The sequence below is a fragment of the Lissotriton vulgaris genome, chromosome 5 (assembly GCF_964263255.1).
Source record: "Lissotriton vulgaris chromosome 5, aLisVul1.2, whole genome shotgun sequence".
Classification (NCBI taxonomy): Eukaryota; Metazoa; Chordata; class Amphibia; order Caudata; family Salamandridae; genus Lissotriton; species Lissotriton vulgaris.
The window spans coordinates 1,822,499,421-1,823,076,136 of NC_141693.1; the positions used below are offsets into that span (position 1 = coordinate 1,822,499,421).

At 46.9% G+C, this 576,716-nt stretch overlaps 2 protein-coding genes across 6 annotated transcripts; both read right to left on the reverse strand.

Moving 5' to 3' along the window:
• Nucleotides 1-20,742: 20,742 nt before the first annotated feature.
• CALCOCO2 (calcium binding and coiled-coil domain 2) lies at nt 20,743-449,680 on the reverse strand. 4 transcript variants are annotated; one of them, XM_086924246.1, is made up of 14 exons: nt 449,588-449,680; nt 362,417-362,604; nt 360,892-360,979; nt 321,991-322,127; nt 321,310-321,435; nt 265,841-266,089; nt 179,933-180,060; nt 165,190-165,280; nt 111,296-111,418; nt 104,375-104,482; nt 81,920-82,015; nt 79,119-79,236; nt 63,545-63,573; nt 20,743-26,083 (listed from the first exon to the last, which is right to left on the reverse strand). In XM_086924246.1, the coding sequence occupies exons 2-14, from the start codon at nt 362,600-362,602 to the stop codon at nt 25,901-25,903; spliced, it is 1,662 nt and encodes a 553-aa protein (XP_086780372.1). In that variant the 5' UTR covers nt 362,603-362,604; nt 449,588-449,680; the 3' UTR covers nt 20,743-25,900. The 4 variants fall into 4 exon arrangements, with proteins under 4 accessions (XP_086780372.1, XP_086780373.1, XP_086780371.1 ...); XM_086924247.1 differs by lacking the exon at nt 449,588-449,680 and adding an exon at nt 449,373-449,534; XM_086924245.1 differs by lacking the exon at nt 449,588-449,680 and adding an exon at nt 437,201-437,315.
• Nucleotides 411,762-416,504, reverse strand: LOC147717447 (uncharacterized). 2 transcript variants are annotated; one of them, XM_086920506.1, is made up of 3 exons: nt 414,526-416,504; nt 411,905-414,147; nt 411,762-411,814 (listed from the first exon to the last, which is right to left on the reverse strand). In XM_086920506.1, exons 1-2 carry the CDS (start codon nt 415,253-415,255, stop codon nt 411,935-411,937), a joined length of 2,943 nt encoding a protein of 980 aa, XP_086776632.1. In that variant the 5' UTR covers nt 415,256-416,504; the 3' UTR covers nt 411,762-411,814; nt 411,905-411,934. The 2 variants fall into 2 exon arrangements, with proteins under 2 accessions (XP_086776632.1, XP_086776631.1); XM_086920505.1 differs by having other exon boundaries at nt 411,768-414,147.
• Nucleotides 449,681-576,716: the final 127,036 nt, after the last annotated feature.

Below are 576,716 nucleotides of genomic sequence, written 5' to 3' on the forward strand. Positions count from 1 at the left end.
TTCTCAAAGTCTGACGCTTCCTCCTGCATCTTTCTCAATTCATCCCAAGTATCTGCCACTTCGAGTACCATGTTTAGCTCAGTCCCTCTGTGTATTCCCTCGACAACTTGGTCGGTGAAGGAGCAAGCTTGCTCGGCACAATAACGTGCTACCTCATCCGCATATCTGTTACCCAGGGGCACGAAATCAGCACCTTTGATATGTGCTGTGCATTTCACCACTGCAATTTCTGCTGGCCCCTGCAGAGCCTCCAGCAGTAACCTGACAAATTCTCCATTCCTGATAGGGGAACCTGATGTCATGTAACCCCTCTGAGACCATAACTGACCGAAGTCATGAACCACACCGAACCCGTATCTGCTGTCGGTGTATATGGTGACTCGAATCTTGTTGGCTGCCAAACAGGCACGCGTCAACGCAACTATCTCAACCACTTGAGCGGAGTGTACTCCTTCTAAACAGGCAGCTTCGATTATCCCATGAATCGTGCAAACGGCAAAAGCCGCTCTTAACTGTCCAGCATTGTCTCTTATACATGAGCTATCTACAAAGAGAATTTAATCCGGGTCTTCCAAAGCTCATCAACAATGTCTGGTCTCGGTTTGGTGCATAGTTCAGTCACTTCAAGGCAGTCATGGTCTTCACAGTCATCATCTAAAACATTTGGCAATGGCATCAAGGTAGCAGGATTCAAAACTGAGCACCTCTTTAGGGTCACATTCTCTGTAGCAAGTATAACCTTCTCGTAACGCGTGAGCCTGTTGTTAGTCAGGTGCTGCGTTTTGGTCCTTGTCATTAACAATTCTACTGAATGTGGAACGTGTACCACCAATGGATGCCCCATCACAATGCTCTCACATCGCTCAATGCTGACACCTGTTGCAGCAACGGATTTGAGACATCCGGGCAACGCTGCGGCTACTGGGTCTAAGGTAGCCGAGAAATATGCAACTGGTCTACGGGCACCTCCGTGATCTTGGGTCAAAACTGCTAACGCGCAGCCCTCTCGCTCGCAGCAGAACAATGAAAACAGTTTGGTATAATCCGGCATCCCCAGGGCTGGAGCATGACATAAGTCTTCTCTCAACGCTAGGAAGGCCATCATGCAGTCTGTGTCCCATGGTACCGGATCAGTCACGTCCTTGAGCGTCAGTTTCTGTAAAGGCTTCGCTTTTAGTGAGAAGTTTGCAATCCACTGGCTACAGTAGCCAACCATTCCCAGGAACATTCTAACCTCTCTTTGTGTGGTAGGCACCATCATTTTCATTATTGCCTCTATTCTGTCTGGGGACACTTTTCTTATTCCCTTCTCTATTGTGTGTCCCAAATACTGTACTTCAGGAAGACAGTATTGTAGCTTGCTGGGAGATACCTTATGACCATTTTCTGCCAGATGGTTCAACAAAGCAATGGTGTCTATTCTACAGGCATCTTCTGTCTCTGACGCAACAAGGGGGTCGTCTATGTACTGTACAAGAACCGAGTTCTGGGGCAGTACTAGACTTTCAAGGTTCTTCTTCAATAATTGATTAAAGATCGATGGACTTTCTGTATACCCCTGTGGGATACGACACCATGTTGATACACGGTTTTCCAGCTTAAAAGCGAAAAGAAATTGGCTCTCCTCATGTAATGGTATTGAGAAAAATGCCTGACATAAATCAATCACGGTGAACCACTCAGCCTGTGCTGGAATCTGAAACAGTATTACTGATGGATTCGGTACCACTGGACAGCATGGAACAACAATGTCGTTTACTTTTCGTAAATCCTGCACAATCCTGAACTTCCGGCTAGGCTTCTGTAAACCCATAATCGGAGAGTTACACGGACTGCCCATTATCTCTTTTAGGATTCCCTGTTTAATCATGGACTCAATCACAGGTTTTATTCCCGCAATTGTTTCTGGGGTCAGCTTGTACTGGGGTGTTCTTGGAAATTCTGCATCATGTCTTATTTGTATCCTGACTGGCTCTACACCCTTGATCAGCCCAATCTCTTCTCCTGTAAAATCCCAAACTTCCTGTCTGACTGTCTCCCTTAAGTCCCAGGGGAGTTCCTCCACTGTCAGTGCAGGATAAAATTCTATGCACAGACGTGTGTTTGCAACCTTAAAGGCAGCATCATCATCATTTGTCTCCAACTCTACTCCCTTGGGTGTACAATAGATGGTACAGTTAAGTTTACACAATAAATCCCTTCCTAGCAGACACACAGGACTAGAATCACATACCACAAATTGATGGTTGTCCCTGAAATGTCCTATCTTTACTAGGACTGGCTCGGTCAGTGGATTCGTCATTTTCCTATTTGCTACACCCACAACTTGAATGGTCTGTCCTGACAGAGGCAGGTTAGGGACCACTGCGGACCGTACAGTAAAACGAGTCGCACCCGTATCCACCAGAAAGGTAGTGGGGTGTTCGGCTACCTCCGCATCTACAAAGGGTCCTCTCTGATCTATCTCTAATGCTGCTCCCAAGGTGCACTCTTCCTCCCCGGCCAGACACCTTCCTGTCACAGGATTAAAGGCGTATTATTCGTCTCCGTCTATCAGGAGAGGCATCTGCTGATATATCTTGTTCCCTGCTCCGATCTTCGGTGGCTGGGGAACGGGGGCTCTAGGAGCGGAAGTCCCCCCTTTTGCCACCTTAAGCTTGACTAAGGTTGATTTCTGTGCTTGGGGAGCCTGACTCTCCTCTTCCTCCTCCTGTACTTGATTCTCTGGATTATGGGGACACTCACGCCTCCAGTGCCCGATCTCGTGACACTGATGGCACCTTGTTGTCTTTTTCAGAGTCGCCAGATCTACCCTTGGCCTTGGGCCATCTTCACTGTCCCATTTCTGGCTGTTCGATCTTCTCCCCAATGTTCCACTTCCAGACTGACCCTGTCCTCCCGCTTGCATTTGGACTAGCATCAGTTTATCTTTGAGCTTCTTTGGAATCTATCTCATCACTGCAGTACCTAGCGTACCTCAGAATCTCATCTAGAGGCTTCTTCTGCCAACAAATCAAATGTTGCTGTATCATTAGACAGATCTCGGGTCTCAAGCCCAAAACAAACTTGGACACAAACTGTCCCATGTCCTTTGGATCCATCACATCCAGGCCACTGCACTGCTTCAATATCTGTAACAGTCTCTCATAATATTCATGAACTGTCTCTTTTGGTTCTTGTCTAGTTCGATCTATTTTCACCCAATCTATGTCTTGAGGTGGCACCTTGGTTTTCAACCACGTAATCACTAGCTCATACTTCATCATTACCCTTGGTGAAGGTCCATTCGTGAGTGCCTCTCTTTCTGGCTCCTCTGTGGGCCACTCGACACTAACCTTGCATGCTACCTACAGATCTCCCGGAACCACAATGTCAAACGGTGTGTTCAGATCAACCCACAGTACCTTTGAAATTTTGACAAACCTCTCTACCTGCTTGTACCATTCTACCGGGTTTTCCCTCAATTTTGGAAATGTGTTCGTAAAGGCAGCCAAATCTCCCCTACTCCAGGGTACGTGCACATATCCTCCATGGGCAACTTCTCTCAAGGGGTATGGTTCTGCATGCATTAGCCCCGCTCCTGGAGGCGTCTCTATAGTGCTCCGTCTAACACTTTTCTTTTTTGACCATTTTTCCTCCCATTTGTCCATTGGACCAATATTCGGATTCCCACTACTAGTTCTCTGATGTGGGTTTTTAATCCGATCACTCTCTTCTCGTCAAGATCTTGGTCTGTATACTGCAACCTATGGCCACCTTGGAACGCCTTTGTCCTGGTCAGGTCCACTGAATATTTGTTGGCTAATTCCGTTAGTTTCTCGTGAGCTGTCCTAGCTCGACGAGTAACATCTTTCGCTACGAACAACAGTTCATCTGGTTCGTAAAGTTCTATTCTCTCCAACGGTATTGTACCTTCCACTATCTCTTCTACCTCTGACTTGAGTCTTAGCACATCTATTCTCCTCGCCTTTATCACCGCTCTCAATGTGCCTTGACTAGAGGTTTCACTCGGGTCTTTCCCTTTACATTCATGACTCACCCTTCTGTCTTCCTCAGGGGTGTTATGGGGAACGCTTCCTCTCGCCCATCCTTCACAATTCCACTCTTGTCTTCTTTCTGCAGTCCCAGGGGTAAACATACCCCTATTTTCCTCACTCCCATGGTCCCCTTCTTGTCTACTTCCATTAGACCCGCAATGGAACACTTCCCTATTCTCCGGACCCCACTGTCTGCAATCGTCTCTTGACCTGTCGCTCTGAGTATCCGCAACTGTCTCCCAGGTCCTCAAATCTGGCCTCAATTCTCTAATCGGCCTGGGCCGTGGTCCTCTCAGATCCATCGGTCCTCTTAAGCCCCCCTGTTCTCCTGAGGAATCTGCTGAAGCTGCCAAAGGGGTGCTCCTTTCTATCGGTCTGGATCATTGATTCCACTCGTCTGCCATATTACTCCTACCTTCGCTGGTGTTTCTTTACCTGTCCATCTGTGGCAGACCCTCGGTTTGTGTTTGTTCTGGATTGTATACTGACACTATCGGACCTATGGTAACAGGTACCGTAAGGGCATCTGGTAACCTCTGAGCATTGGCCCCCTCTTCACAGTGTACCTTCTGTACAGTGAATCTTCCCACTACTCTTGCTTCCGGGGCCAGTTGAGGTACCTCACCTTCCCTTGAGCCATCTCTGTTCCCTACCGGACCTAAGTCACTCTCTCTTAGGATTCCACCGTCCACTGTCGATGTTCCCCTTTCTGTTGGTCTTGGTGAGTTCCCTTCTATTTCTGGATTATACGGAGGTGGTCTATCCGACAACAGCCTCTCTATCAGACTATCTTCCGTTTCACTGTCATCGTCTTCTGTACTCTTTTTCTGCGCTTCCTTCTCATTGACCAACAGTGGGTATAGCCTATCCCCTTCTATGGTCTGTACTCTCCATCTCTTGGCTAGTGCGTCCCACCTCGCGTCCTGCACCGCCCTAACTGATCTGTTCACTCTTTCTTGTCTTCTGTCCCTATTCTTCTCGTGGGCTGCCCTGATCCACGCATTCAATGCCTCAAACTGTGTTGGTCTGGGCAAAGGTCGCAAAGAAGACATAATCGCTTTTAGCTGGTACAACACCTCTAATCTGAATGTCCCGTACTTAGGAAACGTCAGATCCTCATTCCCCTTACACCAGTTCTCAAGCCACAATATAGTATGTAACCCAACATTCGTAGACATATAATGAGCTGGCGTATCCTCGGGTGGAGCCTCTTCCCCACCCCGAGGTTCTAGTTTCTTTTCTCCCGAAAAACAACTTCGCAAACCTTTTAGACATTTCATGATGAAATTCACAACAATTCCCTGTTCACTACGCTCGTTCGCTTCACAATGACAATCCACCAATCCCAGCGCGGCTTCACTCTGGCCGTCCTATCCTAGCGCGGCTCTTCCCTGACGTCACTCGCTTCCCGCTAACCGCCCAATCTCAGCGCGGCTTCACGCTAATCGTCCTATCCCAGCGCGTCGCTTCCTGACGTCACTCGCCTCCGCTTTGCAACAGTTCCCCTCCTTTCTCTGTTCGTTTCTCGGTCATGCATGCGTTCCAATCATACAATTTGAAATGATCACTTCCGACCAAGCAACCACTTCTCTGACTGTACGTCCACAGTCTGACTGTAATTGCCACCGACTGGCAAATGTCTGTCCACTTAATGAGCAAACAATCGCCTCTCTGATAGGTTTCATACACACGGTAACTTCCGACCAGCGTCCGTTACCCATGCATTCACACATTCATTCCCATTATCTCGGTCCTACGGGCGATCAATGGTACCTCATGATCCCCTTTCAATGGTCGACAATTACTGAGGGTGTTCGATACACCCGAACCACTTAAGCTCTCCTTGAGCCTAAGATTTTCAACGGTTGCGCGCGCTCACAACCTGTTCTCCTTTCACACTACGGGCACTCAACTCCGCTAGACAATACAATTTCAACAACACAAGACACACCGCAATCCAACACGCATGACCCTTTTCATACTCACTCTCCTACGACCTGCTGCTTTCTGCCGCACCGTCACTCTCCGTCATCTTCCGTGGATCGCCATCCTCCGTCCGCTGCTCTATAGACGCACATCTTCGGATCTCTATGGGCCTTGGGGGAATCTTAGCCTATCTGCATTACCTTCACTCCAGAAGATAAGCCATCCTACTCTGCTACCAACTGGAATGGTGGGAAATTTCAATCTAGAATTTGAACCAGATCTCTAGAATCCCGTCACAGGTCGATTAGACCTTTGTACCTGTCATAGAGTGTAGAAGGTAATCTTTTTCAACAAATCAATTCGGACCACTTCTATCTCCTTCCCCAAAGAACCGCTGACAAAAGGTCAAGTTTGAAAATTTATTATAAAGCCAAAAGCAGTTGTGTATATAAACACCTCAGTAAAAGGTTCAACAAATATACAGGTACTAATACAAACATAATCCTACGGAAAAGTCTCAAGCGACTGAGAAACAACACCAATATGATTTCCAAGACCACCAGGCTTGCAAGAATTGCTATGATTTGGGTCTTGGTAGGCATGGAAGAAAAGAAATACATTCAGATAAGTCTATCCCTACACTATACTAAATGACATCCCTACAACCAGGTTCCCTCCTAACAAAGGTGTCAGCCGTGGTGACTTCCAAAGAAGTTCACTCACTCAGTTCGGAGTTAGGCTATTGAGCTCCTCTCGCATAGTAACTCTCTGCCTGCCCAACATATTTCTTCGCCCTCGTGCGCTTCTGCTCTCCTCTCCTCCCGGGGTGCTGTCCCTAATACGAAACCCACAATTCGGATGACATGCCCCAAGGGACGCCCCTCTCAAAGTATTAGTTTTCAAAGTGGCTTCATTATGATGTCTTCATCCTTGTTCGTTGAAAAACGGCCTTGGGTCCCACAGTCGTCTCCTCTTGAAGTTGCTTCCCTAAAATTCCACAGTCACTCCTCCGGGTCTGTAACTACCATCCTAACTCTCATACACAATGGGCCCTTCTCTACTATCTTTGGTTAACCTTGCACCTGCAAAGGAACGCACATAAATCGATTCGCAGTAACATGCTACTTGCAATTAATTCTCTAAGGCAACCTTCTAGGAAAAAGGCAGTTCCATGATTTAATGTTAGCAGAAACATTCCTAGCTCGGCCTACACAGTCCTCTATCCCCACCTGGGCCTCTGCACGTTCGAGATGTCACCCCCTAACATTGGCAAACAGTTTTACTCGTTAGGCCTACATCATTATAGCAAAAGAAAGAATACATTTTCCAACTAAACACTTCTATGTCGTTACATGAATACAATAATGAATTACTAAACATGCATTAGAATACATCAATGCCTCTTTAAGCATCCTTTAACTGAATTAGCATTACTTCACAAATACATTTCTAAGTTAACATGGCATTTGTATTTCAAAGAAACGCTTTACGTTATAGCAATGTAAAGTCTGGTACATGGTTTCACAGTTGTGTCACACTTAAACATGATTATAAACCTCTATATATGCGGGCGCGGATTACTTGTGAATATGATGCACCCCTACAATTTCTAACACAGTTTTGCGCTCTCTCAGTTCCCCACTCGGGGCAAAAGAGAAAGAAGGGATAGTTCCTATGGAATAGTGTTCCAAGTCTAATACACAGGCTCCTCTTCCTCAACGCTATTGTGGGATGGGAAGCACAGACCAGACACTAGCTATTCTGTTTAATCTGTATCATTTTGGATTTTTTCTCGTCCACAGGACCAGCTTTGCCATCGTGGATAGACTGGTCTTCCCTTACAAAGGCATCACAAGTCTCTTGGTCAGGACAATGATCTGTGGGATGATGCCAAAATTCTCTATCAACTCAGGCAACTTGTGGTCCCCTGATAAGCCAAACAGCAGGCAATGAAATCAGGCCGAATCCCAACTGTTGTATGTGTGTTGGGGGACGGACATCATACCACTCTACATTCATATGAAGTGTAATGCACTACATGAGAGTGGGCTAAAGGGAAGATAATTCATTTAAGTAGCTGCTCACATATCCAGCTACAATCACAAAAAACCTTCATTCAAAATTCAAGAGTTCATGTGATCAATTAAAAAAATCCATTTAACAACATCTAGCTGCAGTTCATGGCTGGAAAGATGCAGTTTACAGTGACAACACACAAACTCCTAGTAGGGGACAGAGGCATACACCATACATCTTTATCTCACAAACTTGAATAAACAAGCATTTGCAATGAAATAGGACTCTTATTTACGCAAGTTTAAGCTATTGGCATTGTAAATGACAATTCCTTTTATTTATGTTTTAAAAAAGAAAACAAAAAGAAAAGGCATTGTTATTTGCAATGTCAATATCTGAAACTCGCGTAAAAGCGAGCCCTATTGCATTGCAAATGCTTGTTTTAGAATGGTGAGGTGTTCCTGTGACATTGCATGTGATCTTGGAAGAATGTTTGGGGGAGTGTCTGTAAGTTCCAGGCAGTAACCATATTGTATAATTTGTAGAACCAATTTGTCGGAGGTGATGGTGTTCCAAACAGGGAGAAATTGAGTGCGACTTCCCCCGACAGGAGTGGAATGATCAGAGGGTAGTGAAAGGAAGTCACTGTTTGTTATTAGCAGGGGAAACGCGTGTGGAGTTGCCTCTGCCTCTTACTTTACCATTCTTTCCTCTAAAACCTCCTCTTGATGAGGGCGATGGTTGTTGCCCTTGTAAGGGGAGGAGTGATTTTCTGTGGTAACAATTTTGGAACAACCCCTGTAAATGGAGCAGCGAATGGAACCTTTACTAACAGGTAATTGTGAAGCCCCCATGGACTTTGTGACCTCAGTGTCCTTTTTAATTTTCTCCAGTGAGGTGTCAACTGCTGGACCAAATAGGTGTTCCTTGTCAAAAGATTGATAAAGAATGGAGGGCTGTACCTCAGGTTTGAAACCTGATATTCTTAACCATGCGTGTCTGCGTAGCAATATGGCTGAGATACCCGCCACCCCCTCTCAACACGATCCCCAAAAGAAGGGAAACCGGAAACAGTTCTTCAAAGTTTTTGGATGTGGGAGGGAGTGACCCTCCCGCGGCCGTATTTATTAAAACAAAAAATTAAACATTAAACGTTTCATATTATGTACAATTTCATTATCACATTTGCGATGTTTGGCTAATCTTAACATATTCTCTAATACAGAGGTTCTCCTAGCCGAACTAGCATCCTACAGAAACATTCTCTATAAACACTGAAATTGTACATCCTAACGTTTAAGGGCCAACGGCAAGGTCATAACCGGTGTCAAGATCCCTAACCAGACTTACCCCTCCCACTTGGGAAGGGCGACAGCACAGAGGCTTACCTCAAGTGCAACTACTAACAATTTCCCTTGACTTGTCGGGGGCACTTAAGACTCGACGCCATTTAAAGGTCGTTCGAATACTTGTGTGTGGTATCTAGAAGGTATCGTGGACCTCCCCCCACCCCACACAACTTACCGCATCTGCCGTCGCAGATGACCCTGGCCCCGGGAAATTCCTCAGGAGGGGGCTGTAACCCCTCCTACACAGGAAGGGGCCATGACCGCCTTTCCTTAACTTCCGGCGACCCGCCCTTAGACGGGACCGCCTCCCCATTGAGGGGCCAATGGCCACCTCCCCCGAGCGCTCCCATCCGTGTTGGGTGACGCCCACTCATAGGGATCTACCAATTAGTGCTCACCGATCATGACCTTACCGCCTACCAAAAAATAAATACGACAGTTTGAACTTAGAAAACAATGGTCGCTACGACCGAAAGAGCATGCTCAAAAAGTAACACTACATCAAGTCCTTTTAATCGTAACAACCTAAATGATATTCACCATACTTTATTATGAAAAACACAAAACTGATACTTTCACAACCTGTAAACGAAAAAGGAAGAACATACTTAGAAAATCCACTTTATTGCACAACAACTTGCTGTCCTCAGGGGCTGGTGGGTGGGTCAAAATTGGCTCTTTGTTCTGTCCCGAGCTCACGTGTAGCGAGGAGGTGCAGCTTCGGAGCACAAGAACAAGAGGACGTCTTCCGGTCTTGCGTCTCCTTTTATCCGTCTTCAGGGCGGGCGTAAACCCGCCCCTGCCCGTCCCGCGGGCGTGGCTGGCTGCGTCAGTGTCTAGGCCAGCCCACTCTAGGGCGGGAACAGGCGCGCCCCGGCTACGCCGCTTCGGGCATACCAGCCGAGACGCGCCTCCCGCCCAAAAATGGCTTCCCGGGGGGATCGAGGCACTCCGCCATACGTTCGGGGGGACCGAGTGGTCGCCCCTTTCCATATGGCTGAGATACCCGCCACCCCCTCTCAACACGATCCCCAAAAGAAGGGAAACCGGAAACAGTTCTTCAAAGTTTTTGGATGTGGGAGGGAGTGACCCTCCCGCGGCCGTATTTATTAAAACAAAAAATTAAACATTAAACGTTTCATATTATGTACAATTTCATTATCACATTTGCGATGTTTGGCTAATCTTAACATATTCTCTAATACAGAGGTTCTCCTAGCCGAACTAGCATCCTACAGAAACATTCTCTATAAACACTGAAATTGTACATCCTAACGTTTAAGGGCCAACGGCAAGGTCATAACCGGTGTCAAGATCCCTAACCAGACTTACCCCTCCCACTTGGGAAGGGCGACAGCACAGAGGCTTACCTCAAGTGCAACTACTAACAATTTCCCTTGACTTGTCGGGGGCACTTAAGACTCGACGCCATTTAAAGGTCGTTCGAATACTTGTGTGTGGTATCTAGAAGGTATCGTGGACCTCCCCCCACCCCACACAACTTACCGCATCTGCCGTCGCAGATGACCCTGGCCCCGGGAAATTCCTCAGGAGGGGGCTGTAACCCCTCCTACACAGGAAGGGGCCATGACCGCCTTTCCTTAACTTCCGGCGACCCGCCCTTAGACGGGACCGCCTCCCCATTGAGGGGCCAATGGCCACCTCCCCCGAGCGCTCCCATCCGTGTTGGGTGACGCCCACTCATAGGGATCTACCAATTAGTGCTCACCGATCATGACCTTACCGCCACAGGTCCGGATAGTTGACCGGCTATCCGGACCCCCCACCAAACTCCTACCTAAAGGTCATGTTTTAACGATTTTAACCAAGCTAGGAAGTCACCTATGAGTAACTCGTTGCCCACCCTCGACAAATGCACACCATCCCCCAAATACATACTGTCATCATTAATACAACTATGCGAGATCGAATGCAATGTCTTGGAACGGAACAACCGACTCACTTTGTTATTCAATTTTTTAACGGAATGATTCAAAGCAGGGATCGAGATAGCCCCCCGCCACACTTTTCGTGGGATCATATGAGACCACGCAATTGTACACCCCGGAACTCTCCTTGCTAACCAACTTACCGTGGAAAGCATAGCCTCCAGGAGAAGTCGTCTACCGGTGGTGACTAGATCATTGCCCCCCAAATGTACTATGACTATGGACGGCGGTGACCTCATCCGCTCTAACAAACCCTCAAAAAATGCTTGAAACTGGTCAATACAGAGACCGCCCCTTCCGTAGAAGGACACTCTGTACCCGTATTCCCCAGGTACGTGAATCATATCACCTGCTTTGAATACGTCTGCGGCCCGTCTCACGTATGAGTGGCCTACAACCCACACCTCCTTTCTCTCAGCCGGTGATGTGTGACCGCTGGCCTGGTGTTGGGTCAACTGCACAGTCCGCCCTGCCGCGTAGGCTTGCGCAACTGAAAACAAACAAAAGACAAGAAGCGTGAGTACATGATTACAGCTTCACAACATGTGCAATCGCACATACCTCTTATAACAATTGGAGGACCAACGCCCCACACGTTTCACTTGTTCTACATTAAGACCCCTGGCTGTAGCTTCTGTGGCAGCCCCTATACGAAAGGAATGGGTCCCAAATTCACCCGGGTCCAAGCCCGCTGCGGCAATGGCCATTGCAAGCACCCGCTGAAACTGAAACCTCGTCAGCGGGGTGGCGTCTACATGCCTCAACAATGTCCCCCCCCATGATGCCTCCCTTCGTGCTAGGTAATCTTCTAAGCACTGAACCGGACACATGGATGACTCGGGAATCCTGCGAATGATCGTGCAGTCCCCCCTCCCATCTTGGTCAGTCTTGGACCTGAGAAAGGAGACAATCATCGCATCACCCCTGATCTGAACCTGCTCCCTGCACAAGCCCCCCGTCACATCCCGTTTGTTCCTTGCAACTAGCTCACTAACTCTCATAGCCCCGTGAAATGCCAGCATAAATGCAGTCCGGAACAAACAGGTCTCGAACGGGGACGAGCATGTGCTAGGGAGTGTGGCCAGCAACTGGGACAACCTGTCTAGACCTATCGGTCGTCTCACGTCTACTCTGCGACCCTCTAGACGTTGCCACCCACGCAGCGCTTTCTGTACCGTAAAAGACGCTGTTGGGTCCAGGATGCCATGGGCCCTGGCAACAAAGGAAATGGCGGCACGATGCCTTTGGGCCGTAGCCACCGATTTCCCAGCCCTACGTAAAGACATCAGGAAAAGTACCACCAACTCCTCCTGCCCCCAAAGTCCCCCTCTCTCTGCCCCTAAAAAGGCTAAATAGGCCTGGAACGCCCCTTCATATGCCTTCCTTGTCCTGGGTGCTAGACTCTCTCCCACGAGGTGACGAAGTTCGGGGCACCGAGAGACCAGAGAGCTTCGGGGAAGGGTGCCGGCTCCGGGTCCGCTGAAGGAAGGAAGCCCGAGAAAGCCTGCATGTGAAAACGAGACAGTGCATCAGCGGCCTGATTCATCACCCCAGGGACATGTTTTGCTCTGAATACCACGTTCAGTTGCATACACAGTAAGACAATTTCTTTGAGCAGCCTCAAAATCAATTTACAACGGGCTGCCTGACTATTGATGCATTCTACCACGGTCATATTGTCAGACCAGAACACAACAGAATGATCTCTGAACCCTTCTGGCCAGGTTCTCAGGGCCACCAGAATGGGAAATAATTCGAGGAAAGCGATGTTACTTGTCAGCCCCTTCTCGTGCCACCATAGGGGCCACTTCTGTGCCGACCATTTTGTGCCGAAGATGGCGCCAAAACCTACGCTTCCTGCTGAATCTGTCCATAGCCCAAGCTCCTCGGAGGACATGACTGGCTTGTTCCAGACAACTCGGCCATTGAAGTCCGCCAAGAATGCTAACCAAATCCGCATGTCCTGGCGGACCTCAGTCGATAACCTTGTGCGATGATGACCCTCCTTCAGGCCAACCATCGCTTGGGCAATTGAGCGGGAAAAGGGGCGAGCCATTGGTATCACTCTCAAGGCAAAGTTCAACTTTCCCACTAACTGTTGCAACTGATGCAGTGTAACCTTGGATGCAGTTAAACATACTTGGAGGGCTGCCCTGAATTTCGACACCTTGCTAGCTGGTAAACGGAAGCACCCCTCCCTTGAGTCCAACTCGATCCCCAGAAACTCGAGGCAAGTCGTGGGACCCATAGTTTTACCCGGTGCCAACGGCACTCCGAGATGACCCATTAACACACAGAATTTGTCTAAGGCCTGGCCACATTCGGGACTACCGGCGGGGCCAAGGAACAGAAAGTCGTCAAGGTAATGCATTACATTTCGGAAACCCGCTGTCTCAGTGAACACCCACTGCAGGAAAGTACTGAATTGCTCAAAGTAAGCACATGAAATAGAGCAACCCATTGGCATACACCTATCCATGTAAAATGACCCCTGGAACCCGAATCCCAAAAGACGCTGATCGTCTGGGTGTACCGGGAGCAACCGGAACGCTGACTCGATATCGGATTTCGCCATCAACGTCCCGTGCCCCAGGCGATTCAAGATGGCTACTGCCTCATCAAAAGATGCGTAACGCACCGAACAAACTTCTGGATCAATTGCGTCGTTCACCGAAAGACCTCGTGGAGCAGACAGATTATGGATCAAACGGAACTCACCCGGGTCCTTCTTGGGGACCACCCCTAACGGAGAACAAACGAAACCTGGTACCGGGGGTTCACTAAACGGGCCGGCGACCCGTCCCCGGCTAACCTCTTTCTGAATTTTCTCTTGCACTACCGATGTATGTTGTAAAACGGAAAGTTGATTTTTGCACGTCCCTACACCCTGAAAGTCCCCTACCGGGATGCGGAAACCATGTGTGAAACCGTTCCGTAGCACCCCGGCAGAAGTACGATCCGGGTATTCGCTGAGCCAGGGAATCATTGCCAAGGTATCAATCGGGGTTGGTAAAGGCGCCCCTCGGCCTAGCTTAGACCTGTTTGGCGCCCCCCTTACCCCCATTCTCACCCGTTCTGGCTCTGCACGCTGACTCAGGATGGGGCGACCCACACGTACTACACTCGTGTTTGAACTTACACGATCCCGGAGGCCTGGTACATTTCCCCTTGTTGAAATTAAAACAGAAACCCTTTTTCCCTGTATTGCCTGCGGGCCTTGACTGGTCGTCGGTGCTCGTACTTGGCCGAAAGGGCGTCCCCACATTTTGGCGGGAGTAATCAACAACATTGCTCCCGACCAATGGCATTCTTAACATTCCTGATTCTTTCATTTTGTCCCAAGTTAACGAATCGTAACAATCCCAAGTCAAAGTTTTGTTATGTTCCTTTTCCTTTCTGAACAGATTGTCATAACAAAACCAATGGTTACCTTGATACGTTGTCGAGTAACCCATAATTCGTGATTGGTAAACGGGAAACTCAGGGAGCAACTCGGGCCTACGTTCCCCCAAAATCGATGTGAAAATACCCCATGCATTGCCCCAGTTGCCAATGTTCTCATGAACCTTAAAGGCGGCCATTTTTGCGCGCCAAACACTCGGATGCATCAAGTCCTTCTGACTTTTCACATGCTCCACATCATAATGATCAACAAGCAGGGAAAAAATATTCACGTACTCTCCCGCCCAGATCTTTTCTTTTATAGCTAACGGCACATGTTGTCCCAATCTCTCTCTACGAGAGGGTGCTGACTCGTCCCTTGCAATCGGCAATGGCCGCTTACCTGCACTGGACGCAGCTTCTGCCGCTTGCGGCTTGTCTATCCCCGCCACTCTAGCTGCCTCTTTCTTCTCACGAAGCCCTTTTATCAGCGCCTGTGCCTCGGCAGCCGTGGCGCCATCACCACTATCCCCCAACCACGCTGCTAGCTGTGCTGCCAGCTCGGGGGGCATGTCTTCCTTGGGTGTCGGGGGGACGACCCCCGGGATTGGATTCCCCTCTATCGGTACTGGGGTCGGCGCCTCGAGAGGGGCAGTGTCTAGGCCAGCCCACTCTAGGGCGGGAACAGGCGCGCCCCGGCTACGCCGCTTCGGGCATACCAGCCGAGACGCGCCTCCCGCCCAAAAATGGCTTCCCGGGGGGATCGAGGCACTCCGCCATACGTTCGGGGGGACCGAGTGGTCGCCCCTTTCCACACGCTTGTGTTCACCGCACGTGCTGCTGTGTCTGCTGCATCTGATGCACATTTGATGGGGGTATTGGTAATGAGTTTTCCTTCTTGTATGAGATCATTTACCTTAGATTTATACTCATCAGGCAGATATTGGATACATTTTTTCAACTCATCATAATGAGCTCTATCATATCTGGCTAGCAAAGCCTGAGTATTGGCATTGCACCAGTGATTAGCTGCCTGAGAAGCTACCCTTTTACCAGAGGCCTCAATTAACTTAGGCTCTTTATCCGGAGGAGGGGCCTCACCGGTTTGTGAATTTGCTGCTTTACGAGCATTAGAGACCACCAAAGGGCAACTGACCTTTAACCCCTTGCGTGTTGCGCGGATTTTTGCCCTGTGTGGGCGATTTAAATAGTGGGCGGGATTAGGATGGCCCCCAACGTCCTCCGCACACACCCACTGTGATGCATGACGGCCGGGGGCTGACCGAAGCACGCAAGGGGTTAATGTAAGCAGGGTTAGTAGGTGCAGTTTAACATTTTTTTCTCAAACCTGGGCGTGATTAGTCTTGCCCTGACAGGGTCTTAGAAAACGTCATCTGCATGCTTAAGCATGCCTGTAAGCATTGGTAAAGTGTGTGTTTTTTGAGTGGAACTTAAGGTCTTGAAAAAGAAGTCCTTCTCTAAAGTTTCTTTATGCAATTCCACCCATAATAGTGAGCAGCCCTATTAAGAAGCTCAGTATAACCTATATTGTCATCAGGAGGTGATGGTCTAGATGGATATAAATCAGGGTCAGCCTCTGTATGTGGGTCATATAATCCTCCCATGAGTCAACATCTTGTGGCCTGTTGTTATCCCCATCTCCCTCATCGTGTGGGTCACGTGTTGGTGGTGGTAAATTAGTGGGGGTAATTAGTAGGTGAGGATTAGGGGGAGAAGGAGGTGGAATATAAGGTGGTGATGGGTTGGTACCCATATTCCTTTTCTTTAGAGGTATATGATGCTCATCCTGATGTGCTAATTTCTATTTTTCAGGTAATTTGGTATGAATGTGTCCATTATCTGGGTTGATAACCAGTTATTTTTGTTTCGGATCCAGAGGTGGAACAGCGGACTGAAACTCATTTGTTGGAGTCTTTTTCTCTTTAGTTGTAGTTTTTGGTGTCTAAAGTTTTAGCTCCGAAGTCTTCGGCACCGAAGATTTAGGCTTGGACGAAGATGGAGGATGGACATGCTTGGTTTTCGGCGCAGAGGATTTTGGTTCGGAACTTCTGGGGTGCCAACTTGATCCTGAGCCGGAAGGCTTTTCTATGTGTTTTGGCGTCGGGCCCGAGGGCGGAGTGCTCGAAACTTTTTCTCGATTCCAACCTCGACCCGCAGGCAGAGGAACGAACGGAGCCTTTTTAGGTTTTGGTGGTTGGGGCAAGGTGGTGTCTTTACTCATAGTACATTGACCCGGTGTAACTTGCTCCTCATCTTCCATGTTTGAGTCGGCTTCAGACACAGCGATAAGTTCTTCTTTCTCTGCTCCTTGAGTGGTTTCTTGGTCGAAATCTTCTCCGAAGATACCCGGATCGGAGCCGCCTTGCTGTCATGGAGCATCTTCTTCGATCGAAACGATCTGCATGCGTCTCAATCTTTCTTGTTGTGTTCCCTGGGCAAACAGATTGCACACTTCGTGCATGTCGGTGCGCAGAAACTTAGCGTGACACCCGGGACAGAGCTTGAATTGAGTCCGTTCCATCGAGACTGCTAGCGAGCCCGGCGCGGGTAGGCCCAATGGCCCTCCACAAGTTTTCCGATCGAAAATTCTTAGATCAAAATGTTACGCGGAGAATGGGAAATGCAATTGAGAAACAATACCGTAGAGCAGTGTTTCCCAAACTGTGGTCCGCGGACCCCCAGGGGTCCGTGACACATTCCCAGGGGGTCCGTAGGCAACAGTTTTTAAATCACAGAAATGTTTCTAGTATAATTATTAGCTTTCCAGCAAAAATAAAAGTGTCAAGAGAATGCCAGTGATTAATGTACCTGCTGGAGAGCAGGAGAGTTTTGTTCAGTGGCAGCTTTGATTTAACTAATGTAGCACAGCGGGTTAATGTGCCTACTGCAAAGAACGTGTAACATGCATCTTAAAAAGCAGTATTTTATGTGCCTAGGTTCGTGGTTACTGCTTTTGTAACTGTGCACTTCATAAGTGACAATCGTAATCTAGCAGAGGGACCTATAAACTGTCATCAAAGAGCTGCTTGCAAACTGCATGGTACCAGTTAGTAACTTATATTTTGTCCCAGTTATTCATTATCCTGATGCTGCTAAAAAGATATATTTGGGTGGAAATACATTTTTAATGTTAAAGTCAGTGCTAGCCACTGTGTTATGTTCTGAATCCTGAGTTTGTGCTTTTCCAGACCAAGCACTCTTTAAACATTTTATATACACACTGATTTACAAGAATGATTATATGTCTCTATATGTGTGTGATGTAAAGTGCTCTGACATCCTACAATGGTATGAGAGATGCTATAAAACAAATTAAATACATGTGACAGAGGGGCTATTACTTCAATATAAAATATTAAGGGCCAGATGTACGATTTGTTTTTATATGCGCGAACGGGTTCGCGAACCCGTTTGCGCAAGCAAAAACCTATTGGGCCATGTACATAGCCTATTTAGCGAGACGCAATTTTTTTGAGACTATCTAAATAGCTTTTGCAACTTGCTATTTGGAAGGTGCATTTCCTTCCAAATAGCGAGTCTCAAAACCATGTACAAATGTTTTGCGGTTGCAAAACAGTCACAATTACCACCTGCCTCATGTAGATGGTAATGCATTCGCAAATGGGAAGGGGTCCTCAGGGGACCCATTCCCCTTTGCAAATGCATGCAACATTATTTTTTAAGGGCAGGCAGTGGTCCCAGGGACCTCTGTCTGCCCTTAGAAAATGAAACAAAAGCGTTTCATGTTTTTTTTTTTTTTTTTAAATGCATGGTAAACAGGCTGCATTTTTTTTTTAAAAAACTGCTTTATTTAAAAGCAGTCCGAGACATGGTGGCCTGCAGAGCCCAGCAGGCCACAATCGCTGGGAGGGCTGGCATTCCCAATGGGCTCGCAAATTGCAAGACGCTCATTAATATTAATGAACCTCGCAATTTGCGACCCAATTGGGAATCCCAAACAGTGTTAAACGCACTGTTGTATATTTCATTTAGCGACTTGCAATTTGCCACTCGCAATGTGTCGCCAATTGCGAGGCACTAAATGAAATGGTCTTCCATCTGGCCCCAAAATCCTTAGTACTTTGAGTATTTGTTTTGTGTGCACGTGTGTATTTTTTTCAAATTACTGTTTTAATGTTTGAAATTTAACTCATACAAATTGCTTGGGGGTCCCAGACTTCCAGTGGTGACTCAACGGGGGTCCTCAGGAGTCAAAAGTTTGGGAACCACTGCCGTAGAGAGTAGTGGATTGCACGGTGATGGGAAACCGAGAAACCGTGCCGAACCGGAGCGCAGCAATTCACATCTGAACCCAATGGCGGAAAAAAACAATCTAACAATGGAGTCGATGTCCATGCACACTATCACCGAAAGGAGGAGCCACCTACCTCATGACTAAAAAGAGTTCTTCAAACAAAAACAGTGCAAACATCTGGACCCAACACTAGATCTACAGCTCACATGCCTCAAACACATAGTATCCACTTGTCCTTGTGACAATCACTCGGCACAATCACTATAGCACTTTATGATATTCTGCAAATTGTACAGCTTAGCACGAAAGCACTTACTGAAACCTTTGTTAAGGAGGCTAGGTTTCCGACTCTGTAGACCAGCTCTCCTCCACTTACAATTCCTAAATGAACCTGAAACTGTGACTGCACTTTTCTGAAAGCAGCCATTAAGGCCAGAAAAACTCTGATAGGTTAATCGTTTAAATCATATGTGCAATGTGGGTCAGTATTTGGAGTTTAGCTGAGATGTTTTTGGTCTTATTTTGGGGGCTAGCAGAAGCGCATAGTGGACCTGATCACATATTTTATGTTCTCTCTCCTTTCCCATCACTCTTTTCAAACCTCGACCAACTTCTATATGAGTGTAATAGGGCTTTAAAATGTTATCACGATTTGTACTTTTCGCTCTTTTTAAGCATGGTTATTTGATGTACTGTGGAATTTTGAAGCTGTTTATGTATATATATATATCCTTTTTTAACTGTTCTTAACTCAATGCAAGATTATTTTGTAACTTTTTGTGAGATCATGGCTATGTGCAATATTTCAATGTACTTTTATGGTCTATTTATTAATTAGACCGAATAAAGATGTGCACAGTGTACTATGCTACTTGAGGAGTGGCAGCGAATCCATTCCAAGCTCCACCCGCTCCAACCATGGCATAGTACAATCAGCACATCTGCATTTATACTGTATGCTGAGAACGCAAACCAATCTGCCTTTTAATTCACACACCCAAAAAAGCCATACGCTTTCTTATAAGGCCCAATCTGTCTTATTCTGCCCCCTGCTTTATGGAATTCACATAAAATTAATATATTGATCTCCGGTCATCTGTACTTCAGGGAAGATTTAAAACTGCATTATTCTCTAAATTCTGGCATAGTTACAGCTATGCTTGTCCCAGCAATACAAGACAGTACCAAGAGGCACTCAGTGTAATTGCACTTAATAAAGTTCTCTTAATCAACTAATCATTATCTCACATATACAATCAACAACCAATATTACGGTATTCAAACTGTTAAAATGCATGCAACCGAGGTAACATGGGTGAAACCCAAATGCGCAAATGTACATCCGATATGTTTCATACGTAAGCCAATGTAGTTGGTATGCAAACCACTATTGTTGATATAACTCACTTGTTGTCACATAGAAGGCAATTGATTTTATTTTCTGTTTTTGCCCCACATCCAGCACAGCAGCACTTCTTTTTGTGATCCCAGTACATAATTAAAGAGAGATTGTTTTCCAAGCCCAAGGGTAGTGGCAGAGCTATCAGTCAGAGAAACAGCAAAGGAAACTGGTTCTCATGGTCAATTTATGTTATTACCATTAAAACTCGAAATTATATAACTTGGTATAATCCATTCAATGCTTTTTACAAATCAAAAGGTTTCAAGATGACATTTTCATGCAAGTCAATTGTGATGTTGACAAAGATGGAAAAGAGTAGGGGAGAAAGGGCAAATATGTGTGTTTGTTTGTGACAAAATGAATTAAGATTCAACAAATGTACAAATAAATGAAGTCCTACACATCATTTAGGGATAAATATATTTAATTTTGTTAGCTAGAAAAATACAGTAAGATATTGGTTTCCAAGACTAATTTTTATGAAAGGTTACCATTGGTCATTCGGACAAAAAGGTGCTTTGAATGCAATTTAGGTTCCTTTTTACCTTTCTACATTAATAAACTGAAAAATATTTAAAAATCAGTGTACCATACTTTCTGAAACGGCTTAATTATGAGTATGCAAGATAGATGCACAGTTTCCAGGCATTTAAAGACTTTTTAGTTGCAGTTAAATACATTGTGATTTAATTGCAGAAAACAAGGAAAGGGTTTCCACAGAGAAAAAAACACACCTAACCTATCATCTGAATCTACATTTAGGAAAGAACAAGTGATTTCGCTTACGTGGCCATTTCTCTGTTATTGTTAGATCGAGAAAAGGCTAACATTTGTTCAGCATACCGCAGTGCATAGATAAAGTAAGGATATACAGTTGCTTTTAAGCTCACACTTTAAACGGTTTTACAGGCTTATATCATTTCTCATTAATCAGGTAAACAGAAATAAACATGGCTTATATCATGAGTCTTAAACCTCAACCCCAAAATATAACATTTATGGTTTTTATAATTGTATTCCATGCCTATAAAGAATCAACAGAGGTGTATATTTCTTCTTTTATCATATCCTCCGTAAACAGAATTAAACTACATCGTTCTTATTTAATTTCACCCCAGTATATAGATCCATAATTGTTATTAAATACCTTCACCTACTGTTACAGAAATAAACAAGGCATGAATAATTATTTGTCACAGATGCTTGCAGCTATAGTATAAAGAACCTCTATCTATACATAATAAGCATAATGCGTATTAGCACAGAGTTCCGTAACCCTATAAAAAATGCAGGCAATAAGCTAAGTTCCTGCAAAAGGTCAAGGAACTCCAAAGTGGCCTACAATATCCCAATTATGTCTTAGAGTAGAGTACTTTATGTGTTATAGTACAGTGTGGTGCCCTACTCAATTTCAAAACATTCCTTTCAACCGTTTTACATTCCCTAAGTACCTGTGTACTATACCATAGTTTGCAGTGTGTGTGTGTGTGTGTGTGTTTCATCTACGTTGGAGTTACAAAGCCTCTACCTGTAGAAACAGAGATATTCTGAATTGTATATTATATTTTTGTAGATCAGTTTCAAATTTGCCACCTCATTCATGAATGGGTTTTTGCTCTTGTGCAGTATTTGTGTGGTTTTACGACTGCCTCCAACACAAAAGCAGCAGGAGTAACCAAGAGAAAAGTGTACATGAGAGTCTTTAGAGCCCTCTTCACAAATTTCTGAAGGCCGAATCATGTATTAGGACACTAAAGAAGTAGTTCAAGAGTTGAAAACTTGCACATGGCAGCCACTTTCTCCAAGCCTTCTGTTCTAAAGTGGGTGGAGTGATTATGATTTGTGGGATGCCTACAACATGTCTCAGTTTAACTGGAGAAGATGACGTCTTCATATGTGACTAGTAGTGCATCTGTGCAGTAATTTTTGGGGACAGTAAGAGTTTTTCATTGTATTTCTAATTACTTGGGCACCAGGACCCACACTTAGGTGGCATGGCGATGTGACTGGACCGAAGCGAGCCAAAGATGATGTCTGTTGCATAGTTGTGGGCATTTGGATGCGGCTTAGTTGTGATATATATGAACCAACATAATTAGTGAGGTAGAAGTTGAAGGGGCAGCTTCACATCCTGGGAAGACAGATCTTACTGCATGACAGTGTGACAACACAACTAACCTCAAGCAGGAAACCCTCTGCACATATTTTTTGAGATATAGAAGAGTTTTAATTCCATGCTTAAATAGACCAAATAAAGGATAGAGCTTTTTTTAACCTGAGAATTAGTACAGCCTAACTCCTTTGTGAATAGCTATAAACCATGTACATTATGCACTTTGAGCCACAAGGATTGTTTGTAAAATGTAACCCGCCTGCACTTTTTGCATAGGCAGCAGGCGTGCACGATTCACAGACTTACACATACCGGGTGCAGTAGAAGCAACAAGAGAGAATGGGTACACAAAATAAGTAAAAGCTCAGGAAGCAGAAGCTTACCTAACATACACAGAACAGGCTCAGTATAGACTGCAATATTGTTTTTTTCCAGCATTAGCAACATGTACAGCTTGGAGAGAAGAACAACAAAAAAACAAGCAAGCTTCCCTCAGCCTCCACATTCGCCTAAAACGTCCAGGTTTATCCGTTCTGGGCTGCTCTCCTTGGTCACAGTGTGAAAACAGGAGGCATCTGTGTGGACAGCTGCTAAGATACCAGGAACACTCATGTTAAAGTGGGTGCTCCATTTTTGAGAAAAAATAAAGTTAAAAAACATTTACTAGCAATTGAGCAGGGCTGACCACCTCGGGCCCATGCACAATCCTAACCGCCAAAAATAATAAAAGAAACGGGCCACAAATGGTCCATCAAACGGGTGTGCTGTGCATGGTTTTGTTGGATTTTCTACTCTCAAAGTACCTGTTCAGCATAGGAATAATTTATGAAATCATCAGGATTACAAAACTATTTTCCTTAAGATGTATTTGCAGGTCAGTAAAAATTTGTGAAACTAACACAGCAAGGCCCAACAGGGATACGAGACCCATGGCAAGTACTGAATATTGCCCTGTTTTTCTTCCTATTCCTTAATAATAAGTGTAGATCTGTAGCACCAGGTATCTGGTCAAAGGTATCTGTTATTTCTGGTTCCTGTTTTATACAGAAATTTAGAGGTGTATAAAACACATTTACATTAACATGAGTTTTCATCTATGGAATACACTGATAAAATGTCCACAAATTAAAGCTGAACATTTAAAAAGGTCTATCTGCTTATCCATACTCCTACTAGACTTACTTTCTACTTACAATTCAACATTTAAAAGTAAGAAGTAAATATGCCTAATTTGCAAACGGTACCAGGAGTTCTTGGCCCATACTGATCATTGCATAAACCTGAAGCTGCAAAGCAGGGTCTATAATGGTTATCAAGTATCTGAAAGGATGGGGTCAGTCGGAAAAAGGCTAAAGCACTCTTAAAGCCTCACATGATACTTTTTGGAACATTAATGGTTTGACGAAATTCATTTTGGAAGTATGATCACATGGCTAAGAACCACACAGGAATCCGGTCCAAAATAACTCCGCAAAGGTCAGGCTGGGAGTGCTCTCTGGGCATGTGTCATAGACCTCTTACATCCCTCCATCTGGCATTGTTTAAATGATGTGTAGATTGCCACTTCTTTACCGTCCAACCTGTTGAGTTAGGAATGAATACCTAAAACGTCAGGATCCACCAACCAAGGATTCTGATGCAGTAGGGATCTATAAATTCCTGGGTCTCATTTTCTCTGCCAGTTGAAATCTTTGCTCACTGTGGTTTCCTTTGCTGGTGCTCATTATGGCATGGCAATTGCCTTGCTATGCAAGATGTCCATGTAGCTAGGGGGTCTGCATGCCTTAGTTTTCCAGACTGTTATTGGTAGCAATTCCAAGTCTGAGTAACAAAACAAATTGTTATTTTTTCTTGATTCCCTTTGTGCTGCTTAGTACAACTTCACAACTCTTGTGGTTACGAAGTGTCCAATCACCAACGTGCTTCCCACACACATTGACTCTTAACAGCATATGATTGGTTGCAGCTTTCCTGAGGGCCTTTGTTCTTTGTTTTAACCTTGCTAATAGTTTTTTGTAAAGGTGCTTCTGATTACTTTTGAGACTCTTGTGCTGCTTGGCAGTTTTACTAGCTCTTGCCTCACGGTTAAGTTCAGTGTCACATTGTTTTGTTTCAGTGTGTTTTCTGCAATATGTTTTTCATGTGTCTTCACAGTAGCTTTCACTGCAGTGTGAAAGCAAATATAACTGAGAAATCAGTTAGCTATAATTAGGTGTCTGTAATAACATATCAGTTGCCCTACCTATGAGGTCCAGTCTTCACCAGAGTGGTTTTGGGTGATTCACTGTAAATACAATCTTCTATGTTAAGGAATGCTTAGTTTCCTCACTCTGCCCAAAAAGTCAGTTAATCCCTTGATCCAAACACTACCAAGGACAATTTATATTGAAATGTTTTGAATCAGGGCATTAAACTCCACATGGTTAGGCTGGATTATCTTGCCCCATGGAAGACAGTGAGTCAACTGTCCTAACTCAGCAATGCCCATCAGGAGGAGCAGGGACAGACTATTAATTCTTAAAACACCCCCTGGCTTCAAGTTGACAATGCCAATGCCCTTTACTCAAGGTTTTTATGGTTCTGAGATGCTGTGGGTTGATGGGTCTCGAGTTTGAGTTTCATTTGTTCCTGCCATATGAGGCTATAATAAACTGCAGACTACTGCTTCCAAAACAATGGGCAGGATCTACAGAGATCTGCAGTCAGCATCTGGGATAATGCAAATGTTTTCTACCATGCGCTTTTCGTATCACAATCTCTGGCAGCCAGTGTTTCTTTTACCAGACTATTCTCTAAAATTCTCTCATACTTCTCCATCCATTGCAGAACATGTTAGAGAACAATCCAGGCACCTAAAAGCCATTAACTGAATGGTCAGTTTAAAATACAATAATCTCCCTCCACCCCAAAAAAACAGTATTGTACATCATGCACTCAAAAATCTGTATTACAGAACAGTTAATCACAATTTGGGTTGAAAGATCTACTGCTAAATAATTTGGTGACCAAAACAATCCGTCAACGAACCGAATGCAATGAATCTATTTACTAATTTGTATTACATAGGACTGACATTGAAACAACTTCAGCATGCAAGATGCTCAAACAGGACTGAGATTTTTTTCAGGAGGCTGGAGCAGGTTCTAATGCCTTGATATAGTGAGTGGTCCTAGAAACAAATGAGCTCTCTCGGACCGGAAATACATTCCTTTTTACTCACTTAAACTGTAGTGTGATACCCTGCAGTCAAGCATAGGGATGGTGCATACTGATGAAAAAGAGTATGTGACAAGACAGCAGGGAGATGGGCTCAGGAAGCTGATAGAGACACTAGAAAAGACCAGGTACATAGAGTGAACCCACTGACATGTCCACAATGCCAGAATCCCAGCAAAATGGAGGCAGATGATGGAAATGAAATGCAGGTTGTTCGCGTGCAAAATAATCTAAGTTAATATCCATCCTCCACTTCCTCTACAGTATGACAGAAGAGATGGTCTTCATACACCTGGCGCTCCAGCACACTGTACGATGCATGACAAGTTGGGCACTTCAGGGTGTGTTTTGTGTGCATGTGCACTGCCAACCTGTATTCCAAGACCTTCTCGTCACATAATGGACATGACACAGTGTCCTAAAACACAAAAACAAAGTCGTTTTTTAGTTTACTTTCACAGGGAAAAAGAACAAGAAGCAGACTAATTGATGGATTATTTTACGAACTTTGAAAATGTGCAGATTTGGAGACTGGGTAAAACAGGGGGAACAGGTGCTTCAAGCTTAGTTTTCAAATTGATTATACATTTATAGCATGATTAATTACTTGTGATACATACCAGCATAGATTTTCACTTTAGAGGATGCTGTGCTGAGCAACGTTTTAAATGCACCCACATAGTAGAGTGAATTAAGAGAATTAAGTACTTAACTATTCGAATTTGCTAGAGGTAACATACAAAGAAATTCACCAAATCCATGCAGCCATATGTCTGCCAAAAGGGTTGGGACATCAGGCTGCCGGAGTGTGTGGTTCTTACCTAATCGCTGGTCCCAGAAATTCCCAGGCAAGTTGCTGCCACTGTCTATAGACCGGCCTTGGGACTACGGTCTTTGTGTCATGGAGAAAGAGAAGGTTCCTACTGACACAGTGCCCTTTTTAATAAGCATTTTGTTTTAAATTTCTTTTTAAAAACTCATATTCCTAGCAATTTCACCCTAGAGCATACCTGAGGAAAGAGGTTTGTTAAGCAGCAGCAGACTCCACAGTGCTGGTCACTAGGGTCTCATGCTTTACATTCAAGGGTGCCTTAAACCCCGAAATCCTGTAGCACAATTTTACACCCTTTTATAAATGCGCCCGTCTATTATCCACCACCCATAAGTGCAGTAGACCCTATTTCTGGACTTCATCTCCCAATGTACCTTTGTTTTACTGATGTTGCTAGGATCCTCTATAGCACAGGTATGAATCACAAAGTTGTGCCAGCATGGGTGATAAGGGTGGGAGGCCTGAGACATGGGGGTATGCCTTGGTTCTAATAGACCTGCCAGAGGCAGTGTTTGGGGAGATATGGCATTAACTGTAAGAGATGCTACTGCAACCGATTCACTCCCTATTAGCACGTGCACCTAATTTTACAGGTATCTTAAAGTTGACTGGTGTAGCAAAACCTGGATAACTTTCAAATAGGAAACTCAGCCCCTTGACCAACCAACTTGTATCTAGGGCATGGTGTCTATGAATATGTTGAAGAATTGTGGAGCTGGTTTATCACCTCCAGCAAGGAAAATGTTACTTACCAGGAGACATCTGTTCTTGGCATGTAGAGCTGTAGAGTCACATGCTATGCATAGATCGCCATCTTATGTTGGGTCCGGATGTTTGCAGTTTGTTTTACTTTGAAAAAGTCTTTCCAATCACAAGGCCGGTGACTCCTCATTCCGGTGATAGTCCACATGGGCATCAACTGCATTGTTAGACTGTTTGCCGGAATAGGGTGAGAATGGAGTTAGTGGTGTATAAAGAGATAGCCATGCGTATGTATGTAATAAGTATAGAATTGAAAAATTGTAATGCAACAGGTACAGTACCTGGGGAGGCGGGTGAGGGCATGTGAATTTACAGCTCTACATGCCAAGAACAGATGTCGACTGGTAAGTAACATTTTCCGTTTGAGGCATGTCAGCTATGCATAGTCTATACAGCAGTTGCTCCCAAAGCAGTGGTTAACCTGTAGCTGTTGCAGTTGTCTGAAATAATGTTTTGAGTACTGCTTAGCCTACATTAGCCTGTTGTCTGGCTAGCACAGCTATACAGTAGTGTTTAGTAAATGTGTGTGGAGTAGACCATGTTGCAGTTTTACAGATATCTGCACTGGGAATGTTGTAAAAAAAGCCATAGTAGACCCCAATCTGCGTGTGGAATGAGCTCTAGGGGGTGTAGGTAAAGTTCTTTTTGCTTTAGCATAACAAATTCGGATACATTTTACTATCCATCTTGCAATGCCAGACTTTGAAATTTCACTGCTATTTGTTGATTGGTTTTACAAAATAGTTTTGTCCTTTCAATAAACTATTTGCTGACTTGCACATCGAGGGCTCCGTGCAGCGGATCCATCGCTCACGTGACGCCCTCCCAACGGCTGGCCACGCCCACCTCCAGGCCACGCCCCCTTCCCGCCCTTCTTAAGCGCCAGCTAGCGAGCGCTCATTTGGTTCTATGCTCCTGAGGCGGAAGCCGGGAGACGCTGCATTTTAAAGTGTGCAACTTGTGTTTTTATACCTTACCTGCTGCTATTTGCTGACTTGCACATCGAGGGCTCCGTGCAGCGGATCCATCGCTCACGTGACGCCCTCCCAACGGCTGGCCACGCCCACCTCCAGGCCACGCCCCCTTCCCGCCCTTCTTAAGCGCCAGCTAGCGAGCGCTCATTTGGTTCTATGCTCCTGAGGCGGAAGCCGGGAGACGCTGCATTTTAAAGTGTGTAACTTGTGTTTTTATACCTTACCTGCTGCTATTTGCTGACTTGCACATCGAGGGCTCCGTGCAGCGGATCCATCGCTCACGTGACGCCCTCCCAACGGCTGGCCACGCCCACCTCCAGGCCACGCCTCCTTCCCGCCCTTCTTAAGCGCCAGCTAGCGAGCGCTCATTTGGTTCTATGCTCCTGAGGCGGAAGCCGGGAGACGCTGCATTTTAAAGTGTGTAACTTGTGTTTTTATACCATACCTGCTGCTATTTGCTGACTTGCACATCGAGGGCTCCGTGCAGCGGATCCATCGCTCACGTGACGCCCTCCCAACGGCTGGCCACGCCCACCTCCAGGCCACGCCCCCTTCCCGCCCTTCTTAAGCGCCAGCTAGCGAGCGCTCATTTGGTTCTATGCTCCTGAGGCGGAAGCCGGGAGACGCTGCATTTTAAAGTGTGCAACTTGTGTTTTTATACCTTACCTGCTGCTATTTGCTGACTTGCACATCGAGGGCTCCGTGCAGCGGATCCATCGCTCACGTGACGCCCTCCCAACGGCTGGCCACGCCCACCTCCAGGCCACGCCCCCTTCCCGCCCTTCTTAAGCGCCAGCTAGCGAGCGCTCATTTGGTTCTATGCTCCTGAGGCGGAAGCCGGGAGACGCTGCATTTTAAAGTGTGCAACTTGTGTTTTTATACCTTACCTGCTGCTATTTGCTGACTTGCACATCGAGGGCTCCGTGCAGCGGATCCATCGCTCACGTGACGCCCTCCCAACGGCTGGCCACGCCCACCTCCAGGCCACGCCCCCTTCCCGCCCTTCTTAAGCGCCAGCTAGCGAGCGCTCATTTGGTTCTATGCTCCTGAGGCGGAAGCCGGGAGACGCTGCATTTTAAAGTGTGCAACTTGTGTTTTTATACCTTACCTGCTGCTATTTGCTGACTTGCACATCGAGGGCTCCGTGCAGCGGATCCATCGCTCACGTGACGCCCTCCCAACGGCTGGCCACGCCCACCTCCAGGCCACGCCCCCTTCCCGCCCTTACGGCCGCCTTTATCTATGTGTCAATATAGAACGCGCAGCGGACGAGCGCAGCGGGAGCGCCGACTTCGCGCCGAAGTCGCGCATAAGTCAAGCCCGTCTGCGCCCGTCCGCGGCCGAACGGGGCAAGGGGCACGACGCTATGCCCAAATTATATCATATTCCTCCAAAGACCTTATCGCCCTCCAAGGCACCTGGCCACTTCCGGACCCTGTCCGTAGACTCGTCGATTCATTGGGCCTTGCCCCCACCCTCCCTGCACTGCCGCACTCCCCGCCGCAATCTCCCCTCCCACCCTGCCTCCCCTGCCCTGACCCACCCCCCTCCACCCCAGCTCTGTCCGTTATTCTACTCAATACCAGGTCGGCGGTCAAGCATCACCACGAGCTCTTCGTCCTACTCGATACCGAGAAACCTGACCTACTGCTCTTGACCGAGACCTGGTATTGCGATACCTCCCTTCCCGCTCTCCTGGCCACCCTTCCACCGTCTTACGTGGCCCTACGTGCCGATCGACCGGCCGGCAGGGCGGGCGGTGGGGTCGCACTAATTACTAGGTCAGACCTGCACTTCCAGTTACTTCCCTCTCCCCCTATGGCCCCTGTCGACTTCCTGGTGGCCCGTTCCCTCCAGACCGCCCCTCCCATCACTTGTCTCCTCATGTACCGCCCCCCTCAGCCCTCGCCTTCATTTCTACCTGCCTTCCAAGACCTGCTGGCAAATCTGGCGGTCAACTTTGCCTCGGTTTTGGTGCTGGGGGATTTTAATTACTGGCCCTCAGACCCACACGAGTGCTCCGCCTCAAAAGAATTTACCGAATCTCTGTCTTCCCTCAACTTTGTCCCACACATTTCTGTCCCCACTCATTCTCACGGGCACACACTTGATCAGGTCTGGGCTCTTAACCTCCCTCTGGCTTCGGTGGCGGTCTCCCCTTGCCCTTGGTCCGATCATGCCCTCATCTCTTTCACCATCCCCCACAACTCATCCCCCAAAACCCCGCTTGCCAAAAACACCTGGGCGCGGAACTGGAACAGGTTGGATCTCCCCTCCCTGACCTCCCTGCTTCACAATTCCATCCCCCCCCTCTCTGGCTTATCATCGGCCTCACAGGCCAAGGCCATTAACACCTGGCTGGCTGGAGCCTGTGACTCAGAGGCCCCCTTACGACGCATCTCCATCCGCCGGCTTAAGGACTCTAACCGATGGTTTAACGACCATCTAAAAGAACTTAAGCTGAGCGTTCGGAGGGCGGAGAGGCAGTGGAGGAAGAACTACTGCCCGTTATTAAAAACCCACTTTCTGACACTGTTGGCTGATTACAAATCAGCAATTCTAGCTGCTAAGACCGACTACTTCTCTATGAGAATAATGTCGGCCGCCAACAAACCCAGGGCTATTTTTGACATCGTAAACGACCTGGCGTTCTCAGATCGAGCCTCGCCCCAAATCCCTCCTTCCCAGCTTCTCTGCGACCAATTAAACAACTACTTCGTGGATAAGATCACCAATATCAAGGCCAATATCCCTCTACCCTCGCCTACCTTCGTCGATCCCTCCCCCCCCCCAGTTCAAAATCATCTCACTGTCATCCCTCCCCTCACTCAGGAATCCTTTCTGTCGATTCTTCCCAAAGTTAAATCTGGGTCACCGGCGGATGTCTGCCCTGCTCGCATCCTACAGCAAATCTATTCTAGCTGCCCTGATCCCCCGATTGCCTTCCTCAACAGCGCCTTGGCACAGGGTGTGGTGCCCCCGGTACTAAAAGCAGCCACCATAGTACCCCTGCTGAAGAAACCCGGCTCGGACCCTTCTATCTCGTCCAACTTTCGCCCCATCTCCCTGCTGCCCTTTCTGGGCAAGGTGATGGAACGCCATGTTACCGCGGCTCTGAGCACCCACATTGAGGCGAATGGGGGGCTGGCTTCTCGTCAGGCAGGATTCCGCCCCAGGCACTCAACAGAATCGGTCGTAGTCGCCGTCCTAGACAACCTCAGAAAGGGCATGGATGACAACAACCACCAGGCACTGGTCCTCCTCGATCTTTCCGCCGCCTTTGACACGGTGGACCATACCATCCTACTCACCCGTGTCAAGGCGGCTGGCATCGGGGGATCAGCCCTTGTCTGGCTCTCCTCCTTTCTGAGGGACCGCACCCAGGCGGTCCGTCTAGGCGACTTCACCTCCACTCCCCTCCCTGTCACTTGTGGTGTTCCCCAGGGTTCCTCTCTCTCCCCTCTTCTCTTCAACCTTTATATCTTTCCTCTCATCTTTGCTCTCCAGCAGTTGGAGGTCACCGTCTTTAACTACGCGGATGACCTCCAGCTCATCTTTGATCTGTCCCCCTCTTCTCTCTCGGTCTCCAATTTCCAGTCTACTATGACATTCATCAGGGACTGGATGAATCACAACCACCTTAAACTGAACCCTGATAAAACTGAGCTGGTTCTCACTGGTGGTTCGTCCAGTCCCTGGAACTCTCTTTTCTGGCCCCCCTCTCTTGGCCCTGCACCCTCCCCCTCCACCACTGTCAAAACACTGGGTGTAAAAATGAACAATCAGCTCACTCTTCACTCTCACATCAGCTCCGTGGTCTCCTCCTGTTTCCTCACTCTTCGAACTATCCGCTCTGTCTCCCGTTTCTTCACCCCTCAGGCCCTCAAGACCATCATGGCCGCCCTGGTAATCTCGCGTTTGGACTACGCCAACGCTCTTTTCCATGGCATCCCTGCCTATAGTTTGCGTAGACTCCAAGCCATCCAGAACCAGGCGGCCAGACTGATATTTGGCCTCCCACGTTATCACCACTCCACCCCCCTCCTAAAGAAACTCCACTGGCTCCCCGTGAAACAACGTTCCCTCTTCAAAATCGGGTGCATGGTTTTCCAGGCCCGTCAGGGCACTGCCCCTGCTTTCATCACTTCACTTATCAAACCCTACGTCCCCGCAAGAAATCTCCGGTCCTCCTCCAAGTCCCTTCTCCTGATCCCCCGTTTCTCGCGCAAAAAATGGGGTGGATCCAATTTCTCTACTCTGGCCCCTTCCTTTTGGAACTCTCTCCCTGATAACCTCCGCTCCGCAACTCAGTACCTTTCTTTCCGTGGAGACTTGAAAACTTTCCTATTTAGCCAGGCTTTCCCCGCCTAAATTTTCTCCCCGGTCTTCCTTCCCCTCAGCCACTGAACCTTCAGCGCCAAGAAACCGCAAGGTGTATGCTGCGCTTTACAAGCATTTTAAATTAGAAATTAGTAATGTAATGCTCTTTTAACATCAAATGTGTGAAGAGCTCTTTCTGCCACCAAATCTGGTTGTAGGAAGAATATGGGTAAATCTACAGAATGGATTAAATGAAAGGCAGAAACTACTTTCAGTAGAAATTTTGGGTTGGTACGAAGAACCACTTTGTCAATGTATAAGTGAAAAAAATGTTTTTCTATTGAAAATGCCTGAAGCTCACCAACTCTCCTCAGTGATGTAATGGCTACTAGGAAAGCAACTTTCCATGTGAGAAATTGCAGCTCACATTTGTGCAAAGGTTCAAATGGTGGACCCACTAACCTGGTAAGGACAATATTCAGATTTCACGTCGGTGCTGGTGGGAGTTTTGGTGGAATCACTCTTTTTAGTCCTTCCATGAATGCTTTAATCATGAGGATTCTGAAAAGACAAAGATGCTGCCTGTTCTGCAGATATGCAGCAATGGCAGCTAGATGTAACCTTATAGATGTGTATGTCAAATTTGAGAGTTGTAAACGGAGTAAGTAACATATGATGTTTTGTACTGAAGCATCAAGTGGGTTAATGTGGTTGTTATTGCAGTATATTACAAAATGCTTCCATTTGGCTGCATAGAAAGCCCTAGTGGTAGGTCTTCTAGCCTCTTTAATGATATTTATACAGTCTGGTTGGAGGTTTAGATAACCAAACTCTATGACTTCAGGAGCCAGATTGTAAGATTGAGCTGCTTTGAATTTGGATGCCGTATGTCTCCATGGTTCTGAGTGAGGAGACTGGGCGCGAGGTGTAACTTTTGATGTGGAACTACCGACAGTTCTAGCAGGGTTGTGAATCATGTCTGCCGAGCCCAAGTAGGAGCAACCACGATAAGAGTCAGGGATGCTTGTCTGAGCCTCTGAACCACTAACGGAAGGAGTGATAGAGGCGGAAAAGCGTAAGGAAACCTCCCTGACCAGTTCATTAATAGGGCATTGCTTTTGGATTGTGGATGTGGATACCTGCAGGCGAAGCTTGGGCATTTTGCATTGAGGTGAGTCGCAAACTGATCTATTTCCGGAAACCCACATATCTGGAAAAACGGAAGGAGAACTTGAGGATGAAGTTCCCATTCGTGGATCTGTTGCTTTTGCCTGCTGAGCAGGTCTGCTATTTGTTTACTTTCTCCTGGTAGGTGTTCTGCCATGAGATAGATCTTTTGAGGAATGGCCCAACTCCAAATCGTCTGTGCAAGATGTGACAGTTGGAAAGAGTGTCCCCCCCCGTTTTTGTACATAGTACATTGCTGTCATGTTATCTGTACGAATCAAGACAGCTTTGCTTTCGAGGTGGGTCTGGACAGCTTTCAGTGCTAGGAAAATTGCAAGCAATTCTAGGTGATTGATATGCAGCTGCTTCTTTTCCAGACTCCACAGTCCTTGAACAGTTAGAGTCTGGAGATGTGCTCCCCAACCTGTTAGCGATGCGTCTGCTGTTAGAATAGTCTGTGAAATCGGGTTGATGAATAGCCGCCCTTTGGACAAGTTTTGTGGATTCCACCACTGCAGAGAGCGATGTGTGCGGCAGTCCACCAACAAAAGATCTTTCAATTGACCCAGGGACTGATTCCACTGAGGAGCTAAACATTCTTGAAGGAAACACATTTGAAGTCTTGCAAGTGGGACTATTGTGATGTAAGACACCATCATTCCTAGCAACTGCATGAACACTCTTGCAGGAAGCGATTGGTTGGCTTGGAATTGGGAGACTAGGCTTTGAATATTGTGTATTCTGGTTGCAGTTGGAAATGATAGTTTTTTGGGTATCTACATTGGCTCCCAAGTATGTCTGAGACATGGAGGGCTGCAGATGTGATTTCGCCAGATTGACTATGAAGCCCAGACTATGTAACAGTTGTAGCGTAGTCTGTGTGTGCTGGAGACATTTTTATAGTGAGTTGGCTTTGATGAGCCAGTCGTCCAGATACCGGAAGACATGTGTTTTTGTCTCCTGAGAAGAGCTGTGACTACTGCAAGACATTTGGTAAAAACTTTGGCAGCAGTGGTGACTCGGAAGCACCTTGAACTGGTAGTGAGGATCCGCTACTACAAACCTTAGATATTTGCGATCAGCCGGTTGGATGGGGATGTGGAATTATGCGTCCTTTAACCGCATCGCTGCGGCGGCTTTTCCCGCTGTGCGCGGAATTTAAAAAATCCCGCGTAACGTGACAAAGCCAGCTCGTCATCCGCGCAGCGCAGGTAACGCCCATGACGAGCTGGCTTTGTCATTAGCGTCGAAGGGGTTAAGTCCAGAGTGGACATACATTCGCCCTGTTGTGGCAGTACTTGTTGTAGAGTGAACATATGGAAGAGGTTGGAATGAATGTAGAGGTTTAAGTCTCTGAGGTCCAAAATAGGCCTGAGTGATTTGTCCTTTTGGGGAATCAAGAAGTAAAGGGAATATATTCCTTTCCCTTGATATTTTAATGGGACTGGCTCTATTGCTCCTTTCTCCAGAAGAGATTGACCTTCTTGTTTTAACAGGTGAAGGTGTTCTTGAGACAGTTTGCGTGCTCTTGGTGGAATGTTTGGAGGGTTGTTGGTAAGCTCCAGTCAATAACCAGTTTGGATCCTTTGTAATACCCATATGTCTGATGTGATGGTATTGCAGACTGGGAGAAATTGAGTAAGACGTCCCCCAACAGGAGTGGAATGGTCTGGGGTAGTGCTAATATGTCACTGTTTGGTATTTGCGGGGGAAGTGCGTGTTGAGTTGCCTCTACCTCTTCCTTTTTGGTGGTTTCCTCTAAATCCACCTCTGAAAAAACCTCTTGAGGAGGGCGAGTGACTGTTGCCCTTGTAGGAGGAGGTTGGATTTTCTGTTGATATACTCTTATAGGGCAAGGGAGCCTACCCTATAATAGGAGCGACAAAAGGAACCTCTACCTGAAGGGGATTGCAAAGCTTCCATGGACTTAGCGACCTCAGTGTCTTTTTTCATCTTTTCCAGGGAGGTGTCAAATGCTGGACCAAAGAGGTGTTCTTTATCGAATGGTTGGTTAAGAATGGAGGCTTGCACCTCAGGTTTGAAACCTGAAACTCTTAACCAAGCATATCTGGGTAGTAATACACTCTTTTTTACTGCTCGGGCCACTGTGTCTGCTGCGTCTAAAGCACATCTAATAGCCATATTGGTGATGAGCTTACCCTCCCGAATATGATCATTAGCCTTAGATGTGTGCTCATCAGATAACAATTGCATGAGCTTCTCTAACTCATCATATTGAGCCTGGTCGTAACAAGCTAATAAGGCACGAGTATTAGCAATGCGCCAGTGATTGGTTGCCTGCGATGCCACTCGTTTCCCTGAAGCGTCAACTAACTTGGACTCCTTATCAGGAGGACGGGGTCTCACCTGTGGTCTGTGAGTTAGCTCTCTTGCGTGCATTGGAAACTACAAGAGAGTCTAAAGGCACTTGACCTTTGAGGTAGACAGGGTCAGTAGGTGCAGGATGGTACTTTTTATCCACTCTAAGTGTGATCATTCTTGCCCTTACAGGGTCTTTAATAATCTTGTCTGCATGTTTAAGCATTCCCATTAACATAGGTAAGGTATGAGTGTCTCTTTGAGTGGTACTAAGGATTTCAAATAGATAATCAAAGTTTTCCACCTGTGAAAATGAACAGCTCAATGTATCCTATGTTACCATCAGGTGGAGAGGGTTAAGACGTATATAGATCCGGATCATTATTAGTGTTGTAATTATCATAATTTTCCCTTGGGTCAGGGTTTGATGGACTACCCTGATCATCGTCCCCATTTCCCTCATCCTATGGGTCTGGTGATGGTGGTAAAGTTGTCGGTTCGGTGCCGGTACGGGGCTAACTCAAGTCTGAAGGCTTATCTCTGTGTTTCGGCGCTAGGCCCGAAGGTGGGGTGCTCAAAATATTTTGTCGGTTCGACCTTGGCCAGAGGGCAGAGAAGGGACTGAAACGTTTTTGTGGAGTAAGTGGTAGGGGAAGGCTGTCTCTCTGCTCACGATACGGTGACCTGGCATGATTTGGTCTTCAACATCGGAGTTGGCTCCAGACACGGAGATGTGCTCTTCCTCCACTTCTGCATTAGCTTCCAGAGAGTTGGACTCTTCTTGATCGGAATCTACTCTGAAAAGATCCACCGTGGAGCCGCTTTACTGATGCATTTCATGACGTCGATCCAGACGGTCACACAGCGTCTTCTTTGATCGAAACGATAGGCACACATCGCAGTCCTTCTCGTCGTGTTCGGGAGACAGACAAGGGTTGCACACTTTGTGCAAGTCGGTGCGTGGAAATTTAGCGTGACACACCGGTCGTAATTTAAATGGAGTCCGTTCCATCAACTGCTATGGAGCCCGACGTAGGTAGGCCCAACAGCGATCACCGAGTCTTCCGATCAAAGGTTTTTGACTTAAAACAATACACGGAGAATGGGAAACATGTTCGAGAAACAATACCTTCGAGGATAGTGGATTGCGCACCAAGGAGAACCCGAGAAATGGTGTCGAACCGGACAGCCACAATCCGCGTCCGAACCTGATGGCGGAAAAAATCAATCTAATAATGGAGTCGATGCCCATGTGCACTAACACCCCTCATCCGCCATCAGAAGAAATGAATGCACGTTATCTGAAGAGAGACTCTTTTCCCTACAATGTAGGTTCTGCACATTGAGTTCAATCAGTAACATGCAATGACATTACGTATAGTTGGTGGCTATACACAGAGAAGGCAGCAGTCTTACTCTACTCACAGGGGAAGAATGCATAGGGTTCTGCCAAAGCTGCTACACCTTGGTGGAATGTAAGATTGTTGAAAATGCCTAATGGATATGAAAGGAAAATGGTTTTGCAAGGACCTATGTATAGGATTGGGTTGCGGCGGACATGACAGGGTGTAAAAGATGGATAAAAAAAGAAGTAGCTACATAGAAATAATAAAGCCCAAACACCCAAACCATAATCTACCATACCAACAATAGCTGTTAATTACCTTCTCGTAATCATGGGCTCAAGCCGCAGGCAAAGGCCCATAAGGAGAAGAGGGCAATTAAAAAGGAAAATGCTACTTACCAGTATGCATCTGTTCTTGGCATGTAGAGCTGCAGAGTTACACACTGTGCATAGATCGCCACCTAGTGTTGGGCCCGGATGTTTGCACTTATTTTTGTCCTGAAACGTTCTTTGGAATTCAGGAGATAGGTGACTCCTCCTTTGGATCACATTGCGCATGGGCATCGGCTCCATTCTCAGATTGTTTTTCGCCATTAGGGAAATGATGGAGCGTTGCAAGAAAAGGATGTCCATGTAAGCTGTATCTAATTAAGATAATACTGGAACAGATAAAGGCAGCCGGGGAGGCGTGTGTAACTCTGCAGCTCTACATGCCAAGAACAGATGCATACTGGTAAGTAGCATTTTCCGTTTGAGGCATACGAGCTGCAGATTACACACTGTGCATAGAGTGTATAGCAGTACCCAATTTAGAGGCGACCACCCGTATCTGTTGCAGTAGTTTGAAATAGTGTTTTGAATACAGCCTGGTCCATAGTAGCTTGTTGTTTAGTTTGCGCATCTACACAATAGTGTTTTGTGAATATGTGCGGTGTAGACCATGTAGCTGCTTTGCAGATGTCATCTAAGGGAATGTTCCCTAAAAATGCCATTGAAGCCCCTATTTTCCTTCTGGAGTGGGCTTTAGGATGAACAGATAACGTACGTTTAGCTTTATGGTAGCAAATTTGTATACATTTGACAATCCATCTAGCTAACCCAGATTTTGATATAGGGTTGCCCTTGTGTGGTGGTGAAAAAGACACAAAAAGTTTTTTGTTCTTACGAAAGGGTTGTGTTCTCTCAATGTGGTATAGCAATGCTCTTTTGACATCTAGGGTATGAAGAGCTCTTTCTGCAACTGCTTGTGGCTGAGAGAAGGAAACAGGCAGTTGCACATATTGATCGAGGTGGAAGGGAGAAGGAAAATGCTACTTACCAGTATGCATCTGTTCTTGGCATGTAGAGCTGCAGAGTCGTACACTTAGCAATAGATCGCCACCCGGTGTTGGGCTCGGATGATTGCAGGTTGTTGTCTTCTTGGAAGAAGTCTTTATAGTCACAAGATAGGTGACTCCTCCCTTGGACAATACTGCGCATGGTCATCGACTCCATCCTCAGATTGTTTTTCGCCATGATGGGAAATGATGGAGTTAGTAGAAGTAATGAGAAAGGATGTCCATGCTTGTGCATCTAAGTAAGATGAGTACTGGAACGGATACAAGTCCCGGGGAGGCGGGAGGGCGTGTACGACTCTGCAGCTCAACATGCCAAGAACAGATGCATACTGGTAAGTAGCATTTTACGTTCGATGCATATGAGCTGCAGATCGTACACTTAGCATCGATTGTGCAGCAGTGTCTCCCCTAGCGGTGGTCGCTTGTATCCATTGCAGCATACTGAAATAGTGTTCTAAGGACAGCTTGGCCTACTGCAGCTTGCTGCTTGGCCTACTGCAGCTTGCTGCTTGGCTTGCACATCAACACAATAGTGTTTAGTGAAGGTGTGCATTGTAGACCATGTTGCTGCCTTGCATATGTCCTCTAGTTGTATATTTCCTAAGAAAGCCACAGAGGCTCCTAGTTTGCGAGTGGAGTGCGCTCTAGGAGGAACCGTTAGTGTACGTTTAGCTTTTTGATAGCATATTTGTATACACTTTACAATCCATCTGGCAATTCCTCCTTTAGAGATGGGATTGCCCTTGTGTGGGGGAGAGAAAGATACAAATAGTTGTTTTGTCTTTCTGAAGGATTTAGTCCTGTCTGTGTAGTAGAACAGAGCTCTTCTAACATCTAAGGTGTGTAAAGCCCTTTCTGCAACAGAGTCCGGTTTTTGGAAAAACACTGGTAGCTCTACTGATTGGTTAAGGTGAAAAGGAGTAATAACTTTTGGCAGGAATTTAGGATTGGGCCTAAGAACCACTTTGTTAGGATGTATCTGAAAAAATGGTTCTTGTATTGTGAACGATTGTATTTCAATAACTCTTCTGAGAGAGGTGATGGCAACAAGGAAAGCAGTTTTCCATGTTAGAAATTGCAATTCACACTTGTGTAAAGGCTCGAAAGGGGGTCCCATAAGTCTTATAAGGACCACGTTTCGGTTCCATACTGGAGCAGGTGGTAACCTAGGTGGGATTATTCGATTTAATCCTTCCATAAATGCTTTGATTGCAGGTACTCGAGAGATAGATGTTGCCTATTCTGTAAATAGGCTGCAGTTGCTGCTAGATGCAGGCGTATGGAAGAATAAGCCAAATTGGACCTTTGTAGGTGTAGAAGGTAGCAAATAATATTTTGGATGGAAACATCCAGTGGATCAATGTGAGGAATATGCTACTTACCAGTATGCATCTGTTCTTGGCATGTAGGGCTGCTGACATTCATATCTGTGCATAGATCGCCTCCTAGTGTTGGGTCCGGATGATTGCATATTGTTGTCCTGGAAGAGTCTTTGAAGTATCACAAGATAGGTGGCTCCTCCCATGGACTACAGTGCGCATGGGCATCCTCTCCATCCTCAGATTGTTTTTCGCCATTGTGGCAGAGATGGAGTGTGGTACAGTAAGAGATGTCCATGCAAGAAAGTAAGAGTAAGAATGAATGAATGAATGAATGCTACAGCTGCGACAGGCACCAGGGAGGAGGGTGGGCGATATGAATGTCAGCAGCCCTACATGCCAAGAACAGATGCATACTGGTAAGTAGCATATTCCGTTCGAGGCATGTGTGCTGCTGAATTCATATCTGTGCATAGAATGTATAGCAGTGTCTCCCTTAGCGGTGGCTACCTGTGCCAGCTGCAGCAGTCTGAAAAAGTGTTTTTAGAACAGCCTGTCCTACAGCAGCTTACTGTTTGGAATGTAAATCTACACAATAATGTTTTGTGAATGTATGTATGGTAGACCATGTGGCTGCTCTACATATTTCCTCCAGAGGAATGTTTCCTAGGAAAGCCATGGATGCCCCTAGTTTGCATGTAGAATGCGCTCTTGGGGGAACTGTTAAGGTGTGTTTTGCTTTTAGATAACAGATTTGAATGCCCTGGACTATCCATCTGGCTAACCCAGATTTTGAGATGGGGTTGCCTTTGTGTGTGTTGTGGTGAAAAGGCAACAAACAACTGTTTAGTTTTCCTAAAATCCTTAGTTCTATCAATGTAGTATAGAAGAGCTCTCTTGACATCTAGTGTACGTAGAGCCCTTTCAGGTACTGACTGTGGATTTGGAAAGAACACTGGCAGTTTTATTGGTTGATTGATATGAAAATGGGATACCACTTTTGGCATAAATTAGGGTTTGTTCTAAGGACTACCCTATTTGCATGTATTTGATGAATGGTTCTTGAATAGTTAGGGCTTGCAGCTCGCTAACTCTCGAAGTAATCGCAACAAGAAAAGCCACCTTCCATGTTAGAAATTGTAATTCACATGAATGCAACGGTTCAAAAGGTGGACCCATTAGTCTGGTCAAAACAATGTTTAGTTTCCAGACAGGTGAAGGAGGGTGTTTTGGGGGGGAATATTCTTTTGAGTCCCTCCATGAATGCCTTAATTGCAGGCACCCTAAACAGCGATAGATGCTGCCTGTTCTGAAGATAAGCTGCAATGGCAGCCAAGTGTATTCTTATAGATGAATAAGCTAGATTGCAACGATGTGGTGCAAAAGATAGCAAATAATATTTTGCATTGAAGCATCAAGTGGGTTGATGTCATTGTTATTATAGTAAATGACAAAACGCTTCCACTTTGCAGAGTAACATGCTCTTGTAGTAGGTTTTCTTGGCTCTTTGATAATGTTCATACAGTCAGGAGGTAAGTTTAGGTACCCAAACTCTAAGACTTCAGGAGCCAGATTGCAAGGTTCAGTTGCTGCGGATCTGGGTGCTGTATGTCTCCATGCCTCTGAGTGAGAAGAGTGGGTGTTAGCCGCAGTCTTTGATGAGGCACCACGGAAAGTTCTAGAAAGGTTGTGTACCATGGTTGCCTCGCCCATGTTGGAGCAACCAGGATTAGTGTCAGTGAATGCTGGCATAGTTTGCGCGCCACTAGCGGTATTAACGGTGCTGGGGGAAAAGCGTACGCAAATTTGCCTGACCAGTTCATCCATATCGCATTGCCCTGTGGTTGCGGATGTGGAAACCTGGCGGCAAAGTACTGGCATTTTGCGTTTTCCTTTGTGGCGAACAGGTCTATCTCTGGTTGCCCCCACTGTTGTAAGTATGGTTGTAGGACTGTGGGATGAATCTCCCACTCATGTATCTGTTGGCTGTGTCTGCTGAGCAGATCCGCCATTTGGTAGTCCCTGCCTGGGAGGTGTTCCGCCATGAGAAAAATGTTTCTTTGAATGGCCCACTTCCACATTCTTTGGGCTAGATGTGATAGCTGTGGAGAGTGTGTTCCTCCCTGTTTCTGTATATAGTACATTGCTGTCATGTTGTCCGTCCGGATCAACACAGCCTTGTTGCATAAATGTACTTTGAACGCTTTCATTGCCATAAAAACTGCCATTAGCTCTAGCAAGTTGATGTGCATTTTCTTTTGTTGTGTTGTCCATAGGCCCTGCACTGTGTACTGAAGGACATGGGCTCCCCATCTTATCAGGGATGCGTCCGTCGTCAATAGTATCTGTGGTACAGGCTCTTGGAACAGTCGTCCCTTGCAAAGGTTTTGTGGATTCCACCAATGCAGAGAGTTGTATGCACGACTGGTTACCAACACTAGGTCTTTCAATTGTCCTTGGGCCTGGTTCCACTGCCGTGCTAAGCACTCTTGCAGCGGACGCATGTGTAGTCTTGCATGAGGGACTATGAAGAAGCACGAAGCCATCATGCCTTTGAGTTGCATAAAGACTCGGGCAGAGAGCGAGTGTTGGGGCTTGAATTTTTGGATTAGCAGTTGCATACTATTGATTCTTGCATCATTTGGGTATGCCTTTGCTGCTAGAGTATCTATTGTAGCTCCTAGGTACTGTTGTACATGGGACGGCTAAAGATGTGATTTTGGGTAGTTCAACGTTAAGCCTAGACTGTGCAGGAGGTGAATGGTGCGGGACATGTGGCTGGCACATTTCTGGGCCGACTTTGCTTGTATTAGCCAGTCGTCCAGGTACGGATAGACGTGAATCTGTTGTCTCCGTAAATGTGCTGCTACTGTCGCTGGGCATTTTGTGAACACCCTTGGGGCTGTTGTTACACCAAATGAAAGGACTTTGAATTGGTAATGTTGATTTTGTAACGTGAACCGTAGATACTTCCTGTGAGCAGGATGTATTGGTATATGGAAGTATGCATCTTTCAGGTCCAAAGTTGCAAGGAAGTCTCCCTGTTACAGCAGTGGTAAGACTTGTTGTAGAGTGAGCATATGGAAATGCTCTGATAAGATGTATTGATTTAGGGGCCTGAGGTCTAATACGGGTCTGAGGGACCCGTCCTTTTTGGGGATGAGGAAGTATAGTGAGTATACCCTTGTACCTTGATGTTGTAATGGTACTGGCTCTATGGCCCATTTTGCAGCATGCTGATGACTTCTTGCTGCAATAAGTCTAGGTGTTCTGCTGACATAGGACGGTGTTTTGGTGGTATATTGGGTGGTGTGGAAGTTAGCTCTAGGCAATAGCCAGTTTGGATAATTTGCCTTACCCACTTGTCTGTTGTGATGTTGTGCCAGACTGGTAGGAACTGCTGTAGTTGTCCCCCGACAGGTGTTGTATGGTCTGGGGGTAGCGCTAAGAAGTCACTGTTTAGTGTTGGTAGAGGACCTGGTGGTATTATTTCCTCGTCCTCTGCCTTTGTTGTTATTGCCGCGGTATCCACCCCTATTGTTTTTATTGTAGGTGTTTTGCGTATATGCTTTGTAAAGAGAGGACTGCTGTGATGAGCTACCTCTTGCAGCCCCTCTATAATTGGAGCGACGAAAGGAGCCTCTATGTTGTTGGGATTGTAAGGCCCCCATCGACTTAGCTGTTTCATTGTCCTTTTTCATTTCGTCTTGGATTGTGTCTACAGCTGGACCAAACAAATAGTCAGGGTTTATTGGCTGATTTAATAAAGTAGACTGGAATTCGTTTTTAAAACCTGAGGTGCGAACCCAAGCATGTCTCCTGAGCATAACACTGGTGTTGATAGATCTGGCTGCTGTATCTGCCATGTCTAGGGCACATTTAATGGAGACGTTAGTTATTAGCTTTCCCTCCTCTACTAGGTCTTCAGCCTATTCTTTTTAAGGTTCAGGTAAATGTTGGAGAAGTGTCTCTACGGTGTCATAATGTGCCCTGTCGTACCTAGCTAGCAGGGCTTGTGTATTAGATATTCTCCATATATTAGCTGCTTGAGTCGCTACCCTTTTCCCTGAGGCCTCCAAGATCTTAGATTCTTTGTCAGGAGGTGGGGCTTCTCCAGTGGTCTGTGAGTTTGCACGTTTACGAGCATTGGATACCACTAAGGAATCCAAAGGTAGTTTTTTTTTTAATTTGTTTTTATTGCAGAATTAGAAACCACAGGATACAAATAGTCATCCAGTCCACTCATGACATCCCCCCTGGTCAATAGTAAAACGTATATCGTACACAGCCATTCAGCCCGCATCCCGGAGGCCGGGCGGCATAATACTCCACTCAGTAGGGGAACCTCACGGTGCTCGTCCCATGGGGACCATGGTTGATATGTCGTTTTACGTATCTGCTTTTACCCCCCCACCCTCAACATTGCTTCCGTCAGCCATTCCAGTTGTGTAATCAGTGGTACTGTCCATGGCGGGACCTACCCCGAGCTCTGTGGGGCCTATCATGCCTGGCCGTTCCCCCCAGCCATCTCTCGATCCGCATAGTACCCCACCGTCCTACTGATCACAAGGCGCCCTAGCAGACGACCAGCTACTTGGCATCCGACCCACCCCAAACTCCCACTAAACTACCTCCCCAATGCCCCCCCCCCTGGCAACTGCTAAAGGTGTGTGCCTCGTCCCTACGCGTTGGTTGGGTCCACTACAGTGTAAGTTACCATTCTGTTTGTGTTTGCCCCGCAGTGTCCGCTGGCCTAAGTCCCTCAGTCCTCATCCTCCACCAAAGAATCACGCAAAGCCTGTACCACCAGCTCCCACGCACGTGCTGCATCCAAAACCTTCTCATTTCCAATCTTAACAGCCTGCTTCATCCGGAGCACACTCTCGCATTCAGACCACCGCAGCAATTCATTCTTCCATCTACGCAGTGACGGCCTACCCCTGGACTTCCAATGCCACGATATTTCTCTTTGCGCCAGCATCAGACCCAGATCAATAAATTTGCTCGTCACCTTGGTGTGTTTGGTATGCGGGAACCAGAGCAGCAAGCATGCCGCCATGTCGAAATCCACCTCTCTGTCAGTTACATCGTTTAGGAGGTCCCCCACCTCCGCCCAGTAGGCCTCCAAGTGCGAGCATCCCCAGAACAAATGATCCATGTCCGCTCCTGGAGACGAACACCGCGGGCACCGGGCGTCCGGCACCCGGAAGTACCGCTGTATTTTTTCGGGGGTTAAGTAGGCCCTATGGAGCACATAGAAATGCACTTGCTGGAAGCGCGCATTTCTCGTGCCTTTCCACGTGCGCCGCAAGATGTGGCCCCACACCGTATCTGGAATGGGCCGGCCCACACTCTCTTCCCATTTAGCCGTGAGCCCCTGGAGCGGTTCCAGTCCCTCATTCAGCATCCTGTTATGGAGGCATGTAACAGCCTTGAACGTGCCCGCCGCCATTACCACATACTGGCACGCCATAGTCGTGGTCGGTTCCATGAGCCCCCCTTTCCAGTGCTTCTGGATAGCCGCCACCACCTCCGCGTGCAGGAGGAACCCCCCGTCAGGCAGCCCGAACTGTTCCCGAAGCACTTCGAACGGTACCAGAGCCCCATCGACGTACAGGTCACCCACTACCTGTAGGCCCGCCTCCTCCCAATCTAGCAATGGTGACCAATCACCCCCGTGTGGCAGTGCCGTCAGCATACCGATCGGGATCTCCGGTGCATAAGGTTGCGTCGCCTTCGCTCTCCTAAGGCTCCTCTGCCAGCACAGCCGGAGTGTTCGTTCCTCCATAGTGAGGCCTCGTAACTCGAGTCTCTGCTGCATGACAATATAGGACAGCACATGGCGTTGTATCCCCCGGTCTCGGTCCTCCTCCGGGCCCCTAAACACCCTGGCCACATTCTGCGTGAGGACCTGTAACTGCGCCGCCAAATAATATAGCTCAAAGTCGGGCACAGCCATACCTCCTTCAATCTTGGGACGAAGCAGCGTACTCAGCGCCACTCTACGGCGGCCATGCCCCCATAGGAAACCAATAATCATTGACTTCAGGTCTCTAAAGATCCCTTGAGGAATCCAGATAGGCAACGTCCGGAAATAGTACAGGAAGCGGGGGAGCGCCACCATTTTCAAAAGAGCGATCCTACCCAGAACCGTCAGCGGGAGTGTCGACCAGAAGGACATGCTGCCCCTCAGTGCCCGGACGCACCGACCAATGTTACCCTCCAATAGATCCGCGGTCGCGTGATAGATGCGGACTCCCAGATAGGTGATGCAAGACGGCTCCCAGACCACCCCCAGATCGCGACCAGGGTTGGGCGACCCCGCTCTCAGCGGAAACACACAGGTCTTCGCCCAGTTGACTTTAAGGCCCGATAGCCGGCCAAACTCCGATAGCAGGTCCATCGCTCCTTCCAGGGCCCGCGCTGTGTTGTCGAGGTACAGGAGCAGGTCATCCGCATACAATGATATATAATGCTGCTGCCCCCCGCTGGTTATCCCCGCGTACCTGTCGCCCGACCTCGCATGGACCGCCAAAGGCTCCATCGCCAGAGCAAACAATAGGGGGGATAGGGAGCACCCCTGTCGCGTGCCCCTACACACCGGGTATGCCGCAGACACCAGACCGCCCAAGCGCACCCTCGCCGTCGCCGAGGCATATAGAACCCTCGTCCACCGGCGGAACCCCTCTCCCATGCCAAACCTCTCTAACACTCCATCCAGGAAAGTCCATTCTAAGCTATCAAAGGCCTTCTCGATGTCCACGGACAGGACCGCTGGAGCCCCGTCCCCACCCAAGATGGCGTCCATTATCCCCACCAGGCGGCGGATATTCAGCGCCGTGCTCCTCGTGGGTATAAAACCAGCCTGATCCCTGTGCACCAGGCCCGTCATGTGTGGGGCCAGTCTGGTGGCTAGGATTCGGCTCAGGATCTTATAGTCTACCGTCAGCATGGATAGCGGGCGATAGGACCTCACATCCGTTGCGTCCCTGCCAGGCTTTAGGAGCGGTACAATCAAGGCCTCACGCATGGACCCAGGCAGTCCCCCTGCCTCATAAGCTTCCGTGTACACCACCAGAAGCCTGGGGGCCAGGCTGTCGACATACTGTTGATAAAATTCGATTGGCAACCCGTCCACCCCGGGCGTTTTATTACGAGCCATGTGTTTAATGGCCACCCGTATTTCAGTGAGCGTGATCGGGCCGCCCAGCTCTTTCGCGTCCTCTTCATCTAGGACCGGAAGCTGCCTCTCCCCTAAGTACTCTGCTATTTCCTGGACCTCCACTCCCAACTGACTCTGATATAATTCCTGATAGTACACCCGAAAACACTCCAACACCGCTGCCTGGGAATACACCATCTCCCCCCGTGCATTGCTAATGCTAAGGATCGGGCAGCCCCTAAGCTCCGGGTTAGCAAGTCTGGCCAAGAGGGTGCCCACTTTGTCCCGTTCTGCATGCGCTCTGATGACGTACTGCCTGTAGTCGTAACACCTCAACCGTTCCGTCTCGGTGGCGACCGCTTCCTTCGCCTCCAATAACTGGGTCTGTATGTCCGGCCTGGCCGACCTGCGGCGCTCCAAACCCCTCAAGGTCTCTTCCGCTTTCATGAGTGCATCCAACACAGTCGTACGCGCATTCGAAAACCTACCCAGGCACACCCCTCTCACCACCACTTTCATTGCATCCCATTCAGTGGACCGACTCGTAGCCGTGCCCTCATTCTCGCCAAAATAGCGGTCAATGCCTTGCTGGACCGCGTCGCTAAATACGGAGTCCTCCAGCGTCTCCGGCCGGAGCCGCCATGTTGGTATCGCTGAGCGCTCCCTCTGCCACTGAATGTGTACCAATAGGGGGTTGTGATCCGAGATGGTCCTAGCCAGGTACTCCGTATGGGAAATCAATGGGGCTAGGGACCCACCGCAAAGCACCGAATCTATCCTGACATGCAGATCGTGAAGAGCAGAGTAAAAGGAGTAATCCCTGGTGTCCCTGTGCTGCTCCCGCCAAACATCCTGCAACCCCCATCTGTCCTGCCAATCCTTCCTGTGCATGGCCAACCTGCGCACCGGGGAGTCTACCAGGGGGGGATGGGACCTATCCAGGGCCACATCCGTGATCGAATTGAAGTCCCCCCCTAACACTATCGAGCCCGCCAGGAAAGAAGCCAAGGACCCAGAGAGGCCATCAAAGTACCGAGCCTGATCAGTGTTCGGCGCATACACACAGCAGAGAACCACGTCCCTTCCATACAACCTCCCCTCCACCGCCACAAACCGTCCACCAGGGTCCACCACTTGATTCAGAACCTGAAATGGAATCCCCGCCCTCACCCAGATCAGCACCCCCCTGGCATACGCTGAGTAAGTGGTGCCGAACACCTGGCCCCGCCATCTTTTTTGCAATGCAGCGCACTCTTTTTTGGTCAGATGAGTTTCCTGCAGCATAGCAATCTGAACCCCCCTGCGCACCAGGAATGCGTGTACTTTGTGGCGCTTAACCATAGTCCGCAGCCCCCGGACATTCCACGTCAGGCATTTCAAGTTAGGTAATGTCCCCATACCAACATCGAACAGTCCGATCCAGACAAAGGTTCATAATCCCCCCAAAGCAGTTGCCCCCCCCCGAACACTCCCTGAACTGAAAAACACCCCTAACCCCACTCCCCAGGACAGAGCCCACGAACCCAAAGGCAGCCCCCATCCAAACCTTGAACCAACTTCCCACTCTCCTACCCTGTGGTCTCCACCACAGCAGGCCTTAAGGGCCCAAGGGGGGTGAGTTACCGCCGACCCCAGCTAGCGGAGCCCGCGCCCCGCGCCTTCATCCCCTACTATATGCTCAGCCCCCCTTCCCGGTTACCCACTCATCACCAACAGGATACCACCCTACCATTAAGTCTCGATCAAGTCCCAATACAGTCTCAGCCGCAAAATATTCCATCAGACGTCTGGGGGGTCACCACCGGCCCCTTCGAGCTTTCCGCTTCTGAGAGGTCTTCTCCCGTTCTGCTGCCTTCCCCGCCCGAGTCCGTTTCTGCTAGTCCGCTGTTCTGTTGCGACCCCGTGATGGCCGCCGTCGCTGCGAGCGCATCCCTCTTCTCCGCCGCCATTTGAGCCTCCCGTTTCTCCCGCTGGCGCCTGTTGCGGGACCGGATGCGCTGCGATTGTCTGATCCGGGGTGGCTTAGGCTGATCTCGCCTGCTTTTATGTGATCTGTCCGTCCCCGCTCTATACGACTCCAGCCACTGCCAAACTTCGTCCGGAGTCTGAAAAAAGTGCGTAGTTCCATCCAGTATGATCCGCAGCTTGGCCGGGTAGAGCAAAGAATATTGGATGCCTTCCTCCCGGAGCTCTTTCTTCACCGCTAAGAACGACGCCCTGTTCTTCTGGACCGCCTGAGTGTAGTCCGGGAAAATCGTGACCTTACTGTTCTCAACCTCGTATGGGCCCGACATCCTAGCCCGTGGGATGAGGAGATCCCGGTCCTTATAGTGGAGGAGCCGCACCACCATCGGTCGGGGGGGGCGGCCGGGGGGGGCGGCCAAGCCCTGGCGGGCGAGCAGGCACCCGGTGGGCTCGCTCCAGAGTGAAGAAAGGAGTAAGCCCCTCCGGCGCCACCACTGTGCGGAACCAGGTCTCCATGTAGGCCACCGCATCCTCCCCCTCAATTCGTTCCGGCAGGCCTACGACCCGCACGTTGTTCCGTCTATTGCGGCCTTCGGCATCCTCCGCCCGTCGTTCCAGCGAGTCCAACCTGGCCAATATGTCCGTGATTTTGTGTTCCACAGTCACCAGCGATGGCTTCAGGTCAAGTAACAGCTGATCATGGTCCTTGACTCTATCCGCCAGCTTCGCGAGGTCCGCTCGCAATAGCCCCAGTCCCGTGGCCACTTGGGCAATGTCTTGATGCAGCGCCTCCTTGGTCGAGGTGATCGCATCGAGTATGGCGTCCAGACGCCGGTTCAGCCGCTGCTCCTGGTCCAACTCCGGCGAGGGAATCTCGCCCATCCGAGTCGATGTCGTTGGGTCCCCCCCAGGGCGCTCCTCGGCCACCAGCCCTCCCATCGCCGCCATTCCAGGGTACTGCGCCACAGGCCCAAGAGCCCGTCCAGCTACTGCACTCGTAGTTCAGTGCCAATTCCCCGGCACCGAGCAGGGTCGGATGCCGCCTCCGATGCCCTCAGGATCAATGACCAGCTTGGCGAGCACTGTTCAGCCGACCCCCTCGGATGTCCGAGGGGGGAAGGAAGGATGTAGCGAAGGCGACCAGCGAGGGTCCCCAAGGTCTGAGCGGGGTGAATCGCTGTCCCTCGATCGCCGGATCCGACACCGCTGGCCCTAGTGTCTCGATCTATCGGGTGCAGGACCTCCTGCCAGCCGGCGACAACTCGGCCCAAAGCTGAAGTCCGGGGCCTCCCGACCTCCTCGCCGCCATTTTCTTCTCACTCCCGGCAACACCTCGGCCGTCACCCAGCTCGATCTCCTCGGGGCCAGCAGTCCCCCCGCGACTCTCCGTCTGTGCCCAGCTGTCCCCTCACACTTCAGAGGGCAGGAGCGTCGACCTCGGGTCGCCCAGGGTGCAGAAAACAGGAGAATTAGCGGGATTCCGCGCGGAGCTGCGAGCTCACGCCGCCATCCCGATCGGCGTCCAAGCCACGCCCCCCCAAGGAATCCAAAGGTAGTTGACCCTTAATATATGTGGGGTCTACTGGAGATGGCCTGTACTTTCTTTCAATTCTAGGGTTAATGACCCGTGCCCTAGTTGTTTCTTTAAAAATGTCACCTGCATGTTTAAGTACCCCTTTTAGCATAGGTAGCGTTTTGACAGATCTTTCTGATGTGGCAAAAGTGTCAAAGAGGAAATCCTCCTCAATGGGATTTGCATGCATTTCTACATTGTGATGCAGGGCTGCCCTATCTATAAGTGCATTAAAAGCAGCTGTATCCTCCGTAGGAGAAGGTTTAGCAGGGTATGCAGGTGTATCTGGAATGGGCTGAGAATCACCAGGATGTACTGGGTCTTCCCATGGTTGTCTTGGTCACGGTCCACTGTGTAAATGTATTCCTCATTCTCCTCATAATCCACCTCTTCATCTGAGTGTGTGGGTGTATATGAGTATGTGTTTGGTTTTATAGGCTCAAATAGAATAGCACAGTCCCTTTTCTTTTTGAGTGGGATGACATAAGTCTCCTTTTCAGTTTCCGGTCTGACTTTCCTCTTGTAGAGAGAGTGACCTTCCCAGAATTAGGGTCAATGTAAAGTTTTGACTGTTCTTCTGATGAGGGGTTTGGATATAAGATCTCCTGCTCAGTAGTTCTTGATTGTTTGGCCAATGTCTTTGGTTTAGTCGGTTTATGCTCAATACCGGTGTTTGGGTCGACTGCCTTATGTTTTGATGAAATTGGTAAACCAAATTTGATCGGTCCGAGAGTTTTTGTTGTTCCAACAGTCTTTTTAGGTTGTGCCTGTTTCCTTGGAGCCGATGTATCTATTGGTTCAACAGTTTTTGTCGACTTAATAGGCTTTTTTGACTTTGATGTATCTTTGGAACCGGTGTTTTTGGACCGATGCTTTGTTGTCTCGGCTCAATGTTTTTCTTCGGGTCAATTTTCTTTGGCTCGATCCGTTTTTGTTGCACAGCCATTGGTTTGTCGATTCTCTGCCTTGGTCCGACAACCTTCTTTGTTTCGAGTCCCTTATTTGTGTTGTCAACTGTCGACGCCGATCTCTTCGGTTCGACGCCCTTTTGTTTCGGAGTGGATGTAGGTGCGCCGGTTTTCGGCTCGACGACCTTTGTGTTGGACTCCGATAGATCAACATAGTTTGGTCCGAAGACCGTGTTGTCAACGATTTTCTTTGGGATCGATTCTTCTGGATCGACGTAGTTCGGTCCGAAGACTGTGTTGTCGACCAGTTTCGGTTTCGTTTTTGGTTCCATAACTTTTGCTTTCAATATCAACAGCTTTGTGTTACGTTGAACCGATGGCTCTTTTGTAGTATTCTTAGCCGAGCTGAGTCGCGGGCTATAGAATGTGTTTCTAGATCTTGGCTAAGGCCTTCCGGCGATGCCTTGACATGAGCCTGTGGAACCATAGAGGTGTATGTCTGGTGCGTTGTACTCACGGTTGGCCCCGATGTAGTAGGCCCCGTTTCATCACTGGAGTCCTCTTCGACGGCCCTGATCCCTTGTTCGTCGTCTCCTACCATGACGATGTCTTCATCGTTGTCATCATAGTAGTTGGAGTCATGCTCTGAGTCTTGATCCAACTGTTGATCCGAATCTTCGGCCTCGATGAGATCTTGTTCATCGTCGAAGATATTTTCGGGCTCCGGCGCTGATTTCTGCATGATTTGCCTTGCGGCCCGTCGAACCCGAAGTGTCTTTTTTGATCGAAATTGCGCACAGGCTAGGCAAGTCGGTTTCATTATGTTCCGGAGATAAACACTTGTTACATACAGGGTGCTATATGTGGGTATTTCGAATTACAAAGAGAGCATCTTTTGAATGGACTTCGTTCCATCGACGACCGATCTTCTTTGCGTCGAGACGGCCGACGGCCCGATTCGACGTCCTGAGTTGGATAAATTGTATATTAGGATGTCGGCACCGATCGAAACAATACCGACGATTCCGAAGGCCTTTTGGCCTTTAAGAAAAGTAATTTTCGATTCTGAACTTCGAGTAAGGAAAGTACATCCGAACCCAATGGCGGAAAAAAACAATCTGAGCAGGAGTGCCCATGCGCACTGTAGTCCAGGGGAGGAGCCACCTATCTCGTGATACTTCGAAGACTCTTCCAGGACAACAATATGCAATCATCCGCACCCAACACTAGGCGGCGATCTATGCACAGATATGAATTCAGCAGCCCACATGCCTCGAACTTATTGTTACAATATATTGCAAATCTTTTCCACTTAGTGGCATAACATGCTCTGGTAGTGGGTCTTCTAGCTTCTTTAATTATGTTCATACAGTCTGGTGGTAGGTTTAAGTAACCAAACTCTAAGACTTCAGGAGTCAGATCGCCAAATTCAGTTGGCTTGGCTATTTCCCCATGGTTCTGTGTTAACAGGGATGGCGTGAGACGTAATTTTTGATGTGGAACCAGTGAGAGATCTAGTAGTGTGGTGAAACACGGCTGACGTGCCCATGTGGTAGCCACTAGTATTATTTTGTCTGAGCTTGCGTACTACTAGTGGAATGAGTGGGAGAGGCGGAAAAGCGTACACAAATATGCCTGACCAGTTCATCCATATCGCATTCCCCTCCAACCGTGGGTGTGGAAACCTGGCAGCGAAGTTTGGGCATTTTGCATTTTCGTGGGTGGCAAACCGATCTATCTGTGGATGCCCCCACATTTGGAAGAATGGTTGAAGAACTTGTGGGTGTATCTCCCATTCGTAAATCTGTTGTGACTGACGACTCAACAGATCTGCTATCTGATTGTGAATTCCTGGAAGGTGTTCTACTGTCAGGTGTATGTTTTGAGGAATGGCCCATCTCCAAATATTCTGTGCAAGCTGGGAAAGTTGCAGAGAGTGTGTCCCCCCCCTCCCCTGTCCCCTCCCCTGTTTTTGTATATAATACATGGCTGTCATATTGCCCGTCCGGATTAGGACAGCTTTGTTTCGTACTTGTACCTGAAACGTTTTGAGTGCTAGGAAAATTGCTAGCAGCTCTAGATGATTGATATGGAACGGTTTTTGTTGGTTGTTCCATTGGCCTTGTGTGGTATAATGCAAGAGATGGGCTCCCCATCCTGTGAGGGATGCGTCTGCCATGAGCACCATCTGTGGAACAGGTTCTAGGAACGGCCGTCCCTTTGTCAAGTTTTTGGTGTTCCACCATTGCAGAGAGCGATATGTACTGCTGTCTACCAACACCAGGTCTGTGAGCTGACCTTGAGCCTGATTCCACTGCTGTGATAGACATTCCTGTAATGGGCGCATTTGCAGTCTTGCGTGAGGAACTATGAAGATGCAAGACGCCATCATGCCTATCAGTCTCATGAACACTCTGGCTTGGAAAGACTGCTGGTGTTGAAAAAGGGAGACTAAGGTCTGAATGCTCTGTATCCTGGCTGGACTGGGATACGCTAGAGCTGTAGATTTGTCTATGGTAGCTCCTAGATACTGATGAATGTGCGAAGGCTCTAGGTGCGACTTAGTGTAGATTATTGTAAACCCTAAGTCGTGCAATGTCTGATTTGTTTTTTTTGTGTGTTGGACACACTGGTTGAACGATTTTGCTTTTATGAGCCAATCGTCTAGGTAAGGGAAGACATGCATCTGTTGTCTTCTGAGCTGTGCTGCTACTACTGCTAAGCACTTTGTAAACACTCGTGGTGCTGTTGTGACCCCGAATGGAAGGACTTTGAACTGATAGTGATGTCCTTGTATGACAAACCTTAGATACTTCCTGTGCGCAGGATGTATAGGAACATGAAAATAAGCGTCATTCAGGTCTAGCGTTGAAAGAAAGTCTCCCTGTTGTAGTAGTGGGAGTACTTGTTGTAAAGTGATCATGTGAAAATTATCTGATAGTATGTAATGGTTGAGGGGCCTGAGGTCGAGAATTGGTCTTAGTGTCTCGTCCTTCTTGGGAATTAGGAAGTACAGGGAGTAAACTCCTGTTCCCCGTTCCTCTAAAGGAACTACTTGAATAGCATTCTTTTGTAGAAGTGCTATAACCTCCTGTTGAAGCAGAGTTATATGTTCTGTGGACATTGGACGCTGCCTGGGTGGTATGTTTGCGGGGGTTGCTATGAGTTCTAGACAGTAGCCATGTTGGATAATTTGTCTTACCCATCTGTCTGTTGTGATGGAATTCCAGACAGGTAGGAACTGTGATAATCTGCCCCCACAGGAGTGGAATGCTGTAGGGGAGGCAGAGGGAAGTCAATGTTTGGGAGTGGAAGAGGAGCAGTTGTTTTTATTACCTCTACCTCTTCCCTTATTATTGTTGCCTCTGTATCCTCCTCTAAAGTAGCCTCTGTTAGAGGAGGTCTGTGTGTGCGTCTTAAAAGATGATGTATCTGTGCCGGTCTGCTTGGAGCCTCCTCTATAAAAGGAGCGGCGAAAAGAACTTCTAGTCTGTGTGGATTGTAATGCACCCATAGACTTAGCTGTGTCCGTGTCTTTCTTCATCTTTTCTAGTGTGTTGTCTACTTCCGGCCCTAAGAACTGGTTCTGATTGAAGGACTGGTTCAAGATGGTAGTCTGTACCTCTGGTTTAAAACCTGAAATGAGTAACCACGCATGTCGTCTGAGTATAACACTAGTATTGACTGCTCTGGATGCTGTGTCAGCTACATCTAGTGCACATTTAATTGAAGCATTGGATATTAATTTGCCTTCTTGTAAGAGCTCTGCTGCTTGATCTTTGTATTGATCTGGGAGGTGCTCCATTAGTTTTTCTAATTGGTAGTAGTGAGCCCTGTCATAGGGTGAGAGTAAGGCTTGTGTGTTTGCTATGCGCCATATGTTTGTTGCCTGCGCAGCAATCCGTTTCCCTGACGCATCAATAACTTTAGATTCTTTGTCAGGCAGGGGCGTGTCACCAGAGGTCTGGGAATTGGCTCTTTTATGTGCATTAGACACTACCAAAGAGTCTAGTGGCAGATGTCCCTTAATATAGACTGGATCAGATGGTGCTGGTCTATACTTCTATTCTATTCTTGGATTTAAAACCCTACATCGTACCGGGTCTTTAAATATTTCTGAAGCATGTTTAATGACTCCTTTGATCATGGGTAGTATTTGCGTAGACCTTTGTGACTGCTCAAATGTATCCAGTAACAAAATCCTCATCAATGGCATCAGAATGCATTGGAACCCCATGGTAAAGGGCAGATCTATTTAGCTCCTTGGATGCTCATGACAAGCTGAGCTCGTCATGAGCCACGGCGCTCCGGTGCTCATGACGAGCTCAGCTCGTCATGGCCCGTGGAACGCTCAGGTGCGGGGAAAATTCCCCCGCTGTGCTGAGCGTTCCACGGGAGGAAATACACCTGTGACGAGCTGAGCTCATAATGAGCACAGGAGCGCCGTAGCTCATGACGAGCTCAGCTCGTCATGAGCATGGGGGTGCTGTGCGCGCCCCCCCCCATCCCCAGCACAGCGGGGGATTAACAACCGCAGCGAAGGGGTTAATAGATGATTAAACCCAATACTATCTTCTGGAGGGGAAGGTTTTGTTGGGTAGTACTGAGGATAAGGAATGTCTGGCACATTGTGTGGTGGGAAACCATATATGTCGTCATCCTTAGGATATTCTGGATTGACATCTTCATCTGAAGGGTATGCATGTGGCTCTGGTACGTCATTCCCCACACCTAGATCATCCTCCTCGTCAGTGTGATGTGATGATGCAGGAGAAGCTAAAGGTTCAATATAAGGAGGGATAGGAGAGGAAGAGGTGAAGGAGAGGAAGGGTGCATTGGAGAAGTTGCATAATCCTTCTTTTTGGCAGGAACCACAGGTAGCAGTGGTGTGTCTGCTGGTCTCTTCTTGTAAGGAATTGCTTCCACATGTCCAGTTTTTGGATTGATATGGACCTTTCTTTGTTTAAGTTCTGGCTTTCCATCTTTATTTTTGGTACCGGAAGGTTTCGAGTCTAAGCTTTCGGATCCGGTACAGTTTTTGGCTTCGGCACCGATGTGTCTTTTGGTTTGGGTGCTGAAGGATCTTTGTCTTTGTGCACCGAAGGGCGTCTTGGCTTCGGTGTCGAAGAGTCCTTCGGTGTCGAAGGATATTTCGGTGCCAATGGAGGAGTTGGAATTGGCACCTGTGGTTTCGTCGGTGCCGAGGCACCGGAAAGCGTAGTCTTTTTCCTCGGAGCTGAGCCCGAAGGCGGGGCGTCGAAGGGTAGATTTCGGTCTCGACTGGGCCCCATGGGCGGAGTGCCGACTGCTGCCTTTGGTTTGGGTAGTGTATGTTGTGCAGGGGTAAGAGTACTCACGGGCTGCCGAGATGGAATCGAGTCGTCTGAGTCCTCTGCCCCCGATATGATCTGGAGATCAGGCGAGTCTTCCTCGGCGACGAGTGGAGCCTCGTCCTCTGAGATATCTTCGAGTGGATCCTCGTCCCCGGAGACGTCCTCTCCGACTATCTCCTCCTCAAAGATGGCCTCCGGTGCTGGCGCTGATCTCCTCATCTCGTGTCGACGGGCCCTCCGATCCCGAATGGTCTTCTTCGATCGGAAGGATGCACAGGCTGTGCAGGTCGACTCGTGTTCCGGCGATAGACAGAGGTTGCAGACCTCGTGATGGTCGCTATGTGAGAATTTTGCTTGACATACCGGGCATCTCTTAAATGGAGTTCTGTCCATGAGGCGTAGGCCGTACGGCACCGATAGGCTCAACGGCCCGCGTCGACGCACCGGAATGTAGCTGGTGATGTCGAAAAGTGTATTCAATGTCGAAAATGTTTATATAGAGTTTCACGCTTCGAAGTTGCTGAAAAAGTCTTTTCTAGCCGGAGCGGAAAACTTTCATCCGAACCCAGTGGCGGAAAAAAAATAATCTGAGGATGGAGTCGATGACCATGCACAGTATTGTCCAAGGCAGGAGTCACCTATCTTGTGACTACAAAGACTTCTTCCAAAGACAACAACCTGCAATCATCCGAGCCCAACACCAGGTGGCGATCTATTGCTAAGGGTACGATCTGCAGCTCATATGCCTCGAACACGACGTTATGAAGAAATTTAGGATTAGTACGGAGAAATACCTTATTATGATGCATTTGCAGTAAAGGTTCTTGAATGATTAGTGCTTGTAGTTCACTAACTCTCCGTAGAGAAGTAATAGCTACTAGGAACGCAACCTTTCATGTTAAAAATTGTAGTTCAAATTTATGTAAAGGTTCGAAGGGAGGTCTCATTAGCCGTGTGAGAACAATGTTCAAATTCCACACCAGTGAAGGTGGTACTCTGGGAGGAATTATTCTTTTAAGGCCTTCCATAAAGGCTTTTATAGAAGGTACTCTGAAAAGAGATAGAAACTGTCTATTCTGTAAATATGTTGCTATGGCAGCAAGATGCAGTCTAAAAGACATGTAGGCTAAGTTATATCTTTGGAGGTGTAATAAGTATCCTATGAAGTGTTGAATAGACACATCTAGGGGATTAATATTGTTGTTATGACAATACATAACAAAACGTTTCCACTTGTTTGCATAACATGCCCTAGTGGTGGGACGTATAGGTTCTTTAATAACGTTCATACAGTCAGGAGGAAGGTTTAGATAACCGAACTCTAGGACCTCAGGAGCCAGATCGCGAAGTTGAGCTGAGCTGGATCTGGGTGTCTGATCTCTCCATGGTTCTGGGTTAGGAAGCGTGGAGACAGGTACAGCTTTTGGTGCGGTCCCACATAAAGTTGCAGCAGTGTGGTGTACCACGGTTATCTGGCCCAAGTTGGAGCAACTAGAATGAGAGTGAGGGAATGTTGCTGAAGTTTGCGCACCACTAATGGAAGCAGTGGGAGAGGTGAAAACGCGTACGCAAATTTGCCGGACCAGTTCATCCATATCGTATTGCCATTGGACAGCGGGTGTGGATACCTGGTGGCGAAGCTTGGGCATTTGGCGTTTTCATTGGTGGCGAAGAGGTCTATTTGAGGTTGTCCCCACATCTCAAAGAACAGTTCACAAACTTGTGGATGAAGTTCCCACTTGTAGATCTGATGTGTCTGATGGCTTAACATATCGGCTATGGTGTTTTGTACTCCTGGAACATGTTGGGCTAAGAGGAAGATGTTTAGAGGTATAGCCCATCTCCATATCTGCTGCGCTAGCTGAGAGAGTTGCAGAGAGTGTGTCCCTCCTTGTTTGTTTATGTAATACATGGCTGTCATGTTGTCTGTGCGGACTAAGACAGCTTTGCCCAATATGTTCTTTTGGAATGCTTTTAGGGCTAGAAAAATGGCTAGTAACTCCAGGTGGTTGATGTGAAGTAACTTTTGTCGCGGTGTCCACCTGCCTTGCATGGTGTGTTGCAGGAGGTTGGCTCCCCAGCCGGAGAACGATGCGTCTGCTGTCATAACAATTTGAGGAACTGGCTCTAGGAATGGCCGGCCCTTGGAAGGTTTTTGGTGTTCCACCATTGCAGAGCGATGAGTTCGACCGTCTACCAACACTAGGTCAGTTAATTGACCTTGAGCCTGGTTCCATTGTCGTGCTAAGCATTCTTGAAGAGGACGCATCTGTAGTCTTGCATGAGGCACTATGAATATGCAATAGGCCATCATTCCTACGAGTTGCATGAACACTCGAGCTGGAAGAGAGTGCTGCTGTTGGAATTTGGTTAGAAGAGCTTGCATATTTGTTATCCTGGTAGGAGAGGGATAAGATAGGGCTGTTGAGGTGTTTATTGTAGCACCGAGGTATTGTTGTACGTGTGACGGTTGCAGGTGGGACTTGGTGTGGTTTACTATGAACCCCAAGTTGTGGAGTAATTGGATAGTGGTGTGAGTGTGTTGTACACACTGACTGTATGAGCTGGCTTTTATGAGCCAGTCGTCGAGATATGGGAAGACGTGAATGTGCTGTCTTCTTAAGTGTGCTGCTACTACTGCTAAGCACTTGGTAGACACTCTTGGTGCTGTTGTGACTCCAAATAGGAGTACCTTGAATTGGCAGTGCTGACTGTCCAGTACAATTCTGAGATACTTTTTGTGAGCTGTGTGAATGGGAATGTGAAAATAGGCATCCTTGAGATCTATTGTGGCAAAGAAGTTGTTTTGTAAAAGGAGAGGAAGGACCTGTTGGAGTGTGACTATATGGAAGTGGTCTGATTGTATGTACAGGTTTAGTGGTCTGAGGTATAGATTAGGCCTTAGAGAGCCGTCCTTTTTTGGGATAAGAAAGTACAGGGAGTAAACTCCCTTGTTTTTTTGATGCAGTGGAACTGGTTCTATTGAAATTTTTTTGTGGGAGGGATATTACCTCCTGCCTAAGTAGGAACAAATGATCTTGTGACATTGGATGCTGTTTGGGTGGAATGTATTGGGGAGGGGTGAGGGAGGGGGGGGGGGGAGAGAGATTAGTTTCGAGACAGTAACCTGCTTGTATTATGTGTCGCACCCACCTGTTTGATGTGATGTTGGTCCAATCAGGAATGAATTGTTGTAGTCTTCCCCCAACTGGAGTGGAATGTGGTGGGGGAAGTAGAGGGAAGTCATTGGGCAGGGGTGGAGGCGGAGCGGGAGTTGTTAGTTTTGCCTCTGACTTTATTGTTCTTTCCCCTGTAACCCCCTCTTTGGTAGCCCCTACTGTAGGTGGATTGGGTAGGGGCTTTGTAAGAAGTAGAGGGACTATCTGAGGCGTAGCCTCTAGTGGTGCTTGAATTTGAATTTGAATTTAAAATATTTATATAGCGCAACATACACCATGCGGTTTCTTGGCGCTGTGGAAACACATTTAGCAGCAGGAACGAAAACTGGAGGAAAAAGGAAATCAGTTTACATTAGGGAAAGCCTGAGTGAACAGAAGAGTCTTAAGGTCTTTTCGGAAGGTGGAATAATAGGATGAGCGACTAAAAAACGTATTGGAGCTTGCGACTGCAAGGCTCCCATAGATTTAGCTGTGTCTGTATCTTTTTTCATTTTTTCAAGGGGTACGTCCACATTAGGCCCAAATAAGTATTGCTCATCGAACGGTTGATTGAGTATGGCACTTTGTACTTCAGGTTTAAAACCTGAAATGCGTAGCCAGGCATGCCTACGCAAAAGGACATTGTTATTAATTGCCCTTGAAGCAGTATCTGCTGCATCTAGGGCACAACGAATAGAGGTATTGGTGATAGTTTTACCCTCTTGCATAAGTTCATTAGCCCTATTCTTGCATTTGTCAGGAAGGTGCTGCATTATGGATTCTACCTCGTCATAATGTGCTTTGTCGTACCTTGCTAATAATGCCCTAGTACTAGCAATACACCAAATGTTTTCTGCCTGTGATGCAGTTCGCTTGCCTGAGGCGTATAGGAGTTTAGACTCTTTATCTGGAGGGGGAGCCTCGCCTGATGTTTGGGAAGTGGCTCTTTTGCGTGCATTGGAGACTACAAGGGAGTCTAGTGGTGCACGCCGTTTAATGTAGGCTAGGTCTGAGGGGGAAGCCTTATACTTCTTCTCAATTTGGGGGTTGAGGATTCGAGCCCTAACTGGATCTTTGAAGACCTCTGGCGCATGCTTAATGACCCCTTTAAGCATAGGTAAAATTGAGGTGGGCCTTTGTGTTGTATCAAGGTAACCATAAAGAAGTCAACGGCTACTGGGTCAGTATGTAGGTCAGCTCCATGATATTGGGCAGCCCTATGGACAAGTTGGTTAAATCCCATAGTATCCTCTGGTGGGAAGGCCTGGAGGGGTATATGTCATCTTGAGGGATGTTAGGGACATCTGGGGTACTATAATCATCCCAAGGGTCAGGTGAGCCAGGAGGACTAGGATTATCTAGTGGCACATTAGCTGCACCATCCCCTGTGTCATCAGAGGTGTTATCCCAGTCATCATCATCTTCTTATGGAGTAGGAGATGGTGTGCAGGGGAGGAGGTGGCGGAGGAATAGGAGGAGGGGGAGAAGGTATTCTTAGAGGAGAAGTCGCAATGTCCTTCTTCTTAGGATGAGGAGCCGGTGCAGGCATCTCTAATGGTTGTTTTTTCGAACTAAGAGTCAATCGACCAGTTTTGGGATCTTTAACAAGAGTCTTTTGTGTAGCAACTGGATGGAATAGTTCCTCTGAGGGAGGTATATCCTTCGGTGCCGAGGTTTTTGGTTCCGTAGGCTTTTTCGGCACCGAACCGGTAGTATCTTTTGGTTTAGAAACATGTTATTTTGTAGTGTCTTTGTCAGGTGGGCCGTGTGGTTTTTTCAGCTCCGAAGCTTTCTTCGGTTCCGGTGGTTTTTTTCGGCTCCGAAGCATGGGAGTCGGGTGCTTTCGGTGGTAATTTCTTGCTCGGCTCCAGATGTGGTTTTGGTGCCGAGGAGCCGTTGCCAGTCTTTGGCGCAGAGTACTTAGATGTGGAAGCAGCTGGCGTAGATGTGGAAGATGGATTCTTTTTCGGTGCCGGTAGGTGTGTGCAAGCACCGAGGGCAGGCTGACTCGAGCCTGAGTCGCCTGAAGGCTTAGTAGGCTTCTTTGACGAGCTTGAAAGCGGGGCATGGGAAGCTGTCTCTCGGTGTGCACCCGGGCCCGAAGGCGAGGTTGTGACCGAAGCTTTTTTGGAGGATGTCGAGGAAAGGTCGGGGTCGACGTGTGAACTTACGACCCTCTGTGCCGGAGTGATGTCCTCGACGTCTGAGTTGTCGGCCTCGGAGTCCCTGTTGACGCCATGTTGTTGTTCTTTCTCTGGCACGTCGATGTCCTCTTGGAAAATGTCGTCCGGGATTGAAGATGACGAGCGAGCCATGGTTCTTAGAGCTTGTCGGTCCTGAATCGTCTTCTTGGAGAGGAGTGAGGTACAAGCGGAACAGTCCCTGGCCTCGTGCTCCGGTGAGAGGCAAAGGTTGCACACCTCATGTAGATCGGTGTGGGGAAACTTCGACTCACATTGAGGACACTTCTTAAATGGCGTCCTTTCCATGAGCCAAAGAGTAAGGACCAGGTAGGCCCAAAGGCCTTCCTCGACGATCGGAATCGAAGACTTTGAAGTGAGATTGAAATGCGATTGAAACAATACCACCGAACTGATTGAGGATTGCGCGCCGACGGAAAATCGGCTCCAAACCGGAGCCCAGGAAACACATTAGAGCCCGATGGCGGGAAAAAACAATCTGAAGATGGCGCCGATGCCCATGCACAATGTGATCCAAAGGAGGAGTCACCTATCTCGTGACTTCCAAAGTCAGGACAAAAACAAGTGCAAACATCCGGGCCCAACACTAGGTGGCGATCTATGCACAGTGTGCAATCTGCAGCTCATTTGCCTCGAACCTGTTGCTCTGGTAAGAGCAGTTGGGGAGAGGAGTTGGCCTAACAGCTAGGCGGGTCGACCTCAAATCTGGGCTACTGGGTTTGAATCTCGGCAATGAGTCTGAACTTCCTGGGATTCTGGGCAAATCACTCAATGTTCCTGTGCCTAACTAAAATTAATGTGTGTCCTCATGTAACGTAATTGGTGCTATGTAAGCGCTCTGATACCCGATTAGGGTCAAGGTTGCGCTATACAAAATTCTGCAAAAAAAAAAAAAAAAGGAGCACAAAAACTAGTACTCACCCCATCCCTAAAAAATATGGAGCACTGTGGGAGCGAGAGTTGCCTCTTACCTTCAAGATGGATTGAGAACATGACTCAATTCTGCTGTATTGCCCCCAGGGCCCATCGCACCGTGGAGGGACGCTGGAGCTGACAACACAGAGTGCTCCCTTTGTAGGACTGTAAAACCACAATAGCCCACAAAGAGAGAATGTTGATTGGCTGTCCAGCTTCCAACGTCCCATCAATGGGGTTAGTGACAGTTAGTGTATCATGGAGAAAAGTAACCAAAATATTTACTTACCTCATTTTCTGGTGGGCCCATTACCGCATCTATAAACAACAGAATAAAAAATACTTTACTGAATGAAGACATCAACAATTTATCAATATATATATATATCTAAAGATTTGCTACCACAAGATTTTACATGCATCAGGTTCCAACTTCCAGCTGTTGCATTTTGCACAAGATTTCACTTGGACTACCTATCATTGATAACTAGAAAAGGGATATATAATCAAACAAATAATAATTCCTCAACCGTCATTTGTTCCAACCTTCCTTCCACCTTTCAACTACATTCATGTTCCAATGGGTTATAATCCTGGTTTGAGAAGGACATTGCAGTCAGCAGTCCTTCTTTAATGACAAGGTGATGTATGGAATGCTTGAATTAATCTCAGCCACTGGCAATTGCTCAGGGCTACATCCCAATCCCTCTTTTTTAGCCCACCATGCCACCTCAGTTTGGAGTCATATGTAAATCAGCCTTGATTAGGAATATAGCTGGGATTCATTCAAGCTGTATGTAAACTAGTCTTCATCCTGCTCCAAAGGGAACAGTCGAGCTCCAGCTGCTAAGGCAGGTCCTCCCTTAACCGGAATACAAGCAACCTAAGACCTGTTTCACCCACACAATGGACTCTTCAGCCAGGTCTAGCTTGATTCCAGTGGCACAGTGATGACAGGACCCATGTCTGGCCCTACCAGTCACACTCAGGGCATCAACTGCAACAACAACTAGGTGATGGATAAAATGCTTGAATTAATCTCAGCCACTGGAAATCACTCGGGCCGCAACCCAATCCATCATTTTTCACCCAGCATGCCACCTCAGTTTGAACTCATCAGCCTTGATTTACATATGGGTGGGATTCATTCAAGCGGTCCATCCATCACTGTGTTGTATACTTAGTGATCCTTCTTTATCCTTTTGTGGCAGAGCATGTTATGGACCATTATCACACCAATTAAAAGGACAGAAGAATTCATTCACAGTGCAAGGCACAATCAGCTAGGCTGGCTTTCCTCTTAGGCGGATTCCTCCATACAGGTCCAATCACAAGTTAGCAATGACGCAGTCTCTGACAAGGGCATAATTGACTGTATATTTCAAACGTACATGATTTTAGAAGTCTATCATCTTATTTGGAGTTCCTTCAAGAGACCATTTTCTGATATCACCGTTTTTAATAAGTTCGCATATTTGGGTCATAATCTCAATATTCCGGAGTGTATTAAGGAACGGTTTATGAATACCTGGGCAAAAGTCAATCTCTAGACATTATGTAAAGAATTCAATGGTTCCGTCCTCTGTTCATTTGGTAATTTACAGCAAAGGGCCCCTCTTTCCGGCAACAGCCTTTTTCAGATACTTGCAAAAGCTCTATTTTCTTTTTAGTCTTAAAGACGCTGATTTTAGTTGTGTGTACAGTCCCTGTTTGGATCTTATTAGGAACGCTCCACTCAAGAGAAATATAGGGCTGGTCTATACACTAGTTTATCCTTCATCTCATCACCAGAGGGATGACGTGTTTCAGGAGAGGGCTCATTAGTGGAGTATTCGGCTCAACAGAGAAGTTACTTTAGCAATATGTTGTTCCACTCAGCTTTGAATGTTTCTCGTATTAAGGTTCACCATTTCAAATGAATTAATGACTGGTATTATACTCCTCATCGTCTTTATACTATGAAGCTCCAGCCAGATAACCACTGCTTTCGCCGTGGATGTACTGGGGCGGATGCTGTTCATGTTTTTGCATCTTGCACAGCATTAGATCTCTTTTGGGAATTTTTATTTGGCAAATTAGGGGTTATCTCTCCTTTGAGGATCATTGTTGATCCAAAACTGATCATGCTAGGACATTCACCAGCTATTCCAATCCGTGTATCTGGGTTAAATTATTTTGCTATTACTTTAGCTAGACTGGTTATGGCAAGATTTTGGCTGTCTAGCGGGGATCCTTGAATATAAGCCAGTTGGAAATGGTGCTAATTAAGAATGACCCTTTGAGGAAACAATTAGGCCGGATATGGGATCCAGTTCAGGGCTGCTCCTCAAGACCTGTCTGCCCAGTCCATAATGTATTAGTATTTCTACTTTGCTTTTTTCCACCATAGTATTTATGACTTATCTTCCCTTTTTTTCTTGGCTTGCTAACCTTACCAAACATGTAATTTCAGATTTGGAATTTTGGTTATTATTTTGTTTGCCCCCTTCTTCCTCCCTCTTTTATTCTTTTTGTATTTTGCGCATCTCAATAATGCATTAAAAAAAATTGATAACCCCCATTGCAGCTTCACAACAACATGCTTTTTATTAGACTCACAAATGTTAATGTCCCCTCACCATTTGGGGTTTTAGGACTACTGATATAGAGTCAGGATAGGCTAATACTTTTGCCTTATCTAGAGCGGTTACCTTAGTACCATTCTTTTCTGCACCACAGTTTAGTGACAGAAGATTCTCTTCTGGCTGGTGGTGCTGAAACCTGGAGGCAAAGATTTGAGTACTTTGTGTTTTCTGCTGTTGCGAACAGATCGATTGATGGACTTACCCAAGCCCAGAAGATCTTCTCCAGTGTCTCCTGTTTCAGTTCCTATGTCTGGTTAGTCTGCCCGCCTCTGTGTTGCCTTTCCCTGATAGGTGGACAGTTTGCAGGTTGATCCTCTTTCTTATTGCCCATTGCCATATTTCTTGGGCTAGTTTGATCATGATGAATGATTTTGAGCGCTCCTGTTAGTTCAGGTAAAACATGGCTGTAGTGTTGTCTGTTTGTAGTAGTACGGTGCTTCCTGTAATGTGTGCATGGAATGCTTCCTGAGCTAGGAACACCTTCTTTATTTCCAGAAACTTTATGTGTTTCAGTGCATCTGTGTTTCTCCATTGTCCCCATACCTTCAGGTGCCTATATGAGCTCTCAATCCCTCGCGGGATGCATCTGTTGTGAGGGTCACAGTTGGAGTTGATGACTTGAACGGCCTCGCTAAAGTCACATTCTTTGACGTCCACCATTGTTTTTGCATGATGCCATCTTGCGAATTAGTTTCATGACTGTCCTCCCTGGCAGTGACTGTCTTTTCTGGTATAAGCAAACTCTGCCATCGCCTTTACCCTCTTCTGGACAGGGTATGCCTGTGCTGTCTGAGTTCATATTTGCCCCCAGGTATAACTTTTCCTGTTACGGTTGTGGTGAGGATTTCTTGTGGTTTATAGAGATACCGAAGCGATCTAGAGTTCTTATCACTGTTTGGATGGCCCTTTGGCATTTTTGTTTTGCCTTTACTAGCCAGTCGTCTAGGTAAAGATGTATTTCCTTCTGCCTTAGAATGGCTGTGACTGCTGCAAGGTATTTTGTAAAGACTCTTGCTGTTGACTTTATACTGCATGGTAGGACTCTGAATTGGTGGTGTACTTTCTCTAGCACAAACCGTAGATACCTTTTGTGTGCCTGATTCATGGGTATGTGCAGGTAGGCGTCCTGGCGATCTAATGTAGCCATATAGGCCCCCTTTTGTAGGAGTGGGACTACTCCCTGTAGTTTTGCCATCCTGCAACGTTGTGTGCAGATGGATTTGTTCTTAGGGTAAGGTCTTGTTTCGGCACCATGAAGTAAGGTGAGGAGTTCCCCTCCCTTTGTTCCTTTATTGGTACCCTTTCTATTGCATTCTTTTGTAAGAGTTCTTTGACCTCTTTCTTGAGTTGTATGATCTAATTTCCTTGATATCTTTTTAGTTCTGAGGAAATTGGTGCTGATTCTGTGAAGAGTTTTATGCCTCATCCGTGACGTGCCACGTTCACAATCCAACTGTCTGTGAAGATTCCTTCCTACTCCTGTGGGTAATCCCCTATCCTGCCTCTCAATGGCACTTAGTGGGATCCTGCTTCGTTTGTCATGTCACTTACTTGTGGCTCCTCCCCTTCGTGGAGTAGGCTCGCATCCTCTTGAATGAAGGGGCTGCCTCACTGGGTGCTGCCACTGTTGATACATGGCTTGGGTTAAATGGCTTGCGTCTGTTGCTACCCCGATGTGAAAGGCGCTCTGCAGGTGGGCCTTCAGGTTGTGCTTCCTCCCCTTTGGCATGAGCCTCAGGGCTCCTATCGCCTTAGCTGTTTCATAGTCCTTTTTTTAATTATTGTAAGGACTCATCGATTGCCTGGCTGAACAGTGCATCCCCTGTAAAGTGCAGGTTGATAGAGGCTTATACCTCCTGCGTGAACCCGGATAGTCTCAGCCAGGCATGCCTCCTCAGCTTTGTGCCCATGAACATCTGCCTGCTGGCCGTGTCCGCAGCATCTAAGGATGACTTCAAGCATGTGTTGGCAAGGTTTCTGCTTTTCTGTATGATTGCTGTGGCTTTCTTTCTGTCTTCCTCAGGCAGCTTTTGCATGAGGGACTCTGTTTTGTCCCACTACTGCTGACCATATCTGTTCAGCAACGCGTTTGAATTGGCAATTTTCCACGTTGCAGCCTCCCTCTCCATCTTCCTTTCCACCATGTCGAGTCTCTTGTTCTCCTTTTCAGGTGGGGGCTCTTTAGAGGTGTGTGCTTTGCTTTATTTTCTTGCGATAGCAACAATGATAGAGTCTGCTGGGGCGTTTCCCTGTATGTATTTAGGCTGTGGCCAGTTCCCGAAAGGATGAGGCCGGTTCCCGAAAGGCTTCTTTGCCTTGAGCTCATATGCTGGGCACCATTGGAAGGTTTAAGTTACCCTTGTTGACAGGCATTAATGGTTCGGCTAGAAAACAGGAGTCTCACCCATCTTCTCACCCTGTTGTACTCCATAAGTCTCTGTAGCCCTTCTGACCAGGCTGTTATGCATTGTGAGGTCGTCAGGTGGGGATGTCTTTGAAGGGTAGTTGTCTACCTCTTCTTTGGAGGATTCTGTTTTGAGGTCGATCCATGACTCCTTGTTGAACCCTCCTGCTCTGGGCCTTCCAGTGGTCGCATTACCTTATGTGTCTTCTTTTCGACATCCCTCGAGGATTTCTTTTCTGCCCGATTCTTTTTGTTTGACATTCGACCCTCCATTAAATGTCTCTGCTTACTCAGCCTTGTTGTTATCGCTGAACAGTCCTAGATCTTTAAATGACATCTCTGGCTTGTGGGTGCTGGACATGGTGGTTTAATGTTCCAGTCTTTGTCTTCGACGAACCCTCAAGGTCTTTGGTACAAATGCGGCGCAGGTCTTGCACTCTTAGTCCTGGTGGTCCTTTAGTAGACAGAGGTTGCAGAGCTCATAGGGGTCTCGCTGCACAAATTTGTGGTGGCTGTTTGGCCAGAATATAAACAGGTTTTCTCCAATGTCCCCTACTGTGCCTCATTCTCTGACCACGTGGCTGGTTCTGGCAGGGTCCCCGTCTCTTGTTGGCTTCTCTTTTCGTGGTCTTCGGCGAATTAATGTTCTTCTGTCAAATTTTCAAGCTTTCTTCAAAAACTTCAGAGCGCCTCCGTTGCTTCCGGACCCATCAGCAGAAAAAAAGAATCTGAAGATGGCAACTTCGCACAGGAATATCCAGGGTGCAGGCTGATGTCATTCATGGGATGGGCATACCATCAAATGGTGGCCGACAACACACATGAAAAAAGAAAAAAAAAAGAAAAGACAATTCTGGGTCCAACCACTAGATGGCAGAATAATGCACAGCATGTGAATCGAGAAAATAAATCATGCTGCAAAACTTTATCTTACTTTCCATGGATGCATGGATAATGTTACTTACCTAGTAAGCATCTGTTCTTGGCATGCAGTACTGTAGATTCACAGGCTTAGCATACTCCTCCATCTAGTGTCAAGTCCGGATGTTTGCAAGTATTTTTCTTTTAAGAAGTCTTTCTGGTCAAGAGGTAAGGTGACTCTTCTTTTCGGTGATAGTGCGCATGGGGATTGACTCCATTGTTAGATTATTTTGCAGTAAGAGGGTGAGAATGGAGTAAATGAGTGTAGTAAAGTGTTTTGCATGCGTATATAGGTAAATAAAGAGAACTGCAACAACTACAGGTGACCAGGGAGGTGGGAGGGCGCAAGTGAATCTACAGCTCTACATGCCAAGAACAGATGCTTACAGGGTAAGTAACGTTACCCGTTCGAGGCATGTGTGCTGTAGATGCACATGCTTTGCATAGACTATATTGCAGTATTCTCCCAAAGTGGTGGCTGACCAGTAGATGTTGCAGTTGTCTGGAATAGTGTTTTAGCGCTGCCTGCCCTAAATTGGCCTGTTGGGCTGCTAGTACATCCACACAATAGTGTTTGGTAAAGGTGTGTGGTGTAGACCATGTTGCTGCTTTACAAATGTCAGCTATAGGAATGTTACTTATAAAGGCCTTAGATGCATCTATTTTGTGGGTTGAATGCGCTCTGGGGGTACAGATAAAGTTCTTTTGGCTTTTGCGTAGCAAGTTTGATTGCACTTAACAATCCATCTTGAAATGCTAGATTTAGAAATAGGATTGACTTTGGGAGGTGGTGTAAAACAAACAAAGAGTTGCTTTGTTTTACAGAAGTGTTTTGTTCTTTCAATATAATATAATAAAGCTCTTTTGATGTCAAGAGTGTGAAGAGCTAGTTCTGCTACTGAATCAGGAGGAAAGAACACAGGTAACTCAGCTGATTTGTTAATAAGAAAAGCAGAACCCATTTTGGGAAGGAATTTGGGCTTGGTGCAAAGAACTACTTTATCTTTATGAAGCTGAAAAAAGGGTTATTCTAAAGTTAATACCTGTAGCTCACCAACTCTTCTTAATGAAGTAATTGCAATGAGGAATGCAATCTTCCAAGATAGAAACCATAAAGGACACTTGGGTAGCAGTTAAAATGGTGGACCCACATGTCTCGTAAATACCACATTTAGCCACATTGGTGCTGGTGGAATTATTGGTGGTATAACTTTTTTTAAGCCTTCCATAAAAGCTTTGATGACAGGAACTTTGAACAAAGACAAATGCTGTCTGTTTTGCAAATGCGCAGTTACTGCTGGACGGTGCAACCGAATAGATGTGTAAGCTAGCCCAGATTCCTGCAGGTTCGAAGGTAAAAGACAATGTTGTGAACAGAAGTGTCTAGAGGTAGAATTTTGTTGTTATTGCAGTAAACTATTAATTGTTTCCATTTTGCTGCATAACAATATCTGGTAATAGATCTTTCAGAATAGTTATGCAGTCTGGTGGTAAATTTAAATACTCAAACTCTATGACGTCAGGAGACAAATCGCTAAGATAAGCTCCTTGGGATCTGGATGCTTGATTTCTCCATGGTTCTGAGTGAGGAGAATGGAAGTGAGATGTAGCCTCTGATGTAGAACAACTGAGAGTCCTAAAAAGGGTAGTGTACCACGCTGGACGGGCCCATGTGGGAGCTAGCAAAATCAGTGTAAGTGATGTTTGCATGTGTTTACGAACCATAAACGGAAGGAGTGGGAGAGGCAGAAAAGCGTAGGCAAATATCCCTGACCAATTCATCCACAGGGAATTGCCTTTGGAGAGAGGGTGTGGGTACCTAGAGGCAAAGCTTGGGCATTGTGTGTTGTTTACTGTGGCAAACAGATCTACTTGTGGGTAACCCCATTGTTGGTTGTTGTATGGAAGGAGAACCGGGGAATGAAGTTCCCACTCGTGTATTTGCTGTCTACTTCTGCTGCAGAGGTCGGCAATTTGATTGTTCACTCCCGGGAATTGTTTTGCCAGAAGATGAATCTTGTGATGGATTGCCCATTTCCAAATTGTCTGAGACAGGGGTGACAGTTGGAGAGAGTGTACCCCCTCCTTGTTTTTGTACATAGTACATTGATGTCATGTTGTCTGTCCGGACTAGGACAACTTTGCATGTGAGATGAGACTGAAAAGCTTTCAGCGCTATAAACACTGCTAGAAGTTCTAGATAGTTGATGTGGAGACATCTGTGTTTGTCGTCCCAGAGACTTTGGATTGTGTAATGATGGAGATGTGCACCCCGAACTGGTGAGAGATGAGTCTGCTGTTAGCACGACTCGTGGAACAGGGTCGATGAAAGGCCGCCCTTGTGATAAATTGTTTGGGTTCCACCACTGCAGAGAGCGATGGGTGCAGCTGTCTACCAACACTAGATATGTTAATTGACCCTGTGAGTGATTCCACTGACGTGCTAAGCATTTTTGTAATGGACGCAAGTGTAGTCTTGCACGAGGCACTATTGAAATGCATGAAGCCATCATTCCCAGTAGGCGCATGAAAGTCCTGGCTGGGAATGTTTGATTGGTTTGGAACTCCAGCAATATAGTTTGGATATTGGAAATTCTGGCTGCATTGGGAGAGGCTAGAGCTGTGTGAGTGTTGAGAGTGACTCCTAGATAAGATTGTATCTGCAAAGGATGTGGGTGAGACTTTTGAATGTTAACCGTGAAACAAAGTCGGTGAAGTAGGTGTAACGTGGTCTGAGCGTTTGAAGACACTTTTGGTGTGTTCTGGCCTGGATGAGCCAATCGTCTAGGTAGGAGAATACATTAATTTTTTGTCTTCTGAGATGAGCTGCTACCACTGTTTGGCATTTTGTAAGTACCCTGGGAGCAGTAGTTACTCTGAATGGAAGTACTTTGAACTGATAGCGTTTGACCGCTATCACAAATATGAGATATTTGCGAGGAGCTGGATGAATGGGAGTCTAGTGTGGACAAAAAAATTGCCTTGCTCTGGAGAGGAAGTACCTGTTGAAGTGTTACCATATGACAGTATGTGGTGGTTTAATTCTCTGAGATCCGAAATTGGTCTTAAGGAACCATCCTTTTTGGGAATTAGAAAATAAAGAAAGTAAAACCCTGAACCTTGGTACTGAAATAAAACTGGTTCTATGGCTCTCTTTTGTAAGAGAGATTGCACCTCTTATTTGAGTAACTGCAAATGGTCTGATGACAATTTGTGAACGCTAGGTGGAATGTTTGGTGGATTGGAGATGAGCTAAAGGCAATACCCATGTTGGATAAGATCTAGCACCCATTTATCGGTTGTTATAGATTGCCAAATGGTGAGAAACTGTTGAAGCCTTCCTCTGTTAGGTGTTAAGTGATCGGGGGGAAGTGTGGGTAAGTCACTGTTTATTGGGGAAAGGGGTGTTAAGTGGTGTGGCCCCTTTACCCCAACCTTTAGAATTGTTTCCTCTATATCCTTCTCTGTAGAAACCTCTACAGGAAAACTATTATTTGTTGCCCTTGTAAGAGGAAGCATTTGGGTCTGGGGATGTTGTTTTGGACCCTGCTCTGTAAAATTAGCAGCAAAAGGAGTCTCTATTAGATGGGGACTGGAGCGCTCCTATGGATTTCACCGCTTCAGTGTCCTTTTTCAACTTTTCTAAGGACTGGTCAACTACAGGACCAAACAGGTGTTCTTCGTCAAAGAGGGTGTTCAAAATGGACTGTGGAACCGCAGGGTTAAACCCGGAGATCCTAATCCATGCATGCCTTCTAAGGAGAATGCTGGTATTTATTTCTATAGCTGCAGTGTCTGCTGCGTCTACAGCACATCTTATTGAGGAGTTAGAGATGAGTTTCCCCTCTTCAACTAACTGCTGTGCCTTAGGTTTGTATTCTTCTGGGAAATATTGGGCCAGTTGTTTCATCTCATCCCAGTGTGCCCTGTCGTACCTAGCTATTAGGCCCTGTGTGCTTGCAATGCCCCAGTGATTAGCGGCTTGAATAGTTTCTCGTTTCCCAGAGGCTTCTATAAGTTAGGATTCTTTGACTGGGGGGAGGCATCCCCAGAGGTTTGAGAGTTAGCTCTTTTGTGGGCGTTGGACACTACTACGGAGTCAAGAGGTAATTGTCACTAAATAAAAACAGGACCTGATGGGGAGGGTTCATATTTTTATCTACCCATGAAGTTAAAATACGTGCTCTGACAGGGTCTTTAAAGAGATCATCTGCACGTCTCATCATGCCTTTAAGCTTAGGGAGTGTTTGACTTGACCTATGTGTGGACTCAAGTGTTCCAAAAAGAAAATCCTGTTCTAATGTTTCTTTATGTAAAGGTACCTCGTGATACTCTGCTAATCTGGAAATGAGCTGTTGTTAAGCCAAATTATCATCTGGTGGTGATGGTTTTGCAGGATAAAGGTCTGGCTCATTGTCTACTAGAGGGTCAATGGTGTTATCATTCCATGGCAAAAAACACAGTTGATAGACAGAATGTAGACCAATGTCATACATTCACCCCAGTACAAGGATCTGGGCCTAAATCCATCTTTTTTTTTTGCACTCCACACCACCCTGGGTTAGACACTGCCTATATGCAAATCAGCTCTGACCCTGTGCCTCATGGGAACAGTCCAGTCCGAACTACCAAGCCATGTCTTTCTCAGACCGGAATCAAGCATCCATGGGTCTGAGAGCAAATGAGTATTATCAACACCCTGATCTGCATATGAATCTGTTTATGGAGATCCCTGAGGTGTTGTGTAATTGATCTTCAATTAATTGTGGAGAAGATGGTGGAGGTGGAGAGGGTTGTGGGGTAGAATAAACCGGGCTAGTAGCCATGTCCTCCTTCATTTTGGGAATCTCATCAGTAGTCTCCTCTGGAGGAATCTTGTGGTTTGATGGATTTTAGCCAAAATATGACCAGCATCAGGATAATTATACATTTTCTGTTGTTTGGGATCCAATTTGGCCTTTAGAACGTCTAAAATTGGTTCTGGACGCTCCAGAACACGGTCTTTGGATTTCGGGTCTGAAATCAAACTTGTCTTTAGAATGTTTGTTCGATTTCTTCATGGTCAGATTCTTCTGCGAAGATATCTGGAGTGTGTTGGATGCTTTGGCGCTGCATATCTCGTCGAGCCAGACGATCATGTAGAGTCTTTTTTGGACCAAACTGACTTACAAGCGTTGCAGTCTTCCTCTTTGTGCTCCAGAGAGAGGCACAAGTTACAAACTTGATGTAAGTCGGAGCCAGGGTACTTGGCGTGGCACCTAGGAATGAATTGGAATTGAGTCCATTCCATCGGAAGAAGGCTGGACTAAAGCGGTAAGGCCTGACGACCGCCCACAAGGTTTTCAATCGAAAATGGAGAGTTTGTCGAGTGATCCAATATGTGGAGAACACGCGAACTCATACGGAAACAATACAGTTATATTATTATTATTATTCTGAGTTTTGTATAGCGCCTGGTTACCAATAGGCATCCCCGCGCTTATCAGAACCTAACCCAGCTACAAGAATGCAAGGATTAAACAGAGAACAAAAAAGTTTTTAAAAGTTTACGAAACCTGAAGAGACTGGCTTCGGAGCGCAGTTGTAGGGGCAGTGAGTTCCACAAGGAGGCCACATTTATTGAAAACCTTCTGCCCCCAGTTCTTGCCTTTTTCACCCTGCCAACCTGAAGGAGATGTTGGTGGTCAGAGCGGAGGGAACGAGAGGCCTTATAGGGCTGGACCATCTCCTCAAGAATAGGTGGACCCACCCCGTGCAGGACTTTGTGGGCGATGCAGAGTGACTTGAATTTCACCCGGTCCTTCACAGGGAGCCAGTGCAGTGCCCTCAACGCCGGGCGGGCAGATTGCCGCCTAGAGAGACCCGTCAAAAGCCTGGCAGCCGCGTTCTGCACTTGCTGCAGTCTGTTCAGGGTAGATTTGGGTGCGCCCAGGAAAAGCGCATTGCTGAAATCCAGCCGCGAGATGATAAGTCCCTGGATGAGAAGCCTTCGAGTGGCCACTGGGAGCAAGGGCAGAATCTTCTGGGCTGAACGGAGCAGGCCAAAGCACACGCCAGCAGTCTTTTTGGCATGGGTTTTAAATGATAGGTCCTGCTCCAGCCATACCCCCAAGCTCTTGATCTCCTGCTTGGGGGGGGGCATCGGTCCCAAACAGTCTGGCCAGCTGCTGGGGGGCAAAGATGGAGAGGAGTTCCCCAGCAGCATCAGTTCCGTTTTGGAGCCATTTAACTTTAGGGCTGAGCTGCACATCCACGTGTAGATCTTTTCAAGACACGTGTGCAGCCGGTCGGGATGGTACGCCGACTGGGAGAGGCCTACCACCAGCTGGGTATCATCAGCGTAACTGATGATTTTGAAACCCAGCGGCCGTACCACATTCTCCAGGGGGGCCATGTAAACGTTGAATAGGGTAGGGCTCAATGAAGAGCCCTGTGGCACACCACACTGGAGAGGGGTAGAAGATGATTTTTCCTGGCCTTCCCACACCTCAAATGTACGACCTTCCAGGAAGGAGGCGAACCATTTGAGGGCCAAACCCGTGACCCCGACCCCTGACAGCCGTTGGAGAAGCACCTGATGGTCCACGGTGTCAAAAGCAGCGCTGAGGTCCAGGAGGATCACTGCCACTGATCCCCCCGAATCCAGCATGCTCCTCGCATTCTCCACGACCGCCAGCAGGGCGGTGTCGGTCCCCTGACCGGGCCGAAAACCCGTTTGGGAGTCGCCCAGGAGGGAGTTGGCTTTCAAGAAGTTGGAGAGGCGGCTATTCACCAGCTTCTCAGCCACCTTACTGATACCCGGCAGCAAAGAGATAGGCCGAAAGTTGAGAGTAGATTGAGTAGATAGAGTGGATAGCGCACTGAGGGGAACCCGAAGAACAGTTTTCGAACTGGAGCGCAGCAATACACGTCCAAACCTGATTGTGGAAATATCAATCTAACAATGGAGTCGATGCCCATGCGCACTATCACTGAAAGGAGGACTCACCTTACCTCTTGACCGGAAAGACTTCTTCGAAGAAAAACAACTTGCAAACATCCGGACCCAACACTAGATGGCAGGAGTATGGAAAGCATGTGTATCTACAGCACACATGCCTCGAACATGTACTTATCTTAAAAATCTGGCATTGATCTTGTCCTCCAGGACAGACTTTGGAGAACCCTGGTTTAACGCAAGTAGTACTTTCCTTTTGAAGTACGAATCAGTCTTGACATGTTAAGGGCACAGCAGCAATGGAATGTAACGAAACGTTACCCCAACAGTGATTCTGTCTAATCTATATATCTGAAAAATAATGTTTGCTAAAGTGTGCGAGGAAGACCAGTTTGCAGCAATATATAAACTATTACCCTCAGATGATATAGTTGCTGAATTATTTCTTGTTCAGTGTGATTTTTGTGTAACTGACAGTGGTCTATGAACTTTCTGTTTTCAAAACAGTATCCATCTTGAAATAACTTGCCATGGTCCAGGATAATGAAATGGATTTAGTCTTTCTCAAATTGTTTGTCTTATAATATCCTAACATCTTGCAGCATGTGAATTCTGAAATAATATATAAGCAAATTAACTGTCGGATTTATGTGTAAAGGGGACCTAACCATTGGTAAGAATCATAGATGTACATTTGCATGTACATTTGTTTATTAAACCTTTTTTGAACTCGCTTTCTTTGAAGAAGCACTGGTCGTAAGCAAAACTACTTTGCAAGAAAGTTAATTAATTCAACATTTAGGAAACGTTTCGAATTATCACGGCAAACTATTTAAATTCGATATTGGTTGGTGCTGGAACAACATTTGGCGGTATCACTGTCGTTCGTCTAGAAAAAAGGAGATAGAGAGCGATATAATACTTCTACAGCACACTATACATATGCAGGTCTCTAGGCGCTGACCATCTCAGAGATGTAATGCTAGAAAGAAAACACAACAGGGTGCTCAGGGGAAAGGCTTTGCAGCCTTTTAAATGTTCTTAACGGAATCCTCAACTCTATTCTGAGCTAGTGGGGATCCCAACAAGCCTGATCATATTGTCTAAGACTTGCTACTATTTTGAGACTTGAATCACAAGCTGGGGTAGTCTTGAGGCAACAGTTGCTCCAACAACTGTACTCCTACAAGCAGACTAGAACGATATAAGAAAGCACATACTATTGGCGGTCTTGCCGAACTGTGCTTTCACATTGAGAACGGAATTAACATTTAGCTTTTTTTTAACCTTGTCATACGTTGGTAGAATGACTTGATCAGGCGCAGGTGGAATTTGGATATTTAACTAACATCTCCTTAACTAAAATGCACCGGCTAGAATGGATTTCAGTTTTGACAATAAAATTGCTGTAGGTTAAATTGCATCAAGAGTTAACATCAGCAAGACAAACACTGAAGTTGGTTAAACAGCTGCTGTGATCCATCCAGGTTTAGCAGAATATATATGTGTCCTATGCATCGATTTGAAATTCTAACACTTGACATAGGTGGGGGATATTATATTCCTTCTTTTTCTGAAAATTGACAGTTATAACTACACTGGATGAAGGTGCTTCTTGACCTTCGGCAAGAACGAAAGAAAAGAGACTGAAAACATAGCACCACAAAAGAGGGGACAACACTGAATCAAATATGTTTAAGACATGCATCAAAGCCTGGGACCATCGCACTTTTAAATGTAGTGGCAATGGAGGCAGCTTCCCGCTCCGAAAAGAGCCAAAGACCTTTACAAGCTACTGGCTAAACCTCCCCCTTAAACCATGGGTGTTTAGTGCAAGTGCTTAACTGCCCCTCTCTCCCTGGCACTTTGTTGTTTGGGCACAGCTGCCCCACACAGGCCTGATGGAGTTTATGCCAGGCATAAGCCCGTCATTCCAGGAGCCCAGAGCCTTCTCTTAACAAATTGGCTGCTATTTCCAAGCCCTCTTTTTAGGGGGTCTTCAGCAAAGGGTCTCATTAGCAGCAATCAAAATCCCTCCGCAAAATCTTAACCCATCTTCTCTTTTGAAGGAAGATTTCCCAGAATTATCTGCATAGAAATTAATACAGTTAATCTCTCTGAAATAGTTACGCGAGCCACCCGCAGTCTGTCGTCTATTCAAGCCCAAGGAGATGACTTATCAATACAACAAGTACATGAGAAACATGTACCTAATACTGGCAACCCTGTGTCCTGTCAGTTTGTAGGTCTTTAGTCTGTGCAAAAAAAATACTTCTGCGTTTAGTCACAGCCCTGCACAGCACACAGATTTAATGCAAGGCAGCATTAGAATACGGCTGATACAAATTCTGTTCTCTGTAAAGGATGAAACATGCATACCACTTATTCCATAGAAATGCACACAAATCAAAAGTTATTTTCCCCGTTCACCTCCTTAAAATTGGGAACCAGACCCAGAAGAAACCAAAAAGAGAACCACACCAAAAAAATTGAACTGCATTTCTGGGTCACCCAAGGTGTTCTTTTGCTCTATTTTTTAAAAAAAACAACAATATTCAAGTAAAAGCCAAGTTGTGATGTAACTTTGCAATCATCCGGACTCAACACTAGGCGGCGATCTATGCACAGATATGAATTCAGCAGCCCACATGCCTCGAACATTAATCAACATCTTTAGCTCCTGATGTCACATGTATTACAACTTTGGAGTACCCACTTCCTATGCTTCCAAGTGCATTTGAAGTGTAGAAACGGTATTGTTTTAGTAGATAGCTAATGCCACGTGCATACAGTCTGCCAATTTCCTGCCTGATCTCTCGGCTATCCAGCTTTGCACCTACTTACGCTATACCACACCCACCCTAGTACAAAAAAATGAAATAGGCACTCAAACTTCTCAACGAAATTCATGCAGACACGTTTGTCCCCAAAAATATAATGAAGTGAGTGGCCTCTGAATGCTCAGTGATCTACTTACTTGGGTAAGGATTTCCAAAAACGAGTTCTGCATTCATTGATGGATTTACACGGTATTCCTCTTGACTGGTCAGTGAAGGTGACTGGGTTAAACTGGACAGGCGTCCTTGCTTCAGTCTCTGCGCAGAATGAAGAGAGTAGTTAATGTCTAACAACATATTGCTCCCCCATCTTAAACAATACTCTAAAATCCTGTAATTCATGTCAGATGAAATCTCCCTGCAGGCTGATATTGATAATCTATTTCTTCTGGTTCGTGCCTGCCTAACTTATCCCTCCAGGCTCATGGCTGATAACATATCCCTTTGCCCTTCAGATTATAACCTATTTGCATATATGTTTAAAATGCAGCTCTTCACACAACAGGAATCTTAGAAGTGGTAAATGTGCTACATTTGTTTTTTACCACCATACAAAATTGTGGCAATATTTTCCTTTCAGTTCATGGCTAACAATAACCCGTCTAAGTCGATATGGATATATTTCCCGTCTATCTATTCTATTGATACATTGATGGTAATCTCTCCATTTTGCTCCTGCTTCATGGTAGAGAGTATACACCTTGCAGTGCATGCGGATAGCATTTCTGTTTCAACTCATGCCTGATAACCTATCAGTCAGTCAAATTAACTTTATTCGATTTGATAAAATCATACAAAGTACATTAAAACAAAATTATTTACAATTAAAAAAGAATTAAACAGTTTCTTTGAGAACAAGTTAATTTGGCATAATGTATACGTTAAAATATTTAAAAACAAGTTATGTACACCAGTTTTGCAAGTTCATACTCCTTCTGGCTCTGGTTGCTGCTACAAGGAAATTGGCCATGGCGAAAGTAATACAAATATTTCCTAGTGATTTTAAATATAGCATGGCTGGTCTCACCTGGGAGAAGCCAGCTTCTCTTAAGACTGGTAGCAGGTATTTTTTTCTTTGTGCAGAGAAGAAATCACAAAACATAACAAAATGTAAAGTGTCCTGAACTGAAAAATTGTCACAAGTGCAAGGGGGTGCTAACTCAGGTTTCATCCAGGTGTTAAAATTGCCCAAATAAAAATGAATAAGGTTAAATCTAAATCTTGTCAACAAAAATCTATGAAAGGGATTTGTGACAAAACATAAATAAGGCTCAATTGCAAGTGACTGAAGTGACAAATAATGCATTCGAACAAACGGCTTTGATAATTCTAATTCTTCTCGCAAGAGGCATGCCCTAGACATATACTGTTTTTTTGTGGTGATCACATCCTGCTTTGTAATACCAGAGGGGGAAGTGAATAAGTCTGGGCGTCCCAGGTCATTAAAAGATTTGTACAAGTACGCCAGCCATGGTATCGTGTGACTATATTCCAAACTCATCACATACCTCATGATCATGTGATTTAACGTTAATTCGGGATTTAGCCAAGTCTTAAGCCAATATGTTAGTGGTGCCAGTCTCAGTTTATCCTGAATATGATCCAAGCCAAGTTCCGTGTGGATAGAAAAGACCGGGGAGGATTGGGGGAGGGACAGGACGGAACGTAAAAATCTGTTCTCAGCTACCTGGATTTTATCCAGGCGCACATAACCCCATAGAGAAGCGCCATACAAAGCCACGGGGAGGGATTTACTATTATAAACCTGGATGATGGCCTTCATAGGTCTGTGACCCAACCTTTTGGCGAAACCTAGGATGGCCATGGATGTTCTTGTGACCGCTAGGCTTTTGGCACGTATCTGTGGTCCCCAGGTACCCCTACTATTAAAAAGAACTCCCAGATAGGGGAACACAGGGACTCCCGAGACTACCTCTCCTTTGCAAAACCTATCCCTTCCAGTCCTTGCACAGAACCAACACATCTCGCTCCAGTTAAGGCTGTTAGTATGTCCATTCCAGTTCAGTGCTAACATCTCTCTTTTTTCAGTTGAAAGCAAATAATCTATCCTTTCAGGTCATGCCAGTAACCGATTCCTTCTTGTTCAATGCTATTACCATATAACCTCCATTTGAGAGCTGATAACCAAACCCTGCTCTTTGCCACGGGAGGTCTGCAGATGCTGCTATACTAATCCTACTTAGTGTCCTAAGAGGCCTGCAGACACTGATAATACTAGTTTCCCCCCAGTATCCTAGGAGATCTGCAGAGACTGATAATACTAGTTCTCCTCAGTATCCTAAGACATCTGCAGACACTGATAATACTAGTTCTCCTCAGTATCCTAAGGGGTCTGCAGCCACTGATAATACTTGTTCTACTCAGTATCCTAAGAGGTATTCAGAAACTAATGCACAACATTTTTTTTTAAATGGCCACTAATGTCTACTGACTGATGAGCAACAATCCTGCCTATAGAGCTCGTTCCCCGGGTACAAAGGTAAGTACACCTTATCGCAGTATGGTACTGGGACTAGTAAAAGAGCACTTATAAACACACCAGCTCTCCTGAGAACATGCTCAGGACAATCCAGCGGCATAGTGACTTTTTGTGAAGCTGTGTGAGTTTCCAAGAGGCCATCCCCTGTAAAAACCCAATAATAAGGCTGAGGAAAAGATCATTTTATATCAGAAAGAGCCTGCCTGGAAGTGTCTGGTTCAGCCACACCACAGGCCTTCCAGCATCTCACAAGAGAGATCAAAATACAGCAGAGACTGTTTCAGTCTCTTATCAAGGAGAATAGCCCGAAAGAGTAATCTCAACATTTCGAACAAAGGTGAGTTCTAATTTGATTCCAGCTGTAGGCCAACCTTGTAACAGTCATACTGGGTGAGACTGCTACTTAAGGTATCAAATATTCATTCCCTGTACCCGGCTTACTTGGTTTTCCTGTGCAACGTTGTCCCGCTCCATTTCCCGAATGTTCAGAAGTTCGTGCAAGCCCTGCACTTTTCTGGATAAATCATTGACCTCTTGCTGTTAGAAGGGAAAAAGTCAAATCATGAGAAAACCAAGCCAATGGGATTGTGACCGCTCTAGGTGTACCTAGACTGGGAATAAATACATGTTAACAGTAAAAGGTAGTACGTCAGTGCAATTGTTTCTTTCAATAGATTTGCAGACACAATTTTTCTTAACTCAGAACACATGTAAGAACTACATCTGGTAACCAGGGCTCAGTTATGCTGCCTTACATTTGAGCTAGTTATCTATGTAACATATAAGATAGCTCTGCTGTGTCATATCTGTATCTTTGAAATGTGCATGTATAACATGGGGGTAGCCCTACTATGTGAATAATTGCATGGGGATAAACTTGATGTATTACACTGTAACAAGGTGACTGGTAACCAGGAGCACAACAAGGAAACGGACTGGTGGTTTTATAATGATGAGAAATTCATTGATCCTTCCTCACTGGACGAACAGCGTTCGTGGCGAACACTTCCCGAAGATATTCAGTCCGGCCCCTTTAACTGGCAGAATGCCCCGGAGGAAGGTTCCGCCCAAGTCAGTCAAGTCAAGTCATGTCAAAAGGATTTATATAGCGCACTACATACCCGGGGGGTTTCAAGGCGCTTAGGAAGGGGAGGAGAATTACTTGTCAAAAATCCACGTTTTAAGTTGCTTTCTGAATGCTAGGTGGTTCTGGGTAAGGCAAAGGTAAGCGGGGAGAGAGTTCCATGTTTTAGCAGCCAGGTATGAAAAGGATCTGCCACCCAAAGGATCTGCCACCCATGGTGGTCTTGTTGATGCGAGGTACAGTGGCGAGGGCTTGGCTGGAAGAACGTAGTTGACGGGAGGGGGTGTAGAAGGACAGTCGTGAGTTGAGGCATTCTGGACCAATGTCGTAGAGTGATTTGTGTGCGTGGGTAAGCAGTCGGAAAGTGATCCTCTTATTGACGGGTAGCCAGTGGAGGTCTTTAAGGTGACCAGAGATGTGATCGCTGCGTGGGATGTCTAATATGAGTCTGGCTGAGGCGTTTTGGATTCGTTGGAGTTTCTTCTGGAGTTTTGCGGTAGTACCTGCGTAGAGGGTGTTTCCGTAGTCCAGTCGGCTCGTGACCAGAGCGTGGGTGACTATTTTCCTTGTTTCGGAGGGGATCCAGCGAAATGTTTTTCTGAGCATGCGAAGAATGTTGAAGCAGGAAGAGGATACGGCGCTGACTTGTCTGTTCATTGAGAGTGAAGAATCCAGGATGACGCCTAGGTTCCGTGCGTGGTCAGTCGGGATGGGTGCTTTTCCGAGGGCTTCCGGCCACCAGGAGTCGTCCCATGCAGAGGGGGATGTACCTAAGATGAGGACTTCTGTTTTGTCTGAGTTCAGTTTCAGACGGCTTTGTTTCATCCATTCGGCAACTTCTTTCATTCCTTCGTGTAGGTTGGTTTTGGCGGTGCTGGGGTCATTGGTGAGGGAAAGGATCAGTTGGGTGTCATCCGCGTACGAGATGATGTTGAGATTGTGTTGGCGTGCGATGGCCGCGAGGGGGCTCATGTATACGTTGAAGAGGGTGGGGCTGAGTGAGGATCCTTGTGGTACGCCACAGATGACTTCAGTGGCCTCGGACTTGAATGGTGGGAGGTGGACTCTCTGGGTTCTTCCGGTGAGGAACGAGGTGATCCATTCAAGTGCTTTTCCTTGGATTCCGATGTTATTGAGGCGTTGTAAAAGGGTGCTGTGGCAGACTGTGTCGAATGCTGCAGAGAGGTCGAGGAGGATGAGGGCGACTGTGTCTCCATTGTCCAGTAGAGTTCGAATGTCGTCTGTTGCTGCGATGAGGGCAGTCTCAGTGCTGTGTTTTGCTCGAAAGCCAGATTGTGAGGGGTCGAGGGATTTGTTGGCTTCGAGGAAGGCGGTGAGCTGGCTGTTGACAGCTTTCTCGATGACTTTGGCCGGGAATGGAAGAAGCGAGATGGGGCGGTAATTTTTGAGTTCGGTGGGGTCCGCTGTGGGTTTTTTCAGAAGGGCGGTGAGTTCAGCGTGTTTCCAGTTTTCCGGGAAGGTGGCGGAGTTGAAGGAGCAGTTGATGACGTCTCGGAGGTGCGGTGCTATGACGGAGTCTGCTTTGTTGAAGATGTGGTGAGGACATGGGTCTGTGGGGGATCCTGAGTGGATGGAATTCATCAGGCGGATGGTGTCCTCAGTGGAGATTGGGTTCCAGTCGTTAAGGGTGTTCACGGGGGGAAGATGATCAGCAAATGGTAGGGTGGGTTGGTTTCCGGGTTGGTTGTCAAAGCTGTTGTGGATGTCTGCAATCTTGTTGTGGAAAAATGAGGCTAGGGAGTCGCAGAGGGTTTGAGAGGGGGTGATGTCGTTGGAGTTGGCCGAGGGATTAGAAAATTCCTTGACGATGTTGAAAAGTTCCTTGCTGTTGTGAGCGTTGTTGTCAAGTCGATCCTTGAATGCTGTTTTCTTGGCTTTTCGGATTAGTTGGTGGTGAGTGCGGGTGGCGTTTTTGAAGGCGTCCTTGGTGCTGGTGGTTGGGTCTTTTTTCCAGGCCTTTTCAAGGGAGCGGCAGACTTCTTGGACTTCTTGAGATCATCGTTGAACCATGAGGCCTTCTTGCTGCCAGGTTTGTTTTGACGTTTTTTTAGTGGTGCTAAGGTGTCAGCGGTGTTAGATAACCATAGGGTGAGGTTGGCGGCGGCTTCGTTAGCGTTGGAAGAGGGGGCTGGGGTGTTTTGAAGGAGCGATGCGGAGATTTGGTCCGTGGTGATTTTGTTCCAGTTCCTTTGCAGGGTAGGTTGGAGGTGGATGTTGGGTTTTGGTTTGTTGTAGGTGAAGTGAACGCAGCTGTGGTCAGTCCAGAGGAGGTCCGTAGTGTGGCTGAAGGAGACATGGTTGCTGGATGTGAAGATGGGGTCGAGTGTGTGACCTGCGATGTGGGTGGGGGAAGTGACTAGTTGTTTAAGTCCGAGGTTGGCGAGGTTGTCCACGAGGGTGGCGGTGTTGCGGTCGTTGATCTTTTCGAGGTGAAAGTTGAGGTCTCCCAGAAGGATGTAGTCTTTGGAGGGGAGCGCGTGTGGGGTGATGAAGTCCGTGATGTCTTCACTGAATTTTGCGCGGGGTCCTGGTGGTCTGTAGAGGAGGGTGCCTCTGAGTGTGGTCTTGGGGTCGATGTGGATCTGGAAGTGAAGGTGTTCGGAGTTAGCGAGGTTGGCGTCAGAGCTGGTTGAGATGCGGATTGATTTCTTATGGACGATAGCGATTCCTCCTCCTGTGTGGCTGGTACGGTCTTTGCGAGTGATCTTATAGTGTTCAGGGATGGCAATGGTGATGTCTGGTGCGGAGGAAGCGTTCATCCATGTTTCTGTAAGGAAGGCGATGTCCGGAGAGATGGTGTCTAGTAGGTTCCATAGGTCAATGGCGTGCCTGTGGACTGATCGGGTGTTGAGAAGGATGCATTGTAGGTGGTTGGAGTCGGGAATCTGTGGTGTGGTCGTAGCGGAGATGTTGTCGGTGCCGCTGAATTTGCAGGAGAAGCAGGAGAAAGGTCCATGGGTTTGTCCAGGGGCGGCTTGGACGCAGTTGGGAGCGCGACCGGGATTAAGGGCTAGGAGGGTTGCGGCATCGTAGGTAATGCGGGGGGGGCTGGGAGGGACGGGGGCCAGGGGATCTGGCGCTGGGCGCGGTCCAGGCGCGGACGGGCGTAGACGGGCTTACCTTTGGCGCACCTTCGGCGCGAATTGGGCGCGGTCGCTGCGCGTAAACGCTGCGCGCGGGAACTACTGTCATATATGGATAGTGGAGGGGGAGGGGCGAGGGCGGCTCAGCTGGGAGGCGGGGCGGGTTCACAGAGCACAACAACAATCAAAATGGCAGCGGAGCGCTGGGGGGTAAACAGACGCGCAAACTGAATACAAACAATGGCAGATAGAGTCCAAAGCAAGACAGAGCTAAAGCTGCTTAATTAGCGAACACAGAGCACAAAGCGGCAAGTGAATGCAGAAGGCAGAATGCAATCAACGATACCAAATGCAGGGGAGCGACCACTCGGCTCGAGAGCTGAGAGCGAGTCACAGCGCATGGAGGGGAACAAGCGCTGGAAGTAGTTTGTGGGAGGGCGGCTCAGCTGGGAGGCGGGGCGGGTTCACAGAGCACAACAACAATCAAAATGGCAGCGGAGCGCTGGGGGGTAAACAGACGCGCAAACTGAATACAAACAATGGCAGATAGAGTCCAAAGCAAGACAGAGCTAAAGCTGCTTAATTAGCTAACACAGAGCACAAAGCGGCAAGTGAATGCAGAAGGCAGAATGCAATCAACGATACCAAATGCAGGGGAGCGACCACTCGGCTCGAGAGCTGAGAGCGAGTCACCGTGACGTTTCTTTCCTCGTATTGGATAAGATGCCGGAAACACAGGAGTTGGCGTGTGACATCACCGGACTGGGAGAGAACCGAACGGAGAAAGACGCGGAGGGAGACCGGCGAGAAGGAGGAGAGGTGAACGCCAAGCCAGGACGAGAAGCAGACGTATCTAGAGAAGTAGACGCGCTGCATTCCGAGGAAGACAAGCCAGGAGGCCAACGGGACCGCGCTGCGCCGTGCCACACTCCCGAGGGAGGAGTGTGGCTCCGACAGGTACGGGACAGGTTCTCAAGCTGGGTGGGACGCAGGGGAATATTCCCGTGATAAAACGAACCTCTGCTACTTAGTTGTCCTGCACTTACCCCAAACCCTTTAAATACCCTTCCTCACTTCACATCACGTATTTTTCGGCAAAGCTTATCACAAAGAGGTGTCCCTCACTCCCCGGTACCCCCTGAAGTACAGTTCGAGGACGGGAAAGTAATTGGTCCTTTTCTTTGTTTTGTTTCTTCCCGGAACTACTGCGAGAGAAGCCCCTTGTGAGAAGCCCCATCCGGACCAAGACGGACCTTGGGTAGAGCAGCCACACCAGCTGGCATCACGGATTCTGCCGAGTTTGCCAAAGAGAGACTGACCCTGAGGAAAAAGAAATTGTATATGAAAATAAAACCCGCTTTACCCAGACACCGTGTCCAGCCCATTCCTGACCTCCCTTTACATACACCTAAACCTTTACACAAAATAGGAGATAGTTCTACTGTGGGATTTTTTTAACTTGTGGGATTGATGTAAAATAGGAGCTTGTTCTGCTGTGTGATGTTTGAACCTGTGAATTCCATGCAAAATAGCAAACAGTTCTGTTGTGCGAGGTTTGAATATGTGGGATCCACATAACATGAGGCATTAATCTGCTATTTGATGGCTGGAACTGTGAGAACTTTGTGACTTGAAGGATATCACTGCAGTATGAAAACAGAGTATGTACAGTATTTGTAACCCAAAGGGAAAAACATCTTTATCTGGGTAGGTATTTTATCTTTAAGACACATACTCAATGAAACACCTTTTAAACTGGGCAGAAGGACATTTTGATCACAGCTTCCAACAACAACGTAGTCACAAACTGCCAATGCATCTCATCTAACACACTGGGATCACTGCCGGACCTGCCCCCCATGATGAAGACCTGTTCATCATCAATGTGCCTCTTGAATTCAGTGGACTTGGAACATCATCATGCAAAATACTTTCTACTACTTGGTCACCTCCGAGCCCTTTACCAGGTAAGCCTATAATATTTAGTGGATACAGTGTCAGTCATTTAGTTTCCTTGCTAATTAGTCTCTTTAATTAGTGAAAGTACTCCAGGTTTCAAAGTAGGTAGCGAGTTAATGTTCCCATTCAACTTTCGTTCAATGGCCAACCATTCTTTATTGGTAGCTCAGTAGAGTGTTCCCGGAGAAACTAAAGACGTATGAAGAATCCTGTGCCCTTTGGGATATCCCCAAGTAGGATTCACATCAGAAAGGGCAACCGAGCAAGTACTGCTCTCATGATGGTAAGACCTATTGGAGAAGTGCCTGTGCCTAGATCTTATCTGACCAATCAGCAGCATCCACCCTCGACCACACAACTGTTCTTGACTTTCTGGGAATTTGAGATAGCAGAGCTGGTGTTTTAGGGGCATCCACCACTTTGTTGCCAACTATTTGAAGCGTTCCGATACCTTCTGGTCAAATTTGCGCTAGACAAAATTATAAATAGGGCTCCCGGTTTTATGGTATTTATATTTTTGTAATTTCCGTCTGGATTTATCCATATTTACTTTTTGCTAATTTTATCTGTATTTATCCATATTTATTTTAGGTTTTGTGAAAAAATTAAGTTGAAATGTGAATATTTCTGCATTTATTTAACCAGTTAATGTGCACTCGTGCCTGAACACCTGACAGGTTTCAATGATAAGGCCCTTTACTAACATCCCTATATTTTTTTAATCCCTTTGCTTGTCAATCCACACAGCTATTGGCCTGGCAGTTATGACTGACAGCATTTAGAATCCCTCAAAAACAACCCAATTTCCGTTTTATCCACATTTAAAAATAAATACATACAGGAAAATAAATGGTTTTCGGTCTTTATTTATCTGTAAAAATCAGTAAAAACGGAAAACAGGGAGCCTTAATCATAAATAAACAAAATAGAAGAATTGTTTCACTCCTCAATGTTACACCACTGATTGTGTGGGCTCCTTTCTTTGCTTTGCCTTTAAAAGTGTGCTTATGTCTGCTAACCTATAATTCAGCCCTGCTTTCAACTTCAGTCCCCTGCCAACAGATGGCACATTTTATTGCATTTTGATGGCTCCATGCTCGATCCATCAGATATCCATCTCTACCCTTGTCTTCTAGTTAGTCATTTCAGAAAATACAGGTACTTGCTCATACTTAACCTCACTCCTGTGTAGTAACTGATAGCTGAAGAGCCTTACGACTCTTCTGGTGAACACTGGCTGAATGAACTGAATTGAACTGAATTCAAATTTCTAGCACACAGTTGTAACCTGAAATGTATTCTGGCGCTAAAACTAGTCATCAGCTCTCAACAAAATGCGGATTAAGAAACCTGGAGTTTTCTTTCATGAGTATTTATCCTTGGTATATCAAAGTGGAGCTGTGTTCAGCAAGAGGTTTTCTTTCTATTCAGCTAACATGAAATACACCGATTGCTGAGGGCCATGTATAAAGTTGCTGAGACCAATACCACGGTGTTCTTCAGCCTTGACTAAGGCAAAAGATTAATTGATGATGAATTGCACCCAGAGAGTGGCTATTCTATCTTGAACAGGTAAGAAGCGGCCATAATACCCTTGTAGGGGAGTCTCATCCTCTGGCTGTCATTTTCCCAAAGGATTTGTACTGAGCCCGATTCACAGTGTCCAATATTGACAGGGCCAGGTCCCACTTGCCCTGCACCCACTGTAAATGTGAATGCTCTCCAAATGCTGACAGAACAAGTAAGAAGGCCCAACATTCTTACACTAGGCTCCCATCTATGAAATTCTCTACCCCTTTCCATTAGAGACATTTCACATTAATTAGCTCTTCCTAACTATTTGAAAACGTGGCTACTCTTGATTTAAGAATCAAATCCAACCTGGGTTTAAGGGGGTGGGGGCTCTACGCATATGGAGGCCAACTTGGTGTTCGGGTGCCCTATATAAGCACCATAAACCGTAAACAATACGGACCAAAATAAGTAAATTTTTAATATTTTACTCAGTTTTTCATTACCTGACCTTGTCTGAAGTGAAACCCTATAGAAAGGCGCATGTCCCTGTAGTAAAGGTCGTAGCTCTCCTTGCCGGTGTGTCTAGGGATGCAAGCTATTGTTGAAACAGCCCCGGGGTTGCTTACTGTGGCTTGTGCAGGCGAAGTGTCCATCAGTCCTCTCTGGACTGCGTTTTTTGCTTGAGATAAGAATTATTAGTATGAAAGGCAATACCTCACTTTAGGGAGCAGCAGGGTGCAAAAAGTGGCATAACCTTGCCCTCAAGGATGTATTGCACGTAAGGCAAAAACAAACTTATAGGCTTTTCTCAAACAGCTTTTTTATTTGAAATAATGTTTACTCACAGAATTTTAGGCATTATAAAAGTTTCTCAAGTCATGTCAGGAAGACAGAGCCGACACTCATATGAAGAAAATAAATTCAGAAAAATGGTCTTATCTGCACTCAATGCTCTAATTCAACATTGCATGAGACATTGACATTTGGGGATGTTCACCTTAATACCCCAGCAATACAGAGAGGTGTTATTTTAAGTGGGAATTGTTTTTGTAGAGAATCATAAAAAATGCAGCCTCTTAAAATGTGCGGATCCAGACCGATGCCAGATTTGAAAGATATTAAAGTAAGATACATTTACATACAATGAATTTATATGAAACTCAACTACTCTGCCAGCAATTATCCTGATAATCTGCAATGGTTCTGGCCTTCTGGAACTAGACCGGACACCGCCACTCGATAAATCTTTATTTAATCTTGATACTTACTAGTCTCTTGTAAAAGATCAACAATAGCAGAGATCACATGGATAGCTGGATGCATTTCATAGCAACGAAAGATGCCTTTACAATTCGTAAAGGATATTTTGATACATACTGCTTCATTATCCCCATTTCATACAACAAAATTCTGTGCGGAACGAAGGAAATAATCTCTTAATTCTTGCATGTGTGTCACGTAGAGAGGAACATTTAAACTGTGCAAATAGTCCTACGTCGCATTTCAATGTTACTATTTGGAAAATAAATTATTCATTAAAACTGATTCTTTTCCAAAGAATTAAACTGGTTATCACTGCCAGGCTCATCCTCAGCACCAACAAATGGAAACATAGCCTATGCTCCAAGACCTTCACTGGCTCCCTTTTGAAGCCATAGTAGCATATCTAAGCCTGCATGCACCAATTACAGGGCAGGACACCCTAATAGACCTAAAGAGCTGGCAGCATCAAGAATCTGAAGAGCTTAGAGACTAAACTCTTTTCTGAAACTGCAACTGACACAGAATTTATAGGGATGATCTGCCATAAAAAAGTGAAAACACTTCTGTTTAAACTCCCCGAACATGTCTTCTTATTTGAATTCATGAATTCTTGCCCTCCTCCACCTCTTCCCCTGCAGATCACTACCCACTAACTTAAATGTTCAATGCACTGATACACCTATGATGTAGTGGGGTTTTTAAGAAATTACAAACAAACAAGATAAGGAAAATGTAACTGACCCAGTAACCATATGTTCATAGCTTGTAGTGTTGTAGACATGCATACTATGCATACTCCTGCCATCTAGTGTTGGGCGTTTGCAAATTGTTTTCATTTGAAAAAAGGCTTTTGAGTCATAGGATGCAACGGTGACTCCAGCCCTTAGTTGGCAATCCACAAGGAGCCCGACTCCATCTTACATAGTTTTTTGCACAGTGAGTGAGAGCAGTATGGAGTAGCGAGTGAACGCAGTATGGTGCACGTGTATTGTGTAAGGAAGTTAGTTAATAAGGAAGATATCTGCAAGTAGAGTCACATGCTTCCAAGGAGGAGGGTGGGCACATGTGAATCTACAGCAGTACATGCTACAAACAGATGCTTACAGGGTACCATTTTCCATTTGTAGCAACTGTTGCTGTATGTACACATGCTCTGCAAAGACTATAAAACAGTACCCCTTACAAGTGGTGTCTGGTATGTGGATGCTGCTGCTATCTGAAAGGAATATGCTACTTACCAGCATGCATCTGTTCTTGGCATGAAGGGCTACTGACATTCATATCTTGTGCATAGATCGCCCGCTAGTGTTGGGTCCGGATGATTGCATATTGTTGTCCTGGAAGAGTCTTCGAAGTATCACAAGAGTAGGTGGCTCCTCCCCTGGAATACAGAGCGCATGGGCATCCCCTCCATCTTCAGATTGTTTTTCGCCATTGTGGCAGAGATGGAGTGTAATACCGTAAGTGATGACCATGCCTGAGAATGATTCTGAGTGCTACAGCTGGACAGGCACCAGGGAGGAGGGCGGGCGATATGAATGTCAGCAGCCCTACATGCCAAGAACAGATGCATACTGGTAAGTAGCATATTCCGTTTGAGGTATGTGGGCTGCTGAATTCATATCTTGTGCATAGAATAAATAGCAGTTACCTCCTTAGCGGTGGTTGCCCGTGCCAGCTGCAGCAGTCTGAAAAAGAGTTTTGAGAACAGCCTGTCCTACAGCAGCTTGCTGTTTGGAGTGTACATCTACGCAGTAGTGTCTGGTAAATGTATGTATGGCTGCTCTACATATATCCTCTAGAGGAATGTTACCTAGGAAAGCCATGGATGCCCCTAACTTGCGTGTGGAATGCGCTCTTGGGGGAACTGTTAATGTGCGTTTAGCCTTTTGATAACATATCTGTATGCACTTAACAATCCATCTGGCTATACCTGATTTGGAAATGGGGTTGCCTTTGTGTTGTGGAGAGAAGGCAACAAACAGTTGCTTAGTTTTCCTGAAATCCTTTGTCCTGTCTATGTAATACAGGAGAGCTCTTTTAACATCTAATGTGTGCAGTGCTCGGTCTGCACTGAATCTGGATTTGGGAAGAAAACGGGCAGTTCTATGGTTTGATTAATATGGAACTGCGATACCACCTTAGGCATGAATTTAGGGTTGGTACGTAGCACTACCCTATTAGCATGAATCTGTATGAAGGGCTCTTGAATAGTTAGGGCTTGAAGCTCACTAACTCTTCTTAGCGACGTGATTGCAACTAGAAAAGCCACTTTCCATGTCAGAAACTGTATCTCACAAGAGTGAAGAGGTTCAAAGGGTGGTCCCATTAGTCTGGTGAGAACTATGTTCAGATTCCAGACAGGTGAAGGAGGGTGCCTGGGAGGAATTACCCTTTTGAGACCTTCCATAAAGGATTTAATGGCTGGCACCCTGAAAAGAGAAAGATGCTGTCTGTTTTGAAGATAAGCTGCCATTGCAGCCAAGATACCTCAACAACCGCCTCAACTTCTACACCCCCACACGCCAGCTTCGATCAGCCAACCACGCCCTTGCCGCCGTTTCCCGCATCCAAAGAGCCACCACAGGAGGAAAGTCCTTCTCCTACCTGGCCACCAAGACGTGGAACTCCCTCACCTCCGCCTAATCCAAGACCACCTCGCCTTCAGGAAGCAGCTCAAGACCTGGGTGTTCGAGCAGTAGCGGACCCCTCCTCCCCAAGCGCCTTGAGACCCTCCGGGTGAGTAGCGCGCTATATAAATGCTTTGATTGATTGATTGATTGAATGTATCCTGATGGAACTATATGCTAGATTGCATCTGTATCGATGCAACAAATAACATATAATGTTTTGCGTGGACGCATTCAACGGATTTATGTTATTATTGGAACAGTAAATGACAAATCGCTTCCATTTGGCCGCATAGTATGCCCTGGTTGTAGGTCTTCTTGCCTCCTTGATGTTGGTCATACAGTCAGGGGGCAAGTTGAGGTAGCCAAACTCTATGACCTCAGGAGCCATATTGCAAGGCTCAACTGTTGCGGATCTGGGTGCTGAATGTCTCCATAGCTCTGAGTGAGGAGACTGGGCGTGAGGTGCAGTCGTTGGCGAGGCACCACTTAAAGTTCTAGGAACGTGGTGTACCACGCCAGCCTTGCCCACGTTGGAGCAACCAGGATGAGCGTGATGGAGTGCTGTCGCAGTTTGCGTGCCACTAGCGGTATGAAAGGTGCTGGAGGAAAAGCGTAAGCAAATCTTCCTGACCAGTTCATCCATATCGCATTGCCCTGAGACTGCGGGTGTGGGAACCTGGCGGCGAAGGTTTGGCATTTTGCTTTTTCCTTTGTGGCGAATAGGTCCATCTCTGGATGACCCCACTGCTGGAAATATGGTTGGAGCACCGAGGGGTGTATCTCCCACTCGTGCATCTGATGACTGTGCCTGCTGAGCAGGTCCGCCATCTGGTTGTCCTTGCCTGGGAGATGTTCCGCCATGAGGAACATGTTTCTTTGAATGGCCCACTTCCACATGCTCTGGGCTAGATGAGACAATTGTGGAGAGTGAGTGCTTCCCTGCTTCTGGATGTAATACATGGCAGTCATGTTGTCCGTCGGGATCAGCACGACTTTGTTGCACAAATGCAATTTGAACGCCTTCATCGCCATGAAGATTGCCATCAGTTCCAGCAGGTTGATGTGCATCTTCTGCTGCTGCGTCGTCCATAGTCCCTGCACTGTATAATGGAGGACATGCGCTCCCCAGCCCTGGAGAGATGCGCCCGTCGTCAGCACTATCTGTGGTACAGGCTCTTGGAACGGTCGTCCCCTGCAAAGGTTTTGTGTGTTCCACCAATGCAGAGAGTTGTATGCACGACCGGTCACCAACGCTAGGTCTTTTAGATGTCCCTGAGCCTGGTTCCACTGGCGTGCCAAGCACTCCTGAAGCAAACGCATGTGTAGCCTCGCGTGAGGGACTATGAAGATGCAGGAGGCCATCATGCCTATCAGCTGCATAAATACTTGCGCTGGGAGTGAGTGTTGGGGCCTGAATTTCTGAATTAGCAATTGCATGCTGTTGACTCTGGCAGAGTTTGGTTGCGCTGTTCCTGTCAGTGTGTTTATTGTTGCACCTAGGTACTGTTGTACATGTGCGGGTTAAAGCTGTGATTTTGGTTAATTCAGTGAGAATCCTAGACTGTGTAGGAGGTGAATCGTGCGGGACATGAGCTGGCACACTGCTGGGCTGACTTTGCTTGGACAAGCCAGTCGTCCAGGTAAGGATAGACATGGATGTGTTGTCTCCGAAGGTGCGCAGCCACGGTCGCCAAGCACTTGGTGAACACCCTGGGGGCAGTAGTGACCCCGAAAGGCAGGACCTTGAACTGGTAATGCTGGTTGTTTATGGTGAACCTGAGATATTTCCTGTGACCTGGGTGAATGGGAATGTGGAAATATGCGTCCTTTAGGTCTAGGGTTGCTAGAAAGTCCCCCTGACTGAGCAATGGTAGAACCTGCTGTAAAGTTAGCATGTGAAAATGTTCTGACAAGATGTACTGGTTCAGGGGTCTGAGGTCTGAGGTCTAGAATGGGCCGGAGAGAACCGTCCTTCTTTGGGATTAAGAAGTACAGTGAGTACACCCCTGTACCCTGCTGTTCTAAAGGCACGAGTTCTATGGCCCCTTTTTGAAGCATGCAGAGTACTTCTAGCTGCAATAAGTGCATGTGCTCTGCGGACATAGGACGGTGCCTTGGGGTTATGTTGGGTGGAGTGGAGGTTAGTTCTAGACAATAGCCGTATTGGATAAGGTCTCTCACCCACCTGTCTGTGGTAATACCTTCCCAGACTGGCAGGAACTGCTGAAGTCTTCCCCTCACCGGTGTTATATGGTCTGGGGGCAGTGACAAGATGTCACTGTTTATTGGTGGCGGAGGATCTGGCATTATTATTTCCTCGTCCTCTGCCTTTGTGCTGTTCCCACGATATCCACCCCTATTGTTCTTGTTATATGTGGTCTGCGTACCCCCTTTGTTGTACTGGGCTTGCTTTGATGCTTGACCTCTACAGGCTCCCTTGTTACCGGAGCGACGAAAGGAACCGCCCCTGAACTGTTGTGACTGCAGAGCCCCCATGGACTTTGCTGTTTCAGTGTCTTTTCTAATTTTTTCAAGGGTCGTTTCTACATCAGGACCAAAGAGAAAGTCAGGGTTAACTGGGCTGATTGAGTAGAGTTGTTTGTATCTCTGGCTTAAAACCAGAGATGCGTAGCCAGGCATGCCTTCTAAGCATCACACTTGTGATGATGGCCCTAGCTGCTGTGTTTGCTGCATCGAGTGCACACTTGATGGATGCATTGGAAATTAACTTCCCCTCCTGTATCAGCATTTCTGCTCCCTCCTTATAAACATCAAGCAGGTGTTGTAGTAGCTGCTCTAGTGTGTCCTAATGTGCCCAGGACCTGTGTATTGGAGATCCTCCAAATATTTGCCGCTTGAGCCGCTACTCGCTTGCCAGAAGCTTCTATGATTTTGGATTCTTTATCTGGAGGGGAGCATCACCACTTGTTTGAGAGTTCGCTCTATTATGAGCATTAGCCACCACGAGGGAGTCCAATGGGAGCTGGCCCTTGATGTACGTAGGGTCTACAGGCGCAGGCCGGTATTTCCTCTCAATCCTTGGGTTTACAAACCTTGCCCTTGTGGTCTCCTTGAAAATTTCAGTAGCGTGTTTAAGGACACTCTTTAGCATAGGCAATGTCTTTACCGATCTTTCTGAAGTTGAGAAAGTATCAACAAAAAGTCCTCCTCCACTGGGTCAGCATGCATTTCCACGCCATGGTTCTTGGCTGCCCTTTCAATCAGTTCGTTAAACGCAGCAGTATCTTCAGTAGGCGAGGTTTTGACGGTATAGGACTGAGTGTCAGGCGTGGTGTGTGGCTCACCAGGGTCAACAGGGTCAGTCCAGGGTTGAGGTTCTTCCTGATCTGTGTCAACATGATAAGTAAAGTCATCCTCATTGTATCCCTCTCCCATATCCTCATTGGTGCGCGTGGGAGAATAGGCATAGTCTTGTCCATAGGACTCCACAGGTTCAAAAAGAACAGGTGAGGTGGCAGAATCTCTTTTCTTTTTGAGAGGGATTTTGTATGACTCTAAAGGATTTTCTGGAATGATCTTTCGTTTGTAAATGGTGAGTCTGCCAGAATCCGAGTCGATGAACAGTTTTGACTGATTGTCAAAGGAAGGTGCTTGGAAGACTACATCCTCCTGAACGGGCTGATTCCTCGAAACCACTGACACCTTTTTGGCCGTGTCGGTGCTCTTTTGTAGCTCGAACGCTTTGGGTCGAGCGGTCGGGGGCAGTCCATACTTAATTGGTGGCGTAAGCATTGGAGACGAACCGACCTTCTTAGAGGGTGGCGCTGTCTTCGATCCAACCGACTTCGTCTGATCACTAGTTTGCTTGCGGCCGTGCGTCGACTCGAGCTCTCGGTGCGCATCAGGCACGCTCTTTTGCTTCGACGCGACATGCTCTTTCGGGTCGGGTTTACTCTTCGACTCGAAGGCCTTGCTTAATATTGGCTTGGAGGCTGTAAGCTTCGGATCGATAGTCTTCTTAGCCTTGAGTCCTTTGCCAGTGTCGCCATCTTTGGGCGTTGACGTCGACGGCGTCAATGTGACGTCCTTGACCGTCGAGACAGGCTTCGGCGCCCCAGTTTTCGGGCCGACGCCCCCTGGAGACCCCGAAGGGTCGATGACACTCTTAGATTTGATTGGAGCCGACGAATCCGAGGCCGTCGATACAAGGACTGTTTTTTAGCAGTTTCGGTTCCGATTTAGCATCTGTCGGTTTCGGTTTCGATTTCACTGCTGAGAGCGGTTGATCGACTGATGGCTCCTTAGAAGTATTCTTAGCCGGGCCTTGACGCGGGGCTATAGAATGCGGGTTAAGATCTCGGCTAAGGCCTTCCGGCGATGCCTCGACCTGAGCCTTAGAGCGTACAGTGTCAGTATTGGGCCCCGCGACTGCGGGTGGGCCTTGCTCATCACTCGAGTCGTCATCGACGGCTCCGATGGCCTCTGCGTCGTCTCCTACCTCGACGACGTCTTCCTCATGGACGTAGTCTTCTTCTTCATCCTCGTTATAGTTAGAGTCGTGCTCCGACGCAGGGTCCGACTGCTGGTCAGGATTCTCTTCATCGACGCCCTCGTCGTCATCAGCCTCGAAGATGTTCTCCGGGTCGGGCGCTGTTTTCTGCGCCGACTGTCATGCGGCGTGTCGAAGCCGAAGTGTCTTCTTTGACCGGAACTTGGAACAGGCCATGCAGCTGGCCTCGTCGTGGTCCGGAGATAGGCATTTATTGCACACTGGGTGCACATCAATGTGAGGGTATTTAGAGTTGCAGACGGGGAATCTCTTGAACGGGCTCCGTTCCTTCGTCGATCGTCGTCGGGGCCTTTGGTGTCAAAAAAGGCAAACGGCCTTCGACGTCCTGTTCGAAGAACTGGATCAAGTACTAGGCACCGAACCAGAGACAATACCGACACCCCGAAGGCCTTTTGGCCTTGCGAAAAGTGTTTTTATATCGATTCCGAATTTGAGTCAAGAAAGTACATCCGAACCCAATGGCGGAAAAAAACAATCTGAAGATGGAGGGGATGCCCATGCACACTGTAGTCCAGGGGAGGAGCCACCTATCTCGTGATTCTTCGAAGACTCTTCCAGGACAACAATATGCAATCATCCGGACCCAACACTAGGCGGCGATCTATGCACAAGATATGAATTCAGCAGCCCACATGCCTCGAACTAAAGACTTTAAATTTAAATGGCCAACCATTGCCTGCTGGAGGGTTCTGATAGCCAACCAATGTTTGGTGCAAGTGTGTGGGGTTAACCAAGTGGCTGACCTACGTATGTCAGCTAGTGGGATATTGTAGCGAACAGCAATAGTTGCTGATTTTTTGTGTATAAAGTGTGCCCTGAAAGTGACATCTGTAGGGTAACCATATGTAAATGTTCAGAGACGATGTATCTGTTGAGAGGCCTGAGATGGAGAATTGTGTCGAGGGAGCTGACTTTATTGGGGATAACGAAGTACAGGGATAGATCCCCCTGCTCTAGTGTTGGCAAGGTGGGCACGAGCTCTATGGTCTCTTTGGACATCCTCCAGTAATAGGGCAAGGTGTTCTGGGCTGAGGGATTGTGTATAGGGTGGGATGTTTGGTGGGGTCATCGTGATCTCGAGGAAGTATTTGTATTTAATAAAAGATCTGTGGTAATTTCCTCCCAGCAGGGAAGGAATTGCTGGAGCCTTTCCCAACAACTGTAGTAGGACTTTGTTGGGTCAGGGAGGACCTGCCCCTTGCCTGCTGTCTCCTAAAGGAACCCGTGGTTGGTGGTACTTGAAGAATACATATATAAGTCCTTCTTTATATTTCCAACATTTCACCAACCTGTAGGCCGAAAAGGTATTCTCTGTCAAAGGGCAGGTAGATGCACTGTTGTTGGACTTCTGGCTCAAAGTCAGGAATACACAGCCAGGCGTGGCAGCGGAAGAGAAGAGAGGTCCCATGGCAGCTGTATCAGCTGAGCCTAACTGTTTTCCCCTCCTCCATGAACTCTTCCCCCGTCTTCCTATACTGGTGAGGGAGATGTTGGAGCAATGCTTCCATTTCTTTCTAGTGGGCCCTGTCGTATCAGGACAGGAAATCCATGGATTTGGTGATGTGCAAGTGTCTGGCAGCGCCCACTTCCACTCTTTTCCCAGCTGCATCACTGCGCTTACTCTCCTTACCAGGATGGACAGCATCACCTGTGGCTTGGGTGGCAGCGATCTTACAGGAACCCAGCAGGAGTCCTGGGGGGACATAGCCTCTGATGTATCAGTAATCAGAGAGTGCAGGTATAAACTTTTTCTCAATCCTGGGTGTTATCCCCCAGATTTCATAGGCTCTATGAACATTTCTGGGGCAGATTTGACCATTCCATTGGAGAAGTGTGGCTCAATGGTTAGAGCGGCAGACGCTGATGCAGAGGTCTAGCCTGGGACCAGGGTTCAATTCCCCGCCTCGGCGGGTCTTGGCTCAAAAAAAATTCCACGGAATCGATAATTCTCGCCTCAGTGCCTATTCCAATCATGGAGTCCCACTCTGCAACTCTGGGCAATAGCTTGCTTAATCTCCACAACGGCCCCCACAACGCTAAGGATGCCTGGCCTCCACCTTGGGGGTGCCCAGGAGTGGATGCCTCACAGGGAAAGCCAGGATGGGTTCCACAGCGGTATTCGTACAAGTGCCTTGAGACCCTTGCGGGTGAGTAGTGCGCTATACAAGTATCAATTTACATTCCATTGATCACATGGAGAAACTGGAGGGAGTATTCCGTTCTCCACCAGGAAATCATATTCCTCCTGCGAGTGTACCTTGTGATAGGTAGCTACACGCTGGATGTCACTCTAATATGCTGTGGTATCGTCTGGTGGAGAAGCCCTAACAGGAACATTCTTAAGGTCAGGATCCCCTGAGGCTCCACATCATAGTCCTCCCAAGGATCGTCTGTGGTATGAGGGTAAACAGGTGCCCGAAGTCCTCCATTGGGGAGGAGGAGGGCTATCTGAATCAGAGTAAGATTCCAGGAAGCTTGCAGGAGGTGAGGGAGGTGGAGGTGGTGGTTGAAGACATGGAGGAGAGAAGTAGGAGGGGGTGAAGGGCTGGGAGGCTTGATGTTTACTTGGTAGGTGCATGCTGTAGAGGAGCCTCAGGCTGTGAAGTGTCCTCAAGGATGAGTCTAAACTTTTTAGGAAAGGTCTTTCAGGAGGTGACGGAGGTCTTTCCTGCTCGGGGATGGATGATAATGTGTTGCTGCCAGTCATCAAGCTCCTGTTGGAGGATGGTCCTCTCATCAGAGTTGTCTTTGGATGGCCTCGGAGCTGACGCTGTTTTGGGACAGAAGGAGTTTTCGGCTAGGACACCTCAGCGCTGATGTGTGCTTTCTGAATCGAAGGCCGATGGCGGTCAATGTTTTTGGACGACGGCAGACCTGAAAGTGATTTGCATACGGGGCTCAACACCCGACGTCCATAGGGTTGCTGCTTGGCTTCTATGTAAAGCTGCTTGTGCGTTTTGAAAGTCTGAGTGTATCATTGTAGACTTGATGCGAGGTCCACTCCTCTTCATTCTCCGGAGTTGGTAATGAAGCTGCAGGGCCTTAAGGGCAGGGCACCTCCGAATGCTGGGAGGCCCTGTCTTCAACAGCGATATGTGGATCAGTTCGACAGCGAAAAAAAAAAAATGGAACAATCGGCATAGTAGAACTTGTGGGGGCAATGGGAAGGTTCAGCGTAGAGCAACGCCAATACATGTTTGAAATCAATGGCGGAGAAAAACAATCTACAAATGGAGCCAGTGCCCATGCACATTGACTACTGTAGGAGTCACCAATACATTAGGACGTGAAAGACTTCTTTGAAGAAAAAAACGAGTTGCATCAGTCCGACCCCACTACTATATGGTAGGAGTACGCAGAGCCTGTGTATCTACAGTCACACATGCTATGAACAAAACGACTCTAAAGGGGAGCATGTGTTTATGCGTGTCCAGTTATGTAATGCAATATGATTGGGGGACAATGCAGAATGTGGTGAAGGGCCCGAGACTCATATCTTCACGATATTCATAGACCTTAAGCTGGATTGGGCGCACCCCTAATGGCACTGGCTCCGGGGGCTTGTGTTACGTCTTTGTGCTTGTCATACGTTTTAGGGGATGTGCTCATGTGTAACACGCTTGAAACTGAAACTAAACAAGAAGTAGTATTCTGTACCTGCCACTAAATATCACACAACATTTGTACCTGTTATTCATAACTATAAGACTTAGTAAACCACCTTGAACAGATTATGCATGGAAGAGTTCACCTTACATAGCAGCTAGATTCTAGCAGATGGACAATTTTTTCAGTTTTCAGGGCACTAAACTGTTACTATTTAAAGGCAACAATCCACTTAATAGTTTTAGTGCAGTCATAAACTGGAACTACCAGGCTCTGTTCAGATCATGCCAATATTGTGTATATTATTCCTTTTTTTGCTTTTACCTAACATCATACGAATTAAACAATATGCATCACTGGATATTTCACTTTAATGAATCACATTTATTTATACAATTTTTTTTTCTTTCTCATTAGTTTGGTTGTAATTTCACCAATTTTTTGTTTTTCGGGCACCATCTGTGCAATACATATACAACTTTACACCATAAATTCCTGAAACATTATCCACAACGGATTTATCTTCACTATTCACACATTCATTCTCATACACACACATCACTAAATATTCACACTGGAATCATACTATTCACAGTAAGCCATAGAATACAACAAGTAAGTGCTCCACACATTGGTCAGATCGACACAAGCTTATTAACTTTTGAGCTAGATTGTCTAATGGACTCAAACTTTCTACAGGTTTCAGCTGGCAGGACTTCTCTACACACGGCGACTTGGCTAAATCAAGTAAGCATCATTAGCCGCAAGAATGAAATGCCTGTTTTAAATGAGGGTATGCGTCTAACTAAGGTTGTTGTGTTTGTTATTATTTTAATTAGATGGTCAAGCGTCGTCGTATTTTCAATAGAACAACCACACAGGCTTTAACCTATGGGGGTAAGCTGAGGGATGGGGAAAGTGGCCATAGCTAGCTAGTACACCTGAACAAACTTTCAAAGATAGGCTCTTCTTTTCTTTTGACAGCCTTGGTCCTGATGAGAACTCTTTAACAAGACGATTTCGAAACGCGTAGACTGTATTTGTTTCCAGCCATAAGACTGTCCAACCAATTTGTTAATTGTTGACAACTTTATGAGAAATAGTCTATCGCTTACTGTGAATAGTATGATTCAAGTGTAAATATTTAGTGATGTGTGTGTATGTGTGAGAATGAATGTTTGAATGTTTGAATAGTGAAGATAAATCTGTTGTGGATAATGTTTTAGGAATTTATGGTGTAAAGTTGTATATGTATTGTACAGATGGTGTCCGAAAAACAAAAAATTGGTGAAATTACAACCAAACTAATGAAAAACATTTTTTTTGTATAAATAAATGTGATTCATTCAAGTGAAATATCCAGTGATGCATATTGTTTAATTCGTATGTTGTTAGGTAAAAGCAAAAAAAGGAATAATATACACAGTATTGGCATTCTTTTGTTAATTTTTGATCAGTGGTTTGGCCGTGCTGTTGGGAGCCCAGACCCAGTGGTGGTTCATACTGTTCAGATCATGGCAAGGATTACTGCACAGGAGAACCAAGTCAACCACTGTCTAACTCAGGACCAGCTCACAGCCACCCATTTTTCACTCAGCCTTGCTGCCAAAATTACGTGACATGACAAATGAAAGCTTTTCATTTTTTTTATTGGATGGCCTGTGCAGGAGCAGATGGTGAATGGAGAGATGAGAATTATGTTGACTTCAGGTTCCTGAATCCCCGTCCCCTGGATGTCACTGAGGTCCAGTCTTCTTTTCGTCAACTTTGGATATTTCCTCAAAATCAGAAAGCAGAAAGAGCTGTTGAAGCTGCAAATGCAATGTCATTGCATTCTTTTGAATTGAGAAGCAAATTTGGCAGTGGTGTTCTCGCATCACCAATGATGCCCTTATATGTTGGTAATATGCAGGCAAACCTATGTTTGTCATACAACTGGCCCCACTCCTGCTACGACCATTATCATCAGCAATGCCCAACATAGAATGAGAAACACTGTGTCTTCATTACTGTGCCTCTTTGTGCTCTCATCACAACCAATCTGTTATAAAAATAAATACACTGGAGTGTACATCGGCACTGGGTAGTCTTGCCCATTCAAACATGGCACTAACCCACCAGTGATTGCCATTTACCCCAAATCCAGGAGTACCTTTGTGCCCTCCTGTGTTACTGCCACTTCTCAGGTGGCGTAGCTCCCTGGTGACCACCCCATTGCCCACTTGTATCACTGGCACCCTAATTCTGTCCTAAATATACAGTACTTACTTCTCAGCCTACTCTTGTCACTGGCATATTGCTCTGTAGACATTATCCCTGGTCTAGCTCAAGGAACTGGCACTCTATCATAATCACATGCTCCAGTGACCACCCACCCACATCAAAGGCTTCACTTATCACAATCTTGTACCAAATACAATAGTGACCATCCTTGTCATTGTACTACACCCCTGCCATCATCCTTCTTGCCATCCAGTTTACTCCAACTTTTTACTCAACCCCCACTGATTTCTTCTCACTGAAGTAAACGTCACTGCACCCCCTCACTTATCTTACTGATGCTCCCACTACCCACCCAGACCCCTCCTGCCTTCTATGCCCTTCTATATATATGCACTCCATCGCTGGTTTAATTGTACAATGAAGAGTCTTGGTGCCCACTCATGTGACTGGTACTGGACTCCTTCCTGAGTCACCCATTTCACTCACCACTGCCATCATCGCCAGCATGCCTCCTCAGATCAATCCTGTCATACCCTCAACGTACAATGAATGCTCCCTCTAACCACCTATGTTACTGCATTAAATTGCTGTTCTCAATTTGCACTTATCCAATACTGACACTACTGCCATATGTTACCATACACTAGGACAGCCCCTCTTATGGCACCATAATACCCAAAGACCCTTTTGTCTCAATCATTTTGCCCATATGACCTACCAGTAAGGCCATGAGTTTCCTGACTTGCTTCTTGAGACTCAGACACTCTTTGTACTTCTCAAGGAAGCAGGCCTTGCATTCCTTCAACTGGTTCTTGAGCCGTACCACCTCTTCTACAAGCTGCTTAGTTCCAGGAGGCTCTCTGCTATGTCCCTAAGGCAGACACCACATGTTTCTGATGTAATTCAAGAAAAAGCAGCGACCCTCCTCCCACAAGACCAGTCACTCCACAGGAGTCCTTCGGAGAGCCCCACACAAACCGTTTTTTTCGCCAGTTGTTGCAGTGCTGCTGCTTCCTTCTTTTTTTCCGCCCCCAGGCTCTGGTGTGCCTGCTGTAGCTGTTCCTCGAATTGCTGATTGTGCTCCTTCTGTGAAGAGAAAACAGGTGAATGAGTTGGTTCTGCAAGTGATGCACAGGAGGTAGGCAGACTTCATTGTCCTAACCCTTACATACGTCGATGTATGCATTAGTGCAACTATTCAAGTATTAAACTGTGAACAATGAGTATAAAGGACTAGCAAATAAATGAAATAGGCAATCATTCCATCTGTATGCGAAAGAACATTAGTGGCACAGGTTGCAACTGTAACCGAATCATGATGTCATTTTTGCACATCAGAGCCTCATCACAATTCCCAGTAAAAATCAAGTCACCTACCCAGGTCATACTCGTCGTTCAACCCCATATATCTTCTTCTTCACCAAGTTCTACAATCACAATCCCTAAAATGATTACTACAGCACAGAAATATGTTGACCCTCAACCAGTGCTTAATTCGTACAAGAATACATGCTGATTTTGCTCAGAGGCTTGTAGCCGGAGGTGTCAAATGTCGGGGTTGCTGAATACTGTAGTCTTGATTCTATCTTGTGTCTCTTGCATCCACCAACAGGCCCTCCCTGCTCCTTTAACTCACTATTTCAGATTCTTTTTAATCCCTGCTTTCTTTATAAATGTTTTACTGTCCTTTTTCTTCTGTTCTTTTTCTTCCCTCCTTTAGTATTTGTTTTGCTCTTTCTCCGTTTCAAAGTCAGACAATGACAATATAGTGCCATTCCCCATAAATCAGTGCTGGTGGGCACTACCTACAACCACTGGCTCAAATTAAGCACTGGCCCTCCCAGATTGCACTATTAACTTAACTCTTCCTTAACCAAAACCTAATAATTTCCGTTCAATAGATCCAATGTTAGCGGACAACATAATCAAACTAAGACAACTACAATCAACCATCAATATAGGAAAGCTACCTGTATGACACCAGACCTACATTCAATCGCTCTAAATTAACACAATGTTTCAGGGAAGGCAATAGTAAATGACTAACAATCCCTATGACAAACGTCACTGCAATATTACTACAGAATCTTCAAACCTGCATCTAGCAAGATTAAAGTATTCACTGCATTGCTCAAAGTACATTCTCTAAAGCTACCGGGCTCACCATAAATGTTGAAGGAAAATAACAGAATTACTGTACAATCTTCAAAATCATCAACTCACAAGAACTGTGAGACTCCCTAACAGACCACTTCAGCTCTAAAGCCAAAGACCTCAAAGGATGTCCTGAAGCAAAGGTAAATGTGCAACTCTGCTCAAACATTTCCTTGAGTTGCAACTTTCCATATACGGGAGAGTAAATCTGGTAAAATGTCCATCTTGCCAAAGTTGACCTACCCTTTTAACGGAATGCCTCTCACTTTCCCAACAGGAGAAATAAATAAAATTCAGGGGAAAATTACGTGTTTAATCTGGGCTTCCAGGGGTGTCTGTCTACAAGGAGAAAATTACGGTGTAGCCTCAAAAAAAGGGGGGCTAGCCTTGCCAGATTTTAAACTGTACTGCATGGCTTTCCAATTTAAAGATATTCGTATGCTGCTAGGGGAACCTCTGACCAACACCTGGGAGTCTAAATTGGGGAAATGGTTAAGGACTTAAGTTCGAAGGCTTTTTGCATAAATTTGGAGCCCACACATTTTTTTTAAAAGTCAGGTTGAAAGTTTTAAGATCTGCATTAAAATTATGGTCAACAGTGAAACGACTTTTAAAGATGGGTTATTTTTTAGACTTGACCCCCATTTGGGAATCCCCGGGAACACCGGGATGTTTGGAAGATGCATTGAGCTTACCTTTGAAGCAACCATTACGGAGGAGGAGGGGAGAAACTGTGACTTTGAAGCTGCTATACAGGATATAAATCCAGGTGCCAAAGAGGTAGCAAAATGGTACGGTCAATTTCTAGAGGCCGAGGAGGATAGAATGAAGGCTTTATCAGAGGTTTGGTTAGGTATTCTGCAATAAGACTGTTTACAATATTTGTGGACCGGATCCTTAAAAACTCTATATCCCTTCGTCTCACCCACAAACCTTAATCGTCATCACTCTTTTGTTATTCACAGGATTTATTGGACTCCTGAGAGATTAGCTAAGTTTGTAATGCAACCTGTTCCCAGTTGTAAGAGGTGTAAACTTTTGAGAGCCAGTGATGTTCATGTTTTCTTTACCTGTCCCGGGATCCAAGACTTGTGGAAGAACGTTGAAAACATCTTAAGGGCCATTTTCATTAAGGATATTGCTCTGACAGAAACGCTGGTGTTAGGGGTAAACAACGCGTCCCGACAGATTTTAAAGAATACACAAAGGGGATTACTTTTTTACTTGTTGCTCCTGGCAAGAAGAGAAATCTGTAAAAGATGGTTAGCCCCCAAATCCAACAGCATGGTTGAACTCGATAAAATGGAAATACGAACTAGATACTAAAGGCAACCCTGGTTGCACTAATGAGCTGTGGAAAGATTACGTGACATGGTCAAAATAGGATCTAAAACCTTAATGTACGTGGGGCTGGATATCATCTTGGATATAAGGTCTAATGATTATCATGCCATGAGCTTAGTGGAGGTTTGACCAAGTTTCTCGCTTCTCTCCTCCAAGATTCGGGCCAGGGTGGCTCGGAGTCTCAATCTGCATGGACCACAGATCAAACGAGGGAACTGAAACATTCCAGAATGCAGTATTCATGGTGAAATGAGGACTAATAAAAAAAAAAAAGCATTTTCTTGATCTCGCAACTTGTTCTTTAACTGAGACTCTTCTTTTTCTTCCCTCTATCTGCTGATGATTTAACCAACATCACATAAGCCAAATTCACGTCAGGAAAGCCAGCAAGCCCATGTTTATTAACACTCAGGCTCAGCAGCTATCTCGATTAGAGCTATAATCAACCAGTCCCTAGAATCTGGTCTATAGAACAGCACCGTCCCAATGCCCCCTTCAAAATATCACTCCATTTGCAATGGTCCTTTCATAGGCAAACAGACAGAAAGAGCTGTCTACATACAATCATCAGCCTTCATAGAAGAAAACACAAACAGTCTGTCCTCTGATATCCAAACAGGATTCTGGTCTGGTTAGAGCATGGAATACTCATGGATTGCAAAATTTTCATCAATACTGCGGTGGATTCAAATGGAGCAGAAACACTTCTACTAGCCCTTTCCACCAATTTTTGTTATTGTCCAGTACAAACTTTAGCCCAGAGTATCCAGTATATATATATATACTAGACACACTCCTTCAACGCCTTAGTAACAGATGTCCAATCTATCACTGCCATATTTCGGCTCTACTTCTTTTCGCACAATGGTCAAAGTTCTTCAGGATCCCCCAAAAACCTCCCATTTTAATAGCTATCTCAGTTAACTAACGGAAATCATCTCCTCCTTCACCCTCAACTGCTACTGTTAAGTGTGAGAGATACAGATCTTACTAGAACTTGAGAATCTATCTGATCTTAATTTCTTGAATTCTGTGCCATCGACCAATGCCTACTATCCGTTGATCACTGGCCAATAATATATCACATTAAGCATCAAAAACTCAAACAAATAGTTTTTGGTAAATTGATCACTTGCACTCTTCCACTATTGGCCAACAGAGCTTGGCCCACCTATTTACACAATGCTGTAAGTCAGAAACCTAGGCGTGATCATGGATATGAATGTCTCCATCATCCCATAAGTGAATCAAATTAAAAGGCATTTCCCTGACAGGCTACAAGCCTCAAGATAATACACATCTGTGTAGATTATGCCAGCAGTATTTAAGTTAGAACATCCCTTCATGTGATTCAGAGGCAACAAGGAATCCAGAACACAGCTGGGACACAAATTAACCTTTAATGGCACAATTCACGTTTCACCTGGCCTCTTGTCTATAATACAAGCTCGCTATGCTAGACAGAACTTTCAAAGTAGTGTGCATAGCTTATAGTGTCATCTGTGGCTAAGGACCTGGATTGCTTGAGAGCAAATTTCAAACCTACCACCATACCAGGGCTCTTTACATAGGCTAACTCTACTCACAAACATCACTTTCTTCAAAAACCTCTTGCACAGGGGGAACAACTTCTCAGTTCAAATGGCTACGGTATGGAACTCGCGCTCCACAAGAATAAGAATAATTTAGAGCCATCCCAGCTAATGGAGAGCATTAAAAGCATGTCTCTGCCGATGCCCATAACTCTAGTGAAGTAATAACAAAAGAGAATGTACCTGCTTGCACTACTGCCAGTATTCTCACACATCTGCCACATCATGTATGGAGCATGTCTCCAAGAATACACACACCACATGAACATCTTCTACATATGTCCGTCTATAACCAACATCCTAGATTCAACAGATTGACAGAAACCAGATTCAAATTGGTGTGCTTTATGACACCATGACTGGTACTATAAATGCAACTACACAATTTCAAGTTTGCACAGTTTGCCCTTGGTGGTGTTCAATTTTTCAGACTCTTAAAACTTTCAAATTCTGCTCCTTAATATGACATTCAGATGCAGCTGCAATCTACAACAGGGGTTCGCCTCCTACTCGGTCTCCCACTCTTATAAATGAATGGAAAACTGCCTGCAATGCACTACCCTTTGAACATCCATGCCTCTTCTCCTCCACCAATATCAGTCACCCAACCAATTTTGTAAACATGTCACCTAGTCACCGAATATACCTCTGGGTATATGTATGAAATGTTGATGGAGCATTGGTTTTGTCTTTCCCCTCATCAACTGGACTGACGAAACAAATACCATTACTAAGATAGTGTAATACAGGTTTTCTGGCAAATAACTTGGTAGCTATGAAAAGTAAGAGTCTAGTAACTAGCCTCAATGGGTAGAACATGTACTTCACTGGGATCTGCATAGAGGACACTGTCTTCAGTTAGAGAGTAATAACCACAATATACTTACCAAAGGGCAATTTTACAGGTATTAGCATAGCTTGAAAGTCTGGGCAGAGAAAAATTAGATGGGGAGGGTACATCACCAGAACTTTTTATCAGCAAGGTTTCCTTTGGCACAATCCATTTTAAAGAGTGCTGTGTATTCTACTAAGCATTTCCTTGGGGAAAACTTTAATACATAGCCTCTAAACTCAAAGCACCTAGTAACTGGCGCACTACTAGGCACTTATGCTTCACAAGGTTACAGGTCCAGAAGTCTTACAAAGAACACGCAAGCGAACATGCTTTTTTGGCAATTGGATCAAAACTCTAGACTGGTTCCCTTTACACATCTGACTTTCTTTCTCGTTGGCGAAATTCAGAAAGATATCCAACTTCGATTCTTTGAAAAATTCTGATGGTCATAGACACTATCCTTCTCCCCTTTCCTTCCTCTGAAATATGGTCCATTTTAAGCTTATGCAGGCTTGAACTCTCATTTTAAATGTACCCACAAGTTCATAACTTGTAGGATGTGTGTTGTGCTGCTATGTAGAGGGTCCAGTTGCATAGTGGGACTAGGTCAGCGCCTTATAAATACCCCACAATAAACTGCAGGAAACGGTTAGTGAACAAGTCAGAACTTGCCCCTAACCTGTTCTGCACAAACAGCATTTCTGCTCCTCATGACACATTTTAGCAAATACATAAAATGAACTCAAATAGTTAAAAATTGTTTAAAAAACAAGTAACTGCAAAAGCCATGTCTGAATACATGATAATACTCCACAGGACACTGTTGCGATGGCTGACAAAGCTATTGGCTTAAAAGCACTGAATCATTGCCTTTTGTGGGTTGCCCAACAATGTACTAAAAGGCACTGCTGATAGGATCCTCAGAATAACTAAGTAACCCACGCGTGGAAAAGATTCTAAAATACTGCCAGCAGGAGGCAGGAAAAAACACCGAAAATCCTCTGGAAGAGCAACACTGATAATCAACACTTCCCAGTGGCAATATCCCATTACCCAGCTCCACACCTGTCAAATGTGTTCAACCATTAACTCTATACCTAAACCACTACTAGCCTGAATGTTTCACAGTTGCATAAACTGGTAAGTATTGGCATAACTGCATGGCTCTTGCAGTCCGCACCACCTCACTGATCGGTGCCGCAACGTTTGCAAGAAATCGTCGAACCTTGTACACCTCAATCAACATCTCCCACACTGGTCACTCAACATCCTTTCCAACTACACACTCAAGAAGGATGAACCAGAACCGATGATAATCAGAGAGCTGAGCGACCACACCAGGAGTACTATACAAATCCTGCAATGTGATACAATCGCTTGCTAATAGCTGAATGTCTAAATAAATAAAATAAACACTCCTATCAATCATAATAAGCACAGCAACAAAAGCAAACATCTAACCAACACCTTCAACCATAACTGAATGCTCAATGACTGCCTCCCACTTACAGTAATGACAAATATCCAGTTTATCATATACGTAAATTTTATAACCGTCTTTGTCATAGAGGATGTTAAATGATCACTGGTGCATCTAATAATCACTGGCATGGCAAGGGACATTTAACCCACTGTACCAAACTAGCACCTCTAATACACCTTACGAGACAGGACGTTTGATGGACACCGCCCTCGTATAGAACACTTTATGGCTGTACTACAAGCACATCTAATAATCAATGCTCCTATACCAGGCACTTAAGAACTACTTCCCTACATCTGAATGTGCTACGCACATTTAAAACCGAGGGTGGCAGTGCCTTATACATGCAGATCACAACTAAGTAAGACCTCCACCATAGAGCAACATGTAATGTCGATTGTCCTACACATTTCCCTCCAGCACAACTTTTCTCACATGTACCAATCTCACAAGCGCCGACAGATCCATATGCTTGAACATTACCAAATTACCTGCATGGCTACAGTGTGCTGCAGCTGCTCTTTCTCCTGCACCAAGGACTTCATATACCTGGATTTGGCTTCAGAATCATCACGTATCTTTTCAATTTCTTTCTCCATATCTGCCTTCTCAGACTGAAATGGGAAGAGAGAGAATGATTGAACAGCAATCAAATGTGCTAGGAAGAGACTGCATTCACCATGCATGGAAGCAGAAACAAACACCGCTCTCAACATATGAGCAGAAGGACATGTCTAACAACATTACATAAGCAGGACCTCAGTACCAGTATCTTTGTCTTGTCCTCGGGGCTACTCCAATCAGCAGTTTTATAAGACCCCAGAGCCCTCAGAATCACACAACATTATGTCTGGGTCAACAATATCCCTCGCTGGCATCCTTTCTTGTAGATGGTCTATGGATTATGTACTCTGTTTTTTGCCTATTGCTCCTTACCATCAAGTTGGGAAGGGTGGTATAGGAGGCATGGCTGCAAAAAATGTCTCCAAAAGGATCCAGCACAAGCATAATGTCTTACACCCCACAACCATGCCTCCGAACTACCCGTCACCCCCCTTCTATGCCCGTTCCTGCCAATCTGCAGGATGCACAAAGCTTCACCTAGTTCGCTTGAACTTCATAGCGCAGCTGTCTGCAAGACTTATTGTTACAAGTTTTTTGTTTTTTTTAAATATACAGAGTGGGGTTTGGCTACACCGAGAGGAGCATTACTCACTCATCACATGCTAGTGGTTATTTACTGTATCATTCCAGCCTCTAGGAAATGCTTCAATTGAGATGCATGAGCGACTATTTTACCTCTGAAAGGTACACTAAAGTTTCACACTTTTTGTTACATTCAAAACGATATATCCCATGCTCATTGTATGTGATAAACAGCATTCCAAAGTTAACATTTCTCAATTCTTAGATCTAAAAATAAAAACTCTGAAAAGGGAAAATGTCCAAAAGTGTTCCTTTCCAAAATATAATGATGTTAAGATACTGTGAAAGAGGTTGAGGGTTTATGGAGTAAGGGCCATATGTATGAAGCCTTTTGTGATTCGCAAAGGCCGAAATTCGCAGAATTTCGGCCTTTGCGAATCGCAAACGGCCTTTTTGCATGTTTTGGGATGTATGAAACATTCCCAAAATAAGGAATTGCAAACTTGTGCGATTCCTTATTTTGCCATAGCATTTAGGAAATCGCAATTTTGCGATTCCTTAAATGCTATGTATGTAGCATTTTTGGCTAGCAAATTTTGGTTAAAGAATCGCAAATTGTGGTAATTTGCGATTTCTTGTAAATATGCACAATTGTGCATTTGTGAGGGTGGCATATGACGCACATACATGCCCATTGGGCATGTATGTGCGCCATATGCACACACATGTAATTTACAGGGGTGCAGCAGGGTGTCCTTGAGACAACCCTGCACCCTTGCAAAAATTCTCAAATTGCGATTAGCAATTTGAGAATTATTTGGAAATTATTCCTGTGGGCCTCCTGGCCCATAGGAAGGCATTGGAAAATATTCCTTAATTGCGAATTCGCAAAATGCAAATTCGCAATTAAGGAAGCTTAAGGAATCGCAAAATAAATGCTATTTTTAGGTTTCGCCTATTACCATTCGCTTGCGAATGGAATAGGCGAAAATTCATGGGCTCGATCGAATAGTCAAACCATTGCGGTTTCCACTGCGGTTTCTTTACAGTGCATGTGAGGTCACGTGACCACAAAAGCGGGTCACGTGACCACACACGCACGAGCATCTCCCTAATCCGCCTGCCCCCACCAGGCTCTCCCGCCCCCATCCGGCTTCCCTCCGCGCATCTGCCTATCACACTTCTCCCCTCGCACGCATTCCCGCCCCCCCACCAGGCTCTCCCGCCCCCATCCGGCCCATCTGCCTATCACACTTCTCCCCTCGCACGCATTCCCGCCCCCCCACCAGGCTCTTCCGCCCCCATCCGGCCATTTGCTTTTTCGAGCCGAGCATGGCGGAATAGTCTTGCTTTCCCGGTTTTAGCTTGTTTTTCTTTCGTTTCTATTTTTCGATTCCCATCGTTTTCTCGTCATTCTATACCTTCCCGCCCCCCACCAGGCTCTCCCGTCCCCATCCGGCTTCCCTCCGCGCAGCCATCTGCCTGCCACACTTCTCCCCTATTCCCATCGTTTTCTTGTTTCCCCCCTCCCTTTCTCATCACGTTGCTCGTCATTCTATACCTCGTTGTTTTTTTTATATTCATAAGTGTTGTTTGCTTTTCAGCCGTCGCTCATGTGCCCCTCTCTCCCAATCTACTTTACATGTTGCTCTGTCGTCAGCGTCCTTCTCCCCCACCCGCTCTACACTGCTCTTTCACCCATTGCTTCTCCTACCTACCCACGCCCTCTGTTGCTTCACCTCACCCGCACCTCACTGCTCGACTCTTCGCCCCCGCTCTCTGGTGTTCCTCGTGCACTCCTACCTGCTCCCTCCAGTGCTTGTTACATTTTGCTTAGCTCCTCTAACTCAAAACGCTTCTACTTTATGTGCAAGTGTTATATGTGCGTAAATGGAATGAAAACATCTAAAACGCCCCTTTAAAGTTGTAGCCGCCCTCTGAGTTTTCAAAATACTTATCCTCGTGGAAGATATCACACACACCTGCGATACAGCAAATCGTGGTTTTTTTTGGGGTGAGATTGTTTTTTCTTCCCCGATGTTGCAAGTACTTTAATGTTAGAACAGTTGCATGCTTTAGTTGTGCTTGGGTTTTTTTGTTTGAAGAGCGAGCGAGAGAAATGGGTTGAAACCTGAATATTGTAGTGGGAACAGTGGCTAGTGGGGACTGGTGTGGTCGTCGGGCTGCTTTGGTTCCACTAGCCGGTCACATCACAACAACCTGGCACAGCTGATATAGTGTGTGTGCATGTGTGTTAAAGTCTAGACTGCATTGCAGATCTTCGATCAGACTGGTGCCTTCTGTGGACACATGGGGTGGGCGGGTCACAGAAGCGTGCAGAACATTGGCCCCGCCTCTGGTGAATAACATGAACTAGCGCATATTGCCATCAAAAGATCCCACTTCTGTCGGCGCTATTGTATTTTCAGTCTGCATTCAAGCATGCTGGGACTTTTACCCCCACACCCAAAAAAAAGTAACATTAAATCTACCCCCATTCAATTTACAGCTGCTGGCCTGGTTTCCAAAGTCCACGTATGACTCGCTGCTCCAGTGCAGGATTTTTCTGTGCATTCTGGGACTCGTAGTCCCGGGATGCTGACGTCTAAACCACATCGAGGCCATATTCGGCTTCACAACTTCACAACCTGGAAGCAGAACCGTATTCTCGATTCTGTTGCTCATAGCAAGCGAGTGGTCGCAAGTCGGGTGGGGTCCGTAGAACAGCTGTATGTGTCAACCTTCCTTCAAAAATAGAACTCTGACCATCACATGAGTAAAGTTGGAGACTTTCATGACGGCCAAGGTGGCAGCAGTTCTTGATGTCGCAGTATTAAAGAGCAGCTACCTCACTCTCCCAAGACACCTGTTTTCCTCTGAGAAGTGCTGGTACCCAGAGGTACAGGTTCCACACACCTGCCCAATTGCCTCAAGTGGTCTCTGAGACCCCTTCACAAAGGCAGTAGATGTGCTTCACACTATTACATACTGGGGGGCCGTTAATGGTCGCCTGTTTCCATGTCTCGAGCACGTGTAACCGAACCCCTCTTGTATTCTCCATTCTCGTGTTCGCCAGCAGCACAGTGGGGCGTTTTGACAGGACTGTTGCTGCCGCCCCACACCTCCCACCCTTCCGCCTGCCCTGGGTGGTAAGTTGCTGTCAGGCACAAGCCTCTCGTGAACGAGCCCAGCCAGCCCAACCTCCCTCACACAGCTTCTCCCAGCCATATGGTCATTCGAGTTGCCCACCCCCTCCCTCTCCAGCGCCTGCCTTCCGTGACTCGCATTAGATCATCAGAGGCAGACCAGGCCAGCAGGCAGCCCACCCCCCTCCCTCTCCTTATGGGCAACCCACCCCCTCCCTCTCCAGCGCCTGCCTTCTCTCTCGCATCGCCTCACTGGCCCGTTTGTTACTTGTTTGGAAGGATAGTCATATGGGAAGGGCTGCCTGCCGTTTGCTGTTAAGGTATACAAGGGTTTAACACGTATTTTGTCGTCTGAAGCATTTTTTCACCAATGTCCTCTTAGTTGCAACACATCCTGCTATCACCGAGTCCGCAGCAGGCTGTGTTCTCCCAGGATGAAACCGAAATAAGACACCCCAGACAAGCCACCCATTGTCATAAGCAAACACAGCCTCGGTCTTTGCAGGCACAAAACAAGGGCCGTTTGCGAAACAGGGCTGTTCCTTTGTAGAGCTGCCAGGGCTCCCCTATACAACACATTCCCGCTAAGCCACAGGAAGGAGAGGACGCCGCTGGCAGAGGCCTGACAGGCAAGACTTTTGGAAAATAAAGATTCACTCTTCTAGCCTGAGTGTTGAAATATATGATGCTCTGGTTACTATGCTCACTGGTAATTTGTATTACGCTGAACTTAGAATCCGACCCATTCAGGCACATAATAATATGGACATCAAGTGACTCGGGACATTGTCAGCCTCTTCCTCCAACAAGCATTTGCAATGCAATAGGTCTCGCATTTATGAGAGTTTGAGCTTTTGACATTGTAAATGACAATGCCCTTTATTTATGTGTTGTTTTTAAAACAGATAAATAAAAGGCATTGTCATTTACAATGCCAATAGCTTAAATATTCGCAAATGCGATACCTTTTGCATTGCATCTGCGTTCGGCACTCGCGCTATAAAGATATAAAAAAACAAGCACTGGCGTTGCCAATAGGTTTCGCATTTGGAAAGTTGGAGCTATTGGTTTTTGTAAAAGACATTTTATATTTATATATACATTGTCAATAAAATATATAAATAAAAAATGTCATTTACAAAACCAATAGCTCCAACTTTCCAAATGCGAAACCTATTGGCAACGCCAGTGCTTGTTTTCATACATACCATTTTGCATTTCCTAAATAGCGATTCCTTAAAATACGCTATTTAGGAAATGCAAAATAGTTTGATGATACATATGGCCCATTGGGTATAAGAATATTAAGGGTTTGGGGTAAACGGATTTTTTTGTGTGTGTAAAAACATTGAAATAACGTACAATCGCCTTCCATATTAAAACCAGACCTATTGGCTGTTTGGCACTGCATCCGCTTCCTAGAAGAGATGTAACTCCCAGTAATTTCCAATTCTGATCGGGCAAAATATACCCTCTCTCTTGCAGGGATCTATAGATTGGCAGTGCAATGCATAAATCATAGACTTTTCTTATCAGCAGCTGATGCTTATAAGGCCTATGTGTCCTATTTGTAGATTCTACTTTTTGTCGAGGGATCTGTATAAAGTGAACCTAGCTGGCAAGCGACCCAACACTAAATGATGGTGACATTTATTTAAGGGTCAGCAAGGGTGGTAACGATCCATGAACAGGGTGGTAATGATCCAAGAACGAACCTTATTTTCAGTAGGGTATCTGTATGCAAATCTAGCTGAGGTTGGTGACGACTTGAATGATGTCCTTGAAAAATGTAGTACCACAGGAGACCATCTAACTAATCACAAGCCAGAGGTAGTTAAGAGTGACTGGGTGTGCTTTCAGTTTTCATTTGGAATTGTCAGCCTTCATTAAAACGCATATCTCTATGGCCTCAACTCAGTTCCATCGGTGCTCTCTGTAGTGGCCTCCGATCTTTGCTTGCCTGGAGCTTACATATAAACCTACTGAGATGAGAAGGCCATCGTCTCTGGATGAAATTATCAGAGTGAATTATCCTTCACAACTTGCGTTCCCTATAAACGTCATAAGCTCACACATTTATCACATTTAACAAGACAATCACATGATTGGTCCTTATGTATTGCCATGTTAAGCAGCCAAAAATGTTAAATAACCTTTTGACGACTCGGTGGCATGAGCAATAGACTGAGCGCTGCACCACTGCTCTTGTTTGATATACAAGCCGGCACATAGAGTTCATCCCTGAAAGCCACAAAAACCTGTCTCAAACAGGAAGGATCATGTTTCTGCAATCTGTGGTACTTGCTTCTCTGACATGCAGCACCTGCGTAAAGTCTTCCAGTGGTTACCATCTGCTGCTAGGAAAACCATGGTCCAGGCCTTGGTATAAGCCAACCTGATTATGGCAAAGCCTTGCTTATGGCTACTAATGACACCTTACTGACCAAACTCCAGGTAGTGCAGAACACGGCCGCTTGGCTGATCTGCAATCTACCAGCAGGTTCCCCGGCGAGGCCTACTTTGAGATCCTAAAGTGTATTATTGTCAAGATCTGCTGCCTTACCCACAAGGCACTGAACCGTGAAGCCCCTTTATACCTAAAGGACAAATTGAATTACTACTGTCCTCCAAGAACGCTTAGATCAAGTGACAAGGTGTTCTTGGTTGTTCCCAGCGTAATCAGACTGGGTGGTAGAGTTTTTTCGTTTCTCACCCCTTCGGCGTGGAACCAACTTCTGTTCCTTGTAAACTGCAGTTCGGAATTTACCAAGTTTAAAAAACTTTGGAAGACCTGGCTGTTCTAGCTGTTGTAGTGTTTTGTGCTGGCCTAGTGCTGTGATATACCTTTGGGTAGGATTAGTTTCGCTATATCAGGTAGAAATATTATAACATAACAAATGCAAGAATTGTGGTTTTAAAAGCTTCTAGGCCTCAAGCAGTCAGGGTATACCTCTTGGGAGTCTAAATACGAGAGCCTGGTAACACCATCTTTCCATTCACTAGACAAACTTCCAACTTGGAGATCTGGAATGCAAGAAAAGTTAAGTCTCAAATCAAATCATCAAATCTACTGTTATGGCTCCAGAGACAAAACTCCTTCGCTGGTCACTGCAATAATGATACTATACCATGGTACGGCTGGGGGGGCATCCATAAACTGTTCACATCAGGAAGGATTATTTTACTTACCCTGTAAACATATGTTTGTCATATGTGGTGCTGTAAAAACACATGCTATTGCAACTTGTTTTTTTAAGAAGTTTTTCGAGTCACAAGATCTTAGTGACTCCTCCTCTGGTAGTGAACTCCATTGTTAGATTGTTTTCCAATTAGCGAGCGAGAGCAGGTATGGACCATAAGTGTACTGTAAATATTTAGATAAATTTGAAAATATTTGTAGCAAACACTGAATTCCAAAGATACAAGTGGGTGCATGTGAATCTACAATACTACATACGATGAGAGATGCCTACATGGTAAGCAACATAATCAGTTTGTAGCATTTGTGGCTGTGCATATACATGCTCTGCATCAACTTTAAACCAGGCTTCACCCCTCCCCCCACACAAGCGGTGAGCAATGGCTATCCAGTGCATGGTGCAGATGTCTGAAACAAAGTCCTTAAAACATTCTGACCTACTCTAGCCTGCTGTCTTGCCAGATTGTCCATAAAGTAATGCTTTGTGAAGGGGTATAGGGTGGAGAACTTGCCAGCTTTAAAGGTGTCAGCTGTGGGTATGTTCCCATGAAAGGTCACAATGGTGCCTTATTTGAAGGTGGAGCAAGGCCTTGGGAGGGCAGGTAGAGTTCTTTTAGCTTTAAGGTAACATGTCTGGATACATGTGACAACCACCTAGCTATACTTGCCGTAGACATTTATGAGGCTGTGCAAAGGCAACAAAAAGATATTGTGGTTTAAAGTAGTCTTTTAGTCAAGTATGTAAAGTGCTCTCTCTGCTACCGAATCAGGCCGCAGAAAAACTACAACCTTGTCATTGTGGACCTAGAAAAAAGGCTTGTGTAATGTGAAGTCCTGCAGTTCACAAATATACCGAAGGGAAGTTACAGGTACTAACAAGCATTTACAATGCAACGGTTTTGCCTTTGCAAAAGTTAGAGCTATTGGCATTGTAAATGACAACTTTTTTATTTATGTGTTGGTTTTGAAAACAGATAAATAAATGGCATTGTCATTTTCAATGCCAATAGCTTAATCTCTCGCAAATGCCACACACACACACACCCATAGAGAGCCCCCCACACGCACACAGAGCCCCCCCACACACACCCACACAGAGCCCCCCACACACACAACCACAGAGCCCCCCCACACACCGAGCCCCTCCCACACACCCACACAGAGCCCCCCCCACACAGAGCCCCCCCACACACATCCTCACAGAGGACCCCCACACACTGCGAGCCCCACAAAGCACATATTACTGTAACTATTTAAAGAGGAAATATTAGGTGCAGTAACAGGAAATTTCACAGCGCCTTATGCTGGGACAATCTTACCAACAACTGAAAGACCTGAGTGGCATTTTTTTTGCTTTCTTAACGGCCCATCATTACAATTACTGAGCACTTTACTAACCTGGATCATCAAAACTAGTAGTAGAGCTCAATTTATCCCGGTTATTGCAGTCGATGGGGCAGCTGGATACCACCGCTTGAGTTTTTGATAGCTGCCGCTTTTTTTTTTTTTATCTCAGACCAGGACTGAAGCATCAAGACAGTCATGAAAGCTTGAGATAAAGAGACAAAAATGTAAAAGTGGAGCAAAGCAAAGCTAGGAGCGGGGCCCCTAGAATTAAGTGACGATTAGGACCAAGTTATGTGGCAGGCTTAACTAAATTATGTGGCATGAAAAGGCGAAGTACGTGGCATAATTTGTGGCAGCATTACTTCAATAGGTTGAATTTTTTTGCAAGTTTGCACTATCTGGGAACGTTCACTCCTCATTAGTATGGGTTCAACACCATAATAGAGACATCAGTGACCGAAAGATGGCCAGGTAACTTTTCGCATGCGCTGTAGCAGCAACACGTGAGACAGAGCATAGTAATTTGCGATCCGTATGCGCTAGAAGCACTTTGTGTAATTTACCCCGCAGATGATGGATTACTGGGCAAGTGAGAAAAATCACAATTTTGCGGAAAACACCCTGGCGGAAAAATCACCCAGACCATCTGGGTATGAGGTGTAATCATGTTTATGCAGCATTGATATTTGGTAATTCTGACATTCTGCAGCGCTTGCTACTGCCTCATGGGGAAAACGGAAGAGCCCATGCACTTTTTCTAACCAATCAAGCACTGAAGGTGTCCAGTATTGCCCAAGGAACTAGTCTGGGGCACTGAAAGCAAACGCAGTGCTGGACGGGGAAAACAGACAGCACTGCTGGCGCGGACAGACCTGAGCAGGCTAGACTGGGACCAGGCAGCCTGCATCTCATCTGCCACTGATGCGTCTGTAGAGCTAAATTAATGGCTCGGGGAAAGGGGGTTGGGGAAGCCAGAGGTGGAATTAGTTAGATGAGATGCATCGCCAGAGACAAACCCAGGACTGAAAATATTTGCGCTTTTATGCTAAACAAAAAATCCACCACATGCTTCGAATGCCACATGTGCAGGCGGGAGGGGGGTGGGTGGACAGTGAAAGGAACCCACGTTTTACAAAGTAAGCAAAAATAAGACATTCTCCAGCTGGCATACTTTTCCATCACAAAGGCACCACAGACAATCACGGCACATTGTCTGGGCAAATACAATGCTTCGCTCTGCTGAAACTGCTTTTGTTTTTTAGACCACACGGTGCCCGCTGCCCACCCACCAAGGGTGCCAACCCGCCAATGGCAATAACTGACGTTTTATCCTTCTACGTCGAGAAGATGCAGGGATGAAACAAGCCGCCTAGATCAGGAAGTTTTACACGCAGGGCATGATTCGCTCTACAAGGCATACTTTGCTGTCCATGAAGCACAGAGTCCAGGCTCGGCAGAGTTGTTCTGTTATTTTATTCTCGCGTGTGTTTTCTCGCTCTGAACTTTTCTCTTCCCGCAGCATTTCCCTTCACCGCCTCTCGCTCCCCCTCCCGCCCCCTTTAGTTTAGTGCAGACCACACATCCTCTCCTTGTCCCAGACGCACATGCAAAGAGGGAGTCCGCACCTGACCCCCGTGCAATGCCGGCCCAGATTCGGGGGCGTTCCCGAGAACAGGCTTTCGGCTGACGTAGCCAAAAGCCAAAAATTCTCGGGAACGCCCCCGAATCTGGTCCGGGATTGACGAACAGAGCCGTCTTCCAATGGCTAGCCTCCATTTATGGAGCTAGCCAATGGGAGACTGGGGACGTTCCATGCCCCACATACTGTAATCAATAGGTTTTCGCCTAGAGAAACGATGCTTTCGCATCGTTTTCGCCAGGCAAAACCTAAAAAGGGTAGAAGTGAGGCGTCACCTGTATAATAAAGGTGACAGCCGTGGTAATCGGCACACAGCAGAGATGAAACTGCATATTCATATTGAGTCAAGATGCACCTACTGAATGTGCGACAAGGAAGTGCACAGAGGCATTCTAAGTACAGGAGTCCTTCTTAATTAGACACGTAAATCTCGACGAATCAGTCGAATAATCTTAAGGTCCGGAATGAATCCAGGGAAGGGAACAGAATCAATCTAAAGAGGAGCATAAAACCAGCTGTAAAATGACCTATTCAAACAAGATTCCCAGTAGGGATAGGAGACATAGTAATGATAATGCGTGAATGAAGGGGGCCTGAATGAATAGACGATCGGGTGAAAAAGCAGAAGTATCTGGGGTGACTGTATAAAAAACCACAACGTAAGTGATGTTTAACGTTGGAGAAAATGTCAGTGTAAATATGCACGATCTACATTGTAGCAACGGGGTGTGGGTGAGTGAGGCTACGTTGTCAACGCTGGCCAAGTGAGTAGCACTTATGAGTAGGGTCGGGTACCAGAGGCAGCGTGCCGCGTGTCTCTACTAAGTTCCTGGCGAAGGTGAATACGCCCTCAGTAAAAGGCGATCCACTCCATGTGCGGCAATCAAATGGAGAGGTGTCGTCAGTTAACAAAAGGCTTGTGAAAGTCGAGTGAGTGAGACAAATCGGGAAAAACTGTTCTATTGGAATAATGGAATAGGCACTGCTGAATAAGCCGTCGGTAAACGGCGATCCAATCTGTAGGCAACAATCGAGTGAAAAGGTGACTTCAAGTGCCAAAAGGCTTGTAAAGTGAGTGATCGAAGCGAATCGGGAGTACAAGTTAAACTATGATAAACGAAACATCAATAGTATGTGGCATTTAATGTACAGAAAAGATTCCAAAAAGCCAGGGCGCCATCGTGTGTCTAAACTAGGGAAAGCTCAAAAAACCATGGTGTGGACCAGCGATAACGCTGGCTTATCTGCTCGGCTGCGTTGGAGCGTCCTACACAACAGCTAGTGCTGGAAACACTGGCAATGACTAACGTTTTATCCTTCTACGTCGAGCGGATGCAGGGATGAAACAAGCCGCCTAGATCAGGAAGTTTTACACGCAGGGCATGCTTTGCTCTCCATGAAGCACAGAGTCCAGGCTCGGCAGAGTTGTTCTGTTATTTTATTCTCGCGTGTGTTTTCTCGCTCTGAACTTTTCTCCTCCCGCAGCATTTCCCTTCACCGCCTCTCGCTCCCCCTCCCGCCCCCTTTAGTTTAGTGCAGACCACACATCCTCTCCTTGTCCCAGACGCACATACAAAGAGGGAGTCCGCACCTGACCCCCGTGCAATGCCGGCCCAGATTCGGGGGCGTTCCCGAGAACAGGCTTTCGGCTGACGTAGCCAAAAGCCAAAAATTCTCGGGAACGCCCTCGAATCTGGTCCGGGATTGACGGACAGAGCCGTCTCCCAATGGCTAGCCTCCATTTATGGAGCTAGCCAATGGGAGACTGGGGACGTTCCATGCCCCACATACTGTAATCAATAGGTTTTCGCCTAGCGAAACGATGCTTTCGCATCGTTTTCGCCAGGCAAAACCTAAAAAGGCAGTCTCCCAGGAGAGAAAGTGGGAAGGGAAAGAATGTCACTACATTCAAAGGGAGGTCCCGCGAGTCTGGTGAGGACAATCTTCAAGTTCTAAACTAGGGCAGGTGGCACCCTAGGTGGGATGACACATTTAAGGCCCTCAATGAAACCTTTAATAATATAATAGGGATCCTGAAAAGCGAGGACTATTTCCGTTCTGCCTGCATATATGCAGAGATAGTGGCTATGCACAGTAAAATCAAGGAGTAAACTAGCCCTGACTTTTGCAAATGTAACAGGCAGCAAATGATTTCTTGTACCATAGGTGTAGGAGAGTTAACACGGTTCGAGGTACAATAATGAACAAACCTCTCCCACGTAGAAGTGTGGTAGGCAAGCAGCGATACCCACATTCAAAGACCTCTGAAGCAAAATCACTAGGTTGAGCTGCCTGGAGTCTAAAGACTCTAACTTGGTTGTGTAAGAGTCCGACCTGTTGGGGAACTTCTTGTGAGACGTGAAGGACATGTATAGAAAGGTTGAGAACCATGTTTGTCAGGCCACCTAGATGAGGGTGAGGGATGTTTTCTGCAGTTTCCGGACCATGTACAGTAGAAGTGGGAGAGGAGGAAAAGCAAATACAAAGATATCCAACCAGTTCAACCACAGAGCATTGACCATGGACTTGTGGTGTGGAAATCTGGAGGCGAAGTTTGCCCATTTTACATTTTTGCAAGTGTTGAAGAGGTAGATGTCCACGGCCCATCCCTGGGAGCCTGGGATAGTCTGATTTGTTATACTTGTAGGAGTATGATGGTTAGTAGCTGTGTTGGTACTGTCATTGGCGATGCTGGCAGGGGGAATGAGTGTTGGAAGCTGCAGTGGCTTCCTGGCGAGGACCATGGGCCCGATGTAGGTAATTCTAAATTACCACTTCTAAAATACCGAATCATACCGATTCGGTATTTAAGAAGTGGTAAATTAGAAGGGGGGAAATGTAGGTATTTCAGATTTGGTAAATACCGAATCGTTAAGATTCGGTATTTACCGATTCTGTAAATACCGAATCGGTAAAGCCCATTGATTCCTATGGGCATTGCAGCCCATAGGAATCAACAGTGTTTACCGAATCGGTATTTACCGATTCGGTAAATACCGATTTTTGCAAGGGTGCAGGGGGTGTCACTTTGACACCCTCTAGCACCCTGAATTCAGGCATGTGTGCCATGTGCCTAAGGGCATGTCTGTGTGTCACATGGCACTGGTGTGCATGCACACATGTGCATGCACACCTGTATTCGGTATTTTACCACCCAATAGGATTGAGTGGTAAAATACCGATTCTTAAAGCCCTGTGGCACTCTGACTTGTGCCAGCTACATCTGCATTTACAGAATCGGTATTTTACTGAGTCTGTATTTACCGATTCGGTAATTTTACCGAATCGGTAAATACAGAATCGGTAAAATACCGATTCTGTAAATGCATGCCCTACATCTGGAAACCGTAATACCGGTCGGAAACGGCCGAATTCGGCCGTTTCCGACCGGTATTAGGGCACCTACATCGGGCCCCATGGCACTTATTCTTTTACAAATTAAGCACTGGGCACATGGCGAAGTTGATTATAAAACCCAATTTGGGGCACAGGGAGATAGCAGCTTGGGGTGTGGGCTAATCAGTTTTGTCTGCTTGCACTCTTGATCAGCCCATCATCTATACAGGGGAAGACACGAGTTCCCCATCCCCTTCTGAGATGGGCAGCTACTACCACTAGACATTTGGTGAAGACGCTTTGGGTCCTGGTGACTCCGAAGGGAAACACATTTAACTGGTGGTGCTGATCACTTACCATGAAGCATAGGTAGAGCTGATGGGCCAGATGGATGAGGATATGAAAGCAGGCAACAATCATGTCTAGTGTGGCCATGAAGTCACCATGCTGCAGTGGGAAGATGACATCTTGTAGAGTGACCATGTGGGAATGTTCTAAGAGGATGGATCTGTTGAGAAGCCTGAGATTGAGGATTGGTCTGAGGGACTCTAGGAGCTGTTATTTCTGAAGGTGCCACGTGCATACCCCTACCTCCCTTTTGGTGGTACGTCTACTACAGGCATTAGTATGACTGTATTGGGTCAGGGGAAGTAGCCATGAACCCAAAACTTCCCTGCAGTCTCTAAAAGGAGCCTTTGGCTCAAGGAACTTGAAGGGCACCCATAGCCTTAGCAATGTTGGTATCCTTCTTTATCTTTCTCAATATCTCATCAGTCTGCGGACCAAAGTGGTGTTCTACATCAAAGGGCAGGTTGATGAGATATTGTTGGATTCCTGATGGATTGCAGAGACATGCAGCCAACAATGGCGGTGAAGGATCACAGAAGAGTTCACCCCTCTGTCAGAATATTAGCAGAATCCAACAAACACTGAAAGGTGGCACTGAATATGGCCTTCCCCTTCTCAAAAATCTGTTCTCACTTTTTTCGGTGTTGGAGTAAGGCCCCCATCTCCTCCAACTGGGCTCTGTCACAGCGAGACAGGAGGCTTACCGAATTGGTGATGTGGTAGCACCAAGTGCTTTTGTCAGCTGCACCAAAGCGCTTATTCTCCTTATCAGGTGTAGGAGGACCATTGCCTGTAGCCTGGGCTGTTTTTCTCTTTCAAACATTGGAAACAACCAAAGAGTCCGGGAGGGGAGGGGGAGTGGGGGAGAGACAGGACATCTGATGTAGAGGAGATCTGAAGGTACAGGCTTTAATGGTTTTTAAGCCTGGGCGTTACCACCTTGGATTTTAAGGGCTCCCTAAAATTATTTGGGCTGAATTCACCATCACCTTCCACATAGGGAGAAACTGGAGGGCAAGATGGGATCTGGGGCATCTCTCCCAGGAACTCATCATCCTCCAAGGTAACGTACATGTCCACCGTGTGATAGGTGGCTGCACATTAGTCTACGCCATGGAATGCGGTTGTGTCATCTGTTGAGGAAGCCTTAACAGGGAAATGGCCATGGGTCACCGAAGCGGGGAGGGGGGTCGTGGAATAAAGGAGGGTAGTGGGGCATGGGAGATGTCGTAATCCACCAAAGGATCGTCCATAGGGTGCAGGGAGACTAGCGCACTGAAGTCCTGTGCTGAAGAGTAGAGGTAGGACTACCTGTGACTGAATGGACTCCAGTGACCCTGAGGGAAAGTCGTAGATTGTGAGGGAGGAGGTAATGGATTAGGTAGTGGTGGGCTAACAGCAGTGTCCTTAGGCCTCTAGGAAAGTGCTGGCTGAGGAAGAATGTCCAGTTCTGGAGCGTCCTCGGAGGAGAGTATTTCTTTTAATGGCAAATTCTTCCCAGTGGCAGAGCGCTTGCCTGTGAAGGGGTGAATAATGATCCAATACAGTCTTTCATCCAGCTCATGTTGAAGCTTCTAGGGCTTCATTTTGAAGTTGGCTGCTGATGGTTTCACAGCCGATGTTGGTTTAGGTTCTGATGGCATGCCGGCCTCGATAAAAGTGTCATTCTTGAAGGTGCGACGCCGACAAGGGATCTCGGACACGAGAGCTGATAGGGGTCAAAGGTCTTAGATGAATCCTGTTTTGCCCCGACGTCTTACCTCTGTGTCAACCAAAGCTTGAGGGTGGTGGCGCTGCCAAAGGTGATGGTGGGTTGTTCACGGGGCTCACAGCCTTAACCTTCAGGGGTTGGTGCTTGGCTTTGACGTGCGGCCATTGGTGTGTCTTAGTGGTCTGTGTAGATGTAGGCAGTGGCTGCACTCACACGTCTCAGTGCAAGATCAAGGGTCAACTGAAGTAGATGGGGTGCCTTCAAGTACCTCGTCCTCTTTGTGAAATTTCTTCAACAAGGAACTCGTCTTCTTCCTCATAGCCAAGCAGGTCTGCCTCTCCGCTGCTGAAGGATCTTTTTGCTCCTGAAAGCGAAAGAGGAATTGCAACACGTGTTATTGTGCTCTGTGGGGAGACAAGTTACAGACCGCATGGAGACTGACGCAAGATTGTTTTGAGCGGCACTGAGGGTATGTCTTGATTGGTGTCCGTTCCATCATCCTCTGCGCGTCTTCATTCTCTGGTGTCAATGGGAAGATGTGGTGCCCTGAAGAGTGGGCGCATTTGCATGTCAACTGGCCATGTCTTTGACAACAATGTTTGGTGTGCTGGATGACGAAGAAGAAAGATGGAACGAGGACCCCGAAGAGAACTCTTCTCTGCGACGGGACTGGAAGCAACAGGCGCTGTGAACTTGATGTTCAGCATTGATACCAGGAGCAACTTCGATACATGGCCAAACCCGATGGCGGAGAAAAACAATCTAATACGGAGAAGGTGCCCAATGCGCATTTACTACTAGAGGAGTCACGAGACCTTGTGACTTCATTGAAGAAAAGAAGAAAAAAACAAGTTGCAACAGTCCAAGCCAAACACCAGATGTTAGGAGTATGCAGAGCAAGTGTATCTACAGCCAAATATTCTCATAAATTAGGATTCAGAAAGCTCACATGGAGCTAAAAGATATCTTCCTAGGACTTAAGATCTTTCTTCTTCTTTAGCAGGCAAAAGTTGAATAATCCTCACAAACAACACTGACTCCATGTTCGACTGTAACAAGCAGAGCAGGTGAGAAAGTGCCCTCTTTCTGCATGGTAGCCACCACTTTTTGCTGAAATGCTGATGTGCTGTGACGGAGTGTGCCCTGGGCTCCTGCCAATCAGGTGCCCACGGCCTATGTTTTTTCCCCTAAACCTGCATTAAAAACAAAACCCAATTGGCATCCCTGACCACAGGTCAGCCCATGGAGAATGGTACCACAGATACCCAGGGCGCTGTGACCAGGTACCAGTGACTTATTGTGCCACCCTTAGAGGCCCTGTACCATTACACTCACACACTGCCTTTGCAGGATGCGTGTCTTGGTGCAGAGCAAAGTGAAGAGTCGACATGGCACACATCCCTATGTACCATGCCTACAACCCAGTGCCCTAGCATAGATCAGTCACCCCTGTAGGTGGAAGCCCTATACTAGTGGTGAGGGTACAGGTGCATGAGCCCTGTACCCCTACAGAGTCTAAGTCCATTCTTTGACATTGTAAGTGCAGTGCTGCCATTAAGAGTATATGGTGCTGGGAGTTTGTCATTAGGAACTCCACAGCACCATAATGGCTGCACTGAAAACTGAGAGGTTTGGTATCAAATTCCTCAGCACATTAAACCCACACTGGTGCCAGTGTGGGATTTAATGAAAAATGCACACAGAGTGCATCTTAGAGATGCTAGACATGTTTCTGGATCCCTGGGTCGAGAGCCTGCTGCTCTCGGGGGCCTGAAACAATGCACATCCTGGGACGAGGTGATAAGCCTCCTTCTCCAGGATGAGCAGGGTCCATGAATGGGAAGCTTCAAAGGCTTGCAGCCTTTGTGAGCTTCCCCAGGCCATTTGTTGATTTCAGTAACTGGTCCCCAATGGTTCTGACCCCCACTTTGGGCGGGAGAACCAGCGGGAAAAACAAGTGAAGAAGAGAGGTGGTCCCACCTCCGCCAACTCCACCCCTCGGGTCGAGGAGGCGATGTGAAGCACAACTCTGAGTTCCCGCAATCTTGCAGATGGGGAACCCAGCGAACCAGGGCAAGGCTTATGCCCCCTCTCACTGGAGAGTGGCATAATAGGGGTGTAACCACTCCAGAGAAGGGACCTGTTACGCCCCTAAACCTAGTATTTAGGGCCACCCCTGAACCTTGCCTCCTCAGACAAGAAACCAGAAGAAGAAAAGAAGGAGGACCAAACAGCTGTGCTGAAGCTAACAAGAGGAGGACGCCCACTGACTTGGCCCCAGCCCTACCGGCCTGTCCCACCTCGAATCTGCTCCAGCGAAATCCCTGTGTGTCCTGCAGCCAGCAACCTTGAGAAACTCGGAGGACCTGCCTGCCTTAAATTCCAAAGATTCTGTCTCCTGTGAACACCGGATTTGCTCAAATAACAGACTCCAGCTCCGCAAGGATTCATGAGTTTGCACCACTCTGCACCCGATGCCCACAGCCCAAGTTCGAGTGGCCCAACACCAAGAGGAGGTCTCCCCGGCGATCCTGACCCGTGATCCAGCGACCCCTGACTTGCCTCAAGCCTCCAGCAGCCTCAAACCGGAAGGTCCCACCAACCACGACCAGGAGCTAGTAAGAAGATCTGACCCCAAAAGGCACCCCTGCGCCCGACGCCCCCGGCCTAGGGTAATCCAACCGACGGTGCCTAACCAACCCCCAACATAACTCTCCAAATGGTGGTAGCACCTAGCAGACCTTCGTTTCCGAGCATGCAGTGCTTTTGCAAACCAGAGACTCCCCATTGAATGCTACAGTGCCTTCCAACGCCAAAACAGTACTCTGCACCCGGCCGCCCCAGTACCACTGAGGGTGCTTCTTTTGTGTTGGCCTAAACCCCCATTTGCCCCGAGCTTAAATCCAGGAGCTTTGCTCCCACAACCCAGAGGCCTGCTCGTCAGCAGCCACCAACAGGAGGGCCCTTATCCCCCATTGGATAACATTGTGCCTAAGCACTTTGCACTCGGCTGCCCTAGTGCAGCTGAGGGTGTAACAAGAGTGCATCCTTGACCCTGGAGGACCCTTTAGTTTAACCCCAGAATACCAACTCCCACAATAAAGTACTTACCTTTGAACCGATAACACTATTTTCCTCCACAGGATAACACTGACTGTTTTTCTATGAGTTGTTAAATCTAAGAAGGAAAATGCTACTTACCCGTATGCATCTGTTCTTGGCATGTAGAGCTGCAGAGTTACACACTGTGCATAGATCGCCACCTAGTGTTGGGCCTGGATGTTTGCAGTTGTTTTTGTCCTGAAAAGTCTTTGGAAGTCACGACATAGGTGACTCCTCCTTTGGATTACACTGCGCATGGGCATCAGCTCCATCCTCAGATTGTTATTCGCCCGCAGGGAAATTATGGAGTTTTGTAAGAAAGGATGCTCATGTAAGCTGTATCTAATGTAGATAATACTAGAACAGATAAAGGTGGCCGGGGAGGCGGGTGAGCATGTGTAACTCTGCAGCTCTGCATGCCAAGAACAGATACATACTGGTAAGTAGCATTTTCCATTCGAGGAATATGAGCTGATGATTACACACTGTGCATAGATTGTATAGCAGTACCCACTCTTAACGGCGACCACCCGTATCTGTTGCAGTAATTTGAAACAGTGTTTTGAGTACAGCCTGGCCCACAGTAGCTTGTTGTTTAGTTTGCACATCTACACAATAGTGTTTTGTGAATGTGTGCGGTTTAGACCATGTAGCTGCTTTGCAGATGTCATCTAAGGGAATGTTCCCTAAAAATCCCATTGAAGCCCCTAGCTTTCTTGTAGAATGGGCTTTAGGAGGGACAGTTAACGTACGTTTAGCTTTGTGGTAGCAAATCTGTATGCATTTGACAATCCACCTAGCTATCCCAGATTTTGGTATGGGGTTGCCTTTGTGTAGTGGTGAAAAAGACACAAAAAGTTGTTTAGTTTTACTAAAAGGTTGTGTTCTTTCAAGGTAGTAAAGAATGCAAATGCTACTTACCAGTATGCATCTGTTCTTGGCATGTAGGGCTGCTGACATTCATATCTGTGCATAGATCGCCACCTAGTGTTGGGTCCGGATGATTGCACATTGCTGTCCTGGAAGAGTCTTCGAAGTATCACGAGATAGGTGGCTCCTCCCCTGGACTACAGTGCGCATGGGCATCGCCTCCATCCCCAGATTGTTTTTAGCCATTGGCAGAGATGGAGTGAAGAATGTGAGTGATGACCATGCTATGAGCATATGTATGTATATGATAAAAATCTGCAGCTGCTACAGGCGCCGGGGAGGAGGGTGGGCGATATGAATGTCAGCAGCCCTACATGCCAAGAACAGATGCATACTGGTAAGTAGCATTTGCAGTTCGAGGCATGTGGGCTGCTGAATTCATATCTGTGCATAGAATACATAGCAGTCCCTCCATTAACGGCGGCCGCCCGTGCCAGCTGCAGCAGTCTGAAAAAGCGTTTTTAGAACAGCCTGACCAACAGCTGCCTGCTGTTTGGAATGTACGTCTACACAGTAGTGTTTAGTGAAAGTATGTGTGGTAGACCATGTGGCTGCTCTACAGATATCTTCTAAGGGAATATTACCTAGGAAAGCCATAGAGGCCCCCAACTTCCTGGTGGAGTGGGCCCTTGGTGGGATAGTGAGAGTGCGCTTAGCTTTAGCGTAACAGATCTGAATGCACTTTACTATCCACCTAGCAATCCCCGCTTTGGAGATTGCGTTTCCCTTGTGGTGAGTAGCAAAAGCAACAAAAAGTTGTTTGGTTTTGCGGAAATCTTTCGTCCTGTCTACGTAATACATCAAGGCCCTCTTAACATCAAGGGTGTGGAGCATGCGCTCCGCCAGCGTCTCTGGGTTTTGGAAAAACACTGGCAATTCGATCGTCTGGTTAATGTGGAATTGTGAGACCACCTTGGGTAGGAATTTAGGGTTAGTGCGGAGCACCACCCTGTTAGCATGTACCTGGAAGAAAGGTTCTTGGATGGTGAGCGCCTGCAGCTCGCTAACCCTCCTAAGCGATGTAATCGCTACTAAGAACGCAACCTTCCAAGTCAGAAACTGAAGCTCACAAGAGTGCAGTGGCTCAAAGGGAGGACCCATCAGCCTTGTAAGAACCACATTGAGGTTCCATTCTGGAGCTGGTGGCGTCCTTGGTGGAATGACCCTTTTGAGCCCTTCCAGAAAGGCCTTGATAGCAGGGACCTTAAAGAGTGACAGGTGCTGCCTATTCTGGAGGAATGCTGCCATAGCAGACAGGTGAATACGGATGGAAGAGTACGCTAGATTGCATTGATACAGGTGGAAAAGGTAACAGATGATATTCTGAATGGAAGCATCTAGCGGGTCAATATTGTGGTCAGCACAGTAGATGACAAACCTCTTCCATTTAGCCGCATAACAAGCTCTAGTAGTGGGCTTCCTTGCCTCCCGAATGATGTCCATGCAATCGGGAGGTAGATTGAGGTAGCCAAACTCTAGGACTTCAGGAGCCAGATCGCCAGGTTGAGCTGTTGCGGATCTGGGCGCTGAATGTCGCCATGGCTCTGCGTCAGAAGGCTGGGAGTGAGATGAAGCCTCTGATGCGGTACCACGGAGAGTTCCAGAAACGTGGTGTACCATGGTTGGCGAGCCCACGTTGGAGCAACCAGGATGAGCGTCATCGAGTGCTGCCTGAGCTTGCGTGCCACCAGCGGTATCAGAGGTGCTGGGGGAAAAGCGTACGCAAATCTGCCTGACCAGTTCATCCACATCGCATTGCCCTGTGATTGGGGGTGTGGGAACCTGGCGGCGAAGTTTCGGCATTTTGCGTTCTCCTTTGTGGCAAATAGGTCTATCTCTGGATGACCCCACCTTTGGAAGTACGGTTGGAGTACTGATGGATGTATCTCCCACTCATGCATCTGATGGCTGTGCCTGCTGAGCAGATCCGCCATTTGATTGTCCTTGCCCGGGAGATGCTCTGCCATGAGGAAGATGTTCCTCTGAATGGCCCACTTCCACATGCTCTGAGCCAGATGAGACAGCTGTGGAGAGTGTGTGCCTCCCTGCTTCTGGATGTAGTACATGGCCGTCATGTTGTCCGTCCGGATCAACACGACCTTGTTGCACAGATGTACTTTGAACGCCTTTAAGGCCATGAAGATTGCCATCAGTTCCAACACATTGATGTGCATCTTCCTTTGCTGTAGTGTCCATAGTCCCTGCACCGTGTAGTGGAGTACATGCGCTCCCCAACCCTGGAGAGAAGCGTCCGTTGTCAGGACAATCTGTGGGACAGGCTCTTGGAATGGTCGGCCTTTGCAAAGGTTTTGTGGATTCCACCAATGCAGAGAGTTGTATGCCCGACCGCTCACCAACACTAGGTCTGTCAGTTGCCCATGAGCCTGAGTCCACTGACGTGCTAGGCACTCCTGAAGCGGACGCACATGTAGTCTCGCGTGCGGGACAATGGAGATGCAGGAGGCCATCATGCCTATCAACTGCATGAACACCTTCGCTGGAAGCGAGTGCTGGGGTCTGAATCGTTGGATCAGCGCCTGGATACTGGCGATTCTCACTGAATTTGGCTGCGCAGTGGCTGCCAGAGTGTTGATTGTCGCACCCAGATACTGTCGCACATGGGCGGGCTGGAGATGGGACTTGGGGTAGTTCAGAGAGAAACCCAGATCGTGCAGGAGATGAATGGTGCGTGACACATGTTCTACGCACTGCCGTTCCGTCCTTGCCTGAATGAGCCAGTCGTCCAGGTAAGGAAAGACGTGGACGTTTTGGCGACGGAGATGCGCCGCCACAGTCGCTAGGCACTTCGTGAATACCCTTGGTGCCGTGGTGACCCCGAACGGCAGGACCTTGAACTGGTAATGCTGGTCTAAGATCGTGAATCTGAGATACTTTCTGTGGGAAGGATGCAGGGGGATATGAAAATAGGCATCTTTCAGATCCAGCGTAGCCAGAAAATCCCCCTGCTGAAGCAGGGGAAGCACTTGCTGCAACGTGAGCATATGGAAGTGCTCCGAGAGTATGTACCAGTTTAGGGGCCTGAGGTCCAGGATGGGCCTGAGGGATCCGTCCTTCTTGGGAATCAGGAAATACAGAGAGTAAACCCCTGTTCCCCGCTCTCGCAATGGAACGAGCTCTATTGCCCCTTTTTGCAGCATGACTAGAACTTCCTGCTGCAACAAGGTCAAATGCTCGCCTGACATAGGACGGCTTCTTGGGGGTATGTCCGTGGAATGGAAGTAAGCTCTAGACAATACCCGTACTGGATAAGGGACCTCACCCACCTGTCCGTGGTGATGTTCTTCCACGCCGGCAGGAACTGCTGGAGTCTCCCCCCAACCGGTGTTGCATGGTCGGGGGGCAGTGACAAGACGTCACTGCTTGTTGGTGGTGGTGGACCTGGAGCTATTGTTTCCACGTCCCCTGCCCTTGACATTATTGCCTCTGTAACCGCCTCTACCCTTGTTGTTGTACGGGGTCTGGGTGTTACTTTTGAAATACTGCGTGGATTGGGTTGCCTGCCCCCTTGAGGTGCCTCTGGAGTTTGAGCGGCGAAAGGAACCACTCCGAAACTGCTGGCTTTGTAAAGCCCCCATTGATTTGGCAGTTTCCGTATCTTTTTTCATTTTCTCCAGGGTGGCATCCACCTCTGGTCCAAACAGGTGGTCAGGATTCACTGTTTGATTCAGTATTGTAGTTTGGATGTCGGGTTTGAACCCTGAAATTCGAAGCCAGGCATGCCGTCTAAGCAACACACTGGTATTGATAGCCCTGGAGGCTGTTTCAGCCACATCCAGGGCCCATTTGATGGATGCATTTGTAATGAGTTTTCCTTCCTGAATTAGCATCTCTCCCGCCTCCTTGTATTGGTCAGGCAAGTGTTGCAGTATGGCTTCTAAGGTGTCATTATGGGCCCTATCATAACGTGCAAGCAGGGCTTGGGTGTTAGAGATTCTCCAGATATTAGCCGCCTGTGCAGCAATCCGCTTGCCAGAGGCCTCGAAAATCTTGGACTCTTTGTCTGGGGGAGGAGCGTCACCAGTAGTTTGAGAGTTCGCCCTCTTCCTAGCGTTGGAAACAACCAAGGAGTCCAGTGGCAAGTGTCCCCTGATATATGTAGGATCCGTGGGCGCTGCCTTATATTTCCTGTCGATGCGAGGGTTGACCACACGCGCCCGTGTGGGCTCCTTGAACACCTCCGTTGCATGTTTAAGCACACCTTTGAGCATCGGCAGCGTCTTGACTGTCTTTTCAGCTACAGAGAAGGTGTCGAATAAGAAGTCCACATCCACGGGGTCCGAGTGCAGCTCGACGTCGTGGTTAGCCGCAGCTCGCTCGATCAGAGCATTAAAGGCCGCCGAGTCCTCCGTCGGGGACGTCTTGGCCGCAAAGAGTTGCGTGTCCTGACCCGATTGCGGGTCCTCCGTGTCGCCTCCGGCGGACCAAGGGGCACGCTCCTCCTCCGGATCCGAGTACGCCGGATAGGTGTACTCGGCATCGTCTTCGTCCACATCGCCTGCGGGGGAATGCGTTGGCGAGAGACCCAGGGCTTGTGGGGACACGGGTTCCACCAGAGTCGAAGAGTCTGCAGAGTCCCTTTTGTTTTTGAGAGGGATCTTGAAATGCTCCCACGCCGGCTCCGTCGTGATCTTCCTCTTGAGGAGAGACAGTTTTCCGGTGTTGGCGTCGATGATTACCTCACGACGTTCTTCTTCGGCAAGCGGCTGGAGCCGAAGCTTCGACGCCACCAAGGTAGCTTTCGGCGTCAGTACCTCCTTCGAGTGTCCGCCCTGTGTCGACGCGAAGGCTTTCGGCGCCGACTTGGGTGGTAGGGTGAAACGAATAGGCGTTAGCCCCTTCGCAGGCTTAGGCGGGAGCTTAGGCGCCACAGCATCCTGAGCGGGAACCACACTGTCCTTTCGGATCCGCTGCAGGGATTCCGCTACCTTCATCGTTAAGGCCGGAGAGGGCTTGACCGGTCCGAGCGACCCCCCGTCGTCGAGAGCTTGATCGCCGGCAGCCACCTTCTTCGGAGCCGACGCCCCATGGCCATGAGCGTCGTCGCCCTGACGCTTCCTCGGAGCCTTTTTCGGGTCCGCGACCCCTTTCGAAGCCGACGCAGACGCGTCGGACGATTTCGCCTTCGGCACCGACCCCGAGGGCTTCGGGTCGGCCATTTTGGCGTGGCTCTTAGAGTCGGCCATTTTGACTTTCTTGGAAGTTGACGCCTCCAGAACCTTCTTGACCAGCTCAACTTTCGCTTTCGGTTTCGCATCCGAGGGTGCGGGACCAGTCGGCTTCACTTTCGTTTTCTTCGAAGTAAGCGATGGTTCACAAATGTCCGTGACCGGGCCCGAAGGCGGGGACGTAGGACTCATAGTCAGATCTTGGGTAAGGCCCGAAGGCGATCCCTCGACCCGGGCCGTATGAAGGGGACTAACCCCTGAGTCTGTTTGGGGATGCTCCTCCTCCGAGCTATCTCCCATCGTGGTAAAAGCCTGATCGTCGTCCCCTACCTCGTCGGTGACTTCGGCAAAGTTCTCCTCACCCGCGTCGTAGGTCTCCCCTTCGGATGCGGGATTAGAGTCCGAACCTTGCACGTCTTCTTCGTCCTCGACAGATTCTTGAAAAATGTCGTCTGGTGGGGGCGCCGCAGCTGATAACTTAGCCTGGAGCCTATGGGCTCGACGAATCTTTAAAGTCTTCTTGCTCCGGAACTTCGAACACGCCATGCAGGCGTCTTCGCGGTGGTCCGGTGACAAGCAGGTATTGCACACCGGGTGCACATCGAGGTGTGAGTATTTAGAGTTACACACCGGGCACTTCTTAAACGGAGTCCGCTCCATAGCAAGAGTGTAGTGTAGGCCCGTCCGCGCCGAAGGCACGTGGAAGGGCAGCAAGAGATCGGAGCTGAGAGTCAGAAAGAAACCCGAACGCAACTATACCGACGCCCAGCCTAAAGACCTTTTGGTCTCGAGTAGAAGTTGAACAACTATCGGTTCCGAACAGAGGGAACCGAAACACATCCGAACCCAATGGCGGAAAAAAACAATCTGGGGATGGAGGCGATGCCCATGCGCACTGTAGTCCAGGGGAGGAGCCACCTATCTCGTGATACTTCGAAGACTCTTCCAGGACAACAATGTGCAATCATCCGGACCCAACACTAGGTGGCGATCTATGCACAGATATGAATTCAGCAGCCCACATGCCTCGAACATACTTGTTTGACATCTAAGTATGAAGAGCTCTTTCTGCGACTGTGGCTGCGAGAAGAATACGGGCGGCTCTACATGGAATGGAAGGACGAAATGACTTGTGGAAGGAATTTGGGATTGGTGCGGAGAACAACTTTATAATGATGCATTTTCAGAAAAGGTTCTTGAATGGTCAATGCTCGTAGTTCACTAACTCTTGTGAGAGAAGTAATAGCTCCTAGGAAATCGACTTTCAAAGAATTGCAGTTCACATTTATGTAAAGGTTCAAAGGGAGGTCCCATTAACTGTCTGAGAAATGTTTAAATTCCACAGGTGAAGGTGGTGCTCTTGGAGGAATTATTCTTTTGAGGCCCTCCATAAAAGCCTTTATGGTAGTTACTCTAAAAAGTGATAGATGTTGTGTATTTTGTAGGTATGCTTCAATGGCAGCAAGATGCAGTCTGATAGACGTGTACGCTAAGTTACAACTTTGGAGGTGTAGTAAGTATCCTATGATGTGTTGAATAGACACATCTAGAGGATTGATGTTGTTGCTATGACAGTATATTACAAAACGTTTCCACTTGGCTGCATAAAATGACCTAGTGGTGGAACGTCTAGCTTCTTTAATAACGTTCATACAGTCAGGGGGAAGGTTAAGGTAACCGAACTCTAGGACCTCAGGAGCCAGATCGTTAGGTTGAGCTGAGCTGGGTCCGGGTGTCTGATCTCTCCATGGTTCTGTGTTAGGAAGCGTGGAGACAGGCATAGCTTTTGGTGCGGTACCACAGAAAGTTGCAGCAGTGTGGTGTACCTCGGTTGTCTGCCCCAAGTTGGAGCAACTAGAATGAGAGTAAGGGGATGTTGCTGTAGTTTGCGTACTACTAGCGGAAGAAGTGGGAGAGGTGGAAAAGAGTACACTAATTTGCCAGACCAGTTCATCCATAGCACATTGCCTTTGGACAGCAGGTGTGGATATCTGGTGGCGAAGCTTGGGCATTTGCCGTTTTGGTGGGTGGCCAAGTGGTCTATCAGAGGTTGTCCCCACATTTGAAAGAACGGTTGAAGAACTTGTAAATGAAGTTCCCACTCGTGGATCTGTTGTGTCTGATGGCTTTACAGATCTGCTATGGTGTTTTGTACCCCTGGAACATGCTGGCCTAAGAGGAAGATGTTTAGAGGTATAGCCCTTCTCCATATCTGCCGCGCTAACTGAGAGAGTTGCAGAGAGTGTGTCCCTCCTTGTTTGTTTATGTAGTACATAGCTGTCATGTTGTCTGTGCAGACTAAGGCAGCTTTGCCAAATATCTGCTTTTGGAATGCTTATAGGGCTAGAAATATGGCTAGTAACACAGGTGGTTGATATGGAGTAACTTTTGTTGCGGTGTCCACCTGCCCTGCATGGTGTGCTGCAGTAGGTGAGCTCCCCAGCCAGAGAGTGAAGCGTCCGCTGTCATGACTATTCGAGGAACTGGCTCTAGGAAAGGTCGGCCCTTGGAAAGGTTTTTGGTGTTCCACCATTGCAGAGAGTGGTGAGTACGACCGTCTACCAACACGAGGTCTGTTAATTGACCTTGAGCCTGGTTCCATTGTCGTGCTAAGCACTCTTGAAGAGGACGCATCTGTAGTCTTGCATGAAGCACTATGAATATGCAAGAGGCCATCATTCCTATGAGTTGCATGAACACTTGAGCTGGAAGAGTGTGTTGCGGTTGGAATTTTGTTAGAAGAACTTGAATATTTGTTATCCTGGCAGGAGAGGGATAAGCTAGTGCTGTTGAGGTGTTTATTGGGGCACCGAGATATTATTGTATGTGGGACGGTTGCAGATGAGACTTGATGTGGTTTATTGTGAACCCAAGTCATGTAGTAATTGGATAGTGGTGTGTGTGTGTTGTACACACTGACTGTGTGAGCTGGCTTTTATGAGCCAGTCGTCGAGATATGGGAAGAAGTGAATGTGCTGTCTTCTTAAATGTGCTGCTACTACTGCTAGGCACTTGGTGCTGTTGTGACTCCGAATAGGAGTATCTTGAAATCTCCATTACAAATCTGAGATACTTTCTGTGAGCTGTGTGAATGGGAATGTGGAAATAGGCGTCCTTGAGATCTATAGTGGCAAGGAACTCGTTTTGAAAAAGGAGAGGAAGGACCTCCTGGAGTGTGACCATATGGAAGTGGTCTGATTGTATGTACAGGTTGAGTGGTCTGAGGTCTAGAATAGGCCTTAGAGAACCATCCTTTTTTGGGATAAGAAAGTACAGGGAGTAAACTCCCTTATTTTGTTGATGTGGTGGAACTAGTTCGATTGCGCTTTTTGTAGGAGGAATATTACCTCCTGCCTTAACAGAAGCAAATTTTCTTGTAACATTGGGCGCTGTTTGGGTGGTATGTTTGCGGGGGTAGATGTTAGTTCGAGACAGTAACCTGATTTAATTATTTGTCGCACCCACCTGTCTGATGTGATGTTGGTCCAGACCGGAATGAATTGTTGTAGTCTTCCCCCATCTGGAGTGGAATTTGGTGGGGGAAGTGGAGGGAAGTCATTGGGCAGGGGTGGAGGCAGAGCGGGAGTTGTTAGTTTTGCCTCTGCCTGTTGTTGTTATCCCCTCTTTGGTAGCCCCTACAGTAGGTGGGTTGGGTAGGGGCTTTGTAAGAAGTAGAGGGACTATCTGAGGAGTAGCCTCTGGTGGTGATTCTGTAGGATGAGCGACAAAAGGAGCGTCTGGGAGCTTGCGACTGCAAGGCTCCCATAGATTTAGCTGTGTCCGTATCCATTTTCATTTTTTCAAGGGATACATCCACATTAGGCCCAAATAAGTGTTGCTCATCAAAGGATTGATTGAGGATGGCACTTTGTACTTCAGGTTTGAAACCTGAAATGCGTAGCGAGGCATACCTACGCAAAAGGACACTGGTATAAATCGCCCTTGAAGCAGTATCTGCTACATTTAGGGCACAACGAATAGAGGTATTGGGGATGGTTTTACCCTCTTGTATAAGTTCATTGGCCCTATTTTTGTACTTGTCTGGAAGGTGCTACATTATGGATTCCAACTCATCATAATGTGCCCTGACATATCTTGCTAGTAGTGCCTGAGTATTTTCATTATGCCATACGTTTGCTGCCTGTGACGCTGTTCTTTTGCCTGAGGCGTCTTTATCTGGTGGGGGAGCCTCGCCTGATGTTTGTGAATTGGCTCTTTTGCGTGCGTTGGAGACTTCAAGGGAGTCTAGTGGTGCAGGCCCTTTAATGTAGGCTGGATCTGAGGGGGCAGCTTTATACATCTTCTCAATTCGGGGGTTGATGATTCGAGCCCTAACTTGAACTTTGAAGATTCCTGGCGCATGCTTAATGACCCCTTTAAGCATGGGTAAAATTGAGGTGGACCTTTGTGTGGTGTCAAAGGTATCCATAAGGAAATCTCCCTCTACTGGGTCAGTATGTAGGTCAACCCCATGGTATTGGGCAGCCCTATGGACAAGTTGGTTAAATCCCATAGTGTCCTCTGGTGGGGAAGGCCTGGAGGGGTATATGTCATTTTGTGGGATGTTAGGGACGTCTGGGGTGCTATAATCATCCCAAGGGTCAGATGAGCCAGGATTATCTGGTGGCTCATTATCTGCACCACCCCCTGTGTCATCAGAGGTGTCATCCCTGTCATCATCATCATCTTCTAATGGAGTAGGAGATGGTGTAGGGGAGTGATGTGGTAAAGGAGGAGGTGGTGGAGGAGTAGGGGGGGGAGGAGGAGGAGAAGGTATCCTTATAGGAGAGGTTGGAATGTCCTTTTTTTTAGGATGATGAGCCAATGCAGGCGTGTCTAATGGTCGTTTTTTAGAACTAAGAGTCCATCGATCAGTTTTAGGATCTTTTACAAGAGTCTTTTGTGTAGGATCTGGATGAAATAGTTCCTCTGTGGGAGGTAGATCCTTCGGTGCCGAGGGCTTTGTTCCGTAGGCTTTTTCGGTACTGAACCGGTAGCATCTTTCGGCTTTGAAACATGTTCTTTTGCAGTGTCTTTGGCCGGTGGAACGTGTGGTTTTTTTCGGTTCTGAGGCTTTTTTGTGCTCCGAGGCATGGGAGTTGGGTACTTTTTGTGGTAATTTTTTGCTCGGCTCTGAGTGTGATTTTGGTGCCGAGGAGCCGGTGCCAGTCTTCTGCGCCGAGTGCTTAGATGTGGAAGCAGCTGGCGTGGAAGAAGATGGCTTCTTTTTCGGTGCCGGTAGGTGTGTGGCACCGGGGGTAGGCTGACTTGAGCCCGAGCCGCCTAAAGGCTTATTAGGCTTCTTTTGCCGAGCCCGAAGGCGGGGCCTGGGAAGCAGTCTCTCGGTGTGCACCCGGCCCGAAGTCGAAGGTGTGACCGAATCCTTCTTGGAGGGTGTCGAGGAAGGGTCGGGGTTGACTTGTGTATTTACGACCCGCTGTGCCGGAGTGATGTCCTCGACGTCTGAGTCGTCGGCCTCGGAGTTCCTGTTGACGCCATGTTCTTGCTCCTGTTCTGGCACGTCAACGCCCCTTGGATGAAGTCATCTGGGATCGAAGCTGACGCGCAAGTCATTGTTCTTCGAGCTCGTTGGTCCCGAATCGTCTTCTTGGAGCGGAAGGAGGCACAAGCGGCACAGTGTCTGGCCTCGTGCTCCGTTGAGAGGCATAGGTTGCACACCTCATGGAGATCGGTGTGGGGAAATTTCGACCCACACCGAGGACACTTCTTGAATGGCATTCTTTCCATGAGCCAGAAGATAAGACCTAGGTAGGGTTTCGTCGATGACCGGAATTGAAGACTTCGAAGTTGAAGAGTAGCGTCGATTGGAAACGCGTTCGAAACAATACCGTCGAAAATGGTGAGGATTGCGCGCCGAAGGAGAATTGGGTCCAACCCGGAGCACAGGAAACACATATGTTTTTTTCCCGATGGCGGGAAGCAACAATCTAAGGATGGAGCCGATGCCCATGCACAGTGTAATCCAAAGGAGGAGTCACCTATCTCGTGACTTCCAAAGACTTTTCAGGACAAAAACAACTGCAAACATCCGGGCAAAACACTAGGTAGCGATCTATGCACAGTGTGTAGTTTGCAGCTCATTATGCCTCCAACATCCTTTTACAACTGTACTATATAACAAAAAAACTAATACTTACCTGTTAACAGGAAATGTCCCAGTTTATTATCCAGGGATACTACACGGTGTAAGAAAAGTAATCTAAAAGTAATGTACTGGTCATTTTACTAAAAAGCCCATTCAAAGTATATGTACTGTATTTTCAAAGCATTGCATTTCTCAGTAACAGTACTGTAAATCAAAACAAAGTGCATATACAATTACAATCCAAACTGTGTTACAACTGTATATTTACTGCAAAGTATTTATCACTTATCTGTGTCAGGCTTGTTTGGTTCTAGGAAATAAAAAAACTAAAAGAATATTTTTATACAAAACGAATTGATCTGAAGCTTAGTCTTTGAGTGTGTGAATTCATTTGCTGATGGAGCGTGTACAACAAATGCTTAACACTGTCCTCTTACTGCTCGGCCACACTACCACAAATAGAGAGTGAGGTGTTATCTACTTTACCTCTGCCAACCTTTTGGGTTCCACTGGACTCTATGCACACTATACCTCACTTTGGTATAGTATATACAAAGCCAGCTTCCTACAGGGCAGGATAAAGTTTCGCTCCATGAGCCAAATGGCAGTCCAGCTGAGGAACTGGGTGTTTCAGAACAACAAGTTTACAGCTGGGCTTTTCACTATGACTGTAAAATTAACTTCCAAGCAGTGTTTCCTGTAAGGTGCACACGCACACCCATGCTATCCCAAAAGCCTTACAGGGAACACTGCTTGGAAGTTAATTTTACAGTCAAAGTGAAAAGCCCAAAATAGACCTATTTTGCGCCGGTGCTTTTAAAACGCGAGCGGCGTGAAAACGGTCATTTGCTTCTTGAGGGGGAGCAATGGCAGCGAAAGGAAGCATTCCTCTTCCACAGCAAGTAGCAAGTATTTCCTGCACATGCCACTTGCTGCATTTATTTCAGTAATAGGAGTGCGGCTACGGGGGCTTTTGTGGCTTTTTAAATGCATTTAGTGATCATGAAAGCGTACTGTTATCTCGCTTTCAAGATCACAAATATTTCTATCTCTCATCTCGATTGGGCCTCTTTGCTTGTGAGCCGTTGGTTTGCTGTGGAAGTTTCTCATCAAAGAACGGCCCTCAAGAGATTAATAAATCTCAGTTTGTATTGCAGGAGTTTTTGCAAGTTTATTTTTTGGTTTTGATAGCATCAGATGCCGTGCTTCTTGCCTCCAGCAATTTTAGGCAACACTATACATTTCAAAATAACTTTGGTGATTAATGTACCTCCTTGAGAGAGATCAGGGTATTGTCTAGCTGATGCTTTGACTTATCATAAAATAGCACAGAAGGCTAATATCCCTGCTGCAAAGAACGTGTACCATGCAGTTCACAAAGTGCATATAATGTGAATAGGTCAGTAGGTTTCTGCTTTTCCAAGAGACATCCTTTAGTTACTTGTTTATAAAGTTTATAAAATACAATCCTAATATAGAACAGTGAGCTATTAACTGGCATCAAAGGACTGCATGCACACTGAAAAGTATAAATTTGAGCATAGATTAATGTTGCAAAAAGGGTTCATTTGGGTAGTAATCTATTCTTATTATTAAAGACCACCCCTAACTATGGCGTTCCATTTTCAATTCTGAGTTTGTGCTTCTCCAGAGCAAGCACTTTTAAACTATACTGCCCACCAGTATGGATGACATGTCACTCCTACACTTGTAGATCTCTGGCTTATGTAGCATTTCCTACACACTGATTTACACACATATGATTGATTGGCTTTGTGTATAATGTGTGTGAGGCAAAGTGCTCTGAAACCCTACCCAGGTCTGAAAGAAAGTGGTATGAAGATTGGAGGGGCACTGTTAAAGGGTAGTAGTGAGGAAATCAGTGGTGGAGGTGGTCACTACTGCCACCATGGATGGGGGTGAGGTGAGGGGGAGGGGGGGAGGTCCGAGGAAGGACGCCAACAAACATTGTCGCACCGGGCACCACCAGCGCTAAAGAAGGCTATGTGCAGGAAGGCAGAATTGCCTTAACATGTTTTTTTTTCGTATGACTGGGTAAAACATGGATGGTTGAAAGTATATGTGAAGCCGGTAAAAATAGCTCACTTGATTGGCATTGCTAATGAAGTTGTACACGCGTGGAACGTCTGTTGCATAAATGTGCGCCCTATGCAGACTACAATATTGTTACACTGGCTGTATTCATTGTAAAGTATGCACAATTGATCTACCTTCTTTAGTGATGAAAATGTAGGATTTTTTTCCCAGGTACATGTCTGTGTAACCAATTAATGTCATGGCATACGTGTCTAAATTGCAAACCTGTCTTAGGACCCTTTCACATGGTGTTGCATGTTTGTAAATGCACTTTCTTATAAAAAAGTTTGGAGTGGTATTTGAACTGATATTTGTCATTGCACTAGCATGCATGGTCAGGCTCTTGGCGCACATAGCCTTGGCTGCAGCGCACAGAGACCTTACACTGCCGCACACAGAGGAAACAATTGGAGGAACATTGCTTCAAAGTGGACATTCTGCACGGATGCAACAAGTTTGTCATGAATGGCAGAATAAATTCTCCATTCAATCTTCAGCAAGTGGGGTTTCCAGATAAAATTCTTAAGCTCTTTCAATGTCTACAATGTACATCTCGTCTGAGGACTGAACACAATTTTTAAGCTCTTCACATTGAAGGTGTCCGCATAAGAGCAAACAGCTTCGCTCTGGCAAACGAGTTCCCTTCAATTCTAACAGGCCTTTTTGATGTCTTAATATATATGTCTCATCTGGATGAGGAACAGCCGCCTTAAACTGAACTCAGACAAGACGGAAGTCCTCATCCTGGGATCATCGCCCTCCGCCTGGGACGACTCCTGGTGGCCCCCGGCCCTGGGCACCCCTCCCAAACCAACGGACCACTCACGCAAGCTGGGCTTCATCCTGGACTCCTCCCTGTCAATGACCAGACAAGTCAACGCCGTTTCTTCCTCGTGCTTCAACACCCTGCGCATGCTCCGCAAGATCTTCAGATGGATCCCCACTGAAACCAGGAAGACCGTCACCCAGGCACTCGTCACCAGCCGACTGGACTACGGGAACGCCCTCTACGCCGGAACCACAGCCAAACTCCAGAGAAGACTCCAACGCATCCAGAACGCCTCCGCACGACTCATCCTGGACATCCCCCTACAAAGCCACATCACCGGACACCTGAGAGAACTGCACTGGCTCCCCGTCAGCAAGAGAAACACGTTCAGACTCCTCACCCACGCACACAAGGCTCTACACGACCCGGGCTCCAAGTACCTCAACGACCGCATGACCTTCTACACGCCCGCACGCCAGCTACGATCAACCAGCCACGTACTCGCCACCGTACCACGCATCCGCAGAGCCACCACCGGAGGAAGATCCTTCTCCTACCTGGCAGCCAAGACTTGGAACTCCCTCCCCATTCACCTTCGACGTACCCAAGACCACCTCTCCTTCAGGAAGCAACTCAAGACCTGGCTGTTCGAGCAGTGACATACCCCTCTCTGCCAGCGCCTTGAGACCCTCCCGGGTGAGTAGCGCGCTATATAAATGCCGTGATTGATTGATTGATCTAGCTGATCTGAGGAATTCATTTTGGATTCCTGCAAGCATCATGTTTCAGATATTACTAATTATCTTGACTGGCTGAGAGAAACGTTCTTCTCACACATAAAAGAGACAGTTGTGGGCACCTTAACAGGAATAATCTCAAGGAGGAGATGTAGTGACGTGCCTATGGTGCAAATTGGGTTCTAATAACTGCTATGGCACTTGACAGAAAATCGGGTGATTCTGGGGAAGTCACTAATTCTCATCACACCTAAAAATTGTAAATATGTGAAATATAAACAAAAAAGAATGGAATATGTAAAATAAAAAAGTAAATCTACATATTATTTAATGTTCTCCCAAACTGCTCACTTATCGGTGTGAGGTACTCCACTGCTCTGCATCTAGCATTTTGCAATTAAGTATAAAATATATATATTCACATCCTCGGATACCAGATCTACCTACCAACTGTGGGTTCTTAAAAAATGGACCTTTGGACTTGGAGAAAAATATTAAATAATATTACCTCAGCCACTGCAGGCGAGCTTCACACACTCTTAAAGTAGTGTCCCGTTATTATTCTTAAAGCTTACATATTTATGTTTGAGTTTTGAAAAGCGCATGGCTGCTCGAAGGCTTCCCCGCACTGGTGAGTGATGTACTGAGGGGTACGACCACATAAAAATTAACAAAGGAACAGCCGAGTCTTTTCTTGAAGGAAATTTCGCGAGGGAAGTGATCTAAGGTCGAGTGGGAGGGCATTCCGCAGCCTCAGTCTCAGATGGACAAATGATCTGCCTCCCCCATCTTGCCCTTTTGACTCTGGGTGTCCTTAGGAGGTGCAGTTTGGAGGGTCTTAGGTGTCTCGTACAAATGTACAAAAATATCAGTTGTCTGAGCTTTACTGGGCCTTTTTCTTTATGGCCCTGTCAGCAATACAGAGGGATTTAAACTTGATTCTTGCTTCGATCGGCAGCCAGTGGAGCGGTTTAAAAGATTCTTTTACTGATAAAGTAGCCTGGAACTTTTAGTCTAAGCCTGGCTGCCGCGTTTTGCACCTCCTGTAGTCTCTTTGTTACATATTTTGGTGAGCCTACATAAAGAGAGTTGCCATAGTCCAGGCAAGAAACTATAAGGAAGCCTTGGTGGAATAACTTTTAAGGTCCTTCCATAAAAGCTTTGATAACAGGTACAGATGTATATTTTAAAGGTATGCAACTATTGCAGCGAGATGTAAGCAGATGCATGTGTAACCTAACGCTGACTGCTGCATAATGTAGTGTAGTAAGTAACAAATTATATTTTGAATGGAAGCATATGGTTGTTATTACAATATATAACAAACAACTTCCATTTAGCTGCATAGCAAGCCCTTGTAGTAGGCCTTCTGACTTCTTTAATGATGTTCATACTGTCTGGTGGAAGGTTCAGATAACTAAACTCTATGACTTCAGGTGCCAGATCGCTAGGTTGAGTTCTTTGGGATCTGGATGTCTTATGTCTCTAGTCTCTGTGAGAGTAGACTGGGTGTGAGATGTAGTTTTTGATGAGAAACTACTGAGAGCTCCAACAGGGTAGTGAACCAAGGTTGACGGCCCATGTGGAAGCTACTATGATCAGTGTGAGGGATTTTTTTCTGCGTTTCCAAACCACTAGTGGAATGAGTGGGAGAGGCAGAAAAGTGTAGGCAAATATCCCTGACCAGTTCATTTATAGTGCATTGCCTTTGGACAATGGTTGTGGATACCAGGAGGCGAAGCCTGGGCTTTTTGCATTTTGGTGTGTAGCGAACAGATCTGTGGAAAGCCCAACACTTGAAAGAATGGGAGGAGAACTTGAGGGTGAAGTTTTGTTACATTTGAATAGTACTCATCATGGTGCTCATGCTATGCTCCGTGTTAAAATAGCATTCATGGCGCCATTTTAATTTTGTTTTGTGATCAAAACTGAGCTTCTGTTTTACATTGTTTTTCTAAGCCGAAAACTGCCTCTTGTGTCCTCAGCTTGTGCAGCCCAAAGCAGAGTTTTGCCGCACTAATGAATGTACTCTTTATTGTTGCATACCTTCACTGTTCGATAAACTCATTCCTATATCTTATAATGGTAGACGCAGGCCGAATGGCCTTGTAGCCAAGAACCTTTGTTCACAGTTGCCCGGACCAGAATTTTCCAATCTAGGCGTCTTCTTGGGAAATTGGGAATGTATAATATCAGACTTTTTATTGGGGGGAGTCTGTCCCTTGGCAGCTGTCCCAATGAGGCTGGTCAGACCGGACTCTGCTGCAGAGCATTACTAATAAATAACTTCGTTTGTATTCTCTACTGTCTACCGGACTCTTCATTTCTTGGAAGGCAGAGAGGTGGTCATGAGTGACCCGAATTACCCATTTCGGTTAATTTCCTTCAGTTGGCACCCGAACAGGTACTCCATCGGGCTGGTCCATCTCACCTGCAATCGGGTGTGGAGGACGGGGTCGCGTCAGGTCTGATTGGTGGATTGGGGATCCCCATACGATAGAGCTTAGTTCTCGCAGCTGCTCCGCCTTTCTGATTGGGCGGTGCCTCGCCCAGTGGTCATCCCGGCTGGGGTCCTGAAAAGGCGAAACCCTTGGACCTGACCGTTGGTCCGTAGAGTCGGTAGTGGAGAATAACTTTGCTTGACCTGCGTGCACCAGGTGAGTTTGTCTTGATTTTTTGGTAAATATGGCGCCATACTTGAATAATCTTGGGTAATGTGGTCTAAAGAACATTTCTTGGCTTGCTTGAACTTGGTAGGTCTGCGGACTGGGTAGATACAGAGCGTCTTCGGTTACTCTGCCCGGCGACATACTGAATTTGACTTACTCTTGAAAACTCCTGGGGTTTGAACCTGTGTTCTTGATGCAGTCTGATGACTGAATTGTAGTTTCAGAGGTGTGCTTGCTGGTTATTTCTCTGGTACGAAAGGTGTGCCTTGTCTGAGTAAGTTATGGAATTTTGGGATGCTGTTGCTCTGCTGATGCTCGACTGGAGGAAAGGCAACCTGCACCTCCGGTGGGTACCCCGAATTTTGACATTTATGTCAAGCACAGTATTGGCCCTAATATGTTTAGTACATTGTGGCACAAATAATACGAGGGACAATGCCGACCTGCAGTGCCGACTAACAGATTCCTTCGATGAACAAAAACTGAATTTCCTGCAGGAAAAATTGTTTGCGAAGCGAAGTAGGCAGTCAATGTTTGATTCTCTTCAGGTATTGCAAAAGGAGGGAAAGCAGAGGCGCATGAGAGCAGAAAAAGAGGCCCGGAGAGGAAAGATACAGACAGTGACTTAGAAAGCAGAAGCATATGATAGAGAGAAAATAGAAAAGCGTGTGAAATGGCGGAAAGAAAGTTTTGATTGCAATGTGATATATACTATGTCACCAGAGAGAAGGGCGATGCAGTTGTGGAGGAACTGTTAAGACGCTCGACCTCCACCTCCCTATGTCCTGCAGAGAATGTACTCCATTGTTCTGCCATCCTCTGCCCCTCCTGTTTCCACCTCTGGCTCTCCGGTTCCTGACACGGTTGCTTCGGCTACGGCACCCCGTGCTTATTCTTTAGCCTCACAGGCTGCGGATGCAATAACTGCAAGCCCTCCTGCTACGCCTATTGCCTTTGCTTACGCTATCTCTCCTTCCCTCACACCTTCAACACAGCCACTACTAACGTTAGTGCCTGCCCCTTCATCTATTGTGTCCTCCTCAAATGTTTCTTCCTCGACTTTGTTGAGTATTGGGACGTCGGATGACCGTTGGACCGGATGAGGGGAATTGGGCAGCAGCTCGAGAACGAATGGGGCGGGTGCTGATTCGATCCGATGTGGGGAACGAGGGGAAAAAGATGGTGGCTGACCAGGCTGCACAGTGGGCCCGGAATCCGATTTACAGTGTGGAGGATGTGTGGAGTGTGGTGAAAGATTATGAGCCATTTGTGCAGCAGCATGCTCTCAAGCATATGTCGGTCAGGTTGATAGGACTGTGGGAACAGTGTTTTAGTGGTGTCGAGCCTCAGATAATTCATGACATACGGAACCCTGTGTATGTTACAGATATGGCCACTAATGACGTTTTTTAGTAATGTTGCCACATTGATTGGTTATCGAGGTAGGTTACAGCAGAAGACACCAGCAACAGGGTCCCAGTTTCCAATGAGGGAAGTACACCCCGTTTTTTACCCAGAGATACCGGAACTGTGTATTCAGCAGAATGCTGTTATCAGGCAGTGGGTTGAGGCTCACTTTCAAGAACAATGGGTTTACACTACATGAAAAAGGAGTGAGGTTTTATCTCTTAAGAGTCAGTTGCCAGATCCTAGAAAAAATCCAACTGCATATTACAAAAAATTAACAGAGTTCGCCTCGTCAACGGTGATAAAGTTGGCTGATATTGAGATGTTTTCCGGTAGATATTTGGAGACAGGTACATACACAGGACCAGGTCGAGGAATTGGGTGGCACTTGGGATGAGATCCGGGCATTGGGATAAGGAGAGGAAGCCTGGCGAGAAACCTAGGGCTGAGATAATAGTGTTGCCAGGCCGAATTATTACTTATATGCACTCCTTGATTCCACTGAGTAGAGTAGATTGGGACAAGTTAACAGAATGTCGCCGGAAGAAAGATGAAAGTGTATCTGATTTTTTCACTAGGTTTTAACCTGTGTTTTTGGATTTCAGCGGACAGGACTTGTCGTTGGAGGGATTTGCTACGAACCTGCTTTCTGAGATTGCGACTCGTTTGCAGGTGTCAGAGAGCATTTGGACTACACCCTCCCCATCGGTAATATTAAGTATGGCACAGTATTATGAGAATAGCGAGAACAAAGACAAGGAAAAGGTAGAGAAGAAGAAAAAGGAGCTGAAAACAAAGGTGTTGATGCAGAAGTTGTCCCGGGGGAATGGTAGAGGGCGAGGCATTGGTCCGGTCCGGCTGCTGCCTCATACTACTAGGAATATCATGCCTTTGGGACCAAACCAATGTGCATATTGTAAGGAGGAGGGGCACTGGTGCATTGAGTGTCTGACATTTTTGCAACGGGTTGGGGACCCCAGAGGACGAGGTTCTAGAGCACAGGGTCTTGGGGTGAGCGACCATGACGGAGGCCAGGAAAGGGAAGGACAGTCAGGTCCATCTGCTCGGAATTATTTTGATGATCCACGGGGCGACAGTACTACCATGAAGACTATGATTTGGATGAAGTGACAGGACTTACTCATGGCTAGGACAGCCCGGGGCAGGGTGAGGAACCAGTTCAGATCCCTGTGGATCAGCGCGGACCTTACTGCTGATCTCCAGGGTTTGCTGAAAAAATTCTTGGTGGACTTGGGGGGAATGAATAGCTCTGTTTCTCATTCACTGGTCCCCAGGGCAGCCATGTCTGGCCAAAATAATGTTTTGGTAGGCTTTTCAGGTATATCGGTTGTAAGTCCCATCTTTGAGCCACTTGCCCTCACCATTGGTCCTTTTACAGTAGATTCACCTTTTCTACTGACATCTAACTGTGGGGAGAATTTGATGGGTTTGGATTTGTTGAAAAAGTTGCATGCAACTATTTTGTGCTCCCCGGATGGTGTCTATATGACCATAAGACCTGATGTATTGAATTCCAGGCAATGTTTGTCAAAAGATGAGCCCCTCCCCGCTAAGTTTAAAAGTGTGCCACCTTCATTATGGGCAACAGGTGGTACAGATGTGGGGTTACTGCAAATACCTCTGGTCTCTATCAGGGTTAAGGATGACGTTGTTTTACCACGTATCCCTCAGTACAAAATACTGCAAGCGGGGGACCGAGCGCCATTGCAGATTATACAGGATCTGATTAAGTCCGGGGTGGTTGAGGAGACGTCTGCAAATGTGTGTAATAGCGCTATCCTTCCTATTCTCAAGAGGGCACTATCAGGTTCCTCAACTGATCACCCAGTTGTTATCGGTTTGAGATTGACCTGCGGGAGGTGAATAAGATTGTGGTCCCTCAGTTACCAGTGGTCCCCGACACCACTGCTCTTCTAACTATGATTCCTTCCTCTGCCAAATACTTTTCAATCATTGATTTGAAGAATGCATTCTTTAGCATTCCATACATCCAGACAGTAGGTATCTGTTTGGATTCTCACTTGCCGGCAGAAGTTTTAGATTCTGTCGGGCTACTCAGGGCTATACTGAAAGTCTTAGCATCTATAGTCAGGCTCTGAAAAGTCAGTTGAACTCCCTTGTCCTTCCCACAAGTGATATATTGTTGCAATGTGTGGACAATCTCTTGATCGCTTCGGATACTGAAAATGGTTGCAAAGATGCAACGGTTAAATTGTTGTTGCATTTGGCCCACCACGGACATAAAGGGTCCCCTTCAAAATGTCAATTTTGTCGACAGGAGGTCACCTATTTAGGTCACCTACCGTCAAAGGAGGGAAGGTGACTAACACCTGAGCATATTAATGCGATTGTAAGAATGCCCATCTGTAAGACACAGCAGGATGTATAGGCCTTTATAGGTATTATCTCGTATTGTCGCCACTAGATCCCTCACTATTCCCTACTAACGAAACCCCTACTAACCACTAAGGATGTGCATGAAACCTTGCCTTGGATGCATGAATGTCAACAAGCTTTTAAACAACTAAAAATTGCGCTTTGTTCTGCACCTTTGCTTGGCACACCAGACTTCCAGAAGCTGTTTGTGTTGTATGTACACAAAACGGCTGCCTGCGCGCTTTCTGTCTTAACACAAGCCTTTGAAGGTAAGCAAAGGCTGTGTGCCAATTTATCTGCACTTCTAGATAACGTCACCAGAGCCCTCCCAAGCTGTTTAAGAGCGGTTGCGCCGTCTCAATACGACAATCGGCAGTACTCGTCCTTGATACGGATCTCACAGTCATGGTACCGCATACTGTGGATACCCTTTTGAACAGAAGAAAGACACAGCACCTTACAGTGCGTGTCTGACAGGCTACGAGTTGATCTGTTTGCACCTCACATCACCATCAAAAAATGTGCCACTTTGAACCCAGCCCCTCCCTTCTGATAGTGAGGATGTGGATGTGCATGATTGCATTTTCCGTACTGAGGAGGAGGAGACGAAAGGGCGGGTAGACTGGACTGATGGTCCCCTGTCCAAGCCCAAAGGGGAACTATATGTCGATGGCTCTTGATTCAAATTACTAGATGGTACAACAACTGCGGAGTATGCCATCACTTCCTTACACACAATGGTCGTGACATCACAAGTTCCATATCATTCGGCCCAGGCTGCAGAGTTGATTGCCCTGCTTCGTGCTGTGAGTTGAGTGAGGGACAGGCTGTCAATATCTACGCAGACAGCCAGTGTGCATTTGGAGTCGCTCATAACTTTGGCCGGCTCTGGGCAGAGAGGTTTCCTGACTTCAAATGGGTTAAAAATCCAAAATGGCCCACTGATTCATAGGCTTTAGTCAGCCTTGACATTTCCCAAGAGGATAGCATTAGTAAGGTGCAGTGCCCCTAAGACAGTTATGGACGATGTGGGAAGGGAAAATGTGTTTGCAGATCAGATAGCTAAGGAGAAAGCCCGATCAAAAATTAAAAGTCTGTTTGTAGCAGGTCCTGCCAGATGGGTACCTGCCAGTGCAAAGTTTGAAGATACATTAGAGAATGTTAAAGAGATCCAGAGTGAGGAAACAATGGAGGAGCTAGCAATATGGCAGGAGAGAAAAGGGCGTCTAGGTGACGATGGGTGCTGGACTGATAAGTCAGTGAAGCAGATATGGATGTTACCTAATGCATATGTACTCCCTGTAGTCACCATGGCGCACTGGCTAGCACACATAAGTGCGAAGGGAATACAAAATTGCTAGATCCTGTATGGCAGAATGATAACATCCCTAAGGTAGCTGCCCACCTGGTGAGGCACTGGATGGTGTGCATGATGCACAACTCTGGAAACGGCACCCTACCCAGTCTGGCAGGTTTGCACCACCTGCCTTCCCTTTCGAGGTTCTCCAGAAGGATTTCATCTAAATGGAACAAGTTAATAACGAAGTATGTGCTAGTGGTCGTCTGTGCGTTCAGTAAATGGATTGCGGCTTACCCCACTAAAGAGCATACATGCTTAGGTTTACCATGTTTTATTTGGAGTGACAATGGAAGTCATTTTACCTCGAAATTTATACAGCTGGTGTGCGATGGGTTATACATTAAGCAAAAGTTTCATGCCGCAACCCAACCTCAATCGGAAGGCTTAGTTGAGAAGTACAACGGTACTCTCAAGCTAAAATTGGCAAAAATCAAAGAGAGCACAGGATTGCAGAGTCCAGATGCATTACCCCTAGTGCTGTTGTCCACCAGAGCTACTGGCCACTCTAGAACGGGACTGTCACTGTACAAGGTCGTGTTTGGGCGCCCGGCGAATATTTGGGGCGTCCTGCGGCCTCAACAGTTTTCAGACATAGAATATCCCCTATTTGTGGACTATATCTGTGAGCGGACTAAAAATGTATTCTATTCTATTCTATTCACCAACAGATTTCCGAGACCGTATCGCAAAATCCAGAGGGGCCGGGCCACGAGATACGAACTGGAGATTGGGTCCTGGTTCACAACTTCCAGAGAAAGAGCAGCTTGTGCCCCGCTGGAGGGGGCTCTTCAAGTCCTTCTTGACCCCAGAACAGCAGTGAAGGTCGACGGCCGGAAGAACTGGATTCACAGTACCCATTGCAAGAGGGTGCCCCTGCCGTTACCTTACGACCAGTGGGTCCAGGATGGAATTGGATGCCCGCCTGACGTGTGCACCTACTGAGGAAGAGAGCCACGAGGTGCCAAATGAGGCAGTGCCACCTGAAATTAAGGCCATCCAGGAGCCCCAGCTTGGTAGTCCAGCAGTGATTGAGCCCCGACCTTGGACCTTGCCAAAACCATTCGTGCCCATGGGATGAGCCTTACATCTTACGCCGACGACACTCAGTTGGTTCTGGCCATCAAAAATGACGGCCAAAAAATCGCCGATAATTTCAATCTGGGCATGCAGGCCATAGGGAATTGGATGGCATCCAACTGCCTCAAATTGAACTCGGATAAGTCCGAGGTGGTCATCTTTGGAAGCTTAACCCCAGAATGGTCCTCTCGCTGGTGGCCACAGTCTATGGGTCCTCCCCCCACCCCTGTCAGCAAAGTGAGGAATCTAGGTGTCATGTTTGACGATCGTCTCACGTTTTCCCCCCATGCAAATCAGATTGCCTCCTCTGCTTTTTTTAAGCTACGAATCATTAAAAAAATTCTCCCCTTCCTTCCTGTCTCTGCTGGTAAAACCCTGATCACGTCCTTGGTCCTGTCCACCTTGGACTATTGTAATGCCCTATTTCTGAATTCCCAAGAAAAAGTTCTCAATAAGCTGCAAACCATCCAAAATGCGGCTGCCAGACTGCTGGGTGATATCCCCAAGATTCAATCAGTCTCAGGAACCATCAGAGAACTTCACTGGCTTTCCATCAGGAACAGATCTAAATTCAAAGCTTTGTGTATTGTTTATAAGGCGTTGCATAACCAAGGACCAGCCTTTCTTACGCAACAACTTGTCCCCTATCGGCCCACCAGATCCCTGAGGTCTGCTGACCTCCTCCAGCTGGAAATACCCCGTACCAAACTGGTTTCATGGGGCGACAGAAGATTTCTCGTTTCAGCACCCAAGCTCTGGAATACTTTGCCACTATCTATAAAGAGCAGCCCCTCTCTGTGGTCTTTCCGAAAGCATCTTAAAACGTGGCTATTTGATCAATAATTGCATCCTTCTCTAAGGCAGATTTAGCAAATACTCAGCGCCAAGATGCCCACGGGCCTTTGCTGCGCTTAACAAGTGTTTAAATAAATAAATAAATATTGAGCCCCAATCTGTCGGCTCGCCTGGATTACAGCCCCTGCGCCTTGGTCCCTTTGAGCCTGACCCCCTTTTTCCTGACTCCTCTATGTCTGGGGTATTGAGGTACAACTTGCGTCCCCGCCGGAGGAACAGTGCACCTAAGGGAAAGACAGTTTAGTAGGGATGGACCGCATTGGTGAAGAATAGGGAGAACATACCTTGTCCATGGTACCAACATTAGCTTAGGGTGCATTGTTCGGACAGTGAACAATCAGGGCAAACGGACTAAGTTTCTAAAAGAAAATAAATACCCTGCCCTGCAACATGGGATCTGGATCTGAGCTAGACAAGCAGCTCCATCACCAGTGCTCAACAGCGCCTACGCTCGAGGAAGATTAGGGGTCCACAAGCGGGACCCAAATGGACGCTGGGAACACTGCTACATTTTTCTTGCTTTATCCCCATTGGCTCTGGTTACGAAAATGTACCCCTTTGGTCACCCCATTCAGGAGGAAGAACAGCCCTTTGGAGCTAAGTATTCTGAACCAGATAGGCCTGTTTGGTCCTCCTGGTCTGTTAAAAGTAAAATTGTCTTTGTAACTGTGATCCTGATCTCCCTTATAACAGTCCTTGGGATAACGTATTTTCTTGAAGAAAAGTATCCTGGGCACTCTCGGATTGGTACTACGCCTATTTCCTCCAAACATATTTTTGTTACTTTGGCCCCTCATAAAGAGGAGCACCGAAAGTCCTATAGGGATAATGTATTTATTCAAACCATGCATCAGAAGCACACTGCTTACAATACGACAAAATGTTGGGTATGTGGGTTGTTTCCCTCGGTGACTAATAGAAGTGAGAATTTGTTGTCCATGCCTTTGTCATATGTCAGTAGCTGTGAAGGGTGGTTTATAATGCTTGGTATGGTACTTTCATCTCCCCAGACTGATACATTAGAGCAAAAGAGTGCTCATTCTCATACCCTAACGCAGAATGTACGTTTTCAGCAAAGAACACCCCCGATGCTTCCACAGGTGGAGAGCCGTTCGCCAGGTTGCTTCTGAGCTCCTGCATGCATACCCACGAGAAAGTAAGACAGGAAAATTGGCTCCAAAAGGAAATGGATAATTTCCTACAGTTCAACACATAAAAATGCTATCAGTCATTCCATGCCCGTAATGTTACTGAAGATAAGCTGATACCCTTGTCCGTGGTTAATGTTACAACAGCCTTCTGTGTCCAAGGGGCAGGCAAAATAGAGGTGAGAGAGATTAAGTGCAATGCCACCTATCATTTGAGAACAACAGAAAGTCCTCCGCCTGATACTACCACCCAATGTCTACTTTGTGTGTGGCTCTTACGGTTATGTATGGCTTCCCAAGGCTTGGTCAGGAAAGTTATCTTTCTTACCTCTACCACCAGTTTACATAGCCCCTCCCAATTATCATAAGGACCATCGCTTGGAGCTTAGAGATGCCCATGCATTCCGGCTTAAAAGAATGATTAGTACAGACGATATAGATCAGACAGGTATAATTTATTTATTTTATATTTATTAATTAAATTTATTGAGCGTGACAGCTACCCATAAGGGTTTCCCGGCGCTGAAAGACAAATACAACATGACACAAAAAATTAGAGATCAAAAAGCTAGGTTTTCACCGCATGTGGCAGTTTTCCATCCGAATGACCAAGGGAAGTGAATCCCACAATCTGGGTCCTAAGTTTGCAAAGGAACCATCGCCCATTCTGGTAAGTCTAAACTTCGGTACAATGAAGAGATGGTGGGATGAGGAGCGAAGTGAGCGAAGAGGAATGTAAGGGCTGACAAGGGCCTGAAGGTAAAGGGGAGCTATTCCGATTTTAATCTTGTGCATAAAGCTCAATGCTTTAAAACTTTATCCGATTTTCAATACGGAGCCAATGCAGCTCCCTCAGGCGTTCTGTAATATGGTCACGTTTCCGACAACCACAAAGAAGCCGAGCCGCTGCATTTTGTACCAGTTGAAGGCGCCGTGTAACGGCCTTGGTAGACCCCAGGTAGAGCACGTTGCCGTAATCCAGCCTGGAGGTTACCAAGGCATTCACAACGGATCTCTGGGTGTTCTCGGGTAGTATACAAAAGATTTTACGCAGCCATCGTAAGATGGAAAAACAGGTGGCTGCGACTTTGTTAACCTGATCTTTCATGGATAGTCCCTTGTCGATAATTACTCCCAGATGCCTCTTTGGGGCCCTATGGCCAATAGCCTCATCATTCGGCAGCTCACTCTGGTTGTGAAAGGAGTTATTAACACTTTAGCAGGGGTCTTGACCAACATTACTGTAGAGGTCCAGGCTACGAGGCTTGCTGTCGTTAACAACTGGAGGGTGTTAGACGTCATCCTTGCTGATCGGGGTGGGGCTTGCAGCGTCATCTGCAGTAGCTGCTCCGTATACATACCGGACCATGCCACGACTGTGTATGCTGCTGTACAAAAGCTTCATAAGATCGCCTCTGACATACAACAGGAGAACGGCACATGGTCTCTCACGGGTTGGTTTTGGGGCCGGTTTACTACTTGGGGTAGGAAGATTAATATTTTTCTGGTGGTCATAGCCCGCTTCATTTTGGCCTGTTGTCTGTGCATACACTGCCTCCCTGCCTGTTGTGCTTGTTGTGTATCAATGTTAACACCACGCCCCAAAAGCCAGGAACATGATTTTCAGAACAGAGCTATGATGATGCAGGACATCCAAGACTAAATGTGTATAAATGAAGGTATTTGTAAATATTGTTAAAGTCTATCAGGTCTTAAAGACTATTTAGTTCTGAATAGTAGTTCAGAAGATAGTCACCATTACCTACAATGGCAATTCCCTCCTATCTTTAGAATTGTAAAGACCCTTACCCGATGGCATCAATAAAATTAGCAAGAATGCTAAAAGGAGGGTCTGTTAGATTTGAAATGTTTCTATCATGGTGCTCATGCTATGCTCTGTGTTAAGTTAGCATTCATGGTGCCATTTTATTAATACGCGACATTTTGTTTTGTGATCGCAACTAAGCCTCTGTCTTACATTGCAGGTCTCAGCAGAAAACTGTCTCCTGTGTCATCAGCTTGTGCGGCCCAAGGGCGAGTTTTGCCGCACTAATGAATGTACTCTTTATTGTTGAAGGTGGTCCCTGTTCGATAAACTCATTCCCACATCTTATAATGGTATACGCAGGTGGAACAACCTGGGACCCGAGATAGTGTGTACCCAGTCTCAGGAATGTGGCTCATCCTTCTTTGCTACTTTTGTTCACGCTGCCCCGCATGTTCTTGGGAAATTGGGAATGTGTAATATCAGACTTTATGTTGGGGGGAGTCTGTCCCTCGGCAGCTGTCCCATGACGCTGGTCAGACCGGACTCCGCTGCAGCGCATTACTAATAAATAACGTGGTTTGTATTCTCTAGTGTTTACCTGACTCGTCATTTCTTGGAAGGCAGAGAGGTGGTCGCGAGCGGCATGAATGACCCATTTTGGGTCATTTCCTTCAGTTTCCACTTGTGAATCTGTTGTCCCTGCCTGCTGAGAAGGTCTGTGATTTGATTGTTTGCATCTGCGAGGTGTTCTGTCATGCGAAAAATATTCTAATGTATGGCCCACATCCAAATGGCTTGTGCAAGGCGTGACAGCTGGACAGAGTGTGTCCCTTCCTGTTTCTGTATGTAATTCATGGCTGTCATGTTGTCGGTGCGGACTAGGAAATCTTTGCCTGTAAGGTGAGTCTGGAAGGCTTTGAGCGCGAGAAATACTGCTAGCAGCTCTAGATGATTTATATGAAGTTGTTTTTGCTTCCGACTCCACGAACCTTGAACAGCATGCGTTTGGAGATGAGCTCCCCAAACAGTGAGCGAAGCGTCTGTTGTTAGCACTGTCTGTGGAACTGTATCGATGAAGGACCACCTTTTGAATAAGTTCTGTGCATTCCACCACTGCAGAGAGCGGTGAGTGCGACCATCTACCAACACCTGATCTGACAATTGACCCGGAGACAGATTCCACTGGGGGGCTAAGTGTTCCTGAAGGGGACGCATTTGAAGTCTCGCATGGGGAACTATCATGATGCAAAACGCCATCATTCCCAGCAGCCGCATGTATACTCGAGCTGGAAGTGACCAGTCGGGGTGAAACTGTGAGACTGGAACCTGAATATTGCAGATTCTGGCTGTATTGGGACAGGCCAGAGCTTTTAGTGTATTGAGAGTGTCTCCTAAATATGTTTGTGTGCTGGAGGGTTGGAGATGAGACTTGGATTCATTCAGTGTGAAACCTAGATCGTGCAGTAATTACAGCGTTATTAGAGTGTGCTGGAGACTCTTTGGGTAAGAGCTGGCTTTGACAAGTCAGTCGTCCAAGTATGGGAAGACACAGATATGCGGTCTTCGCAGGTGAGCAGTTACTGCTGCCAGGCATCTGATGAATACTCTGGGAGCAGTGGTGACTCCGAATGAAAGCACTTTGAACTGGTCGTGTTGTCCCCCTACAACAAACCTGAGATATTAGCGATGAGCTGGATGAATTGGCATATGGAAGTATTTGTTCTTAAGTCTAAAGTGAACATAAAGTCTCCTTCCTTTAGAAGTGGGAGTCCTTGTTGAAGTGTGACCATATGAAAGTGGTCTGATTGAAAACATTGATTTAGCTCTCTAAGGTCTAATATAGGCCTGAGAGAGCCGTCCTTTTTGGGTATGAGAAATTTTAGGTATTACACGCCTGATTATCCATATCGCAGTGGTACGGGCTCTATAGCTCCCTTTTGAAGAAGAGATTGAACCTCTGGTTTGAGGAGGTGTAAATGCTCTGTTGACATTTTGTGAGAACGTGGAGGAATGTTTGGAGGATTGTTGGTAAGCTCCAGGCAATAACAAGATTGGATAATTCCTTTAAGCATCTGTCTGAAGTTATTGTATGCCAGACGGGGAGGAATTGAGAGAGACATACCCCGACCTGCGTGGAATGATTGGGGGGGAAGGGGAGGCAAGTCACTGTTTGTTGAGGGGGAGGTGCGGGTGGGGAACCTTTACCTCTTCCCATACCATTATTGCCTCTAAAGACGCCTCAAAAGTAACCTCTGGAAGAGGATAACTGATTGCTACCCTTATAGGATTGTCTGGAGATGTGTTTTTAGAGCCCCCTCTATAGGAGGATTGATGAAAGGAACCCCTGTTGGATGGGGACTGTAAAGCCCCCTTAGATATTGCAACGTCTGTGTCCTTCTTCATATTCTCTAAGGAAGCAAGAGCACCAAAGAGATGCTCCTTGTCAAAAGGTACGTTTAAAATAGAAACCTGTATTTCAGGTTTAAACCCTGAAATCCTATGCCAGGCGTGAGTTCGTATTAAGACACTGGTGTTGATTGTACGAGTCGCAGTGTCAGCTGCACCTGAAGCACATCTGATAGATGTGTTTGAAATTAGCTTCCCTTCCTGAACTAGGTCATGTGCCTTAGCCTTATGTTCGATTCAGAAAAAGGGGTGGTGATGAACAGAGTGTCTGAATTAAGCATACCACTCTTACCTAGTCCAAAGATCAGGGCTTGATCCATCACCGTTCTTTAGCTCACTGCACCATCCCAGCTCAGAACCTGGCTACATGCAAATTAGTCTGTCCCTGGCCCAGTGCATCATGGGAACAGGGCAGACCAGACTACCAAGCCAATTCTTCACTGGAAAGGAGACAAGCTTCCGGGGACCGGTTTCTGGCATTTCAGCCGTCGTCGGCCCGGCTTGCTTGAATCCTGATGGTGCAGTGAGCAAGGGACTCATGTCTGAGTATACCATGCCACACCTATAGTGGCCAAAAACGATTCAGAAAAGGGGGTGGTGATGAACAGATTTTGTCCACCATAAGCGTGGAAGGGTATACTCAGATGTGAGTCCTTTGCTCATTGCACCATCAGGATTCAAGCAAGCCGGGCCGAAGACGGCTGTAATGCCAGAAACCGGTCCCCGGAAGCTTGTTTCCTTCCCAGTGAAAGAATTGGCTTGGTAGTTTGGTTTGCCCTGTTCCCATCATGCACTGGGACAGGAACATACTAATTTGCATATAGCCAGGTTCTGAGCTGGGATGATGCAGTGAGCTAAACAACGGTGTTGGATCTAGTCCTGATCTCTTGACTGGGTGAGAGTATTCTGCTTAATTCAGAAACTCTGTCCCTCACTACCCCTTGTTGTTACATTATTTTGTCCTCCATAAGCGTGGAAGGGTATACTCAGATGTGAGTCCCTTGCTCATTGCACCATCAGGATTCAAGCAAGCCGGGCCGAAGACGGCTGTAATGCCAGAAACCGGCCCCCGGAAGCTTGTTTCCTTCCCAGTGAAAGAATTGGCTTGGTAGTTTAGTTTGCCCTGTTCCCATCATGCACTGGGTCAGGAACAGACTAATTTGCATATAGCCAGGTTCTGAGCTGGGATGGTGCAGTGAGCTAAAAAAAAGTTGTTGGATCTAGTCCTGATCTCTTGACTGGGTGAGAGTATTCTGCTTAATTCAGAAACTCTGTCCATCACCACCCCTTGTTGTTTAATTATTTTGTCCACCATAAGCGTGGAAGGGTATACTCAGATGTGAGTCCCTTGCTCATTGCACCATTAGGATTCAAGCAAGCCGGGCTGAAGACGGCTGTAATGCCAGAAACCGGTCCCCGGAAGCTTGTTTCCTTCCCAGAGAAAGAATTGGCTTGGTAGTTTGGTTTGCCCTGTTCCCATCATGCACTGGGACAGGAACAGACTAATTTGCATATAGCCAGGTTCTGAGCTGGGATGGTGCAGTGAGCTAAAAAACGGTGTTGGATCTAGTCCTGATCTCATGACTGGGTGAGAGTATTCTGCTTAATTCAGAAACTCTGTCCATCACCACCCCTTGTTGTTTAATTATTTTGTCCACCATAAGCGTGGAAGGGTATACTCAGATGTGAGTCCCTTGGCTCATTGCACCATCAGGATTCAAGCAAGTCGGGCCGAAGACGGCTGTAATGCCAGAAACCGGTCCCCGGAAGCTTGTTTCCTTCCCAGTGAAAGAATTGGCTTGGTAGTTTGGTTTGCCCTGTTCCCATCATGCACTGGGACAGGAACAGACTAATTTGCATATAGCCAGGTTCTGAGCTGGGATGGTGCAGTGAGCTAAAAAACGGTGTTGGATTTAGTCCTGATCTCTTGACTGGGTGAGAGTATTCTGCTTAATTCAGAAACTCTGTCCATCACCACCCCTTGTTGTTTAATTAGCCTTATGTTCGTCAGGTAGAAATTGGAGCAATTGTTCCAACTTGTCGTAGTGACCTCTGTAGTATCTAGCTAAGAGCATGGGTATTGGCAAACCGCCAACGATTGGCTACCTGTGCAGCTATTCTTTTTCCAGAGGAATCTATTAGTTTAGATTCCTTATCAGGAGTGGGGCATCCCCTGATGTTTATGAGTGGCCCAAAGGCAGAGGAGGTCCCGGAGCCTTGTTCTTGGGCAGCGTTGGAGTTTGAGGCAGGGGTGGCTCGGTACTCACGGTACGCTGACCCTTCGGAATCTCTACGTCTATGTCGGAGTTGGCTTCTGACACAGAAATTAGCTTCTCCTCGGCTCCTTGCGCGTCGTCAACGTCTTGTTCGGAATCTTCTACGAAGAGATCCGGAATAAAGGCGCTGTGTTGTTGCATTTCGTGACGTTGAGCCAGATAGTCACGGAGCGTCTTCTTGGATCTGAAAGATTTGCACGCGTCGCAGTCTAGTTCGCCGTACTCTGGGGTGAGACAAAAGTTGCACACTTTGTGCGAATCGGTGCGCGGGTACTTAGCGTGGCACCGGGGACAGAATTTAAATGAGTCCGTTTCATCGATTGCGAGATGGTTCGAACCGAACCGGGTAGGCCCGACGGCCTTCCACAAAGTTTTCCTTTAGAAAGATTGTGTGAAACCGATACGATAGATGGAGAATGGGAAACGCGAGTGAATAACAATACCGTCGAGAGTGAGTGAATTACACACTGAGGGGAACCCGAGAAACAGTTTCGAATCTACAGCTCATATGCCTCGAACATTCAATTTAAATTTAGCATAGCATTTGGTGCATAAATACAATGTCAGCTATGCAAATCGCCGCGGATAAGTGAGGTAGAGCTCAGAATGTAGCGCTCTCACTTTCGCGCCTGGCACGCAGTCGTCATGTAAAGAGGACGTGGAGTTGGCAACTAGACAGCCAACCTCCCCCTCTTCCCACCACTCTACACGAACTATGTTCCTTAGCTGTGGCCGGATACAGCGATCACAATGCCCTCATTACCAGGAGAGGATGGAGTACCAAAAGAATTGGCTGAATGACATCTGTAGGTTATTTGGATAGACCCTGCCAACTGGGCAAATAATAGACCTATCTCACTGCTGCCCATTCACTCTAAAATGTTGGAAAACACGTCAATACTCCACTCTCCACCTATGCAGAAACTCAAAATGCCCTTCACCCTTCCCAGGCAGGATTTCGTCAGATCACAGCACAGACATTGCCATCTTCGGAGTTACGCAACACCTGCGCCAACTGATAGACATGGGTGGTACGGCCTGGACCTCAAGTGGAGCCTTTGACATGGTGTCTCTTGACAAGCTGTTTGACACACTGGCTCAACTCGGAATAAAAAATACAGCAATTGCTTGTTTAAAATCCTTTCTAGCTAATCAAACTTTTCAGGTTTTGTACACTGATACTGTATCAAGTTCACACTCACTTACCTGGGGTGTCCCAGAGGGTTCTGCTCTTAGTCCCTTGCTCTTTAACATATAAGTTTGCCCTTTAGCAGGTCTAGTATAAAGCCATGGTTTAACCATATTTTGCTATGCCACATGACACCCAGATCCATTTCTCTCTGTCATCGGATCAGAAAGCGGACCCACAAGATCTCAAATCTTGCCTCAGTACTTATTCCCTTTAACTAAATGAGGATAAGACTGAGGTGCTACTACTGGGCAAGAGTCCTCCGCTCTGGGGACCCCAGCTCTGGCCCGACACTCTGGGTTCCCTCCCCATTCCAGCCGACAAGGTGAAAAGCCTGGGCATCTGGCTGGACGCCACCCTCTCCATGAAACCTCAAGTAGCCAAAATGACATCTTCCTGTTTTGCTAACATGAAATGGCTAGAAAAGATTGTATGGATGCTCCCTTTTTCAGACCAAAGAAGGGTCATTCAGGCCATGATCCTTTCCAGACTAGATTATGGCAAGATTTTTTATTTGAATGCCAACAAGGCAATAATCAGACGCCTTCATATTGTTCAAAACTCGGCTGCAAGGCCAAACATTCTTCAGTAGCAGGCCTCCTTCGATATCGCCATAGGCTCACCGTGGATAAATTAATCAACTTCAAGGCCCTATGCTTTATGTACAAGATCAAGAGCCACACAGGCCCTGAATTTTATAAAAGCTATTTGTGCCTTACCTCTCCTCTTGTACACTACTTTCTAGTAACCAGTTTCTTTTTTCAGTGCCTACATTCAGACATTCACGCATAGGTGGCCGCATAGGAGGCCGGTCATTCTCTTTTATCAGTCCCAAACTGTGGAACACACTGCCTGAGTCAATCAGAGGATGCAACTCCCTGAACTTGTTCCGCCAACAGTTCAAAACTTGGCTATTTTAGGTAACTCAAGTAGGTTACTAACCAATGTCCTCCAGCTCTGAGATACCTTACAGGTAGCTATGCGCTATACATGAATTAATAATAAAAAAGGACTATTTGTTGCCAAGTACTCACCCGAAGAATATCTATCCGATCCAGTGTCAGTCGTAGATTGTTTTCCATTTTGTCCTTTTCAGCCTTCATCTTCTGGTTTTGCTCTCTCAGTCTGTTGGAAATAATTATGAAAAAAAATGCTTGATTATTAAACATAGTGCTTTTAATCCTAGTTCTATTTCCTCCTACCAACCTGTGTTTAGAACAGAAAACCACCCCTAGGAGTTAAGTTTTAAAACAGGTTGGTTGGGACAGGAAGTCTTCTGCATGGCTCTGGAGAGCGTGCTTCCCAGCCCAATGTTAATATCTTGGAAAGTCAATAAAAAGATGCTGTATTTTTTTTTCTCCCCCTTTGTACCTTAGTGGATATGACAACCAACTAAGGATCTCCCTGTTTACATAGATAGACTGAGACCCTCTGAGGTTAAGAGGACAAGCAACTTGCACCCATCATTTACAGAGAGTGGCTACCTCTCTCTTTATATAGATTTATAGTGATGGAGATTAAAAACCAGCCCTAAGCAATTCTCACAGTTGACGAAACTACCGATCTTTCACTGCTGAAAGGTTTAAAAAAGGAAAATGCTACTTACCAAGTATGCATCTGTTCTTGGCATATAGAGCCGTATAATCATTTGCGTTAGCATAGATCGCAATCTAGTGTTGGGTCCGGATGTTTGCACTTTGTTTTTGTTCGAAGAAGTCTTTCAAGCCACAAGGTAGGTGTCTCCTCCTTTCGGTGATAGTGCCCACGGGCAACTCCATCCCCAGATTGTTTTGCCGTAAAGGGTGATGATGGAGTTAGTAAGAGTAGTAAAAGAGATGTCTATGTAAAACGTATCTAAGTAAGATAGCACTGCACCAGGTAAAGGTACCCAAAGAGGTGGGTGGGCGCATATGATTCTACAGCTCTATATGCCAAGAATAGATGCACACTAAGTAAGTAGCGTTTTCCGTTTGAGGCATATGAGCTGTAAATCATATGCTTTAGCATAGACTATACAGCAGTTATCTCCCAAAGCGGTGGCTTTCCTGTAGCTGTTGCAGTGGTTTGAAGTAGTGTTCTTAAAACTGCACTGCCCATATTAGCTTGTTGTCTTGCTAACACATTTAAACAATAGTGTTTTGTGAGTGCATGGTGTAGACCATGTTGCAGCTTTGCAGATATCATTTGTCCAGTCATAGTTTATGTTTTAGTTTGCGCCTTGATGCCCTTGGGTTAGGTTTGCGCATTACAAAAAATAATTTAGAGAGTCGCAAACAAATTGCGACTCGCGAAATAGGCGATGTACATGGCCCAATGGGTTTTTGCATGCGCAAACGGGTTCGCGAACCCGTTTGCGCATATAAAAACTGATCGTACATCTGGCCCGTAGTATTTTATATTGAAGTAATAGCGCCTCTGTCACATGTATTTCATTTGTTTTATAGCATCTCTCATACCATTGTAGGATGTCAGAGCACTTTACATCACACACATATAGAGACATTGAATCATACATGTAAATCAGTGTGTATATAAAATGTTTAAAGAGTGATTGGTCTGGAAAGGCACAAACTCAGGATTCAGAACCTAACACAGTGGCTAGCATTGACTTTAACATTAAAAATGTATTTCCACCCAAATATATCTTTTTTAGCAGCATCAGGATAATGAATAACTGGGACAAAATATAAGTAACTAACTGGTACCATGCAGTTTGCAAGCAGCTCTTTGATGACAGTTTATAGGTCCCTCTGCTAGATTACGATTGTCACTTATGAAGTGCACAGTAACAAAAGAAACTCTATGACAAAAGCAGTAACCACGAACCTAGGCACATAAAATACTGCTTTATAAGATGCATGTTACACGTTCTTTGCAGTAGGCACATTAACCCTCTGTGCTACATTAGTTAAATCAAAGATGCCACTGAACAAAACTCTCCTTGCTCTCCAGCAGGTACATTAATCACTGGCATTCTCTTGACACTTTTATTGTTGCTGGAAGGCTGCCCCTGGGAATGTGTCATGGACCCCTGGGGGTCCACGGACTACAGTTTGGGAAACACTGCTGTAGGGGATGCATTTGGAGTCTTGCATAAGGGACGATTAGAATGCAAGAAGCCATCATTGCGATCAATTGCATAAACACTCGGGCTTGTAACAAGTGTTGATGCTGAAATTGCTACATTAGATTTAGCATGTTGCATATCCTGACTGGGTTGGGGTATTTTAGAGCTTTGCAAGTATCGATTGTGGATCCCAGATATGCTTGTGTGTGGGATGGCTGAAGATGAGACTTGGTGAGGTTTACAGTAAATCTCAAGTCGTAAAATAGTTGAACTGTCTTCTGAGTGTGGTGCAGGCAACTATGTTGCAACCTGGCTTTTATCAGCCAGTCGTCTAGGTAAGGGAAGACATGAATGTGTTGTCTTCTTAAATGCGCTGGGACTACTGCCAGGCACTTGGTGAAGACTTTCGGTGCTGTAGTAACCAAAAATGGGAGTACTTTAAATTGATAATGTTGTTCGTCCACCACAAACCTGAGATTTTTTTGTGAGCTGGGTGAATGGGGATAGGGAAATAGGCATCCTTTAAGTCCTGAGTGGATAGAAAATCGCTGTGCTGAAGCAGTGGGAGCACCTGTTGAAGTGTGATCATGTGGAAGTGGTCTGAATGAATATAGAGGTTTAAGCTGTCTGAGGTCTAATATAGGCCTGAGGGAGCCCTCCTTTTTGGGAATTAGGAAATACAGGGAGTATACACCGTTCCCTTGATGATATAATGGGACTGGTTCTATGGCCTGTTTTTCCAGGAGAGAGAGAACCTCTTGTTTTAAGAGAGATAGATGTTCTGGTGACATTGCATGTGTCCTTGGAAGAATATCTGGGGGAGTGGTGGTAAGCTCCAGGCTGTAACCATACTGGAGAATTTGTAGTACCCACTTGTCTGAGGTGATTGAGTTCCAGACAGGTAGGAATTTCAAGAGACGTACCCCAACAGGAGTGGAATGATCGAGGGTAGTGGAAGGAAATCACTGTTTGCTGGCAGGGGAAGTACGTGTGGAGTTACCTCAGTTTCTTCCCTTATTATTGTTCCCTCTATAACCTCCTCGAAAATAGCCTCTGGAAGAGGTGGATTGGTTGTTACCCTTGTAAGAGAAGGAGGGATTTTCGGTGGACACTGTCTTTGAGCCACCCCCGTTAAAATGATCGGCGAGAGGAACCCGTTAGTAGGTAGACTTAAGCCAAGGGTGTCTGCGCAGTAGTACGCTAGTATTTACTGCACGAGCTGCTGTGTGTGCTGCATCTAGTACACATTTAATGGAAGTATTAGTGATGAGTTTTTCGTCCTGGATTAGATCATTAGACTTTGCTCCGTACTGATCAGGTAAATTTGCAGCCTGTGTAGCCACTCTCTTACCTGAGGCATCAATGAGTTTTTACTCCTTGTCAGGGGGGCCTCACCTGTGGTTTGAGAGTTAGCTCTCTTGCAAGCGTTGGAGACGACAAGAGAGTCCAAAGGTAACTGACTTTTGATGTAAGCATGATCGGTAGGAGCCCTAACTGGGTCTTGAAATACCTCATCTGTGTGCTTTAACATGCCTTTTATCATAGGCAAAGTATTAGTAGATCTTTGTGAATATGTGAGGGTTTCAAAGAGGAAGTAAAGGCTCTTTATGGAGCACCGCCACGTGATATTGGGCAGCTCTGTTAAAGAGCTGAACGTATCCAACGTTATTATTAGGTGGAGAGGGTTTAGAGGGATACAAGTCAGGGTCGTTATCTGTATTCAGTTCCTTGTCATAGTTTTCCCAAGGGTCAGTGTCATGTGGTATAATGTGATCTTATGGCATATCCTCCTCTCTGTCTGTATCTCGATCCCCATCCCCTTAATCATCATCCTGTGTAGTGGGTGAAAATGGAGGTGGTGGTGAATTTGCTGGTGAAATAATCATATTAGGAATAGGAGGAGGAGAGGGAGGTGGAATGTAAGGGGGAGAAGGGTTAGTACCCCTGTCCTTTTTCTTAATAGGTATAGGAGAGTCTTCTGAGAGATCAATATCTCGTTTCTTGGGAAGAGTGGTATGAATATGGCCTGTTTGAGGATCTGTTAAGTCTTTTTTGTTTAGGATCCAAAGGTGGTTCATCGGACCGAGGCTCTTTGGCTGGCGTGCCGTTTTCTTGATGCGCTGATTTCGGCGCTAAAAGGTTTCGGCTCCGACCCTTTTGGTGTTGATGGCTTTGGACGCGAGTCTTTGTGCTTGGTAGGCTTTGGCTCCCAGACTTTTGGTGTTTAAGATTTCGGCTAAGACTGTTTCGGTGCTGGAAGTTTCGGCTCCGAACCTTTAGGAGTGGACGCTTTCGGCTCCGAACCTCTAGGTGTGGAGGATTTCTGCTTCGACCCTTTAGGTATGGGGGCCTTAGGTTCCAAAGTGTGTGCTTCGACCTATGTTACGGTGCCAAAGGTGTTGGTTCGGCACGGGTAGGCCCAACGGCCCTCCTCGAGTTTCCTGATCAAAGGATTTCACAGTCAAAACGATGTGCGTCCAATGGGGAACCATGATTGATGACAATACAGTTGAGGGTAGAGGACTGCGACACAAAAGAGTTCGAAAACGATACTGAACGGGACCGCAGGAATGCACATCCAAACCCAATGGAGGAAAAAACAATCTGGGGATGGAGTCCCATGCGCACTATCACTGAAAGGAGGAGTCACCAACCTCGTTACTGGAAAAACTTCTTCGAAGAAAAACAAAGTACAAACGTCCAAACCCAACACTAGATGGCGATCTATGCTAAAGCATATGAGCTACAGCTCATATGCCTCGAACATGTTGTTCTTTCATCAGAAAAAATAAGACTATCATCATATGAACAAATACAAGAATATGTCCTCCCTGAGAGATGTAAATGTGAACACACAAGACATTTATGAATTTATCGTCATAATAATGCAATATTACATTTTTGCAGTCTAACAAATAGTGAAGGATGAATGAATAAGTATGACTGAATGATCGGGCTGTTACTTCATATAGCAAATACTAAGTATTTTTGTAGCTAAATTGTATGATATATAGATTGAAATGTATGTATTTATGATTATTTTCTATTATCTTTTGATATAATTAAAATATTCTATTTTCTTTTGTGATCTGGGTTTTTGTATTTAAACTTTGGTGCCCCCATTAAACGCAGTTGCCTAAGAATTTTTCTATACAATTGTTCTTGTATCCCTGAATTTGGAACCTTATAAAGTATCTGGGGAACCCCTAAATTTACATTTACTTCTCTCTTTACCCAGAAATGTAGACTGACAGTTGTGGCAGCATTAATCTATAGTCACATGTACCTGATCCCTTTAGGAGGGGCTTTTTTACCTGGTCACTCCTGGTAAAGTCTATGCATTCTCCCTTGACCTGGTTCTATTAGTCTCTAACGTGTCTTGGATATGTGTGTTGAGCAGGTGTGCTCACTGGGTTACAACTGATTGGTGAGTCAGTGTGTTGAAATTAAACCAAGCTAGTATCTGTTCTGCTGGACTTTTAATCTGCCATGTGCCCATACTTATTCCATGCAGGCACTTAGTGGGTTGGGGAAACAACCAGCACTTATTGGAGTTGTGCTCAGGCTTTCCTTCTGCTTGGTGATGGCCAGGGGAGGTGGAAGGCAGGCCATCCCCACACAAATACCACATAGTGTATATGCAGGAAATATGCCCACAAGCCGGGAGTGGTGCCCATGATTCAAAAGCAGCAGACCCCCCTAATTGGATCGGCCAGTCCTTCAGCATAATCCGCTTTGACTGACATTCTCCCTGCCAGGCCCAGGAACAGGGGTTTGGTTGAGATCTTTCGGTGACAGATTGCGTGCAGAAAGGGATTTGTAAATTTGAAAGAAGGAATTAGACTTCAGCTCACCAAGCAAGAGGCTTTGCAGCATCAGTATCGGCGACAACGGTGTAAGATGGATGTAGAAAGTCAAAGGCTTTGAAGCACAAGGAGACTCACAGCACTTGCTCAAGATAAAGAATGTCGTTGCACAGTAAAAACAAGGGAAGCTGGGAATGCTCCTTACTGTCACTGAAGGAGACAATGCTTAGTCCACGACCTCTCCCATGTGCTGTGAGAACCTGTGGGCATTTCCAGTTGCAATCTGTAGCTGAAGAAGATTGTCCAAAATTACCAACCACCACCCTCCGGGAGCTAGTGAACTGGTTTGTGGACTAGTGGGACTCGAGTAACTGTGCCTAGGCAGCCATAACCAGACCCCTGACGCTAGCGGGACAGTTTCCTCTACAACAAAGGGTGGGAACTTCTGTTGCTTTGAGCGATCAGACAATGGGCAGACCAGGAACATTTTACTCTATATCAGCTGCTGAAGCCAAATCTTTGCAATACAAGTACTGGCACAGTAGTTCTAGCTTTGAGAGTAAATAGGTACAAAACTGTCTAAATATATATTTCAATGTTAACTGTTTATACAGTGCTTAGCAGCTAGGCACTATAATACTGTTGGGGTCAGAACTCTGACCCAGAGAGCTATATAGAGTTCTGGTTTTCACATTGTTCGTTATATATGCAGTATATGTTTCTTGTTTGCATTAATGTACTTTTCTTTTATAAAGTAAGTAATTGACTGGACATTGACCTTATTTGCAGATATTCCAGTGTAAACTGTATTCTGACAGTCTAACCCAACTTATCTCCTTGATTAAGCCTTGGACCGCTCTGTCTCACTATCCTGACTAGATTGGGGTCCACCAGTACTGTGGCCCCCTACAAATGGTGCCCAGTAAACCCTGTCTGCCCTGGTATCTTAGGAAACTTTTCATCACAGTAAGCAACCAACTGTCAGCACATGAAAACGTTCTCCTACTCCACAAGCATTAACAGTAAAGGCTCTAGACCGCCTTCAAGCCTGGCAGACTTCAACATTTGCTTTAGAAACACCTCCCAGAGTGAGGCTCTTCGGTAACGTTTGTAGAATGTGGGAGGAGACCCAAGCAGTTGTGAAGATCCCCAAGTGGCTACCTGCAAAATTTCCATGAGAAACTCTGATGTACATGCTAATCTATTTGACAGGTATTGGCAGTTAGGAAAGTGCCTCTTTTGAAATAGTTAGCCCCCACTATTTGCCTGGAACATTAGGTCATTTCGAATGAAAGTGCACTGGGTTCCTGCTAACCAGATTCCCACTTCCAGAGCCCTTTCCTAAAACTGCACAACGTTTAGCATAACCTCAGCCACTCCTCACTAGGGTATTAGGACTGAAGAGGGTCCACTATGGCTGCAGTACAAATTGCGCCACCCTAGGGACCCCTCACCAAGATCATGCAAACTGCCATTGCAGGCTGCGTGTCTTGGTGCACAGAGAACTTAAGAGTTGACATGGCACACATCCCTGGGTGCCATGCCAACATACACTCCATGAGGTATAGGTAAGTCACCCCTGAGGAGATATGACCCTACAATATCTAAGTCCATTCTTGGACATTGTAAGTGCGCAAGGAAGCTATAGAGAGTGCATGGGCTGGACATCCGTCATTACTAGTTCCCGGGATGTTTTGTACCAAACATCTTGTCTTAATAAATCCACATTGATGCCAGTGTGGGATTTTTCAATAAATGCATAGAGAGGGCACATTAGAGGTGCCCCTGAAAACCTTTAAACACTGGCGTGGTCTCGGACTTGTCTGAGCCAGCCTGCCACCACAAGAAATGTTTTTACCTCATGGAGTGAGAGCCTGCGAGCTCAGTGGCCGGGAAAAATGCCTACTATGGGCTGAGGAGCTTCCCAGCCCGCAATGGCCTTCCAAGGAGGGAAGCTTCAAAGGAGATGCCGCCTTTGAAATGCAACCCAGGCAGCTCCAGACAGTGGAGGATGCCAACGCCCTTGTACTGCTTCACGTTTGGCAAGAGGATGGGCAGGAAAGTTAGTTCGATTGGGAGGTGGGCCACATTCAGCCAGCACCACCCCTAAGGGGGGGGGCAGGTGATCTGGACCCTACTTTTCAGTTTCCTACATCTTGTTGGAGAGGAAACTAGTCAATTAGGGTAAGGGTTGTGCCTATTCCCCAAAGGAAGTGGTCACCTAGAGGATGTAGACACCCTAATTGTAGGTAGCCAACTGGCTACTATCTCTCTACCCCTGTAATGCCCCTAAATGTAGTATTTAGGTGGCACCCCTGGACCCTGAATTTTAGATTAGCCAGATCTAAGAAGAGAACCGGACAAAGAAGAGCTACTGACCCAAGAACGGAGATCTTGTTGCCAGTGGCGACCGTCACAAAAGAAAAGTAGATGGGAGTGGTGATGGGGTGGGTGGAGAATTTAGGGGACAATAATATATATTTTTTAAATTAACTTTCGCTGCCGCTGCCTCCAACGCCAACGGCCGCCGCGGAGCTCTCTCCGCAGTCTCAGGGACAGCGCATGTCTGTTTGGCCAGCCTAAGGAGGCCGGCCAAACTGACATGCGCACTTCTAAGTCCCACCACTACTCCATGTGATGGCCCACCCTGCCCTACATTCATTCCCAAGCCAGAACCAGTCACAGAAAAAGAAAATGATGTTGTTTTATTATCATTTTATTTTTCTGTGCCTAACTGACGAGAGGGGCGATGCCCCTCCGCCATTATGCAGGAACCGCCCCGGCCTGCTGCTGAATGTTGGCATGATACCCTGCCTGCTGCTTCAAAGGACTCTACCATCATGGTGTGCTGACTCGTCCTACATGCTGTGAGGCCTCCAAGAACCTCGGGACACCTCCAGCCCTTCGAAAATTGTCAGTGAACGCCCTTGAAGTGGGGGAACTACTCAACACCCTCCGCATCCTTCGAAAGACCTTCAAATGGATCCCCTTGGAGTCAAGGAAGACAGTCACCCACTCACTCATCACCAGCAGACTGGACTATAGTAACTCTCTCTACGCCGCATCAACAAGTCTCTACTCAGCAAACTCCAGACAATACAGAACACCGCGGCCAGACTCGTCCTCGGCATCCCTTGGCACAAACACATCAGCCAACACCTGCGGAGACTACACTGGCTCCCCGTGGAGTAGAGAGTCACCTTCAAAATCCTCACTCACGCCTACAAATGCCTACACAACAACGGACCCAAATACCTCAACGACAGAATAAACTTTCACGTACCTAAAAGAAACCTCAGATCTGCCAACCTCACACTGGCTGAAACCCCACGCACCCACAGAGCCAGAGCAGGCTGAAGATCGTTCTCTCACATCGCAGCCAGGACCTGGAACGAGCCACTGGCAGACATCCGACACACCCCCTCCCTGAAAACCTTCAGGAAGACTCTCAAGACCTGGCTCTTCGGCTGAACGGATCTGCGCACCACCCCCCTTCCCCCAAGCGCCTTGAGACCCTCACAGGTGAGTAGGACGCTTACAATTCCTCACTGATTGACTCCCCTGCAGCTGCAATCACCGTACCCACAGAGTCCGACTTGCCGCTCCCCAGCGACACAGCAATCAAATCAGAAGCGGTACACCAGCTCCCGAGAATCAGATATATCCTCCCATCAAGTGAGAGGACACCAGGACCTACCAGAGCCGTAGCAATACCTAAGGTACCGGACCACCTGCAACCGACACCAAGATGAAGAGTCCAATCCGGCCCATGAAGAAAGCACCCGTTGAGGGACATCAAGATCTCTGAGACCTACTCCGTGAGTGGCCCATCAGTCCTGGAATCGTCCCTGCAAACTGTGTGCTCCTGACTGCGAAGACCATCTTGACGCACAGAGCCTGGCTGACCTATCTGCTCTTCACACAGTCCGCCCGGCCTGGGTACCGACAAACTACCTGTGCTCCAGTGGACCTGAGGCTGTTGCAACCTGATCCCTCATTTGGGAGGCCCCAGACTTACCTGTAAGTCCCCTTGTGCCGCCTGTTTTGAGGTGGCCCCCCTTCTACCTAGTGCACCAGCCTCAGCACCCTTCTCCCGGATGAAATGAATGAAATGAAATGAAAAGAAAATGTATAAAGCATGATAGCTACCCTGAGGCGTCCTATCGATGTAGACATGTGCATAGCGGGTGTCGGGTGAGGATTCTTCAGTCTGTGAGAAGAGCAGGGTTTTTAGATGCTTACGGAAGGAAAGGAAATTATGTTCTGAGCGCAGGTGGTGGGGAAGGGAGTTCCAGAGCCTTGATGCGTTGTATGAAAAGGACCGGCCTCCGCATCTGGCTCTCTTAATCCTAGGTACCGTTACCTGATGAGAGGATGATGATCTGAGGTGTCTGGCGGGGCTGTAGGCAGAGATCAAGGAATCATTGATGGCGGCTGCCGTTTTCCAATATGCTCGGTGAGTGATACAGAGGGACTTAAACTCAATTCTACGTCTCACCGGAAGCCAGTGGTGGCTCCTCAGGCCGGTCTTTACCGAGAGACGGCGGGGGTTTTGGAGTAGTGTGCGCGCCGCACAATTCTGAACGATCTGGAGCATGTTCAAGGTGGCTTGAGATGAAATAAGGGACACTCCAGACGATCTGCTGGTGGAACATTGGCCCTAAACTTCAAAGATGAACCACTAGAACAGACTGTATGATTTTATATACATTTCTGTATTTTTCTCTATAGACTGTCATTGTCCATAATAGTACACAACAGTGAGTTATTTTCCGAACTCTGAAAATTCCTAACTAAAAAAAATACTTGGCTGTGAACAAAGTTCTTGATCTTAAAAATTATCTACAAATCTGTATTATTTTTGCAAATTGGTCTCAGATTAATTCTGGAGTGTCTCTCTCATTTATTGCCTCTTTGAGTACAACAAATGCTTAGCACTACCCTCTGATAAGCCTAACTGCTCGCCCACACTACCACAAATAGAGCGTTAGTATTATTTACTTTTACCTTTGTATACCAATCTGGGTCTCACTGGACTCTCTGCACAATGTACATTATTTTAGTACACTATATAGAGTTTCCTACACTCCGAAATACCAGATGCTGATTACTAGTGTATAGGTCTACACAGCTATAATGCAGGGTACCTTCTATTTGGGCTTTCACTCAAAGAGGATTGTGAAGTGAAACTGTCAAACCTTACTCTGGTAGGGTCAGATGTAATTTTATGGTTGAAATCTTTTTATTGTATTTCAAACATGACAAAGGGGAACAGGACCTCCTGCTCCATCAAAACAGTGCGATACAGACATCAGTTGTAAGCGCTGTTAGTTTTACCAAGTAATTGCTGTGAGCGGGTCAACAATAGACAATTCAGAGGGAACAAATGAGGAAATCAAAACATCAAACCCTTCCTTCCCCCCCCCCCCCCCCCCCCCCCCCCACTGTTCACACATCATAAGGGTAAAACAAATAGTGGGGGAAATGGTGTCAGCATTGTGGGAATTACTGTGTCCTCCGGAGATCGCGTGGTGCCAGTGGGCGAGTAAGTTCTGGGGGACTCCCCCTAAAGCAATGGCAATGAGGCGGCCTCTCCTGGATTTCAGGGGGTATGTCAGCGGGTTGAGCAACCCTAGGAGGATGTAAGCTGGGAAGCGTGGGAATTGTGTGCCAAGATGAGAGTCTATGTCGTCTAGGATTGTGGTCCAGTATGGTTGGATTCTATCTCAGCTCCACAACACGTGTTCTAAGGTGCCCATTTCATCACACCCCCTCCAACACGGTCACTAATGCGAAAGTTGAAGCGGTGTAGGCATTCCGGTGTGTGGTACCAGTAAGTAGCAATTTTGGTCAGTGTGTCCGTGAGACCTGCGTGATAAACAGAGTGTTGTGCCCTATAATATATGCCACTCCATTCTTTGTGGGAAAAGGTTCTGCCTAGGTCCCGCTCCCACTGTGCCTGACCTGCGTAGTAAGTGTGAGTGTTGGCCGCAAGGAGATTTTTATACAGGTCAGAGATTTCGTGTAACCAGCCATTTCTCATAAGGGGTTAAAAATCTTTGAGCTCCAGGTTTAATTTGCAATTGGAGAGCCCAAAGCCTAAGTTGCAAGTAATACAGTCTGTCTGTTTCTGGGATGCCATAGTCTGCCCTGATTTGCAGGTACGGAACAATGCCCTGCAAGTCAAATAGGTGTCCCAGAGATCGACAAGGGGAGAGGCGCCAGTTAGTGAACACTTTGGGATCCAGTCCTGGAGTAAAATCAGGGTTATTGAACAATGGAGTCATGGGAGAGGAAAATGATGACAGCCCGTGTGAGATAGCTGTGCGATCCCAGGCTTCCAGGAGTGTACTCGTGACATGGGAGGCGTAGAGATTGGTAGGTCTATGTTTCTTCCGAAGAAAGGGGATACCCTGCAAGGGCATGCCTGCAACCGCCTGGTCCTGGAACAACCAGTGTTTTTTGGATTCCAGACGGTGCCACTCTACCAGATAGAGGAGCTGCGCCGCATAGAAGTAGAGCTGCAGGTCCGGTATACCTACTCCTCCCTGTTCCGGGGGGAGGACCGCTATTGACTGCTTGAACCACAGCCTTCGACCTCGCCAGATTAAGTGAGCTAGCTCTGACTGGGTCTGTTGGATCCAGCCTGTCTGGCGGCGCAGAGGGAGAGTTTGGAAAAGGTATAGGATCCGGGGAAGGATTGTCATCTTGACGGCAGCTATTCTGCCTAACCATGAAAAAGGGTGATGTTTTCATCTGCGCAGTTCCCCGCAAATTTGGGCACAAAGCTTATCATAGTTAGCCATGATGGTAGCTGTGATGTTAGGGCCCAGTTGCACTCCCAAGTAGGGAACCGTGGTGTCCGACCATTGGACAGGGTGCTCTTCCCGTAGGTGGGCCAGTGTGGTCTCAGATAACTAGATATTAAGGGCAACTGATTTATCCGTATTAATCTTAAACCCCGAGGCCTACGTGGAGTTATGCAACGCAATAAAGAGGGCCTGAAGGGTCTGGGCAGGGTCAGCGATGGAAAGCAAAATGTCGTCCGCATATAGGCTGATTTTGTGGACATCTCCCCCGAATTTGATCCCTTCAATAAGTTGGCGCTAGGTAGGGAGGAGAGGCCTGCAAGATTAAGACAGACTTCGGGAAGTGGTCCCCAAGTCCAAGCTGCTCTGATGATGGTCAGAGGGCAGGCACAGCTCACTGCAGGACCGGCGTGGGGAAGTAGCGCTATCTCCGGGCCAATCCCAAGGCACCCGAACTCTCCTGCCTCGCAGCGCTGTCACGTAGCAGGCTGCCGGGTCTGCCACCACCCCGAGCCGGGGATCTGCGCGGCCCACCCCGTTGGCAACAGAGGCCGGCCGCAAGCAGCACTCGACCCACACTAGGGGAAGGGGCAGGGGGGGGGGGGGGATCAGGGAAGGTCCCTCCTCAGGCCTGTGGAATAGGCGGGTAGGCCCCGGATAGAGCGTCACTGCCCTCGGAGCTCAGGGAGGCCGAGGTATCCTCCAGCCGGTCCCCAACTGCCCCAGTCTCCCCTGCTGTACCGCTGTGTGATGTACAGAGATGTAGGGCTCCCCACCTAACCGCACCATGCCGGGGATCTGCGCGTCCCGTCTCTGTGATGCGTGACACCGGGCCGCGAGCAGCACTAGACCAGCGCTCGTTGGGGGGGGGGGGGGTTCGTGAGGCCTCTCCGTCCAAGTTGTGGGGTGGTTGCCGATGTCCCAGGCAGACGACTCCGCAGGTGGGCACCAGGTTGTGGGCCAGTTCCGCCAGGTTCTAGTCAACCTCTCTCATATGGCACTGATCTCAACAACCCCGATGCCTCCTCCAATCTCCAACTCCAGGCCGCAATCTGCTTAGTCAGTGCACCAGGGCCTGCGGGGCAGGGGGTAACAGCAGGGCAGACAAGCACCCCCGAATACAGTGTGGACCTCTATGGACGCAGTCCAACACTGGCGCAAATCGGTGTGGGTACGCGAGCCGCTCCAAAGACCTCGGGGCTTGGGTGGTCCGCCGCCGCTGCACTCCTGGCCGGTCAGCGGGTACCCGAGGCCGGTGATCAGTGTGGCCTAAAGCGCCAGGCAGGCCCAGGGCCCCTGCTGTATGATGCTGTAAGAAGCAGCGTCCACTGCGACGTCCTCAGGTCACCGTCCAGACCTCCAGGGCCCCTCCGCTAGCCACACAGGTGGAGAAGAGGCCGGTGAGGCGGCCGGAGAGGAAAGAAGCTGACCTCGGTGTCCCGTTCACCGGGCACCGCGTTGTCGGGCCGTACACACGTGGGCGGCCGGGTTCGTCTCTCCGTTCCTCCCGTCTCCGTCACCGCTAGGAGTCAAAATGCAGGCTCAGGCAAATCAGCGGGTGCCCCAAGGGTTCACAGGGCCTATCCCACTCTAATCGGGCCTCTAGGGAGCCGTGCTGTGCTGTCTCGGGCGGGCGGGCGACAGGCAGGAGCCTGAAAACGAGCGTCCTACCTCGCCGCCATCTTGACCATGCCCTCCTCAGATGTAATTTTAATTAAAAAAATCAAATGCAGTTCTCACAATTAAAACTGCCTCACATACACACAGTGTACAGCCGATAGATCAGTCTCATACAGTCATCCACGGTTTAGATACACAATTCAATAGAGCTTATTTAGTGTACAATTTCATGACTCAGTACAAACAGTGTCAGTCTTATATTGTATCCCATTGCTTAAGTCTCTAAAAGGCACACAGATTCTCCCATGCATAGATGTAGGTCAAGACGTCTTACAAACCGACACGTACAATCTCACAAAGTTGCACAAAGCTATGCAATACAGTCAGTCAAAGCCTTACAATATCAGATGATGTCAGTTTATCACAGTCACACAGAATCTCATGTTTATGTGTGCAATGTTTTACATATGCTTACTGGTTGCGCTCCAGCTCACAAGATCTGTATTTCTCGCTCAGAGTCCCTTCTTCTTCCTTATGGATTTTAATTTTATGCTCCAGTCTCTGCTCCCGGCTCACCAAAGACTCTATCTGTTTCAGTAAATCCTAAAAACACAGAATGAGGAGATCAAAGGCACACAAATTAGCACAATGTGGCCCACTGAGCAGAACTGCACCTGATGTTTGGCCAATAATGAATTAGAATACCTTACATTACATTACTCTCCAATACGCAGGACCACATATTTCATCTGGTAAATACTTAAGAATATTATCCCATATTGAAAAGAACATATAAACATTAATCAGAAGTGTAAAATTTCCCTGAGATATCCCCATTGAGCTGAGTCACCTACCGGCCCATGGTACAGTGGGTTTCCACACAATATGCTCCTCAAAATCTCTGTGGTCAGAAAAACTGAGCAAGAAGTGTGCACTGTTAGACTTACATGAGTGTGTTAGATGTTCAACAAGTCAAAGTCACTTTATATGAGCACACACACAAAACCATTAGCTAAATAAAATAAAGCCATGGTACAGGTTTCCCCAAAACATGCTCACAACAGGACTGTGATTCTTCTTAGTTTAGTCTTCTGATGCAAGGGAGGAAGGAATAACAGACTGACAGGCTGGGAATGTTTATTTCTTTCAAATAAGAAAATAGGAAACATTGTGAAATCTTTTTGAAACACCAATATGTGAGAAAAGCTGCCCATACTTTGTTGAACTAGAAGCACTCCAATTGCAGTATGGACCACAACAGAGTGCAAGACCACAGGACACCCCTTTCTTGTGCTACATTCTTAGTTCCAAATGATTTCGACCTGGAAGTTTGTAAAACTGAAGACGAGGATGAACCAGTGAGAAAATGACAGTATTAGTGAGAGGGAGCCATAAGACTTCAGTGAGAGTAGCCTTTTCCATGCTTCAATGTCATACATGCATTTCAAGCCTATACCATCTGATAACCTGACTATTGGGAGCGAGCAGACGGTTGTGCAGAATAGCCTGGTTGAATTACATTTGGCCCGAATTAGAAAGTTTTGAAGCAGAATACATTTGCCCATGTGGCTGGCATGCATCCTCCTCAGGAAGGATACGGTTTGGAAAATCTACAGTTGCTGCAATGGATGTGGTAGAATGTGCACAAACCAATAGGCAACCCTTGGAGTATGCATCTGCAGGATACAAGAAATGATCCAGTGATGGATGCCTGGTATCAGGCACAATAATCACAAAAGGTAATGGGAAAATTTAAGGAGGAAGCACTCAATGGCAAAGTCAAGGTGGTAGTTCTAAGCACTTCTTACAGCCACACTATGGAAATGTGTTTATGTCAAATACAAACCTAAAAGAATGAATCCTAGTTAAAGTGGTGATCTGAAACAAACTTAGGCATAATGGGTGAATGTAAAGAGTACCTCAACATCGTTATTAAACAAAATGTGTTAGAATCAGAGTCCTAAAAATTATGTAGTTCATAGACTCTCCTGAAAAAAAGTAATTAAATGTGAAAATACGCTTTAAATATAACATCTTTGAATTATAGCGAACTGTGGTTTCAAAAAGTGGCCATGTCAAATTGAACAAAACAATAAGATGATGTCTCTGCCATCTAGTTCCCTTACAAGAAGCACCACATGTTACAATATTTTAGGACTAATGGCATCTTTTGTAGGCTATAAGGCTAAGCAGCTATGATGCACGGTGGCCAGAAGAACCCATCGACATGTGGTAAAGACTGCATGGAAGCAGTATTTTTAGCCATCTACAGATTTCGAAGAAACAGTCGACTTTATTGATAATATGTGGAGATGACATTTCAAAGCAATTAACCCTAATGTGGCAGCTTCCAATAAAGGAAAATGCTACTTACCAGTATGCATCTGTCCTTGGCATGTAGAGCTGCAGAATCCTACATTTAGCAATAGATCGCCACCTGGTGTTGGGCTCGGATGATTGCAGGTTGTTGTCTTCTTGGAAGAAGTCTTTTGTAGTCACGAGATAGGTGACTCCTCCCTTGGACAATACTGCGCATGGTCATCGACTCCATCCTCAGTTTGTTTTTCGCCACGATGGGAAATGATGGAGTTAGTAGAAGTAAAGAGAAAGGATGTCCATGCGTGTGCATCTAAGTAAGATGAGTAATGAAATGGATACAAGTCCCGGGGAGGAGGGAGGGCATGTAGGATTCTGCAGCTCTACATGCCAATAACAGATGCATACTGTTAAGTAGCATTTTCCGTTCGAGGCATATGAGCTGCAGATCTTACATTTAGCAACGATTGTGAAGCAGTGTCTCCCCTAGCGGTGGTCGCTTGTATCCGTTGCAGCATACTGAAAGAGTGTTTTAAGGACAGTTTGGCCTACTGCAGCTTGCTGCTTGGCTTGCACATCAACACAATAGTGTTTAGTGAAGGTGTGTATTGTAGACCATGTTGCTGCCTTGCATATATCCTCTAATGGTATGTTTCCTAAGAAAGCCATAGAGGCTCCTAGTTTGCTAGTGGAGTGTGCTCTAGGAGGAACTGTTAGTTTACGTTTAGCTTTGTGATAGCATATTTGAATACACTTTACAATCCATCTAGCAATACCTCCTTAAGAGATAGGATTGCCTTTGTGTGGGGGGAAGAAAGATACAAATAGTTGTTTTGTTTTTCTGAAGGATTTAGTCCTGTCTGTGTAATATAGTAGAGCTCTTCTAACATCTAAGGTGTGCAAAGCTCTTTCTGCAACTGAGTCCGGTTTTTGAAAAAACACTGGTAACTCTACTGATTGGTTTAGGTGAAAAGGAGCAATCACTTTTGGTAGGAATTTTGGATTGTGTCTAAGAACCACTTTGTTAGGATGTATTTGAAAAAATGGTTCTTCTATTGTAAATGCTTGGATTTCACTAACTCTTCTGAGAGAGGTAATGCCAACAAGGAAAGCAGTTTTCCATGTTATAAATTGCAGTTCACATTTATGTAACCGCTCAAAAGGGGGTCCCATGAGTCTTGTAAGGACCACATTTAGGTTCCATACTGGAGCAGGTGGTAACCTGGGTGGGATTATTCTTTTTAATCCTTCCATAAATTCTTTTATTGCAGGTACTCTAAATAGAGATAGATGTTGTCTATTATGTAAATACGCTTCAATAGCTGCTAGATGCAGGCGTATGGAAGAGTAAGCCAAATTGGATCTTTGTAAATGTAGAAGGTAGCAAATGATATTTTGGATGGAAACATCCAAAGGGTCAATGTGATTGTTGTTACAATATATTGCAAATCGTTTCCACTTACCAGCATAGCATGCTCTGGTAGTGGGTCTTCTAGCTTCTTTAATTATATTCATGCAGTCTGGTGGTAAGTTTAAGTAACCAAACTCTAGGACTTCAGGAGCCAGATCGGCAAATTCAGTTGGCTTGGTTCTGGGTGTCTTATTTCTTCATGGTTCTGTGTTAACAGGGATGGCGTGAGCCGTAATTTCTGATGTGGAACTAATGAGAGATCTAGTAGAGTGGTGAACCACGGTTGGCGTGCCATGTGGGTGCCACTAGTATCAGTTTGAGGGACTGTTGTCTGAGCTTGCATACTACTAGTGGAATGAGTGGGAGAGGCAGAAAAGCGTACGCAAATCTGCCTCACCAATTCATCCATATTGCATTCCCCTCCGACCGTGGGTGTGGAAACCTGGCGGCGAAGGTTGGGCATTTTGAGTTCTCGTGGTTGGCAAACAGGTCTATTTGTGGATGCCCCCATGTTAGACCCATCTGCTTCTGAGAGTCCCCTGACCACTATATTTCTTTTGTTCCCCTGTACCTCCCAAAATTTGTCGCTTTTCTTTGTCTACCAGGACCTTTTGTGTGCTGTTTCATGGGGCTAGATGTTCCTGGACGCCCAGTTGTTCACAAGGTTTGTGGCACCTATTTACAAGGAACCTGTGACATTATAGACTGGGATTGGCAACCTGTATGAATGACCTCAAAATGGTGGCCATCCATTTACCTCATGTGAGTGACTCCCCTTGGAGCCTCCATGAACTTTGACCTTTCAAGGTTTTGGCGCTCTTTTACTTGGCGCGCATTCCTGACAGGAATTACTTTATTTCCCTCAGGTACACAAAATGGCTGCTCTAGAACCCCAGTATGGTGGCTGTTAGAGACCCAAATACCCCAGAAGTGCCATGTCATTGGCCTAGCCCAAAGAAGGTTCTAGAACCTACTGGCACGAGCCAGCACCTCAGGGCACTGGCTATATAAGGTCCAGTCCCTGGCGGCCATTTTAGATGACCTGAAGACTAGATAGGATAATGATGTTCCAGATCTAGGTAAAGAAGGAGATTCCAGACTTGACACCAGATTGACACCTGCCCTGTTGACCCCCTGAGGCAGCTGGTAGCGCGGGCAGTAGAGCAAGCAAGAGTCACTGGCGTGGATCTTGACTGGCGTTCCAGTCAGCCGTGTGTGCGGTGACCTCGCGCCTACAGCGCCTGCCCAGCGAGTTCATCGTCACCCCCAAAAGACTGTGGCTGTTTTCGTGTGCCTTCCCCGCCCCCCCACCCCCGGTGGTGAATCACGACCGACTTGGGTCGCGAGGCGAGAGAAAGTTCGCCGCGACCGCGAGCGTCCTCTGTGCCCCTTGTGTCACCGAAGCCTCCAGCGAGGAGCTCGGACGTCTCCGAGCTCCACAGGCGTAGAGTGCTTCCTGCGCAGATTGAGGTGAGGTGGTGCGCCGGGGCGGGGAAAGGCCGGCCTTCGTTGGGTGGGACTACTGTCTCTGCCCCTCCCCAGTGAACCGGCGGCTGTAGCTGTGGGCGGGAACCATCCCCGTTTGAGGAAGTCGGAGGGAGGTCCGTGGAGCCCCTGAGAACCCGTCGCTGGCGAGAGAAGTGCTGAACCCGACTGAATCGCTTTTCGATTGCAGCCGATGTGAGGTGGGCCCGTCTCCTCAGGTGGGAAGCGCTGTTAAAAAGGAACTGTGACCCAGCATTTACTTGACTGAGCGCGAAGATTGTGTGACCTCTTCGGCAGCCCCGTTCGTCAGTCTAAAGACTTTGAACTGGTGCCGCCTGAGTGCTAGCGGTAACAAAGCCCCTAGGCGCGCTTAGACCCCACCGGCAAACAGAGAACTCAACCCGGTGGCAGCCGAGTGTAAACGAAGTGCTCACTGTTTTTCCTTGCTTTGTAGATATATGCGCTTATCCCCCGAGTGATTCTCAAAGAGTCCCAACACCCTCTTGTGCCCAGAGAAACCTGTATTCGTTAGCAGTGAAGTCTTCATAAACTGTAAGAGTAATCTTTCTATCCTGAAACGTATTGCAAGTCAATGTTCCTGACATATTTAATTGGTGGCAGCGATACCAGAATGAACATGTGTTTGTTTATTTAAATGAACCAGTATTTATTCTGCTGAACAAAAGTGATATTTATTCTATTTATTGATGATATTTATTCCTGATATTTACTCTATTTATTGATGATATTTATTCCTGATATTTATTCTATTTATTGATGATATTTATTCCTGATATATTTACTGTATTCAACCCGAAATCAAAACCCAGCAAATTGTGGCCAAAAGAAATATGTATGTACTTTCCTAACTGATCCCCATTCAAACAGAGAACTTTTTACATAAAGGAATCTTATTTTTCTACAACAGTGGTGTGGTGTCCTTCTTTCTGGTGGTTGTTCAAGGAGATATTATTGGGTCAAAGCCGGCTTAACACGACAACCTTCACTTGCCTTGACACTTGAGCCAAGCTACCCCCTTTGTGCTGGGCTTGCCGATCGCAGGTCCAACACCCCACATTTGAAAAAATGGTTGAAGTACTTGTGGGTGCAACTCCCATTCGTGAATCTGGTGTGATTGACGACTTAACAGATCTGCTATCTGGTTGCGGATCCCTGGAAGGTGTTCTACTGTCAGATGTATGTTTTGAGGGATGGCCCATCTCCAAATGTTCTGTGCAAGTTGGGACAGTTGCAGAGAGTGTGCCCCCCCTGTTTTTGTAAATAGTACATGGCTGTCATATTGTCTGTTCGGACTAGGACAGCTTTGTTTTGGATTTGTACTTGAAAGGGTTTGAGTGCTAGGAAAATTGCTAGCAGCTCTAAGTGGTTGATGTGGAACTGTTTCTGTTGATTGTTCCACTGACCTTGTATGGTATAATGCAGGAGATGGGCTCCCCATCCTGTGAGGGATGCATCTGTCGTGAGCACTATTTATGCAACAGGTTCTAGGAACGGACGTCCCTTTGTTACATTTTTGGTGTTCCACCATTGCAGAGAGCGATATGTACGGCTGTCCACCAACACCAGGTCTGTGAGCTGACCTTGAGCCTGATTCCACTGTTGTGCTAGACATTCTTGTAGTGGGCGCATTTGCAGTCTTGCGTGGGGAACTATGAAGATGCAAGATGCCATCATCCCTATTAGTTTCATGAACACTCTGGCTTGTAGAGAGTGCTGGCATTGAAAAAAGGAGACTAAGTTCTGAATAACCCTGGGCGTAGTGGGCGTAGTGGGGCTTCGCGGAGCTACGTGAAGTGGGCGAGAAACTACGCCCACCTCCGCACTCCGCGTAGCCCCACTACGCACCGCAGGCCTCCCTCCCGCCCTCCCTAAATACTTTAAATTAAAAGTGTAAAATAATTAAAAGGCACTTACCTTGTCCGCCGCGTCCCCGTGGCTCACTATCTTCATTGCTGCCGTCTTGTTTACTAATGCGCATGAGCGGGCGGCCGCGCATGCGCATTTTTTCGTGAGAAATGCGCATACGCGGCCGCCCGCGCATGCGCATTAGTACACAAGACGGCAGAATGAAGATAGCGAGCCCCGGGGACGCGGCGGGCAGCGGCGGGCAAGGTAAGCGCCTTTTAATTATTTTACACTTTTAACTTAAAGTATTTAGGGAGGGCGGGAGGGAGGCGGGTGGCGGCCAGCTACGCTCCGTCTGCGGAGCGTGCGTAGTGCCGCCTGGCTACGCCCGCTACGCAAAATGCGGAGTAGACGGCACTACGCACACTCCGTGCACGGAGCGTAGCTGGCCGCCCACCCCTAGTTCTGAATACTTTGAATCCTGGCTCGACTGGGATACGCTAGAGCTACTGATGTGTTTATAGTAGCTTCTAGATATTGATGAAGGTGCAAAGGCTCTAGGTGCGACTTGGTGTAGTTTATCGTAAACCCTAAGTTGTGCAGTGTTTGAATTGTTGGTTTTGTGTGTTGTGCACACTGGTTGTACGATCTTGCTTTTATGAGCCAGTCGTCTAGATAGGGGAAGACATATATTTGTTGTCTTCTGAGATGTGCTGCCACTACTGCTAAGCACTTTGTAAACACTTGTGGTGCTGTTGTAACCCCGAATGGAAGGACTTTGAACCGATAGTGTTGTCCTTGTATGACAAACCTTAAATACTTCCTGTGTGCAGGATGTATTGGAATGTGAAAATAGGCGTCTTTTAGGTCTAGTGTGGACAGAAAATCTCCCTGTTGTAGTAATGGGAGTACCTGTTGTAGTGGTTGAGCGGCCTGAGGTCGAGAATTGGTCTTAAGGTTCCGTCCTTTTTTGGAATTAGGAAGTACAGGGAGTAGACTCCTGTTCCTTGTTCTTCTAATGGGACTACTTGAATAGCATCTTTTTGTCGAAGTGCTAGAACTTCCTGTTGAAGCAGAGTTATGTGTTCTGCAGACATTGGACGCTGCCTGGGTGGTATGTTTGGGGGGGTTGATGTGAGTTCTGGGCAGTAGCCATGTTGGATAATTTGTCTTACCCACCTGTCTGTTGTGATGAAGTTCCAGACAGGTAGGAACTGTGAAAGTCTGCCCCCCACAGGAGTGGAATGCTGTAGGGGAGGCAGAGGGAAGTCACTGTTTAGGAGTGGAAGAGGAGCGGTTGTTGTTACTACCTCTACCTCTTCCCTTGTTGTTATTGCCTCTGTATCCTCCTCTAAAAAATCCTCTATTAGAGGAGGTCTGCGTGTGTGTCTTAAAAGATGATGTTGTGTCTGCGCCGGTTTGCTTGGAGCCTCTCTAAGAGGAGCGGCGAAAAGAACCTCTAGTTTGGGTGGATTGTAATGCACCCATAGACTTAGCGGTGTCTGTGTCCTTCTTCATCTTTTCTAATGTATTATCAACCTCCGGCCCGAACAATTGGTTCTGATTAAAGGGCTGGTTTAGGATGGTAGTTTGTACCTCTGGTTTAAAACTCGAGATGCGTAACCATGCGTGATGCCTGAGAATAACACTAGTGTTCACTGCTCTGGATGCTGTGTCAGCTACATCTAGTGCACATTTAATTGAGGCATTTGAAATTAATTTGCCTTCTTGTAAAAGTTCTGCTGCCAGATCCTTGTGTTGATCTGGTAGGTGTTCCATTAACTTTTCTAGTTGATCATAATGAGCCCTGTTGTAGAGTGAGAGTATGTATTGGCATTTATATAGCGCACTACTTACCCGTAGGGTCCCAAGGCGCTTCGACCGCTGCGAAACCCTTCCTGGCTTCCCTGAGAGATGGTCCCTTAATGGGTATCTCCAGGGTGAGACCAGGCATCCCCAGCGGTCTGGTGGGGCCGTTAGTGAAGTTGAGGCAAGCTAATGCCCAGAGTTGCCGAGTGTGAAAGAGTAAAGCCTGTGTGTTTGCCATGCGCCATATGTTTGTTGCTTGTGCAGCAATTCGTTTCCCTGACGCGTCAATAATTTTGGACTCTTTGTCAGGTGGGGGTGTGTCCCCAGAAGTTTGCGAATTGGCCCTTTGGCATGCATTAGACAGACCCTCTAGGATATCGCGATTTCGCGATTTGCAGCGAAATCGGCCCTTTTGTAAAAATGCAGCGATTTTTGCAAAAGTGCCCGTGAAATCGGCACTTTTGTAGAAATCGCGGCATTTTTACAAAAGCCGCTATATCCTGGGAGGTCTGACTGTGGTTACAGACAGACAGAGAAAGAAACGTCACGTTGTAACATCAAAAAAAACCTCTTTCCACGTGCACAGAAGACACATACCGTATGCTCCTGTGATCAATAACCCCCACCCCCAGCCAGCCGATCGGAGTGAGGGGGGCAAGAGAAGCTGCAGGCAGATGCTGGGCAGAATTAGAATAACATAACATAACAATTAGCAAGTCAAAGGCTGCTGGCGCCACCGGGACAGCGCAGACAGCGGCTGACACTCAATTATCACCGGCCCCACTTCTCCCCTCGCCCAGCTCGGCCCGGCCTGATCTATATCGGGCCCCGGGCGATCCTCTCACGATATGCTAATACTGGCATTAGAGCACCGCTCCGGCCCATCAAAGGGTGCCGGGCTCCAGGCCTCGGCCCGGCGCATTTCAAAGCACCCCACCCCCATCGAATGAGTGTCAGACATTGTGCATCAACCTGGAAACGCTCAGGTCGGCCATCCGTCTCAGTCCTGTCCATCGCCCCGTGCGAGGCTTCCTTTACATGTAAGCGTTTTCAATAGAAAATTGCCCCAGACTGACTTCACAGACTGCTGAAAGGCCACAAGAACAGCTTTTTCCAGCCTTTGTCACAGGAGCACTGAGTCCCCCAAACCGCGCTGCAACAATTTGTGCAGTCCTCCTAGGAACAAAACAGCTGCTAAGTCGCCTCATCATGGCACGATTGAGCTCCATCAGCGTTTTGCATGTCGGGATTCTGAGCTCATCCTTTTATTTAAAAAAAACTACAAGTCCCAGAATTCCTTTTCTTGAACTCTTAAGAGTCAGGGCTAACCGAACATGTAAAAAAATAATTTCTTGAAAAAAACGCATCTTGTGCAGTTAATTCTGTCATTTTTCGTCTTCCAAAAATTCCCAATATATGCAAGTAGGAGTTCAGGAGGTTTTAACAAAAAGTAACCCCTAAACCAGAGCTTTACCACTACATTGTGGACATTCATTTCGTGTAACTGTCAAGCTGTAGGAAAAGGGAATTACTTAAACCCACAATCAAGAGTGTTTCTATGGAGGAATGCTTACATTAGTATACATACACAGCTTCATGTTGTTAAATAACAAAAAAAACGAAGATATCTGTTTTTGTTGTAGGAAAAATGGCCAAATAAAATGCCGCAAAATTGCCGCTAAATTTCCATATTTGTGCCGCTAAATTTCCATTTTTGTGCCGCTAAATTTGCTAATCTATGCCGCTATATCCTGGGGGGTCTGATTAGACACACCCAAGGAGTCTAATGGCAGATGCCCCTTAATGTATACTGGATCAGCTGGTGCTGACCTATACTTTTTCTCTATTCTAGGATTTAACACCCTACACCTTTACTGGATCTTTAAAAATCTCTGGAGCATGTTTAATGACTCCCCTAATCATTGGAAATATTTGTGTAGACCTTTGTGACTGTTCGAAAGTGTCTAACAAGAAGTCCTCCTCAATGACATCAGAGTGCATGGGAACCCCATGGTAAAGTGCAGCTCTGTTTAACAAATGATTAAAACCAATACTGTCCTCTGTAGGGGAAGGTTTTGTTGGGTAGTACTGAGGCACAGGGATGTCTGGTGCATTATGTGGTGCAAAATTATATGCATCCTCATCATCCTTAGGGTAATCTGTGTCAACATCCTCATCTAAAGGGTATGTATGTGGCTCTGGAACATCATCCCCCCCACCCAAATCATAATCCTCATCAGTGTGGTGTGATGGTGCAGGAGAGTGAATAGGAGAAGTTATAGGTTCTATATATGGAGTAACAGGAGAGGAAGAAGGTGAAGGAGAGTAAGGGTGCATTGGAGAAGTTGCACAGTCCTTTTTGGCAGGAACCACAGGTGTAAGTGGTGTGTCTGCTGGTCTCTTCTTACAAGGGATTGCTTCCACATGTCCAGTTTTTGGATTAATATGGACTTTTTTCTGTCTAGGATCTGGTCTAAACAGTTCTTCCTCTTCTATAATCTTCTTCTGCGTTGATTTTTTCGGAGCCGATAGAGGTTGTTTAGTGCTTTTTGCCTTATGAGGAGTAGCTGAGTCTTTTGGCAATGTTTTCGGTGCCGAATGTTGTTTAGCCTTATCTGGGGTCTTCGGTACCGATATTAGAGGTTTCGGCGTGGAGACAGGTTTTGCTGGGCCTGTGGCTCCGGAAACTGGCTTCCCCTCTTTGTTTTTTGAACCAGAAGATTTCGGAGTCGAAGGTTTCGGGTTTGGTACAGTTTTTGGCTTCGGTACCGATGGTACGGGTGCCGAAGTGTCTTTGTGCGCCGACGGGTGTTTTAACTTCGGTGCCGACGAGTCCTTCGGCGTTGAAGGATGTTTTGGTGCCAATGGAGGAGGTGTAACTGGCACATGGTGTTTCTTCGGTGCCGAGACACCGGAAGGCGTATTTTTTTTCCTCGAGCCGAGCCCGAAGGCGGTGCGTTAGAGGGTAAATGTCGGTCTCGACTGGGCACCATGGGCGGAGTGCTGACTGTTGCCTTCTGTTTGGTTAATGTCTGTCGTGCAGGGGCAGATGTACTCACGGGTTGTCGAGACGGGATCTAATCATCCGAATCCTCTGCCCCCGATATTATCTGGAGATCAGGCGAGTCCTCCTCTACGCCGAGTGGAGCCTCGTCCTCGGAGATATCTTCGATTGGATAATCGTCCTCGGAGACGTCTTCTTCGACGATCTCCTCTTCAAAGATGGCCTCCGGTGCTGGTGCTGATCTCCTCATTTCGTGTCGACGGGCCCACCGATCTTGAATGGTCTTCTTCGATCGGAAGGAGGCACAGGATATGCAGGTCGACTCGTCGTGTTCTGGCGAGAGACAGAGGTTGCAAACCTCGTGATGGTCACTATGAGGGAATTTTGCTCGACATACCGGGCATCTCTTGAATGGAGTTCTGTCCATGAGGCATAGGCCGCACGGCGCCGAAGGGCCCAATCGCCCGCGTCGACGCACCGGAATGTAGCTGGTGATGTCGAAAGTCTATTCGATGACGAAACAAGTTTGTTTGAAGTCTCTCGCTTCAAAAAAGCAGAAAAAGTCTTTTTCCAGCCGGAGCGGAAAACTTTCATCCGAACCCAGTGGCAGAAAAAAACAATCTGAGGATGGAGTTGATGACCATGCGCAGTATTGTCCAAGGGAGGAGTCACCTATCTCGTGACTACAAAAGACTTCTTCCAAGAAGACAACAACCTGCAATCATCTGAGCCCAACACCAGGTGGCGATCTATTGCTAAATGTAGGATCTGCAGCTCATATGCCTCAAACATACTTTTTCAATTGTTCATTGGGAAATTAAAAAAAATGGTCATTCACATTTTTTAATTTAGACTTTAATGTCTTCTATGGATAATGTTACTTACCCAGTAAGCAACTGTTTTTGTAATGCAGAGCAGTAGATTCACATGCTTTGCATACTCCTGCCATCTAGTGTTGGGTCCGGATGTTTAAAATTTGTTTTTCTTTGAAGAAGTCTTTCCAGTCATGAGGTAGGTGACTCTTCCTTTCGGCAATAGTGCGCATGGGCATCGACTCCATTGTTAGATTGTTTTACCGCAGAGGGTGAGAATGGATTTAGTAAAGGTAGAATAGAGATGTCCATGCGTATGTATGTATGTAAAGTAAGAAAACTCCAACAGGAATAAATACCCGGGGTGGTGTGTGGGTGCATGTGAATCTACAGCGCTACATGTTAAGAACAGATGCTTATTGGGTAAGTAACATTATCCGTTCGAGGCATGTGAGCTGTAGATCACATGCTTTGTATAGATTATACAGCAGTAAACTCCCAAAGTGGTTTCTAACCTGTAGCTGTTGCAGTTGTTTGAAAAAGTATTTTAAGTACTGCCTGGCCTCCATTAGCTTGTTGCCTCACCAACACATCTATACAATAGTGTTTGGTGAATGTGTACGGTGTAGACCATGTTGCTGCCTTACAGATAGCAGCTAGGGGAATATTCCCTAAGAAGGCCATAGTAGCCCGTATTTTGCAGGTGGAATGCGCTCTAGGGGTATTGTCAAGGTTCTTTTCTCTTTCACCTAACATGTTTGGATGATCTAGATGTGGGATTGCCTTGTGTGGTGGCGAAAAAGCAACAAATAGCTGTTTTGTCTAACAAAAATCTTTTGTTCTTTCTACATAATATAGCAGAGCTCTTCTAACATCTAGTGTGTGTAAAGCACAATCTGCTACATAATCAGGTTGAGGAAAGAACACGGGTAACTCCACTGATTGATTGATGTGAAAAGCAGAAACCACTTTAGGAGGAAATTTGGGATTGGTTCGAAGAACCACTTTGTCAAGTTGAAAGAAAGGCTCTTGTATAGTTAGTACTCGGAGTACACCAACTCTCCTTAAGTAAGTGATTGCAATAAGAAAAACAACCTTCCATGAGAGAAATTGTAGTTGACACGTGTGCATTGGTTCAAAAAAGTGGACCCATCAGCCTTGTAAGGCCTATGTTCAAGTTCAAAATTGGTGCAAGTGGAGCTCTTGCTGGTGTTACTCTTTATAGTCCTTCCATTAAGGCCTTAATCACTGGTACTCTGAATAGAGATACGTGTCTTCTGTTTCATAAGTATGCACATACTGCTGCTAAATGCAATCGAATAGATGTTTAGGCTAATCCAGATTGCTGTAACTGTAAGAGATAACAGATGATGCTTTGCACTGAAGCATCAAGGGGATTGATATTGTTATTGTTACAGTATATAAAAAATAATTTTCACTTTGGTGCATAACATGCCCTAGTATTAGGTTACCTAGCCTCCTTTCGGATATTCATACAGTCTGGTGGTAATTGTAAATAACCAAATTCTATGATTTCAGGAGCCAAATTGCTAGGTTGAGTTCCTTGGGATTTGGATTCCTGATTTATCCATGGCTTTGAGTGAGGAGACTGGAGTCGTAATGCAGCTTTTGGTGTGGAACTACTTAGAGCTCTAGCAGGGTGGTGAACCAAGGTTGACGGGCCCATGTGAGACCTATGAGAATCAGTTTGAGGGACATTTGCCTGAGTTTCCGAACCACCAGCGGAAGGAATGTGAGAGGCGGAAAAGCGTAGGCAAATATCCCTGACCAGCTCCTCCATAGGTCATTGCCTATGGTGTGTGAACCTGGAGGCAAAGCTTGGGCATTTTGCATTTTGAGCTGTGGCGAACAGGTCTGTGTGAGGAAATCCCCATTCCTGAGAGTAGGGTAGAAGAATTTGAGGATGAAGTTCCCACTCGTGGATTTGCTGTCTCTGTCTGCTGAGAAGGTCTGCAATCTGATTGTTTACTCCTGGAAGATGTTCTGCTAGGAGATATATTTTGTGATGTATGGCCCATTTCCAAATGGATCGAGCTAGGCGGGACAGTTGGAGAGAGTATCTCCCCGTTTTTGTAAATAATGCATAGCTGTCACAAAGTCTGTGCGGACAAGGACAGTTTTGCCTATTAGATGACGTTGCAAGGCTTTGAGCGCTAGAAACACTGCTAGTAGCTCTAGGTGATTTATCTGGATGCTCTTGTACTTTAGACTCCACAATCCTTGTATTGTGTGAGTCCGTAGGTGAGCGCCCGAACCATTGAGCGATACTTCCTCTGTTAGCGCTGTCTGTGGAGCATGGTTGAGAAAAGGCTGCCTTCTGGATAAATGTTGTGGATTCCACCACTGCAGACAGCAATGGGCGCGCCCATCTACCAGCACTAGATCGGTCAACTGACCATGCAACTGATCCATTGACTTGTTAAGCATTCTTGAAGGGGACGCATGTAAAACCTTGCGTGGGGAACAATTATAATGCATGACGCCATCATCCCTAGCAGTTGCATGAATAATTTTGCTGGTAATGATGTGTTTTTTTTCAAAACAGATTTTATTGACAGATCATATACATAGTCACAGATCTCTGTACCCCAGAGGTATCTGCCAGGAATCAATAACGTCATACAGTGACACAATCCGTCGTTACTTTTGTGAGTGAAACAATAGGAGCAATCACATGAAACAAGTCCCCCCACCCATTCCCCCTAACCCCATCCCCAACAACCCCCCTCCTAACCCACCCAAACCCCTCCCCCCGCACGGCATTCGGTCGATCAAGCCATTTACACACATCCAATCAGTCATCGCACTCACTCATACGTCTGGATCCGGATCCTGCTCTATCGGGGGCTCTAGCCAAAGTCCCCTGTTGTCGGCCCACCTCTTCCATATCTTGTAGTGTTTGCCAGGGCATCCGCGAGCTAGAAATATGGGCCTCTCCATCCCCATACAGAAGTCTAGGCCTCTCTTCCATGCGAGAAGTGATGGGGGCCACGGATCCTTCCAAGCCCTAGCTATGTCGCGCTTGGCTATCGTTAAGCCCAGTAATAATAGATGTCTCTTGTACAAGTTGCCCCCCACTCCCTCCAACACATGTAATAAACCCAAACGCGGTGTGCGCGGAAGCACCCATCCGAGCGCCTCATCCAAACCACTCTGGACACCACGCCAGAATCCCTCTAAACGCTCACAACTCCACACCGTATGAAGGAACGTACCTTCCTCGATCCCACACCGAGTATACTCTGGGGATGCAATGAGTCCTGCCCTCCATAGCCTCTGTCGCGTGTAGTACACCCTGTGAAAGTATTTAAATTGAATCAGCCGAAGGCGAATCGAGATAGCAGCGCCCCGGGAACTTGCCAGCGCCTCATTCCAATCCTCTTCCTCCAGTAGCCCCACGTCCCCCTCCCATTTCTCCTTGAGGAAACACAAATCAGAGGAGCAATGTATGATCAGGGATTGATATATGCGAGAATTTTTTTTGGTATCCAACGCCCCCATGAAGACTCGGGCCTCCAGTGGGCTAAATTCAGGGAGTGAAGTCAGACCCTCCAGATCCGGAGTCAGAGCGTGGCGAAATTGCAAGTAGCGAAAAAATTGCGTACTGGGCATGTCAAACTCCACTCTCAACTCCTGAAACGATTTAAGCGTCGTCCCGGACATAACATCCCCCAGTCGAGAGATGCCGATAGCATCCCATCCCTCGAATCCTGCCAGGGAAGCAAGGCCCGGGAGGCAGCCATTGTGCCAGAGGTGAGTCTCCCCGGTCAAGGTGCGCCACCAACCCATCCGCCGCCAGACGTCAAAGACTACCTGTGTCACTACCGGCAAGGCCCTGCGCTCCTTTGGCGCGTGGAGCAGCGTGTGCAGAGTGTGTGGCTCCATAAGTAGTCTCTCCAGCGCGTAGGCAGGGTCTCCCATATCCCCATACCACCAGTCATTCAGGACGAGAAGATGGGACGCCTGGTAGTAGGAAAGCACGTCTGAGGTCGCCAGCCCCCCCTCCGTATGTGGATCGAAAACATGTACGCAGCGCCACCCTGATAGCGCCACCCTCCCAAAGGAACTGTCCCAGGACCGCGTGTATGCGCTTAAACCACAAGGGCGGGATCGGGTATTGATGGTTCTGCAATTGATATAGCTGCCTGGGCAGGGCTACCATCTTAAAGATGGCCGATCGGCCATGGATGGTCAACGGTATACAGGACAACACCTTAATGTCCGCCTGAGTTCGTTCCCAAACCGGCACTACATTGCGCTCCCACGCAACCGCTGGGATCTCAGTTAGAAACACCCCTAGATATTTAATTCCCCCTGCGGCCTGTTGAAGCTCTGCTGCCCAGTCTCCGACCGGCGGACCCCTCCCCAACACCCAGAGAGTGGATTTACGCAGATTCACGTGCAGGCCCGATGTCTCCCCGAAGATCTGTAGTATGCGCATGAGGCGGGGCCCGGACTTGTTAAGGTCCGTTAGGAAAAACAATACATCATCCGCATAAAGTGCGATGCGGTCGGACAAGTCACCTGTCCACTCAAAGCCCCTCATCTGCGCGTCGATGCGGACCCAGGCGGCCAGGGGTTCCATAGCCAGGGCAAATAAGTAGGGCGAGAGGGGGCAGCCCTGTCTGGTGCCCGTCTGAATGGGAAAGGTCGAGGATGCCACCCCCGCTACCCGGACCGAGGCCGTAAGGTTAGTATAGAGCAATTTCACATAGGACAGGAAAACCGGCCCTAAGTTCAGCCACGGCAGCAGGGAGAAGAGGTATGTCCAGCTGAGGGAGTCGAACGCCCTGTCCATGTCTGCCAAAAAAAGCGCCGCTTGCTCCCCAGAGGACCGAATCGCTGCAACAGCTACCTTAGCCCGCCTGAAATTGTGCCGCGTTGCCCGCTTGGGCGTAAAGCCGGCTTGGTCCGGGTGTACAAGATCGGAGATATATGGCAACAATCTATTGGCCGGAGCCTTAGCTAACACCTTGGCCTCTACGTTCAGTAAGGAAATTGGGCGATACGACGCGTATTGCTCACGGGGTCGGCCGGGTTTATGAAAGAGAACCACCTCAGCATGTCTCCAGTGCTGGGGCATGCAACCCAGTCCCCGTGCCTCCTCCACAACCGCTCTGTACTGGGTTCCTAACTGAAGATTAAATTTCTTAAAGAATTCACTAGGGAAGCCGTTGGGGCCAGGGGCCTTCCCCGTATTGAGTTCCCCCAGGGCAGTTCCCAGCTCTTCCTCAGTCAAAGGTTTATCCAGGATATCGCGGGCTTCATCTGATAGTGCTCGTGGCGGTAAATCCGCTATAAATTTGTCTATCAGATCCTCACTAATGCATTCATGCGGGGAGTATAGGTCCGCATAGTAGGCTGCAAAGCCATCCGAGAGCGACCTGGGATCGGTTATCAGGGCATCGGTCTCATCATGTATTCTCGGGGGAGTCTGGGTTTGGAACTGGCCCTTGCACAGCCTGTGCAACATCGTCCCAGATTTGTCCCCCCATTGGTACACCCTGCTCCGGGTCGCCAGCCACATCTGCCGCGCTTCATCGAGTAGCAATGAGGAAAAGGACTGTTGCGCTAGCAGTAGCTGCTCCAGCACCTGGTCTCCCCCACCCGAGCTACTACGCTGCTCTAAATCCCGTATGGCCACCTCCGCCTGATTAAGAGTCTCCCTGCGCTGTCTCTTGTCCGCCACACACCACGCTATATCTATGCCTCTCAACGTGGGCTTCATGGCTTCCCAGAGCGTCGTCTTAGTCGCCACCGTCCCAGTATTTTCGGCCAAATACTGCACTATGGCTCTCCTCATGTGAGCCTGGTAATCTCCAAGCTGTAGGTGCCACACTGACAGGCGCCAACGAAACTGTTGCCTCCTGTCCAACCTCAGAGTGACCGCCACCGGAGAATGGTCCGACAGCCCCCGTGGCAATATATCCGCGGCCTCCACCCTTCCCTGAGCTGCCCGGGGGACAAAGATGTAGTCCAGCCTGGAGAATGAATGATGCACTGCCGAAAAGGAAAGTGTATTCACGCTGTGTGCCATGCATGTGTCTCCATGTTTCTACCCATCCCAGGTTTCTGATCAGGTCATACAGTTTGGTATGCCCGGACACTACTGTCCCCCCCCCAGGTCTGTACCAGTCGCGCATCAAATCAATCATATCATTCCAGTCGCCCCCTATAACAGCCAACACATCTGGAATAGTCGCCCACACTGCCAAGATCTTTTCAACTAGGGACCACTGCAAGGGGGGTGGGGCGTACACACAACCAAACACTACATCTTCGTCTCCAAGTGTACCCTGAATAAAAATGTATCTACCTTGTGGGTCCTGCCAGTGAGTAGAGTGCACGTATGGGACTCTGCTGTGTACTAATATGGCCACGCCTCTGGACCCCCTGGCAAAACCTGCATGGAAATCCTGTCTATAACCAAAGCGCTGGAGGCATAGTGTTTTAGTCCCCAGAAGATGCGTTTCCTGCAGCATGACAGCATCCACCCCCGCCCTCTTAGCCTGTTTCAGGATCGCACCCCGCTTGATTTTGTCCAGCATCCCTCTCACATTCCAACTAATGACCCGAAGTGTGGCCCCAGGCCCAGCGGTCCCTCTATCCAGGCTTGACATCATAGTCCCTTCGCAGCCAACATACATGACGTATAACATCCGTGTGTGCTTCCAACCACCTACTCGATCGCATCCGAGCCATGCAGTCCCCCCCGTTTCCAACATCGACCAACTTCCCAAAACTCCCCCCCCCCCACCCCATACCTCAAGTAACGCTTAAGTATCTGTCGCGGTGCGGTATGGCTTCTGCCTCCAACATGAGACCCACCCCACCAATGGATCCCCATAACTGCAATCAACTCACCCAACACTCACTCCCTCCCTCCCACCCTTGCCTGAAAGGAACCCCCCGCCCACCCAAGTACTCCCCCCTCCATCCACCATCGCCCCTCATCTGCATCTTCAGCCTCACATAGGGCACAGGCATCTCGCTCTACCCCCACGCGCTCTCCCCAAAAGGAGGGAAGTAAGACAAATTGTCCGCAATTATGTCTCTGAGTGCCCTCACGTGCCCTTCTTCTGTCTCTCGGCCGCACCAGTCGCAGTCTCCGATGCTGTGCTTGACGCCGACCGCTGTCTGGATCGGGACCTCCAATTGCCCTTGATTCTGGAGGATCGCGTCTGTGTGTCATCGTGGAAAGAGTCTGAGTCCCGACCCGGGGGAGTGTGCGCCTTCACAGGTCTGATTTCATCTGTCCATCGGAACACTTCCTCCGGGGAATCAAAGAAGTGGGTATGAGATTGGAAGATAACTCTTAGGCGGGCTGGATAAAGAAGCGCATATTGTATTTTCAGATCTCGCAACCGTGCCACGGCCGCCGTGAAGGACTGGCGTTGCTGTTGTACTAGGCGGGTATAGTCCGGAAAGATCAGGATCATGTGATTTTTGTATTGCGGCGGTTCTTTCGCTCTGGCCTGTTTGAGGATCACATCTCTGTCATGATAATTGAGTAGTTTCGCAATCACCGGTCGCGGTCTCGCTCCCTCGGGCGGTTTTTGCACCAGGGCCCGGTCCGATCTTTCTATCACAAAACAACTGAAGAGGGCCTCTGGAGGAATCCAGCCCCAAAGCCACTGTGTCAGGAAGCCCTCCATGTCTCCCTTCTCGCAGCCCTCCGGCAGTCCTACAAAGCGGAGGTTGTTGCGCCTGGCGCGTCCTCCTGCGTTCTCCACCCGTGTGTGTGTGGATTCCAGTGCAGCCACTTTGCGTTTGAGGGTCACCACATTGTCCTCCACCCCAGAGATCCGAGTTTCGGCTTCCGTAATGCGGGAGACCGCGTTCCGCAGGTCCTGGCGAAGGGGCGTAACTTCTGATCCCACTGCTCCAATTTTGACATCCAACGCATGTCGGGACTGGGTGATGGCCGCCATCAGGGCCGCATTGTCTGGCCCGGAAACCTGGAATCCACCGGAGGCCCCCGCACCACCTCCCGGCCCTGTGAACTTGTCAATGGATCCCTGCTTGGGGCCCCCTCCGCCTCCACCTGCCCCTCGGGTCATGACTATTGAGCTGCACTTAAATTCGGGGCAGTCTAGCAGGCCCTCGTCGGGTCACTACTCACGATGCCACTAGTCAGGGGGACCCCCCCCTCCCACGGTCCGAATTGACCGCCTAATAGTCAGGCCAGGTGCTCCAACTCAATGTCCAGTGGCCCCGATCACATACCTCAGGGTCAAGGCCCAGCCACGGCCGGTGCCACCAGGATCTCCTTGTCTCACAAGCAGATCTCAGCCACCCCCTGTCTGCATCTGGCGGGGCACTTTTCGTTCCGCCGCTGCCCAGGAGGCCCCCCTGTCCGTTACCTCGAGGAATGTATGTTCGGCCCCTCACTTCCCAGGGGTTCTCAGTATTGGCTGCCGAGCTCGTCCGGTCCCATGATAGCAAGCGGTCAATGTCCTCTACTGCCAGGCACCGGTCCCTTGTACTGACGCACTGTTGGACGTCGCGAAAATCGAGGCCCCGGTCCACTGCTGCCACTCCGGGCCTCTGCGCTGCCGCTGGGCCCCCCGGGTCACCACCACTCCAGGATCATGCACCTCACCACCCGGAGCCCATAGAGAGGGAGAGGGGCACTCGCCTGGCCGTTCAGTTCCACCTACGTGATGTCCGTCGTCCAAGCGGGCCACGTTGCTCGGCCGCCTCCTGCAGGGCCCCCGAGCGGGCCCAGTGCCCTCCGATAGAGAGCCGATGCCTCTCCCAGACGCCCAATGCCAGGCCTGGTCCCCAGCTGTCACCTGGCTGCCACCCGTCGACCCAGCTCCGGCAGCCTCCGCAGGGTGTCACTCCGGGTTGCGAAACTCGAGCACCCCAGCTCCCTGAGGCCACCCAGGCCGCTCCTTGTCTGTCTGCCTCTGCCACTCAAGGCCTCCGCGCTGCCGCCGGGCCCCACGGGCTCACCACCGCTCCAGGATCATGCACCTCGCTACCCGGGGCCCACAGAGAGGGAAGGGGGCACTCGCATGGTCGTTCTGCTCCACCTGCGTGATGTCCGGTGTCCAGGCGGGCCGCATTGCTCGGCCGCCTCCCGTAGGGTCGCCGAGAGGGATCAGTGCCCTCCGATAGCAAGCCGATGTCTCCCTCAGTCGCCCAAGGCCAGGCGCAGTCCCCAGCCGCCACCGGTCTGCCGCCCTTCAGACGAGCTCCGGCCGCCTCCTCAGGGTGTCACTCCGGGTCGTGAAACTTGAGCTCCCAGGCTCTCCGCGGTCGCCCAGGCCGCTCCGTGTCCGTCCGCCTCAGCTCGTTCCAGCAGCTTCAAGCCGGCCCAAAGTGGGTCGAGGTGAGCTCCGCGGCCCCAGCAGCAAATACAGCCCTAAGGGCCACAGTGAGATGGGGGAAAGAAGGATATATCAGCGGATAATCGGCTGGCGGGGACGGAGCTCAACTAGGCTACGTCCGCCATGCTTGCCGTCCAAGCCACGCCCTGGTAATGATTTGTTGGACTGAAATTGAATGAGAAGGGGCTGAATACTGTGAATCCTGGCTGTACTGGGAGAGGCTAGAGCTTTTTGAGCATCTATTGTGGCTCCCAGGTAAGTTTGTGTGTTGTGAGACTGCAACGCATTTATTGTAAACCCTAGTTGGTGAAGTAAGTGAATTGTGGTTTGAGTGTGTTGGAGACACATTTGGTAAGTGCTGGCTTTGATGAGCCAGTGGCCCAGGTATGGGAAGATATGGATGTGTTGTGTTCTCAGATGTGCTGCAACTACTGCCAGACATTTGGTAAATACCCTGGGAGCAGTGGTGACCCCAAACGGAAGTACTTTGAATTAGTAATGATGACCCACTATTATGAATCTGAGGTATTTGCGATGAGCAGGATGAATTGGAGTGTGGAAATATGCGTCTTTTGAGTCTAAGTAGACATACAATCGTCCTGTTGTAGAAGTGGGAGAACTTGTTGAAGTATCACCATTAGGAAAAGCTCTTAACAGTATGTAGAGGTTTAGTTCTCTGAGGTCTACAATAGGTCTCAAGGAGACGTCTTTTTTGGGGTTGAGAAAGTACAGGGAGTACACGCCTGTCCATTGATGTTATAATGGCACAGGCTCTATGGCTCCTTTGTATAGGGGCGATTGGACCTCTTGCTGAAGTAGATGTAAATGCTCTGGTTTGAAATGTTTGGAGAATTGTTGTTAAGCTCCAGGCAATAACCATGTTAGATAATTCCTAACACCCATTTGTCTGGGGTGATAGATTGCCAAAAGGGAAGGAATTGAAGAAGACGTCCCCCAAAAGGTGTTAAATGGTCAGGGGGAAGTGTAGGCAAGTCACGGCTAGCCCCTTTGGTGCTACTGAGCGTTTAAAATAGGAAACCTTCCTCTATAGATTCCTTGTGTAACTGTACCCCATGATATTCTGCAGCTCTAGCAAGTAATTCCAGATATCCTACATTGTCGACAGGCGGGCAAGGCTTTGCAGGGTAAAGATCTGGATTATTATCTGTAGGTGAATCTGTGTTATAATCCTTCCATGGGTCTACTGGTAAAATATTGTCCCCCCCCCCCCATCTCCATCATTATCATCAGGTGGTGGTGGAGAGTTAGTTGGTGTGATCAGCAAAGGAAGCTTCGTTTTTTTGTGTCAATGATTTCGGCTCCAAAGCAGTTTTTAGGCTTCGACCCTGAAGGTCTCGGCTCGGTGCCAGACTTTGGTCGACACGATCCTGAGCCGGAAGGCTTAGTGACATGTTTCGGGGCCGAGCCAAGGGAAGGGGCATCAGAAACATTCTCTCGGTGCCGACCGTGGCCCGAAGGTGGGGGTGGGATCGAAGCCTTTTTGCTTCGGCTGAGTTGGAGTTTTAGTCAGGGGGCGTTCGGTACTAACAGGACGTTGACCTTGTGGCAAGTCTTCTTCCATCTCGGAGTCCGATTATTTATTTATTTATTTATTGAAGTTTTGTATAGCGCTAGCTGGACCCGAGGGTATCAGAGCGCTTCACAACAAATACAAATAGGCATCAGAAAGACAGTGAGGACGGAAAACAGGGCAGAGGCGGAGTAAAAGTCTGTACAATAACAACATGAGCGCAAAACAGTGCGGAGATCGAAAGTGAGTCATCGTAGAGAGCATGGTCTTTCAAAGTCAAACGTGGAGTTTTGTTACGATCCACAACGCTCAAGGAAGAGGGCTTTGAGTAGCATCTTGAATTTCGGGAAGGAGGCGGTCATTCTGATATGGGGGGGGGGGATGGAGTTCCATATCTTGGGAGCATTGCCCGCAAAGGATTTACTAGATGTTTTGTGTTTCTGGGATTTCAGAGGAATGAGTAGGAGCGTGTTGGAGCTTCTGAGGTTCCTAGACTGACCGGCTCTTTTGAGCTTGTCGGCCAGATATTCTGGTTTTACCTGTATGCAGGGCTTTGTGTGTGAGGCAGGCTGTACTGAAGCTGGCTTGTTGGTCAATAGGGAGCCACTTCAGATCCTAAAGAGCCGGGGAGATGTGATCGTATTTCTTAGTTCCCATGACCATTCTTGCTGCGGCGTTTAGGGTAGAGGTCAGAGGTCCCAGGTGCGATTTGGCTGTTCCAGTCAGAGTAGCAAAGCCATAGTCAATTCTGGAGAGTACCAGAGCCTGAGTGGCCTGTTTCAGGTCGTTCGTGGGGAGGAAGGGTTTCAGTTTGTAGAGAAGTTTCAGGTTATGGAAGGCTCTTTTGGCAGTTTTTGAGATGTGTTCTTTCATGTCCAGTTTGGGGTCAAGGGTGATCCCTAGGGATTTTAGGGAGTTAGTAGGAACAAGAGGAAAATTAAGGGCGTTTAAGGCTTTGAGCCATTCTAGTATTTGGGGGTTTTCATCTTTATTCGAGATGAGGAGCACTTCTGTTTTTTCTTCATTGAGTTTGAGGTGGTTGGATGAGAGCCAATGTTGAACCTCAGTGAGTGTGCTGTTCAGTCTGTGGATGTCTTCGATCGAGGTGGTTTCCAGATAGAGTTGTGTGTCGTCCGCGTAGAGGTGGAAGGGGATGTTGGTCTTCCGTTGAATTGCTATGAGGGGCTCCATGTAGATGTTGAAAAGTTGTGGCGGGAGTACTGACCCTTGTGGGACTCCTCTATTAATGGGGAGGGGATCCGATTCGAAGCTTTTAATTTTGATTCTTTGTGTGCGGCTGTTGAGAAAGGAGGAGAACCATTTTAGAACCGTCTTTTCCAGACCCGCTCTCTCCTTGAGGACATTGAGTAGCAGGGCATGATCAACTGTGTCAAACGCAGCCGAGAGGTCTAAGAGGATGAGGAGGCTACATTGGTTGGATCATCCAGGACATTTAGGATTGCGGTTTCTGTACTGCAGCCTTTTCTGAACCCTGATTGGTGTGGGTCAAGAAGATTTGTGTTCTCTAGGTGATGGGTTAGCTGCGACAGCACACATCTTTCCAGAATTTTCGATAAGAGCGGAAGGTTCGAAACTGGTCTGAAGTTATTCATGTCCTTGTGGTCAAAGCCGTTTTTTTTTTTTAGGAGTGGCGTGACTTGACCTAGTTTAAGGCAGTCAGGGATGGAGCCCTCGCTCAAAGAGCTGTTGATGATCTTGGCCCAAATTGGGGCTAGAGTGACCTTCAGGTCTTTGGTCAGTCTCGGGGGTAGCTGATCAAGGGAGTGGGACGAGGGTTTGGCGGTGGCTATGAGATTGCTTATCACACCCATCTGGATAGGCTGGAAGGAAGACCAGCGAATGGCTGCGGTTGCTGGCCTGGTGTGGGTAGTTGCAGAGGGGTGGGAGGAGGGCATAGCGCAGAGTGATCAATCAATTTTTGCCAATTTTCTCGTTGAAAAAGCTGGCAAAGTCGTCACATTGGGAGTTGGACGCCGCTATGTTGTCTATCACAGGAATGGAGGTTTGGTTCCTGAAGATGTTGAAGAGCTCTTTGGGGCGGTTTTCAGCATTGTCTAGAGCAGAACAGAAGAAGGACGACTTTTTGCTCTTGATATGGTTATAGTAGATTTTGCAAACTGCCTTGAGTTGGTCCAGGTTGAGTGAGGTGGGGTTGTTTCTCCAGGTTATTTCCATGGTTCTTAGGTGTCTTCTTTCTTCGTTAATGTCAGTGGAGAACCAAGACCTGGAGGGGATGCTTCTGGGTTTTTTTAGTTTCCGAGGTGCCAGCTGATCTAGGATGAGCTCCAGGATGGAATGGTAAAGCGAGGTGAGTTCCGTGGTTGAGAGGAGCTCCGTCGAGTTCGGGAGGAGAGAACTAAGTCCCTCTTCTAGCTTGTCTGGGGGGACTCTCGATATGTTTCTGACCCATTTTGGGGAGGTTTGAGTGGGTGGGAGGGATAGAACCGAATGATTGATATGAAAGAGAATGACGTGATGGTCTGACCAGTCCACCGGGATGATGTGGTCAATCGAAATTGCCTTTTTATCCACGATGATTGCATCAAGGATTGCTCCTCTATGGTGGGTTTCCTCTGAGCAGTGCTGGATCATATCGTAGTCTTGTAGAAGGGTGGTGAGAGATTGGATGAGCGGGTTTTTGGTTACGTTGCATCTTAGGTTGAGGTCGCCCAGAATTATTCTGAAGTCGCTGTTGAGAGCGGCTTGAGTGATCAGATCAGTCAGCTGAGCACCAAATTCGGTGGAGTTGCACGGGGGATGGTAGAGGAGAAGGCATTGAAGTGGACAGTGGTGAGGCGAATTAAGGTTGACCGAAAGGCATTCAAAGGAGTTATACAGGACGGAGGGGACTCAGTGATAGAGAGCTCACTTTTGTGGATAATTGCTATTCCGCCACCTTTGTGTACGGGCCGGTCTTTGTAGATAATTGAGAAACCGTGCGGCACCAGCGTGTCCATGATGGGAAGGGATAGAGTCTTTAGCCATGTTTCAGTGATGAAGGCAACATCCAGGTCATGGGAGAGAATGGTTTCGGCTATTTCCGTAGCATGTTTGACGGCGGATCGGCAGTTGATGAGCATACAGTTAATGGGGGGGTCTGCATTAGAGTTCGGGTTGTCAGAATTAGCTCTGGGTAAGGAGGAGAGATAGGTTGGTGGTCCAGCAGTTTTTTGGAGGGGCGGGTCCCTCCCCACTCCAGTGTTGACTTGAATCGAGGAGAAGGGGGAATGGTATAGGGGTTGTGATTGGGCTGGTTGATTAGGAGGGGGTTTGTAGGAAGCGACGAGGGAGCTCACTTCCTGGGGAGAAAGGGAGGGAAAAGTTCTTCCAGGACTGTCAACTCTTGACTCGGTCCGGGGTTTGGTGAGAGGAGGCCGGGATCCTGGGGGGGCATGGACCCGATGGGAGGCAGAGAGTCATTCCTAATGGGAGGCGGATGGAGGTGGGGTGGTGCGACGTGAGGGGAGCGAAGCTGGAGTTTCTCTAGGGAGGATAAGGTTTCCTTCAGGCCAAAAATCAGAGTAGCGATCTGGGCTTCTAGAAGGTCCAGGCGTTGCATCAGTTTGAGTGCTGGTAGAGCAGGGGGGAGGGTGGGTGAAGGTGGGCCTAGAGTGAGAGGGGCATTGGGGCAAGACGTGAATTGGGGGGGAGAGTAGGAGTTGGGGGGTCCGGTTCCGAGTTAGAGTTCAATTGTGAGAGGACTAGAGAGGGAGAGGGGCTTTGGGGCGAGTTACTGTTGGGAGGGATAATAGGGGCGGGAGACTCATAATCGGCTTTCGAGTTCGGCTGAGCGAGGACTAGGGAGGGGGAGGGGCAAGTTACTATTAGGCGGGATAGCGGGGGTGAGAGGAACTGATTCGTGTTTCGAGTTCGGATGGGTGAGGGATAGGGGGGGGGAGAAGGTTGCGGTCCCTTTGGAGATGGTGGTTGTCTTCACTAAGGGGGACGGTGTGAGCTAGAGGAGTGTGGGTTAGTGCAGGGGGCTGTGACTCTAGGTTGTTAGGTGGTCTGGGATCTCTATGGGCAGGAGACTGAAAACCTGGAGTGCTTTGGAAGACGTGAGGTGGAGGGTAGGGAGTCGGATGGGAGGTGGGGGTGGCAGAGTTCTGGAAGTTTGGGTGAAGGGGTAGGAGGCCTGGAGATGTAGGGTAGAGGGGGGTGGGGCTGGGGGAGACGAATGACTGGTGACGTGATTAAGCGCGGGGGAAGGGATTGATGAGGTGAAGGAAGCATGCTCTGCGGATTAGGAGTTTGAAAGGAGCCACTGGGGGGGGAGGTGCGCGGCTGTTGAGGGTAGTGAGTAGTAGCCGTCTTAAGAGTGGGGAAGAGGCAGTCGAAGAACTCTAGGTTTTCGTCTTTCGCCTGAATTAGAATGGTGCCATTCACGGAAATGGTGATGGAGATGTCACCGGTCAGGGACTGTTGGTTCAAGGGGGAGATAGTTAGTTTCCGGTTGTGTTCTGCGAGGGTGGTTTTGGAGACAGGGAGGAGTGAGTTAAAGGTGGTGACCCATACGTCAGGCCTGGAGGTGTGGAAAATGAAGTCCCTTTTTCTAAGCTCTCTCGATGAGCCGTGGTAGATGTCCACAATTAGTGTTTCGGGTGTTGCCTAATTAAATTCTGTTTAAAAGTTTTTTAGCTTTGAAGGAGAGATTGTGTGGAAAAGTAATGGCGTAGGTGTTCCGTCCAAGAGGGGACAAGTGGTTAAGTGACGGGCAGGAATGCGTGTCTAAGCGCATGGACGGAGGCATCGTAGTAGAACTAGGGGGGCGTGAGGCCGCTAGGAGACTGAAGTGACCGGCGTTGTCAATAGTGGGAGGACTTTGTTGTAAAATCAGGAGAGAGGAGCTCAGCCTGAGGCCACCATTGCACCTTCCTTGGGAGAGGAAGTTCCGCTTTTGAGATAAAGCTTCTTGATTTGAGGAGTCGGGCAGTCCCTGTCTGAAGTGGCGGCTATTTAGGGTCAGGTCTCCCTTGCAGTGTGAGATGAGACCGGGTCTGAAGAGGCCGGTGTAACCCAGCGGGGGGAGCTCTGCAGTCAAGTCCGGAAAGGAGTGGCTCCGGTCGTTAGGCGAGATTACTGTAATTGTGGATGAAGGAGAATCTTGAAATTGGTCAAACAAGTTTGTTTAACAAGTTTATGAGATGACCGAGGTGGCGGCCATATTGGGGCCAGGCAGCCCTAGGTAGTGGCGGAAAGAAAGAACTGGAGCTTGCGTGGGGGGCAGAGTAAGGTGCCCCTTTAGATCGGCGTTTGTCTCCTCTTGTCGCGGCGTCGGGCTAGCGCAGCGGGGTCCCAAATGGAGTAATTAAAAGTTGGGAATCTCCTTATTCGCCTTTTACAAGTTTATGAGATGTCCGAGGTGGCGGCCAAATTGGGGCCAGGCATCTCTAGGCAGGGGCGGAAAGAACTGGAGCATGCGTGGGGGGCAGAGTATGATGCCCCTGTAGATCGGCGTTTGTCTCCTCTGGTCGCGGCGTCGAGCTAGCGCGGCGGGGTCCCAAATGGAGTAATTAAAAGTTGGGAATCTCCTTATTCGCCTTTTACAAGTTTATGAGATGTCCGAGGTGGCGGCCAAATTGGGGCCAGGCATCTCTAGGCAGGGGCGGAAAGAACTGGAGCATGCGTGGGGGGCAGAGTATGATGCCCCTGTAGATCGGCGTTTGTCTCCTCTGGTCGCGGCGTCGAGCTAGCGCGGCGGGGTCCCAAATGGAGTAATTAAAAGTTGGGAATCTCCTTATTCGCCTTTTACAAGTTTATGAGATGTCCGAGGTGGCGGCCAAATTGGGGCCAGGCATCTCTAGGCAGGGGCGGAAAGAACTGGAGCATGCGTGGGGGGCAGAGTATGATGCCCCTGTAGATCGGCGTTTGTCTCCTCTGGTCGCGGCGTCGAGATAGCGCGGCGGGGTCCCAAATGGAGTAATTAAAGTAGGGAATCTCCTTATTCGCCTTATACAAGTTTATGGGATGTCCGCGGTGGCGCCCATCTTGGGGCCAGGCAGACCTAGGCAGGGGCGGAAGGAACTGGAGCTAGCGTGGGGGGCAGAGTATGGTGCCCCTGAAGATCAGCGCCTGTATAGTTTGTATCGCATCGGGGGCCCAAATGGAGCAATTCACGTCGGGAGTCTCCTTGTTCGCCTTTAGTTTTTAAAGGCGGGCCACCATCTTGGAAACAGGCAGCCCCGGTTGAATGTCGAGTCACATAGGACCGGAGTGGGAGCAACGGCCTCTCTCGTGCCTCTGCTGCGAGAACCAGCGTCACTCCGAAGCAGTTCCTGGCACCTTTATCATCTCTGAGCTCCTCGCCGCTCCCTCGGGCCGTGAGCCGGCCGCGCCGCAACCGGGCGCCATACCGTACACTATACACCGGTAAGTGCAAGCACTTTTACCGGAGGCGGTAGCCGCAGGGAGGGGAGCGGGTGAGAGCACCGGCGCTGGTCCGGGAGAGGCGGGGGTCACAGGCGCGTACCTCCTCTTGTTGGCAGTCTCGCTCAGTCTCGATCCCACAGACTATCTCAGGGGCACAGGGGGGCCGCCAGTTCCGGGTTAATTCGCCGGTAGCTTCGCTCGACGGTCCTTCCTTACGAGGGGGATTCGGTGGGGTCGCTCCGGTCGGTATTTGAACTAAAAGTGATCCCTTGACCGGAGCTCATCCCAGAACTCCCAAGTTCTTCTTGTTCTTCCTCGCCCCCTTGTGCATCGGATTCTTCGCCAAGGATGTCTGGTGTGTATTCAACGCTTGACTCTGCATCTCGGGACATCGAGCTAGACGATCACAAAGCGTTTTCTTCAATCAGAATGATCTGCACGCGTGGCTGTCCTGTTCATTGTGCTCTGGCGACAAACACAAGTTGCACACTTCGGCGAGTCGGTGCGCTGATACTTGGCGTGGCACAGAGGGCAGAATTTGAATGGAGTCTGTTCCATCGTCTGGCAAAGTGGAACGACGAGGTTAGGGCAGACGGCCTTTCTGAAGATTTTTGATCGAAAGTGGTTTTCCTCGACGAATATGATACGTTGAGAAGTGGGATACGCGTTCGAAACAATACCGACGCGGGCGGAGTGGATTGCACACCGAGGGGAAACTGAAGAAACGGTTTTGAAGTGGAGCACAGCAATACACGTCCGAAACAGATGGCGGAAAAAAACAATCTAACAATGGAGTTGATGCACTACCACCGAAAGGATGTCACCTACTACGTGACTGGAAAGAATTCTTCGAAGAAAAACAACTTGCAAACATCCGACCCAACACTAGATGGCAGGACTATGCAAAACATGTGATCTACAGCTCACATGCCTCGAACATACAATTTACAGTCATTAACTGAGGAACTGTTTCAGTCACGACCTCATCAGCACAGACAGTGAAATGTATTGTTTTCTACAAAAGGCAGTTGTTCCCAGCTGCCAACAACGTCTCCAAGTTGTTTAGATGAAGACATATATATAGCGTCAACATTGTCACAATGACAAAATTGCAGATTTTAGTAGAATGGATATGGCAATGCTCAGTATTGAAAATGTATGTGGATTTAGCTGAGTGAGATCAGGAACAGACTTTGTGGAGCAATCAATGGAAACAGAAAGGTGATGGGTAGAATCAATGGAAACAGAAAGGTGATGGGTAGAATAGTTTCAAAAGTCTCAGCTACTGTCAATCACTTGGACATTTCAGTTTGTTGTTTTATTTACCCTCTAGGCCAATCAATACAGGGATCAACCATATGCAAATCGGAGATGATATTTCCCCACAGGAACAGGCCAGCCCAAAATGCCAAACCAAGACCGCCTACATGGGCAAAGATGAGAGAGGCCTCACTGTGGCCACCCTGCATTAAACCAATCCTTTGAACCAAGCAGATACCATCCACGTTTTTAATCTATCGCTTCATCAATTGAACTACAGCGAACTGTCACTTCCGAATAAAGGTCTGTCATATGTTCTGAATGAAAGGACCGATTTCTTTAAACTTTAAACAGAACTCCAGAGATTTTTCAGAACACGTAGGCTTAGGGTCTTCAATGAAAACCAAGGATTACCACCCATTCAGAATCTGATAATGGGATCAAAATCTACATTTATACCAGCCAATAATCTGATGCCCCCTGAGATTATAGCATTCGAGAAGGCAGTACTAGTGTCATATGCGTTACTGTGTTAAGTTAGCATGAGTTTATTAAATGTTTAAACAACATATTTTCCTTCGGCTTCAGTTTGCACACGACACCTAATTGTTATTGTAGCTTTCAACCTAGACGAAAGATGTGATTTATTTGAGAATAATATGTTATTGCTCTGATATCAGTCGTGCTTGGTACAACTGTCTGCACACTGAGAACTGCACCCTCTAAGAATAACCTAACACAAGGTTGCTGAAAGCCTGATCCTCGCACCACATTAGACATAACACAAATAATGTTGCTGCCAACATTGGGCTCTACGCGGGTTTAAGATAGTTACAGGGAATGAATCAACACACTTGATGCTTCGCATGCAGAGAGCTGGTAGCTGTTGATGTGATCTACTCCTACTGAAATTTAGAGGTATGGGCCCGCCCTGCTAGAACCCAAATGAGACCTTCTTAGATATAATATAATATGCTAAATAGGGTGCGCGAAATATAGGTGATACAGAATTCTATAGATTTTTGCATCATAACATGCTATCACCTTTTGCTTACTATGGATTAGTGACTATGCTGCTAACTCTGATTTTTATAATATGTATGTTGATATTATACAAGATACTGCGTTTGAGAACTTTGCATTGAAAAATAAACATTTCAAACTTGCACGTGTGTTCTTTGCCTCCCAGTTTCGGTTTGTAATGATTATATAACGAAAGAGTGTTCATGTGTTCCACGATACCTGAGGTACCCTAAGTTCATGTTCTGGATTGTCTAAGTCATTGGTAAGTTATTACTACCGATGAGACACTGTAGCTAGCTGGGTAAGGGGATTTCTGAAACTAAGGTGAGTTTTGGGTCACCCTAACTCACCCAGGTTCTAGATCTCTGTGCACAGTTCTGTGGGAGAACGGAAACCCTGCTACATGGCGCCCATACGTTGTTGGCCTTATATCATGACACTCGAGTAGTATATCATTCAAACCTTAACACCTTCATTCCCGTTTCCGGGAAAACGGCAGTGTCGGAAAAACCTACCTATTTTTGAAATAGGTCTTTTTCAAGCTTGAATCTATCTAAAAACGGTTTCATTGAATTACTACCCAGTTGTGCTACAAAGTAATCTTTGTTTTTTCACTTTCCTGTGCTGACATGGCACAAGCCATGGACATCCCGCCGCATAGTCGCATTGCGGTGCGTGACCATTTGCGGGCTTATAATGTACCTGTGGAAGGCTTGGCTGTTGTTCTAGTGGTGAGTGCGGAACATGCTTACCCGTACGAACTGTTTTATTCGTGGGTGACATTTCCGGCGGTGAACGCTAATTCTGGTGTTTTCCACTCCTACACTGCTACGGCTGTACCGGCTGCGTATATGTTGTGGGTAAAAGAAGTCCTTGAGTCATGAATATATTTAAGTTGCTTTATTCAGGATGGTTACAGGTCCAGGTATTAAGATGGTAAATAAGAGAAACCCCACCAGGAGTGACCTCCCTGTCACTCAGCCTGCCTCCAACTGCCCGTAGGCTCAGGCTTAACCCCAACATTCTATGATGTCACCAGGTAATCTCACAGTGACATCAAGAGAGCAAGTCCAGGCACAACATATCTCCTTTCTTTAGGGAAAGAACAAATTGATACATACTAACATTGTTACTAAATAAGCAAATAAACTATGGCTCCAAACAAGAAGATACGAACATACAAAAGCCATGGGAAAGAAAGAGAAGTGGAAGAACATGGAAGACACAAAAGCCAAAAACGTAACGCACACCACCACCCTCTTCCTAATAATTGCCAAAAGCAAAATAACATACAAGAAGTTAATGAACAAAATAGGAGGCCTTAAAAAAAAAAACAAGAAAAGAATACCAGACGTCTCCGGCACCTTATGTATAGTGAAAAGAATCCGCCAAAACAAAAGTGAACCAGCACGAATCGTAAAGGCAGGAGACCAAACACAAAATTTCAGGAAAACTGAAAGTACGAGAAAAAAAACACACGAATGAAGGGATACACTCACCAACAATCACTCATCACGGAAACAACCTGTGGAATACGTACACCGACATGTAATAATAATCAGAAGGGATACACTCACCCATCAATACTCAACATGAAAACAACCTGCAGGAATTACACATGTAATAATCTTACGAAAGGGATACACTCACCCTACACAATATCATATCAAGGGATACACTCACCCTTTAAAGCATAATGCAAATGCTACTTACAAGTATGCATCTGTTCTTGGCATGTAGGGCTGCTGACATTCATATCTGTGCATAGATCGCCGCCTAGTGTTGGGTCCGGATGATTGCACATTGTTGTCCTGGAAGAGTCTTCGAAGTATCACGAGATAGGTGGCTCCTCCCCTGGACTACAGTGCGCATGGGCATCGCCTCCATCCCCAGATTGTTTTTAGCCATTGGCAGAGATGGAGTGAAATATGTGAGTGATGCCCTATGCTAAGAGTATGAAAATATGTGTAAAGAAAATACTGCAGCTGCTACAGGCGCCGGGGAGGAGGGCGGGCGATATGAATGTCAGCAGCCCTACATGCCAAGAACAGATGCATACTTGTAAGTAGCATTTGCAGTTCGAGGCATGTGGGCTGCTGAATTCATATCTGTGCATAGAATATATAGCAGTCCCTCCATTAGCGGCGGCCGCCCGTGCCAGCTGCAGCAGTTTGAAAAAGCGTTTTGAGAACAGCCTGGCCAACAGCTGCCTGCTGTTTAGAGTGCACATCTACACAGTAATGCTTAGTGAAAGTATGTGTGGTAGACCATGTGGCTGCTCTACAAATATCTTCTAAGGGAATGTTACCTAGGAAAGCCATAGAGGCCCCCATCTTTCTGGTGGAGTGGGCTCTCGGTGGAATTGTGAGAGTGCGTTTAGCTTTAGCGTAACAGATCTGAATGCATTTCACTATCCACCTAGCGATCCCAGCTTTGGAGATAGCATTTCCCTTGTGGTGTGAGGCAAAAGCAACAAAGAGTTGCTTGGTCTTACGAAAATCTTTAGTCCTGTCAACGTAGTACATCAAGGCTCTTTTAACATCAAGGGTGTGGAGCATCCGCTCCGCCAGTGACTCTGGGTTTTGAAAAAACACTGGTAACTCAATTGTTTGGTTCATGTGGAATTGAGATACAACCTTGGGTAAGAACTTAGGGTTAGTGCGGAGCACCACCCTGTTAGCGTGTACTTGGAAGAAATGTTCCTGGATGGTGAGCGCCTGCAACTTGCTAACCCTCCGTAGCGATGTAATTGCTACTAAGAAAGCAACCTTCCAAGTCAGAAACTGAAGCTCACAAGAGTGCAGTGGCTCAAAGGGAGGACCTATCAGCCTTGTAAGAACCACATTGAGGTTCCATTCTGGAGCTGGTGGTGTCCGCGGTGGAATGACTCTTTTGAGTCCTTCCAGAAAAGCCTTGATAGCAGGGACCTTAAAAAGGGATAGGTGTTGCCTATTCTGAAGGTATGCTGCCATCGCAGACAAATGAATGCGGATGGAAGAGTACGCCAAATTGCATTGGTACAGGTGGAACAGGTAGCAAATAATGTTCTGAATGGAAGCGTCCAGTGGGTCAATATCGTGGTTTACACAGTACATGACAAAACGCTTCCACTTGGCAGCGTAACAAGCTCGAGTAGTGGGCTTCCTTGCCTCCCGAATGATGTCCATACAATCGGGGGGAAGATTGAGGTAGCCAAACTCTAGGACTTCAGGAGCCAGATCGCCAGGTTGAGCTGTTGCGGATCTGGGTGCTGAATGTCGCCATGGCTCTGCGTCAGAAGGCTGGGGGTGAGATGAAGCCTTTGATGCGGTACCACGGAGAGTTCCATAAACGTGGTGTACCATGGTTGGCGAGCCCACGTTGGAGCAACCAGGATGAGAGTCATCGAGTGCTGCCTGAGTTTGCATGCCACCAGCGGTATCAGAGGTGCTGGGAGAAAAGCGTACGCAAATCTGCCTGACCAGTTCATCCACATTGCATTGCCCTGCGATTGCGGGTGTGGGAACCTGGCGGCGAAGCTTTGGCATTTTGCGTTCTCCTTTGTGGCGAACAGGTCTATCTCTGGATGACCCCACCTTTGGAAGTACGGGTGGAGTACTGATGGGTGTATCTCCCACTCGTGCATCTGGTGGCTGTGCCTGCTGAGCAGGTCCGCCATCTGGTTGTCTTTGCCCGGGAGATGCTCCGCCATGAGGAAGATGTTCCTCTGAATGGCCCACTTCCACATGCTCTGAGCCAGATGAGACAGCTGCGGAGAGTGTGTTCCTCCCTGCTTCTGAATGTAGTACATGGCCGTCATGTTGTCCGTCCGGATCAACACGACCTTGTTGCACAGATGTACTTTGAATGCCTTTAAAGCCATGAAGATTGCCATCAGTTCCAGAACGTTGATGTGCATCTTCCTCTGCTGTAGTGTCCATAGTCCCTGCACCGTGTAATGGAGTACATGCGCTCCCCATCCCTGGAGAGAAGCGTCCGTTGTCAGGATAATCTGTGGCACAGGCTCCTGGAACGGTCGGCCCTTGCAAAGGTTTTGTGGATTCCACCAATGCAGAGAGTTGTACGCCCGACCGCTCACCAACACTAGGTCTGTCAGTTGCCCATGAGCCTGAGTCCACTGACGTGCCAAGCACTCCTGAAGCGGACGCATATGTAGTCTCGCGTGCGGGACGATGGAGATGCAGGAGGCCATCATGCCTATCAACTGCATGAACACCTTCGCTGGAAGCGAGTGCTGAGGTCTGAATCGTTGGATCAGCGTTTGGATGCTGGCGATTCTCACTGAATTTGGCTGCGCAGTGGCTGCCAGCGTGTTTATCGTCGCGCCCAGATACTGCCGTACATGGGCGGGTTGGAGATGGGATTTTGGATAGTTCAGCGAGAATCCCAGATCAAGCAGGAGATGAATAGTGCGTGACACGTGGTCTGCGCACTGCTGTGCTATTCTTGCCTGAATGAGCCAGTCGTCCAGATAAGGATAGACGTGGACGTTTTGGCGTCGCAGATGCGCCGCCACAGTCGCCAGGCACTTCGTAAAGACTCTTGGCGCTGTGGTGACCCCGAACGGCAGAACCCTGAACTGGTAGTGCTGGTCTTGGATTGTGAATCTGAGATACTTCCTGTGGGAAGGATGCAGGGGGATATGAAAGTATGCATCCTTTAGGTCCAGTGTGGCCAGGAAGTCCCCCTGTTGAAGCAGAGGGAGTACCTGCTGTAACATGAGCATATGGAAGTGCTCCGAGAGAATATACCAGTTGAGGGGCCTGAGGTCCAGGATGGGCCTGAGGGATCCGTCCTTTTTGGGGATTAGAAAATACAGGGAGTAAACCCCTGTTCCCCTTTCTTGCAGTGGAACGAGCTCTATTGCCCCTTTTTGCAGCATGACTGTGACCTCCTGCTGCAACAAGTGCAAGTGCTCGCCGGACATAGGACGGCTTCTTGGAGGTATGTTTGGTGGAGTGGAAGTAAGTTCCAGACAGTAACCGTACTGGATAAGAGATCTCACCCACCTGTCCGTGGTGATGGATTTCCACGCGGGCAGGAACTGCTGGAGTCTTCCCCCGACCGGTGTTGTGTGGTCGGGGGGCAGTGACAAGACGTCACTGCTTGTTGGCGGTGGTGGATCTGGAGCTATTGTTTCCACGTCCCCTGCCCTTGACGTTGTTGCCTCTGTAGCCACCTCTACCCTTGTTGGTGTATGAGGTCTGGGTATTGCCCTTATAGTACTGTGTGGATTGCGATGCTTGACCCCTGGAGGTGCCTCTGGAATTGGAGCGGCGAAAGGAACCACCCCGAAACTGCTGAGATTGGAGGGCTCCCATAGACTTAGCAGTGTCTGTGTCTTTTTTCATTTTTTCCAGTGTCGCATCCACCTCGGGGCCAAATAGGTGGTCAGGATTAACTGTTTGGTTGAGTATGGTTGTTTGTATATCTGGTTTAAAGCCTGATATCCAAAGCCATGCATGCCTTCTCAGCAACACACTAGTGTTGATCGCCCTGGAGGCAGTGTCAGCCACATCTAGCGCACATTTGATGGAAGCGTTAGTGATTAGCTTGCCCTCCTGAATTAACATCTCCCCAGCCTCCTTGTACTGGTCAGGTAAGTGCTGCAACAGTGTTTCTAGGGTGTCATAGTGAGCCCTATCGTAGCGTGCAAGTAGGGCCTGCGTGTTTGAAATACGCCAGATGTTAGCTGCCTGCGCAGCAATCCTTTTTCCCGAGGCCTTGAATATTTTCGACTCTTTGTCTGGGGGAGGAGTGTCACCAGTTGTCTGTGAATTCGCCCTCTTCCGAGCGTTGGATACAACCAAAGAGTCCAGTGGCAAGTGTCCCTTGATGTATGTTGGATCCGAGGGCGCTGCCTTATACTTTTTATCAATGCGAGGATTGATGACACGCGCCCGAGTGGGCTCCTTGAAGACCTCCGGCGCGTGCTTTAGCACCCCTTTGAGCATCGGCAATGTCTTGACTGACTTCTCGGCCACTGAGAAAGTGTCAAACAAAAAGTCCACATCCACAGGATCTGAGTGGAGCTCGACATCATCGTTGGCTGCGGCCCTCTCAATCAAGGCGTTGAAGGCTGCAGTGTCCTCTGTCGGTGAGGTCTTTGCCGCAAAGAGCTGCGGTTCCTGACCCGATTGCGGGTCATCTGGGTCGGCTCCGGCCGACCAAGGTTCATGTTCCTCCTCCGGATCCGAGTACGCCGGATAGTTGTACTCGACCTCCTCCTCATCGTCACCTTCCCCCGCGTTAGAACGCGTAGGAGAACGTTCCACATGTTTGGGAGACGAAGGCTCCATAGGGGCCGAAGCGCCCGTCGAGTCCTTCTTGTTCTTAAGAGGAATCCGAAAATGTTCTAGCACCGGCTCCGTGGTGATTTTCCGTTTGAGGAGGGACAATTTCCCAGTATTGGCGTCGATGATGACCTCTCGGCGCTCTTCATCCGCGAGTGGCTGGAGCCGAAGCTTCGACACCACCAACGGCGCTTTGGACGTCGACATCTCCTTCGAGGGCACGTCCGCCCCCTGCTTCGGAGCGAAGGCTTTCGGCGTCGAGTTTGGCTGCAGGGTGTAGCGAATAGGCGTTTGCACCTTTGCCGGCTTCGATGCGGTCTTCGGCTTCACGCCCTCCGGTTCGGGAACCACAGCGTTCCGAATCCGTTGCAGGGATTCTGCGACCTTCTTCGTCAAGGTTGAAGAGGGCTTGACCGTCTCGAGCGATTTCCCCGAGTCGGGAGTCGAGTCTGCCGGGGGCAGCGTCTTCGGAGCCGACACCTTGCCATCCTTGGCCCCGACGGCCGGAGCCGGCGCAGCCGGAGCTTTGGAATCGCCTTGACGCTTCTTTGGAGCCTTTTTCGGGTCGTCGACCTCAACCATCTTCGGTGCCGACGCGGCCGCGTCGGCCGCCGTTGCCTTCGGCGTCGACCCCGAGGCCTTGGTGGGGTCGGCCATCTTGGCGTGGCTCTTCAAGTCGGCCATCTTGACTTTCTTAGGTGTTGACGCCTCCAGAGCCTTCTGTCCCACCAGTGGAGCTTTCACATTCGGTTTCGAAACCGATGGTGCGGATCCCGATGGCTTCACTTTCGTTTTCTTCAACGGGAGTGGCGCATCAGAAATGTCCGTGGCCGGGCCGAGAGGCGGGGCAGTTGGACTATTAGCAAGGTCTTGGGTAAGGCCCGAAGGCGATCCCTCGACCTGGGCCGTATGTTGGGGATTGACCCCTGAGTCAGTTTGGGGGTGCTCTTCCTCCGAGCTATCCCCCACGGTGGCAATGGCCCCATCGTCGTCCCCTACCTCGTCGCCGGCTTCATCAAACTCCTCATCTCCCGCGTCGTAGTCATTTCCCTCCGACGCAGGGCTAGAGTCCGAAACCTGAAAGACATTTTCGTCTTCTTCAAATTCTTCAAAGATGTTGTCCGGCGGGGGCGCAGGGGGTGCCGACAACTGGGCCTGGAGTCGAGCGGCCCGACGATGCTTTAGGGTCTTCTTGCACCGGAACTTTGAGCAGGCCATACACCTGGCCTCGTCATGGTCCGGTGATAAACACTTGTTGCACACAGGGTGCACGTCGAGGTGTGAATACTTGGAGGTGCACACCGGGCACCTCTTGAACGGAGTCCGTTCCATGTTCAGGAACTTGGAGCGTCGAGTAGGCCCGTCCGCACCGACAGCACGCGGAGGGGCAGGAAGCGTTCGGAGCTGAGATGGAAGACAAACCCGAACGAAAACAATACCGACGCCCAGCCTAAAGACCTTTTGGTCTCAAGTAGAAACGTAAACTACTATCGGTCCCGACAGAGGGAACCGAAACACATCCGAACCCAATGGCGGAAAAAAACAATCTGGGGATGGAGGCGATGCCCATGCGCACTGTAGTCCAGGGGAGGAGCCACCTATCTCGTGATACTTCGAAGACTCTTCCAGGACAACAATGTGCAATCATCCGGACCCAACACTAGGCGGCGATCTATGCACAGATATGAATTCAGCAGCCCACATGCCTCGAACCGAGGGATACACTCACCCTTCACAAATATCATATCAAGGGATACACTCACCCTTTAAAGCATAACGAGGGATACACTCACCCTTCACAAATAACATATCAAGGGATACACTCACCCTTTAAAGCATAACAAGGGATACACTCACCCTAAAACAAGTTGCAGGGATACACTCACCCAGGAACGCAACTAGAACGTAACGGGTTTACAAGAAACCCTAACCCGTGAAAATATCACGTGTCAACAACTCATGTGCACTTACCTAAAATGCACTAATATCAACACTTGAATAAAATACAAGTAAAAATAATGTAATGTAATACCGAATCATGCCAAAAGATGGCAAACTCAACCTACTTTATATAATATGTAAACTCTGTTAAAAGTTAAACACCATGACCCCATCATTCATTCCTTAATAGCTAAAAAAGCGATAGCATAAATAAGAAACTTTAAGTCCAAACAAAACAAAACATCATATAAACAAAAGAATAAATTAAAATAATAAAACGTAGTCACCGTAGTCTGGGGTCGATGGAAGATTGAGGCAATAGCATTTATTGTAGAATCATGGTGGAAAAGTCTTGAAAGATGACATCGTGCTTGTAAAGTCAAATATAACGTTGTGAACAGGTGGAAGAATGTGTAGAAGAAAAACGCTCACCTCACAGCAAGAATACTTATTACTACATACACCAAATACTCCTCCGAGATCGCGTCGAAGAACATGAAGAAAATGAAGAATCTGCAGCAACAGCATAACGTCCGTCTGTGTACAAAGCAGGTATTCAGATGACATGGTAGGCATGGACGCAGGCGTGCCGGATGGCTAGGGGAGAATGCATGCACCAAAGCGTCTATAGCAGGAGCAGGCAGACGTCCTAGAGAACCGAAGGAAAACTTGAGGAGCAGGTGAGGCAGCGCGAGCTGTGGTGAACTTTTAAAATATATTAAGGCAGTTTTTTAACGATGCACTTAACTCAGCAAGTAAAACAGTAAATCTGACCAAAAGATATTGGTCGTTGTATACAAGACCTCAATGTAAAAATGAAAGTACTTTAATGCTTCAAAAATAAATTAGCACCAGAGTTGTTGTATTCAATTAAAGAGGAAATAACGTGCACTGTCAATTTCCTTTCCACTTAGCAGCTCATGTCTTTCACGCTTGGCTGCTCGAGTGCTATTTGTACTTCAATAACAGTTTTCTTTTCCGGTACATCACTCATTTCTTTCACGCTTGGCTGCTTATTTACATTTATTCTACTTATGTTGCATTTAACTGGATTATTTATTTTCGACCGAATTTCACACGCCTTCAGCAATGGTAGATGGCAATGGCAAATACGGTAGCTCAGACAGCAGTTTTGAAAGGCACAACCATGTCGTATAACACCATAAATGTTCAGCAGCTTTGGGATGCCATGATGAATAAACGGTAAAACAGGTTTAAATGCTACATAAGTAATGCCATTTCCTTGGTACTAGCCAGCGCAGTTATCTTTAGGCAGAAGAACGATTCTTTGGGGAAACAGAAAATATGTATAACAAGGAGTGCACACGAGAATCGTTTCAGTAGCATAGTTGTACTTACTGCTTAGATGATTACACGCCTTGGGCTGTAGGCTGTCTAGCTGGCAACGGACACTGGTGGGGTTTGAACAAGGCGTTTTTTCATTTATAAGCTTAGTTTTTGTGGACTCCTTTAATCACAGTCACAGTCACAGTCCTTATTTATTCCTTAGATATCTTTTCATGCACGCAGTAGGTTCTCTCAGTACAGGCTCTTCTCTGTAGCTTGTATGTTCCTTCAAAACGTCGCCAAAATGTTGTGGGTAAAAGAAGTCCTTGAGTCATGAATATATTTAAGTTGCTTTATTCAGGATGGTTACAGGTCCAGGTATTAAGATGGTAAATAAGAGAAACCCCACTAGGAGTGACCTCCCTGTCACTCAGCCTGCCTCCAACTGCCCGTAGGCTCAGACTTAACCCCAACATTCTATGACCAGGTAATCTCACAGTGACATCAAGAGAGCAAGTCCAGGCACAACATAATGCTCCGTACAGAGCACTGGAGGTTCCTATTGATGCTTGGCAGCATGGAGTTTGGTTTGGTGGCGCCCTACCACACGCTTTAACCGCTCCGAGGTTGGGTCCTTTGTCCATTCCGGGCACTCCTTGGCCCGCTTTGGCTGGATTCACGCCTCACCCTAATCGAGCCACTTGTGGCATAGCTGATCTGCGGCAACTTCATGAAGTCGCAGTGGCAGTGATTAGAGCGCTTGTTCATTACACTAGCCGTAATGTTCAAGACGTAGCCCCTAGGGGTGCACAGCTTCGTGCAGAACAGGCTGGTTTGAAAATCAACCCTGTCATGGTGAATTCCGTGATGGGCAAAAAGCCCCAGGACAAGGATGATTTTCCGTTCTGGCTTGCAGAGAAATTCGGCCAGCTAGAAGCTGTGTTTCCTAATATGAATCCCGGTGATAAGCACCGGATTCTTACACTAAGTTTACCGAAAGATTTGGCACCTGAGCTTGTCGACTGTGAGACCTGGGGTAAGACTTTTGCAGCGGTCTATTCGAGGTGCTATGGCACCCCGTCTGTGACCAATCTGGGTGCGGTCCTTAAACGTGTTCAGGACGAGCACGGACCGGAGTCGGGGGTCGAATTGGGTATGCGCCTGTGTGGCTCCTTTGATGTAGTTTGCGATCTGATCCTTGCAAATGTCAAGGGAGATGCAGTGAACTTTCAGGTTGCTAACGCTTTGGCGTTGATTCCTGAGGCCGAAAGACCCCGTCAGTTGGCAAGGATTATTGTGGCTGCTTATAAAACGGTTGGCCGCAATGCAAAGGGGCTTAAGGCTTTTCCTGATAAAGAGAAAAAGCAGCCCCAGGGTCAGTCTTCGGAAACTAGTGGTCAACCTAAGTCCAAGAAACAGAATTGGCCTAAAAAGCAGAATCAGGGTAAGCAACAACAACAACAAACACAGGTTTCTGCTCCTGCGTCTCCGTTGCCTGCGCAGTCGGATCGTGTTTATGATTTGCGCGACCGCGCGATGATTAAATCACCTGAGAGGTTTCAGGCTTCTGACCAACGCTCTCCTCGTTCCTTTCAGGACTCATCGGCTCCGTCAACCGGTGGTGGAGGGGGCGGCAGGGGCCGGGGTGGCCAGCAAGGACGTGGTCAGCCCCGCCCGCGTAACGGTGGAGAGCAGCAGGAAGGCGCTACGCCCAAGAGACCACAGTTTGCCACGAAGAAAGTCGCCGCCCTGACAGCGCATCGTTATGCCCCAGATAGTGAGAACGCGGCTTCGGAATCTGACGTGGGCTCTGACCTTGCTGGACAGCGCGGCAGAGATTACCATAGTGAGAGAGGCCCTCCGTCCACTGTTGAAGGTGACAGCGACTGACACTTATGTTGTGATTGAAACTGCTGATACGCATGTTGCTCCCCCTGAACGTCTTTTTGAAATTGTCCTGTTAATTGAAGGTGACATGCAGCGAACTGTAAAAGGGGTATTTTGGGAAAATCTTTCGTCTACGTATGACATTTTGCTTTCGGAGGCTGACTGGCCCCCACCTTTTGTTCTCGCAGCTCCGCGAGGGGAGGAGGTGATCCTCCTCAGTTTTGCGCACACTGTATCGAGAGTGGAAGCGCTGCATTTTGCAGAAGAGTGGGCTCTAGCGCTTGCACCGGCTGTGTACCGCAATCAATGTGGCTGGGATAAATTGTCTCCAAGCCATGAGATTCCATTACGGTCTCAGCCGCAGCCTCAACCTCAATATCCCATACGGCGTGAAGCCAAAGCTTCAGTCGCGGCTATCCTTGAACAATTGGAATATCAAGGTGTAATTGAAACGTGTGTGTCACCGATGAATAACCCCCTTTTTACTGTAAACAAGCCGGACGGCTCATATCGTTTGGTTTTGGATTATAGGCATTTAAACTCGCATTGCCGTAACAGCGCAGTACAGAATACTCATGGCTCTGCTTTAGTGAATAGTCTTGAGCGTAAACGGTTCAAAACCACGCTCGACATTTCCAATGGTTTTTATGCACATAGATTAGACGTCTAAGTTCCCAATGGACCAGTTTCACATGCGGCGGTGTGCAAAAAATGTTTCGGCGTCTCCCAATGGGCTATAAGAATAGTCCTGGAGTGTTCTCCGCCCGCATTGTCTCCCTTTTGGAGGGCATCGACCCAGTTGCTTGTTCTTATGTGGATGACATTTATCTGACAGACGATGATATTTGGGAGCATCTGTGTCGAGTGAATAGCATAATTTGTAACTTTGCTGACATAGGTTACAAATTTAACTTTGCAAAGTCGCACATTGCAGAGTACACAGTGTTGTTTCTCGGTTACGAGCTTAACAACGAGGGGAAAGGGTTAGCACCTCACTTCCTGGAGAAATGCGCACAATTGCGCTCTCCGACAACACTGAAAAAATTACAATCTTTGCTGGGTTTTTTGAATTTCGGGAGAACTTACATTCCGGAATATGCCCAGCGTATCAAGCCTTTGTATGCTTTGATACAACCATCTTTCTCCAAATCATGCTGGCTGCCTGAGCATTCTGCAATCTTTGCAGGCTGATTTGCTCGCTTCTGAATACTTACAGACTCGTGATAACCAGACCAACCTGGTGATAAGAATTATCCCTGGGGCGGTGGGTTTCACGTACCTGACTTTTTATGAAGGAGATACAGTACCTATTGCTTACAAGTCGCACTTGTACACTTCGGCTGAATTGCGGATTTCCACTGTGGAGAAAGTTTTAACTGCTGTACAGATGGCAATTCTTAAAGAACGTGCCCTGTCACAAGGAAAACGCATGTTGGTTGTTACCCAGTGTCCTGCCTTGGAGGCAGTTACGAAAGCCAGTGTACCTAATTCCTCGTGGATTCAGTGGGCTGCATCCTTGACATACCAGGATGTCACGTTTATTTTTGACGCCACTTTACGATCGCAGGAGTATTTACAGTATGAATTTGTTCATCCTGCTCCTTTAGCAATGCGGCCGTTGAAGGATTTCCATTGCATCATTTACACTGATGGTTCGGCGCAGGTTGCGCATGGCTCTAAACATGCCTACGTTTCCGCATGCGCCATTGTGGTCGGTGCCATGATGAACGATGAGTTCAAGACCAGTGTCGTGCACACGCAGACGCTTGGGGACTGCACCGCACAATTAGCAGAGCTTCGTGCTCTGATGCTTGCATTGGAGTACGCAGATCCAAGTGTGACAACTTTGATCGTAAGTGACTCTTACTACTGTGTCCAGTCTTGCAATGAAAACTTGTTCTTTTGGATTCAGAATGACTTTCGTGATTCCATAGGTAGCACAATAAAACATAAAATGATCTGGGTCCGAGTGGCGGAACTTAAAGAGAAGTTGCCACTCGTGTTTGTGATTCATACTCTCGGCCATCAGCGCGTGGGGGTCCACGCTGTTGGTAATTCACTTGCTGATGAAGCTGCGAAGTCAGCGGTATCAGAAATACTTAGTTGCAGCAGTCACGAGGTCCAAAAGCAAAATAGATGATGACATCTTGGCAGCTGTTGCTGCAACAGAGAAGGGAAGTAAATATCCTGCAGGGTTCCCTTCTAAATACACATACCACTTAAGTCCCGATAAGGTTCCTTATGTGAAAATTCCTGTGTTGGCGAACGTCTAGTTCCCAACTCGGATCGCAGGGCTACTTTGATTACAGCGGCTCATGAAGGTGTGGCGTCTGCGCATGCGGGCGTCTCAGCCACTGTAACTCAGCTACAACAAAGGTTCTGGTGTCGGGGACTGTACAAACAGACGCGCGATTATGTCCTTCAATGTGACATTTGCCAGCAGATTAAGCCTTCCACTGCTGCGCGTCCGCCTCAGACACAGTTGTACATCTCTAATAAACCGCTTGGATACGTTTATTTGGATCACTGCGGTTCATTTTCTTCTGATACTGCGTACAAATACATATTAGTAGCAGTTGATTCATGCACACGCTTTGTGTGGGTATGGCCACATCGGAGCGCTGATTCACAAACTGTCATTAAGGATTTGCGAGTCTTTGTGGGAATTTTTGCCTGTGGTACCTTACATTCGGATCAGGGTCCGGCTTTCACCTCTAAGGCGTATAAGGATGCTATGGTTTCGTTGGGGGTCCAAGTCAAGTTTTCGAGTCCCTACAGGCCCGAGGGCAATAGTGTAGTTGAACGAATGAACCGCGACTTAAAGCAATCTTTGACAGCTCGAGTTATAGGCACTGGCAGAAACTGGTTAGCCCACCTCAATGGCGTGCAGCGTGCGCTTAATAATCTCCCTAGAAGGTCTCTGGGTGGGCGGACCCCGTACGAAATGCTCTTTGGTATCAAGATGTACGACCCTGACCTCGATGGTTTAGACTGCAAGGCCCAGGCCTCGGCCTTTGACGTAGATGAACATTGCAATGTTTTACAGGATCTACAAAAGACCAGAGACAGTCTAACAAAGGAACATTTGCCCTCCACATCGGATGATGCGTTGCAGATCCCGGTAGTTGGCTGGCTACCCCAAGTTGGAGAACTGGTTCGAGAGAAGATCGATAACAAGAAAGAGTTTGGTCCCTCATATGGTGCACCGGTTCGAGTTCTTGGAGTGAAGGGCACAAAAACAGTCATTTTACCACCACTTCCAGGTCGTCAAGAAAACAGATTTATTTCTATTGACAATGTCAAGACACACAGGGTGGCCGATTCTTCATAGCATGACACCGGCTGTATCCTGTCCTTCCATGGTGAGGCACTCTTGCTGGCTATTACATCTGGTGCAGAACAGGAGGTGTCCCTCGAGATGCCTGCCATATCCAGTCCTTTATTAAATACTATTCCTGTTACTAACATTGATGAGCTGAACTACACCTATCCTGCTGATTTATCGATGCCTGATTTGCAGACTCGTTTGGCCGACCAGTCCAGATTCTCTTTTGACTCTGTTTCAGAACTTTCAAAGAAACCCTCAACTATTGCAAAATATGCCACGTTGTTTAAAAAACATTTTTTAATTCCCCCTTGGACATACATTTGGTTGATCCTATTTTCATTTTACCTTTTTATGTCAATTGGTTTTGTGTTTTATTTTTTCCGCCTGATCGATGGTCACTACGTTAAAGAAAGAACAGGAATTCGGTACCTTAATGGAACATTGGCCCCTCTTTCCTCTTCACATTCAGCACACAGACTGAAACGAAACTTAAATACAGTCAACATTACGGCTTGGCCTGTCCTTGATGGGATTGTGTGGGATGCGGTTAGATTTCAAATACAGGGGCCCACTGAAGTGATTAATGTTCCGAATGTGCTTAGAGTAAACATGGGAGATGTGATTAAACAAAATACACGTTCTGATGATTGGGATATTAAGGCCGTAGAAGCATTATTTTCTGATTTGAAATACTATGCGGCTTTTGATGCTGAAGACTTATATTTAGATTCTATTAATCATGGTGATTTGTTTTGCTTCCAACATTATGGTAATCATTTTCTCCATAAGACGAATTCCAGGAGGGTTGCTGTGAATTACACGCAGTGGGAGCACTGCCCAGCTCCTTTAATTGGAAGCTCCAGTACATTTCTGAAACAATAGTTATTTTACAGATTTCAATCAATCAAATCCTGAGTCCTTTTATTTCAGAATGACAGAAAAGTCCATGTCCAAAGTTAGACTTACCGATACAAAGTTGCTGTATTCGAAGTCCTTTCTAGACAAATTGGCTTTAGATGGCTACGAGTTCTGGAAGGGAATTATTGACCTTAAATCGGTTTGGGGTAGCAAAGATTGGCAGGTACAAGGCACTGAGGCTTTGCACAGTGCATGTCTCATCCCAAATCACATGTTGTTTCTAAATTCTACTATTTCCCAAACAACATGCTTTGGATTGGCTACTTCTAAAAAATTAAATACACCAATTATCCCCGAATTAGAAGAATATTCAGGTTGGGGTAATTTTTCTGAATTGTTTATTCATGAGATACAATCTCTAATACACAATTCGTCCTTTAATGTATCCAGCTTGGATCCAAAGGGTTGGCTGTTGTGGCAAAAGAGTTCTGATTCTTTCCAACGTCGATTTCTGGGGTTGGCTGAAGGGTTCACACAAGTGCGACCAGATCCCCGTTTTGAAACTGATTATACTGTCACCACTTACTCTGTAGGGAAACTGTGTCAGAATTGGTTACAACATTCCAGTTGGCTGCAGTTAAACTACATCTGTCTCAGTTAACTGAAAATGTGGATTTAAATGATTTTATAAAAGGCCCAGCTAAGGGTAGATCTAAACGGTGGATTTATGCTGTTTACAATGAAATTTGGAAAGTGTCTCAAATTGAGGCTGCTAAGCGCCTAAGGGCAATTGACCAAGCAAATTTGGAAAAAGTACTTGCAGTGGTCGATAACAGTATTAACACGCTTTCTTCCCGAATTTACACATTAAACAATATTGTTTCTTCTGTTGTTGACATTGTGCATGATGAAGTGTCCGTATTATATCATGGTCAAAATCAATTGCGTTCTGTTATGCAGTTTGCCTGGACACTACAGACTCTGAAGGCTGGTCGAGTGCCTTGGAGTTATATGAACGTCTCATCACTATTTGCCCCATTTAATTTGACTGACAAGCAGCGCATGCTTTCCATGCGAGATGCATAATTTTCTATGTTACACATTGAGAAGTTAGAATCTTTGCCCTTCTCTGTGGCTGAGGCGGCTGCTGCTACATGGCTTATCCATGGTATTATTACTTTACCATTTGCTCTGTATAAATTTACAAATTGTATGAGATATATTGCTATAGGGCGATATGAACCACTGGGAAGTGCTTTCTTACATGAGACATGGTTTTACCATATACATACAGATGTCTGAAAGAGGGAAAGGAAGTGAATCTGAATGGTGAAGAATGCACACAGTCGCCTGACCGCTCACTGATTTGCAGGCACATCCAGTTACATGGTTCTTGTAATCAGTACAGACCAAATTTAGCCTGTGTTTTAAAAGGCACACCGGTTCCTGCAATAGTTCCCACATTCACTTTGTTGTCTAACGGTAGTTATTTACTCTTGAACAACGAACCGTGTTGTGGGTTAATGGTCGGTATCGCATATGTGATTACTGTATCAGAACGTGTGGTGTGTTGCAAGACGTGTTATATCCACCCACGCATGGGAATTCAGATGTTTCCATTTGGCCAAGAATACCAACCTTGAGAGCGGAGTTCAATGGTTTAAGCCGAATAAGAGCCCTTTTGTCTCAAAAAGATGTGGCCCTGAGCTCGGCCCGTGAAACTTATGTCCTTCACATAGCTAACACACGCACAGAGGTGCAGGCACTTTTAAATACTGATTTGCCGTTTCATTTCTGCGAGCTGGTTCAACAAATCTTTAATGCCTCCTCCACGAATGGCCTAGCACATTTTTTAAAATTGGTTAGCAGTGGTCTTGTGACTACGTTTGAAAAAGTATTTGGTATTATCCCTGCGTTTTTTCATTCTATATTCGCAAGCTTGTTTGGCGGATTCCCTGTTTTGCTGGCTTTGGCTGCAGGCGTACTGGTGATATTTTGCTTTATTAAACATGGATGCCCATCCTGCGCAAGAAAACGCTCGGCCCCTACTGATGCTGTTTCGCAACCGGATGCTTGATTACTATGGCTCCTTTCCGCTTGCGACTTTAAGCACGGCTTTTGGATTATCGTTTCAATTTTCCTATTTTACATGTGTCCAGCCTGTGTTTCTTTGCCTGAGCTGTGATTTTGACTGGGCCATTGATTTGTGTCTCTGCTTACCGACTTCTCCTGACGTCAATTTTGATCAGCTAATGAGCCCCGTAGTTGCTCACGAGTTGGTTTGTTCTGGCGAAAGGGTTATGGCCTTGGCAGCGATGCATGGACTAATGGGCCAGTGGGACATATTCGCAGCGGCGCATGACTTTCTGGCACATAGCGTTCTCGAGAACCCACTGAGTTGTCCTTTGATGTTGCTAGAGGATTCGGTGCTGGAGGAGCACGTATGTTCTTTCCCATTGCTTAATTGGATTGCTGAACTGTTTTCGGATGATGACAGTGATTTCATGTTGGAAGCTGTCGCTACCTATTTTGCATATTCATTCAACCCATGAATGACTTTGAAGACTTTCATTATTATGGCATGTGACTTTTTAGTAATTCTGAATGGTGCCTTTTTTATTACGAACATTCGACTTTCATTTGTTCTAGGCCTGTGGACTTGTAGTTGGCCTTAAGTTAGAATTGTTATATTTTTGTGTGGCCACTATAGGCATTCATACATATTTTTTTATTATTGAATACATATATACATTTACATACATTTAGCTTGGCTCAATATTGTTGAACTCTGCTTTCATGTTTTGCCTCTCATATAGTATTGGCTTATATTTTCTTCCTTTTTTAACCGTCCTCGGATCATTGGGGGGGGTGTCATATGGTTACTGCGTTTCTATATATTGTGTTAAGTTAGCATGAGTTTATTAAATGTTTAAACAACATATTTTCCTTCGGCTTCAGTTTGCACACGACACCTAATTGTTATTGTAGCTTTCAACCTAGACGAAAGATGTGATTTATTTGAGAATAATATGTTATTGCTCTGATATCAGTCGTGCTTGGTACAACTGTCTGCACACTGAGAACTGCACCCTCTAAGAATAACCTAACACAAGGTTGCTGAAAGCCTGATCCTCGCACTACATTAGACATAACGAACAAGTTACTTACCTTCGGTAACGATATATCTGTAAGAAACATTAGTTAGTGTTAGATTCCTTACCTTAGAATATCCCCAGGCGTCAGTCTGGATCCGGAAACTTTTGCGTAGCAGTACCCCTGCGCGTCGGTAGGCGTCGTCTGCAGGCGTCCCCTGCGGCTCCGCATCCGTCGTCGGCGTCGTGCGCCGTGATGACGTCGCTGGAGTACATAGACGCCGCCTCCGCGCGCTGACGTCAGTTCTTTGCACACAGCATTTCCGCGCCAGGAGACGCAGAGCCATGAGAGAACCAACACTGGTGCCATGTAAAAACTAGGGCCCTGAAAGGGATGACCTTAACCCTAGGTATCAGTTCGCAGAACGGGGAGGATGGGTGGGTTCGGTAAGGAATCTAACACTAACTAATGTTTCTTACAGATATATCGTTACCGAAGGTAAGTAACTTGTTCATCTGAAAGAAACACGTTAGTGTTAGATTCCTTACCTTAGAATACATACCCCAGCAATACCAACCCCGGTGGTGGGTCTGCGAACCAATACAAACTACACCAGAAAGTCCTGGAGGACAGAACGGCCAAAGAAGCCATCCCTCCGGACTTGACTGTCCAGGCAGTAGTGCCTCGCGAAGGTGTGCAGCGAGGCCCACGTAGCCGCTTGGCAAATGTCCTGCAAGGGGACTCCCCGGCCCAGGGCAGTGGTAGCCGCCGTGGCCCGAGTGGAATGGGCCCTCAGCCCAACAGGAGGCTCCTTCCGAGCCAAAGAGTAGCACGCTTTGATGCAGAGGACGACCCATCGAGAGATGGTTCGTTTACAGACCGCCCGTCCCTTCTTCGCACCCACGTAGCCAACAAACAGTTGGTCATCCACCCGGAACTGGCGTGTGCGATCCATGTAAAATGAAAGCGCACGTTTTGGGTCCAGACGATGGAGCCGCTCTTCATCCTTTGAAGGATGCGGAGGCGGGAAGAAGGAAGGGAGGGTGATGGACTGCCCGATGTGAAAGGCCGAAACAACCTTGGGCAGGAAAGAAGGTCTAGTCCTCAGAACCACCTTATCAGGATGAATGGACAGGAAAGGAGGTTGGACAGAAAGAGCCTGGAGCTCACTCACTCTCCTGGCAGAGGTGATGGCAACCAGGAAAGCCGTCTTTAAAGTCAGGAGACGGAGAGGACAAGAATGAAGGGGCTCAAAGGGAGCACACATTAGAAAGGTCAGAACCAGGTTCAAATCCCACTGAGGCATCACAAACGGAACAGGTGGAAACATGTGAGTGATGCCTTTCAAGAATCGAGTTACAATCGGGGATTTGAACAAAGAAGGCTGATCAGGAAGCCTTAAAAAGGCTGAAAGGGCAGAAAGGTAGCCCTTGATAGTGCCCAGAGCAGAGCCCTGCTGGGCAAGAGAAAGAAGAAACAGAAGAACCTCCGAAAGAGGGGCAGAAAGAGGATCCACAGCCTTTGCTGTGCACCATGCCACAAATCTGTTCCACCGACAGGCGTATACCGACTTAGTGGAGGGACGCCTGGCTGCCAGAATAACATCACAGACTTCAGGAGGCAAGTCAAATGGCCTCAACTGCCGCCGCTCAATCTCCAAGCATGGAGGTGGAGACTGGACAGGTTCGGGTGGAGGACCGTCCCCTGCTGCTGCGACAGAAGGTCCTCCTGAAGGGGCAGGCGGATCGGGGGACCGACTGACATGCTGAGTAGCTCGGGATACCAGTATCTTCGAGCCCAGTCCGGAGCCACAAGGATAACTTGGGCCCGGTCGCGCCTGATCTTCTTCAGCACTCTGGGCAGAAGTGGTATAGGCGGAAAGGCGTATAACAGACCGCAACTCCACTCGCGCCGAAAGGCGTCGCCGTGCGAGTGCCGTCTTGGAAACTCCAACGCGCAGAACTGATGACATTGCGCGTTCTCTTCGGTGGCGAATAGATCTAACCAAGGCTCTCCCCATTGCAGAAAGATGCCTTGCGCCACGTTCGAGTTCAGACGCCATTCGTGATCCATCGAGCACCGACGGCTGAGTTCGTCCGCCCTGGCGTTCAGAGAACCTGCCAGGTGTTGAACCGTCAGAGTCACGCCCTGACGTTCCAGCCATTGCCAGAGGCGCAGAGCCTCCTGGCAAAGGGTCCACGACCCCACACCGCCCTGTTTGTTGCAGTACCACATGGCGGTGGTGTTGTCGGTGAACACCTGCACCACACTCCCGTTGACAAAGGGGAGGAATGCCTTCAGTGCCAGACGAATCGCCCGCAGCTCCAACAGGTTGATATGGAGCCGGGACTCCGCCGGAGACCAGATGCCTCTGATCTCTGCCTCTCCCAAGTGGCCACCCCAGCCCTGGAGGGACGCGTCCGTCACGACAACGTGCTCCGGTTGGGGAAGGGAGAGGGACTTGCCCCTGACCCAATCGCGGTCCGTAAGCCACCACTGCAGTTGTCTCGCAGTGCCCTCCGAGATCAAGACGTGGTCGGACAAGTTGCCCTGATGCTGGGCCCACTGAAACTTCAGGTCCCACTGCAGAGCCCGCATCCGCCACCGAGCGTGATGCACCAGAAGGATGCAGGAAGCCATCAGTCCCAGCAGCCGCAGCGTCAACCTGACCGAAACCCGGGATAGCGGCTGAAAGATGGGAATCAAAGCCTGAATATCCCGAACCCGCCGTTCCGGAGGATAAACCCGAAACTGCGCCGAGTCCAGAACCGCTCCGATGAAAAGGAGCTTTTGAGAGGGACACAGGTGTGATTTCGGCACATTGATGGAGAACCCCAGGTCGTGCAAGAGGTCTGCCGTCATCTGAAGGTGGTGGACGACTGTCTGGGGCGAGCCCGCCTTCAACAACCAGTCGTCTAGGTAGGGGAAGACTGAAACCCCCAACCTGCGCAGATGGGCTGCGACCACCGCCATCACCTTTGTGAACACCCGTGGGGCGCTGGTAAGGCCGAAGGGAAGCACGATAAACTGAAAATGCTCCTGGCCTACCGTGAACCGCAGGTAACGCCGGTGGGCCGGCAGGACGGGGATGTGAAAATAGGCGTCCTGCAAGTCCAACGCTACCATCCAGTCTTGTGGGTCTAGAGCAGCCAAGACCTGAGCTAACGTCAACATCTTGAACTTCTCCTTCCGGAGGAAGCCGTTGACGTTCCTTAGATCCAAGATAGGACGTAGGCCCCCCTTGTCCTTCTTGGGCACCAGAAAGTAGTGGGAATAACAACCACGCCCTACTTCTGGCCCAGGAACGCGCTCGATGGCCCCCTTGGCCAAGAGGGCCGTAACTTCCTCCTGCAGAAGTGTCAAGTGGTCCCCCGACACACGGTGGTTCTGCGGTGGCATGGCTGGAGGAGAGGTCTCGAAGGGGAGGGAGTAGCCCCTTCGGACGATTTGCAGCACCCACCTGTCCGAAGTGATCGTGCGCCAGTGAGCGTGGTGATGGCGAACCCTGCCACCCACTGGCGTCACATGGGGCCGAAAGCACGGACTAGGAGGATTTTGGGGTAGATGCTGCGGGGGAAGGTGTGGTCTGACCCCGCCGTTGTCCCCGACCGCCACCACGGCGGTTTCCACGGCCGCCACCGCGTTGGAAGGATTGTTGCGGCGCGTGGCTGGCAGCACGTGTGGGGGCGCCCCTTCCTTGGCCACGAAAGGGACGAAACGAACCCGGTTGCTGACGCTGGGTCGAGAGACCCAAGGACTTGGCCGTGACCCTGGAGTCCTTGAAGCGTTCCAGCGCGTGGTCCGCTTTGTCACCGAACAGGTGACAGCCATCAAACGGCATGTCCATCAGGGTATTCTGGACATCAGCCGAAAAATTGGCGGATCTCAGCCAGGCGTGGCGACGAATCGCCACCGTCGTAGACATAGCTCTGCCCAGCGAGTCGGTCGTATCAAGACCACACCGAATTGAATATTTCGCTGCATCTCGGCCCTCAGCCACAGCCTGACCGAGCTTTGCCCGCACCTCCATGGGGCATTCTGGCAGCAGCTCCGCGACCGTATCCCACACAGAGTGGGTGTAGCGGCCCAAGAGGCAGGCGGTGTTGCAAGACCGCAGGCCCAAACTAATGGACGAGAAGACCTTTTTGCCAAACTGGTCATACCTCTTGGATTCCCGGTCGGGCGGGGCCGACGGGAATGCGGACTGGGAGGTCGAGGCCTGGATCACCAGACTCTCAGGAGTGGGGTGGGTAGACAGGTACTTGGGGTCGTCCGGACAAGGACGGTGGCGCCTGGCCACGTTCCGATCAACAGGCGCACCTGAAGCGGGCCTGGACCACGTGCCCAACAGAACGTCAGACAAGGCTTCATTAAACGGCAGCAGTGGCTCCAGTGGGCATGACTGCGGTTTGAAGACCTCGGTGAGGATGTTAGGCCTCACGGCCGCGACGGGGAGCTCAAGGTGTAAGGCCTTGGCAGCCCTCATCAGCACCACAGAATAGGCAGCTCCCTCCACCGATGCCACGGTTGGAGGAGAGATCAAACCAGGGTTAGGAGAGTCGTCCAAACCACTGGCATCCCCCAAGTCACCTGTCCAGTCCGGGTCATACTGGCACTCGCGAGCCAGAGGGTCCTCGGACCCCTCCCAACCTTCACCGTACTCCTCATCCTCTCCGCATTCGGAGTCAATGATGAAGACCGGCTCCTCGGGGTTCATGGGCCCCATCGGCGCCGGGACCGGCGTCGAGCGACGCCCGTCCGGCGCCGCGTCCGGCGTCGGAGAAGGTAAGGGGACGGCGCCGCCCGGGGCCGGCGTCGGAACCCCACCGCCGGCCGGAACCGGCAGCGGAGAACCGGCGCCGCGCGGGGGCGGCGTCGGGGGTAACCCCGATGGCAACGGCGCCGGGGAGGCCGGAAGACCAGCCGGCGCCGATCCCGAAGGCCCCTGCGGCGCCGGGGTCGGAGCCGTCGGCGGCGCCGGGGCCGGAGCACCCGACGGCGCCGAGGCAGGGACACCCGAACCGCTAGGGCCCCCAGACGGTAGCACTGGGCCCGAAGGCGCCGTAGGCCCCGTCGGAGAAGCGAGCGCCCTCATGGCCATGAGGAACGCCTCGATCTCCTCAGGCGTCGCGCCATGCCCAGGGACCGGAGGGTATGAGGCAGGCCGCGCCGGCGACTCTCGCGGAGCCGCGGGTTGGGGTCACCCGAGCCCCCGGCCGCATCGCGCGAGCGTCGGGGGGAGTCGGGGGTACGATGACGACGCCCCGACTTCTTGTGCTTCTTACCTGACGAGCCTGACGAGTGGTGTCGACTTCCGGAGCGCCCGGCGCGGCTCCGCGACCGCTCCCTCGAACGCTCTCTCGACCTCCGGCCGGACCGGGACCGCTCCCGGTCCCGACGTGGGGCCGACACCCGGAGCTCCAGCAGCTTGCGGGACCGCTCCCGCCTAGCCTTGTTGGTAAGGGCCCGGCAGTCGACGCAGGAGTCCACGTCGTGGTCAGGGCCCAGACACCGGAGGCAGAGGCGGTGATGGTCTGTGACCGACATCGTGCGCTCACAGTCATCGCAATTCTTAAACCCAGGCATCCTATCAGGCACAGTAGAGGAAAAAACAATCGAAAAACTTGGTCAAAGACCGGAGTACTGCTCTTCAGATCTGCGTCCACTGGCGCGGAAAAAAGAAGAACTGACGTCAGCGCGCGGAGGCGGCGTCTATGTACTCCAGCGACGTCATCACGGCGCACGACGCCGACGACGGACGCGGAGCCGCAGGGGACGCCTGCAGACGACGCCTACCGACGCGCAGGGGTACTGCTACGCAAAAGTTTCCGGACCCAGACTGACGCCTGGGGATATTCTAAGGTAAGGAATCTAACACTAACGTGTTTCTTTCAGATACAAATAATGTTGCTGCCAACATTGGGCTCTACGCGGGTTTAAGATAGAGTTACAGGGAATGAATCAACACACTTGATGCTTCGCATGCAGAGAGCTGGTAGCTGTTGATGTGATCTACTCCTACTGAAATTTAGAGGCATGGGCCCGCCCTGCTAGAACCCAAATAAGACCTTCTTAGATATAATATAATATACTAAATAGGGTGCGCGAAATATAGGTGATACAGAATTCTACAGATTTTTGCATCATAACATGCTATCACCTTTTGCTTACTATGGATTAGTGACTATGCTGCTAACTCTGATTTTTATAATATGTATGTTGATATTATACAAGATACTGCGTTTGAGAACTTTGCATTGAAAAATAAACATTTCAAAATTGCACGTGTTTTCTTTGCCTCCCAGTTTCGGTTTGTAATGATTATATAACGAAAGAGTGTTCATGTGTTCCACGATACCTGAGGTACCCTAAGTTCATGTTCTGGATTGTCTAAGTCATTGGTAAGTTATTACTACCGATGAGACACTGTAGCTAGCTTGGTAAGGGGATTTCTGAAACTAAGGTGAGTTTTGGGTCACCCTAACTCACCCAGGTTCTAGATCTCTGTGCACAGTTCTGTGGGAGAACGGAAACCCTGCTACACTAGTGGATATCCTGAAACTGAAAACAAAAAAATTGTTGACTTCATACAACATCTCAAAACTAGAACGACAAACACGTATAGATCTGAAAAAAGAGGATAAATCATCATTAAACTGGCAGATAAAGGCGGTGTGATTGTTATCCAAGACAGAATAAAATATGAAATATCAAGACAACTGAATAACAACCATCACTATAAAGAACTACCACGTAATCCGCTAATGGGGATCCAGAAGCGAATACAAGAAGTCACCAAGAACGGACTAGAGGAAGGTTTTATAATTAAACCTGAATTTGATTTCCTCAATCAGAAGAATCCCAGGACTCCTGTACTCTATACCTTAGCAAAAGTGCATAATGATGCAGTTAAACCTCTATGGAAGACCGAAACGGTTGGGATGAGGTTCTGTACTGGAACCATTGGGGCAATACATGAATAGTTTCAACAAGAAGTATGTCCCTGCATTACCTACCTATGTCTGTGACAGCACATATATGATTAATTGAATCAAAGGAATGGAATACGACCTGTTACAAGAGATGCTTGTAACATTGGATATAGAATCCCTGTACACAAATATCCCACAGATGGACAGCATTAATGTGATAAAGAGGGTTCTTGACTCTTGACCAGCACCAATGCCTGTTCCTACGGAGTTCATTACAGATCTATTGGAGATTGACTTATCCATTAACTATTTTAGGTTTAATGCAAAATATTACCAACAGTGTTCGGGAACATCTATGGGAGCTATTTTTGCTCCCAACCAAACAAATCTATATGAAGGTGATCTGGAGAACAATTTTATTACTAATGTAACCAATCCCTTATTCAATAACATCAAATGCTGGAAGCGCTACATAGACGATATCTTTCTAACATGGGCTGGTCCTGAAAGTGGGCTGGTACTGAAAGTAGCCTGGAAATGTTTGTCTCCTACCTTCATGAGTGTCAGTCAACACTAACATTTACCCACACTGCAGACAGAGAAAAAAATGCCATTCCTTGATTTACAAATACGATGTTGCAATAACCAACTGATTGTGAATCTTTATTGCAAACCAACAGAACGGAACACACTGCTGCAGTACAAAAGCTTTCACCCGAGAGCCCTGAAGAATGGATTACCATGTGGGCAGTTCCTAAGGCTTGGACGAAAATGTACAGAAAAAGAAGATGTCTTCAAAGAAGCAAGCATCCTAAACAACAGACTAAGGGAACAAGGATACCCGAAGCGATTGGTGAAAACCTCCATGAAGAGGGCTGGTTCAGCCCCCATGAAGAAGTACTACAAAAACAGACCCAAAACTCAAAACAACAGAAATGTATGTGTCACTACTTTTTGCCCTTTGAGCACACAAGTAGTTAAAACCCTCAAAAAGCATTGGCCTACACTCAATACACTCAGCTCCTACCAAGAAGTACCAATGTTCTCCTACAGAAAGAGTAAAAACATCAAGGACCATCTGGTGCATTCAGACACCAGTATTTTGAAACCTAAGAATACCATCAATGAGATTTGGTCACTACCACCTGTTACAGGACACTTTGTGGAGGCTGCATAGTTTGCGAACACACATTTAACACAAAAGAATTCACCCATGGTAACGTTAAATGGACACTACATGATCTGACAAACTGCTCAACCCCAAACGTCATCTACTGTAGCTGGTACCCATGTGATCTCATATACATAGAGCAAACCACCCAACCAGTAAACAGACTAGGATTGGCCAGCACCGTAGCAGGATACGGTGCCTGGTGGAAAATGCACCCCTAGTACAGCACTACAAAGATAAATCACACACTGCAGATGAGTTATGCTTCATTGAGAAAGCAAAAATACCTTCCAGGGGCGGTAACATCTCCTTTCTGCAGTTAATAGAGTGTAAATGGATTGAGAAATGTGATTCCATCAGAAAAGGATTGGACAGTCTTGAAGAGTTGCGTAAATTCATTAGTTTACACTGAGGAATATTATTAGAGTTCTGCATGGTCACCCTTATTTGTAACACACTGAAGAGTGACTGACCGACCACCTTCAAGAGAAGCAGGTCTCACATTTACTCCTACTCAAGGGTAGTTACCATCTTCACACACAATGAAGAGTAGGTTCCAAGGTATGCACAGACCTCTGATATTATAGGGTCACAATAGACCACTCATTCTGATGCACGCACTAGGATGTAATTAAAATTGCTTCCACTATTACTCATAACTCCTGAATTCAAAGTCATAATGTGTTATTGAATGCTACCACTGCTCCAATTATTGTCTTATCATCATTGCATGACAGTACATGCCTGTATATATCCAAGACCTACAGGTAGATGTATAGAAGAAATTACAGGGGCAATGCTACTTTTTTTTGCGCCAACATCCATACATTACTTTGATACACCACAATCTAACAGAGGTTGAGGTATACTGTACATGTATATAAGAAAAATGCTGTCCTTGTACTCACGACTTCATGTCCGAATTAGGATACCTGCTGCTGTTGGCAAGAACAATTTGTACTAAGGCTTTCACCTATGAATGGTGGAGGAGTGTGGCTCAATGGTTAGAGCGGCAGACCCTGATGCAGAGTTCTGGCTAGTGGCCAGGGACCAGGGTTCGATTTCCGCCTCGGCGGAGTCTCTGGCTCAATTTCCTCGGACCTGTTAATTCTCGCCTCAGTGCCTATTCTAATCACGGGCCCCACGCTGCAACGCTGGGCAATAGCTTGCTTAGCCTCCACACCGGTCCCAACAGCGCTAAGGATGCCTGGCTTCACCCTGGGGGTGCCCAGGAGTGGACACTTCACAGGGAAAGCCAGGAGGGGTTCCACAGCGGTATGAGTATCAGCGCCAGCTAGCCGAATAGGCGACACCGCAAGGTGACCGTCTGGTGACAGTGCGCTCTATAAGTACCATGACATTTACATTTACATTTATGAATAATACAACCTATTCATTATGGACAATGGAGCTGACCTTTTATCGTCTACACTCCTCCCTATGATCAGGCAAATAATGGCTTATATGGTTGATTGATACAAGCCTTGCCATTGGAACCATGTAGTGTTCCATATACGGAAATGGATACATGGCCCGTCATTTAGGGTTTATAGCAATCGTCAGTAACAAATGGAATAGCCCCGCAGTAATTAGCCACCCGTAGCCCTGGATGAGATCTATACGAACTGTGCAAAAATAGCAAGTAAAAAGTCATGTCTGGATATTTGCTTAGGGTTGCTACACCGGACAGCACATCTTCCATTAACAATACCAGAGTCACTCCACTGAATAATGGCTGCCACAACGGTTTCCAAACAGGGCTTACACTGCAGGGAGCACATGCGCCGCTTGGCTGTGTTTTTACTTGCACACGCGTATTGGGAAGCGGATATAATGCTGTCAGCAGCACAAGTATAAAGGAACGCCACTAACCTCTCTCTGTACTCCAGCAGAGACGATGGATGATGAATAATTCCCCCGCTTCCCCCGAACACAATCCCACACAGAGGAACTGGAATCCTGCTATGTGGAATCGAGCCCCGGGGAAAAAGGGAAAAGTAGAAAATAATAAACTTGCTTCTACTGCTCTGGTCTCGTCATAGCCATAATTCTGGGTGACGTTTGGGCACGTGAGTGAAGACAGCCCAGGTCAGAAGCTTGCAAGAAGGACACTAAGACTCCCCACTACTAATCCTAGAGGTGGGATTCTCAATGATTTTCAAAACACAGGCAAGGAATATAAAAAGAAACTGTCAGTGGTAACTTTGATTCCTGACACTGTTAAGCCACAGTCTCTCTTATCACTGATGTGGTAAATACAGCACAGCGATTGTCATGTTTCTGCAATCAGAGCAACAAGCAAAAAGAATGTACCAGAATTAACTAGCACCACCAGCCGGTAATGCTATCATAAGGATAGTCCGCCCACTTCCGCAATGGTTATGAGCAACAAGGAAAATCAGACTTCGCTCTAGAACCTTTTGATCAAGATGGAACCTTAGGGTCTCTGGAGCAAAGTTACACGGATCAAACAAATGCGGAACACAATATAACAGCAACACTGTCACGTAGAAAGGAAGGCAAACATTAATAAAGAAAAATGTCAATGCACACGCTTTTCATATTTTAGGAAGGCGGTACATATAAAACCAACGGGCTCCAATGAAAGGCGGGAGACACGGAACGAAGCGTCCGCTTCAATCCGTGAGTACCTGCACCGAAGGTCAATCAAACGAAACAGGAATCCGGAAATGTAGTTCGGCAGATGCGCGACGAACTCGTACACAGGAAAACAATAGGAAAGCTGCACGTACTTCAAGCTGAACTCCGGCGGGGATTACCATCTGCCATACCGGCTTCTCCAATAAGGATTGTCACGCAATGGTTGAAGGCGAAGGAGGTACTTAACAAAGGCCCATACTCTGCCTGCACGAACTGGCCCCATTGCCTGCTGGGATTTGTAGTTCAGCCTACTATACCTGGTATAATGGCAGTTCTTCAGATGGGTGATCGCTACAGCCCACATTCAACAGTCAGTTGTCAAAGTTGCGGAAGACTAGAACTCCTGACTCCGAAAGATGTGCTACAACCACGGTCATCACTTTCATGAACACTCGATGGGGCATTGGTAAGGTCAAAGGGGAGCGCTGTGAACTGAAACTGCCCCAGCAGCACAATGATCTGCAGATAGTGCCTATAGGCCGCCAGGACTGGTATGTGAAAATAAGTCTTCTGCAGGGCCAACAATACCATCCAGTCTCCAGGGTCGAGGACAGACAAGACCTAGGCTAGGTTGAGAATCCTGAATTTGTACTTCCACAAGAAGGCAGTGAGAATGCCAAGGTCCAAGATAAGGCAGAGGCCCCTATTCTTGGGCACCAGAAAGTAGCAGGAGTAGCACAAGTGCCTACTTCTGATGCTGACAACCTCTCTATGGCTTATTTAGGCAAAATGGCCTGCATAACCTGCCACAAGTTGTAGCCATTCTGAGGGTGGTGGAATATGTGGTGAGGGGACAAGAAATAGTAGGAAGTAACCCTGAACAATTTGCAAGAACCACTAGTTAGATGTGGTTGCCTGACACCCTGACTGGGTGGCTGTGCACCTTGAAGGGCACACTAAAAAGGTTTCGCTGGCACCGTGGACAGGGCCACTCAATGCCACTCTTGGCCGCACCTCATGTGGGGACCGCTGCCTTGGCACCAAAAAGCCTGAAAAGTTTGCTGGGCCAGCTGCATAGACAGCTGGCGGTATTGAAAGCCCCTACCATAGTCATGGGGTGGATGAAACTGCTGACATGCCCAAGGCCAAAGGAGTGTGCTATTGTCAAGCGAAGGCATCGTTGCATCTGACTATTGAGCAGTGACCTAGAACATGACTTTGCCCGAGCCTCAAGAAGAGTGTCTGTGAGGGCTTCATTAATGGCAGAAGGGGTTAAGTACTAGTTTGTCCTGGCTGAAGCGCCTAAGTGAGGACATTTGTTTTCACCTCAATCATGAGTAACCGGAGGTAAAACACATCAGCCACCCTCCGCATCACCATTGCAAATGAGTCATTTACTTTCAAGTCAGGGGCAGAACGTAGCCCATTGGCTAGCAAAGTGTCCAGCCTATTAGTATCTTGATGATCCTCATACCAGTTGTCATCGGTATAGGGGTGTGCAAACTCATCCTCTGATTCAGAAACATTATTGGAGGCCGTTCCGAATAAAGTATAGGCAACTTGGGCCAGTCCATTAGGTAGGGACAATGTATTGGAATCTGACAGTTTTGTCGAAGGGCCGCAGCCCAGAAGCAACAGGGTGTGGCCTCTGTCAAGATTGAAACGGCGCAGACTCAGAGCTGGAACCCACTATGGGATGCACTTCATCAGCCAGCATTGTGGCACCAGGGTCTAGCATGGGTAGGTGTGCTAAAATTGGATTTGTCCCGATGCAGTGCCTATAATGGGTCCAGCTGGCGCTGATGGTCGACCCGTTGACAAGAGTTCCAGATGAAGTTCTTCATGGTTCCTTGGGGCCCAAAGGTGTGCCAGAGGGAGCAGATAGAGCACCAAACAGGTCTCTGAATTCTTTGATTTGCTGCAGTGTCACTGATGGACCAGGAAATTTGGATGGCCTTGGGTCAAAAGTCAGAATCAGCTCTGAAGAGAAATGAGAACTGGAGGCACATTTATGCCCTCGTGCCTTCTCTAGAGTTCAAGAGTGGCGGAAAGAGGCCGAGTCCTGTGTGGAATTCTTATGCTTCCGAGTCCTGTGTGGAATTCTTATGCTTTTTCCTTTACCTTACTGGAAGACTGCGACTGTGATGACACAACTTTTCCATGTACCATAATTCAGTCACACCTCCCTATTTCACCTGGGTGAAGGTGAAGTGACACTGACCTATGGGTTGGTTTACTCAATGTATCACTGCTCAAATCTTTACAGAAATATTCCCCTGATGAAGGGCAATGACTGCCCGAAATGCATTGGGAGAAGTCATGGAAATATATAACAGATGCTGTTAATTTGTTACCATCGAGTTTCGATATGAAAAATGTATATCGTCTCACAACTCAGATGAAGACTACAGTTTACATTTCTGCACAAAATGCAAAACAGACTTATTATTTCGAGCTAAGCGATCTTCAAGCTGTGTTCGTGGGACGTCTCCTAATATAGGAAATGCCACCTTTCAACTATATTCGCCACACTCAATGACCAGAGAGTGCTACCTCTGACGCACGCGACAACGCAGTTACTCAGTTTATCTAGTAGTGCATGTTCTTATACCTATTTCTTGAACAATGTATCAAACAACATATTTGACACAATGAAAATACTGCATCACATCTTGCCATATCTTGGATACCAACAAAAACCCGAAACTATCTTCACACTCGTAATCTCCTAGCTTTAGTATGCCAACAGCCTGTACCTTGGCACACCCAGCTTCATCATTTGCTAAATACAACTCTAATACAAAATGGTGTCACAAGACTATTTTCCCACTTTAACTCAAGAGAAGCAGGACACCAGTATTGCAATTATTCCACTGGCTACATACCGCTAGAAGAGCAATGTTAAATACACTATTCACTATTCACAGAGAACTCCCAAGGAAAAGGAGCACTATATCTACGAGTTAAATTCAAGTAATACACAGAAAACAGGACACTGCGCTCTAGGCTTGCACCAGAGAACACCACTCTACCTTCCTATAAGAAATCCACAGGAGGCACTACTTTCTAATAACAAGCCGGCAAGGTCTGGAAATTGCTCCCAGCAAACATTCAAAGCATTCAGGAGGGAATACACTTCAGGAGGCAGTAGCAAACATCACTATTTCCAAGGTGAGTACATCATCCCACAACCCCAGGAAGCCAGAATGATAATAATAATGTCAGTTCAGGCTCACGCTAATACGAATACCATTACATGCAGCAGTCGGCAAAGAATTGTGGTCCATGCAGGTTGCTTAACAATTAATTTATACTATTTAATCCTCTTACATTGACAGAAGAAGTATCTGCTACGGGTCTTGTCCATTACTCACTACTATGTCAGTCCATAAACCAGGCATCACCAACTAAATGGGCATGGAAGAACTAAACACATCTGCCACATACTACTGGACAATCGGAGGTTTCTCATTTAGCTACATACTATGACTGCCTCTTTACTTCTAACAATGAAAATCAGCTATCAAATGATAGTAACAATGTCCACCCCAGCATATCTCCCCACTATGTCCCTATTAAACCATGCATGCTCAGGACCATAAACTTTAAAACAAAAGATCTCACATTGGACAACCCAGGGCAGTATTCAGATAAATGGACTATGATCATAAGAAATGCCATTAAGGAACCAGCAGAGCAGCTAAAAGCTGGTAACTTATTATAAAGTGTACAATGTACATCTGAATACTTTATTCATCTCACTGCAATCCCCTGTATCCCATAACTCGATCACTGCACCGCAGCAGTCATTAAGCACTACAAGGAAACTCTTCCTTTTTAGGATCACAACAAAGACAACACCCTTCCAATGACACACCATATGAGGCGTAGCTTGTTGCCCATGTAGGTAAGTGCTGCAATGGCCCCACAATGCGTCAGGAAGGGGTATATAAATGTTGCAGTGCAATACAACAGGGATGTGAGATTTCATAGGGATAAAAGGTTGTGGTTTCACAAAGATTACGTGGAAACTAAAATCTGTGGCCCCGTTCGACAGTCAAAAGATATCATCACAGAGGTGAAATGAAGATCAAAAGGCATATTTCCACTGAACACTTTTGGATACCCACACAAAAGTAACATTGAGATGAAATGCTGCAATTTTACTGGTAAAGAACTTGGGGAAAATGCTGCTGTTCCAGACCCAGGAAACATTTGTGTTCATAAATGCTACATACAGATAAAAATATATAATAAATTATTAGTACTGTTATTATTCCCATAAAAATGTTGCCGTTTCTACTTCCATTCAACATATGTCCTAGCCGAGAACGAACGGAAACAAAGGCTATCTTCAGTAGTAATGTCACAATTTCAGAAAGTGTTGTTCAAACGTCAACTACGGTAAGATTTCACAATGTGGATCATATTCCAAATAAGTACTGTCAAATGCCAAAGAAGTAACGGTGCAGTCCCTGAAAGTGCCTTTGTAGATGAATAATGCATGCAAAATGTTCAGGCTTACTGATAAAATATGCCATCATAAGAGATTAATATGGCACAATCTTATGCCAAATTAATACAAATATTTGACAGTAACGCCATTGCTATCATTTGAAATTTCTTCAGGATGTTACCTGTGACGGCGAGCAGTTTAGTGGGAATGGTTGCATATCTTGCTTTAACTGGAAAGTGTCAATGCCTTTTAGATTCTGAATAGAAACTGTAGGAACCCTTCAAATAGTGTTTTTTTTTTATCAATAAATGTATTAATTATTATTTTGATACAAAAACAACATTAAAACTCTTTAATTATACACAGCTTTCAAACTCCTCAACTTCCTCTGGTCCTTCACATTTCTCTATGGCCCTACTCTCAACCCACTCTGAACTCTGAGGGGTTTCTAATCCAGTATGACTCTTGGTCAGAACTCAGTATAGGACATTACTTGGACATTAATAGATACTTGTGAAATGAGATTGTCAGCAATTTCGGCTCTACAGTTATTAGGCTTCAATTTGTTGACAAGGAGTTTGATTTTGGCTGTCCTAAATGATTCCTGCATGTGCACTGTGGCAAGATTCACTCACCATCAATGAGGACCTGCTCAGTTACCTTGGAAATTCGTGGGCAATGTCTGCTTGAACATCTTGCCTTCATTAGCATCATGATGTACGCCAATCATTAGAGTTTATAATATTATGGTGTGGTTGCAAATACCATCTTTCCTAAACCACAATATAGTGAAGCAGCTTTTAAGAAATTGGATGAATAATTGGGGTAAGTGACTACCCACCTCAAGAAATAATGACAACCCTAACAGGATGAACCCTCAAAGTTGCTACATTAAACTGAGCTCAATCTCCTGGTAGCTGAATAGGTGAATTCCTTCACATCTGGATGAGCGGCCCTCCAAATATCACTTAGTCCCAGATTAGCCACTTCCTCCTGGAGGGAGAGCCTCATCCTGGGTTTAGTGGTCGGACGAGGTGGGTGCCTGTCCAGACCACCATCCAAGATGCAGTTAAAGAAATAACCTGCCGAACACCTCAATCCCATTCCTATGTCAACCACAGCACTGAGACAGCCCTATCCGTCACCACTGACAATCTGCCCTCCTAGAAAGGGCGAAATCAGCTACCCTGATCCTCCTCGAACTCTCAGCAGCTTTCAACATCTTATACCACCAAACACTCAACAAGCGATTTCATCACATCAGGATACAGGGTGAAGCACTCAGGTGGATCCCATCCTTCCTAAGATCGAAACCAGAGAATCCGCCTCCATCCACTCAGCTCGGAACCAAAGAGCACCAACTGCGGTGTCCATCTAGGATTCTCTGTCAGCCCCACCCTCTTTAATGCATACATGACCTCCCTGGCAGCACTGTCAGTACCCACAACCTCAACATCCTATCCTATGTCGACGACACCCTGCTCATCCTCTTGGTCTCAGCAGACCCCTCGATCAGGAGAACCAACTTCCACAACTGCATGACTAATATCGCCGACTGGATATAAACTGAAATCTTAAGCTCAACACTAAAAAGACCAAATTGATAATTTTTAAGAACAATGCATCCCCCTGGTGGCCCACAGAGCTCGGACGTACTACCAAACTGACAGACCATGCCTGCAACCGTGGCATCATCCTGGACAGACAACTCATCATGCAACAACAGATCAACACAGTCTCCGACGTCTGGTTCCACACTCTCCACATACTCCAAAAGGAAAAAACGTCACTCAAGTTCTATTCACCTGCCGGCTGCACTATGGCAACGCATTGCTTGAAGGAACCACCTCCCAACTCATGAAGAAACGCCAGACGATGCAGAGCTCAGCAGCCAGACTCATCCGAAACCTGCCCAAACAGATCCATATCACCTCCCACCTCTGGAACCTCCACTGGCTCTCCATTCAGAAAAGATGCCAATTCAAGATGCTAACACATGCACACAAAGCCCTACACAACAAAGGACCAGCATAAATCAACCACCTCCTGAACTACCACCAACCGTCCAGAGACCTTCGCTCTACCTTCCTCACCCATACACCACGCATCCACCGAAGCTTCAGTGGAGGACGTTCCTTCTCCGATTTCGCTGCTTAATCCTGGAACAGCCTTCCAATCCATCTCTGCTCAGGACCCTCTCTGGCTGAATTCAGGAAGAGACTCAAGACCTGGCTTTTCGATTGAGCCAAGCAACATAGTACCTGGATGCTCTTGCAGGTGAATAGCCACGCTCTACAAATATGGATTGATTTTTTAGGCATCCACTGGTCAAACCCTGGTCCAGGAGTCAGAGTAAAAAGACTAAACTGATATAAGGTTAATAATACCCTTCGTTGGTTTAGTGGAATTATTAGGCACTATCAACACTGATCTGTTGGAGACAGATGCGGGCTCCAATGTTACAATGAGGAAAGAGATGTGCCTCTATAATCGTCTTTCATGGTTTGGGCTAATAGCAATGAAGGATACTTCCTCAAGGATTACATTTTCTGCTCCCTGTTTTACAGGTAACACTATAAATACAGGCAGAGAAAGTGAAGCAAGTCTCAAAAGTCTAAGCCTAAACGTTCCTGGTGTGGAGACCAACATATGACTTCCTGGACTCAGAACCTATGGGAAGACTGAATTGTGGCTCCTGTGGCTTGTATTTTTTCCCCTCCATGCATTAATTTTAAGGCATGATAATGTATAGAGCAGCAATATACTGAGGCAAATGTGTTTAATTTCAGATTAATGTCATGGTAAATACCAAAGTCACAGGCAGCAAGTATCTTTAAGAGTGAGACCCCCGTCATTGTAATATGTATTTATGTGGCTTCTTGAAGACCAGGACGTTTTTCATGTTTAAATAGTTGTAAGAAAAGCAGAGAAAAATTACAAGCTGTGCTTACCACCACTTGCAAAGACAACGTTAGAATGGCAAGTGTTGATGATTTTGAACAAAGGACACTAGTACTGATGGCCCTGGACATAAAAAGATTCCACATGCCGACTCCGCTCTCTGAACCTGGAGTCGAGTCACAGTACTAAATGAGAGGTTGTATTGAATCGGAGAATATTTTAGGGACTAGGTTAAAAGATCACTGTTCAGAGCCTCAATAGACACTTTTGGGCTTAATTTGTAAATGTATTGCTTGCTATTTTAGAATTCTACCACTAGATAGCTGCTGTACGCTATGGAGGTGGCTCTATTTAAGATTCATATTGTACGAGCGTGGTCAAATATTGCAGGATAGATGTATATTCCAAGAGTGTGGGTCTCTCCCAGTAGTTCCTTTAACAATCCTGCTAGCAAAGTGAAATAAGTACACTACTGATACCGATAACACTCCGATTAATTTCTGTGTCTGAAATCAAGGCAATTCCTGGATATGATGATTTGGTGCTTTGGGTAGCAGGAAACTTGCAATCGTCCGGAAATGCAAAGGCAAAGTCTTAGAGTTGTTTTCTAGGGTTGGGATGCCTGAACTGCAGAGCCTAGATGCTAGTGCAAGAGGAGATCAGTGGAAGCCCTTGGGTTCATGTTCCTTGGGGTCTCCTGATGCAGGAAGGTCTCAAATCTGCTTCCCTTTGCCCTTGCTGGCGGTGGTGTGCAAAGTAAGGCATGAGGCATGGAGAACATCAGTGTCTAATGAATGAGGGAGGTGGTGTGATACTGTGGCAGTCATGCTCAGAGTTTGAGGCCTACCGGTCCGGAGAACTAGGGCAGTTAGGAGAGGACATGGCAAGAAGTGGACCTGCTCAGCATACATATAGAGGCAAGTAGAGGTAAGACTGGGCTGCAACAATCACATTACTCTAGGAAACATATTACTGGCCGGCAACAACTAAATAATGAAATAGTGCAGTTTGCCGAAAGAGCATGGAGGGCACTGACCCGCCCCCTAATCCAGGGGCACCATCTCACCAATTATTGAGATAGTATAGCTTCCATCTTTCTAGCATATTGCCCTATCTGAAGGTCTCAACATTCTTATTTTACAAGACTACACCCAGAGGATCCAAAAACTGCACAATTTCTTTGAAGTTGTCGAACAGAACCTGCATGTATTCGACCTAAAATATATATTGCTCTACTTGTCCAACCAAGATCGATCAGGATTACAAGGTGCATGTTTTCACAGATGAGTTTAGAGACTACCGGGAAGTACACAATGTCTCAAACAGAACTCATTCGGGAATGACAATCAAACCTCATTCACATCCGCAAAGCCCATGAATGATAATGCTCAAAGGTGCAACTGGAAGAAACCAACTCTGCAGAGCGGTTGTCAGAGAACAAGGCACATTAGGAAGTGGCAGCACGCCAGGCTCAATTACCTTAGAAAAGAAGGGAGAAGCAGGCTCTTTCAGCAATGAAGCACTACTCTGAACTTTGTGGAGCCTGTCGTATTGGCACTACCAGAAGTCTACTATGTGACAGCTGTGCTGGACACACAGAAGGCATGCAACATAATAGGGTGCAGTACATGGAATCAGAGATAGGAAAATAAAGGGCGTACTTTGCTTTCTTACATATGTGGAAATGTATTTATTTATTTTATTTAGAGATTTATAGAGCGCCTGGTGACCCGGAGGCATCCCCGCGCTTTAAAGTCAAAAGTCAGAAACGAGCAGAAGGAAGCAAAAAGGACCTATTTAGGAAAAAGAAAGGTTTTAAGCTGCTTGCGAAAGCGCAAATGGCAGGATTCCAGCCGCAGGCCACGGGGAAGCGAATTCCAGCGTGCGGCTGCCCTCACAGAAAAGCAACGGCCTCCCGTGCGTACCTTCCTAAACTTGGGGACGGTTGCCAGTCGCTCACTATCCGATCGCAGAGATCTCGAGGCTTTGTACGGGGTGACCAGACCCGCTAAAATCGGAGGGCCTTGCCCATTCATAAGCTTATGGGCGATACACATAGCCTTAAAATCGATCCTCTCTTGCACAGGAAGCCAGTGCAGGGCTTTAAGCGCTGGTCTAGCAGAGGCTCGAGAAGAAAGGCCCATCAACATCCTGGCTGCCGCGTTTTGTGTTCGATGAAGTTTGCCAAGAATGTCTACAGGGGCCCCTAAGTAAATCACATTGCTGTAGTCCAGTCGTGAAAGTACCAATCCTTGGACTAGGAGCTTCCTGGACAGAGGGGGAAGCAGAGGGAGAATCTTACAGACAGAGCGTACAAGTCCAAAACAAGTTCCTGCTGTTTTTTTTGCCTGGATTTTCATGGATAAGTCCTGTTCGAGCCAGACCCCCAGGCTCTTGATTTCTGTTTTGGGAGCGGGAACCTCACCCATAGTATCGGGCCAGACAGATGGTGGAATCGCTGTCCATTTTTTCCCCAGCAGCATAATTTCTGTCTTAGACCCGTTAAGTTTGAGTGAGGAATCGCACATCCAAAGATGAATTTCCTGAAGGCAGTGTAGCAGATTATCTGAGCATTGGTCAAGATGTGAGAGAGAGACGACCAGTTGCGTGTCGTCCGCATAACTCACAATCTTGATACCAAAGGGGGCAACCACATCTTCCAGAGGGGCCATGTATGCATTAAAAAGGGTGGGACTAAGTGAGGAGCCTTGGGGCACCCCACTTAGAAGGGGAAGATGGTCAGAACGAGAGTTGCCATCCCAGACCTGGAACCTGCGGCCCGACAAGAATGACTCTATCCAGGCTAAAGCAGTGCCCCCGAGGCCCGCCCTGGCCAGCAGATGGATCAGGACACGGTGATTCACCGTGTCGAAGGCTGCACTTAGGTCCAGGAGGATCACTGCCACTGATCCCCCTGAATCCAAAATGCACCTAGACTCCTCGATGACAGCGAGGAGGGCAGTGTCCGTGCCCTGGCCAGGGCGAAACCCCGTTTGGGAGCAACGCAGGAGTTTGTTAGATTCCAGGAACTGGGACAACTGGACATTAACCAGTTTTTCAGCGATTTTACTAATGCCAGGTAAGAGCGAGATCGGCCTATAATTGGCCAGATCGGCCGGATCCAGCTGGGGTTTCTTTATTAGGGCTTTAACTACCGCCCCCTTCCAACTAGGAGGGACGGAACCTTGTGATAGTGAGGAATTGATCAGCTCCTGGACTGAAGGAACAATCACGGGAGCGACTTGTTTCAAAAACCTCATGGGAGCGGGGTCACAAGGAGATCCACATTTCATCTTGGCCAGGGTCTTATCAAGTTCATCCAATGATACAGCCCTAAAGGCATTAAGCTGTGGTCGAGGAGCCTCTGCTGAGCAAGTCTCAGGAGCCACGCTATCCCAGCAAGATAGATGAGATGGCTGAGGAAGTGAGGTCAAAATATTGGACATTTTTGATTCAAAGAACTTCGCGAGTTCCATACTCCTATCCGATGAAGCCAGGGCCGATGTAGGGGCCTGCGGAATCTTTAAGAGTTCTTTAACTATGAGATAGGTCTCTCTCGAGGAGTTTGTGGCATTTTTGATCCTATCATCATAGTGAGAGGCCTTGGCTAATTTCTGGGCTAGTTTGTAGGCTCTAACAGCCGTCCGATAGGAGTCTTTTTTTGTGTGGAGCCAGTCCTTCCTCCACAGACGCTCAAATTTTTTGCAATCCTTGCGGAGGGCTCTCAGTTCCGAATTGAACCAAGGGGCAGAGCCTATCTTCCCACTCTTATTTTCTCGGGTCTTTATAGGTAGAATGGAATCAAGTGAACCGATAATCCAGTTCCTGAAGTTGCTGTCAGCCAAAACAAGGTCCGCAGTAGGAGCGGGAGTCGTCAGTTCCAGTGCTCTGGACCAATTCTCAATCGAGAGTCTAGACCAGGCCCTATCCTGGGTATAAGTAACGGGCTTATGAGGTTTCCTGAAATCCCCTGGCCAGGAGAGGGAAACCAAAAAGTGGTCTGTCCAGGGGAGGGGACAAGGGGGTTTGGCCTGGATAGAACGGACATTCGTAAAAACAGGGTCCAACAAATGGCCCTGATTGTGGGTGGCCCCATTATTAACCAATTGAAGACCACAGGCGGCCAAGTCCAACCTCAAATCAGCGGCCCCGTGTCAAGGGGATCATCAAAATGAATATTGAGGTCACCAAGAACAGTGAAATTAGATGTAGAGGGGACCAGAGCTGAGATGGATTCTAGCAGCGAGCTGGCAAAAGGACCAAAGTGGCCCGGGGGCGATACACCAAAAGGCCTAAGAGAGAGGTGATAGGGGCCAATTGAATTGAAAAGTGGCAACTCTCTGAGTCCATGATTTGTGCATCGCTAATTCTGCATGTAAAATGGTCTCTGTGCAGAATAGCCAGACCGCCCCCTCTACCAGAGGGGCGTAATTGGGACTGAATAAGAAAGCCCGGAGGGAGAGCCATGGTCATATCCGAGTCCGAATGTGTCGTGAGCCATGTTTCTGTAAGAAACAGGATGTCTAGCTCGTGGTCAAGGAGGAGGTGATTAATTAACAGGGCATGTTTGGGAAGCGACCTACAATTCAATAATGCTAGTTTCAATCCAGGGTATGAGACGGGTGCCTGGGTCAATTTTGAAGAATAAGGGCAACAGAGCGCACAATTTTTAAAGTGTCCGTCTGTCTCTAAGACGTAGTTGCACTGTGAATTTTTCGCAGGTCTGAGACTAAGTAGGGTCTTACGAGAATAGCTCACCCTGTTGGTAATGCAAACCGGCATAGAGTCCAGCCCGACGCCAGTCCGGGCGCAGACGGGCTGGACTATGGCGTGACTCCGGCGCGAATCCGGCGCGCCCGCTGAACGCGTCCGCTGCGCGGAGTCATGGGAGGACGTTTATGTAGGGGCGACTAGAACACTCGCCGTAATGATGACCCACCTAATATGGCCGCCAAAACCGGATCAAGCCCGGGACCCGGTGAGCCTCAGTCCTAAAATCAACCAAGGCACCACCCAAGAAGTGGGGACCGTAAGAAATGTTGCCTCGATAGTGTGCAAATGAGCAGTGAGGGTAGGAGCGATCTAGTTAAAAATAATAGCGTCACGCTAAGATCCGTGAAACGCTATGTGCAAGGGGCGAGGACGGACACAAGGGAAATAAATGTTTTGCAGTAATTCAAAGTTTTAAAAAGGTAGAATAATATCAATTGCACATATGAATCCCATTGCAAGAGGGTGACAGACAGTGCCATATCAGACAGCTGCAAAATGAAAGGGGAACAAAGGAGGAAAGTCCCCCATTGCCAGCTTATTTGCTTTTCTGGTAGTCACTGTAAAGTAGACTTCAGTTAGCCTTCGCTATGTATGCTGATGAGATAGAAGTGTACCTGTCTGACAAACAGGTCAGTACAGTTACTACTCCAGGACTGACAGTTTGATAGAGCCTATGAACTCAAATGTATTCCCACAGGTGGGTTAGCAGGCATTTAGACCCAGACCTAGATATCCAATGGGAGTTTGGTCGACCAATTGCACACAACATGTATCGGGTACTAGAAGGCCTGAGAAAATCAACAGCATTCTGGAATATGCTGCTGCTTTCTGTTACGGGCAGAGAGACTATAGTGAAAATGGTACTGTTGCCCGGGTGTCCTACGTAGTCATGTTTGCTATTGTCACTAATATTTTCGATGAATTACTTGCGCTTCTGGCTATGCCAGTGTGGGAAGAAAAATGGACCAGAGTGAAGATACTGGATGTCCTGTCTAAATGTTAAGGATAGGCTGGGTTTGCCAGACTGGAACTATACTATATGGCTGCGTAATTACAGTATACAACAAGACAGATAAAGGAGAACACACATTGGTAGAACTCTTACTACCAGGTACACGTAGGCAGGCACTATCGAGGAGTTGTTTAGGATGAGCAATGCTGTGCCAAGAGATTATCCAGACTAGAGGAAACAGATGGGCAGAGTCTGGTATTTAGCTATGAAGTGCAAGCACGATGCAATTATGGTATTTGTAACCTTAAAAAAAAAAAAAAGAATGAACATGACATGAGTGTTGGACATTGAAGGTTTGTGAAGCTTTAAGAAATCTGTGACAGTACAACATTTCTGATGGTTGGAAAGGCCCAGAATCAGTAAAGGGTACTATCAGAGAGGTTCCTGCAATAGCAGCATCTTACCAGAAAAGCTAAAGAAATTCGGACCACATTTCTGAAAGCCTTGGATGAAAAAAAGAAGTTGGCACAATTACAAGCACAAGCACTGGCGGATGGAGGGAATTTGGTCTGTCGGATGTACAAAGCCTTGACAGCAGACAACACAGGGCAGCTGTTAAAGCTTAGAAAGGATTAGGGAACTGAATGTCCTGAACATTGGGAGAAGGCCTGCATGCAGGTAAACTTGTGAAATGTAATTATTTACAGGGGATCTATTCAGCCCCAATAAAGTTGGTCAAAATTTATGATGGCCGCCTCTCACAGGGAAACAGGCAACTACATGGCTTGGCAATTTTATAAGATTCAAGAACTCTGGCAAAGAAGCTCTGGCCAGGCTACAAAAAGCTACTGGGAACTACCCACACTAGGTAAGAAATAAAAATTACTGGGAACAGTTCCCAAGCAGAGAAAAGGGAAATGCAGCACAAATTGGTCGCCCATGGGACCATTCCAGCAAAGTGAAGAATAGTAAATCCAAGAGCCTGGATACCCTCTTGGCTGATTAGTGTGCTAAACAAAATTAACAGAACATAACCGATTCTGCAGCTAAAGTCGCAGAAAGCATCTTTGTCAAAAGGCATGAAAGTATGGGTTGTGGCAGTGGGGGTACACATGTGAGATGAGATAAACTCACTGAGTACTCTGCAGGCTGGAGATGCACCCTCAAACTATTAAGATAGCCCAGATTACCTGGTCACTGCAACAGGGGTAACAGAAGTGGTGTGAATTTTGATATTCAGGTAAAAGCACACAAGTAATTCAGGAAATGCTAAGAGAAACGAGTCAGAAAACATAAGGTCTCATATTTAATTTATGTAAAGACATTGATAAAGATGGAGAGCGGGGAATGAAGGAATGGCAAAAGACAAGTACAAACTTCTTGTTTAACCAACATAGTGGAGGAAGGTTAGGGATACACCAAACAGAGGGAGGTAATAGGGACAGCCTAGAGGCCAGACACTCAGAGCGGGACCATAGACAATATGAAACTAGAAGACAAGCTTAAATGTATGCCTGGATTCTCTATATTTCATTAACTGTGATGTGCTATAAACCATGCATTTTTACTTGTTTATTCAATTTCCAATACCTTTGACTTACACAGCAAAACAAGTGGGAAACAGCTAAGCCATCTTACTTTGACTGAGTAGACTCTTGAAAAAGAGGAGCATAAACAGCCTAAGTGAGACTCCTCCCATCCAAGTGGTTTTGGAAAACATGGTAGTAATTGGTGTCCAGAGATCATCAAGTCTGTCACTTGGCCCACTCCCAAAACTCCTACAACGCCAGGAATTTCAAAGATGATTATTATTGAAACTCGGTAAATGAGGGAAAGTGCTGGAAATCAGAAGTATCATTCGAATCATGGCCAACGGAGAGCTCAGAACCACAGCACAGGGGGAATTTTGCCTAATGTGAACAATAATCATTGTTTCTAGCCTTACTTTACATTTTGCAAGCAAAGGGAGGGGAAATCCACAACTTCATAATGGATGCTGACCGACCTGGAGGTTCTTTTCTATGGATATGGCCTTGACCAAGCCACCTTTGTGTGAAGATGAAACTGAAAGTGTGAGACACTGGCATATACAGATCACCAGAAAAGTGTTACCAAGGGCGGAGTGTCTTCAAAAATGATTTGCCATGGCCAGATAAAGGGCTGTAGATGTATTAGTGAAGGTTAGCAAAACCCATTCTGGAATTTAAAAAATAATATTCTTTATTGGTGTAGGAAACTGGCACAATATATGTTATGCTCACTAAGTCGTTATACCGTGCGCAGTCCAGGAGTTTCCCAAAAGTTTACAGGGCTCAATGTAAAACCCAAAGTGCTCCATTACTGGCAGTGTGGGTGAGCAGGCTTAGGCCTAACGCAAAGTGTAAGACATTTTTTCCAAAACATTGGCCAATAATGGACACAAGACTCAAAACGAAGACACACACCAATTTTAGAAAAATAAACTTTGTTTGTATTTTATTTTAAGACCAAGATCTTCGCAATAAGGTAAGTACATTTTTAAAATAAGAATACTTCCGAAAGTTGACATATTTTTGAAGCAGCTCAATGTTATCCTGTGGGAAAAACAATAATGTGGTTTAAACGGTAAGTACCACACTTACAAATCCTGTCTTCGAGCTCAAAGGTCAGCGAGTACCAAAACTTCACCCCCAGAGCCCCATGGGCAGCTGGCGGCAGAGATGAAAGTCGGAGTTCAGCCCAATGCGTTTCAATGGAGACTGGGGGTGCCTGGAGCCACACTGCTTGCCCACGGTTGCAGGGGCCAAGCTTTGGGGGTCAGGACCAACACAGGGGGGAAGGGAGGGCAGAAAGCAGCACCAAACATACACCACCAGGGTGCAAAATCAGTGTTGGGTGCCCACTGCTTTTCAATGGAGTTTCTTCTTTTGACAGGCAACTTTGATACATTTTTTACCGTCCCATCACTCTTGTGAAGGCAGGTGACCCTGTGAGCTAATATCGACCCTTCCTTGTGCCAGACGCCTCCAGAACCCTTTAGAGGCACTTTATCCAGCCACACAAGCGGACCATATGAATTAAGTTAGAGGTCCAAGATAAGCGACATTCTGGTTTATATAATACACTGAATATACGCGCTTCTCGAGCATGTAGAAGCACATGTTACAGCAGGAATACATCCAGGTCCCTGCCACCTTAGATTGACTCGTGTTTCAAGAGCACACAACAGCGCCCGTAAGGAACAAATTACAAGTTCCGTGAGAATCCAGGATCTACAATTTATCCTGGTCCTCCCTTCCTGTGCGATAGGAGGTTGCCCACCCACAACCATTCTGTCCTGAAGAAGACCCTTTTTGTAAGGACTACTATCCTACACGGTTCTTGGGTCGAAACGTAGACCATACAACCATCACCAACTCCTACCCCCAAGCTAGACCAAAGCAGCTGAAGGCGAGTTAGGTGGTCTACATCATTTGATTTCTGGACTCTATACGAGCGTTATACTGTGGTCCTTGGGTCAAGGAACCACATGAACATTGATTTTGAAACTATGATTAATACCGGTCACTGAATGATTCTGACTATCCCCCTAAATCCTACTTTATCCCCGACACTTTCCCTCACTTCACCTCCCTTCCCCGTTGTGTATGTGGGCACATATACATAAAGTTTGTTCAAACATTTTGAAGTATTCTAACCAATGAAAGGTAATATATGCAATTCTGAAATAAATCTTTTTGCTTCTAATAATTTGGTTTCTTGAAATAAGTGTATCAAATTGTAATTATTTGTTCTTTGTCTGGGACCCTTTTCCCTTGTATCTCATTGAGAAAGTCTAGCAACTGAGGAAGCGAATGGTGCAGTGTAGATAAATAAATGTGTCTCATCCGCATACAACGATACTAGATGAGTGGTGGCTCCAACGGTAATGCAAATGGCCTTTGGCTCCATGGCCAGAGCAAAGAGGAGCAGGGACAGGGGGCAGCCCTGTCGTGTGCCTCCACTAATGGGCCAGGTCTCAGAACATAACTAATCACCCACTCACACTGTGGCGATGGGCTGCGTAACAACTAATCCCAGGAACGGTACAGAGGACTAATCCCCATAGAGCTCAAGCCCTGCATTAAGTAAGTACACTCCACAATAACAAAGGCATTAGCTATATCTAGGGAAACAAAGGCAAGGTTGTCCTCTGTATGTTCCACCTTGTGCAAGACATGGATCAGTCGCCTTAAATTCATAGTGGTATTACGACCAGAAATGAATCGCATTGATCCTCATGAACCAAGTTAGGCATGACAGGACCCAGCCGGAGGGCGAAAGCCTTACAAAGGATTTTGGTGTCTGTGTTAATCACCGACAAAGGTTTATTGAAAGACTGATCCGAGTCTTCAGACCCTGGTTTAAGCATTGGAGATATAACACTCCTGCATAGTTTTAGATAGGACCCCAGCGCTATGTCCCTCCAGGTATACTTCCAGCAAGTGTTGGAAGAGGGAAGGAGATAAAGCCTATCAAAACTCCGCTGGCACCATAACCACACGGCGACTTGTCACGAAGAAGTCGCCGGGGTACTTCACAAATCTCTTCCAAGGGGAGGTCTGCATCCAGGTAAGAGACAGCCTCCCTCCCTCTAAGCGACGTAGGGGCATTAGACTCAGAAAGCATTAACGCAAGCTTGAGGCAGCAGATGAAGACTGTCATAGATGCCCCCTAAGTGAGTCCTTAAGGTCTCAATGATGCCCCTCTGGGTGCGGACATCTCTGCCTGCTGAGTCCCGAAGGTAGAGCCCTGGTAAGCGAGGAGTCTCCCTACTAAGGAGCCAGGCCAAAAGGTGGCCTGAAGTGTTGACCTCCCTGTGAAGGTGTAGGTGGTGGGATCTAAGAGTGTATTTTTGCAACAGGTCCCTCACCTCCTCAACATAACACAGGGCAGACTGCTCTGTTCGGGGCCCGAAGGTGTTGGCTTGTACCTGCTGCTGCAGGAGTGCCAATTCAGTTTCTCTATGCAGGAGCTCGAAATGGAGCAGCCTCCACACCTCTCTAGAGAGCCCCACACAATAACCCCGAATCACCGCATTCAGCGCCTCCCATTTCGTCACGCGATGTAGTATAGAGGACCAATTCAGGTCAAAGTATTCTGAGAGTGCCCCTGTGAGGGTCTCCCACCCCTCCACGCCCTGAAGAATCTTAGGGGCCAGGCTCCAAGCCAGAAGCGAGTGAAGTGCAGAACCCCAGCCAAACTCAAAAAGCACCAGGGCATGGTCGGAAAGCTACTGAGACAGGTGGGTCATGAGGAGCACATTCCCCTCCAAAGAATCCAAGATCAGTAAGTGGTCTAATCGACTATGTGTGTTATGGGTAGGGGAAAACCAGGTGAATTCCTACACATCAGGATGAGCAGCCCTCAAAATATCATGAAGTCCCAGATTAGCCACTTCCTCCCGGAGGGAGAGCCTCATCCTGGGTTTAGTGGTCGAACAAGGCGGGTGCCTGTCCAGACCACCATCCAAGACGCAGTTAAAGTCACCCACCCATAGAAGTGATCCCTCTACGGCAGACCTAAGGACCTCCAGGAACTTGGGGAAAAATTGTGTGTCATCAATGTTAGGCACACAGGAATTTCTTATGGCTCTATCATACCCATCCAGTCTACCCTGTAGTAAGAGAAAACGTCACTCAAAGTTGGGATTCATGTATTTCAGTGTAAAGAGAACACCAGGGCGCAAGCCATATAAGTACTCCTCTGGCATACCAAGAAAAATTAGAGAAGTGCATATGCCCCTTCAAGAGCTTGACCTATTTTGGGGCCTCTAAGTTTGTGAGGTGAGATTCCTGTAGGCATGCATTCTGCACAGCATTCTAATGCAGGAAGGACATTAGCCTATATCTCTTAGTATAGGTACCCAGACCACTAATGTTCCAGGATATCAATATGTAGATATCAAGACCAGCATATGCAAAGGAAGGGCAAGTGCAAATCATTGAGCCCAACCTGCCTGCACACTAATGGCATAAAACAAACAAATCAACACCCCCCCACCCCTCCCCCCCCCCCCGAAAATCCCGTTGGACACCAACTAGCTTCACTCCTAACAGCAAGAGAAAGAAACCAGAAGAATACAGAAGAGAGAATAGCGGGAAAAGGAATGGATAGAAGCCATGTTCCTAACCACACACCACCCCTCCCCACTCCCTAGAGCCAAACAGACAAAATCAGTAGTATATAGGCACGTTCACCCGACCCAACTCCAGTGCACCACCCCGCTCTCATAATGACTTAGCAAGCAATTGCACAGCCAGTAGCACACAGAGAGAACCTCACCCCAGGGCAGGCCACCAATCTAGACCAAAATGCACTACCAACCAGGTAAACACTCAAATGGAAAATATACTGAAAAATTAAGAAGAAAATGGCAGAGTGAAAACAAAATGGCTCCCCCATATCAGGATGTCTTAATTTAGGGCACCAATTCAGATGTCTGTAGAGAGAAGCCAAGGGACGACCAACCGAACCTCTCAGGATGAAATCATGAAAGGATCGTGGCGCCCAGAAGACGTGCAGGGAGTTGGGGAGCCAAGCCCAACCAGGACCAGACCTCCTCCGGATGTTCAAAACCGTGTCCTTCTGGGATCTTTGGTACAAAGGTGCCAGAGACCTCTAAAAGTGGCCGGATTAATATAGTTTAGCAGTTGGTATAAGTGCTTCCAAAGATGCCTTTCTTGCCAACACCGGTACAAAAGGGGTTGGTGATGGACGGAGCATCTGAATCAATCAAACACTCACACCCAGTCAAAAGATATGTGTTTAATCCAACACCGTTCTTTAGCCCACTCTGCCACACCAGTTCAGACATGGCTATATGCAAATCAGTCTGACCCTGTGCCTCATGGGAACAGTCCAGCCCGAACCGCCAAGCCATGTCTTCCCTGGACCGGAAACAAGCTTCAGAGGACCGGTTTCTGGCATTCCACCCGTCTTCAGCCCGGCTTGCTTGAATCCAGTGGCAAAGTGAGCAAGGGACTCACGTCTGAGCATACGCTGCCACACTTATGGCGGCCAAAAGCGGTACAAAAGGGGGTGGTGATGGACGGAGCATCAGAATCAATCAAACAATCACACCCAGTCAAAAGATCTGGGTTTAATCCAACACCGTTCTTTAGCCCACTCTGCCACCCCAGTTCAGACATGGCTATATGCAAAACAGTCTGACCCTGTGCCTCATGGGAACAGTCCAGCCCGAACCGCCATGTCTTCCCTGGACCGGAAACAAGCTTCCAAGGACCGGTTTTTGGCATTCCAGCCGTCTTCAGCCCGGCTTGCTTGAATCCAGTGGCAAAGTGAGCAAGGGACTCATGTCTGAGCATACCCTGCCACACTTGCTCAGACGTGAGTCCCAGGCTCTCCACATCACTGGAGTCAAGCTGTCCAGGCTGAAGAAGGCTGATAGCCAGAATCCGGTGCTTGATTCCGGTCTAGGAAAGACGTGGCTTGGTAGTTCGGGCTGGACTGTTCCCATGAGGCACAGGGTCAAGGCTGATTTGCATATAGCCATTGTCTGACCTACGGTGGTGTGGAGTGCAAAAAAACGATGGATTTAGGCCCAGATCTCTGTACTGGGGTGAATGTAAGACATTGTGCTGCATAATGTCCATCAACTGTGTTTTTTGCAATTTTCACCCCGAGTGGGCTGGGTATGCTCAGACGTTAGTCCCAGGCTCTCCACATCACTGGAGTCAAGATATCCAGGCTGAAGAAGGCTGATAGCCAGAAACCGGTCCTAGGATGCTTGATTCCGGTCTAGGAAAGACATGGCTTGGTAGTTCGGGCTGGACTGTTCCCATGAGGCACAGGGTCAAGGCTGATTTGCATATAGCCATTGTCTGACCTAGGGTGGTGTGGAGTGCAAAAAAACGATGGATTTAGGCCCAGATCTCTGTACTGGGGTGAATGTAAGACATTGTGCTGCATTCTGTCCATCAACTGTGTTTTTTGCAATTTTCACCCAGAGTGGGCTGGGTATGCTCAGAAGTGAGTCCCAGGCTCTCCACATCACTGGAGTCAAGCTATCCAGGCTGAAGAAGGCTGATAGCCAGAAACCGGTCCTTGGGTGCTTGATTTCGGTCTAGGAAAGACATGGCTTGGTAGTTCAGGTTGGACTGTTCCCATGAGGCACAGGGTCAAGGCTGATTTGCATATAGCCATTGTCTGACCTAGGGTGGTGTGGAGTGCAAAAAAACGATGGATTTAGGCCCAGATCTCCGTACTGGGGTGAATGTAAGACATTGTGCTGCATTCTGTCCATCAACTGTGTTTTTTGCAATTTTCACCCCGAGTGGGCTGGGTATGCTCAGACGTGAGTCCCAGGCTCTCCACATTACTGGAGTCAAGCTATCCAGGCTGAAGAAGGCTGATAGCCAGAAACCGGTCCTTGGATGCTTGATTCCGGTCTAGGAAAGACATGGCTTGGTAGTTCGGGCTGGACTGTTCCCATGAGGCACAGGGTCAAGGCTGATTTGCATATAGCCATTGTCTGACCTAGGGTGGTGTGGAGTGCAAAAAAACGATGGATTTAGGCCCAGATCTCTGTACTGGGGTGAATGCAAGACATTGTGCTGCATTCTGTCCATCAACTGTGTTTTTTGCAATTTTCTTGCCAACACAGCAGGTTCTTGTCGATATTACTAGCCACTTGGTACCGAGTTCCCACTTAACTGAAGGCGGTTCTAAAAGAAGTTTACTGTTTGCTGTGCGACCCACTCTTCCTCTCCTCTGAAGGCAATTCAGAAAATTACCAGTACAGCCTGAACGAAGCATGGTTTAACCAGAAAAAAGTAGCCCACTTTGGAATGTTCGCTTTCTTATTTTGGAGCCTGTCAGAGCAACCATTTAGCTATAGGTTTTGGGCTTTTGCCAGTAGTGGTTTGCAAGCTCATTTCTATTAAGCTATATTACTCTAACACAGAACAGCAAAACATATTTCATATTGCTTCGAGTTATTTCAGGGTAGTCTGGCTGTCTTTGCTACTCCACAATCTAAAACTATATCCCTAAAATAGTGAAGGGATGTGTAACTTTTTGCTCACCGTCGATGGTATTTTACTGATTCAGTCTATAAAGACTGTGGGCCTCATCTACGGTTTAGAAGACAGAGTACTCTATGCAAAAACATGGCAAACATCCTATCAGCTGTGTCCGTGGCATTATAGTTAGATGCTAACTAAAGACACCATGGTACCACGGCATAGAGCGGGACTTGGCGTAGGTTAAATAGATGAGTCTACCTTATGACGAATGTGTGACTAAAAAGGACCCCGCCTCCTCTGTGACCATGACACTGTTATCCCCTACACTATAGAGACAGAATACTTACCTACAGGTAGGAAAATATGGGTGGACCCACGTAGGAATCCACCGTAAATCAACTGTACCAATTCTATTTAGAATTTGTGTAGGTTTTCTACAAAGGGATCCATATACCCTGATGAATGCCCCAGACCTTTTAGGCTAGCAATAGTGGGCAGAAACATGTTGGCATGTTCTTGGGTGCGAGTCATTAAACTCTAGTACTCAAACCTTTTCATTTTTAATCTTAACTAGTGTCCTACTAATAAACGTAGACTTCCCCAGGGACTCTAAGGTATTTTTCGAATTTTCATCTGGATCCCCTGTTACATGGTGTTGTCTAGTAAGATTTATGCAATAACTCCCTCCTAATTAGTCAGTCTTCGAGGAGGTTGAGTCCGCCGGGTTGGCACTGTCCTACCAGGGTGGGGAGAGGATTCCTATGATGAAGAATGACACTAATAAGTGTGTGAAGTTTCCTCTTCCATTAAGGATGACTTCTCATAAGACAGGAATCTAAGGCTGTAGTCATGCAAAGTTTGCATTTGCACCAAAGCCAATAATCTTGGGACTCCTAGTACACGGTTCTGTGTACCACTGTCACCGTACACCTACTTTGTGTTAAATAACTAAAGACACCATACAGGTGTTTAGATGGAGCATTAAACTCTAAATAAGGTCCTTTGTTAAAATTGAAGCTGGCAAAATAAGGTGTCAATGATAGATGGATGAAATTAAAGTAAAATGTGCAACACCTAAAATGGAAGCTTTACAGAATTAGGGAGATACGGATTGGTTCAAGATCAGCAGCACAGATATGGCAGGCACCCAATTGGAAAGAAAACTTGTATTTTGTTTCCTAAAATTAGAAAAGTAAAATAACATTACATCCTCTAATATGATTTACGGTGGATATTTCTATGGGGTCTTCATCAGAACGCAGGCAAATATACACCTCAGCAAACAGGTGGGAGAAATCATGGAAAGACTAACTATCCATAAGGTCCAGAAGCATGTATCTTAAAAGTATAATCCTAAGTATCCGAGTGGTTTCATACTCATCATGCTAGACAGACGGGCCATGAAAAATAGGTAGTTAGTCTTTCCTCAATATCTTTCACCTTTTGACTTAAGTGTTTCTTACCATTTGCCTTGATGAAGACACCATGGAAATCACCATGAGGGGTCGAAACAGCAACAATATTAGATGTTTGGACTGCTTATACTTTTATGTCTTTTGACCATGGTATGGAATCCTGTGGTACAAATCCACCTTAATAAGTGATGCAATCCAATGATCTGGAGCTCATCAGAGCTAATTGTGTAGTTTTTTGTAACTATATCTAGCACTCTGTCATCGCTATGCACCTGAATCCATAGGCACCACGTCAAATGCGATTACATTTTTTCAGAAGAATATTCATATCAGTATAACCAATTTGAATGAATTATAATTCATTTATTTTCATTAAACATTGGTCTTTTCTCTTTTTGTAAAAAGGAAAATACTAAGGGAAGGTGGAAACGTTTTCCTTTGAATTTTTAAGTAGGAATCATTGTTCTATACAACGTGCATGTATGCCCAGGTTCTGAGGAATACAGCAGAGCCCTATGTTTTTTAAATGAGACACAAACCTACCATGTCTAGAAATTGTGAAGATGTGACTTATGCCTGATAACAAAAGGAATGGAGACAATAATAATATAAATTACCAAGGCCTGTGTATTTCACTAAAAGGAGCTAAGGGGAAGAGGTGTGGTGCAGCAGCCAGGGCATCGGACTCCGGAGCATGGTGGCTCACAGTTCAATCCCGGCAACCGCGGCAGGTCAACTCAGCACCATGTGACTCTGGGCAATAGCTCGCTTAATTTTCCCGACGGCCCCCAGCGCCTTGACGCCTTCGGGCAATTGTTTGTGCTTTACAAATACTGGATTTACATATACAAGGGGTATAAATGCGAGAGAGGGATTAGAAACAGATGCAGAATGGCATCACCATGTGCAGGTCTTTACAGTCAAAAAGACATTTGGAACAGATTCCAGTGTGAAAGGGTTCCGATCTGGCCAGGAAAGCTGTGCCTGATAAGAATCAAGATACCATTTAAATCAATGACTTTATTCATTATCAGATGCCGTTGTCCTCAGCGCCGAGACACCCTCGGGTATTTGAGCGCTTTATAAATCTCAAAAATAAATAACAGTTAAACAGTTAAAAGTTGAAAAAATTAGTTTCATTCACTGCCAACAGATGGTGCCATTCTAACATGCTGTATAGTAGTCATGGGGATTGTGAAGCACGATTAGTTTCATGTTGCTCTTTACCTGCTTTTGATTGGCTATCTTTCCAATTTCTTCTTTAGCAGCTACAAGGTCGGCATGGACAGCTTCCAGCTGAGAAGAGGGGACCAGGTCTGCGACCTGGCTGTGCAGATCCATGTACTCGCTCTGCAGACCTTTGTTCTGGCTCTGCAGATCTGCATTTTGGCTCTGCAGGCTTTCGATCTGGCTTTGTAGATCCTCATTCTGGCTCTGAAGGTCCACCTTCTCCTTTCCAAGAATCTTTAGGGTGTCCTAGAATGAAAAAAGAGCACCCGCAAAGGCTATGAGTTGGCACCCTGGACTGGGGGAGCAGAAAAGATCACTAGAGGTCCTGCATGACTTGTAGCTTTGGGAATAAATATATCAGCTGTGTAAAAAAGCTAAGATGAACTCCTATAGCAATTTTGATGCCACAAAATCTCAACAAGTTTTTATTGAGTGCAGTTGTATGACCCTGCTGTTTGATAGTGCACATGGGCATCGACTCCATTGTTAGATTGTTTTCCTGTAGAGGGTGATAATGGAGTTAGTAAGAGTAGTAGAATAGAGATGTCCATGTGTTTGTATCTAAGTAAGATATTACTGCAACAGGTATAGGTACCACTGCGTACGTGGAGGCCAACCATCTTCTGGACCCAAGTCAGTCGGGTTTTAGGGCTAACTTCAGCACGGAAACAGCAGAAGTTGCTGAAACTATAAAAGCCACATTGGATAAAGGAGGCAATGCGGTTTTGGTGTTGTTGGATCTTTCTGCGGCCTTCGACACTGTGTCTCATTAGAGACTTATGCACAGACTAGAGGAGAGCGGGGTCGGAGGAACCGTATTGAGATGGTTTACCTCTTTCTTAAACAACAGTCTACAAACTATTTGGCCCCCTCCTTTCACCGCTGACATACCTCCCATAAATGTCGGAGTACCACAGGGCTCAATTTTGAGCCCCACTCTGTTTAATCTGTATATGGCCCCTCTTGCATTCCTTGCCGAGAAGCACAGTGCCAAAATGATATCATATGCAGACGACACCCAACTGGTGTTCACATGTGAGAAGGGTGCTGAGTTCAATGGCGATGCAATCAAGAGTTGTCTATCTGAGGTATTCTCCTGGCTTAGAGAAAACCAACTGAAGTGTAAATCTGAAAAGTCAGAGATTATCTTCTTTGGCTCTAGCTATTGTGAAGCATGGCACAACTGTTGGCCGCAAGATATGTCTCCCCCCCTCAGAACCAGTTACTACGGTAAAAAATATAGGGGTCAAATTGGATGCTAACCTCTCCATGAAGGCACAGATTCAATTGGTGGCCGGAAACTGTTTTGGGGTTCTGCGAATGCTGCAAAACTTCCTCCCCCTGCTTCCAGTCTCTCACAGAAAGATGGTTGTTCAGGCTCTGGTGGTCTCAAGACTGGACTACGTAAATTCCCTGTACTTGGGCCTCCCGGTGTACCTGCTCAGCTGTCTGCAGATGGTGCAGAATGCGGCGGCCTGAGACATTTTTTTGGGCAGGACCTAGGACACACACGACCCATCTGCTGTCTTCCTTAACTGGCTTCCGGTTCGGAAACAAATCCATTTTAAGGCATTGGTCTTGGTCTTCAAAGCCTTTCACAAGATGGAGGCCCCCTACCTCAGGAAAAGATTCCAACACTATACACCTCAATGCACCTTAATGTCATCTACGCAGCTTCTGACCTCTACGCCCAAGGTCTTTTTGTCCCGGATTGGGGGAAGATCCTTTCAAGCTGTAGCCTCTCGCTTATCGAATACTCTACCTCTTTCTCTTAGGAAGGTACAGGACTTCCTCACCTTTAGGAGGAAATTAAAGACCTGGCTTTTCCAACTGTAGGTTCCGGCCAGCCTTCTGCATTGTGGTGTTTCTCTCCGTTTGCTGTTATGTGGTCTTTTGCTTCAGCGCGAGACACTCCTTGGAGTAGCCGCGCACTTTATAAATACCATATAACATAACATAACATGCCAAGAACAGACGCATACTGGGTAAGTAGCATTTTCCGTTCTTGGCATGTGAGCTGTAGATCACATGCTTTGCATAGACTATACAAACCTGAAGCTGTTGCAGTGATTTGAAAAACTGCCTGGCCTACATTAGCTTGTTGTCTTGCTAACACATCTACACAATAATGTTTTGTGAATGTGTGCGGTGTAGACCATGTTGCAGCTTTTCAGATGTCAGCTATGGGGATGTTTACTAAGAAAGCCATAGAATCCCCTAGTTTGCGAATGGAATGCGCTCAAGGGGGAATTGTTAAGGTTCTTTTTGCTTTTGCAAAGCATATCTGAATATATTTGACTATCCACCCTGAAATACCTGATTTTGAAATGGGATTGCTTTGTGAGGTGGAGCAAAAGCAACAAAGAGTTGTTTAGTCTTATGGAAAGATTTTGTCCTTTCTATGTAAAAGAGCAACGCTCTTTTAACGTCTAAGGTGTGTAGAGCACGTTCTGCCACAGAATCTGGTTGAGGGAAGAACACAGGCAACTCAACAGATTGGTTGATATGGAAGGCAGAAATTACTTTAGGTAGAAATTTAGGATTAGTCCGAAGAGCCACTTTGTTTTGGTGTACTTGTAAAAATGGTTCTTCTATGGTTAGTGCGTGAAGCTCACCCACTCTCCTCAGTGATGTAATAGCAAGAAGAAAAGTAACTTTCCAAGTGAAAAATTGCAGTTCACATTAATGCAATGGCTCAAAGGGTGAACCCATTAGTCTGGTGAGAACAATATTAAGATTCCATACTGGGGCAGATGGAAGTCTTGGGGGAATAACTCTTTTCAATCCTACCATACATACCTTAACAGGCACTCTGAAAAAAGACAGATGTTGTCTATTTTCAAGGTATGTGGCTATTGCAGCGAGATGTAAGCGTATGGATCTGTACGCAAAATTTGAACATTATAAATGCGGTAAATAGCAAATGACGTTTTGAACTGAAGTATCAAGTGGGTTGATCTGGTTATCATTACAATAAATAACAAATCGCTTCCATTTTGCTGCATAGCAAGCCCTTGTAGTAGGACGTCTAGTCTCTTTAATAACGTTCATGCAGTCTGGTGTAAGATTGAGGTGTCAAACTCTATGACTTCAGGTGCCAGATCGCAAGGTTGAGATGACTGGGATCTGGGCGTCTTATCTCTCCACAGCTTTGTGTGAGGATATTGGATGTGAGATGTAGTTTTGATGAGGAATTACTGAGAGCTCCAACAGGGTGGTGAACCAAGGTTGAAGGGCCCATATGGGAGCTACTAGGATTAGTGTGAGGGATGTATGCCTGAGCTACCGAAGCACTAGTGCAATGAGTGGGAGACGGTAAAGAGTAGCCAAATATGTCTGACAAGTCCATCCATAGTGTATTGTCCTTGGAGAATTGGTGTGGATCAGGACTCGAGTCGGGGTACCACGCGGGTGGATGGCATCCCCCCACTCATTTTACCGGGGGGGACGCCGCCCCCCCTGCCAAACAGCTGGACTTCACTCTTTGGCCTCTCTGGGATGAGGAGCTCTGCACCTTTCGTGACGTCACTTCCTGTCGTGACGTCACGTCCGGTGACAGCAACCCCCCACTTCTTTTTTTAGGACTTGTGCCCTGGTGTGGATACCTGGAGGCGAAGCTTGGGCATTTTGCGATTCATTGTGTGGCGAATAAATCTATGTCTGGGAAGCCCCACACTTGAAAGAACGGGAGGAGAAGTTGAGAGTGGAGTTCCTATTTGTGAATCTGTTGTCTTTGCCTGCTGAGCAGGTCTGCAATCTGATTGTCTACTCCTGGAAGATGTTCTGCAAGGAGATATATTTTGTGACGCATGACCCACCTCCAGATGATCTGTGCAAGTTGTGACAGCTGGAGAGTGTGCGTCCTCCCCCTGTTTCTGAATATAATACATGGCTGTCATGTTGTATGTACGCATCAGGACAGCTTTGCCTACAAGGTGAACTTGAAAGGCTTTGAGTGCTGGAAATACAGCTAGAAGCTATAGAGGAATTATGTGAAGCTGCTTTTCCTGCAGACCCACATGCCCTGAATTGTGTGAGTTTGGAGATGAGCTCTCCAACTAGTGAGCGATACGTCTGCTGTTAGCACGATCTTTGGAACCGGGCCGATAAAGGGCCGCCCTTTGGAAATGTTTTGTGGATTCCACCACTGCAGAGAGCGATGAGTGCGGCCATCCACCAACATTAGATCTGATAACTGACCCTGAGACTGATTCCACTGATGTGCTAGGCATTCCTGAAGGGGAAGCATTTGAGGTCTTGCATAGGGAACTATTAAGAGGCAAGACGCAATCATTCCCAGTAACTGCATGAATACCCGAGCTGGCAATGAGTGTTGAGTCTGGAACTGGAAAACTAGAGTTTGACTGTTACCGATCCTGGCCGGATTGGGACAGGCCAGAGCCTTTTGTATATCGAGAGTGGCTTCCAAGTACGTTTGCGTATTGAAGGGTTGGAGGTGGGACTTGAACAGATTTACTGTGAATCCAAAATCGTGGAGCAGCTGCACTGTAATTAAGTGTGTTATAGACAGTTTGCTTGTGAGCTGGCTTTAATGAGCCACTCATCTAAGTATGGGAGACGTGAATGTTTTGTCTTTGTAGATGAGCAGCAACTACTGCCAGTAATTTGGTGAAAACTCTGGGAGCAGTGGTGGCTCCGAATGGGAGCACTTTGAATTGGTAATGTTGTCCTGCTACAACAAACCTAAGGTATTTCAAATGAGCGGGGTGTATTGGAATATGGAAGTAGCGTCCTTTAAATCTAAAGTGGACAGAAAGTCGCCTGGCTGAAGGAGCGGGAGCACTTGTTGGAGCGTCACCATTTGAAAGTGATCTGATTGGATGTATAGATTCAGATCTCTGAAGTCTAGTATAGGCCTGAGAGAGCCATCTTTTGGGGGAATTAAGAAGTATAGGGAGTATACACCGGCCCCTTGATACTGTTATGGGAGTGGCTCTAAAGCTCCTTTTTTCAATAGAGCGAGAACTTCTTGTTTGAGAAGGTTCAAATGTTCTTGTGACATTGTGTGTGATCTATGAGGAATGTTTGGGGGAGTGTTGGTAAGTTCCAGACATTAACCAAATTGGACTATCTGAATAACCATCTGTCTGAGGTGATTGTATTCCAGATGGGTAGAAATTGGGAGAGACGTCCCTCGACAGGAGTGGAATGATCGAGGGGTAGAGGAAGGTAGTCACTGTTTGTTGTTTGCAGGGGAAGTGGGTGTTGAGTTGCCTCTACCTCTTCCCTTGCCATTATTCCCTCTAAATCCGCCTCTAAAGTAACCTCTTGACGAGGGCGATTGATTATTGCCTTTGTAAGATGAGGAGGGATTTTCTGATAATGTGTTCTTGGAGCTCCCCCTGTAAAAGCAGCGATGAAAGGAGTCTAGAAGGGAGTTGAAAAGCCCCCATGGATTAAGCAACCTCTGAATCCTTCTTTCGTGCTCCTTATCAAAATGCTGATTTAGAACAGAGGCTTGGACCTCCGGTTTAACCCAGAAATTCTGGGCCAAGCGTGTCTGCTTAGCGAAATGCTAGTGTTGACTGCGCGAGCTGTGGTGTCAGCTGCGTCTATAGCGCACCTAATAGATGTATTGGAAATTAATTTCCCTTCTTGGATTAGATCAGTAGCTTTAGTTTATATTCATCAGGTAAAAACTGAATACATTTTTCTAGCTCATTATAATAAGCTCTGTCATAGCAAGCTAGAAGAACTTGTGTGTTCGCAATTCGCCAGTGATTGGCTGCTTGCTCAGCCACTCGATTGCCAGAGGCATCTATCAGTTTAGACTCCTTATCAGGAGGAGGAGGGGCATCTCCTGTGGTTTGAGAGTTTGATCTTTTGCAAGCGTTAGAGACTACTAGGGAGTCTAATGGGACTAGACCCTAGATGTAGGTGGGGTCAGTAGGGGCTGGCTTGTATTTCTTATCTATTCTGGGTGTGACAATCCTTGCACACACAGGGTCTTTAAATATCTCACCTGCGTGCTTAAGCATTCTCTTGAGCATAGGCAGTGCTTGTGTTGCTCGTTGAGAGGAACTAAAGGTCTCGAAGAGAAAATCCTCTTCAAGGGACTCCTTATGTAGTTCTACTCTATGGTACTGAGCAGCACTATTGAGTATTTCTATATACTATATGTTATCATCAGGTGAGGAGGGTTTGGAGGGGTATAGATCCGGATCGGTATCTGTCTTGGAATCTGTATTATAATCCTCCCAGGGATCAGGAACAATGTCCTGTGTTCTATCTGTATCCCCGTCCCCTTTATCTTGTGGATCAAGTGACTGTGGTGGTGGGGAATTTGTGGGTGTAATGATTAAATTTGGGTGAATGAGGTGTAATAGGAGGAGGAGAAGGCTTAGTACCGACATTTTTGCGTTTTAGAGGAATGTGGTAGTCCTCTTGTAAATCTGGTTTCCTTTTGTCTGGTAATTTTGCATGAATATGCCCAGTATCTGGATTAATAACCAGTACCTTATGTTTCGGATCTGTGTTAGCAGGCAGAACGTCGAAACGTGGCTCTTTAGATGGAAGAGGGGTGTTTTTCCTTCCGGCACCAGATTTTCGGCATAAAAGGTTTCGGCTCCAAAGGTTTATTTTCAGTACAGTTTCACTACTACAGGTTTGGATTTCGATGCCAAAGGTTTCGGTTCGGTGCCTGCATGGGGAAGGCTCGATCCCGAGCAAGAAGGATTTGGTTTATGTTTCGGTGCCGTGCCAGCGGGCAGGTGGTTCGAAACTTTTTCTGGGTGCCGACCTTGGCCCGAAGGCAGAGGAAAGGCAGGAGCCTTTTTCTTTAGTAAGTGATAGGGAAAGGGAGTATCAGTACTCACTGAACATTGACCCGGTGTTACTTAGTCTTTCGTGTCAGCTTCAGACACCGAAATGTGTTCCTCCTCTGCAGTGGCTTCTTGCACGTGGGATTCTTCAGGGTCAGTGTCTTCTCTGAAGATATCCAGTGCAGAGCCACTATGCTGATGCATTTTGTGACGCCGAGCCAGACAGTTACAGAGTGTCTTCTTAGATCGAAAAGATCAACATGCACCTCAGTCCTTTTCGTCGTGTTCCGGGGATAGACACAGGTTGCACACTTCGTGCAAGTCAGTGCGTGGAAACTTAGCGCGACACCTTGGACAGAATTTAAATGGAGTCCGTTCCATCGACTGATAGCGGGCCTGATGCAGGTATGCCCAACGACCCTCCACAAATCTACCGATCAAAGACCTTGAGTCTAAATGATTCACGGAGAATAGGAAACACGATCGAGAAACAATGCAGTCGAGGGTAGTGGATTGCACATTGAAGGGAACCCAAGAAACGGTGTCGAACCAGAGCGCCGCAATTCACGTCATAACCTGATGGCGGAAAAAAACTATCTTAAAATAGTCGATGCCCATGCGCACTATCACCGAAAGCAGGAGTTAACTACCTCATGACTGGAAAAGACTTCTTCGAAGAAAAACAAAGTGCAAATATCTGGACCCAACACTAGATGGCAGGCTTATGCCAAGCATACGATCTACAGCTCAAATGCTTCGAAACTAATTGATATTAAAAGTATGTATACAGAAAGAAAACAGATCATCACAAGTTGGATAAAGGTTCATGGATGTACAGGATCAGCCAGTCATAGTTATACCTAGGATCAGAAACCACAAATAAAAATTCATGGTTAAAAGGCTGGATGAGAAAACTGGTTTAAACAACTGGATTAGAACCAGGGTAAACAACCCCTTAGTGATTACAAAAAATTATATAAATCATCACTAGTGTTTAGACCCATAGGGAATTTAGTATTGAATTCCATGATATAATTGGATTCAAGCTGACGTAAGATTTATTCCTGGTTTCCTCCTCTTTTAGCGTGCCTGTACTGCATCGATAACAAAATATTGGATATACTTTAAGTAGTTATTGTGTGTGGATTTAAGTGTCTAGCCACTTGGTATGTCTAGTCAGAATTAAGAATAGCTCGAAAGTGTTGTAAAATTCTAGCATGCACCTGTAGTTTAGTACTACCTACATAGCGTAGGCCACAGGTGTATTGAAGAACATATACTGCATAATCAGTTCTGCATGTGTAAAGCCCTTTCATCAATAGCATGGTTACAAAAAGCTGTGTAATATGAGGAGATGTTAATTCCAAATTTTCATGCACAGCAAGAATTGCATTTGAAGAAACCATGCTTGGGCGTTAACCTGCTAGTCTTTATATAGATCTCAGGTCTACTTTTAACTAGTTCACTTCGCATGGATGGAACTGTACGGAAAGTATATATATATATATATATATATATATATATATATATATATATATATATATATATATATATATAAAAAACTTACTGGCGATTGCCAGTAGGTAGTTATAGTTAGGATTTTTTTCAATGCAAAATCTCAAAATTCTATTGTGAATAACTTTGGCGTCGGTTGACGAATCTGCCTGAAAATTTCCTCAAATTTGCCTCGCGGAGCTCCGGTCCTTCCCTGAAAGTTTGGGGGGGATTTGTCAAGCGGGGGCCGAGATAAAAGGGGAGTCCCAAATCGTGTTTTCCCCATGTTAATTTCCATAGGGCGGTCAAACTCACTTTTAGCCCGAACGGCTGAATGGATTTGCACCAAACTTGGCAAAATTGTAGGGACTGGTAGCCCGATGTGCCTTTGCTATGTCTCAAGATATGTGCTCCAGTGGATTTTACGAAAATTAACTTTGAAAAAATATATATTAGGCTACATTGGGCTATATATATGTTAGAGACCAAATGTAGCCCAATGTAGCCCAAAGATGGCCACCAGAGACAAAAAAAACAAATGTAGCCCAAATATCAGCCAGATGTAGCCCAACTATAGCCCAATGACAGAATGTCCCAGAGTGTTCTAAAGAACAACTAGAACGCTAACAGTCTTACTTATGACAAAAGTATGTCACACCTGAAGTCATCTTGATTGGAATAAAGTGGTAACACTTAATACATTTAATTTGAAAAGGAACAAAATGAGGGGTTTCATTTTGCCATAGAAATTATATATATATATATATATATATATATATATATATATATATATATATATATATATATATATATATATATATATATTCACTGAAAAAAAGTAGGTTTCACACCAGTTATAGTTAGGAATTAGCATTTAAAAAACCTATTAAACTCACTGAAAAAACCATAGGTTTCACACCAGTTATAGTTAGGTGGAAATTTTACTCTCATAAAACCATTGAAATTCCCACGTTATAGTTAGTTGCAATGCACTGCTGATGACGTCAATTATTACATCACTCATGACATGGTCAGTGACATCACTGATGACATCTCAAATTACATCATTGATGACATCATCCAGTGAATGTGTATTGTTCTGAAAAATAAATATTTTTTATATATGTATAGCTAAAGGTTGATGGAAGAATAACTGGGTAAATAAATGTCTAAATTGATGGTTTTTTGTGTAAAATGGATTGGTTAACTGACTTATTAAATGTATCTTAGTGAAAACATATATTAGCGAGTAATGTTTAAATATTTAAATATCTGTATCTGTGTCACTTTGTGTATAAGTGGCTGCATGGGTTGGTGAGTAGCTACATGAGTGAGTATATGGGTTATTAGTTGTTTTTTGAGTATCAGTATCAGTGTCTGCATGGTTCGGTGGGGGATATTACTTAGAGCACAGATGCATGAATGAGTGACTCACTATTTGTATGTATTTTGAAGACAGAATGTGTGCAAGACTGTATGGGTGGATGATTGTGTGTATGGGTGGGTTAGTGAGTATGTGTTTTTATAATTGATTGTTTAAGAGAGTAAATATGTTTCCGTTTCTGTAGAAGTATGTGTAGTGGTGTGTATATAGCAGTATAATCAAGTAAATGGTTTTTTGATAGTTTATTTGCATGTGTGAATTTGTGTGTGAGTAACTATATGGATGAGTATTAGTGTGTAACAGGATGTATAGGTGTATGAGTACATATGATGAGTAAGTACATGCATGAGTGACTATATAGAACTGTTGGTGAATGAGTGGATGTGGATGTAGATGTTGGAATTACCTAATAAGTTGTTGTAATTGCTATTGGTTTCTCCTTTTTTAAGAAAATGTTAGTTTCTATTTTTGAATGTCTGTGTCAAAGGTTATTTTATGCTGATAGGAGGTCTGCCACTTTGTCACAAGGATGTTGTCATCAGTGATGTCATTTGAGATGTCATGAGTGATGTCACTGACCATGTCATGAGTGATGTAATATGTGACGTCATCAGCAGTGCACGCACAAGTTATAGTGAGTCAAACTAACTATAACGTGGGAATTTCAATGGTTTTATGCGAGTAAAATTTCCACCTAACTATAACTGGTGTCAAACCTATGGTTTTTTCAGTGAAGATATATATATATATATATATCTCCACTGAAAAAACCATAGGTTTGACACCAGTTATAGTTAGCTGGAAATTTTACAGACATAAAACCATTGAAATTCCCACGTTATAGTTAGTTGGACTCACTATAACTTGCGCGCCTGCAATGCACTGCTGATGATGTCACATATTACATCACTCATGACATGGACAGTGACACCACTCATGACATCACTGATGACACCATCCAGTGAATGTGTGTCTTTCTGAAAAATAAATATGTTTTATATATGTATATGTAAAGGTCGATGAAAGAATAAATGTTTAAATAGGTGTCTTAATGGATGTTTTAAAAAAAAAATTGATTGGTTAACTGGCTTATTAAGTGTATCTTAGTGAATACATATATTAGCGAGTATTGTTTAAATATTTAAATGTTTGTATCAGTGTTTCACTTTGTGTATAAGTGGCTGCATGGGTTGGTGAGTACCTACATGTGTGTGTCTATGGGTTATTAGATGTTTTTTTAGTATCAGTATGAGTGTCTGTCTGTATGGTTTGGTGGGGGTGTTACTTAGCACATAGATGCATCAATGACTGACTCACTGTTTGTATGTGTTTTTAAGACAGCATATGTGCAGGACTGTATGGGTGGATGAGTGTGTATATTTGTGTGTTAGTGAGTGAATGACTGTCTCACTAGTGTCTTTATCAGTAACTACATATGTTTTAATCTAGTATATGTGAGTATTGATGTATATAAGTGAGTATATGTGAGAGTGAGAGATTGCAAGAGTTCTTGTTTAAATAAGTATGTGTTTCTATAAGTGATTGTTTAAGAGAGTAAGTATGTGTAAGTTTCCTTAGAAGTAAGGTGGTAGTGTGTGTATAGTTGTATATGCAAATAAATGGATGTTCAATAGTTTATTTGCATGTGTGATTATGTGTGTGAGTAACTTTTGGATGACTGTCGGTGTGTAACAGGATGTATAGGTGTTTCACTACATATGATGAGTGAATATATGTATGAGTGTCTATATAGAACTGTTGGTGAATGAGTGGATGTGTATATAGATGGTGGTATTACTGAATTGGTAGTTGAAACTGGTATGGGTATCTCTATTTTTTTGAAAATGTTAGTTTCTATTTTTGAATATGTGTTTCAAGGGTTACATTACACTGAAAGGAGGTCTGTCACTCTGTCACAAGGATGGTGCAATCAGTGATGTCATGAGTGATGTCACTGACCATGTCATGAGTGATGTAATATGTGACGTCATCAGTAGTGCATTGCAGGCGCGCAAGTTATAGTGAGTCCAACTAACTATATAACGTGGGAATTTCAATGGTTTTATGTCAGTAAAATTTCCAGCTAACTATAACTGGTGTCACACCTATGGTTTTTTCAGTGAATTTAATAGGTTTTTTAAATGCTAATTCCTAACTATAACTGGTGTGAAACCTATGTTTTTTTCTGTGAATTTCATAGGTTTTGTAAATGCTAATTCCTAACTATATATAGTGCCTCAAACCTATGTTTTTTTCAGTGAATTTCAAAGGTTTTTTAATAGCAAATTTCTATTGCTATCAAATATAATATTTTTTATAATGAATCCTATATTGTATATTTATGTAATACCATTTTTTTATGTATATTCTTCATTTTTTTTTTTTTGCCCTGGAGCGCTCCCGGTGCGCGTACCGGTGTGCGCACCGGAAAGCACAGTCTTGCGGTACGCCCCGGTGCGCGTACCGGTGAGCGTTTGCGCTATTGCCGCCAACGAAAACATCATCGTGACGTATCGCGTAGCCGCGTTTGCGTGATACGCACGGCGTAAGCGCACCCGGAAGCACCCGAGCGCATACGATATAAGCGCGAAATATAGTTAGTACAACTAACTATATAGGAGCAATTCCAATGGTTTTAAAAGAGTGAAATGTCCAGCTAACTACAACACCCCGAAAACGTATAGTTTTTTTAGTGAATTTTAAAGGTTTTTAAAATGCTAATTCCTAACTATATAAGGCCTGAAACCTATGGTTTTTTTCAGTGAATTTCAAAGGTTTTTTAAATGCTAATTCCTAACTATATAAGGCCTGAAACCTATGGTTTTTTCAGTGAATTTGCAAGGTTTTTTAAATGCTAATTCCTAACTATATAAGGCCTGAAACCTATGTTTTTTTCAGTGAATGTCAAAGGTTTTGTTAATGCTAATTCCTAACTATACAAGACCTGAAAGCCCACCAGGAATCTCCAGTATGCGCCAGGGGACTGCATTGCAGAGAGGTGTAATGAAGCCACGCCCCTTTTAACACCTCTCTGCAACGCAGCCCCCGTGCATGGTTGAAGAGGGGGAACAAATTCCCCTTGCATACTGGGGGCCCCTGGGGGCCAACTAGCCCACCTGGAACCTCCAGTATGCGCCAGGGGGCTGCATTGCAGAGGTGTAATGAGGCTATGCTCCTTGTTACACCTCTCTGCAACGCAGCCCCCTGCCGCGTTTGCAGAGGGGGAACTAATTCCCCTTGCATACTGGGGGTCCCTGGGGGCCAACTAGCCCACCAGGAGCCTCCAGTATGCACCAGGGGGCTGCATTGTAGAGACGTGTAATGAGGCCACACCCTTTTTTTACACCTCTCTGCAACGCAGCCCCCGTGCATGTTTGAAGAGGGGGAACTAATTCCCCTTGCATACTAGGGGTCCCTGGGGGCCAACTAGCCCACCTGGAACCTCCAGTATGCGCCAGGGGGCTGCATTGCACAGAAGTGTAATGAGGCTATGCCCCTTTTTACACCTCTCTGCAACGCAGGCCACTGGCGCGTTTGCAGAGGGGGGACTAATTCCCCTTGCATACTGGGGGTCCCTGGGTCATATCTGCCCAAACAACAATATTCCGAACGATTGAAAATGACTTTTCTTGAGAAACATTTGGATTTGGATTATCATGTCCTATACTTTGGAATTTTTGAAAGACTGACTTCGAGGATGCTATAAATTACTCAAGTCTGCCCGAATTGTGTGGGTAAAATTGATACCTAGTCACTTTGAATATGAATGTACTTACGTCTCGTCTAACATTTGGAAGAAATATCTAGTTATATGACAACAGGATACCGACATAACTTGAAGGAAATAAGAACGCCCTGAAGAAGTTCTGTTGTACAGAACGAAACGTTTCGGCTGGCTGTGGTACATAAACTTAAGGAAAATAAAAGCATTTGAATATACACCAAGATTCAGCGCTTCAATAAGGACTCTAAGTGATATGATTTGATTGGACTTATTGTGCAAGTGGTGCGGTGTCAAACTTTGGAATATTCTCCACTACTCTCTACTACTTACTCTCTCCTACTCCACTACTCTCAAATACTCACTCTCTACTACTCATTCTCTACTACTCTACTACTCTCTCTCTACTACTCAGTCCCTACTACTCACTATCTACTACTCTCTACTACTCTCTCTCTACTACTCTTTCTCTACTACTCACTCTCTACTACTCACTCTCTACTACTCACTCTCTACTACTCACTCTCTACTACTCACTCTCTACTACTCACTCTCTACTACTCACTCTACTACTCACTCTCTACTACTCACTCTACTACTCACTCTCTACTACTCTCTCTATTACTCTCTACTATTCACTCTACTACTCTCTACTACTCTCTCTCTGCTACTCTCTCTACTGCGCTCTACTACTCACTCTCTACTCTCTATTACTCGCTCTCTACTCTCTACCTCTCTCTACTTCTCTCTCTACTAGTCTCTACCTCTCTACCGCTACCTCTCTACCTCTACACCTCTACCTCTACACCTCTACCTCTACACCTCTACCTCTACACCTCTACCTCTACACCTCTACCTCTCTCTACACGCACACATATACACATATATATATATATATATATGCATATATATGCATTTATATATATGTATGTGTATGTATATATATATATATATATACATACATATATACACATATATAATCTATATATCTACATAAATACAAATATAAATGCACGCATGCATGCAACCCCCGTGTGTGTGTTGCAAAACTTTAGTGTTTATTCATTACAGGTACATTAAGACCTCCAAAACAGAGAAACAGGTCAACATCCCTATTTCTTTTCACTTTTTAAGAGCACGTTATTTAGACTTTCCTCACGTTATTCACTTAACGGTCCTGATGAATGCCCGTACGTCCTAACCAAGGCGACTGAGGCAGAAACATGTCGACCAACTTTTAACCTCCCCCCACTATTCATGATCTCAAATACTCTGAGTGCACCTATTACTCATAATTCAGTTCACAAGATGCACTACCATAGAGTTTACTAGACCCAAACTCAGACCAAATAAATTTTCTTTTCTGGCCTGGTGGTCTTTTTATATTCCTTATCACTGGCTCACTACTGCATCAACCTTGGGTAAGAACCTCCTGGTGGAGGCTGCATAACCTGATCGACCTAATGATTATGCACACACGTGATTCAAAAGCGGAGAACCAAGATATACCGCTTCACATACCATCATACCCATCACGTGCATGAGGGTCTTTTATACTGGGACACCCTCCGCTCTTCCTGCATACCTAAGGTTGTGTAGGACAAGTGATCCTTTCTCATTTGATTAGCATATGCAATTTGGAAATTGAATGGATCAACATTCCATCTCCCCCATTTTTGATTAGAAGATTATCAGCAGCGCACAGCTGTGGGAGTCTCTATAAAATTTCGAACAATCTCACCGACTGCAAAACTGCCTAGGAATTTAACAATGGCGGAAAATTTGGGATTAAGTTATTCCATAGAAGAGATTGCCGCGATACTCGCCAGACCAGCACCATTTATGAACAGTGACCTCACTCAGACCCTCTCCAGCTCTACAGAATGGGACGAACTTACCGAAGTAAAGAAAGAACAAGTCAGAACTGCCGCTCACGGCATTATAATGACGGAATACCTAAGAGTAAATGCGGCACCTAGAGGTCTCTGGGTTACCAATGCACCAAGGATTTTCCTTAAAGATCTGGCCTTTAGAAAAGACTGGTCTGCTATTTCATGGAAGTGTACCAGGGACTATTTAGTCCTGGTCATCAAAACCGCTACGAGACTGACAGACGAGTTAACAGTAAAAATCAAAATTCTAGAAACTAAATTGAACAATACTGTCAATATCACAATATACAAAACTAAATTAGATGAAATTAATAAGGAAATGAGTGACACCCATGAATATTTGATACAGACCAAACTACAAAAGTTAGCAAAAGAACTCAAAAAATTCTCTATAGAGAAAGTGCACCCTTACAGTAGCAAAGACTACAAGACCGATGAGAACGCCTCCAACTATGGATCAGACAGCGGCGCATCGAGTACAGGTTCAGATCAAGGAACAGATGACTTCAACAATCCCAAAAACCATTACCAGAATAAAAGAGGAAATCGACGTGGACGTAACTATTGGCGCCCCCCCTTGTTTCCAAATGGGCAATCAAGGGATGCCCTTTCAACCCTTTAACCCTCATTTTCAAGGCTGGATGAATCCTTACTTTCAAGGTCCCCAAATTATGAACCACCAGATGCAACATCAAGCTGGCCAGAATTTTGAACAACGGATTCCTTTTTTAGGGAATGGTCCAACATCCCAGAGAACACGGAGAAGAGGAGTAACCTGGTCCGACCAAACCAGGCAGGTACAAAAGCCAAAACCGGAACAACCACGAATCCCTCATCGTGAACCTTACAGAAAAAATTCTGACCAAGGACGAAGAAAATGTGCTTAATAAGGGTCTGGGATATGTTCCTACACCAAAAACAGATGTATTTAAAACCAAATGTGAAGTGGCAGAATTCTGCCGGAAGTTGAAATTGAAAGCCTTTTTTAAAAGGAGATCAATCTCCGATCAGAGAAGGAGACACAACTTTAAGGAACAAGTCATCCTTCTGCCCACTCAACTCTCAGATCCCAATCGAAATACAAACTTTCGAACAGGCCATTTTCAAAGGAATTAATGAACTGACTAATGGAGTCCAGAAACCCTTCCAGAATATCACCAGTTCGGAACAACAGGCGCTGAATGCTTTGAAAAATGATCATAACATAGTCATCAAACCCGCCGATAAAGGCGGAGGAGTAGTTCTCCTGACGGCCGAAGGATACGATCAACAATGTATGGATCTACTATCGAATGACAGATTCTACAGAGTCTTAACATCAGACCCCATGCCGAGACTACAGAGGACAATTGCGATGATGATAGAAGAGGGGGAGACCAACAACTGGATCTCTAAAAAAGAAGGTGACTACCTAGGGACTACCACACGACGAACCCCATACTTCTATTCCTTACCGAAGACGCACAAAGGGCGAGTACCACCACCTGGACGACCAATTGTGTCAGGAATTGGTTCGATTATTGAACCCCTTTCTCAGTTTGCGGATTAATATCTTAGTCCGCTAGTCCAAAAAACCCCCACATATCTAAAGGACACCAGGGACCTCCTCAACCAACTAGAAAACATTGGATACTCACCCAATACCATGCTCCTGGTGGATTTTCGAAGTGGAAAGCCTATATACCAGCTTGCCACAGGGGAAAACTATGGAAACTCTTGAGAATATACTTTTCAATTCCACCTGGACCTATAAGACTCCCAGACACTTCGTACTGGAATGCTGCTGGATGGCACTCATGGAGAACTTCTTTCAATATAAAGACACATTGTACCTGCAATGCCATGGCACTTCGATGGGCAGCACATTTGCCCCGAGCGTGGCAGGACTCTATGTGAGTGCCTTTGAGGACTTGCACATTTTAAACGAGAGTAATAACCCCTATCATCACCGTATACTGTTCTGGAAACGGTACATTGATGATAGTTTTGTCATCTGGCAAGGAGATCAAAATAACTTATTGGAATTCCACACTTGGCTCAATCAGAAAGACAACTGCTTAAAGTTCACTTACTGTGCAGACAACAAGAGCATTGATTTCCTAGATGTAACCATCTATGCCGAGGCTGACACTCTCCAGACATGTACCTTCTTCAAGACCACTGCAAAGAAAAGCCTTCTTTCTTTTAAGAGCTTCCACCCCCGGCCTCTAAGAGAGAACTTACCATACAGCCAGTTCCTCAGGCTACGGCGAAATTGCAGCAATACCTCTGAGTATAAATCACAAGCAAACGATCTCTGCAAGAAATTAGAGGCCCGAGATTATCCAAGGAAGGTCATTGACAAATGTAAAAAACGTGCTAGAAACCAGAACAGAGAGGCACTTCTTGAAAGTATACCTAAGACACCCTCTGAAGAAGTCCTCACATGTGTAACTATGTACAGTCCAATGACGAATAATATAAAAAAGCTTATCAACAAGAACTGGCGAATACTGACATCAGGCAACCTCTCATGGCCAAAACCGAGGTTTGCAAATAAGAGAAGTAGAAATTTGAAAGACATCCTAGTCCATACAAGACCTGCCCCAAGAATACCTAGAGAGCACACAAATCTATGGGGGAATCCACAAGTGACAGGACACTATCCATGTGGCTCATGTTCTGTATGTAGCCTCACAAAACCTACAAAAGAATTACAGCTACTACCGAATTTTAAATGGACCCTGAGAAGCCACACAAACTGTAACACCACGCACTTGATCTTGACTTTACATGATCACTTGCCCGTGTGATTTGAAATATATTGGCATGACATGCAGGAGAGCAAAACAAAGACTATGTGAACATCGGAGCAACGTAAAATGCAGGAAGAGCACTACAAAAATGGCCAACCACTATCTAGAAAAGGGCCACACCATACAAGATTTACAGTGGGTCATCCTTGAAACTTTACCCAACAAAGACAGCAATGCCGAAAAAACCCTCTTTGAGAAAGAGCAAAGTAGGGAAAACAGGCTTAGAACTGATAGTGAAGGGTTGGATGATAACATACCCTGGCTCACCCTAGCGAGAAGGTGAAGGCACCAGATTCAGTCTGACTATCAGAATTCCTGCTGAATAGTGCAAACACACCTCCTCAGTCGTTGTCCTCTGTCTAAAAACCAACCAACTTACAGAACACAGTCATGAGACAATTACTTACATTGGTAACAAAACGATGCATCACATGTTGAGTGACCTCTGACACCACTGCAAGCCCCATATTGCGGAATAGATGTCAGCAAATGACTATCACAAAAGCCCTATAGCTAGAGCCCCTGCTGCGCCGCAATTTCATAACATTAAGAAACGACAATTGCCTACATCGGTAAAACACTATGCACAACGCGATGTATGATTCCTAACACCATTACAATTTCCCCTATTGCGAAACGAATGTCAGCATATGATTATCGTATTAGCTTATATTCACTAAGGAAGCAGGAACAACCATCATAGTTCCCATGACAACACGGATGTTGACCAATAGGATCACCACACAGCGTAACCGCCGCCCATTAATATCGACCCGGAAACACAACGCACTGTTTCCGGATCGGCGAGAGCAGCGCATTCACAGGAAAAGCCGGGATCGGACGCAATAGGTAGCGAGACGGGAGAAATGAGCGCACTACGAAACCGCAAGTATACTGTAATGCGCAACCTTAACCACGCTGTCTCTTTTCCCCAGTCCCCCTACAGCTCAACCATCCGACTGGAGCACGTTAATTAAATGCGCGAGGTAACAATTTCCCTAATGCGTTCTACAACAGACTATAGTCTGTCAGGTTCACGTTTACAGAACCACATTCATGATTATACACCTTATTACGTCGCCTCAGTTAATTTCACGTCGCAAAAGGGAAGGTGTTATTGAGAATGCTCATAATGATACACAAAACGAGTAAAATCAACTGTTGTGCACAATCACTGATCGAAATAGAGATACAACTACTCTAAGACTCACCTACCGAGTTATGGAGAATACATGCATGTATCACCAACTCCAAGCATGCTATAGTTCTTTGCATGAGTACGGAGTGTTGAAGAGAGAGTTGACATTGCCATACTTGGTAACTGGTCTTCGAAGTATTGCCATTTTTTAGTTGTTTAGAATTCTATCAATGGATAGATGTGATAAGCAGATTTCTGCTTGGTATGTGTCCCTTTGTAACCCCCCCACCCGTGTGTGTGTTGCAAAACATTTGTGTTTATTCATTACAGGTACATTAAGACCTCCAAAACAGAGAAATAGGTAAAAATCCCTATTTCTTTTCACTTTTTAAGAGCACGTTATTTAGACTTTCCTCACGTTATTCACTTAACGGTCCTGATGAATGCCCGTACGTCCTAACCAAGGCGACTGAGGCAGAAACATGACGACCAACTTTTAACCTCCCCCCACTGTTCATGATCTCAAATACTCTGAGTGCACCTATTACTCATAATTCAGTTCACAAGATGCACTACCATAGAGTTTACTAGACCCAAACTCAGACCAAATAAATTTTCTTTTCTGGCCTGGTGGTCTTTTTATATTCCTTATCACTGGCTCACTACTGCATCAACCTTGGGTAAGAACCTCCTGGTGGAGGCTGCATAACCTGATCGACCTAATGATTATGCACACACGTGATTCAAAAGCGGAGAACCAAGATATCCCGCTTCACATACCATCATACCTATCACGTGCATGAGGGTCTTTTATACTGGGACACCCTCCGCTCTTCCTGCATACCTAAGGTTGTGTAGGACAAGTGATCCTTTCTCATTTGATTAGCATATGCAATTTGGAAATTGAATGGATCAACATTCCATCTCCCCCATTTTTGATTAGAAGAGTACATATACATATATGCATACAGATGCATGCTACTTACATGAAAGTTTAAAAAACACTAATAAAAGCAACACTAAAAAGCCACCTCATTACGAACAGAATGGCTTTAACTTAAACGAGGGCGAGATCTATTGTATTTTCAATGCTTGTTTACTTTGGTTCCATCAAGAAGGCATTCAGATGTGTCACACATTTGCAATAAATTCTGAATGTTAGCACTCTAGTTGCTCATTAGATCACTGTAGTAAAGCTACTGCTCACCAGGGAAGTCTGCTGCTGGTATTTAAAGTGCATGTTTCAGTCTGCATGTCAGAATTTTTTTAATGAAATAGAAGAAGATTTGAGAAGTCACTCAAAATGATCCCTAATTTTTCTTTCTGAAGCACTAATCATACTTTCTATGGCAAAATGAACCCCCTCATTTTGTTCCTTTTTAAATTAAATGTTTTCAGACTTACCACTTCATTCCAATCAAGATGGCTTCTGGTGTGCCATACTTTTGTCATAAGTAAGACTGTTAGCGCTCTAGTTGTTCTTTAGAACACCCTGGGACATTCTGTCATTGGGCTATACTTGCGCTACATCTGGGTGATATTTGGGCTACATGTAGGCTCTTTTGTCTCTGGTGGCCATCTTGGGAGACTGCATGTCCGTATTTTTTTAATGAAATAGAAGAGGATTTGAGAAGTCACTCAAAATGTGCCCTAATTTTTCTTTCTGCAGCACTAATAATACTTTCTATGGCATAATATACCCCCTCATTTTGTTCCTTTTTAAATTAAATGTTTTAAGAGTTACCACTTTATTCCCATCATGATGGCTTCAGGTGTGCTATACCTTTGTAATAAGTAGGACTGTTAGCGCTCTAGTTGTTCTTTAGAACACTCTAGGAGGCTGCAGTAGAACACAAAGGAATCAACTGACAGTCTCTGTCCTTGTTGGATGTACATGTTTTACTGAGAATGTCAGACTTCATTCTCACATGACTGAGAAAGATAATGTGAATTTACAGAAAATATGCTTACAGTTTAGCTTATAGATCCCCTTCCAAACCACTGTGGGAAAATCATGAGATATTAGTTTTCTTTCAAACATGATTCATGATGTCACAGCAGAAGGCTTTTTCACATGGTAAAATCACCTTAGAACACACCACAATTCCTAAAATGAGTATGGTACCATCAACAAATGATTTATAATGTAATTAAAGTCCTAAAACCCTCTATTAACTACACGCGCAATATGGATCCAATATTGTGTGACTTTTTCTATGTTGTGTGCGATTTTGATCACAACTATCACTTTATAATATATGTGGGTTCAACGCCTTTCATTTCTGTAACATAATGTGAAGCTTCTTTCATTTCTGACCTACAAATTAATCGGTCTAAAAAGAGCTACACAGCAGTTTTCAAGAATTTCATTGTTTATAACTCTGCTTATATAATTTCCTGCAACACAGTAATGCTGGATACATTATTTTTCATTTATCAGTATGTGTTTGATTTAATGCGGAGTAGCTGTAACAATGTAACACGATTAGTATGTCTTCATTGTTTACTATCACGTGGTTTGTGTAAACACTGTACCTTTCACTTTAAAAGTTTGGCGCGTTGACTTGCTCTCCACCCGTGAGCAAGAGGTAGGCTTACCTCGAAACGCGTAGGGGTTGTTTTTCTGTCAAATAAACCTATAGCACTTTAAACTTTACTTGGGCTTCGACTCTGGTGTTTAAAAAAGGAAGATTGCACCAGGAACTTGACATATTGAAGGTTTGGCGACCCTGTCGAAAGCCCGCTGTAAAAGCGGCAGAAGCACGCCATCCGTGTGTTTCTTCAACATATATATATATATATAAATATATATATATATATATATATATATATATTTTGCCTGCAACGAGCGAGCCCACACAGGTAAGTTTCAATCTGCCAACATCTTTAATGGGAGAATACCACTGAACACCAGAAAAGTGCCTTCACTGTAGTTGAAGTCCAGCCCGACGCGTTTCGTGCTGTGAAGCATTTCCTCATGGGCTAACGGCTGTCTGTTGGGTGAATGCTAGGGCAGTTTAGAAGGCACAAGCTTCTTATCCACCCGCGCTTGTAGGCGTGGCCACCCCGTGACCTCCTGGTTAATGTAGTGCCTAAAGGGTTCCTCAAGTGAGTCGCCGTGCATGGGGCGTGGCTAAGCAAGCCACGATGGCGGCTGTGTCTTGCTGAGGCTCCGCGATCGGGCTAGCATCCTGCCCATTACCTATGATCGCCGGGAGCCTCAACCTTCACGCATATCACCTGTGCTGACCTGGGGCATCCCCCAAGCGACCTGCAGAAGCAGCAGATGGACAGCGCGCCCTGGAGAGTCTTCTGCCGAAGCCGAGCGCCGCTGTGAAAATGGCGGGCGCAACCCCGTCTCTCGGACGCGGAACCCGCTGACAGCCGACACCTTCAGCGACGGCCACGGACGACACTGCCAGCTGACGGCAGTGGGGAATCCCGGGGAAACTGTGGATCCGGCCCTCGAGTGTCCACCTTGGACGGCGCTCAGTCCCACCTCTACACCCCCGGTGCGCAAGATGGCGGCCGCCTGCACCAAGGCTCCGCAACCCCGGCGCTTCTACTAATCAGACCGTGACACCGACCGACCCGCCACAGCGGACCACGAGGGACCGACGGCAGCGCCGACAGAGCGGAGCTGTTCCTCCGGGGGCCCGCGACACTCCTCGAGGGCGGTGAGTGCTACTCGCTCCCCCCCCCCCCCCGGAGCCCCGACACCGATGCCTGGCGGGGGCCCTCCCCATACGAGGCTCTGCAGGGGTGCGCAGCCTACGCAACCACCGAACTGAGGGATCCGGAAAACTTTGCGCTGGGAGCTGGGTGGAGAGCCTGAGTGCCTGACCCTGACATGGCGCCCACGGAGGCCTAGGCGCCGGGAACAGCACGGACCTCGCCCCCCCCCCCGGGCCGATACCACCTGCCCCAGCCGGCCGGTCACTAACCCTGCAATCTACATCAGCGAGGGAGAGGGCGCTCCCACGACCCCCTGACGCCGGGCGCTGCCGGCCCTGACGAACCGCCTCTGACACCCCCGGCCGGTGGGGAGCCCCACTTGGAGCCCGGGCAGAGCTGAAGAGGCCTACCAACATTGGAATACCACTTACCCGGGCGCGCAACGAGGCGAGGGCTGGAACACCGAACGGAGCCCACTTTCGCCCCGGAGCCCCTGCTCCCAAGATGGCGGCCGCCACCCCGGAGCCCCGACACCCCGAGGCTGTGTCCCTACCGGGAGCCTGACCAGCCCGCAAGCCCAGACTGTTTGCCACCGCGGACTACTGGAGGACCGCCACTCGCACGGAGCTGAGCGCTCTGGAGACCCCGCCACTGCCATCGGTGAGTGCTGTACTGCCATTTCCCCTCCTGCTCCCTGAGGATCTACGGTTGGCACCCCGGTGACCCCTTCTTCACACCCACCCACGAGGACAGCCGCAGAGCACGCTACCACCCGACCAGAGCACCCGAGCCTGTGCAGGCCTACCACCAGGAACAGCCACGAGTCCCGCGTTGGGGACGTGAGCATCCCACTTGCACTGGAGACACTGTCAGCGCCTCCCCCGGCTCACGCCACCCGACCTTGCCCTGCCGGTCAGCGTGAACACTGGACCCCGCCCGGTGAGGTGCAGAGACCCCCACACGATCGAATCCACCGGCCCGGTAATCGCATACCACCCTTGACGCCCTTGGTGGTGGCCCCCCCAGGGTGAAACGAACCTCGCCTTGGACCCGGAGGAACCGGAGTGGTGACCCACTCACCCGCCGATACCACGTGACAACAACCTACCACCCACAGGACACAAGACGACCGAGGGAGGGAAACCCCCCCCCCCCCTCCTCCCCTCAGCAGCACCCATGGGAAAGCCGAGGAACACCCAGGGGACGGCAGTCCCAGAAACGGCTGTCGAGAAGATGCCCCAGACGAGGGCGTGGGCACAATCCAATGCGTCGCAAGCCGACCCTACGCTGTCAACGAAGCTGGACCAGGTGCTGGCGGCAATAGAAATGTCTCGCCTATCGATGGAGGAGAGATTAGGCACCCTGGCGACAGACATTAGCCTGATCCGGGATGAGCACCGTAAACTAGCGGACAGAGTGAAGGAGGGCGAGCGAATCGTGACTGAATTACAACCAACGGTGCAATCGCAGGCAGCAGATGTGCAGGAGATCCTACGCCGCGTGGCGACCCTGGAGGAACGCACAGTGGACTTGGAAGGACGTTCGAGACGCTGCAACATTCGCGTCCTGGGCCTGCCGGAGGGGATAGAAAACTCAGACCCTCTGACCTACATGGAATCCTGGACTAAATCATTCACCCCGGACTGTGACCGGTCGCCTTACTTCTCCATCGAGAGGGCACACAGGGTCCCGGCCCGGGCACCCAAACTTGGTCTTCCCCCGCGGCCTATGTTGGCCAAGTTTCTGCACTTCCGGGACCGAGATGCGGTGCTTCGTGCGGCCCGGACGGCGGGCCCCCTGCAGGTGGAGGACCAACACGTTATGGTGTTCCCAGACTATGCCAGAGAGATCCAACAACGTCGATCCACGTTTCTAGAAGTCAAGAGGCGCCTCCGCGCAAACGAACTTCAATACTCCCTGCTGTTCCCTGCCCGCCTCAAGGTGATCCACAAGGGGAAAGCCCTCTTCTTCGACACGGCGGCAGACGCACAGGACTGGACCGAATTTCACTGCCCGCTGCTCCCTAAGCCCGGACCCCGGAAAGCACGCAATAATGACTCCAGACGGTCCAGGAGACGTGGTGCTAACCATGAGCGATCTGGCCGCACCAAGAGCCAGGGGTCCTCCCCGGCGGGCTCGCCCGATCTCACCCAAATCATGCAGGAGCGACGAGACGCCCTGCGAGCAGTCACTGAACTACATTCATCACCCCCTGCTTCGGACTTGGAAGGTCAGCCACACCTATTCACCCCGGAGAAAGATCGAGACAGCGATGGAACCATGTCGGGATTTGGCCCGACCTCCTCCCCCCTTGCTGTGGCACGAACTCTGGACGCTGCCCTCACCAGCCAACCTGTCACTTCCTCGTGAACAATTGAACTGCCATCTGACATATCCTTTTCTTGATTGCCTGTGATGATGCGCGACGTCTAGAAGCCTAGACTGACCTACTAGATAAGTGTAAGCGCCAGCGAGCGATAGATATTTCTCCTACTAGAGCCCGACCCGCGCACAGGCCCAGCGAAGACACATGCTGCCACCCCCGCAAACTACTGTTGACTTTCTCCCCTAGTGGGACACTAGTTTGGATATGCCACCCCCAGTGACGTATCCTCAGTATTGGGACAGTTACCCACCCGAAGTTCTAGTTCTTGTTCACCTCCCCGGTTCCCCCCCTACGTTTAAGGAAGCTTGGCGCGCAGGAGCATACACGACACACACACATAGGCGACACGCGGGAATTGTAGAGGGGCCCCTCCCCCAACCACGTCACCCTAGCAATGGCTGTCCCCCACTCTGACATTAATATCCTTACACTAAATGTACGGGGTCTACATACACCCAGCAAGCGCTATTCTGTATACTCCTACATACGGCGCATGTCGGCCAACATAGCGTTCTTACAGGAGACGCACATTAACGTTACTGAACTCATTCGCCTACAAGCCAAATGGCGAGGGACCATTTGCGCCACACAATATTCGGCGTTCGCACGCGGCGCATTAATCTGGGTGAGACCTGGTACTCCCTTCCGGGCGCTCCGACGAGTAGTAGATAGGGAGGGCAGATACGCGCTTCTGGAGGGAATTCTTGATGGGCAAGGGGTACTACTGGGCAGCATATACGCCCCCAATACAGATCAGGACCGGTTCTGGGATCACCTTACGGGCGTCCTGGCCCAGTTCACCACTGTCCCTTGGGTGCTGGGAGGCGACTTTAACTGCACACTGGACCCCTCACTGGACCGGTCACACCCTCCCCCCGCGCACTCCCCGGCCCCCCGACAGGCGGCCTTCTTCAGGGCTTGGACCACACACTGGGCGCTCACTGATGCATGGCGACACCTACACCCACTGGCTCGCATTTACTCCTTCCACTCGATTCCGCACAATCTTCGGGTCCGCCTAGACCGTTTCCTCTGCTCTGCTCCGATCCTCCCTAAGGTTACGTCTACAGATTATCTGGGACGGATCCTCTCAGATCATGATGCCCACATACTGCGGCTTACCTGGCGCCCCCCGCACCCACCGGTTCCCACTTGGCGCCTCCCCAGAGACTGCCTAACGGACCCGGTCTTCAGGGACGCGCACAAAACCTGCATAAGCGACTACTTTATGCACAACGAGAACACAGCGTCATCGGTATTAGTGGAGTGGGACGCGTATAAAGTGGTAGCGAGGGGAGAATGCATCAAACAGATAGTGGGGGTCCGCTGCACCTTAGAACGGTCGCTCTTACAGACGGAACAAACTCTAGCTGCTCTCACTAAACGGCCCGATGACTCGGAGGAACATGCCGTGCTCACGGCAGAGGCCAAATCGGAATACCCAACTGCCTGCGCTGACCTCCGTAAGTATAACTTCAGGGCATACGCCTCGCGGGTGCACAAAGACAGAGACAAAACCGGGGCTCTTTTAGCCTGGATGGCGAAGCAAGACACCGAAATCAAGCCGATCACAGACATTCTCAACCCAGAGGGTGTACTGGTGCAATCGCAAGCGGAGATTCTCCTAGCATTCCAACGCCATTATGCACGAGTATACGAAGCCCCGACATACTGTACCGCGTTTACCGTGGATCAGTTTCTGGACCCTCTGACGCTGCCCACGATCTCGGATTCCGATAAGCGCACACTAGACGCCAAGATAATCCCCTCGGACATTACCCAAGCGATACGCGCCATGTCCCGAAATAAAGCGCCGGGACTGGACGGCTTCCCACTGGAATACTACGCAACATTCTCTCCCCTGGTAGTACCCCGTCTATCACGGGTGTTCGGGGCGTCACTCCACTTGGGGAAACTACCCCAGTCACTACGGGAATCCGTGATTGTCACCTTTCTTAAGCCCCACAGAGATCCGCTTCATATGGGGTCATACCGACCTATCACACTCCTGTCGGCTGATTGTAAGATTCTGGGGAAGATCCTAGCTGATCGTTATGCGCAGGTCATACGCCCGCTGGTCCACCCCGACCAATGCGGCTTCGTTCCCGGGAGGAATACCTCCCAGAACCTCCGCCGAGTCTTCCATATCCAAGATCAGGTACGCGACAGATTTCCCCGCGCTGCCTGCCTCATTATGGACCTAGAGAAGGCGTTTGACACCCTCACCTGGTCCTACCTATTTTCGGTCCTGCGGCGTCTTAATCTCGGCCCGACGCTCCTGGCATACACCCGCCTCCTATACACCGACCTCACTACTCGAGTTCGTATCGGGAAACGTATCTCACCGGCGTTTGCGGTCCGACGAGGCACAAGACAAGGTTGCCCCCTATCGCCCCTCCTGTTCGCGTTAGCGGTCGAGCCGCTGGCGGTTCGACTGCGTCAGGAGGGGATGGACTGGGGAGTGCCGCTTGCAGACGGGACCCACTGTGTGTCCATGTACGCGGATGATCTCCTCATATATGTCCGAGACATTGAAATGGACCTAACCCCCATAGGGGTCACGTTGGCGGACTTTGCAACTGCCTCGGGTCTACAAGTCAACTGGGACAAGTCCACGGTTTACCCCCTACACCCGGACCTACCCCCCCCGAGACATAGACCTTGGACCACATAGGCTTTCATGGTCCACGGAGGCTCCCCGATACCTCGGCGTCCGCTTATACCATTCTCCGGCGGACATCTTTGAGGGCAATCACCGCAAGGTACTCGAGAGTCTGCGCCCGACGGTCGCCTTCTGGAATAAGCTGCCACTGGCCCCAATAGGACGGATAGCCCTTGCTAAAATGGTGATGCTCCCCCGGCTCCTCTACCATTTCACAAACTTGCCGGTGATACCACCCAGATCCTTCTTCCGCGACGTTGATTCCCTCTTGGGAACTCTCATCTGGGGAGCAGGCCGCCACAGAATCGCCCTGAAAACTCTTCAACTCCCCACAACACAGGGGGGACTCGGAGCTCCATCCTTCGAGGCATATTTCCTCGCAGCACAGCTCCAGTGGCTGTCCTACTGGACGGCGGACCGTTACCCTCAGGAGACGGTTACCCCTACCGGTAGAATCGCGACTCCGGAACTCACCCGCCTGCTCCTCCCGGGCACCAAGCCGCGGCGCACTTACCCTCTCCAGGTGACGATAGCGCGCCGATGCATGCTACGGATTCACCGGCTGTCTCCCGCTAGACCCCCATACTCCCCGCTGCTGCCACTAATAGGCGGCCCCAAGCAGGATTCCTACTTTGCGGCCCCACTACTCGCCGACTGGTCCCGCTGTGGCATCACAGATCTAGAATCACTCTTCGAGGAGGGTCAGCTGAAACCGCTGGACCGCCTGGTCGCAGAATACGGGCTTCCCCCAGGCCAATTCCTCAGGTACAGGCAACTGCTCGACGGATACCGACCCCATTTCAATCTCCAAAATGGCGAGCCAGACACGCATCCAGTAATACATACTATCCTACATATGGGGGTGGGTCGCCACCTGGTCACATGGCTATACAAATCCATCCGGGAACTCTCACACACCCCCCTGACGACCCTACGAGCCACTTGGGAGGAGGACATAGGCCGTGCGCTACACGACTCGGAGTGGACTAAAGCTCTTGAGGCCCCTAAGCGCGTTTCTAGAAATGCCCGCTTCAAAAATATTCAATATTATTTATTACACAGGGCATATCTCACCCCAGCGCGATTACAAAAGTACTACCCCTCCACGCCATTCCTGTGCCCCAGATGCTGTTCCCCAGTTGCGAACTTCCGTCACATGTTTTGGGACTGCCCCAATCTCCAACCTTTCTGGCAGGGGGTGCACAACACACTACTGGAACTCACGGGTCTCACTACACTAGCCACCTGGGAATCCAGTACATTAGGCATCCTCCACATCTCTAAACGTGAGCCGGTGCATAGGCGCTTTGTGTCCTTAGCGCTCCTACTAGCCAATAGATGTATAACCATGCGCTGGCGATCCCCAGAGGGTCCCCCCATAGCACACTGGCAGGGGGCGGTTAACAAATGGGCGGCAGCGGAGGAAGACGCTTTAAGGGAAGAAGAAGCCAAAGGCGTGCGCAAGCTTCCCATCTCCATGGAATGGGCCATGCTCCTCCACAGCTTCCGCCAGTCCACACAGGCTGGAGACCCACCTGACCGTTCCCCTCCCCCCACCCGAGAAGACCGGTAGCCTTCACCTGCAGTGAGCCACCCCAGAATCGGACCCCGAAAACCCCCGATATCCCAGGCGGACCTCTCGCAGGTCCGGCCATCCATGGGTTTCTCCCCCCCCCCCCCCTCGACACCCGCCGCCATTATCTCCCGACTTAGACCCTGCTAGTGCCTACATGCTTCCCTCCCACAGTTTCGTTACCCCCCTGTTCACTGGTAACACTGCTGTGTGCACAATACAGATCTGGACCCGGTGCCGTAACGGCATGAAAGTACCCATCTGATCTTATTCATCGCCCCTATGGCGATACCGTCCCGTCACCTTTCAGCATACAGGCGCCTCTACATGATTGTAATGCACTGATTCACCGAAGTCATGTTTATGTATACCAGTTCTATATAGCAAGAAAACGTTGCACACATAGCTGTTCGTGGCCGAATGTTGAAGCCACGCCGGCGGTCTGATTATTCTGTACTGAAATACTTTACCGCAACAATAAAAACAAATTTAAATAAAAAAAAGTGAGTCGCCGTGCATGCTACCTTGTTTAAAAAGTTCAATTCCCAAGTGGGTTGCGAGGAAACACAAATGCCGGTTATTCATGCATTTTTCATCTCCCATCGGAATACCCGTTCTTGAAGCTGCTACGTCGTGTGGCGTCTCAGCAGGGCTGCACAGCGTGCAGTGGGGCTCACTAGCAGCTCAGGCGGTGCCCCTCAACATTCCAACGATGAGTCTGACAGTCTACCAACACTAGGTCTGTTAGTTGACCTGGAGCCTGGTTCCACTGGCGTGCTAAGCACTCTTGAAGTGGACGCATTTGCAGTCTTGCATGAGGTACTACAAATATGCAAGATGCCATCATTCCTATGAGCTGCATGAACACTCGAGCTGGTAGCGAGTGTTGCGGTTGGAATTTTGTTAGGAAAGTTTGTACACTTGTTATCCTGGCTGGAGAGGGATAAGCTAGTGTTAGTTGAGTGTTTATTGTAGCGCTGAGATATTGTTGTATGTGCAAGGGTTGCAGATGCGATTTGGTGTGATTTACTGTGAATCCCAAGTCGTGAAGCAGTTGAATAGTAGTGTGAGTGTGTTGAACGCACTGGCTGTATGAGCTGGCTTTTATGAGCCAGTCGTCTAGATATGGGAAGACATGAATATGTTGTCTTCCTAAGTGTGCTGCTACTACTGCTAGACATTTGGTAAACACCCTTGGCGCTGTTGTGACTCTGAATGGGAGCACTTTGAACTGGTAGTGCTGCCCGTCTAGCACAAATCTGAGATATTTTCTGTGCGCTGTGTGGATGGGAATATGGAAGTAGGTGTCCTTGAGATCTAGGGTGACCAGGAAGTCATTTAGTACCAGAAGTGGAAGGACTTGTTGGAGTGTGACCATGTGAAAATGGTCTGACTGTATGTAAATGTTTAGAGGTCTGAGGTCTAGGATGGGTATTAAAGAGCCGTCCTTCTTTTGTAGTAGGAAATATAGTGAGTATACTTCTTTGTTTTTCTGATGCTTTGGAACTTTTCTATTGCATTTTTCTGCAGGAGGGATATTACCTCCTGTCTGAGTAGTTAAATGTTCTTGTGACATTGGACGTTGCTTGGGTGGTATGTTTGGGGGGGGGGGGTGGATGTTAGTTCTAGACAGTAACCCGACTGAATTATTTGGAGCACCCACCTGTCTGATGTGATGTTTCCCAAGCTGGCAGGTATTTTTGAAGTCTTCCCCTGACAGGAGTGGAATGGGACGGGGGAAGTGGAAAGGAGTCATTGGGTAGGGGTAGAGGCAGTGCCGGAGTTATTATTATTACATCTGCCTTTGTTATTGTTACCCCTGTAACCACCCCTTTGGTACTCCTTGTTCTAAGTGGACTGTGTAAGGACTTTGTACGAGGTAGAAGCTGTGTCCGAAGAGTATCCCCTGGTGGCACCTCGATAGGATGAGCGACAAAAACGTCTGGGAGCCTGCGACTGCAGGGCTCCCTTAGATTTGGCGGTATCTGTATCCTTTTTCATTTTTTCAAGTGATACATCTACATTAGGACCGAATAGGTGTTGCTCATCAAAGGGTTGATTAAGAATGGCACTTTGTACTTCAGGTTTGAACCCAGATAGGCATGTCTATGTAATAGGACGCTGGTGTTAACTGCCCTAGAGGCACTATCTGCTGCTTCCAGTGCACACCGAATAGAGGTGTTTGGAATGTTTTTCCCCTCTTGGATAAGTTCATTTGCTCTATCCTTGTACTTATTACGGAGGTGCCTCATTAATGATTCTAATTCGTCGTAATGTGCCCTGTCATATCTGGCTAATAATGCTTGTGTATTGGCGATACGCCACATGTTTGCTGCTTGAGACGCTGTTCTTTTCCCTGATGCGTCAAGTAGCTTAGACTCTTTACCTGGTGGTGGAGCTTCCCCTGATGTTTGTGTGTTTGCTCTCTTGCGTGCATTGGAAACTACAAGTGAGTCTAGTGGTACAGGACCTTTAATATATGCTGGGTATGATGGAGCAGCTTTATATTTTTTCTGTATGCGAGGGTTAATGACCAGAGTTCTGACTGGGTCTTTGAAGACTTCAGGAGCGTGCTTAATCAGTCCTTTCAGCATTGGTAGAATGGATCAGGATCTTTGTGCACTATCAAAGGTATCTATTAAGAAGTCTTCATCTACAGGGTCTGTGTGCATGTCTACCTCATGATATTGCGCAACCCTGTGAATTAATTGATTGACACCCATAGTGTCTTCTGGTGGGGAAGATAACACAAGAAATAAGGGGAACCTGCCAGGCAGATTAGATATAGGCCTCACATGGAGGTCCTGAGATATATTAAAAGCCACCCAAACCAGAATCGATCAGTTCAACACATGATGAAAAGTAAATTCAATTTTTAGTCTATAGAAAAGTAGTATTTTTCAATATATTAGAAACAATCACATAGAGGTTTTTCTAAAAAAGCATATAATTGAACAAATATAGTCCCACGTCAACACCTTCATGCATAAAAACCTATCAAAAACTCTCAAACCACAATCAAGCAACCAATACACAAGTACATAATGGCCATGAGCTGATCTAACAATAATAGATGGAAAACAGTCATCAGGGGGATGGACAAGGGGTCAGTCACATAGATCATAGATGAGAAAAAAACGCTGACGCGCGTTTCGGTGTAATGCCCCGGACGGGGCTACACTTTCTTTAGGGCGAGGATGTACAGTCTGACAGCGCCATCCAAGGAGGCAGAAGAGGAGCGAGTGATATCAATGGTTCAATGGTTCAAAAGATATTCTCCGTACGTGGATCCAGTGAAAACCGGTTTCTCCGTTCTTTACGTAGCCCACGGATATCGAGAAATCCAAAGTTTTCAATTCACCAAGGGAGGGTACAACCGCTACTCACGAAGGGAGCCTTCGTGAGTAGCGGTTGTACTCCTCCTTTGGATGATACTGTGCATGGGCATTGGCTCCATCCCCAGATTGTTTTTTCTGCCACCGGGCTCGGATGTGTTTCCAGCGCTCCGTGTTGGAACCGATTTCCTTCGGCGCGCAAACCTCACCAACTTACAGAACTTACGTTTCAAACGCTTTTCCAGTCGACGCTACCCTTCAACACCGAAAACTTCTATTCCGGTCGATTGGAGAGGCAAAGGTTACACACTTCATGAAGGTCGGTGTGGGGAAAGTTCGACCCACAATTAGAACACTTTTTAATTGGCGTCCTTTCCATGAGCTGGAGTCGAGGCCTAGTTCGGCCCGAAGGCCGTCGACGACGACCGGAATAGAAGTTTTCGGTGTAGAAGGGTAGCGTCGATTGGAAAAGCGTTCGAAACTTACGTTCTGTAAGTTGGTGAGGATTGCGCGCCGAAGGAAATCGGTTCCAACGCGGAGCGCTGGAAACACATCCGAGCCCGGTAGTGGAAAAAAACAAACTGGAGATGGAGCCCATGCCCATGCATAGTATCATCCAGAGGAGGAGTCACCTATCCCGTGACTTCCAAAGACTTTTCTACAACAAAACAAACTGCAAACATCCGGCCCAACACTAGCTGGCCATCTATGCATAGTGTGTAATCTGCAGCTCATATGCCTCGAACACATTCATATATATATATATATATATATATATATATATATATATATATATACACACACACACACACACACACACACACACACACAAACACATACACACATACATACATACATACATACATACTGCGTAAGTAGCATTGTCTGTTCGAGGCATATGAGCTGTAGATCATATGCTGTGCAGGACGAGCTACTTACCTTTGGTAACGATGTATCTGGTAGAGACATAGTCTAGCCACAGATTCCTTAACTTAGAATATCCCCAAGTGTCAGACTGGATCCGGAAAACTTTTCCGCACCTGCACCTCTGTGGTGGCAGCTCCGCCCTGACGTCGTTCTCGGACGTGAAGTCAGCAGAGCCATATATGCCCCTCCCGGCACGCTGACGTCAGTTTTCGTTGGAGAAACTTTTCCACGCCACAAAGCGGAGCCACCACCAAAAAACTGTTCGAATATGGGAACAGTGTGCAAAAATGATTAAAAGACATGGAATGGTGAAAAACAGCACCATAAAGGACAGTGCCAGGGACTGTAAATTGAAAACTAGTGAAGGGAAAGAGAAGAGCATGGCTCTGAGAAGCAACCCCGCAAAAGTGAAGGCCAATCACCCTTGGAGGTAAATGAAGATGTAAACAATATCATGGCAGACAACAAAGTCTGCAACGTTAATGTATAACCGTGAAGGACAACAAGTCCGGAACACAGGAGCTAGACAATTGACCACAAGACGTCACCAGAAAGAGACGTTATATCCCCAATAAGAGATCTATAAAATGTGGCATAGCCAAAAGACTTCAAACCAATGGAGCGCAGGGGTGGTAAGAGACCCTAAGGTGATAGTAAAGGGGAGAGCAGGGTGGAAAAAAACATGAATAGATCCCACACTGTATAACCCAGGGGGTAGTATTAGAAAGGATACGTGAGCATACAGTCCAATTACGAGAATGGGCAGAGTAGAACAATGAAAGCAGAATTAAGCATTCTGTGTTGGAGTGAAGTGAAAACGTCACCCTACAGAAGGGTCAAGCCACCCGGAGGGAGGCGAGTGTAGAAAGCCCAACCTGAAAAGGGCCTCGCAGAACAGGAAGGACGGGCGGGCGTTAAGGAATCTGCGGCTAAACTATGTCTCTACCAGATACATCATTACCAAAGGTAAGTAACTCATCCATCTGATAGAGACTTCTAGCCGCAGATTCCTTAAGTTAGGGTAGATACCAAAGCCATACCCATAGAGGAGGTGGGTCTGCGACTAAACCTCAATAAGTTGCAAAGGCAACATAGCCGTCAACAAGGTGATGACCCACGGTGGGGACCGCAAGCCAGCGCAGCTACACCACCCCATGACTCTCAGAAAGAGCGAAAAACATTGGGAGGCAAAGGCACCACAAGCCGTCAAAGGACGGCACGAAAACTCCTGTATATACACCGGGAGAGAGAAAGAAAACATATGCTACATATGTCAGTGTAAAAGGGAAAGTCTAGATCTCGCAAGAAGTGGAACTGAACCCAGGGTCTGATGGATCCGCAGGATCTGACGTGCTGACCGTAAATAAAACCAAGAGGGAAGACAACTGGTATGACAGGGTCAACACATACCGGTCCAGTATGTACAACAGTGGAAAAAAGCACAGTGGAATCCTGTACCAGCCAAATATGTGGGGGGGCAGTGTAGGAAGGATGCCGATCCATGATCAGAAAGTGCCAGTAGTAGTAGAAACAGAAGATATGCCTTCATAGAGTCACTCCGTTACTAGGGATGTGAAAGGGCTGACGGCAACAAGCAGAGCATCCAAAACAGGAGTACAGTAAAAATGATAGCCAAGTGGAAGACTTTACGAAACAGAAGCATACTGTGTGGACGGTCGAACCACACGAAGTATAACTGTATAGGTTGCATTTAATCTTTAGTCATCCCTCTTGCTCCTGCTGGTCTGTGTTTCACATATCTTTTTAGCGCCAGGGTACCCGTGGGGTGTTTGTTGCGCTTTATAAATGTTATATACATACATACATACATACATACATAACAAGAACCCTTCTGTAGGGTTACATGAGCAGCTCCGATGCGAGATACGCCACAACAAGCAGGCAACTGGCAAAAAAAGGGGTACCAGGCAAGCTGGACACCCACTTAAGAGCTCGTAGGCGAGCAGACCGGGTCAATGACCACAGACACCGAATGAAGATACGTTGACAGCACGGTTTTGCTGTGTAACAGCACAGAGCAGATATAGAAGCAAAAGAAATAGGCTAAAAAATGAAGAGTCACACAAGAAGTACACAAGGTACGCGAAAAGTACCAACAGTCATGAGGAAGCAGAATTGAACAGAACAATGTCCAGACCAAAACGCTACAGCAGCCCCTCGCCGGAGAGGAGCAACAGTCCCCAGCAATAAGAGGAGGACACGGAGCTAGACACGAAAGCCGGACCAACCGAATGTTCAAGGGGTCCAAAAAGCGAGTTTCCTAAAGAGAACACTCCCCTTGAGAGTGGTGACAACAGGAACCCAAGCAGAAGTGTTGAAAACACCTGTGAGAAAAGCAGCAGGGAATAAGTCAAAAACTCCAATTAGGAATGTGCCCAGAAAACAAGGGCACAAGGCAATTTACAGTAGAGAGGTGCCACCTTTAAAGACAAACCCAGTAAGGGCTGGAGTACGAAAAACTGTTGCCGGAACCCCTAAAGGGGAGGGGGAACCAGCACCACAGCAGTGGAAGAAACAACGCAAACACCCTATGAGCAATTATACCAGGGTGTCAACTAGAGCCAACTGCAACGAAAGTGCCATAGAGCGATGCTAACGTTACGATCGCAGAACAGCAGACAAAGAGGCCCACAGCCAGATTGTGGCGGAAAACTCCACAGGAGAGTACCAGGACTAAGGAACCGCCCAATAGCCTATACATACCCCACATAGGGTAAGTGTCAACCCCGCAAGTGGAGTCCTCTTGCGCAAAGCACACATTCAGAGGACTGAAAGGAAGACAGAACCAGCCGTCCGGCTGTACTGAACAATCACTGAGATGGCGGAACAGGCGCCTACACCATCCGGGTCCCATGCAAAGAACCCAGAACACCTAGAACACCTTTGAAAGCAAATTAAAAAGGCAAAATTGCAGATACAGAGGAAAAAACACTTTAAGGCAAAAAGTGTTGCAACAAAAGTCATGGCAGTCCAGACATGAGGCGGGAGACCGCTGAATCTGCGTGGCTGTCAAACAGGTCCAAGCCATTAAAAGGCAGATCTCTAAGAGCATACCGAATATTGTCTGGGAAACGACTGTCACGTAGCCAAGCATGGTGGCGTAAAGCCACAGACTGAGCAAGAACTCGTCCCACCAAGTCAGTGGCGTCAAGGGAAGAGCGGAGGGAAAATTGTGTCATTCCCCTGCCATCATGCAGAAGGCGGATCAAGTCCACCCGCGGGCCTTCTGGAAGTGAAGGAAGAAGATCCTCGACTAAGTCCCAAAGGGTAGAAGATGCGCGTGCGAACACACAAACTGTATTCAAAGCGCGAAGCCGGCACTGGCAGAGGCGAAAAGCTGTCGACCACATGCGTCTAACCACCTAGATTCACTGGTGGGAGGCAACAGAGGCAGGGCGGAGGAAGACTGTCGGAGCACCTCCCAACCACTGAACTCACCTCGCTCTACCACTCCAATATGACGCGCACCCTGGACCTTCTTGCGCCCCTGAAACTAAAAAAAAACAGAAGCACCCCCTCTAGGTCCTGGTTCACCACACGCATCAATGAGGAAAGAAGACACCTCAGAACCTTAGAAAGAATCTGTAGAAATCCCTCCTCCCTCCATCGTGATCAACTCTAGGTAGCACGCAGAAACTACAACAAACACATCAAGACCAAAAAGACAACTTTCTTCTGCTTCGCCCTACACAATGCAATGCAAAAAACTGCCCCAAAGAACTCTTTAACATCATTAGGAGCCAAACATCCAAAGGGAGGACATGCAACACTGTGGCGTCCAAAGATCACTGTGACAACTTTGCCAGCTTTTTCAACGAAAAAATTGCCAAAATCGATCTATCACTCAGCACAAATCAATCCACCTCCCTGGACACTAACAACAAAAGGCAACACCTCAGTGAACACAGGTCCTTCTTCCGCCCCATCCAGGAAGAAGAGAATCAATCTGATCGCCGCCGCTAAACCCTCATCACACTCCCTAGATCAGCTATCCACAAGCCAGGCAAAAGACCTGAAGCTTACCCTAGCCCCAATTTGGTGCAAGATCATTAATAGCTCACTGAGCACGGGAATCATTCCAGACTGCCTCAAAGCAGGACAAGTCACGCCGCTACTAAAAAAAACTGGCTTGGACACTGAGGACTTGAACAACTTTAGACCGGTATCGAACCTTCCCCTTTTATCCAAAACTCTAGAAAGATGTGTTCTTCCACAGCTAACCCAACACCTAGAGAATATCAAACTACTAGACCCACATCAATCAGGATTCAGAAAGGGATGCAGCACCGAAACCGCAATCTTAAATGTTTTAGACGATCTTCACATGTCACTTGACTCTGACCACTGTAGCCCTCTCATCCTCCTAGACTTATCGGCCGCGTTCGACACAGTTGATCACACCCAGCTCCTCAAAGTCCTCCAGGAGAGAGCGCGCATTGAAATGACGGTACTAAAATGGTTCTCCTCCTTTCTTCACAATATCACGCAAAGAATAAAAATCAATAACTTTGAGTCTGACCCTCTTCCCGTCAGTAGAGGAGTTCCACAGGGGTCAGTACTCTCGCCACAACTTTTCAACATCTACATGCAACCCCTCACCACACTCCTAAGGAACTCCAACATCCCCTTCCACCGGATTGGTGTCCCTACAACGCATGCTTTTACATCGCATGCCTTTACAACGCGGTTTTTACCACGCAGACCATTACAACGCATAATGCTTTTAGGCGCTGGATAGTGAATTATTTAATTTACTATTCCAACTCCAGGCCCCGTGGATAGCAGGGAAGGTGTTGGATAGTAAATTAAATATATTCCCTATCCTAGAGCGCCCCCCAGCGCAATGCGTTGTAATCGTATGCGTTGTAATGGTTGCGATGTAATGGTAGTGCGTTGTAAAAAATGCGTTGTAAGTGATGTTCCCCCCTTCCACCTCTACATGGACTACACACATCTTTATATGGAAACCACCTCGATCGAAGACATACACAGATTAAATATCACGCTCAAAGAGCTCCAACATTGGCTCTCAGTGAACCACCTGAAACTCAAGAAAACAGAAGTTCTCCTCATCTCTAATAACGACAAGTACACACAAATCGAAGAATGGCTCAAGACCATAGACGCCCTCAATGGCGCCCTTACGCCAACAGATTCGGTGAAATCCCTAGGGTTCACCCTCGACCCCAAACTGGACATGTAAAAACACATCTCAAAAACCGCCAAGAGCACGTTCCTAAATCTGAAACTGCTCTACAAAATAAAACCCTTCCTCCCCCCAAAAGACCTTAAACAAGCCACTCAGGCACTGGTGCTTTCCAGAATGGACTATGGAATTGCAGCCCTGACCGGGAAGGCTAAATCTCATCTAGGTCCCCTGACCACTACGCTCAATGCCGCAGCAAGAATGGTCACAGGAACTAAGATATACGAGCACATTTTGCCGGCACTCAAGGAACTTAAGGGGCTCCCTATTGATCAACGAGCCAGCTTCCGCACAGCCTGTCTCACTCACAAAGCCTTGCACACAGGTAAACCAGAATATTTGGCCACCCAACTCAAAAGGGCCGGTCAGTCCAGGAACCTCAGAAGTTCCAACACACTTCTACTCATCCCAATGACATCACAGAAACACAAAACCGCAAACAAATCCTTTGCGGGAAATGCACCTAAGATTTGGAACTCCATCCCCCCCACATCAGAATGACCTCCTCCTTCCTGAAATTCAAGATATTACTCAAAGCCCTCTTGCTAGAGCGCGCTAGACCGTAACGAGAAACCCACAAAAAAAAAAGTTTGGGAAAGACAACTAACTCCTCTTCTTGAAACCCCTCAGACTGAACATTTGTACTGCAACTTTGTCCATATGGCCATGGAGTTGGTAAATTGCAGATTATTTGCTTTCTTTGTTCTCGTCTTTGCCCAAAAAATGTTTGCTCATAACTGTACATGCTGTGAAGCGCTCTGATACCCTCGGGTCCAGCCAGCGCTATACAAAACTTCAATAAATAAAAAATAAATAAGTAAGTCAACGTCCACCTCACTGACAAGGCCCTTCACACTAGGGTGAATGAAAGGACAGACAGAGCGGATCACTTGGGGCAGGACGGTGTCAACGAGCTATTGCCCTATCAACAGGGTAACCAGAGGAAGGCCTCGCCCATGTGCCCAGCATGACGTCAAACAAAGATGACCCAAGGGGCAGCAAAGACTCTACTTCAATCGGCTCCATATGGAGAAGATCCAACAAGGGATCAGAAGGCAGAGAAACCAACATTTGCTGTGCACAGGTCACACACACTTTAAAGCCCGAACGCATTGCACACTGTTTCGGGACGCCGAAGGCGTCAAGAAGACCCGAAAAACAGGTCAAGGAACAGCTGGTTTTCCAATATCCGCGTTGGGATGCGAAAAAGGAGAAAACTGATGTCAGCGCGCCGGGAAGGGCATATATGGCTCAGCTGACTTCACGTCTGTGGACGGCGTAAGGGCGGAGCCATGCAGCGCCACCCCCGGCGTGCCGAGGTGCTGCTGCAGAAAAGTTTTCTGGATACAGTCTGGGGATATTCTAAGTTTAGGAATCTGCGGCTAGACGTCTCTATCAGATTAGACTATATAGCAGTTATCTCACAAAGAAGTGGCTAACCTGTATCTGTTGCCGTGGTCTGAAATAGTGTATGTAAAGCTGCCTAGCCCACTCTAGCTTGTTGTTTTGCTAACACATCTTAATAATAGTGTTTTGTGAATGTGTGAGGTGGTGACCATGTTGTAGCTTTGCATATGTCATTTATAGGTATATTCTTTTAGAATGCCATAGTAGCCCCCAGTTTGCGTGTAGGGTGTGCTCTAGAGGGGAACTGTTAACATTTGTCATGCTTTTGCATAGCATATTTGAATGCACTTGACGATCCACCTTGCAATACCATATTTTTATATGGGCTTGCCTTTGTGTGGTGGAGAAAAAAAGCGACAAAAAGTTGATTTGTGTTACGGAAAGGTTTTGTCCTTTCTAGGTAATGAAGCAATGCTCTCTTCCAATGTGTGTAGGGCACGTTCTGCCACTGAATCTGGTTGAGGGCAGAACATAGGTAACTCAACAGATTGATTGATATGAAAAGCAGAAATGACTTTAGGTAGGAATTTAGGATTAGTCCGAAGAACCACTTTATCTTGGTGCATTTGTAAAAAGCGTTCTTCTATAGTTAATGCCTGCAGCTCACCCACTCTTCTGAATGATAGCAACGCGGAAAGCAACTTTCCATGTGAGAAATTGCAGTTCACATTTCTGCAACGGCTCAAACGGTGGACCCATTAGTCTGGTGAGAACAATGTTGAGATTCCACACTGGAGCAGGTGGACGTCTCGGGGCATGACTCTTTTGAGTCCCTCCATAAAGGCTTTGATAACAGGCACTCTAAAAAGAGATAGATGTTGTCTATTCTGGAGGTTTGCAGCCATTGCAGCCAGATGTAAACGTATGGATGTGTACGCTAAATTGGAACGTTGTAGATGTAACAGATAACATATGTTTTGTACAGAAGCATCAAGAGGGTTGATGTGGTTGTTATTACAGTATATCACAAACTGTTTCCACTTTGCTGCATAGCAGGCTCTTGTGGTAGGACGTCTACCCTCTTTGATAATATTCATACAGTCTGGCGGTAGATTAAAATAGCCAAAGTCAAAGACTTCAGGAGCCAGACCGCCAGATTGAGTTGACTGGGGTGTGGATGTCTTATGTCTCCATGGCTCTGTGTGAGAAGATTGGGTGTAAGACGGAGTTCCTGGTAAGGAACTATTGAGAGTTCCAATAGGGTTGTGAAGCAAGGCTGACGTGCCCACATGGGAGCAACTAGGATTAGTGTCTGGGAAGCTTGGTTGATTTTCCGAACCACTAATGGAATGAGTGGGAGAGCCGGAAAAGTGTAAGAAAATATCCCTGACCAATTCATCCATAGTGCATTGCGTGTGGATACCTGGATGCGAAGTTTGGGCATTTTGCTATGTGGCGACCAGGTCTATGTGAGGGACTCCCCAACGTTGAAAGTATGGAAAGAGGACCTGAGGGTGGAGTTCCCATTCATGTATTTTCTGTCTCTGCCTGCTGAGGATGTCTGCAATCTGGTTGTTGACTCCTAGGAGGAGTTCCGCTAGGAGATACATTTTGTGGTGAATGGCCCACCTCCAGATGTCTTGGGCTCAGTGGGACAGATGGAGAGAGTGTGTCCCTTCCTGTTTTTGCATGAAATACATGGCTGTCATGTTGTCTGTACAAATTAGGACAGCTTTGCTCTCTAGATGAGTTTGACACGTTTTGAGTGCTAGGAATACTGCAAACAGCTCTAGGTGATTGATGTGGAGCAACTTCTTTTGTTGGCTCCACAAGCTCCACTGTGTGCTGTTGTAGATGAGCTCCCCAGCCAGTGAGGGACGCGTTCGCTGTCAGTACTATCTGTGGTACCGGGTCTATGAAAGGCCTTCTCTTTGATACATTTTGTGTGTTCCACCACTGCAGAGAGCGATGAGTACAGCTGCTTACCAACACTATATCGATCAATAGACCTTGTGACTGGTTCCACTGACTGGCTAAGCATTCTTGAAGTGGATGCATGTGCAGTCTGGCATGGGGAACGATCATGATGCAGGATGACATCATTCCCAGTAGCTGCATGTAAGTTCGAGCTGGAATCCGATGGTTGGATTGAAAGCAGACAACTAAAGCCTGAATATTTCGAATTCTGGCTCGTCTGGGAAAAGCGAGAGTTTTTAGAGTATCTATTGTGGCTCCAAGGTAGTCCTTTGTATTGGTTGGTTGGAAATGTGACTTAAGGAACATTGATTGTGAACCCTAGTAGATGCATGTTAGATTTGGGGGTCTCTAGTTGGCACAGGTAGGTACTTGTGACAAATAGGGACCCTCGCCTCTATCAGGGTAAGGGGAGTACACTCCTAAAATAACCCCTGCCCACCCCCTTGGTAGCTTGGCACAAGCAGACTGGCTTTATCTCGGAGGCGTTGTGTTAAACATTTGTGACCACATACAGTAACCCAGTGACAACACTACAAATGGACACCACACAGGTTTTATATAAAAAATAAGTATACTTTATATAGAGTTACCACAAGACCATGAACGACAAAAATACACAACATTGTTACTTTAAGATGGTAGATTAAGCTTAGTTTAGTTCAGTTCTTAGATGCAACACTTTGCGTCAATGTACCTTAGGTTGCGTTGCGCTTCCACGACAAGCAATGTCGCAGCAATGGGAATGCGGCAATGTTCAGATACAAAGAAATAAAAACGTGACGATCTTCCAGAAGCGGCACGCTTCTCGGGGATGCAAGAAGTTTTCGGGTTCGATGCGTGGACTGCAGCGGAGACACCCTGACTATGTGACGGCAACAGCTCCAGCGGCGACACTCTTCTCCCACGATGCGTGAAGCTTCTGCTCAATGCAACAACTACAGCAGCGACACCAACAATGCGACGGCAGCAGCTCCGACAGTGGCGCGCTTCTCAGGGATGCGAGGTGCTCTTCTTCGATGCGGTGCAGTGCTACAGTTCCAGCGGCGACATCCTCCTTCGGAGTTGCGATGGCAGGCTCAGCGACGGCGACACACTCCGACCTCATTGCGAGATTCTTCTCCTCATGTGGTGCAGTGTGCCAGCTACAGCGCGACACCCTCCTTCGGAGTTATGACGGCAGCAGCAGCGACTGCAACACGCTTCCTCTTCATTGCGGCACGCTTCTCTCCGATGCGGTGGAGTGCGACAGTTCCAGCGGCGGCACCCTCCTTCGGAGTTGAGACGGCAGTCACAGCGACGGCGACACGCTTCTTCTCATTGAGTCGCGCTTCCAGTTCCTTGCAACACGCAGTTCCTCAGAAGGGCCAAAACAGCAGCAGGTACTTCCAAAGATCTATGGGGAGCTGGGGGTTGAAGTCTGTTGTCCCTGAGACTTCAGCAGGAGGCAAGCTCTTTTCCAAGCCCTTGGAGATCTTTCACAAGTTGAAAGCAAAGTACACGGTGAAACGCTCCTTCTCATTGAGTCGCGCTTCCAGTTCCTTGCAACACGCAGTTCCTCAGAAGGCCCAAAACAGCAGCAGGTACTTCCAAAGATCTCTGGGGAGCTGGGGGTTGAAGTCTGTTGTCCCTGAGACTTCAGCAGGAGGCAAGCTCTTTTCCAAGCCCTTGGAGATCCTTCACAAGTTGAAAGCAAAGTACACAAAGTTCCTTTCTCCTTCCTTTGGCAGTAAGGCAACCACTGCAGGCCAATCCCCCAAGCAGCACTTCAGCTTGGGAATACTCTCTCCTCAGTGTCTTCAGGTTCCTCTCCTCAGTAAAGGTTTCTTCTTGTAGTCCAAAAGTTATCTAATTTCTTGGGAGCAGGGTCCCAATATTTATACCCCAAAATCCTTTGCTCCCTGAGGGGAGAGGGGCCTTTGCCCAGTCCAAACAGTTTTGAAGTACTCTGTTAACCAGACCTCTCCTTTCCTGTCACAGTGCAGGGCAGGTACATCGGACGCCCCACAGGAGGTGGATCCAGCATTGTGGAAGGCAAGTACAGTCCTGGAGCACTTTGTTTATAGGACCCCTTCTCTTATTTCAGTGTGCAGGGCAGAGACATCAGCCGCTCCCCAGGAGGTGGAGCCAGCATTGTGGAAGGCAGGCACAGCCCTATTCAAAGTTCAGGTGCAACTCCTCCCTCCCATCTGGATGCAGATCTCTCTATTCACCACTGGGTGACTCAGACTGTCTCTTGGAATCCCCCAGCCCTGTCACTCACAAAACCAGACAAAGGAATGCACAACCTAGCAGAGGCAGGTTTGAATAGTAAGACAAGCAAATACCTACTTTCTAAAAGTGGGATTTGCAAACACAGAACGTTAAAACCAACTTCACTAAAATATGTATTTTATCATTCTGAGTTCTGGCATACTAAACTCGAATTTCTACCATGTTCTCTGAGACAGTTAGGATTATAAAAATATAATAATCTAACAGCCCATTCTGGCCTATGGAGAACAGGTAGCCTTGCAATAGTGAAAAACGAAAATGGCTGTAATTCACTATTAGGACATGCCACACACATCAGGGCTTGTCCTACCTTATACTTACAATGCACCCTGCCCTTGGGCCTACCATAGGGGTGACTGATATGAAGAAAAGAGAAGGTTTAGAGACTGGTAAGTGGGTGCACTTGCCCAGTCAGTACCAGACTGCACACAGGCTCTGCATTGGCAGGCCTTAGACACCTTTTACAAGGCTGCTTCTGTGGGTAGCATAACCAGTGCTGCAAGCCCACCAGTAGCATTTGGATTTACACGCCCTGGGCACACTAAGTGCACTAGACTAGGGCCTGACAAGTAAACCAAATAGTCAAACATGGAACCACTGATTAATACATCAATTTACAATAGGGAGCCCTTGCATTGTGGCACTGGATAGCAGGGGCACAGTGCCCAAAGCATCTAACACAGGCAAAAACACATGAGGCAACAGCAAAAAAGGAAGGGAGACCCACGCCAATGGTGCCAGGTCTAACGCGTGTCCCCTCCAGTTGAAATGTGAGGAGAACTACCCTAACTCCTGGGAGTTCTCATCACTAAGGTGGAAGAATCTGGACAGACCATCAGCGTTGGCGTGTTCTGTGCCAGGGCGGTGTTCTACCGTAAAGTCCACACCCTGTAGGGAAAAAGACCACCTCAACAGCTTTGGATTCTCACCCCTCATCTGCATCAACCATCTGAAGGGCCTGTGGTCTGTCTGAACTCAGAAGTGAGTCCCAAACAGGTATGGTCTCAACTTCTTCAGTGCCCAGACCACAGCAAATGCCTCACGCTCAATAGCACTCCACCTCTGTTCCCGAGGAAGTAACCTCCTAATTATGAAGGCTAAAGGTTGAGCTAGGCCCTCCTCATTCATCTGTGACAGAACAGCCCCCACACCATGCTCTGAAGCGTTTGTCTGAATGATAAACTCACTTGAAAAGTTGAGTGCCCGGAGCACGGGCGCCGTGCACATGGCAGCTTTCAGGGCCTCAAAAGCTTTCTGACAGGTGTCAGTCCAGATCACCTTCTTGGGCTGCTTCGTGGAAGTCCGGTCTTTCAAGGGTGCAACAATGTTGCCATATCCCTTGACAAACCTCCTGTAATACCCTGTGAGACTTAAAAAGGCCCTCAGCTCTGTCTGTGTTTTGGGTGGCGACACCTAACAGAAACTTCCACACATACGGATACCTCTGTGGCAGTAATAGTGACAGCCTCTCAAATCCCTAATATGGAATATGCTACTTACCAGTATGCATCTGTTCTTGGCATAGAGGGTTGCAGAGTGGTACATTTATGAATAGATCGCCATCTGGTGTTGGGCTCGGATGATTGCACTTGTTTTTCTCTTGGAGAAGTCTTTTGTCGCCAAGAGACTGGTGACTCCTCCTTTGGGTGCTAGTGCGCATGGGCATTGGCTCCATCCTTAGATTGTTTTGCCATAGTAGGGATAGATGGAGTAGTATGATACAATACAGATAGAAATGCCCATGTAAGTGTATCTAAATAAGATAGTGTTGGAACAGACACAGGTTTCCGGGAGGCTGGGAGGGCATGTACCACTCTGCAGCCCTCTATGCCAAGAACAGATGCATACTGGTAAGTAGCATATTCCGTTCGAGGCATATGGGCTGCAGATGGTACATTTATGAATAGACTATACAGCAGTTATCTCCCTAGCGGTGGTCACCAGTGTCTGTTGCAACAGTCTGAAATAAAGTTTTAAGTACAGCTTGTCCCACTCTAGCCTGTTGTGTTGCCTGCACATCTACACAGTAGTGTTTTGTGAAGGTATACGGTGTAACCCAGGTAGCTGCTTTGCATATGTCATCTAGAGGAATGTTTACTAAGAATGCCATAGATGCGTAGAGTGAGCTCTAGGAGGAACAGTTAATGTCCTTTTTGCTTTTAAGTAGCATATTTGTATAGATTTTACAATCCACCTGGCAATGCCTGCTTCAGAGATAGGATTGCCCTCATGTGTAGGAGAAAACGCTACAAATAGTTGTTTTGTCTTTCTGAAAGTTTGTGTTCTTTCTATGTAGTACAATATCGCCCTTTTGACATCTAATGTATGTAGGGCCCTTTCTGTGGTTTTGGAAAGAATACTGGTAGTTCCACTGGCTGATTGATATGGAATGCTGATATTACTTTAGGCAAGAATTTTGGGTTTGTTCTAAGAACCACTTTATTCTGGTGTAACTACAGGAATGGTTCTTGTATTGTGAATGCTTGCAATTCACTTACTCTTCTGAGTGAAGTAATAGCTATAAGAAAAGCCACCTTCCATGTGAGGAATTGTATTTCACACCTATGCATAGGTTCGAAAGGTGGTCCCATTAGTCTGGTAAGTACTATGTTTAGATTCCAGGCTGGGGAAGGCGGTAGTCTTGGTGGAATGACTCTTTTGAGGCCATTCATGAAAGCTTTTATTGCTGGTACTTTAAACAGGGAAAGATGTTGTCTGTTTTGCAGGTACGCTGCTATAGCTGCAAGATGTACTCTAATAGAGGTGCAAGCAAGGTTACATTGCTGCAAGTGTAGTAAATAGCAAATAATCTCTTTGGTGGATGTGTCCAGAGGGTTGATGTTGTTACTGTTCCAGTATACAGCAAACCTTTTCCACTTTGCTGCATAGCATGCTCTGGTGGTAAGACGTCTTGCTGGCTTAATGATTTCCATACAGTTTGGAGGTAAATCTAAGTATCCAAATTCTATGACCTCAGGAGCCAGATCGCTAGGTTCAATTGTTTGGGATCTGGGTGGTGGTCCCGCTGTACAGAAGAAAAAAGGGGAGATAAAACGGGCATATGCAGCAATTTTTAATTTTGCAAGGAAAATGGGGAAACGCCCAATTCCCGCTTTGCTAAAAGTATATCAGGCCAAGAGCCTGGCTATTTGCTGCTACGGAAGCGAGTTATGGGGGCACACGAATGTTAAGAACTTGGTGGTAGCAGAAAATAATTTCTTGAAACAGCTTTTGAGGGTTCCAAGAGGAACCGCCAATTTTATAGTGCATGAGGAATTAGGGTCCCCCTATTTAGGTGATACCATTGCACTTCGGCCTTTAACATTCTGCCTGAAATGCTGGCTAAATAAAGACCTCCCGCTAAACCACCAGCTCTTGAGAGAAGCACTGACATGGCATAACATGTTAAAAATCCTGTGGCTAAAATACTATAAAAAATGTTTCACTGCATTGGGGCGCCCGGAACTTTTCTTAAATCCCGACTCAATTACAGTAACAGATGTAAAGTTTGTGAAAAACACTTTCCTTCTTTCGCAGCTATTCCAGCGGGAGGAGGTGGATCTAAAGAAAAGCAGCAATAGAAACTATGTTGTCTCACAAACCACTTTAAGCATGGAACCATACCAGACCTGGCCAATGTCGAGTTTTGACTGTTTCTTGTTAATTAGGTTTCGACTGAACCTCTTTCACTTATTGTTAGCCGTTCCAAGAGGCAGCCACCAATGCCAAGTGTTACCTACCTGCGGCTGCGACTGTGTGTCTCCGCAGGACTTGGTGCACTTTTTATTCTTTTGCCCTTTTTATGATACTCCCCGGAGGGCTTATCTTAAGCCTCTCGTTAAAAGACTGAATTTTACTCAGATTAAACCTGCACTTTGTCACCTACAGCTGCTAAATAACGAATGCACTTTATTTTTAATCAGTTTTTTAAAATTAGCCCTAAAATTTAGAATTTATTTATTTTAAAAGTTTTATATAGCGCGAACAAGATCTTTGCAGATAACAGAGCGCTTTACACAGGTAAAAATGGGTGGTAGAGTGGGTACACGAGGGAACATAGTATGGAGAGTAAAGTAAGGCAAGGTAGGTCAATGCAGTAGTACAAATAAGAGGGGAGAAGAACAATCAGTTAGGTCAATATTACAGGTAAAACATATGTGCAAAGGGATCAAACAAACAAATAGTATAGTTCGATGCAGAGTCTTAAAAATCAAAGTAGCAGTTCAAGTGTATTTAGCCATGAGGATAGCTTTAACTTCTTTCTTAAAAAGGTGAGTGGATCATATGAGCCTGGTTTCCGGAGGGAGTGAGTTCCAAATCCTAGGCGCCATTCCTGAGAAGGAGCGTTTGTACGTTTTTTGCTTCCGGAATCTCCGAGGCTTCAGCAGAAGATTGTTTGTACTTCTGGTTGTTCTGGACCCGCCTGAAATTGTCAGCTTTTGATTGAGGTAGCCAGGTGATTTCAAGTGTATAGCCTTGTGCGTCATGCAGGCGATTTTCATATTTATTTTGGCTTCAAAAGGCAGCCAGTTCAGGGATTTAAAGTCCGGGGAGATATGAGAGTGTTTTTTAGATCCAGTGATGAGTCTCGCTGCCGCGTTTAGTGAAGCTCTCAGGGGTGCAGTTGTTGTTAGGGGAGACCGCAGAGGGCGATGCTGCCGTAGTCTATGCGAGGGATGACTAGTGCTTGTACTGCAGTTCGGAAGTTCTTGGCTGGGAGGAAGGGTGTAAGTTTCCTCAAGGTATTTATTTGGAAGTTGGCTCCCTTAGTAGCCTTGCTGATATGCTGCTGCATGTTGAGATTGGCGTCAAGTGTTATGCCTAAAGATTTTGCTGAGTCCACGATGGTCGGTTGTACATTGAGTGCAGTAAGGTGCTTAAGCCAGGTTTGAGTGGTAGAGATTTTCGCAGGAGGTGAGATCAGAAGGAACTCAGTTTTCATAGCATTGAGTTTGAGGTGGTTATCAGCCAGCCAGGATTGGGTGCTTCTGATCGTTGAGTTCAGGTGCATAATGTCCTTGGGGGATTGTAATTTGAGATATAGTTGAGTGTCATCGGCGTACATGTGAAAATGTACATTGGATGCTTGTAGTAAGGCGGTGAGAGGTTCCATCACAAGGTTAAACAAGGTAGGGGATAGGCAGGATCCTTGGGGGACACCTAACGATACAGGTATTGGAGCGGACATAATGTTGTTGCTCTTGAATTTTTGAGATCGGTTGTGTAGAAAGGAGGTGAACCACTGAAGAACAGTTCCAGAGAGACCCATTCTTGTGTTTAGGAGATCGAGTAAGTTCTCATGTTTCACAGTGTCAATTGCTGAAGAGAGATCAAGGAGGATGAGGAGGCATGTCTCATTAAGATCTAACATTTGGAGGGCGTCGTCAATTATGTGAGCCATAGCAGTTTAGGTACTGTGCCCTGCTCGGAAGCCAGATTGATGAGGGTTGAGGAGATCAAACTGTTCTATGTGCTTTGTCAATTGTAGTTGAACGCATTTTTCCAATAGTTTGGCGAGAGTAGGAATGTTGGTAATCGGCCGGTAGTTGTTTAGATCAGTGGGGTCAGCTGTTGGTTTCTTTAGTAAAGGTGTAACTTGTCCAACTTTGAGGGAGTCAGGGATGGTTCCTTGATGAAGTGAACTATTAATAATTTTAGTCCAGAGTGGGAGGAGCAGAGGGGTGAAGTCTTTTACAGCGTTAGCAGGAAGAGGGTCAGTGTGGTGATTGGATGGTTTCAGGGTGCTGAGAATTCTGTCAATTTCTTCTTCAGAGTAAGTGTCAAAGGATGACCATGTCGCATTGTTTTTTGGATCATTGGGTGTTATGCGGTGGGGTTTGGAATAAAGGCTTGCGTCAATGCGGAGATTGTTCCCAATGTTGTCAGTTTTTGGTTAAAGAAAGTAGCGGAATCTTCACAGGAAGGTGTATTGCCCATAGTGTAGGCTGCTTGGGGTTGTTCCTTGGATTGTGATCGGATTAGCTCGAACACTTTTCTTGGACGGTTTTTTGCTTGGTCGAGCTGGAGTCTGAAGAACTCTGATTTTGAGCGTTTTATTTTCCTGAAGTATGCGTTTCTCTTTTTCTTCAGAATTTTTAGGTGTAGTGCCGAGGGAACAGATCTCCAGGTGCGCTCTGCAATTCGCATAGCCCGTCTGTCTTCATTGAGACTCCCGTCGTACCAAGGGTTGGATATCTTGGTGGAGACTCTTTTCAGTTGCATTGGTGCAGCTTCATTGATTATTGAGGCCATCGTGTTGAGATAGTGGTCGGTTAAATACTGGACATCGGTAACGATGTTAAGGGGTAAAGAGTTAGGATTGAGTTTCTTTAGGTCTCTTCCAGACTTTGGGCTTGGAGGATTGGACCGGGATACATTTAACTTTTTCCTTGATGAAGAATGTGACAATATGGTGATCGGACCAGTCACAGGGTTGGATTGAATCAAGTTGAGTATTGCCTTCTTTGGAGATGATAAGGTCGAGGATAGCGCCTTTGTCATGGGTTGGGCTGTTGCAAATTTGGGAGAAGTCTGAAGCGTTGAGGAAATTTTTGAGGCTATTAACCACTGCGTCACTGCAACCGTTCCAGTGAAGGTTGTAATCGCCAAGATAGATTTGTGTGTTTTGCCGTCCTGAGTTGATTGAGATTGTGTCCATGAGTTGTTGGGAGAAGGTGAGGTTGTCCCCCGGTGGGTGGTAGATGATGCGTAGTGAGCATACAGGTTTGTTTTCATTGATGACATCAAGGCAGAGGTATTCACAAGAGGTAAGAGAAGGGGTGGTGACTTTATTAATTGAGAGGTTGCTCTTGTAGATGCATGCGATTCCACCACCTGTCTTGATGGACCTATCAAGTCTAGTGATGCAGTAGTTGGGGGGGACTAGGATGTCCATGATAGGGGTAGAAGATTCAGATAGCCATGTTTCAGTTAGGACGGCTAGGTAAAGGTTGAGAGAAGTGATGAGGTCAGCGACCTCCGATGAATGTCTTTGGGCCGATCTACAGTTGAGAAGTGTGCATTTGAGTCTGGGGGTGCAGAGGGAGGAGGAAGGGTCAAGAGTGAGAGGGACTTTTGTGAGGTTGTTGGGGACGGAGCCTCTGTTGTTATGTGTGGGGTGTCTGAGAGGGTTGGAGAGAATCGTAGGAATGGACAAGTGAATGGTGGCTAAGAGGATTTGGCGGGCCGGGACATATGTGCGGAGTAGGGTGTGTATGTCGAGGTCCGAGAGAGTCTTGTTAGTGCGTTGGGGGTGGTTGGCGGTATTGCGAGAGGGGATAGAGATCCAATGTAGGGGGTGAGTCTTGTTGGTGCGCTGGGGGCGGTTGGAGGTATTGCGAGAGGGGATTGAGATCCAATGTAGGGGGTGAGTAGGATGTGAGGGGGATATGTTGTTACGTTGAGAGGTGGTCGTGGGAGGGGGGTGTCTGGGGTGTGTGAGGAGTAACTCTTTGAGGGTGTGGAGTTCTTCTCTCACTTGGAGGAGGGTGGTCATGATCGTGTCCAGCGTGGGGATAGGTAAGGAGTTGGTGGAGGGCACTGAAGGGGAGCTAGTGTCTAGGTTATTAGAGTAGGGGGGGAGAGTGGTGAGGGTGTTAGGGAAGTCATTGGAGTTGGAGTTGTGGGTGATGGCGAGTGTGTTTGAGTTCGGGTAGGTAGGGACGTTGGGGGGGGAGTGAAAGGATTAGTGATGGTGCTGGTGTTAATGGACAGGGAGTCAATGGTAGGGGGGGTGAGGCAGTTGCGAGACATGTGCTGGCTGGGTGTTGCGGGTGGGACAGTGTAGTAGAGGGGAGTGAGTGTGGGGGGGGAGAGGTTGAGGAAGGAGTGAGGGCCAGGGGTGGCGGGAGTGCAAAGAGTGGGTGGGGAGATGTTAAGGGAGTATGGAGGGCTAGGAGTGGCGGGGGTGCACAGAGTGAGGGGGGAGATGGGTTGGGATAGGGTTATGTTGTGTAAGGTGCGGTCAGGTGTGGAGGGTTGTTCTGATAAGCTAGTCAGAAGTGTGGAATTCTCAATCTGTGGGAGAGGGGTAGAAGGGGTGGGGTGGGGGTGATGGTGGCAAAGGGGAGATCTGCATCTGGGATTGAGGAGTGTGAAATGTATGTAGCCGGGGGGTGATAGTGTGCAGTACTGGGGGGGAGGGGGGGGCGTGTTAGTGGTAGGAGGTGCTGTGGGCTCGAGGATGTTGGTATTGGAGGTCGGAAGGTGTGGGATCTGCGCGTTGGAAATGTATTCTTTGAAAGTGGGGAACAGGTTGTCAAATAGGTCAAGGTTTCTGTCTGTGGCTTGAATTAAGATGGTGCCGTTATTGTAGATAGTGATGGATGCCCTAGCTGGGTAGAATTGGAGTGGTGTGGTGGAAAGTGTTATGCCATGGGCAGTTTTCCTGGAGGTCGTGATGGTGAGTAGGGAGAGGAATGCTTTTCTCCATTGTGCTCAGTGTACAGTGTAAAGAATGATGTCAGTGCTCTTAGCTCCATTGGTGAGGGAGAAGTAGGTGTCTAAAAAGGGAGTTTCAGGGTGGGACTTTAAGAAGTTGTGTTTAAAACGTTTTGCGTTTTTTTTGGAGAGCTCTGGGGGGTAGTTAATTTTATATGTGTGGTTGCCTATGCGTTCCATGTTGGATGAAGGGGAATAGGCAGTGAGGGTCGGTGTGGGAAATGAGCTATAGTGAGCGGAGGAGGTGTGGGAGAAAAGTTAAGAAGTGTGTATGGAGGGGTAGAGAATTTGACTAGTCTAAGATGGCCGCCAGGAAAGAGGGCAGCAGAGAGTAAATTAGTCCTATGTTTGTTACTACGACCTTAGATCAGAGAAGCAGCTAAGCTTCGAGGAAGTTCTGCTTCTATTTTACTGGGAGGGTAGAGGTGAGTCCTATGTCTATTTTGGAGGACCAGGGGAAAGCAGTGTTTTTTATTAGCTTTGTTGGGGTCTGGCAAGTTGTTGTTGCAAGTTTATGACCCCAGCCATTTTGGGAGAAAGATCTGTTTTCTGAGCAGGGAAATAGAGTGGAGTAAATACTACAGTTTTATGGTCCCAGCCATTTTGGGCAGAGGATCACAAAAATAAAGTCTCTGTAAATCTACTTAAAAGCGGTGCAAAAATGAAAACGAGAAACTTAGAGGGAGGCACGATACCTTGCCATAGTCCTGGGGGTCGTTTTTGTCCGAGAAGATAGATCTGATGGCTTCAGCAAGCTCTTTTTTCACGTTGCCGGTGTGTGTGTTTCCTTTTCCGGTTGAATGTTCAGTAGAAAATAATAAGAACTCCATTGATGAATGATAGCCGATGGTAGCGCTATCAGCGTTGTTTTCATTTATTTAGAGCATTTCCTGGGGGGGGGCGGGGCTAATAGACGCCTTTCTTCCGTGTATAACCACAGCGCGATCCTTCCAGGGACCGCCGAGCCGTGATCTAGCCGACCCACCGCCTAGCACTTCCACTAATCACTGCAGCCCAGAGTTGCTCCGCTGCCATACATCTTCATTTGCTCCCTGCGTGCAATCCAGTGAGAGGAGGAGGCTAGATGCACCTCCGCCGCGAGCCGCTTAGACCAAGGCTTCCAGCGCTGCAATCAATCCTCCGTGGCCTCTGCAGTGCTCGTTGCCTTCAGCGTTGGGACTCTCCGTAGGAGGGTCGGAGGCTCCTAGTCGCTTCGCTCTGTTCTGCGGCGCTCATAGGCAGTAGCAGGCAGCGCTTCTCCGCTGGCTCCAGGCTGCACGGCAGTGACTGCAGCCCCGGCAGGCAGTCTCCAGTCGACCAACATGCGACCGGCGTTCACAGTCAGTGGCAGGCAGCGCTTATGGAGGGATAATGCTTGATATTGTTGTACATATTGTTGCATATACTCACCTACAGACTAATTGTGTTTTATTTCTGTGGATATTGTGGTCTCTTTTACCAATTTGTTTTTATAATGTATATTAAATTGTGCTTTTATGGTTGTTTTTTGCAAATAACCGAATAAAGATTGAAATTGAATTGAGTAATGAGTGTGTGATAGTCCATTCGGTCTGTGAGAATTCTTCATTTTCTTACTGCACTGCAGGTCATTCTTGGTGAGTTGCGCCAGCCATTACATTAAGAGCCCTGTTTTTCTGTGCAAGGCTGGTAATTTGATGAAGGAAATAAAAGTTCCTTTAAAACGCTCAGCCGGTGACAGAACAATTCTAGCTTCAAACACATCAGTATATGATGGGAAACAGTGAGTGTAATCTTTCAAATATCCCACTCAGAGAAGTCCTTTCTGTTTGGGTTTAATAGGCTCTGCGGAAGAGAGGAATGAGAGGCAGTGTCAACTTAACTTACTCCAACTTGACAAATCTGGTCTCACCACAGGGTAATTGCAAGTTAGGGTGTAAGAGTGCAAGGATGAACAAGAGTGTTGTCCTCAGTGCCTCTGACAGGGAATAGCATTGCCTTAGTGTAAAAAGTTCCATGGAGCAATCTGTAAAGAAAATTACCATTCTGGCTTAGATCTTAGGAACACCATGATAACTTAGAATGGACTACGTCAAGTTCTTAACGTTTTGGCCACCAACACCCAAAATGGATTTACCTCCATTCTGAGTACTTCCACAAAGCACAGCAACTGGAGAATATACATACGTTTAGAAATCATTCATTTTCAAAATTGTAAAATAAAGGAAAAAGGCACAAAATATTGCAGAAAAACAAGGAAAAAATAGCGGCTAGCAAGATGCTCTACAAGCACGGGAAAACACATGCATTCTTAACATACCTCTGTTCAATCTCAGACACATGGATAGCATCTGAACTCCTACAATCCAAGAAAAGATTGGAGGCCCTTTGAGACCATTGACTAGTCATATCAGATGCAGCTTGGCCTGTCCTGGACAAGGCCTTTTCAAAGTATTCCATACCTGTGTAGTCTTAAGGAGAGCCTGGACCTCTGTTTTTTCCCTGGATAGCAACGCAGAGGTTTCCCCCAGCTGCTCATTTTCTGCTAACAGCCTCTCATTCTGCTCTTGGAGATCTTCTAGGACCTCCTGGAAAAAACACACAAATACAATTAGAGCTGAAGTACAGACTTTGTACTAGAAAACACACCAATGAACGCACAATGAAAGCCGATGATTAGACATTAGCAGACTCACTGCTCAGAGAATACACACATCCAGTGTGACAGGAGCACTATTCAGATGTCCTGGGAAGCAGAGACGTGCTGCATGAGTGTGAGAGGAGCATAGTAGTACAGCTACAGTATTAGGGGGGATGGGGGGGGGGGGGACAGATGTGTGAAACAAACACATGATTATTGCTTGAATCTGGAAGAAGCACAGGCGTGCCGCAGGATTGTGAGTGAAGTACAAGTAGTGCTGGAGGACCACAAGTGATGGCACAGGAGAGCCACATGATCTCTGAAGAAATGTGTAAGAAAGGTGCAGAGAGCACAAGAGTACTTCAGTATTGTTGTGTGAGCCCAGAAGCACTGCCTGAGCGTTTACAGTGCCAGTGTGAAAGTAGCACAGATCGGATAAAGATCTAATGAGCATCTATGGCTGAACACACCAAGTGAGGTACGGGGTGAAACGCAAACATACCGGGGATGGGACAATGACCATATCATGTTCTGCCTCAACATAGAACCGGAAAGGGCTGCTGGCCCCACGGACTGCTCCATCCTGGTCCACATAAACAAACTGATAATATTCCTCCTCATCCTTCGGTAGGTAGTACGCTTGAAGAAAACCAGAAAAAAAAATCACTTTATTTACCCACACTACAATAATATGACATTAGACTGTGTCTACCCAGATCTGGCAAAGCTCCATGGCTCATGCCCAGGAAGGAGTCCAACAATTAAACAAATGCTAAACCACATGAGAAGTAACTGAAAATACCAACTCACACCAACAGTGTTGGCTCTCAAAGTGAATGGCGACAAATGTAGATCAAGGTTCAGTAATTAAATATTTAGCATTTACCAGGGGGTATCATGGGAGTCAGGAAGGTGTCACTTACACATCAGACAATCCAAAAATTGCAATTCTAACCAGATACTCTGAGAAAATCAAATCATGCTAGACATGAACAAGCCATTTTTATGTAGTACTTAACATTTGGGAATATTCAAGTTGAAAAAGCGCTCCCACTATTATCAGCAATAGAATGTGAGGAACACATATGTTTAAGTGTGGAAGCTGGCATTAGAACAGGTTTCCACAGCTGACAACTTTTTCTCACAATTACCTTTATAAGAGTATTTTAAGTACATTCTGGAAGCAGAAATATTTATTGCCAGGGCAGATTCATATGAGATTATAAATCAACTTCCCAGACAGACACTTGACACCATCGCAAAGCCTGAGGGAAGGAAGAAACTGTAGGTTTGTTCCACGTTTCCAGGAAATATGTAAACAATTATTGCCAGATTACGAAGCAGAGCCAACTACAGAGTGAGGAAAAAGAAATTACACTGAAAATTATTGTTTTTCAACTACAGAAATGATCGGAAATCTCCTTTTTAACACTTTACGGAGCAGCCTACAATTGACACATTTGATTAACATCTTAGCTTCGAATCTGGAAAGTATTTTCTTCAATAGCAAAGACTTTTCTCCTTCAGTCAGTGCACAAAAGCAGGTGACAAAGATGCCAGGCATGATCAAATCGGAAATGTTTACTAGTTAAAATATAATAATTTTATCAAGTCAAGTTATGAGAGAGTGAGAGTGCGTGTGTGTGTGTGTGTGTGTGTGTGTGTGTGTGTGTGTGTGTGTGTGTGTGTGTGTGTGTGTGTGTGCGTGTGTGTGTGTGTCTCTCACTCTGTCTCAGATTAGCATCAGGGGGATATCTTGCAAACAAAAACTAATATGCAGTGGCATAAAATACACACATCAAAGAATAACAGAAAGTTCATGCATACAGATGCAAATATTTCGGAATTCAAAAAGCGAACATTAAGCAACATTCTGATGAAACCTTTAACTGGTCTGACTCGTACACATCATGAGCCTCTGAGCTAATCTTCAGATACTTCTCCTAATGTGTTTAACTACTAAAAATGTATCATAGTGCTACAGGATTTCCTGTACGTAAGTCTAAACAGAAATTATCTGAATAGTTGCTCACATTGAATAGTACTTTATAAATACAGCTTTTGAAAAGAACCAGAACTTCAGACGGTGTTCCTTTATTCTTTGTCTTAATGAAGACTACTATATTTAAATATACATCGGCAGGGTCAATAGGCCTGGCTTGGAGTGAAAATGGTATGGTAAATGTGAGGATATAGGATGTATCACATGGTGGGGATGTACAACCTCACTGTGTAATACATTTTGTGAGAAGTTGGCCTGGTATATAATGCTCACTAATTCTAGTGATCACTTTGTACCATGCCAAGCAACCCTTATGATGATGGTTGTAATTCAACCTTGTAGACCAGTTATCCTAGTGGTAACGTGGACAAAGCAGTCTTAGGCTAAACTCTGAAAGGCATGTGAAGCCAGCTGTTATACCATACACAACCCCCTTGAATACCAAATGAAAGGGACACCACACAGATATATATTGAAAATATATATTGATTTATTAACTATTAAAATCCCCTGGACTCTTTATGAGCACAGAAGCACAAGCGTAAAATCACAAGACAGTTTAAAATACACAAAAGTTGCACAATATGGATGAGCCCTAGGGGCCACCTAAACCATATACTAAATAAGTGGTATAAGAGATACCTAAAGGAAAGTGAAGAGGCCTAGGGCCTTGGGAATCGCTGGAGCTATTCGAGACTGGAGTTAACTAAGTCGGGAAAGGCCCACGGGACTCGGGTGCAGTGTTCAAAGTGCACGCACTTCTCAATACAAAGTCTATGGTGCGTAAAAAGCACAAAGTTAGAAAGTTAGGAACCTTCCGAGTGACCTACGGAGCTGAAACTTAAAACACAGGCCCTTGGGATGTGTACCAGTGCAGGAGCACTGGCGGAGCTGAGTTACCTCACCCACAGGAAGCGGGTGCACAGGGTCGAAGATGTGTCGGGTTTCGTCACGCTGGTCGATGGTGCTTGGAGCTGAAGATGCTGCAGGCGGCTCGATGAGAAGAGTTCCGGTGGATCCAAGGGTGGATCGGAAGAGTTGAAGACCTGTAAGCAGAGGGGACAGTGTTCAAAGTCACTAGCCAGTGACTGCCCTGGAACCAGAGTGGAACCAGGCGATGTCGGGTGCAAACAGGCGTTGTCGGGTAGCTTCTTTCTGCAGCCACGTGGATACCCGGGGTCGAGGACGTCCAGGAGTTGGTCACGAGCTGTCCCACGTAGGCTTCTCGCTGTTGGCGGTGTCGGCGACCTGATCGGGGCAAACAGGCCTTGGCAAATGCAAGCCACGCAGAAGTCGAAAGATGCTGTTCACTCGGACCAGCAAGGTCAGAGCGGGTGCTCCTTTTCACAGGAGCTTGGGTAGGTCTGGAGCAACCAGACCTGCTGTTTAAATCTTCGGGTTCGTCGCCAAGATGGCCGCTGGCCGCGTGGCTAGTGGCCGGGATGGCGCGTCGAGTGGCACAGTGCAAAAGGGCCCCACGCAGATCGTGGAGATGCTGGGGGGCTGATCTTCGGTGCAAGGGCTGCTCGGTGGTGGGGGTTCTCAATCCCCAAAGCACAACGTCGAGGATGCCTCAGAAGCTGCGCAGTCAGCTTTTCGAGTGTCTTTCAAGAGGTCCGGTCCCACGTCACTCGGTGCCTCCACGGGTCCCTTCTTCGCAGGGACTGTGGATCGGGCTCTGAGAGGTCTGGGAGTCTGGTTCTTGTCGGGCTCTGGGCTCGGGCTCCGGCGGGAGGCGGCGGCAAAGCAGACGTCGAGTTGCTGGTTGGTACCTGTGTTCACAGGGTGGTCACTCCTTGGCCACAAGGGAGATTCTCTTCAGTCTTCTGTGCAGCAGAATGTCGAAGTCCAGTCTTCTTCTTAATTTAAAGTTGATTTCGGGATGATCTGCTGTGCAATGGCACTGCTCCCCCTCTTATTCCCAAACTGGGGGTGGATCACCTACTAGGTCCCTCCTCTGGGAGGAACCAGGAAGGGGGGCGGTTACACCCCCTTTCCTTTGTCCAGCTCCGCGCCAGGACTGGGGCTGGAAGGCCCCAGAACCGGTTTGGACTGGCCTATGCACGGGGACACCTTGTGTGCCCCGGGCATGTCTGATTCTTTTCAGCCCTGTCCTACCCAATACACAAAATCCTGTCTGGGGTGGTGCTCGCACCTCCCAAGGCAGGAAACCCTTTGTCCAGGCCACCATCTGCCGAGTTTCGGTCAGCAGCAGGAGGCCAGACTTGTGTCTGTGGTGGCAGCGTCCATTTTGTGAAGCTGAGGCTCTGTTTAACTTTAACCGGGGTTAAGGCTACACACATGTCGTGTCCCTCTAGAAGGGTGGAATGCTATCCCCGTCGCCAGAATTGGCGAGGGGATAGTATTCCAATTCGTATGACACCTTACTCGACATGTTTTGATAAAGCCAAACCAAAGATAGCATTTAACCGCGAGGATTATAATGCACTTAAGAGTATATGGTATGGCAATATCCCGGAACAGCTTAGGGAGTGGTTCCCGACAGCTGCAGACAGGCTCAGCTCATGCTAGAGCACCATCTCACATATTTCCAAGCACTCTGCCTCTAGGATTGATGAGGCCTTCCATAGGAGTGGCTGATAGGAACATATGTGTCCAGTTTAGGGTTAGGCACAGACATACTGTACCTAAGTAAGAGGTGATTACACCAACTTACCCCAGCTGAGTGATCAGCCAGTTGTGTCAAATATGGAGGCCAGGCCAGGGGTGGCACAATACATGCTGCAGCCCCTGGCAGGCCTTGGCTACACCTATGCCCTGGGTACCTATGGTACACTGTTACAGGGGCCTATAAGGTGAACCAATTCCAATTGTGTTATGCACCTAAGGTACATGGAGTCCATTTTAAGGAGAGAGCAATCAGCCTGGGGCCCTGAATAGCAGGATCCCAGGCCAACTAAGTCAAAAACCAGCTAAACACCAGGCAAAAAGTTTGGGGGTAACCATAGTCAGATATCCACCTTCCTACATAACCCCCCCCCAAACGAAAGGAGATAAGGCTATCCTTGACCAGGTAAGCCTATATTGCCTAAGTGGCCATATAAGGAAGTACCAGCTCTGGCTTGGTAACCCCCTGTCTCATGGTCCACTAAGCAATCCCTCACCCTAAGGGCATCTGAGGGTCTCCACCATAGGGAATCTCTACCTGTGGTGTGTCTTTGCAAAGTCAAAGGCTGGTGTTGGGATGGAGTACTGAAGTGAGTTTCCTCTGTAGGGCTCAGCTTCCTCCAATCACTCTCCACCATGTGTGCCTTTCTTTCTCTGACTGAGTTGCACTGTGCTCTCAGGGTCAACCTCTGGCTACCTAAAGCTGGAGGCTGGGTCCCTCTGTTTGGCTTACTGGAGGGACAGGTCAGGTTTGGGCCCTTAGGGTCCCAGGTTTGGCTGTGCCCAACAATATCCATCTGGGGGAGGTCCCTAACTACTTTTAAGGGGGATCCCTCAGGAGTTTTTAAAGCTTGCACCTCACTAGGGCTACTAGTTTCGGTGCCCCTAATCTGCTGATGGGGGTGCTTTATTTGACAGGGGGCCCTTTGGGCCTCACTGTCCTTCTTGTCCTCTGCAGCCCTGGGCTGAGTAAGGCAAGGTAGAGAGGGGCAGGTTACCTGCTCCAGACTGGGTCCCTCCTGAGAAGGGTCCACTGCCATCAGAGGCTCTGTCAGGCCAGGCCTAACAACCTCTGGGACAGTTCCTTCATCAGGGGTAAGATCAGTTCCCTGAGGAGGCTGATCCTTTCCTAAAGTCTGGTGGGAGGGAGATTTCTCTTCCTCCTCAATGCTCTCTGTTTGGGTGGAGTGATCCATCATTTCAGGCTTCACTACCCAGGTATCGGTTTGAGTTTGGGCTGTGGCCATCACAGCCCCACCAACCTTTTCAGGAGGAGACTCAGTTTGGGTATGGGCTGTTACTAGTACAGCCCTGCTACTCTTTCCAGGAGGGAAGTTATCTAAAGATGGGGCTGAGGTTTGCTCAGCCCTCCCAACCTTTTCAGGAAGGACATCTTGAATTGGGGCTGTAGCCATTACAGCCCCACTAACCTTTCCATGGAGATTTACCATTCTAGAATGGGTTTGCTGTTCAACCTCAGCCCAGGCTGAGATTTCCAAATCATTACCCAGTAGGCAATCTACAGGCAAGTTTGCTGACACTGCCACTCTCTTTGGGCCAGTGACACCTCCCCAGCTAAGATTGACTACTGCCATGGGATGATTGGTTTCTATGCCATCAATGTTTGTCACCTGATATCTGGCATCAGGTAAAAGTTGCCTTGAGGGGACTAGACATTCAGCCACCATGGTGATGCTAGCCCCTGTGTCTCTGAAGGCCTCAACTTTCAAACCATTGATGAGGGGCTCCTGTCTATACTTGCTCAAAGTGTTTGGGCAAGCTGTGAAATTGGCAAACCCCATGCCAGTCTCATAAACAAGAGTATCTGAGTTAGGGGACCTGGATAGGCCAGAGTCCACCTGTCCTCCAAAAGTAAACCCACCCAAATTCTTGTGGGTGCTCCCACCACCTGGGGGACCACTGCTAACAGTGACAGGAGGTGTTGGAGCCTTACCTGGAGGTATATTCTCCTTATTGCCATTCTTGGGACAACAGCTATCTGTTTTGTAATGCCCCACCTGTTTACAGGTATGACAATAAGGCTTTTTCTGGGATGTAGAAGTGTCTTGGGACCCACCCCCATTCTTGGAGTTTTGGGGCCCTGGGGAAGTCTTTTCCTTACTTTTATCCCCACCCTTCTCTTGAGGCTTGGTAGTCTCTTTCTTTTGGTCACCACCCTGGTTCTTAGGCCTGATCCTGGTTCTGACCCATTTGTCTGCCCTCCTACCCAATTCTTGTGGGGAGGTCAGATCAGAGTCAACCAGGTGCTGATGTAGAAGCTGATTTTGACAATTACTTAAGATTTGCTCTCTCATAATTAAATTATACAATCCTGTATAGTCAGTAACCTTACTTCCCAGCAACCAGCCCTCCAGAGCCTTAGTGGCACACTCAACAAATTCAGACCAGTCCTGAGTCTGTGTCTTCTGGGTGTCTCTGAACATTAACCTGTACTGTTCAGTGGTTAAGCCCAACCCATCAATCAGAGCACTCTTCAGGACCATGTAGTTTCTAGAATCCTCATCACTAACTGTGAGGAGTCTGTCTCTGCCTCTACCTTCAAAGGAGAGCCACAAGATTGCTGCCCACTGCTCCTGAGGGATCTGCTGTACCATGCAGGCTCTCTCAAGTGCAGTCATCCATTTGTGGATATCATCCCCAGCTTTGTAGGGGGGCACAATCTTACTCAGGTTTCTTGTATCAAAGGACCTGTCTTTATCCTTCTGGATATTGCTGCCACCAGTGGATCCTAATCCACTCTCTCTAGGCTGTCTTGCTCTAGCAAGTTTCTCCTTAGCCAGGGCAACCTCTAACTCTTGCCTCTGGATCCTAAGCTCAGCCTCTCTCATCTTGGCCTCATGTTCCCTTCTCTGAGGGCTAGTCATCTCCTTTCTGGAGTGACCATGAGAGCCTCTAGAGACATGGGAGGTATTGGATTCACCTGAGTGATGCCTCCTCCTCCTATGGCCCTGGTTAAGTCCACCTGAGGGTCTGAATGGGTTGTTACCTGATTCATTCCCAAGTTGACTTAAGTTAGCCTGGTTCAGTCTACTGACCAGCACCTGACTATCTCTGTCATCATCTGACTCACTGCTTTCCACCTCCTCCTCCTCTTCTTCTTCCTCTTCCTCTACATCTACTTGAGGAGCTCCAGTGGTGGAGGCTTCCTCATCTACTAGGATGATAGGGGCAGGGGTGTCTACAGTGTCATCCTCTGAAGGATGGCCTCCTTCAGCATTCCCTGTGGGGTTTGCTTTAGAGGTCTTTAGAGCTTCAGACTGATCCAAAAGCTCTCTTAGGTGGTCTGCAGTAGGGGAAGGCCCTGTCTTCAGACCCCTTAAGACACAAAGCTGTCTTAGTTCCTTAAAAGGAAAAATAGCAAACTGGGATGGTGCCCTTGGAGGGTCACTCTCAACAGGAGTAAGTCCACTGGACCCCTCTGTTCCAGACATTGCTCTAGTGTGGGTGGATGTGTTGCAATCTACCTACACTGGTGTTTACCTACTAAACCTATCTAGTAGTTGTAGCTAGGGTGTGCTACTCCCTTTGCTCTACAACAACTAAGTTCAGTAGAACTTAAGTATACTAGTCTTGTTTTATATGTACCTAGCAGGTACCTGTATGATCTTTCAAATGATAATCTCAAAGATTGTAATGGTAAAACAACAGCAAGCTCAGATCCCAATCCGCTGCTCACCAATGTGAGAAGTTGGCCTGGTATATAATGCTCACTAATTCTAGTGATCACTTTGTACCATGCCAAGCAACCCTTATGATGATGGTTGTAATTCAACCTTGTAGACCAGTTATCCTAGTGGTAACGTGGACAAAGCAGTCTTAGGCTAAACTCTGAAAGGCATGTGAAGCCAGCTGTTATACCATACACAACCCCCTTGAATACCAAATGAAAGGGACACCACACAGATATATATTGAAAATATATATTGATTTATTAACTATTAAAATCCCCTGGACTCTTTATGAGCACAGAAGCACAAGCGTAAAATCACAAGACAGTTTAAAATACACAAAAGTTGCACAATATGGATGAGCCCTAGGGGCCACCTAAACCATATACTAAATAAGTGGTATAAGAGATACCTAAAGGAAAGTGAAGAGGCCTAGGGCCTTGGGAATCGCTGGAGCTATTCGAGACTGGAGTTAACTAAGTCGGGAAAGGCCCACGGGACTCGGGTGCAGTGTTCAAAGTGCACGCACTTCTCAATACAAAGTCTATGGTGCGTAAAAAGCACAAAGTTAGAAAGTTAGGAACCTTCCGAGTGACCTACGGAGCTGAAACTTAAAACACAGGCCCTTGGGATGTGTACCAGTGCAGGAGCACTGGCGGAGCTGAGTTACCTCACCCACAGGAAGCGGGTGCACAGGGTCGAAGATGTGTCGGGTTTCGTCACGCTGGTCGATGGTGCTTGGAGCTGAAGATGCTGCAGGCGGCTCGATGAGAAGAGTTCCGGTGGATCCAAGGGTGGATCGGAAGAGTTGAAGACCTGTAAGCAGAGGGGACAGTGTTCAAAGTCACTAGCCAGTGACTGCCCTGGAACCAGAGTGGAACCAGGCGATGTCGGGTGCAAACAGGCGTTGTCGGGTAGCTTCTTTCTGCAGCCACGTGGATACCCGGGGTCGAGGACGTCCAGGAGTTGGTCACGAGCTGTCCCACGTAGGCTTCTCGCTGTTGGCGGTGTCGGCGACCTGATCGGGGCAAACAGGCCTTGGCAAATGCAAGCCACGCAGAAGTCGAAAGATGCTGTTCACTCGGACCAGCAAGGTCAGAGCGGGTGCTCCTTTTCACAGGAGCTTGGGTAGGTCTGGAGCAACCAGACCTGCTGTTTAAATCTTCGGGTTCGTCGCCAAGATGGCCGCTGGCCGCGTGGCTAGTGGCCGGGATGGCGCGTCGAGTGGCACAGTGCAAAAGGGCCCCACGCAGATCGTGGAGATGCTGGGGGGCTGATCTTCGGTGCAAGGGCTGCTCGGTGGTGGGGGTTCTCAATCCCCAAAGCACAACGTCGAGGATGCCTCAGAAGCTGCGCAGTCAGCTTTTCGAGTGTCTTTCAAGAGGTCCGGTCCCACGTCACTCGGTGCCTCCACGGGTCCCTTCTTCGCAGGGACTGTGGATCGGGCTCTGAGAGGTCTGGGAGTCTGGTTCTTGTCGGGCTCTGGGCTCGGGCTCCGGCGGGAGGCGGCGGCAAAGCAGACGTCGAGTTGCTGGTTGGTACCTGTGTTCACAGGGTGGTCACTCCTTGGCCACAAGGGAGATTCTCTTCAGTCTTCTGTGCAGCAGAATGTCGAAGTCCAGTCTTCTTCTTAATTTAAAGTTGATTTCGGGATGATCTGCTGTGCAATGGCACTGCTCCCCCTCTTATTCCCAAACTGGGGGTGGATCACCTACTAGGTCCCTCCTCTGGGAGGAACCAGGAAGGGGGGCGGTTACACCCCCTTTCCTTTGTCCAGCTCCGCGCCAGGACTGGGGCTGGAAGGCCCCAGAACCGGTTTGGACTGGCCTATGCACGGGGACACCTTGTGTGCCCCGGGCATGTCTGATTCTTTTCAGCCCTGTCCTACCCAATACACAAAATCCTGTCTGGGGTGGTGCTCGCACCTCCCAAGGCAGGAAACCCTTTGTCCAGGCCACCATCTGCCGAGTTTCGGTCAGCAGCAGGAGGCCAGACTTGTGTCTGTGGTGGCAGCGTCCATTTTGTGAAGCTGAGGCTCTGTTTAACTTTAACCGGGGTTAAGGCTACACACATGTCGTGTCCCTCTAGAAGGGTGGAATGCTATCCCCGTCGCCAGAATTGGCGAGGGGATAGTATTCCAATTCGTATGACACCTTACTCGACATGTTTTGATAAAGCCAAACCAAAGATAGCATTTAACCGCGAGGATTATAATGCACTTAAGAGTATATGGTATGGCAATATCCCGGAACAGCTTAGGGAGTGGTTCCCGACAGCTGCAGACAGGCTCAGCTCATGCTAGAGCACCATCTCACATATTTCCAAGCACTCTGCCTCTAGGATTGATGAGGCCTTCCATAGGAGTGGCTGATAGGAACATATGTGTCCAGTTTAGGGTTAGGCACAGACATACTGTACCTAAGTAAGAGGTGATTACACCAACTTACCCCAGCTGAGTGATCAGCCAGTTGTGTCAAATATGGAGGCCAGGCCAGGGGTGGCACAATACATGCTGCAGCCCCTGGCAGGCCTTGGCTACACCTATGCCCTGGGTACCTATGGTACACTGTTACAGGGGCCTATAAGGTGAACCAATTCCAATTGTGTTATGCACCTAAGGTACATGGAGTCCATTTTAAGGAGAGAGCAATCAGCCTGGGGCCCTGAATAGCAGGATCCCAGGCCAACTAAGTCAAAAACCAGCTAAACACCAGGCAAAAAGTTTGGGGGTAACCATAGTCAGATATCCACCTTCCTACACATTTGCCAACCACTTTAGGACCCTTTGGTTTCGTTTGTCAGACTTTAAACTCAACCCTGGTAGCAGTGGCTCTGAGCAGAAAGGAACACGTGTAAAATGCTTTGCCAGTTTAAACAGCAAAACAATTGAAGAAAAAATCAACAAGATAGCAAGGAAATCCAATTAGAACCACAACCTGAGCTCTCCATTGACAGATAGGGCCTACTGTGAGTTCTTGAGGCCTAGCCACATTTCAGAGTGGGGGGGGGGGGGGCAACCACTTCAAGGGGCAGACACCCTCCTCTCACTCCCTTCTCTGCCAGGTTAGGGTGGGCACCTAAAACAAAGAAGTTGCCTGACCCTCCAGGACTTCTTGGGGGTTAGAAGGGGCCTCACCAAGGCTTGTATTGGGTCCCTCCCTACTTGGGTAGGTTGCCAACGGATCCCTGGGTCTATGCCGAAGAGTGTTCTAATTTTGCAACCTTTACCTTTTTCTCTGGGTTATGTCTCCTAACATTAGGGTCACGACTTCCAGTATCCTTGGAAATGGCAGCACCCTGGGTGACTGTCTCTAGGCAGTGACCTCCCAGAGGGGTAATCTAGGGGAAGGTCAGGACTGACTACCACCCTATGCCAGCTAAGGGTAGCCCCTACTTCTAGGGACACTAAGGGAACAGGGCGGTCTGTGACCTCCCCAATGGTTACCCCAACTCTCTACGCAAAACTGGTCTGTGGACACTAACCTGCCCACAACTATGGTGTGACATGCACCTTTATCTCTCAGGTCAGTGGTTGGGATTCCATTCACCTTGAGGTGGTAGAAGTGCCTACACCCACCCTCAGGAATCACCAGCTTACCATCTGAACCCTTCTCCCAGTTGAAAGCTAGTAGGACCACCTCATCAGAGGTGTCCTTCTGAAAGGCTACACTAGCCACCTCAGTGATAACCTACTTCTTGGGGCATGCTGCATTCCCCTCGGTAGTGTCCTGGCTGCTGGCAGTCAAAACACAACCTTTTCTCCATGAGTTTCTTTAACCCTGGATCCCCACTTCTCTACGTGCTAGAGGTGGGCTGGGTGAACCTCTTTGGTAGGTGTACTACTTTCATCTTTTCCCTTCTGTGGGTCTACCCCTCCTTTTTGAAACACCCTCCAAGGACTTTTGGGTACTCTTGTCCTATTCCACTCATCAGCAATCTCAGGTCAGTTAGCTTAGAGTGTTGGTTTAACTTTCCTGTAGGGCAATTTGTAAGGGTGTGCTCCTTGACCAACCACTTCTAGAACCCTTCATAGGAATTTACCTGGTTACCTTTTATCCAACCACCCGGTGCCATGAGGGGGTGGTTGCATAAAGAATCCAGGTCTGTAGTGCCTCCTTATGTGATGGTCTAAGCTTGTGTCTGTACTCCTCATGAGTGAGACCAAACAACTCAACAAGTGGTGCCTTCATGTGTGGATGGGATTCTGCTACCTCATTCTCAGGTGTAAGCAGTCTATCCCCACCAATTACTAGAACCACCTCTCATTGTAGTGTTCCTCAGTGTTGTGTACCCATCTTCCTCATTTTGAGAGCACTCCCATATGAGGCCACCCACTTGTCTATTTCATCCCGGGATATATAGCTTGGGACAATCTGACTTGGGCTCCCCTGTTGGATACTTCTGTGTCCTTGCTGCTGACGCCATTACCATTCTACATTAGCCTCATGCCCAGCTTCTTTCTTCAAGGACCAGCTTATTTTTTGTCAGGGCCCTCTCCAGTTTAAGGGCTGCCACTTCCTCTTGAAGGGATCTCCTGATGCTGTGTGAGCTCCCCACACTGCTACCTGTAGAGTACACTCTTGGCCTGGAGTTGGAGTGGAGGGTACCTCCCCCGCTTCCTCTCTTTATTCTTCTCCACTATCTTGGTGTATCTCCTGTTCCAGTGCTGTTGGGGCTCTTTGGGCTTCCTCTCAGGTCTAGAGGGCCTCCATCAAATCATCTTTCTTTGACTCTTTCCCTGTGATCCTTCTGTTCTTACACAAATCCATCAGATCCTTCCTTTCAAGGGTGGCCAGATTTGAAATGGCAAGCTTCACATTCCCCTTGATCACAATGACTACCAGGAACATTTCAAAACTGTTTTGAACTCTTTCTAACTTTTGGAAACTTTGTCGAAACCTTTAAAAGTTCAGCAATTCATTGTAAACAGTGTCTCTGTACTCTGTGGAACTCGACATTACATGGAATACACAAGGACTTCTTTTTCGGTATCACCTTAGGTGGATTTGCAGTGTCTCAAATTAAACAACTGTATTGGTACTGCTAAACACAAGTTCTGGATTCTGGATTCCACCCCTGCCACCAATGTGAAGACATAGGGTGTATTACATGGTGAGGTTGTGAGCCCTTACCTGGTAATACACCTACCAAATCTTTTAGCAAGGCTTAGACAAAGAACAAGTGTAAAACATTTAAACAACACCAACTCAATTGAAGAAGAAATTGACAAGACATCAAGGAAATCCAGCACCAATTTACAAAACAAAATTTGCTATATTTTTGTGTATTTTTAAACGACACAACGAAAAAGATCAACCAGAGGGTTCAGGAGATATAGAATTAACAAGGCATAGTAAATCACAGCATTTCACTCAACCACGAACACGCATTGGCAAATTCAACAAATGTGATACTTTGAAACTTTTTGAGCAGAAAGTCTGGCAAGATGTAATGTGGTCGGTTAGAGTAACTTGAGGCGATGAACTTCAGCAGGGAGAGCAGCAATGCCCTTAAAAACAGTTACCGCCACAGGAAAAGCAGTCCTCAAGCAGTTCTATGTGCTTTATCCTGAGTCAAATTGATTCCTATAGAGTCTTCCTGATGCTGAATGATGCTCAAGGATGCTGTGAATGTGACGCAGTTGACAGGGGTCTTCTTGCAGGAACTCCTCAGTTCACAAAGGTGATGAGGGGATCCTGGGTACAGGTTTCTACGTCCCACTAGGTCATCTCCAGTCTGGCCAAAGTACAGTTGCCACTGGAGTACCAGTCGTCTGGTGCTGCTGTCACAGTCAAATCCTTCTCCAGGCTGTAGATTGCTTTCTGCGCAACCAAGCTGCACTCTGACAGCTCTCCTGGGTCCAGCAGACTCAGGTGCAACTTCTGAGCAATGGGTCCTGATCCCTGGTTCTGCATGATGGCGGGGATCGACGATCTGGGCTACCGCTCGCCCTTAGCAGGCTTCTTTAGCAGTTCTGTCCCTGTGCCACGAACAGGAGGCCAATTGGCTGACCCTTGGAGTCTTGCTGCTTTGACTGGGCTTTGGAGACAACTTCTACTTGAGCAGGACACAGCAGGCACAATCCCTCTACTTTGCTAGCCTCCAGGTGCATTCATCATCGGTGCAGACTCTCTATGCCGGGAACTAGGTGCAGCAATGCAGTCCTTTTCTAGACCTTTTTCCAGTCCAGTGGAGATCTGAGTTCTGGGTACCAGTGGTGTCCTATTTATTGCCAGAAAATGCCCTCAGGGCAGGATGAAGTTGGTAGCCAATGGGCTACTAGGTTCCCTCCCTCCTAATGGCCACTTCCTTGTGGCATCTAGCAATCCCAGCATGCACCATTCTACCCACTCTCAAGATGGCAGAACTTGTCTCTGCGTCCATGGCTTCCTAGCACAACCCAGAGGTGTAGCTACCAAGGGGCCTACATGCCCCTGAAAAACCGGTTTGATAACTGGCTTCTCCTTCTCGGTCCCTAGTGCCAGACAGTCTGCCTAAACAATAGAGCAGCCCCTCACCCCAAGTGTTCTTCATTTGCTCTTCAAAGGCAGCATCACCTTTGAAATTCACCTTTTAAGCTAACCCTCATGTGGTTTTCTGCCTGGGGAGGTAACAACTCCTCCAGTGGCAGCCCTCTATTGTTATCCTTCCTGAGAGTCATCAGCATGTCTCCTCAAAAGGGCAGAAAGTGGACAAACCAACAGTAAACGGGCACTAGAAACCTTGGGCAACTAACGTGGCAACTTCTAAAGTTGCACTATGCCCACCAGTGACAAGGAGAAGTTACCTATCTCATGACTATAAAGACGTCTTCCACAAAAACAAAGTGCAAACATTGAGCCCAACACCAGATGGCGATCTATGCTAAAGTATACAATCTACAGCTCATATGCCTCGAACATTCAATGTAACCATTAAATTGCATTTAATGCACTGATTAGTTTGATACCTTGCAGTACCAACTTGTTAGTCCCATTCAAAAGTTAGTGCGGCTGAGGTGTCAGCCTATAACTCTGTACTTGCCAATGGGGCTACCAGCCTTTCCACAGTAAAAAAGACAATATAGGTTATTTATTGCTGGAACATGTAAAGGTACATGTGACACTTTTTAACATAAGGCTTCCTGCAATAGAGCTGGCTAGGCGTACCTCAGGGGGACTTGCATATATTAAAAGGGGAAGTCTGGGCTTTGCAATTACCTTCCATGGAAAAATCGAGTTAGCAATTTAAAACTGTCCTTCCAGTCTGTAATGGCAGACTGGAAGCCACGTTTTACCTTGTTCCACACAGGGTGTCACAACAAGTGCTGCCGGCCCTGGGGTACACTCTAACATTCAGGCCTTGGGTATTCCTGGTACCATATACTAGCAACTTGCAAGTAAGTTAGGCTATGCAAGTTGGGGACAAGCCAAATAAACATGCACCATTTTAAGGGTCAGCGCACATGCATGGTGTCCTGTTTAGTATCGTTCGGGTTATTCAGAGCCATTACACTAGCATCTAGTAGTCAAAATGGGGGCAAAAATTGTGAGTAAACCTGCAAATAGGCATGTTTCATACAATAATGTGCAGCATTATAAGTAAATAGCGTCAGAAACGCTGATTGCCGTGTGACTCTTTGCCAGCCTTGTGAGGAGTCCATCAAGTGTGGTGCTTGTGCCTCTTTCTGGAATTTGACCCGCTGACCTGAGCTGCGCCTACCTGTTTCGCTCTCCACCCGGCGCCGCAGCAGCACGTCTCCATCTCCCTTTTGCGACCGCTGTGAGGGGGAGAGTACAGGCAGCCAGGACCACAGGCTCCAGCCTGCAGCGCGGCCGGAAGCCGCCAACGCGAAAAAAGCGCCAGGAGGCGCTTTAAAACCAGCCTCTTCCTCGGTGGAGCGGGGGATCCTGTCGGAAACGCTGATTGCCGTGTGACTCTTTGCCAGCCTTGTGAGGAGTCCATCAAGTGTGGTGCTTGTGCCTCTTTCTGGAATTTGACCCGCTGACCTGAGCTGCGCCTACCTGTTTCGCTCTCCACCCGCCGCCGCAGCAGCACGTCTCCATCTCCCTTTTGCGGCCGCTGTGAGGGGGAGAGTACAGGCAGCCAGGACCACAGGCTCCAGCCTGCAGCGCGGCCGGAAGCCGCCAACGCGAAAAAAGCGCCAGGAGGCGCTTTAAAACCAGCCTCTTCCTCCGCGTCGCGGGAGCGCGCAGGAGCGCCCGGGGCTAAGCCCGGGCAAAGGGCGGGTCCTCTACGGCCCTCATCGGCAGGAAGAGACAGGGACAGGGCCCGGAATGCTGCCCAAAACATCATTTGTGAGTTATTATTACTAACATTTATCGCTGCAATTGTAGGAAAGCCATACTGTGCATTAAAACCAACGAAAATTTTATCTTACTCGGAGATTTTCATTTTCATATTGATGCTGCAGACCATCCTGATACAAAAGCACTTCTGACAGATCTTGCCTTGTTGGGCCTTCACCTTCGTAACATTGGCCCTACCCATATAGGTGGCCACAACTTGGATTTAATCTTTACTTCCCTCCCTAACGTTTATTGTCATCCTCCTAAATACATCTACTGGTCTGATCACAAAATGCTAGACTTTTCTTTTCTGCATCTACCTGAGTCTACTAATCACCTTATTACGCAGCCCGTCAAACGTAGACCATGGCATAAAGTCACTCCTGCCAGATTTGCACAAGTCTGGAAGCAGCCAATATTTTTAAACTCGGATGACGTTGAGACATCCCTCTCTAAATTCAACTCTACACTGATGACAGCCATTAACACACTGGCTTCTCAGAAAACTGTTAAACAGCCAACCACAGCTAAGAGGGAAACATGGTACACTGAGGCCCTCGAGGTAGAAAAGCAGGGGTGTAGGAAATTGGAGAAGCATAGGAGACGGACACGTAAGGGAGAAGATAAGGATCGATACTTGGTAGCCATGACCACTTATTATAAAAACATTAAAAAAGCGAGGAAAATCAGTCTCACCTCCCAAATAACAGAGGCAGGCAACTCTACTCGAGAGCTATTTAAAATTATAAAGGCCTTCACTAACCCAGTAATGTGTGAGAGCCCGGATATTTTTACCCAAGATCTTTGTAATAAAATCTCTCAGTTTTTCGAGGACAAAATTGAGGGGATATATAAAAAAATCTTGAAAGTCTCAGGTCCTTTAGAGACTGAGACCTCTGAAATTTCCCCAATGGTGACCCATGAGAATACCCTTCATGTAATCCCAGAAATAACTCTACAAGATCTGACTACACTCATTAACAAAATGAAGACCGGCTCCCCCACTGATTTGATTCCTGCAAAAATGATTTCCCCCCTGACGGAATCTTTAGGCCCCACTATTCAAAAACTAATGAATCTCTCCTTTGCCGAAGGACAACTCCCACAACCCTGGAAAGAAGCGGTAGTGAACCCTATACGCAAAAATACCACTAAACCTTGGTCAGAACTCTCCAACCTCCGCCCTATTTCCCTCTTCCCTTTTATTAGCAAACTGGCTGAGAAACACGTCAATACCATCATTTCCAGCTTTATCGAGGCGACAGGGGGCCTGGACCAATCACAATCTGGGTTCAGGCCCAACCACAGCACTGAATCGGCCCTCCTCTCGGTGACTGATAAGATCAAAATGTCACAGTATAGAGGGGGATCCATGATTCTAGTGCTGTTGGACCTGTCTGCGGCCTTTGATACCGTGTCTCATAACATCCTCCTCAGCCGTTTGCAGGGAGTAGGGATTGGAGGCTTAGCACTATCCTGGCTGGAGAGTTTCCTTTCCGGGAGGTCGCAATCTATCAGCCTAGGCCCCTACCGCTCCAACTCGAGGGAACTCACGAAGGGGGTGCCACAGGGCTCATGCCTTAGCCCTACATTGTTTAATGTATACGTGGCCCCCCTTGCTGAGATTGTGCGGAAGAATGGGTTCACACCGGTTTCCTACGCTGATGACACCCAGCTTCTCTACCCTTTCAGCTCCCTTGGCCCTAGAGTCATGGAAAACTTTGCTGAGGGTATGAGAGCAGTGTCACATTGGATGGCCGCAAATTGCCTCCAACGTAACGTTGCAAAAACAGAGGTTATGCTCTTCGGCAAAGCAAGTCTCCTGTGGTCTCCAGATTGGTGGCCGCTGGATTTGGGTCCAATTCCAACATCAAAGCCACACGTTAAAAACTTAGGGGTAAAAATTGATCAAAAATTGACCCTTAAGGAACATACCAACTATATCGCAGGACTGTGCTTCCACACTATTGGCCTTCTAAGACGAGTCTTCCCGTATCTTCCGGACACCTACAGGAAGACACTCGTATAGCCTCTGATTACTAGCCGCCTGGACTACTGCAACGGCCTGCTGACATTAGCAAATGCGGATGCAGTAGGCCGTTTGCAGGTAGTTCAGAATACTGCGGCCAGATTGGTCATGAGTGCACCGGCTAGGACTCCCTCTAAGCCCTTGTTGGATGAGCTGCATTGGCTCCCTATACAGCAGCGCATCAGCTTCAAGATATGCTGTACGGTCCACAAGTGCTTATATGGGGATAGTCCTAAATACCTTTCTCAATCACTGGAGCTGTATCAACCCAGCCGGTCACTCCGCTCAAGCAACCAAGCTCTTCTGAAACCCCCTGCAACAAAAAAATCCAGACAGGGAGACCGAGCATTCTCCTCAGTTGGCCCTGCCTTATGGAATAAACTTCCAACAGACCTGAGAATGACCACCAACCATCTGTCCTTTAGAAAGGCATTAAAAACTCTCCTCTTTCAGGAAGCATCTCAGACCCTTTAATCATCTCCTTTTGACTCTGTTAATGTTCTGGCCGGCAAAGCACGGAGATACCCTTACGGGATTGAGTCCAGCGCGATATAAGAAATTAAAATAAATAGTATTGTACGGTATAACTTGGGGGTAATTGCCGTCACAGCCTTTTAATATGTCGAAGCCAAAATCGACCCAAGCTGTCAATACTATTGACAATTACATGGTCCAGGTGGTTGCAAAAATAAACAGTGATAGGAGATCCTAACTGGGGTTGAGCCTCTCCCCTGTATTGCCACCTGATAATATGCCTCTTGATTCATCTGCTCTTGACATTAGCAATGAGGTATTTCAGCCACCTGAGAATAACCCATTAACCCAGCTATTAGTAGCTATAGCAGACTCAGCCTCTGAGAGTATACCTGATGAAGATATAGTATTGCTAGAAGAGAAGCCCCCAGCACCGGTACCAGCCCCAAGAGCTGCTAAGGGGGGAGAGAAGAGTCTTTCAAAACGGGGCGGGCTTCGCTCACGTAAAAAACGCCCAGATGCATCCCCACCGAAAAGTACTGGAGAAGATGCTAGGGGAATCTCTGGGGGGAAGCTACTCTTGGACGAAGACCAATTTAAGAAACTGTTAAACGCCCTAGATAGTAAAATCAAGACCATAACTAAACCTCTCCTATGTAAAATAGATCACCTCACTGAAGAGGTGAATAGGCTGGGGGGTCTTTTGCAAAAAACATTAGAGGAAACAGCAAAAATTGCTAAGCAGGAGACACTTAGAGTTGAGTCAAAAAATACACAGACAGCCCCCAGGCCAGTACCCTTGGAAAATACTCCCCTTATCCCTATGCTGTCCAATGATATAGGAGGGGGGGGTTCCAGGGGACTAGGTACTAACATCGGTGATTCTGAAGGGCCAAGGCAAAGGGACAGGCTGGTAGATTCCAACATAGAGAAGGGACCAGTAGAATTAATTGTGGAGGCATCCCCCCTGGTACTGGTCCTGGCGAATGTTCCCCTCTTAGAATCTGGGCAAGTAGAGAACCCATCTTCCCTAATAAATAAATCACTGCACTGGCTATCAAGGAACATGGCCTTTTCCCCGGGAGGTATGGACCAGCTGGCACAAGAAGTTGTGAAGGCTAGAAGAGTAGAATGGATCGGGGGTGGTAATAAAAAATTTAGAGGGGATTGTGTGGTGTTACACTTCTCTGATCCCGAAGTGCTGCCAAACATTTTAGCAAATATATATCCTCCCCAGCGCAGATCCACAGAGATAGTCCCGTTAACGCTAGATATTTTCTATGCAAAAAAGGGAATATTTTAAATCCCACAGTACTTAGAACAAAATGGAACTCTGTGTTAAGAAAAGGCAAACCCCTCGGCATAAGAAGTAATTGGGGCATACCGATGGAAAATAGATTCTCTGCCCTTTCTGATCTCAACGAGTGTGACTGACTGAATGGGCGGATGAGTACAGTCAAGGGTAATATAGCTGGGATTCAAGAGAGGGGAACTGGCATTGCTAAGAAGCTTATTGATACTAATCTTAGTAATGGTAGGATACCCTGTTGTATTGGGAATCTTTCTTGTACCTTGGGGCACTTGGCTCCCATTCCCCGCATCATCGAACATAGCAGGGCAACTAGCCCCCCACCTATTCCGGCTCAACCCCTGCATGCCCAATATGTATCACCATGGAATGGGAGGGCCAGTCAGGCAAAGGAAGGTCTTAAATTCCTATCCTGGAATCTGGCGGGAATTCTCCACAAACTAGAGTCCCCAGAATGGTGCGAATTTGTTGACAGCCACGATGTAATTATGTTCCAGGAAACATGGGCAGTGATCCCTGTCCATCGTCAGGGTTTTTTAAACTTCTTTGTCCCTGCGAAAAAGAATCCAAAAGGGCGGCCCTCAGGGGGATTAATTATATGGGTACGTCAATCACTACAATGTACTATTAGAGCGAGGCCCGTCAACAATTGTGACTTACTCCCAATTGTGATAACCTGGGCTGACGGCCAAGAGATGCCCCTCTACAACATATATGCCAGGGGAACAAAAGGGGGTAAAGCTGCAGAGGTGGTAGTAGCATTAGATAATGATCTGGAGAATCTTCCAACACATATCACCATCCTAGTGGGGGGAGACATGAACACCACATTCGAACCACTAGGCCAAGAGGATAATGAAATGTCCTTAGAGGAAGATACTAAATGGGGAGTCCCTCAATTGGATTTACCCGTGGTAAAGAAATGGTCTGAAGTGGCAGTACAAGTAAAGAGTTTGTGTTTGGCTAGGGGGCTGAGGGCAGCAAATGGCCGCACCCCCTCAGACCTCCATGGTGTTTATACATTTGACAACACAAGGGTAAGCGGTCGGATAGACTACATCCTTGTAGATGTCAGAGATTGGTATAAGATAATAGATATGAAAGTGACATCTAGATTAGAGAGCGACCACAATCCGTTGTGCTTGCTCTTCAAATTGGACCAGGGAGTAATTTTGCCTTATTCGGAAAGGGGCGTTATGCCACTAGATATCATTTCAACTAACAACCTTCGCCACATTAAATGGTCAACTATGTTGGATAAGCCAGGGGAAATGCAGGATTTATTGGAGGCTGTTGTAAAAGAGGTTAGTAGAGTGCAGGATTATTGCAATGAACCTAATTTTCATAAATTAATCGAAGAGTCACACCCCAAGTTTTTTGCTTATATACAGGGGTTCTTCTTAAAAAAAGCTCATCAGGGAAAGGGTGCTTGTCCCCGGAGAAATAGAGGATGGTATGACCATTCTTGTAGAAAGGCACGGTAGAACCTCAGGGACGACTATAGAAAAATTCAAGCTAGGGCAAAAAGGCTGTGGGATGAAAATAAAATGCTAGATCTCAAAAAAGCCTGCGCAGCTAAACAGCAGAAAGAGTTTTGGGCTATCTTAAAATGGGGCAGGGGGGGAATTGCAGAGTGTCCAAAAAATCACGTGGCAAAAGAAGCATGGGTGGATTTCTTTAAACCGCAATATGCTGATAATTCGCCTTCGACCTTCCACCCGCCCCCCAAAATGGTATTTTATAGTCATGAAGTATTCACACTGAGGGATGTAAATGTAGCATTGGATGGGGTGACCAGAGGTAGGGCTCCAGGAATTGATGGAATACCGGCAGATGTATTTCTATCTGACCGGGCTAACTGGTGCCAATATTTTGTATGGCTTGCAAATTCCATCGCACAAGGAGCCATGATACCAGCCTCATGGAAGGGCGCGGGGATCATTCCAGTTTTTAAAAAAGGGGACAAGGCTTTACCAAGTAATTATAGGCCCATCAGCCTTATCGACTCAGCACAAAAACGGATGGGTAGAATGATACAAAATAAAATACAAGCCTGGATAGATATATGGATATTCTCTCCCCGTACCAAGCTGGCTTCCGCCCCCTAACTAGCTCTGTTGACCAGGTATTCCATTTTTTAACTCTTTACTGGATAAACGTGACCTTGACAAACGGCCCATTATATGCCGTTTTGTCGACTTAAAGTCAGCATTTGACTTAGTACCTCGTCAAAAACTATGGATTGTTCTTAGCGAGCTTGGAATTAGCCCCAAATTATTCACATTGCTAGTGCGTATGCACGAAAACAACTACGCCAGGATTAGGTGGGGTGCACAGGGGGACGTCACAGATTCTTTCCCCGTGGAGCGTGGGGTGAGACAGGGATGCGTCCTGGCCCCCGCCTTATTCTCCCTTTATATCAACGGCGTAGTAGACTTTCTAAAGAAATCACCAACTGATGCCCTTACGCTAGATGGGGAGCGGGTTCCAGTATTAATGTTTGCTGATGACCCTCTACTGGTCTCGCGGACCCCTAGCGGATTACCAAAGACAATTGATGCATTTGGAGATTTCTGTCGGATTCGGGGCCTGGAATTAAATACTACAAAGACCAAGTTTATGAACTTGAATCCCGCTAAGCAACTCAAGGGAAAAATAAATTTTAATGGGTCTGTTTTAGAAGAGGTGAACGCTTTCACTTACCTTGGTATTTCCTTGCAGGGCAGTATGAATTGGAAATCTCACATTGATTCTGTGGTTTTAAAGTTCCATCAGCTGGCTGGGGCCATAGCACAAAAATATAAATCCTCATTACCAAAAACCCATCCAGCCTATAATGGAGATTTATAGTATGAAAGTGCTGGGCGCCTGTCTTTATGGATCAGAGCTATGGGGTTTCGCCAATCTGAGTGTCTTGGCTATTGCAGAGAACAAATTCCTTCGCCGGTTGGTTGGTGTCCTGCAGAGTACTCCATCGATCTCACTCCTATACGATCTTGGGAGAAAAAAGATCGAGGATATGGCTCGATTGAGCCCACTTTTATATTGGAGGCGCATAAAGACTACACCTGAATTGGGTCATTATGCATCTGCTCTCATGGACATTATTAGCTCTGATAGGTTCCATAAAATAACTTGGCTTAAAGAAATCAGGAACTTGCTACAAAAATTGCATTTAGACCACTTATGGACTACTACTGACCCTTCCGCCTTTCCATCTAAGGCGTTGTTGAAAAAAATGTATTGGGACATGGTATATCAATCTGTTTTAATCTCCAATCAACCCTCTATGTTGACATCCCAGTATTTGGAGTCTAAATTAACCCCAAAATGTGAACAGTACTGGGATCTGATCACAAAACCCTTGGACAGAAAGCTGTATTTCCAGTTCAGAGTTGGTTGCCTACCTCTAAATGTTTTTACTTTAAAATGGTCTCCAAGTAATGTTAATACATGTTGCTACTGCAAGGTCCACGTTAAGGACATTCCACACTTTTTGTTTGTTTGCCCCTTGTATGCAGCCCCAAGAAGTAGATGGCTAAAACCAGTTGGCAAGAATTTGGGTGTAAGAAAATACCTAGAAGCACTAAGAATACTAAGATCAAATTGTGCCCCCAATCTTGCAATTGCCCTAGCCAAACTTTTGGGTTGGGCCTGGATTACTCGCACCCGCACTTTAACTGCGATTGATCATGTATGATGAAAAGTATTACGTTTTAAGACTAGACTCATTCTTTATGAACTAGGCACAGTGACCCTGATTTTTAAATTGTATAAATTCTTTTTAGTGGAACGAATTTGCCAGCATTTTTGTATTTAATGTGTATCTTAAATTGATCTTAAACTTAGTATAGTATTTATATGTGTTTAGAATAGGGATAAAATGCTTCTATGACAATGCTGTCGAATAAAGTATTGAAACTTGAAACTTGAAGTAAATAGCATGGGAATAGATCCGTATTTCTGTGAAAGCAAAGAACTGTTGAATAATATTGCTGTCGGTTAAAATGTTAATGCCTGCCCTCCTACCTTCTGTGATGCTCACGATAAAAAAACAATATAAATTATCTAGTTATCTAAGAGACTTTATTCGAATGTTATGTGTGTGCACGTGAAAGTTCAAGGTTAGGCAGCTGTATAAATAAGCATAAGCAAAATATTCACAGCTGCCTGGAGGTCAAGCATTTTTTTGTGGAAGCACACAACTTCTGCCTAATCAAAAAATGTCCTCCTGGCTCCCAACATGTGGACGGACTTAAAGACCCTCTCTAGTGGTGCTCACATAACTATTTGGCGACAGCTAAGCTGTCAAGCCAGACAAAAAAAAACTAGCTTACTGATTTAGTACCCCACACTTTTACATTCCAGGAAAAGATCTACAAACATCTCATTTATCTGTCTATTAATGTCAATTTATCTGTGATCATTTCACAGTTTCAACGGACTACAGCTTCTGCTGTTGCCAGTACAGTTATGGACAAATGTCCACACTTCGTTCTTTCTAATCAGAATGACCACTCCTCGAATATTAGTGAAATATAAAGTAACAAATAAACAGTTCAACACCCTGCCAAGTATTCCATGATTAAATAACTTTGTCACCAACAAGCACAGTATTTCCGGTGCCGACTGTCCTTCAATATGTTCATTAAAACCGCTGACAATGTAATCATTTCTACTGCTATCCAGCACTTTTGTCCTATTACTCTCTACTTTCTAATCCATACAGTGATATAAAAAAAACCTAAGCATTTTCCTCATTCTTATTTGCTAGAGATCCAAACTCCACCCCTTCCCTGTCTGCATTCCTGCGGACCACTCCTACAAGAATGCACGTGTTGCCCTCACTTGTAGCAAAGTGAAAATGACACTGTCAAGAATCCAGTGGAGAGTTTGACTAAACACACGGTTGCATAATAAATAATGAAAGGAAGTAGTTAAGAAAGCAGATGCAAAGATAAACTATGCCAGAGGCACTTAATTTGTGTTGTGTTCCTTTACTTTTGTTCCCCTTACAAAAAAACTTCCCAACCTCCTGCTTCAAGGGGAAATATTTGGGCCTGCACTTGAACATCCACTACGACTTGAAGCCAGGTTTTTTTTTAGCTACACAGGAATCTTAATTTATTTTGAATTTTCCAATGGGTTGGCAGATTTCTGTATTAGACTTCTATTTCAGCTAAAGAGTAAACAGAGATACATTACCAGAGAAATTGTCATTTTTTTGCATCACATATATAGGTGGTATTTGAGAGGCATGGACCTAGCTGAGTGTCGTTCAAAGGCAAAGTCAAGGTCAACAAGTGAATGCAAAAAGTCAAACTGTATTATTACTGTATTGTGATGTAATGTTTTTAAAAGTGCTTTTTCTCTTTCCTAAATTCAAGCAAGAAAAGGAAAGTGCTCATTGACACATGGATGTCATTCCAGATCATGGGTATGTAGACGGAGATGCCATGCAGTCTTGGTTTTACATCTTTTGCATTTATGCATCTCCAGAAGTGCAAAAAGCGCTGGTCATAGTGGCTTTGCTATTGCTGATGATTCTACTGATTTTGCAGTTGTTGCCGGTCGACAAGGGGAGTAGTGAATTGACAGCACAGAAGACTTTTCATAAGGCATTGTGTTGTGTGTTTAGGATGCACTTAATAGGGGCCAGTGGAGACACCATCCATATCCAAGAGTACGTGGGTACGATCAACAGTTTTAAAACTGCCTCCTGGAGATACTATTTCACTTCCTTTAAAGGGTAGGTATCAGGCCACCTTTGTATGTTTTTTCTTTTAGCAATGTGTTTCTTAGAGGCGAGCTCGATATCCAGTGTGAATGCTAGTGACTTAGGGGCAGATGTATCAAGGCTTTTGCGACTCGCAAAGGCTGAAAATCGCAGATTTTCGGCCTTTGCGACTCGCAAACGGCCGTTTTGCGATATTTCACATGTATGAAATAATCGCAATTTATTTAATCGCAATTATTTGCGATTCCTTCTTTTGCATAGCATTTAAGGAATCGCAAATTTTGCGATTCCTTAAATGATATGTATGACACATTTTTGGTGTGCGAATTTGTGTAAAAAAATCGCATTTTACCATCAACTTGTAGTTGGTGGTAAATTGCGATTTTTTACAAAAATGCCCTAATTGGCATTTGTAAGGGTGGCATGTGACACTCATACATGCCCATAGGGCATGTATGTGTGCCACATGCACACACATGTAGATTTGAGGGGTGCAGCAGGGTGTCTTTGAGACACCCCTGCACCCTTGAAATAATTCTCAAATTGCGATTAGCAAATTGCGAATTCGCAATTTGAGAATTGCGGCACAATCATTCCTATGGGCCTCCTGGCCCATAGAAATGAATGGGAAAATTATTCCTTAATTGCGATTAGCAATTTGCTAATCGCAATTAAGGAATTGTAAGGAATCGCTAAAAAATAGCGAAATTCTACATACATACCATTTTGCACTTCTCAAATAGCGATTCCTTAACAATCGCTATTAGAGAAGTGCAAAATGGTTTCTTGATACATCTGCCCCTTAGTGTTGGGTGAAAGTTGAAAGGCGAATCGACCAGGTTGGGGTCGCTGAGCCATGTTTTTTTTTAAACTTTGTATTGATATATATTGTACTGCTGTATACAGAGTAACAAAAAGTCATAATGCCATACAATAAAAATATCCTATAACGTGCATGATGTAATATATTAAAACAGAAAAGGTGAGCCATGGTTGAACTAGTTGATGCTCGTTTTTCATGGCAAATTGTATGAATTGTGCTTTGGTTGGGCTAAGCTTCATCCAGATACTGCACATCCAACTAGGTCAGATGTCTCGTTGAAGTCTTTCAAGTAATGTTTTGTGTCACTAGTGTGTTGTTGCTTCGGTTTTCAGAGACTGAAGTCCCAAAGGGAAATGTAGAAATTAACAGAACAAGGATAACAGGGAACACTGGGCAGCTCCGCAGTTTATAGGGAGTTTCTGGGAACTTGAAGTGATCATGTGAACAAAGTGGTGTCTATCAATAGGTAGGAGTACCAGTGAAACCCATTCAAGATTTCAGGGCGCAGAGGAAGACAGGATGGATTAATGGCCGCTAAAGTGCCTGAAAGACCCAACAATACCAGGAACCAAGGGCCCGATGTAGGTAAAACGCATTTTCCGATTTTAAAATACCGAATTGCACCGAATCGGTATTTTGAAATCGGAAAATGAGATGTAGATAAAAAAAAAAAAAAATCGGAAAAATACTGATTCGGTAGTAATCGGTATTGTGATTCGATACGTACCGAATCGGCATTCACCGATTCGTAATTTACCAATTCGGCTACAACCAATTCGGCAAATACCGATTCGGTAATCGCAATACACCCCCATGGCCAAAAGGCCCATAGGAACGCATTGTAAATACCAAATCGGGATTTACCGAATCGGTAAATACCGAATCGGTGAATGCCGATTCGGCAAGCTAGTCAAACTGAAACCAAAGACAACAGCCAATGAGGTGGAACCACCATCCCCCACCCTAGCAGGGAGTGGCTACCCAGGCAGGTGCAGCTCATTAAGAACTTTCTGGAGAGGCAGCCTTAGCTGAGCATTCACAGTGAGCAGCAGTGGAAGCAGGATCCAGAGCACTGTGAAAGATGGCTAGCAGCACTGAGAGCCAGAAGGCTGTGCAGAAGAGGAAACCAAAATTCAGCACCATGGAGCTGCAAGTGTTGGTAGAGGAGGTGGTGAGGGTACACAGGCAGCTGTTTGGGAGGCTGTCCCTCACTGTACCTGAGAGCACTAAGAGGAGGCTGTGGAGCGATATAGGGGAGAAAGTAAACGCTGTTGGTGTCACCCCCAGGAGCCTTGACGACCTCAAGAAGAGGTTCTACGATATCCGCAGCCTAACAAAGCGGAAACTGGCAGAGCTGCAGAGGCAAGCAGGACTTACTGGTGGAGGCAGGAACCCGGCGCCACCCCTCACTGACCTGGAGGAACTAGTGGCGACTACCATCGAGAGGGAGAGTGTGGTTGGAGTTGGGGAACCTGGATAGCTCAGCCAGAGCTACAGCTAAAGGTAAGAAGCATGCGCATCATGACCCACCCTACCAGACACCACCCCTTTAGACCCAATGCACAGCCAACCCCCAGCCCAGTACTGCTACCAACAGACATGAGAAATGCATCATGGTAAATGTAGTCAGCAGAACTAGGAATAAATGCCAGTGCAGAAGCATAATTAAAAGAACTGTGAAACTGAATCAAAGTATTTGAAATGATATGTGCAATGCTTTAATTGTAGTGACTGTAATACATCAGCACTCAATTCACAAATGCTTCTTTATACCTAGGGGCACCATCAGGCGGAGGAGCCTTGACGACCTCAAGAAGAAGTTCTACGATATCCGCTGGAGCTACTCAAGCACCAGCACCAGCACCAGCACCATCTGCCAGTGCGGTGGCAGGGCCAAGCACCAGTCAACCAGCACAGGAGGAGGAGGAGGATGAGAACACCAGTGCCCAGGGAAATGAGGAAGACCTTGGACATTCCCTCACATTTCTACACTCCCCCCGACTATCTGGCACGCCCCCATTGCAGTTCTCCCCAGAGAACTCACCACCACAGAGCCACCCTGCACCTGCCATATCTCCTGCCAGGAGTATTGTTGTAGCTCCATTGAACCCCATCGAGGGAGCAGCGGGTCAGGTCCCAGCTAGCAACCCAGTTACACCTGTGGCACCCCAGCCCACACAGCAGGGCAGCAGCAATCCCCGGAGGCGAAGAACATCCAGCAGTGCACTTCCAGCACGGGAGGGCAGCGTGTTTCAAGAGCTGGAGGGCAGTATGGTAAAGATCCAGCGGATGCAGGCTAAATCCATCTTGGCCTGCCAGCGCCAGTTGCGGGTGCATAACCTGCAGATGGGAGAGATGGCGCAGGGGTTTAAGACATTTGTAGAAAGCAATAAGGACATTGCTACAGGTCTTGGCCGTATGACCACTGCCATCACGCAGCTATGTACAAAACTGGATGAGCACGAGCTCTCTAGCCGCAGGGATGCCCGCATGCATAATAGGTCAATCAACCGCCTTGCTGCTGCTACCGCCCAGCTATGCCAACGTGGGGCAAATATGGAGGCCAGCCTGACCCAGAACACGGCAGAGGTCACCAGGGGCATGGCTCGCATTACGACCGCCATGGAGGCACTTATAATTTCGAACACTGTTGTCAATCCAGCCCTGGACCTGGGCGAGGCTGAGGACAGCAGCAGCCGCAGCAGCCCGGCCAGCGCAGTGTCAGAGCCGCGCCGGAGCAGCAGGCGCTCTGCTGTAGCTGCTGGACATGCAGAAGGGGGAGAGGCACATCCCAGTGGGGCTGCTAAGCGCAGCAAAAAATAAGCTTGCCAGGGCGGGTGAAGCAACCCGGACAATTGACATTTAACCACTTTTTGTTTACATTTTCTTTTGTTGCATATCAGTGCAGTAACGTTGTTGCAAAATTATTAAAGATTTCATTTCCTAACATCCATTGACCTGTCTGTGCATCTGTACTCACTCAGAAATAGTTTTCTGTAATCTCCTCATGTCTGTATCTGCCATCACTTGGCGTAGACACCCCAGCAGGTTGTGTTTGTGGCACAGCAACGTCGTCGTCATGGTCCTCGTAGTCTGACAACTCTACCTCAGTGCCCTTCTTCACCGCAAGGTTGTGCAACATTGCACAGACAGCTATGATCTTGCAGCAGGTGATGGGGTATACTGCCTTGCACCTCCACTCTTGTGCAAGCATCTGAATCTGCTTTTCCAGATGCCAAAGGTCCGTTCAACTACATTCCTTGTGCTTTTGTGGGCCCGGTTATACCTCCTTTGGCTGGGTGTAGAGGGGTTGAGGTAGGGGGGGGGGGGGGGGGGAGTATGAATGAGCGGAGGGCATATGCACTGTCGCCTAGAAGGAAAAGGGGTAACATTACTCACATGCATACGTGTATTTCACTTAGCTACTTTGTGTTATGGGGGTCTGATGATGTGTCTCACCTAGGAGGTATCCTTCACCAAATTCGCCAGCCGTCAGCCGTGCATAGATGCCGCTCTGTTGAAAAATGTAGGAGTCGTGGGTACTCCCTGGGAATTTTGTGACCAGGTCTGTGATGGTGCACTTCGCATTGCAGATCACCTGAACATTGATGGTGTGCGTAGACTTTCTATTGCGGTATATGTATTCTGTGTCAGCAGGGGGGCAAATCGGAATGTGCGTGCCATCTATACAGCCGATGATTTGGGGAAATTGTGCCACCTGGTAAAAGTCAGCTTTTGTTTGTACCAGTTCCGCGTGGGTTGCAGGGAAAGAGATGTATTGGTCCATCCTCTGTATCATGGCGTCAAGGAATTTGTGGAAAAACCTTGACAGGCTGCTCTGGGTCACCCCTCCTACCGCAGCTACTCCACTTTGATAGCTGCCAGACGCAAGCAGGTGTAGGCTGCATAGCACCTGCACGTGCGCTGGGATGGCGTGTGCCCTTGGGGTGGGGTGGTCCAACAGTGGTTTGAGGTCCCTGATGAGCTCCAGAATGGTGTCTGAGTCCAGCCTGTACCTCTGTAGGATCTCTGCCTCTGTGAGCATGAACAGGGTGATCCTCTGTCTGTAGACCTGTTCCTCTCTTTGCCATTCCCTCTCTCCTTCCTGCTGTAGCCGTAGCCGCCTTGTAATGACATAAAAAGCAGCCATCCTGCAAGTTGCAATGCATTTTGGGTCTATTTTTATAGGTTGAAGTTGGTTACCACCTGATTGTAATCCATGGTAAATACCGATTTTGAAATACCGATTTTGAGCCAAAATCGGTATTTCTATGCTTCCCTACATCTCTCTCTCTGTCTGATTCGGAGATTTACCGATTCGGTAACTCTACCGAATCGGTAGGTTATCCGATTCGGAATTTTTCCGATTCGCTGTCTCTACCGATTCGATACATGGACCGAATCGGTATATTTTCCGATTCGGTGTCACTACCGATTCGGTACATGTACCGAATCGGTATTTTTATCGAATCGGTATGTTACCGATTCGTTCTCTTACCGATTCGGGGTATTTCCGATTCTGATTATTTCTGATTCGGTAGCCATTCCGAATCGGTATATATACCGATTTGGACGATTTTCATTGCCCTACATCTCGATGGCTGGATACCAATCGGTAAGGGCCGAAAATCGGTATTTTCAGCCGTTACGGATCGGTAACGGCCTACCTACATCGGGCCCCAAGAGTCATCTTTAGCTATGATCTGTAAAATAGCTGTTTATATGCTGCAGTGTGATCTGTAAGATGGGGGTTGTTTTGTTGTCATCTTCAGTTGTTCTTATACTGCTTTTCAATGACCCTGCAGATGAAGGATAAGCAAGTGATAGAGTGCTAGCTAGAAAGGTCATTAGGGTCTTGTGTATGTTTCTTTAGGATTAAGAGGATTCCAGGAATATATGATGATTAATGGAAGCATCGAAGATGACCAATCGATGCGAGAGCTTCTTCGGAGAGAGCTGTGATGAACACTGGGGGTAAGACACCATATTTATTAGTGCTTTTGTTTGACAAGCAAACTTTCATGTAGTTCATGTAGACAATTGATTTGGGTCCGCCCTTACTTCAGTTTACAACCTTGAAAGTAACCAAATGAAGCCTTGAAAGTTGGATTCTGGAACCAAGTGATCTTAAAAGACAATCAAGCTTGTGGGCTGTTCAAACTCACCAAATGTTGTCACTACAGCCTCTACTTTATTAATTTGTTTCTTACTTCAGTCCTAGAAGGGCTTCTCTATTTCCCATATTTTCAAGGAAAGTACTTGGTGTCCTGGGATTCAATTTTCTTATCAAGTAAAAAGCTTGTGTCTAGTAAATGACTATAGTAAAGAAGCAATTAAGCAGTCATATGTACAGGCCATTTCAGAAGCCTGAACAAGTTCAACAATTAGGGAGACTCTGCCCCAGACATGTCAATGCACACCATAATCAGTGCTTCCAGGCTGCAGATCTTAGCATCACAACATTGTATACCTTAGCCCATCGTGTCAGAAATGTTTCCAATATTTATTGGTAGAGAGCGTACGTCTCACTGCTACTTTAACTTTCACAATAGATTCACTTGTGCGTGTCTGGGGGGAGACAATTATTGTGCGGTTGCAGATTACTTGCCAGTACATCCCTGAGAGATGAAGTTTCAAGAGGGAAAACCGCAGCTCCTGAGGCTGAAGCTTACAAAATTCATGTAGACAGCTACATGAAGAAGCATGACTCCAAAGAGGGAATGGAGGTACTCTTTGTCATGTACCTGCGATACACCCAGATGTTGCCTGCCACGAAGACTGCAATACACTGCAAAAACTCTCGGATTTTCTTTTTGGGGGGAGCTTTAAAGCAGGTGCCCTTAGCCTGATGTCATCTTCCTCCACGTAACCCAGGGTATTACTTTTTTTTCCTAACCAACTTCTATTTTCTCATGCTGCTGAGAGATGTGGCTCTGGACACGTAATTATAAATAGATAACTCAGTAGAAATAGGAACCTGGTTAGGGAAGTAATTTCGGTAGGTAAGAAGTCTATCAGAACAGTGGTTCCTACTCAATAAATGATAAAATAAATTGGCACCAGTGACACACTTTTAGGCTACTAGTATGACTCTTGAGCAATAGCTTAATTGTATATATAAAATGTAGATTCGCACACATTTTATGAAGAGGAGCATGATATCAGTGAATTATGAACCATGCAGTTCTCAGTCCAAAGTGTCAACGAATAATTGTGCACTGAAGCATCTTTAAAAATTAAGTAGTCCTCCCAACTAGAATAGGCAGGTGACTGGTCAGGCTTCTGAGTCCAGGTCAAAGTCTTCAATTATATTATGGTCAGAGAATAATATACATGTGCTACCTGAACACAGGCAATGTTTTGACCTATTAGAATTAGCCAAAATGCCATCATCAGGACAGCCTAATAAAGTATACCTGAAAGCAGCAACAATCCTGCCATGCTATGAGGCCAAATAGATGTTTTGTATTTCAGTATTGGGAGTGGAAAAGGCCTGCTGAATTAGTTAAGCAGGGGTACCATTAAAATCAATTAAAATTCCAGCAAAGAACGAGGCAGACAACTGTCACTGTTCATGGTGTGGATGAGCACTGTTTTGTTCATATATCACTGATATCATTAACGCAAAATGTAAGCACAGAATTTTTGTCACAAATCTTTTGGTCTTCACCTAGTATAAAATGGTTTGGAGTAGCCGTCTACTATGTTACTATAACAGAAAGAGTCAAAAGCGAATCAGAGTCCCTGAGAGGGCTGGGGAGCATCCGGTCCTAGCAGCAAAGCATCAAAGAACATCAACGGTGAGTTGAGGGGTTATGCATCAACTTGTACAGCTACTACTTGAACAAGGGAAGTGATCCCAAGAAAGAATGCAGAAAGGGGCAGTGCCAAGCCAGATGTCCTATGGACATTTTTTTGCATAGCCCTAATCCTGTTAAACTGGTATACGACTTAAGTGTATAAGTGACCCATCTAATTACAATGGGCTTGGTAGTGAATTCTCCACCAGCCAGAACAGACTGATATGGGAGGGCCCCAAAGCCTTTCAACATAACTGTATCTGTGTATCGAATGTTAGAGTGAGAAGGTTGTTCATGTGTCCAAGTAGGGAGCAATATTGTACCACACTCGAGGAGTTGTGGCAGTAGGGCACAGAACTTCGGGGATAGCACTGTAATGGTCCAGCAACAATGTGAAAATGGAGAAAGGGGAGCCAATACCCCCCTCAATGTCAATATATGAAGGAGATTCAGCAGATATTATAAACCAGTAGATTGCATAGTGAACCGAAGAATCAAACACTAAAGTAACATATTCAGGATTGATAGCCACCCTTCTCATACGGGACAGTCAATGTATCAAAGCCAATCTAGGCAGCCTTTTCCTCAACAGCAGTTGGAGCAGGCACAATCGTAATCTAAAAAGAAGATGGGAGAAACGACGGAGGGACTAAAACATGTGAAATAGCAATACCATTTACCAGCAGAAACTTTACCTACCAGTGACAATGGTAAGTTATCCACCTATCTATCTTGCTCTCTCTCTCTCTCTGTCCCAAGCAGTGCCAGATCATAGCTGTGCACTTAAAGTGACCGCACTTCATGTCCATGCGAGATCCCCAAGTATCTAACCCACTCTGGACACCGGAACAAATGAGTGACACGACATGCAATCTAGTACCATGGGTAAGGGGGTCACAGCTCTGATTTACTCCAACTGACAGGAAGTACACAAATTCAGCCAAAGGGGATCATGTCTGAGACATCTGATATTTTAATAGCTTAGTTGAACTCTTCCTGACCTTGAGACGGGAGTCACTGGGATAACTGGAACTATCATTTGTAATCTACATAGTGGGCTTTAATAAATATCTACAGTTTTTTTACCTTTACTTTCTTTGCCCTTGCCTGCCCCAAAAGACATGTCCGATATAGTGGTTGAAGATAAGCCTCCAGTGTATAACCACTACTTGAAAAAGTACTGTTATTCCCACGTATTCAAGCATGTGAAGATCTCCTGCACTATGAGTGTTGATCTGATTTACTAATAGACTCTTAATAAGTAAGCATGTCTGCTCCTCTCTAAACATCAGTCAAAAATACAACCAAGATCGGATAGTATGAATAAGGGGAAACAGCTTTGATTTACTCCAATTGAATGTTAGTCCAGAAACTCAGCCAAATTAGACCATACCTGGGAAAATGAGAGGAGTATTACCATTGGGGTGCCTGTGCACACGATAGGCCACCTTCATAAAGAATGATGAATGCTCTATGTCAACCTGGTAGTAAGCGCCTGTGTCTCTGTCTTAGCTTATCATCAACCAATTCAATCCAAAGGACCCCAACCCAGTTAGGCTCCCTTTCCAGTAGAATCCAGTGCCCCATCTGTAAGGGTCCTGGCACTAGTCCGACCATACAGAAGTAGATTCATAATAACCAACTTGTTAGCGAGAGACACCATCCTAGTGCATTGACCATGCAGGGCCAATGCACTAAAGGCCTTGTTTTAAAGGATTGTGGCCAAAAGAAAGGTTGGGACCTGTATACGTCATGATATCTGTACAAATTCAGGTGCATGGGTCTGTCAGGTACAAAACTAGACCAGTCCCATGTACCAGTATCAGAATATGGGGAAGCTGTCTTGTGGCAACAATGATAGCAGATATTTTGTTGTCTGGGATGAACAATAAAAATGGCACAAAAGAGCTACACTTACCAGGATTGTGGTCACCTTGAGCAGTAAAATTAAGTCCCCTCACAAAGGAATGCTGGCAATCACCCATGCTTGAGGCTTTCCCACTAATCCTCCAGGACCCGTAAATATTGATCAGAAGTGATTCAGGTCGAGAAGACTTGCCAGTAATCAAACTAGCAATGGTGATATGAACTTCAAAAAGAGTAACATGCCCATCTAACAGCATCCAAATGCCTTAGAAGGAGGGCATGTTTATCCCATCTAGATACTTAACTATTCTGGAGTCCCCCTCATGTTAAGCACATAGATCTGCATAAAATGTGTAGAGTGCTAAGTTTATATCTCTCTTGTGATTAAAAACGCAATCCAGTAAATGGCCAAGAGCGTTGCTGCCGAATTCCCTACTAACCAGCTCTAAAAAAAACTGGCTCTAAATATATACTGCACTAAAGTGAGGTACAGTGTGTATAGAGTCCAAGGGTCTCCAGAGGTTTGGCAGAGGTTTAAGTTAGATAGAACCTTACTCTCTAAAGTGGTAGCTTGGTCGAGCAGTAAGGCATTACATTATCAGAGGACAGTGTTAAGCATTTGATGTACACACTCAGTCAGCAAATGAATTCACACACAAGAACTGAACCATAGGCCAATTGTTTTTGTATAAACAAATATACTGTTGTTTTATTTCTAGAACCAAGTCAGCCTTGCATAGGTAAGCATAAAAATACTTTTCAGTAGCAAATTACTTGCATGAACACAGTTCAGAGTTGCAGTGGTTTTTAGTAAGCAGTTTGCAAACATTGCAGGTATAGTATATTCAAACGAATGTTTTTTTTTTAATTAAAATGCAGTTCATTATTTTTCAGATAATGTTTGCTAACACAGGACTGGATCCTAAATTCAGCCTCGGACATTTCCTGAAAACAGGTGAGTAAATGCGTTTTGGTTGAATGTACGATGTTTAAAGAATATTATTGCATTTCAAAAGTTGACACTTGAAACTTTTTCACATAGAATCACCAATGTTATCCTATGGGAGTAAATTCACTTAGCAGGTAAGTTATGTTATTGATACTTTTTCTTACTCAGTGCTGGATCCTAGATGCAGCACTGGGACATATCCTGACAACAGTTGAGAAAATGCGTTTTGGTTATTCGGCTGATTTTTAAGGAATATTTGTAGTTTTCAAAAGACGACACTTAGAATCTTTTTGGGAGAAAAAGTGTCAATGGTATCCTATGAGGAAAAATGAGTTATCGGTTTCGAGGTAAGTAATCAGTCTTTTGAGTTAGGGTTCTGGGGTTAGACTCAGGGGTCTCCCAGGGTCAGTAATGCACTGTTGTTGCACCCTCAGCGGCACTAGAGCCCCCGGGTGCAGAGTGTTGAGGCCCAATGTTATCCTATATAAGATAGGGGGACTCCGGTTAGTGGCTGCTAGCAAGCAGGCCACGGGTAGTGGGAGCAAAGCTCCTATGGTTCAGCTCAGGGCAAGTTGGCGACCAGCTTAGCACAAAAGGGGCATCCTCAGCAGCACTATGGCGGCCAGGTGCAGGGTGCTGTTTTGAGGTCGGGTGCCCTGTTGATTTCAATGGAGATTCTCCGGGACAAAGAAACACTGCAGGCTCGGGGACGAGGATCTTCCAGGAAAGACCACCACTTCGAGGGGTAAGTTGGGATGTAGAGGGATGGTTAGACACCGCTGTGCTGGGCACACAAGGTAGTGGGGCGTCGGGTGCATGGATGCCTTTGGACGTCGGATTTTCTTACCCGCTCTGGTCGGGGTAGGGGAGGTTCCCTAGATTGAGGCTGCAGGCGTCTGGAGGCTTGAGGCAGGTCAGGGGTAGCGGGATCTCGGGTCAGGATCACCGGGGGGACCTCCTTGTGGTGTTCGTTCACTCAAACACGGGCCGGGCTCAGCAGGTGCAGAGTGGGCTGGATTCGCGCTTTGTGACTGGCACCAGAAGTTGGAGTTTAAACATGTCTGGTGCTCACAGGAAAAACAGCTTGGAAAGTGAATGCAGGCAGGTCCTCCAGGGTTTTTGAGGTTGCTGGCTGCTGGACACACCGGGGTTTCGCAGGAGCAGGTTCGAGGGGAGACAGGCCTGTAGGGCTGGGGCCAAGTCAGTGGGCATCGTCCTCTTGTTAGCTTCTGCACTGCTTTTTGTCCTTCTTCTTTTCTAGTGGTTGCTGGATCTGAGGATGCCCCTAAATACTAAATTTAGGGGCGACACAGGTGGGTAAGGGCAGGGAACAATGGGTCTCTTCCCTGGGGTGGGAACACCCCCTATTCTGCCACTCTCCAGTGAGAGGGGGGCAGGAGCATGTCCCTGGTTGGCTGGGTCCCCCCATCCTCAAGATGGCGGAGATTCGAGGTTGTGCTTCACCTCGCCTCCCCCACCTTAGTGGTGGAGTTGACAGAGGTGGGCACACCTCACTTACTTTGTTTTTCCCGCCGGGTCTCCCGACCAAAGTGAGGGGTAGAACCAGTGGGGACCAGTTGCTGAAAGGAGCAAATGGTCTGGAGAGGCTCACAAAGGCTGCATGCCTTTGAAGCTTCTCCTTTGTGAACCCTACCCATCCTGGGGGAGGAGGCCTGGCACCTCGTCCCAGGATGTGCATTGTTTCAGGCTCCCGAGAGCAGCAAGCTCTAGACCCAGGGGTCCAGAAACATGTCTGGTGGTGGCAGCCTATGCAGCCACTCAGTCAGGTCACAGGGAGTTGGTCGAGTTTCAGGCAGCATCTCTAAGATGCCCTCTGTCGTGCATTTTACATTAAATCCCACACTGGCATCAGTGTGAGTTTAATGTGCTGAGAAGTTTGATACCAAACTTCTCAGTCTTCAGTGTAGCCATTATGGTTCTGTGGAGTTTGTAATGACAAACTCCCAGCACCATATACTCTTAATGGCAACACTGCACTTATAGGGCCCAGGAATAGGCTTGGGCACTGTAGGGGTACAGGGCTCATGCACCTGTATCTTCACCACTGGCATAGGGCACCCAGCTAGAGGGGTGACTGATGTATGCCAGGGCAGTGGTTTGTGGGCATGGAAAAACATGTGCCATGTTGACTCTGTTTAATTCTGTACTTAGACACTCAGCCTGCAAAGGGAGTGTGTGGGTGTCAGGGTACAGGGCCTCTAAGGGTGGCACAATAAGTGCTGCAGCCCTTAGGCTCACAGAGCCAGGGTACCTATGGTACCATTTACCAGGGGCTGACATGTGGCCAGAGATACCAATTGGGTTTAGGCTTCAATGAAATTTTAGGGAAGGAACACAGGCCCTGGGTACCTGATTGGCAGGAGCCCAGGGCACACTCAGTCAAAGTACATCAGCAATTCAGCTAAAAGTGGGGGCATACCATGCAAGAAAGAGGGCACTTTCTCACACCACCCATGTAAGTAAACTTCCATATTGCTCTATATTTTTGGAAAAGTCTGCCCTTAGTGACGTCTTCAAGCTATTTAGTTCAGATTTCAGTGCAATTCCCATCTATATACATACACCTGAAATGCTTGTTGCAGAACACCATGCCTGCCAGGAAACCCATCCTCGGTCTCCAGGTCACCTCTGCTGTCTTCAGCTGGGCAAGCATTTGGCATTATTAACACTGTTGCAGAAAGGATGCAACAGGGACTTTGGATTACAATGCCAGCACACAGTGTGACTGCAATGACAAAGGAAAAAGCCAAAACTGCTAAGGTGGTGTAAGATACGGTGATTCACTGACCTTTAAATAGCACCTCTTGTTGGGATGTGCTGCTGGATGCAGGAGCCCACACAAAGGTGAAATAATCCCGTGGTGTGGTCCATCCGACCTACAGAGACAGAAGAGGTAGAAAAGTGGGACTGGACATTTGGTAATAAAAAACTGTGGGTGCCATCCCTTTCAAGACTTCTCAAAGCAGCCAAAGCACAGACAGTTCTAGTTCCATTAAACTGATTTACAACCTTAAATGCAGAGCTCCTGAGCGCATGCTCATCACGCTAGCCACAATTGCACACAAGTTTGTCTTGATTTACTTTATGAAATTGCATTAATTAAAAAACGGTTTTATGTTGTCAAGTTTCCAATGGGTGTTGAAAAACTGTTCAAGTCCCAAAAGTACTGAAATGCAAATACTATATAATATATATATATATATATAGTGACCAAGGCGGCGGGGTCCGTCGAAACGCGTCTACGGTATGGAATAAAGAATAATCCCTGAATATTTACCTCACGGAGTCGGTGCCTACTTTATATGGTGTGGAGAAGGAGTGAAAGAATATATATATATATATATATATATATATATATATATATATATATATATATATATATATATATATATATATATATATATATATATATATATATATATATGTGTGTATATATATATATATATATATATGTGTGTATATATATATATATATATATATATATATATATATATATATATATATACACACAGAGACTGATCTTTTACCTTCATCTTTAATACCGTATTGGTGTCATGTTGTGTTGTACTTTGATGTTTTTACTGCTAAATGCAAGTTAAGCTTTAATTTCAGTTGTTAACTATTTTGAAACTTTATAAAGTACTAGACAGCTCTTGCATGTATCTTCATGCATCAAACACACAAAGGTGCTGGGAGAAATGCTTGCAATTTGCCTAACCACTGGCAATTGCTCGGGGTATCATCACAACCCATCGTTCTTTTGCCCACCATGCCACCTATGTTTGGACCCAGCCATATGCAAATCAGCCTTGACTCAGCTCCTCAAGGGAACAGTCCAGCAAGCATTCCTCCCATCATCGTTTTTGTGTTTTTATCAAGCTTCATATTGTCAACTTCTCTAATTCACTAATTGGTTCTACCCTCGTTTCATGAACACCTGCCCTTCTTTCCATAAAGTCTCCTCCAATGCACTTCCATGAAAGTCACCCCCTTCCACAAAGCATGTCCCATACAACAATGAAGGTTTAACCTCTCTTCTCTCATCACTCTAGAATGTTCCTCCTTTACTTTTTATATACACACATTTTTTGTACAGAAAGTTCATTCATCTTCCTGTATAGAGTACCCCACTTCTTCCCATAAAGCTTTTTCTCCACCAACTAGAGTGCTTCTCCCATTCCCTATTAAGGCTCCTTTTTTGATGCTCAGCCTCCCCATTGAGGGCAGGTGATCGTCATCTTTCCTTTCTTGAACTCTGCTTCCTCCCCTTGTTAAACAGATCTGTCCCTACTGTGCAAAACTGTCTGGCCTACCTTGAAGATTCCGATCCAGTCCTTAGGCCGCCCGACGATGTGCTGGCTCAGGGTGAATTGGCAAATCTGGTCAACGCCTGGGATGTAGGACTTCTGCACCTCATTGAAAAGGACGTGCGAATAACTGTGATTTTCTACAAAGACGACCGACATTGGAGGCTCCTCTTCTTCTGCTATGTTGGCCATTTCTTTGGGGAGGGACAGAAAGCAGAGAATAAAGGGAATATAAATAGTAAATGTATAATAAATACCAAATATAGAGCTGTGAAAACACACATTCAACTGCATTACCCCATGGTACTACAAATAATTTCCCTGTGCTGTCCAATGCGTGCCTTCTCCCGGTCAGCAAGAGTCGAACTGAAGCTATTAGAAGATCATATCGAAGAGAGGTCATCTATCCTCCAGACATTTGAAAACATCAGTCCCAGAACGTTTAGAGTATTCCTACACCCTCAGATACCTTCAGGACTACCTTAACTCTTTGCTGCACTGTAAGGATTGAAATTGTGGTATACATTACTACACCAGCCCAGCTATCTTGCAGAAGTCAATAAAAATACCTTTTGGTGTCAGTGGTGAACATATCACAAGGGCTTGCGACAAAGAGAAACTTAAAAGCATCTTGTAACTTATTGAGCTTGACAGGTAAGCCTTGAGCAACTGAAATCCTTTTTTTTTTTTTAAATAGTTTGTGTCGATTGGGATCAGATGGTCCTGTTACTCTCCCTAGTTTTGGCACTTCTTTGTGTCCACTCACTCCTTCCTGGAGACTTGGGCTCATGTCTCAGAAACGCAGCCCTTCAGTTGAATAAATGAATAATAAGTTTTTGTAAAGAGCAACCACTGCTCCAACCCCTAACGATCTCTTGCCAAGAGTCGCATTTACCCTTTCACAAATCTTTTTTTTAATGGCGCTTCGCACTTTAACATCTGTAGCTTCTTTCATATCATGCATGCCCGTTCGTTCTATCCCTAGCGCCTTGAAGCCTTTGGGCAAAGTTTGCGCTCTATAAGATCATCATTCATTCAGAAGAACTACCAGCTGAAACAGGGGGTGCAAGGAGAACGACTAGCACCCCACCTGCATTGCACCCTGCTGAAACTCCTCCTTTGGAATACAACCTCAAGGGAAATACAATATCCAACACATCATGGGCATGTTATGTCCACGGAGAGCCCAGAGCTAGCACGCTTGGTGGTAAATGCACAACTGCAGACACATACACCTTCAACGAAAAGCGCTAAGAGGCCACGCAAATACCCTATATGAAACATATGTAACATAACATTTCGCAGTATAGAACAGCCTTCATGGCCAGCATACATTATGGCACAACCTGCAGTGAGACTGGTATGGCACAAACATTTACCCTAGTATGTGCCCTGAAGAACGCTTCCAAATGAACAATGGCCCCACGCTGGGCACATATTACAGAATCTAAAAAAAAGGGAAAACAACAGTACAGACATAAAAAGTTTATCAAAATGAATGACAAAAGAAGGTGTGTTCCTGTGTGCGAGATGAGTGTAAAGGGTGAATATAGAGCGCGGGGAAAGGTTGGCACAAAGGCTGGATTATTGCTTGCAGTTTGGTGCAAACCACATTTTGATTGCCAGATCGCCTCTGCACCAACATAGTTAAAGTTGTGTTCCAGTAAAGGCATGGCCTATGTGTATGAATGACAGAGATATAGGAGCAAAGTCTTTTTAACTGAGCTGCTGCTGTACGAGTATGCTTGGGTACCCCATCAACCAAAAGCGTTGGTGAAAAACAGCACTTGCCAGGGACACACCTACTTTCAGCTGTTTAACCACTGATTGAAAGACTTGTACCGCAGGTAAAGGATGAAGAGGAGCAGGCTTCTCACAATGACGTCATCACCAGAGCCCCAGCATCGCCAGCAGGCAGTGATGTCACTCTCTGGCTACAGCAGCGCCTAACACCGTGACCGACAAGCACACAGAATTGTGTAAAAAAGCAAGTACAAGCAAAGGAAAGATACACAGAAACACGTTTCTAGGAAACAAGAACACGCTAGGCCGGTTCGGGTACAAAAAGAATGTTGTTGCCAGTCTAGGGAAATAAGAAACATCTGAACCGTGCAGCCGCCTGAGCCACAAGCAGCACCGAGCCTCGCACAGTATTTAAACACTGCTGCCTCTCATGCACTGGATACCAGGCCCTTCAGGATTAAAAACACAGAAGGGACTCAAACCCAGTGTTCCTAAGAATAGTCCAATGTGTACGATTATTACTCAATGTTGTCGCGTTGCATAGCCAGTAGAGCTGGGCAAAGACTCAAACCCGGAAGAGTATATGTACTCACACACACACACACAGACACGTACACGCACACACACACACACACACACACACGTACACGCACACACGCGTACACACGTACACACACACACACGTATACACAAGTGGGGGGAGGGGGGCGAATAGGGGAACCGTGGGAGAATCAGAGGGCGGGAATAACCCAAGTATAGGGTCAGTGGGCGAATTTGGCCAGAAAGAGCATATAATTCAGTTTTTCTTGGCATTTCACTACTCAGTTAAAGCTTATTACGTTATTTAATTCAACCAATGGATATATGTTTATTTAAGGTTTAATATAAGTTATTGACATTAAAATACTTTCACAAAGTGGGATGCATTTCCAATCACAGAATGTCCCAAATTCACTTAAGATTGGAATCACAAGCCATTTGTCTCCGAGCCATGCAGTTTCTGTCATCAGCACTTCTCCCTTTTAACACAAGAGCAGTTCAAACATGAATGGCAAAATATCCTAGTTTGCAAATGTTTTCTATATAATTATGGCCCTGCATTATTTGTTACATAATGTGTCATCTGATGCATAATTTGACAATTTTAACTAATAAATTGTTAGCAGCTCAAAAGGATCAAAAGTCACAAAAAAACTTGACTTGTGTTGCTGCGAGGGAGACAGCCCTTTGCAAAGGTTGACTGATCACCTTTCTCACTGTTGTGTTTGTATGTTACACTGGTACTAATAAGGCAACATCTTCCCAGAGACTGTTAGTTTATTATTTTGACATTTTTACACATGCTATCAGAAAATATCCCGAATTACGCTGCAGCCTTTTGTTTGCTGCATGATTTAGTCAACACCATGGCATCATTTTGTCCTTTATTGCCGCATTATTCAGGTGGCCCCAATAAAGGCAGCAGTGTGTGTGCATGAAGAAGAGAGACCGTGAAGGTTGTGAACTGTTTGGTGTGCGTGCAAATCCTGCATTGCATTAGTGCTAGTGGAGCCCTGTGCGACAACATTTGTTGGTACCCCCCAATGACTCCATCTGAGATGGATTCCCTCACTACCACCCTTTAACAGTGCCCCTCATGTCTACATAACCACAATCTTGCTCAGATTCATTTCATTTGATTTACAGCGCCATTGATACCAGAGTAGGGTGTCAGAACACTTTACATCACACACATCACACAGAGACAATCAATCATAGGTCTGTAATCACTGTATAGGAAATGTTACATAAGATAAAGCACTATAAGGTGTAGGAGTTACATGACAATCATACTAGTAGGCAGTATAGCTTAATAGTGATTGGTCTGCAAAAAAGCAAACTTTGAATTTGGAACGTAATACCATGGTTGGGGGTTCTCTTTAATAACCAGAATTGATTTCTATCCAAATGAACCTTTTTTGCAATATTAGGATAATCAAAGACTGGGGGAAAACCATAGCACTCTTATTTAGATCTTGCAGTTTGCATGCAGCTCATATAACATGCAAGTAAAACAAGCATTTGCAATGCAATAGATCTCGCATTTCGCGAATTTGAGCTATTGGCATTGTAAATGATAATTACTTTTATTTGTGTTTTGGTTTTTAAAACATAAATAAAAGGCATTGTTATTTACAATGCCAACGGCTTAAACTTGCGTAAATGTGAGACACCAAATGGGCCAAATGCGCTGGCGGCTTCTCGCCTCAAGGAGCCCAGAGTGCTGCGAGAATTGCAACTACATGGGAGGTTGTCATGATCAGAGATAAGGTGTGTGTAAGGAAGGGCATAGCAAAGGGCGGTTCATAAGAGCTACTGAGGTCCCCTGCACGGTTTATAGTTTTGTACTCATGGGGAAGTTTCTACAGTATGCCCAGATGAGAAGTGAGTGCATTTCAAGATGGACGGGGTCACTGTCCACACCAAGCTCGAGAAACACAAGGACCAACCAGAGTATGTCTGCTCATAGCGCATAGAGGAGAGTTGTTCAGCCGTAAGCCCTAGAGAAGTAAAGTCATTCTTTTGCCATGCTTTCTTTATTGTTTGATTTTTTCCTCTGAAGCCCATAACTGCATAGTTTGAATTGTTCAATAAAAGCAAACGAAAATGACTGCGAATCGTTGCCTTTACATCCGACTTCCGCCGTATTACTTGTTGCGATGCAATAACTCTTCATGTGAGCACCGTATGAAGGGAAAAGGAACGAAGAGCTGATCCCGCAACGAATATATGCTGTTGAGTTCATTTGTTGTGTTGTTTGGTAGGGGTAGGGAGGATTCTTAGTGAATAGGAGGGATATAAACGTTTTCACATCAAAGCAATATGTGCTACATTTCCTAGTGAACATTTCACAGGATCGATCACCTAAAAAGTATAATGATAAAAGGAGGTAGGAGCGAAAAAAAACACGTTTGATCCACGTGGGTCCCTAGGGACTTATTGTTTGTTCCTTGCAGACCTTTCTGGCACTGGCTCTGTTAAAGCCATCTGCTCTTTTTATGGCCAAAGCATCCCAGCGCACATTCTTGGGTAATTTCTCTTCTTTGAGCCATATTCAGCAAGTTGCAGCGGATTCAAAAAATATAAAAAAGAATGAAAAATGGGGGCATGGCTTGGCGGCAACCAAGATGGCCGCATAATATCGCAGCGCTCCTGAGGAAATTCCGAAGGCCCCGAAAATCCGGCACTAATCCTACCGGCTCACTGCTTTGGGCGGCAGGCTGCTGCCCTCCGGAGCCGGGAGGTGTGTGTCTCGTTCCTCTCCGACGTCCGGAAGTGCGGCGACGGCTCCAGTGTTTGGGGGCTTCCTGGGGCCTAGGCCGCTGGAAAACGCGACAGCAGCACCGGCCTAGCGTGGTTGGCGGGCCGGGCGCGGTGGAGCTACATCGGCGGTGACGAGGGACGGAGAGCGGCGAGCCCCATGTGGGGAGCGGGGGGCTCTGCCCCGAGGTCGGGCATTTGTGACAGATATCCCCCTGTGTGAGGGCTGCAGGCGCGGCGGACCACTGCGGATGGCTGCCGGGCCCGCGAGAGGGCGGGAGGAGGTGAACGGCGGCCCTGGAGAGTGGATACAGAGGGCACGTAAAGGCCCTGGTGGGGAAGTGGCAGACCCCGCGGGCCAGCGACATCGGACCGGTGGCGAGCACCTGGGCCCCCTGCTGAGGAGCAAAGAGTGGCAGCACGTTGCAGGGACGGAGGACCCGGGAAGGCAGACACTCAGTCCACGTGGCGATGGTCGATGAGTGGGAGACGGCGTGAGCACGGAGCCCGCCGAGTGGGCTTGGGCAGGAGTGTTAGTGGTGGTGGAGGCACGGTGACCTGGATTGGGAGGTGCGGCGTGTGGCCTGTGGGAGGACGCACTGATACCGACAAATTCCAAGGGTGGTAAGACCCCAAGACGGACGATCTGGCCTATTGGGGGGCGGCCCTGCGGTTCCTTGACGAGGAGCCTAAGTGACGAAGGCGCTGGCGGATCCATGGCCTGAGCTGTTGTGGCAATGGAGAGGGTGCAGTATCACCAAGAGGCCCAGTCGTGAATCCTGCTCATCCTCACACGAGCGCCTCCCGGGAGTTGGCGCGGGCAGCTTGGTGTTGGAGTATTCTTGAATGTTAAAAGGTGGTGTGCATTAATAAATGAATGGTTGGAGGTATTGCACTCAGTTGTTTAGACTAAATTGCTTGTCCGATATGTGTGCTGCACTAGATTAGTGCCTGCTGAACTCCTGTGGAACAATGAATATGGCCTGGGATCACTAGATCACCAGGACTCTAGTGCGCACTACTAGTAAAAAAAATTTCACAATGAAACTTTTTCATACGTGTTTTCTCTTTTTTGCTTTATCATGAATTTAGTGAAGATTATTTGCATCCAATCAGTTTATACATACACAATAAATAATCAAAAATGAAAGACTTATACACATTTTATAAATCAATCAATACACAACACAGTTATTTGTAAAACCCAATGCATTTCGGGGATGATACCCCTTCGTCGGGGGTCTATAAAGGAAAGAAAAGAAGAAAGAAAGGACACCAAATTAATCTCGATGCTTGTGGAGATCTATACTCTGTTATCAATAATAATATATGATGCTCTTACCTAGATAACTGTTGCTTATGCGGTTGCGTATATTGTGAAGCTTTGGTGATATCTAAATAAATTCATACACTAGTAAATAACTTGATTGAAACCTAAGAGAGCACTAAGTTTCTGTTAGTGCTTAGAAAATTACCTTGATTCCAGGTTAAGGAAAACCTATCTGGAAATAATTAAAAAATGAGAAAAAATAAGTACCAAGAACTATTCCTATAATGCTTCTGAGTTTTAAACCAAATGGTTATTTGATATGGTTCAGCCAAGACACGAATCTCACCTGTAGTTCTTTCCAGTTTAGCTGTGATATTCTGGGATCTAGTGGAACAGAGCAATAATGTATTTTTGTTTATTACTGCTCGTAAACAGTGAGGTTTAAAAACGTGATCGCCGATATTTAATCAGAGAAAAAAAATTACCTGCGAGCCTTTAGTCAATTTCTCATGGTCTCGCTATAAGTCGGCGTGTTCCCATGCTAGGGTAAACAAAAGCAGGTTTCGAGTTTTAGTTTTCGGTTTTCTTAGCTAGCAACCTTCATACTAATTGGCCATTTGAAAAGGTTATCTTACCGGGAAATGCGGGTAAAGCGGCGTTGTAACGGTGTCTTCCCTTGTTGACAACACCGATACGATTATGGTGTTGCAAGTCCTTTCTCTAAATGGTTTAGTGGAAACCAGCACTAAAAACGGACTACGACGTAAACTCCGGGCGGCCATATTTAAACGGGATGCTATCTAGGGTTACTAAGTGCCAAATACAACACGAGTGTTATTGCTTCTAATAAACCCTTAATTCAGTATGAAAATAAACGCGATCCTGAATTTAAGAAGAAGAAAGAAGTGAAAAAAGGAATTTGAAACTGTATTTACATCCTAGGAAACATTCTGGATATGATAACTATTAAAGGTAAATGCGCATATTGTCACAGTCAATAATTTTTACCAATCTGTAGAAACATATAAAAAATACCAGAAACATATAAGGTGAAAACAGTCATATGTACAAATTATAGTGATGTATATACTTTCATTCGCAACCTATGTTAAAACCCACTATGTTAGGTTTCCCCTTTTGAGGTGTCAGCTGCATGTCGTGAAATCAGAATTTTCATTTATAGGAAACATATCATTTCTAGTTTATCATTTAACCCGTCTGGGGTCAAGGTCTGTAATCTACGTATCCAGTATGTTTCTCGCCTGAGAAGAATTTTAGCGTTATCAACACCCAATCGTTGTGGAATCTGTTCTATAATTTGGAAACGAATCTGCGCAATGGTGTGTGCCTTTTGGACCCAATGTCTTGCCAATGGTGATGTTATGTTTTTATTTTGAATCCTACTCTTGTGTTCGGCCAAACGTATTCTCAATTTCCTGTCGGTTTTACCCACATATAATAATCCGCACGGGCATTTTATGGAGTAAACCACATGTTCTGCATTACAATTTGACGAGTGCCTTAGACTTATCTTTTCTCCTGTTCTCGGATGAGATAACGTATTGCCAAGGATTGCATTGTTGCAGTTTTTGCAATTAAAGCACTTAGTTGTACCCTTAGGAGTAGGTGTGTTGAGCTCCATGTCATCTGCTCTATTCAATATTTCTTTGAGGTTTCTTGACCTCAAATATGCGAAAAGAGGTTTTTGCTCATACAAATGTTCAAAATCACTTTCCATTTGTAGAATTTCCCATCTTCTGGTTATAGTTCTTTTTATTTCTCTTGTTGCAGTGGAGTACTTTGAAACAAATACCATTCTCTTATTCTCTACTTTGATCTTTTTTTGTAAAAGTTCTGTCCGTGGTATTGTTTTAACCCTTTCCATTTGCATGTTGATTAGTTTTTCTGGATATCCTCTGTCAAGGTAACTTTGTTTTTGTTGTTCAAGACTTCTATTACATTGAGCCTCATTGGATGATATCCTTTATAGACCCCCGACGAAGGGGTATCATCCCCGAAATGCATTGGGTTTTACAAATAACTGTGTTGTGTATTGATTGATTTATAAAATGTGTATGTCTTTCATTTTTTTTTTTTTTTTAAATTTTATTTTTGTTGTTGCATTCTCATGGTATACATTCACAATTAAACTTACTGTAGGGCAGCGTCAACATTCAGCTGCCTACGATCAATAGAGCAACTTTTAAATTTCTTTTTTCCCCCCCCCCAACATAAAACTTGCTACTTCGGGAGTTGCATTGTACGATCACGAACTATAGGCCATTTCAACCCTGATCCACATGCAGGCATTCAGCAATCCTAAACACAGTCTCTGGCGATAGCAGTCTCTTGACCCTTAAGTTCCCCGGTCCCGGACTCACGCAGTGTACCTGGGCCTCCCGCTTCCCCCCTCATCTTCACTCCAAGTCTTCATCATCCCCTGAGCTGTCCCCATCCTCCTCTTCGGGCAAGGGCTCACAAATGTCCCCCCTGTATGTGTTCCACGGTGACCAAATCCTGTTCCATTTACGTGGATTACGTCTCTGTTGATATACTGCCCTCTCCGTCACCATGAGCACGTCCATGTTCCTGCACCATTGCGCCAGTGTCGGTGTCTCTAGTGCCCCCCAGTTCCTCGCTATATCCCGCTTAGCCATCATTACTCCAATGACCACCCAGCCCTTGGCGTGCAACGACAGATCTGTTGGGCCCCATACGTTCAAGAGACAGATTCTGGGGTCAGGCGCGAACGGGCTTTGGAGGGCCTGACTGATCGTGCGTGCGACACGCCTCCAGTAGGTCTGTATGTTTGGGCAGGTCCATATAGTGTGGAATAGTGTACCTTCCTCCCCACATTTTCTTAGGCAATATGGGTGTTCTGCCCTGTGTATTTTATGTAGTGTGGTGCGGGTGTAGTAGACCCTATGTAGTACCTTGAGCTGGACCAGCCTGAATCGGGTGGAAATACCCGCCTCCCTGGGTGATGCCAGGGCTGCGTTCCATTCCGCCTCATCTAGGTCTCCCACCTCATCCTCCCAGTACTCCTTCAACTTTCCAAGGGGATCCGGCAGGTTGTTCATCAATTTGCGGTAAGTGAGTGAGGTTGCACTGGACTCCATGTAGTCCGTAAGCAATCGGTCCTCTAACGGAGCCGATTCCGGCAGCGTAACACCCGGTTCCAACACCGACAAAAGTGCGTGCCTAATTTGTATGTATCTGTATGTTTCGGTGTCCTCCAGGTTATATTGCTCCTTCAGTGTCGCAAAGGAGAGCACGCCCTCCCTCGTCCATAGGTCACCCACCACGGAGATCCCGATAGTGTCCCACTGCTCAAATCCTTTTGAACTGCGCAGGCTGCCGAGTGCTTTCGTGTCCCATAGTGGCGTGAGGCCAGTGATCACTCCCTCCCATGCCAGTCGCCGTTGCGCTTTGTGCCAGATGGTTACTGTGTGTCTGGTAGGTCCCTCAAGCTTCCTCACTATTCCTTTGTTGTAGAGTGGGGCCAGAAGGGTGGAAGCGCCCAGCTGGCGCCTGTCAGCCTCGTATGCCGGGTCGTCCTGTGCCGTGTGAACCCATTGGTTGATCACCTTGAGGTGAGCGGCCCAGTAATACAGTTCGAGGTCGGGGAGGGCTATCCCTCCACTGTACCAGTCCCTGGTCAGCTTCAGTCGCGCAACCCTAGCCGGTTTGTCACCCCACAGAAGGCCGGACAGCTGTGCCGCTACGTGGCGGAAAAATGATACGGGGACCATCGCTGGGGTGTTTTCCAGGACATAGAGGAAGCGAGGCAGTGCCATCATCTTGAAGAGCGCCGCTCTACCTAATAGTGTTAAGGGGAGATTCTTCCAGTGGCGCACGTCCGCCTTTAGCCTGTCTAGCTGGGGCTTAAGATTCAGTTCCATGAAGGTCGAGTGATCCCTCGTGATCCATATCCCTAGATATTTAAAGGAGGTGTGTTCTACGATCAATTGGCAGTCCTCAGGCAGGGCTGGAAGGTCGCCCTGCACCATGAAGATTATGGACTTGGACCAGTTAAGTTTGTAGCCCGAAGCCGTACCGTGGGCTTCGCACAGCGCCAGTAGGACCGGGATGCCGTTCGAGAGGTCCATGAGGTAGACGAGCATGTCATCGGCATATAGGGATATTCTATCTTCCCAACCACCTCCCCATTGTACGCCTTTCAGCAGCCGGGTGGTTCTGATAATTGTGGCCAGGGGTTCCAGCACTAGGGCGAACAGTAGCGGCGAGAGTGGGCACCCTTGTCTCGTGCCCCGTGCCAGCGGAAACTCTCTCGATATGTGGCCGTTTGCGGTCACTCGCGCCACGGGTTCGGCATACAGTAGTCTGATCCATGATATAAACGTCGGGCCAATACCCATATGTTCCAGGACTGCAAATAGATAGCGCCACTCCACCATGTCAAACGCCATTTTGGCATCTAGTGACAGTACCGCCGCTGGTTCCCCCAGCCGTGGTGCTCGCGCCAGCACCCCGTGCAGCCGTCTCGGGTTCAGCGCCGTACTCCGGTGCGGCATGAAGCCCGACTGATCCGGGTGTATCAGGTGTGTCAGGTGAGGCAGGAGCCTGGTGGCCAACAGTTTCGCCAGGATCTTACTCTCAGCGTTGAGGAGGGAAATCGGGCGGTACGAACCGCAGTCCTCAGGGGGTTTGCCGGGCTTGGGTATTGCAACAATTGTGGCCGTGCGTTGGTCAGAGGGCAGTCCCCCTCGTTCCCGACACTCCTGAAACATATCTAGCATTGGTGTGGATAGCGTTTCGGACATAACTTTGTACCACTCTATCGGGACCCCGTTGGGGCCTAGCGCTTTCCCCGGGTGTAGTGCCGTTATGGCCATCTGTATTTCCTCCGCTGTCAGGTCGGAGTCAAGCTCGTCCCGTTGGTCGGGGGTGAGAGTGCGGGTCTGCACTCCTAAGAGCAAGCTTTCTGCCATCTCCCGTGTGACCTCATACTCAGGGGTGTACACGGAGTGAAAGTGGTCTGCCAGGAGCTCCACTATTTTCGCCGGACTGGTGTGCGTCTCGCCATTGGGATCTTTCAGCTGGAGTATGGTCCTCTGACCTCCCCGCGCTTTCTCCAACCACGCTAGGAGTTTCCCTGCTTTGTCGCCTATGTCGTACACCCGACTCGCAGTAGCTGACATATGTTCCCTCACTCTGCGGCGCAGAAAGTCGGTATGTCGTTGCTGGGCTATTCGGAGCGCGTGCTGCGTGTCTCCGTTTGGGTCCCCTTCGTGGTCCTGCGTTGCCTTGGCAAGTTGTCCCTCTAGACCCACCAGTTCCTGACGCTGTGTGTGCTTGTGTTGTGCGATCACTGAGATCGCCTGCCCGCGGAGCACCGTTTTGTAGGCCTCCCACAGGACCGTAGGCGACGCCACCGATCCCACATTTTCGGTGAGGTAAGATCGCGTACTTCTTTTCAAGGCCTTGGCTATATCAGGCACCCCAAGGTAACCCGGGTAGATAGGGAAGATCCGCCTACTGGCCCGTTCCTGACTGGAGAGAGTCAGTATTAGCGGGGAGTGGTCTGAGACCCCTCGCGGTCTAATCTGTGAGTCAGTGAAAGTGAGGTGCCCCCCTCCCAACGTCAGGAAGTAGTCGATCCGCGACAGACTGTCGTGAACCGTTGAGTAGTACGTGTAGTTTCGGTCCACTGGGTGGAGCCGCCTCCATATGTCCACTAAGCCCTGCGCATCTATGAAGTCTTGCAATTTAGAGTGTGCCGGTGTTTGTGTGCGTATTGGGTATCGATCTAGGGAGTCATGAGCCACTGCATTAAAATCCCCGCCCAGCACAAGAGTCCCCTCTGGAAGGTCTAATATGAATTTGCCCAGTTCCGGGAGGGCTATAGTGTGCAGTGCCGGCGGGATGTATACCGATACTATGTTGAGTGGTTCTCCCTCCCATTGTCCATGCACCGCCGCGAAGCGGCCCTGTGTGTCCGTTGCCACTGATTGAAGTACAAACTTGGATGATCGGTGAATTAGTATCCCGGTGCCTCGGGACCCTCTCGTGAACTCAGAGTGTGCCACCATGCTATAGCCCCTCCTGTCTAGGGCCCTTGTGGCCGTGCCTGTGAGGTGTGTTTCTTGCAGTAGGACCATGGCGGGATTTGCCCTTTTTATACTCTGCAGGACCAGCCCTCGCTTGATTTTGTCGCCCAGGCCTCTCACGTTCCACGACATGAGGCTCAAGGGGGACGCCCGCCCTACATTAGTGTCCTCCCCCATCCCGTGCGGGTACGCGGATTGAGAAGTTGTGCGCATGGAGGACCAGGAGGTCCGTGTAGTGACTCTGCGTGCAGTATCGTGACAGTGGCATTTTGTGGTTGTGCACCCCCTTGTAGCAATCTTGACCCCGTGTAGAAACTAAGAACCATAACCCCATCCTACCCCCAACACCCCCCCTCCCTGCCCCCCTGCTCAACGGACTCAAAACTGCCCGCCCCCCCAACTCAGCAGAGTGCTTGATCCCCCCCCAAAACATAGTACTTGCTCGCTGGGGTGAAGGTTTCTCCGTGGTCGGCGGCCCCCTTCCTCAGCTGCGGAGGCCCTTCCGCCCAGTGTCCAAAGCGGCCTTGTCAGTCTTCGTTTTCATCGGTTCATCCAGTCGACAGCAGTGATTCACAGCCCCCCGTCCGCACTGTCCTCATGAAGATCAGCCAAAGGGGAATGCACCTCTGCGTCTTCGTCGTTGGTTTGCGAGCCCTGCCGTGAGCCAGCATTACGGTGTTTATTCTGCCTGTTGGAGCGACGGGGGAGGCCCGTCGGTCTCCATCCCTCTAACCAATCTTGCGCCACCTCCGGGGAGTCGAAAAACCAGGTCCTATTGTCAGCCACGACCCGAAGCTTGGCTGGGAAGATCATGGAGTATGGGATTTCCCTGGCTCTCAGTTCTTTTTTGACTTCAAAGAAGGTCCTTCTCCTTCGTGCCACCTCGGCCGTGTAGTCAGGAAAGAATGCGAGTGTCGCGTTTTGGATTTTAATGGGAGGCGAGTTCCTCGCCGCCTGTAGGATGGCATCTCGATCCCTGAAATTGAAGAGTCTCGCTATTATTGGTCTGGGGTTAGCGCCAGTCTTATGGCGTCCTCCTGGCACCCGGTGCGCCCTTTCCACTGTGAAGAAGGCCGAGAGTCCTTTGGGCTTCAAAGTCTCTTTGATCAAGTTCTCGACATACAGGTCCATCGCCCTCGTGTCTTCCGATTCTGGCACGCCTATTATACGGATGTTATTTAGTCTTGAGCGCCCTTCCTGGTCATCGAGCTTTTCGCGCAGTTCCTTGTTTTCTTTAGAGATGCGTTCCATGCTGATCTGCAGTTCCGACACGTCTTCAACCAAGGATTTGGTCACCACTTCCATGTTGTTCACCTTTTCGGTCATTTTATGAAAGTCCGCCCTTATGAGCGTAATCTCGGCTGAGATCGACCCCACCGTGGCTTGTACCTGCGTGAGGGCTCGCATGACGTCGTCTATTGTCGCCTTCTTGCCACCGGGCACGTCGGTCGTTTTATTTGATTGTGATTTGGCCTCCTGCGAGGGAGAGCCGGGCTTCTCATACGCGAACCGGTCCAGGCGTGACTGCGTCGCCACGTTTTTAGGTCCTTTGCCTGCCATTCCGTCGTCGCCTGGGCCGGCTTGGTGCCGTGTAGACGTCGCACTCCAAGTTCCACAGGGGCTGTGCCTCACAGACCTCTTCGGATAGCTAATAGGAGGCTGTACCGGGGTCCGTTCAGTGTGTAGGGATGGGGTGAAGCCTTCGAGGGACTTTCCAGGCACTGTGTCCAGTAAAGGCGCCCAGCTGGACCGGATCTTTCTTGTGTGGAGGTGAGAGGCCACCAGCAGGGTCTCGGGCTGTTGTGCGGGTTATGCAGCTGATCGGCGTTGCCTAGAGGGAACTGTCACCGCCCTCCTTGAGTGCCACGCGTGCCCCCTTCTCTTTGCGGCCGTCGGGCCCCCTGCTCGGGATCTCTGATGTCAATGAGGGGCTCCGTGCCGGTGCCCACCAGATCCTGCCAGGGAAAGGACGGGCGCCCCGTGTGAATGTGCTTCAGGTCTCAAGCCGGGCGTTGGGGTCCTCGAGGTACTTTGCGGCGTCTGGGCTCGTTGCCGCTCCAGGCGCCCTTGGGGAGTTGCTGCGTGGTACAGCTATTCAGCGCGGGCTCCGCCGGCCAAGATGGCGGTCGCCGGCCTGGGTTCTGCCGCTCCGTGTGTCACCCTCCGCCCGCGCCGGGCGTCTGCGATCTCTTGTCCTCACCTCTGGTACGCCTCCCGCCGGGCCCCTCCGGCTCTCGATGTCCGGCGACGGCGGCTGAGTGCTCCGGTCAATCTTCTACCGCCGCACTCCGTGGCTGGGCACTTCCGGTGTTTCTGCGCCCAACATGGGCCACTTCCTCCCGGCCTGCCACGTACTGTGGTCCCCGGTCCGGACGCTGTGCAGAGGCCCCTCCTGGGCACTTCCAGAACCGCACTTCCCGACCTCGGATTGAGGTCCCGTTTGCACGGTATGTCGCCGCTTGGTCCTAGGCTTCCGTGCCTTCCCGCCTGGGAAGTTTCAGAAACGGATGGATGCTCGGATTGATCCAGGGAGCCGCCTCAGTCACGGAGCTCTCCCTCTAGGCTGCCGCCATTGTCGGCTGCTAGCCACGCCCCCGTATGTCTTTCATTTTTGATTATTTATTGTGTATGTATAAACTGATTGGATGCAAATAATCTTCACTAAATTCATGATAAAGCAAAAAAGAGAAAACACGTATGAAAAAGTTTCATTGTGAATTTTTTTTTACTAGTAGTGCGCACTAGAGTCCTGGTGATCTAGTGATCCCAGGCCATATTCATTGTTCCAAAAGGTGGTGTGCTACATCCCCTGTGGTCCCGTGGACTATATCAGAGACGGCCATGAAGCCTAAAAAATCCACGATGACACAGACCAACACCATGGACAATTATACGGCTGCGACGGGTGGCGGGAATGAGGCAGGGCTGCCACCTTTCCCCGACCCTATTCGCCTTAGCGCTGGAACAGCTGGCCCACTGGATACGGGAGGACACCAGTGTGTGGGGCATAGACCTGGGAGGAGGCTGGGAGGAGTGCATATCGTTATATGCCGATGACATTTTATTATACGTACAGCAACCGGCTGCCTCCATTCAGAGGTTGATGATCATTCTACGCACGTTCGGTGAGTACTCCGGATATCGCATCAACTGGGACAAGTCTCTAGGACATGTATTGGCGGGTCCGCAGCCACTGTTAACTGAAGACTGTAGGGGCATTGTTTGGAAGGAGATATTCCGATATCTGGGCATATGGGTCACAAAGTCGGACACAGAATTCCAGCGCCTGAATGTGTCGGTGCAATTAGGGCAGCTACACTGGGATGTGGAACATTGGCAGACCCTTCCGCTCTCCTTGATGGGGCGCGCTGTTTTATTTAAAATGATGGCCCTTCCCCGGTTGATATATGTCCTTCAAAGTATGCCCTTTACGGTCCCGGAACAGATTTTCAGAATAGTCGAGTTGGAGTCCTTACTGTGGAGAGGGGGTTGCCTGAGAATAGCTCTTAGGAAGCTACAGCGGGGGCCATATGAGGGAGGACTAGCCGTCCCAGATATCCACCTATACTACTGGGCGACACAACTGATTAATATCAATGGCTGGGTGTTTGCCCCGCTGGAAGATCAGCATACAGAATTGACCACATGGTCCTCGGTAGTGGTACTTACTTAGCAGCTCTTTATACCAAGGGCAGGCGCGGTCGGCCCTTGCCACCCCAAACGGCAGTAGTGGTGGGGGTGTGGAAGCGGGCGACGAAACTACTGGGATGGGAGACGAAACTCACGGCACAAACCCTATTGTGGGCTGGAAACATCCTCCCTGATGTTGCGAAACTACAGGGTCTTCGTCAGTGGAGTCTAATTGGTATTGATGTGCTGGGGGATATTTGGAAAAGGGGGGAACTGGTGGGATTTACGACCCTGCAGACAGAATTTCAAATGGGTAGTGGAGAGTTTTTACATTACCAGCAGCTTAGACATGCCATACATCAACACATGAGACAGGGGGAACAACTACCTGAGTATGCCCCGCTGGAAGATAGGCTACTGATGGACCCCATGATTCACAAAGCTATCTCCCTCACGTATAAAAGCTCATAAATAACCTCCCAGACCCACTGGGACCTCTGCGAGAAAAGAGGGAATCAGATATAGGGCTGCTGGAGGATCACGACTAGGGTGAGGCCTTACAGAGTCCCCGGGAGGTGGCGATTCGCGCCAGGTTTAGGCTGGTTCAGTTACATATCCTACATCGGTCATTCACCCCACGTACGATACAGTACAGGATAGGGTATGTAGATTCACGGTTTTGCATAAGGGGATGTGGAGAGGAGGGCACCTTCTTCCACATTTTGTGGGACTGCATCAGAGTCCAGGCATACTGGACTAGACTGGCAGGCATGTCGGAAGTGGTGGCTGCAGAGGTCCCACTGGAGGCCCGATGGCATGTCTTGGGGGTGACTAGCGACATCACTTGGCCAAAAAAAGACAAGATATTTATTTATTATAACACTTGTAGAGCGCGAACAAAGGCCCTTAGGCATCTCGGCGCTAGATAACTGAAATGTTTTTCCCATAAAGACACCAAAAAAACTGCAGGGTTCATCAGATGTTAAAAAGCCAGGTTTTAACGCTTTTTCGGAAAGACCAGAGGGAGGAACTGGTCCTTATCGATTGAGGGAGTGTGTTCCACAATCTTGGTGCCGCCACCAGAAATCGTCAGTCACCCCAGTTGACTGTTTTGGTGCGGGGGACCACCAGATCAAGGGAGCTAGAGGATCGCAGTGTTCTAGACGGGCAGTAGAGGATTAAGTTCTGGGTAAAGAACGCTGGTCCGGCATTATGTAAGGCCTTGTATATCAAGCACAATGCCTTAAACTTTATCCTCTTTTTCACCGGAAGCCAATGAAGTTGTCTTATGGTTGGTGAGACCGGTTGAAATTTCGGAATACGCCCTAGTAGCCTTGCCGCTGCATTTTGAATAGCCTGCATTTTGGCAAGCACTCTCTCCTGAGCACCCAGAAACAAGGCGTTACAGTAATCTAGGGTGGAGAGGACCAGAGCGCTCACCAGGGTTTTAGCAAGATGTTCAGGCAGAAAGGGCATAATTTTCTTGATGAGCCGAAGTTTGTAGAAGGCAGAGGAGGAGATCTGGTTGGCATGAGGTAGGAAATTCAAACGGTTGTCAAACATGACACCCAGATTCCTGACTTTGTCAACTGGGTCCGGAGGCTGGCCCATGGACGGGGGCCACCATGAAGAGGACCACTCTGGGGAGAGATTGCCGAAAACTACCACTTCAGATTTCTCGGAATTTAATTTCAGGCAGTTGTGGGCCATCCAACTGCTAATTGCCTGCATGCCCTGAGTAAGCATGTTGGCTCTTTGTGGCCCATCGTTCTTGACCGCTAGGACCAATTGGGTATCATCAGCGTAGGACGTCAGGCTCATCCCGTGTGCCCTGATGACTTTGGCAAGGTCCGACACATAAATATTAAAGAGTGTCGGACTGAGGGATGAGCCCTGAGGAACTCCACAAGGTAATGACAGGGGAGAGGATTCAAAAGGTCCCACGGTGACAATCTGGGTCCTATTAGCCAAGAAAGAGGCAATAAGATTTTTGGCATTGCCTCGGATGCCCATTTTCTCGACACGGTCGACCAGGATAACATGGTCGACCGTGTCGAAGGCTGCCGATAGGTCCAGTAGAATCAGGATGGCCGAGCCTCCTGCATCCCGGATAGATCTAATATCATCCGCCGCCTTGACCAGGGCGGTCTCAGTACCATGACATCGGCGAAAGCCAAACTGCGAATCATCCAGCTTTTTATTCTCCTCTATAAAGAAGGAGAGTTGGGTATTCATGGTTTTTTCCGCTATTTTCGCCAAGAGAGGCAAGCTGGCAATAGGCCGATAACTTTTAGGTTCTTCTTTATCTAGATTGGATTTCTTAAGGAGCGGTTTTATAATTGTTCTCTTGAGGATATCTGGAAAGATACCTGTGGAGAACATGGAATTACAAATCTCTGTTATGGGTGTAAAGACTACATCCATGATGGGCCGCATAACCTTCAACGGGCACGGGTCCAGAGCCGATCCTGATTTAATGGAAGATATAGTGTCTAGAACCTGTGGGCCTGTAACGTCACTGAACTGATGAAGAACAGGTCCATCTAGCTGAACCAAGGCATCGTGAGAGCTAATGGTAGTATTAGCGAAGATTCGATAAATGTCGTCAACCTTGCTAAAGAAAAACTTAGACAAAGCATCACAGATCATTTGAGACGGTGGGGGAGTAAGATCAACAGAGGAGCCGGCAAGCTGTTTGGTGGTTTCAGATATGGCTGGCTCTGGCGAGTATGGTGGCCAAGAGAAATATAGCAAGGTTATGGGGAAGTGATCTTTGGCCGACGGTGGAGGAGTGGATGCGGGACTTGGACTGGTGCCAGAGAGCTGAGAAAGTTATCTATAAAAGCCGAGGTTGCCCCAAGAAGTGTGAGAAAATATGGGCGGCATGGAGGCGATACAGGGGGGAATTCATGGATACCCAGTCTGGGTCTGCACTTGATTAATGAGATGTATGTCAACGGATTTGTATTTCCTGTATGCACTGTTTATGATGATGTTGTGGGTTACCCTGTCTCCCCTGAGCCAAACAGACTGCTACTGTGGATTACGATGGACACACTATGGAATCGGAGGGATAGGGAGGGAGCGGGGTGTGGAGGTTGATTTGAAAGTGGGAGGTTTTAGTCCTGTGGTATTAGAGGCGCCTTTGCTATTGCATAGATGTGTAGTCAGGGGCTTGATCTCTGTATGTAGACCAATTTGGTTAAAGGGATTTTATGATTGTTTCTGTTTGCATTTGCCAATGAACTTCCGAAGCTTACTGATGTGCGATGGTATGGAGCTGGTTCTTATAATAAAAAGAATTAAAAAATTATTTTTTTTAAATATGACCTCTATTTTAAAGCACATCATGGGTGAACTTTTAGAGGCACGTGTCCAAACGAGAAACTGTTTATAACGACTGTAAATGAGTAGCCTGTTCATCATTTCAAAGCGAAGTATTAAGCTGAGTTTTAATAGCAAGGATTTGTTTTGGTTTTTTACTTTAGCTTCCTTCATCCTGTAGTTAGTAATAGGAGAAATTGATATGAGCATCATCTTCAATGTATTCGGGCTCCTTATCATCTTGTGAGTGCACCCCGCCCCCTTCCCCAGCCAAAGCGCCACTGTTGCTGCACTTTAATACTGTGGAGTGTGTATGTGGCTGCGCTTCACTACACTCCCTGCTATATTACAGAGCGGGATCCCGGCACAGCGCTGCACTTCAAGCCGTGCTCATCAGAGTTGTGCACCACAGAGCGTGTTCACTGTATGCAGCGCTGCACTTCAGCCTTGCTCACCACAGTTGTGCACTGCAGACCAGGATGCCGGCGGAGCCCTGCACTTCAGACTGTGCTCACCAGGGTTGTGCACCACACAGTGTGTTCACTGTGCCGCGTTGCACTTTAGGCCGTTCTCACCACAGTTGTGTACTGCAGACTAGGATGCTGTCTCAGCGATGCACTTCAAGCCTTGCTCACCAGGGTTGACCACCACAGAGTGTGTTCACTGTGCCGCGCTGCACTTCAAACCTTGCTCATAGGGTTGTGCACTGCAGAACGGGATCTCGGCGCAGCCCTGTACTTCAAGCCGTGCTCATCAGGTTTGTGTACCTCAGAGCGGGATGTTAGGTTATGTTATGTTATGTTATATTTACTTTTATATAGCACGCGGCTACTCAAAAAGAGTGTCCCGGCGCTTTGAGTAAGGAGGGCTACAGCACAATAACATAACACGGATAAAAAAGAAGAAGACAAAAGGCAGAGAGGGCAAACAACAAAGCGGCCTACTGGGTAAACAACCAGGTTTTAAGACCTTTTCTAAAAGCAAGTAGGCTGGTGGCTTCCCGGAGTGTGAGCGGCAGAGAGTTCCACAACTGTGGCGCCAGTAGTCCAAAGGAGCGACCTCCCAGGCGAGCTCTCTTCACTCACGGGACAACCGCCAAAAACAGGGATTCCGACCTCAGAGAACGAGCCGGATGGTAAAAGGCAAGTCTCTTTTGGAGGTACTTTGCTCCCACCGCATGGAGGGCCTTATAGGCCAAGGTCAAAGCCTTAAAGGCGATCCGTTTGCGGATTGGAAGCCAATGCAAAGTCTGCAGCAAGCCCGCTGCACTGGCACGTCTATTCAAACCAAAAATGGCTCTCGCGGCAGCATTCTGCACAACTTGGAGCCGCTGTAGCAGATACTCTGGCAGGCCCAGGTAAAGAACGTTCGAATAATCTAACCTAGAGCCGATCAGGGCCTGCACAGTCAGCTTCCTGTGCTCCTCAGACAAAAGGGGAAGAAACCTCCGCAGCATCCTAAGGAGGCCGTTGCAGATGCCCGACACCCCAAGGATCTGGGATTTCAACGTTAGCCCCTTGTCCATCTTGACCCCTTGCTGTTTTAGTGCTGCATTAACACATTAGCCAACACACTCACCAGAATGTAACATATTCACAAGGGACACCCACACACACACACACACACACACAAACACACTGTCAGAAGTATTCCCCACGACTTAAACCCACCAACACGTTCACGCAGTGCACGCGTGGACTCACATTTCGCACACCCACCTGCACAGATGCAAGCAGCTTCACTCATTCAAGCGCCTGCCTCTCACTGCCTTCCGTTTCAAGACGCTGTATAATGAGTACGGGCGAGAGTAAAAACACAGCCGTTGAGAGAACGTTGCGTTGTGAACCAATATATGTCACAATATATCGAGAAAGCCAGCTTCGCGGAACAACGGAACCAGGAGACCTCCCTTGTAATCCCGACTTCCCTGTGATGACATTGTGTGATCCAGGACAGATAACATCTACCTGTGGCACAGATCGGCCTAACCAGGGGGCTATACACAAATAGGCATTTACGTTTAGCTCACACGTTGCATTGCATTGGCACCTGGTTTATATGTCAGGGGAGACACTCGGAGCCAGGCGACAGTTTTAAACCGGATTTGTTTGTTTTTCGTCTTTTTGTCCAATCACCCACCGGGACAGAGCGTGAACTGATCTCAACAAGAAAACAGGAGAAGGAGTAGCTTGTATGTGGCTGGAGGGGATTAAAACAAAAAAATATAGTGATCGAGATCCTGAAAATGAAAGCGGTCGCGTTCCCTTAGTGCGTGCGGGTGGTAGCAGATATTTGCATAGACAAAGTAGAAAAATATATATATATAGTGCTCGCGGTGCCGAAAATAAAAGAGGACCGCGCATGTAACTTACAAAAAAAATAACAAATGTAAATGTACAGGAATTTATATAGCGCAAATCACCAAGCGGTTTCTAAGCGCTTGCTTAGGGAACCCGTCCTGGTATTCCCCTGTGAGATAACCCCGGCAGGGTATCCGCAGGTGAAAGCCAGGCATCCCGCCGCGAGGGGCCGTGGTGGAGATTAAGCAAGCTATTGCCCAGAGTCGCAGAGTGTGAACCCGTGAATCGAGTAGGCACCGGAGCGAGAATTGTCGAGTCCATGGACATTTTAGGACTCAAGACCCCGCCGAGCCGGGAATTGAACCCTGGTCTCGGGCTGACCTCTGCTTCCAGGTCTGCCTCCTCTAACCAGTGAGCCACACTTCTCCACCGAGTAATTGAAGAAGGCCATGTCCCTCCGCAAGTAAACGATCCAATCCCGGTGGGAGGGGCCAAAAGTGGACAGGGTGGCAACCCTTAGTGTAATGATTGCCTCAGTTGCAATCATTACACTGTGTTTTGCATGTAGGAGAGTAGGGTCTGCTTCCTATGGTCACCCCCACTTTTTGCTTTGCTTTACTGGTTTTCCGACTTTAGTGTGGCTGTGGGCCTGCTGATCAGACCCACAGCCCAGCTGTTCTCTCTCTAAATTCATACCATGTACTTTAGGTACATATCCAATTGGGAATTGGGTCACCTTTGTGAGCCCCTGTATAGTGTACCTTAGGTACCCGGTGCATCCAAGGCCTACCAGGGGCTGCAGCATGTATTATGCCACCCCTGGCTGGCCATCCATATTGACACAACTGACTGATCACTCAGCTGGGGAAAGGTTGTGTAATCACCCCTTGCTTAGGTATAGTATCCCTATACCTACCATTACATATAGACACATATATACCTATAAGTCACTCCTATGGCAGGCCTTAACAATCCTGAAGGCAGAGTGCTTGGTTTTATGTGAGATGAGGCTTTAGCATGAGCTGAGCCTGTCAGCAGCTTTCGGAACCATGTCCTTATAGCTGTTCTATGATATAGCCATACCATATACTCTTAAGTGCATTATAATCCTTGCAGATAATGCTAACTTTGGTTTGGCTTTATCAAAACATGTCGTGTAAGGTGTCATACGCTTTGAAATACTACCCACTCGCCAGTTCTGGCGACAGGGGTAGCCTTCCTCCCTTCTAGAGGGAGAAGACATGTTGTTCCTGTTAATCCCGGTTAAAGTTAACCAGAGCCTCAGCATCACAAAATGGATGCTACTGCCACAGACACAAGTCTGATCTCCTGCTGCTGGGAGCCCTTCCAGCGAGGGAGGCTTGGACAATAGGTTTCCTGCCTTGGGAGGTGCTAGCACCTCCCCAGACAGGCCATAGTGTATTGGGGCAGGGAGGGCTGAATGAAATGAGACACTGACTGGGGCAAACAAGGTGCTCCATGCATAGCCCGGTTCAAACCAATTGCTGGGGCACTCCAGCCCCATCTCTGGCGCGAAACTGGACAAAGGGAAAGAGGTGTAGCCACCCCCTTTCCTGGTCCCATCCATAGGAAGGACATAGTAGGTAATCCAGTCCCCTTCATTCATATAAAGATAGGAGCTGAGTCTAGAGACTTTAGATTATCCTGAACTGAAACTTGAAACAAAACTCTGGACCTTCGACATTCTACTGCAACTAGAAGACTGAAGAATCTCCCTTGTGGTCAAGGAGTGACCACCCTGTGCAAACAGGCACCAAGAGCGACTTGCCGGTTTGCTTTCTCGACGCTCCTGTCGGAGCCCGAGCACAGAGCCAGACAGGAACTGGACTTCCAGACTTCTCTGACCCCGACCCACATCTGCAGCAGAGCTGAGACCTGTGGAGGCGACTAGAGACGTGGGACCGGACATCTTGAAAAACCTGTTTATTGCTAAATGCGCAGCTTCTGAGGCACCCTCGAAGTTGTGCATTGGGGATTGAGAAGCCCCAGCCCGAGCCACATTTGCACCGACGCACAGCCCTCCACACTCCACGAGTGCCGCGTGGGGCCTGCTGTTGCTTTTGAGCTCGATGCGCCTTTCCGGCCACTTGCCCGTTGGCTAGTGGCCTCTGTGAAGGCGAACCTTTGAATCTACACTGCTGGCCTGGTTGCTCCAGGCTTGCTCCTGCTTCCCCGAAAAAGAGAAGCCCCCCAGACCTTGCTGGTCTGACTCTAAGCGAATATTCAATTCCTGCTTGGGTTGCATTTGCCAAGGCTCGTTGGGTCCAATTCGGGTCCCGACACCGCAGACATCTAGATCCATCGTGGGACAGCTCAATTCCAGCGCCTGGTCGTCGTCGACGCCTCCTGGCTGCAGAGACAAGCTTCATGACATCACCTGATTGCTTCACGACATCGCCTGGTACCTTCCTGGTCACTGGCTAGTGACCCATACTCTGTCCCCTCTGCTTTCAGGTACTCTTCATCCTCGCTCCACCCTTGGATCCAACCAGACACTTCTCTCCTGGTCGCCTGCAGCATCTTTTTACAGGTCTCCATAGGATTCAGCAACGAAACCCGACAACTTGACACCTATGCACCCAGCTCCTGTGGGTGAGGTAACGCGAGTACTCCGGTGCTCCTGTGGGTATTAACTATCCAAGTGTCCTAGTTTTCAGTAGCTTTATCCTAGTCCATCCGTAAGTGTCCTAAATCAATTAGTTTCTGACTCTTACGTTCCCATTGTATCCCTATGGTAACTATGGACACTGCACACGCTTCCCGTGGGCCTCCTGCTTCCTAACCTTTGGTAGTTCAGTGTAGCCCCAGCGATTCCCTAGGCCCTAGGCCTACTCCCTGTTCGTGACGTGGTTCTTATACCACTATTTTAGAATATGGTTTGTAACGCCCCTGGAGCTCAACTGTATTTTGTGCAACTTATTGTATGATAATTAAGTATCTTGTTATGTGCTTTGGCCTCTGACCTCATAAAGAGTTAAGAGGGGTTGTGTTAGTAATAAATACATATATATTTTATATACAACCTGTGTGGTGTCCTTTCATCTGGTATTTAAGGGGTTACATATGGTAAAACAGCTGGCTTCACATGCTCTCTGAAGTTTTAGCCTAAGACTGCTTTGTCCATGCTACCACTAGGATAGCTGGTCTATAAGGTTGAATTTACAACCATCACCATAAGGGTTGTTTGGACTGATACAGGGTGCCCACTAGAATAGTGGACATCACATATCAGGCCAAATTCTCACATTGCATAATCCAGGACGCAAATTGATGAGTACGAATCAAATTTGCAGCCGGAGCTAAGACACAACTTCTGGAACCGTATCGATTCCAAGAAACCCTCGCATGGCGAGAGCAGTGCACAGGCGAGACATAAAAAACGAATGCCAGTGACTCACAATGAAGCTAGCCAGTGGCTGAAGTGGGCTGGAGTTTTAGAAGAAAAGTGTGATTGCGGCAACAACAGATGAATGGTTGAAAGCCCTATAAGTAATTATAACCTATGTATAATTTTAGTAAAACCAAAAGGTAGTTAACAAGCATTGGCATAGCCAATATGTCTCGCCTTTGGGACCTTATAAGTGTTTAGCCATACAACACTTGAAGTTGTTGCACCAAGGATATTGTGCTGGATAACTAAACACTTATAAGGTCCCAAAGGCGAGACCTATTGGCCATGCCAATGCCAACACATAAGAAATAGCCCAGAATGCATACATAAAGGTGTGTTTGAATGAAATAAGGAACGTATTATCAAAAGGAGGGACACTGGTCGTCTTGTTCTGAACTGTCCCTTCTCTTTAACCCCATGCATGCTCATGACGGAGCCGCTCCGTCATGAGCCGCGGTTGACCTGTGCTCATGACGGAGCGGTTCCGTCATGGCCCTGCCGCCGCGCCTGCGCGGCGCTGATTTCGCATCTGCGCGGCGCCTTCTATTGAGCTGACAGGGCCATGACGGAACCGCTCTGTCATGAGCATAGCGCAACCGCGGCTCGTGACGGAGCGGCTCCGTCACGAGCATGCGAGCGCCGCTCGCCCCCCCCCCCCCCCAGCGCTGCGGCAGAATTGCCGCCGCAGCGAAGGGATTAACAGGGGAAGCAGCGGGACCGCTCACTGAGATAAGAGGACTTACAGCAGATTCTTACACTAGCAGGTTTCTGCCCTGCACACACCAGAAGTCCAAGTAAATTCTTGTGTGGAGTTCTGGCTCTACTACTCTTCACCAAGTACGAGGTTCAACCTCGACTCCAAATGCGGGAGTTTCTTGCTCGTCACTACTGACTTAATGTCTCTGAGCTTAGCAAAAAATGATACAGTTGCAAATTAAATGTATGCCACAACAGTACGCCCAGTCATGGGTAAAGCAACCAATATAATTGAAGGACACGTAAGTAAATCTCCCAACAAAACTGAGCCTTCTTATAGACTTCGCGAGTTCTCCCCAAACCTGCTATGTAATTGTTCCCAAATGGTTTCCTACCTACGACTCTCCAAGAAACGTATGAAATTTGATCTTGCCGATGTTGATGTCCGCCTCGAAGTTGGGGAACACTTCACTGAGTAAGATACCAGGCATCTTGGCAGGAGAGGCTGGGGATGGCAGGCCGTGAGATGGAACTTTCGGCTCCTGACTGCCCTAATGCAGTGATGATAGAAGGTTCACTTTGTAGGCAGTGCTCATTTTATAATGAGGAAATGAGGGCAGCAAAAGGGGCGCACTATATTCGCATACGTCACTGAAGAGACAGAAATCGCTTGACTGCTAACTTGCTTAACCTCTGTACAAATAGTGTACGCCACTGAGGAAAGGAAACCTGAAACTTGGTTATCGCTGCCACATCTTGAAAAGTTTCAGAATGCAGCTCTTCCAAGTTATTTCATTAAATTTTTTTTTTTAAATGAGTGGAATGAGGCTCAGTCAAGATCCGAGGATCGTACCTGGAAGCCCGCGAGTGGTGCGCACATGAGAGAGAAGGGGAGTAGGAGGTAAGTCCACGAGTGGTGAGCGAGCGCGCTGGGAAGAGCAGTTGGCTCATTTTCAAGCACTGCACTCGTGCTTGTGGCGCGCTCCTGCTCGCTCCCGCAAGGTGGATGCTGCCACAAGCACGAGTGTGTGCTTGAAAATGACCAGAGCAACGGCTAAAGGCCCTCCTATGCAGCGCATGTGCGTTGCGTAGGCGAGACCTAGAAAGGATCTCACTGACAAAAGCAGTAACCCACTGACCTATTTTCATTATGTGCACTTTGTGATCTGCATGGTACATGTTCTTTGCAGCAGGCACATTAACCCTCTGCATAACCTTTTCACCAGTCAAAACTTCCAGTTGACAAAACTCCATCTCTCTCTAGGAAGAACATTATTCACTGGAGTTATCATGACATTTTTATTGTTGCCGAAAATTGCTGGAGACCAGGAAGGAGGCAGCTAGTGCTTTTGGAAACCTAATATACTTGCATACATGATGCCCCCACCCGAAGTCAGCACCCAGTACGATTGCGCTATTGCACCGCCCTAGAGCCGCCCTGCTCAAGAGTCCTGTGACTTCAGTAACAGAGTCACAGTTGCTCTAGCGTGTGCTGCTTCATAGGCCTGCCCGCAAGACTAGAGGTGAACTTCAGCAAGAATTGTAGAGGACAGGTCTTCAAGGTTAACCCACATGTGCCACAGTGAGGCTCCACCTACTGGAGCTACGACCCCAGGGCTTCCAAGGTATTGAAAACCTTCTTAGGTCTAGCATGGGAATGTGCTCCCACATTAGCGCTACTTTACAAAGTTTGCCAGTAAAGCTCTACTTTGGTTTCCTCGTCTTTCTTGCAACAACATTGTTTTGGTTGGGTGGGGAAGTAAACCATTCTTAGAGGTACTGTGCAATTCATGCTTGATGAGTGGGTTGGAAAAGAAATTGTGCACCGTGGTACTGGCTTCAGGGATGTGGTCTTTTTAAACCTTACTGCTTATGTTTTGTTAGGATATACGCAATGGACTTTGAAACAGGTCCCTTCCAGGCCCTGTAGTCATGTCCTTAACTTTTCATGCAAAAGCTCTCACTTGTTTCTGAATGAGTGTAAAAGCGTTAAGGTAACCATGTTGTTCTGCTTACATTTCATGTGCTTTACTTTTATTTTTTTTAGGCCGCATATTACTCGTCTAGAGCGTAATTTTAATTGAGTCGCATTAAGGTATTTATAGCGGGGCACAATTGGGTTGTAGCTGACGCAAGTGAGAGTTTCTCTCAGTGGGGCAATGGTGGAGAGGATGTGGCGCTATGGTAAGAGCTGCCGAATTTGGAACTGGGGAACCAGGTTCAGTCTTCATCACCAGACCACTCTACCGAGGGAGTATATTCCCAGACTAGACCTTAGAAGGCCCCACTAGACCTTAGAAACCCTGGTGTCTTAGCACCAGCAGGTGAACCCTAGCAGTGGCAGGTGTGGTTTAACCTTGAAGGACTATCCATCACAATCAATACGGACGTTTATCTCAAGTTTTGCAGGCAGGCCTACGAAGCAGCACACCCCCTAAAGCAACAGTGAACCAGTCACTGTGACTCGGTCACTGAGGTCACAGGAACCTTGAGCAGATTAGAGTGGTGTAAACGGTGTGACTGCACCGGGTACCTAATTCGGGCGGGGGCATAGTGTTTGTAAGTATACATCCATACTGGCATTGGAGAGCAGGCGAATGGCCAGCAAGGGGGTCAGCAGCAGGCGGTCACAGCACTTGCAGTCCAGGCAAGGCCTGATGACCACCCACTCAGATATCTGTAGCAAACATCTGAAACAAGCATTTACAATGCAATAGGTCTCAAATTTGCGAGAGTTTTATTATTATTATTAAATGGGATTTATAAAGCGCACTGACACCGTGGGTTTCCTGGCGCTGTGAGACATCAAATTCCAGAACTGAGGGTTAGTGCAGGGTTAGGAGGGTGGGGGGAAGAGAAAAGTTTTTAGCAGCTTCCTAAAATGGAGGAGGGAGCTGCTAGATTTGATGCACAGGGGCCAAGAATGCGAACCTTCGTCCGCCGAACTTATTGGTTCTGGTTTTAGGTATACTGAGTGATTTGAGATGGGTAGAGCGGAGGTTGCGATTTGGACAGTAGGGGGTGATCAGAGAAACCAGGAAGGCAGGACTGGGGCAATTGAGGGCTTTGTACGTGAGACAGCCCAGCTTAAAGGCCACCCTTTGTTCGATGGGTAGCCAGTGCAGTTTGTGTATCATGGGTCTGGCAGATTGCCATTTGGGAAGTTTGAAGATGATCCGGGCTGCCTGATTTTGAACCACCTGGAGACGGTGGAGGAGAGTTTTGGGGAGTCCATGGTAGATGCTATTGGAGAAGTCCAAACGGGAGAGCACAAGAGAAATGATGACCTGTGTCAGGGCCGGCGTGGGAAGGAGATGGCAGACCTTCCGGATCTTCCTAAGCTGAAAGGAACAGGATGAGATCACGGAACTAATGTGGGGTCGGAGGGAGAGCTCGGCGTCAATTATAACGCCAAGGCTTTTGACAGAGGTGGAAGGGGACGGCGGGGGGCCCAATTCGGACGGCCAGAAGTGAGTGCCCCAGGCAGAGAGACTGGCGCCTGGGAGGAGGAGCTCAGTTTTCCCGGGGTTCAGCTTCAGTTGGTTGGAATTCATCCACTCTAGTATGTGGCGCATAGCAGAGTGGAAGTTGTCTATTGCATCGGGGGAGTTGAGTGGAAAGATGATCTGCAGATCATCTGCATAGTTAAAAACTGTAATGTCCCACTTGCGAAGTGAGTAGAGTAGGGGACAGAGGTATAAGTTGAACAGCAGGGGTGATAGAGAGGAGCCCTGAGGGACTCCACAGGTTGTGGGGGTCATAGGTGCAGAATAGGGGCCCAGGCGGACAGCTTGGGATCTGTCAGTCAAGAAGGAACGGATCCAGCTGAGAGCAGAGTCGTGGATGCCAGCCTGTTCGACACGGTTAAGCAGGATGTTGTGGTCAACCGTGTCGAATGCGGCCGAGAGGTCTAGGAGGACGAGAGCCTGGGGGGTTCCTGAGTCGGCATTTCTTCTCAGCGTGTCGAGTACAGCCAGAATGACAGTTTCGGTTGAAAAAGAAGGTCTGAACCCGGCCTGATTAGGCTCCAGATAGCATGAAGACTCAATGAAGTTGGAGAGGCACCTGGTGACATGTGCTTCAAGGAGTTTAGAGAAGTAAGGCAGGAGCGAGATAGGGCGGTAATTGGACAATTCCGCTGGGTCTGCGCCAGGTTTCTTCAGTAGCGGGACGAGGACTGCTTTTTTGAAGGAACTCGGGACAGTGCCTGTGCTGAGTGAGCAGTTCAGGAGGGGTAGAATGCATTCCGGTAAAGAATGACAGACTCTTCGCAAGACTGATGGAGGACAGCCGTCAAGCGGGGATCCAGATTTTATCCGGGAGGCAAGCTGTACTAGGGAGGTAACATTTATGCTATTGGCATTGTAATGACAATGCCTTTTATTTATTTGTTTGAAAAATCAACATATTAATAAAAGGCATTGTAACCTACAATGCCAATGCCAATAGCTCAAACTCTAGTAAATGCGAGACCTATTGCATTCCAAATGCTTGTTCTTTTTTTAATCCATTTCACGAAGAAACAAATAAACGAAAAGAGATGAAAGAGGGAATAATAACCGTTTCTTGAAGCCACGGTTTTCAATAAGTGAGGAGGAGCAAGTCAGAAAGAGTAAGGAGGAGGGTGGTGGGGGGCAGCTGAAGCGGCAGAGCAGAAGTGACACTGTCCTTTTCCTTCTCTGCCCGCCTGCCCGTCCCCGAACGGCAACAAACGGCAAGCATTTTCTCTAGCCCGTGGCTATTTCTGCAGTCCTGAGACGCATGTTTAAAATTAAAGAAATAGGGGAACGGAATCTATTAAATTAAAGAAGGAGGGGGGCATGCCGTGACATGCCGATCCTGTCCACTTTCACAACTGTATATATGTATTCATTTCTGCATCACTTTGTAACAGATCAAAACACATAAGGTACAATCATTTTCAAATATGTATACAGTGTATAGTTCTTGGTAGTTTAGTGTAGTTCCTATATTCCCAATAGGCTCTGCGCATTGGAATAACAAACGATAGTTTAGACGTAGGACTGGGGTCGACTAGGTCTCTATTGAATATGTTAGACTTAATTGTGTGTGCCAGCTAGCTCAGGTCACTAGAAACTTTCTCGAGTAAACAAGAAGGAATATATCTCTAGAGTCGCGGAAACAATAGATAGCTATTTTACTCAGTCAATCGTGCATGCTTCGTTTCACCAGAGATGCAAAGAAATAGAGAGACGGGCGTTTTCAATAAAAGGGTTATTTATTGAGCAGTCTTCTTTCTCATGCAAGAGAAATGAATTGCCATACTTGTCATAAAGTAAAGTGCGTACAGTAAAAGGAGTATTATAAAATAATACTGTAAAAGCATTTATATGGTTTCTAAGCCATAAGATACTTAAAATGGATAAAATACATACAATGATAAAATAATGACTAAACGTACTCAACTGGTGTTTCTAAGATACGCCTACCCCAGTGTACCTGACCTAAGCCTAGTACAGGGAATGAGTAGATGAGTTACAGTTTTTGCCAAGAATCTGAATCAAGAATTCTCTATGGGTCTAATCAGCTCCGTACCTTGGGTATAGAATGAAGGAGGTCTTGTATCTCTCCCTCTCAGGGCTCGATCTCCCAGTAACCCGCGAGGGTATCAGGGAAACACTGGAGCTGGATTTCTCGGCAGGAGAAAAGACAGCGTCTCTCTCAGTGCGTCAGCAGGGAGGGTCGGCTTCCTTCGGCACTCGCATCAGCAGGGCGTCGGGCAAGTAGATAGCCGATTCTGCTCCAAACCACTGTGTGTTGCTTAAGGCAGATGTTGGTATATTTATACCTGGAAGGTGCCGAGTTTGACGTAAGGTTGGACATAAGACGTCACTAAGAACTGGCAGTTCCTTCAGGACTCTCAGGAGTTCTAGGACAAATCAATACAGAAGCAGGGGGAATTCCTGGGCTGCTGGAGGCTTGGTTTGTTTAAGAACGCGTTGTGCTTTCTAGGAGTCTATGGGAGTAGCCTTGCCGTATTTGGACTGCATTGGCTATGACTTAATATGGATATGATTCTTATGCCTTTATAAGGATATGATTTGTTATAACCACATAAGGGCATACATCGGGAATATCTAATTAGGGTCCTAGATACATTCACAACAGTAGTATATGTAGTGAATATTAAACCAGAAGAGCCATGCATGCTGACAATGTCTAAACCAAATACCGAAGGCTCAGACATCAGGAAACAAGCATTTGTAATGCACTAGGTCTAGCATTTTTCTAGAGTTATTGCTATTAGCGTTGTAAACAACAATGTATTTTACATATGTGTTTTGGTTTGGTGTGTAGTGGATGTATGAACAGAGGCGTAGCTGCAGCACTGTCTAGAGGACTAAGCTTGGGGAATTACCCCTGGGATCCGACACACAGCAGCTGCACTGTCTGGAGGACTTAGAATGAGGATTTACTACTAGGACCAGAGAAGCAGCTGCAGCACTGCCTAGAAGACTTCGAAAACAGGAATTACCACTGGGACCAGAGAAGCAGCTGCAGCACTGTCTAGAGGACTAAGAATTAGAAATTACCCTCAAAAAGAGCAAATCAGGGTTGCATCCAGCGGAACGCATTACATCAGGCCCAAGTCCATAAGCAGGTGAGAGGGGCTGCGCGTGGATGAGAGCGGGCGGATAGGGCGGCACCCCCCGGTCAGAAGCAACGACTCAAAGAGTGGGAGGCGATCCAGAGAGGATACTGTGATGATATCGAGAGGGTCTGAGGCCGCATTGGTATAAGAAAAGAAAGGGCTGCCTTGCTTTTTACCTGGTTGGCTCGGCGTGGAGAGGGAGAGGAAAACGCAAGAAAGAAGCCTTGGGCCCAGCAGGCCGCAGGCACCTGAGCCTACCTCACAAATGGGGGAAGAGGCTCTGCCTCCTAATGGATTGAAAGGATGCGGGGGGAGAGAGGGTCTCCTGATGGTGAAAGAGGTACCGGGTAGTTAAGCTGGTGCCAAATTAGTCCAAAATCACATCACTGTGCTCGAGCCCACACGCTGGCTCTGGCAGCTCGGGTGGCCCCCACCCCTGGTCTCCACCTCCCCCAGTAGAACCCATCAAGAGAAGACATGAGGAGCAAGAGAGGAGTTTCTCCCCCCCTGAACAAGAAACAACAGACCTGGCATTCAGCAGATTGCAGGGGGAAATTTGGAGCCTGCGGCTGTCTGGGCCCGCCAGTCAATGGTGAGCAGAGAGGAACAGGAGTCAGGAGCCCCCCACCTTAGGGTGACCGGGCGATAGTAGCACGGCAGGCCAGTGGTTGCCAGACAGAACTCCGATACCCCTCACCCCACTCCTTGATACGCTGGCCAAGGCTTGAATGGGAAGAGGCTTAAAGACTGAGGCCCCGGGAGTACCGCCTAGCACCGGACCTTGCTGTATACTTTTGAACGCCGCCGGTGAGGGGCTGCGCAGGAACCAACACCGGCGATTTAGGCTACCTCCCCGGACCCCTTGCCCATCCTGAAAAAACTACAGTGCTCCAAAGGAGCGAGAGGCAAGTGCAACCACAAAAGGGAGGAGGAAAACAATCCGGAAAAAAAAATTGCCAGAGCTGACCTCAGGAGGAATCAGACACCAGAATCTCGCCCTGATCAGTCTACTAGACACGCAAAATAGAGTTAGCGACATAGACACAGAAGAAGCATCTGAGGTCTGCCCTGTGAAATTGCAGCGGTGGTCAGGAAGCGAGTGCCAGCCTGGAATATAGCCCTGGGGAGAGGCTCAGGACGTGACCGAAGAAGGAGGTGAGCCCCACACACAATGGGAGACCGAGATGGCCCTCAGGGATGCGCAGAGCCCCGGCTGAGACAAGTCACAAGGGCCCACTGGGAACCAATATTGGCTACTAGCACCAGAGGAGGATCGCTAACTTCACAAGATGACTCACCAAGCTCTGGGAGTGGACATTCTAGACCACACCTAAATCAAGAAAGAGGCCCACATGTTGAGAGTTCATCAAACGGAATAGGAAGGGCAATGGAGAAGGCATGAGCTGTCGGGACAAGCAGACAAGCACAAATAGGTGGGTGCTAAAACCACAAAAGAGATTCCGCTTGGGGCTGGGATCACTCACTATCCGCAAGGCCCACGACCCGCTTCAGACACCAGGGATTGACCATCTGCCCTCTACCTGTGCCAGCCCCCACCCCCCCTTCCGAAACCACTGAATCAGAGGAGCGATAGAACCAAACCCACAAGGGCATCTTCGCCCATAAACCCAGGTAAGTGCACTATTCGTTCAGGCACCAACCGCCAATAAACTATGATCCGTACCAAGGTTGGGTGGCAGTGGGACTGGGATTACTGCGGGTTCCCACCTAAATGGATAGACAATGGCAAGAGACCAAGACCCCAAAACCCCAAAACCCAAAAGCAGGGCAAGATGGACAAATACACAAAAGTGTTCCCCTCGACACCAGAGACAGAAGTAGAACCCAATGTTCCGCCAGACAACCCAGCCCTCCTCCAGGCGATCCATGCTTCCAGAGAGGCCATTGAGGGGAAAATGGCAGAATAAGGTCAGAGATAACCCTCCTACGTGAAGATATGTGCAACATCTCCGAAAGAGTAACTCAATCTGAAAATCGTAATAGGAGGTGGAAGACATGTCGCACAACTTAAAAACGGATGTCTGCGACTTAAAGGAGGCCATGAGAGAGGTGGCATGGAAAGTGGACAATGGGGGAAACAGGATGCGTAGAAACAACCTGCTTTTCATCGGATTTCCGGAGGGGACGGAGGTCTCAGACCCGGGGGCCTTCCTGATGACATGGCTTCAAGACTTCCTCCCAGCTGCTAAGTTCTCATCGTGCTTTATAAATCAAGGGAGATCATAGGATGCCCAATACGATGCCCCTCCACTGTCGCTGGTAGCTCAATTCCTAAACTTTCTGGACCAAGATTTAATCCTCAGAGAGTTGTGGCGAGTTGGTGAAATGAAGTACTCCAACATGAAAATAATGATACTCCCCGACTATTCACGAGAAGTACAGAAGATGAGACGCACATTCAACTCTGTGAAAGTGAAACTGAGAGCCCTCCAAATCCAATACATGTTACTTTTCCCAGCCAAATTAAAAGTCATCCTGCAGGGCATTTATCAGGGCAAATCTCACTTCTTTCAGACACCAGAAGAAGCATGGGCCTGGATTGAGGAGTGCTGCCTCCCCACCCCCAAACGGCGGGAGACAAGGACCGTAGGGTCACAACACCGAGGCTGGACCCCAAGCCACAGAGAAAAAAAAAGTTGCCTACCCACAGGAGGGAGCAGAATTTTGGCGGGACACCCCTGAAGGGGACCTCACACACGCTGGAGAAGACGCTACGCTCTGACTCTGACGAGGACTCAACACAAGCCAAAGCTAGTAAAAGACAATCCAGCCAATGGGACAGTACCCACACCAAGCTTCGGATAAGGAGCACCTTGCCAACACAGACCGCGATCGCATACTCCTTAAAAATATCAACCACTTGATCATTCGGACCGCATAGCCCTATATGCCAATGATGTGCTCTTTTTCATGACCGACCTGCAGCGTACGGGCCCCCGTGTCCTGGAACTGATGCAAGAGTTTGGTCGGGCGTCGGGGCTCTTCCTTAACCCGCGCAAGTCGACCCTATGGGTGCTGGGGGGTAACGCGGTGACCTGTCCTTGGGCTACATCCCTTCAGGTGGCTGTGGAGGGTGTGAAGTACCTGGGTGTTTTCCTCTCTGCCTCGCCCACGGTGGCGTGGGACCGGAACGTCCAGCCGGTGTGGGATCGGGTCCAGATGGACGTCAAGACATGGACGCGTATGCCTCTCAACATCTACGGCCGGTCGGCCATCTTTAAGATGGTGGCCCTGCCTCGTCTCCTGTACCAACTACAGAATCATCCATTCAAGATTGACCCGCAGTTGTTCCGGAGTGTTGACTCTGTGCTAGGCCGTTTTCTGTGGGCTGGGGGTGCCTCCAGGGTGGCGCTGCGCACATGCTTCCTCTCTACATACTGCGGCGGCTTAGCGACCGCGGATATCTTGTCCTATTATCAGGCCTCCCATCTTCTTGTGCTTAACGAGTGGTGGTATGGGGACCGTAGCGATCCGGCTTATGCTCTGGAGCACTCTCTGATGGGTGGCGCTTCCCTCCACACCTTGCTGTATTCGGCCAGGCGGAGGCGGCTGCTTCCGCAGGTTACCCAGGTGGTTTTCGCGGTCTGGCGGCGGGCCCTGCACCGTATGGGTTGGTGGGGTAGACTGACGGCCGAGACTCCGTTATGGCGTAATGGCCTACTACCGGCGCTGGCGTCTTTGTCTGGGTTCGACGGCTGGGACGCGATCGGGATCTCATCCCTCGGCCATGCTCTCTCTGGCACTACCCTTAAGTCCTTTCAGGACCTCAGTTCTGAATTTAGCATGCCCAGGTCCCAGTTCTTCCGCTACCTCCAGTTTCGCCATGCTCTTACCCCAAGCCTGGTGGGCTTGGAGCAACTCCCTGACTTCAGCCCCATCGAGGCAAAACTATTTATGGGAGACTTGGGCGACAAGAAGGTCTCTCAGATATACCGCTCCCTGGTCACGCACTGCTCCCCTTCCCTCTCGACATTGAAGGCCTCCTGGGAGAATGATATCGGTCCCCTGGATGAAGACGACTGGCGTGAGGCCCTTGAATCTCCTCGTGGTGCTGCCATAGCTATCCGCCTCCGCTTTATCCAGTTCAAATACCTTCACCGGGCTTATTACACTAGGGACAGTCTATGGCGGGCGGGTCTTATAGCAGCTCCAGAATGCCTGAGGTGCGGTACTGAAAGAGGGACGCTTTTCCATACTGTGTGGTCCTGTGAGAGACTGACCCGGTTCTGGGCAGGGGTTTGGGACTGCTTATCGGAGGTGTTGGGGTGGGACCTGCCTCGTACCCCTAGGCTGGGCCTTCTTCATGTATTGGAAAACGTTGGGGGTAACATTTACAAACGTCATCTGTTGTTACTGGGGCTTGTGGTGGCAAAGAGGGATCTGGCACAGGCCTGGAAGAGCGAGCGTGCCCCCCCACTCGGTGCCTGGAAGGCGGGCCTGGACTTCCTCATTGGTCTGGAGCAGCCTGTTTTCGAAGCCCGGGGGTGTCCCGCAAACATTACAAAATTTGGAAACGATGGGCGGACTACAGGGGCCTGACCCTCGACCCCCCATGGACATTGATGATGCACTACCTCCAGATGTGGATCCCGTACCCTAGGCTGCTGGCCAGCACCATCTTTTGTTTGCCATCTCATGTTGCTGAACTGTGATCACGTGCACTGGGTTAGGGTGGGATAAGGGGTGGGTAGCTGAGGGGGGGTTGGGTGGTACTCTTGGGGCTGGGTGGGTCGGGGTAGTTAGGAATATATCGTTCTGTAACACTGGGTTCAACGCTATGTCAATGCTGTGTCTTTTCATATCTGTCGTTGACAGTCTCCTCCTGCCTGTGGAGGGCTGTACTAAACCTTGCTTGAACTCGTAATAAAAATGGTTTTGAAAAATATCAACCACTTGAAAAAGTTAGGCACCGAGATAGGGGATCCTGAGACTACACACCAGCGGCTGGGCAAGAGTGGTGATGAAGGCTGAGATATGGGCTACATTGATGGCAGATGAACAGTAAAATGGCTAATAAGCCTCCCGTACATTACCATGCTCAGTTCATCAGGGCGAAAAGACTTGTTTGAAGTTTATATCCTTTTGCTCATTCGCTCATTATATTTGGTTACTAGGGAAAGGGGTGGAAACACAGATCTCTTAGCTATACCTATGCCAGGTTGTCATATTGACAGTTCAGGGTATGGGTGTGGGAAGTGGGACAGTGTGGGGAAGGGGTGACCGGTTGAGGGAGGAGAGATTCACAAACATACCAGAGGGTAAGTCCTTTGTTAATCAGCCAGCCGTAGGAGTTCCTGAGTCACAGATAGGGCAAGGGAGGGGAGACAAGGAAGCCTTCCCGAACAGATTGGGAAGAAGAAGGGATACACGCGCAATGGGTAAGGAATGCTACACGGAGTTGACAAGGGATGTCAACGGGCCAGGAAACACGGTCAAGAGAGGGCTAGGCTAGTAGCTCGATATTTCAGGCTCAAACCCAACATTTTATTTCTGCAGGAAACCCACTTGATGGGTATAAATTACACTTTCCTGGGAACAGGAAAATACACTACACTAGTACATGAGTTATTTTCCTCTGGTGCTTGGGGAGTTGCCTTACTAATTAAGAAAAATCCCCCCTTCCACACTACTAAGACCTGGACCGACCTCAGCAAGACTTTTGTTGCTGTCCAGGGAAACTGGGGGTGGCAGAAGTTTACATTGATCAGTGTCTATGCTCCACCAAGACTGCAAACTCAAAAGTTAGACGCAGTAGCTAATTTGAATCTGGCCCCTCCACACACATTATCAGTGGCGATTTTAATGATGTAATCGACCGAAGCCTCGATCGCACAAACACTAGCACAGGAACCCGTATTCCCACCCCCTTGGTCGAATTTGCTAACTTCTTAGGGCTGACCGACCTCTGGCAGCAACACCACCCAATAGACCGTACCTACTCATACTTCTTCGGGCCCACAGTCTTCCCCAGATTTTATTATCTCATCGCTCCGTTGGTAGAGATAAGGACGGTAGAGAAAGTGGAGTACCTCGCAAGAGGAATATCTGACCACTCACCACTTTGCTTAATATTGGGCGGAAGAGGGAGTAGACCACTTTCGGAAGTGAGACTGAACACTTGGAAGCTCCAGGACAAAGCAGTAACTGGAGTGACTAGGACGGAGACTGAGCTATATTTCCAAGAAAACGAGGGCTCAGTGTCCTCAGCCATTACATTATGGGAGGTCTATAAGACAGTGATACGAGGTAGGGTGCAAGATGTAATAGCGCGGAAAAGAAGGGAGGAGACCCACCAAGTCGAGGCGCTGGAACGAAAGCTCCTAGAACTCGAGAAAAACATAACCCCGGACACAGATGTTTCTATGATTCGCCATATTGCAGTTACATGCAGGGAACTCCGAGCCCTGACAGTACGAGAATCTAGGTCTCACATCAACGACTCGGAGTCACAAGACAGACCCGGGAGGCTACTGACCTGGCTGGGCAGGAAAGAGAGAGTACTAAAATGGGTGTCCCGGATACACAAGAAGGAGGAAATACACGTAGCCGCACACACTGTAGAGGGGGCATTAGCCCGCTTCTACAGAGAGTTATACGATGCCAGACCACTAGCAGATGACTCACTGGTAGCAGACTGCCTCAGCGGAATAGACACTCCTGCCATGACATGGGGAACAGGGAAGCCCTTGAGAAGGATATCACTCAGACAGAAATATTAGACACAATCAATAGGCAAAAATCGGGGAAAACCCCAGGGCCAAACAAAATGCCAAGGGAATTCTTTTAAGAAAACACTAGTTTATTAGGTCTACACCTTTTAAATATGTATCACGCGGCCCGAGAGGAGGGAACTCTTCCCGCAGGCCTTTGTTAAGCCACAGTAGTGGTCATTCCCAAGCAAAGGAAGACAGCAGAGAATTGTGGGTCTACCTCCCAATATCATTTCTCAGCGTTGAAATCTTGCCTCTAATCTAGGGCCGGACTGGGAACCAAAACCGGCCCTGGCAAAGTGCTCGGCCTGCCCCCGGGGAAGGGGGGTGGGGAGGGGTTTGGGGGGGAAAAGGAGGTTGGGGATGCGACCGAGCTCTATGCTGCAAAAAAGGCCCTGTAACAAAAACGGCCCCCAGTGGTCCAAAACCGCCTCCCACCCTTGCGGCGTACCGGGGGACTGCCCGGTGCCCACAACGGCCAGTTCGGCCCTGCTCTATTCAGGTGGCGCGCTTACTGCCGGTGATCACATTCCTCATCCACCGTGATCAATCTGGCTTCATGCCCAGCTGAGCCACACGTTTTAATCTCTGTCGTTTGGCCAACTGGCTAGACGCAGTGAGGAGGTCCACCCCACATGTGCTCCTTTCCCTAGATGCGGAAAAAGGCCTGTGATACAGTTCACTGGCCTTTTATGCGGTAAGTCCTTCTGAAGTTTCGGTTTGGTCAGGGCTTTATGACATGGGTGCAGCTGCTTTACACCAACCCAAGAGCCAGAGACCAGGTCAATGGGGTTAGGTCGGCAGACATCCCCATTCCAGACAAGGCCGCACTGTATCTCCCTTGCTTTTTACCCTGATACTGGAGACATTGGCATGCTTGGTTAGTACCCACCAAGAGTTATGTGGATTCCAAGATAACGTAGGTCACCTCAAAGACGAACGGATCTCTGTCTACTCAGACGACATTGTGTTTTTTATAACTAACCCCGACAAGACACGCTGATACTGCAACTGTCTAAGGAGTATGGTAATCATGCGTGATATAAAATGAATTGGGAAAAGTCAAGTTTCTACCCGTGGGAGGTACTATCAATTTGCACTCAATACCGAGACACCTTCACATTACCAGGGAGGGATTCAGATATGTAGAGCTTTACATTTCTACCAATGAAGTTGATTGCCTACACTAGTATCAAGCTGGTTCTCATGGAATTCCGTGAAGACGTGGCCAAGTGGAGACAGCTCCCCCTGACGCTGCTGGGAAGAGCAGCCATGTATAAAATGACCACGCTCTTTAAGCTACTTTACATACTACAAAATACATACCACCGAGTCCCAGGGGCAATTTTTAAGGTAATTAATGATGAACTCTGCACATTTTTATGGAAACTACAGTGCAACCAATCCAACAGGGGGGATCGTCCTGGCATACAATCCTACTATAGAGCGGCACATTTAATTGTAATCAACGAATGGGGGCATGCTGCAGGAGATCACCCCACATAGGCTCTGGAAAGGCTCCAATTTCAGAAACACACCTACCTTCACTACCTCTACATGGGTGCAGGTGTCCAGGGTCTGCTACCTACCACACAAAGTTGATCGAGGCATGGAGAGGGGCGGAGCGATAAATGTGATAGGGAAAGAAACTGACAAGAGCGATGCTACTCTGGGAAGGTAGGAGACTACCAGATATCATAAAACTTCAGGGCTTCAGACAATGAGACATAGTCGGGATTGCTACAGAGGGTGATATCCTAAAAGATGGGGACTTGATCTCCTTTTCGGCACTTCAAACTGAATACCACTTAACACGCACACAAAAATACAAATACCTACAATTGCAACACACTTGGAGGACAGAAAAGTTTAACAATACAGACATTCCTGAGTATGCAGCACTGGAGGGTAGACAACTGCAAGAGGAAATACTCTCCAAGGTGGTCTCCTGGAAATATAAAACTTTAATCAATAATATCCCTGACAAATTGAAATTTCTTAGGTCTAAATGGGAAGAAACGACTGGTCCACTAGAAAATATTGATTGGGAGGGGGCCTTAATGCACCCAAGTGAAGCAGCAATTAAGCTCTGCTTAAGGCTGATACAATTCGAAGTCCTTCACAGGGTATACTATGATAGGGCAGACTACATACCATGGGAAGAGCAGAGACGCCCAAATGCCTGCGTTGCACAATAGACTAGGGCCCTCACATACACAGGCTTTGGGAATGTCAATACGTACTGGTCACTGAAAGTTAACGAACTGAATGATAGACTAGAGGCTCAGGTTCCCATGGACCCCAAATATGTTTTACTCAGCATCCCTACGGAAGTTGACCTTCCAAAGCACAAACTCTTATTAAGCATCTTAGGGCTGATAGTCGCAAAAAGAGACATCGCCAGACACAGGGGAGCCAAGGGCCAGCACACACTAGCGGAATGGAGAGCCAGTATGGACCTAGATATGGGGCAGAGAAGATGACATACGCTGTCAAAGGAGGCCCAAAAAAGTTCACTAAGATATGCACTCTGGCTGAGCTACTATAACTTAGAAATAGAGTGGGCTGGGATTGATAGCACACACCCAAGCACACAGGGTTAAAATGTAATCCGCAGATTTCTTCAGCCCTTTCTGAACGGGGAGGGGAGAATGGTTTTTTATTAGGACCTCTGTTATTTACGTTTCCCTGATAGTAATTACAAGATGTAATGATGTAAAACCTACTGTGCACAAGGTTCACCTACTGATGTGCTAGCTGACGTTTGAAAATAAAAATAGAAAAAAGGACCAGCGATGCAGTGCAGCACTGCCTAGAGGACTTATAATGAGGAATTATCGACAGGACCAAAGTAGCAGCTAGCAGCACTGTATAGAAGACTTAGAATGAGGAATTACCACTGGGGCCAGAGAAGTAGCTAGCAGCACTGCTTAGAGGACTTAGCATGAGGAATTACCGACAGGACCAGAGAAGCAGCTAGCAGCACTGCACAAAAAGGTAAAATAACGAAGGGAGCAGCCTTTGGAGCCAGGACTGGGAAAAGCCAGCTATGGCAAGAAGACATAGAGGAACTGGAAAAGTTAGGACCCGAGCCTGCCAGCAAAAGAGGCAGACATTATAAAGGCCCAGGACCCAAACCAAGAAGAGACTTTTAGGAGGCAGAAGAGGCGGGGATCAGCAGCTGGCCACTGACATCATCTGACTCCTGTGGGTAGAGACGATAGATGTACCAGCGGTAGTGACCTACGGGGCGCCCTGTTCAACATTAGGATAGGGGTGCTCTGCAAACAGAAAGGAACATCAGCTGCAAGCTGTGATATAAAACTCCCCTCCACCTTCAATGCATTAGCACTGCTTTTTGGTAATAAATAACTTGTCGGAGGCACAGACGAGCATCACAGCAATGCTGCAGAGAGTGTGCACTGCAGAGCAGGAAATGAAAGCAAGTAGTGCGCAACACTAACCTATATGGCTAACAGGGGCAGTCTACAGGGCGAGAAAGAAGGGGCAAATGTAAGCTATAAACCAATGAAAACAAAGATTTTTTGAAAAGCACATGAAGAAGCCAATCAAAAGCGATGGACGTGCTGCTGAATGCCCATACAGTGCATACAGCCTGCCTCTAAGAGTAGCGCAAGCACGCTGCCAAGGTCGAACTAAAAACGACAACAGCTGTATTTAATGGAAATGCTTCTGTTTTCCAAGTTCAACGTTGAGACAGTCGTGTTTGAAATCATATGACAGAAGAGGAGGTACAATTTTTCCTGTTGTTTATGATCCTTCGTAATTTACCAAGGAAATTTTCAACATTTATGATTGTCTTCTGGTTTGCTATTAAATACTTCGATTTTTGTTATATGCAATAAATACATACTTGAAAACGGTTGTACCCGATGTCTTTTTTTTCTCTGACCAAGTAATGCAGAAATAAATAGACATAAAATAATATATTGCATTACGCTATTGGACAATGATTATCAGCATCCCATACGTCCTTTGACTGAATAACAGATCCTCCCTGCTGTTAGTGAAGGTCTGTCATTCAGCGGGCAGCTCACCTGCAAATGCGTGCTTTGTCATTCTACCTGCTTTATTGCTCAATGGCAAATTTCTAGTTCACAGACTGTTGTAGTGGGATAAAATAAACAGCTGGCAACATACATGTACATGAAAGCAACCAGCAAATGATTACCCTATTCAGAGTTACTTTACATGTCACAGGAGACGAGCTACCGTTGGAAGTCATCAGGCCCTGATGAAGTGCAAACAAGCATTGGAAATGCAATAGGTCTCGCACCATTAGAGTTAGTGCTTTTAGAATTGTTTATGGGTTTTTTTTTTAAATGTTTAGCATTTTTGTTTCCTGTAGCCAATGCTAAAGAATTACAAATAAAAAAAGCCATAAACATTTCTAAAAGCTCTAACTGAAATGGTCTGAGACCTATTGCACTGTGTGAGGGTGAGGGGTTGAGGGTGAGTGAGGGTGAGGGTGAGGGTGGGTGAGGGTGAGTGAGGGTGAGGGGTTGAGGGTGAGTGAGGGTGAGTGAGGGTGAGTGAGGGTGAGGGGTTGAGGGTGAGTGAGGGTGAGTGAGGGTGGGTGAGGGGTTGAGGTTGAGGGTGAGGTGTTGAGGGTGAGTGAGGGTGAGGGCGAGTGAGGTGTTGAGGGTGAGTGAGGGTGAGGGTGAGGGGTTGAGGGTGAGGGTAGGTGAGGGGTTGAGGGTGAGTGAGGGTGATGCTGAGGGGTTGAGGGTGAGTGAGGGTGAGTGAGAGTGAGGGTGAGTGAGAGTGAGGGTGAGTGAGAGTGAGGGTGAGTGAGAGTGAGGGTGAGTGAGGGGTTGAGGGTGAAGGGTTGAGGGTAAGTGAGGGTGAGTGAGGGTGAGTGAGGGTGAGGGGTTGAGGGTGAGTGAGTGTGAGGGGTTGAGGGTGAGTGAGGGTGAGGCGTTGAGGGTGAGTGAGGGTGAGTGTGGGTGAGGGTGAGTGAGGGTGAGGGGTTGAGGGTGAGTGAGGGTGAGGGTGAGTGTGGGTGAGGGTGAGGGTGAGTGAGGGTGAGGGTGAGTGAGGGTGAGTGAGGGTGAGGTTGAGGGAGGGTGAGGGTGAGTGTGGGTGAGGGTGAGTGAGGGTGAGGGGTTGAGGGTGAGTGAGGGTGGGTGAGGGGTTGAGGGTGAGTGAGAGTGAGGGTGAGTGAGGGTGGGTGAGGGTGAGTGAGGGTGAGGGGTTGAGGTTGAGGGTGAGGTGTTGAGGGTGAGTGAGGGTGAGGGCGAGTGAGGTGTTGAGGGTGGGTGAGGGTGAGGGGGTGAGGGTAGGTGAGGGGTTGAGGGTGAGTGAGGGTGAGGGTGAGTGAGGGTGATTCTGAGGGGTTGAGGGTGAGTGAGGGTGAGTGAGAGTGAGGGTGAGTGAGAGTGAGGGTGAGTGAGGGGTTGAGGGTGAGTGAGGGTGAGTGAGGGTGAGTGAGGGTGAGGGGTTGAGGGTGAGTGAGGGTGAGTGAGGGTGGGTGAGGGGTTGAGGGTGAGGTGTTGAGGGTGAGTGAGGGTGAGGGCGAGTGGGGTGTTGAGGGTGAGTGAGGGTGAGGGTGAGGGGTTGAGGGTGAGGGTAGGTGAGGGGTTGAGGGTGAGTGAGGGTGATGCTGAGGGGTTGAGGGTGAGTGAGGGTGAGTGAGGGTGAGTGAGAGTGAGGGTGAGTGAGAGTGAGGGTGAGTGAGAGTGAGGGTGAGTGAGGGGTTGAGGGTGAAGGGTTGAGGGTAAGTGAGGGTGAGTGAGGGTGAGTGAGGGTGAGGGGTTGAGGGTGAGTGAGTGTGAGGGGTTGAGGGTGAGTGAGGGTGAGGCGTTGAGGGTGAGTGAGGGTGAGTGTGGGTGAGGGTGAGTGAGGGTGAGGGGTTGAGGGTGAGTGAGGGTGAGTGTGGGTGAGGGTGAGTGAGGGTGAGGGTGAGTGAGGGTGAGTGAGGTTGAGGGAGGGTGAGGGTGAGTGTGGGTGAGGGTGAGTGAGGGTGAGGGGTTGAGGGTGAGTGAGGGTGAGTGAGGGTGAGGGGTTGAGGGTGAGTGAGAGTGAGGGTGAGTGAGGGTGGGTGAGGGTGAGTGAGGGTGAGGGGTTGAGGTTGAGGGTGAGGTGTTGAGGGTGAGTGAGGGTGAGGGCGAGTGAGGTGTTGAGGGTGGGTGAGGGTGAGGGGGTGAGGGTAGGTGAGGGGTTGAGGGTGAGTGAGGGTGAGGGTGAGTGAGGGTGATTCTGAGGGGTTGAGGGTGAGTGAGGGTGAGTGAGAGTGAGGGTGAGTGAGAGTGAGGGTGAGTGAGGGGTTGAGGGTGAGTGAGGGTGAGGGGTTGAGGGTGAGTGAGGGTGAGGCGTTGAGGGTGAGTGAGGGTGAGTGTGGGTGAGTGAGGGTGAGGGGTTGAGGGTGAGTGAGGGTGAGTGTGGGTGAGGGTGAGGGTGAGTGAGGGTGAGTGAGGGTGAGGTTGAGTGAGGGTGAGGGGTTGAGGGTGAGTGAGGGTGAGGGGTTGAGGGTGAGTGAGAGTGAGGGTGAGTGAGGGTGGGTGAGGGTGAGTGAGGGTGAGGGGTTGAGGTTGAGGGTGAGGTGTTGAGGGTGAGGGCGAGTGAGGTGTTGAGGGTGAGTGAGGGTGAGGGGTTGAGGGTGAGGGTAGGTGAGGGGTTGAGGGTGAAGGAGGGTGAGTGAGGGTGATGCTGAGGGGTTGAGGGTGAGTGAGGGTGAGTGAGAGTGAGGGTGAGTGAGAGTGAGGGTGAGTGAGGGGTTGAGGGTGAAGGGTTGAGGGTAAGTGAGGGTAAGTGAGGGTGAGTGAGGGTGAGTGAGGGTGAGGGGTTGAGGGTGAGTGAGGGTGAGGGGTTGAGGGTGAGTGAGGGTGAGGCGTTGAGGGTGGGTGAGTGTGGGTGAGGGTGAGTGAGGGTGAGGGGTTGAGGGTGAGTGAGGGTGAGTGTGAGGGTGAGTGAGGGTGAGTGAGGGTGAGTGAGGTTGAGGGTGAGTGAGGGTGAGTGAGGGTGAGGGTGAGGGGTTGAGGGTGAGTGAGGGTGAGTGTGGGTGAGGGTGAGTGAGGGTGAGGGTGAGTGAGGGTGAGTGAGGGTGAGTGAGGGTGAGGGGTTGAGGGTGAGTGAGGGTGGGTGAGGGTGAGTGAGGGTGAGGGCAAGTGAGGTGTTGAGGGTGAGTGAGGGTGAGGGGTTGAGGGTGAGGGTAGGTGAGGGGTTGAGGGTGAGTGAGGGTGAGTGAGGGTGATGCTGAGGGGTTGAGGGTGAGTGAGGGTGAGTGAGAGTGAGGGTGAGTGAGAGTGAGGGTGAGTGAGGGGTTGAGGGTGAAGGGTTGAGGGTAAGTGAGGGTAAGTGAGGGTGAGTGAGGGTGAGTGAGGGTGAGGGGTTGAGGGTGAGTGAGGGTGAGGGGTTGAGGGTGAGTGAGGGTGAGGCGTTGAGGGTGAGTGAGGGTGAGTGTGGGTGAGGGTGAGTGAGGGTGAGGGGTTGAGGGTGAGTGAGGGTGAGTGTGAGGGTGAGTGAGGGTGAGTGAGGGGGAGTGAGGTTGAGGGTGAGTGAGGGTGAGGGTGAGGGGTTGAGGGTGAGTGAGGGTGAGTGTGGGTGAGGGTGAGTGAGGGTGAGGGTGAGTGAGGGTGAGGGGTTGAGGGTGAGTGAGGGTGAGGGTGAGTGAGGGTGTGTGAGGATGAGGGGGTGAGGATGTGAAGGCGCGTTTGGCAGTGTATGTTTTAACGCTCGGAATATCATAATGAACCCAGACATGACAGTCTCCAGCCAACAGCTGTAAATAGTTAGTCAAGTAAGCTAATGTTTGAGAGAGGCAGGCCCAAACCAAACTCCATGTATATTGCTAGAGCAATGCTTGACAGTTCTGCTGTTTAAAACCCAGCACAGTTCTAAAACAGTTCTGAAAAAGCTAAGAAGTCTGGCCTTTTTGCTTTGCCAATGCTGGTTTACATTGCTTTGGTAAAACGCCATTGTTGAAAGATGTGCCCAGCCACTCGTCATTATGTAAAAATTAAATTACCTTAATGCAAAAATATATTTTCTGGGCACAAAAAAAAAACAAACTCCGCCATTGAAGCCTCAAGCCTAAAACGGAACTACTTTGTGTGCGCATGCGCACCTTGTGAGAGGGTGGACTGCTGAAACTCCGTGAACATATCCAGTCTCGATCTGCTCGATCCACCGCCCCCTGCTGTAGTGAGCAGTGAATGACAACAGCAGACCAATGGAGAGGGGTGGCTGACTGAAGACCCTTGTAAGTATGTTATATACAATTTTACTAAAAATGAAATAAGTCTTGGCTAATGCCACACCTAAAATCACCCATTCATTTGGGGGGAAAGTCTCAGATCATGTAAAGACAGCTTGTCAGGCAGAAGGATTAAAACAACTGCAAGTTATTGATGCATCTTTAAAACTGCATAGGAATAATTCAGCTAAACAGACATTAAGATGACAACAAAAAGCAAAATGTGTGCATCAGACACATGGGCGCAAAAGAGAGGAAGAAAAGACAATCTGTGCAGAGGCAAGAGGGAAACAGACTGGGTGGGCGTCAGCTTCCGAGACAGAAAGGGGGAGACACCGGGGCGGAGACGGCATCCGAAAGAGGACTAACACAAAAGCATTGGGCATGCACACATCACAGGAGGCAGGAGGAGAAAGGAGACACGGGGCTAGTTCATCAGAGACCAGAGGAGAAACAGAGCTGCGCGTCACAAAGGCGAAGAGAGAGGCCTTTGCCTGCAAAAAAACATTAATTGGACAACAAAACAAACGCACACGGCAGGTTAACGAGGCAGAGAAGAAAAAAAATAAACAAACAAGACGGAGGGAAGAGAGGGGAGGGGGGAGGAGAAATGCGACACGGCGGGAAGGGGAGGGGGCGGAGCGGGTAAAATAAACAAAAAGACGGAGGGAAGAGAGGGGAGGGGGGAGGAGAAATGCAACACGGCGGGAAGGGGAGGGGGCGGAGCGGGTAAAATAAACAAAGAAGACGGAGGGAAGAGAGGGGAGGGGGGAGGAGAAATGCGACACGGCGGGAAGGGGAGGGGGCGGAGCGGGTAAAACAAGACGGACGTGCACGCGCTTTTAAGCTCAATGCGCATGCGCATTGAGCTTAAAAGTCACGGGCACTGCAAGGAATCGCCACGATTCCTTGCAGTGGATAAAGAGTGGATAAGCCCCCATAGTCGCTTGCTCGATGCGCATGCGCATCGACAGGCGAGACCTAAAAAACCATGACAGCAGAACATGTTGGCCACTCATCAAAATGAGGTCTAAAAATAACAGTGTTTTTAACAATGTGCTAGGTAAATAACCAATCAAAGCTTTATTTCGATATACACACACACGATATCATAAAAGCACATACAAAATTTAAAAAGAAAAACCACAATTCATAAACCTTACATTTTTCAGGGTCAGTTACAGTAAAAACATTCGTGTTACAATAAATAGGTTAATAACACACATTTCTTTTTTTTATTTATTTATTTATTTTATTGTAGAAAAATATATATTTACATGGAGGATACAGTATACATGGATGAGAAAAGAGGAAGAAAAGAAAGGGAGAGAGGAAAAGAAGCGCCCGGGGGAGGAGGGGGGGGGGGGCGGAAACATAACTGTTCAAACTGTTCGCTGCCAGTCTTATTTGACGTTAGTCTGATTTACGGTCTTCCAGTTCAGGTTACCGATGTCGTTCTCCACCCCTTCGTTATGCTTGGTTTACCTCTTTGGACCCTCACCCCGGGAGAGAGGAGATAGGGAAAGATCAAGGAGCAGATGCTGGTTGTAATCTTGTTGTGCACACAGGACTGGCTGGATTATCCATCTTCACCGCCTATGGGGGTTTGTGCGATGCTAGGTAGTCATCTAGGGAGCCCCACATGTTGAACTGCCTGTGTGTCTTTGGTGTGTGTATCGCTGTTATGTTGTCGGCCGCTCGTAGAAAGGTAATCCAGTTAAGCCATGCTTTCGGCGTGGCTTTTGGTGTGTCTTTACAATTACTTAGAACCATTTTGACCGCCACAGTCAGCAATAGATCAATTAAGTCACTGTTCTCTTTAGTTGTGATTGCTGAGGAGGTGAACCCGAGTGCTAGGCTCTGGAAGTCTATGTGAATGGTTACCCCTATAATCTCGTTAATTAGCACTTCAATTTTGTCCCAGAACTCTCTAATCTTAGGGCAGCTGTAGAGTAGGTGTTCTAGGTTCCCTCCCCCCTTGCCGCAATTCCAGCATGAGTCGCTCTCCCGGATCCCCCCCTCCTCCTATATTTTTTTTTTTTTTTTGACCACCTCTTCTCTCTCCAGCCTCATCTTTCTGGCGGAGGTGGGTGAGTTCGCTAGTGAATCCAGAAAGATCTTCAAGCTGCAAAACTACACCGACAGGTAAGAAACTATTCGTTTTGCAGCATGAATCTTTCTGGATTCACTATGCTGTGCATCGATTTCGTAGCGGTTTCTCATTTCCGTGGCGGCTGGGTGGAAGATGAGCTCTGGTTTCTGAATATATGCTGGAGCACCCTTTGTCCGACTTGTGCTTCCTTGTTCATCTGAACATCCACGCAATAGTGTTTCGTGAATGTGTGCACCGAAGCCCATGTTGCCGCCAGGCATATGTCTTGTATGGGCGTATTGGCCAGGAAGGCTATTGTAGCCCCCTTTTTCCTAGTGGAGTGGGCGCGTGCCCCCTCTGCCAGTTCTTCCCCTGCCCTTTTGTGGCAGAGTTGGATTGTTTGCGCGATCCATCGTGCAATCGTGGTCTTAGTCACTGCCTTGCCCATGTAACTGTTGGCGAACGACACAAAGAACTGTTTCGTTTTCCTGTGCCCTTTTGTCCTTTCAATGTAATGCATGACCGCCCTTCTGGCGTCCAGGGTGTGCAGAGCTCGCTCTGCGCTAGTTGTTGGTTTTTGGAAAAAACTCGGTATCTGTATGGACTGGTTCATGTGGAACTTGGACACCACCTTCGGCATGAAGTGTGGGTCGGTCCTCATCACCACCCTGTCATTGTGTATTTGTAAGTAGGGCTCCTGTAGCGTTAGCGCTTGCAGCTCGCTCACTCTTCGTAAGGACGTTATTGCAACCAGGAAAGCAGTTTTCATAGTAAGCATCTTCAAGGAGGCCTTGTGAAGTGGCTCGAAGGGCTCCTTCATGAGTTCCGTCAAGACCACGTTTAAGTTCCATGCCGGTGGTGGTACCCGCTTGGGTGGTGCAATCCTCTTTGCTCCTTCCAGGAACCTCTTTACAACTTGTGATGTGAAGAAGCTTCTGCCCATCTCACCCCTTGTATATGCCACTATAGCCGCCAGGTGAACCCTCAAGGAGGACGAGCTGAGGTTTTTCTCCAGTAAGTGTGTCAGGTACTTCAGTACCGTGGAGTCCTTTTTCATTTTATTGTGGAGTCTTTCCCTCCTGCACCACATCGTGAATCTTTTCCACTTTGCGACATAGCACTTCCTCGTGCTGGGCCTTCGTGCCTCCCGAAGGACCCTGAGGGTGCTCTCGGGCAGTCTCAAATGTGCGAACTCTAAGTCTTCAGGAGCCATGCTATTAGGCTCATGCTCTCTGGTTCTGGGTGCAGCACCTCTCCGTTCTGCATGGAGAGCAGGTCCTTTCTTCTGGCGAATCTGTGGGGTGCACACTGCGCCATCTCCATGATCTGCGAGTACCATGTCTGCCTCGCCCACTGCGGCGCGACCAGTATCAGGGTCATGGTGCTCGCTCTGCACTTGCTCAGTACTCTGTGTATCAGTGGTATCGGGGGAAAAGCGTACGCAAATCTCCCGGACCAATCTATCCATAGGGCATTCCCAAGGGACCCTTCTTCGTGTTGTCTGGATGCGAAGTTTCGGCATTTCGCATTCTGGCGTGTTGCAAACAGGTCCACTGATGGTGTTCCCCACCTGTTGAACAGCCTCCTTGTCTCCTGAGCATTGAGCTCCCATTCGTGGGATGCCGAGGTCTGTCTGCTCAGCCAGTCTGCCTGAATGTTCTCCTTCCCTGGTAGGTGTATGGCTAGCAGGTCTATCTGGAGAGGGATGGCCCACCTCCATATCTCCTGCGCCAGCGTCGAAAGCGTTGTTGACTGTGTTCCACCCTGTTTGTTGATGTAGAACATCGCCGTGGTGTTGTCCGTCTGTAGCAACACCCTTTGCCTGTACAGTCTTGTCTGGAAGGCTTTCAGTGCAAGGAAAATTGTCTTCAATTCGAGGTAATTGATGTGCCTTGTCGCATCTGCTGGCGTCCAAAGACCCCTCACCTTGAGCTCCTCCATGTGAGCGCCCCATCCCTTCAGGGATGCGTCCGTGGTGATGGTCACTGTCGGAGTTGGGAGTGTTAGAGGTTGTCCCCTTGTTAAGTTCTCCAAGGTCCACCATGCCATCTCCTTCTGCACTGCGTGCGTCACCACCACAAGATCCTCCCAACTGCCCGAAGCCTGTGACCATTGTTCCTGGAGCCATTCTTGCATGGGTCTCATGTGGAGCCGCACATTCGGCACTAGGTGGATGCATGATGCCATCATCCCCATGATCTTGCTCGCAGTCCTCACTGTCCGAGCTTGTCCCTTCCGGTAGAGGCGAGTTTCCTTGACCAGCGCCCTCGCTCTCTTCTCGCTGGGAAACACTTTGCCCTGTAAGGTGTTGATCTCTGCCCCCAGGAAGATCTTCACTTGCTCCGTGGAGAAGTGTGGCTCAGGGGTTAGAGGCGGCAGACCCGGAAGCTGAGATCGGTCCTGGACCAGGGTTCAATTCCCCGCCTCGGCGGGTCTTGGGCTAAAAATTCCATGGACTCGATAATTCTCGCGCCGGTGCCTTCTCGACTCACGGGTTCACACTCTGCGACTCTGGGCAATAGCTTGCTTAATCTCCACAACGGCCCCTCGCGGCGGGATGCCTGACTTTCACCTTGTGGATACCCGCTGGGGCTATCACACAGGGGAATATCAGGACGGGTTCCCTAAGCAAGCGCCGGGACACCCACTGCGGGTAGCTGTGCGCTATATAAGCTCAACTACATTTACATTTACATTTACATTTACATTTACATTTACATTCCGGCTCCATTGATGATTTCTTCCAATGGACAGAGAACCCCAGGTTTATGAGCGTGCTCGTCACTGCATGTGCATGCTGCTTGCACTTCTGGTACGAGTTTGCTTTCACCAGCCAGTCGTCCAGGTAAGGGTATACGTGTATCCCCTGTCTTCGGAGGTGCGCTGCGACTGCCGCGAGGCACTTCGTGAATACCCTTGGTGCTGATTTCAGTCCGAAGGCCAGCGTTGTGAACTGGTAGTGGCCTCCTCCGATTGCGAACCTGAGCATATGCTTGTGCTTCTCGTTCATCGGTATGTGCAGGTAGGCGTCCTTGAGGTCTATCGTGACCATGAAGTCTCCGACCTGCAATTGCGGCAGCACCTCCTGTAGGGAGGTCATTTTGAACTTTTGTGTCCTTATGAATTTGTTGAGGAACCTTAGGTCTAGGATGGGTCTCATCTTGTCGTCGACCTTTGGTACTAGGAAGTACGTTGAGTATATTCCCTTGTTCCTTTCCCTGAAGGGAACTCTTTCTATGGCCTGGTTTTGTAGAAGTTCTTGCACTTCTTCCTGAAGCCTCACCAGCTGTTCTCTTGCTGGTGGCTTTCCCCTTGGCTTTCTGTTTGTTGGCTTTCTTTCCAACTCCAAGCAGTATCCTAATTGGATGATGTTTAGGATCCATTTGTCTGATGTTATTTCTCTCCATTCTTGGAGATAGAACTTTAATCTTCCTCCCACTGGTGTCATGTGGTCGTAGGTCTCTAGATTGTCCTGACCCCTTTGTACGTGGTGCCCCCTGGGATCTTTTTTGTGGTCGGGCACCCGGAGGTGTCTGAAGTCACTTTGAGGTGGGCTGCTGCCCCCTCTTCTACTCTGGCCACGGCCATTTCTCCCTCGAAAGGACTGACCTCTTGGCTGGTATTGCCAGGACTGCTTCTGGTGACCTTGCTGAGTCTGCCTGGTGCGTCTGCTGGAAGGCCTGGTGCGATGTACCTGGCTGGTTTCCACCTCTCCTGCCGGGCCTCCGTGCCGGGGTGCCCCTTCTGTTGCCTCTGAACTGCAATGCCCCCATGGATCTTGCAGTCTCGTTATCTTTTTTGAGTTGGCATAGTTTGTCGTCAACCGTTGCTCCGAAAAGTGTTTCGCCGTTGAACGGTGTGTTCAGGATACTGTGTTGTACCTCGGGTTTGAACCCTGAGATCCTGAGCCAGGCGTGTCTCCTTTCCGTGACACCCACCATCATGAGCCTGCTGGCGGTGTCTGCTCCGTCCAGGGCCGTCTTAAGGCAAGAATTTGCTGCGTTTTTTCCTTCTTCGATCAATTTTTCGGCCTTCTGCCTGGCATCCTGGGCTAGGTCCTTCACCAACTGCCCCAGCCCCTCCATGATCTGGTACATGTGCCTGTTTAACAGGGCGTTGGAATTAGCCATGCGCCAGTGGGTCGCGGCATTTCGCTCGATCCTTCTCCCCACCAGATCCATCCTCTTGCTCTCCTTATCCGGTGGTGGGCCCGAGGTAGTGGATACGCTCGCCCTCTTCCTAGCTGTGGCCGTGATAATGGAGTCAGCGGAGACATCGCCTCGAATGTAGGCCGGGTCCTTCGAGGAGTGTTTGTATTTTTTCTCTGTTCTGGGAGTTACCGCCTTGCATGTTGCGGGCTCTTTGAACGCTTCCTTCCCCTGCGCCAAGACGCTCTTGAGCATTGGGAGGAACTGGCTTCTTGTTTGTGTTGGGAGCAATGTCTCTAGCAGGAAGTCTGCTTTCTGCTTTTCTTCGTCGAGCTTTAACTTGAATGCAGTTGCGGCAGATTGTATCGCCGAGTTGTATGCCCCGATGTCGTCCGGCGGCGAGGGTCTCGAGGGGTATGAGTCGACCGCCTCTTCCGGGCTCTCGGTGTCGACGTCTAGGTAATCCTCCTCGCGTGGGTCAGAGGTGACCGACTCGGCGTCCAACCTACTGCCCTCTTCGTCCTCATAGCTGTAATCCTCGTAGGGATTTTCTTCAGCTTCCCGGTCGTCGACCATCTCGTCGCTAGGCACATGTTCCTCTTCCTCCTCGACCAGATCTAGCACGGCGTGCTTGGTCTTGTGTGGAATCGTGAAGGCACTCATCTCGGTGGCGACCTCCTTTCTCCGCTGCAAGAGGCTTGCCATCTCGGCTTCCAGCCGACGTCTTTTCCTTTCCACCTCGGCCGCATTTTCGGCTTCGGAACGTTCGGCCCCTCTCTTCGTCGCCTGGTTCGGCGGCGAGATTTTCGGCGTCGACGGCTTGGACGTCGAACTGGCTTTTGGGTCCTTGGACGGTGCCGAGGCTTTAGGGTCTTTCTCCCTCGACGTCGATCGGTCCCTTTCGGCGACGATCTTCGACGCTTTCTGCTGGTCAACAGCTTCCGGCGCCAGGGACTCCTTCTCCGAGGATCCGCTGGGCCTGCTTGCGGTCGCTGACGGCAGATGTCGCTGCGTCGGCGCCTTCGGGCTCTTGGCCTCGTACTTTCGAGACTCAGAGTCTCTCGTGTTCTTGTGGGACGTCGAGTCTCCTACCTTATCAGGTGTCTCCTTGTAATCGGTCTCTACGACCGTGTAGCTGTCGTCTTCGGCGGCAGCGTTGTCCTCCTCCTCTGAGGACATCCCCAGCTCGTACAGCGATGGCGTCGGGGATTTTCCTTCGAGGGCGGCGTGTGCTACCCTCTGTCTCTTCCTCACACGGAGGGTCTTCTGGGCGAAGACGGCGCAGGCGTTGCAGTCCTCGCTTCTGTGTTCTACCGGTAGGCAGAGGTTGCAAACCGGGTGCTGGTCTTTCTGCGCGTACTTGTGTCTGCAGTTCGGGCAGAACTTGAACGGTGTGTTGTCCATCCTCGTGCGTTCAGGCCTCCCTGACCGCGTGGACGTCGACGATCGTCGAAGTTCTCGAGGTTTTCACCTTCTTTACTCTTCGTCAATGTTCTGTGAAGTCTTCTTTGGTCTTCTTCTTCCAATATCTCCAATATCTCCTCTAACTTCCACTCTTTTCAGTACTTTCTCCAAAAATGTCTGGAGCCCAACGGGAACGATCCAGACCCGACCGCGGAAAAAGAATCTGAAGATGGCGCCCAAGAGTGGGAGCTTCCGCAGGAAGCATGCCGACGTCACCAGAAATGCACCCGAGGAGGTGTGACGCCGACGCCCACAAGGGCTACAAAAAAAAACCCAAAAAACAAAGAAAAGACTACGAATCCGGACCCAACCACAAGACCGCGGAATATGCACAGCATAGTGAATCCAGAAAGATTCACGCTGCAAAACAAAGGAAATGCAGCCTTGAACTTCTGGAGTCCAGCAATACTAAATAGTTATGGTTTTCCTTGGGTATGTAGTCTGCACAATCCATTATGTAATATTATTGAAGATCATTGAGCTAGAACAGAAGAACAAGGCACTTAGGCATTGGACTGGATCTGGAAGTTTTTGACAAGTAACCCTGGCATTGGTAGGCCGCGTCACTCGGCTTCGTGCCCACGCCGTCGGCGCTGGAAGTGACGTGTGCAGTAACTATATAGGTGCCACCACAGCACACTGATGTTAGTAACTTTTCATAATTTCTCTGCCAGGAGCACAGACCCACAATTAATCAATCAACCACGCATTTGTAGAGCGCACTACTCACCCGCGAAGGTCTCAAGGCGCTAAGAGCTGGGGGGTTGGGGTTGGTAGCTGCTACTGTTCGAACAGCCATGTTTTGAGAAGTCTCCTGAAGGTCAACAGGTCCTGGGTCTGTCGCAGGTGGATGGGGAGGGTGTTCCAGGTCTTGGCGGCAAGGTGGGAGAAAGATCTGCTGCCGGTGGTCGTTCGGTGAAAGCGTGGAACGGTGGCGAGGTCGGCGAAGCTAGTGGTTGGGAGTGTAGAAGGTGAGTCGTTTGTTGAGGTATGTTGGTCGGCATCGCAGAGTGCTTTGTGTGCGTGGGCGAGGAGCTTGAAGGTGATCCTCTTGTTGACCGGGAGCCAGTGCAGGTCTCTCAAGTGTGCAGTGATGTGGCTGTGGATGTCGAGGACGAGGCGTGCAGAGGCGTTCTGTATGCGTTGAAGACTTTTCCGGAGTTTGTCCGTGGTTCCTGCATAGAGGGCGTTGCCGTAGTCCAGTCTGCTGGTGACGAGGGCCTGGGTGACCATCCTTCTGGTTCCGGTGGGGATCCATCTGTACATCTTGCGAAGCATGCGTAGGGTATTGAAGCAGGAGGAAGAGGAGACTGTGTTGACTTGCTGGGTCACTGACAATGATGAGTCCAGGATGAACTTCAGGTTTTGTGCGTGGTCGGTGAGTGTCGGCGCAGTTCCCAGCAAGGCTGTCCTCCAGGAGTCGTCCCAGGCAGAGGGGGTGGAGCTGAGGACCTCCAACTTGTCCAAGTTCAGTTTTAGGCAACTGTTCTTCATTCCGCGATGGCCTTCCTTCGTGGAAGTTTGTTTTGAGAACTGACCACTGGTGAGCTAAATGAAGGCCCTGGCCCTTAAACTGCAACCGGCTCCAAGAGAGGAAAGGATGGGAGAGTCAGAAAGAATCTGCTGCTAAATAGAGTCTCTACCAGATAAGGTGTTACCAAAGGTAAGTCACTTGTTCATCTGATAGAGACTTCCATCAGCAGATATATTACCTTAGAAACGATATCAAAGCAATGCCTCCCTGGAGGTGAATCTGCAAAGTCAATTTTAAACCAAAATGTCATGCAGGACCGAACAGGTGAAGTGCCCATCATGACAGACCTGATTTTTAAGGCAGTAGTGTTGGGTAAATGTGTGCAAAGATGTCCACGTTGCTGCCTGATAGATAACCAGGACAGGTACTCCATGTGCTAATGCAATGGTCACAGCCTTATCTCTGAGCATGCAAACACTCAGGGGGTTGCTTCTAGGCCAATGGCATGGCAGATGGGATGGTTAGTTTCCTGCATGGTCTTCCCTTTCTTAGCTCCTACGAACCACACAGAGTTGATCATCTACCTGTAACTGTTTTGTGAGATTAAGGTGGAGCGGCAATGCTCTTTTTGGGTCCAGACAGTGGGGTCTCTGCTCCTCTTTGGAGCAGTGAAGTGGAGCAAAGAAGGTATTCAGGGTGATGTTCTGGCCTACATGGAAGAGAGTCACAACATTCAGAAGGAAGGAGGCATGTCTCTGTAGGACAACCTTGTCCGGGTAGAACATTTGTAGGGTGGATGTACTGAAAGTACCTGCAATTTACTGACCCTCCTGGCTGATGTTATGGCCGCTGGAAAGGCGATTTTTATGGACAAATGGCCTAAGAGGGAAGGTGTGCTGAGGCTCAAAAGATCACATCAATAAAGCTGAGGGCAAGATTTAGGTCCCACTGGGGCATGGGGGAAATATGTTCTGTAAGCCTTTAAAAAACAGAGCAACAACAGTTGACTTAAATATGGAAGGGTGATCCAGTAACCGCAAAAATAACAAAGTGTCTGAAAGACAACCTTTAAGTGTGCCCAAAACAGAGCCATTCTGGGCCAACGATAGAGCAAACAGAAGAAGCTTAGTAAAAGGTTTAGAAAGTGGGCTGTTGCTGTGGGAAGCAAGCCATGCCACAAACATATCAGAAAAACATCACAGACTTTGGGAGGAAGGTCAAAAGTTGTAAACCGTTGCCGCTCAATTTCCACGCATGAAGGTGAAGGGTGCGCAGGTTCAGGTGAAGAATCTCCCCTGTTGATGCGACAGGAGATCCTCTCAAAGAGGCAGCCTGATCGGAGGACCAATGGCCAAGCTCAACAGCTCAGGATACCAGACTCTCCATGCCCAATCCAGAGTCACAAGAATGACTTGGCTGTGTCGTTCCTGCTCTTCTTGAGTACTCTGGGCATGAGTGTTATGGACAAATAGGCGCCCAGGAGGTCGGAGCGTCACTTGAGAAGAAACGCCTCTCTAAGCGAGAGTGGCCTTGGAAACTTCCCGGCGGTGGCTAGGGCCGGACTGGGAACCAAAACTGGCTCTGGCAAAGAGCTCGGCTTGCCCCCCTGGGAGCGGCCGAGCTGTTTGCCAGGGCCGGTTACAACCGATTTTGTTACAGGGGTCGATTTTGTAGCTATGCTGCAAAAACAGCCCTGTAACAAAAACGGCCTGCAGAGGCCCAAAATTGGCCCCCACCCTAGCGGCCCACCGTGAAAACGCCTGGTGCCCACTACGGCCAGTCCGGCCCTGGCTGTGGCACAGAACTAACCCTGGCTCTCCCCATTGCTAAAAGAGCCCTTGCACCAACTCCTGGTGGAGACTGCAGTTGTGATACGCCTGGCATCTTCAGCTGAGTGAGTCTGTTGGGTGTTGAACCAACAGGGAAATACCCTGGCGTGCCAGCAATGTCCGAGACGCAGAGCCTCTTAACTAAGGGTCTACAACTCCAGCCCTCCTGTTTGTTGAAGTACCACATAATGGTGGTGTTGTCTGTGAACACATGCACCAGCCTTCCCCTGATCGAAGGAAGCAAGGCTTTCAATGCTGGTGAATCAGCTGAAGCTCCAAAACGTTGATGTGGAGTTCGAACTCAGCCGGAGCCAAGAATCTTTTAATCACCATCTCTCCCAGGTGGCAGACCCATCCCAAGAGTGAGGAGTCTGTCACCGCAGTCAGCCCTGGTTGGGGAAGGACGAGGGGTCTGCCACTGACCAATCGTGATTCGTCAGCCACCACTACAGATATTTTGCAGTTCTCTCTGCGATCTGGACCATGTCAAGAAGTTTCCTCTGACGCTGAGCTCATTGGAACTTCAAGTCCCACTGCAGAGCTCGCATATGCGAACGGGCATGAGTAACAAGCAGGAGGCTAAGAGGACCAACAACCTCATGGTCAGTCCCTCCAAAATCCAGGATAGAGGCTGAAACAACTGTATTATACCCTGAATATCCTGGACTCACTGTTCGGGAGGATAGACCCGAAACTACACTGTCATGAGTAGCTCCGATGAAAGGCAGCATCTGAGAGGGAGTCAGGTATGACTTCGGCAAGTTGACTGTGAAACTCAGCAAGTGCACAAGGCTCGAGGTGTGAGCAGGCTGCTTGCCAATCGTTGCGGTAGGGGAAAAACTAGAACCCTTGACCTCTGCAGATTAGTTGCAACCACCTCCATCACTTTCCTGACTGGTAAGGCCAAAGAGGAGCAAGGCAAACTGAAAGCGCTCTTGGCCCACGTGAACTGCAGGTAATGTCTGTGGGCAGGCAGGACAGGGATGTGGAAATATGGGTCCCATAAGTCCAACGCTACTATCCAGTCTTCCGGGTCCAGGGCAGGTAGAACCTGCGTGAGCATCTTGAAAAGGAAGAGATTGAGAAGGCTAAGGTCTAGGAAAGGACAAAGGCCTCCGTCCTTCTTGGGCACCAGGAAGTAGCGGGAATAGCAACCACAGCCTACGTCTGACGTCAGCACTATCTCTATGGCTCCCTTAGCCAAGAGTGCCAGCACTTCCTGACAGAGCAAGGGGAGACGGTCCTCCATCATCCAGGCATGAGTGGCAAGGCTGGAGGGAGCAGTAGTCACAAAGGGAAGGGAGTAGCCGCTTTGGACGATTTGCAAAACCCAACTGTCTGATATTACTGACCCCCAGTGATGAAGGTGATGCCCTCTGGATGCTCATGATGATCAGGCAGCAAACCAAATGGGTTTGGAGGCTTCCATTGTCAGGGGGGGAGGTGGACTGACCCAACCTTTGGCTACCTGTCCCACATCGTCTATGAGACCCACGTCCTCAGCCACTAAAAGGCTGGGAAGACTGTTGGCTGGGGGAGGGAGTGGCTGGGAGGCTATGGACGCAGTTGGAGACCCTTTTGAGGCCATGAAAGGGATGAAAGGTGAACTGGGGAGATGAGGAGCCATAGATGAGCCCAAGGACCTGGCTGTATATCTTCTGTCCATTAAGTGCTCCAGCGATGAGTCCGCCTTCGTACCAAAAAGAAAGGAGCGATCAAAGGGTATGTCCATAAGTAAGGCTTGGACATCCCTAGAAAATCCAGTTCTTCTTAGCCCAGTGTAGCGTTGCAGGGCCACCAATGTTGAAATAACTCTAGTCAGCAAGCCTGTCGTGTCCAGTCCACATTGTATGGTGAACTTTGCTGAGCTCTCCGATCAGCAACAGCTTGGGAGAGTACAGCTTGGACCTCTATCAAGACCATAGGCAATCTGTAATAACCACAGAGGCAGTGGTTAATGAATAAAAGGTCCTTATTCATGTAAGTACAGCTACACAAGTGTACAGCAACCTCCAGCTTCATCAACTGACGATTCTTTCAGAATCTCCCAGTGATGTCATACTATGGCATCACTCGGTTCTACAATGGGAGAATGAAATCTCCACATATCTCCCCCCTTACAATGAATTGCAATGAAACACAAAGATTAATACATATTAAACATCAATAACAAGAAGTCCACCACCACCACCAACAAGAAGTGTCCCAGAGTGATGTGGTGGTGTCCCAGAGGGATGTGGTGGTGTCCCATCACTAGTGATGCGGTGGTGTCCCATCACTAGTGATGCGGTGGTGTCCCATCACTAGTGATGCAGTGGTGTCCCATCACTAGTGATGCGGTGGTGTCCCATCAGTAGTGATGCGGTGGTGTCCCATCACTAGTGATACGGTGGTGTCCCATCACTAGTGATGCGGTGGTGTCCCATCACTAGTGATGCGGTGGTGTCCCATCACTAGTGATGCGGTGGTGTCCCATCACTAGTGATGCGGTGGTGTCCCATCACGAGTGATGCAGAGGTGTCCCATCACGAGTGATGCTGTGGTGTCCCATCACGAGTGATGCTGTGGTGTCCCATCACGAGTGATGCAGTGGTGTCCCATCACGAGTGATGCTGTGGTGTCCCATCACGAGTGATGCTGTGCTGTCCCATCACGAGTGATGCTGTGGTGTCCCATCACTAGTGATGCGGTGGTGTCCCATCACTAGTGATACGGTGGTGTCCCATCACTAGTGATGCGGTGGTGTCCCATCACTAGTGATGCGGTGGTGTCCCATCACTAGTGATGCGGTGGTGTCCCATCACTAGTGATGCGGTGGTGTCCCATCACGAGTGATGCAGAGGTGTCCCATCACGAGTGATGCTGTGGTGTCCCATCACGAGTGATGCTGTGGTGTCCCATCACGAGTGATGCAGTGGTGTCCCATCACGAGTGATGCTGTGGTGTCCCATCACGAGTGATGCTGTGCTGTCCCATCACGAGTGATGCTGTGGTGTCCCATCACGAGTGATGCTGTGGTGTGCCATCACGAGTGATGCTGTGGTGTGCCATCACGAGTGATGCTGTGGTGTGCCATCACGAGTGATGCTGTGGTGTCCCATCACGAGTGATGCTGTGGTGTCCCATCACGAGTGATGCTGTGGTGTCCCATCACGAGTGATGCGGTGGTGCCCCCGAGTGATGCGGTGGTGCCCCCGAGTGATGCGGTGGTGCCCCCGAGTGATGCGGTGGTGCCCCCGAGTGATGCGGTGGTGTCCCCGAGTGATGCGGTGGTGTCCCCGAGTGATGTGGTGGTGTCCCCGAGTGATGCAGTGGTGAAAAAGGTTGCTTTCATACTTAATAAATGAATGAGGGTCCACAGCTTTCTGTATCTTTTAAGCAGCACAAAAAACAAGTGATATCTTTTAAAGGGGCTGATTTTTAAAAGGGGGTTATGGAATTAAAACTTAAATTAGTTTCAGGAGGAGGAGCTACGCGTTGAGCATAATGGCCGCTCATAGGACCTCCGCAGGAGTGAGGCTGAGTCCCTCATAACAGACAGTGCTCCTCCCAGCCCCCCCACGTACTAAGGATAAACATTCTGTGGGTAACGGTGGTGCCGGTGACTGGAGGCGACAAGTCACAAGGGGCAAAGTCTGCGCTGAAAGTGTTCACCTGCTAGCTAGGGTAAGGCTGAGATCCTGCGCTGCTCTCCGGTCCCGTGGAGGGGGCGGGGACCGGAGTTGAACTGATCGCGAGTGGTGCTCTGTGGTGCGGGAGGAAACGAGGAGCGTCGTTGCTGGTGTCCGTGATATGGTGAGTTCACTGGCGGTCTGTAATTGTCGTGCCGAACCGAGGATTTGAGCGTCCGTGCTCCGCAGGGTCGGGGGTGCCGGGATTGTTCGTTTAGCCTCCCCCCAGTACTGTGTGGAGATGGCCTGGAGGCGGTGGTGCTGCTAATGAGAGGTGCAGATGTTCCAGTCTGGGCGGCAGGCTCTGAAGGGAACGAGTTGTGTTGGCTGAGCTGACTACTTCTGACATTGTTGCTTCACATGGCCCACATGATCCTGTCTGGCCAACTGCTCCTGCAGGAATAACTTGCTTGCTGCCCCCTTTTTCCAGACATTCTAGGACAGGGAAAACAGCTCTTCCTCCAGATCAGACTTCAGGTGATATTCTGTCACCGGAGCGGTGTCGAGGAGACCCCGTGATTTCTGGTAACACCTTTCCTGGTAAATTATACTGCCCCATAACAGAATACTAAATGGGTCTGATGGTCATATCAAGCATGGGTGGGCACCCCTGCATATGATGAGTTTTGGAATGGCCCCTGAATTGCAGAGGCTGCGACCAGTCTATGCGCTATCTGCGTGGAGAGCTGGTGGATTGATACCAATTTATGGATTGCTGTTCCCCGTAAGAGATACCATCTGACCGGCCCAACTCCAGGCGGCAATTGTGTAGTGCCGTGATAGTGGGTCTTGTGGTGGGGTCGGACTTAAACTTCGGCCCACGTGGCGGTGAGGAGACATAGCAGCGAATCCCATTGGGGAGCAACGACTATGGCGGTCAGGGGAGATACAGATAAGCCTATGCCCCGATCATCAAGAGGTCCTAAGCCGGTCCAGTCCAACTAGCTGGATCGTTATACTATGCCTAGGGGATCACCAGTGGAGGCGAAAAGGTCCCAATTGACGAGTGGTGACTCCTCTCCTCGGACGCGCCGATGGACCTAACGTTGTCGGATGTGATGGCAGCCATTAAAGGGGTACAGGCGACCTTGGGGCAGAAAATGGAGTCTCTTGATAGCAAATTGGACACAGTGACGACAGAAGTTAACCTCATCCGGGCAGATCTCACGAAAGCAAATGAGAAGGTTAAAACATTGGATATTAAAACTGCTAGTTTGATGGAGGACGTGACTCAACTTCAGCAAGAGATACGTGATCTTAAAGCGTCTCGGACCCTGGCGAATAGGAAGCTGGATGATTTCGAAGGGAGGGTCAGACGAAACAATGTGTGCATCCTTGGGGTCCAAGAGAAGGTGGAGAATCCGGCCCCGGATTTGTTTGTTGAAGATCTTATTCTCAATCATCTTAAGCCCAAGGGGCTGGGAACATTTTTCACGATTGAGCGGGCACACAGGGTACCAGGGGGAAGGCCCAGGCCTCCCACTCGCCCGATGATTGCAAGAGTTTTGAACTTCAGGGACCGTGATGTGGTACTGCAGGCGGCCCGCACAGGGAGACCCCTCTGGTATGAAAATGCCTCTCTCTCCTTCTTTCCAGACTTTACACAACTTGTGCAGAAACAATGCCAAAGCTTCCTCCCGGTAAAGAAGAAACTGCGAGACAAGGGCTTATGATATGGAATGATGATCCCGGCGAAATTGAGAGTGGATGCGGGGGGAAAGACATGGTTGTTTGATAACCCTGAGGTGGCGGCAGATTGGATAGACTGCTTCCACTCGACTGAGTCGGAGAACCATGGTCAGGAGAGAGGGGATGACCGGCAGGAGGCTGAGTGAAAGCGGAGAGTGGGATTGAGTCACTAAGACTGTGGTCATTCAAGGGGCTGTCCCCGCTGTAGTATTGAAATGCAGATGCGGGCTGTGGGAAGCAGGAGGGTGCCTCCGAAACACCGAATTACAGTTTGCCACTGAGCTGGGGGAGGGGCGTGGTACATCGATTCTCCTCCCCGTTACTATATTTAGTTAGAAGTGTGAGATTGAGTGAGGGGCGACAGGCACACTGCCAGTTGGGGATGGGCGTAACCCTTAAGCAGGGGTGCAGGGAGAGTGGGGGGGATCCAGCGTCGGTTTATTTTTTTGGGTAAAAGCATGTACAGTGTGGGGGTTTGTTATGTTTTTGTTCTTTGCGTCAGGTGACAGCTTTGCAATTAGACGCTAGTGGTGTGGGGTAAATGTCACGTATTAGTCTGGGATCGGGAATAAGAGTGTTGAGCTGGAATGTTAATGGTCTGAGTGACAAGATAGAGAGAAGTATGGTAAATCAGCTAATCAGAAGACATTCCCCAGACGTTGCGTTGTTACAAGAGACACACCTTGTCGGGAATCGATGTATGGCCCTCCATAAAGGGGGATATAAACTTGTGGCACATGCTGGGTTTACATCAGGTTCCAGGGGAGTTGGTATCCTAATAAAGAATTCCTTTCCGTTATACATACGGGCCACTTGGTCAGACCAGAGAGGTAGAAATGTGGGTGTTTCGGGACGGCTGGGAGGCAGGAATTTTACTTTTTTTTCAATCTATGTGCCGCCTGGCTTTCAGTCCGTTACTTTTAGGGATTTGAGTGCCGTTTTTCTGACACTGCCCGTTGGGCTACTGGTGCTGGGTGGAGATTTCAATGCAGTACTTGATGGGGGGCTGGACCGGCACCCGGCGAGAGTTTGCGCCCCGTCGCAAAGGTGGCTCCCTGATTTCATAGAAACACTGGGGTTGATTGATAGCTGGAGGGTCTGTAACCAGACTCAAAAGTGCTTTACTCATGTGTCCTCAGCGCACAAAACTATGTCCAGGTTGGACTACATAGTGATACCTGCTGCTATGGTGGGCACAGTTAGAGACGTTCGACATCTTGGTAGGGGTATTTCGGATCATTCTCCGATGTGGATGCAGGTTGAACTCGGACAAACAATGGTTGGCAGGGTTGCTCTAATTAATGCTTGGCAGCTGCAGGACCCAGACACTAAGAAAGAGATACTCCGGGTTTCGGACAGTTATTTCCGTGAAAATGTGGGCACTGTCGACTCGGCGCAGACACTGTGGGAAGCGTATAAAGTGGTGCTTAGGGGTGAAGTCCTCTCTCTGGTTGCCGGCAGGAAGAAGAAACACCAGGAGGAAGTGACTAGGATGGAGGCGGAAGTGGTAAGATTAGAGGAGCGGGCCGCTGAGTCTGCTGTCCCGGGAGACCTTCATTTACTGAAGTTAAAGCAAGAGGAATACCACGGCCTCGCCAGGGAGAGGGCAATTTCTCATAACCAGGCCCTGCAAAGTCGTATTTATGAACATGGGGAAAAGGCCGGTAAGCTGATTGCTTGGTTAGAGCGTGGCGAAATGGCCTCTAGGTTGGTGCCGGAGTTAGAGGGGTCGGGATCAGACAGAGTCACGGATCCCCAGGCAATCGCAGATATATTCTCTGAATACTTCAAAGTGTATACCTCGGAGGGCGGTTTTGCAGAGGCCGAAAATGCGGAAATGAATAAAGATATCTACATGCCGAATCTCTCTGAAGACAATAGAGGGTACTTGGACTCCTCTTTCACAGACGATGAAGTCCAACATACGATTAGAGGCATGAGGTCTGGAAAGGCATCGGGTCCAAATGGGATACCGGTTGAATTATACAAACTAAATGCCCATAAAGTCGCTCCGCATATTCGGGCCATGTTTCTAGAGAGTAGGGAGCTGGGCCAGCTTCCGTATGACCAGCGGGTGGCAAACATAGTGGTTATTCACAAGACTGGTAAGACTAGGACGTCTCCTTCCTCATATAGGCCCATCTCGCTTCTCAATGCTGAGCCCAAGATTTTGGCGAAAATACTCGCCACCAGATTGGTCAAGGTCATTACGACCTTGGTACATCCTGATCAATCTGGCTTTATGCTACGTCGTAATACGGCCCTGAACCTGCGGAGGCTGCATGGGATCCTGAGTGGCCCCCACAAGATACTGGACCCGGCAGTTAGGGTTTCCTTGGATGCCACTATGGCATTTGAGAGGGTTGAATGGGCCTATTTATTTGCTGTGTTGGCCAAGTTTGGCTTTGGCCCGGTGTTTGTCGGTTAGGTTCGATTGCTGTATGCCGCTCCATTAGCCAGAGTGATTGTAAATAATTGTAAATCTGCTGATTTTTACCTCGGAAGAGGCACAAGCCAGGGTTGTCCGTTGTCCCCACTCCTCTTCGCACTGGCGTTGGAGCCTCTGGCGGCATGGGTCAGGTGGGACCGGTCGATACGTGGCATGCGGTGGACATCTCACTGGGAAGACAAAATGTCGCAGTATGCGGACGATATTTTGCTATACCTCACTAATCCCAGGGCATCCTTGAATAATTTTTTGGATGTCCTGGCTATTTTTGGCAGATACTCTGGGTTTGCCATTAACTGGTCGAAGTCGGTCTTGTTCGTTTTGTCGGGAGGGCCACCTGTGATCCCACAGTCATGCCTGATAAAGATTGAAATGAGGGGATTTAAGTATCTTGGTATCTATATATCCTTAGACCCGAAGTTGAGATATGATGTGAAGCTGAGGCCTCCTTTGGATCGGCTTACAAACGATGTGGAGCGCTGGAGGGCTCTTCCCCTCTCGTTACTAGGGAGGGCGGTCTTATTCAAGATGATGGCATTGCCTCAGTTTTTGTACATGTTACAAAACACAATGGATCCTGTGCTGCTCTCATATTTTAAGGATATTGAGGCACTTCAGCAGCGGCTTCTCTGGGAAGGCAGGCCTCGTATAGCTTTTGTCAAGTTAACCCTCACGTGGTACGATGGAGGCATAGGCCTCCCGGACTTGAGGAAATATTATTGGGCCGCTCATCTTGCGGCAGTGAATCATGTGGTCTACGGGCCCCCCGGGGACCCAGACTATGCTATGGCACCGGGTGGAGATATTATGAAAGCCTTATATGCCAGACCTGGGAGGTTCCTGCTGATGGGCCAGACGGCACATTCTGTACAAGTTTGGCACGCTGCAACCCGTAGTCTGGGGTGGGAGGGAAGATTGACTATGGCCACCCCACTGTTCTGCTCCGAAAAGCTGGGGAGCTTGTGGAGATATAAAGGGTTTGATAAATGGGACCTCATTGGAATCAGCCAGATTAAAGATGTGTGGGGGAAGGGCAGTGTGCAGACCTTTGAATCCTTAAAACAACAGTACAGGTTGAGTGATAATGAATACTTTCGGTACCGGCAGATTAGAAACGCTTTTCATACCCACATACCCAGAGATGCGGAGCTTCCAGAGGCTTCTCCTCTCGAGGATAAAGTGTTAGACGGACACATCCCTGACAAGACTATCTCCTTGATCTATAGGAAGCTTGTTAACAATATGGACGACCCGTTGGGGAGTATTCGAGCAGCGTTGGGAGCAGACGGACTGGAATTAGAAGATGAAGACTGGGTAGAGACGGTCTCCTCCCCCAAAGTGGTTGCAATTCAGATGAGGCTCCGACTGGTGCAGCTTAAGATCTTGCATAGGTCATATATCACCGGACCTAGGCTAGTGCACATGGGACATGCGATGAGCGGAGATTGTAGGAGGGGCTGTGGGGAACTTGGCACTTTTATGCATATATTATGGCACTGTGAGGAGATACAAACCTTCTGGGCAGTGATACTAGAGGAGATGAGAGTTGTACTGGGGGTGGAGATACGACCAGAGGCCCGGAGGTGTGTCTTGAATATATGGGAACCCACGGATCTGAATGGTTATTTGAAACAGTGGGCAACGTTGGCGTGTATGGTGGCCAAGCGAAATATTGCACAGCTCTGGGGAGCCAGTATGCCACCTCGGATTATTAAGTGGGTTGAAGATTTAGATTGGTGCATGTTTAGAGAAAGGGCAGTGTATGTGGCCAGAGGTTGTCCGGAGAAATGGGGGAAGATTTGGGGAAACTGGAATACTCATCGTGGTGACATATGTACACCCCCGACGCGACAAAGGAGAGAGGAAACACAGGAATCCCCGTGATCCGGAATTTCACTTATATTGTGATTATTGCTTCTGTACAAATGACAATTTAAAACTCACAATGGTGACAATTATTGTTCACCTGATGCTAATGTTTTCTTTTGTTTATTTCAATAAAAAGATTTTTTTTTAAATCAGTTTCAGGATGCATAATCTCAGCTGTTCTGATATGTCTTGAATGCAAACAGTTGCTGCGTGCCCAAGTATTACGACCTCTGCAAATAACCTAACACGTCCGGGCAGCCTGCTAGCTTTCTAGCCTGTGGGAAGGAAAAGTGCTGCAAGCAAAGCGCCTACAACACGGCAAATAAGACACATTGGATTTGAAAGTGTGAATTAGTTGAGGTTTTAAGGATTTGGGCGTGGGGGAAACGAAGACATGAAAAGGAGGAAGGCAGACAGCTAGTTAGGTGCCTGGTGGAGCTGTTGGACAGAACTGAACTTCGCCAAGGAAGAGACGGGCTGGATCATGAAAGATCGTGTCTGCAAGAGTACACTTTTACCCTTGCTGCTCAGAGCGAGAAAGGGAGAAAAGCAAGTTCGGCGAGCTACGCGCCTTTCTTTTCTTCTGCGTGACTTGGCCATCTGAGTTTTTCAATATTATATGTTTTTTTTAAGCAAAGTGGCACGCTGGCAAAAGAAAAGAAAGGCGTGGACACCATTGTTGAAGATGAAGTGCCTCGTGCTGCGCTGCTTAAAAAAACAAGTGCTTGTGTTTTTAGCTGATCCTCGTTAGTTTGCAAGCAATTAACGAGGATCAGCTGAAAACAGAAGCGCTATTTAAAGAAAGACACAAGTTTTTCCCCCCCATGTAGAGTTTTTATATTGGGCGCTGCATACCTTACCCGCGTCTTGGGGAAGTTCACAGATCCTTCCTTTTGCTCCTCCCCCTCGCCGATGGGCAAGCTGCGGGCCTCAAAGTGACGAAGGCGGGTGTTGGGCAGGAGCACTGTGTGCAACCAGAGTTGAGGTAGTGACTGTGTGCTGCAGCCTGCTGAGGCAGAGGTTGCGAGGGCTGCCCAATTATTGAAAAAGACTCCCAAAAAACGCAAACACTATAAAGATGACACTGCGTCCAGTAAAGAAAAAAAAACAAGGGACACGAAAGGAATTGTTAGAGGAAGGATGGGGGTGGGAGGGGGGAACAATGGCGCCCGCAGATGTCTTGAACGTGAGGCGTACATGCAGCAGGGGAAAGGGGAAAGCATATTTAAGTGAAAGCGCGGCATGGGGAGCTTTATAAAAAATACTTTAAGGTAAATACGGCGAGCCGCATATAAATAAAGCTGCGCTCGCCATTAAACTGAAAGTACAGGTTAAAAAAATATAGGCATTTGACACCATAATTGATTAGTGAAGGAGACAGCTCGCTGGAGGTAGGGGAGACCGACAAGACCGAGAGGTGGGGATTAGTGAAGGAGACAGCTCGAGCAAACTTTCCCGGGGAGCGGCAGCCGCTGGTCTTATCACAAGGAGGATTAAAAAACAAGCTCTCTGCATTGCAAGGGCGGGGCGGGAGCACATTCCTTTGTAGTCTGATGGGGGGGGGGGGAAGAGTGGGGAAGCGGCAGCCTTTGAAGTCTGATGCGAGGCACAGACAAATGGTGGTTTGTGACGTAGCTAGTTTGTGCACGCGCATACATCACATGAACTGTGGCTAATCCGCCATTTTGGCAGACTTTTCAAACTGCTTACTAGAAATCTCGACAAACAAGGTTGAGACCTATAAAATGGCGTGACACTTTTTTTTGTTCTATTTGTTTCGTTTTACTACAATCGCGGCACCCGCGCTTTACTTTAACATGGTTAAAGGTAAAGCGTGGGTGCCGCGATCGTTGCTAAAGTGAAGAAAAAGAACAAAAATCAATTTCTTTACTTTTTCAACATTTGCGGCGCCCGCAGTTTATTTTAGTTAAGCGCGGGTGCCTCGATTGTTGGAAAAGCAAAGAAATAGATTTTTTCGATTTGTTTAGTTTTTCAACAATCGCGGCACCCGAGCTTTACCTTTAACCATGTTAAAGTAAAGCGCGGATGCCACGATTGTAGCAAAAGTAAACAAATAGAAAACCATCTATTTCTTTAATTTTACAATCGCGGCACCCGCGCTTTCGCTTAACATGTCTGAAGGTAAAGCGCGTGTGCCGCCAAAGTAAAAAAAAAAAAGTACATTAATAATAAAAAGCATCACCCAATAAAAACAAAAAACAAGCGCTGTGCTATAGCGCGGTACATGGCGGCCCGTGAAGCGCAGAATGAACACAACATAGTGCGTACCCACTAATAAAGGAAACAGTGTAACGCTGCAGCTTTAAGTCCCCTACTGAAATTGTATTGATGACAATGAGCGTCGCAGAGCGAGGAGCGCATGCGCGCTCCAGTGCTAGGTCTGCGAGTCCAAAAAAGGAAAAAGTTGTTCCCTAAAAGCGAGCAGTGGAAGGACACAAATAAAGAGGTTTCACTCCAAGGGAGGAAAACAAAAGATGGCCAAGTCATGCCATTGATTAAAATGCATGCAAACAACAGTGACAAATCAGACAACCAATATTAACCCGTGGGGGGTGACGGAGGGGGTGGGGGTATTTAAGCCCATTGTAAGTTCTTTTAAGCTGGCAAAAGGCCTTTTTTTAAATGAGACAGATTGTGCTGCATGGTAGGCTCAACGTCACATTAGAGCAGTGGCAGAGCTTATACACAAGAAACTGGAAAGAGGTGCCAAGTTGCTACAGAAGCCAGAGAAACACAGAACAAGCTGATTTCCTAGAACTGAGAGCAGAAGCCAAATTCCTACAAAAGAAATAGAAATCAATCTGAGCTACTCCAAGGACTTCCATAGCAGACACTGAGAACAAAGGCTTTGTCCTTTACAAGAGAAACCACAAACCGAGACCATTCCTCTACAGTATGAATCAGAAAGCAATGCAGTACTCCTACAGGAGAAACAGGTCGAGTTCCCACAGGGGAAACAAGAGAAAAGAAATTGTGCTACTAAAGGATCGGCACAAGCAAAGTATAAAATGAAGGATTTTATAAGAGAAAGATGGAACAAACACCTGCATCTCGCAAGGGAAAAAGAGAAACCAGAGGATGAGCTGTTACAGGAACGGAGAAGCAGAAAAGGAAGGCTCGGGTCTTATAGGAGCAGAGAATCAGGGCTATAGCCAAGCTCCTATTGAAGACCGATGTAGCAGTGGCTGAACTCCTTTATAAAACGGTAGAGGAATAAATCCAGAGACTCCAGAAAAACAGGTGAGTTTCAACAGAAACAGAAAAATATAAGGCCAAAATCCCTTTGGAATCACAGAGACAAGAGAAGGCTTAATAAGAAGACGCAAAATGGTGGCTGTTCTCCTACACGTAAAATAAGGAATAAAGGTCTACCTCCTACAGGAACCAGAAAATCAAGGACCAAATGCCATAGTTATTGCCAAGGAACAAAAGCCACAGCAAAAACACGGAACTAAGGCTAGACTCCTGAAAGCTAATTGGGATCCAGAAACTGTGCTACTACAGAAATAGAGAAACAGGAAAATGAAGCTCACCTCTTGAAGGACCAAACAACACATACTCTTCGGATGACCGAGCTCAACCTCTTACACCCTTTCCTTACAGTACTATGACAGCAACCAAATGTCTAACACAGAACATCCGCTGGCTTAATGACCGCAGGAAAATGCGCCTGATTTATGCATATATCTAGCCAGACACCAGGTGGATGTCTGCTTCCATCAGGACCTACACCTTACATATTCCTCTGTTCCAGGGTTACGCATCAGATGGTTTAACGATTCATACACCACGCTGTACACTGGCTTTGCCAGAGGTGTGGCCAATCAAGCACGCAAAGGCTTACCATGGCAACTTCACCGTGCCATCTGTGACGATGTTGGGGGTTTCTTCCTCCTCACAGGCACTCTACAAAGACAACCTGTTATTTTGGCTGCAGTCTACAGTCCCAATGCAGACAACCCTGGTTTCCACTCAGAGATCTGGTGGTCGATTACTACCCTCGCCCCTGGGGCAATACTATGGGATGATGACTTTAATGTGATACTAGACGACTGATTGGATCGGTCAGGTGTTTCCCGACGCCCCCAGTCCTACGCTGAATTGACACTAAACACGATCATCCTCAATAGCAACCTGCAAGACATATTACGACTCTCGCACACAGAGGTCACAGAGGGTACATGCATTAAAGGCTCACCACAACGCATGGTCTAGAATAGATTATTGTTAATCTCTCTGGACTTCGAATCTGGGTTACAAAGGTGGGACATTTACGCTGCGGTTTTACTAAGCGCCCTCATTCCCCGGGCGGCTACTCATGCCTTCTCCTGGAGGCTTTGAGGGACACAGTATTCCACGAGGAGGCTCGCAAAGAAATAGTTGAGTGCTTCACTCATAATATGGGCTCTCTAAACTCTCCCTCCATTCTTTGGGAAGCCCTAAAGGTGTTCATCCGTGTATCGCGAAGCAATCGGTGTATTAAAGATCATACATGGGAGACCTGCACATATAGAATGTGATATCCACGTTCTCGAGAAGGAATACTTACAATCCAAAGATTCGTCCAAACTGACAGCCATCAGGGACAAATTGAAAGACGTTCTAAAAGGAGGTGCTCTGTGAGACCAACATCCTGGCAAGGGATGTGTAGGCCTGTCGCCATAGGAAGAGGGACCGCCCAGGGAGGACCCTAGCTACTATGCTCTGTAAACCGGTGCATCCTCATACATAGTGGAGCTGCTAGACGCAGATTTAAATCTCCAATCCACTCCCTCAGGAAATACTTCTTTTTTTGTCAAACTATACTTCGCACATCCGTTCACCACGAAAGTGATATACTTGTATATCTAGATAGCGTTCAACTATTATGGTTGGACCATGCCAACCAAGCCTATCTATACTCATCAATCACAGTAGAAGAAATAGTACAGGTCATTCAGAGTCTCACGGGTGACAAGGCGCAGGGCCTGAAGGGTTTAACCACTGCCTTGTATAAAGAATATGATACCATCCTGGCTCCCCAGAGGTTTTACATGATTGAGGAATGCCTTGCTCGGGGTTCTTTGCTACCCTCCCTCAGAGGGACAGCCATTGTGACACCTCTCAAACCAGATAAACCCACTTCCCACTGCGACTTCCAGAGGCCACTTTTAATGTCAACAACAACATTTTTGCAAACTTATTAGCAAACCGCTGTCTTCCTCTCTTGCCCATGCTCATTAGGCAAGATCAATCCATATTTATCCCCAGTCGTTCCACATTACATAATCTCTGCACTATTTGTGGTTATGCACCATCTTCACCCCCACATTTTGGTGGTTGACTCGTTGGAGTGGTTCTACCTTTTCACTCTACTTGCACATTTTCCTCTTCGTCAAATACAATTATTATAAACTCTTCCCACTGCCCGCGTCTGCCTTAATGGCATGTTATCTGATCGGTTCCCAGTCACCCGTGGTACTCGCCAGGGATGTCCATTGTTGCCAATTTAGTTTGCTATGGTGTTGTATCTTGACTCCCATGTTATGCTTGTCCTCTCTGTGGAATCTTCATGTGATGTCACCTTACAGAATGTTGGGAGTCAAATAGCCACAGTTGGCTGGACTGAGCAGCATGCTGGCTGCTCCTGATGGCGTCTCGCTGTGATCTTGTACCATCTTCAATAAAACTACATGAAACTCATCATGCGTACCTGACTTAATCACTACAAGTTTTTGGCAACGATCTTCAAAAGAATCTGCATCTTTCACTTCTTCAAACTTCAAGCAACTCCAAGTACAGACTCTACAGTAACTCAAGCTATGCATCAACTTTCAACTGGCATCCTTGACCCCACCAGTGACATCCCATCGGTCGCCCACAGCAGTCTGCCAGTTGTTCCTGTGAGGGTAAGCCTGCCAATCTCTGCGCCTGCCAACCTCTACGCCTGCCAAGCTCTGCGCCTGCCAACGCCTGCGTCTTGTGCTGTGCCTTCAGTGAGGGCAAGCCTCTCTCTCATCAACGTCTTCATACTGCGCTGTGCCTTCAGTGAGGGTAAGCCTGCCATCATTAACTACACACTGTCTGGTGAAGAAGTGTGTTTTCTCATTTGCTATCTCGAAGAGCCATGCTCTGTTCTTCAATCCTGCCTACCAGTTCCTGTTTTAACTCTTGAATTTAATTTCATGCAGAAGCATGGACAGGCTGGTGTGCCGTTGTTTCAATGTAACATCTCTCAAATATCTGTTTCATGGATGAAATTTACTGTGCAAACTGGTCAAACAGCTGTTGATTTTTTCAACGCTTCAAATCTACATCTTCGTGAGCTATCTATATGGCACTGTATTTTCCACCTTCATTTGAAGACTGGTTCTTTGCTTCTACAGTTTGTGCCTGTTGGCGGAAAGTGTTTGGTGCCACACAGCTGCATTTCCTCTAGCTCAGGGAACGAAGTCAGGTGAGACCTAGCGTGTCTTATTTTTGGTCTACGCTAAGACCTTATGCCTTTTGGTTTTCTCAACCGCTGCTTTCTTTTTAAATTTAAACATGCCATGAGTCCAGCTATGCACGCGCTTTTACGCGAGCTTTAGGTAGCGTGCACACTCCTACCTTCTTCCACCTGACTGCGAAGGTCCTTGTGTGAAGTTCTTCGGCTGCCCTGCACTTTTATTTTTGGTCTACTCTGAGACCTTATGCCTGCGGTTTTCTCAACCGCCGCTTTCTTTTTAAATTTAAACATGCCACGAGTCCAGCTAAGCTTGCGCTTTTGCTCGAGCGTTAGGTAGCGTGCACACTCCTACCTTCTTCCACCTGACTGTGAAGGTCCTTGTGCGACGTTCTTCTGCTGCCCTGCAACGTTGCGAAGCACGTCTTGGTCGCAAGCCACCCTGCGCGATCGTCCCAATGCGGCGTCATCTTGCTGATGGAGGAAGAGACCAACTGGTTTTCAATGTCACAGACCTGTAGTTCGCCTCCCAGCTGAGCCTGCCTCCCACTGATAGTATAGGCCGACCCCTCCCCCTCCGAAAGCTGTGACCGTCCTGACTCGTGCAGATCCGGTTGCTCCCCTCTGTCCTCCTGGGTATCGTAGCGCTTTTCCTACGCTGCTTGTGCTCTGTGCATTCATCCTGCTACATTATCATTGCTTAGCGCTGCTTTGCTGCTTTGTCATTTATTTCACTGTGTTGAAGTTCGTAGCGCCGCTCTTTATCTTGAAAGTGCTCTGCTCATAGCGCTACTTTGTGACCCCTCACAGCGTTCACCACTGAGCCATTTTAGCTGTAAATTAACTTGTTAGCAATAGCGCTCCACTGCTTGCCCCAACCTCTCCCTGCATAAAGTTGTTGTTATTGTTGCAGCCATTTGCTTGTGTGACGTCCAAGCCCGTCCCTCCAATCACGCTCCCGCCTCCCAGCTGAGCCTGCCTCCCACTGATAGTATAGGCCGACCCCTCCCCCTCCGAAAGCTGTGACCGTCCTGACTCGTGCAGATCCGGTTGCTCCCCTCTGTCCTCCTGGGTATCGTAGCGCTTTTCCTACGCTGCTTGTGCTCTGTGCATTCATCCTGCCACATTATCATTGCTTAGCGCTGCTTTGCTGCTTTGTCATTTATTTCACTGTGTTGAAGTTCGTAGCGCCGCTCTTTACCTTGAAAGTGCTCTGCTCATAGCGCTACTTTGTGACCCCTCACAGCGTTTACCACTGAGCCATTTTAGCTGTAAATTAACTTGTTAGCAATAGCGCTCCACTGCTCGCCCCAACCTCTCCCTGCATAAAGTTGTTGTTATTGTTGCAGCCATTTGCTTGTGTGACGTCCAAGCCCGTCCCTCCAATCACGCTCCCGCCTCCCAGCTGAGCCTGCCTCGCCCCTCCCCTCCCACTATCCACATATGACAGAAGCATTTGCGCGCAGCGATCGCGCCCCATTCGCGCCGAAGGTGCGCCAAAGGTAAGCCCGTCTACGCCCGTCCGCGCCTGGACCGCGCCCAGCACCAGACCCCTGGCCCCTGTACCCCCCACCCCACCCGCATCTCATACGACGCCTCCACCCTCTTAGCCCTAAACCCCGGCTGACTCCCCAACTGCGTCCAAGCCGCCCCTGGACACATCCATGGACCCTTCTCCTGCTACTCCTGCAAGTTCGACGGCACCAAGAACGACGCCTCATCCACGAACACAAAACAAATACCTGACACCAACCACCTACAATGTATCCTGCTCAACACCCGATCAGTCCACAGGCACGCCATCGACCTCTGGAATCTACTAGACACCATCTCTCCAGATGTCGCCTTCCTAACAGAAACATGGATGAACACCTCTTCTGCCCCAGACATCACCATTGCCATCCCGGAAGGCTATAAGATCATCCGTAAGGACCGTACCGACCAAACAGGAGGAGGCATCGCTATCGTCCATAAGAAATCCATCTGCATCTCAACCAGCTCAGACGTCAATCTCGCCAACACTGAACACCTTCACTTCCAAATCCACATCGACCCCAAGACCACACTCAGAGGCACCCTCCTCTACAGGCCACCAGGACCCCGTGCACAATTCAGTGAGGACATCACGGACTTCATCACCCCACACGCCCTCCCCTCCGAGGATTACATTCTTTTGGGAGACCTCAACTTTCACCTTGAAAAGAACAACGACCGCAACGCCACCACCCTTCTGGACAATCTCGCCAACCTCGAACTTAAACAACTTGTCACTGCCCCCACCCACATCGCAGGTCACACACTCGATCCTATCTTCACCTCCAGCAAACAGGTCTCCTTCAGCCACACCACAGATCTCCTTTGGACGGACCACAGCTGCGTTCACTTTACCTACAACAAGACCACAACCAACAACCATCCTCAACCTACTCTGCGAAGAAACTGGAACAAAATCACCATCGACCAGATCTCCTCATCGCTTCTTCAAAACCCCCCTGCCCACTCCTCAAACCCCGACCAAGCAGCCATTAACTCACCCAATGGCTATCCAACAGCGCCGACATCCTAGCACCGTTGAAAAAACGTCAAATCAAACTAGGCAGCAAGAAGGCCTCCTGGTTCAACGATCTTAAGAAATCTAAGAAACTCTGTTGCTCCCTTGAGAAGGCCTGGAAAAAAGACCCAAACACCAGCACCAAGGACACCTTCAAAAACGCCACCCGTATACACCACCAACTGATCCGGAATGCCAAGAAAGCCGCTTTCAAGGACCGACTAGATAGCAACGCCCATAACAGCAAGGAATTATTCAACATCGTCAAGGAATTTACAAACCCCACAGCCAACTCCAACGACATCACCCCCTCTCAAGCCCTCTGCGACTCCCTAGCCTCATTCTTCCACAACAAGATTGCAGACATCCACAACAGCTTCGACAACCGACCCGAAGACCAACCCACCCAACCCTCTGCAGGACCCCCTCCCCCCTTGAACATCCTCAATGACTGGAACCCAATCTCCACTGAGGACACCATCCGCCTGATGAACTCTATCCACTCAGGATCCCCCACAGACCCATGCCCTCACCACATCTTTAACAAATCAGACTCCATTATAGCACCGCACCTCCGAGACGTCATCAACTGCTCCCTCAACTCCGCCACCTTCCCGGAAAGCTGGAAACATGCCGAACTCAGCGCCCTTCTGAAGAAACCCACAGCTGACCCCACCGAACTCAAAAACTACCGCCCCATCTCGCTCCTTCCATTCCCGGCCAAAGTCATCGAGAAAGCTGTCAACAACCAGCTCGCTGCCTTCCTCGAAACCAACAAATCCCTCGACTCCTCACAGTCCGGCTTCCGAGCCAAACACAGCACTGAGACCGCACTCATCGCAGCAACAGACGACATTCGAACTCTGCTAGACAACGGAGACACAGTCGCCCTCATCCTCCTCGACCTCTCCGCAGCCTTTGACAGTTTGTCATAGCACCTTAATACCACGCCTCAGAAACATCGGAATCCAAGGAAAAGCACTGGAATGGATCACCTCGTTCCTTGCCGGAAGAACTCAGAGAGTCCGCCTTCCACCATTCAAATCGGAAGCTACCGAAGTCATCTGCGGCGTGCCACAAGGATCCTCACTCAGTCCCACCCTCTTCAACGTATACATGAGCCCCCTCGCGGCTATCGCACGCCAACACAACCTCAAAATCATCTCCTACGCCGATGACACTCAACTGATACTATCACTCACCAAAGACCCCAACACCGCCAAAACCAACCTACATGAAGGAATGAAAGAAGTAGCCGAGTGGATGAAGCACAGCCGTCTAAAACTGAACTCTGACGAAACTGAAGTCCGTATCCTTGGTACCTCCCCCTCCGCCTGGGATGACTCTTGGTGGCCAGAGGCCCTTGGAAAAGCACCCATCCCGACGGACCACGCAAGGAACTTAGGTGTCATCCTGGACTCCTCACTCTCTATGAACAGACAAGTCAACGCCGTCTCATCTTCTTGCTTCAATATTCTTCGCATGCTCAAAAAAACATTTCGCTGGATCCCCACCAAAACTAGAAAACGGTCACCCACGCATGGTCACGAGCCGCCTGGACTACGGAAACACCCTATACGCCGGTACCACCGCAAAACTCCAGAAAAAACTCCAACGCATCCAGAACGCCTCAGCCAGACTCATACGAGACATCCCGCGCAAAGACCACATCTCTGGACACCTGAAAAACCTCCACTGGCTCCCCGTTAACAAGAGGATTACTTTCCGCCTCCTAACCCACGCACACAAAGCACTCTACGAACTTGGACCCGAATGCCTCAACTCACAACTTTCCTTCTACACCCCCTCCCGCCAGCTACGCTCCTCCCACCAAGCCCTTGCTGCTGTACCTCGCATCAACAAAACCACCATGGGAGGAAGATCCTTCTCCTACCTGGCAGCTAAAACCTGGAACTCACTTCCCACTCACCTTCGCCTCACTCAGAACCACCTTACATTCAGAAAGCAACTTAAAACCTGGATATTCGACAAGTAATTCCCCACCCTTCCTCAAGCGCCTTGAGACCCTCTGGGTATGTAGCGCGCTATATAAATCACTTGACTTGACTTGACTTGACTTGCCAACCGCAATACTGTTCACCAGCAACGCGGTTTCAGGATCTTTTCGCTTCACATTTCTGCAACTCTCTCTCTCTTGGAAATGTTGTGTGGTGAGTTTTTCTTTCCTCTGGTTTTGTTCTCAGCACATGCGCTGAGGTGTGGAGATCGTTTTCACTCTGCCTGGTTACCGCAGTGATGCTTTTCGTTGGTGAAATCACCATCTGGATTGTGGTGTCTTAAAGTTTGGTCTGTGCCTCGTGTTTAGTTGGTCTTTTAACACTTCGAGGCGACCTGTATTTCCTGTTAGGATCAGGTAATTTCCTATTCTTCAACATTCCAAAAAGCCCTCACATTTTCATTTGGCGTTGGCTCTTTAGTAAAGTACTTTCTTACTCAAGTACCTTGGATTCGGTGACAGGCACACCAGTGACTGTTACATTATACTACGTTTAAGGTGCAGTTTGTTGGCATTCAAATGTTTTATTTGTACATGCTCATTGGGACCATTTTCTCTCACACAGTCACATGTACGTTGGCAGCAATGTTATCTCTGTATACACCTGACTTACACAAGCTAAGAGTCTTTTCAAAATGAAACAGTGCGTTTATTTCAAACTTTATGCATACTGCAATGTCACTTTTGATGAATTATCTTAGTACTCTTGCCCTTTGTTCTATATTTTATTGTGTTGTTTCAGGGCAATTATGCATAGGTTCCAGTCTTTGTCATCTTTTATGCATGTCTTTCCAAAGAGATATGTCATGGGTTCCCACCCATGTATTTGGGTTCCCAACCACATCTAGTATACAGTCATAGTCTAGTTCACCCCACACTGGGTGTACGTTATGGGCCTTAATCTCATCTGTTCGTAGTACGTTTATACAATTTTCACATGTGCATAATATTTTAGTTGTCTCTTCTTACAGGGGATCTATGCAACGGTTTTAGTCAGTTTTGAATCCATGCAAGGGTTACAGTCCTGTTGCATATGTGTCTTTCTCTATAACCTAGAGACTGATTACAGGTTCTTACGACACATGTCTAGTTGTCGGGTTCACACCCATATACTTTTTGACATGTGCACAAATCTTAGTCTTTCTATGCGAGGGTGTCAGTCCCTTTGCATCTTTTATGCATCTCTTTCTCAAGAGATTCGTCATGGGTTCCTACCCATGCATTCAGGTTCTTACCCACTATTTAACACCGTTAATATATTTACATATTTAGCTTACATTTTATACCCTTTTGTTGGGTGCATTTCATGGGTTCGATGCTAGGTATGTACTGTTTATATTGGACTTTATATTGTTAAATTTGCACTGTTATGTTTGCATTACATTTTGGTCATTGTGTAACGATAATGGTGTTTGTATGAGGAATCCCCTCTTACTTTTCCTCATCTTCTCCGTTTCTTTCTTCATTTCTGTTTTCCTTCTGAGGTCTTTTTCTCGTGAATCTTGTGGATTCTGAGATTTCCTCTGCTTTTCTGTCGTGCTTTTTTCTCTGCGTTCATCGCAGCATGTAGCCCTGTGTTCGGTTAGTTTTTCATTTTCAGCCTCGTTTCATTCCTGTTCTGGCCAGTGGATGTGCATTGGGCATTCTTTTGTGCTTCCTTTTCTCCTCTTCTCTGACGTTATTTTTCTTCTTTTCTGTTGTGTATAGTAGGGAGGATGGTTTCTATGTTTTTGTTTTCCTTTCTTCTCTGCTTCTTGACTTCGCTCCTGTTGCTCTTCTTTCGATGGTTTTATATGGTTCTTTTTCCTCTGTCTCTCCTCTTTCTCGCTTCTTCTCCTTTGTTCTCTCGTTGTTTTTTTCATTAAGAAGAAAGGGGATCTGTTGTATCTGGACTCCCATGTTATGCTTGCCCTTTCTGTGGAATCTTCATAGGATGTCACCTTACAGAAACTTGGGAAACAAATAGCTGAATAAACAAACACAAATATCCACGGTACTGGTAAGCAAGAAAAACGTAGGAAACTAGCAAAAGGATCAATCTGATTTCTACAACTCAATAAAGAAAAAATTATTTTAAGTTGATTCCCATCACTCACCAGTGGCGACATGCTTCATCATCTGGGTCTCCTCCTAATGCTAAACTAGTGGCACTAAGGGCTGCAACCTTTGCTTAAGGAAAGGGGAGCTTGCGGATGTTTTAACCTATTGCGATAAAACACACTGTAGTTAGACCTCTAGATGGGAGTGCTCGTTTAAGTGGGAATCGTGATTGCAGTGCGATGGTGTGTGTGTGATGTGAGTTTAAAATTGACCAATGGAAAGCAAAATTATTTATCCGTGCCTCTCATAGATCAAAACATTAGCCCCTTCGATGCTGGTGACAAAGCCAGCTCGTCATGAGCGTTACCTGCGCTCCGCGCATGACGAGCTGGCTTTGTCACGTAACGCGAGATTTTCGAATTTTCAGCGCGCAGCGGGAAAACCCGCTAGCGAGCATGCGGTTAAAACAGAGCAAAACAACAGTCTTGAACAAATAACTGTCTAGATGTGAGGGGTCAACATGTTTCAGCAATTATGGATAACTTGGATAACTTATCCTATGCCTTCGTCAGGACCGTAAATATTGCTACTGCAAGCGAATGATATATATTTATATATATATATATATATATATATATATATATATACACACAATATATAACGTGTAAAGAGTTGGAACTGATGCAACCTCTTTACCTGTGGATGAGAATATCAATTCTTCTGTAAATGACGATTTCTGCAACACAAAAATGTATATACACATTGTCAAATACTAAAATATGAAAATTTATATTTTAATATTTGATGAGGTGTTTATACATTTTTGTGTTGCAGAAATCGTAATTGTTGAAACATGTTAACCCCTCACATCTAGACAGTTATTTGTTCAAGACTGTCATTTTGCACTGTTTTTATGTTTTGATCTATGAGAGGCACAAATAAATAATTTTGCTTTTCATTGGTCAATTTTAAACTCACATCACACAAACACCATCACACTGCAACACGATTCCCACATAAACGAGTACTCACTTCTAGAGGTCAAACTACAGCGTTTTATCGCAATAGGTTAAAACATCTGCGAGCTCCCCTTTCCTTAAGCAAGGGTTGTAGCCCTTAGTGCCACTAGTGTGGCATTAGGAGAAGACCCAGATGATGAAGCATGTCACCACTGGTGAAAATAATGTTTTCTTTATTGAGTTGTAGAAATCAGTTTGATCCTTTTGCTAGTTTCCTACATTTTTCTTGATTACCAGACCCGTGGATATTTGTGTTGTTTATTCATGTTTTTGGGGAATTTATCCATGCCAGGTCTATAAACTTCTCCCAAAGACTCTTCTTCACCTACTAGTTTTTCTTGGGAGTCAAATAGCCACAGTTGGCTGGGCTGAGTAGCATGCTGGCTGCTACTGGTGGGGTCTCCCTGTGATCTTGTACCATCTTGAGTAAAACTACATGAAACTCATCATGCGTACCTGACTTAATCACTACATATGGCAATGGAGCCCCTGGCTGCGCCACTTCAACAACACCATGCCCATTGTGGCCTTGGATTCACCACTATAGGGCTACTAGTCTCCATTCACACCGATGACGTCACTCTTTATATCCTCAAGCCCTGAGAGAATTGACTCCAGTAAACTGTGAAGTCATAGGATTCAGTGGCTTCTCGGGCATTCAGGTTAACCCTTCCCTACAGACTACAAGCTCTGGTGGCGAACCTATCCAGTAAGATACTAGGGCATTTGGCTCATCCGTGACACAAGTGAACTCTGGAAGGCCAATTAGGACGCACTGTCTCATAGCTGGAAGACAAAATACCATAAGAGTCTCGGTTGCCACTCTAGCTGTTAGGTCGGATAGCGGTAGCAGAAATTATTATTTTACCAAAATGTCTATCTTTTTCTTAATGTGCCTATCCCCCTGAAGTCCATTTTCATGAGGCACCTATGATCCAATCTCAAATCACTGATTTGGACTGGAAAGCAGTCCTGGGTTTTATTGGAGAGCCTTACATTACCACTTACCCAGGGTGAGCTAGGCGCACTGGAGATTTCACTTTACACTGGCTGTGCCCAGGCACAGTACTCGCACTAATGGCTCTACAAGAGGCCTTTTCAACCCCAAACTGCCATTGTAACTGACCGGGGAATACCATGTCCACTTTCCACCGCTCTTTACCTCCCCTATATGCCAACACAGGTGGAGATACACACTGTGGAATGCATGCGCTGGGCGTGTGATGGACTGCCGAAATACACAGGACTCCCCTGCCTATATGCCCCTTCAGTGCTCATTGGGCGAAACCCCCAGTTGCCTCCCTTGCAAGATATGGGAGCAAGGACACATGCCTGTGGGTGAGGCCTCATAACCTTCTCCGACCTTTATCGGACACCTTCTGATCACCATTTGAAGCCCCGGTGCCTACACCACCAGAAACTTTCTGATATATTCAATTTCGTATGACCTGCCGCGCACTGCGCAACTCTTTTCCAGTGCCCCAGTACACTCCAGACTCTAGAGCATATACTTACTAATCCATCAACGTATAAAATAGTTACTTGCTTATACACTATCATGCAAAACTCCTCATCAATCACAACACCAACTAATCATCATCAAAATATTTTTATTCGATTTGAGGAATCATAAAAGAAAAGCAAATCATGTGATATTCAAACACTTCCAAACCATAAACTATGTTCACAATTATGAATTGCCAATTTATACATTACATTTGTGCAAATATGCAATGCGAATGTAAAGTGCAGTCAAATCAGTGCAAAAAAAGAACACATTCATGAAATCCATTATAATAATATTCACAAGTATAGATGACTAATTCATGGGGCATAACATTTGTGCAAATACGCAGAATCCGGACTGAAGTGCAATCGCCATTAAAACAAAGAATACAAATCAATATGTAAAATACAGTGATTTTCCTGGGATTACTGAGAGTACATTTCATAGTAAAATATAAATACTATGTACAATAAAAATTATCGGTTAGAAAAAGGTACATGCTCAATATTCTCAAATCTATTATTAAAAAATCCTAATTAAAATTTCAGGCTCTTCTTCATTCTAATATAGTTAGCAGCCAATAAGAATCTTGAAACTCCCAAAACAACAAGCTGGGTATTATCTGTTTTTAAAATACTTAGCATATCCATTTATCTTCTCACACCCATTTTCCTTCCCAGCGGTGCAATCCATTTCGGTCTAGTTTTCATGTAGGTAAGACAAAATAGAAGAACATGCGCTATACTTTCCTTTGTAGACAGTTGACACATTGTACACTTATTATCTTTCTCCCCATTGCAAGGCATTCCCCACTTGGCTGTAAAGGATCTGACACGAAGAGTCCCGTACCTAAATTTTAAATGCAGTATTTTTGCAAGTTGAGGTTCTATTAGATCAAGAAAAACCTCAAAACAAGGGACGGGTTTAACCATCAGGTAATCATTTGTGAGTGGGCCAGCGCTACTATTCTGTAATACTTTTACTACAGCATGGCTCCAATAAAGCCTCTTAAGTTCATTTCTTGAATTAAGAGTCAATTTTTCTGGGTGGAGCTGGGAACTCACTGAGCCCCAGGTCTATTAGCCTCTACGTATGTTGACCACCCAAGGGAAGGTTACGTGTATGTCTAATGCAATTAGTTATTTTAGTGCCTGCCTGTAAATAAAAAGTTTGTCAGTAGCCCATAACCTGATCCAATATAATAGGGTCATCAAAACAGCTCTGTCCTCAATGCGTTTTAACCCCAGGTCGTATACATATGGGATCACCGGGGTATTTTGGGGGCAAGGGGAGCAATGCTCTTAAGACCCTATTTTCTCCCATAGTAATTAAGGAGGTTTGTAGTGGGAGGAGGACACAGGCACCCTATGATACTATTGTTGTGCTCAGATGGAAGCACTTTCACCTAACTACAAGCTAAGGCTGCCGCACTACAAGTTTTTACACCGCCTATACCACTCCCCCACATAATTCTTCCGTATGGGATGATATAGATGACCCACGACGCCCCAGATGCACCTCCCTGCAGGACTCTTTTATACATCTAGCCTAGCACTGCCTCAAAGTTGCGGAATTCTGGGAGGACGTTTTCTCCATTATTCATGCCATCACAAGACACCCAGCCCTCTGCTGTCCGCTGGTAGGCCTACTGGGTTTCGGCACAGACGTTCCAGCATGTAACCGCTGGGTCACCACCATGCTTTTTCTCATGGCCAAAGGGAGAGTGCCCATGAATTGTGGCTGGCGACCTGCTCCTACAGTTAAAGCTTGGGTCTGGGATGTTGCATAATGTCGAGAGCAGCTCTCTCGCTTCTGGGAACTGATGCCCATACGCTCCCCTCCCAATAACATTTTTGCCTTATATGCGTCAAAGAGCCTTCTCACCATCCCTGCTAGGAAAAACCGATTTTGAGGCTACCCTGGATCCCCCTGGGTCCCAATCGTGCCCTCTCCCCCTGGTAATCAAGGAGTGTTATTGTTATTGACGGCCCCCGGTGTTAGTTGCACATGAAATAGGCATTCTGCTCATTTATGTCCCAGGTCATTGTACCCTTATTGGTTGTTAGTCCATTATTCACCATGTTTGAAGTACTGTAATTTGGTCACCAAGTAGAACTGCTGTATCCTGCTACACTATTGGGAAATTGTGCAACCCTCTCTCCCTTCCTGTTACCCTTTCTTTCGCTTGAACACTCTCATACCTGCATCCTCTCCCCTTGCCTCTCGCATGTTGCAGCTGTATTATTGTACATTCTTGATTTAAATGCCAATAAAAACAAATTTTAAAAAACATTTCTCAACCAACTCACTAAAACAGATTTAAATCTCCTTCATCCTGCCCCGACTGTCAGGCGCATCTCAACACAGACATTTAAAATACAACATTCATGGTTCGGTGGTGTCCTCCATCAGATTTTAAGGGAAATCATATTTAAATTGAATGTACTCGTGGGTGGTGTTGGTGTGCGCGCATGCTTAGCTTCTCATGGCGAACAGAGGTTTTGTAACACATGAAATAATGTTTGTTCTTACACGGTTTTGGATGCTGTCCACAGCCTATTCTAAGGCACATGTAGGTTTGTTCTTAACTTGTGCAGAATACTCGCAATTCATTTCAAAGATCCCAACCTCTGCTTTAAAAACCAAACCCACCATTGTAACAATATTTAATTTTCTGTAGCTCATCTTATAAAGCCTCCAACCAATTCATGACTTCACATGACCTAACCCTTTCCCCCTCTAAAGATCACACTTAACTCCTATTAATATAATCTATCTAATAGAATATTGAAAAAAAGTGTGGCATGCCTACCTCTAAACTTCTTCATTCATCATCTGCTACCACAACACGATAACCGCACTTCGGTGGTCCTTACACATAAACATCCCACACAGGATCAAAACAAAGACAGAAACCTTCAAACCACACACTAGACATGGGGTTGCTTGCTACCCGTGCAGGAAAGCGGTTCAGCTTCTCGTACATGGGTAGTAAGCCCTACATTACAATACAATACAAGGTCAGCAACACCTTATAGTTATAGTTCAGATGTCTCGCACCAGGAACGTATGGAAACAATTACCTTGAAAAATATGATCAAGTACTTTTTTTTATTAAAAAACATAGTTGTGCTTTAGGTTCAAAAGAAATAGTGGAGGAATAGCAAACGGTTGGTAAAAAAAATAGTACTATTTATAAACAGAAGGCTGCGGAACTACGGTCGCGTTAGATCACACCCACTTCGACCTATGAGCTCGCTGACTCTTACAGTCTCATCCGCCGACACACGCAGTGACCTTTACCTGTCACCCCTTTCAGGTACCCCACACCGGTTAATCTCTATGGTAATATTTTCCACTTTGGAGATTAACCCATCGCTTCCCCCATCGTACCTCTTTAGACAGCTTTACTGTACCCGCACACAAATCATCAACTCGGTACACTCTTTTTACTAAAAACGAAAGTGAAAGTGCAGGAACTACGCAGCATAATTATTTCACGGGGCATAGCCGGTCGCAGACACATGAGGGTAGGACGCAGAAGGCACATGAATCACGTTATCCCCGGCGGGTGATGTTTTATACAATTTAATAACCCTGACACTCACCTTCCTCCTGCCGCAGGTATCCACCCAGCCTGATTACTGATGAGCAACAGTTCCGCTCCGCCCGCTACTGTGCGTCACAGGACACGCGTTGGCAGACGCACCCAGCGCCAGCCGGGAGATGTAGTTTACATCCGAAATATCCACTAGCTACTTCCGATTAAAAACCAAGTTCACAGCGCAGATTTGTATTTTCGAAGCTTGTATGTTCTACTATATATAGGAAGAGCCTAGAGAGGTATTTCACTAATACAAAGAATTACTTGCCCACACCCCACAATGAATGTGGAAATGTCGTGGGTTTGATAGCTTTGCACAGGCCATATTCGCAGAGAGCCTCGTGCACTGGAAGTGGGGAAGCCATATAAAGTTGTAGTCAGGCTCGAGCAAAATGCTGGGCTCTGCTCAGTTCAAGGTCCTCTTACAACCACAAGCCCAGCCAGCTTTCATGTGGATTCTTCCTAATAATAATAATTAATAATAATAATACAAACATTTGTGCCTGGTTGCACTAGAGAAACAGTGCGTCCCCGCGCTGTGGATGCGGTCCAAAGGGCTCCTGATCACAGCCCCACAGGGAGGGAGGGGGAAACGGAGGGACCGGACCACTCCAGTCTAATCTTTAGGGAACAGATGGGTCTTAAGTTTAAGCCGGAACAGCGTTTCCGATGGTTCCATACGGAGTTCAATGGGGAGTTCGTTCCATTGTTTACTGGCTAAGTACCTAAAAGAACGACCCCCCCATTCGCGCTTTACGGATATGGGGTACCATAAATTGCATGCTACTCATAGATTTCAAAAAGCATTTGGGACGGTATATAGTCAGCATCTTTTGGAGATAGACTGGGCCTTTGCCCTGTGCTATATGATGGGTCATGCACAAGGCTTTAAATTGAATGCATTCCTGAATGGGGAGCCAGTGCAAGATCTGTAACGCACTTTTCCCAGACAACTTCCTAGGCAAGTTCAAGACAAGCCTGGCAGCCGCATTTTGGACACATTGGAGTTGGTTCAGGCCCTTTTTACTAAGGCCACATAGCAGAGAGTTCCCATAGTCTAGATGAGAGGTGACCATGACATGCACTAATGTTTTCCTCGCTGTGATGGGTAATAGGTCTAGAATTTTGCGTAAAACCTTAAGTATGCCATAGCATTTAACCCGTCACATTTCCGATATGTTGGGAATATGAGAGGTTAGAGTCCAGGACCATCCCCAAGTTTTTCACCGTATCAGAAGGAATAGGTGTAGGGCCCAAGTCAGAGAGCACCAAGCCGACGTCCAGATCAAAGGGGAAGAACCAATTATTAAAAGTTCTGTTTTATTCCCATTACGGCGAAGGCAATTGGTCTTCATCCATCCGGCGAGTGCCACCAGACAGGCGGAGAAATTATCTGCTGTCTCCATTGGGTTGTGAGATAGGGTGACCACCTGTTGGGTGTCATCGGCATAAGACACAACAACCACCCCATAGGATTCTACCATCCTAGCAAGGGGTTCCTTATACAGATTAAACAACGTTGGGCTCAATATAGAGCCCTGAGGAACCCCTTGTCTAAGAGAACGAGGTGTAGATTTAAAAGGGGGGTAGTATACTTGGAATTTCCTGGCTGCTAGAAAAGAGTCCATCCATTCATAGGCTGACCCAGCTACCCCTACCTCGCTCAGGCGGGCAAGGAGCTTAGAGTGCGACACGGTGTCAAAAGCCGCACTCAAGTCCAGCAGTACCACGGCGGCTGCCTGTCCCTCATCCACTTTCTGACGGAGTAATTCCGTGGAAAAAAGTAGGGCAGTTTCTGTAGAATGTTTCGCCCTGAACCCAGATTGGGAGAAATGTAGAAGGTGAGTATCCTCCACAAATTGTACCAGCTGGTTGTTCACCAGCTGGTACCCCTGTAGAGAGCCGTCCGGGCTCTCTCTTGTATTGTATCAATAGCACCCACTCCTCTGGGTGGGCTAGTCCCGAGGCAATAAATAAAGGGCGAGAGATCGCTCGGGTCTTCCCGCCACTAGTGTACCAGTGAGTGGTGTATCATTATTTCAGCGCTGCCAAGGCCCTGACACCCTTCAGGCCTCGCCGCGCCACATTGGCGACGAGGCCGGTACGAACCCCCACACCTTTCCAGAATACATGTGAAGGAGACTGTGATGCCCCACAACACTCTGGCATCTGCGGAGGCAGCAATGCCTTCCTGGAAACAGCCGCTGGAGCCCAGCTGATCCAGCCCACAACACGCCTCTCCGCACCATCCCCTGTATCTGCTGCGGCAGTTGGCCCTCCAATACACCCTTACGCCAGCACCGGAGGACGGTGGAGCTGCCCCGACCGGAGACCTACACCATCACGGGCAGCACCTGTGCGTGGCCAAGCCCAACACAACGTGCGCTGCGGGCTGGGAGCAGCCCGAGGCCAAGGGGCAGTGGAGACACGCGTACGTGCTCCATTGACCCCCAGGTGAGAGCGCTGTGGCCGTCTGCGCTCAGCATCCAGCGAGCAAAGGGCACCTCCTGTAAAGCGGTGCAGCTTAATCAGAGGCAAATAGACTGTCAGGTAAAGAGTGACCAAGTGAACACACCTTGCTTCTGAAAAAAAAAAAAAAGAGAAAAGACCACAATAGATATCACATCAGCTATTGCCACACACACACAACAGGCGTGTGTTTGCACTGAGCTTGCACAGAGGCAGGACCAGATACCTTCATACCGAAGGCTCAGAGAGCAAATAGACTGACTGCCTACCACTAAAGAGGCTAGCGCCATCGAAACCACGCCTACATACAGCTAGGCACAGCACACCATGCAGCTATGAGCACGCCACCACAGGCAGGCGCGGCAGTCCAGCAGGCAGAAAGTGGGGAGCTACGAGTGGGCGCTGCAGCCCCACCAGAAGTGCATAGCCACCGGGCAGTCTCTCCAGTACCCCCTTTCAGTGAAACAGCAGACCCGGCAACATCGGTCCGTGCTGAAAAGCGTGGATAAGGCGTCTTAATCACTATTTTAAAGGCATGCAGGAAACAGACAGAACAGTGAAAAGGTCACTCCTCATATACTATGGCTTGGAGAGATTTATGACCTCTTTGAAACACAGCAGGCAAAGCAGTCTGACACTGAGTATGTGGATATGTTTTAGGCACGGCTGCGGAGGCTGACAAGTACATGCACTTTGGCCGACCAAAGAGAAGAGGTAAGAGCACAGGTGATCCAAGAGTGCTACTCAGTCCTCCTACGGAAGTTGATCCTCCGGCAACCAGGAATACCACTTGCCGAAATACTCGTTCTGGCCAGATCTCATGAGCTTTCGGATGCTTTTGCGGATGAAATGGAGGCTGCCCTAAAGCACCACCGCGTCTCAAACTCCCAGATACACTCAAGTCAAACAGGAGAGGGTCGAAGCCATCCAATGGCGCCCAAACACCATCCACGCCACAGCAAGGCCACCGATGTGCAGAACATGCAGCAACTGCAGAACAGAACATCCCCTAGCGAGCCTCTGTGTTGTCAAAGGAAAGATCTGCTCCCGTTGTGGAAAACCATACCACTTCACCAAAGTATGTAGGAGTGGCAAGTTTTGACAAACCTAGGCTAAGCCCCGTGGGGCAACGCAACAACTGTGGCAGCTGTCACTCAACAACCCGCAGACCAAGAGGAAGGCCCTGAACAGGGCCGCAGTTTTACCATGGAAGACGACGATGACAATGTATTCGTCATATCTTTTGTCAGCCAGTCGGACAAACAGAAGAGGCCTCCCGCCATGAGCTCCTTCACAGTGGCCAGATCCACAGTTCAGGTGTTGATTGATAGGGGGGCGTCCGTAAATGTCATGGACTCAGACCAATATGAGCAGTTGTCTCCATGGCCCCCGTTCACCCCCATGAACGCCAGAATATATACATATGGAGGGAATCCTCCACTCTCCCTCAGAGGGGTGATCGAAGCAACAGTCACCAGCGACAAACACACCAAGACGGCCAGATTCCATATAACTGAAGTAAAGAAGGGGACCCTACTCAGTTGCCACATAGCGGAAGACCTGGGCCTGGTTTTCTTTGCAAACCAAGTGCACGGCTCTCACGCCAAAGCGACCCTGCAGAAGTTCCCGAAACTGTTTTAGAGTCTATGAAAGCTTAAAGGAAAACAGTTCAAACTTCACATTGATTCAACTGTCAGACCAGCAGCTCTGAGGCATAGGAGAGTATCATTCTATCTATCCCTCAAGTGGAAGAGGAACTGAAGAAGTTGGAGGACCTCAATGTCATCGAGAAAGTATCCTCCCCGACTCTGTGGGTGTCACCATTAGTCATCGTACCAAAACCCAAACAGCCGGGAGCCATTTGGCTCTGCGTGGACATGCGCCTCCCAAATCAATCAGTCAAGAGAGAAAGCCATCTGACGCCCACAGTGGATGACAGGGTGGCGGACCTCAATGGCGCCATGTGGTTGTCCAAACTTGATTTGAACGCTGGGTACCACCAGTTGAAACTAAAGCCAGAAAGCAGCTACATCAGCACGTTCTCCACCCACGTTGGCTTCCGGATATACAAAAGACTGAGCTTGGGGGTGTCTTCGGCCGCAGAAGTCTTTCGAAATACCATAAAAAAAGCTCTGTCTAGTCTGCAAGGAGTCATTAACCTAAGTGACGACATTTTAGTGTTCTCAAACACCCTAGAGGATCACCATACACACCTGCAAGTCACTCTTCAATGTCTGGAAAATTGCAGCCTAACTCTCCACTAGGCCAAAAGCTCCTTCTACCAGGAGTCTATAGACTTTTGTGGGTACATCTTACCACGGGAAGGACTGAGAGGTGATCCAAAGAAAGCAACAGCCATCCTGTCAGCCAGCACCCCAACAACGCCAACTGAAATCTGCAGTTTTCTCAGAATGGCCACCTACTGCAGCCGATTTATACCAAATCTAGCCTCCCTGTCTGAACCACTGCGCGCCCTCATGCACAGCGGTAGCTCCTGGGAATAGACCACTGCAGCTAACACTGCATTCAATTCCATCAAAATGGCGTTAATGTACAAAACAGTAATGGCATATTTTCACTCAGGACGGCGCACCAAACTGGTCATGGACGCCAGCCCTGTCAGCCTTGGGGCGATTCTTCTCCAGGAAAGCAGCCGAGAGACATGGGCACCGGTTGGAAACGTCAGTTGAGCCCTGTGTGACACGAAAACAAGGTATGCCCAGATTGAACGTGAGGCCCTCACTATTAAGTGAGCATGCCAGCACTTCCACCTGTACCTCTACGGGCAAGATTTCCAAGTAGTAACCGACCATAAATGATTAATTCCTCTGTTTGCTGGGACATCAAGACTGACACTCTCCAGCATTGAAAGATGGGAGGTACAACTGCAATCCTACAATTTCAAGGTCATATTCCACCCAGGAGCACACAACCCAGCGGACATTCTCTCCAGGCACCCAGAAGTGACGGATATACAACACCAGCCCTCAGATGCAGACCACACAGAAGCATTTGTCAGAAAGGGTCACCCTGGTTGCATGCCCCAGAGCCGTGACACTTGAGTAAATCGGGCTGGCCACAGCCAACGACAAATCGTTAGCAACACTCAAGGACTCTTTGCAGAACAACGGGTGGGCACACTTCTTGGATGGTGCACAAGCACTCATCACCGAAGACAACCATGCCAGATGACAACTGTGAAGAGTCCATTGCATATTGAGCGAAGGAGAGCAAGGAGGCCATGTCATTGTAATCCCGAAAGCATTGCAAAATCGAATTGTAAAACTGTCACATGTCGGGCATCAAGGGATGGCGAAAACCAAAGCACGCCTTTGGAACAAGGTATGGTTACCTGGCATGGATCCATGATAGAAGAAAACATAAGACACTGCCACTTATGCACAATAATAGGTGACGACCCCGTACCTGCACCAGTTATCCCTGAGAAACCAAGTGAAATACCCTGGTCCAAAATCAGCATCAATTTTGTCAGTTTTCCTGATGGCCGCAGCACACTGGTGCTGATAGACTCATTCTCCAAATTCCATTAGTGGAAGTGGTTGCGCCCATGGCTTTCACAGAAGTGCAAATGATCCTTGACAAAAACTTTGCGTTCATGGGACTGCCTGAAGAAATCCGATCCGACACCAGGCCTTCTTTTCAAGGCCGGGAGTTTTAAGAGTACCGCAAAAGGAAAGCCATTCGACACCGGAAAATCACCCCACAGATGCCGCAAGCAAATGGGGAGGTTGAGCGTTTCATGAGGACACACAACCGGGCCCTGCGCATCGGAGTGGAGCAAGGAGAAGATGCAGAAAGAGCTCTGCAGGAATTCCTAGATGCCTAAAGTCAGACCCCTCACAGCACCACTCGCTCTGTACCATCTCATTTACTTTTCAGGCGGGCCTCACGAGACAGCATCCCGACCGACCCTACATGGAGGCCTCCAGAGAGTGTGGCCATACAAGCCCGGAGGACAGAGACGAATCAGAAGGCAAGTTTGGCCAGAGGGGCTAAGATGCCATGGGTAAAGGTGGGAAAGATAGACACCCTGACTGGAAGTTTTGAACGCCATATGAGCCAGAAGTGTGGAGAGTGGTCCGCATTCAGGAAACAATGGTCAACACACAAAAAGGTCAGAAAGTGGTCACCAGGAATGTGGCATGGTTTAAGAAAGTGTATGAGCAGGATGCAGACCCAGAAGAACTAGTTGGACTGGAAGTCACCCAGGTAACAGTCCACCAGGATCAACAGCTTCCTCTCATGAATCCAACAAATCCAGAGATAGCGCGGCTGCGCCAGTCTCTGAGACGCACAGCCAAGACCTCACAGTTGTGCCATCACCGAGCATCCAGGCTGAAACAGGGACCAGTTCCAACTTCCGGAGTTAGAAGTATGCTCTCCGTCCGAATCCTGTGCCAAGCCAAAGGTTCAGAGACTTTGTATGCATGTCCCCCTGAGCATTCGGTACATGATGGACATGTGCTAAAGAAAAGGAGAGATGTAGACAGCCGTCCGGGCTCTCCAATACATTGTATCAAGAGCACGCACTCTTCGGATGGGCTCATCTCGAGGTAATAAAGAAAATACGGGAGATCGCTCGGGGTCTTCCCGCCACTAGTGCACCAGTGAGTGGTGTATAATTATTGCAGAGCTGAGCCAGGCCCTGCCCCCTCAGGCCACGCTGCGCCACACCACCCTCGCTCTAATCTTGTGCATGAAGCAATAAACAACGCATTAACATTTGCGGTAAAAAAGGAGAGGCAAAAAAAATACCTATCTAGTGACTTATTTCTACAAAGTGAAACCAGAATACCTGAGTTAATCCTGGCTTCTTCACTATACCAAAGTGTATGATCTTAGGCACATATTTTGTTTCAACAATTGCTTTTTCTTTATTACCTCTCAATGAACTTTTGATGTCACTTATTAATGTCAAAGTCGCCACATGTTCAAGAAATTAAACATTTTTTATTTTGAAGAGACTTTATCATTTGCTTTGTGGGATTTTTGCTGCATGATTTGCATGGCAAACATTTCCAGGGCTCTGCACGAGCTCTTGGAGCCAAGCCAGACCCTTGGATGATTCTGGCTCAACTCTCCCTGTTAATTTATTGACTTGTCCACCTCTATTGTGTGCTGTGACAGCCGTGAAAGAAGCGAAGGGACCAATTTAACCACCTAACTTCTAATCCTACCCCAATCCCGGGTACCAAGCCCAGTTTTTGGAAGTTTGCAGTAGTTCGCCCTTACCTTTCTTAACTTTTGTTCCACAAATCGCATCTACGCAAAATCTGCATAATTTTTTCCAACAACATGGAAATTCTAACGGTACCCGAGGTTTGAGGATTGCCCTCAAGGGAACCGAGAAAATATAGGTATTTATCTGTCAAGAAAAAAATGGTAAAAAGTGATGTGGCATAAAGCTTTTTTTTTCTACAGATACCGTCATAAAAAGGTTTGCTGTGCTAGGATAATCAGCTTCCTGTAGCAAGCGTTACCACGCTTTTTGCATTCTTCTTAGCGGTAGTACTTTTTTTCTAATTTGTGTGGTTTCCTCCTACTTGCAGTTTGTAGTGGACATTGGTGTGAAACCCATAGGTGATCCCAGAAAGCTATACATATCTAGAAAGTAGACGCAATTCTGAATTCACCAAGGAGTCATTTGTGTAGCTCCCTCCAGGTTTTCCCAAATAATAGTTGAAATAAGATCTCATGAAAATAAGTAGGATTAAATAGCTCTTGCTGACCACGTTTTCATCTTTAATTTTTTTATCAAGATGGCTGATTTACAAAAGCAATATGCCATTATGTCCATTGGGCATTCTGGTCGTGGACATATGTAGGTTTTGTAGGTTTTTCAGAAACACGCGATATCCAGAAGCAACTGAGCTGCAGCTTTTAACGTTTTTTCATTGTGTAGCAACCAGACAGCAATACATATGGTAAATTGCAATGAATGAAAAATGGGTATAAAGGAAACCAGTATTTCTGAAATGTGCACATAGCACTGGATTTTAGGAACAGTGGTTATTTGTACAGCTCTGAATTTGGGGAAACCCATACTATCATGTGAATCAGATGGTGTTTGGAAAAATTTCTTCTTTCTTACATACTGCTATACACTTGGAAGCCAAAAATGCAGAGAAATATAATTGGTAATAACAAATGTTCTTCTGTTCAGTGTTCCCACATGCCAATTGATAAAAAACAGCACCCCACTTGGGTGGCTGGCAAAACAGTGCAAAACGTAACCTAGAGACATCGCATTTAGCTCAGCACTCTTGTCCTGATAAAAATAAAGCCCAGTTGTGTAGATGGGCCAGTGTTAGACCGGATACTCTTGAGGTAGTGTTTACCTATACATTTTGCTATTTCCACCTGGGTTTTGCTGATTCTCTTTATGTGGCCTTAGGGCTCTGGGCATGCCTTTCCTACACATATTCGGAAGTGGTGCTTACCGGATGTTCTTAAAACACGTGTCAAGTCTTCAATTGCAGACCTGCGTGTGGGCGCAATTGCACTTATGCTCAGGTTAGCCTTTCTCAACCATTGGCCAATCCTGAGGAGACCTTTCACTATCAGTATAGTATGCCTAGGGTAAGTCCTGAGGGGTGAAGCAAGTGGTAGGTGAAAGGTAGGGCAAGTACACAAGTGCGTTCTCTGTCCATGCAGTGAAGTATACCCATGTGTGTTTTTACTACCTATGAGGTTTGCTCTTCCCATACGTTAACATGGGTGAAGTGTTGAAATTATTTCAAGCTGCAATAGTAGTTTACAGTGGAGCAGCCTCATCATGTTTCCTATCATTGGATTCACAATGACAGTGCTGCCTGGCATCTGCTGTCCATACTGTTTTGCCCATCACAGCAAGTACCTGCACTGAAAATAGACCCCACAGAGGGTTTTACTCTGCACCCTGGACATCTGTTGAACTCAGCTGTGTCAGAGGATTAGGCCGCAGTGGGACGCGACCGCTAGGGACAACGAGTCCCACAATCATTTGCCTTGCCACTAGCTGAAGTTGTTTAGCACTATATAAGAACGTCGGTGCCTGGCGTCTGCTGCCCATACTGTTTTGCCCATCACAGAAATCACCTGCACTGAAAATAGACAACAGGGAGGGGTTTGCTCCACACCCTGGACATCTGTTGCACTCAGTCGCATCGGAGGATTAGACCATCACTGGACGCGACCACCGGGGACTACGAGTCTCACAATCCTCTGCCTGGCCTTCAGCTGAAGTTGTTTAGTGCTATATAAGCGCATGGGTGCCCTGCGGTGAACGCCAAGCCCGGGCCCATCATTGCCAGGAAGAGGCAGGGCGGTGCCAGCCCCCTTGATTTTGGTATGGGGCATCCTTGTTGGTAAGCCTCATTTTGCTCTCAACCTGTGCATCAAACTATACTGGCTGTCCGCCTCTCTGTGTTTTGATCTGTATGGAGATCGATTGGGATTTACACTCTGAGAAGCATGTGGTGAGCCAGTGGGCTGTGCGCTCTGGGACTGCAGTAGCAATTACTCTATTGTTGCAGTGTGTGGGACAGTTTGTGCCTCAGACCGAGGAAGTCGCCCGCCAGCCTTGACTTTCCAATTGATAGAGGCTCTGTGGGGGCAATGAATGCCAGCTCATCTTCTCTGTTTATAAAAGATTTGAATTGTGTTTAATCCCTGTGTCAGACTTGCCATTTAGTTACAGACATCTATATATTAACTGATTATATGAGGTGTTGTGAACCTGTGCCTGTGGGCTGTAGCTGTATGCCAGGACCTATATGCTATTAAACTAAATCACACAGCTATAAGTAGAAGAAATTGCACCCAGGGTTAAATTTAAGTAGGGGTCTAGCAGGATGCACACTTGTTGAGGGGAAGCGAGGGGGAATGGGGGTAACTTTCTGTGTACATTTTTGTTAGACCCCAATGGGGAATAAGACATAAGTTTGATTATTAGCCTCTGTGTATTTGGATTACCTTGGTAGTATGGTGAAACGACAGGCAGTAGAACCTGCACAAGGGATTGCGAAACATAGTTAAGCTACTCAGCGAATTGACATCGGACCTTAAGAGAGGTGAATCAGCTAATTGAGAAGGTGGAGTCTACTATAGGGACTGTTACTGCTCAAAATGAAGATGTTGCCGCTAAAGCGAAAAAGGGTCCCCAAAAAATGTCATGCTACTTTCATAAAACAGTGACGCCACCCTCCACCCAATGGCCAAGACCTGTGCATTAAGAAACAATAGAGGACATAGTGCCATTTCTAGCTACACCGATAGTATGTCACAATCCGTTCCTCCCCGCTGGAGGAGGAGGGTGAGTCCACAGCTACAGCTCCTTTTCATTGTACTAATTCACCACTAATCCTTTCTGGGTTCTGAAGTAGTGTGCCACTCGCTGAAAAAGTGCTTCATCACCCCATCAAGAGTAGCAAGTGCTATATAAATGCAAATCTTATTCCCTCTTCTATCCCTCCACTATCCTTCTCAATTCAAATAACTGACTAACTTATCCACCATTCAAATTACTTTCCTATCTTCACTATACTATTTCACGACTAATCCTTAATGGGTTCCAGAGTAGCGTGCTACTTGCCGAAAAAGCACTTTGATGCCTCATATGGGGTAGTAAGCGCTGTATAAATGCAATTACAATACAATATAATATTTACAAGAGTGCACTGGAGACTGGTTCAATACACCCTACTTTATCGACCCACAACATAAACTCTTATCTTCCTCTTATTATGGAGTTGAAAGCTGAGGTGGGAGAGCTGAAATTGACGTAGGTCTTCTTATGGGTAAAATAGAACAGATTCTGACCTTAAAGGGAACATTGTCGCAACAAGGGAGGCTGCTGACACCTAGGGCTTGAAACGCATAAGTAGCTTCTGCTCCAGGACTATTGTATATGCAAACAAATAACCCTAGGGAGAGTTTACTGAGGCCAGTTTATTTGTCCCAAGTAACATCTAGCGAACCACAGTCCCATAGACCGATGCGTAACCCTAATACCCCAAGACCAAGTAGTAGAAAAACAAACACAGTCTAGACTCTCTACTACTACTGACGAAAGAGAGGGGGGCTATCTAAGGAGAAGCAATTGTCTGAATATCTATCCTAAGTCTGGGTTTACACTGGTGATGATTAATATCCCAAAACTGTCATATACAATGAATTTCGAAGACTAAGAGTCACTAAAAAACAAAGTAGTCCACTGGATAAGACACACCACGGTATGCTATTCAGTTATCAGGGATGACATCATGGGTGCTAGAAGACGTTCATATGTCACGACACCTTTTGACACAACTGAATTAGTGTTTATTACTAGGAATATAGTTGAAGGGCTTGTTATTCTAGCTATTCGGTCCTGCCCCCCTAAAAACTCAAGTATACAGTTTAAATACTTAGGTGCAGGTGGAAGGGGACTGATACCATCTGGCAAATCTGTCCACTTGTCAGATGCTAGGTCTGGACCTAATAACAATGACTGAATTAGGGATGGCCTCGGTAATCTCTCTCATTATCGACCCCAAATAAAAGGGGTTTGTGTAGGCACATGTCTGTGCTATGGTCATCAGGCGCTGTCACCACATGGAGAGAATATGTATGTAGATTAACATGGCAGTTGGAGTCTGTATTAGATGAGGAGGTAGAAGAACCTGTACACCAAGAACCACAGACATCCCAGGAAAATAGTAACCCTACTTGTGTAGGAAGGGCCCATAATGCGGGGAACCTAATACCTCCTGCTAATTTCCAGACAGAATCCATTTCCTTGAGTACTCAGGAAGACTCTACTGAGGGTACTAACTGTCCCTCCATTCCTCCCTTTAGCAGTGCCCAGGTTAATCACTTGCCATCAATAACCTCATTAATATCTTGGAATGTAGCAGGACTGATAGCTAAGCTGATTCTTCTAACAACAAGGGGGGACTAGGAGTGTGTTACATACAGCAGACATGCTCCAAACTAATATTCGTAATCTGATAGCTCTAGAGTTCCTGTAGGAAAAGAAATGGGTAACATAGAGGAGTCCTAACAAGTCAAGTTGTTCGTGGAACCATCGGGTGGTTCCTTTTTGGAATTAGAGCCCTCACACACCCTGACAGGGTGTCATGCTTCTTCATAGGGCCTTTGCTCCTCATCAAGCCGGTGCTGCAATGCTCGACGGGCACCATTTAGGGGGTTCTTTTGCAGAGATCTTTTATCCAAACCTGTATGTGAAGTGCTTGTGTAGGGCCCTATGTGTAGATGTTTACTGGAAGTGTAGGTTTAGGAAAAGTGAAGGTAAGTGGATACCTTTTTATTCTGTGAGTCTACCTGTCTGGTAAAAAATATGGGTGCCACCGGCGGAGGAAATGATCTCTGGTGGCTGGTTAATGTAGGGTCGACATGTTTTTTGCCTTATCTTTGTCAATAAATGATCTATGGCAATTCTTCAGGACCTTTATGAAAAATTATTTAATAAAAGCATCTACACAGTGCCAGGACCAAGAAATGTAATTATAGTGGTACAAGCAACAAACTAATACTAGAAAAATATTCTGTTACAATGAAACCCTGGTTAGGTTTTTTTAAATTTAGTGTCTAATTCATGACGTTCAACCATTGTCAGAAGTTAAGCCTTGAGGCCCTTACGGGTGAGTAGTCCTTCTCTACAAGAATCTAGTTGATTGGATCAGGTGGAATTATTTAAATATCTGGGCATTCAACTTTCCCCAAACTTATCTTGGGGCAAACACATTGATGTTGCACCCATAAAACATAGACAGAGAACTAGTGGAATTTTAAAAGAACATTGTGCCTCTCATACTAGGCCTGTTGCACCTGCTTTGAAAATCTATGAAGCAAAAACACTAGGAGCTGCTTTGTATGGCTCCGAGCTCTGGGGATATGGTGACATTACAGGCCTGGCAAAATCAGAGAGCAAATTTGTAAGAGAACTGGGTTTGCTCTCAATTAGCACCCCTCTGCATCCACTATTTATGGATTTGGGCATGACAAAAGTAACTCTAAAAGCCCATCTGTGACCTCTTCTATGCTGGCGTAGGATCCGGGTCACTCCAGAGTTGCCGCATTATGCAGTGCACCTTAGATGAGATAATCAAGCTGGATAAAGCCAACAAAGTCCCATGGCTGACAGCAGTAAAGCAGCTATTGAAGGCAATTAGCCTTGGCGATCTAGGCCTCCACTCAGAGATTGAGAAAATTCCTTTAAAGGATATGCTGAAAAAACATTATTGAGCCTACTCCCTACAGCAGGAAGAGCGTATGGGGGGGCCGAAAAGTTGACTGGCGAATTTTTAATTTTTAAGTTCACATACGCGCTAGAGCAGTATTGGCAGTTGGTCACTGTTCCATCTGATAGGATGCTTCACCATCAGTTTAGAGTGGGTACACTCCTTGTCAAGGCGTTCACTATAAAATGGAAAGGTGAACTTAGTGAGAATAGTCCATTTTGTGAAGGCCAAAAGGAGACTATCCCGCATGTGTTATTTGTGTGCTCTTCGTATACTAGGTTTCGTTCGTTCTGGATTGCGCCAGTGTGTAGGCTGCTGGGCACACCAAGTCATTTGATTGTATTAAGAATACAACGTACGGACCCAGCTCTTTGTATGTTTATGCAGTTGCAACATTCTTGGACTTGATGTAGGCAAAAAGGAGAGCCATTATTTCTGCTAAGTGATTTTAAGGATTATTAAGTAATGAATATTTTTATAATGCTTTTCTATCATACTTTTATAGTGTGAACTTCGTTTCAGCAAATGTTAGTCTAATGAAATATTGACTTTGTAAATAAGGACGTGGATAGGTTGTTTACTGTGATTGTCTTGATAACTTTATTGTGTCTCTGTATTAACTGTATTTATGTATTGTTCACTTTTATGGCTTAAGCCAAAATAAAGTTATTTTTGAATTTGAATTTGACTCATATAAATGCAAACCAGACATTGTGACTCCTTTCCATGGAGGTGTGGAGGAGCAGATTTGTGTTCCAATGTGCTTGGATTGCCTAGGTGCTACTTTGATTGACGTGTGTCTGACAGAGTGACTCCTTTTTCCGAGAGGCTCCCCTGCTTCATCCCCTATTCATTGATTGTTCCTTTTGTGACTTCAGTGCGGTGGATCAACTACCATCTCCTCAACTTTGTGTTGCCAAGTAGTATTTCCTGGATTGGGCCTGGGTGGTGAGAGTAATTGACTGTGCTGAGGATTGCTTCCGAGAGCGATTGGAAGCAGGTCACGAGGCAGTGTGACCCCCACTGTGCTTCGCAGAACTGGGCTGGTGCCTGAAGGCACATTTTGGAATCTTTTAATTGAAATACTATTGCCCTTAACTCACTTCTGCTCCTCATCCCGTTGGTGAACTTCCCAAGTGGTGGCCAAACCCCCATTTGTGGACCGCCTCCTAATTAGCCCTTCTACCTACCCCGCCTTATTCCCTAGGACCCGGACTAAGTGTGACCACAGTCAACCTAGTATAAGGGGAAGGCCGTTTTATCTCCAAACCATGGCGTAGGATAGTCTGCGTTAGCTGAAAGGTTGAGGAGAGCTTGGGCTACATGGTCTGCAATTGTATTAGCAACTGACATGCCGGATATCAGTGGCATTGCATTACGATGTTGTGTGCGTGCGCTCCATACGGACCTAACTGATATCTGTGGCACCACATTTCAGTCCTTAGTGAGTGTGTGGGAGTGAATGCATGAGGACCACCTGTTAATAATTATACTCTATAATGGTGTTGCTAATACGTTGATTCCTTGCCAAAAGAATACTAATTTTTTATTTTTTATGTTTAAAAAAAATAATTTTATTACCTTTTTTTACATTTACAACAGAAGACAAATAACACTCATCAAATGGAAAGACACCTCCTACGCCACCTTCAGGGGATGGCTCAACTGGATAACATGCCTGAGACATTACAACCTTACGATCCACACCATGGAGAACTCCCAACAGGAGCATGTGGTCAGCCTTAGACAAGTTCATTGTGCCGTATGAACCCCCATGAATATGCTAGACAAAAAATCATCAAAAGGCCACACCCTAGAGAAACACTAGAGCAGGACACTCCCCCCCTACACCCCTCTTTCTTTCCCCTCTCTTTCTTTTTCTGTCAGAGTAGATAACAGAACTGCACAGAGGACCGGTCATGCATGTACTTTGCCTCACGCTGACCTATCTGACGGTTACCTCTAACACATAACGCCAAGGTCTATATGTTATATGTTATAGGTCGTACTGTAGAGTAGCAGGGACGCTCATGCTCATGTACTCTACAGGTAATCTCAAAACTAACAGCTAAGCCACATGGGTCACCCCTGTGACATTGTTTTCTACCCGTGCCGCCTTGGCCCATGGTGCAGCTTAAAAGTGTTATAATTATCTGTGTGTAAACATTTTTGATATCGTTGTGATCTGGGGTGCACCCTATAACTGTGTGGTATTGAATTCTTATATTTCGCTATTGTTCGCATTATTGTATTTGTGTTTAACATGCCCTGTAATTGATGTAAAGCGCACTGATACACACCGGTCAGGTCAGCCCTATATAAAACTCCTCAAATCAAAAAATAAATAATAAATGCAAGGTTGGGCCTAGTTCAGACAACCGTTTGCACTGCAAAAGGATGCGGAAGGTAAATTAGGATCTGTCCCATGTGTGCATACTTCTGATGACATTTTTACATGGTTGGGCCTCGTACTGCTGGTAATATTTCCAAATATGATTTATGCCCAGAAATACATGATGTTCAGTTTGGTTTAATTAATATGTGTTGAATACAAACTTTATTTACATACACCACATGTGAAGTCTCTTTTGTGATGTTCCTTGTATTTACTGTGTTAGAGTACTGTGCCAATGCTTTACACATTGCCTCTGTGATAAGCCTGACTGCTCAGTGCCAGGCTACCCATGGGTGAGAGCAGGTTATACAGTGAGTGTAATCACCCACCCCTGACAGCAGTGGTAGGTTGTGCCTGGCTAGGGCACTGCCTTTGCCAACCAGAAAGTGCCAGTTCCATCAGGCCACGACAAGGAGGGCCCCAAAACGCAATATGGAAACATCAAATTTTTTGACTCAAAACAAAGGTTTTTTTGCAGTGTGGGTAGTTGTGAATTTTGATCCCAGGCTCGGCCGGCACCCAGGAAAACCTACAAAAACAGATATTCATTAAAACTTGACACACAGGGGAGTCCATGCTGGTGTGGCTTCAATGGATTTTGCTATTTATTTATTTTTAACCCAGCAGTTCTTGCAAACTTTGTCTAAAACGCCAATTTTCCTCACAGTTCTGCGAGTGAAACTTCTGGAAGTTGAGGGGATCCACAAAATTCCTACCACCCAGCATTCTCTTCCTTCTCCTGATGAAAAGTGTACCTCATTTGTGTGAGTGGTCCCAGCACCTGCTGGACAAAACGCTTAAAGACAACGTTGAGATATCAAAACATCTAAGGCAAAAAAAATGACTTGGCTTGGTGATGTGACTAACTGATGATTTTGGGCCCTCTCAAACCCAAATATTTACATTTATGAAAGCTAGAAACCCCGGGTAGCTAACTTTATTCTGGCTAGCAATTATGTAGCGTCCAGCTACAATAAACACAGACACTTCTTATGGTCTTTAACTGCTCCTTTATTCAACACGTCTTATCTGTTCCCTGTCCCTACTCTAACTAACCCCTTCCTGTCCTGTCCCCACTCCTTCCCCTCTGCCCACCTAACTCCGCCCACCTAGCTACTGGACTGCTAACTTCGTTACATCTCCCCCTTTCTTATTAAAGTGAACAAATGAAAATATAGATTAGTCCATCTCCACGATCAGTCTCTTGGGAGGCTGCACATGACGTCTGGGTCTCGTCGGAGTGGGCACAGTGCCCTCTTCCGGTAGTCCTTCTGCTGAGGAATGTCCGGTGTTTGGTGCGGCAGACTCAGGATTATCCTGGCTCTCAGGCGTGGGGGTTGACGTAGTACTTTCTTGATCTGCAGGAGAACACCTCTTGAAATGAGAGGCATTGCGGGTGACTCGTCGGGTTTCTGATTCCGCAGTCACCATGGTGCCCTTTTGTTGGACAACTGTTAGAGGCTCATCCTTGAAACGGCAATCAGTCTTTTGGCGTTGTTCCTGCTTGACAAGGACTCTGTCGCCTTCCTTCAGAGAGGGTGACCGGGCTCTCCGTTTGCGGTCAGCATATTCCTTCATTTTGTCTTTGTGAAGTCGATCTGTCACTGCCATCTTTTGATGTTGTTGGTCCGAGAGGGGCATTCTCAGTGCTCCGTCCCAGGTTGGGATCCGATTTCTCATTGTCCTCCCGAGCATGAGAGTGGCGGGGCATTGCCCTGTTGTGGAGTGTGGAGTGGTTCGGTAGGCACTAAGGACCTCGTTCAGCGCTGACTTCAGGTCTTTCTTGTCGGCAGTGGCTTGCTGGAAAGTTCTCTTAATGGTGGACATGAATCTCTCCACGGTGCCGTTGGCTTGTGGCCAGAGTGGCGTGACTCTGCGGTGTTGAAAGTCCATTTGCTTCGCGAACTCACTGAACTCACGACTGTTAAATGGGGGTCCGTCTTGATGACCTTGGGGACGCACCATGTCGCGAAGGCTTCTTCAAGTACCTTGAGGGTGCAGGCGGCACTGGTGGATGATATAAACATAGCCACGGGGAATCTAGAGTATTCGTCCATGATGACGACCACGTACTTTCCTGATTGGAGGGGCCCGTAAAAGTCCATGGCAACTTCCTGCCATACCCCGTCAGGCAGTGGGGTCATTTGTAAAGGTGCGGGTGGACTGCTGTGGCTGGTCAGTTGACAGAGGTGGCAATCCCTCAATGTGTCTTCAACCATCTGGTCGAGGGCCGGAAACCAGACACGCTCTCTCAGTGCTCTTTTGGTGGACACGACTCAACGATGGCCTTCATGGGCGAGGTCGATTACTCCTTGCCTCAGTGTTGCAGGAATGACTAGTCTGTGATCTCTCAGAAGGATGCCATCAGTAGTTACAGAGAGTTCATCAGAGATATGTCGGAAGGCCTGGAGTTCTTTCTTGACGGCAGGGTCTTCCTCTTCCTCCTGCGGGTGGTATCTCCACCGGTTGGATTGTATGCGCTTTAGTACTATTTGTAGGATGTTGTCTTGATTGGTCGCTTCCCGGATGGTGTGCATTGGGATAGCCGGTGGACGAGCATGCCCAGTCACAAAGTGGATGCATTCCTCCGCGATGGAAGGCTCAGTCTCTGAGGATTCTCTGGGGTGGCGGGACATGTAATCGGCTGGATTCTCCGCCTTCCCCGGTTTGTGGACAATTGTGAAAGTGTACTCTTGTAGCCGTAGGCCCCATCTTTCGATTCTGGGGGGCATCTTGCATTTGGGGTTTCCATAGATCGTGACAAGTGCCTGGTGATCGGTTATGAGTGTGAAATGTTTGCCGTATATAAAGATGTGGAAGTGCTCACACGTCCACACAACGGCCAGGCTCTCCTTCTCTGGCTGAGAATACCTTCTTTCGGGGTCGGTTAGGCTCCGACTGGCGTAGGCGATGATCCGCCTCTGATCTGACTCGTTGTCGTATTGTGCCAGGATGGCTCCCAAGCCCACAGGGCTTGCGTCCACGGTGATTTCAGTCTTCCTCTTGGGGTTGAAATAGGAGAGGCAATCGGCTGATTCCACGGCGTATTTGATGTCTTTGAAAGCACGTTCACATTCTGGGGTCCATACAAATGGCTGGCCAGCTTTCGTGAGGAGTCTCAGTGGGTGACTTACTGTGGCGTAATCACGAATGTAGCGCCGTGTCTGTCTTCCATGGCTTCGCTCTGAGATGCGGTTGGCGTGTTCGCGACTGGGGCTAGGCCCGGCTTCAATGTCTGCCGCGTCTTCTTCAGCTTTGTCGTACAACCGGGAGTTTTCTTCAATTTCTTCTAGTTCTTGCGGTTTTCTCAGCAGTCGTCGTCTTAGAGATTCAGAGTGACAGCCCGTAATTATCTGGGATTTGATGGCTGCATCAGGCGAGAAGTTTGTAAAATCTCAGTACTGTGATTGTCGTCGCAGTCGATGTATGAACGAGCTCAGTGGTTCTTCTTTTCCTTGGCGCTGCTGGTGGAACTTGTGCCGTTCGTAGTCGACATTTCTCTTGTGCAGAAAACGTTTATTTAGCACATCTTTTACCTTGTCATAGGTGTCGGCTTCTGTAGTTGGGATTTCTCTCATAATTTTACTTATCTCACGTCCCCCTAAATTGCGGAGGGCTATTATTTTTTCTTTGTCCGGCTCTATTTTGGACCCTTCAATATAGTCCTCGAAGTCCTCTAGCCATTCTTGCCACTTCTGGCCCATGCTGCTTCCGGTTGTTACTGTGATTGGCTCTGGTGCCCGTAGATGCGTTCCTCCTTTGACTTCCGTTCGCGCGGGAGGGTTAGACATCTTGACGGTGGATCTTCAGTGCTTGTTTATTTCCACTATCAATGCTTGTTTTGGTCTTCGCTTGTATCAACGCTTTTATGCTCTTGGCATGGATAAATGCTTGTTTCTTTACATGTACCAATGTTTGTTCACTCTTCGATAATACTCGTCTTTGCATGTACCACTGCTTGTTGACTTTGCCTTTACCAATGTTTGTTTCTTTGTTCTTGCCGATGCTTGTTCACTTTTGCCAATGCTTGTTCACTTTTGCCAATGCTTGTTCACTTTTGCCAATGCTTGATGATTTCTGGCTGTTGCCTGACTCCAAGATGGCCACTCTATGATACTCAAGGGGTCTGTCCTGACGAGCGCCTGACTTAAAGATGGCCGCCACCAGTATCGGTACACGAGGCTCTCTTTCTCTCTCAGCACAGGCACTCCAGACTCACCGGCTAGCAGTCACAGGGCAGCGCGCTCCAGCTATCGCTATTCTTTGGCCACCACGGCAACCAGGTGAGATTGGGGTGGGCTCCCGCCTCGCTCTGCACGTTCCCGCTTTTTCCTTCGCGGCGGCCTGCCGACTTACACGCATCAAGCGTGAGGATCTCACCGACGGCGGGGTCTCAGGCCCGGGCTTTCCGGCGCTTGGTCGCCCTCGCTGGGCGGTCGTGACGGACGTCGTCTTCGACGTTGGGGTTGCTTCTCCCTCACCTTTGGGGCACACAGCAGGGTCGGAGTAGGCTCCCGATCTCTGCACTGTTAATGCTCACGCTTCTGGCGGGGTCGCGTGTCGGCGCGCTCCGCCTCTCCTTTCTTCGAGCCTTTCAGCGCTCGGGTACGCAGCCCTCACAGCTCCCTCATGAGGGGGGGGGGCGCAGGTTACTTGCGGCTGGCCTCTTCTCCTGGGGCATCAGCGGCTTGTGCTTCTCGGCAGCGTTTTCTGTTCTTGGTGCTGCCGGGGACAGGGTGCCTCTCTAGACTTTCTGCAGGCAGTGGGTTTGACTGTATCCCACCCTCGTCGCCAGTTGTAGCGTCCAGCTACAATAAACACAGACACTTCTTATGGTCTTTAACTGCTCCTTTATTCAACACGTCTTATCTGTTCCCTGTCCCTACTCTAACTAACCCCTTCCTGTCCTGTCCCCACCTCTTCCCCTCTGCCCACCTAACTCCGCCCACCTAGCTACTGGACTGCTAACTTCGTTACAAATTATCCCTTACCTTTTCTCATCCACAATGTTCTTCAAACCTCAAACTTTGGCAAAAAAAGTTTTCTTACAATGATGTGAGACAGGGGCTCAAGAAATTTCCTTCCAACCGGTGTTCCCAAACTTGTCTTGATAAAAACCCTACCCCACTTGTGTGGGTGAGTCCAGCGACCGCAACAGGAAAGGTCTCAAAACATGGGCAGATTAAATTATCCACTCAAAACAGACCCTTTTTAGGTCTCGCCTGACGAGACATTTAGTAAGTGGGCTTTGAAAATCCGACCACACGCATTTGCTTGTGGCCCAAAACTTACGGTTATGCGCACATGCGCCATCTGGCTTTCCATCATGGCTCATAAAGCGCATTGCTCGCGGCACCCTTCCAGCGACGCACACGCACCACTCGGCCACACCACTCGCGTGCTTTTAATTAAATTATTTTTTGCGCGCGCGCACAACTCCCAGGCTTGTTTTTTGCATTACAATAGTGTTCATTTTGCTTGAGCAAACCATTTTCCTCGGGCACTTTCAAAGTATGAAAGTTACAAGCTGTCTTTTAAAGGTTCACAGGTTTTCAAAAAACGCGTAGTTTCCTCATCCTTTGCCACCGTTCTCTCCCTTGTGTTACTTCTCCCCAACCGAGTGAGATGCTTCATACCACACCAGCTGTGTGGCTTCACACCCCGCCTGCCGCATTACTTGAATCCACCCCCTGATTTGTATGTGCATGTCGGCCTGTTGAACACCACCAACCAAATGACACAGAGACTGTGTTTATTTTTCATGTATTTTTCTAGCAAGGTGCCAAAGCTGCTGCGATGCTGTATTGCATGACTAAACAATATTGGCAATGCCATTAGGTCTTTCTTATAGGCGAAACCTATTGGCTTTGCCAATACTTTTATAGCTCGTTCTACCACCTAGAGGTGGTCTTGTCATTGGGGAACTCTGGAAACTACTCAGCAAATTCTGTACCTCTTATGAGCAGTGTGGCTGAGGTAGTGAATTGAAATAGAATGAAAACATCCCCACTGCTTTTCTCATCGGACATAGAAATAATAAAATGCCTTGTTCAGCCTGATGCGGCTGAGACTGCCCAACTCACCTTGACTTCTGAAGGTACAAGCGCAATGTCCTAATCTGTCCATTTCTTTTGTACAAGTCTGTAGCATCATTGGCAGCTCCTGTACAGTCAATGGTTTTGCCTTTTTTTCATGGCTTCCCAGTAGCCTTCAGCACGGCTAGACCACTGTGGTGCTCTGTTGGGAAGTGGAAAGATAACCAATTGCAAATAAATATTTATTCCTTCAGAAATGCCTTCATATTTCACCAAGGGGACCAAGGATTAAAACATGAAAATAATGGAAGAAGATGTAATACTTTTTACAAGCGTTGGTAGTGGTCTGTTTTGTCGTCTCTATTAGATCGAAGTGTTGCAGGTGCAGATTTGTGGGTGAGGGAGGATTCTAAAATGTATTTTTAAAACCATGTCTGCCTCTTACAAGTCCAGACAAATTATGGCGTAGTTCGTAAGGAAGGCTGTCCTATTCTGGCATTGGGTTTGAGGTCTGTTAGCGCTTCACAGGCACCCGGTAAATACAGGGAAGTTCTGAACTATCAGACGGCTGTAGCGCTGCTGCTCCACATCTGTTTGTGAAAGGCTAAGACCGCCCTGTCATGCATGCTACAGTGACCCTTGAACCTGGTCTCGCCTACTGCTGCCAAGTGGCTTGTAGTCCTCGTTCAAAGTTGCTGCGGTCTTTTTCTACAGCTTCTTCCTGTCTTTTTGCAGTTTCAGTGGCCTGTTACTCTTCTGGCTATCAGCTGCGCGCTGTGTGACAAACACCACCATCTCTGTACAGTCGGTGTATTACCTACAAACTTACTGCCCTGTGGTGGCCTTTTCTGTCTGTTTATTGTTTGACATTATGAGCACGCGGTTTCCCTGTGGGCGCTCCTTCTAGCCCAGGCTGCTGAGATCTTTTCGGGGGTTTGTGTCCTGTCTGTGGCCGCGTGCAGTATTCCCTCAAGAGGAAACTCCCTTCCTTGTCTCATTTCCAGCCTCTGTTTCTTACGATCTCCTTTGTTATGTGTGGAGTTTTGACATTGCTGTTGCTCCAGCGGCGGAACCGGAGATGGGGGAGCAACTCATTTATTCTTCTTTTTCTTAAGTAAGTGAACACTGGGCTTATAGTTTTTCCTGAAGTGCTCTCCATATAAAAACAAGCATTGGCATAGCCAATAGGTCTTGCCTTTGGAACCTTATAAGTGTTTAGCCATGCAACACTTGATGTTGTTGCACCAAGGATATTGTGCTGGATAACTAAACACTTATAAGGTCCCAAAGGCGAGACCTATTGGCTATGCCAATGCTTGTTTGCAATGTGAATAGCTGTGGATTTTGAGCCTAAGCTCAGTATAATACCCAACTGAAACCAGATATTTCTGACAACTAGAGTCCTATGGGAGTTGAGGGTGGGGTGCTTCCCACAATGCTCTGCAAACCTCAAACATTTCCTGAAATCACATATTTTCCACACATTTCTGTGAGAGAAAGCTCCGCAATCTGTGCAGGTTTACAGAATTCCTACCGCCCAGTATCCCTACATGCCCCCCCCGATAAAAGCACTACCCCACTTATGAGGCTGGACTTGCTGCCGTGAACAGGAACAGGTAAAACAAGTGACCATGCGAAGCTTGAAATATTCCTTAGTTTGCTCTGTTCCCAGAGCAACAGCAGACATCCTTCATGAAGCCATATCTGAAAGTTTAGTGGCAAACAAAATTCATAAAGGAAAAGCCCCCCCAAAATAAACACTGGAAACCTTCTGACGTGAAACAATGATATTATTTGAACAAGAACAATGTAGTCAGACTTCTGTAGTAGTATTAGTGAAAAACAGGAATCACGCCACGCAATGAAAAGCACACACACATAATATAAAAAGAGAAATAAATCTCCCCAGAATACACGATGAAACAAAGTAAAATTTTCCAAAACCCAACAGTTTATCCTATTCTTCCTACACAATCTGCAAAAGATCAACAACCAAAATCAATACAATTGCAAAAAATTAATGAAACACACACCATACTTTTACAGCCAAAAGACTCTTGCCTCTAAAATCCAACTCACTACCAAAATACAACTTATTAGCACCAAAATTCACAATGCGCCACATGTTAAAAAAATGTATGTAAATTAGCACTTACAAACAGAAAACCAATATGGACAATAGGAATGCCAGAAACATGAGCAACATTCTAGACAGTCACGCTAAGCAGCATTAGAAAATAAACATATATCCTGAGCTAGTATCTCTTCAGTATCACAGTCCCAGTATCAAGTCCACAAAAAATAATTTTTTCCACAGTATCTTCGTTTTATCTTCATTTATTATCCATTCTTAGGTAAATCCAATCTTCACCAAGAAAGCATAAAATAGCCGCTGCCTGCCAACACGTGTTTCGTCTTGGTCTGGTTACCAAATGACTTTGTCAGGGCTGTAAGTATTATAATAAATGTAATCACTATACCGTTAAACTTGAAACCTAACATTTCATAACGTATACAAAAGAGTCCATGTCAAAACAAAGTGGTCTTAAAACAATTTTCAATGTTCATAGACATTCCAAATAAAGGTATGCACAAAGAGACCGATAATAGAGGTCCCCTAGGATTCCGATAAAGTTATTGTATCAAAGAATAGCATAGTTTAAAAATTGCAGATGGTACATCAGTTATTATAAATATAAGATCTTTCAAAATTTAATGACACTGTACTATATAATACAAAAGAGGGGAGAAAAGAGAGAAAAGGAAGCTAACGTGCTATTAGAAGGAAGTTGTTTTGAAACCAAGAAATACCAAATTTAAACAGGAGATTAAAGTCCCATTGGAAAGCGTGAGAAAAAGAAATACAAGAAGTGAAGTGATCATATAATCCCAACATATGCCATAACCATGCATACAAAAAAACGTCAGAGTTCCTTAAGTTCCAGTAGAAAAAGAAGATGAGAACCCCGTTGTGAGTTAATCGATACATAAGTCAAATAGACGAAAAAAGGGGGGGAAGCGACGTAAGATGAGTGTAAGCTTTATTTAGGCTCGCTCACCATATGACTAGAATAGCGCCTCATCAGTTTCTAGGCGATGTGCTTTAATCCATAAACAGCATCCATTCATATGCTAAAATAAAAGACCAACCAATATTTTGTATTTGTATTTGTATTTGTGGGTATTTATTAAGCGCAGCCTTTCGCTCCGGAAGGAGCATCTTGGCGCTGAGCGAGCGTGTATGAGATTGGATGATAAAGGATCTAGATGGCTGCCATCACATAGGTATCGGATTGCTGATAGACCCAAGTCTTCAGTTGTTTCCTGAAAAGACTCTCAGTCTCAATCAGTCTGAGGTTTACGGGCAGGTTGTTCCAAGCCCTTGCAGCAAGGACTGTGAAAGTTTTTCCACCCCTGGTTTTATATTTATACCTTGGGATCTTGGTGAGGTTGGTCCCTGAGGATCTCAGACAGCGTGCGGGGTCATAGTGGATAAAACGGTTGGCGAGGTATTTAGGACCTATGTTTTTCAGGGCTTTAAAAACTGTTAGTAAGAGTTTGAAAAGGATTCTCTTATGCAGAGGCAACCAGTGGAGACAATTTAATGCTGCTGAGGCTGAAGATTTCCTGGGTAGTTTTAACACTAATCTTGCAGCAGCGTGCTGTACACTTTGCAACTTCTTCAGAGTGGACTTTTTCACTCCGGCCATCAGCCCATTGCAATAATCGAGTCGGGAGAGTATTAATGCAACCACGACCGATTTCCTAGAAGCAATGGGGAGGAAGTAAAAAATTATTTTTAGAGATTTGATGAGTCCGAAACAGCAACCGGCCGTAATCCTGACGTGATCGTCAAAGGAGAGGGTTGCGTCAAATTGCACGCCCAGGTTGCGAGCAGAAGTCACTGCACTAGGCGGGGCCTCTGAATCTTTGGGCCACCAATCCTTAGGGCAAAAGAGTAAATCTTTCCCTAATGGTATGATTTCAGTTTTCCCGCTGTTGCACTTCAAGTGGTTTGTATTCAACCACTGAAATACCTCCATGAGACAATTCTGAAAGCACAGCTCTGTATCCGTGCAGTTTTTATCGATAGAGACGACGAGTTGGGTGTCGTCAGCATATGACGTGAAAAGGATCTAATAAGACTCTATCACAGCCAGGAGGGGTGCCATATAGATATTGAAAAGTAATGGGTTAATATGGACCCCTGCGGTACTCCCGATGTAATGGTTTTTTCGCTGGATAGGTAGGGACCCAAAGACACAGATTGGGACCTATTGGTCAGGAAAGATTTCACCCATGCCAAAGCTTTGTCTGTCACGCCAATCCCACGCATCCTATCAATCAGGTTGACATGAGAGATTGTATCGAACGCTGCTGTGAGATCAAGCAGGATGAGGACGGCTTTCCTTCCCTCATCCTGCAGGAACTTGATGGAATCGGAGAGTTCTATCAGGGCCGTTTCGGTAGAGTGGCTGGGGCGAAAGCCAGATTGCTGTGGATGCAGAATGTTATGGTTCTCCACAAATGCTTTTAGCTCCCAGTACACTATCTGTTCCGTGATCTTTCCTAGAACAGGCAGGAGTGAGATGGGGCGCATGTTCGTCAGATTCCTTAGGGGATTTATTCTGCTTTTTCATCAGGGGTTTCACAATGGCCTTTTTCCATTCGTTAGGCACTACCCCTGAGTCTAAAGAAGCATTTATGATAGCGTTGATGTTAGGATTAACTACCTCAATTAAATGATGCAGTATGCGAGGGGGACAGGAGTCAGTTGGTGCTCCTGATTTGCAGGCCAGAATCGCCTTGCGGGTCTGTTGGAGGGAGACAGATTGTAAACCGCAAAGGGAATGATAGTGATCGCCTACCTGTTTCTGGGGTCCAAGAGTGGGGATGGTCGGGGGGGCAGGAAATCCTTTTGAATGATTGCAATTTTTTCCCCAAAGAAATCTGCAATTTGGTTGCACAGAGTTTCAGAGGGGGGGATTTCGGGCTGAAGAGCTTTGGGGTGAGTACAGGATTTGACGATGGAGAAAACCGTTTTTTGCTTCTGGTGGGCGTCGTTGATAGCTTTTGTGTAAAACCCCTTTTTGGCGGACTTTATGTTGAGAGGTATAATTTCCTCTGCTGAACATAGAGGGCTCTTGAAGCCTCATCATATGTTTTCCTCCACTTCCTTTCTTTTATTCTACAAAGAAGGTGGCTCTCAGTTAAGGCCTGGGAGTACCATGGGGCGCTCAATTTCCTTCTGGGACACTTCACACGGTCGCCTTTAGAATTAGAGTTTTCAGAGATAATCTGATCCATCCAGACGTGGAAGTTGCGAGAGTCAACCGATACGTCTCCCACCAACTTAGGGGCCTGTGCCAGTGGCTGGGAGTCCAGCTTAATACGGTCGGTCACCTTTCTCCAGTTTACCGAGAAGGAGGGTTGAGAGCGCTTTATTGTTGATGAAACTAGGACTTGTTGCTCAATGTCAAAGGGAATGAAACTATGGTCGGTCCAAATTTGTGGAATGGGAGGGGACGTAGTCATTGTACTTAAGTTGGAACAAATACCGTCCAAAGTGTGGCCGGCTTGATGGGTAGGAGCGGTCACTAATTGAGCCAGTCCAAAGATATTTAGGGTATGTTGAAAACAAGTGGCATGTGGGTCGACGCACGATTCCAGTTGCATATTCATGTCTCCTAGTAGAGTAAAGTGAGGGTAGCGTAACATGAGTAACCCAAGTACTTTATCTAGGGAGTCCAGAAAGGAGGTGGCATTGCCTGGAGGGTGATAGATTAGGCCTCCCGAGAAAGAGGTAGAGGCATTGAGTTTGATCGAGAAGCCGATACTCTCGCTACCCTTAAGAGGGCCTAAATCAAATGTGAGGCACGGGGAAGACTTTTTTACAATGAGAGCAACCCCACCTCCTCGCCCAATTGGTCTGTCCTGCCTGAATATGGTAAAATCAGGGGGAAGGGCAGTAGCCTAATCAGGATTAGAGGAGTCGTTGAGCCATGTTTCTGTTATAAAAAGAGCGTCAAGATCATAACACATGATTAAATCGTGTATATCTTGGCTGTGGCAGCCCAGCGAGAGGGCATTGATAAGACCTCCCTTGAAATTATTGCAGCCGTGCTTAGGGGGAGCGGAGCGATTGGGCATCTCTGTGGATGTCCAGAGAGACGTCCATTTACAATGTGAACATGAAAAGGGGCCCCAAATTTGGTCAGTGGGGAGACAACCCTTACATAGATCACCTATCCTAGGGCGAAGTGCCAACAATTCCCTACTGTCATACCTGGTGGTGGATAGATGTTGCCCAGCATGCCCGGCGCCCGGCGGGATCCTGGCGCGGACGGGCGCAGACGGGCTTGGCTCATGCGCGGCTTCGGCGCGCATCCGGCGCGCCCGCTGCGCCAGCTTGCTGCGCCGTCTGGCCGGTCTACACATTATATAGGGAGAGAGGAGGGTGGGAGGACGGCGCGACTAGAGCGCTCCCCCATCCTCACCAAAGATGGCGCCCACCTCCGCCGAGTATCGGCTGGAAAGCGGCTGGGCGAGGAGGAAGGAAATTAAGAAATGGGTAAGGGTGTCAGTGTGCCTGGCTAGTAATTCCCACTTAACACTGTTAAAAGCCCCCAAAGTTAAAAGCAGTACAATATTAAAAAGTTCCTAAAGTGCATTCAAGATCAGCACCACGTTCTGGTACACGCAGCTCGCAGCCCCAGTCACCCTCACTAGGGAGAGCTCCGTTAAGGCACCGAGCTCGCTGAGAAGCCCCACTAAATAATCCAGGAGGGCGGGAGGACGGCGCGACTAGAGCGCTCCCCCAGCCTCACCAAAGATGGCGCCCACCGCTGCCGAGTATCTGCTGGAAAGCGGCTGGGCGAGGAGGAAGGAAATTAAGAAATGAGTAAGGGTGTCAGCGTGCCTGGCTAGTAATTCCCACTTAACACTGTTAAAAGCCCCCAAAGTTAAAAGCAGTACAATATTAAAAAGCTCCTAAAGTGCATTCAAGATCGGCACCACGTTCTGGTACACGCAGCTCGCAGCCCCAGTCACCCTCACTAGGGAGAGCTCCGTTAAGGCCAATATGCTGTCAACCCATAAAATTAGCCCTCCTAGAAGGTAAATATCACAATTAAATGAAAGTAGTCCATGTACACGAGGAAGGACGGCTAAATCAATATAAATAAATTAGGTAAGGTAAAGTCTATCCAATAATTTAAAATGAATGATTATATCACACTCACTGGTTTCCAAGATATTCCAAGATATCCAAAATGTAATCCAAGGGTATCAATAAATCGCAAGCTCCATAAATTCAATCCTTTGGGGTTTATGGAAAGAATATAAGACTGACCCGTAACATATAGGTCAGTTTGTAGATAATCCCGAAAGAGTGTTTATGGCTCACTCGTATCCTAAAAGTAAGAACAGTCCCTGTGTCAGTAAAATACCCATATACATGTTAGTTAGAGTTCAGACGTAAACAGCATCACTAATCTTATATCTTATAGAAGCCGAGTTCATATGTTACATCGTTCGTTACGTTATCATAAAGCAGAACGAAAAAAACACGTACTATTTTTAACCGAAATAAATCCCAGCTAAATACATGTATAACAATAGACGTGTCCCCCGCAAACGTACAGCGCAGGATTTAACAAACCGCCGAACGAAAGGGTATTGAGGATAGCCTGTGTCAAACATACCTCCAAGTACAGAGCAGTGTCCACGAGGTTACCAGTGCAGTCGGCGTTCAGCAACAGCGCCATCTTGTTATGCTACTATTATTAGCAGTATACCGGTCACGATACCAACAACGGACTAAGGTTCAGAAAACCACAGTACTGTTCCAGGGAGAAAACAGGTGCCGCCATCTTGTAGTGGGTGATATTAATAGGGCAAACAGATTCGCAAATCTATATTAAGGGTTCTGCCAATCGGAAAAAGGTCCCTGCGCCCATAGATCTAATTTAATAATATAACACTACAATACTATAATAGGTACGACTTGGCCATATAGTAAGAAAAAGAGGGGCTGACACGTACTCGTATTTAAATTCCGTATGTAAATGCATAATAAGCTATTATGGTGGTCATCCCGACTAACACATTAAGTCAGCAACAAGATTGGTTTGTAGTCAGAAGTGAGATTAAGGGGACAAAGTAGATAAGATAAAACAGAGTACTTAAAGATCAAAGAAGGACAGGAGTGAGAATGATCTACTACTATTAATAATTAGTAGCAATGGAGAAGAACTTAGTTAGTTAGTTGAAATAACAGAAGGCCAGAGATACAAGACCCCAAGATTCAACCTCATATTTGTAAGTCATATAAATTCTATGATACATAGTAGTAAATTACATCCAAATGTTAGAAGAAGTATATAATCTAACAGATATATATATATATATATATAACAAGATCAGTTCACAAGTTTTGGTTTACTCATAAACCAAAAGAACAGTATGCCGACATTTGAGATTTATGTCATAGACTTCACAAAAGTTCAATTACTTGTAGTTGTTCAATACTAAGACAGAAAAAGTCATATACAATAACTTAGATCCACATTGTAGTCATAGTAAATGGTTCACAGGGAGGTTAGAAGAAGGAAGGAAAGCAAATAGTGACGTCAGTTCTAAACAGCTTAGCACAAAAAATATTGTAACTCATCGTCAAAATTCAACCCCCTCTCCACAGCATGGACTTTCATAATCCAGCGTGCCTCCTGTTGTCTCAGTTTAAGTTCACGATTTCCGCCCCTTCCATCCATTGATATCATTTCTATACCATGAAAGGACATTGTCAGATGTTCCGATTGCGCTGAACATTTGATCGCATGGGCTGCTATTGGAACTCTGTCATTTCTATTCTTGAGGGCTCTAAAATGTTCACTTACCCTATCTTTCAGTTTTCTAATCGTACTCCCTATATATACCTTCTTGCACTTACATAGAATGGCATAAATGACAAAAGTCGTGTTACAATCAATATGAGTCTTGATATAAAAAGTACCAGATTCATTGTAATTAAAAGATTTTGCAAACTGAGACAACAGGAGGCACGCTGGATTATGAAACCATAAACACTCTTTCGGGATTATCTACAAACTGACCTATATGTTACGGGTCAGTCTTATATTCTTTCCATAAACCGCAAAGGATTGAACTTATGGAGCTTGCGATTTATTGATACCCTTGGATCATTTTAAATTATTGGATAGACTTTACCTTACCTAATTTATTTATATTGATTTAGCCGTCCTTCCTCGTGTACCTGGACTACTTTCATTTAATTGTGATATTTACCTTCTAGGAGGGTAATTTTATGTGTTGACAACATATTGGTTGGTCTTTGATTTTAGCATATGAATGGATGCTGTTTATGGATTAAAGCACATCGCCTAGAAACTGATGAGGTGCTATTCTAGTCATATGGTGAGCGAGCCTAAATAAAGCTAACACTCACCTTACGTCCCTTGCCCCCCCTTTTTTCGTCTATTTGACTTATGTATCGATTAACTCACAACGGGGTTCTCATCTTCTTTTTCTACTGGAACTTAAGGAACTCTGACGTTTTTTTGTGTGCATGGTTATGGTATATGTTGGGATTATATGATCACTTCACTTCTTGTATTTCTCTTTCTCACGCTTTCCAATGGGACTTTAATCTCTTGTTTGAATTTGGTATTTCTTGGTTTCAAAACAACTTCCTTCTAATAGCCCGTTAGCTTCCTTTTCTCTCTTTTCTCCCCTCTTTTGTATTATATAGTACAGTGTCATTAAATTTTGAAGGATCTTATATTTATAATAACTGATGTACCATCTGCAATTTTTAAACTATGCTATTCTTTGATACAATAACTTTATCGGAATCCTAGGGGACCTCTATTATCGGTCTCATTGTGCATACCTTTATTTGGAATGTCTATGAACATTGAAAATTGTTTTAAGACCACTTTGTTTTGACATGGACTCTTTTGTATACGTTATGAAATGTTAGGTTTCAAGTTTAATGGTATAGTGATTACATTTATTATAATACTTTCAGCCCTGACAAAGTCATTTGGTAACCAGACCAAGACGAAACACGTGTTGGCAGGCAGCGGCTATTGTATGCTTTCTTGGTGAAGATTGGATTTACCTAAGAATGGATAATAAATGAAGATAAAACGAAGATACTGTGGAAAAAATTATTTTTTGTGGACTTGATACTGGGACTGTGATACTGAAGAGATACTAGCTCAGGATATATGTTTATTTTCTCAAGTTTACATATGTGACCTGTCTCTTTGTCACATTGTTTGGTTCTGGGTGGGTGACCAGAACCTTATCCTTAGAGCTTACCAGATTTTGTGTTACACTAACTATATTTCTTCCCAGCGCAATTAGCTCTCATTCACCTGTTGTTTTGTTCTAACGCTAAGCAGCATTACCTATTTTAAAAGCTGTGCCTACCTTCACACACTTTAACACAAAATGGCAATAAAGTTAGCACATATGTGAACTTTGCTTAGTGTGCTCTGCAGACAAGCCAAAAACTGGGTAAAAATATAGCCTAAAAACATTTACGGCACAGTAATAAACTCATGCTGTCTTCAGCTGTAACTCCGGTGCTCTCAAGTTGTGCCCCACTAAGAGGAGGTGAGATCCTTAGTTCACAGTTTTCACAAAACAAAGGTCATGGGTGGCATAAAACAGTACTGAAACACACCATCTGGAAAAAGCAACGTTTATGGAATGCAGGAGGATGTACAACATAAAATGCTGAGCACACAATGAACACCCACCAACAACCTGACCCCTGCAGGCAGCTTAGTTCTCAATATCCATTATGCAGGTCATCAATGGTGGCATAAAACAATAATGAAAGACGCTATTTGGAAAAAGCAGACACTACCAGGACCATAAAGGTACTACCTAAAACTACATTTTTTAAACAGAAAAAAACACACTCACATTTCTGGAAGGATTTGCTTCCTGTATTTACAGTTTTTTTTATTGGTTGGGCAAGATCTTGCATTATTTGACCTCCCTGGCATCTAGTGGAAGCACTAGATTATCATGCTTTGCAGGCCAACAGAGGTATCATTGGAACGTTGAGCTCTTCAGGCTTCCAATCATACCTCCCTTTTGGCGTACTTCCCTGCAAGCCAAGAGAACGCTTCTGTTTTCAGCCCTCTACGCACTCGCAGAGAAACCAGGGAACCGTTTGCTGTGTGATGGCCCAGCACTTTATGTTATTGTGTCAGTTGCATAATCATGTCAGTTGCAGCACCATCACACACCCCTACCCTAGTCAAAAATGGGAGAGTCTCCTGCTCTGGCACAAGGGGTGTTAATTGGGGGTTGAGGACCAGGCGCCTTGATGTGAGCTCTTTGTCAACAGCACCCAACCGCGACCACACTTAACAGGGAGGTCACTGTAGAGGGGTGACATGGGATCAGGGGTAGCCCACACCTACTGGGGCTTACACTGTATGCTCTGGTATTACGGGCGCGTACGTAAATGATGCTACACAAATTAGTGGGTGAGTGCAGTCAGCCACGAGCGCTGGCTGCACGTTTTATTTATACCTTCTGTTCTGCGCCCGGTCCAGAAGGTTGCAAGTGGATGCATTGTCCGATAGCGGCCAGGTGGCTCACTACATCCCTCCAAACCAATCATAAAAATCAAACAAAACGAAAATAAAATGACATAACCAATCAAATGATGCGCAGCATCCAGGGTGCTACCTAGATAGCCAAGTGTTCAACACATAAAGCCTTTTAGCCTTTGTACAAGAGTCGCCTATCCGTTTGCCTCCCTTGACATGTTCGAAGTCTGGCTAGTCCCTTCTTCTTCTCTGTCTCCTCCAGGTTCTCCACTTGACTCTTCTTCAACCATTCTTGGCGTCTCTTCTTCCAATTCGTTACTCGGATATCCGGTAGACTCCTGTGCTCTGCTTCCTCTTTTCTCCCCCTCCTCTGGAGGTTTGATTTTCTTGAACCAGGACACGTTCCTCAATAGTCTCCTTTCTCCTCTTTGGGCAGTGACCATGGTCCCTCACACATCCACCACTTCCCAGGGTTCTCTTTTGAATGGTGTCCAGAACTTCCACCCTGGATGTCTATCCCTCACAACCACTCTATCTCCTGTGCCAAGCTGCACTGTCCGAGCTCTCTTACTTTGGCTGGCTCGATCGGTGTTTTGTTTTCTCTTCGCCTGGGCAGTTTCACTATTAATTTCCCGAGGGGTCCAGTGTTGCTCACCGCTATTTTCATCATCAGTTCACTCGGCAAACATCCGGTCGTGCTGTAGTGCATTTGTGTTACGCTCTCAAGAACTGGTTTAAACACCCTCCTAGGTCTTCTTGTTGATCATCCCCAATCCTCAGTGTTTTGTTAATCGTTTGCATAAATCTTTCTGCCTCCCTGTTGGCTTGAGCCCATTGGGGGGTCACTATTTTGTTTCTGATGTTGCAGTGGTGCAAGTATTCTCTGAACTCCTAGCTGTGGAAGAGTGGTCTGTTGTCTGTTTGAATTTATTCTGGGGGCCCCAGCAAATCGAAAAAAAATTCCATTACAGGCTTGACACACTCAAACGCTGTGGATCTCACAATCTCAAGGATGGCAAATTCTGAATGACTGTCCATCATGACTAGCGTGAACTGCCCATCAGGAAAGCTCCTAAAATCTATCCTTATTGTTGTCCACGGTCTCGAACTGGGTGCCTCCGTGATTACCGGATGAGCTTGCGGTTTACTTCCTGTGATTATGCATGCGTGGCAATTCTTCACCAGTTCTTTGACGATCAGGTCCACCCCAGAGAACCACATTTCAGCTCTGAGACGTGCTTTGGTCTTCGAGAGACCTTGATGATCTTGTTGAGCGAGTTCCACCGTCCTCTTCCACAAGCTGACTGGAATTACAATTTGTGTTCCTCTTAGGACCAGCCCCTCACTGCTTTCACTGATTTCTTCCCAGCACCGCCAAATGCCTGTTCGGGCATCCTTTTACTCCTCCGTCAAGCTATCCAAGAAGTTTTTCCACCGGCATTCGCGCAGGGCATCTTTGACAGCCATTAGGTAGGCATCTTCTCTTGTGGCCTCCACAATATCTTCCAGGGACAATGCTCGTGGCAAGCAGACTCAGTGATCAGTTTTATGAATCTCTCAGTTCCTTTGTCCACCATGCTGATGGCCAGGGTCAACGGCCATGGTATGGCGCAACAGGTAATCAGCTGGATTTTTGACCTTTGGGTGATACACTATGTCGAAGTTGTAGTGTTGGAGCTGCACTGCCCATCGTCCATTTCTTGCTGTTCCTCCAAAAAGTGGCACTAATGACTTGTGGTCTGTGACCACTTTGAACTTATGCCCACCGAGGTAGTTGTTGAAATGTCAGCACACCAATTTAATAGGCAGCTTCTTTCTTTCAATTTGAGTGTACCTTGTCTCCACGGCTGTTAGCACTCTGCTTGCATATGCTATCGCCACCCATTCCTCCTGTGCATCCTGCTGAAGGTGTACTGCCCCGACACAAACCGGGCTGGCATCCACCACTATATCTGTAGGGTTTCCCGGGTTAAAGAAGGACACTGTTACTCCTTGCAGTAGCGCTCCTTTCACTTCCTGAAACGCCCTCGCTGATTCGCTAGACCACTGCCATTTGGCATCCTTCTTCGTTTGGGCCCCCAACAGCTCTGAGATTGTTGCTAGGTGGGGAATGAAACAGCCGCAATAGTTCACCATGCTTAAGAAGATTCGCATCTCCGTCTGATTTTGTGGAATGGTTGCGGCACGGATTGCATCACCCTTCGCCAGGTCAACCTGTAGACCATTCTTGGAAATCTTGTAACCAAAGAAGTCTACTTTGTTGCTATAAAATGCACACTTGTCCAGGTGCAGCGTCAGACCCTGGTCTCCTAGCCTTTGCAGTATCGCCCGTAGGCGCACATGATGTTCCTCTAGCGTGTGAGAGAAGATCAGCACGTCATCACTGACATTGATGACTCTCATCAACCTCCAAAGGTCCTCCCGGATCTCATCTTGAAATACCTCTGCTGCCGACGATATTCCAAAGCGGAGCCGTTTAAATTTCCCCAGCCCCATGTGGATTGAGAATGTTGTAATATAACAACTAGCCTCGTCAAGCAACAGCTGATGGTATCCAGAAGTGAGGTCTACCTTTGAAACCACTTCGCCTCGTTGATGTCAGCGACTATCTTGTCTATGGTCAGGGTGATATGCCTTTCTCTCCTTATCGCCCTGTTAGGCAGTCGCATGTCTACACATAGACGTATCGCTCCCAGCTGTTTTGGTTTGGGAGCAATCACTAGTAGAGACACCCAAAGAGTGGGACCCACACCATCTCGATCACTCCGGCCTTTTCAAGTTTCTCCAATTCTGCCTGCACGAGCAGTCACAAGTGAAATGGCACTCTCCTGTGGTGCAGAGCCACTGGCTTGACCGATTTGTCGATGTGTAGTTTGACCTTCACGCCCTTCAGACAGCCAAGCCCTTCGAATAGTCCCGGAAATTCAGCCATGATCTCCTCTGTATGTGACTGGTAGATTTGCCGTGCAAACATTACCAGGCCCAGGTCCTCAGCTGAGTGACAACCCAGCAACGTTCCTCTGCTGTCTTGCATCACATGGAACTTTGTTCTCGCTGAGATGTTTCCATGGGTCACCTCCACCTCAATGACACCCTGTTTCGAATGGGTGTGTCACACCATACATGAAGATCTTTGCTTTTATGGCCATCACCTGTGGTCGAGGGTGTAATCCTCAACAGTGTTCCGCCTCCAGGCTGTTAACTGACCCTCCTGTGTCTATGAGGGCTGTTACCTAGTCATCCCCAATTTGAATCTGGCACATTGTTGGGGGTTGTCTCTTTTGATTTGCATGACCTGTATACAAAATGACGAGGACACCGTCCTCCTCATCATCATCATCCATTAACCTCATCTGCTGGTATATATTCTCTACGTCCTCGGCTGCCCTGACCATCTGTCTTGGATGCCCAAATCTTCTTGTCTTGCCACTTGACGTGGACGCTTTCGCTTTCGCTGCACTCATGCACACCTTCGCAAAGTGTCCCACTTTACTGCACTTCAGACATGCCTTCTCGTGTGTGGGGCATTCTCTTGGCAGGTGATTTTCTAGCCCACAGTTTCCAAATCCTCGACCGCCTGGGCGTGCTTTGGGGGCCCATCTTCCTCTTCCTGACCCCTTCCGAATGGTTTCCAGTCTCTCTTCCTTAACTGTGACTGGGTTGGCCAGCCAGCGCCGATTCCATTTCTCCCGCTCGGGCATCCGCCAGTTCATGGGACCCTCCCAGTACCAGAATCTCATCCAGTGTGATGTCCGACTGGCGCAAAACCAGTTTTCTCAGTTCTGATGACTTGCAGCCCTGAATCAGTTGAGCTCTGAACTCTAGCTGCTTGTCAAGCCTGGTGCAGGAGCTCGCCAACTTTCGCAGCCTAGTGAAGAACATATCGACCAACTCTTCCTCCTTCAGCTTTGCCTGTCTCAATTTGAAGTGCCCGTAATCGGGGTTTACTTGTGGGTCAAAATACGGGTCTTGGGCTCTTACTGCTTTGATATTATGGGCACTTACATGAATCACTCTACTCGAATTAGTGGGTGAGTGCAGTCAGCTGCGAGCGCTGGATACGCGTTTATTTATACCTTCTGGTCAGCACACGGCCCAGAAGGTTGCCAGTGGATACATTGTCCGGTAGCGGCAGGGTGGCTCACTACAGTCATGTTAATAGCATCAAAGAGGTTACGTTTTCTAAGGACTCCTGGGTCCAGTAAAGAGGGGCGTGACCAGAGATCTGCAGAGATGGTCTAAGAGTTGGCAAAGCTGAGGGCCTAGTGATAGTTCGGGAGGCTTGAATTGGCATCTGAAAACTGGATGACATGATCTGAGCTCAATTAGTTGTAGAGTCTTTAAAGACCAGGTGAGGGACTTCGAGATTTAGAAGAGATGTGAAGGGTTTTAAGAACCAGCAAGATGCTCTGAGAGCTAGCCTTTGAGGTGCAGTGTGGCTTTAAGAGCCAGTAACGGAGGTAATGAAGGGATCTGTGGGCTGTCATGGTGATAGTCCATGAAGCTGTATGACAGACATTAGGGGCTTTTGAGGGTTGGCTTAGGCTCTCTGTAGTCCAGCAAAGGGTTGACAATGGGTAACTGAAATTTGGCTATGGGTGTCTGGTGCAACTCGGTGTTCTAAAAGGGGGGAAGTGACACTATACATGCTGGTAGATTGTCATCTCTGTCAACTTATCCTCATTTGGATGGTGTCAACCCTTTCAAAGAAATTCACCCTCCTGAATAGCAATATTCCACAATAGACTTTTATGTCAGACCCTGAGGGATTGCAGAACTGAGCTCTTTCCTGAAGGTGCTTGATGCTCTGTGGACTGTCCAATTTGAAATGTCCATGTTTCTTCCTTGGTTTATGTGGCATCAGTGCTTAATTTGTAAAAGAGGGCCAGTGCCCGAAGCTCTGCTCAGAAGCCCACTTCTTGTGCAATTTCACATACATGCGCAAAATACCAAGGCTGGTAGTCATACCTTCTGCAGGTTCCTGCTTTCTCATATTGTGACGGGTTTTCCCTTTGTCTCTTCTTCCCTCTTTTGCTCTCAGTAAATATCTGATGGGGAATAAAAGTGCTTATGGCTGCAACGGCAACCACCAGCTAAAATGGCGTACAGTGGCAAGTACATAACGAACTGGCAAAGTACATTTGGTCTTTTGGTAGAGTGCATTTAGAATATGAAAGACTCACTCATGCAATGGTTGTGTAGAAAATGTAACACCAAATAGATGTCTGTGGTAAGTTCAGGAGGAAATCCACTCTTTTCTGAGGTAGCAAAATAAAGCTATGATGGAGAAGATCGCTGGGCACTTCCTCTCATGCTCCGTCTTAGTGAGGTGACTATCTGCCCACGATTCTACTCTGTGGTGAGTATACTCAATGGTAGCTGGCAGAGGGGAGTGTCACACTTCCATATCCAGTTGAACCTTAAACTCGTTTACCAAATACCCAATTCCATTGGGGCACCCTTGTGTTATGGTGTGCAAACTTCTTCAGAGAGGGGCTTCGGAGGGGTGTTGGTAGGTTTCCCAGTGGGTATTCCTTAGACTACAAAGCAAAGGAGACTCAGTTGGTCCAGGGCTGTTATCTGGAGACAGAGAGATGCTGTCTGCACTTTCTTGCTGTATCAGGCCTTGACTGTCTTGGATCCCTCATGTATCTGTGTTATGGATTAAATAATACTTGACTTTCTACTTCTGTGTAAGTTTAGTTCATTTATTATTCACCAATGTAAGTCTTTTATGTTGTGTTATGTTATGTTACAGGGTGATTTGTAGAGCGCACGGCTACTCGGACAGAGTGTCCCAGCACTATACAGATCTGTAGAGGAAACCGTAAACACAGTCAGACTAAAGATCAAAAAGCCAGGTCTTCAGACCCTTCCTAAAGGACAACAGATTGTCTAATTTCCTAAGAGAAAGGGGAAGCTTATTCCAGAGCTGAGGTGCCAGTAATCTGTAGGAGCGGCCCCCAATTCGGGCACGCTTAGTAGCTGGAACAATGGCCCGAGCTTGTGTGGCTGAGCGAAGAGATCTGGCAGGGAAATAGAATTGGACACGCTTCCTTAGATAAACAGCACCAATGCCATGCAAGGATTTAAAGGCCATGGTTAAAGTCTTGAAGAGTATACGCTTCCTTATTGGGAGCTAATGGAGCGAGTCAAGGAGGGCTGTGGTGTGAGTTCTACGACTGAGGCCGAAAATGGCCCTAGCAGCAGAGTTCTGAACAGTTTGCAGGCGAGCTAGAAGGTACTCTGGGAGCCCTAGATAGATAATATTAGCATAGTCGAACCTAGAGCCGATCAGTGCCTGTACTGTGATTCTCCTGTGAGAGAGGGAGAGAAAAGGAAGAAATTTCCTGAGTGTACGCAGCAGGGCAAAACATTGGCCAACTAGACTAAGAATCTGGGGCTTAAAAGTTAGCCCGTTGTCAATTTTGACACCCAGATTCTTAGCAACCAGAGTGGGTGAGGACGGGGGATGCATATCCACAGGCCACCAGGATTTCCAATGAATGTCAGGGGCACAGCCGAAGAAAATAATTTCAGATTTATCTGAATTACATTTTAGCTGGTTATGCTGAAACCAGGAGAAAACAGCCTCAAGGCAGCTCTTGATGGATTCACCTGCAAAGTCAGTGTTCTTGTCACAGGTGAAGAGAAGCTGCGTGTCATCAGCGTATGACACTATTCGGGCACCATGGGACTCCACCAATTCAGCCAGGGGGGATAGAAAAATATTAAAAACGGTGGGACTCAGTACCGACCCCTGAGGTACACCTACCGCCAGGGGAGGGAAAGCCACTGAAACAGGAGGGACCCAGATCAATTGTTGGCGCTCGGACAGGAAGGACTCAAACCAATTGAATACCGTCTCTGTAAGTCCAATCTCCTGCAGTCTTGAAAGAAGACGGTTGTGAGGGACGGTATCAAAGGCCGCAGAAAGATCTAATAATACCAGCATCGCCTTCCCTCCACGATCTGTCACCTCCTTGATAGACTCGGTTATCTCCAGCAATGCCGTCTCTGTGCGCAGATTAGAGCGAAACCCTGACTGAGTATGGTGCAAGATGTTATGTGATTCTAAATAATCAGACAAAGTGGAGTGCACAAGTTTTTCCGCAAGTTTAGCCAGGGCAGGGAGCAGTGCGATCGGTCTGTAGTTTGAGTGCACCAGAGGGTCCAGGTTAGGTTTTTTTATCAATGGGACAATATGCGCCTTTTTCCACGCCCTAGGGACAACACCCGATTCAAGAGAGGCATTAAGGAGAGGATTGACCAGTGGATTAAGAACATGGGCCATTTTTGCCAAGATTTTTGCAGGGCAAGGGTCGGACGGAGAACCGGATTTCAGCTTAAGTAATAGATCTAGTGACATCTGAGGAGTCAGTGATGGAAAGACTGCAAGAGTACAATTATCGGAAGAGGTACACAACCCAGGCGCTGAAGTGCCGGAATCGTTAGCAGGAAAATCAGGTGGAAAAGACGCCTGTATGTTAAGGATTTTATTTGAAAAAAAACTTGCCAGTTGCTTGACCCAAGATTCAGAAGGAGAGGATTTGGGGATAAGAGCAGTGGGAGCAGTCTTTCCTTAACGATTTTGAAAATCTTCTTACTAAAATTACTAGCCGCGTCGATTCTTTTAGCAAAGTAAGATTTCTTTTCCGCCACAATGGCCTTATGATAAATTTTGGTGAGATCTTTATACATCACCTTAGAAGGGGAATCGTAATTTTTGCGCCAAATTCTTTCAGCCTTCTTGCAGCTTCTTCTGATCTTGTGGAGTTCAGCAGTGAACCAAGGGGCTGAAGTACGTTGACCAGATTTAGGCTTAGCAGGAGTAGGGGCTAACTCGTCGAAGCGTTGTACAAGCCATGACTGAAAGATGGAAAGGTCATGCTCAAGCTTGCCCATTAGTTGGCATGGATGGGATGCCAGGGACTGCTCCAACATATCGCTAGTAACTCAATGAAAGGTGCGGAAAGCCATAGGCTGAGAGTCAATTCCGCTGCTGGTAGGTTTAGAAAGACCCAGAATGTCAAAATTTAGCAGACAATGGTCCGTCCAAATCAGGGGTATCGGCGGGGAGGATAAGATGGGAATGGAGGAATACACTTGGTCTAGCAGATGACCCTTATTGTGTGTTGCCAAGAGAATATAAGGAGAGAGGCCAAAAGTGTTGGTCACATCGTGGACTTTCATGGAGTCATCTGCCCCAGCATCGTCCATGTGAATGTTGAAGTCCCCAAGAAGTAAACATTGCTTATATTTCATAATAAGCGGGGACAGGGCCAGATGGAGCTCTTCAAAGAAGGAACTAGGGTAGCCTGGTGGCCTATACACTAATAGACCAGCGCACGAATGGTGCAAGGAAAAGGACAGACAAAACCCGAGTGATTCTACCCCTGTAATGGTCTCAGTCTCAACCACTGCGCATGTAAATTGTCTATCAACCACAATAGCGACGCCACCTCCCCTGCCTACCTCCCGATCCTTCCTCACGATGTAGTAATTAGGGGGAAGGGCAGCCGAGATGTCAGGGTTAGAGGCGTCGGATAGCCAGGTCTCGGTAAGGAAAAGACATGCCGGCTTCTGCTCCATAAGGAGATTAAAAAGGTGCAGGGCATGTTTGCCTAAGGATCGGGTATTTAATAACATACAGGAGTAGGGCTGGGGCTTAGCCGGAGCGGGGATCGAGGGAATTGGTAAGCCTTCAGTAACTTGCCTGCGGGAGGAAGGAATGGCCGTCCATCCACAATCCACACAGTTCAGAAAGGCAGCAGCAGGATCACATACAAACTCAGAGCACTCACAGCCAGGATTTCCCCTAAGGCCATAGAGAGTCGCGGAATCATAGCTGTACATACGCTCTAAGGATGGGTTTGAGTGAACCGTAGCTGCTGCGGGCAAGGGCGCCTCCGGGACGCCGATGGGCGCAGAGGGGCTGACCTTTGGCGCACCTTGGGCGCGCATTAGGCGCGCCCGCTGCACTCGTCCGCTGCACGTCCTCGGAGGCATGCTGGTTAAATAGGGAGGAGGGTAAGTCAGAGGGCGCTAAAGACTAGCGAGCTGACCTAAGTTCCACCCAAGATGGCGGCCGCGCTGGAAACAGCATGAAAACCAGGTGCCTAGTCAAGTAGGGCAGCAGACCACTCGCTATGGTGTCCGTGCAAACAAGGATTAAGGCAAACAAGAATTGAGGCAGTAGCTATAGTGACACACTGTCCCCAGAATGAAAGTTTAAAATACACAGTTGTAGTAAATCACACTGTCATAAACACATTTAAAATTATTAAAGCTTGCTAGCGTTTTCCTTAGATAACGTGCGTGTTCCCGGCTGAGCCTCAGGAACAGATCTGCTGGAGTTTGTAAATATAAATTATACTCTTCCAGAGACTTTTTGTCTGTGTTTCTTCTTCACAGGTCAATTTATGCTTCTGGATCCCATCTAAGGTAAACCCCCTTGGAGTTCAGGTATACTAGAACCTCAAGGGAGGGTTGTGCAGTTCAGACGTCCATAGAGGGGTGAGCGTGCTTCACAGACTTAAAAATGGGGCCCCTTCTTTGTAAACTTGCATTGCCCTTCTAAAAGGAATTACCCATCATTACCTTTAATGGGATCAAGCTGCAGCAAGTTGAGATTGACTTAAGGCTATTTGGAGATCTAAGACACAGCTTAGGATGCCTGAGGACTATCTAATAGTTGTCTGAGGGCCGGTTTGTAATCTTTCATAGTTGACCAGTTTAGGGTCTGTGAGATATGACAGAAGGTCCAGCTAAAGCCTCCATCTCTGAGAGCCGTCTAGACCACCAGGAGAGGATGACTGAATTTATACCAAGTGATTCCACTGTGATTCGTGGAGCTAGTGGAAATATATGTGGGAAGCAAGATGGCATAGGAGATGGGCTCTGGAAAAAGGCTAGAGGATGTTTGAAGAAGAAAGGGGCACTCTGATTATTTTAGTGGCAGAAGAGGGGCACCTATGTGCGAGCACCAGGAAAATGAGTGTTTTCAGTCAAGAGGGTTGCGAGCCCCAAGAGCACGCGTACCTTGGAGCCGTGGGCTGGTCTTTATGGACTAGAGAACTCAAGGCAATTCTTTCAATAAGTTTTGCCCCTGTAACTTCAGGAAGTAAAGACTACTGCAAGCTCACATAATATCAAGATCCACCTTTTTATGATTTGACTCTTGAGGTTCCGTGACAATTGTAAGTGATGTTTTCGACTCGCACGAATATGGTCGAGCCTGGTATCTATGAACCGCAAATGACGAGTTTAGTGGGTGTGTGTAGTTTCGTTGTACTAACCTAAACCGTTCGTCTGTTATGTGGGTTATTCTATCTGTACCCACGGGTTCCATCTTAGATACGGCATCCATTTTGTCTCTTGCCCTCAAGTAGCCAGCGAACGGACGTTGTCCGCTTCGCGACCCTGGGACTCCCAAGATACTTGCGGAAGCCACATGTCCTTGGAAACTGTCTTTATGACGAGGGGGATGATACTGTAAGGCAGATGGCCCCGCTCGAGGCTCATCTTGCTGTGCCGGTCTATTGTCTCAGCCGTGCATCTCATTAGGTACGTCCCTTTTGATGCCTGTAGCTCGCGTTTCCCGATACCTCCCTTTTTACACCCTTTTCAATCCCCCACTGTCTCCATCTTCCTCCACACCTGTCCTTGTTCCTTGTTCGATCTGTTTTACTGCTGATTGGAATGTACTAATGGTGGGAAGATGGGTTTTTACAGTTGGGAACCGCCAAATGTTTCCGCACTTATGTTCCGGACCTTGTGTATATCAAAGTGACCGAAACGACCCCTCTGGGGGATAACTATGGGAACCAAGCCATAAACCTTTGTGTACCATGTAAACCTATGGGCGAATTGTGTATAAAAGGAGCGATTCACAGAGCCAATTTGAAGCAGTCTTCACAAGTAGCACATGTTGTACTTGCCGTGACTTCTGTGTTCCCTGCAGTAAATAAAGCTCGAATCTTTGACGCCGAAGGAAGTGTCTCGTGTCTCTGTGATTTGTACGCCGGAGCAGGTTACCCACGAAGGTTTCAGGTGTTGTTCCCTGGCACCGCTGGGTCTTAAATAACCCAGTCCTTCAGTTGGCGCCCATCGTGGGGCTGCATCAGTGGTACCGGTCCAAGCCCGACGATCGTGAGGAACTTCGTGTAAAATCTCCGAGGGAAGGTGCACTCCGCTTCATCGATCCTGTTGTCGAAATAAGTGGCCCGAAGACTTTTCCCGCGAAGATTCCCGCCTCCTGACGGCTGCGACGGACTGCTGCCCTGACTGTAGACCTGTTTTGGCGCCTGGCGTAGACCTTGGTATAGCGAGACGATTGACGGGCCTTCCTGGTGACGCCATCGATCTTTGAGTTAAGTATTTGTGGGTCGCTCCCAGTGTTCTTGGTTGTGGTTCTTAGTTGTTGCATGGTTCAATTGCATTTGTGGTTCTTGGTACTTTGTTGTGATATTTGACGACTGCAGACGCCAAAAACCGAGGGTTTTCGCTCTTTGCTGGGACTTGGTAAATCCCGTAACCCTTGAAGTTTGTGAAACTCGGCTAGTGTGCAAGATGCCTGGTCGTAGTACTTTGTTTAGTTGTTTCAGACGTTGTGGTACGGATTCCCGACTGGAGGACTCGTGTCCGATACCTCCGGTTGGAACTCCCACTTATGAACTGTACAGTAAGCACGGATTGGGCCCGATTACTTTTAATGATTACTGGATTCGGTATACTAAGAAGGATGGTGTCCTTAGTTAGCCACCTCACGGTAGTTTTGAGACTCCAATCTTAGATAATTTAGAGGCTAAATTATTTGCGAAAAAGTCAAGGCCGGCCATGTTTGATGCCTTTCGGTTGTGGCGTAAAGAAGCCCGACAGAAAGAAATCAGACAGACTAAACGAAATCAGAGAGATGGTGTTGCTACCATTGTAAAGAAAGCAGAGCAGTTTCAGCGTGATAAGGAGGATAAGGAAAAGGAAGTGTTCGATAGGCTACAGCGTATGTCCATAGATAAATGCTATCCTGCTTTGCCTACGGAGTCGGATAAGAAGGAAGAACCAGTTGAGGATTCTTTAATGTCTTATCTTCTGAAGTCACCACCTCCATATGTACAGGGTACCGCAGCTCCTGTGGCCCCCCCTGTACCTATTCTTCCACCTATTCCTCAGCCTGTTCCTCAACCTGCACCTGTTCTTCCGACTGTTCCTGCTCCTTTGTCTGTTGCTATCCCTACTGCTCCTCCACTTCCACATACTCCTGCTCCCGCTACTGCTCCTGTTTTGTTAACTCCTGTTGTTGCCTCTGTTTCTACCTCTTCCCTTGTCAGTCCTGTGTCCTATACTTCTCCCTCTGTTCGTAGTCGTACTTCTCCTGTTGCGGCTAACTTCTTTCATTCTCTCGGGCCTGTTCTTGGGTCCGCTGGTTCAGATGGTCCGCAGAGACGTAGTCAGCTTCCCGGTAATAGGGAACGCGCTTCGCTATATAATATGGCGATGGGTTGGATGACACATCCTCTTAGGAATCCACCACGTATTGTACTCGATACATTCTGTCAATTTAATATACCAACCCAAAGGTACGTGTTCGAAGAAATGTGTAAGGTCCTTCGTGATCAGATATCTGCCGATGCGCCTGACGAGGTGCTGTCCGCTTTGTCCGATCTACAGCTCCAGTTCTCGAATGGACTGATAGTGGATACCAACGTTCGACGTGCTGTTGAGCGGTTGCTATCTTTCCGTCCTACTCCTATACCTCAAGCCTTGTTTGTTGAGGATGTTGAAAGGCAGCCAGATGAGTCTGGTCAATTTCCTATGCGCGAAGTTCCACCAGTATGGATGCCAGGTAATCCTGCAGCTGCTCCACCGATCTTGCCATATTTCCAGAGAGTGTGGATACACCTCCCATGGAAACGTTCAGAGGTGTTACAGGTGAAGCAATCATTGCCTGACCCTCGCAAAAATCCTACAGGGTATTACAAGGAATTATCGCAGCTCGTAGATGCTACGATAATGAACCTTGCTGATATTGATATGCTGTTCGGCAATGTTGTACCGCAACCAGTATGGGCTAAAATCCGTCAGGAAAATCATCCGAACGAATTAGGTGGTGATTGGGCTGCCATTGTAGCGGCAGATGGTCGACAAACTGGTGGTGCTAAACCCGAGCAGTTGATTGCTGCTCTCCCTCAGAGAATAATTACGCTCATGAAAACTCTTATGCCGGCTATGAGGGTAAATTGGGACAAATTGTCAGCTTGTAAACAGAAGAAGGACGAGAGTGTCTCCGACTTCTTCACGAGATTCGAGGAGGCATTTATTGACCATAGTGGTCAGGATATGGGTACTGAGGGTGGCCAACGGTTGTTTGTGGATAAATTTGTCTCTAACTTATTGCCCGATTTGAGCAATAAATTGAAGAATTCAGAAAGTGCATGGGCCGTTTCTACCTCAGCTCAGATATTGGCCACAGCACAATATTATGAGAATAGAGAGAAAGAAGAGAACGACCGCGCTGATAAAAAGACGAAAGAGCTTAAAACTAAAGTGTTGTTACAGCAAGCGTATCCTCCACGTTCGAATCAGAATGCTTCGCAACAAAATAGATCACAGTCGCAATCTAATCGACCACAATCTAGAAATGACTCCTCTTCCCAAAGATCCTCTTTAGGGTACAATCAGTGTGCCTATTGTAGACAGGAGGGTCATATAAAATTCAATTGTCCTGTTTTGAACGACCGTAATAGTGGTAATTTATCTAGAGGAGGTCGTGGTGGTTCTCAACAGACATCACGCGGTAGGGGTCGCGGTGTTCAAAATGATCGTTCAGATAACCAATCGAATTCCAATAACTGTTTTGATCAACGTGGATCATCGCAAGGACGATCTGCGCAGTACAATGTAGACGATTATTACGTCGATCAGGGAACTGACGACAGTAATTACTAGGACAGCCATAGACAAAGAGAGGGAGTGGTATCAGTTCCGGTTGATCAGAGAGGGCCTTACGTCGCAGTTGCTACATCGGGCGTCGTTGAGCCTTTTCTGTTGGACACTGGTGCAGCGAAAAGTTCCATTATGCATTCGAAACTCCCTGGCGCACCTTTGTCTGGCTTAACAAATGTTTCCGTTGGATTCTCTGGAGCCCCCGTTAGCAATCCAGTTTCCCGCCCTTTGCCTCTTACAATTGGGCCACGTGAGCTTGAAGCTCCGTTGATTTTGACTACTGGTTGTGGTGAAAATCTCCTGGGTCTGGATTTGCTAAAACGTTTGTATGCAACTCTATATTGTTCTCCTGCGGGTGTAAAGCTTACGTTGGGAGAGAAGGTTGTCTCTCCTATGTACTTGTCTCTTGATAAGCTTCCACCGGAATTGAGTTCCCTTCCTGCATCTTTGTGGGCAACAGGTCCCAATGATGTGGGCCTGCTTGACATCTCCCCTTATGTTGTTCAGTTGAAGTCTAATGTACGATTGCCACGTATTCCCCAGTATCGTATTTCTCTTGATGGTGAACGAGCACTATTAGCGATCATCTATGATTTGATCGACAAAGACGTTATTGAAGAGACTCGGGGAAACGTGTGCAACAGCCCTGTACTGCCTATTTTAAAACGTACTGATCCTTCGAAACCACCTGTTTATCGTTTTGTTATCGATTTACGGGAGGTTAATAAAATTGTGATTCCTCAGTTCCCTGTTGTGCCTGACATCACGGCGCTACTGACTCTGATTCCAGCATCTGCGTCTTGGTTTTCGGTGATCGACCTGAAGAATGCGTTCTTCAGCATCCCGATCGCAGAGGAGAGCAGAGACCTTTTCGGTTTCTCTCTTGGTGGACGCAGCTTCCGGTTTAAACGCGCTCCTCAAGGCTACTGTGAGAGTCCATCGATTTACAGCCAAGCCTTGAAGGGTCAACTGGATGCGTTTACGTTGCCGGCTGGTGCGGCCTTAATACAATATGTTGATGACTTATTGGTGGCTGCGGATACTCAGGACATTTGTAAAATTGCTACGGTGTCGTTGTTGCAACATCTCTGTGACTTACATCACAAGGTGTCTCCCTCCAAACTCCAATATTGTTGCCAAGAAGTAACCTATCTAGGTCACTTATTGTCAAAGGAGGGAAGGCGGTTGACCCCAGAAAGAATTGCAGCAATTGCGCGTATGACTGTGCCAACAACACAAAGAGATGTGCGTGCCTTTCTAGGTATCACGTCATACTGCAGGCAATGGATTCCAAATTTTTCATTGCTAGCGAAACCATTGGTGGCTCTTACGTGCAAGGATGTTTCTACTCCTTTACCATGGACGGAAGAATGTCAGAAAAGTTTTTCTGAACTGCGTGACTCATTGTGCTCGGCTCCTGTGTTAGGTACTCCTGACTACAGTAAGCCATTCACGTTATATGTTCACGAGAGGGAAGGTTGTGCTTTGAGCGTCTTAACGCAACCTTTTGGTGGCAAGCAACGTCCATGTGCATATTTTTCCTCGACCTTGGACCCGGTAGCTAGAGCATTGCCGAGTTGTCTGAGAGCAACAGCGGCAGCTGCGGTGTCCATCCGACAATCAGCAGGATTGGTCATGGATAATATGCTTACGGTGATGGTTCCGCATGCAGTCGACACTCTTTTAAATCGTACGAAAACTCAGCACTTGACAAGTGCGAGGTTGTCCGGATACGAGTTGACGCTTCTGGCAAGTCATATCCAGATAAAACGTTGCAATGTTCTGAATCCGGCAACTTTGTTACCCATTAGTACAGAGTCAGATGAAATAGCAGCCCATGACTGCTATTTGCGAACAGAGGAGGAAACAAAAGGTCGAGTGGACCTTAAAAACACTCCTTTAGAAGATCCAGATGGAACATTGTATGTGGATGGTTCGTGTTTTAAATTGCCGAATGGTGATGTGACCACTGCGTATGCTGTTGTAACTTTGAGTACTGTTGTGGAAGCTGCGAGATTGAATCAGAATCCTGCCCAGGCTGTGGAGCTGATTGCTTTAACTAGAGCGTGTATGTTAGCAAAAGATAAACGTGTGAATGTGTATACTGACAGTCAGTATGCATTTGGCGTCGCTCATAGTTTTGGACGATTGTGGAGAGAGAGAGGTTTTCTGACATCGCATGGTACGAAGATTCAGCATGGCCAGCTTGTGAATGATCTTTTGGATGCACTTACGTTGCCTAAGCAGGTAGCGATTGTTAAATGTAGTGCACATCGTAAGGTGACGGATGAAGTTGGTCGTGGTAATGCGTTTGCGTATGAGACTGCTAAGGAGACTGCCCGGAACCTTAGCACTCGAATGTATGTGACGAGTTCAGTTAGGTGGCCTACAGAGTCGAGTATGTGTGAAGACACTATTGAGAGCGTGAAGGCGATACAAAGCGAGGCCACTGAGACTGAAAAGAAGAAGTGGAATGAAAGTACGGGAAAGTTGGATGCGAATGGTTGTTGGATTGATTTATCGGATCAGAAAAGATGGATGTTACCAGATGCGTATGTGCTGGCTGTTGTGACAATGGCACATGGGTTAGCACATATTAGCGTGAAAGGCATTTGCAAATTGTTGTCTCCTGTGTGGAAGAATGATGGTATCACGAAGTGTGCTGAACGCTTGGTTAAGAACTGTATGGTATGCATGTTGTACAATCCTGGTAAGGGAACCCCAACCCCTCCTGGTAGTTTTGCTCCCCCTTCGTGTCCCTTTGAGGTGATTCAATTGGACTTCATCCATATGGAGCGATGCAATAACCTGAAATACGTTTTAGTTGTGGTTTGCGCGTTCTCCCGATGGATTGAAGCCTATCCTCTCAAGGACAACACCGCTTTGTCAACGGCAAAAATCCTACTGAAGGAATACTTTCCTCGGTACGGAATGCCTAGAGTCGTGTGGTCGGATAACGGAAGTGAGTTTGTGGGGAGTGTGATGAAGAGTGTGTGCAAAGGCCTTGGAATTAATCAAAAATTCCACAGCGCCAATCATCCCCAGTCAGCTGGTTTGGTTGAAGGGTATAATGGCACCCTTAAACTAAAATTAGCGAAGATTCAGGCTACGACTGGTCTTCCGTGGCCTGACGCTTTACCCTTAGCTTTACTATCAACAAGGGCAACCGTACACTCCCGAGTAGGGCTCAGTCCCTATGAAATAGTGTTCGGTCGTCCTGCAAATGTTTGGGGGGTCCCTAGACCGGCTGTGTTCTGTGATCTTGAGTATCCAATGTTGATCGATTATCTACATGACTTGACTGCTAAACTGAGGTTAATTCACCAACAGGTTTACGAAGCACTGCCGACGCAGACTGAGGGTCCAGGCCACCAGCTCCAGCCTGGAGACTGGGTGGTTACCAGAAATTTTTCTCGGAAGAAGAACTTGGAGCCCAGGTTCACCGGACCCTACCAGGTCCTCCTTGCCACGAGAACTGCTGTTCGTCTTGAGGGACGGAAAAACTGGGTGCACGCCACCCATACGAAGAAAGTCCCTATTTCGTTGCCGGCAGACTCGTGGGTAAGGAGAGGCATTGCATCAACTGAAACTGAAGGATTGACGGCGTTTGTTCCTTTCAGCGACGCACAATCTGTTGGAGAATCCTCAGTGCAGCAGAAAGACACTGTTGAACATTTGTCATCAAAAGACTCAAGACCAGAACATTCGACTGATCAGCAGGACGCTGTCTCTTCAACGGATCCTTTGTTTGACGAGCAGACACGTTCTGGGAAAACCCGATACTTTTTGCGATCTCGCACTAAAGACTAATAAAAAGATCCTGTTCTGTCCCTTGACAACTGCATTATCCCGTTTTCCACGATCAGTCTGAACACTTGTATCATTGTAATTATTTTTGTACATATTGAAAGTTTTTTTTTTCCTACGTATTTTTGCTTCCACAGCTGAGAGACATTGATTATAAATAAAGGCCGTAGGGCCGCGCGCGTACTTCTTTCTGGTTAGTAGGTCTTGACACTAGGTTAAAGACCGTCGGTTCCTGGGAACTCCTGGGAATTGACTACTGCTACACAGAACGAAGTGCGTCAAGAAACGTTGCGGACGGTCATAGGGGATGACGTTTTCAAAGCTGATGGATGTGGAAAGAGTAAACTTGTGATACCAGTGGGTCACTGGGACCATCCCCTAGGGAACTCCTTTTATTCCTCTTAACAACAGAGGATTCCACACAATAGGTTCGTTTTGATTAACTTGTTCACATTTATTTCACAATGTTCATTGAATATTGTTTCATAGCAAATTCAATAGTTCATGATTATTCTGTAATGTACATTTATAGCTCATTGTGTTCATGAGGCATCATTATATTTGTAATTGTCCAATGCATTTCGGGCTATAGTATGAGCCCTTCATCAGGGAAAAACGCTGTGGAAATAAATGATTGAGTGTGACCACTTTTATAATTAACCATGTTTCATACATTCACAGAACAAAAACATACTTGATTAAGGTTTAACACAAGTGCGTGACTGTAAACTGATCTTTGTTCTGGTAAATAAGAAAATAAGTGTGGGAGGTAACTTACATGCCTGTGTCGGTTTGGTAAATCAAACATTTGGTATTGTGATGTACTGTAAGGAAAACGAAAGTGCAGATTTAATTAGTCGATGTTGTGTCGTTTGAGATATGGAGAGAGAACGCTGGCGTTCATTCTCACAGACTAACCTGATGCTTAGCGGAGTGTATTTCGAAAGCGTCTCTGAAGACAAATAATTCTCGTGTCGTTCCGCGTCTTCTGTTGCAACAATGTTGCCGTTCAGTTTGTAAAGTCAAAAAGCGGGCCCAGTCACGTGTCCAGTAGTCATTGAAAAAAGACTACGGGAATATTAATGAGAAGTTCGACGTAGCGTTGAATGCGTGTCTAATATGTGTAAAATATCTATGAAAAAACGGTGCAGGAACGGGGTATAAAAACGGGAAAAAATAGGGTATTAAAGACGAGGTAAAAAATAATAAGGGGAGAAGGTGGGGGTGGAGCTAGTCAACTCGCTGTCAAGAACCATGGGTGGGGAAAAATATAGTGTAGTACGCTCTACTCTGTCGAGCTATTGAGAATGGTAATGGGTCAAACACTGTGTTGAATGTATCATGGTCATACCTAGGAGTACCAACACTCGAGGCACATAGGGCAAAAATACAATTCAAAACATATTTCACAAGTAACAAGAAAATTCGCTCTTTTCATTGAGTCCGAAGGGGCTATGGGTGCACAATTTATACATCCAAAAGTTCTCTTTTTGTAGTAGGAATTTCGTATTGTCTCTTCCTTCTGTTTTTTGAATCGTTTCTAGGATCAAGAATTTTAATTGGGCAATGCTATGTTTGGCTTCTAGAAAGTGCATTGCGACAGTTGATTTGATATTCTTTAGACGTATGTTGGATTTATGCTCTGTAAGTCTTATTTTGATCCTTCTTTCGGTCTTTCCAATATATAGCTTGCCGCATGGGCACTTGAGGGCATATATGACGTTGGATGTATCACACGTGGCATTGACCCTTAGTTTGATTTCATGACCTCTCATAGGGTGGTTGATTTTATTACCCTTAATGATGTTGTTACAGTGTCCGCAATTATAGCAGGGTTTAGTTCCCTGGTAAGTTTCAGGTGGAGGTGTCCGGTGTTGGATAATTTCACCTATATTTCTTGATCTGGTGAATGCGAATAAAGGTGGATCTTTGAAACAGTTGTTGAAGTCTGGCTCTAAGGCAAGCATTTGCCAGTGCTTAAGAATGGTCTTCTTGAATTTTTGACTAGTGGTTGAGAATTTGGATATGGCCGCTATCCTGGTTTGCTCTTTTGTTTGACTTGGTTGTAGAAGAACCCTTCTATCTTTCTGTTCAAGTTTTAGTTTGGATTCTTGTAAGATGGTTTGTGGATATCCTCTTTGTATGAATTTGTTTTCCGTTTCCTTTAATCTTCTTTGTAGCATGTTAGGGTCTGATGTGATTCTCTTTATTCTTGCCATTTGGGAAAAAGGTAAAAATCTCTTCAAATTCTGTTCATGAAAACTGCTATAGTGTAGCATGTTATTGCGGTCTGTATTTTTGATGTGGAGGTCAGTTTCAAGGCCTTTGTTGGTGCGATTGACTCTGACGTCAAGAAATGTAATAGTAGTCTCAGACATTTCCCAGGTTAGCTGGATTCTTTCATCCACTTGGTTAAATTGTGTGAGCATTTCTTGTAGCTCTTCTTTGGTACTGGACCAAATTAAGAAGATGCCGTCTATATATCGAATGAATGTTTTCAAATTGTTTTGCCATTGTGATTTAGAAAGAATATGGTTCTCTTCATAAAACTTCATAAACAGGTTCGCATAGACCGGCGCAGCCGAATTGCCCATGGCTGTTCCAACCAGCTGTAGGTACCAGTTGTCTTTGTACTTGAAATAACTCTGGTAGAGAGAAAAAAACATAAGTTCCATCAGGAATGTTTGGAGGTTCACGTCTAACTCAGTGCTTGTGAGTGCTTTCTCAATAGCTTCAATACCCAAAGAGTGCGGTATGCTGGTGTATAGTGACTTGACATCTGCTGTGCACAGAATAATTGTTTCTTCCGGATTCAGTTTGATGGTCTCTAGTTTCAATATGAATTCTGTGGTGTCCTTTATGTATGTGGTCATGTTTTTAACTATTGGTTGTAAATATCTGTCAAGTAATTGACCTATGGGTTCATGCATGCTGTTATGGGTAGATACTATTGGTCTTAATGGTGGATCGGTCAGATTTTTGTGGATTTTTGGGACCATGTTCAGAGTTGGACTTTTTGGATTTTCTTTTAACAGAAATTTTTTTGTTCTGTCGTTTATTACTCCCATTGCATGTGCTCTTTCCACAATTTGTTTTAGATTTTGTGCAAATTCCATGGTCGGGTTTTGTTCAAGCTTCATATATGTGTTAGTGTCATTCACATGTTCCATGACTTTAAATTCATATTGGTCTTGATCCATTATTACAATGGCACCTCCTTTATCTGCTTTGGTGCAGATGATTTTGTCATTGTGGGATAATTTCTTGAGGGTGTCCAAATCCTTCTGAGTGATATTTCTGTTCGTGTGCCGTTGATATTTGAGTTTGGTTAGATCTTGCTTTACCATTTTCTCAAAGAGATCAATTGTTTTATGACTAACAGGGGCTTGAAAGGAGCTACTTGGTCGTAGTCCTAGTAGTTGATCATTGTCCGGTGTGGTGGGTTTGGGTAGAATATTGTCAAAAAAATGACGTAGTTTTAATTTGCGCATTAGTTTGTAAAAGCTAACCTCTGTTTCCAGTTGATCTGTTATGTAGGTAGGTACGAATGATGTGCCTTTCTGTAGTAGTTGTATTTCGTATTTACTCAGAGGGTAATGACTGATGTTGATTACTAGTTGGTCTTCGGGGTTTTTTTCTTGTCTTTGTTGGAACCTGTTGTACTCCTCGTGACCGGTGCTTCTTTCTCCTTCTCCCTTTCTTTTTCTGGTATTTTTGTTCTGTCCTCTCCTGGGTCTCCTCTTTGTGCTTGACCCTGTTCTAAAAAATGATTTTGTTGGGTTTGAATAGTAACGGTTGGTTGTGTGTTTTGTTCAGAATCAGAGCTAGTGGAAGGTTGAGGACCACTAGTAGTTGGTCTTTCAGTTGTTTTTGTTGTCGTTCTTTGTGGTTTACCCCTTTGAGTTGAATCACTGTCTGAAGAGGATGTTTCAGTTTGCGATGTATAAGGTTTATTTGCTCTTTTTCTTGAGTAGATGTCTGCCCAAGTGTACACTTCCCCAAGGCGATAATCTAATGTATCCCGTTTGTATTTGCGGATTTTTCTCTCGTTTATATCTTTCGTGTGTTTCTCCATTTGGGTGTGTATGTCTTCCAATATTTTTTTGAGTTCCTCTTCAGTCATTGCGTTAGATAATTCGTTTTGAGTTTCCGTTATTTCCTTTGTTAGCTCCTCTAAAATTTCTGATAATTCCTCTATTATCAACAAAATAAGGTCAAGCGAACATTTGTTTAATATCTCATACCATCTCTCTTGAAATTTTTTTGAGTTCTTGCATAGAGAGGGTTTTAGGGCAATCCTGAGACCTCGGGGTATGCGTAGATTTTTGTGGTATTTTATGAGAGTGCTGGCATGCATTTGTTGATTGATCTTGCGTTTGAATAAGTATATTAGTTGTCTTATATTTTGCTCCTTCGTGCGCGTGTTAGACTCCTGTGATAGATCATCCCTAATGAGACCGTAGATTCTATCTGCCTCTTCTGGTTTAAAAGCAAAAGTTGAGGCCCTTGCCTCCGTGCTCCTCGATATTTCTTCGTAATTGCTCATGATGTTTGTTTTTTTGATGAGTTTGTTCTATTAATTCATAGATTTTTATGCGTGCTATCCTTCCTGGCGAGGTTTACAGTTTAAACATAAAAAATATTTAAGGATGGGTGCACTGCCTTTTGTTTTAGTTCTTCTAGTTTGGGTTCTCCGTGGGTGGCGTCTATACCCCTAAAGACGCTAATGTGAAACAGTAAACTTGTGATACCAGTGGGTCACTGGGACCATCCCCTAGGGAACTCCTTTTATTCCTCTTAACAACAGAGGATTCCACACAATAGATTCGTTTTGATTAACTTGTTCACATTTATTTCACAATGTTCATTGAATATTGTTTCATAGCATATTCAATAGAATGGAGTGGAAAGAGCACAGGCACAAAGATTTGAGCTGCAGCGACTTAGTCGTACGAAATGTTTTATGTTTCAGATATTTGTATTGTTTTTGATTGTTTCTGTATTTTTGGCGGGTGGGGTGTACTATATGATGTCGTACTTCTTACCTTCTGCCATACCTACACCTATTCCTACTTCTGACTCTAAATTCACCTCTACTGCGTCTCCTCATTCCTTCCATATCTTACCCGAACACGAGCAGGCTAGACGTGCAGAATTTCGCAACAATTCCTTTAATCAGCTCCTTCACCAGCACCAGTTAGTGGTTAACACTACTAATTGTTGGGTGTGTGGGTTAATGCCACATACCACAGATAAGGGAATTCCATATTTGGTCTTACCGTATAGTTCCCAGGGTTCTGCTCGGGCATTCCAAACAATGTTCCGAAGCGCACTAGGTTTCCACCCCATTCGAGAACCACGTTCTCCCTACTCTCCCTACTCTGGCCCTGGCTCGTATCAAAAGCCTTTGTCTATAGCGATAGAGGATTTAGATCTATGATCCCTCGCTTATTCCCGAAGAAGAGGTACAAGCCTATAGGGTCTTGAGTAGAGGCGAGTATAGTGTGTTCACTAGTGAAAAACAGCTTAAAAGCTCGCCTCCGATATGGGTCGTACCCCACATTGGTAATTTTTGTCTCATAGGTCGTGGCCGAAGATCGAAAGCCCGACTTGGAGAGAGTGCTTGCACTGAAAATTACATATTGCCGATGGTCTCGTCCCCTGTGTTTCTGGCTGCCAAGGGTACATACTTTATCTGCCATGATCGTGCGTATGCATGGTTGTCCTTCGACTTTGTGGGCTCATGTTTTATCGCAAATTTGCTGCCTCCGACGTTCACTGTAGATGCAGATTATCACAAGACTAGAGTTGTGAGAGGCGTAATTAGCGAAGAAGACACTGCCGGTCAAGAGGCAGGAGACTTTTTCAAGGGTTTCCTCCCGTTTTGGGGGCCTATGGTTAATAGTAGGAACCTGAGACAGTTGACTCGAGTGGTGGAATCGACAGCTAATATTACTGCCAGTGCCCTTGGTAATATCACCACTGAACTTCAGGCGGATAGACTTATGACGTTACAAAATCGTATGGTTTTAGACGTGATCTTAGCAGATCGAGGTGGGGTATGCAAGGTGATCCATTCGAGCTGCTGTATTTTCATTCCAGATAACGCTCCGACTGTCTATCAAGCCATCTCAAAGTTGCATAAAATCTCTGAGTCCATACACGTGGATGTAGGGGATTGGACGCTACTTGGGTGGTTTTGGGGCCTGATGTCGACTTGGGGTTGGAAGATTCTGATGATTGTCGGAGTTGTTATGTCGTTCCTGTTCACATGCTGCCTTTGCGTGCAGTGTGGTCCTGCCTTATGTGGCCTCTGTGCTACAACGTGTATAAGACAGCCGCCTGTTACCAAAGAAGCTCGATTGGACAGAGCTATGTTACAGCAACATCTAGATGGTCTAATGAATATCGAGTATGATTCCGACTAGTGCTTGCCTAAATGAGGGCAAAAGGAGCGTCTGAGGTTCCGTGACAATTGTAAGTGATGTTTTCGACTCGCACGAATATGGTCGAGCCTGGTATCTATGAACCGCAAATGACGAGTTTAGTGGGTGTGTGTAGTTTCGTTGTACTAACCTAAACCGTTCGTCTGTTATGTGGGTTATTCTATCTGTACCCACGGGTTCCATCTTAGATACGGCATCCATTTTGTCTCTTGCCCTCAAGTAGCCAGCGAACGGACGTTGTCCGCTTCGCGACCCTGGGACTCCCAAGATACTTGCGGAAGCCACATGTCCTTGGAAACTGTCTTTATGACGAGGGGGATGATACTGTAAGGCAGATGGCCCCGCTCGAGGCTCATCTTGCCGTGCCGGTCTATTGTCTCAGCCGTGCATCTCATTAGGTACGTCCCTTTTGATGCCTGTAGCTCGCGTTTCCCGATACCTCCCTTTTTACACCCTTTTCAATCCCCCACTGTCTCCATCTTCCTCCACACCTGTCCTTGTTCCTTCTTCGATCTGTTTTACTGCTGATTGGAATGTACTAATGGTGGGAAGATGGGTTTTTACAGTTGGGAACCGCCAAATGTTTCCGCACTTATGTTCCGGACCTTGTGTATATCAAAGTGACCGAAACGACCCCTCTGGGGGATAACTATGGGAACCAAGCCATAAACCTTTGTGTACCATGTAAACCTATGGGCGAATTGTGTATAAAAGGAGCGATTCACAGAGCCAATTTGAAGCAGTCTCCACAAGTAGCACATGTTGTACTTGCCGTGACTTCTGTGTTCCCTGCAGTAAATAAAGCTCGAATCTTTGACGCCGAAGGAAGTGTCCCGTGTCTCTGTGATTTGTACGCCGGAGCAGGTTACCCACGAAGGTTTCAGGTGTTGTTCCCTGGCACCGCTGGGTCTTAAATAACCCAGTCCTTCACTCTCCAGGAGATAGTTAGGCTGAAAAGTCAAGGCATACTCCTGAAAGGAGGTGATGTGTAGGGAGAAGCAAGATTGGTCGCTAGTTACTAAGAATATTTGGGTCAGCTGTTTTTTTTTTATAAAGGGGGATTTACACATGAATTTTATTTAACACACAGAACTGCACCCTGGCTCAGAGATGCATTACAAATGGGAGGAAAGATTTTTGATAATGTAACAACCAATGAGAACCAAATTTCAGACTTCATCAAGTCATAAGGTGAACCCAATTAGATAGAATGGACTAGATCCTTAAGTTGAGTGTCAGAAATCTGCTGAAATTCACCTATTCTGATAATTCCATCTTTGTCTTTTTTGTCCCCCCCATCACCCCCACCCAGAGCCATGGTATACTTGTTCAAAACCGACCTACTGATCACTAATCAGGTGAGGGAATACCTCCACCTTCCTTTTTTAACTTATAAACTACTCATAGGATATGCAATTTTGTTCTTAAAGAATAATACCAGATCATCGCAAAGTTTTTGTGTATCAGTAATTGAGGCAGTGACACTAGATGGGTTTTATAGAGCATGTGTAATATCAAAAACGTTTTTTGTAGTGGTAAAAGTGGGGAGGATCTCATATGTAAAGTAGCAGGATTTTGCTGCTATACTAAAGCCTACTATATTCTCTCTGCAGTTTATTAAGTTGCTTTTTAGCCTGAGGATCATATTTTGACCTCCAGAATTGTTCTACTTTTTTAGATTCCGTCTTAGCTATTCTTAGCTCCTCACTATATTAAGGTGCAGCTGGCCTACTGTTCATTGTTCATGCAAGTTGACTTCATTGGTACCATCTTATCTATTACCTTGGTTGTCTAGTTATTGTAGGATTCCACCATCAGGTCGATCGACATGTGGGCTGTTTATTAGGGGGGATATTTTAACTGGCTATCGTCCTACTTTATATTAATTCTTTCTAAAGGACGCTTCCTAATAACCAGTTGCGGCCCAGCTATTTTCTGTCCTGTATGGGTCCCTTTCCTTCGATACTGAAAAGAATTTAAAAACAAATGGTCAGTCTAGGGTTGCGGCATAATCTCACCTTTCATTATAAGGCCTTGCGGTCCAAAGATCAGGTCTAGAGAATGGTCAGCTGCATGTGTTGGATTATTAATATGTTACATCAGACCTATTGCATTTGAGTGTACAAAGTCCAAAGTCTCTTGCCTGCGACTTGTGGCTGAATCGATCCATAGATTTAAGTCACCTAAGACCAACAGTTTAGCTTGTGAGAGATAGATTGGTTCCAGAAAGTCTTCGACAAAGCGACACAGTGACCCTGACGGCCTATAACAAATATAGCCCATTAGTGAGGAGGAACACAAGAAATGAGGAGCCTAAAATTTTAGCTTCAGTAAAGTCCTGTAGATTTATCTTCTGTAAGCCCAGATTTTCTATAAAGATGATTGCTGACCCCCAAACCCTTGACCCTCCAAATGCGGGAGATGTTTAGCTTTTTACCCCACTAGACTTGCCTGTCCGACGTCAAAATTAGAGTCCTGCATTGTGAAGGATACTGTTATAAAAAACCCAGATATGAGATATTATCCCTCAGAACTTCATCAATGTCAATTGCATGCTTGGGTAGTGAACATGCGTTTGTTAGAGAGCACAGTTGTAAAATGTAATAAGCATAGTCTTGTATTATATTGGCCAAGAGGGTGCAAAAGATAATATGTACAATAGCAACATCTACAGTGAAACTAAATCAGATCTTAACGCAATCTGACCTAGGTATGTTGTAATGTATGTATGAGTGTGTCAGAGAGTTCTGCTGGTGACTGAGAAAGTCTTACTCTGTCATGCTGGGTGCACATCTGCACATTGCAGTCCTTGAATCGTTGCCGGACTCTGCTTCAGGAAGGCGTTGGACATCCAGATCTGGATGGTGTGCAGGGAGTGTTTCAGGATGTCTGAAGTAGAGGAGACTTCCAATTAAAGCTGTGTATCAATATTGGTGAATCTTGATGCCGTCTTTGAGTACAGCACTATGCAGCTCCATGTAGAGGTTGAAGGTGATAGAGCACAGTATGGAACACAGGGGAACTCTGTAGGATAGTAGGGTCTGCAATCCTATGATCACCCAGACTTTTTGCTTTTGTTTCACTGGTTTACGACTTTCTCTGGCTGTGGGCCTGCCAATCAGACCCACAGCCTAGCTGTTCTCTCGCTAAAGTGACACGTGTACCTTAGGTGCATTACCCAATTGGAACTGGGCCACCTTGTCAGACCCTGTCACTCAGGGCATCGGTGTACCCAGGGCCTACCAGGGGCTGAAGCATGTATTATGCCACCCCTGGATGGCCATCTAAATCTGACACAACTGGCTGCACGACAGCTGGGGCAAGGTGGCGTACTCGCCCTTTGCTTTAGATATAGTATACCTATATCTAACCCTCAAATGGACACCCGAGTTCCTATCAGTCACTCCTATGGCAGGCCTTGACAATCCTGAAGGCAGAGTGCGTGGAATCGTGTGAATTGGGCTCTGGCACGAGCCGAGCCCGGTTGCAGCTTGCGGAACCAAGTCCCAATGGCTGTTCCATGATAACGCGTACCACATATTGCTAACTTCGGTAGGGCGTTATCAAGACATGTCGAGTAAGGTGTCATACGAATCGGGATACTGACCCCTCACCAACGCTGGCGATGGGGTTAGCATTCCACCCTTCTAGAGGGACACGACATGTACGTAACTGTGAACCCCGGTTAAAGTTAACTGAAGCCTCAGCTCCACAAAATGGACGCTGCCACCACAGACACGAGTCTGACCTCCTGCTGCTGGGAGTCCTTCCAGCGAGGAGAGCTTGGACAAAGGGTTTCCTGTCTGGGGCGGTGCTCGCACCATCCCAGACAGGGTTTTGTGTATCCTGGGTAGGCAGGGCTTTACAGGAAGGTGACTGCGGAGTGGCACCCCGGTGCTCACTATGCATCTGCCGGCTAGAACCAGTTCCAGGGGCACCCCAGCCCCTGACCTGGGGAAAGTCCGACATGGGAGAGGGGTGTAACCACCCCCCCTTTCTGGTCCCACCCCTAGGGCAGGACCTAGTCACGTACCCACCCCTTTCTTTAGGATAAAGGCAGGAGCGGGGACCCTTCCAAATTAGATCATCTTTGAATCAAGAACTACTTTCTACGGAAGGACATTCGAGACTCTTCTCAAGATTTCTCCCTTGTGGCTAAGGAGTAGTCACCCTGCATCCGCAGGCACCATCTAAGAACTCTGCGGTTTGCTGCAAGTCCTTCCTCAGGAATCCGACTGCCCAGCTCGACGAGAACCGGCTTCCCTGGCACCTCTGACCTCTACCCACATCGTCAGCTCAGCTGAGATCCGTGGGTGCGACGAGACCTCGAGGGACCGGCCATCATCAAAACCTGCACGATTTCTTAACCAGCACGACCGCCGAGGGATCCTCTGGTGAGTGCTTTGGGGTCCGAGAAGCCCCGACCCTGAGCAGCTCCAGCAACGAAGTGCAGCCTCCCAGCATCTCCACGATCTGCGTGGGGCCCTTCTGATTTTGCCGCTCATCACGTTGTCTGGTCACTAGCCGCTGGCTTGTGACCTTCTTGACGACACCCGACAACCAACGCTGCTGGTCTGGTGGCTCCAGACTGGCCTTTGCTCCCTTCTGAGAGGAGCACTCCGGACCCTCCTGGTCCACTCCAGACGCCATTTTAGGTCCACCACGTGGCCCTGAATTTGCCAAGGCTTGTTGCTCCAATCCTGGGCCCAGCGACGCCGACAGCATCAACCTTCGTGGGACAGCTCGCACCTCCGTCCTGGTCGCCGACAACGCCTCCTGGTCCGTGAGACTGCAGAGCCTAGCGTCGCCCACTCACCTAGTCGAGCTGACGATCATCCGGTGCCCTCCTGGTACCCTCTGACTACTGGCTAGTAGTACGAACTTGGTCCCCTCTGCTTTCAGGTGTCATCCATCTCTGATCCAGGCTTGGATCTCTACGAACTATCTCCACTGGTCGCCGGCCAGCAACTCCTTCCTTCCGGCTCCTGGCTCGTCAGCGAGGACTCCCGACGTCTGTAAAGACTTGTGCAGCCGCAGCCCTTGGGCTAGGTAACTTCGGCATTTCGGTGCCCGCATAGCCTCCTTATTTAAGGGTCCCGAGTCCCTACCGCTTCCGACTTGCCTTATCGGGTCCGCCCGAGACCACTAAACTTTCCGTGCCCTCGGGCACTTGTATTGATTGTGCACTTGAAGTATTTTCTTAAGAGTTTTGTTGTGTGCTTAGTACCCTGTCCTCATAAAGAGTACAGGGCTGTTGTGATTCTAATAAATACACTGTTTATTTTCATAACACTTGTGTGGTGTCCTTTCACTTGGTGTTCAAGGGGTATGTGATGGTATAACAGCCGGCTTAACACGCCCTCTAGAGTTTAGCCCAAAGACTGCTCGTATCCACGCTACTAGGATAGCTGGTCTAAGGTTGACTTACAACCAATCACCATAAGGGTCGTTTGGACTGATGCATAGTGATCACTAGAATAGTGAGCACTGTATATCAGGCCAACTTCTCACAAACTCCACAGATGATCATGATCTTTTGGGATTGTGAGATGCCCATGTGAACAAACTAGTGTTGATTGTAAAGGTAGGAGGAGAACCAGTGAAAGACATTATTGATGAATCCCATTCGGGGCCTCTTGGTGCATAAGAGGGCAGAGTATTCAACTGTGTCAAAGGCAGCTTAAAGATATCAGGAGGCAGGGGTCATCTTCATCTGTGGTTAGGAACGCATTGTGTACAATGTGTTAGGGAGTTGTTTCCATACTCAATTATGATTAGATGCCAGACTGGATGTCATGCAGAAGATGCTTAGCTTTTACGTGGAATTGGAGTTGAACATAGACTGCTTTTTCAAGGATCTTACCTTTGACTGGCAGGTGCCTGATGGAACCGTAGTTGGCGAGGTCATAAAAGGCTAATGTAGGTTTCTTTAGGAGTGGGAGGATCTGGCCTATCTGGTGAGATTCTGGGGAGATGCCCTTACTGAAGAAGGTATTGACAATGGTGAATTGGGATGAGGGAGCATCCTCAGAGAGAGGGCTGATGAAGGATGATTGTAAGACATCATCTTCATAAGTATTGGCTTTCAGGGAGTTGAGCATGTCAGCGATATCTACAAGAGAGAGGACTATGAAAGGTGATTGTTGCAGGATTCTACAGGAAGAGGATGGGCAAATGATATTAAATATGCTTGGAGTTCCCTCCTTCTCCCTTGATTCATACATAGTTATACATTGATAATGCCATTATATTTACTGTTAATATTATAATTTACCTTTTGTAAGTCATGTTTTAAAAAAATATGCACAAGGTATTGTACATATTTTAGGGGGGTAGTGACTCAGCATTTGTTAAAAGCCACTAGGAAATACAAGGAAGAACAGCTCTGCAGAATAGTTGCAAGAAAAAAGGTTCGCAACCAATTTGCTGAAAAATCTTGTAGATGAGACAGTGTGAATTAACAGAGATGGAAGAATAGTAAAGTGCAGCGATTTTAGTATATGGGGACATGAAGTGTGCTGTTAGCATGGAAGGATAGGGCAGTTATGGCAAGGTGTTTTATCTCTGCAGTTATGGATCCTGAGGCGAATCTGAAAACGTAGTACAGCGACAAGATTGGGGGAGTCTTTCCTCAGCATGTGTAGAAAGAGTCAATATGTTAAGATCTAGGTAATGCTACAAATCTGCTGAATACTGTAGACCTGCGCTAGTTGTTTTATGAGTAGCAGAGAGACTTAGACTGCACCTTATTTGAGGAACGGGTTGGAAACAACACAAGGAAAATAAAGATAGGAAAAGCTGCTGGACCAGATAGACTCCCAGATGAGATTCTAAAAATAATTATAGACCAGGATATACTGGTTATGAGAAAATTGTTTAATAATATCCTGCCTGGACATGTGGTACTGACTACCAGGTCTCAAGCAATTAGAACAGTAATTTTGAAGGTAGAAAAAAATTTAGATAGATGCGAGAGCTACTGACCTGTATGACCAGTGTTTCACTGGTATAATAGCAAACAGACTATACAAATATACGGGTTTATAAACCATGAGACCACAAAGATTTCCCAATAAAAAGACTTAGGAACCATACTCTTAGATCAGTGGTTCTTAACCTTTTAAAATCTGGGGATCCCCACTTAATCTTTACTGCACACGGGGACCCCTAGTGAATCATTATTGGATTCCGGAGGCCCCCACTGAGTCATTACTGGAAGCCTAAGAATTTTCGAGATTTGAACTGCAAAACAATACACAGAAGAATACAGAATTCAAGCATTCATCAAACAAATATGCAAATGAATGAATATTGTATTTAATTCACAAACAAATATTTAAAAAACTAACATTTAATCGGAAGGTTGAAGCTAGTCTAAATTCAATTGAAGCCACTCATTGTGCATACTATAATCTGTTTGGTGCAGTTCCACTGCTCCCACAAATTAATCTGAGGATACTTATTTTATTTTTAGCCACCAGTTTCAAATTCTGCCACATTTACAGAACATTTTGCTTTATTTATATACACTTTATTGATCTGCTAATATTATAACATTTTCTACGCAGGCATGGACCTCCTGTAGGCTTTGTGGACCCCCAGAGGTTTCTGGACCACAGGTTAAGAACCACTGTGTTAGATTATTTGGCACAATAAACTAGGCACAGTTTTATTAATCCGAATTAGCTATGTATACCACAGATGTGGATAGGGCATTTAACCCTAGTAATTGTTAGACTTTTTTAACCAACCTTCAAAACATTGGGAAAAATAGAAATGTGGCAACTCAGACATTTAAGAGATCCAAATGTGCTGGTTTAACAGGCATTCGTCAAATGAAGACTTATAGTTTGGGGGGCGTGGCTTGGTGCTTGAAGAGTATGGCAGCAATGCAGTGAGCGCTCCGCTGACGCTGGTGAGACCCGCGAAGCGAGCAGCTCCTCAGCCTTAAAAACGCCAAATCCTGCCGTCGGAAGGTGGCGGGAATTAATTGAGCCATTTTCAGCTGCTTGTTGAGGCTGCCAGACACAGAATTTTGACGGAGTAAGTGCGGCCGCGGATCTTTATCGGCCGCGACCGCCATTTTGTGCTCTTCCTCATCTCTTCTGGCGCGATGCGCTGAGCTCCATTCCTCAACTCCTGACTACTATATAGCCTGATTTTATGGCTCTATGCGCCCAAACAATGACTCTTTTTTTCCTCATATTCTTTTGAAGGCAAACTTCTCATTTTTCTACATGTTTTCTCCACATAATGTCTTCAGAATGTCCTTTCTTCACATATGTGGCGGCCATTTTGAGTGCTTTGAAGATTCCTCCCTTTCATTTTGATGCACAATGTTCATGTACTGCCCTTTGGTTCCTGACCACGATATCCTCTTTTTCTCTGACTCCAATGGTCAAGGTGCATGCTGTTCCTCGTGCAGTTAATTGGCTTTCAAATGGTATTTTACCTTAATGCACAGAATTTATCTATTTTCCCTATATACCACCTTTTCTGCGTTTTGGTCCTGAACATTAGCTTAAGCCGCTTATCTTCAACATTGTGATTTTTCTTATTTCAGTGATTAGCTGTGCATTTGGATACTTTTTTCAACGTGTTTACTTTATGGGCAAAAACAAGCAGTACTCTGTTACTACTCCCTCGAAACATACCCTGTTTAAAAACTCCAAGTTGTTCTCTGAATTTGCCAAATTTGAGGCTTCTCAACTATCTTCTATCCACAATGCGCATTTCATGATGGAACTGCCTACGTCTGTCACAGGCAAGGTAACCTCCAAAAGACTAAAAAAGGACCCTCCGTCTCCACCCAAGCCTTTATCGTCAGTATCTTTTGAGATTTTATTAGAGGAAATTAGAGCCCTTTGTCCTTTCATGGAAGAAACCAACGCCAAATTGCAAGTGCTCACGGATAATTGGTCACAAATTGACGCAAAAGTTACTTCAGTAGAACAAAATGTTTCCTCTCTTCAAGAATCTTCAGCTAAAGTTTCTAACCTAACTATGCAGGTCTCTACCCTTCAGCGTCAAGTGGAGGAACTTGAAAATCGAAATTGGCGAAATAATTTGCGCATTTACGGCCTGGTGGAGGGCTGTGAGGGGAACAACCTTATCACCTTTTTCAAGTCATTTCTACCAAAGCTCTTGCATCTCCCGGAAAGCACTGTGCTTAATATTCAACGCGCCCATAGACTTAGCAGAACTATGGAACTCACTTCCTGTTAACATTCGTTCCATTCCTGACCTGCTGCCTTTTAGGAAAGCCGTGAAGACATTTCTTTTCACCTCGGTTAAATAGTCTTTGTTTCTGGTTTGGTCCTTCATTGTGTTGTGTTGTACTGTCCATCATAGCGCTGGGACGCCACTTGGCTGTGGCAGCTACGCGCTTTATAAATAAAATAACATAACATAACATAACATAACTTAGCCGGCCTTCCTCTTCAACTTCTACTGCATCAAGACCTAGAGGAGTTATCATGTATTTCTTAGAATACACGGATCTTCTGAAGGTCCTATCAGCAGCTAGAGCTTCTCCTTGGCTTACTTGGTCGGGCTCCTCTCTATTCTTCGCGCAGGATTACGCCAGGAATACTGCAACTCGATGTAAAGCCTTTCTGGACATGCAAGCTGACCTTCGATCCATTGGGGCTGGATATGGCCTCTTTCATCCATGTCTTTTCAAGGTCACTTACAACAATAGAACGACAACATACGAAGATCCTGTACGCCTTCGAAGTTTCCTAAACTCATGTAGAACGACCGACATGGATCTCTCTGGACCCTCTTCCCCCCTTCCTTCTTGAACTCCCTTTTGTTCCTGCTTTATTACATGACTATCTTCCTCCTTGTTCCTCATCTCTACCTGTGTGTTGACTCTCATGCTTCTGGTTTGTGTTTTGCATGCTTATGAATATTTTTGCATCATCGTTCTAACCGTTGCAGTTCCTCTTATGCCCCTCTTTTCTCTTAATGAGCTTTGACGTTGTTGGTTTTTCTCTATCCTTTTTTGATGTCTTAACTTATTGTTTTTACTCCTGTTCTCTGTAGATTTTACATCTCGTTTCAGGATGCTCTCCAGGTTGTGCATTTTGCTGACCCAGGCAGCTTAGCCTGCTCGATGTGGCTCCACCCCTCCCTCCTTTCAATCATGGTTTTATCCCTGGTTGTGTCCCCTGACCTCTCCTCGTCTGTAAGTATGTTTTTTCCCTCCATGGTTTACCTATATCTTCTCTTAGTTGTTGCCCTTCTCCCCTACTTCCCATTTTGTTTTTTCTTTCCATTAGGTGTCATTCCTTGGTTTATCTTTCTATCTCTTCTATTGTTATCTTTAATCTATAGCTCTATCTTTGCACTACTGTTATGGTTCTCAACTTTTTTCCTTCTCCTTTTCCTTCTCCTTATTCTTCCTTTTTTAGTAGGTATCAATTCTTTCTCAATATTTTTGCTGTCTTTATTTCTTTTTCTCTTCTCTCATTCTTCTACTTCCTTGCCATCTCGATTCTCATTTCCTAGTATCTATTCATTTTTTCTTACTTCTCTCCTCTCCTCTTCTCCTATTTCTTTGCTCTTTTTCTCACTGCATTCTGTTCAACTGAATTGCTCTTTTTTTTTCTTATTATTTCTCTTACACATTTTTCCATTTGCTTTTTGTCCTCTTCTCATGTGCTTTCTTTAAGTATTTATTCGATTTGCTTACTACAATAAGTATTACGTTATATGTTGTTAAGAGTTGTTACATGGAATGTTAAGAGTATTAAGTCTCCTATCAAAAGACAAAGAATTTTATCTCATCTAGCCAAGTTGAATGTTGATTTTGCATTTTTACAAGAAACCCATCTTTCAGATGTAGAGTCTGCCAAACTCAAGCGGAGCTGGGTGGGTGAAGTATATTACTCTCCTGGTGATGGCAAACGCAACGGGGTTGTCATTTTATGTCTGTGACGGGGCACTCAGTCATGACCCACAAGCTACTACAGACTGGTGGTCCGCCACCCCCCTTTTACCGTGCCCCTTTCCCCCACAGCACACTCCTTATTCCTGGACCGAGGAACCCGAGTCAGAATGGACGACGGTCGACAACATGGATGGCCCCTTTAAGAACACGGACCAGGGAGACGAGACTCCACCCACTGAACGCGGAGCGGCGTCAAAAGCAGGAAGTGCTGGAGACTCGACGGACGGCGTTTCCCCGGAGGTAGCGGATATCGTGGACGAAGACGGGAGCTATCTGGAGCAGAAAGGGAAGGAGAGCGACATGCCTGGAGGCCAACGTTTCCACGCTTCGCCCCGCCACGTTCCCACGGGAGGAGCGTGGCTCCAAGAGGTACGGGGCCGGGTAGCGGGTTGGGTCAGGCGAAAGAAACAGCCCTGAGTGTCACTGTAGATATTCCGGATTACCCTCTGCCCTTTTCACGTGCACTACCCACCTTCCTTTAGAGTACGTGTGTGCACCGGCTCACTGTGGTTATCCCTCACTCCCGGCCCTTTTATAGTATCAGACAGTTGCATTTCTCTGACCCTCGTTTCCTTTTACTTTGTCGGTACCGGAGCGGACCCGAGAAGAGCGACGCCCCGTCACGGAGCACGACCGCCCCTATCCCCGGACCGGAAGTTCAGAAGCTGGAGAAAGATAATATTTCTTTGGAATCTTCCATACTGAACCATAGAGTCCTTTAATGAAAAAGACTTATATACCAATAAAGCCTTCGTTGAAACCTTTATTGAAGGTGCCAGTGTTCCTCTTTTCACCGACCCCTACTGTCGAGTCCTCAGTAGCCAGTGCAGTCCCAAACGTCCCGACCCCCTCGGGACAATGACGCAAATTCCTTTCTTATTCTTTAGTAACCCAAGACTCAGATACCGAAGGTAGATGGGTTCATGTCAAACTATCTTTAAGGGGTGTTCCAATCTCTCTCCTCAACGTTTATGACCCCACTGGAGGTGACCCTACTTTTTGGCATGTGATGTCTACGCACATCACCAAATTTGTGGATGACAATTTCATATTAGCAGGAGACTGCAATCAACCTCTTGACCCTTTTCTTGATAGGAACTTTAAAGTTTCCTATGTTCCAAATAAATGCCACAAACTTTTTGCTCAAGCAATCTCGTAACACAAGCTCATCGATGCTCGGCGCCTTTGCAACCCGACGACGAAAGAGTTCACTTTCTACTCACCTTCCCACCACTCCCAGTCCCGGATTTATTAAGTTTTTGTCTCCCATAATATTGCCCAAACTCTCACTAACGCTGAAATTGGTCCCATCTTACTGTCAGATCATGCCCCTGTTTTAATCAATATTGATATTCTTCCTAAAATTGCTGGGCCTAGGAGATGGCGTTTTAACAACACTCTTCTCTTAGATCCTCAGTTCACTGTTTCCTTCACTGATTTCTTTGGCGAGTTTTTTTAGATCAATGACACCCATTCCATACCCAAGCACACCATCTGGGATGCTTTTAAAGCTTCAGCGAGAGACTTTGTAATTGGATATGTCGCTAAGAAGCGGAAAGCTGCCCGCAAATCTACTGGAGATCTTCTCCAGAAAATTAAGAGTTTGGAACACACCTATTATACTTCACACTCCCAAGATGGTTTGACAGCTCTTGTTGATGCTTAGATGCAATTTAACAAAAAGTCTACGGAAGATGCTTCCCTGTATTTACTGAAGTCAAGTGCAAAATTCTATGGGGGTAGGAATAAAGCAGGGAAGATTTTGGCTAATTATTTGAAAGTTAAACATAATAAGTTGAATATTGAATCTATTTATGATAATAACTCTGACCTTAAACACAAGGATGTTGATATTTTAACTTAATTCTCTCTTTTTTATAATACCCTTTACTCTTCTGAAACTCAGCCTTCCCCACCAATCCTTATCACATTTCTTCTCTAGCATACGTAAACTTCAACATTTTCCCCTTGATCTTACCTCTTTAGAATCAGATGTATCCCAGCAAGAATTACTCACCGCACTCGAACATCTTAAAAAAGATAAGGCTCCTGGACCAGACGGTTTCACAGTTGATTTTTATTTTACCTCCATTTCTCAAAACTACTCATACTAAAATTGCATTCTCTGCTAAACACATTTGTTACTTTAGGTAGCTCCTCAAGTTCCTTTTCTGATGCTCACATCTGCCTCATTCCCAAGGAGGGGAAGGACACTAAATACTGCAAAAATTACAGGCCCATTTCTTTAGTCAACATTGACTATAAAATATTTGCCAAATCGCTTGCAGCTAGGTTAGATCTTTTGTTACCTGACCTATTAGGCGTGGAACAGTCTGGTTTTGTTAAAGGACGCTATATCACCGACAACACTAGACTTCTATTTAATGTCCTGCCGAAGTCCTCGCATTTACAACACTCTCTTGCAGCGATTGCATTGGATGCTGAGAAAGCATTCGACAGGGTTGAATGGACATATCTCTTTTCTACCCTCGAATGGTTTGGTTTTGGCCCTAAATTCATTTCTTTAGTATCCCTTCTTTATTCTAACCCATGTGCGGCAGTCTGTGCCAATGGTTTGGTATCCTCCTTCTTTGACCTAGGCAGAGGTGTCCGCCAAGGTTGTCCCTTGTCCCCGTTCCTTTTTAATTTAGCTTTGGAGCCTTTCCTTTCCAAACTTTGCCAACACCCTAACATTCATGGTTTCCAAACCCCACATTCTCATATCAAACTGGCTGCATATGCTGACAATATTTTGCTTTTTATATCTAATCCCACTGCATCCATACCTGCCTTTCTTGATGTGGTACGTGAATACTCCCTCATTTCTGGCTATAAACTCAACAACGATAAATGTGAGATTTTGCCCTTGACAAAGTTTACCTTCAAACCTGATTTTAGTACTTCCAACTTTAATTGGAGTTCTTCTCACATTAAATATTTAGGGCTACATGTCACCGCCTCAATCTCAGACACAGTCTCTCTCTGCCTGAACAAGTGCATTCAGAAAATATCAGATTTAACGTCCAGATGGCACCCTCTTTATTTGTCATGGTGGGGTCGCCTCGATACCATTAGGATGATGTTGTCTCCCATAATTCTCTTAAGGATCTCCAACATTCCAGTGGCCATCTCCTCAAAGATTTTTAAGAAAAATAACTCAATTTTATCTTCCTTTCTTTGGAATGGTAAGAAGCCTCGGATGTCTCCTACCAGACTAATACAACCAAAATTGGAGGGTGGAGTTAATTTTCCGGATTTTCCAGCCTACCCGAAAGCATTTCTTTTGCGTCAAGTTTCTTTTTGGTTACAGGATCCTGCTGATCCTTGCCCTTTATGGGTCACGGTTGAGCATTTTACACTCTCCCCTTTATCTTTTGCTGAATATTTATCTTTCTCTCGCAAACCACCCTCACTTTCCACTCCCTTACATAAATTCACCACCAAGTTGCTTTTATCCTCCACACCTCCCCCCCTTACTACAATTGCTGATCTCCTTAGCTCCACCATTTGGCACAATATGCACCTATCAATTAACAATAAGCCCTTTTACTGGAAGTCCTGGAGGCAAAAGGGGTTACTCTGGGTATCTTAATTGTTCTCTAACTCTACATTTATACCTTTCCCTACACTTAGCCAATCTTTTGACTTACCTATCTCCTTTGCTCGCAAATACTACCCGACTCTCGCAATCCTGTGCCTCTTCCGCACCTCCTACTTCCGTCTCACACCTCCATTCTTTTTTGCGAACCACGTTTAAAGCCTCTGCTATTTACAAGTACCTCCATACCACAGAATCTACTAGGCCTAAAACTAAAGTAGAAGAACAATGGGAATGTGATTTCGCCTATCTTGGTCAACGTCTTTTTGGAATATGATTTGGACTAAAATTTGCAAATCATCTAGAGCAGCGACCTTGACACAATCCCTGTTTTTCATTTATAATAGACTTCTTTTCACACCGTACGACCTTAGCAAGAGGTTTTCCTCAACCCCGGACCTTTGCTGGACTTGTTCCTCCCCACACGCTACTCTATTTCACATGTTATTCTCATGTAAAGCGGTTCATGATTTCTGGATGCAAGTTTGGTCCCCAATTAACGAAATTTTTCATACCCACATTCCTTTCTCCTTCACTCACATTTTTCTGGATAGTCTTTCTTCTTGTTGGGAGGATATTTCATTTAATGTTCAAATTATTGATTTGTTGTTGGCTGTTGCATTTCAGAAGATTACAGCCAATTGGAAAAACTTTTCAAACATTTCCTTTAAAGCATGGTGTACAATGTATGTCATAATCATAGATTGGATACTGCATTTGTCTTTCCTCTTCATATGGCGGCGAAACGTATGGACTTGTGGCTTCCAATTACGCTATATCTTGATGTATGTGTTAAACGTTCGTTTCATTTACGGCCTGCTCAACAAGAAGTTTCTAAACCTCCTTAATTACCCTTGACGTTCCTTATTTCTTCACTATCCTATTATTCCTACCCAATATTGCATTGTTTTATATTCACAACCACTGTAACCTCTCTTTTTTGCTTTAAAGCCCGTTTTTAGTTTTAGTTTCAGTTATTTCTTATTACTTCTGACATAATGCTTTACTTGATTGTTAATATTTCTTTTTTGAATTGCTTTTGTACTTTGTATTGACACCTTGCTTTTAACTAATAAAATTATTTTTGAACTAAAAAAAAAAAGTCTTATAGTTTGTAACCCTGTTTAGCTTCCGACCCTGTTCGAGCATCATGAAACCTGGCATACAGCAAAATAGCTGAGGGAGCTAATTGTGTGCCAAATTTTGTTGTGGTTCATCAAACTGTGCCAAATAAGGTGTAGCAAAGCAAAAGGACAGTTTTAGTAATATGTACCATGAACTCTGAAATATGGAAAACATTACAGATTGTAACATCCTATTGCCAGCCCTCAACCCTCTCTGCAGAGCATTACCATTGTCATACCTACTACGATTATGAGCATTGAGGACCAAATTATCTAAAAAAAAATGCACATTTTGCAGCACATTCTGTGACAACATCACTTTTATCCAGGACACCGACGTAACGTTTTCTGTGAAATTTAAAAATTGTGACAAATTTAGTAAACACAATCATGCAGCAAAACCTGAAGCTTTAGAATCACATTAATCCACTAGCCCTCAACACTGTCTTATCAAAAATGTATTCATGAAAGGTAAACAAATCCTAAACACTCTAATTCAAATCAGCACCCATTGCTAGCTGCATCTTGAAACACTATGAAAGATTTTGAACCAGTTACGCAACAACTAGCATTGGAGCATATTAAAATAAGATTGATTTCCTTATGGGAGCAATGTTTTCAGGAGGGACTTGCCCCCCAGATATTATATGATATCAAAGATCAAGCTTTTAAATTCGAATTACAGGTTGAGGAAGTATTTCAAAATGTTGAAACTCTGGTACAGTATCGGGATCGAATGAATAGGAAATGGGAATAGGAAATGTCCAGACGTAGGAGAACAGTACCCGATCTTTTCCATCCCGAGATCCCTGAAGTATTAGACGGAGGGGGCCAAATCACCAGAGCACGTGTAGAGGCACGTTTCCAGGAACAATGGGTTTATACCCTGTGGAAACGGAGTGAAGTTCTCACCTTAAAAGCCCAACTTACTGATCCTCGAAAGAACCCCACAGCTTATTATAAAGTATTGACAGAAGCCGCAAATTCGGCCGTTATGACTTTGGCTGACATCGAGTTATTTTTCGGTCTTCTGATCCCAGTAGACATATGGAGGCAGGTACATGATTCAGATCATGCTGCTGAACTTGGAGGGACCTGGGATCAAATTAAAGCATGGGATAAAGACCGAAAACCAGGCAAACCCTTATCCCCCCACAAAAGGTGGATTGGAATAAGTTAACACCCTGCAACCAAAAGAAGGATAAAAATGTATCTGATTTCTTTACTAGGTTTGAAAAAGTATTTATTGATTTTAGCGGACAAGATCTGTCCACGGAAGGTGGCATACGGATATTTGTGAATAGATTTGGCACTAATTTGTTACCAGGAATTAAGACACGTTTACAGGCTGCTGAAAGCACTTGGACCACTTCCACCCCCTCGGTTATTCTTAGCATGGCCCAGTATTATGAACACCGGGAGAATGAGAGTAAGAATAAGTCAGACAAAAAGGTTAAGGAGTTGAAAACCAGAGTATTGCTACAGCAAGTCAGTAGAGGACAGGATGGTAGAAGGGGAGGTAGTGGCTCTTTCCCCAGAAGAGTAATGATGAGAGGAGGAGGAGTCAGGGTCCTAATATAGGGATTAACCAGTGCTCCAATTGCAGACAAGAAGGACACCGGCGAGCCCAGTGTCCGTTACTATATGGACGGGGTGGTTTTAATCAAGGACGAGGAAAAGGAGGTACTGATCGGAATAGTATGAGACGTGGTGACAGATCCGGGGATGAGTCGGGAAAGAATTATTTCGATGATTTCCAGGGAATGCAATATTATAATGAGGATTATCGGAAAGACGGCTATGATGGGAATAATTATGCATGAGATAGCCAGGGACAGAGCAGGGGCCATATATCAATACCAGTTGACCAACAGGAGCCTTATGTACAGGGGCAATTGATGGGGACGTCTGAGAAGTTTTTGGTGGATTCTGGAGCAATGAATAGTTCTGTTGCTCATACATTGGTCCCAGGGGCAGCTCTGTCTGGGCAGAATAACGTATTGGTGGGATTTTCAGGAATTCCTGTGGTAAGCCCTGTCTCAAAGCCACTTCCCTTTACTATCGGTCCTGTTACTGTGGATTCACCATTCTTGCTTACTTCTAGTTGTGGCGAAAACTTGTTAGGATTGGATATACTAAAGAAGTTGCATGCTCGCATTTATTGCTCTCCTGATAGTGTGTATCTAACATTGCAGCCTCCTAGCGAACGTATGTCCCAATGTTTAGTCAAAGATGCACCCCTCCCACCTGAGTTTTAAGATATACCCCACACACTCTAGGCAAAGGGGGATATGGATGTCAGATTATTGAAAATACCGCCTGTATCCATAACGTTAAAACCAAATGTGCATTTACCGCGTATTCCCCAATATCGAATTTCAACCGAAGGTGAACAGGCTTTATTACATTTCATTCGTGATTTGAATAAGAAAGGAGTAGTAGAAGAAACGTCTGCAAATATTTGTAACAGCCCCATTTTACCGATTTTGAAAAAGGCCCCTCTAGATGGTGATCCGGATTATAAAGATACTTATCGTTTTGTAATTGACCTTATAGAGGTTAATAAAATAGTGGTTCCCCAATACCCTGTGGTTCTGGACATCACTGCCATCCTGACTATGATTCCCCATTCTGCACAGTATTTTTCAGTGATCGATTTAAAGAATGCTTTCTTTAGTATCCCAATACATCCTGACAATCGTCATATTTTCGGATTCTCATTATCTGCCGCAGTTTCAGATTTTGTCGCGCACCTTAGGGCTACACCGAGAGTCCTAGTATTTATAGTCAAGCTCTGAAAGCAGTATTGGATGAGCTGGTCCTCCCTCCTGGTAATGTTCTTGTCCAATATGTAGATGACATTTTGGTGGCATCCGATACAGCGGCTGGTTGTAAGGAGGCCACTGTTCGACTGTTACACCATTTGGCTGCTAATAGTAATAAAGTTTCCTTGTCTAAATTTCAGTATTGTCGACAGGAAGTGACCTACCTCGGTCACTTATTGTCAAAAGAGGGGAAGAGGCTAACTCCTGAACAAATAAATGCTATTACTAACATGTCTGTGCCTCGTACTCAAAGTGATGTTCGTGCTTTTCTGGGTATAACCTCTTACTGTTGCCAATGGATTCCAAATTTTTCTCTTCTGGCTAAACCTTTGTTGCATTTGGTTACCAAAGATGTGCATGAACCCTTGCCCGGGACAATGAATGTAGAGGTGATTTTAATTCTTTGAAATCTGCTCTTTGCTCTGCACCCGTCTTGGGTACTCCGGACTACCGAAAACCCTTTGTACTTTATGTGCATGAGGTAGACGGTTGTTCTCTTTCAGTGTTAACCCAGGGTTTTGGCGGAGAGCAACCACCCTGTGCATATTTTTCGGCAGTATTGGATAATGTTGCCAGGGCCCTTCCCAGCTGTCTAAGGGCTACTGCTGCTGTGGCAGTGGCCATTCGACAGTCGGAGGGGATTGTTTTAAATACCGATCCCACAGTAATGGTACCGCATGCTGTGGATATATTATTGAATCGAACAAAAACTCAGCACCTTACGAGTGCACGATTGACAGGTTACGAACTAACTCTATTTGCACACCACATTAAGATTAAAAGATGTGCCACTCTGAATCCAGCCACGTTACTACCCCTCCCTTCAAGTGATAAAAAGGACGATGTCCATGATTGTATATTTCGGACTGAAGAAGAAACGAAGGGACGTGTAGACTTCACTGACTCCCCTTTATCTTACCCACAAGGGGAGTTGTATGTGGATGGCTCCTGTTTTAAGTTAACAGATGGCACAATGACAGCTGCTTATGCTATAACCACCCTTAGAACAGTAGTAGAGACCGCTCGGGTTTCTCAGCATTCAGCGCAAGCAGCTGAACTAATAGCATTATTGAGGGCATGTGAACTTGAGTAAAGATTTAAGAGTAAATATTTTTACAGACAGCCAGTACGCCTCTGGCGTAGCCCATAGTTTCGGGTGGCCGTGGAGGGAACGAGGATTCCTTACTTCCCATGGTCAAAGAATACAACATGGCCTCTTAATTGAAAGATTGCTAAATGCTCTAACCTAACCTGAGAAGGTGGCTATCATTAAGTGTAGTGCCCACAAGAAAATCACAGACAATACAGGAAAAGGAAATGCATTCGCTGATCAAGTAGCGAAAGAAACAGCACAAACCAAAATTTCCACGTTGTTCCCTAGTGTAGCAACCCGATGTATGGCGGAGACTACAGCATTTGACAACACTATTGAAAGTGTTAGAGAATTGCAGAAAGGAGCTACTCCTGATGAATTATTGAAGTGGGAACAGGAAATAGGGCGGTTAGACAAAAATGATTGCTGGATTGATTTGACTGACAGACAGAGATGGCTACTGCCTAATGCCATGGTGTATGCGGTAGTAGTGATGGCCCATGGCACTGCCCATATTGGAGCAAAAGGTATTTGTGCATTATTGGACCCAATGTGGAATAATTCAAATATTTCCAAGACAGCGGCCCATGTGGTCAAATACTGCATGGTCTGCTTGCAACATAATCCCGGAGGGAGAGAGACAGTTCTTAGTGGAAATTTTGCACCCCCTTCTCTGCCGTTTGAAGTACTGCAGATGGATTATATTCAATTTGATAGAGTTAACAATCTTAAGTATCTGTTGCTGGTGGTTTGTGCATTTAGTAAATGGGTTGAAGCATAACCCAACAAAGAGAATACTGCCCTAGCCACTGCAAAAGCCCTGATTAAAGAATTTTTGCCTTGATTTGGTTTGCCCCGCATTATATGGACGAACAATGGGGTACATTTTAATGCAGAACTCGTTAAATATATTTGTAAGGGGTTGCAAATACAACAGAAATTTCATGCAGCACGACACCCGCAATCTGCAGGACTTGTCGAGAAATATAATGGCATATTGAAATTAAAGATGGCAAAGATACAGGAGAGTACAGGTTTGAGTTGGCCTGACGCGTTGCCCCTAGCATTAATGTCAATAAGAGTAACCCCACATTCCCGGGCTGGGCTGTCACCCTATGAAGTTGTTTTCGGTCGGCCAGCCAATGTCTGGGGTGTCCCATGGCCTAGGTATTTCCGTGATCTTGATTATCCTATGATGACAGATTATCTGTACGCTTTAACTAAAGATTTGCGTTCCATTAATCAACAGGTGTCAGCAGTACTGCAGCCGCTGCCGGAGGGTCCCGGACATCGTTTGGAACCAGGACAGTGGGCCCTAGTGCGAAATTATCAAAGGAAATCGAGTCTGGACCCCAGGTGGAGTCGTCCCTACCAGATTCATTTGGCCACTCGAACAGCAGTAAAAGTGGATGGGAAAAAGCACTGGATACATGTGTCGCATGTAAAGAAACTCCCCCTACCGCTTCCTTCTGATCAGCAGAACCGGGATGGAGTTCTGGCACAAGAAGGAGAACGAGGAGTGAGTCTTGTGCCTTTCTCGGACGCCGTGGAAATTGGGCAAGAGGAAGGGTTGTTGACGCCGCAAGGAGTCGAATCAGCTTTGGTTTCTGAAACTCGTGTTAAGACTGATTCCCCTGAGGCTTCTGAAAGAAGTGTTACATCAAATGTACCTGCTGCTGTGTTGTTCCATGATCAGGAGCAAAAAACAACAGGTGATGGACAGAATGCAGAACAATGTCATACATTCACCCCAGTACAGAGATCTGGGCCTAAATCCATAGTTTTTTTGCTCACCATGCCATTCCAGTTTGAACCCAGCCATATGCAAATCAGTCTTGACCCTGTGCCCCATGGGAACAGTCCAGCCCGAACTGCCAAGCCAGGTCATCCCTGGACTGGAAACAAGCATCCAAGGACCGGTTTCGGGCTTTCAGCCTTCATCAGCCTGGATAGCTTGATTCCAGTGGCATGGAAAGCTCGGGACTCACGTCTGAGCATACCCATCTCACTCGGGGTGACAAATGCAAAAAACAACAGGTGATGAACAGAATGCAGAACAATGTCATACATTCACCCCAGTACAGAGATCTGGGCCTAAATCCATAGATTTTTTGCTCAGATCTCTGTACTGGGGTGAGTGTATGACATTGTTCTGCATTCTGTCCATCAACTGTGGTTTTTGCATTTGTCACCCCGAGTGGGATGGGTATACTCAGATGTGAGTCCCATACACTCCACACCACTGGATTCAAGCAAGCTGGGCTGAAGACGGCTGGAATGCCAGAAACCGGTCCTCGGAAGCTTGTTTCCAGTCCAGGGAAGGCATGGCTTGGCAGTTCGGGCTGGACTGTTCCCATGAGGCACAGGGTCAGACTGATTTGCATATGGCCATGTCTCAACTGGGGTGGTGTGGAGTGCAAAAAACGATGGATTTAGGCCCAAATCTCTGTACTGGGGTGAATGTATGACATTGTTCTGCATTCTGTCCAACAACTGTGGTTTTTGCATTTGTCACCCCGAGTGGGATGGGTATACTCAGACGTGAGTCCCATGCACTCCACACCACTGGATTCAAGCAAGCAGGGCAGAAGATGGCTGGAATGCCAGAAACCGGTCCTCAGAAGCTTGTTTCCGGTCCAGGGAAGGCATGGCTTGGCAGTTCGGGCTGGACTGTTCCCATGAGGCACAGGGTCAGACTGATTTGCATATGGCCATGTCTGAACTGGGGTGGTGTGGAGTGCAAAAAACGATGGATTTAGGCCCAGATCTCTGTACTAGGGTGAATGTATGACATTGTTCTGCATTCTATCCATCAACTTGGTTTTTGCATTTGTCACCCCGAGTGGGATGGGTATACTCAGACGTGAGTCCCATGCACTCCACACCACTGAATTCAAGCAAGCCGGGCTGAAGACGGCTGGAATGCCAGAAACCGGTCCTCGGAAGCTTGTTTCCGGTCCAGGGAAGGCATGGATTGGCAGTTCAGGCTGGACTGTTCCCATGAGGCACAGGGTCAGACTGATTTGCATATGGCCATGTCTGAACTGGGGTGGTGTGAAGTGCAAAAAAACGATGGATTTAGGCCCAGATCTCTGTACTGGGGTGAATGTATGACATTGTTCTGCATTCTGTCCATCAACTGTGGTTTTTGCATTTGCCATGATCAGGAGCAACCTGGCCATCTTCGATACAATTTACGACCCCGAAAATCACGCAATACCCCAGTTTTGGATCGTAGGAGACAGGGAAAGACTTGAGTTGTAGGGTCGAAAAATAAGTTTTTTCCTGGGGTATTGAGCGAGACACTGGACTGAACCCGTTGAGAGCTTGGAACTGACATATTGCTCTGTTCAGAAAGAAAGATTACATAGGGGCCTAAATTGCAATGACAAAATTACAGTGAAGATTGTTTCTGTGGATGAATAATAGGAGCCTGCCTGTGAGGCTCTAGACGGACACAGGGAGAAGAAACCCTCTGGCAGTTGGCTTACACCTTTTTTCCGAGTTTAGTTTGGACTTTTAGTTAGAATGTATCCCTTTGCCCGATTTGCCCTTGATGATGGAAGACCTCTTGCTCCCAGACCATTTCTCGAAAATGTTCCTATGTTTTCCGGTTGGGCTACCAGAGTGAAGGTAGCCTTTGTAATAACCATTGCAGTAATTATGATAATATTAATGAGCGTGTTTATGTACTTGGAATTTCAATATCCTATGCATAAGGTATTAGGAACTACAGCAACCCCACCCGAGCATTTCTTTTACACCTTGCCTCCCCATAAAGAGCGACATCGAGAAACCTATGCTGAAAATGTATTCATAGAAATATTGCATGAGGCCCTTAGCACCACAAATAAGTCAAACTGTTGGGTATGTGGCTTTTTGCCATCTGTAATGCATTGCCATGATTTATTCATTTCTTTGTCATTATCACACTTAGCGAGCTGTGGAGCCTGGTTTCAGTTACTATTCCTCATGTATTTGCATTATGTAGCTGATCCCAAAAGATATACTGAAAAAGATTATGAAGCGGTTTTAAAGTATATAGAACGCCATCAGGGATTTGATGCTCAGGGGAACCAAGGGGAGGGATCTTTAGATCCAGATGCCTGTATGAATATGTATACTACGTATGAAAATGCTCCTTGGCTAAAAGAAGAAAATATAGATTTTGAGCAATTTAACTCTACGCAATATTTTCAGCATTTCCAGGATCGTAATGTTACTGATGATAAAGCAATGCCAGTTCCTATCCTGAATAGTACTGCTTCCTTTTGTATACAAGGAAAAGGTCATGTTAAAGTAGGGGTCAGTAGATGTAACTATACTTACATTTTACATACTTACAGTACCCCACCTTTGATAACTTTCCAAATGTGTACTTTGTCTGTGGTGAGAATGCCTACACTTGGATTCCCAGAGGATGGGCAGGGCGATGTTACCTGTCTTTCCTGTATACTCCAGTGTACATAGCTCCTTCTAATTATCATAAAATGCACCAGTTGAACAGGCGAGGTTCGAATCCCTCCCGAGTTAGTAGAAGTGTAGATACTGACGGCACTGATCCGACTAACACTGCTTCTCAGCAGTTTGTAGATATCGCAAAGGGTCTCTTTCCAATATGGGGTCCTATTTTTACTTGTAGGGATGTTAGACGTCTCTCTAGAGTAGTGGAAAATGTAGTTCAAACCACTACAGGGATTTTGACTAACCTAACTGTAGAGCTTCATGCTATGAGGCTTGTATCGCTTCAAAATCGGATGGTGCTTGACGTCATCCTAGCTGATCGAGGAAGAGCATGCCGCGTGATCGGCAGCTCCTGCTGTGTATATATTCCAGATTCTGCTCCAACTATACATTTGGCCATTCAGAAGTTACATCGTTTAGCTGCGGAAGTTCATGCTGACACTGGTACCTGGTCTTTAACTGGGTGGTTTTGGAACCTCCTCTCCACTTGGGGCTGGAAAATTTTTATGATTCTGGCTGGAGCACTTGGAGTGGTATTTGTTTGTTGCCTGTGCCTTCATTGTGGGCCAGCATGCTGCTCCTTTTGTGCGGCCAGACTCACGTCCTCACTGACCATTTCACGACAGGCAAAAATTGAGAAGTAGTTAGCGCAAAAAGAGGTTAAGGACCTCATGCAGATAGATGAAGGTGTGTTCTTGGATTAGGAGACTTGTTAAATTATATATTGGCTACATCTCGCCAAAAGGGTGGTCTGAAGAAATATAAATCGATATTATGTAATAGTGGCCTAATGTATCCAATATATATTAGCATACCGTCTTTTAGAAACCCCTCTTAGTGAATACTTTTACATTAGGTGTACATTAAGATTCAGGCCTTTTCTGAAGAAACACCATGTTGGTTTCATTTCCCCGTACCTCTTTCTCTTGTTAGGAAAACACGTGACATGCAGCCAAGAGGAGAGCCTCAAAGGTTGGCCTGGGCTATGAACAGACCACTGATTCTAACTTAGAAAACTCAAGGTTGCATCTGTCTTTCTTGTAGGTTGCCATTATAAAAAATGGGGTAACCCACAACGGTTGTTGGACCTGGGTAGTCAGTATTATCAAAAACAATGGCCCAACCCGCACTTGTTGGTTGGATCAATTAATCCTATACTCACAGTTTATCACTTCATAAAATTAGAATGAGGATTGAAGTTATTTACCTCCAAAATGAATAAATCATAAAATGTTCATTCCATTAGAAAAGCAACCACCTAACACAACTATTTACAAGAAGGAGTTTTAATGAGATACTCCAAATACAGCGAAACATTTATTTATATACATTTTTACAATATTCACAGCGAACGGTAAAGGAAAGAGCTAGTGCTTCTATAAGGGTGCCAGAAAAAGAGAAAGGTAGTGGTTTTAAAGAAAAAGGGTGTAAGCCTCAACGAAAAAGTGACATAAAATTTAGGTAATTCAAGGAAAGAAGGGGGGTTGGTTTTGATCCAACGAGTTAAATAAACAGGCCACAATTGGTGTTCATCCAATTTTTAAATACAATTATACAGTCTTAACTAGCATGTATAATGCTCGAGGAAATAGTGGTCCTGGTCAGTGAAAGGGAGAGCGTCGACGTTTCGACCCGTCTTGGGGTACTAGGGTAAATGGGGACCTCGACCTGCGGGTCTTCCTCAGGACGTAAAAGGCAAAGCCTATGTACCGTGGCTAAAACGCTGTCAACCTAAAACAAATTAAGGTCACATTTAGGTGGGTGCATGGAATGAATTTAAATTTCACAAAAGAGGTACACAGCCCTCTAGTGTATTCTTACCCAATATGTTTTCATGGGAAATTCACAGTCCTTATGTTTCTTGAAGGACGCGAAGAAAATGGTCACAGTCACACTCCTATAATTCATAAGAGTATTCAGGTTACTAATTCCCAAATACGTGATCTAGTATGTGCTAATTCACTAGAGCCTAGATAATGCACAGGCTTACCTAATTGTAGGTCGTAGACCAACAACGTTACAGTTTGGTATGAAGAAAAAACTGTTCTCATGCGTAGACTTGCTTGTTACTGCGAAGAAACATAAGGGGAATCTTTACTACCAGGTCTGTTATTTGATATGATCAGATGCCTGAGTGAGTAAGGATAATAGTCATACCTGCAAGTATTCATGTATGTGTGTCACCGTGAAGTGAAGATGTGAGTTCGTGCTGGCATCAGTTGGTTCTACCCCTAAGAACAAGGACATACAGGGAAGCAGTGTTACCAGAACTATATCCCTATTAATCCATTCATAGAAGGCACTGCATGTGCGTCAATTGTAAACTCAAAGTACCTCTAATGTTCCAGTTTCACTCAAACGACGTGTTCACGGGAGTTAGCGATGGCCCCATGGTTAATTCCAGCCTGTACGTGCTAGAATTAAAACACAACGCGGAGCTCAGTGAATGTTGTAGTGAACCGCCAAACTCGGGGCATACGTGGAACTACCCGGTAAGCTATTGCTCCGCCGGTAAACTATGCCGCCCATTACTTAGAGAACCTTACCTCGTAGTCCTAAATACTTTTTCAAACTACTTTCATTATGTTTTAATTTAGCGTGCACGTTTACTCCGCGGACGCGGCACTGTTGTGGGATTAACAACCACGTATGCCCCGAGTTTGGCGGTTTGCTACCAACTTACAAGCAATCGGTAAGCGACCGTTTTTCCTCCTTTTTTCTTACCGCGAGAAGCTTCACCCTAATCACTACAACATTCACTGAGCTCCCCGTTGTGTTTTAATTCTAGCACGTACAGGCTGGAATTAACCATGGGGCCATCGCTAACTCCCGTGAACACGTCGTTTGAGTGAAACTGGAACATTAGAGGTACTTTGAGTTTACAATTGACGCACATGCAGTGCCTTCTATGAATGGATTAATAGGGATATAGTTCTGGTAACACTGCTTCCCTGTATGTCCTTGTTCTTAGGGGTAGAACCAACTGATGCCAGCACGAACTCACATCTTCACTTCACGGTGACACGCATACATGAATACTTGCAGGTATGACTATTATCCTTACTCACTCAGGCATCTGATCATATCAAATAACAGACCTGGTAGTAAAGATTCCCCTTATGTTTCTTCGCAGTAACAAGCAAGTCTACGCATGAGAACAGTTTTTTCTTCATACCAAACTGTAACGTTGTTGGTCTATGACCTACAATTAGGTAAGCCTGTGCATTATCTAGGCTCTAGTGAATTAGCACATACTTGATCACGTATTTGGGAATTAGTAACCTGAATACTCTTATGAATTATAGGAGTGTGACTGTGACCATTTTCTTCGCGTCCTTCAAGAAACATAAGGACTGTGAATTTCCCATGAAAACATATTGGGTAAGAATACACTAGAGGGCTGTGTACCTCTTTTGTGAAATTTAAATTCATTCCATGCACCCACCTAAATGTGACCTTAATTTGTTTTAGGTTGACAGCGTTTTAGCCACGGTACATAGGCTTTGCCTTTTACGTCCTGAGGAAGACCCGCAGGTCGAGGTCCCCATTTACCCTAGTACCCCAAGACGGGTCGAAACGTCGACGCTCTCCCTTTCACTGACCAGGACCACTATTTCCTCGAGCATTATACATGCTAGTTAAGACTGTATAATTGTATTTAAAAATTGGATGAACACCAATTGTGGCCTGTTTATTTAACTCGTTGGATCAAAACCAACCCCCCTTCTTTCCTTGAATTACCTAAATTTTATGTCACTTTTTCGTTGAGGCTTACACCCTTTTTCTTTAAAACCACTACCTTTCTCTTTTTCTGGCACCCTTATAGAAGCACTAGCTCTTTCCTTTACCGTTCGCTGTGAATATTGTAAAAATGTATATAAATAAATGTTTCGCTGTATTTGGAGTATCTCATTAAAACTCCTTCTTGTAAATAGTTGTGTTAGGTGGTTGCTTTTCTAATGGAATGAACATTTTATGATTTATTCATTTTGGAGGTAAATAACTTCAATCCTCATTCTAATTTTATGAAGTGATAAACTGTGAGTATAGGATTAATTGATCCAACCAACAAGTGCGGGTTGGGCCATTGTTTTTGATAATACTGACTACCCAGGTCCAACAACCGTTGTGGGTTACCCCATTTTTTATAATGGCTACCTTGTGCAGGAATTCCTGCGAGGGTTTTGTTTCAATGTAGTGACTATACGACAAAGATTAGGAAATAATTTTTTCTTCTATCATATGTGTCTATGTTCAATTGTATTTGATTAATTGTTTATAAATTGTCTGGACTGTGTGTTTTGTCTGTGGAATATGTCTGAAAAAGAAACCTTGACCTATACGGAGGCATATATAGATCAACTGCTGAGTAAGGAGGGAGCCAATGGTATATTGTCTAATGAGAATAGCAGTAATGACATCACACTGAATGAGAAAATTGCAAAATTAGAACGTCTAGAGAAAAAATTGATAAGGACTAGACTGCACGGACACACTTTGGCAAAATATTTGAAGTCAAACGTTATCCCAGTAGGGTTGAGAGTCAGGAACGAACCGGCCATATTTGTGGATAACCCAATATTTTAAAGAAAATTTCAGCTTTGTCTCCAACACATGCTCACGCCATTGGATGGTGTTGGGGATCGAAACAGCTGTGATAGAAGCAGAGAGGCTCATAAAAGAAATAGCTGAATTGAAAAAAGAAATCATCGAAGACAAAGCTCTTATTAACGCCAAAGAGGCCCTAGAACGGGTTGAAAAAACTATAAAAGAATTTGAGTTGTATACCCAAGCCACCAAGCTAGATAAGGTAGCTAAAGACATCAAATTCTTCGACAAGAAAGTCGTTTATCCATACTTGCAAGAAGGGTACTACACAAGAGAACAGCCAGGGACCTATTCGAGTAGAGGGCGACGAGGATATAGACAATTTACCACTTTTTCGGGATCCTCATTTGGCAGCAACGCCGATAGTGACTCCGAACAAGCGGGACCCAGTACCGACACACCTAACTCTGCTAATCAGTACCCTGATCAGACCAATTTTTTAGAGCAGGATCAATGGTGGGAACCACGAGGACGAGGTCGTCCCTGGGGGAGGCCCAGGGGGTCACGTTCGCAACCTTGGAACAGAGGCAGGGGGAAACCGAAAAGCAGGGGCCAGACACAGTTCCAACAGACATCTCATGGAGAGATCCAAACCAGGAGACAACACTACAGATGGTAGACCGGGAGCCTACACTACAGATGGTAATCCATGAACCGGAGAATCCCATAATTAACCTTTCGAAGTACCGCTTGCTCCCAGAGGAACAAAGTGTACTAGAAAAAGGTCTTTCCTTTGTACCAACGTCAATGCCGAATCCATTTAACCTTAAAGTAGAGTTGCATCACTTCTTTAGGAAGATAAGACTTAAATATCATTTTCAAAAAATCCCACATAACCCCTCTTTCTCTGGAAGTGGCCTCAGACCTCCATCTAAATTTAACCCTCCCGCACATCAAATGCCTCCCAAACTCTTGGCATTTGAACAACTGGTATTGAGGGATGTAGAGAACACATTGCAAGAAAGACAGTATGTCAAATACAATATCACCAAGTCAGAAAGATCAGCCCTGACTACATTAAAATAGAATGCCGGTATTGTCATCAAACCGGCCGATAAGGGCGGTGCAATCGTTGTGCAAGACTATGATCAATACACAAACGAAATACTCGCCCAGTTAGAGGTTGCAGGCAATTATGAAAAACTAAAATCTGATCCAACAAGTGACATAAAAAAGAGAATTCAATCCTTAACTACGCAAGGGCTAAACTCTGGCTTCATCAGCAAACAGGAATTTGACTACTTAAATAACAAGCACCCCAGAATACCAACCATTTATACTCTGCCAAAAATCCACAAAAGAATGCAGAACCCCCCGGGTAGACCGATCATCTCAGGCTGTGGCTCTCTTCTTGAGCCTTTGTGTAAATTCATCGACACATTTTTGAAACCCATAGCTGAAGATACTGCAACTTATTTAAAGGACACAATGCAAACCATATTACTCATCGATGGCCGGAAACATGACCCTACAAAGAGTCTCCTTGCCACGATGGACATCCAATCATTATACACTAACATCCCTCAAAAACAAGCACTTACAGTCATTGAGTTCGTTCTCAATTCACGCCCAGCACCTCACCGTGTTCCAACAGAATTCATTATTGAACTCTTAAGGCTGGCTATGACAAAAATTTTTTTTACATTTTTGGGCAAGTTTTACATGCAAACTAAAGGAGTAGCAATGGGGGCCAGCTTTGCCCCCAATTTAGCTATTATCTTTATGGACGCATTTGAGCAGGCAAATGTCCTCAACACAATCAATCCCTATCTGAACCATATAGGTTTATGGCGTCGCTATATTGATGACGTTCTAATCATATGGAATGGTAATGAAGATGAATTAAAATCGTTTCATGAATGGTTGAACACACGTTCCCCTGATATCCAGTTCACTGTGGAGTTTGATAAATCCAAAATCAGCTTCCTGGACATTACAATCAATGCCGATTCGGGTGCACTCTATACGGGACTATATCGAAAAAGCAGTGAACGTAATACGTTACTTCGATATAGCAGTCATCATCCCCGCAACCTCAGGGATAACCTCCCATTTGGGCAATTCCTGAGATTGCGGAGGAACTGCACCAAAAAGGAAGACTTCTTCAACGAGTCGGCAGGCCTCCTAGCACGGCTAGTAGAGAGAGGATACCCCCCCCAGGTTGGTTAAACAGGCACGCAAACGTGCCTGGTATAACCATAGAGAACACCTACTGGAAGGTAGAGATACCCAAACATCTAAAGAAGAGAGAATAGTATGTGTAACCACCTATTCCACAAAAAGCAACAAGGTGAAAAAGATAATCAATGCACACTGGCACATGATTGCGGATGAGTTGGACAACGCACCGTTACCCTTACATGCTTTCAAAAAGGCAAAAAATATAAGAGATCATGTCGTGAAGGCACTCTTACCGAGTAGCATCACTCCAAGTCAAACCACCCTATGGGGTTTTCCACCTGTGACTGGCCATGTGAAGTGTGGAAATTGCAAAGCATGTCCACTCACTCAAGAGATAAAAACTTTCCAACACAACAATCAAACACATAAATTGAAGGAACACACTAATTGTAATTCGAGTGGAGTAATCTACGCGATTACCTGCCCATGTGGATTTGTTTATATTGGGCAAACTACTCAAAAGGTGAAATGTCGCATTTTACAGCATGTGAGTCGCATTAAATGTAAGACCCAAGGTGCGCCACTGGTGGAGCATTTTGTGAAATTTGAACATAAACCCGACAGTTTACAATGGTGTGTCTTGGAAAAAGTGACACCTCACCCTAGAGGTGGAGACTTTAGCCATATACTCAGTCTCCGGGAATGTCGGTTCATACATCTTTTCGATACTATCAAACGAGGCTTAAACGAGTACGAGGAAATTAGCAAACAAGTGGCAATATTAAATAATAGATGAAGGCCCATCGTGTATTTTTAATTTTTTAACTTTGCGCCACTGGATTCTATTATTTTTGACCGCTCGGCCGAGTGAGTCTTTTCACTTTGTTTAGTAACCTTGGAGCGCTTTATACGTCGCTCTGACGTCATCGCGCTGCGTGTACTCCGAGGCTGGCGCGGCAGTGTGGAACTACCCGGTAAGCTATTGCTCCGCCGGTAAACTATGCCGCCCATTACTTAGAGAACCTTACCTCGTAGTCCTAAATACTTTTTCAAACTACTTTCATTATGTTTTAATTTAGCGTGCACGTTTACTCCGCGGACGCGGCACTGTTGTGGGATTAACAACCACGTATGCCCCGAGTTTGGCGGTTTGCTACCAACTTACAAGCAATCGTTAAGCGACCGTTTTTCCTCCTTTTTTCTTACCGCGAGAAGCTTCACCCTAATCACTACAACATTCACTGAGCTCCCCGTTGTGTTTTAATTCTAGCACGTACAGGCTGGAATTAACCATGGGGCCATCGCTAACTCCCGTGAACACGTCGTTTGAGTGAAACTGGAACATTAGAGGTACTTTGAGTTTACAATTGACGCACATGCAGTGCCTTCTATGAATGGATTAATAGGGATATAGTTCTGGTAACACTGCTTCCCTGTATGTCCTTGTTCTTAGGGGTAGAACCAACTGATGCCAGCACGAACTCACATCTTCACTTCACGGTGACACGCATACATGAATACTTGCAGGTATGACTATTATCCTTACTCACTCAGGCATCTGATCATATCAAATAACAGACCTGGTAGTAAAGATTCCCCTTATGTTTCTTCGCAGTAACAAGCAAGTCTACGCATGAGAACAGTTTTTTCTTCATACCAAACTGTAACGTTGTTGGTCTACGACCTACAATTAGGTAAGCCTGTGCATTATCTAGGCTCTAGTGAATTAGCACATACTTGATCACGTATTTGGGAATTAGTAACCTGAATACTCTTATGAATTATAGGAGTGTGACTGTGACCATTTTCTTCGCGTCCTTCAAGAAACATAAGGACTGTGAATTTCCCATGAAAACATATTGGGTAAGAATACACTAGAGGGCTGTGTACCTCTTTTGTGAAATTTAAATTCATTCCATGCACCCACCTAAATGTGACCTTAATTTGTTTTAGGTTGACAGCGTTTTAGCCACGGTACATAGGCTTTGCCTTTTACGTCCTGAGGAAGACCCGCAGGTCGAGGTCCCCATTTACCCTAGTACCCCAAGACGGGTCGAAACGTCGACGCTCTCCCTTTCACTGACCAGGACCACTATTTCCTCGAGCATTATACATGCTAGTTAAGACTGTATAATTGTATTTAAAAATTGGATGAACACCAATTGTGGCCTGTTTATTTAACTCGTTGGATCAAAACCAACCCCCCTTCTTTCCTTGAATTACCTAAATTTTATGTCACTTTTTCGTTGAGGCTTACACCCTTTTTCTTTAAAACCACTACCTTTCTCTTTTTCTGGCACCCTTATAGAAGCACTAGCTCTTTCCTTTACCGTTCGCTGTGAATATTGTAAAAATGTATATAAATAAATGTTTCGCTGTATTTGGAGTATCTCATTAAAACTCCTTCTTGTAAATAGTTGTGTTAGGTGGTTGCTTTTCTAATGGAATGAACATTTTATGATTTATTCATTTTGGAGGTAAATAACTTCAATCCTCATTCTAATTTTATGAAGTGATAAACTGTGAGTATAGGATTAATTGATCCAACCAACAAGTGCGGGTTGGGCCATTGTTTCTTGTAGGTTGAGCACATTCTTGCAGGCGCCATGCCTGTACTACCGTGCACCAGAATGAATGGGAGGCACCTCTACTGACCTACCCCCGGAATAACTTGAGCTGAGTTTCGAATCAAGCAATTGTGCCTTATATGGGTTTTCTTGTTGGTTTCTCAAGAACTGATACTTTTCCTTGTACGGGGTTTCGATGAGGTATACCGAAAGTATATATGCACTGTTTTGAATGTAATCCAGCAGTCTCCTTTGCACACCTTTGAGAGCTGTGGCGAGAGGGAGGCTCCCCTGTATAGGGCGCTTTTGCAAAATAAACGATTGAACCTTCTCCATTGCCGACTGACTTATTCATGGTAAATAAGGTATATGGGCTATTGGTAAGTATAGCTCTATGGTATATTTTTTAGTACTTCAAGACAGGCAAGTTACCCCGGCGAAGCGGCACCCGCGCAGCGGGTGCCATGAGCAGTTACGAAGAGCAGGCAGCAGCGAGGAGATGATGCGCCTCAGGTGTGGCGGCGTGGGGCTCCTGGGTCCTGGAGTCCGTTGTTGCGGCTGGCAGGCAAAAAAGTAGACAGGCAAGTTCCCCCAGCGAAGCGGCACCCGCGCAGCGGGTCCTGCGAGCAGTTATGAAGAGCAGGCAGCAGGGAGGAGCTGATGCGCCTCAGGTGTGGCGGTGTGGGGCTCCTGGGACTTGGAGTCCGTTGTTACGGCTGGCAGGCGAGAAAGTAGACAGGCAAGTTCCCCGAGCGACATTTATAACTCAACATTGTGATTTGGGGATATTTTGGGAGTCGATATTCTGTCAGTGAACCATGTCATACAACTTACTACCTCTGGTATTAGCCACACTACGGACAGTGACAATACAAGGTCGTGGAATCACTGTGGAATCATGAGTTGTCCCATGCAATTGGGTATAACATGCATGAATTGGTACAGGAAGAGCATTATCCTGGACATGCAAGGTCACCCATGTTTGAATTGGAAGATTTGTCCATGGGAAGAAACGTGAGCCATGGAGACAGGTAAAAAAAGTCTTAGTGGAAGCTAAAGACTCCGCCCACTGTACAAGACGCTATAAGAAATAGTTTACCCAGGATTCGTCCTGTTTTGCACTGATAACAGGAGTTTAAAGTGTAGCATAGGAGCTATAAGCTGTAGGAAACCTGCCGGATTTGGGTAGTTAATTTTGCAGTCTTTCTTTTGGATCGGAAGTTCTTAGTTCTATCCTGTCTTAAAAAGGCTTGTTTTTTCTGATTTATTTCCCTTGCGCTCGCTAATAAACTGTGTTGTGGTGGCGTTAGTGGCCTCATATCTTTATTATGTCTATTATTTGAAGACCTGTTGGCTTTGGTGTTCCACGTAACTAAAAACTGGGACAAGGATGGGGGATGGAGGGATAACACCCTAATTAATTACCAGAAATCTGCGTTATTCATGTTCCCAGTCATCCTTGGCACGGTCATTAGGTTCCACCACCCTCCCTTGATTCCACTCTTGGAACAGCCTTTACCAGTCGTCCTTGTCACGGTCATTGGGATCCATCCACCCTCCCTTGATACCAGTCTTGGAATAGGCCTTTGTCCTTCATCTCGTCAGGGTAATTGGGACCCACCCACCCTCCCTTGATGCCATTCTTGGAATGGGACTTTGCCAGTCCTCCTAGTCATGGTCATTGGAATCCACCCACCCTCCCTTGTTGCCAGTCTTGGAATGGGACTTTGCCCAGCCTCCTCGTCACGGTCATTGGGATCCACACAACCTCCCTTGATGCCACTCTTGGAATGGGCATTTGCCCATCCTCCTCGTCACGGGCATTGGGACCCGGGACCCACCCACCCTCCCTTGATGCCAGTCTTGGATTAGGCCTTTGTACGTCCTCCTCGTTACTATCATTGGGATCCACCCACCCGCCCTTAATGCCAGTTTTAGAATGGGCCTTTGCCAGTCCTCCTCGCCACAGTCATTAGGATCCACCCACCCTCCCTTGATGCCAGTTTTAGAATAGGCCTTTGCCCGTCCTCCTCGCCACAGTCATTAGGATCCACCCACCCGCCCTTAATGCCAGTTTTAGAATAGGCCTTTGCCCGTCCTCCTCGTCACGGTCATTGGGATCCACCCACCCTCCCTTGATGCCAGACTTGGAATGGGCCTTTAAAGATGGAAGAACACTGGGTAAGATATATGGGTCGCCATGGTCTTCAGCTTATCGTATGATCTAGGGTTCCTTCTCCTGTCTTGATGAGAGAGACATCTCAAAAGTAGGACTGAAGAAAATCTAAGGATAATGAAGATCACTGGCAAGTAAGAGGGACAGCACCTAGAATCTCATTTGGTCCAGAAGCTCCTGATTTTGTGAGAAACTCGAACACTGAGCTCCTTGTAATCACGTTAGGTTGGGACCCCTTGGCAGAGCTGTGACCTCCTGGCTGACAGGCAGTGCAGCCCCCCAGGGTTTGGCTCATCTTTCTCTCCTCGGTTGACAGCAGCTCCCCACCTCAGAGCTCTTTTTTAATTGCCAGCTTTTACTAGTGGTTCCGATGTAAATCTGCCACAGCGCTGATTCCCATTACAGGCCTAGCAATGTTTGAGAAATTAAAAATGCCAGGCGAGCAGCTGGGCCGCTCCGCACCGCGCTGGCAGTAGATGAAGAAAGTACCTGCCTGCCAGGGCTTCTTTTTTCTGCCAACCACCTGCAGCCGTCTTTCCCACCCCCTCCTGTCAATATCAAACTCAGAGGCCTCTGATTAATTTAGTCCTTCCATGTCTAAATGACAAACTCCCTCTGTTTGGCCGTGGGAGAGGGGGGGGGGGGGGGGTGGCCTGCAGGATAGTGACTCTCTCTACACTGAAGCAGCCGCTTGTGAAATATGTTCAACTCTCAGAAAAGTATGTGCTCTTGATCTGAATTTGAAGTTTGCACGAAAGCAAACTTCAGACGATGTTTGTAAGTTTTTGGGTTTGGAAGTGTAAACCAATTATTTTCTCAGACCCCCCTCCTAATCTATATATAAATAATGTTTTATCCTTAACTTCAACTTTATACTAATTCTAATACTAACCAACAACCCTTAGTACCCCGAAGAAGCTGTCCGCCAGGCAAATGGTACGATTGCCTCTGACAGAAAAGCGAGGACAGACTTTGCGTCCGCCACGATACCCACCGCCATCCGAATTTGGTGGTGGGTAATGAGCTTGGTGATGGCGGAAGGACCGCCACCGCCCGCCCGGGGGTGGTGGTCCTTCCGCCATCATAATGACCCCCTTAATTCTGTGGCGCTCTGGTTACACACAGACCGCTGCAGTGTATTAACTAACAGAGGTTTCATAATGTACTGCAGTGCATTTCCCTCTGAGTAACAACTTTTAACATTTCTTTTTCATTTAAGCTCATTATTTTATATGTACCTACCTGACAGTGAAACACCTAAAAAAGTACAGAATATTTTGGGGCTTATTTATGAAAGGCTTGTGCTGCTAGAGCATCACTTTTTTTTATATTCTTGCTGCACCAGCGTCCCAACCATACGTATGAGGCGACGCAAAGTCACCCTGCATGGCTTTGCATGACCTCATAGATATGGAGTAAGATAAAGCAGCGCAAGTCGCTGCTTTGCGTTACTCTGTGTCAAGGAGGCCTTCAATTGGTGTTTCATGGGTGTCCCCACGCAACAACCATGGATTTTGCTGCTGCACCAGATTTACACATTTACATAAACCTGGAGCAACGCCAAAACCTTACACCTCACCAGAAGAGGTGTAACAAGAAGAAATGTTTTCGTTTCTCTTCATCTTCCTCTTTCCATGTGTGCTGCATTCTGTAGCTCACTTAGAACGAGGAAAATGCCTCTCAGGATTGTTTTTGTGAAGGACGGGACCTCTTCCAGCACAAAAAACAATCCTGCCTACATTGGTGCTAGGCACCAAATTATGCATCAACGCAAGTGGAAAGGACAGGAATGCACAATATTTCATTAATACAGTGCATTCCTGCTCTTTCAAATTGGCATAGGGCAGCGCAGCAAGAAGACTTGCAGCGATGCCCTTTGCCAATTCCTAATAAATGAGGCCCTTTGTTTTTTACTAAACCTTTGACCAAGCCCCAAAGCTTACTGACCTTTGGTTTCTTAAGCACTGTTTAATATTATTTCCCCACTGTAAAAATGATTTGCTGATGGAGTTGGGGGTGTTTATGGTTGTCGATGATGAGGAGTACCTGGTTCTAGACATTTCTGTCAGGAGGCGAGTCCTCCCTCCTAAAAACTTTTGACAAGGGAGTGTCTGTATCAAAAGGTTTGAAGACCTCTGCTCTAAGGCTTGATTAACTCTCTCTGTCTGACAGTCAGTCTGATGGTGATAACTGGTGGAAGAGAAATGCATTATGCCCAACTGAGAGGTTAATTTGTTCCAGAATTTAGAAAACATCTGCGGTCCTCTATCTGAAATGATGACTTCAGGCGTCCATGCAGAAGAACAATCTCGTATAGAAAAAGCTGGGCTTATTCAAAGGCATTAGGTACCCTATTAAATGGAATAAAATGATCAGCCTTTGTCAGATAGTTGACGACAGCACAAATTGTAGTGTGTTGTTTAGAAACAGGTAGCCCAAAAATGAGGTCCATAGATATACAAATCCAGGGTTTATTGGCTTTGGACAAAGGTTGTAATAGACCACTTGGTTTACTGAGAGATGTATTCATTCACATCTTGGTTCATTCTTTGACATGAGATCAGTTTTAGAAGTTCACCTGTCTTTCTACATTCTGCATGTCCTTCTGTTGGAGTTTAGTGACAATAGTATACAACATGTTATTGAAAGTTCTTTTCAGGAGTATACAGATGATTTGCATCCCATAACAGATCAATCTTTTCTGATTCAAAGAATCCTTCCATATCCATCCTGTTGGCTGAGTATAGACCTTTAACTGCTGTCAGGAATGAATGAGCATCCTTTTCTTCCATCGACTGAAGAGCTAAAATGGCAGATGGTTCCACAATTGCTGTTTTCTCTATTGTGGGTCGGGATAAAGCATCTGCTTTGCCATGAGGATTTCACATAGGAATCTAGAGTAGAAAAGGGACCAACATGAATGTTGAGGATTGGAGTACTTCACCGATTTGAGATAACCCAGGTTCTTCTTGTCCATCCAGACTGTAACTAGATGTTTTGCCCCTTCCATTATGTGAACTGGGTTGGAAAGCTTCCTTCATGGCCAACAATTCTATCATATATTGAGTCATTCCTCTCAGCAAGATTTAAAGTTGGGGAATAGAACGCCACAGGATGCAGGTCTGCAGTAGTCAGATGTTGTTGTGATAAACTAGCCAGAATGGCAAAAGATGAGGCAATAGTTTCTACTATGAAAGGGAGTGAATGATCTGGATGGCTTAGTATTGGAATAGTTGTGAAAGCTTCCTTTAATTTGAAGAATGCTTTCTCCTATTCTGGACCCCCTGCAAAAACAACTAAATGAATGGGAAGATTTTGGATGAGTAATCTTGAATGATCTGTTGATGAAAGTTGGCAAAACCAAGGAATCGATGTAACTCCTTGAGAGTTCAGGGAACATACCATTCTGGTACAGCTTTAACTTTATCTGAATCCATTTGTACTCCATTATTACTGATATGGAAGCACAAAAATAGAACTGCAGTAAACTCAAATGAGCAGGAAATGATTTCTCAGTCTCAGTAAGGCTTCTTTAACATTATGTTGATGTTCCTTTTTAGTACTAGAAAAATTTAGAATATCATTAAGATATATTACAATAAAAATGTTTAACATCTTCCTGAAGATGTCAGTAATTAAGTGCTGGAAAGTAGCGGCGCAATTGCAGAGTCCGAATGGCCTTACAAGATACTCTTAGAGGCGCTAACAGGTATAGAAGGCTGTATTCCACTTGTCACCTTCCTGGATGCGCACTAGATTATATACATGCTATATATTCAATTTTGTATAGATCAAGGCATCCCTTAGAATAGATGATCCAAAAATATTAAAATGAGGGGTAGTGAATAATAATTTATGATGGTTCAATTTTCAGTACTTCACACATGGGTGTAACTCACATCCTGGTTTTAGCGCAAAGAATATAGGTGCTCCTACTGGCAGTAATGCACAGCTGCAGTAATGCACAGCTGCATCATTTGTCATTCGAACAAAGCAAGCAGCTAGAAGCAGGCCAAGAAATAAAACCAAAAAAAGGCAATAAGTAATTATTTCATTTTTGTTTATTAACATATGCTTTGGAAGCAGGTTTGCCTTTTTAATGGTTTTAGCAAAAGTGCCTCCTCTGATTTCATTCTAGTACTGATTTTTTATGCAAAAGTATTGGAGATTACATGCGGTGCCGGCAGTCTTACATCTGAGCGCCGGATGTGGAACAGTACTAGACTTCGTCTGGATTTTAACCTCATCAATCAGGTTTTGGGAGCATCTACAATGAAGCCGTTTCCACGAATGCACTAACCACACATGCTTTACAATGCATGCGTGGTTACCACTATAACCTTTACCACGCATTCCTTTACTACGAAAAAGTATCAACTAGTGCTGTGTGCTAAATATCGTAACTTTTGTCTTGCTTGCTTTAGAGGTCTTAGGCAGCCTTCGTTCAGTGCCTCTGCTGCCAGGAGTGCCCAACATTTGGATGTCCACTTGTAAAGATTACTGGCCTCCTCCTAGTTTATCTTTTGTCATTGGCATTGTGTCACTACGTAGTAGCACGCACTCTTTAAGGTGCCCAGAGTCATTATCTTCTCTAATGCGTTTATGTTAGCGGCGAATCAAATATCACGACAAGTATCAATTATACCATTTGTTTCTCTGTCCAGAAAGGAGCCAGCAGTTTCTGCAGTGCTGGTAGCATACACCATCAACTGATACCACAAAGCAAAAGGAGAATGTCACATTATGTACTGATGATTACTTGCTGGCGATTTATTTATGCACCTTATAGATACTGCCACGGGAATTATGCGATTCTGTGGCGTTTTTCGCAAAATTATGGGTTTGCCGCATTGGCCACATAACACATTATCTGCTGCATATTCTACTGATTTTTGGAAAAAAAATGTTTCTTCATCAAATGGATCAAAAAACATGTTGGCGTGTTCCACTACAGTGGAAAGCCATTTGTAAAGGTTGACAGGCCGCGTTTCAGTTGCTTATGGTTATTGCTGTTGTTGGTAGTTGAACTGGTACTAACGAGGTGACATTTTTGCGTAGTATTATAATGTGTAACCAATGATAAAATAATGAAGTAATACTAGCTCGAAATGTACTACTGCATTACGCTGCATGATTTGCCTTTTACATAATTTAGCCAACCCTGGCACATAATTTGGTCCTCAACTATCATAACTCCAGTGCCCCTACCTATGGATACATGCATAAATCAGAGCAAAGCTGTTAAAGGCAGTAAAGTTATGGCACACACAAAGCCTTGAAATAATACTATAAAACTGACACACTAACGGCCCCTTTCTCAGCGGCACTAAAAACGTAAAGTCGTCCACAAATATTTGCGCCCTGTTTAAACCAAAGCTTCATATTAAATTACACTAAGTCAGTAAGGTTTGTGTGCCTGTAAATTCCTGCAAGTAATACCTGGAAAAACAGTGCCGCAAAAACAAGTTTCCTGGCTGCTGTCGCTTGGATAAAATTGACTTTTCGCTTGGATAAAAGTGTATTAAATGCTACCAATCATTTATAATTAAATTATTGCTATAAAAAAGTTTTGACACAATTTCCTTCTAGTGACTCACATAGCTTGAATGGATATATATTGTTGTCTTCTGAAAACTGCAGCTTGAAGGAAAGCATTGTTTGCTCTGTCACAATCCATTTGCTATTCAGCTGTTGTGGTTGTTTTGCATGTCCACATTTTACTATATTTTTTAGTAATAATTCAAAATTGGTGTTCCATTCGGCGTTGCGACCAAGTTATTAGGCCATTTCCCACAATGGTAACGTTCACCTTGTGATAACGTCGAGTTTGCTGTTTATCACAACACTTCATGAGGTGAAGGTATACTTTTTAACTCCATTTCTTGCTCTGGCAGATAAAGTCTTACATATATTTTCTTTACAAGTGGTAGCTCTTGTGCTCCTGATAGACTGTACAATAAAGTTTGCCACAATGTTTATTTTTTCAGTTTCTTCATATTTTCTTCTAAAAAAGAGGTAGCATTTCTTATGTACTACCTACAAACCGCATTATGCCAGTAGGAATGTTGGCCCTACAGATCGACACCCTTCCATCTACTAAGTGTGTGCCTACAGGTTTGTTGTTTCCGCAGATGTAAAGTTGGAGGGAGTGTGGGGGAGCAAAAAAATCATGGCAGTTTGATGCTCTTCTCATATTGTAATAGCTATTAGACCCTGGAATAAAGAGCAACTTAACAAAAACCCTATTTCTTGCAAATGTAAACACACATTGGTTTTATTTTTATTTTTAGGTGCAGTATTATACAAGCAGGAATAGTACTTATGATTAAGATATCCACTGGTATTGAACACTCCACATTTAAACCGTAGCAGAGCATTGGAACAATTTTAATATAATGCAGCAGAAATGCAAGTTTGGTTCTTTTGCTACTTAATCACAGAGATGGGTACCTGGGCTACAATATAGCATATGTGAGAAACTGGGTTGTTGATTGAGGAGTGTGAAACACTATTCCAGAAACAGGAATAATCTTTGATAGGGCGAACCTCAAAAAGTCATTAAATTAACCTGTGCTTAACGTCAGGGACGAGTCCATGCTGTCCTGATATTTAGAAAGCACATTAAAAAATGGCATAAATTATAAATGAAATGTAAAATGAACAGTTGTTTCTCGTCACTCACACATACTTCAGAAGATGAATGCATATGGTATGTGTAAGGGGCAGCGGATGGTGTTTGCAAACAGTGTGGATGTTTGGATGTATAGATAGAACATGCTAAGGGGTTCTCTGAAAGTTTGTAACTGGTCCAAAAAATAAAAAAGCAGTTAGCTAAAACACAGAACTGTTTTAGGGTCAAACATGATGTAGGCCACTTGGCAGTAATGAATTATACACCATAGTGGCCTAGTGGTTGTTATAGGTGATTTCTAATGTTTCTATGTAGTGATGAGGGTATTAGGAATTCTCTTCTATTTCTACTTCTATTGAGAAGGGAGGTCTTCTACTTCAATAGAGAGCTATCAAAGGTGGTTGGGTATTAACCTTGGAGTAGGGTAGTGATGAAAGTAGGCCTTTGTCTCGTAAGATCAGGACCCCATCCTGAAAATTCTGCACCACACAGATCATTTTCCGGCTTTCTCTGATAGTTCTCCATCAGGCGATGAGCCACAGTTGGGAGGAAAGATCTTTTTTCTTGTAGACAGTTGCACGCTGAAATTCAGATTGGGTATTAAATCTGTCTTTCAGCAGTACTAGTTGTGGCTGGAGCCAATAGAGGAAGTGGGTGGGCCAGTAGAGGAAGTGGGCGTGGCCTCCGGAATAAAATTGAGCAACTGCCCTTAATATTTTACAAATCAAGCACTGCCTGCAGGAGACATGTAGTGTCCAATAAAATCGTTCTTAAGATTGGCCAGATATTCTTTATGAACTTGATACTCTTTAGGACTTTGAGGATAAATCGACGAGGATCGATGGCACAATCATAGGATTGAATCTTAGTAAATAATTGCCCCCTTGTTTGCTAAATAGATCCAGATACTCATGATAAGCGCCAGGAACCTGCACTGTTTCCTCCGAAGGCTGTGTCGTAAGACTGTACTGCATTATTAGCCACTGGGTAAGCAGCTATTTGTGTAGTAGGGATGTATAAATTATAGATTTTCTTCTTGCCAATCAAATTGAGGGTTACATCTAATCATACATTAAAGATTCGGCATGTCCATGTAATGTAGCCATGTTACATTGTTTTGTGTCCAAACAATGTTTTCAGGCATGGGTTCTTTACTATCAATACCTCTAATACATTTCTTTTGTACTTTTCTCTTTTTTGGAATCAGTACTATTTCTTGAATGGTCTGGTTCATAAAACATCCTGAGGCTCCTGAATCAAGAAGAGTCAAAACTGAAAATACGCTTGAAACAGTGGACAATTTGACTGACAAATAGTAATGTTCTCTAGCACTAGAAATTATTTTGTTGTAAGTCTGCTCGATCCGAGTCCACCACTCAATTTCGAGTACTGGTGTTTCCCGGCCGATGGGGACAGTTGTTAAATAAATGTCCATTTTTTCCACAGGACAGACACAGGCCTCCTTCGTTTCTTTTTCCTGGATTGTAAGCTGTTTCTGTAATTGCCCCACCTGCATAGGTTCTTCAAACCCTGAAGAATAAGATTATCCTGCTGGAACCAGATGTATGCTGCAGGCCATTTCCATTCTCTCCCACCAGCATTGATTTGGTGGGAGTTTATTTGTAGTGCCAAGAATTTGAGGACCATAGATTCAGTGAGTCGGTTTACTACTTGTGAAATTGTATCTTTTAAATCTGCATGTAAACTGTGGGAAAAGGCTACAGCTGCTGCTTCATGTATCTATCCTGTCCAATTAATTGTAACGACTAACATATTTAATCAGATCTCTTGACCCTTGTCAGATAATTTGTTGTCCCATAAGGGCATCTTTAGTTTGGTGTTCACCAAAGATTTTCTTGAAATGTTCACAGAAAAGGGAATAAATAGAAAACTAGGGAGTCTTGTTATTGATTAGTGGAATCACCCATGCCAAGGCATCATTGGCCAAATATGACAGGATGAGGGTAACCTTGAAGCAAGAAGTGGACTTCCACTGAGCACAAAAGGCTTGGAAGGCCTTAGGAATGGATCTCCAGAAAATCACACCAGAGGAGCCATACCATGAATAGGAATAGTAGTATGCGTGGGTATTGTTTGAGGATTTGCCCCTGTTTTTGGTCATACTGCTCCCAAAAGGGGAGACAGTACCTGTATTACAGCTATTTGGACTTCATGAAGGACTAGGATTGGATGACGGCAGCTGATTGATGTAAATGTAAATGTAAATGTATAGGCATTTATATAGCGCACTACTTACCCGGAGGGTCCCAAGGCGCTTCGACCGCTGCGAAACCCTTCCTGGCTTCCCTGAGAGATGGTCCCTTAATGGGTATCTCCAGGGTGAGACCAGGCATCCCCGGCGGTCTGGTGGGGCCGTTAGTGAAGATGAGGCAAGCTAATGCCCAGAGTTGCTGAGTGTGATCGCTGATCAGAGTGGGCACCGAGGCGAGAGAATGATCGAGTCCGCTGACCCTGGTCCAGAAACCTGCCGCGCTGGGAATCGAACCCTGGTCCCGGGCCGTCCTCTGCTCTCGGGTCTGCCGCCTCTAACCAGTGAGCCACACTACTGCTGTCTAGGTGAAAATCCCTTTCTTTTTAGGCTGTCTCCACTTCTTACAGTATTTTACCAATGACCTCAGCTATGACCTGCAATGAGTAAACATCAGAACATAGGGAGTATATGGGCCTGGCTATCAGACTCATGGTTCCACTAAGGAGATGTCTGGGTTAAATGCTCCTTCGTTTTGCCCACCTTCTACTCTAAGAAGGCTAAGAAGCTACTCCCGAGAGCACAGGGGAAAAAGGGAATTGTGAAAGATATACCTCCCTTCATGGTCACGGATAAAAGAGGAGATGTAGCAGGCTATTTTGATGGGTGAATAAATACATTAGCTAGATATTCACACAGATAGTTGCGCAACTACTCATTCTCCTGGCATGGTTAATGCATGGATTCAACTGTATGCAATAGTTGCTTCTGGTTTCGAATCAATCCAAAAATCAAAGGTGTGATGAGGTGGTAGTGATTCTGCCTTCTTTTTACTAAACACATCTAAATATTCATGATACATTGGAGACGCCACGGAGAGCGTTGTTAGTTAAATGTTATCTTTAGAAGTTGCAGCTAGAACCAAACATCTTCTCTTCATCACTTTTTATGACATTGCCTAACATTCAGATTGAGTTTGTGGAGAGGTCAATTGTGCAGGGACCCTGTTCCTAATTAGCGACTGGATTATGTTCGGCCAACCAACAAAGTCCAAAAAATGGAAATGTGAGGCTTCAATCAAAACATACTATTTCATTGTGAAACTGTAAACGTATTAGGTTTCAAGTTTCAAGTTTCAAGTTTCAAGTTTATTGCTTGATTAATTAAAATCATCACAATCCCCCCTACATAAAATAAGTGAGCTTCATCTACTCAAACAGCTAGAAGTATCATTGTGCAAGCGATCATATTACATCTGTACTCTGTCTCCCATACATTTCAAGTATATAAAATTCTGTTATTATAAAATCATTCTAAAACTATGTTTAGATCAGTTTACAGCCGAAAAGTTAAAATGATATACCAACCAGATTAAAAGTATGGGGATATGTTACATGCAATTATGGTTAAAGATCATCCGCTTGCAATAGACAGCTGTTGACTAATCTCATAAACTTAACTCCTCGGCAAGACAAGATGCATGACGAGCCCTCCAGCCAGCTTATCACTGCTTGTCTGCTAGTGCGAATATTCAGATTGATAAAGATCGCCTTTAGGTATTGTCTCCTTTGGGTTAACATGGCTGGACAGGCGCACAACAAATGCGCCAAGGTTTCCTTTTGGAATCCACATAAGTGACAACGTTCTGAGTTAAAACCTGTCACCCAAGAGGGGGATAAATCCTTAGAGACATACACCCCCATCCTGAACTTTAGAAAGCACATCTTTAAATAGGAACTAAAATGGGCAGATAAGTAGGCTTGTGGCTTTAGAGACCTGTATGAATTCATGACTGTCCATCCGTGCCGTCTCTTTGTGAGCGCAAATTTATCTTCCAATAAAGATTTCTTTTTGCTTGCGACATTCACAGTTTTATTAAAGGACACTCGATCTTGTTGTCCCAAGCTGGTTGGAGGTCCAAAGTGGCCAAAGATGAGCTCAAATAACTCCCCCAAGAATTTGGGGTATCTTGCTCATTCTGTGACCTTACTTCGTCCCAGCAGAGTCTGTTTAGAGTGTCCGTTTCGGATAGCCGGAGGGTGTGGCAGAATTTAATAAAGTTACTCATTGCCCTGTATTTAAGATCCTGAAGCCCAAATTCCAGTTTTACCTGGGCGGGCGAGGTACATTTTGGCAAATCAAAAACTGCTTTATGCATTTTTGACTGCAATTCGTTCTGGAAATGCGATCTTTGCCACACCAGGGGACAAGGCCGTATGACAAACTTGGTTGGATTTGGGCAGCCATGACTTTTAATAAATGCGAATAGTTAGGGCAGTCCAATTTTTTACGCAAGGATCTATAAGCGTAGATCAGGGACTGAGTCTTTGCCTTGAGGGAGATTTTGTGTTCTTTGTGACTTGTGCCCTGCCCGATTATTACGCCCAGATATTTATATGAACTTTTTTCTTCCACGTGGGCGCCCTTAACCCTCCATTTGAACTTTAATTTCCTGCTGTCAACCAGACGAACGATTTTTGTTTTATCTTTGTTTATCTCTAGCTGTTCCGAGTCCAGGTAGGATGCCAGATTATTTATTGATCTTTGTAGTCCCACTGGGGTTTGGCTTAACAAGACTATTTCGTCTGCATATTGGAGGATTGCGACTAGTTTGTTGGCCAGTTTCGGGGGGTGGCAGTCTGGGTTTTCAAAGTGTCGGGCGATGTCCGATAAATACAGATTAAAAAGGCTTGGGGCCAAGACACAGCCTTGCTTCAGACCACTTTGTGTAGGAATATTTCCGGTGGTGCTCGACCCGGTTCCCAGCTTGACTCTTGTCCAGGTGTCAGTATGCAAGGTTACAATGGCGGTGAGGAGTGCATTTGGTATACCCCATCTTTTAAGTTTATTCCATAAGTGATTCCTGCTCACTCTGTCAAAAGCAGATTTGATGTCCATGAAACAGGCTAAGAGGCGGACTTTCCTTCTTTGCGCCTGTTCCGTCAAGAGAGCTAGGGTTGCTAGGTTCGATTGAGTGCCCATGCCTTGCCTGAATCCTGTTTGGAAGTTGGGTATGATGTTTTGTTCCTCCATCCAACGTTGCAGATGGTTCAATAGGCACGAGTCGTATAATTTGGCTTCCACGTCAATCAAGGAGATCAATCTGTAATTCCCTGGCTTACCATGGTCTCCCTTTTTGTGTATGGGGTGTATGACAGTCCCCCTCCAGGAAGCTGGGATGTTAGAATTTACATAGATCTAGTTGAAGACTGGTGTTAGGATTTCAGACCATAACTCTGGGTTATTCCTGAAGATTGCTTTTGGAATGCCGTTTGGTCCTGCCGCTCCCTCGGACTTTAATTTCTTTATGAGGATTTTTAGTTCTTTCTCATTTGTCAGAGGAGTTTGCTCCTCAAAAGAGGAGTTTAAATGGGCTCAATTAGCTGTTGGTATTGCATGACTCTGTCCGGCTTGTGCCTCCTTTTGGTCGTGATGTTGCCCCTGGTGTTGTTGTTCTAGATCCTTCCTGCGCTGGTTGAACAAGGTCTTTACATGGTCTGTCCATATTTCTGCACCGAATCCTGCCTGTTGCTGAAGTGTTGGGCCCATAGTTAACGAATTAATAATCCCCCAGAAATCGCTACTGTTGGGTTTTTTGCTAGCTTTTAGTAATTGCTGCCAGATTGATTCTTTATACTCTGATTTTACTTTCTCCAACTTCTTTCTGTAAGCACTCCTTAGGGTCTGCAACTTTATTTTTTCCTGTTTTAGGTCCTTTTCTCCCTCTCGGGATAGACGTCGCACTTCTCTCCCGATCTCTCTTTTGCGCGTTTTGAGATCGTGAGTGAACCATGGGTCCCTTTTGGCTGTTTTAAACGGCCTCTGTGGCTTGGTAACCGGGAAGGTTTGCAGTAAAAACACGACCATTTGCTCCCAGTGGCTTACGTGCGCCCGTTCTTGAACTGGGCCTTGGATTTCAATAAAGGCCTTTACTTTGTTCACTATGAGTTCAGTAGCCTCTCCTCGCCATTTTACTTTGCGCAGGTTGAACGTTTCTGGATACTGCGTAATGGCATTATTCCTCTGAGCGGAGTTTGTTCTATTCTTCAGATTCAGTATTAACGGCAGATGATCGCTTTCAGGTCGTGTGATTATTCTGAAACTGTTTATTTCTGAGAGCTGTTTAGTACTCGTAATAATAAAGTCTATTGTTGAAACAAATTTTCCACTCAGGTGTGTTGCCACTGGAGGCGAGTCCCACGGGGCGTTACGTTCATGATTATTAAGTCGAGTGCTTCTAGTTTGCGGACAAGTTCCAACGCACCATTCGGTACTTTACGGTTTCTTCCCCGATTGGTCGCCAAAAGATTGGTGTTAAAATCGCCGGCAATCACCAGTTGAGAATTTGTGTGGCTTTTCTGCAATACTTTTAGCAGATTTGTTAGAATTATGTATTTACCATTTTGCTTCTTTCTCTCTGGGTGGATGTAAACATTTATTAGGAGGAGAATTATAGTTTGTTCCTTGCCAATTACCTTGGTCACTTGGATCCAATTTGCCCCTGTATCTATTTCTTCGGTTTCCCAATTCAGTTTTTGGGTTATGAAGGTTGATAAGCCCCCTTTTGGATGGCCATACTTTGAGTGTCTTTCTGCCAGGCAGTGATGTTCAATGAAACCAGGTATTGAGGTTGCCCCCGTGTTCCATGTTTCCTGAAGCATGATTATTTGTTGTTGATTTAGGAAAGTTACTGTATCTTGGTCTTGGCCCATGTCCCTGAAGCCGTGCACATTCCATGAACAGAGCGAGATGTTGGTTAATTCCTTGTTTTCCCTTTCCGGTTCCCGTGTTTGTATTCCTTTGTTAGGAATACTTATCATTCAATGTTTTTGTGATCCAGGCCCAGTCCTTGAGGTCCTGTGGGCTTTCCCCAGTTATACCCATACTGTCGCTTTTGAGGTGCCTGATGTTTCGCACGGATGTCGTTGGTGAATTGGAACGTGCTCCGCGTAGACATGTGTGCTGATGTCTTCGTGGGCTTTGCTCTTCATTTGGATTGTTTAAGAAGGGATGCGGGTACCTTGGGCGTTGCACTGCCTGAAACCTGATTCCCCAAGTCTCAAATCTTCCACTCATAGCTATAATGTTGTCCACCAGGTCCTTGGACGCCCACGTTGTCAGGGACTCCTCCACCCCCCTTCGGGGTGTTTGCTTGAATTCCACTGAAATTAAATCACGCGAACAGATTCCTTTTAGTTCAGGGATTTCATGGAAAAGTCTCAAGAGGTTTCCCCTGTTGAGCGTGTCCTGGGTACCTTTTGATGAGTATTCCGGGATAAAAGACAGCTTCAGTTCACACAAGTCTTTTACTTCTTGCTTTCCAGAAGACTGTGGAACGCTACTGTTTCTTCCTCCTAGCTCTGTGAGGATTTGCAGGGGTTCTTCCCTGCCTCCACGTTTGTACTCTGCCGGATTTTTAATTTTTACCTCTAGCCTAGCAGTTGGAGGGCCCGAATATTTTTGGGTCGACATCTTTTTTTGTAGGTCCACTTGCTCCTGAACTAAGAGCTTGCAGTGATGATCCTTCCCTCTTAGAATTACAGCAATTGATTTCAGGGGAATTTGAGGGATGGTTGACAATAATCCCTCTGACCTGTTTTGCGTCAGTTCTGCTAGGTTGGGCCCCTCTTGCATCTCTGCTTCTTGCCATGCTGATTATTGACTATTTTGTACTTTGTCGCCCCTCGGGCTGCTGTGTCCCAGGGGTTGCTGGTTTTCCATGTGTGTTACTTCTTCCGATTCGATTTCATCTAGTTTTATATTTTTCTTTTGCTGCACCACCCGGGTTTCTTTACCAATCGCTTCATCCTCGCGAACTGGGCTTCTGACTCCATGTTTGTTTTGAGACTCAGAAAAAGATTTTGCCGTGTGCCTAAGGTCTTGACAGTCTGCGAGAGAGGACTGTGAAAAGTGTGCTTGATTCCTTTCTGCGCTTTCTGCCTCAGATAAGGGTCGAGGTATTACTTTCGTTTCCGTTTTAGGTTTTGCTGTAAAAAGTGGAAATAATTCAACCGGGGCAGGGTTTTGTTGTTTGTTGTATTTTAGCCTAGCCTTCCTTGCGCGCTTTCTTTCCCGTTTTGTAATTTTAACTTCCGCCTTTGTTATTGGCTGTGGTGACACTATTTGATCTTCGCGTTGGATTAGATGTATCTCCAAATCTGAGTTTATTTGAGCGTCGTTTTTATTTTTTTCTTCCTCATTATTGACATTAGTTAAGTGGGAGGTTTGCTCTTGCGCAATTAGTTTTTGAGGTGTTCCTTGGCACTGGTGTTTTTATGACTGTTTAGCTGCCCCTAAAACGTCTTGTAGGATTTCCGGTAATGTAGCCAGTTTCTCTATTATCCGGCTACAGTGGCAGGTGACTTGTTGATTATTTGTGTCACTCTACCTATCTAGAGTTTCTTTTTTTATTAATAACACTGTTATTGCGTCCAGTTTTTTATTTATTCCTGCAATGTGACTAGCCATCAAATTTATTAGGTCGATTTGGACGTCCATTTTATCCGATTGGAAATTTAGTACCTTTATGGATTGTTCCAAGATTTGAATCAGATTGTCAGCCCATCTCGTATTGAGGCGGTCATCGTTGTGTTGTGTCAGTGCTGGAGAGCTGGAGCTTGACCCATTTCCGGAGGAGATTGTTATTGGTGAAGACATGGTTTGTTGTTTCTTTTTTATTGGGCTAAGGCCATCCTCCTGTGATTCTGTTATGTTGACCTCCCGAATTCTTTGAGGGTTCAGAGGCGTTGATGAGACCATAATAGCTCTTCTTTGCGGGATTGTGTTCTTTGGACTCTGGGTGAGTTGCTCCCTATCCTGTCCCGTCCCTTCTAGAGACTCCAAGACTTCAATTATGGTTCGCCTCGCTTGTGTTGGAAATCGATTTGCTGATCCGCAATTCCTTTATTGCTAATCTTGCTGCTGATTTTATTAGATCTATTTTTTCCCATTTGACCATTTTGTATTAACACGGCACTGTTCCTTATTTCGTTGGGGAATTTCACCAGCGTTTCGATTTTCTACTGGTGAAGGGTCATTTTCTTCCTGTTTTTGACCTTCTATAAAGGGGTGGGATTTTTCACGCTCTCTGCTTGTCCCATTAAGAGCCTCTAGGACCTCTAGGACCTCTTGACCCGAGGGTTCCACGGTGTCTCCGGTGTTAGTTATATTTGGTTTTACTGTGGTTTCTATTTGTACTTTAGTTACATCTCCTGATTTCGTTTTGGGAGTCAGTCCCGTCCTTTCTATAGCTGCCTGGTGCACCTGGGCTATTACTGGTATCAATTTCCTACCTTCTGTGTGTGCCAGCCGAATCTCTGGAAATTGTTCTTGTGATGGTACACTGTCTAACGTAGCCGTAGTAGCTCTGGGAGAAAGTTGTATTGTGGCTGGCTGCATTGGGGTTGGCAGTAGTGCAGATTCCCTCTGGGGGGCGTACATAGCCGCCAAGGGGTCTTTTAAGAAGAAGAACTTTTGTATCTCCGTTTGGTGAGTCGGTTTGGAGTTTGACTTTGTTGGTGGTGTTGGGGCTGAGACCAGCCTGTCCCTATGGCCCGCTCCGTTTTCCCCGATGTAGGTTTGTGAAACCTCCTCCTCTTGTTCTTTTGTTTTTGTTTTTTTGTTCTTGTTTCCTTGTTTCCTTCGCGGTCTTGCTGTGGCCTCCTGGCGGATGGTGCCTGATCGCATCTGGGCAGAATTCCGGTGCTATGTTTCGTTGCACGCATCCGGGTACTGGCGGCCAGAGTACACTTCCTGCACTTCCTTAACTTCCTTAACTTCCACTAACACTAATACTTGATGATCTCTTAAACGGCAGTGCTTCAGTAAAAGCAGCCCTACACTGACTAGCCCTAGGTTTTACGGGTGGCTGCTAATGGGGCAAATCGCTCTGTCACCTCTCTTATGGTTGATGCCGCTGGTGGTGCTGGTGGTGCTGGTGGTGCTGGTGCTCCTCCTGTGCCGCTTTATTGTAGCTGGCTGTTGACACTGATGATGCCGGTTAGCTCCGGCCGCTCCACCTTCTCTTGTTGCCCTTTACTGGTTGACTTGCAACAGAGCTCTGTGCCCGTACCCATGCTCGTGCTCGTGCTCTGGTGACTGAGAAAGAGCTGACGACTCCTTTTGTTTGTCGTTCCTGACTGAACACAAAACCTCAAACAAAGGCAAACAGGACCCTCGCGTAGGAGGCGATGCTGCCTGCTCCTGCCGTGCGCCTCTTGAAAGAGATAAAACTACCACGCTCGTGGTCCGGGTTGGGCACTGTACTTGCGACTCCTTCAACTTCTGCCGTGCTTAGGAATTCACTTGCTGCCTCTGCTGTTATAGAGAAAAGTGTTCACTGCTTCAGCAGTGCGAGGATTGCCATTATAAAAAACGGGCTCGCAGCATTTAGCCGCGTACGGAGAAGTTTTGGCGGCTCCTGCCGCTTCGGAAACTGGCTCGCGGCTTCAGCCGCGTAAGGGGATGTTTGATGACTCCTTGGTGACTCCCTCCACTTTCGGGAAACTTAACTCGTGGCTTCAGCCGCGTACGGAAATTTTTATCGGCGCCTGGCGGCTCGGGGAAGCTGACTTTTAACTTCGTTGTGCGGAAAACAGGGGCAGCTTCCACTTCCAGTGATTCCAGCCGCGGCTCTGAGGGCTCTGGCGGCTAGACGGCTCCGATAGCATTTGACAGCAACAGCAACAAGTATCATAATTTAGTCCATTGTGTAATGTGTGATGGGTTTTGACTTGAGCCAAATGCCATCAACTGCTCTAACTTCTTTTGGTTTATTTTTCAGATATATAGACAGCACAGACTTGTTTAAAATCAGTAACTCTGGTTACAAACAGAAAGAGACATAAAGCAACTGGGGTAGACCTTGCCAAGATGTTTGTAGAAAGGAAGAATGCTTTTTTGGACATCAAGAATGTATGAGTAGGCTTTACATTAGATATACAATATAGAAACCTACACCACGCAGATGAAAAGTCAAAACAACTTTTTTCCAAGAACCAGGTGTTCTGAAGAAATATATGCAAACAATACAGAAAAGTGGAAACGAGACAGCAAGAGGAATAAGTCGCAAAGCCAATGTAAAAAGGCATCCATTATTTGAGTCTAAAACGAAATAAACAGATTTCAAACGGTTGCACATTTTTATTCTACTAGCTCAATTCTTATTGCTGAAGTGCTACCACAACATAATATAATTCCACTATGGGGTTTGCAGGGCAATGGGGTAAAGGCCACTTCGGTATAAAGCCCATGTTGACGAAACAAGCTGCGGCCCTTGCAAGGATGACCGATTCAGCAACGGTGCATTCCATTATACATTCTGCCCTGTTGTGTAAGTTAACACTTTTGCATAACTCTACAAGGGGTGTCTAGCCCCCCCCCTCCCACCCCCCCCAAGGGTGACACAGGTGAACTTGGTTCCATACACCACCGTGAATGCGAAAAGCAGGTTAATGTAGTCCCGTAGTATCCTGTTCAATGTGTAATTGACTTTGATTTACAAAAAGTGAGCAACCCAAGAATACCCTTGAGGGCTTGGGTAATGAAAATGAATGGGTGAAAATTGACTTTGAAGCATTGCTTTTGGGGGTAAACAGACATAATATCGATTCCAAAATATCGATTGGACAAAATATCGATGAAAAAATATAGACTGGACAAAATATCGACTAGACAAAATATAGACAACAAAAATATCGACTAATATCGACTAGAATAGCAAAAATATCGAATCAAAAATATAGACTAGACATAATATAGACTAGAAAAAATATAGACTACAAAAATATCGAAAATAAGGTAAGTTATTAATATTTAATAATATTTGAGTAATATAAATCTGTAGCGGGTTGTGGGTTTATAGGGGAATAGGGTGGGAAGTAATTTAATTATAGTTAATTAATTATGTAAATTTAATCTAATTGTTAATTAAATAATAAATTGAAAATAATTCAAATATAATTGGTAATTAATTTAAAATAAATAATTGATAAATAATTAATATTTTGTAATTTATTTTCTGTAGCGGGTTGTGTGTTTATAGGGGAATTGGGTGGGAAGTAATTTTATTATGATTAATTAATTATGTAAATTTAATCTAATTGTTAATTAAATAATAATTGGTAAATAATTAAAATATAATTGGTAATTAATTTAAAATAAATAATACGTTTTTGGGTAAAGGGGTATTTTTAGGGTTCAGGGTCAGTTTTCAGTTTTTGGGTAAAGGGGTATTTTTAGGGTTCAGGGTCAGTTTTCAGTTCTTGGGTAAAGGGGTATTTTTAGGGTTCAGGGTCAGTTTTCAGTTTTTGGGTAAAGGGGTATTTTTAGGGTTCAGGGTCAGTTTTCAGTTTTTGGGTAAAGGGGTATTTTTAGGGTTCAGGGTCAGTTTTCAGTTTTTGGGTAAAGGGGTATTTTTAGGGTTCAGGGTCAGTTTTCAGTTTTTGGGTAAAGGGGTATTTTTAGGGTTCAGGGTCAGTTTTCAGTTTTTGGGGAAAGGGGTATTTTTAGGGTTCAGGGTCAGTTTTGGGTTTTTGGGGTACAGGGATATTTTTAGGGTTCAGGGTCAGTTTTGGGTTTTTGGGGTACAGGCATACGCTTTCTCTACTGTAGCACCCACTGGAGTGGTTACATTAAATTTAAACCTTTTGCTATGCCACGGTAAATATATTCTATATGTTTTATTAATAACATGTATTTATATATATATGTATTATTATTATTAATTTTTAAATTGACATTAATTATGTAATTATGTTACATTTATTTATTAATTTTAACAATGCTTATATTAAATAGATGTAATATTATAATAGTTTTAACTTATTTTAAAGACATTAAAAAATCGATATTTTGACAGTCTATATTTTTAACACTCGATATTTTAAACTCGATATTTTTGTACTTACCTGTTTGTAGATAGAAAGTCGATATTTTGTCTGTCGATGTTTTGGCAACGATATTTTTGCAGGTCGATATTTTGGCAGTCTATATTATTTCAGTGATCCCTTTTGGGTTACTAACAATCCCGTACAGGGGTCAGGAGCACCGCGCAAACAGTCACAAACCTTATGTTGTTATTCACAGTATTACAGACACCCTGTACTAAGAAGAATTAACACTTTTAGGTCAAAAGTATTTATTGCTACAGAAAAAACCTGTTTCTCAGTACGTCTATAACAATTACGCAGAATATTATAAAAACAGAAGCAGAATTTCCATTAATAACGAAAACAAAACAAACATTTCTAACATTGTTAAAATGTAATCTAAAACATAACACCCTACCGTCTACTTCTATGCGCTACACTGAGAGAGCATGGAATATAGAGTAACTTGCAGTCTATAGTTTCTTAGGGAGAAGAGACGCACTGCATACCTTGTTGACAGCAAAGGCTGTCTTTATCAGACAGTGTTCCCAGCAATTGGCAAACACCTGCTGCGATAGCAGTAAATTGGTCTTCCTCTGGGACTTGACTTTATTAGCTTCAGGCTTCAGGCACGATGTAGCATCTGCGAGGTGTGAAGTGTGCCAGCAGTAGGTGAGAACCTCTCTGGCAGCATCTCGGGCGATAATCTCGTCAACGGGCCTCTCCTCACAAGTGGTAAGTGGCCATCCATTTTATATTAGGTCTTATCAGAAACAGAAATTTCTGGCATAAGTTTAGGAATGTCTGACATAGATTACGTGCATCAAGGTATGTGTTCCATACATTTCCTTATGAACATATAAAGCAAAAAGATGGCAATTCAGAATTCATTATTTTATTTTACCTTTACATTTTGAAAGGTAAACATTTGATCCAGACAAATGTCACATTATGGGGCTCATTAGGATCGCGGTTTTCCCGCATCCTCCGGGCCGGCGGAAGCCACCGCCGGCCCGGCGGATGCGGGAAAACCGCTGCTGAGCCTCAAAAGACCCACCGCCATATTAGGATGGTGGTGGGTCTTGAAATCTGTCCGCAGCTTTTCCGCCGCGGTCGCCTTCCGACCACGGCGGAAAAGCTTTAACATGGCTGGCGGTGTCTATCAGACACCGCCAGCCATATTATGATTTTTTTTTTTTTTTAAATATATTTTTATTGCAGGAATCAGTAAATCGTTACATAATCGACCAGCATTATAAAATAGGCAAAATCAATGAAGCACAACCCTCCGTCCCCCCGCCGTAGTTCTCGTACACAGCCATTCAGCCCACAACCCTGGGGTCGGGCGGCGAAAGTCAATGGGGGCTCAGCAGGATGTCAAAGCTGGTCCGGATGATCCACTGTCTGTCATCTGCTTTTCCAAACAAGCCTATAAACCCAGAAAGAAAACCCCACCCTCAAAAAGCTAAAAACCAAAAGTAACCCCCACCCAACCCCGCCATCAGCGCACGGTAACTACCGCAACAGGATCTGCTAAAGGACCCATTGGGAAAACAACAGAGCTGAAAAGTTCAATCATCTAACGGGACATGGGGCGAGCTGCATCCTCACTGTCAGAGTCGCTGGGGGCGCAATAATCCCTAAGGGCCTGCACTAACGTTTCCCACTCCAGCGCTGCCTCCTGCGCCTTCTCATTACGCTGCCTCCAAGCTAGCTGGTATCTCAGTGTGCTCTCCCCCGCCGCCCACTTCAAAAGTTCGCTGTGCCACCGGCCTCCCGTCGGACCAGCTCGTGCCTTCCAGTTCCTGGTCACCTCCCGCTTAGCAAGGAGCAGCCCCAAATCGATGAACTTGCTGGATATTTTGTTCTTGGGGGTATGAGGGAACCAGTGCAGGAGTCCCACCGCCGCGTCAATCGATAAGGATCTCCCCGTCACCTCCTCCAGGGTCTTCCCCACTTCTACCCAATAGGATGATAATCCCGGGCAGGCCCACAACATGTGGAGAAGGTCCGCTTCCTGGGCCGGGCACCTGGGGCAGTCCGCTGAATTCGTAGCAAAATATCGCCTGATTTTCACCGGGGTCAGATAAGCTCTATGGAGCACGTAGTAGTGGACCAATTGAAAGCGGGCGTGGCGTGTGCCCTTCCAGGCTCGCCGCACCAGCTGGGACCAGGTCGTCTCCGGGATCTCTTTGCCAATGTCCACCTCCCAACGGGTTCTCAGAATAGTGAGGGGAGCCAGCCCCTCATTGATCAGTCTGCCATAAAGGCAGGTGACCGCCTTCACCGTGCCCGCAGACATCATCACGTATTGGCACACCGGAGATAAAGGGGGTTCCTCCTGCCCATGTTTCCAGTGCGCCTGAATCGCTCGGATAAGGGCCGAGTGCAACAAAAAGTCGCCGCGAGGAATCTCGAAGCGATCGATGAGCTCCTGAAAGGGCAAAAGCGCCCCATCCTCGTATAGGTCACCTATCAGCTGTAAGCCTGCGTCCTCCCAGTTCGCCAACTGCGACCAATCGCCGCCATGGGGCAGAGCCGTCAGCATCCCCAAAGGTATTTCGGGCGCATACGGTATTCTCAGGTGGCCCCGGGCGTGAGCTCGGTTCCAACACAGGCGAACGGTCCGCTCCTCAAGCGACAAGTCCTGTAAGGCCAAACGTTGTCGCAGCGCTATGAAGGAGAGAACATGCCTGGCTATACCCGTACCCCTTCTGTCTTCTGGGCCCCGGAATTCCCGGGCGATCTCCTGGATGAAGGTCTGGAGCTGCGCCGCCAAATAATACTTCTCAAAGTCCGGCACTGCAAACCCACCCTCATCCTTCGGCCTCATCAGGGTCTTGAGGGCCACCCGCCGGCGGCCCGAGCCCCAGAGGAATCCGACTATCATAGACCGTAATAGTCGAAATGTGGCCGGTGGGACCCATATTGGCAGCGTCCGGAAATAATATAACAACCGGGGAAGCGCCACCATTTTGAGCAAAGCGATCCGCCCTGCCACCGAAAGCGGTAGCGTGGCCCAGAAGTCCATGCTGCCTCGAAGCGCTCGAGTGCCGCGGGCAATGTTCCCATCCAGGAGGTCAGATGGTTCATGATAGACGTACACCCCCAGATATTTAAAGCAGTCAGGTTCCCATCTAATCTCCCTGCTGAGAGCAGGGCTAGGGGTGCCCCTGCGAACCGGGAAAAGACAGGTCTTAGTCCAGTTCACCCGGAGGCCCGAGACCTCCCCAAACTCCGTGAGCGCCGTCGCAGCTCCATGTAAGGCAGCGAACGGATCCTCGAGGAAGAGCAGCAGGTCGTCTGCATACAGTGAAATGTGGTGCGGGCCCGAAGGAGTCCACAGGCCCGTATAATGGGCTCCCGACCGGAGGTGCAGTGCGAGCGGCTCCACCGCCAGCGCGAAGAGAAGCGGGGATAACGAACATCCCTGCCTCGTGCCCCTCTCCACCGGATATTGTGAGGAGATGAGCGGTCCCGCCCGGACCCTGGCCGATGCAGAGGCATACAGAACCTTGGTCCACCTGATGAAGCCCTCACCGAGACCGAACCTCCGTAACACAGTACCAAGGTAGTCCCATTCCAGGCTGTCAAAAGCCTTCTCTAAGTCTACCGATAAGACAACCGGGCACGGGGCGTCCACAAGCGGTTCTCCCAGCAAGCGGAACAACCTGCGAATGTTCATGGTCGTGTTACGCCTGGGGATGAATCCAGCTTGGTCCTCATGTACCAGGGAGCTCATGTGCCCCAGTAGCCTCGAGGCCAAGATGCTGCTCAGTATTTTATAGTCAACCGTCAGCATTGATAAGGGACGGTAAGACCCCGGATCGGATGAGTCCCTTCCAGGCTTGAGGAGGGGAACCACCAAGGCCTCGCACATCGAGCCCGGGAGTCGCTCAAGCCTCTTCGCCTCTCTGTAGACTATCAATAACCTAGGGGCTAGGAGATCAGCATAGGCTGCATAGAACTCCACCGGAAGGCCGTCCAGGCCCGGGGTCTTATTCCTCGCCATCTTTTTAATGGCGCTACGGATCTCTCCCAATTCTATGTCGGACCCCATGGCTTTCGCCACGTCCTGCTCCACTGTTCGGCGCTCCAGAGGCTGCAGATAATTATTAAGCAAATCAGGGTCTCGGGTAGAGCGACTGCGGTATAAACTTTCGTAGTATTGCCGGTAGCAACTCAGAATCTCAGGCTGAGTGCACACCACAGTCCCGTCTGCCTTGCGCATGGACGTCGTCAGTGAGGACTGGCGCGTAGGGTTGGCTAGCCATGCCAGCAGCGCGCTCGATCTATCCCCCTCTGCGATGGACCGAACCGTATAGGCCTTGTAGTCAAAACAGCGGAGCCGTTCGACCTCTGCCGCCACCGCCTTCTTCGCCTCCGCTGCGCGTATCTGTAATTCAGGGCGCCCGGGGCGGCGGAGTTCCAGCTCGCGGAGCTTCCGGTCCGCTGCATCTAGGTCGGCGAGGATGATTCGCCTCATGCCGACCTTTTTAGAAATACAGTATCCCCTCACCACCACCTTAAAAGCGTCCCACTCTAGCGCTCTCGAGCTCGCGGTGCCACCGTTGGACGCAAAGTACTCCGAGATCTTATCGCCTAGGTCCGCTCTGAAAACATTGTCCTCAAGGATCTCGGGCCGTAACTTCCAGGTGGGCACCGCAGGCACCCCGGGGAACCAACGAAGGTCCAGCAGGAGGGGGTTATGATCTGATATGGTCCTGGTCAAATATTCAGACCGGACCGCTGCCGAAACTAGTTCTGGCGAGCCAAGGAACCCGTCCAGTCTGACGTGCAACTCATGGAGGCTCGAGAAGTAGGAGTAGTCCCTAATTGTGGGGTGCTGCGCCCTCCAGATATCCGTTAAACCCCAGTGAGTCTGCCAGTCCCTACGACCCTTAGCCACACGGCGAACCGGAGAATCAGGTAGGGGTGGATGCGATCGGTCAGTGTCCACATCCACTACCGAATTGAAATCTCCACCGAGCAGGAGGGGCCCGGAGAAGAAGTGGGCCAACGAGCCCGATAACCTGGAGAGGAAGGCAGTCTGGTCTACATTAGGAGCGTACACACAGCAAACGTTTAGGTCTCTCCCTCCCAAGGTGCCCGAAATGGCCACATATCGCCCCTCTGGATCTATCATTGTTTTCGTGACCTGGAAGGGAACCCCAGCTCTGACCCAAATCAGCGCCCCTCTGGCATACGCGGAGTACGAAGTGCAAAAGACCTGCCCCCTCCATCTACGCTGTAGCGCCGCCCCTTCCGCCTTGTTCAGATGTGTTTCCTGCAGCAGCGCCATTTGTACCCCTCTACGCACTAAATAAGCGTGGACCTTGTGCCGCCTAGACATGGTATGAAGCCCCCGCACGTTCCAAGTAACACATTTCAGATTAGCAACATTAGCCATTGTCCCAGATCGTTCTCGCAAAGCCTCCCCATCTGGGTCCCAACAAAGAAAGGACATCAATCATCCCAGCACTGATGGCGGCCATTTTCCCCAACCAAGACTTAACAACCCAAATATGAACCAAACCCCCATCCGCCCCCCCCAGAACAGGACCCAAATAGCACCATCTAGTTCCCATCCAAACCTTACCCTCCAAAAACCCACTATCCCCTACTAATCCTGGGGTCGCCACTGTAGGAAGGCCTTAAGGGCCAGGTGCGGGCCGGGCGGAGGCAGTGGGCCCTCGACGCTCAGGCCACCAGGACTAAGATAAGCCCAAAACAGTGCCAACCATGCTCGGGGCAAAAACAAGGCACCCCCCCCCTTTCCCCCGGGAGTCAGCATCAAGTGTCGGCACCCACCACCCCCGTGTCGGGCCCCCTCCCAAAAGGAAGTAGCTCACCCCGTTACCCCTGTCCATCTAGAAGGTCCTCCACCGATTTCGGTGTGATCACCGGCGTATGGACGCTATCAGTCACCGATTCCTCGGAGTCCGTTGGCACTCCCTCGTCACCAGGGTCCGCTTCCTCCTCAATGGCCTCGTCCCGTGATCCAGATAGCGTAGACAACACTTCCAGCACTCCCTTCCGCTCCGTCGATGTCTCCGCAGTCGACGGTCCGCCTGAGCGGCCACGGCGACTCCGAATTCTTTTAGACCGCCGTCTCTGCTCCGGCTCCGCCGCCTGCTGTGATGAGGAGCCGAAGCCATCTTTCCCTGCTCTGTAGAGTTCGAGCCAGTTGCAGACGTCCTCCGGGGTATCAAAGAATTGAGTCTTGTCATCGACTATTATGCGGAGCCTCGCAGGAAAGAGGAGCGAGTACTGGATGCCCTCGCTCCTGAGCTCGCGCTTGACCGCCAGGAAGGAAAACCGTCTACGTTGAGTTTCATAGGTGTAATCCGGGAAGATGTTCACCTGGCTGTTCGCCACTTTGAATGGACCATTATGTCTGGCGGCGTTGAGGATGAGGTCCCTGTCCCGAAAGTGCAACAACCGTGCCACCACCGGTCGCGGGGTCCGTCCCTGTTGTGGTGGCCTCGCTGGGACTCTATGGGCATGCTCCAGGGTGTAGAAGGAGGATAGACCCTCCGGGGCCACCGTGTCTCGGAGCCAGGCCTCCAAGTATGCCACCATGTCGCCATCCTCAACTTTTTCCGGCAGGCCCACCACCCGAATGTTGTTCCTCCTGTTACGGCCTTCCGCATCCTCAGCTCTCTGCTCCAGGGCCGTAATCCGGGACAGGGCATCCTTCATAGCCGCAGCCAGGGTTCGCTGCGCCGGCTCCAAAGTTCTCACCGAGCTCTCCACTTCCTTGACCCTGTCCGAGAGTTTGCCGTGATCCGCTCTAAGGAGGCCTAGGCTTGTCGCTACCTGGGCAATGTCCTGCTGGAGGGCTGAGCGCGTGGTCGCAATCGCCTCCAAGACGCGGTCAAATTGCTGCTGCATTGATGCACCACCAGAAATCTCCGGGTTCCCACGTTCCTCTTTGTCCTGGGACTCCGAGTCTGAGGCGGCAGGGGTAGCCCCCTTGGCTCCTCTAGGTTTCCCCATGTCGCCGGGAGCACACCGTGCGGGTCCAGGAGTAGTCTTCTCCGAGTGCCAGCGCCGGCTGTGACTCTCCCGGTTGCTGGGCCTTAGGTCGAGTGCCGGAAATCCCCGTCTCCAGGGCCTGTTGGACCTCCTCAGCTTCGGCTCGTGCCACCACCTCGTCGTCTGAGGGCACCGGGGAGGAGGCGGAGACAATCGTCGCCAGGTCGGGCAGGCCCGTGCGGCCGATAGAGTCCCGGAGTAAGAGTCACCGACTTCTCCGGATGAGGTGCGGCGCCAAAGGGTTGCGCCTCCCATGGAAGTGGGTCGGCCAGGAAAAAGTAGCCAAGTGCGGTGTAGGGAGTGGGGCCACCGTCGGGACCTCCAGGTGCCCGCGTGCGGGATCCACTATAGCGGGGGCATCTGCCCGTCCGAGTGCGATCCTCGTTGAAAGAATCCGATCCGACCGATGTCCAGTTCCTCACATCTCCGTGAGACGGGGGTGCGCCGCTGCTAGTGGTGTTCCATCAGTCTAGTGGATCCGGCCGAGGGGACAATGAAGTCCGCGCGCCATATTGGGTCGCACTCCGCAGTTCCACAAACTCCGATTTTCCGCCGGGTCACCGCTCGTTCGGACTCCGCCAGGGGCCCCGGCAGGTCTCCGTCGGGCCGATCAGCAGAATGCTGGGGTCTGGGTGCCCCGCAGCCTCCGATTTACAGGATAATCACGGGCTCAGTCCCGGAGCCGAGCTCTCAGGCGACCATCGCCATCGGCGCCCAAGCCACGCCCCACCCGCCAGCCATATTATGATGGTGTAAAATGTTTTTCTGCGGCGGCTTTTCCGCCGTGGAAAAGCATACGGACCTTCACTTCGGGGGCCCGTTGCGGGCCCCCTGGGTAAAGGGGGGTGGGGGATGCACATGGGGGGTACCTATGGTACCCCCCTGCATTTGCGTGAACTGCCGCTTTGTGCATGCAAATGCACAACTTACACTTTTAACATTGCGGCGGGTGCTGCTTCAAGCAGCACCTGCCGCAATGTTAAGGATACAGGATGTGACCACCAGGGTGGCGGTCACATCCTAATTTGGACGGAGGGACCGCCGCTGCCCCTGTGGACGGTCCCTCCCACTCTATGGTGGCGGACGGACTCAGGTCCGTCCGCCATCATAATCGGCCCCTATATGTCATTAATTAAAGAACTTAACATTATCACATTACCTAGAAAGATAAGGCCGGGTGATATCTGTGCCTAAAGGCAGATATTACAATGATCCTGCATAAATCAAGCAATATGGCAATGTCCACTGTCTAAGTTAAGGAAGATGGAGACCTCCATGGAACAAGATGGAATCGGACTTACATAAGATGGAGTCGGACTTTAGCCCCAATTATAAAATCATACGGGAAAATGAAACCTCAACCATACTTAAAGGCAGCAATAAGCAAGGTGACGAGGCATTGTATTCTGAGAGCACGACTCATGGTTCTGTTGATCTATGAGTTTCGCTCTAATTGGGCATCTATCTCTGCCATCAACCCCTGCAGGTACAGTGGCTACTAGATAGAGTCTATGCTGCACCTCCAATGTTGCTGCCCAGAATTTTTAACTGCATGGCTCACTTTATTCAAAAAGAATGCTTCTGAAGAGCAGGGGTTCTGCCTCTAAGGACACTAGAATTCTGTACGACTACTACTGGTCCCATGTACTTGACATGCTTCAAGACATTTATTAATACAATCTTTACTGCCATTAGGCTCCGATGCCTCTAATATTTTAATGCAGCCACGCGGACAGGTAAGCCATTTTACCTTTTAACCATTTTAATTTAGGATCTCTCACCCCAGAGTTGTTTTACATTGTCTGGTAGTACTTTGGTGCTCTCTTGTTTAAATAGATTTATTGACATTTTATTCTGAAACCGTGTTTCACTGTGATTACATTTGTACCAATTTTAAATAATTAACTCGAATAAACGTATTCACTCAAGACTCACACTTCTGTAGTTTCATATGCAGTGGTGCTAAATCTAGATTCCCCAAAGGTTACTGGAAAAGGTGTCCCCGGGGGTCACCCTGATTTTCCCCTTCAAACCTCATTTGTGATAATCTATTGTTTATGATCAAAGGGTAATGAAAAATGCTCATTGGACATAACATAATGGCGGGATTCCAAGAGGCACTCATGAAATCTGGGGGTGCTACTCAATAAATTATTTGTTAACGTGAAAGTAAACCACTCTTACAGCAAACAAGCATACCTAAATATTCTATATGTGTCAAGAACTGTGCCTGTGCTGAGAATTCACCAGAGTTTATTTATGTCAAGGAGAAAGAGCCAGGGGCAACTCCTCTGCTATGGCGGAGGAGTGTCGCCCCATTGATTAAAGGAAGTAAATGAAAAATAAAACGATAAAACATTTTTACTATCATTTTAGTTTTTTATTGACTCAGCCAAGTTTTTATAGTCGGCGAGTCTGGGGAGTTGTGGGGCCAGGTTGAAATCACCAGCAGGGGGAGGAGGAGCTGTGGGTACTGAAAGTGCGCATGTCAGTTAGGCTGGCCGTCCACAGCGGCCAAACTGACATGCACACTTAGATATCTCCAGGCTATTCCTTGGAGATATCTGCAGGGCTCAGGAGCACAGGCTCCCAGTCCCTGCTGGAGCATGAAACCGCTCTGCCCAATTCCAGTGCTTCTCTCATGCTGGGAGTAATAGCATGAGAGAAGCACTGGTATTGCTGGTATTGCGTGGGGCGATGGGAGTCTGTGCTCATGGGAACAACTGCAGTTCTGGGAGCAGAGGAGCGGAGCGGAACCAGAAGTTAAGTGCCTCACCATTTAGAATGGGCATCAGCCGCTACTGAAAGGAGTGCTCCTTGTGGTCCCAGGTAGCATATTTCGGACACCATGCTTAGCAGGATGTTAAGCATCTGCACTGTCTAGACTGCGCAGGCATCTCTGCGGTCATGGCCACCAGAAGGGTCTTCAGTGACCTGCATGGAGTTCCATGCTTGAATGATGGTGGCAGAACTGCTGAAATTAGCTCTTGGCAAAGGAAATGAATCTGGGGCTTCTTCATGTGCCAAATGGATGCATGAGTTTCAGGGAAAGAGCGTGGCCAAGCGTTATAGTCTTTAGGGCTTTAAGTGGGATGAAAAAACTTGGAGGGTGTCTCAAAGGGGCATGGCCTATGTAAATAACACCTTCCATACTATGGCTTTTCCCGTCCTGTGCTGGAAAAGCTTGAAAGGCATTATTTCATGACGAGCTCCCCTTGTCCTAAGCACAGCTACAGTGTGCTTCATGACGAGCTGAGCTCGTCATGAGCATGGAAGGGGTTAAGGGCGTAACTTAAAAAAACATAAGCTAAAACTCTATGCTGTGCACAGTGTGCTGCTCAACTGTAATGTTGCTGCTTCTGTCGTTGCATACAGATATAAAACAACAAGTAACATTACACCTACAACAAGCCAGGACTATTGGCTGTTAGTTGCATAAGATACATAAGCAACAAATATCAATCAATCAATCAATCAATCAGGGAATTGTGAAGTGTGCTACTCACTCGTGAGGGTCTCAAGGAGCTGGGGGGAGGGTGCAGCTCTGAGTCAGCCGAAGAGACAGGTCTTGAGGCTCTTCCTGAGGTGTGCAGAGTGGAGGAGCGTTTAATGTTGATTGGGAGCTCTTTCCTTAGACACAATGTAGAAAAAAGCTCTGGCTCTGCGGATGTGCAGGGTTTTGGCGAGGGCGACGTCGGCAGAGCCGAGGTTTCTCTTGGGTACGTGGAAAGAGACACTTTCGTTGAGGTATTGGGGTCCGGTGTTGTGGAGGGATTTGTAGGCGTGGGTGAGTAGCTTGAAGGTAATTCTCTTCTCGACAGGAAGCCAGTGGAGGTTTCGTAGGTGTTGGGTGATGTGTTCATGTCGTGGGATGCCGAGGACGAGTCTGGCTGCGGTGTTCTGGATGGTCTGGAGTTTGTGGAACAGGGATTTGTTGATTCCGGCATAGAAGGCGTTTCCATAGTCCCGTCTGCTAGTTATGAGTGAATGGGTGACGGTTTTTCTGGATTTGAGGGGGAACCATTTGAATGTCCGGAGAAGGATGCAGAGAGTGTTGAAGCAGGTGGAGGCAAAGGCGTTGATCTATCGGGTCATGGTGAGGGAGGAGTCGAGTATGATTCTGAAGTTTCGGGCATGGTCTATGGGAGTGGGTGGGTGCAGAGGGCGGTGGGATACCAGGAGTTGTCCCATGCTGAGGGGTGGGTCCGAGGACGAGGACTTCTTTCTTCTCCAAGTTGAGCTTCAGGAAGCTGCTGCTCATCCAGGATGTGACGTCTTTCATTCCTTCCTGGAAACTGAGTCTGGTGGTGTGGGATTACTTTGTGAGGGAGAGGATGATGTCGTCGGTGTATGATACTATGCTGAGTCTATGCTGTCTAACGATGGTAGCAAGGGGGGCCATGTAGATGTTGAAGAGCGTGGGGCTGAACGATGATTCTTGGGGTACTCAGAAGTTAATGTCTGTGGGTTCGGAGAGGAAGGGCGGGAGTCTGATTCTTTGGGTTCTGCCTGTGAGGAAGAAGCGGAGCCATTCGAGGGCAGTCCCCTATATGCCTGCGTCGTGGAGTCTGACGGTGAGAAATCGGTGGGAGACGGTGTTAAAGGCCATAGAGAAATGTAGTAGGATGAGAGCCGCAGTGTAGCCTTGGTTGAGGAGAGTGCGGATGTCGTCTGTGGCGGTAAGGAGGGCGGTCTCGGTGCTGTGGTTGCTGTGGAAACCAGATTGGGAAAGCTCGAGGATGGAGTTATCTTCGATGAAGTTTGTTAGCTGGACTTTGACAATCTTCTCAGTGACTTTGGCCACGAAGAGGAGGAGAGAGGGGTCGATAGTTTTTGAGATCCGTCGTGTCTGCGGAAGGCTTGAGGAGGGGCTTAACTACTGCACGTTTCCAGACATCCGGTAACATGCCTGATTCGAAGGTGGCATTGATGGTGCGTCGTAGCTTGGGTGCTATGTTGGCGGCGGCTTTGTGGAAGATGTGCGCTGGGTAGGGGTCCATGGGGGTTCCTGAGTGAATGCATTTCATGGTTGTGGCGGTGTCTTCGTTGGTGACCTGCATCCAGGGGAAGATGGTAGGCTGGCTGTCATTGCTGGACTGGAGGATGGAGTCGTTCTGGTGCCTGTTCATTGAAGTTGTCGTAGAGGGACTTGATTTTCGTTGCAGAGAGCCGGGGAGGGTGTGACATCAGTGGTTTCGCTGCGGAGTTTGGTGAATTGTAATGTAATGTAATGTAATGTAATTGTGCTTTTCTATAGCACAGCTATCACTCCAATTCATGAATGATGCTGAAGAGTTCTCTTGAGTTGCTGGAGTTAGCAAGGATTTTGTTCCAGATGAAGGTCCTTTTGGTGGATCTGATGAGTTGGTGGTGTTCATTTATGGCGTTTTTGTAGGTGGTTCGATCTTCTTCAGTTTTGCTGTTTCTCCATAGCTTCTCAAGACGTCTGCAGGTGCGTCTGGATTCTTGGAGGCCAGTGTTGAACCAGGTAACCATTGTGACAAAGTAACCCGTCCGCTGAAATGTAAGTCAGGCAGGTATGGTAGGTAGTTTTAGGTTGCCTTTTAATATTACACACAAAAAAATGCCGCCATTGAAGAGTATGCTGCACCGATAAGTGATCACCTACTAGGACTACTCTGTGATAGGAGTGGACGTCAATTTCCTAGACCACATGCTAGGCAGAAAAGCTTATTGCTATGTTATGTTATTAAAGTTTATAGAGCGCAACTGCTATCCAGAAGCGTGCTCTGGCACTGAAAGCTATTTGAACTAAGACACAAGCCCAATCCCCACCACAATGCTTACTCAAATAGAACAGTTTTAGAGCTTTCACAAACTGAAACTGATAGTCCATAACCTTGAGAGAACAATGGAGCAAATGGATAAAAAGTATGTCCATCCCCTCTTTTATTTCTGAAATGTGGAATCATCAAGTTATGATCAGACTGAGTGAAGATGTCAACAGGGACGATATCACCAAAATGTTTCATGAGGATAGTTTGGGGCCTAATTTGGTTATGTGAGGTATAAAGTCTTAAATAAGATTTTTTCTCAACTGCAAACTAATGCAACTGGTGCCTACAAGCAGGGCCCATTTAGGGCTATCGGCCATTTGTGTTTTATGACTAGGTATGGGCCGGTTTTACTACAAATGGGACTAATTTTTGTTACTGGGAATCGTCCGTCTGCGTACCTGCTTTAGGCGCTCATAAAGATTGCAAAGAAATGGTTTTAAGAGCAGATTAAAATGATTTTCTTGCATATTTTATTTACTGGCGCTGAAAGCAGGAATGCCACCGGTTTACGTACCAACCCTCCCAGTTTCCTGGTTGCCAGTTCCACGCAGGTGTAATCATAGGACTCAGAGGGTTTTAGGTTCTGAGGATACCGTTCCAATTTAAGATATCATCCCATAACTCAGAGTGTGCACTGTTTTGTAGTCCTATGTCCATTTTGCAGATACATTTTACAACCGGGAGCCATTCTGTCCCTAGCGGCGGTACAGCGTCTATCCATTTCCTACATATTTCTCTCCTAGCGAAAAGGATCAGGTAAAACAGTAAGGCCTGTCTTTTCATTGGTAAGGGTGCAACGGAGTTCTCCTCCAACCCCAACATAGCCAACGTTAAGCTAATTTTTATATTGGAACACAGGATTTCATTTATTACTTTCTCCACAAACATCCAATAATCCTGAATCAAGGGGCATTCAAAGAACATGTGCCGATCGTCCGCACTCAGCATTCCACATCTATGGCTTCTTGGGGCTACTGCTGTTACGAATTTAGCCAGTTTCCTCGGTGCCCAATATAATCTGTTAGCTGTAAAAAAAAATGGTTCCTTTTCAGATTCGCTGGCTTAACCACTTTATAGAGCAATTTAAAAGAAAGTTGATAAAGACGATCTTATAATTTACAATTTG

Bases quoted from the DNA above. Each gene is read 5' to 3' on its own strand.
- CALCOCO2 (XM_086924245.1), bottom strand. From the start codon at position 437,315: ATGACGCCGCATTGGGACGATCGCGCAGGGTGGCTTGCGACCAAGACG. The intron at 322,128-360,891 runs GTCAGTGAATCA...GTTTTCTTCAAG, and splicing joins ACAAGAGGTGCTATTTAAAG to CGTACTACCTACCGAAGGAT. The intron at 104,483-111,295 runs GTAATTTGGTAA...TTCTCTTCACAG, and splicing joins AGCACACTGTAGCCATGCAG to AAGGAGCACAATCAGCAATT.
- LOC147717447 (XM_086920506.1), bottom strand. From the start codon at position 415,255: ATGACACCAGTGGGAGGAAGATTAAAGTTCTATCTCCAAGAATGGAGA. The intron at 414,148-414,525 runs GTAAATGTAAAT...TTCTCCACGGAG, and splicing joins ATCATCAATGGAGCCGGAAT to CAAGTGAAGATCTTCCTGGG.